We start from the raw sequence: 439,174 nt of genomic DNA, 5'->3' as shown, positions 1-439,174 counted from the left end.
TGCTTTACAGGTTACATTCCATAATTAGCATAAGATAGAGCAGAAATTCCAACAGGAACTTAAACAGAAAAAAAAAATGGAAGAACTCTGCTTGATGGCTTGCTTGTTAGGTCATGCTTAGGCAGTTTTCTTATATAGCCCAGAACCTCCTGCCCAGGAAATGGCAATACCCACAAGTGTTGGGTCTGGTCCTCCTATATCAATTAATTATCAAGACAATTTCCCAAAGACCTGGCAACAGGACAATCTGATCTGGGAGCCCCCCTCAACAGAAACTCCCTCTCAGGTGCCTTTGGGCTATGCCAAGCAGACAGTTGAAGAAAACCATGGCAGTGAATAAGGCTCTTCCAAAAATGCTATTTCAAGAATAGAAAGAAAAACCAGTTTTGAAAGTTAAACATGATGTAATAATTCTGAAACCTAGGTACTTATCCACAACAAATAAAATCATATTATATACTTGTACACAGATATTCATAACACTTTCATTTATAATAGTATATAACATGAAATTAACCAAAATATCTATCAATACATGAATAAACAACTGTTGTATACCCATTTAATTAAATCTACTCAACCAAAAATGTAAGTAACCTTTAAATGCATGCTACAACATCAAGGAGTCTCAATTGTTGGGAAAAATTTTTAATAAAATGTGTGTAGAATATAATTCTATTTACATAGTAGTCTAGAAACACACACAAAGCTAGAAGATGTGGCTGGATGGTAAAGTGCGCAATACTCTTCTAGAGGACCTGATTTTTATTCCTAGGAACAATGTCAGGCAGCTCACACCTGTCTGTAATTCCAGCTCTTTTTTTTTGTATCCTGTTGGCACCTGCACTCACACATGCACATACAAACAGGTACACACATACACATAAATATTGGTGAAATTATTTAGGCCACTCCACGTAGTTAAAAGGAGATTTATTTAATGGCGTAACTTACAAATTAAGGGATAGGTAGGTCGCGGGGTCTGGGGACAGGTGTATCACAGTCCAGCGGTGTTCTCTGGAGCTCTCCTCTGTCTACCTCCACCATCCAGCGTCCTGGAACCAAGCGAGCGTTCGCCGATCCGGATCTCGGGTCCCCAGGCGCCTCCCTAGGCCCCGCCTTGTAGGCGTGACAGTTGCCGAAGTCTCAATGGGGGTTGGGAACTTCCAGAACAAAGCTGGAATGGCTACCCCACTACACATAAATAAAAGGAAAATTATAATTTTCTAGAACTAAAATGTAAGATAATCTATGTAGTTGGTTGTTTTTTACTCTTTTGGGGGGTCCACCAACCAAATCCCAAATAAATCACACACAGAGGCTTATTATTACTTATAAATGCCCGGCCTTAGCTTGGCTTGTTTCTAGCCAGCTTTCCTTAACTTTAAATTAACTCATTTTTCTTTTGCCTCTGGGCCTTTTCCTTTTCTTACTTCTGTATATCTTACTTTCATTCTTACTCTGTGGCTGGCTGTGAAATTGGGTGGCTAGCACCTGATGTCTTCCTCTCCTCTTACTCCTAGAGATCTCTCCTCCCAGATTTTTCCTTCTACATATTCTCTCTGCCTGCCAGCCCCGCCCATCCTTTCCCCTGCCTTGCTATTGGCTGTTCAGTTCTTTATTAGACCATCTGCTGTTTTGGACAAGTAAAGTAACATAGCTTCACAGAGTTAAACAAATGCAACATAAACAAAAGAACACACTTTAAAATAGTATTCCCCAACAACTCTACATTCTGGATCTGGGCCTGGGTGGTATCTGAGTTGGTTATCCTGCCAGCTCCCTTGCACCCATGCATGGGCCCAGCTCTCCCACGTGCCCACATCTCTGCTGGACGATGAGGGGCAGAACCAGCTCAGCAAGGCCCTCAGACATCAACATGGCTTCAGGCTGCAGTACAGACCACAGACATCCATGTTGCCTTCAGTGGTAACACTGGCCACAGACATCTACTTACACAGACCCCTGCTATAGTAGGACCACAGACCCAGGCATGGTCCTTGGTGGCAGCACAGGCCCACACATTACCATGGCTTCAGGCAGGAGCACAGGCCACTCACATCAGGCTGTTCCTCACCTATGTGTCTCTAGTTATGCCTCTCTTCAGAGCACACAAACAGCTCTGCTTCTCTTTCTCTCCCCATCAATCAGCCACATACTTGCTCACAGTAGTAGCACCATTGCCTGTCTTCTGATTACTGCTGATGCTTAGATTTCCCATAAGCAATCTTAATGTTTAAGGTGTTACTACAGTTTCTGTCCCTCAACCAAGGAAACTATCAGGACTGCAAAAGAAAATGTTGTCTTTTGTTATTCATAAAACATAGAGCTCTGAATAATGCATGTAGATTGAAAATATTTTTTGTTTCTATGTATTATTTTGCAATGTTTTCTACAATAAACAATTTTGGATTTTTAATAGATTTTATTTATTTCAATTATATACTTAGTCTTCCAGGTTGGTAGCATTCAAGTATTGATTCACCAGATAGAAAATGAGAATGAAAAATCAGAGTAGAAAATAAGAGTGAAATGTTGGATCTGCTTTGTACTAAACTTTCATAAACACAGATTAAGAATAGTTAGATCAATTGGCATGTCCTTCCAATACACTGAAAAACAAGTAATCCAGTTTCCAAAAGTTTATGTGAATATATTTTTAAGATTGAGTTAAAAAGCAGAGAGCAGGTAAACAGGATAAATGTAAAATATTTCTTTTGGAATTGAAGGATAGGGGGACAAAAAATGTGTGGATGAATAACGGGTAGACTAATAGATTTTTCATAAGAAAGAAATTGTAACAGCTTTAGCCAATCTTTTTATTATATAGCTGGAGCATTGGAAACCTGCTACAACCCTTATATTAAGTTCTATTAATTGTAACTAGCTAATATTTTCTATTCCTAAATTAAAAAGCTAAACACTATTTAGAATATTCTTAGAATATAAGATACCTGACAGGTTTTTTTTGTTCTTTTATGGCAAAATTATAAGTAAAGTATAAAGGCAGCCTGTAGAATAATAAGTGACAGGAACATGATAGCCCAAAACATGCTAGAGTGAGCTTCTGCTGATTTTACTGCTTGAAGCCATCTCCCTTTCAAAGAATGCCTAGTAATTTTTAATCATCGCCTTGGATGCTGTTCTAGGAGTGCCCTGTCCTGTTATCGGCTTCTCTTCAGAGCAGCACTGCTGTCTCTGCTGCTCTGGCCACTTTACAGAATCGCAACCTGCCTCATCCACTGTCTGCTCTCACTACTATCATCTGCCTGGAAACAAATGTGCTGTTCATTGCTTGTTTTATTACAAATGCTCTACAATGACTTCTCTTTAGTCCCACACAACATACTATCAGTTAGCTAGTTACATAGAAAATTAGATTTATTTTTCACTTATGTTTAGAAAGAGATTGGGGACCAAGGAAAAGAAACAGAGGAAACTACAAATACTCATAAACACTATCACACAAAAAGGAGCAGCAATAAATTTTCAGCATACATTCACAAACTGCTAACCACACAATATAATCTCCCCTGGATCACCATGCACTCTAATTAGCAGAGAAGCAATGATCTTTCCAAATGTGAAGATTCTCTTTCTGTTGGATGCATATTTCCTTCTAAATAGATTTAAGCCTAAAAAGACTTAGTATGTAAATGAATTACTTCCTTGGTTTCCTTGATATGAACTATTTCTGAACTGTTAGAATATGCATTTACAATATAAGTATCGTGTTGCAATTTCTCATCTTCTGTTTCTTTCATTTATCAAAATTCTATATCTTCAGTTAGATGACTAGCATATTAACAACTGAAACTACCATATTTTTATTCCCCATGATTTTTGCCAAATCCTGGACACAGGGCACACTTACGCTACTCAAATACTTATATAGAATTTATATAGATTTGGGTGATAAGAGTAAGATAAATTTGAGCTGTGAAAGTAATGATCTTCTCTAAATGCTTATCTCTTTCTTTAGTGGTTTGATTTAAATGCTTAGTCTTAAATACAAGAATAAACATAAATCATTGTAATTGCTATAAAGAAACACTCAGAAATGAAACCCAAGACTAGAGAGGAAATAATAACCTATAGAAATGATTAGTGACTTAAATTTACAATACTGTTCTGTTCATTTTCATAACTTCCTTAAGCTTTTAGTGACAAAAATAGCCCTTGAAAATATAGTCTGTTTTAACATCAGTCAAGGAAAACCTATAGATCAGTACCATTCTAAGTGTATTAACCTTCTGACTAGGACCTATCTTGAAAAGTCCACAGTCTAACATCCATCCACTAGAACAAGGGCATACAGTATAACATACTGTTCACCTTTAGATGCAGGCACTCTGTTTTAAATATGACTGGATGAGTGCTGCAGTGAATAAAAACAATGAAAAAAGATAAATGACAAAAGCCAAGGTAAAAGCAAATATTCAAACAGAATGCACTTGAAAATAAACCCCCATACTATTATTGGTAGTCTCAAAATATAAATATCTATTAAATGTGTTTTTTTAACTTCTGTGACTGTCACCATGGTAACAGTCCAGGACAATTCAGACAGAAAATTTAAATTAAAACCCATAGGTTGGACAGCAGAACAAATGTCCATGAATTCTGTAACCTAATTGAGCAGATGAACCTAGCATTCATTTTTTTAAATGGTAATAAGCCTTCTGTCATTATCAGACAAAGGAGTAATCTGAAGATAAGATGTTTTAAGGGAAGGGATACAGAACTACAATAGGGCAGATATTCTGAAGATGAAGTTTATCTTTCTTAAAAATATCTAGCATTTCTTTCTAAATTAAAGGTCATTTTTTTCTTATGCATAGAAACAAAACTTCAAAAGGTATACAAAAATTTGGATGCAAAGTAAGTCTTTGTGCCTTCCACTCCCAATTTTCTTTTCACAGACAGCCAGTTTAGCACTTGATTTCTGCCTTTAGTTCACACAATTGTGAACACACCCATGCACACACACACATACACACACACACACACACACACACACACACACACCACCACCACCACCACCATCACCACCACCACCACTACTCTGCATTTGGTACATGCAAAAATAAATAAAAAGAAACTATGTTACAAATGAATGAATTTGAGGACAGTGTGTGAAGCAAAAAAAATATTAACAGAAACACAGTTGCTACATGAGTCAAACTGTACAAAGTAGAAAAATGATTGCTGGGGCTGAGTGGAAGAAGACATAAGGAGTCACTCACTGTTCAATGAGGACAAGGTTTCAGTTTGGCAAATAAAATAATGTTCTAGAAGCCTGTTGCATACACAAGATGCATATAGTTAATAGAATTGAACTAAATACACTTTTTAAAAGTTAAGATGTTAAATTTGATGTTCTGCTTTTTACCTGAATGAAACAATAGCCCAAACTAGGAGTTAATTCTCTCCAATTAACTAGCAATACAGACTAGCCACTGTGGGGTCTGGAACCTGGCAGAATGTAAGTCAGGGCTTACATTATCAGTGAGGCAAAGAACTCAGAGCTGATAGCAACCACTTCCCCTGCACAACAGTGAAGACAATTTATTGAGTTGGAATCCCAAAGATCATCTGCAAAAGATGAAGGCAGAAGTTGAGCCTTCATACTTGACAGCTGGAACTGATGTCAGCAACAACTGCTCAGGAACCTTCTATCTGGCCAAGATTAAAATTAAAAGACTAGTGAAAGTTAACAAGTAAATGGTCCCCTAAGAGTTGGGGCTACAGCAGAAACAGGGACATTTTATGGATCCTTTCAGGAAGATAGAGCAAATTGAACAAAGACAGTTGCTACACTGTGGTCTCCAGATTTCCTGACATTTTGCCCTAGGTGCTGAGGGATTTCTACAGTTATCACAGATAATTTGGTAATAGCAAACTTAAAACTAAAGCCATTATCATCAAAAGGAATGGGACTAGTGACATCTAACTTCCTCCTTTTGGAAAAGTCTACAAAGTTTTAGTAATCAAAATATTAAAATGCTGATATAAATGTAAATATATAGACCAATAGGATAGAGCTTAGAAACAAATTCACACATTTGTAGTCAATTGACTTTTGACAAAAGTGCCAAAAATATACAGTAGGAGAAAGGACAATTTCTTCAACGAATGGTTTTTAGAAAACTAGATGCCCTGGACAGGTGTGGTGCACACACCTATAATTCCAACATTTGGAGCTCTAGACAAAAATTCAGGAGATCAATGGCTTGTGTCAAGTTGGCTTGGCTATGTGTCAAGTTGGAGGTAGCCTGGAATATTGTAGGTGGCACAGAGGTCCTTGTGCTCACAGATAAGCACCAGGGGAACCAGAAATTTTAGACATACAGGGTTATCTTTTCAAAGGGAAAGATATATAACAAGGACTCAAGTCCACTGTTGGAGTCCCAAGTTTGTATTCTATATATCACATGCAGTTATGCTTATCCAAAGAACTTTATTTTATTCTTACTCACGTAACAATTTTCTCCTAAAACAAACTTTCTGAATATGATTTCTCTTCTAAAAATAAAATTACATGCTAACATTTTCCATAATTCTTGTGAGAAATACATACAAAATTCTAAGGAACTTATATCAGACACACATATACACATATGTAGAAAAGTAGCTGTGATTTTAAAACGTACCTGTAATCACAAAAAGTATGAATCATAAAATCTTACTTTCTTACTTGATTTTTCTCGCGCGCACACACACACACACACACACACACACACACACACTGATTATGTGATTAAATTGTTTAACTCATGGGAAAATTTGACCCACAAGAAATCAAACTCATGTCCTTGGCCTCATTTGAAGTTTCACTAATCATCATTATCCAAATTTTCTTTTTAAAATTCCAATGGCAATTATTATCTGCAGAATTCTTTGGTAATTAATCATGCACTGCTTGTGGTAAACCAATTGTTCCCTTGAGCTGTCATCTAACTGTTTTCTTATTTGCTTTGTGCTGCAGTACATTTTTTATATTATCACAAAATTGTCTTTGCAAAGTGCAGATACTACAATTACATTGGTGAGTTCTTACAATGAAAGGCATATTTCCAAAACAGCCAGTGGCTTGCTGCCCCTCTGTCCACTGGCTGGGTGCCTTTCACAGACCACCACGTTGTTCCTTTGCACTGCGCAATCTCTATGACCTTCCTCCTTCCCAGCCTGTGGTAGATACAGTAGAGACCATCTAAAGAGCCACATGTGAGTCCCCACTCCTGCACTATTATCTTATATGGCAAAAAGGGCTTGACGGATCAAAGGTCTTTAGACACAGAAATTATCCTAGATTATGAAGATGAACCCACAAAAGAAAGATGAGAATTTTTACCAAGAAAAGAGGAGAGAAAGCAGGAGAAAGTCAGTGTGATGGCTGCTGTTATCAAATTGATAGAATCTAGAATCTTTGGGGAGATCGGGCTTCTGGGTTTGTCTGATGGGGTTTATCTTAATTTTCATTAATTGAGGGGGGAAGAAGCCACTGTGAACAGCACACATTTCCCTGGCTGTGGTGTGTGTGTGTGTGTGTGTGTGTGTGTGTGTGTGTGTGTGCCCACACGCGCACATGCATGTGTTGGTACACCCACATGCATGTGTGTTGAGATGGGATCTCACTATGTAAACCAATCTGGCCTTGAACTTACAGCAATCTTCCCATCTAAGCTTCCAAATTTGGTCATTGCAGGGGCCAGTCACCATGTCCAGGTAGAGCCTTCAGGAAGGTATTTAGGTAATGGAGTCAGATGCCATCTCACAGGAGAGAGTGAGTCTCACTTTTGAGAACTGTATTAGTTACTTGAAAAGCATGAAGTTTGAAAGTGACTCTAACCTTTTCTGCTTTTTCTTGGCAGAGAGACTCTCTCACCATGTGAATTCTGTTCTACTTTCTATCCACCTTCAATCATAAGCCCCTCACTAGTAAGTAAATAAATGCCATCAACATACTCTTTGAATTCTAAAACCATGAGCCAAAGTTAATATCTTTCCTCTATAAAATTTTCCAGTTTCAATCATTTGGTTATAGCTATAAAAAGCAAACTAAGACAATAGAATATTATTTCTGAAGTTACATTACACAAGATATTTGCAGGCCTGCCTTGCCTTCCTGGGTCACTTTTATCAAAAAAAGCATTCTGTGTCATAAGACATTAACCTTTTTAGGAGGTTCATGGGGTAAAGACTATCCTGCTACAGATCATGTGAATAATTCATCTTGGAATGGAAGCCTCCAACCCAACCTCACCTTTAGAAGACTACAGGCCCACTGCCATCTTGGTACAGCTTCACAAGACACTGATGAGCAAGCACACAACAAAGACTCTTCAGAACTTGCAATGTCAGATACCGTATGAGATGATAAATGTTCATCATTCTTCTAACCTGTAAGTCTTGCACAATAAGAAATGTCTAATATAATAAGCATTACTTCTACTCACATTTCATTGACAGAATTCAGTAGTTTGACTGATACATTAATCCATTCTCTGTTATAGTGAAATACTTCAGTTAGGATAACTTTATTAAAAAAGAGGATTTAGCCAGGTGGTGGTGGCGCACGTCTTTAATCCCAGCACTCGGGAGGCAGAGCCAGGTGGATCTCTGTGAGTTCAAGGCCAGCCTGGGCTACCAAGTGAGTTCCAGGAAAGGTGCAAAGCTACACAGAGAAACCCTGTCTCGAAAAACCAAAAAAAAAAAAAAAAAGAGGATTTAATTAATCTATAGTTCTGGAGACTCAAAAGCACAGATGGCACAATGACTGTTGTGTGACATATTTCCCTGGGAGACACAACACACACATCCACTTACCCAAGAAAGGGAGGAGCCTGCAACAGACTAAGGTAACAATTACACCAATGTCCAATTGAGGAGCCAATGAGCTTTTAATTGGGGTTACTAACAGGAGTATAGTGAGAGGTCACTTACAAGAAGAAGAGCAGGGATGACTTAAAAGCAGCTTCATCACCAGACAGCCCATCCCAACATGGGTAAACAACTCGCAAACGCCTGCAACTCTGGAGCTTGCTGTGCCACTTTCAGGTAGCTTGACAGTTGAATATCTCCTGGTTTCTGCAGTGTTCCAGGTCAGAGTTTCCACTCCAAGCAATTGTGTACTACTTTTTATATTCTAGGTGGGTGCCCTCAAGAATCTTTCAAGTTTCTATTCTCTGGGATGTGAAACCTTTTATTTACTTCCTGAGGTTCGTGAGCCTCTCTTTCCTTTATGAAGCCAATGCCTCAACTTTGGGGGATGTTGCAATCTGGAGGAAAATGCCATATAACAGTGACCAATAGTGGTGACAGCCTGGTGGTGGTGTGATCACACAGTGCTCACAGTGGAGTAACCACAGGCCTCATGATGATGTATCACAGGAGTGTGCACATTCACAGGAGAGAAAACGTATTACCAAATAGGCAGACAAAGAAAGAGAAAAGAGCCAGGTTTCTTCTTTTCATATTGACCACCAAACCAACCAACAGGACCCATGTGAAAGCTACCATAATTTCTCCCAAGTATAGCCCTTCAATGAATGCAGTATCTTCCACTAGGCTCTTATCACTTACCTGCCCACATTGTCTACTAAGAGCACTACATTAGGGACTAAGATTCCAATACAAAACCTCTCAGGAAATAAACCACATTGAAACAATAGCAACCAAACAAGACCAAGAGAGGCTAAAAATACAGTTGGCCACACCCAGTTGCCACATCTTTGCATAGCTACAGGGATTGCCCTAACCGGGACAGCAAGAGAATGAAGAAAGGACAAACACAGGAACACACAGAAAAGCTGGGGTTGGGTAGACTAAGCTCTCTGATGGAGGAGCTGTAGCACCCTGGAAGCTCAGTATCTTTATTGCATACAGTTGAACAGGGAGATATGATTATTAAATATAGCTGCAACAAGGAGTCAGGTTTAGTTAATTGTAATAGTCTTTGTAGGGGAACATTTTTCAGACCATAAATATCCAGGGGGAGAAAGCTATAGGGGACATTCTCTGCACATACTGTCAGTATTCACACTCAGACCAGAGGGAAGGCTTTGCCATTTCCCTAAGTGTAGACAGAAGTCTGTCATTTTCCAGTGGTCTAGCACATTGGACTCCTTGATAGGGCACACCTATATCAACAAAACACCCAGTGAAGAGCAGATAACAGAATTTTGTGGATAGCTGCCATTCTCCATGGAACACACTCTAACATCTGGATATCATCTAACTTGTGCTTCAGTTTCTACAACTAGATTTTAGAGAAAAAAAGCAAATTTGAGTGAAAATTAGCCATTATTACCATTTCTGAATGGGTTTAATGCTAATACTTGAGCTAAACAAGTGACGAGAGGCAGAATTAAACCCTATCTGTAGGATGTCCAAGATGGTATACAAATCGATGGAGTGGGCAAATTTCAGAAGACAGGTATAGAGGGGGACTGAATAGATAATTCCAGAGATGTAGATAATGTTTCCTGTTATTGTTTGTTTTACTCTTTGGGGGAGGGGCTGCCACCGAGCTCCCAAAGAAATCATACACAGAGGCTTTTTCTTAGTTATAAATGCCCGCCTTAGCTGGCTTGTTTCTTGCCAGCTGTTCTTAACTTAAATTATTCCATCTATCTTTTGCTTTTGGGCTTGTATCTTTTTCTATTTCTGTGTGCCTTTCATTACTTCTTACTCTGTGTCTGGCTGTGTAGCTGGTGGCTGGCCCCTGATGTCCTCCTCCTTCCTCTCTCATTCCTTGATCTTTTCTCCTCCCAGATTTCTCCTTCTATTTATTTTCTCTGCCTGCCAGCCCCACCTATCCTTTGTCTGGCCTCACTATTGGCTGTTCACCTCTTTATTAGACATTCAGGTGTTTTAGACAGGCACAGTAACAGAGCTTCACAGAGTTAAACATATGTAACTTAAACAAAAGTAACATACCTTAAAGTAATATTCTATAACATTTCCCAATAAATATCTGCAGAATGGATGGAGAATTAAATTGGACTTCCCAGAAAAGATGATCCATAACATAAAACTATTAATGAACATGAAGTGGATCCATATGCCATGACATAAAAGAATAAGTCTGAGATGTCACTGAAAAGTTATGTGTGTGTGTGTGTGTGTGTTCCTTGTCTTATGTTGGAAAGACATCCCAGTAAGTTAATTCATCATGTTAAAAACATCAATAAGATAGGCCGGGCAGTGGTGGTGCACGCCTTTAATCCCAGCACTCGGGAGGCAGAGCCAGGCGGATCTCTGTGAGTTCGAGGCCAGCCTGGGCTACCAAGTGAGTTCCAGGAAAGGCGCAAAGCTACACAGAGAAACCCTGTCTCGAAAACCAAAAAAAAAAAAAAAAATCAATAAGATGAATATACCAGTGTTAGTCAGTTTTCTAGCATCACAACAAAATGTCTGAGATAATTTTGGCTCACAGTTTAGAAAATCTCAATCCATGATCAATTGGCCCCATTGTGGGGCTTATGACAAGACAGCAAATCATTGTGAAAATATTGTAACAGAGAAACACCTCATAGCAGTTTTAAAGGGAAGGCATTTGGGAAATAGAAGGGGTCAGCCTCCCACAATCCCCTTCAGAGGCCCCTAGTGATTTAAGTGCTGTCCAATAGACCCCACTGTTCAAATGTTCCACTACCTAATAACTCTACCCTGGAAACCAAGCTTATAACTCCTGGGCCATTGTGTGCATTTAAAATCTACATTTTAGCAACACCTGATCTACAGGAAATCATGGCTTGGAGGTCATGAAAAGCTGGCAAGAAACATGCCAAGCTAAGGCCAGGCATTTATACTTAAGAATAAGCCTCCATGTTTGATTTATTGGGCAGCTGGGTGGCAGGCTCCCCAAAAGAGCCAAAACAAACAACAACATTTTGGTGGTCCAATGTGGCGGTTGAATTTCCATAGTACCTGAAAAAGTTTAAAAAAAAAAAAAGGATGCAGCTCCTTTAAGAGTTTCAGCCTGACAGTCTTTGCCAGACAGTGAGGCCTTGAGCAACTAGCACATTAAGAACCTTCTCTAGAACTGACCACACACTTGATCACAAAGCAAATCTCAACAGATACCAAAAAAAAATTGGAATAAACATCTGTATCTTATCAGATCACCATGACGCTAAAGTTAGAATTTCAACAACAACACAAGTTTCAGAAAGCCTACAAATTCATGGAAACTGAATAATGATCAACTGAATTACCACTGGGTCAAGGAAGAAATAAAGAAATTAAAGACTTCCTAAGATTCAATGAAAATGAATCTACAACATACCCAAACTAATGGACACTAAGAGCAGTCCTAAGATGAAAATTCATAGCACTAAATGCCTACATAAAGAATTTGGAGAAATCTGCACACTAGGAATTTCCCAGAACATATGAAACCTCTAGAACAAAATGAAGCAAATTCACTCAGGAGCAGTAGATGACAGGAAATAATCAAATTGAGGGCTGAAATCAATAAAATAAAAACAAAGAGAGCAATGAAAAAAAATGAAACAAGGAGTTGGTTCTTTGAGAAAATCAACAAGATAGACAAATCCATATCCAAACTAACCAAAAGGCAGAGAGAGAATATTCAAATTAAAAAACTCCAAAATGAAAAGGGGGTATAACAACAGAAACTGAAGAAATCCAGAGAATCACTAGGTCATACTTCAAAAACCTGTACTTTACAAAATTTGAAAACTTAGAAGAAATAAACAGTTTCCTAGATAGATACCACATACCAAAATTAAATCAAGACCAGATAAACAACTAAAATAGACCCATAAGGAAATAGAAGCAGTCATTAAAAGTCTCCCAACCAAAAAAAGCCAGGACCAGATGGTTTCAGTAAAGAATTCTATCAGAATTTCAAAGAAGAGCCAATATCAATACTCCTCAAATTGTTCCAAACAACAGAATCAGAAGAGGCCATTGCCAACTCCTTTCATGAGGCTACAGTTACCCTGATACCCAAACTACACAAAGATGCAACAAATAAAGAGAATTACAACCAATTCAATCATGAACATTGATGCAAAAATTACTCAATAAAATACTGGCAAACCAAATCTAAGAACACATAAAGAAAAAAATTGTGATCAAGTAGGCTTCATTCTAGAGATGCAGAAATGATTCAACATATGAAAATCTGTCAATGTAATCCATTATATAAACAAACTGAAAGAAAAAAAATCACCTGATTATCTCATTAGATGCTGAAAAAACCTTTGACAAAATCCAACCCCTTCATGATAAAGGTCTTGGAGAGATTAGGAATACAAGGGACATAACTAAACATAAAAAGGCAATTTACAGCAAACCAACAGCCAACATCAAATTAAATGGAGAGAAACTCAAAGCGATTTTACTAAAATCAGAAACAAGACAAGGTTGTCCACTCTCTCCATACCTATTAAATATAGTACTTGAAGTTCTAGCTATAGCAATAAAACAACAAAAGGAGATCAAGGTGATACAAATTGGAAAGGAAGAAGTCAAACTTTCCCTATTTGCAGATGATATGACAGTATACATAAGTCACCCCAAGAATTCTACTAGGGAACTCCTACAACTGATAAACACCTTCATTAACATGACAGGATACAAGATTAACTCAAAAAAAATCAGTAGCCCTCCTATATACCAATTATAAATGGGCTGGGAAAGAAATCAGAGAATCATCATCCTTTATAATAGCCACAAATAATATAAAGTATCTTGAGGTAACTTTAACAAAGCAAGTGAAAGACCTCTATGACAAGAACTTTAAGTCTTTGAAGAAAAAAAAATTGAAGACTATATCAGAAAATAGAAAGATCTCCCATGCTCTTGGATAGGTAGGATTAACATAATAAAAATGACAATCTTACCAAAAGCAATCTGTAGATTCAATGCTATCCTCATCAAAATCCCAACATAATTCTCCACAGACCTTAAAAGAATCATACTCAACTTCATATGGAAAAACAAAAATCCTATGATAGCTAAAACAACCCTTTACAATATAGGAACTTTCAGAGGCATCACCATCCCTGACTTTAAGCTCTACTCTAGAGCTATAGTCATAAAAACAGCTTGGTATTGGCATAAAACCAGACACATGGATCAACTGAATTGAATTGAAGACCCTGACATTAACCCACATGTAGATGTAACCAACCGTCTTATTAAATAAGAAACACAGAACCAATGCAAAGAAGAAAGCCAAGAGGTCAGAGCTAAGAGCTAAAACCTTACCCTTCCTCCTGTGGTGGTCCTACCTCTCTGAAAGAGAGCTACTTCCTGTGTTAAAGTCTTTATAAAGACTTTCGGTTCTGCCTTCTCATTGGTTGTAAACCCAACCACATGACCGCCTCGTCACTGCCTGTCTGTACAGACCTCCAGGTCTTCTATGGTTGGTATTGAGATTAAAGGCTTGTGTCTCCAATGCTGGCTGTATCCCTGAACATACAGAGATCTACCTAGCTCTGCCTACCAAGTGCTGGGACTAAAGGTGTGCACTACCACCGCCTGGCTTCCCTATGGCTTGCTAATAGCTCTGACCCCCCGGGCAACTTTATTTATTAACATACAAATAACATTTTAGTACAAAATAAAATATCACCATACCCACACACCTATGAACACCTGGCTTTTAACAAGGAAGTAAAAACTGTACAATGGAAAAAGGAAAGCATCTTCAACAAATGGTGCTGGCATAACTGGATGTCAACATGCAGAAAATTGCAAATAGATCCATATTTATCACCACACACAAAACTCAAGTCCAAGTGCATCAAAGACCTCAACATAAATCCAGGTACATTGAACCTGATAGAAGAGAAAGTGGGAGGTAGGCTTGAACACATTGGCACAGGAGACCACTTTCTAAATATAACACCAGCAGCACAGACACTGAGAACAACAATCAATAAGTGGGACCTCCTGAAACTGGGAAGCTTCTGTAAGGCAAAGGATACCATAAATAAGACAAAACAACTGCCCACAGAGTGAAAAAAGATCTTCACCAACCCCACATCTGACAGAGGATTAATCTCCAAAATATATAAAGAACTCAAGAAACTAAGCATCAAAATATCAAATAATCCAATTAAAAATGGGGGAACAGATCTAAACAGAGATTTCTCAACAGAAGAATCTCAAATGGATGAAAGACATTAAGGAATTGCTCGACATCCTTAGTCATCAGGGAAATGCAAATCAAAATGACTCTGATATACCATCTCACACCTGTCAGAATGGCTAAGATCAAAACCATTGACTACAGCCTATGTTGGAGAGGATGTGGAATAAAGGGAACACTTCTCCACTGCTGGTGGGAGTGCAAACTTGTACAGCCATTTTGGAAATCAGTATGGTGACTTCTCAGAAAATTAGGCATCAATCTACCTCAAGAACCGGCAATACCACTCTTGGGCATATACCCAAAGTATAATCAAGCATACCACAAGGACACTTGCTCAACTATGTTCATAGCAGCATTTATTCATAATAGCCAGAACCTAGCTATGAACAACCTAGCTTCCCCTCAGTGGAAGAATGGATAAAGAAAATGTGGTACATTTACATAATAACATATTATTCAGCTGTAATAAACAATGATATCATGAAGTTTGCAGGCAAATGGATGGAACTAGAAAAGAACATCCTGAGTGAGGTAACCCAGACCCAGAAAGATAAACATGGTATGTACTCACTCATAAGTATACAGTAGATGTAAAGCAAAGAATAACCAGACCACAATCCACAGCTCCAGAGAAGCTAGGTAACAAGGAGGACCCAACAGGGATGCATAGATCGCCCTGGGAAGGGGAAAGAGATGAAATCTAGATCTTCTGGGTAAAAAGGGAGTGTAGTGGGTAGCCATTCCAGCTTTGGTCTGGAAGTTTCAACCCCCATTTTGAGGCTTCGGTAACTATCACACCTACAAGGCGGGGCCAAGAGAGGGCCCTGAAGACCCAAGATCTGGATGCGCCGCCTTCTCTTGGTTCCCGGACCCTGGATGCTGGAGGTAGATCGAGCAGAGTTCTCCAGAAAACACCACCAGACCCTGCAACCTACCTATCCCTTCATTTGTAAGTTACGCCACTAAATAAACCTCCCTTTTCACTACGTGGAGTGGCCTTAATAATTTCACCAATAAGGGAGGGAGCATAAAGTGGAGGGGATAGGGGATGAGAACTTGAGGAAATGGGATGGTTGAGTTGGAGAAGGGATGGAGTGGGAGAGCAATGAAAGAGATATCTCAATAGAAGGAGCCATTAAAGGGCTAGAGAGAAATTGGATGCCAGGGAAATTCCTAGGAATCCACAAGGATGACCCCACCTAAGACCCATAACAATAGTGGAGAGGGTGCCTGAAATGGCCTTCCCCTGTAATCAGATTGGTGAATACCCTATCATCATAGAACCTTCATCCAGTAACTGATGGAAGCAAATACAGAGACCCACATCCAAGCACCAGGCCAAGCTACGGGAGTCCAGTCAAGGACAGGGAAGAGGAATTATATGAGCAAGGGGGTCATGATCATGATGGAAACCCACAGATACAGATGACCTGAATTTGTAGGAGCACATGGACACTCAACCAACAGCTGGGGAGCTTGCATGGGACTGAACTAGGACCTCTGCATGTGGGTGACAATTTTGTTGCCTGGTCTGTTTATGGGACCCCTGGCAGTGGGACCAGGATCTATCCCTGGTACATGAGCTGGCTTTTTGAAGCCCATTCCATATGGTGGGATGCTTTGCTCAGCATTTATGTGAGGGGGGTCTTGGTCCTGCCTCAAATGAATGTGTCAGGCATTGTTGAGTCCCCATGGGAGGCCTTACTCCTTCTTAGGAGTGGATGGTGGTGGGTCTGTGTATAGGGGTGGGTTGGGGGAGGTGGAGGGAATGGGAGGAGAGGAGGGAAGGGGAACTGTGGTTGGTGTGTAAAATTAATTAAAAAAATTTTAAAAATTAAAAGATTTTGACATAAACCAGTAAAATGTAAGGTAAAATTCTAGTTTTGAAAGCTATTATTATAAAGTATTTAAGATAATCAAGAAACATAGGTTAGTAGCTAGTCATTTTTAACGATCAAAATTGTAGATACATTAGTTATGCTTTCCAGATCATACAGAGATATATTTTAAACAGACAGATGGTCTTCAAACCTTCAAAGACCTATAGAACATGGCATTTAAAATGTTTTGCTAATTTAGTGGTTTTCATGACAATAAGACACATCTGCTCCTGGCAGCACCAATGTACTTCAGTGATGATGGGCACTCCTTATGGAGTTTGTTTTCATTGTGGCAAGGTGAGCCACTGAGCAATGAAGCTGCTTTTGCCTTGATTGTTTGACTGCATGCTAAGCAGACTGGACATGCAGTACCCACAGGAAAATGACCACTGAACTTTGTCAAAACAAGACAGAATGGTCCTTCAGGGTCCCTGCTTCACAGAAGAAACTGCCAGACATTCTGCAGGACACAGAAAAGTGACTGGTGAACTTTGCAAAACAAGGCAGAATAGTTCAAAGTGCTTGCTTCATAGAAAAGTCTGCCAGAGAGCACCGAATCCTAACCAGCTGGATCAAGAACAGAGAGGGAGAACAAGGAAATAGAGCCTACTGATCAGTCAGATTAGCCTAATCAGTGGGCAACTCACTCTCAAGAATCAAGGTAGAGGGGTACTGGGGTCTGACACCTGAGGGTGACTTCTGCCCTCCCCATGCATGTGCACATGCACACACACACACACACACACACACACACACACACACACACACACAGAAGAGGGAATAAAATGAAATTATGTTCTAAAGTGTTAAGAAAACAGATAAACAAATGTTTATGTTTAAAAAAATCTAGACCCATGACTATAATTCAGTAAAAACTTTAGAATTATAGGAGGATATGGTAAATTAGAACAGAGTGAGTTTCTGGTTAGTCTCTATGATCTCCCGGTCAGCCCCTGTTTGGAATTCCCCATTTTGCCTTTTTCCTCCAAACAGTGAGGAACTCTTGTGACAACTGGGTTTGCATTTGTCTGCACTCTATAGGATTCCTGAAGAACACCAAAACTCTAACTTTTGCTCTTTCTCTGCTTTCTGATATGCCATTTGGGGTTTCTAATTTGAATACATTCTAAACACTGCATAAAATAAAATTCAGGCTGAGCACTCACTTCCTTTTACTCCTTAAGAGCTGTTTTCCTTCCCTGAGTTTACAGAAGCAGCCTAGAGGCCTGTTCACATTTACAATTTTATTAAATTAATATACATTCATGGAATCATTCACATATGATTATTTTGCTATTCATAATATATAATTTGTTTCTTCTGAGAAAACATTTTTGCTTTCAACAAATAACTGTGATAAAATACAATAGCATAAGATAGACTATACGAATAAGCTTTTCACTAAGAGGAAATAAAACACTTATTAAAAATATGGACTTTTCCACAAGAACTTCTTAAACATCCCTTCTAAAAAGACAATATGAAGGCATTTTGACATCATTAAAACTTATGGAAGCTTAAACCAAAATAATATTTGATATGAAAATGGTTAGTTTGGTTGTTTATAGCTTCAGATTCTTTGATAGCTTATTGTTTGGGCTTCTAGCTACGGCCTACTTTTTATTTTATGCTTTATTGTTTATAAAATCCTGTAGAGAAGCACTATTTCTCAAAAAATAATAACAAAGATTTTTATTCCAACCATACTAAAAATTGACTTTTAGTGAATGTAAATTTTAGATCATTACTTTGAGAGTGATTGAGCATGCTTGGTAGAATTGGTAATAGCGAGAAGGTGCAGTGGTTGGGGAAAAGTAAGACGGTGAATATAGGAGTCAACAAAAGAAACCAGGAAATAAATCACAGTATTGTAGAATCCTTTCTGTTTTATTAATGTGATAGAAGTCATGGTGTGTGTGCAGGGGTGAGTGGAAATGACATAATCTTAAGTACATTTTCAAAGACTTCTTGTGGTGTTTGAATGAGAATGGCCCTCAGAGTCTCATAGTTTTAGATATTTGGTCCCCAGTTGGTAGAACTGTTTGGGAAGGATTAAAAAGTATGGCCTGGATGGAGTAGGTGTGGCCTTCTTGTAGGAAGTGTGTCACTGGTGGTTGGCTTTAAGGTTTCAAAAAGCCCATGCCAGGCCCAGTCTCTCTCTCTCTCTCTCTCTCTCTCTCTCTCTCTCTCTCTCTCTCTCTCTCTCTCTCTCTCTCTCTCTCCCCTGTGGATTAGGATGTAAAGCTCTCAGCTACTGCTTCAGCACCATTTCTGTCTGCTTCCTGCTGTGAGGATCATGGATGGTTCTCAACTGTCCTAATGCTCTAACTTTTTAATAGATTTCCTCATGTTATAGTGCCCCGCAGCCACAAAATTATTTTTGTTAATACTTGACAACTTTAATTTTATTTACTGCTGTGTAAATATCTGTGTTTTCTGGTGATCTTAGATGACCCCTGTGAAAGGGTCATTGGAGATGTGTTGAAAGCCACTGGACTAATCCTCTGAAACTGTAAGCAAGGCTCCAACTAAATGCTTTAAGAGTTGCCTTTATCATGGTTGTCATGGTGTCTTTTCACAGCAATAGAATAGTAACTAAGACACTTCTCTAGGTGCTGCTCCTTGAATACTGTAGATTGAGCAATACTGAAATGAGTGCAGTGATTGTAGTAGCTTGAGAAAGGTGTGGTCATATCATAGAGCTGTTACATCTTCAGCAAAACACCCAGTTTTGCCTGCTATCAGTATTGTATACTATTTACTTTATCATTTAGGGTTTTTGTGTTGTACACTTCATTCTTATTTTTAATTTGTACTTAAAAAGATTTTTTGCACACAATATATTTTGATCCTGTCTTTTTCTCTTCACCAGCTCTTCATTCTCTGAACACATGGTTGTATGAACATAGATGTTTCTTTGCATCATTTGAAAGTGTGTTGTTGTCAGCATACAAAATGAGCCTTCCAAAATCTTCGTCGTATAGTTTCATGTTTCCTAAGATCATCTTGAGATACTGGATGGATGCTACATTGTCACAGTGTAATTATTAGCTTTGGCAAATTACTGTCAGTAATCTCTATTGTGTATTTTATTTTTTAATGTTATTAATTGAAATAAAATTGTTTTCCTCCTTCCTTTCTTCTCTTCATCTACTGCCAGCTACTCTCTCTCAAGCCCCTTTCAAGCTTATAGCCATTTTCTTTATTATTGTTATGTATCACACACACACACACACACACACACACACACACACACACACACATAACTTGCCAAGTCTGTTTTTGTTGTTTATGAGTTTGAATCTTTGACCTGAGGGGAATGTTATAAAGAACATTAATGGAACCAGATACAGTGACACACTCCTGTAATTCTTATAATTAGGAGGCTGAAGAAGGTTCCTAAATTTGAGGCTAGCCTGAGTTATATATCCAGATTCTGTCAATAAATAAATAAATAAATGAATAAAATTTCTTGGTTAATGGACAAAATTAAAATACAAATGATAAATTAAATGAAAGTAGATTATTGTATGTGAAAGGGAGGTCAGCCTCCCCATAATCTGTACAGGACATACCCAGACACCAAATTCTCAGTGTAATGAAGATTTATTACCTTGGAGGAGGAGAAGAAGGCTATAAGGGCAGCAGCAGCAGCAGCAAGCAAGCAAGAAAGTAAGAACAAGAGAATCAAGAGAAGGTGTTTCTGCAGAAGTAGGATTTTAAGGGGGGAAAGGGGGAGTCTGTACTAGGGTGAGTTGGTAAATCCTGGTTGGACATACTAGCCAAATAATGAACTCTGATTGTTGAACCATGGTATTTTGTCTCAGAAATGAGTCAGTGGCCAAATAAGAGAATAGCCCTTGGGGGCTAGCTTTAGGAATGTAACAGTTTTTAGTAAGGAGAGGAAAGCGTGTAAACGGGCAAACCCTGTCTTGCAATGTTTGTCATGCTGAGGTCTGTTTGCTATGCTTGCTTCTGTTAGAGGCCCTTCATTTCCACCTTTTGTATTATTATTGGGTCACTAGGTGTTAGGTAAGTGTGCCTCCTTCTCTCTGGCTGCTTCCTGCTAACATCCTGGGCATTGTTGTTGAGGACCCAAGAAAGTTGGAATGTTGGTCAAGGTTGGGAAGAGCAGGCTGTATCAGTTGATGTCCAGGTTCTGCCAGTCCGTCTGGGGCTAGGGAAGTGTAGGCAACATTGGAGCAGTTTGTGAGATTGTACCAGGATGTACCAGCTGGGCTGGCACTGGAGTTGCTGGAGCAGTCTGTACTTGATTTGAAATCTATTGGGACAGTTAGACTAAAAACATGTAAAGTCAAGGAGTTTAGGGAAATTTTTTTTTAAATCTTGGATGTACATTTGAAACTTTTAGGTTCATGTTCCTGGTAGTTGGGAAAGGTAAGTCCCAAAACCAGGGAAAGGGGAAGAGATCCCATGGAAATGGGAAGAGATCCCATTCTCAGTAATAGACAGGTAGAGAAATTTAGGCTGCTGCTTGACAGGAGTACTTACCTGGAATACATTGTACCTGTGACAGCTCAATTTCCTGAAGCTTATCAGAATTTTTAAGTTGATAAAAGAGATACAAGTTTTAGATATGTTAGTATTACCACTGTTTGTAACCTGTATTGAAATTTACATTGTAGAAAGGGCAGTAGGTTTAAGTCTTAGAGACATAGTCCAAATTTGGGAACCCAAACAATAGCATAAAGAGAAGGAAAAAAATCTAAAACTGCTTTTCATATACCTTAAATTACTTCCTCAGACTCATACCTCAAATCACTTCCTCAGAACTTCACAACTTACTTAAGCTTTCATATTCTCAGATCTTACATCTTGCATTTACAAAATTTTTTAAAAATATTTTTTAAATTTAATTAATTTATTTTATATCCTGACTATACTTTCTCCTTCTCTCCTCCCATTCCCCACTTTCTTCCACCCCCTACATCCACTCCTCTTCTGTTTCTGTTCAGGAAGGGGCAGGCCTCCCATGGGTATTAACAAAGCATGACCTATCAAGTTGCAGTAAGACTAAGCATCCCCCCTTGTATTAAGGCTGGATAGAACAATCCAGTATGAGAAGTAGATTCCCAGCCAAAACTTTAGGGACAGTCCTTGCTCCTTATTAGGATTCCCACAAATAGACAAGCCACACAACTATCACATATAAGTAGAGGGGCTTAGTTCAGTCCCATGCAGGCTCCCTGGTTGTCAGTTCAGTCTCTGTGAGCTCCTAGAAGCTCAGGTTAGTTGTTTCTGTGAGTTTTCTTGTGATGTCCTTGACACCTCTGGCTCCTACAGTTCTTCCTCCTCCACTTCTGCAGGATTCACCAAGCTCTGCCTAATGTTTGATTGTGGCTCTCTGCATCTGTTTTGCACCAGTTGCTGGATGAAGCCTCTCTGATAATAATTGGGCTAGGCACCAATCTATGAGTACAGTAGAATATTGTTAGGAATCATTACATTGACATTTTTTTTCTCCGGTCTTATTTGGATGGTCTCTGGGCCATCCAGCTTCTGGTGCTGGCACTCCAGGTAGTGTCAGGGAGGGACTCTTTCTTGGGTCATGGGGTCTCAGGCTAGACCAGTTGTTGGCTGGCTACTCCTACAATCTCTGAGGCATCCTTATCCCAGCACATCCATAGGCTGGACAGAGTATAGGTTGAAGGTTATGTGGCTGGGTTGGTGTCCTAATCTCTCTATTTGCCTGGTCACAAGGAAATGGCCAATTCAGACTACAAATCCTATTTTGATAGGAGTCTTAGCTAGAGTCATCCTTGTAGATTCCCGGAGTTTCCCTTGTACCAGGTTTCTATCTGACCCTTAAATGCCCTTCTTTCCAGTCATCTCTTTAAGTATTCTCACCATTCATTCACCCCCCAACCAGATCCCTCTTGTTCACATCCCTACCCACCCCCAATCCACCCATGAGATTTCTTCTATTTCCCCTTCCCAGGGAGATCCAGGCATTCCCTCTTGGGCCCTTCTTGTTACCCATCTCTTAATTTGTGGGTTGTAGCACAGTTATCCTTTACAGCTAATATCCACTTATAAGTGAGTACACACTATTTTTGTCTTTCTTGATCTGGGTTACCTCACTCAGGATGATTTTTTTTATACTTCCATGCATTTGCCTGCAAATTACCTGATGATGTCATTGTTTTTAACATCTGACTAATACTTCATTGTGTAACTGTACCACAGATTCTTTATCCAGTCTTTGGTTGAGGAACATCTAGGTTGTTTGCAGGTTCTGTCTATTATGAATAATGCTGCTATGAATATAGTTGAGCAAGTGTCCTTGTGGTACAATTGAGCATCCTTTGGGTATATGCCTAAAAGTGATATAGCTAGTCTTGAGGTAGATTTTCTGAGAAAACACCATATTGATTTCCAAAGTAGTTGTACAGGTTTGCATTCCTACCAGCAATGAAGGAATGTGCTTTTTGTTCCACACCCTCTCCAGCATGAACTATTACTTGTGTTTTTTATCTTAGCCATTCTGAGAGATATAAGGTGGAATCTCAGAGTCATTTTGATTTGTATTTACCTGATGGCTAAGGATGTTTCTAAGCCACTTGAGATTTTTCTGTTGAGAAATCTATGTTTAGATATGTACCCCACTTTTAACTGGATTATTTGGGTTGTTGATATCTAGTTTCTTGAGTTCTTTATGTATTTTGGAAATTAGCCCTCTGTTGGATGTAAGGATGGTGAAGATCATGTGGGGAGCCATCCCACCCCCACTATTCCCAAGGGCACTCTTGAATAGGAGCAACAGGAAACATTAGATAGAAGTATAGAGGGGAAAGAAAGAGATAGAAAATACGAGATAGCCTTAGGAGGGCCTGGATTCTAATCCAGACTGTCTCTGCCAAAAGGTTTTTAAAGGAATGCCAAGGGGTAGAGCAAAAGACTTCCCCCCACCAGCACAGCCAAGTGCAGAATATCTTAGACACCTGGTACTCAGGCCCATGGTCCAATCATCCTCTTTATGCAGATCTGCTGGACAAAGCCACTAGGAAACCTAAATGGGCCCCAACAAGTCCTTCCTTCTTAATACATTAAAAAAAAAAAAACTCCCCATTAAGAGCTCACAGCAAACACCATAGCTGTCATGCCTCCCAGTATAAGAGTAGAGGGTGATAAAGACAGCATTTCTTTTTTGGAATGAGTCTAAGGTGACTACATCACTCTTAGCTGCATCAAGCCCTTTAACTCAAAAAACTCTTGATGCAACCGCATCAAACTTAAAGACTCCCTTGGCTTCATCATTAACATTAACAGGTTAACATAATTCTAACATAAATATTGCTATATATATAATTACAATCCTCTCAATCTTACATCTTAAAGCAAACTCTTAATAGAACCATTTGAATTTCTTGCTAACAAAATATAGGATAAACTTTTGATGTATTCAAATCAAACTTAAATACTTCCTTAACCTCACCAAATCATGGTGCCTCAATATCAATAGGTTAACATAATAATTCTAACATTGACATTACTATATACAATTATAATTCCTACAAAGCTACATTCAAAAAAATACTCTCAATATAACCATTAACACTTTAAAAACTTTCCAAAAGCAATGTCTTAATAGAACTCTTTACACTTTAAAGCAATCTCTTAATATAACTATATAAACATAACATTAATTCACTCAACTAACAAGAAAATATTTTTTAAATTAAATCTACTGGGAAATATCAATTCCCCCTTTTCTTTATAATTTTTTAAACCCAAACTTTTTATTTAAACAATTCCATTTTTAACACAAAACTAGTTCATGAATCATCATAATTAATAGAGTCTATATGCAAAAGTATCATTGCAATGAAATCATTACTGTCCATTTCATTTAAGTCCTAAAAGTACAAAAGAATAAATTCTGGTACCAGGTCTAAAAGTTCCTTTGAGTTCTCGAAATTAGGTCCTAGCTCGTCAGCTGCCCTTAAGTCTTTGTATAGCAAAGAGCTCCAAATATGAGGAGTCCCATAACCAAAACTTTTTTTTCAGTTCAAGTTAGCTTCTCTGAAACTTTTGCTCTCAGCTACCACTGTACTTTGCAGGTAGTCTTTCATAACCAGATTGTTCCTGGTCCCCTGTGTCCTGAGGCTAGAGAGCTTTCAATCGCTTCATGCCACATTCCAGCTGCTACAAGCTGAGCTGTGGCTTTCCCATAGCAACCCTGGCTCTGGGAGGGTCCCATTACCTGCTTCACCTGCCCCGGCCAGCAGGGTGTCAATGGAGGTGACCCACCTGTGGGAGAGAATGAGAGGGATGGGAGAGACACGAGAGAAGACAGCAAGACAGTGTGTTCTGATCAAGCTGCAAATTTTATTCTCCTCAGCAGGGCTTATATAGCATCGGAGGGGGAGGGAACGAGGGAAGGGGTACACGACATGCTGTATGTGCAGGTGAAGGGGGACGTGCAGGTGAAGGGCTACGTGCAAGTCTTGAGGCTGCTAGGTGGTAAGGTTACTGGTCAGGGCCCATTGTTCTGTTGCTATGCTACCTGACCTGCCTGACCTGTTCTTTATCTTTCAGGGCATCTGGTTTGGGGCAGGGCCTTGTTCTCTGGCCTAGCTAGTACTTTTCCATGGTCCATGTTTGGTCTCTGACATCTCCCCCTTCTATACGTATAGCAAAACAAAGAAAGGAGGCCCAAATGTTTTTGCCATGACGGGAGAGGGGTGACAGAGGCTCTATCCCTGATAAGTTCCATTATTGACTGTCGGTCCATGCAGGCGTCCCCACATGCCCCGAAGGAGGCTGGAACGATGCAGTTTTTACAGGGGGCGGGTTTGAATTCGGGAGGAAAGAGTATAGGGTCTGCATAACCGCCATGCAATAGACCATGTCATCCAAGGCACCCAGGATGGTGGAGCACTTTAGTCTCCCTGCCTTCTGCAGTCCCGGCTGCACCCTCAATCCCCTATGTAGTGGGCTCCAGCTCCTAGGCACAGGTGCATCCTCCCCTGGGCAGAGGGGCCTGTGCTGATACGGAGTCTTTATCTGGTTCATGAAGACCACGATCATGGAAATCGAGGTGATGGTAATGAACCTGAATTTGTTTTGCCTGAAGTTTGGCCAGCTGACCGTGCACAAATCGAGTTAGTTGAGACAAGGCCCAAGGGCCGAATGTCAAGACAAGAATGAGGCCAACCAAGGGTCCCAGAAGGGATGGCAGGAGGGTGGTTAGCCAGGGAGATGCAGAGAACCAATTTTGGAACCAGCCTAGCTCTTGATCTTTTTCTTTTTTGCGCTTCTCTAAGCCTTCCTGGACCTTGGCAATGCTATCCTTTGCTACTCCTGTGTGATCAGTATAAAAGCAGCACTCTTCCCTAAGAGCAGCACAGAGACCTCCTTGCTGTAAAAAGAGAAGGTTGAGCCCTCGGCAGTTTTGGAGGACCACCTCTGAAAGGGAAGTGAGGGAGGATTCAAGGGCGGAAATGCCTCGCTCAAGCTGCGCTATATCTTCATCTATGGAAATTCTAAGCTCTGAATAATGTTGATTAGATAAAACCAGGGAAGCTATACCAGTACCAGCCCCTGAAGCCCCAACCCCCAGGAGGACAGCCAGAGTGACTGCAGTCATGGGTTGGGGCATCCTACGCTTTCCTCCTTCCAATAAATTTTGCAATTGTGGGCAGTCTGACCCCATCCCCAGAGAAGAAAAAGAAAACTTGTAAGTGGGAGATATAAACTGTAGTCAGGTTGTATTCCTCCCAGTCCTTCTTGGCTTGTGGGCGTTGGCAAATGTTGATCGCACGCCATCACCACCAGCGTGATCTCCTGAAGCTTATAAGAACCTTCTTAATAGACAAAATCTTAGACATGTTAGCAATATAACAGTGGTGAACTTTATCAGAGCAAAATTATGAGTCCTTGGAGCCTCAACAAAACATCAGGATAGCCAGAGAATGAAATCTGAAATGTGTCATTTATATATCTCTCAAGTCTCATATATATTTTGACAAAAATTAATAAAATACATTTAGAACAGAATTATTAGTTCTAATCATATATCTATAAGTTTTGATGAACAGTTCATCAAAAGGATCTGGAATTGTATCAATTTACCTATATTCAAGGCTCAATATTTAAGAATCTAGAGGTAAATAACAGCCTGTATTTAGACTGGCAGCTTTAGAGTACCTTTGTCCTACAGCTGCCAATATATGGTATGACCAGGCAATCCAGGATTCATAAAGGCGGTCAATGTCCTATAAAGACATGTATCCTTCTCCTGACATTATGAAAACATCAGGACCTTTTTAAATATCAGTGAGGAGATCATAGAGGCTTAGGTATAACTTTGTGACTTGGCCTGGTGGTGATGAGTAATACCTGTAGTGGGGGATATGAAAAATTAAGCACCAATTCTTAAGAGCTCTTGAAGTATATGTAAGGCTATTGTCTATATATGAGCTCAAGGCATTCCTAAAATTAAAAAGCAGTGAAAGAAATGGTGTATTATTTTTTATTTCATAACCATAAATCATAAGGACATAAGCCTCATGGGTAAGCTTCCATAGGGAGAGAATTTATAATTGTTGGACAGATATATGAAAAGTTGTCAGTATATCATATACAGCTAGTTGCCATTTTATAGACTCACAAGTTTCATAGTTTGATATAAATATAATATCATCTGTACAATAAATGTATTGTAAGATATGTGTATATACATATACATGTATACATACATATAGGTTGGGGGACTGTGAGGAAGCTATAATTGACAGTTAGTTTTGATAGTTAATCTGTATATATAATGAGGAACTTTGCTCAATGAATGAGTCCTGGATAAACAGAACTCGCATTTCCTGCTCTATATGTCAGCTTGGCCTCCATCATGGCAGGGTGAGTAGGCAAGCTAAAAGCGAAATGCTGACAATCTTTAGGTTGAGGAGGTATGGTAAAGAAACAATCTTGTATATCTATGACTATTTTTTTTTTATTTCTGGGGATGGCCTTAGGAGATGGCAAGCCAGGCTGTGAGAGTTTCCTTAGCTTTAGTAAATTTTATTTAAATTTTTAAGGACCTGTAACAGTCTATAAGCCTGATATTCCTAAATAAAAAGATATTGGGGTGATTTAAGGGCTGGTGGGGGGCTTTATATGTCCAATATTTAAGTTTTTCCTCCACCAGACAGGTAGCAATTATAATTTTCTCAGCATTTAAAAGCCATTGTTTGATCCAGATAGGAGCATTAGATTTTTCCTGACCTTCTGACTATATTATTAGCTTGCCCTAGGCCTGTAAGAGATGAAGAAGTAATAGTCGTCTTAAGTACTTGGCCAATCTTTTCCTGAAATATAAGAAACATCCATGCTTATGTCTAGCAAGCCAATTATCTTCTTTCCCTGTATTTTAAGTGTTTAGTTGGTTTGGAATATTTAATTTCCTGAACCCAGAAGGCCATATCACTAGAATCCACACCAGCAGCTCCCTTAGGCGCTGCCCTGTATGAATCTGAATTGTACAATGATCTTAATCTCTCCAGTAAAGTCAGAACCGCACATCCCTAGGGCAACCTTGTACAGCCAAGGAGCTACGGCCTATAATTAGCCCCAGTGTCCCTTCTGAAGCGGTCCATAGACTTTTGTATTAAGGTATACATAAGTTTATTTTTAAAGCCTATATATCTATCTCAGACCTCAATAAAAACCTTATCCATAGATCTAACTTAGGCATACATCTTCAATATTTTTAGGTTACTTATTGAGACTTATGTATCATTTTAACATCTAGATGTTTATATGTTATATTTCTTTATCCCAATTACTTGCGTTACATATGTAATAAATTATTTCTTAACGTTTTTAAACATTCTTTTTATCTAATCCTTTATATCCTATAAAAACTTTACATCTAAAAGCATTTTTGTATTTAATTTATCAGGAGATATAGGTGATTGATTACTGAGAGCAGCCAATGTGGTGAATTCCTTTAAACAAAGGAACAGTCAAAGTTTATTTTGAAATCTGTTTGGCAAGCTACCTTTTCTATGAACTTGGATAGCAAGGCAAATTATCTTTTAGGCCTGGTAAATGGGGATATAATCTAAATGATCTCAATGCATAGTTTGGACAAAACCCTGGCAATAAGAGGTATGGCAGTTTTGTCCAAAGCTTAAACATGTTAAATGCTAGGGGGCTAAGTAATAAATTGATTATATGAAACTTAGCATACTTAGCATGTATATAAATACGATTTTGTATACATTAGAAAATTTGATCATTTATGATGATTAACCCTTAATTTGTATCCTAATAATGATCTCTAATAGCTTATAGCTTAAGTACAACTTATCCTTAACAGTTTACAGTTTAGGTCAGCCAATCAATCAACAAGTTTTATTTTTTAATTAGCTTTAATTAAAGTAAACTTACTCTTAACAATTTTTAAGTTAGTTGTCTTTATAAACTTAGAACTTAGGTTTTTATACCCATCAGTTTAGCCTTAAAAATATTAAGTTTGTACTGAAGTTATTTTAATATAGAAACAGGAACTCTTATTCAAAAATATAATATATGAGGAGAGTAACACATTAATAAATCCTTTAAGGAGTATCATGAAATGAGATAAGCACAGTAAAACAAAGGAGGATTTTTTTTTTTTTGTAGCAGCTGCACCCAGTCTGTATCAAGCCAAATAGCCACCGGAAATGGCAAGGTGAGGAGAAGGGTGGAGACAACTCACAGGCAGAAGTGAGCTGAGATGCAGATAGCAGATAGTTAGGTTCAGAGGGAAGAAAGCAGATGTTTAGGATTCTAACCCCCAAACATCTTCGGGGGGTCTGATGAATCCATACAGGTCGTAGCAAGACGTCCCCTAAGCAGAACCTGTTTTTGCGATGAGTTAACTGAAGTTCTTGTAGTTGGCCAAGATTTTTGTAAATTACCAAGAACTTAAAAGTCAACCCAAAAAGAGGAAAGAGAGTGAAATAAGACACCTTTTTAGGAGAGCTGGGAGTTGCCATTAGTTTTTAAACCGGCTCTGGCTGTGGCGCTTGCATTATTTAAATGATGGCTGCTGGAGTGAGCTCCTAGTTAGCAATTTAGAAGTTTAGGCTCAAGTTGGTCCTTAGATCCATTTAGTTTGAGCACAAAAAAACCTGTTTGTAGCAGGACACTGCTGCTACGGAGAACATAGTGAACTTCATTAACTCCAGTTTACACTCTCAGGAGGTCTGGTAGTGTGATAATATTGTGTTACCTCCTTGTAAGACCCTGAATGAAATAACGGCAGTTTTCTCCCTAAAAGAGAGATTGGCAGCTTTTAGGGGGTCTCCTAAATCTTTTTTCTTTTCTTTTTTTTTTTTTTTAATAAACCTTTAGGATATCCTTAACAACAATCGTCCTTTCTTGGGGAAACCAGGAACAACAGTCCTCTAAGTGACTAAAGAATTTGTTGAGGTCTTTTTTTTTTTTTTTTTTTTTTTTTTTTTTTTTTTTTTTTTTTTTTTTATGAACCCTTATTCCTTATGTCTTGAGGGCCTCTTTAAAGCCCTTAAGGAAAAAGGTAATGGGAAGAACTTCCCCATCCCATGGTTAAGCCTAAATTTAGACTAACCTCGTCCTTCCTGCTCTCCTCCAGATCATCAAGAAAGGGCGTCGAGTCGGGCGGTCTCAACGGACGATCACCAAAAATCTCCACCAGACGTCTGGGCTTTCCTAGAGAAGGACGTTCAACTCCCAATGAGGCGAGGGTCAAGCCACCACGTTGGGCGCCAGTTGCCCCGGCCAGTGGGGTGTCAACGGAGGCGACCCACCTGTGGGAGAGAATGAGAGGGATGGGAGAGACTCGAGAGAAGACAGCAAGACAGGGTTCTGATCAACCTGTAAATTTGATTCTCCTCAGGAAGGCTTATATAGCATGGGAGGGGGAGGGAAGGAGGGAAGGGGTGCACGACGTGAAGGGGGATGTGCAGGTGAAGGGCTACGTGCAGGTGAAGGGCTACGTGCAAGTCTTGAGGCTGCTAGGTGGTAAGGTCACTGGTCAGGGCCCATTGTTCTGTTGCTATGCTACCTGACCTGCCTGACCTGTTCTTTATCTTTCAGGGCATCTGGTTTGGGGCAGGGGCTTGTTCTCTGGCCTAGCTAGTACTTTTCCATGGTCCATGTTTGGTCTCTGACATTCGCCGATGGTCCAGTGCTCGGCATCCCGGGTCCTGGAATCTTCCATATGTTGTCCTGTTGCACTGCTGAATGTAGGCCCAGGGCAACTCCATGGTTCCAGCCACATCTTGTTGTTGGGAGCTCAGCTGGGTTTCAGCAGTTCCTGCAGAGCCCCAGTCTGGCTGTTCAGCCTGGAGCATTCAGCAGTTTCCACAGAGCCCCAGTAAGACTGTTCAGCCTGGAGCACTCAGAAATTTCTGCAGAGCTTCAGTCTGGCTGTTTAGCCTGGAGCATGGCTCTCACCTCCAATTCTTCTTGGGTTCTCACATGTCTCAGCTGCTCATCCAGCACGGACACTGCTTCTCTGCTCCTGGAAGTAGTCTGGTTTTAACAGTCTCCGCTGCTCACCACTGCTCACTGTTCGTTTCCCACAGAGCAGCATCTCTGTTGGGCTTTCCAAGCTGCTCCCTGCTGTTCGCCTCTCTCATGGCATGGTGTCTCCACTCAGTTCCTCACCACGGCTTCCTCTTGGTAGAAATCTTGCAGAACCTTGCTTGTCCTGACACTGCTTTCACTGGCTCTTGGTGTCTGCTGCTTGGGAACCTATGACACTCCATGGGTTGCAGATACCTGGCTGGAGCAGCCGCTCATGCTCTGCTGCTGTTTTCTGAAGCTGGCAGTCTCTGAAGCTGTTTTATTCTGTATGGTGTACCCAGGGTCCAGGGACTTAGCTACATCCAGCATGGGATATCTGAGGGAAAAAAAAGTCAATGTACACTATGTTCTTATGTCTGTTAACTTTATTCCTCTAACACAAAATTCTATCAACACAGCTATAGCTCTACCAGGCATTCAAGGCAGGAACAACTCTAGACATACCAAGCTCTGTATCTGTCTACTTTATTTCTCTGGGATGAAATCCTGTCTCCATAACTACAGTTTCATCCAGTTCCCTAGCTCATAGTCCTGCAAACAACTAAACTCCTATGCTTCCAGCCTCATCTTCGTCCTCTGTATCCTCTCTCTCCATCTCTGCTACTCTCTACTCCTGGCACTCAGAAAACTCTACCTGAGATCTGCTTACCCTCTATGGAACCTCTGTCATCCTCTCCTCTCTTGCCATGCTGTTCTGTCCCTGTCTACAGAAAATGCCTGCCCTGTCCCATAGCCCACATATAAAATAAACATACAGACACTTATATTATTTAAACTGCTCGGGCCTTAGCTCAGGCCTACCATTGTCTAGCTCTTACTCTTATACTCAGCCCATTTCTATTAATCCATATTTTGCCATGTGTTCCATGGCTTTACCTGCTGCCTTTACATGATGCTCCCTGGACAGCAGGCTGGCATCTCCTCCTCTTCACCTTCCTGTTCCCCCAATTCTCCTCTCTGCTAGTCCCGCCTATACTTCCTTCCTGGCTACTGGCCAATCAGTGTTTTATTTATTCACAACATACAGGACATCCCACAGCAATTTAGGAAATACAAATAAAAGTAAACTGTTAGTTATCAAACCCAAAAATAGAATGAGAAGAAAATCTCACCCAGAGGTGCTGGCCAATCGCTTCTCAGTTGTTGTTTAGAAGCGGAGATACAATGCTAACAGAGGGGGTTTGCATTGCTTCAGGGGATCTTTGTGCTAGGGCGATTATGAGTGACCTTTTTATTCTGATAGTTGCCCACCCAGAAACAAAGCCCCTGATGCCTCAGCTGCAGCTTCAGCCTCAGCCAAAAGGCTTGGCTTTATTGCTTCTACCATACTTCCTGCCCCATTGGACTCTCTGTGGCTCTCCCCTTACACTTACCCGCATTTATGGCTAGGTCTTACCTGCAGGGGGATTTCTGGCTCAGGTCCAAAGTAACTGTTGTTTTTCCTGGCTTGAAAGAAAGACAGAACTTAGCAGAGAGATTTTGCCCTGTTCCAAGATGTTTGTTTTGGTTTTTTTTAGAGCGAATCATAGGTGATTTCCTGTACTAATATTTCCAGGTGATTCTTATTTTTGCATTTATAGAAAGAGGATCTGAGAGAGAAAATTCTGAAAGCTTCTTAGAGAGAGATTTTACTATATCTTTTTCTAAGAAAGCTTTCAGTTTTTGAGAAAGACCATCAAGTTTTTCCAAAACTTCTTTTTTTTTTTTTTTTTTTTTTTGGTTTTTTCGAGACAGGGTTTCTGTGTGTAGTTTTGATACCTGTCCTGGATCTTGCTCAGTAGACCAGGCTGGCCTCAAACTCACAGAGATCCACCTAGCTCTACCTCCCAAGTGCTGGGATTAAAGACATGCACCACCATTACCTGTCAAGTTTTTCCAAAACTTCTAAACTTTGGCTTCATGACCAAACAGAAACTAACTCTGTTGACATGATGTTTCCATATAGAGTGGCAGTATCAGCAGAGTGAAAGTTTTATTTCACTCGAATTCACCTGAGGGAAAATTCTCTCCTCTGCCACTTGGGACCAAAAGCTTCCCATAGGAATTTTTTTCCTGTTTTTTCTCTGATTTTTCCCAGTTTGCTTTCATAGCTTCATAGTTATAAAATTAAAGACACAGTTCTCTGTCTAGTTGCTTAACTTATTTTACCCTAAGATTTTTCTTTATGCAATATTTTATAGGCTACTTTTTTAAAGTTTTTTGTATTATATTATATTATTGCATTTTATCTTCCTTAGTTTTTATAGATAGAAATTAAGAGAGAGACAGAAAAAAAGAAACCTTGATAGAGAAGATTTTATGCTGCAGCCTTTTTTTGGACATCCTTCTAGTCTCTTTTTATCTTTTTCTCCCAAGGATAAAAACCCCTGCCTCATTTTATTTTGTTTATTACCAAACCAGACCAGTCCAATTGCTTTTTGGCAGAGTCTAACTCCTACATTTGCCAAGTACTCTGAAATTTTTGGGTTTTTTCTTTGTCTTTGTCCCTGTTAGGGCACCATCTGTGGGGGGCCATCCCACTCCCACTTTTCCCCAGGGTACTCTTGAATAGGAGCAGTCAGAAATAATAGATAGAAGTAAAGAGGGGAGCCGGGGGGGGGGGTGCACGCCTTAATCCCAGCACTCGGGAGGCAGAATCAGGCTGATCTTTGTGAGTTCAAGGCCAGCCTGGGCTACAGAGTGAGATCCAGGAAAGGTGCAAAGCTACACAAAGAAACCCTGTCTCAAAAAACCAAAAAAAAAAAAAAAAAAAAAAAAGAAAGAAAGAAAGAAAGAAAGGGGGGAAAGAAACAGATAGAAAATACAGGATAGCCTCAGGAGGACCTGGATCCTAATCTGTCAGGTTCTGACTGTCTCTGCCAAAGGGTTTTTAAAGGAATATGAAAGGTTGGAGCAAAAGCACAACCAAGTGCAGACCATCTCAGACACCTCGTACTCAGGCCTATGGTCCAATCATCCTCTTTATGCAGACTGCTGGGTAAAGCCACTAAGAAACCTAAATAGGCTTCAACAAGATCCTTCCTATTTTCTTGGCTGCCTTTTTGATCTATTGATGATGTCCTTTGCCTTACAAAACCTTTTTAGTTTCATGGGGTCCCATTTATTAACTGTTGAGCCTAAGTTACTGTCTGCACTATTGGTATTCTTTTTAAGTAGTTGTCTCCTGTTCCAATGCATTCAAGGCTATTTTCCACTTTATCTTCTGTTAGGTTCAGTGTATCTGGATTTATGTTGATGTCTTTGATTTTTTTTTTCTAGTTCCATGCATTTACCTTCAAATTTTATGATGTTACTGTTTTAACAGCTGAGTAATACTCCATTGTGTAAATATGTCACATTTTCTTTATCCATTCCTTGGTTGAGGAACATCTAGGTTGTTTCCATGTTCTGGCTATAACAAATAAAGCTGCTATGAACATAGTTGGGCAACAGTCCTTGTGGTATGATTGAGCATCCTTTGTAAAACTTAACATTTTCTTTGACCAATGAATCTATTTCCTCTATGGCATGTTCAATGCCTGATATTCTCTCTTCTATCTCTTGTATTCTGTTAGTGATGATTGCACATGTAGTTCCTGTTTACTTACCCAGATTTCCCATTTTCGGAATTCCATCAGTTTGTGTTTTCTTTATTGCTTCTATTTCCATTTTCAGGTCTTGAACCATTTCCTTCACTTGTTCATTTTTTTTCTTGGCTTTCTTTAAGGGATTTATTGATTTCCTCCAATTTTGGGGACATGTTTTCCTCAATTTCATTAAAAGATATTTTTTATTTCCTCATTAAGGACCTCTATTATTTTTCATAAAGTTATTTTTAAAGTCATTTTCTTCTGCTTCAGCTGTGTTGGAATGGTCAGGTTTTGCTGTCACAGGATAGCTAGGTTCTGATGCCCTTTCTATTACTGACTATTGTGGTAGTTTGAACATAATTGCCCCCATAATCTCATAGGGAGTGGCACTATTAGGAAGTGTGGCCTTGGTGAAGGAAGTGTGTCACCCTGGGGTGGTCTTTGGAGTCTCCTATGCTAAAGACACCATGAAGTATTTTAGTTCATTACCTATTGTTTGAGGATCAAAAATGTAGAATTCTACAGCACCAGGTCTGCTTGCACACCATATACTCCCACTCTCCATGCTCCCTGCCATGATGATAATGGATTAAACCTCTGAAACTGTAAGCTGCCACCTCGATTAAATGCTTTCCTTTATAAGAGTTGCCATGGTCATGGTGTCTCTTGACAGCAATAGAAACCCTAACTAGACAATTGTGTTCTTACACTGACATTTAGGCACCTGGATTTGGTATAATTACAGGTGTAGGTGTTGATTCCAGTGTTTGTCTTTGTTGAATGGGTGTTTTGTTCCTTGGTTTCTGTTTCCTCTCTGGTCTTCTGGTCTAAGTGGCCAAGGCTTCTGGTGACTGGCAAGTCTTCAAGTCCAGTAGGGTATCTCTGCTGGGGTTTTGAGGGCCTTGTGTTCCTTGATCTGTTCTGGCCTCTGATAAAGCCAAAATCTTTTTGGATCTGTAGATTCAGCCTGATATCCAGTATAGCCTGAGTCATCTTCTGGGGTACCCAGTACCAGCCTGGCTCTGGCAAAGCTGCTGGGGCTGTTCTTCTGACTGGTGTGTATGGTAACCAGGTCATCCTCTGGAGTCTTCCAGAGTTGTGGAGAAGGGCTAGACATGGGGAGCATGATGAGGTTGGAGGAGTTCAGTGGAAAGTGTGGTTCTTGGGGGAGCAGCATCCAGGGGTTGGCAGCAGTCAAGCTGGCAGGCAGGTCACTCACCTACTTGTCAACTGGTGAGAGCTGTGAGAGTTGGGGGCAGGGCCTAGCAGTGGTGGTGGTACTGAGATGGGAGGGGGTAGGCCACAGGAAGGAGGGTCACTCACTGTTTCTGGCTGGTATTGTCTGTGCCTCAATGGTAGAAGTCCACTGGGGTTGTAAGCATGGCCCAGCAGCAAGGTGAGGGATGAGCTGGGATGGCATAGGCCTGGGGAGGGGTCCCATGGGATAGTAAGCAGGGAGGAGTACAGTTCCTCTGGCAGGCAGGTCACTCACCCATTCTGGCTTGTGTGGCCTGGGCCTGCTTGGCAGAAGTCTTCTGGGATTAGAAGGAGGGCCAAGCAGGCTGGGACACCTTGGGGAAGGTACTAGGGGACACAATCCACAAAGAGGTGCAGTTCCACTGGCAAGCAGGTCACTCACTGGTTCTGGTTGGTGTGGTGTGCACCTCAGTGCATTTATGCATTTACAGACTTTTGTAGCTTACTTAAGCTCCCATCTCCTTAGACCTTTATAATTTGTATTTACCTGCCTTAAAATATTTCTATTAGACTGTCATAACTTCAGACCTGTATAACTTGGTGAGTGGGAAAAGTAATGGGTTGTATAGTAGAGGTAGAATTAGTTTGGTGACAGACATTGTAGCTTTGGGTTTGGCTTTGTAAAAAAAGGCTTAGGGTGAGAGTCAGATGTGTTTGGAGAAAGAACAGAAGGGACTTAGTATTAGAGTAAAATATTTGATCTAAGTAGCGAATGATGTCCTATATTGAAGCAAGGTTCAGTACGTTGTCATCTGGGTTATGTAGTAGGGTAGTCTTGAGGGAAGTGGGATGAGTCATAAGGGGTGAAAGGGTAGCTTGATGGGCTGTCATGTTGTCACGATATTGTCTTTACAGTTAAGAAATGTGATGGTCCATGGCCCATGTTGCCACCAAAGGCCATATGGAAGCCCCAGGGTCTGGGCCACAACCTGTGGCCTTGTTGGTGTCCAAGGGCTGTGCTGCTACTGGAGCCACACTGATCTAAGTGGCCTGTGCTGCCACCCAGGGCCATAATGTCATCCAGGCCCAAGCTGCTGCTGAGAGCCATGTCTGGGTCCATTGCCCTAGAGCAGCAAGAGTCTGAGTTGCCATCTGTGTCTCCTGTTGTCACCAAGGGCCATGTGGATGCCCAGCGTCTGGTCAGCCACCTAAGGCCATGTAGGTGTCTGTCTTAGTTAGGGTTTTTTGTTTGTTTGTTTGTTTGTTTGTTTGTTTGCTGTGAATAGACACCATGACCATGGCAATTCTTACAAAGAAAACATTTAATTGAGGTGGCAGCTTACAGTTTCAGAGGTTCAGTCCATTATCATCATGATGGGGAGCATGGCAGCATGCAGGCAGAAGTGGTGCTGGCTACAGCTTGAACAGAAGGCAGCAGGAAGTTGACTGTCACTCTGAGTGAAGCTTGAGAAAAGAAACCTCAAAGCCCACCCTCACGGTGACACACTTCCTCCAACAAGAGCACTCCTACTCTATCAAGGCCACACCTCCTAGTAGTGCCACTCCCGTTGGGGGCCATTTTTTTTTTTCAAACCACCACATACCACTCCCTGGCCCCCAAAGGCTTATAGCCATATCATAATGCAAAAATGCATTCAGTCCAACTTCAAAAGTCCTCATAGTTCATAATGGTTCCAAACTTGTTTCAAAGTCCAACATCTCTTCTGAGACTCATGCAATCTCTTAACTGTAATCTCCTATAAAGTTAAAATAAAAACACAGTTCACATACTTCTAACATATATTGACATAGGATATACATTACCATTCCAAAACACAGGGAAGGGAGCAAAGAGAGGAAATACTGGAGCAAAACAAGACTTGAAAACCAGCTGGGCAAACTCCAAACTCTGCATCTTCATCTGATGTTGAAGTGCTCTTCAGGTCCCCAACTTTGTTCAGCTTTGTTGACTGCAACACACTTCCTTCTCTTGGGCTTGTCCCACTCCCTGTTAGCAGCTCTCCTTGGCTGGTATCCCATGACTCTAGCATCTCTAACATCTTGGGTTCTCCATGGCAATCCAGGTTTCAACTTCACAGCTTCACTTAATGGCCTCTCTAACTAGGTCTCTATTCAGGAACAAAAATGACATATGCCTGGCCTCAGTGGCTTTATTCCATAACTTTTTTTTCTATCTTTAACTCTAAATCCAGAAACACGTTGCTTAAGCTGCCAAGTTCTGCTGCTTATTGGGGCTGGAACGTGGCCCCTTTGTTCAACTATATCACTAGCTTTTGTCCTTCACTGCCTAAGCTTGGCTGTCCTGAAACTTGCTCTATAGACCAGGCTGTCCTCAAACTCAGAGATCTGCTAACCTTTGCCTTTCCAGTGCTGAGATTAAAGGTGTGTGTCACTAACTCCTGGTTCTAAGCTTTTCTTTTCACAAGTTAGAAATTTAGAGGGGTGAGATCTTGCCCTGAGGTCATCACTCCGTTTGTTCCATTTCTCAATCTATTTCTCTCCTTGAACACAGGATTTAGCTCTATTCCACTTCCTGGTGCTCTTTTTCTCCTCAAAATTTACATTTTGTAATTTACTCTTCTCAACTTGTGACTTTTAATTATAAATCTCCATTAGAATTAACACTAATATCCATACAACAGAGTCTAAACTAGGCTGTTTTGAGATGTCTTCTGCCAATAGAATTAATCCAAAACTCTTTAGCCTCAGGCAGACTCTTTGGACAAGGGCAAAAGACAATCACTCTCTTTACCAAAATATCACGAGAATGATTTCTAGGCAACATACTAATACTTTTCTGAAACATCTTGAGCCAGCTCCCAACATTTCAAATCATTATCAGCACCATTGTCTTCCATGCTCCTAATAATATCCTCTATTAAGCACTGCTTAAAGCATCCTACTGCTTCCTAACCCAAAGTACCAAGGTCCATATTACTCCACACAAAGGCATGCATGGTTGGGCCTATCACAGCAATACTCCAGCCTCTGGTACTAACTTCTGTCTTAGCTAGGGTTTTTAATTGCTGTGAAGAGACACTATGGCTATGGTAACTCTTACAAAGAAAACATTTAATTGAGGTGGTGGCTTACAGTTTCAGAGGTTCTGTCCATTATCACCATGAAGGGGAGCATTGGTGGCATGCAAGCAGACATGGTACTGGCTACATCTTGATCAAATGCAGCAGAAAGTCAACTGACTGTCATACTGAGTGAAGCTTGAGAAAAGAGATCTCAAAGCCCACCCCCACAGTGACATACTTCCTCCCACAAGGCCACACCTACTGCAACAAGGTCACATCTCCTAATAGTGCCACTCCCTTTGGGGGCCATTTTCTTTCAAACCACCAGTGTCCAAGGGTCATGCTGCAGCAAGGGCCATACAGATCTGAGTGGCCTGCACTGCTATCCTGTGCTATGGTGACATCCTGGCCAGAGCTTCAGGTGAGGACCATGTCTGGGCCCATGGCCCCACTGCAGCTGGGGTCTGTATTGATGTGCATGGCCCATGTTACCATCGAAGATCATGTTGATGCTTGGAGTCTGGGTCACCACCTGGGGTCATGTTGGTATCCTGGCGCCATGCCGATTTGAGTGGCCCACACTTCCACTTGGGGCAATGGTGACATCCAGTCCTAGGCTGCTGACAAGGACCATGTCTGGGTCTGTGGTCTTCCCACAGCTGGAGTCTGTGTTGAAATCTGAAGCCTGTGTTGTCACCAAAGGCCACATAGAAGCCGCTGGAGCCATGCTGATCTGAGTGGCCTGTCTGGCCACCTGGAGCCATGGTGTCATCCTGGCCCGAGCTGCTTCTGAGGACCATGGTCCTGCTGCAGCTGGGGTCTGTGTTGATGTCTGTGGCCATGTTACCACAGGGAGCCATAGGAACCATCCTTGGGCCTTGGGGAAGCTGACCCTGTACCTCAATGGACTCCACAGTAGGAGAGCTGCCCCCACCTCCCACTCGGGAGACATGGTTCCACCCCTCATCAGAGATGTAGGAGAACTGGCCCTGTCAGCAGGGGCATAAGTGAGCTGGCTCTCTCCCTTGCCTGAGGTGGGCAGTCCCAGTGGCCTGAACTGTCCAGGTCAGCTACCACCCAGGTAAACATCCAAGGCCTTGGGTTGACCCACGCTAACTTCTAACCCATTGATGACCTGCTGGATTGTGTGAAGGGACTGGTCCTGTGGAATGATACCCAGAGGATCTCGTTGATTCTATGATTCTCCATGACTGCTAGATATCTAAGAGGAGTTTTGGTGAGGGTCCAATGATGATGGTATATTAGAAACTAGAAGCCCTGAACCAGATCAATGATTCATTGCAATGAACATTTACAAGTAAAGCTGATTGGAAAAAAGGGTATACTCTGTGACACACCTCAGCTCCCAATGCCACTAAGATGAAGAAGTGGTGGGGAAGATGAAGAAGTGAAGAGGGTTTTTTTTTCTTTTTCTTTTTCTGTTTGTTTTGGCTTTCATTTTTTCATTTTTTAAAAATTTCTTTTGGTGGGGAGGCTGCACAGGTGAAGGGAGAATATGGGGGGAATGAGAAATGAGTGGAATTGGGGTGCATGATGTGAAATTCCCAAAGAATCAATAAAGAAATTATGTTAAAAAATAGAAATGTGATGATTTTCTTTTAATCACAGAAATTTGGAAGAATCTGAGACTTGGAAGGAAATAGAATTCTCTGTAAGTTAGGAGTTGAGAGAGATAGTGGTGAGAATAGATTGAAGGGTATTTTGTTAAGGGTGGAGATGAAGAGTGGAGATGAGTAAGGCTGTCTAAAGTGAGGTTGGGGTGAGAAAGAATCCAGGATAGGTCACTTGGGAAAAGGAGAGCTGAGCTTTGGAAGGTAGTGCTGATAACTCCTGGAGCTGAGGAAATTGAGAAATGAGGTGGGGTCAGATTGGCTATCAGAGAAGGGAGGGACTGAAAAGGAGGTCCTCTACACACTGAAGCAGGTGGGAGGGAAAAGGGGAAAGGTCGGCCTGGCTAAAAAGGTGAGAGCTGTCTCTGTATCCTCGGCAGAGGGCAGTCTAGGTCAGTTGTCAGGAAAGCTGAGTGTCAGGATCCATCCATATGAAGGCAAAAAGGTCTTGGGAGTGGACATCCAGGGGTATTGAGAAGAAAGCATCTTTAAGATTTAGGACTGAAAAGTGAGTAGTGTTGTTAGAGATAATGGAGAGAATATCCTAAAGGTTAATGACTACAGGGTGTAGAGGGAAAACTGTAGCATTAATGGAGTGAAAGTCCTGGACTAAGCAAAACATTTTATTAGTTTTTTTTTAAACTGTTAATATGTTAATATGTGAGTACTGTAGAGTGAAGAGGTGACATTTATAAAGTTTGTATAGAAAGAATTGAATGATGGATCTGAGTCTCTGAGACTGGTAAAGATTAGGGTGGGGGTTGGGGAGTTTGAGCATGTAGGCAGAAGGGTTTTTTTAGTATAATAGAAAGTGGTTTATGATATGCAGCAAGGCAAAGAGATATGGTATCTCATATAGTACAGTTGACTAAAAACTAAGGGAGGTTTTGGGATTTTGGAGAGTGAGAGAGTGTACAAATAGAGGCTGAGGAAAGGAAGAAGTGCTGTGGGATGTCCTTCTGTACGCTGTGAATATGTGTTGCTCTGATTGGTTGATAAATAAAGCTGTTTGGGCAATGGTCAGGCAGAATAAGGTTAGGCAGTTCCAACTGGAGAGTGAGGAGAAGAAGGAAAGTGGGACGGACACTGCAAGTCATGTCCAGGAGAAGCAAGACATGAAAGTACCGGTGAGCCACAAAGCCACGTGGCAATGGATAGATTAATAGAAATGGGTTAAGCTGTAAGAGCTAGCCAGCAAGAAGCCTGAGCCAATAGGCCATAGAATTGGTAATTAATATAAGCCTCTGTGTAATTATTTTATAAGTGGCTGGGGGACCATGGGGCTGGGTGGGACTGGAGAAACTTATGGCTACAAATAGGTGGGATGCAGGGGTGTTATGGGAGCTGTTGCTGGGGGGAAAAGGCAAAATTTATGTCAGTTTGGAAAGGATATCTTTTTTAGTAAGATAATGGGACATGAAGGAATGTGGGGAGAGGAGTGGGAAAAGAAAAGCCTTTGAAGAAGTAAGTTAAGGGTGGAGTTTGGAGGGGTCTGGAGGACTGGCTATGTATTCCTACTATGGGTGAGGGAGATGGGTGAGTGGAGTGAGTGATATGGTTCAGGCTGGTCAGTCAATATCATCCGAGATCTGAAGATACATTGTAATAGGAGGCATAATCTAAATGGTCTATGTATTGATTAAAATCATAGAGACTTTTTTCATTAGCCATGGACCCGTTGCCTCCCATGGTCTTGATGGTTGGGCAGGTCTTCAGCTGTCATACAGGGCAATGGGTCTTTGGCTCTCAGACCCAGGTCTAAGAGATTTTTTTTTCTGTAGAGGAACTTGGGAGAATTGACCTTACTTTGACCAGGCACAGTTGTGCAAGCAACTCAAAAGTGCTTAGTTGAGCAGAGTTTTGGCAGCAGATGAGGGATTGGGTAGTTTATCCTAATGGTTAGTGTTACCACAATACAGGTGAAGTTGCCATCATATACTATCTGTCTTCTTTGGAGACCATAGGTATTGTGTTAGGCATGGTTATGTCCCTATAGTGGAAAGCTTAATCATTTTAAATGTCATATTCAGCAGATCTCTGAGGAGTTTGAGAACCATTATTTATTAATATGTCTGATTTTAGGCTTAACTTTTTGGTGCATGCTGCCCAAGGAGGGGGACAGAGGGCGGAAAGATGAAATTCTGCTGAAAGGAGGAGGGGGATAAGAGTGTCTTGGAAGTGTAAAACAGAGCAAGATATATTTTTGTATCTCATGTTTGTGAAAGCTGTAGGAGGAATAGACAGAGCAGGAAAGGGTTAAGCTGAAAAAAAAAAAGCAAACAAGAAAGGAGAAGGCAGAGGGAGGTGTAAGGTAACAGGGCCATGGAGTATATTGCAGCTTGTGGGGAGAGGGAGAGAAACTACTTGGTAATCAAAAGTGGAGAATTTGGCTTCAGGAAGGGGGCGGAGCAGAGGCAGCTGCTGACCATGGGTCTAACAGTGAATGTGGGACTGGTACATGAGTGAGTGTGGCTGGGTTGGGCAGATGAGCAGGGACACTGGCTGGCCTTGGAGACGGTGGCAGCCTTACAGGAAGGGAAGGTGGGGCTTTGGCTCTGGTGGAGGGCTGAAAAGAGGAGGCCTTTTGGAACACTCATATTGGCTGCAAGGGCTCCTGGAGCTATTAAGACCATGGCTTACCTGTGGAGGGAACGTCAAAGGAGGTTGGGGACATCAGAGGGGCAGCATGACTGGCTGAGGGAGGGGGCTCAGAGCCTTGGGCTGTCTGTTAGTCACAGTGGTTCTTTGGAGCTGTGACAGAGGTTTGGATGGCCAACAGGAAAACAGAAAGCTCACAAGAAAAGTTTGGAGTGGCAATTAGAAGCAAGTAGGACAGATGGAGCCCAGAAGTAGGCAGGAAGTCAGGAAGATGGGAGGTGGGGCATACGTGAGGTTATATGTTATATATCCTTCCTTCTGTCCATGCCCACAAAATTGTAAAGGCTATCATTTTCTTTTTTTGTTTGTTTGTTTGTTTTTGTTTTTGTTTTAGGGAGAATGAGGGCTAATTTTGAGTGTTAGTAGTTTTAGATGTGTGTTGGAATTTTCGGTTGGAATGGAGAGAGCAGATTCCCTTTGCTTGTGGTGGTCTTGAGCCAGAGTGGAGAACTGAGGACAATCCTCTGACTTCAAATGGCTTATAAGGGCCTCTGTGAGGAAGAAATCATCACCCAAGCTCTGTCACCAAGAGAAGGACACAATGGGTCTGAGGAGAATTCTGGGACCTGTCAAGAGGATTTTTGAATGGTTAGGAATGGACACTGGATTTCAGTGGAGTGGCCACCAAAAGTGAAAGGAAAACACGCAACCAGCCTGACTGGAATGTGCCAGTCAGATGTCCAAGGGAGTCCACCTTGGCCACCGAAGGCCATGGTGGCATCCTGGAGTGCGTTCTCCCGGCCCCACAAGACAGAGCATGGATAGCAGACATTCAACAGTCATCACTTGTTGTTTTGGGGAGTGTTTAGGATGGGTAGTAAGGGTAAACTCACCAATCAGCCACTGTTGGATGAAGTGAATAGCTATCCGTTCTCCAGGAAGTTCAAGAATTGGGTTGGAGGTTCTGAAGACCCATCCGAGACATTATAAGTCATGAAGCCACTGAAAGGGAGGTCAGAACAAGACACTCCAAGACCAAGTTCTCAGCACAAAAGATTTGGGGGACAATGGAGGGGCTACAAAGGTAACAGCAGCCGCAGCAAGGAAGCAAAAAAAACAAAACAAAACAATCAAGAAAAGCAAGATAATAAGAGCAAGAAAAGATGTTTCTATATTAGTGGGCTTTTAAGGGGAAAGTGGGGGAGTCTGTACTAGGGTGAGTTAGTAAGTCCTGACCGGACATATTAGCCAAATAATAAATTTTGATTGTTGGATCTTGGTGTTTTGTCTCAGGCCAAATAAGGAAACAGACCTTTAGGAATGTAACAGTTTTTAGCAAGGAAGAGAAAAATGGGTAAAAGAACAAAACTTGTCTGTAATATTTTCCATGCTCAGGACTGTTAGAGCCCCTTCAGTATGTTATTTACCACACCTTATTAAGCTATTTTAGTATGGAATATGTCAAAAAATTCTTTGTCTTTTATGGATTTGAGGTAGAGCCAACTGATATGATTTTACCCTTATTCATATAGATTTGATATAGATTTTGAGATAACTGAGGATGATGACAACTAAAATTGAGATTTATTGATACATGTTGTAAAATGTATAATGAAACCTCCATATTGTATAATTAATATATGCTGATAAAAAAGGTTATAAGGGGCTAGAAAGATATCTCAGTGGTTAAGAGCCCTTGTTGGTCCTATACAGGACCTGGGTTCCGTTTCCAGTACCCACATGGTGGCTCACAAACATCTGTAACTCCATTTGTAGGGGATTCAAAATCCTCTTCTGATCTCCTGAGCACCAAGCATACAGGTGGTTCATACAGATGTATGTGTGTGTGTGTGTGTGTGTGTGTATGCAGGGAAGACACTAAATAATATAAAATAATTTTTGTAAAAAGATGATGAGACTTTTGGATAGACAACATGAGTAAATCCCATTCATTGTTACAACTTATATAACTCAGTAGTTCTAGTAAAAAATACTCTCTGCACTCATCAATATTTGGTTATATTTTCTTGGATACACTGGGAGATTATATTTCAACATCATTTTACAGCCATCTGGGCTATGTCATTTTGGTCAGAATGAGATGAATTTCAGTAAACACACTTATTCCGGAGATTTTTTCCCAAATAGACAACTTTACATAACAAACTTTATATAAGACTTTAGATAATCAAATAAACATTACTTCCGTTAAACTAATGATTAGTTGAATTTGGGCATGAGATCAAGTCAGGCTCAGGTCAGATCTGGGAATCATCAAATATAAGTGATATTAAAGCCAGACTCTTCTATCTCATGAGTTACAGATATACATAATTTATTCATAGGTTTTATAGATTGATGATAGCCCAGCCCAACAACATTGCAGAGATAACCAGCCAATAACAAAATGCAACTAAACTCAGCCACTCAATGCCTTTTGCAGGATTTTTCAAGCTAAGACTAAAGGATACCACCTCTGTTGGAGCTAGACTGACCCAACATTCTCAGAGACCCTGATGAAAGGACATCAGTTCTGTGTCCTTTTCAAGAAACAGACTCTGCAACATCTAGTCTGGGGCTGGAACCTGGATCTGGAAGGAGTTAAAGTTCCTGTTCCTGGAAACCTGGCTTTTTCCCCACAAGAGCTGTGGGTTATCAGTTCTAAGGCTACTGTATTTGAAGTATCCTGTGCTCTGTGGGAGGCCTGCTCCCACTTTTTCCTGGGTACTCTTAAGGAGAGAGGGATAAGAAATTATCAGGTAGAAAGACAGACCTAGTTGATGAGAAGAAACACAAGATAGCTTTGGCAGGGCTTGGGTCAATACCCACTGGCCCAGAACTTTACTCAAAAGGGCTTTTTATAACAATGCCCAGGGGTTGTAGCTGGAGAATTTCTCTCCAGCTCCCGCCACCAAGTCCCGCCAGTCCCAGAGCCCATTTATAAAATAAACATACAGACTCTTACATTATTTAAACTGCTTGGCCATTAGCTCAGGCCTGTTATTGTCTAGCTCTTACTCTTATATTTAGCCCATTTCTATTTATCTTTACTTTGCCATATGGCTCATGGCTTACTGGTACCTTACATCTTCCTTGTCCTGATGGCGGCTGGCAGTGTCCCTCTCTCCGCCTTCCACTTCCCAGAATTCTTTTCCTTGTCCCGCCTATACTTCCTGCCTAGCCAATGGCCAATCAGTGATTTATTTACTGACCAATCAGCAACACACTTGACATACAGACCATCCCACAGCAAGGGGTGAGGCAAAAGACCTCCCCCTTACTAGATACAGCCATGTGCAGACCCTTTCAAATACCTGATAACCATGCCCGTGGTCAAATCATCCCCTTATGCAGCACTGCTGGGTAAAGCAAGCTCAGATTCTCTGACTCTGAGTAATTTGGGCCTCCAGAGTACCCTTTTGCCAACATTGCCTAATTTAACTTTCCAGTGGCCTTGCCATTTCCCCCTGCAGATAGTATATAAGATCAATACTTATTTTTTCTTTTGTTCTTGTTTTTTTCTTCTTTTCTTTTTGAGACAGGGTTTCTCTGTGTAATCCAGGCTGTCCTGGAACTCTGTAGACCAGGCTCACCATGAGCTCAGAGACTCACCTGCCTCTGTCTCCTGAATCGTGGGATTAAAGGTATGCACCACCACCACCCTACATGATCCTGTGCTTCCTACTAAGCTTTTTTGGCAAAAGACATAGCTTGTACAAGACCTCCCAATCCCAAATTTTCTGTTTTTCTTTATCTTCTCCTCTCCTGGCCTCTCCTGCTTAGAACCCTATCACTGAAGAACAACTTACTGTTTAAAGACTATGGAGTACCTGCAAGAGTACTACATACTAGTTATTAAATTTCAACATGAGGCCCTGAAGGACAGACTCAAACCAGATCCAAACTATAGCAGATACTTAAACTTTATGTGTGTGAGGCCGCTTCTTCAGGAAAACTTCATAGCCTTCACATGACTACCCTTTTGAAATTGAACTTGCTTTTGGAGACTGACAGAAGAAACAATAAATCTATTCTCAATATGGACTAAGTATAAAAGAAGAGGGTGTTTGGGAGGTTGTTACTGCTTTTAAGTTTTTATTACATTTATTTATTCATGGGAGAGGGGGAAGGAGGGAAGGATGGATAGATGGATGGAGGGAGGCAGACATACATAAATACATATGGGGAGGTCAGAGGATGATTTTCAGGAGTCAATTCTTTCCTTCTACCATGTCAGTCTCAGGGATTTGAACGTACACTGTCAGGCTTGGTGGCAGGTCATCTCATCAGCCCCCTTGTCACATTTTTATTACATGATTAAATGGGTAACACAGGGTGGCACATGGAGGGTATTATCATAATGTCATATGCTTGTTCTGGACATTCAAAACCCATATTCATATTAGGGGAAAAGCAGTCTCAACCCACAGTTAATATGCTGGATTATAGTTATCTATTTTCATAGCTGCACATTATACATGAATATTATACTACTTATGTTTTCATAAAAGGAAACACTATAATTAGTACTAGACATATAATAAAAATATTGCTTACTCTTATTTATATAAGTATTTTTAATTCTACGTTGTGTTGTTCTGAAAGCTTAAGGAGAAAGAGCATATGTCAGCAATTATTTGTAATTGCTGATTAATATTACCAGGTCTGTTCAAAGTTTGCAAATCAGAGTTTATGTTCAGGCATGGACAATTTTTCTCTTCCTTCATTAATTGCCCTAGTGAAATCATCATACTTAAGGAAAAAATACTTTAATATGACCTTGAGTATACATGTTAAGTACCAATGTCATAGCATTAAGTATCCCTAGTTTTCCTTTATGAATAAAAACAAAATAAGCAAATGATAAAGTTCTAACCATGCTAAGCTCCTTCTCTTGAGATAAAAAAATCCTAGAAGCAGAGATACACCAAATCCTTGGGAAAAAAATTGATTCCCCTCTCCACCCAGAATCCATCAATTGTGAATAGTTCTTCAGCTAAGGGTGGGAACTCATGACTACCTCTGCCCAACCATGCTAGGATTTTCACTGGCTTAATCTTATGCGGGTCTAATGCTACAGTAACAGCTTCTATGAGTTCATGTGAGAAAGCACAATGCCATATCCACACACTTTCACTAGATAGGTCCAGTACCTCTGACTCTTCCAGTGTTTCCACTTCCTTTTCTGGGATGATCCCTGAGCCTGAGGGCAGGTGTATGATACAGATGTTCCATTTAGGGCTGATCAATCCACAGTCTCTGATTTGTGTTTAATCACCATCAACTGCAAAAAGCAGTTTCTCTGATGAGGAGTTGAGAGATTTACTAATCTATGGGTATAACAGTAAGAGCTTAGGGATAGTTTATTACTTTGTCCATTTAATATTAGGTTCTCATCTAGGGTCTATAACATAGCCAGCCACAGATTCTTGGCCTGTTAATAGCACTAGATGTGAGTTCTGTGTTATTAAGTAGGCTTCAAATCCAATCAGAAAGTGGTCAATTACACTCCTGCTATTGCACCAGTGGACATATCTTTCCAGGCTGATTTTTTTTAATTTTTATTAAGAAATTTTCTGCTCACTCTACATACTATTATGTCTTTATTTGTGTGTGTGGTTTGTGTGTGTGTGAGAAGAATGTTGGAGCTGTTTTCTTTTTTTCTTTATTAAGAAATTTTCTACTCACTCTACATATCACCCACAGATTCCCACTCCTCCTGCCTCCCACCCTCCAGCCCTCCCTCCCAAGCCACCCCACATCCCCACATCCCCCAAATCAAGGTCTCCCATGGGGAGTCAGCAGAGCCCAGCACACTGAGCCTAGACAGGTCCAAGCCCCTCTCCACTGCACCAAGGCTGTGCAAGGCGTCACACCACAGGCACCAGGCTTCCAAAAGCCTGCCCATGCACCAGGGACGGATCCTGATTCCCCCGCTTGGTCCCCCCCCCCCCCCCGTCTTCCATATCCAGAGGGCCTAGTCCAGTCCCATGGGGGCTCCATGGCCTCTAGTCTGCAGTTCATGGGCTTCTACTAGTGTGGCCGGTCATCTCTGCATGTCTTCCCATCATGATCTCGACATCCCCTGCCTGGATTCCCAGAGCTCAGCCTGGCACCTGGCCATGGATCTTTACATCTGCCTCCAATCAATTACTGGACAAAGGCTCTGTGATGACGGTTATGGTATTCACTAGACTGGTCACCGGAGTAGACCAGTCCAGGCACCCTCTAGACCATTGTCCAGGCTGATTGTTACGGTAGCTTGCACGGTTCACAGCTGGGTAGGACTACTGATTATTTTCTCCTTCAGTAGTATGCATAGTACCTTTAGTACTATGAAAGCTAGTCAGTAGGGATGAAGTGTCCAGGTCTATACCAGCCTAATTTCTCAATATCCTACAACTCAAATACGTGGTTATCATTAGCAATAGGTTCTTGTTACCAAGTTCTAGAGGCTAACACAGAGAAATGGCAATGGGCTTTAATGTTTAGAGTATCTGTAGGATTACACTGACTTAAGGTTTCTATTGCTGTGACAAAACACCATGACCATAACGCAAGATAGGGAGGAAAGGATTTATTCAGCTTACACTTCCACATTGCTGGTCAACACTGAAGGAAGTCAGGACAGGAACTCAAACAAGACAGAAACCTCAAAGCAGGAGCTGATGCAGAGGCCATGAAGGAATGCTGCTTACTGGCTTGCTTCACATGGCATGCTCAGCCTGCTTTTTTATGGAACCCAGGACCATCAAACCAGGGATGGCACCACCCACAATGAGCTGGGCCATCCCCCATTGATCACTACTTGAGAAAATGCCTCACAACTGGATCTCATGGAGGCATTTCCTCAACTGGGCCTCCTTCCTCTCTGATGACTCTAGCATGTGTCAAGCTGACACACAAAACCAGTCAGTACACTGACCAACAACAAACCCATACCTGGCTTTTTTTTTTTTAAATTTAAAGTTCTTATAGCCCATGGTGTCTGGGGTAGGCATTATTCTCCCATTATAGGGTGGCTCTCTTTCTCTCTCTATGAGAATATATTTTAGGAAGCTTCTACACTATTAGATTTCTACGGGACATTTTCAAATGTCTTTAGTGTTCTCTCTCCCCATACTCACTCCTCTGCCCTGTTCCTTCCATTCCCCACTCCATTTAACCCTTCCTATTTCATTATTCCCCATTCTCCCTTCATATCATTTATGTTCTATCACTCTTCCCTTCAAATCCCACCCCAATGACCCATGACTAGTTTCCTGACATCTAAGGTACTCCACATCTCTAAGGATTCATAGGTAGTATCAACATATGAGAGACAATACTCAGCATTTGTGTTCCTGGGTCCAGGTTACCTCATTCAGAATGATTAGTTGCAGCTCCATCCACTTACCTGCAAATTTCATTTTTCTTTACAATTGAATATTGTTCTATTGTGTGTATGTTTCACATCTTCACTTTCCTTTAATCATCTGATTAAAGTATTGTGAATAGAGCAGTTACATAGCAATGGATGTACTCTCATAGTTTGTCAGGAAACAGTACTCAGAACAGTGTCTGACAAGCAGCAGATATGTGTACTTAAGATGATTATCATCTGCAAAAGTCCAAACAACGTGCTGTCTGAAACTTTTCTGACTTAGAATATCTACTCAACTTTGTAATTGGCTAAAGAGATACTTTAATCTTCAAATTAACCAGCAGTGCTAAAGACAGAGTGCTAAATGTAGCTTAGGTTAAGTCTCTTGGGCCATGAACCTTACACCTGATGTCAGTCTTGCCCTTTGTGCCCATTACTCTCTGACAGCTGCCTGTCTGACTCATGCTGTAACTGTCATGCACTGCCACGGTCCTGCTTGAGTTTCTGAAGTGGCATTTCAGTCTCCAGTCTATTTCTGTATCTCTGCTGTATTTGAAGAACAACAAAAGAACTGCCACTCACTTATCAGTTTGAAGCAACACTAAACCTACTGAAAATGAAATTGAAAATTATTTTAACGGAAACATGGTATGAATAGTAACAGTTTCACAATAACCTTTACATGTTTCTGTTTTGAGACAGTCTTCTATGTTGCCCAAGCTGGTCTTGAACTTCTCTAGCCTTAAGCATTCTTTTCACCTTAATCCTGTTGCTGGACTATCAGTGACACTGTGCCTAGTTAGTCAGTCATTAAATCTTTCAGATTTTTATTTGCTGTAAAGATAATAGTACTACAAGGAAGTCTCTTCAACATGCTCATATAAACAAAGAAATTTCAAATTTACTGACAACCTTTGAGAAATTCACTATTTATTGTAGAACTCCTAGAAAGCTTCACTATTTCCAGGGAAATTTGGTACATGTTTAGCCTAACACACAAAACCACTGAATTGTCATTATTTACCTTGACATATTTTCATTCATTTTCAGTTGTGGCTTTAGAGTCTCCTGTGGAAACTCCTTCCATTGTTGTTGTTTTGAGACAAGGTGTTTCTATTTAGTCTAACTTTGCCTTGAAACTCTAAACTTTATTTTCTAACTATTATAACTATAATTTCTGCGGTACTAGAGATTGAACAAATGCTCTCACACATGCTGGGGAAGTATTCTACCACTGAGTTACTTTCCCACTCCTTGAGTTTAAGATAGGGTCTTTCTTGTTACAAAGCTTAGTCTGCCTTTGGATATTTGGTGGCTCCAGAGTGGCCTAGAACTCATAATCTTCCTGCTTCTGCCTCCTGATTACAAACAGCTATAACTATTTGTTTGAAAAATGCTGTAAGTAGTAACGTTAGTAGACTTCTCATATTTATATATGTTAGCAAATTAAGAGTGTTGTGTTTTGGAAATAGAATTATCCCTGAAGACTCATATCTTGATCCTCAATACAACAGTACTCAGATTGCATAGCTTCTAAAGGTGATCAAACTTCTGATTATAAAGATGCTAATTTTTACTGAATTGTACATTAATGAATTCAAAGCTGCATGGACCATTAGGAGGTGGATTCTAGGTAGAAGTAGGTCACTGGGTATATTTTCTTGAAGGGCATATTTTGTCTTGGTTCCTTTACTCCCTCTGTCTCTTTTGATTTTCTGGTGGCCATGAGGTGAGCAGCTGTCTTCATCACACACCACGGTATTCTTGTTACCATGGTATTCTGCCTTGGCTCAGGCTCAAACTAAGAGAGGCAGCTGAACTTTAAATCATCTGAATCTGTGAACCAAAACAATCATCTCTTCCTTTTAAATTATTTTTCTCAGGCATTTTTCACAGTGTTGAAAAACTGACTAACACAAGGGATCATCAAAACTCCTTTGCAATCTCAACCTCATTAAATAAACCAACTTCTTTATAACCATTCAGAATTTTTAACAGTACAAACTCTTGAACTTAATAATTCAGAAAATAACTTTTGGTGAAACTAATTGCAGTTTGGAAGGGACTTCTTTTCTAGAAGCAGGAGATTTGGGATTTGGAGGATATGCAATAAAGGATTGGGTCCTGCCCAAAGATAAGACCTGGTTTTCCCTCAACCTCACAGGTCTGTATGTTTGCTTAGTGAGCTCAGGTCAAAGGGGATGGTCTGATGTGACCTGGATTTAGTTCTACCCATAGCCATGTGACCTTAGGTTAGAGGCTCACATCCCCCCCCCCAAAAAAAAAAATCCAATGTAAGGAGCTTCAGATTTGTGGTCCTGGAATCTGAGATTAATCACTCAATAAATCATGTATGTATGCTGAAGTCCCTCCAGAAAGTCCCCCTGGGCACCTAGTTCTGGTACATTTCTCCGACACAGTGTGCTGTGCATATTATCTACATAGGTGTCGGAACAGTACCGTCCTGACTTCACAACTTGAAGACAACTAAACTCCACGTTTGAAATGCTCTGCTCACCTGTACTTTCCTTTGAGCCTGAGTTTTCAAGTCTTCCCTTTAGTAATTCACAGCCACTTTCAGGAGTTTTGAGTCTTTCTGGCAAATTTTTACTCTAGAGATTTTATTCCCTTCTCAAACTTGTAATTGGTCTTAGAAATGAGGGTGGAGACTGTGCTTCCAACATTGTAGTTGGCCTTTAGCTCTCCTATTTCACCTGAGGTGTATCCACGTTTGATTGATTCACAGCAACTATTGGCTGTCATTGCGGAAGTAACAAGCTGTATAATGATGAAGTATGTAAGTTGGATAGATTTTGCTGATCCTTGATGTAAGCACAAACTTTAAAGTTTGAAGATCAGTAACATGGCTGATGTATATTACTATAATAAAACATTTTTCATAGTTTTTTTTTTTTGCTTCTTTCATAAGAAAAGACTTAAAAGACCTGAAGAAAAAATGTATTAAAAAGTCACACACAGCCGGGCGGTGGTGGTGCACGCCTTTGATCCCAGCACTTGGGAGGCAGAGCCAGACGGATCTCTGTAGAGACCAAGGCCAGCCTGGTCTACAGAGCAAAATCCAGGACAGGCACCAAAACAACACAGAAAAAAACCTGTCTCGGAAAAAAAAAAGTCTCACACACACATACACACACAAGCACATGTGCCCACACACATACATCACACACAGGGATAAATAAAATTAAAAATAACAAAAACAATGAAATAACCTCTCAATATAGACAGATAAATTGCTAGTTATCAGAGTGCATTTACTTTTTGCTTTGATTAGGAAAAACTTTCTAGACATTCTTCCTTCACCAAATTAGGAGTCATATTCAGTAGACTGTTTCTCAGTAAACATTTGGAAAACCTTCTTAAGAATACAAAGGGGTAAAAAATATTTCTAGTTTTACATTTAAAAAGGTGAAAACAGCTGGAATAATTATATTTCATTTGGCTTAATATACAAAAAATTATTTCAAAACAAAATAAAAAGTTGATAGTTTATATTTACCTTCTTCTTAAGTCTTTAAAAATATGGCATATATTTTGTATTTATTACCTGGACAAGTCACATTTCTATTTTGAACTGCCAAATCTGGCTGGTAGCTCAACCATAGGACAGAGACAGTTTCAGGTATAAGCTAAAATATCTCCTCTGTATTACGTGGCCTCCTTTCTTCTCCTCTTCCTTCTTCCTTTCTCTCTCTCTCAAACTCATTTATCTTGTCTCATTTACTGGGAAGGTTGGGGAGATAGAGAAAAATGAAACATATCTAATCTAACAGTTAAGCCTTACCTAAGGGTGCTGTGTGCCAGCCTATTACTTTCAAGTGTACTCTATACGAGTGTTACCTGAAGGCTGCAGGAACTCTGAAATCCAAAAGTACGGCCAGAAATTCATTAGCATCTCATTTATAGTTGCAGTTTTAATGTATACATCACCATAAATCATGTTGGTTCCATAATTCCATGTTTGATCAAATCACTCTTCCTTCCCTGCTTCCTAGAAATGCTCTCTAAATTTCTGAAAATTCCATATTTATGTGCCTAAGATTAGCAAAATATTACTATCCAACTCACAGCAGCTGTACTTGGATTCTCAGATTCGCCACCTCAGTCGGGAATCTGCTTATGCCTTTTTACTATAGTGAATCTTCTTTTGCGTAAGTCTCTTAAGTGTCTCTCCTAGAATTCTTTCTCTAGTGAGACCAAGAATCTTTAGGATCCCTAATTCTAGTCTGGTGGTAAAATGAGTTAGACTGTAGGCTTCTGAAAGGCTGCATAGAACCAGACTCCTCGAATCTTAAAAGTGGGATAACTTTTAACAAATCCAGTCACCAACTCTCTTGGTATGCTTCTCCCTTGTCCCAAATTTCTATTATGTAAGCATTTAGCATCTACTTAGAAATGTAGCGGCTGGGATGGTCATCCATTTCTTCTGTGGTGCATATAGCTCTTCGGATTGTGTTAGAAGAGTCTACTCTCTGAATCTGAAATCTTTTTTCATAAAGTTCAGGTCACATAAAACAAACCCGTATCATACGATGGGTCTTTCATATTGTAGACAGCCCAGTAACTTTTCCTTTCATTGAATCCTATCCAGTTTCATTTACACTTCACTTCTTCGCCTGGTTTATCTTCATTATTCTAATCCCAATAATTCTACCGTGATTGAGGTCTTCTTACAATACTCAGTACAGACTTTCCAATGAGTCTGGCAAGGGAAGCTTATTCGACCAATTCTGGCGGCTTCTATAAAACAGGTAAGTCTAGGGAAGAAGGGTACTAGAAGGGTAGGGAGACAACGTATGACATCCTGGCTCATCAAACTTACAACAGTGCAGCGTACTTTAGGTTAGCTTTCCTAAATTTGCCAGTTGCACTAGGGTAGCGCCAGGTGTTTTGTTTTGACGGTCAGAAATAACTTCAGAAGTACTAAGTCGAGAACACATGAAACTTAGGGAAAACGAAACTTGCACCTAGAGCAGGCGGGCGGAACCTTCTAAGGACCACGAGAACTCTGACTCACGGTTGTGTCCCCCCATGCAGTTATCAGGAGTTATCATTTGGGGTGGGGAAGACGAGGGGGTCTAGTTGGAGGCTCGCCAACTAGAGCTGGCCACGCGCTGACCCGGAGGCTCACGTCCCTCCCACGCCCGCGGGCCAGCAGACGGCGCCGGGGTGGGCGGGGCCCAGGGTGGGCGGGGCCCAGGGCGGCGAGGCGCTGACGCGTCGACGCTGGCGTCGCGGCCGGTGACGTGTGGCCGGCGCCCGCCCCGCCCCTCCTCGTCCCTCCGCGCCGGTCGGTGGATCTGTGGGTCTGTCCCAGCCGGGCACCCCAGCGCGCTACGCCGTGGTATCGAGCGACCCGCGCCCGTCCGCGTGGGCTGCGGAGGAGGGCAGGGCGCAGCCCTCCGCCCCGCTCCAGCGGGAAGAGGAAGCAGACCTTCAGGAGGCCGGAGGCGCGTGCGGCGGCGGGGCTGAGGTGAGCTGGGGAGAGGGAGGGCGCTGGCGGCCGAGCTGCAGTGTGCGGCCGGGCGGGTCGCAGAGCCCGGAAGAGCCGCGGGCCGAGCTGTCATCCCTCGGCCGCGCATCCGGCTCCCCTAAGTTTGTAGGTGGCGCTGGGATTGAAAACTCCAGAGCGATTGCTCACGTGTGCGGACACAGCGTGGCCACTAGACTAGATTTTTCTGTTCAGCGCGCAACCTGTTTTTCTTTCTTTCTTTTTTTGTATGTTACAAAGCCATGGCAACATTTCTTTCGCGTAGATTTTTGGAAGGGAAATCTGTTGGCTTAGGTTTTCCCCAGTACACAGAAAAGTGACTAGATTGGGTTACAGAGTTGAGGGTTGTGGGTGAATTTTAACAATCGAGGAATCTAGAATGTGATTTTTTTTTTTTAAAATAAATGAGTACGCTAGGTAGTTCTTTGTGGGATTCAGTGAACGCATGCGTTTGTTTTCCTTTGCTTTAAAAGAAACCTAAGTTTAGCCTCAAACCTGAGTTTGATATGTGTGCTATCATAAGTGCAGTTTAATTAGTAACCTTATTTTTTTGCCCGTGGGTTAATATTGGATCGAATAGTCCCTATATCCTCTTCATCTTTTGCAGATTCATAAGCGAAACATTTGTTTTCTGAATTTTAGTTTTCTCAAGTTCATAATTCGGCTCCTGAGTCTAGTCCCACATGCTCTATTATGCTGTGTATTTATTTTTTCACAAGTGTTGTATTACAATGTTCATAGAGATGTCAGTTAATGTAGGTTGGTGTTATTTTTATGAGTGAATTAATTTTTCAAGACTTGATTTTCTTGATCCTTGTTGAATAGTTTTCTTTTTATAGTTGGTTCATTTATTCATTCACTTGTCCACTCTTCATCCCAGCTGGGGTGTTCTCACAGAACTTTGTGCAGTTCAGTAGCAAGCACCTTTTTAGGAGGAATCTTAATTCAACAATTGGAAATGAATTTCTGTCTGAAACATTTCATCAGGAGCTTGTATGAGAAACACAAAGTAGATTTATTACTTTATAACATCTTTCTTGAGAAGAGAGTTTGTATAAGCCTTTCTGGAAAATACAGTTTTCAACTTTGAGAAGTTAGCTGTGTGCAATTAAAATTTTAGCTTGTGAACATGTAGAAAGAAATGTGAAGTACTGAGGAGAGAATAAGGAATTGATTGAACATCCTTAATCTGAAAACCCAAAATATGAAGTGCTTCCAAAACTTGTTAAATTTTTATAATTAAGACTTTATTATAAAAAACTTGTAAATTAAAAAAAAACTGTGCAGAGAAAATAGCAAGATCCAAAGTCTATACATCTCAGTGAACATTAGAGTATTCTGACGCTATAGGCTTCACATTGGATTTTACATTTTCAATGTCATATATTTTTTACTCACTTATCCGCCACAAAAAAATGAAAAAAAATCCATGACAGAATTAAAATGAAAAAAAAAAAAACTACATAATCTCTTTCAGGATTCAAGTATCAGTTACCTACATTCATTTCTTCCTCATTACCTAATATTAACCCTTTCTTCTCCTTTTTACATATTCACTGAACCTATGTTTAAAGCCATCCATTTTCCTACAAATTTTGTTAATTTGTGTCTTCTTCAAGAGCTGAGTATTCCACTTTATATATGTCTGTTTGTTTGTGGATGGACAGCTAGGTCGGTTCTGTTTTCTGTTTACGGTGAATAAAGAAGCGTTAGACATGGGGTGCAGATATCTCTGTGATGGTGTGTGGAATCCTCTGGGTGTATGCCCAGGAGTAGTAACTAGGTCATATGATAGTTCTATTTTTGAGAATTCTTCCAACTGATTTCCATAATGCCTGTATTAATTTGCATCCCTACCAGCAGTGAATAAGGGTTCCTTGTCTGTACAGTCTCTCCAACATTTGTTATCAAATTTCTTGATGACAGTCATTCTGATTAGGGTCAAGTATTATCTCCAAGTTTTAATTCACATTTCCTCATTGGCTAAGGATATTAAAGACTTCTAAAATAGCTATTGGCCATTTGTGTTTCTCTATTTGAAAACTATCTGTTCAGTTCATTAGCCCGTTTGTTGATTTTGGCAGTTTTATTTCCTTGTTATTTAATTTTTGCAATTCTTTGAAAGTTCTAGATACTAACTTCTTTTCTGAAGTATAGCTGGTAAAGACTTCTCCTGTTCTGTGGGGTTGTCTGTGCTCTGCTGATAGTTTCCTTTGTCACGTAGAAACTTTTTGGTATTTGGGGCTTTAAAAACTGACATGACATTAGAAGTGGAAAATTACACATCATGGGCTAAGTTATTAAAAATATTGAATAAAATCAGCTTCAGACTTGAGTGTAAAGTATAAAAGATAAATGAATGTTATTTTAATTGTGGATTCCCATCACCAACATATCTCATTCTTACATGCAGATATTCTAAAATCTAACAACAGCCTTAACCTGGGAACACTTCAATTTCAAACATTTCAGATAAAGACTTCTCAGTCTGTCTGTACTTAATACTTATTTAGCAACCATCCAGAAAGCATGCCTTTTACTCCAAATAAGCATTGTAGTAACTTATTTCTTGTGTGTTTTGCCTAGCTCAACACCTAGGAAGTAGTTCCTATATAAATACTACCGTTTTAAACATTCTTTATAAATATAGTTGAGCAAGGGAGGTTGGGAAGGCACTTAATTTCATCTTTTTCTGCTTTGTTGTAATGTTTTATAAGTTTTATTTCTGACATCAATAACTGATTAGGAGACTTTAGTTCATTATTTCATTGTTATTCTGCTTAATCAAGTTTTAATTATCTTGAAATAGTTTGTGGTTCTTTTTCATTTTACTGATTAGAAAATGAAGTTACTAAGAATTCTCTTTGGAGAGTGAATCACAGAAGTGAAGGAATACTAGCCAAACCTAATGAAACTAGGAAGATAAATGGGAATCTAACTTAATTTGTAAAGGTTCCTAGAATTCAGACAGACAGACAGACAGACAGACAGACACACACACACACACACACACACACACACACACACACACGCAGAGAGAAAGAGAGAGAGAGAGAGAGAGAGAGAGAGAGAGAGAGAATGAGAATACGATACATAGATCTGAATTTGAATGTAATGAATGTTTGTGTCATAGGACTGCCCTCTCTAGTATAAATATTCTTCTTTCTTTTGTTGAGTTTCAGCCAATCTTTCTTCATTTTTACTGTCTGAAGATAATTATTAGGAATTGTGTTTATTATCAAAGTTTGTACTGGCATGGAACATTAGGCTGAAATATGTATGGTAGGGCACTTATTACTCCTAGTAATAAGAAAAATTAATGGTTAACAGTAAACATTTTCATGATATGTTTTAATTTAATAATTGCTGGTCAGTGACAATTGATATTTAAAGAACAGGAAGCATATACTTCAGTACTGACTAAATACTAAATTGCCAAACTTCTGGCACAGTTTCCTGGGATGATTACAGAAATATGCTTAATGCACCTAGTTCATATTGTTGGCAACTTGTATTTTAAACCTATAATTCAAACCTCTGAATTTGCATAATACCTATTCTACCAAACTTGAACTTTAAAAGAAGGAAAGTAATCTATTTTGGGATTATTGGATAATTAGGGAAGCTGCTACTAAAACTTGACATTTTCAGAGGTTGCTGTGTCCTTTTAAGTTAAGTGAATGGATAGGAAGACATTCACTTTTCAGTAGTTAGTAAATATGACTTATGAAATTGATGTGGAAAACTCAATTTCTATCACAAAAGAAGAATCTTTTGCTTACTGTTAAGACTGCTTATGTTTTGGGCTTGTCAGATGGAATTATAAAAGTGTTAAATTCTCCTGTGTATAAATAGGAGAATGTACCTTTTGTGTTGATTAAGAAATTATATCTTCTATATTATATAATTATAAATTTCTACATGTTTTTCAAGAAGAAATTAACTTGGGAGTCTTGTGCCTGCATCATAAGACTCCCAAGCAAGACCACCACAGAGCCAATATCTGATGCAAGCATACAGAGGTTTTTTAAATAACAAAGCAAGCCCCAGGGTTTGGTCCCTATTCCAAACACTTGACATAGCAACATAGTGGGTGGAGGAGGACACCCCAGCACTCACTTGAAGGGGTTTATATAGGAAAGGTTTTCATCTAGAGAGTTATCTTGGGATTGGACGAGGGGGCTGGGGTGAGGTAGTTCTTTGAAGTTACTAGCTGAACTATAAGCATGAGGTTACTGATGGCTAACAGGATTCAGGGTATCTACAGAGACATAAATTTTTTACTCCCTATGTCCTGCTTTTGCTGAACCCAGGATATATAGATTTATTGTTTCAGCTTATCTTCCCATGAGTTCAACTTCTGGTCAGTTCTAAAACTGCTGGTCTGCAAATACCTTTAGAGGAGGGGGGTGGGGGAGTGTCTCTCAAGATGGCTGCTGATTTTTCCCTTGCAGATATCATACAAAAATAATTCCAGTGTATCTTTCCCAGTTTGACTGACTTACCTTCCCTCCCGTCCTCTTTCTTATGACCTGCTGTAGAGTAGTACCTTCATCACCAAATGTTTAGGCTCACTAAACATTCTTTGTGAAGATTTTTAATCATGTATATATGTATATTCACATGAGTGTGGGTGCCTGCAGAGGCCAGAAGACAGTGTTTATATCCCCTAGAGCAGGATGTGGTGTTTGAATCAGAATAGGCCCTATAGTCTCATATATTTGAATGCTTAGTCATCAAGGAGTGGCACCACTTGAGAAGGATTGGGAGATGTGGCCTTGTTGGGGGAAGTGTGTAATTGTGAGTTGACTTAGGTATTTCAAATGCTCAAGCCAGATCCAGTGTTTAGCTCTCTTCCTGCTGCCTGCAGATCTGGATGTAGAACTCTCCGCTACTTCTCCAGCAACAGTGCCTGTGTGCTGCAATGCTCTCCACCATGGTAATAGACTAAAGCTCTGAAATTGTAAGCAAGTCCAGTTAAATGCATTCTTTTATAAGAGATGCCATGGTCATGGTGTCTCTTTATAGCAATAAAACACTAACTCACTGGGGTTACCAGTAGCTGTGAGCTGCCTGAAGTGGGGACTGGGAATGGAACTTGGGTGACTTTTAACATTGAGCCATCCCTCTAGTCTGTGATCATTCTTAAAGGACTGAAAGTTTTTCAAAATTATTAGTACTCTCTACACCAGCAGCTCTCAACCTGTGGGTTTTGACCCCTTTGAGGGTCAAATGACCCTTTCACAGGGATTTAAGACCATCGGAAACCACAGATTACATTACGATTCATAAGAGTAGCAAAATCACAGTTATGAAGTAGCAGTGAAAATAATTTCATGGTTGGGGTCACCATAACACTAGGAACTATATTAAAGGATCATAGCATTAGTAAGATTGAGAACCACTGCTCTATATTTTGGGGACTGGCTGGTAGTAATAATAGTACTTTTCAGACAGATTAATGTTCTAAATATATATCATTCAATAAGTATGTTTTGAGTTTCTCTGCACAGGCCAACAAACCACATAAGGTAGTGTGTAACAGCAAGAAACACACTACTTCTACACTATGGGATTAAATGGGTGTTTTGGGAATGGTAGTATATTGATTTGTGACAGGACCTCTTACTGGTTTAGTTTGGCCTCCATATTACAAAAAGATGAGTGAGTATGTTAGGACACTTGAAGGTGGTTTCATTTTATTGTTTTTTTTTTTTGTTTTTTGTTTTTGTTTTTTTTTTTTTTGAGACAGGGTTTCTCTGTGTAGCTTTGTGCCTTTCCTGGAACTCACTTGGTAGCCCAGGCTGGCCTCGAACTCACAGAGATCCACCTGGCTCTGCCTCCCGAGTGCTGGGATTAAAGGCGTGTGCCACCATCGCCCGGCGGTGGTTTCATTTTAATGCCTTTTAAAAGATATTGTGCACATGCAGTATTAAAAGCTGAACTTGGGAAGAACATTGATGAAATAGTTCGGTGAGCATTTGACCACATATTTTCATAGTATTTTATATAATTGACTATAACCTCTATCTTAGACCTCTCTCTTTCCTTTGTTTTGGTGACGTACCACACTCCTTTGCTTCTGGACTCTGTGGCTTCTTGCTATTAAAAGAAATCTTTATAGATCTTTTCCTTCTATTTAATTCTTGCAAGTTTGTTCTTCACTTTCTGTTGCCTTTTCTTACTTCACTCACATTAATTTGTAAATGATTTTTAAATTTATTCCTTTGGGTTTGCTGGTGATTCTCATGTCTTTCTTAAAACTAGGCTTCTCTCCTGAGTTCTACACCTGAATAATCTTACTCCTATTTCTACTTGAATGTCATATCTGTGCTGGTTAGTTTTCTGTCAAATTAGATTCATCTCTCATTTGAGAAAATTGACCTGTAGGCAAGCGTGTGGGGACATTTTCTTAATAAGTGGTTGATGTGCGAGGGCCCAGTCCACTGTGGGTAATTACCCCCTTAACAACCCCCACCCCACTCCCTACCCCCTGCAGGCAGTTCTGAGTTGTTTAAAAGAGCAGGCTGAGCAAGCCAGTAAGCAGTATTCCTCTATGGTTTCAATTCCTCCTGCCTTGAGTTCCTACCCTGATTTTCCTCATGGTAAAGTAAGCTGTAAGATGACATAATAAACCAGCTCCTTTCCAAGTTGCTTTTGGTCATGGTTTTATTGTAGAAAACCTGTTCCTCCCCAGTTTGTTTTTGATCATATTTTTAAATCACAGAAACAGCAAACTAGGACATTTAAAGAGAGAAAAACAAAATAATCACTCTGTTTTAGCCCTATGAATTATTTTATCTTCCTGTTTTGTTAAGTGTGGAAGTTGGGCACCTCTTTGCTTATCCCCTCCACTACAAATACAGTTAATTAGTAAAACAAATAGACTTGACTTACACAATCGCTTGGATTTATTCACCTTTCTCTAAATCACTGTCATTTTCAGGAACGATCAGCTTATCTTCCATTTAGAAATTCTGCAGACTCTCTAATCTTTCTTCTTCCAGTACCTTGGTTCAGTCTGTTCCTTTCACTGTAGTTTTAATGATCCTAATTAAACACAGTTCAAGTAAAACTTGGATTTAGAGGTGTTTTTTGTTTGTTTGTTTTTTGTTTGCTTGTTTTTTTGTGGCTATTATGATAGTTTCTAAATTTAACCAGGTTAATATGTCTTTTCCAGAGGTTTTACTCAGTCAGATGCCATTGTTTGTCGTATAGTTTCTTACTGCTATGCCCTTGAATGTGCTACGTTCCTTGAATGTTGCATGTCCTCCTCATCACACAGCTAATGTGTTTCCCTCTTTACCTGATTCACTCTTCACATTTGAAGTCTTAAAGCATCTCCATCTTGACCTCCTTTTGTGTTATGTTAAACACACCCACTCTGTGTTCTATTCATGTTCTTTATTGCTACTTTTTATATCAGCTTTTATGTTTATTTATTTATTTTGCTTTGAGTTAGCTTGTTTAATTGGCTTCTTTCCCCCTTTTGGCTGTGATTCAGTATTGTGGACACTAGATTGATTTTGCTCACCATGGTCCATAAACACTATGGTATTCAAAATGTAGTGGAAGTTCTAGTGAAGAAATGCCAATTAAATAAATGATAAAAACTATAACTGCCATGTGACTGAGATGTAGTATACCACTCCTGAGCAGATATCCAGAAGACTATATCCTGCTAACAGATAGTCGTGTTTATTCATGTTTATTGCTGTTCTAGTCACAACAGCAAGACAATGGAATCTGCTTAAATGTTCATCAGCAGGTTAATAGATAATGAAAATGTGATACACATACATAATGGAATGTTAATCAGCCATAAAGAAAAACAAAATGAAATTTGCAGAAAAACATGAAACTGGAAAATATATTGAGATAGCTCAGGTTCATACAAAACACTACATGTTCTCTCTCATGTTCATATCTGAGTTTTATATATGTCTATTTAGGTGGACGTTTGTGTATATAGGTGCTAGAAAATTAGAAAAGGAGCCCATGATAGGGGAAGATATGTAAGGGAGAACTGTAAGAGGGTAAGAGAAAACACATTATGAACGTGAAAATGTGACCATAAGGTGGAAGGGTGTAGGTTGTGGGAACTCTTGAAATTGGACTGAATGGTGCATTGGATAGGATTCAAGGGTGGCACAAGTGGGTTAAGACATATCTTTTACTGTAAATGGACCTTATAGTCTTGTTTGCAAGATTATTAGAAAATTCAAGTTTACAGTTGTAAAAAGAGAAAGGCTATGCTTAGTCTTATACTAGGACTTATGTATGATTCATTGCTATTTAACATTTTTTTATTTGTAAAGTCTTTATAAGAAAGGAACATTGTCACTATGTAGTCAACTTTTACCATCATAGATACTTTTACCAATCCAGAAGCTCATCAAAACTTTAATATTTTTATTTTTTTATAACTTTACTTTTAATTATGTGTAGCTGCATGTATCTGCATGTGGGTATGTACATGAGAGTAATGTATATGCTCACAGAGACCAGAGGTGTTGAATTCTCTGGAGCTGGAGTTACAGAAGGTTGTGAGCTACCTGTCAAGGGTATTGGGAACCAACAATGCTCTTAACTGCTAAGCTGTCTTTCTAGCCACAAAACTTTGAACAGTTTTAATAAGGTCTCATCTGCAGCCTTTCAACCTCCTCTTTCTAAGGAATTGTGGATGGGTTGGTGAAAAATCCACCCCTCTAAACACTTGTTCATTTTGGTACTGGCTACCCTGTCACCACATTAACATAAACTCAAGTATGATCAAAGAAATGTGTTATGAATTCAGGAAACATTTCTGTGACTCAAGAAATTACAGGATTGTTGGTTTTCTGTACCCAGGGACCAGAGACAGATACAGAGTATTTCTTGCTATAGCACAAAGCCATTGCAGGGAAGAGGTGATAATGGTGAGAAGTGGCTAGAGTCAGGGTATAGTTTGAAGGTAGAATTGGGAAAATAATCTGGTGAATGGAATGAAGCCCAGTAATTTTAGCATGAGAAAAAGGCAGTATAGATTTGAGATTTATTAATGAGGTAGACTACAAAAGGTAATTATTAGTGTGAGAATGTAACTTTTTAATGAAGAGATCTGCTTGATGGGGAAAAGGCAGTGAGTATGAAAATGGAGTACAAGGTAAGAAGTACAAGATGGAGATAGGAATTTCAAATTAACATTTAAAAAATATTCAACACCTCAAGACTGGGTGGAATCACCTGGGAAATGAGTGTAGATTGAAGTCTGAGCATTGAGTATTTTTAAAGGAGAGTGAGGAGAACCAACGGGAAAAACAAAAAGATACTGGTATCTAAGATGCCAAGTGAAGCTTGGTCCAAAACTTGGGGTGTGTGGGTTGGGGTGTGGACAGGTTGAGAAGTAACACTGTCCATAGCAATGGTGAGATTATTTGCTACCTTGATAGCTCTTTTTGTAGAGTAGTAAAGGTAACAGCATGGTAGACGTGAAATAAATATTTCTGTAGTTAGCTACACAGCAGAAAAGCAACTGAAGAGTGTCTTAAACTGGGAATTACTCTTATAAATGATCTAATGAAGAACATAGCACTGATAGAGGGAATGCTTCTTTACAGTAGTCCTTTGTCATAGCTTTTTATTTCCAGGTTTGAATACATTTTTCTTGGGTGAATTAGAGTGGTAAAATGTTTACCAGGTGCATTCTTACCATGCTACTTCAGATTGAACCTAGAACTTGGTCCATGTTGGCAAGCACTCTACCAGTGAGCTATGTTTTTAGCTGCAGATGCATTTTTAATTAAAACATTTTCATATTTCAATATTTTGATTATATTTTCTCTCTCCTTAATTCCTCCCAGATCCTTTCCAGCTCTCTATCCCCTCAACTTCATATTCTTTCTGTAGCTCTCAAAAAAACCCCCTAACTAAAATAAAAGAAAACTAGTAAGACAAAAAATATTTTAAAGATTAGTGCTAAATTAAAAATTAGAATAGCAAGTATTTGGTAATACATGCTCTTTTGGATTTCCATGAGAATTAGTTGCTGTTTTTCTTGGAGTATCTTGTGGATACTCCTTTGTTATACTACTCTCATGAGTTCAGTTTTTACTTTGCTTTTCTTTTCCCACTTAGATTTTTAATAGGTTGGTACTTTCAAAAATGGACATCTCTTATGGATTATTATTTCATATTAAGAAGACATAATCTTTTGTATACCGGAGACTTTTCAAATAATGTGTTTAGAACATACAAGTTACCAGACATCGAGTTTGATGTTTCCATAACCATTGTCTGTTATTAGCTTTTGTTTATTTAAAACTTAATTTTGGAGCATTTTAAGAAATGGAATTTTTCGGAAATAATGTAACACATACTCTTGATTCATAGTTAACAAATACTTGTATCATATTTTTTCCTTATTTTAAAATAAGACAATTTTTCTTGTCACTTTTTTCTGTCCCATAGCCTGCTGCCTTAAAGCTAGTATTTCTGTGACAGCATGTAGACCAAAGTATAAGAAGGAATTGATGGAAAGCAATGGAGCTAATGAACTTGAGAAGGCTTGAACTAGAATGACAGATAACCTCTACTCATGGAAAAGCGTGTTTATGTAGATTCAGGTACTTATGGAATTAGACAAACAATTTTCAAAGTTTTCTTCTTCCTTTCTTTTTTTCTTTCTTTCTTTCTTTCTTTCTTTCTTTCTTTCTTTCTTTCTTTCTTTCTTTCTTTCTTTCTTTCAGACAGGGTTTCTGTATGTCATCCTGGAATTTACAAGAAATACACCTACCTCTGCATCAAAGTGCTGGGATTAAAGCCATACACCATCACATCCAGCCAAAGTATTTTTAATACCAGAAAGCAATATCTGTTATTTTATAAGTCAATTATTATGTAATCTGTGCTTAATGGAAAAATGTAAATCATTGCCTGATATATACGGATAGATATCATCTTTATTAAAAAAAAAATCACCAAATACCATATTCTTAATATTTTAACTGTAAAAACTGTTAACCAATAATCTTCAGAGGAATAAATAACATTACTGTTTAAAGGTTTTTAAAGATCCATTTTATAATTTTTTTAAACAGCAAGATGTACATTTAAAATACACAATGCCTTTTTTTTAAAAAGATTTATTTATTATGTATACAGCATGTATGACTACAGGCCAGATGAGGGCACCAGATCTTATTACAGATGGCTGTGAGCCACCATGAGATTGCTGGGAATTGAACTCAGGACCTCTGGGAGAGCAGTCTTAATCTTTGAGCCATCTCTCCAGCCCACACAATGCCTTTTGAAGTCTGGTAATTTTTTTTTTTTTCTTCAGTACTTTTGAAGTGTCATTCATGCATGAATGACAAAATCTGGTTTTGCTCCCAATTGGGTTAATTTTAATTTGTTGCCAAGAAAAATGTCTTAGGACTTAAAAGTTAAGCAAGAATAAGAAGTAAGGGTTTGGCCTTTTCAAACATCTTTTAGTTTAGAAAACTAGTTGAATGGAGTGAAGTAGGAACTGACATTTCAGCTCAGAACAAGGCACAAAAATATTTTTGTAAGGGCATGGTTCTTACTGATCTAACATAAAAGCAACTTGTTGTAATTATATTATTATGGATTATAAATAGTGAGACAATTAACTTAGGCCAGAATGCTAACTAGGAGTCATGAATTTTATCATTTTAGGCATATTAAGTAAAGCGTGTACTTAATGTGCATTTATTTATTTATGCACATGTGTTTGTGCATGTGTGAATTTATGTGCACTGTGTGTATGCAGGTGCCTGAGGAGGATAGAAGAGGGCTTTCAATTCCCAGGAACTGGAGTTACAGGCAGTTGTGAGCTGCTTCTGAGTGCTAGAAGCTGGACCCGAGTCTTCTGCAAAAACAGTGCTCTTAAACACTGAGCCATTTTTCCAGCCCTTCGTTTATCTATATTTGAGAGACAAAGACAGAGATTTCACCTATTGCCACCAAGTATATACTAGCTTCATTTACATGTTAATATTAGGATGATTTAAAAATATCCACCTGTAGCAGGAATCTTAGATGGTCTTATTAATAAAATTATTAATAAAATCAAACCTGAGGCCAAGTATTGGGGTGTAGCTGGAAGATCAGAGAGACAGAACAAGCCACAGCTAACCTCACCTGGCCAACTTCTCAGCTGGTCTTGTTTCCTCAGACTGGAAGCCTGTGTCCTCATATCCGAATGGCTCTTAGCTGAACTGTGCTGCTAGAAGCCTGAAAGCTTAACCAGCCAAATGCTTAACCAGCCAAATGCTTCTAGTTTCTGGTTCTCACACCTTATATACCTTTCTGCTTTCTACCACCACTCCCTGGGATTAAAGGCTTGCTTTCTGGGATTAAAGGCGTGTGTCACCATGCCTGGCCATTTCCAATGTGGCCTTGAACTCACAGAGATCCAGAGGGATTTCTGTCTCTGGAATGCTAGGATTAAAGGTGTGAGTGCCACCATTTTCTGGCCTTTATGTCTATCTAGTGGCTGTTCTGTCTCTGACCCCAGATAAGTTTATTAGGGTGCACAATATTTTGGGGAACACAATACCACCACATCCACCATTATCCATCAAGCAAAAGTAAGTGATTAAGGATATCACAATTTTTGATTAATAATTCTTGCATTTGGAGAAAATGCTTTCTAACTGCAGAGCTCCTAAGGGGAATGGAGAGATGGTTCAAAGTTCCTTTAATTCCAAGCATCTAAACCTGTTCCTAGAACATCCCTAGAGTTTTGTGTATGTAATATATACATATATATTTTTCTTTTGTGAGAAAATATTTAGATTTTCATTTCAGGTTAATCTTTTTAGGTTTTTCTAAGGGGCAGACATAAACTCCTTGATTTTTTTCTTTCTAAGACTCATGGTTAGAGTTAAATGAAAATTTTGCCTTTTGAACATAATTTTTCCCAGACTCTGTTTAATGGACTAGTATGGGGAGAGTTAAAATACATATATGGCGGGGCAGTGGTGGCGCACGCCTTTAATCCCAGCACTCGGGAGGCAGAGCCAGGCGGATCTCTGTGAGTTCGAGGCCAGCCTGGTCTACATAGTGAGATCCAGGAAAGGTGCAAAGCTACACAGAGAAACCCTGTCTCGAAAAACAAAACAAAACAAAACAAAACAAAAAAAAAAAAATGAAATAGTATGTAGTGGGTCTGCTCCAGGATTTTTAAGAGGTGATGTATATGCTTGTTTGTTCTTTTTTTAGTTTTTGTAACTATTCTTTGATGCTGAAATAGTATTCTAACATCTTGTTTTCCCAAAGACATTTAAAATAAAAGGTTTCCTTAGGTTTTGTTAAGAGTCAAAAATGTTGAAATGTGGGATTTTCTAGAATGTGAAATCCTTTGGCTTCTGGTGTCAGCCTGTGTGGGCTCCCCACCCCCCCCCCCCTTAGTCTTTGAGTTAGTAACCCGGAGTTAATATAAATGAGTGATTTGTTTGTAAAATACACAAACATACATTTTGTATTGTGTGAGATGTATATAGATTTAATGATCTGTTCCTGTGCTTCCTGAGTTCTCCATGAGTCAAATGTGTGTCCTAATTTTTAAGTTTAAAAACTGTTTAAGAACAGTCACTTCTTGCTTAAGAGATACATAGGATCTATTATCAGTTTGGTAGGTAAAGCTAAAGCTATGGATAATTAAAATTACCCTTGAAATGTTGGCACAACATACTGTCAGTGCATTCTGCACAGCTGTGCTTTTTACTCTAGACTTGAAATACTCATTTCTTCAGATGAACTCTGGGTGAAAAAGTTGGTTTGTGTTTAATGGCTATATTGATGTTTATTTTTTGAAGGCATATGTTAAACACTGAAGCCGTGCAGCACAGAAAGATGTTCTTAGATTTGAGAAATATGTGGTGGTTAAAGGAAAACTTAAGGAGTCAACAGATTCCTGTCAGCATAGTTTGACACAACTGACCTAATTGTCAGTCCTTACAACATTAAAAATATATTTGTGTGAGTGCCTGCATGTATGTATGTGCACCACTTGTGTGTCTGGTGCCCAGAAATCACATGGCAGTCAGCATTACCTGGGTCTTCTGCAAGAGCAGCAAGTGCTCTCAACCACCAAGCCATCTTTCCATTGTCTAGACATTCCTTACTGAAGATTGAGAGTATTGTCATGTTTGTAAGATTGTCTAGATTTGTAAATAAGTATAAAAATCAATGAAAATTTTAAATCTTTTAAAAGAAAGGACAGGTAATTCAGGGTATTACTGTTAGATAAGTGAAAATTATGAAATTTGTGGTCCATTTATCCATAAGACCACACTGAGGCAGCGTATTCCAAACATTATATATTTCCTGTTTTGACGCTTACATTTTGAAAGCTGTGAGGTTCAGAGGCAGAAAATGTGAGTTTAATGTCAGGACTTTTTTTGAAGAGTTCTGGCTTTTGTTATCCTGAAGAGAATGTATCCAGCATTCTCCTGGTTTTGGTGTAAGCTTCAGTATTGGAAGGCATTCATTGTATGCCTTGCTTTTCTACTGATATTACCTATGTATAGTCCTTGTTAGAACTGAGGAAAAAAAATGTTTGTCATGATACTTTCAGTACAATTTATTCTTTTAGGGAATCTGGTTGAGAAAGGCTGGTAGGAGACATACTGAACTGAAATGGAGGCCATTGATTTCTTACTAGATGGATTTGGTGGGGGGAGGGGGGGAGGCAGTTTTGACGGGTGCAAACATTGAATGCTGATTTAAGAATAGGTAACATCTTGTCTTAGGACAGTCATTTTAAAAGTTTGAGGTTTATGCTTCATCTTCTGTGAATTTGGTGGAAGTGTAGCTCAGGGCCCTGTCATCTGATGAATCAGATAACTGGGAGGAAGGAGGAGGTTGAAAGGGCGCAGTGATTTATGCTTTTTGAAACCCTCAGGGCTGGAGAGATGGTTCAGTGGTTAAGAGCACTGGATGCTCTTTCAGAGGGATCTGGGTTTGATTCCTAGCACTAATATAGTGGCTTAAAACTACTCTAACTTCAGTTCCAGGGGATCCAAGGCCCTGCTCTTGCCTCCACAGGCATGTAGTTCACAGACATACAGGAAAACAAGACACCCATGGTTTGGGGAAAAAAAAAATCCTCTAGGTCACCAGTGCACAATAAAGTTTGAGAAGCTGTCCACTAGCTCTTGGTTTACTTTTTTTCCCCTTTCAAATGCTTCAAGAGTGTATTACTCAGTGTTAGAGACATTCAATTATTACTCTCAGGATTATCTTGAGACAGAAGAATGGGATGTGAGGTTCAGCAAAACCTCACTCAAAAGACAGATTGACATATGAAAGAAAGCATTTGACAGAGAGAAATGCTGCCTAGGCTGGCATGTAACTGATAGAACATAGAGGTGAAAGTTGGAGAAATAAGGCATAAAAGTCCTCATCCTTTCTACAACATTAACCATTTTCTTGAAAGATTTTCTTTTTACATTTTATTTGTGTGTGTGTGTGTGTGTGTGTGTGTGTGTGTGTGTGTGTGTGTGTGTGTGTGTTTGCAATGTATGTGGCAGTCAAGAAGGAACAATGATTCTCTCCATCATGTGCCTGGGTCTCAGGGATCCAGCTGAGGTCATATACTTTTGCAGCAGGCACCCCTGACCACTGAGCTATCTTGTAGGCCTGCCGTTTGGTTTCTAATATTCGTCACAGGTTTGGTCTGCTTCCTCCTTTGTGTGATTATTCATTCTTTTTTTTTTTTTTTTTTTGGTTATTCATTCTTAATAAACTGTTGTGCTTCTATTGTTAGCCATGTGTCCCTGTCCAGGCTTTTGTTCTATTGCACAAGAGCTTGGAAATCCTGCAGGTACACAAGGATTTGTTTTCCACCCATGTTATCACAAGTGCTCACCTGTCTAGATTCCCACTGAGTAGCTGAAACTTGAAGTCCTCTAGCGGGGGGAGTTTATTTACAAATTGAGTCCTTTTACTTTCCCTGTAGAAGTTCTCCATTGTGAGGTACAGTTCTTTCCTTCAGCTATTCTAACAGTTTCTCACTCATCTTTATGCAGTCTCCTATGTTTTTAATATCTTGCATTTTGTTTCTTACTTGTAATTTAATTACATTTTGTTAAGAGAATGACTTCTGTGAGGTCAGCAAACTAACTTGGTCGCATTGAGCTCAAGAGTAGATTTAATACTTCTAAAAGCATTGTTCAAATATTATTTCCTGATTTATACAATACCAATTGAAATTTGTTGAGACTTTATACTGTTGTATATATACCATTTTAAAACTATTTCATGGTCAGCAAGATAGATGACTCAGCAGGTAAAGACTGCTAAGCCTGATGACCTGAGTTCAATCCTGGAATCCAGTAAGGTAGGAGAGAACTGCCTTCCACAAGTCAAGTTACCCTTTGATCTTCCTGAACCACGGCAGGTATATGCCTGTACACACAAACACACACACACACACACACACACACACACACACACACATGGACACACACACACACACACACACACACGCTCACATAATTAAAAAATTTCAAATGTCCATGATGATGTATATTTTTAATTATAAAGTATAGGTTTCTGTGTGTATCTTTATTGAATTTTACCAAAGATAGGGTTGGGGCATGACATGTGGCTTAAGCCATCAGTAGTTGACATTTTTGTACTGCATATTGGTACTGGACTTGCCATTTCCTTCTGGAGGTCTGTTTTAATTCATTTTTAATTTTTTTAAGCCATGTATATAAACTAAGAACTTTTATGGATTAGTTGTCTTTTATTACTGTTTAGAATCTTTGTTGTTTGTTTTAAATCCCTTCTACCTTTTGCTCTAAAGTCTATTTTGTCTCATGTGATATATTTGACACAGTTTCCAGCACTTTGGGTTATTATTTGCTGGGAGATTTTATTCTGTACTTAAGAAACTAACATTGGTAGCAAGTGCTTTTGGAGCTTTTTATTTTTCTTGTGTAGGTCAGTTTGTTGAGTTTGATTGCCTGTGTCATTTCTAAACAGATAAATATCATTATGTTTTGTTTCAGTTTCAAGTTTCTTATTTCTATGGATCACTGATTGAGTAAAAGATGGCTTTACCTCGACTCACAGGAGCCTTGCGCTCCTTTTCAAATGTCACCAAGCAAGATAATTATAATGAAGAAGTAGCTGACTTAAAGGTAAATGTTTTTAGGTGAAAACCATTAAAAACAAAGAGTATGGGTGAGTATTTGACATTTCTTTTTTTATTTGTATGTGCTTAAAATGGACATTTTATCTTGTTTCTGTCTTGAGAAGGAGATTGAGTATACTGTTTTCACAGAACTATACTTAAGGACCTCTGTTATCAAAAGGAATAATCAAATACAGGCCTTCATGTTTTCTGTTGTTTAGGCTTCTACCACAGTTAATTTTGTGATTTAGTTTACATTTATTTTGAATCAGCTGGGTGTGTTTTTAGGTATCCTGTTAAATTACTTACATATGAAAAAAAACACTGTCTGTACCTTAGCATGGGACATACAAATATTAGTTTCAAGCTCCATAGTTGGTCTCATAGTTGACTTGTCCATATAATTGGTAAGAGTACATTCAAAGCTTAAAGAAGTTAATTGTAAGGCCTTTTTATGATCAAAACTTTAGAAATAAATAGTAGTAATAAAAATTTATGGAACTCCAGATTCTTTTAACTGTTATATAACTAACTGAAAATGACTGATGTGGAAAAATTCCCTTACATGAATCAGCTTTATAATACATAACACTAAGTTTACGTTCACTGTAAACATAGTTTCCACCTGGACAATGAGGATAGCACTTTGGAGCTTTATGGAAAGAATGCCAGTCACTTTTCAGATTGATTCAATGACTGAAATTTCTAAGCCACATATTAGGGTTTATGGTTTCATAGTGAATTTCTTCTATATGTGAACTTACTTATGTAAGTAAGTTTATAAAATAAATCACATGGAATTATAAATGTAATGTTATAAAAAGTAAAAGTATATTATACTAAGACTTACTGAAAATTCTATGTAAAATATTTGTGAGACTCTTAGAAAAGTCCTTAATCTATGATACATTAATTTATATAGAATAATATAAAATACCATAGGCTAGGTAGCTCTGCCAACAAAAATTTTGTGTTCTATAGAGCTGGAGCTGTAAGTTCAGGATCAAGACAGAGATTCTCTTCCCTGAAAACTTCTCTGTGGCTTATAGATAGCAGCCTTCACACTGAATCTCCCAGGACTTTTCCTATGTAGAAACATATCCCTGGTATCCATGAGTTTTCATAGTTTGTTTTTCTGTAATTAAACCAATCAGGTGGGATTATGACCTGACATTAATGGCTTTCTGAGGTAGTGGAGGTTAGGATTTCAATGTGAATTTTGAGGAGAAGCAGTTAAGCTCATGTAGCAGGAATCTTGAATGGTCTTATTAATAAGGTCAAACCCGAGACCAGTTATTGGGGTGAAATGCTGGATGGTCAGAGAGACAGAACAAGCCACAGTTAACCTCACCTGGCCAACTTCTCAGCTGGTCTTGTTTCCTCAGACTGGAAGCCTCTGTGTCCTCATATCCGAATGGCTCTCAGCTGAACTGTGCTTTAATCCCTGGTATTAAAGGCTTGCTTTCTAGGATTAAAGGTGTGTGTCACCATGCCTGGCCGTTTCCAGTGTGGTCTTGAACTCACAGAGATGCAGAGGGATTTCTACCTCTGGAGTGGCCTTTGTATCTAGTGGATGTTCTGTCTCTGACCCCAGATAAGTTTACTAGGGTGCACAATATTTTGGGGAACACAATACCACCACAAGCTCATAATATAGATTTTTACTAATTTGCAAATGCAAGGAGTTTACTTATTTTAATCTTTAAATTGCAATATTTCTTTCTGAATATGATTATTTTATATACTGTTTCAGAAATTAATGATCAAAATCTGTAGTCATTTATATATGTAAATATGCATATATACATACATATTTCATATTAAGAATGAAACTTATGGAGACTTAAATCTGTAAGTAATAGATTGACTTCTAGTAGAAAAATTAAATGTTTGGCAGCATGTTCAAGGTTTATAGTCCTCATGTATCCATTATGTGTGGGAATATAGGAGGTAGTTTATGAATACCTCAATGCTTTTCTTTAAAAGAAAAATTTAAAGCAGTTTCTATAAATTTTTACTTCTCAATTGACTGTATTGTAGAGTGAAAAATCTGATTTCCTTATAGGCAGAAACTTCATTGATGCAGTCTTTATACAGTGTTACAGTTAATCTCTTCACCTACAGATTCACCCAGAAAGCAAAAATTATTTATTACCGGTCTTTTGGTAGAATTCCCTCTACTGATGCAGAATTGTGTCAGACCATAAAACAGTCTTCACAGTGATTCTTACATTTCTCACAGTAATTAATATAAGATTGTAATCTATATTCCTAATTAACATTAATATCATATACTTTGTTTTTACCTTCCTAGGACCTTGCAAATTATTCTGAACTGGTAATAATATGGAAGATTTTTGCAATCCAAAAACATAAAGATTGCATACTTTCCCCCCATGTCATTTCATTTATTATTGTAAGATTTTAAATACTTTTGCCTCCTGAGGAAGGAAAATGCATGTATAATGAACTTTATTTTAATGTGAAAATGTTCACCATATACAAAAGTATGGATGAAAGTAAAATGAATCATTTTACCTGTGACCTTATTATAACAACTGAAGCCTATTTCAGATGCACCTTTTCCTGCTCTCTTCTTAATCCAGATTGACTAACCTCATTTCAAATTAGAAAATTGAATCAGGAGAGTAATGATTAATGAGCATCGTCAGTACAAGCAAGAGTAAAGTTGCAGTTTTTTACTTGACTTATCAGTTCTTTATTTTGTTAGGTTGCTTCATGACTTTTATCTATGGATCAAAGCCAGAGATCTGACATGAAATTTATATTGCATTCTGTAATCAATTCTTGAGAAGGAAAAGATTTATAGTTTCAAGAAAAGAGTGTATATAGAAAACAATCTATGTCTAACCTTTAGTTCCAGGGTCATACTTTGGAAAACAGTCCTGTTTAAATGTGTTGAACTGATTAATCAGGGGCTCTAATAGTCTTCAAATGTCTTCTGTCAAAATGTATTTTTATGGTCATTATAAACTGTTAAAAACAAACAGAAAAGGGAAGGAATATGTGGGATGTTTTCATGTTCGCTTAGGAATGTTGAACTTTCTACTTTGCTATATGGATGATCTTGTTTTATAATTAAAATAGTAAACATGTTTATTTTAAAACATTTTTTCCTTGTACAGCTCAGTTTGTAACCTATAAAATCACAATTCAATTATATTTAACAATTATATTTAATTGTGAATAATTAATTTACATATGAGTAGATACAACTTTGAATTCTGGGTAGTGCAAAATTGATATTATGTAATGTAAATTATACATGATAAATAATGGATTGGAGAAAAACTTTAACCAGAATATCTCTATATTATACTCTCTTTTTCAGATGAAGCGATCCAAGCTTCATGAGCAAGTTTTAGATTTGGGCCTCACATGGAAGAAGATAGTCAAATTTTTGAATGAAAAACTAGAGAAGAATAAAATGCAAAGTATAAATGAAGACTTAAAAGATATACTGCAAGCTGCAAAACAGATCGGTATGATCCTTAACAAAACCAATAAATAGATTCCTTATAAGCTGTATTTTACCATATACCTTAGTAGTATATGGTAAAAGTCTACTGTTTCCTACTAAATATTCACAATTATATAAGACAATCAATCTGTTAATGAATGTAGGACAGTGTGGCAGGGGTAGAAGTAAACAACCAATTGTATATAATTAATAGCCCCATGAAACATTGAAAGTTCAGTATCCCAACAGGTAGGATATAGTGACCACCTAGTGCACAAGTGAATGGTGGGATATACCTTGTACATTGACCACTTCAGTTCCCAGTTTCTACTTACATTCTCATTAATTGATTATAATTAAAGAAACTTGTTATTTGAAATTATAATACTTGATACTTAATGCAAGCTTACTCTCAAGGTTAAAAACAAAATTAAGTAAAATAACTGAATTTGTAATAAAATTTATAAGTTTGTACATTGAGATTTGTGGTATTATTATACAGTTTTTTGATAGTTAACACTACTATAGTTCCATCTTTTTCAAATTTATCAGGTTTATACTTCCAGAACTCTGAACTTATTTTCTGTCTCATGTATTCCTGGCTGCCCCCAAATCATCCTTGCTTTCACCAGTGAGCTGCTGACTGGTGACTTTCTCTCACTTCCTCACATTTTCCATGCCTGTACTGTACATGCTACTCACTGTACTGTGAAAAGTTTCCTTACCATACTGGAGACAGATGCTCCTTGTCATTTGAACTCAGCTAGAACATTGCTTCCTTGCTGTAACCTTCAGTAGCCATCCAAGTCCAAGTTGTCATGTAGCAATTTTTCTTTTTCTTTTCTTTTTTTTTTTTTCAGTACAGGGTTTCTCACTTTAACAGCCCTGGCTGTCCTGGAACTCACTCTAGACCAGGCTGGCCTTGAACTCACAGAAATTTGCCTGCCTCTGCCTCTCAAGTGCTGGGATTAAAGGTGTGTGCCACTACTGCCCGGCTGCAATTTTTTTTCCCATTGTACAGCTCTCCAAAATATTTATCATTATATTATTTTTCTTGTTGATATTTAATTGCTACCAGGATGTAAGTTTCATGGATCTTATTTTGCTTGTTCATGCTCTGCTCAGCTTGGACTAGAGCCTTAATTAGATTTACTTGGCAAATCAGTGGACAAGTTTTTCTCAGGGGATCTCTTTGAAGAGAGAGTTTAGATCTTTACACACTGAGGTTGGTAATTTTCTTCCTTACTCCAATATTGGTGAGTGTTTCAATTATATTTCTTTTAATTGAAGACTATGATCATCAGATGAAAAGAAATTAGTATCTGGGCTTCAGTATGTCATTTAACTATTATTGGTCTTTAATCCAGTATAGTATTGAATTAAATATCCTCATTGTTAGACTGAAAACACAAAGTAAAGGATATGCATGTTTTTGCCTTTTATCATTTTCTGAAGTTGTAGATCTGTAGGAAAATTTAGTTTGCATGAATCTGGGGGAGAGAGAGTACAATGTGAAGACATTTGTGATAGCATTTGACAGAGTCACACTGTATTTTAAAAATATTGAAAAAATAATAGTAAACATAGAAAATGCATAGTTTGCCCTGATTTGATTTAACCCTTCTGCCTTAGTTATTTTCATTTATAAGATATTGAGGCTATCAGGGTCTGACTGAAGTCTTTTAAAATACTATTCTTAGCTCTACTATAGTAATACTTCAGAATACTTAATGAAATCACAAGTGGAATTTTGAGTTTACTAAGTACCAATTTTTTAAAAAAAATTTTTAATTATATTTAAGAAAAATAAAATTAGACTATTTGTCCTTTTACCACTGTTTGTAAGTCAAACAAACAACAAAAACAGTTCAAGAGGCCAAAAGGATTCATACAGAACAGATGGAAACTAGACTATAGGAATCACAAATGACAGACAAATGGGTCAAAAGAACCTATAGTTTCCTAATTATCTCTAAATGCATATCTTCCTCAGGAGCAGAATAAAGCATTTGACTTTAACAATACAGTAACTCAATTGTTTTATTCCAGTCAGAATACAAATCATGATGCAGTGAGAACTGAGCTACCTTGTTTCAGCATTCAAAGTCCATTGCATGGAAAGAACTGTTGGTTTTGCCTTTCTACATTTGTAACCACTAGTTTCTTTGGGTTTTGACATTTGTGTATCTTAGTTTTCATAAAATTAAGAAAAGTTAAATTAGATATGAAGATCAATTGAGGAAGACACTTAGGCCTCCACGTATGTACCACCCTGCCACACTCTGACCCATATAAACATGTATACACATATACTCATGAAAGTAAAATACTGATCAGATGATAGGTTGGGCAGCAGTGATTTACATAATTTGTTTAGGTGAGTCCATTATGGTTGTACCTGTACTGGTAGCCATTGGTCAGCAAACAGTGTTCGTAAGCATTTTGATAGATGCATGTGCCCACAATGTGGTTGTACAAGAAAGAAGTTCCCCTAGGCAAGGCAGTAAAGGGTTCATAGAGAAGCAAACTTTGGACAGGTTAGATTGTGTTTTAAATATTTCAAAGTAAAGTGTTACATGTGTATCCATTTCATAAGCTATTATAAAATAGCAGAGCAAATAGCTATGAGATGTAAGGGGACTTTGTAACATTTTCAGATGTATAAATGGGAAATTTAGATTACTTAAAATGTAGTAAAACAGTTGTAAATTGAAGATTTACCAATACTCGGGGTTGAGAGGATCAAGAGTTCCTAGATAGTTTTAGTTATCAGATTATGTACTTTGGTATATATGTAGTATTCTAGGAAAGTTGATAGTTTGGATGTCTTAAAAATAAAAAAATCGGCCGGGTGGTGGTGGCACACGCCTTTAATCCCAGCACTTGGGATGCAGAGCCAGGCGGATCTCTGTGAGTTCGAGGCCAGCCTGGGCTACCAAGTGAGTTCCAGGAAAAGGCACAAAGCTACATAGAGAAACCCTGTCTCGAAAAAAAACCCAAAAAACAAAAAACAAAAAAATAATAAAAAAATAAAAAAATCAGGGCTGGAGAGATGGCTCAGAGGTTAGGAGCACTGGCTGTTCTTCCAGAGGTACTGAGTTCAATTCCCAGCAACCACATGGTGGCTCACAACCATCTGTAATGAGATCTGGAGCCCTCTTCTGGCATGCAGGCAGAATACTGTATACCTAATAAATAAATAAATAAAACTTTAAAAAAAATAAAAAGTAAAAAAATCAGGCACCTAATCTCTATTTTTATAAACATGTTTATGCCAAGTTGCCTGTCTGACTTTTTTTTAAATAAATGAAACAAATTTAAATAAACAGTGCAGGATTATAATGTAGTTTTCACATATGAAAATCAATTATCAGAGGGTAAAACTATCATTTAAAGTTTGAACATAACATACAAAGCAAAATAAATTTGATTGCATTGAACATTTCATTATTAAAAATATAAGCTAAACAGTGAAGCTGTAACTCATTAGAGAACTCATTTATTTTTGACTGCTTTTAACTTTAATGCTTACTCTTTGAGGGCACAAGTCTTGATAGATATTTTAATTCAGTCTTTAAAAATTTCTCACTTTTTTGAAGAATTTCTTAACTACTAGGAAAGGCTATTGAAAAAGTCAATTTTAAAAATAAGTAGTCTTCACTCAAAGGAAAATATAGATTTTGCTAAGGATGATTTAAAGTTGTAGCCATCACTGTTTATTGACTCTTAAAAGTTCTATTATTTATAGTCACAAATGAATAATTGTATTGTTTTATACAGTAAGCTTCTCTTAATGTTTAGGAGAGCACCAGCTAGCCAAGCTGAGTTCTGCTCATTCTCTGCCAGGTAATAATGATTCTGAGAAACATTGTTAAACTTCCACTTTTCCTAAGCATTTTGGGATGTGCTTTACAGTTTACTGTTCATTTCACATCCTATTTCTTCTTGTCATAATTGTTAGGCAGGGCAAATATTTTATAATACAGCATTCCTGTGACCTTCTAAACAGCTCTTTAAACTTGTTGCTGTTGGCAGGGTGCATGGAGATGGTTTCCTGGCTTACAGATTATATAGTAGATAGAAAATTAGGTATCCATGGTGATTTGAATGAGAATGGCCTCCATAGGCTCATAAATCTGCTTAGTCACCAGGGAATGAAACTGGGAAGGACTAGGAGATGTGACCTTGTTAGAGGAGGTGTGATGTTCTTAGAGGATATGTGTGTTACTGGGAGTGGGCTTTGATGTTTCAGAAATTCTAGACTGCTCTCAGTCTCTCTGTTTCTGTTTGCTGTTTTTGGATCTGGATGTAAAGTTGTTAGCTATTGTTCAGGCGCCAGGCCTGGTTGCTTCCTGCCATGGTGATCATGGAACCCTCTGAAATTGTAAGCTAGCTTCCAACTAAATGTTTTCTTCTACAAGTTGACTTAATCTTGGTGTCTCTTCAGTTTCTAGACCAGTTCTTTTTACTTACAATTCTAAATTTTCATACAAAAGCTTGCTAATTGATTAGTAAATAAGCTTTATTGAAACATTGCCTTCAGACAATTTCCTTCAAATTACCAGATTGTTATGAAGCTTATAGAGAAAACTTGAAGAATTGCATGTATATGTTAACTGAAAAGCATCAGTTTAACCATTTTAAAAGACCACTTAGTACTAAATTATATGTAAACTGTAAAGAGGAATGAGCAAGATATTATTTGGGAACAAGACACTCAGTTAGAAAATGTCTTCAATATTGTGAGTTTAGAACAAGAAGGTGATAATTATGTGCATAATCCAGAGGTGCACCCCTCCTAGTCCCACTTTTCTTTTTTCAATAGAGCGTCTTGAATGATTCACCTAGAAAACATTAATGCTTATGGTTTCTTTGTCAATTCTGTTTTATAGAAGAACAATGGAACCTGCTAGACTGTTTTGGATTAGGTTGTGCCTTCAGTATTTGTTTTATAAGCACCCAAAATGCTGATTGCTGGCTTAATGAATATGCTGTACCAGCAAATTTGGAAGGACTCTTTGCCTCCACCATTCCAGTTTCCTTCCAGGACTCCAGTCCCAAGCTATGCTTTTGTTGTTGAAGGTGGCTAACAGTTTTCCCTGGTCTTCACATACAGCCAGAGCGTAGGAATGCATGTGAATGTGGGAGACATTCTTGTATATTCTGAGAAAGGCAAGTAGTACACCTGAAGTCCTCCTCAACTGTTCAGTGACCTGGAAAAGCTCATTGTTTCAGGACGTTATAGTCTATGATTTTATCAGCTAGTGTGCGTAGCCACCAGTGCTACTTGTCAAATTCCCCAAATTTGGAACTCCCAGAGTAGTACTGTGTGATTCATAACACTGTGATATGAAGGCATGCATTTAGCCACTTGACACCTGGCTGAGTAGGTTACACAAGAGAGGTAGTGTACGTAAAGCCATGAGAGTCTGTTAAAAGGGTATCAAGGATTTATTAAGATATAAAATGGGGAAAATACACGCACAGATGCAGAACAAAATAAACAGCAGTCATTGACCTCCATTCTGCCTGGGAGTGAGTGGATCTGGTTGTGCAGTTTCCTGATCATCACCCTAAGAGAGAGTGACCACGCACGCCGCCTCAGATTTTAAGAAGTCACATAACCCACCAAGATGTCATGCCCTAAGGCTGGTACTCCAAAGCTACTGGTGGAATGAATACTCACAACACTTCACCTTTTTGTCTAAATAAGAAGGTTATAAACCTAATACAAAACTAAATACAGTAAGAACGATTATCAAGTATTGTAGCTGAAGGTTTCCTAGGCGCTCAGACCCAAGTAAACGCACAGAGGCTTATATTAATTAAAACTGCTCTGCCATTAGTTCAGGCCTACAACTGACTAGCTCTTACACTTAAACTCTGTCCATTTCTGTTACTCAATATGTTGCCATGTGTTCTGTGGCTTTACCTGTGTGCTATTACATGCTGCTCCTTGGACAGCAGGTTGGTGTCTCCTGACTCAGTCCTGTTCTTCCCAGAATTCTTGTCTGTTTATTTCACCTATACTTCCTGCCTGGCTACTGGCCAATCAGCTTTTTATTTATCAACCAATCAGAGCAACACATTCACAGCATACAGAATATCTCACAGCAAAGTATTATCCAGGATAAAGAAAGGGTAATAACATTAAGGAAGAAACACATACTAAATGTTCAGACCACAGGTAAATGGCAAATTACCTAGATTATTTCAATAGCTGTCCTATCCTGGAGATTCTAAATCTAGCTAAGATATGAGAGGAATGTAACTGTAACCATCTAGTCTCCAGCCCATCAAAGACCTGAGAAGGAAAATAATATTACGTGAGTAAACAGAAAGTGCAACCAAGCAACTTCTGAAAAATGCAAGAAATGACAGATAGCTCGCTGCCTGGACAGTCACCCAATATTTCACTGCAACGGTGGTACATCCACTTTTGGCTATAGGCCTACAATTTCTGAAAAGCAGGAAAATTTGAAAGACTGTCCTACACTGTCTTGGTGAGGTTCAATAGTCAAATTTCCTTGTGTTCTCTTCATCCAGATTGGACAGTGTGCTTACTGTCAGCAGTTGAGGCAAGGGCAGTTCTTTTTCCAACAGGCCAAGAATAAGACAAGCTCCATACCATATGAAGTGAATTTGATGCCCATCATCCTCTCAGAGTAGATCAGTGATGCCAGGAGCAATCGTGTCTCATGTCAACAGTATTAAGTTATTAAAACATTTAATTGGACTCCCAGAGATCCACCTGGGGCCTAGTCATGGATCTCTGCATCCAGATCCCTCAGTAGTTGGATGAGGTTTCTAGCACGACAATTAGGGTGTTTGGCCATCCCATCACCAGAGTAGGTCAATTCGGACTGTCTCTCGACCATTGCCAGCAGTCTGTTGTGGGGGTATCTTTGTGGATTTCTGTGGGCCTCTCTAGCACTTTGTTTCTTCCTATTCTCATGTGGTCTTCATTTACCATGGTCTCCTACTCCTTGTTCTCCCTCTCTGTTGTTGATCCAGCTGGGATCTCCCACTCACCCAAGCTCTCTTTCCCTCGACCCTCGCCCTTCACTACCCACACTCATGTCCAGGCTGTTCATGTAGATCTCATTCCATTTCTCTGTCATTGGGCAATCCCTGTGTCTTTCTTGGGGTCCTGTTTTCCAGGTAGCCTGCCTGGTGATGTGAGATCTCTGGGAGTCCAATTAGCGAGAATGAGGAGGGTTTATATGAGAGAGAATTGTTGAGACCAAGGTCGGATAAAGCACAGAGACAAATAGCCAAACGAACGGAACACATGAAATATGAACCAATGGCTGAGGGGTCACCAACTGGATCAGGCCCTCTGAGTGGGTGAGACAGTTGATTGGTCTGATCTGTTTGGGAGGCATCCAGGCAGTGGCACCGGGTCCTGTGCTCATTGCATGAGTCGGCTGTTTGAAACCTGGGGCCTATGCAGGGTCCCTTGGCTCGGCCTGGGAGGAGGGGACTGGACCTACCTGGACTGAGTTTACCAGGTTGATCTCAGTCTGTGGGGAAGGCTTTGCCCTGGAGGAGATTGGAATGGGGGGCGGGCTGGGGGGAAGGTGAGGGGGGGGGGAGGGGGGAGAACAAGGGAATCTGAGCCTGTATGTAGAACTTAATTGTATTGCAAAATAAAAATTAAAAAAAAAACATTTAAATGCCATATTTTCTAGGTCTATGAAGTGTTTGATGATTATCTATCCATCTGACATACATCTCTGTAATATCTAGAAAACCTAACTGAAATGACTATAAGTATGATAAGCATGAGTGACTAATAACCTGTATTTCTTACCAACCTAAATAGATTAAATACTAAAGCGTCACATATAAACAATCTTCAAATAGATATACAGTACAAGGACAATAACCTCAATTTTGTGACAATATACAAAAATATCTTAATCTGAGATAGTAATGTATAGTGCAATATGACAACGTCCTTAATATGTATCAATATACAAAATATCCTAAACAGAAGTAGAACATACATATAGTATAACAAATATAATTTTACATTTTTATCAATATACAATAAAATTTTAAACAGGAGTAGGAACATACGTACAATATGATGAATATAGTTTTGTATTTGTATTAATATACAAATTATCTTAAACAGGAATAGAAAAATAATTTTACATTTGTATCAATATACAAGAATTTAGTTTACAATTAGATACAATAATCTACCTTTTATCCTATCCTATCTATTCCCCCTTTTTCTTCTTCAAAGGAGATTCCTGAGTCTAAACATCGTTGTTCCAACCCCTAAACCTATTACAACTTATAACCAATCCCTTACAGATGACAATTATCCAAAACCCTGAGAAAACAAAAACCTGTTGGGAGAAGTTGCTTCCTGCTGTCTGTAGGGCAACGGCATTTCTGTGGGATCCTGTAAAAAAAAAAAAAAAAAAAACAAAAAAAAAAAACAAAAAAACTAAAGCAGTGGTTAAGTCTCATTAGGACCAGTTGTAGCATTTGTAGCCAGTCTCAGAGTGGTGGGTGAAGCTTGTTCTTAAGTTATGGCCAGAGGTGTAAGATGGTGGACCATTTCAGGTAGCCACCTTGGAACTGTCCTGAACAGTTTATAGTCCAAAGGGCCACTGAATGCAGGAGGGGCTAGCCCCATGTTGCTGGCGGGGCAGGCCTGTGGCTCAGTGTAGAGTGCCCAAGCATCTGTGGTGGGTATTAGCAAGCCTGCTATGGGAGGGGAGAGTCCTGTGAAACAGGGACTGGCAGCTGATTGCTGGCGTGGGAAGTGCACCAACAGCCTTGGAGGCGGTGGCGGGAAGCCATGCAAGTAGCCTTAGTAGGAGCCTGTGGGGTCTGTTCATCTGGGCACCGTTTGTAAGGGAAGTAACGAGAGTCTGTTAAAAGGGTGTCAAGGATTTATTAAGATATAAAATAGGGAAAATACACTCATGGATACATAACCAAGTAAACAGCAGTCTTTGACCTCCATTCTGCCCGGGAGCAAATGGATCCTGCTGTCTGGTTTCTGATCACCACAAGATAGAGTGAACAAGCACTCCTCAGATTTTAAAGCAGTCATATAACCTGCCAAGAGGCCACAGCGTAAGGCTGTTACTCCAAAGCTATTGACAGAATGAATACCTACAACAAGGTAGTGGTATTGACATTTATGAAACACCATGCCCAAGCTAAGTTTAAAGTTTTAAAGTAATTAATTTTGAAACTTTGTAGACATAAGTCAGTTGTATTTGAAATTTTGAAAAAAATGCATTTCATCTGTGTTTATTTTTCTGTTGAATGTTGACTCATGGATTTTTCTCCTGCTTAGCATACATGTTAATATTATTTTTTATGATGACCTTGATGGTTTGAATAAGAATAGCCTCTATAGACTCATAGATTTGAATACTTGATCACCAGGGAGTGGCACTATTTGAAAATATTAGCCAGTGTGGCCTTGTAGGAAGTGTGTCCCTGGGGGTGGCCTCTGAAGTTTCAAAAGCCCATGCCAAGCCCAGAGTCAGTCAGTGTCTCTGTCTCTTTATCTATCTCTCCCTCTCTCTTTGCTACTGATCAAGATTGATCAGAATGTAGCTCTTAACTATTGTTCCAGCACCTATCTGCATGCCGCCATGCTTCCCACCATGTTAAATGCTTTCTTTTATAGAAGTTGCCATGGTCATGGTGACTCTTCACAGCAATATAACACTAAGACAATAATATGCATGATTTTTCCATATTATACCAAGGTTGTTCCATAACTTTACCAGTAACTTACCTATTATTGGTAAATTAAGTTAATTCCACTTTTAGTAATGTAACATGTTTCTTCCATATTTTCTAAAGTGATTTATTTATATTAAGATTTATTTAGTAAACAAGAATTAGAGAAACATTGACATTTTTTATGTTATTTCTTTTTTTATTTTATAATTTAATTTAATTCTACATATCAACCATGGATTTACTTGTTCCCCCCACCCCACCCTGCCTTCCTCCCAGCACACCCCCCCATTCCCATCTTCTCCAGGACAAAGACTCCCCTGAGGATTGAGTTCAACCTGGTAGACTCAGTCCAGGCAGGTCCAGTCCCCTCTTCCCAGGCTGAGCCAAGTGTCCCTGTGTAAGCCCCAGGTTTCAAACAGCCAACTCATGCACTGAGTACAGGACCCAGTCCCACTACCTGTATGCCTCCCAAACAGATCAAGCCAATTAACTGTCTCACCTCTTCAGAGGGCCTGATCCAATTGGGGGCTCCTCAGCTATTGGTTCATAGTTCATGTGTTTCCATTCGTTTGGCTATTTGTCCCTGTGCTTTTTCCAATCTTGGTCTCAACAATTCTCGCTCATACAAACCCTCCTCTTTCTCGCCGATTGGACTCCTGGAGCTCCACCTGGGGCCTGGCCGTGGATCTCTGCATCCGGTTCCCTCAGTCATTGGATGGGGTTTCTAGTACAACAATTAGGGTGTTTGGCCATCCTATCACCAGAGTAGATCAGTTTGGGCTGTCTCTCAATCATTGCCAGTAGTCTGTTGTGGAGGTATCTTTGTGGATTTCTGTGGGCCTCTCTAGCACTTTGCTTCTTCCTATTCTCATGTGGTCTTCATTTATCATGGTCTCTTATTCCTTGTTCTCCCTCTCTGTTCTTGATCCAGCTGGGATCTCCTGCTCCCCTAAGCTCTCTTTCTCTCGATCCTTGCCCTTCATTACCCCCACTCATGTCCAGGCTGTTCATGTAGATGTCATCCATATCTCTGTCATTGGCCGATCCCTGTGTCTTTCTTGGGGTCCTGTTTTCTAGGTAGCCTCCCTGGAGTTGTGAGTAGCAATCTAGTCCTCTTTGTTTTACATCTAGTATCCTCCTATGAGTGAGTACATACCATGTTTGTCTTTCTGAGTCTGGGTTACCTCACTCAGGATGATTTTTTCTAGATCTATCCATTTTCCTGCAAACCTCATGATGTCATTGTTTTTCTCTGCTGAGTAGTATTCCATTGTGTATATGTACCACATTTTATTTATCCATTCTTCAGTTGAAGGGCATCTAGGTTGTTTCCAGGTTCTGGCTATTACAAACAATGCTGATATGAACATAGCTGAGCAAGTGCCCTTGTGGTATGATTGAGCATTCCTTGGGAATATGCCCAAGAGTGGTATAGCTGGATCTTGAGGGAGATTGATTCCCAATTGTAGCTGGAGAATTTTCCTCCAGCTCCCACTGCCAAGTCCCGCCAGTCCCGGAGCCCACTTATAAAATAAACACACAGACTCTTACATTATTTAAACTGCTTGGCCATTAGCTCAGGCCTATCATTGTCTAGCTCTCACTCTTATATTCAGCCCATTTCTATTAATCTTTACTTTGCCACGTGGCTTGTGGCTTACCAGTACTTTACATCTTCCTTGTCTTTGCGGTGGCTCCAGTTGGTCTCTCTTTCCTTCCTCCTTCCTCAATTCTCCTCTCTCCTTGTCCCGCCTATACTTCCTGCCTGGTCACTGGCCAATCAGTGCTTTATTTATATAGAGCGATATCCACAGCACCCAATTTTCTAAGAAGGCGCCATATTGATTTCCAAAGTTGTTGTACAAGCTTGCATTCCCACCAGCAGTGGAGGAGAGTTCCCCTAGCTCCACATCCTCTCCAGCATAAGGTGTCTTCAGTGTCTTAGCCATTCTGACAGGCGTAAGGTGGTATCTCAGAGTTGTTTTGATTTGCATTTCCCTGATAATTAGGGATGTTGAGCAATTCCTTAAATGTCTTTCAGCCATTTGAGTTTCCTCTGTTGAGAATTCTGTTTAGTTCTATAGCCCATTTTTTAATTGGACTGTTGGGCATTTTGATGTCTAATTTCTTGAGTTCTTTATATATTCTGGATATCAGTCCTCTGTCAGATGTGGAGTTGGTGAAGATCTTTTCCTATTCTGTAGGCTGTCGCTTTGCCTTGTTGACTGTATCCTTTGCTCTACAAAAGCTTCTCAGGAGAAACATCAACTTTTTAGGAACTTACAGGGAACCTAGTACAGTGGGAACAAGGAGATTTTTTTTTAAAGAACAAAGTAAGATAACTTAATGAAGCAGTTTGAATAAATTGTTTTTATAAAGAAATGTTACGTGCTGTAATGTTGGATATAGGCATGAATTCCATTAAAATAATTTAAAACTTTGTTTTATGTGTGTGGGTGTCTTATGTATCTAAGTGTTTGTGCAACATGTGCATGTAGACCAGAAGAGGGTGGGGAGTGCCATGGAAGTGAAGTTAGGGATGTTGTGAGCTTCATGTGGGTGCTGGAAATCAAAAGTGCATCTTCTGCAAGAGCAGTCATTGCTCTTAATTGCTGAGCCATCTCTCCAGTGTCATTAATTCCTTTTTATGTTTAGAGTTTAGTGTTAACAGTACCAACTTGGTTGAATTACCTATAGAAATATCCAAAACCCCAATCTCTAAGCAGTGCCCATAAGAGAAGAAAAATATATGCAGAGAACTTGTTAGTTTACAAGCACAGTATAACTTAAAAAAAAATTAGTCATGTTTTCTTAAATACCAGTAAAACATGTATACAACAGTGTTCTGCAAATTATAGAGTCATACTTGAAAAGCATTGGGATTGACATGGTGAAATTGCTTACTCACACATATGCTATTGGCATTCTAAACTTGTAAGTTACATTGAAACATTTACTTTCGCCTTGTGATTTAGTCTAGGAATAACTAGTTTGGTGTCTATGTGGGCAGGATTTAAGTCAACTATTCCTTGTTGAACTATCCACCTGGGACAAGTAGAGTCAGAAAATACAGAATTAAGCACAGTGTTGCTCTCCTTGGAAGATGGAGCTAAGAGCTGAAATTGAAAAATCAATAGGATTTGAACAATCAGGATTCCAGGGGATGATAAGTAAGGATGTGAAAATAGACAAAATAGGACCTGGCTGGTTTTTTATTTTTATTATATTTTTGTTTTATTTTCTATTTAAATAACAACTTTGGGAATTTTATTTTGGGGGCATAAGATCATGCTATGTTGTGTAGGCTAGTCAGTTCTGGACTCAGGTGATCCTCATGCCTCAGCTTTCTTAGCTTAATGGATTCCATGGTATCTGGCAGGGACCTACTCCTGAATATTAAGACGTCTGTTTTTGATTAGAGTAGAAAATGTGTACTAGATAGCAGGGCTGGAGGAAAACAAACAGTAAAAGTTGGGGTCAGTTCATGCTTCTGTAAGAATTTAGATCTAGTTATCCAAACTGTTCAGTATTTTGAAGGATGATTTGAACTAGGCTTTTAGGAAGATTCAGATGTTCCTTGTATTGACAAGTTTAGGGCTTATTGAAGATTTAAATTCTTATTTTTTAATTTCCTGCTATAAGAATATTCTCTGAAATTTTTTGAAATTCAGTCATTTTCTCTTTTTATTTAAGATAATTGTTTATGGGAAGTCAATGCTTTAAGAATAGGATCTGATCATTTGCCTCTGTGAGGTTTTCCTTCTTCTTTAACATAGCATCCTTTCATATTTTAAAGTATGGTAAATTCACACATATCCTGGTGGTATGAAATGTTTTTGGATGAGAGTTGTTTAGATTCATAGGCAATTATTTCTTGTCATGTAAGTCTGTTGTACAAATTGGGAAGAAAGGTATGAGTGTGTTGAGGTTTCCTTTAAATTTCATGTCTGTAATTCTGAGTTTAAAATCTTACTATAGTTTATCATCAAATTAGTGTTTAATTTTTAAATAAATTTTTATTCATAGTTCATTTTTAGAAAGAGGCAAGGGTTTTTATTATGTAGCTTCTGTATTTAATATAGACTACAAAATGCTCTTTGTTGATCAAACATCATTCTTTGGGAACTTGGGAATGGACTTTTTTGGTCCTAAATTGATTTAACTCAAAAAGTGGAAGGATTTTTTTTTAAGCATCAAGTTGGATGATGGATGATTCAATTGAGCTAATACTTTTCTTGTTTTTGTCTTTGAATAGTTGGAACAGATAATGGGAGAGAAGCAATTGAAAGTGGAGCTGCATTTCTCTTTATGACATTTCACTTGACGGACTCTGTTGGTCACACGGAGACAAAAGCCATAAGACAGATGTTTGGTCCCTTTCCATCATCATCTGCTACTGCAGCTTGTAATGCCACTAATCGAATTATTTCTCATTTTAGTCAGGATGATCTGACTGCTCTTGTCCAGATGGCAGAAAATGAATGTAGTGATGTAGTGTTTTTTGGTAAAAACTTAGCATTTTCCTTTGAAATGCATGATCTGGACCACTTTGATGAATTGCCAATAAATGGTGAAGCCCAGAAAACTATCAGCTTAGACTACAAGAAGTTCCTGAATGAACATTTTCAGGAGCACTACACCCCAGAACTCAAGCCAGTGGAAAAAACAAATGGTTCCTTTTTGTGGTGTGAAGTTGAGAAGTACTTGAATGCAACTTTAAAGGAAATGACCGAAGCACCGAGAGTTGAAGATCTTTGCTGTACCTTATATGACATGCTTGCTTCGGTTAAAAGCGGTGATGAACTTCAGGATGAGGTACAGTTGAAGTTTTGAAGTTGTATATAAACATGAACTGTTTAAATGAAAAGCTCTTTAAAAATTTATTTCTTCTTACACTATTGGTCGTGAACCTAGAGCTTTGAACATACATATTAAATGTATACGTTAGCACTGAGGTACATACTCAGCCAAGAATAACCTTTTAAACATAGCATAAAAGTAATCCCTTTAACATTCTGATTTGTCACTGGTACTGAGATTTCTAGCTAAGTGCTTTTACGTAGGAGGCACATATACTATTCCAGTTGGTTCTTTCAGGAAGACTGAGTGCAATGAGTAGTGAAAGTGGGATACTCTTACTTTAAAGTATTGTTTCACTGCAGTAATTAATACTTTTACTCCGAGAAATATGTAGATTTAAATGAGAAATTATGTGGGTGCTTTAGGAATAACTGTTTATACTGTTTTTACAGCATTATATATTTCTAAGCATTGTGCTACAAAATATCCTCAGAGTATTAGAAATATTATTTATATGTTAATTAACGTTGATTAAGGAAAATTTTGAGCAATTTCTGCTTGAAACAATAACTATTGAGAATCAATTAATTGGCTGACTAGATTTTTTTTCCAAAATAATTACATTATTTCCCTCTTCCTTTTCCTCTCTCTAGTCTTTCCCATGTACTCTGCCTCCCCTTGCTCTCTCACAAATTCATGGCCGCTTTTTCTTTAATTATTTTACACACACACACACACAACTGCGTAGTCTATATATTACTTGTATGTACATTATTTCATTAGCTAACCAATTGGGGACTTTCAGCATTTTTAGTTGCCTGTAGTTCTTTGTCTAGGATTGAGGCTCCACGAGATTTCCCCTTTTTCAGGTTAGCGTGTCATCCTTGTTCAGGGCTCTTTTAGGCAGCTATGTTGAAGATACTTCACAGGTGTGTCATCTCATTTCTAGAAGACATAGTCTCACAGCAACTTCCTGTTTTTCTGCTTTTTACAATCTTCTTGCTCTCTCTTCCCCAATGATCCCTGAGTCTTAGGTGCTGGAATTGTATTGTAGATCTATCAGTTGGGACTGTGAACACATGATTACTTGTACTTTGCATTTTAATCAGTTGTGGTTTTCTGTAATGATCTCCCACTATTGCAGAGAGAAGTTTCTTTGATGAAGAATAAGAACAACACTTACCTAGTCTGTGGACATAAGGATACATATTTAAAATGTAGTTAGGAATTATGTCAGTTTAGTAAAAAGGTAATTACAGTTTCTCCATCAAGATCCATGTGCATGTGTGGAGGGCAGAGATTGATGTCTTCTTGCACTCTCTGTCTTATATTTGAGACACTCACTGAACTTGGAGCTCATCTGTTCAGGTTAGACTGGTTGGCAGCAGGGCCCCATGACACACTGGTGCCCTTGCTCCCCACCAGCCCTGAAGTTAGGGACACTGCTGCTGTGCTGAGCTTTTACAAATTCAGGTCTTGATGTCTGACAGCAGGTACTTTACCTGCTGGGCCATTTCCCCAGCCACATCACTTTATAGTTTAAGCCATTTGTACAGTATAAAGGGATTACCTTAAATTTTATTTTTCTGTCAGAAGACAGAAAACATTATTGTAGTTCCATTCTCTGCAGTAATTTGGTTATATTATTCAAAGTGATGAATTAGTCTGAACAGCCACATGGAAAGTATATTATGGGGGTTTTAGTTTTGTCCTCAGTATGGCATCATTTCATTTATAAATTACAGTGTCAAAGCATTTTTAGTACTGGACTAATTGAGTGAGTAACATGTTTGCTAAAAGATTAGGTGATATATAACATACTATTTAAAAAAGGCAGAGACTTTGAAATCAAATTTTTATACCCGTCCACTCATTGTTTGTGAGACTTGAGGTAACAGACTCTCTAAGAAGCCCAGTTTTCTTGCTCTGTATCTCAAGGGGATACTAATAGAATGATAAAGGGTTTGTATAAGCATTAAATGAAAATACTCAGGTGGTAGATATCATTATTTGGCCTAGTATTACTATTAATACTTTTGCTACTGTTGCTGCTAATTAATACTATTAGTACTATTGCCACTATTAATACTACCAATGCTACTATTACTACTACTATTGCTATTAATACTATTAATAAGAGTTTTAAAATCATATAGAATGTTACAAATACAAAGAAATTGTCTTAAATTAATTTAGAGAATTAAGGTTAGCTTTTTGAAAGTAAAGGATTATGTGTTTACTTCTATGGTCAGTCTTAAGTCTGTAGTTATTTTTACTTGGGTTATTTTATATCAGATCTGTTGTACATTATGACATGACATGAATTTTTTTTAAATATTATACAAATAATATTGTTTTAAAGTTTATGATACATAAAACTTTTTACTGATTTTTACTTGATTTTTTTTAGCTTAGTGTGCTGCCTGTAATGAAACTTAGAAACATTGAACTCATAGTTTTTTTTGTTTTTTTTCTGAATGAGCGATACATAAAAACTATCTTATTTTTTACTTCTGAATATCTAGAGTGAGGTTTATATTTCTTAGTTTTCCAGCATCCATTTTAAGTATGTAAATGAAGGCATTGTTGAAAGGAGGATACTTCCCAGTTTCCTAGAATGTTTCATAATTTGCTTCATATGCAAGGTCAAATTGAACTTGTACATACAACTGTTCACCACCTGCTTATTCTGCTTATTACTATGTTTCTAGATACATTGTTAGTTAAAGGACATAAAAGAATGAATGCAGGCTATCAAGATGACCAAATGCTTGCTGCCAATCCAGACAACCTGAGTTCAATACATGTTGAGTCCAGTGTACATGTTGGAAGGAAGGAAATCATTCATGCCTGTTTGTACACGTGAGCATGCACTTGCATGTACACATACACAGAAAAATGTAAATTAAACATTGTTTTCTTTTTTTAAAGAATGAGATAGAAATTTTGCTTTGGTGGATAATTGCTAAATAAGAGGCGACATGCTGACAAATAACATTGGTTTTATACTGTCTACAAATGTGGGAACAAAAACAGATTGTGTAATGGTTCAGTGGAGTAGGAAAACTGTTCAGAAAGGTGGTTATGCTTGAACTTAGTCTTAAAATATGATGAATTTTAACTATTTCATGTTAACAGAACATTAGGTGACATATTCAGGCTGTAGAAAAAATAGTGTGTTTAGAGACCTACAGGATATACTGGGATGTCAGAGAAAAAAGGATGTGCAGACAGCCAGGAGCCAAACAGCAAAGCCTGGCATAGCTTGTTGATATATTAAAAGCTACTATGAAGCTATATTGTCTGATTCTGTGATTTTTTTTTTTAAATCTGATCTTAATGGGCTGCTTTATATGAAACATATACATATTATTTTTTATATATACATATTTTTATATATATATATATATATTGCCATTGCTTTGTAGGGTTGAAAGTGGTCTATCCTCTCTATTTGGTTTCTCTATCTGTAAATAAAATGAATACTCATTGAGGATGGCTTCTGTTCTGTAGTAGAAGTTATACAGGTTTGTACTTTGGATGCATTTCTTTGTAATTGAGTTGGAGTATATTTTCTTTTTTAATACGCTGTGTGTGTGTGTGTGTGCGCGCGCACATGAAGGCAGGTGTTGAGGCCAGAAGATAATTTGGGGGAATCAGTTCTTTCTTTCCAACATGATCCTGTACACCAAACTAGGTCATCAAGTTTGGCAGCAAGCATCTTTACCTGGTGAGCCTTGTGCAGTCAAATTTTTTTTTTTTTATATAGTTTCACTTCAGAATGTGCTGTATCTTATGTGTTATTATTTATTTTTTAGGTATATCTTAATTTCATATTATGAGCTTTTATTACAGCATTTTTACATATGCATATAATGTACTTTGATCATAATTTTTTATTGCCTTTTCTTACCCTTTTCCATTCCACATCTGTAGTAGTCCAACTTTTACTTTACTTTCATGTTCTTTACTCTTCCCTAAATCCCATAAATGAGATAAAGCATGTGATGCCCATCTTGTGACAATGACTTATTTTACAGTTTACCTATTCTACAGTTCCAGCCACTTTATCACCGAAAGAAACTCTCCTGTGTGTATGTGCATGCCACACTTTGTTCCTCCATTAGACACCTGGCTGATTCCATAACTTAGCTTTTGTAAGTACTGTAGTGATAAACATGTCTGGGGTTATTTTAGCTGTAACTGTATATACTCAGAGTTAGGTATAATTATGTGGGAGTTCCATGTTGAACATTCTGAGGAATTTTCATATTGATTTCTGTTCCTGCAGTGGTGTATAGAGGAAGCCCCATACCTATGAACTTTTCTTTTCTGCCTGGGCTGAACTAGAATCTCAGTTTTCTTTTGATTTGTGCTTCCCTGATGGAGGAATATATTTTCATGTAATTCATTGGTCATTTATATTTCTTAATTTGAAAAGTGTGTATTCAATTTATTTACCCATTTACTGATTGAATTATTTTTTTGTTCTGGTGTGTGACTTTTTGATTTCTCTATATATCCTGGAATTGATCCTCTGCTAGATGAATATCTTGTACTAAAGATTGTATTATTTGTTGTTCTTATGTGTACTTTTTGATTTCTATGTATATTCTGGAATTGATCCTCTATCAGATGTGTATCTAGTAAAGATTTTTTTTTTCATTATGTGGACTGTCTCATTACTCTCAATTAATGATTTCCTTTGCTGGGTAGAGCTATTTTATTATTTTAGTATCTCAATACTACTTTTATTTGAATTTCTTTTTAGATTTACTTAATCTTTCATAATTTCATACAAATACAGATGTACTTTGATCACATCCTCTCCTGTCCTCCTCCCCTTGTCAGACTCCTTCATCTTCCCAACAGGTCTTCTTCATTCATGTCTTTGTGTGTGTGTGCTCTATTGCATTTAATTAGGGTTGCTTTCATGAACATGAATGAAAGGTTACAAGGGCAATTTACCAGAGACTGTACTGTTGCAGATTAGGACTACTCATTCAGCAACCATTAACCTTTTAGCTACCCAAGGTGGGGTAGAGCTTTAATGAGCCTATTCTTGTTCATGATGGAATGTTGATGGGCCCAGTCTTGTGCAGTTTTTGTGCAGGTAACCACTACTGCTATATGTTTGTATCTACAACAACCAGGTCATATCTAGAACACAGTTCTTCACTGTATTCCTTCTCACCCTCTGACTCCTACATTCTTTCTATCCCCTTTTACATGATGTTCCTTAAGCCATGGGATGTCCCCAGTTAGGGCTGAACATTCAGTAGTTACTTATTCTTACTACCTGGAGCAGTTAAGAGTTTTTGCATTGATTTTTTTTTGCCTACTGCAAACAGAACATTCTCTGAAGTATGCTAAGGTAGTGCTAATTTAATAGTACATCTATTCTTAAATACTTAGAATGAAGTTTGACACCTTAAGGTGTCAGCAGCAGGTTATCCCTAGGGCCTATGACCTTTCCAAACATGAGAATTTGACCAGGCTTATAGTATAAGGCAGGAATTCCTCCAGTGGAGTGAGTCTCAAATTTTAATGGAAACTCAGTAGTTACCTCTGTGGCAGTCATGCCATTGTTTTTACCAGTGAACATATTTAGAGTTTTTAAAAACTTATTTAAATTCTTACGTTAGTTTATTTTATTTTATGAGTGTTTTGTCTACATGTATGTATATGTGCCATGTGCATACCTGGTACCCATGGAGACCAAAGAGGGTGTCCTATCCCCTGGAATGAGGACTACAGATGGTTGTAAACAACCACATGGATTCTGGTGAACCTATCCTCTGGCCGTGGCAGCAACGACAAGTTCTCTTAACTGTGAGCCATCTCATCAACCTCAAGACAAAGCTTTTTAAATTATTTCCTGAACTGTTGCAGTGTTTATTTTTGGTTCTGTGTATTGGATTCAGAACTTTCCACTATTTACTTTTATCTCTCACATAAGCCTGTAAAGAAGGAAGTTAAAAGGGTAGTCATTTGATAACAAAGTTAATTCCATCTCTTTTATTTTTATTTTTGTCTGTCTATCTATGTATCTATCTATGTATCTATGTATCTATCTATCTATCTATCTATCTATCTATCTATCTATCTATCTATCTATCTATGTAATGGTCCTGATAATCAAACCTAAGACCTTTCACGTGGTTAGTCTTGCACGCTCTTTACTGCAGGCTTTGTCCTTAGCCCTGGGATTTCTGAGACAGAATTATAGTAGGTAGCATTGGCTGACTCTGAACTCTTCATGATCATCTTGCTGCCTCCTCTGAGCGCTGGGATTGCATGTCACACCATGCCCAGCCTTTAAACAGTCATGCTGTCTACTGTTGTAGAAATTTATTGGAACTATGTAGACGTATTTCACATGTAACTTAAGCATGTAAAAAGCTACATCTGTACTGTTCCTTAATGTGTGCTTTTCTAGCTTTGAACATAGGTTATCGATCTAGTGACTAATTGACCCTTGACTGAGTAATTTTTCTATTCAAGCTGTTGTCAGTATGAGTAGAAAAACTTTAAGATTCTTTAACATGTTGGAATTAATTATTTTTAAAGTTATTAAAAATGAGCCCCCTCCCCCAGAGTATAGTTACACTAGTAACAGAAAAGCTACCATGTTTTAAATGACTGTTATATGAGCATGAATCATGCTCTCTCTCTTGACATTACCATTTTCCTTGCAGTCTTTCATGTTGTGTATATATGAAAATGGAAACAACATCAAAAACCAACTGAAAAAAGAGCCCCAATTCAAAATTCAGGCTCAAGTCACAAAACAAGACAGTGTTAGAAATTCTGGAACTTTTCCCCACAGCATAGATCATTCATTTACGTGTTTGTTTGTTTGTTTATGTGTATGTATCTGTGTGAGTATATGCACATCTGTGTGCCTGCATCTGCCAGAAGAAAGTATAAAGTATCCTCTATTGCTCTCTGCCTATTTCTTTGAGGCAGTGTCTCTCCCTGGACCTAGGGCTTCTGTTTTCTCTGTTAGGCCAGTAGCCAGGAAACCTCAGTAATCTTTCTGTCTTTGCTACCCTTGGTGGTGGGGTTAGTGGCATACACAGGCTTGTTTTATGGGCCTTGTGTTCTGAAGTACAGTCTTTGTGATTGCAGTCTTGTGCTCTTAACTACTGAGTTGTCTCTTCAGCTTTCGTTATATTTTTAAGAAAAGAGCATAAATTGAAAAGTTGAAGATTTTTTAAAAATGTGAAGCCAGGTAAATCCTGTCTCTATCTTGATGTTAGGCAAATTGCCAGCACCTTAAAAAACTGCATTTCAAATATTTACTTAATAATATTGTGAGAATTTGTTGGCTTTATATATATAAAGCATCCAGCACAATGTTCCCCAAATTGTTAGCACCATAATGTTTGAACATATCCAAGTTTTGACTTTATTCCTTATAAATTATAGAGTAAATTTTTATCTGTGGCTTCAGATGAGTTCTAAAGGGATGGTTGAAATATCAAGAAAGGCTACCATGTTCTAGATCTATTGATAGTATACATATTAGTATTATTCTAATATTAAGTGCTATTTGCAGCACAATTAGTGCCAGTATAAATATTGATGGAGTTGCTGTGTAACCAATTCCTAGGGAAACAGTGAGTTTTGAATTTATTTATGTTCACAGCTTGTTTTCATGCAGATGGCATGTTCTGTAGCATTTGTAATCTGACATTTGCTGTTGGCACTATCTCTTGTATCTATGTAGATGGTATTTTTTGACCCATAGCACATTCATTTCTGAACCTGTCTCTTTTCAGATTTTTACTGATTCCTGGAAATGAGAATTATTTGGTTAGGTTATCTTCTGAGTGGAGACTGATTTCTTTTCTGTATTTATTTGTATCACACACGTTTTTTATGAGAGTAATTAGCATGGTTTAATGTAGTGGCCTAAACTTCATGTTCTAAATATTCCTTTATATTCTTTAAAGCTATTAAGAATATACAGTTATTTTTTGATATTTAGCACTATTGATAATTATTTTATTTGAAAATAAGAATAATCTGACATTGATTTACTATATTTACAAAATAATATTAAATCTGTTATATTTATATTTTGTAAGAGATACTTTTGATGGCTGGGAAAGTTGTTCAAAGGGTAAGAACACTTAGGATGTATTCTTAGCATTAGGACCTGAGTGTAGCTCCCTAGCACCCACACGAAAAGATAGGCATGACCACAGGTACATTCTACAGTGCTGGAACGTGGGAACAGACAGAAGGATTGGTGGAGCTTGCTGGTACCAGTTTAGCTCCAGGTTTAGTGAGAGACCCTATTTCAGAGGAGTAAGGTGGAAAGTGTCTGAGCAGGTGTTATGTGGGGAGACTCAACACACACATCTTCTCACCACAAATGCGGAACCCACAACAAACCAAAGTACAGATACCATCTAAGTCCAGTTTGGTAAACCAATGAATTTTATTGGGATCACCTACAGGAATGTGGGTGAGGGGTTACTTAGAGGAGCAGAAATGACCCAAAGACAGCTGTGTCATCACCAGATCCCACCCAAGCACTGGTGACAGCTCACAAAAACTGGGAACCTGAAGCATACTGCTCAGTCTGCATACAGTTCAAGAGATTTGAGAGTGTCCTCTCCAAGTGACTCAGTTGTTCTAAACTTCTTCCAGACTTCTTGGCTGGTCTCTGCTTCTTCCAGCCAGCTAGTATTTTCTCAGGGTTGTCTGTACAGCCTGACTGGTCTGAGAGTGACCCTCAGCTGGTCTTTATTACTTATTTTGGGAGGGAGGGACCTAGTGAATCTGGTCAGTTTCATGAACTTACTGAAGCTATTTATAGTTGTTTATCTTTTATCTTAAAGACCTCTGCGATATGGAATGTTTCAGTTATGATGCAATTGTTAAACAACAGTGAGACATTGACATCCTTCCATGGCCTCCATACGTGGCATAGACATAACTCCATACACCAACACCACAACCACACACACCTGCCAAAAGTAAAATGTCTAGTATGAAGTGTCACATTGTATTGTGTATTTGTAAATCACATCAGTCTTGGACTTTATTAAGAATAACCAGATTATCATATGTTCTTCTGCATTTAAGCTATTATGATATAACGTACTACCTTATATTCTTTGTAAAGTTCTACTCATTTTATACTCATAAGATAAATGTTTCCCTTCAGCTAGGAATATAGAATATGTATTGCTTTGAGTTTGATACTCTTCATTCATTCATTCATTTTTACTATGTGGAATGAATTCTTAAATTTTTGGAAATTAAAGATTATCTAACAAAATTTATCCACTCAGCACCATTGCATTTCCTGAAGTTTCCACCTCTGGAGTGAGTGAGTGTGTGTGTGTATTTTAAAAGGAGAATGAAGCCGGGTGGTGGTGGCGCACACCTTTAATCCCAGCACTCGGGAGGCAGAGCCAGGCGGATCTCTGTGAGTTCGAGGCCAGCCTGGGCTACCAAGTGAGTTCCAGGAAATGGCGCAAAGCTATACAGAGAAACCCTGTCTCAAAAAACCAAAAAAAAAAAAAAAAAAAAAAAAAAAAAAAAAAAATTAAAAAGGAGAATGAACCAGGAAATTATATCTGATGCAATGAAATTTGTTTGGACTAACTTGGAATAGCACATGGAATTATTCTTGAAATATATTTATCCAGCACAGAAAGAAGAAATATATTTCATTAGTAAAATAAATGATAAGTTTCTGGTAATATTTGAGTTTGATGACAACATTTTTAATATTTTTGTCAGTTTGTAAACAGCCATTAAACTTAGAAAATGACATAAGCGTTTGGATAAATATTTCAGATAGTAGACAGTTTTGGTCAGTTATCTGTATTCACATTTATTACTGTTAATTTTTCTTTTGAGATGAAGTTAGCCTATTTTCTTTCTACAAATTAGAAAACTGTCAATAATGCTATATATATGGAAATAAAAACTAAACAGTTCTTTCTAGTTTTAACTTTACTAATTGCCTATCTTGTTATTTTTCCATTACTGTAATAGGACACCATGACCAAGGCAATTTATAAAGTGTTTAATTTGGCTTTACAGTTTCATAGGGTTATAGTCTATGATGTTGAGCAAGGATATCATGATAGAAATAGCTGAGAGATCACATCTTGATCCACCATGAATAAGCAGAGAGAGAGGGAGGGAGGGAGGGAGGGAAGGAGGGGGAGAGAGAGAGAGAGAGAGAGGGAGGGAGGGAGGGAGGGAGGGAGGGAGGGAGGGAGGGAGGGAGGGAGAGAACACAAACACACATGCCAACTGGGAATGGCCCAAGTGTTTTGAAACCCCAAAGCTCAGTTCCCAGTGACGTACCACCTCTAAAAGGCCACACCTCCTAATCTCTCCTAAACAGTTTCACCAACTAGGGAATATTCAACCACATGAGTCTATGGGAGCCATTCTCATTCAAACCACCACCCTGCCCATCTAATTATTTCTAGTATGTGAAAATAAATCGTGTTCATATTCCAAATTGTTTTAATTAAACTTGTAAATGACTTTGGCTTTAGGGTTGTTAAATTGTTATGTTAGATTAAGTACCTGTAAATAGTGGTCATTAATTATTATGAAAATATAATTTATCTAATTCTTTGCAAGCAGCAACAATTTGCATTGCTCCTTCCCCCTAGAGATAAACAAATGCTGTCCTATTTTCATGTTCATTTTTTTTTTTGTTAGTTGTGGCTTTATTTCATAGTGTATGAATATTTACTAATTTTCTATGCCACAATCCAAATGAGGATTAATTTATAAAATTTTAAGTATTATCTACTTACTGTAATTATTCAGTATTTAATTCTACTTGAGCCATGGCTCCAAAGTCTTTTGTCAGAGTTGCTTGGGTTTTTAACATTTTCTTTTATTATTTTTATTATCACTGCTTTAGGGCTTCTATTGCTGTGATAAAACCGCATGTCCAAAAGCAACTTGAGGAGGAAACAATTTATTTCAGCTTATAACTTTCAGGTCTCAGTTTATCACTGAGGAAAATCAGGGCAGAAACCTGGAGGCAGGAATTAAAGCAGAAGCCATGGAGGAGTGAGTGCTGCTTACTTTCATGCTCAGCCTGGTTTCTTACACAACCCAGAACCACCTGCCCAGAGATGGCACCACTTGCTGTAGGCTGGACCTTTCCACAGCAGTCGCAAATTAAGAGGCTTGCCTACAGGCCGGTATAAGAAGGCATTTTCTCAATTGTGGTTCCCTTTTCTCAGATAACTATAGCTTGTGTCAAGTTCACACACACAACACACACACAAAACCAACCCCCCCCCCAAAAAAAAAAAAAAAACAACCACTAAACAAAATCAGGACAATCACATTGTCTATACCAATGCAAATTGAAAATTGCTTATCACCTCAAAGAAAGCCATGAATAATTTTGCCTATATGCTCTTTATTCTTTTGATGTGTAGAACATTCTCAAAATTTAAAATGCATGTCTTGTATAATTAAAATGGACATGGATGAATTTTCTTTAATTTGTGAGGTCCAGAATTCCTGTTCTCTTTCTTCTTGAGCCATTATTTATGCTGTAAAAAACTTGTTTTCAAATCTTTAAATGTTGCTTAGTGTACTAGCCTGAGTAGAGAATTTATAATTTATCTGCTTTTAAAACCTAACATTACAACTTTATAAAAGAAACTTGTGAAGCTTTCTTCCATTTTCAGAAAGGGTTCAGTAAAAAAGAAAGAAAGGTATTTGTTGCAAAAACGTTTAATGCTGGTGTGCCTGTACAGTTGTATCAAAGGTCAGAATTACCTGTCAGTTCAAATTCTCCAGTGCTTACTGGCTTACTCAGACATTCTATTTCATTGTTAAATTAGGCTTGACAACTATATTTTCCCACATAATAGCTACTTGATCCCAGTATATAAGCCTTTTTCTACGAAATGATTGATAGCTGTGTCTTTCTCCCGCAGTAACTTTTAGTCATTTTGCTACTAATCTCTGGTTTTCTCCTCACTTTTTTTAGTGTTTGTTTGTTTTTAGAAAATCAGATTTTGGTAGTGTTGCTTTTTACTTTTACTTTTCGATGTGTAGTTTAACTTTTATTGATAAAGCATGCATTTGTTTTAAATAATTAGGCCTGAGAGTTTTCCATTCTTTAGTTACAAAAGAGTTGAAATAAGCCTGAGTTCTTGTTATACCTGGTTTTCAGTTGTATTTACTTTAGAATGGAAATGATGTTTTTATTTACATATTTTAGCTGTTGATGTCTACGTTGGTAATGATGTGCTACAATCACTAGCACCCACTCCTTAGGCTAAGCAGGAAGATTGCAAGTTTGATCCTAGCCAGGGCTACAAATTTAAATAAATATAAATGTCTCAAATGTAAATAAATTGGGCAAGGAGCAAGTCTCCCGGTATAGATTAAAAAAAAAAAAAAAGAAATGTTTACAAGTACTATTCATATGCGATCCATAATAATTGATTATAATAATTGATACTTGTTTGAAATACACTAAAATATAAGTGGCATGGATATTTTTATTTGAAAGTAAAGTCCAATTAATTCATCCAGTTATGAACATTTAATGATATCATATCTAAAGTTGATTAAAAACAATACAATATTGATGATAGTTTCTCTCTTTTTGTTACTTATTACTGTTTTCTACAAAGATTCAAGCATCTCTAGCATAAATACATTTTGCTGCCTGGATTGTGTTTAACCATAGTGAATAATCTTGCTGCTTTACAAAATTTACCAATATTCAGAGAAAAATAATCTTTATTCCATAACTTTAGGCTTTATTTTGTACTAGTTTTCGGTTTTCTGAAAAAACAGAAATATATAGTTTCTGAATATGTTTTCCACCGCAATTTTCCTTATATTAACATCTTGCATTAGTTTGGCACATTTGTTAGAATTGATGAGTCAGTATATTGATTATTAGTATAAGCAAAGGCACAGTGCAGTCACCTAACTGTACTGCTCCGTGGGTAGAAGATAGTTTATTTGGGAACGTAAACTGCCAGATGACCAGGAAAACCCTTGTCAGTTTTATGGGTACAAGTAGTGCAGAAAGAGGTGTGGGGCAGGACAGCCTGGGAGTTAGCATGGGGGCTGCTTGAGTTCATCAAGAACTAGGTGCCCTTTGCAGAATGTAGTTGACCATTGTGGGTGGATAAGGCAAATACTGACTCTTCCTGACAAACCTGCTTCAGGAGACTTCTAAGGAATTCTTAGTTTAGGTATCTATTTACCCCATAACAATTCTTCTGTTTCCCTGCCATTTTGGGTCATGCTTTGGCATAACAATATCAACTGAAGTCCATAGTTTGTTATGACTCAGTTTTGTATTGCAGAGACTCTGGGTTTCGACTAATGTGTAGTATAGTGTGTGTCCATCAGTAGTATACAAAATAGTTTCATTTTCCTGGAAGACTTTGGCCTCTGTCTTTTGTCTCCTGTTGTTTTTTCATTTTTTAAATCTTATTTTGTGTGTGTGTGTGTGTGTACAGTCACACATTGAGGGAGAGGTCAGAGGACAACTTTTGAGGTCATTCTCCCACCATGTGAGTTCCCAGATTGAACTTGGGCCCTTGGGCTTGGCAGCAACCCTCTGACCCAACTCATAGGTTTTCTCCTTTCCCATTGAGCCCCTGGCAACCTTTGATAGTTTTACTGTGTCTATACTTTACTTGAAGAGCATTTTCTTTGCTTTTTCCAAAACGTCCTGTAGGTGGAATCATAAAATATGTATCCTTTACAGACTCCTTATTTTACTTAGCAATGTTCATTTCAGATTTTCCTATGTACTTTTGGGGTATAATAGTGTGTTTCTTTTTAATGCCAAACAGCACTACACTGTTTGTTTATCCATTTACTTATTGTGGGACTTTCTGGTTGCTTACCAGCCTGGACAATTAAGACTGAAAATAAATATTTTCTGTTTTATTATTGTTATTTATTGTTTCTGTTTTTACATTTGCCCAACTGTTTATTTCCCCTCCTTGCAAACTCTCTTTGAAGAAGTACTTTAACTTTATTTGATTTGAAATGTACCTCTTGTTAACTGCTCTATCTGAGCATCTTTCAGGCTCTAGGTTTACCATTCTTTCCAGACCTTTGCTTTTCTTCTGTCATCAGCTGCTGATTGATTTTGGTAGTTGGTTTGCTTTTGGTGTGGAAGCTAATTGAGCTTTGTTTTTTGTTTTAAGTCTAAGTAATTACACATATTGTTTTTTACATTCCTTATTTTGTGTATGCTCTTTCATCCTCCTTTTTATTTCTTACTCCCCATGTACCCCTTTTTGTTGTCTATTTAGCCTGAGCTAGCCTCTAACTCAGCATCTTCCTGTCTCTTGCTTCCAAATTTTGAAGTTATAGGTATGTATCCCTGTGCCTACCAATTCAGTACTTTTAAAAGAATTCTTGTTGTGAAATCTTTGGGTTATAAAAGATAAATTGTATTCATTTTAACACATACTATAGTTGGGGTTTACATTCTATTTTCAGCATTTGGCTTTAATGTTCCAGTTGCCTTTTGCATCATTTGCAGTTGACGAAACACTCACTGCAGTTCATTTTGTCATACTTTACAGGTATTCAGTATGAGTATTCATTTCTCCTGTTGTTCATCTCTTAAAATCCTATTAGCACTATTTTGGAACCTCTCACTATATAGTCTGCATGTCTGTCCATGGCTTCAAACATACATATTAAGTACTTGCTGTCTTGCATCTTAGGTGAACCCCATCTCTGGCAGCCTTGTTCTGTTTCTAGAGCTCTGCTTGGTTCCTTTTGCATGTTATCACTTTCCTTGTTGTGCTTTTTGTCTTATACCTAAGCAGCTTTTTTGTTGGCCTTTTTAAAAAATCTATTTTTATAATTTTTTTTACATTTATTTATTTTGTGCCTATGAGCAACTCAAGAAGCAACATTCCTGTTTTGAGTTCCTATCTTGACTTCCTTCAATGGTAGACTGTAACTTGGAGGTTTAAGATTAAATAAACCACTAGTTGCTTTTGGTCAGAGTGTTTTATTACTCAGAAGTAACTAGAAAAACTGTTTTCATAATTTTATTTTTATTTGTGTGTGTTTAAAATTTACTTACTATTTCCCTGGCATGGCTAATTTATGTATGAGTGTTTTGCCTGCATGTATGTATGTGTGCCTCATGGCCCAGAGAGACCAGAAGAGAGTGTTGGATTTCTTGGAACTTGAGTTATATGTGTTTGTGAGCCACCACGTGGGTCCTCTGTAGGAGCAATGAGTACTCTCAACCACTGAACCATTTTTTCAGCCCCACATTTTAATTTTAGATTGACATGAATTTGAAGCTTTTCCCTTTCACGTTCCTCTGAACCCCTCCTAAATTGTTAAGAGAGCTGTGACCCCTGCTGTCAGTTTGTATTCGTCATTGACAGGGAAGGGAAGTCGTGTGCACTTCCTTATTTCAGCTAAGTACAGCTCTAGCTGCCACTCTGTACTGAGCAGTTTTCATCTAGGTTACCCCAAGGAGAAAACTCCCTAGCCTGTGTCACAATCAGAGCTCACGTGAATACAACTCTCTTTTGCTCAATTTTTGTCGTAGGGATGTGTTTGTCTTCTTTTTATGTGTGTTTCTGTCTCTTTTGGGTTTTCCTTTTTTTTTTTTTTTTTTTGGTTTTTCGAGACAGGGTTTCTCTGTGTAGCTTTGCGCCTTTGCTGGAACTCACTCTGTAGTCCAGGCTCTACAAAGTCCTCCGAACTCACAGAGATCCGCCTGCCTCTGCCTCCCAAGAACTGGGATTAAAGGTGTGAGCCACCACCGCCCGGCTAGGTTTTCCTTTTTTTATTACCACCACATAAACTCCATCTGCAGTCTTCATAATTGGAAATGGTAATCTTTTCAGAAGGTGCCCTCTTACTTTCAAGCATAAAAGTGAGATTTTTTCAAGATAATCTTATGAAGACATTAAAATAAAATAGAGCCGGGCGGTGGTGGCACACGCCTTTAATCCCAGCACTCGGGAGGCAGAGCCAGGCGGATCTCTGTGAGTTCGAGGCCAGCCTGGTCTCCAAAGTGAGTTCCAGGAAAGGCGCAAAGCTACACAGAGAAACCCTGTCTCGAAAAAACAAAACAAAAAAACAAAACAAAAAAAAAAAATAGAAATGAATATAACTAGAGATAAATATATTAAACTGAATAAGTCAGCCTCAGACAAATACATTTTCTCTCATTTGAGGCTCCTAGAAATTTATATATAAATAAAACCATGCATGTTTTATATATATGCATATATATTTCTGTATATACATACATACTTACACATACATGAATTAAAGTAGAAATGAAATTTTGTAGATCTGTATACCTTAGGAGTGTCCAGCCTTTTGGCTTCTCTGGTTCACATTGGAAAAGGAAGACTTTCGTTGGGCCAAACATTAAATGCACCAAGAATGTTTATTCCGTGGCTGCTGGATTGGAGTTGTGAGAATATGTATACATTTATTTTGTGTGATATTGCAACATGATTTTGTCAGTTTTAACACTCAAGAAATACGCAATGAAGTTAAAACCCCCTCCCCCAAAATACTTGTTTTAAGTCAGTTTATGATTTTGTGTTCAGCCATATTCATAGCTATCCTTGCCCACATGGCAATAGGAGTAGTTATGGGAGGAATAGGCTCAGTGTGCAGTATATACATGTGTGACAGTGTTCTTATATTACAGTACCATATACAATGAATATAGGCACCGAAAATAAAAATAATAATTTATCAAAGTAAAAAATAAACATGGTGGTACATACTTATAATCCCAGCACTTGGGAGAGACTGAGATAAAGAATCATAACTTTTAGAAAATCACACTATCTCAAAAGAACCTCCCCCCACAAAAAGGGCTAAATAATATGCTGGAATTTTTATTTAAAAAGAGGTTTAGTTTCTACTTCCAATATATGACACTTTGTATGTATAGAATGCTAGAAAAGATAGGATATTTGTCTTTGTTAGTCTGACTTGCTTCACTTAAAATGATGACTTCATTACATCCGTGTTCCTTCAAATGGCATAGCTTTATTTTTTATGGGTGAAAAAAAAATTCGCCGGGCGGTGGTGGCGCACGCCTTTAATCCCAGCACGCAGGAGGCAGAGTCAGGCAGATCTCTGTGAGTTCGAGGCTAGCCTGGGCTACCAAGTGAGTTCCAGGAAAGGCGCAAAGCTACACAGAGAAACCCTGTCTCGAAAAACCAAAAAAAAAAAAAAAATCCATGTGTATATAACCTACATTTCTTTATCTAGCTCTTTCAACAAATAGTGCTGCCAAAACTAGACATCCATATGTAGGTAGTCTTAGTCTTAATCTAAATATTTTGAATACTTTCTAACACTTTGGACATGTCTTTTTTATCATATATTTGAAATTATGTACATGTTATATACCTATGAATATTATAAAACATATACAAAATTGGAAAATTTTCAAGGATGCTATCATAAAAATATTTTTTTGTAGAGCTAGCAATTGAACCCAGGGCCTTGTGTATGTTAGGTAAGCATTCTACCACTGTCCTATGTTCCCATCCCTAACCTTATTAGCAACATTAAAATCCTTCCCATTAGAGCAGTATGTCTAGATATTCTTTAATATTTTTGAATCTTGAACTCGTTGGGATGTTTTGAGGTACTAATTGTATGATTGATCCCATTTGATAATTAATGTTTAGGACAACTAGAAATTATTGGTTTTTTTCCTTTCTTTTTTTTTTTTATATACAAGAAGTGGAAGGGAGGCAATGGTGACAACATATGTTGATTAGATCTGAATTTTATCAGTAGTAAAATGCTTTGGATCATGCTGTAGATGAATTTAGAGAAGTTATTTACAAAACCTTTTGAGTGGTCTAGGCAGCAAACGGTGAGCTTAAAGGAGACAAACAGAAAGTCTTTAAGGCCATTTAGTTGTTAAATCAAGAGGCCTTGGAAATGGGTTTGATGACAGTGATGAAGTGGGTGAAATAGGGTAGGGTGTAGGTGGAAGTTTCTCTCCTGCCTGCCTGTTCCCAAATGGACAGCAGCCACTTCCCAAATAATTGACTCAGAGACTTAGTATTACTCATAAATGCTTGGCCAGTAGCTCAGGCTTATTACTAACTAGCTCTTACACTTAAATTAGCCCATAATTCTTATCTATGTTTAGCTACATGGCTTGGTACCTTTTCTTGATTCGGCATTCTTATCTTGCTTCCTCTGCATCTGGCTGGCGACTCCTGACTTGGCTCTTCCTCTTCCCAGAATTATTCTAGTCTGATTGCTCTGTCTATACTTCCTTCCTGGCTACTGGCCAATCAGCGTTTTATTAAAACAATTTGAGTGACAAATCTTTACAATGTACAAGAGTGTACTGCATTATCCCACAGCAGTAGGGAGTGTTAAAAATGCCTTTGACTTGGGGAGGAAGGTTAGCTATGCCATTTATAAATATAAAGAGCCTTTAGAAAGGATGGAGTGGGTAGAGAACTATGGACAGTTTTACACATGAAGCATTTTAAGAGACTTTTAGGTCCTGTAAGTGGAAAGGATAACTTGGGTATTTAACAGGCAGCTTAGAGTGGAGAGATGTATAGATTTAAATTTTCAGTGTGTACTTGCTAAGAGTTTGATTGTAAACAGATAATGAGGGAAGATGAAGTGAAGGCAGCCTTAAGGAATGGACACTTACTAGATGAGCGTAAAGAGGAGACAGGAAGTATCCAGGGTGCTAGAACATATATCAAAAGAATGATACATCAAGAATATAAAAGGAAATGTAGGTTTCAAGAAGGATAAGGAATAAGAGTAAGCAGTGTGGCATGTTGTTCTCATTACTGAACAAGATTGGGGATGATAAAGACAGAAAAAATTATTATTATTATTATTTTTTTTTTCAAATCTGTGAGTGAGAGTCCTTCAAGTAGAATGGCTGCTAGTAGACAATGCTGATTGAAGAACCCTAGCCCAAAACAGTAGTGTTCTAAACTTTGAAACTTTTGAGAACCAACATGTTAATCATGAATGGGAAAGTCTACAGTTTACCTCATGCGATAGACTGAAGTCATAATGTAGATGTTCTAAAAATACTGTACAGCTAGCTACTTTGAGCCTACATATATAAGGTATATATGAAACAAGTGACTTTCATGTCTGGACTTTGGTCCTGTTCTGAAGGTATTTTACCATGCATATGGAAATTTTCTCAAATCTTAAAAAAGTAAAATCAATCCCCTATTGGTCCCAAACATTTTGGATTGGGGGTACTCAGTGGCAATAGATCTTATCCTGAAAGTGGTCAGTAATGGAGCTTTGTATTTCCTTGCATTCTATATCCTGTACTTTAGTTTCTAAAAATGTTAATCCAATAGCTCAGTTGTTCAAGTGCTTGTTGAAGAATACTGAGGACCTGAATTTGATCTTTTGAGACAGAGATTTGTGGAGTTTGCTGGCCATTGTGCCAAACATGCTTGGCAAGTTCCAGACAGTAAGAGAGACCTAGTCTTAAAAAACAAGGAGGATTGCTGCTTAAGAGCAACACTGGAGAGTGACCTTTGGCTTCCATGTATATCGTTGTGCAACACAACATGTACACACACACATGCACACTAGTTATTTAGGCAGTCTGGTTTCTGAATTTAAAACAAAATGGGTCACGGAAATTCTAATTAAATAATACTATGGAGAACCACAGATTGAATATACAAATTACATACATGTATGCATTTATCATTCCTGTTATATTTAAAGTGAAAGCTTAAACAGTCTGTGGTATTACTTTGAATAAGGATGAATAGCATTGTATTATTTCAATAGATTTTCTTACGTATTGGAATACAGCTGTATTGGATTTTTCTAATGTTTGATCACTTATCCCTTTTGTTGTGGTTATTCATACTTGTTTGTTTACATTTTTCATAATAGAATTATATATGTATGCCTGTTTCAGTATTTTCTATAAGAGCCCTTCAAGTATTTTACAGTGGTTGCCTTGTTATAGTCAACTTGTATTCTGTCTGTTGTACCAAAAGTTATTTCAGTTTCTTCTTATAACATTCCTTGTAAACATGCTCTTTCATTCTGGTTCAGTTTTTGTGCTTTGCTCATGTGCTTTAATTGCTCATTGGAACTCTCTTAAAAAGTATAGACGGAATTTAGCTTGGAGCGTCAAGAGTTTCTGTCAGTGTGGTGTACTTTAGCTTATTAAGTGAAATGTTAGAAATACATTGATTAAATAAAAAAGTAGTCATCCAGGCTTTCCTAGAATTTATTTGTGATATCATAGTTTTTATATAGCTACAGATGGAGTTTTTGTGTTTTTTAAAAATGTGATTGTAAGATTTTTATGTACTTAGCCCTAATATATTTTAGATTGATTCATATTATTTAGGAAAATTTAGAACATTGATTTTGTAATGTTCCATTTAACGATACACTTCTAGTTTACATATTATAATAAAAATGTTGAGGAAATTCTATAGTTTCTGACTCTCTGTGTTGTCCCATTGCTGGTCTCCATGTAGATCATCATCTGTTGCAAACAGAAGCTCCCTAATAAGGGCTGAGAGATTCCTTAATCTGTGTGTATATGATAGGTCGTTAGGAGTTGGCTTAATACTCTGTCCATTTAGCAGAATGTAGGAGATTTTCTCTTAGCATCTATGATCTTTCTAGTCATAGCTTTTTGGCCCAGTAATGATGCTAGATAGTGGCTTTAGCTTGTGGAGCAGGTCTTAAATCCAACCAGAAAGTGGTTTGTTACTCCCATACATTTGTGCCACTATTGAACCAATGGGCATGTCTTGCCAGGCCAGTCATTATTTAGCTCATAGGATTCACAATTGGGTAAGATCAGTGATTACTTTTTCCCTTTGATAACATGCAGGATATCCATCCCTATGCAGAACTTTATTATATACTATATCCTCTTCTCCAGAGGCTCAGGGATCACTATGAGAGAGATGCTGGGAAGAGTGTAAAAACCAGACGTGGGAGATGACTGAAAGCAGACAGCTACAGTGGGACTCACAGCAGTGGGGACACCATGCACAAAGACCTATATAATTCTAAACCAGAACAGACCTCAGCATGGAGAGGAGAGTTGGCCATCAGAGTTTACTGTTAATTATTGTTTCCTTTTATGACAATATAATGCATGTTGCACATTTGTTTATTAATTAGGTTGAGAGTTTAGTCTCCACTGTTAATTCTGCCCTTATTTTTATTTTCAATTTTGAGTGTGTGCGTGTGTGTGTGTGTGTGTGTGTGTGTGTGTGTGTGTGTGTGTGCGCGTGTGTGCGCGTGCGCGCGCCCCCCCCCCTCCCCCCCGAGGCCAGAAAAGGGCATTGGATTCCCTGGTGCTGGAGTTACAGGAAGTTGTAAGATGCCTGATAGGGGTGTTGTTTGGTCATCTCCAAAAGCCAAGAGTGGTAAGTACTCTTACCTGAGCCATATCTTCATCCCTGTTTAGTTTTCTTGAAAGATGCAAAAATTGTATTCATCTGCCAAACTATCACAATATCGAGAAACATGGAAATAATGCTACTTTAAAGTTTTAAAAAAGCTTTTTAATCTAAGGAACATAGTGTTTTTATTTATTAATTTAAAGGAAAACTAGTAATGTGGCCAAAAATATTTTATTGTAGTAGCAAGAACTTGAAGAGTGTTTTGTCTGTTCCCAAATAATTTTTTTTTAATTTTTATTTTGCAATACAATTCAGTTCTACATATCAGCCACAGATTCCCTTGTTCTCCCCCCTCCCCCCCCTCACCTTCCCCCCAGCCCGCCCCCCATTCCAATCTCCTCCAGGGCAAAGCCTTCCCCACAGACTGAGATCAACCTGGTAGACTCAGTCCAGGTAGGTCCAGTCCCCTCCTCCCAGGCCGAGCCAAGGGACCCTGCATAGGCCCCAGGTTTCAAACAGCCGACTCATGCAGTGAGCACAGGACCCAGTGCCACTGCCTGGATGCCTCCCAAACAGATCAGGCCAATCAACTGTCTCACCCACTCAGAGGGCCTGATCCAGTTGGTGACCCCTCAGCCATTGGTTCATATTTCATGTGTTTCCGTTTGTTTGGCTATTTGTCTCTGTGCTTTATCCAACCTTGGTCTCAACAATTCTCGCTCATATAAACCCTCCTCATTCTCGTTAATTGGACTCCCAGAGATCCACCTGGGGCCTAGTCATGGATCTCTGCATCCAGATCCCTCAGTAGTTGGATGAGGTTTCTAGCACGACAATTAGGGTGTTTGGCCATCCCATCACCAGAGTAGGTCAGTTCGGACTGTCTCTCGACCATTGCCAGCAGTCTGTTGTGGGGGTATCTTTGTGGATTTCTGTGGGCCTCTCTAGCACTTTGTTTCTTCCTATTCTCATGTGGTCTTCATTTACCATGGTCTCCTATTCCTTGTTCTCCCTCTCTGTTGTTGATCCAGCTGGGATCTCCCACTCACCCAAGCTCTCTTTCCCTTGACCCTCGCCCTTCACTACCCCCACTCATGTCCAGGCTGTTCATGTAGATCTCATTCCATTTCTCTGTCATTGGGCGATCCCTGTGTCTTTCTTGGGGTCCTGTTTTCCAGGTAGCCTGCCTGGTGATGTGAGTAGCAGTCCAGTCATCCTTGTTCCACATCTAGTATCCTGTTATGAGTGAGTACATACCATGTTTGTCTTTCTGAGTCTGGGATACCTCACTCAGGATGATTTTTTCTAGATCCATCCATTTGTCTGCAAACCTCATGATGTCATTGTTTTTCTCTGCTGAGTAGTATTCCATTGTGTATATGTACCACATTTTGTTTATCCATTCTTCAGTTGAAGGGCATCTAGGTTATTTCCATGTTCTGGCTATTACAAACAATGCTGATATGAACATAGCTGAACAAGTGCTCTTGTGGTGTGGTTGAGCATTCCTTGGGTATATGCCCAAGAGTGGTATAGCTGGATCTTGGGGGAGATGGATTCCCAATTTTCTAAGAAATCGCCATATTGATTTCCAAAGTGGCTGTACAAGCTTGCATTCCCACCAGCAGTGGAGGAGAGTTCCCCTAGCTCCACATCCTCTCCAGCATAAGGTGTCTTCAGTGTTTTTGATCTTAGCGATTCTGACAGGCGTAAGGTGGTATCTCAGAGTTGTTTTGATTTGCATTTCCCTGATGATTAGGGATGTTGAGCAATTCCTTAAATGTCTTTCAGCCATTTGAGTTTCCTCTGTTGAGAATTCTCTGTTTAGTTCTATAGCCCATTTCTTAATTGGACTGTTGGGCATTTTGATGTCTAATTTCTTGAGTTCCTTATATATTCTGGATATCAGTCCTCTGTCAGATGTGGGATTGGTGAATATCTTTTCCCATTCTGTAGGCTGTCGCTTTGCTTTGTTGACCGTATCCTTTGCCCTACAAAAGCTTCTCAGTTTCAAGAGGTCCCATTGATTGATTGTTTCTCTCAGTGTCTGTGCTACTGGTGTTCTATTTAGAAAGTGGTCTCCTATGCCAATGCGTTCAAGACTATTTCCTACTTTCTCTTCTAGCAGGTTCAGAGTAGCTGGATTTATGTTGAGGTCCTTGATCCACTTCGACTTAAGTTTTGTGCACGGTGATAGATATGGATCTATTTGCAGCCTTCTACATGTTGATATCCAGTTTTGCCAGCACCATTTGTTGAAGATGCTTTCCTTTTTCCATTGTAAACTTTTGGCTTCTTTGTCAAAAATTATTTGTTCATAGGTGTGCGGATTAATGTCAGGGTCTTCAATTCGATTCCATTGGTCCACATGTCGATTTTTATGCCAGTACCAAGCTGTTTTTATTACTGTAGCTCTATAGTACAGCTTGAAGTCAGGGATCGTGATGCCTCCAGAGGTTGTTTTATTGTACAGGATTCTTTTGGCTATCCTGGGTTTTTTGTTTTTCCATATGAAGTTGAGTATTATTCTTTCCAGGTCTGTGAAGAATTGTGTTGGTATTTTGATGGGGATTGCATTGAATCTGTAGATTGCTTTTGGTAAGATTGCCATTTTTACTATGTTAGTTCTGCCTATCCATGAGCATGGGAGATCTTTCCATTTTCTGACATCTTCTTCAATTTCTTTTTTCAGGGACTTAAAGTTCTTGTCATATAGGTCCTTCACTTGCTTGGTTAGTATTACCCCAAGGTATTTTATGTCATTTGTGGCTATAGTAAAGGGTGATGTATCTCTGATTTCCTTCTCCGCTTTTTTGTCCATTGTATATAGGAGGGCTACTGATTTTTTGGAGTTGATCTTGTATCCTGCTATGTTGCTGAAGGTGTTTATAAGCTGTATCAGTTCCTTGGTGGAATCTTTGGGGTTGCTCAAGTATACTATCATGTCATCTGCAAATAGGGAAAGCTTGACTTCTTCCTTTCCAATTTGTATCCCCTTAATCTCCTTATGTTGTCTTATTGCTCTGGCTAGAACTTCAAGTACTATATTGAATAAGTATGGGGAGAGCGGACAGCCTTGCCTCGTTCCTGATTTTAGTGGAATTGCTTTGAGTTTCTCTCCATTTAATTTGATGTTGGCTGTTGGCTTGCTGTAAATTGCCTTTATTATGTTTAGGTATGTTCCCTGTATTCCTGATCGCTCCAAGACCTTTATCATGAAGGGGTGTTGGATTTTGTCAAATGCCTTTTCAGCATCTAGTGAGATGATCATGTGGTTTTTTTCTTTGAGTTTGTTTATATGGTGTATCACATTGACAGACTTTCGTATGTTGAACCATCCTTGCATCCCTGGAATGAATCCTACTTGATCATGGTGGATAATTGTTTTGATGTGGTCTTGGAGTCTGTTTGCCAGTATTTTATTGAGTATTTTTGCATCAATGTTCATGAGGGAGATCGGTCTGTAGTTCTCTTTCTTTGTTGTATCCTTGTTTGGTTTGGGAATCAGGGTAATTGTAGCCTCATAGAAGGAGTTTGGTAATGTTCCTTCTGTTTCTATTGTATGGAACAATTTAGAGAGTATTGGTATTAACTCTTCTTTGAAGATCTGGTAGAATTCTGCACTGAAACCATCTGGTCCTGGGCTTTTTTTGGTTGGGAGACTTTTAATGACTGTTTCTATTTCGTTAGGGGTTATTGGACTATTTAAATAGTTTATCTGGTCTTGATTTAATTTAGGTATGTGGTACCTATCCAGAAAATTATCCATTTCTTTTAGGTTTTCCAGTTTTGTGGAATAGAGGTTTTTGAAGTATGACCTGATGATTCTCTGGATTTCCTCAATGTCTGTTGTTATGTCCCCCTTTTCATTTCTGATTTTGTTGATTTGGATGCTCTCTCTCTGTCTTTTGGTTAGTTTGGATAAGGGCTTGTCTATCTTGTTGATTTTCTCAAAGAACCAACTCTTTGTTTCATTAATTTTTTGTATTGTTCTCTTTGTTTCTATTTTATTGATTTCAGCTCTCACTTTGATAATTTCCTGGCATCTATTTTTCCTGGGAGACTTTGCTTCTTCCTGTTCTAGAACTTTCAGGTGTGCTGTTAAGTCACTAGTGTGAGATTTCTCCAGCTTATTTATGTGGGCGTTTAGTGCTATGAATTTCCCTCTTAGTACTGCTTTCATAGTGTCCCATAGGTTTGGATATGTGGTGTCTTCATTTTCGTTGATCTCTAGGAAGTCTTTAATTTCTTTCTTTATTTCTTCCTTAACCCATTGGTGATTCAGGTGGGTATTGTTCAGTTTCCATGAGATTGTAGGTTTTCTGTAGTTTTTGTTGTTGTTGAAATCCAACTTTAGACCATGGTGGTCTGATAGAACACAGGAGGTTATTTCAATTGTTTTGTATCTGTTTAGATTTGTTTTGTGACCAAGTATGTGGTCGATTTTAGAGAAGGTTCCATGGGGTGCTGAGAAGAAGGTATATTCTTTTTTGTTAGGATGGAATGTTCTGTAGATGTCGATTAAGTCCATTTGAGTCATGACATCAGTTAAGTCCTTTATTTCTCTGTTAAGTTTCGATTTGGGGGATCTGTCCAGTGGTGAAAGTGGGGTGTTGAGGTCTCCCACTATTAATGTGTGAGGTTTTATATGTGATTTAAGCTTTAATAATGTTTCTTTTACATATGTGGGTGCCCTTGTGTTTGGGGCATAAATGTTCAGAATTGAGACTTCATCTTGGTGGATCTTTCCTGTGATGAGTATGTAATGCCCTTCTTGATCTCTTTTGATTGATTTTAGTTTGAAGTCTATTTTGCTGGATATCAGGATGGCTACACCCGCTTGTTTCTTAAGACCGTTTGATTGGAAAGTCTTTTCCCAGCCTTTTATTTTTAGGTAGTGTCTATCTTTGAATTTGAGATGTGTTTCTTGTATGCAGCAGAAAGATGGGTCCTGCTTTCGTATCCATTCTGTAAGCCTATGTCTTTTTATAGGTGAATTAAGTCCATTGATATTGAGGGATATTAATGTCCAGTGATTGTTCATTCCTGTTATTTTTTGGTGGTGATTTGTGTGTACTTTTCTTCGTTGGGGTCTACTGCTGTGGCTTTATCTATTGCCTGTGTTTTCGAGGTTGTATCTGACTTCCTTAGGTTGGAATTTTCCTTCTAGTGCTTTCTGTTGGGCTGGGTTTGTGGATAAATATTGTTTAAATCTGGCTTTGTCATGGAATGTCTTGTTCACTCCATCTATGATGATTGAAAGTTTTGCTGGGTATATTAGTCTAGGCTGACTTCCATGGTCTCTTAATGTCTGCATTACATCTGTCCAGGACCTTCTGGCTTTCAAAGTCTCCATTGAGAAATCGGGTGTTATTCTGATAGGTTTGCCTTTATATGTCACTTGGCCTTTTTCCTTTGCTGCTCTTAATATTCTTTCTTTATTCTGTACGTTTAATTGTTTAATTATTGTGTGGCGAGGGGACTTTTTTTGGGGGTCTAGTCTGTTTGGTGTTCTATAGGCTTTCTGTATCTTCATAGGCATTTCCTTCTTTAAGTTGGGAAAGTTTTCTTCTATGATCTTGTTGAATATATTTTCTGTGCCCTTGAGTTGGTATTCTTCTTCTTCTACCCCTATTATTCGTAGGTTTGGTCTTTTCATGGTGTCCCAAATTTCTTGGACATTTTGGTTCATGACTTTGTTGACTTTAGTGTTTTCTTTGACTGATGAATCTATTTCTTCTATTGTATCTTCAACACTAGAGATCCTCTCTTCCATCTCTTGCATTCTGTTGATTATACTTGCATCTGAAGTTCCCAATCGTTTTCTCAGATTTTCTATTTCCAGCATTCCCTCTGTTTGTGTCTTCTTCATTTTTTCTATTTCCCTTTTCAGGTCTTGGACTGTTTCCTTCATTTGTTTCATTGATTTTTTCTTGATTTTCTTTCAGTATTTTATTGTTCTCTTCCAGGACTTTTTTGATTTCTTCTAATTTGTTTGCCCTTTCCTCTAGTTGTTTACAGCGTTCTTCACATTTTTTTGTCTTTTCCTCTACACGAGCCTCTAGCTTTTTCATGATGACATTCATAAGGCTATTTTCTTCTGCTTCTTCCAATTTCTGATGTTCAGGTCTAGGTGTTGGAGGAGGGCTAGGGCCTGGTGATGGTGTATTGCTATTCATTTTGTTGTATGTGTTTCTGCCTTGACGTCTGCCCATCTCCTTGTGGTTCGTTCTTGGCCTTATCTGCACACTTGGTTCAGACAGAGCTGACAGATTCAGGAAGTCTCTCTCTCTTGTCCAGATGGGAGCTCTCTTGTCCAAATTGGAAGTCCGGGGCAGGATGGGAGCTCTTGTTCAGAAGGGAAGTCCGGGGGAGGATGGGTGCTCCCCCCCCCCCTCTCTCTCTCTCTCTCTCTCCCTCTCTCTCCCTCTCTCTCCCTCTCTCCCTCTCCCCTCCAGCTGGGGGCCAGCCTCTAAGTCTCAGGAAGAGGCTTGGGGCTCAGGCGGATGGGCGTGGGGGCAGGGCGTGGAGACTGCAGGGTCTGCCAGGGGTCTTGGAGAAGGGGATCCTTCCCGGTGGGGCTAGAAGGGAACCTGCCCGGGGACCAGAACCTGGGGCCAAGTTGGGCAGGTCTTCCCTGGAGTGGCTGGTGCCCAGGGATGGGGTCCGGGCAAGCTAGGGCACTCACCTGTGCTTCAGAAGGGAAGTCCTGGGCAAGATGGGAGCTGGGGGCCGGCCTCTAAGTCTCAGGAAGAGGCTTGGGGCTCAGGCGGATGGGCGTGGGGGCAGGGCATGGAGACTGCAGGGTCTGCCAGGGATCTTGGAGAAGGGGATCCTTCCCGGTGGGGCTAGAAGGGAACCTGCCCAGGGACCAGAACCAATTTTAATAGATATGACTATAATATTTATTAGCACTGGGCATATGTGACCTGTTGAACAGCACCTGAATAGGAGAGTGAGGATTAAGAAAAGAAAGAGACATAGGATAGATTCCAGAAAACTGTTAGTGAATACTGCAGCCTGGAGTTTATACTGCCCAGTGCTTATATACAGCTTAGAAATAGGAAAAGGAGCATCAGAAAAGAATACTTCATTGTTACAAATTTCTTTATCTGAAAGTACATTGGGTTCAAGGAATAGTCAAACAACTTCCCTGTTCTCAAGGAGGTAACATATGTGCTGTTTTTCTTGGCAAAACATCCTGTTTGTCCTATTTCAGCAAGGTTAGCAAAACAAGTGTGCACTTTTGAGCCATCAGACCAAGATGGAGTCACTAAAGCTCCCACACACATACTTAGTTCCAGCACTTGGGAATCTGAGGTGTGAAGTTTGAAATTGGAGGCCATATAGCTTTTCAGAAAGACTTGCTGTTTAAAGCAAAATAACAACAGCAGCAAGGTAAAATTCCTTAAGTGGCACCTGCTGAGGGAAGCATATCAGCTGTATCTATTAGGTCTTAATTAAATCTTTGATCCTGTAGTTCACTCTTTCATTAGTAGCTGCATTCTTCTAGGTTTTAAAAACTTCTTTGATAGATATCTCTCTGTACTCTCCTCCCTCTTTGCTTCTTAATTTGGTGGTCTCGGGTACTTGTGTTAGTATATTGAACAATGATCCAGACAGCTGTACCTTTGCAAACAGTAGTCAGTGCCACGCTAGTTTGCAGTGCAGATCTTGACTGAGGAAGTGCACCTGTTCTTGGAGTGGATGGATGTGGCAGGTGTTACAGAAAAACATAATTTTGGATAGTTGTTAAATCTGATAGCAGCTTATCACAGCATTTTGCTAAGATTCTTTGGGAGTTACAGAAGCCTTGTGTTCAGAACAGAGTCATTTTTTATTTTTTGTTTTGTCAATCACAGGAATCTCTGTGCCATTATTCCATGTTATTTCATTAGAAATTAGTTTCCAAGTATGCTGGTGGTTTCCTAAAATGATTGTCTAAAAAAATTCTTATTAGAATTTGCCATGTGTGAACAACACAGTTTGGATTAAGTAACTGAATGACTAAGAATATATGTAAGGCTAGCTCTGGCAGGATTAAATATTTTCTTATAGAAGAAATTACCTCATGTTAAAATTTCACAGAATTTTTAAGACTTGAGGGAATTTAAAGAGTAGTCCATACTGTATATAGAGTGTGTTTCCTACTATAGTTTGTGTGTGTGTGTGTGTGTGTGTGTGTGTGTGTGTGTGTGTGTGTGTTGCATTGGGGATTATGATATAGATACGTATTGTGTTATCACTGCCCTCCACCCATCCTCCTCTTTCTATAGAAAGGTCTTTAATACTATTCTTGAATTTTGAGGCAGGGCTTGTGTCTAACAACAGTCCAAAATAATCATTTAAAATGTTTTATGGAAAAGTTGGCATGAATGTAGAGATTGTATAGCTAGGGAGGAAGTAAAATGGGAAACTATATTATATCAATGGACACTGTATACATGTGTTGAAATATCATAGTGACCCCCATTAACTTGTACAAAGAATAATATGAAAAAGGGAAATTCTCATACAAGGAATTTGTATGAGAAATACAAATATTAAGCAATATTTAAATTACTCTCAGCACTTCAGGCAGTTGTGGCTCATAAACATCTTTCTTGTAGCTTCATTGATATAATTTTTCATATATTTAAAATGTATAAATCATGAGTTCTCATATATGCACAGATACATGCAATTATGACATTTTTTTCCTACTCTTAAATCATCTAAAAAGGAATCTTAGGCTTTTTTCCTCTTACGTTTCACTTCCACCATCCTTAACCAATTTCTGTCTCTAGAGATTTCCCTATTTTGGACATTTTACATAACTGGAATCAGTCATACAATACAATCTGAGTGATTTTTTTTTTTATGCTTAACAGAATGTTTTCAATGTTCCTGTTGTATGCTACTTCATTGCTTTTATCACTAAACAGAATTCCATTTTATGTATTATATCTATATCTCGTGTGTGCATGTGTGTGTGTATGTATGTATGTATGTATGTATGTATGTATGTATGTATGTTGTGTGTATCACCTTTTGTTCATCCATTCATCATTTGCTAAACTTTTGGGTGATCTTTACTTTCTGACTATGCAGACTAACCGTAGTTATATACATATTTTGTTTGTATTCATAATTTACTTTTCTTGTATATATAACAGTTTGAATTGTAAAGTTCTAAAGTATTTTTATGCCCACTTTACTGAGGAACCAGCATATTATTTTCTCAGTAGCTGCACAACATATGAAAATTCCAGATTTCCCGCATTTTTTTAATACTTGGTGTTATCTATTTCTGAGCCTTTCTAGTTGATGTTAAGTGGTAGGCCATTGTGATTTTGATCTATCTTTTCCTCAGGCTGTATCATATTGGGTGTCATCATACTTAGCATATATTGGCATGTATTTCATAGAGAACTTAAATGCCTTGTGCTTTTGTTTTGTTTTACTGCTCCTGAATTATGCTTTCTTTATATGTTGTGAACAAAAGCATCTTGTCAGATGTGTATATGCAAATATTGTTTTCTGTTACATTCCTTGTCTTTTTACTTTCTTGAATGTATTCTTGGAAGCATAAACTTGCCTTATTTACTTCCGATGCAGTATTTAGGCATCCTTTCCATGAAGATTTATTTCTGTTGTCTTTTTAGAGTTTTATAGTTTTAGATTTTCAGGCATTTAGGCCATTGATTCGTTTTGAGTTGATTTTTGTTTGTGTTTTGAGATAATGGTCTAGCTCCTTCTTCCTTGTCCTTCCCCTTCTCTCTCCTTTCCTTTCTCCTCTCTCTCCTCTTTTCTCTGCTTATTCCAATGTTGCTTATTGAAAGACTGTTTCTTCCCCTTGCCTTGACACTCTTCAGAAATCAATTTACCATAGACACATAAGAGTTTTTATTGTTGTTTTGTCTTGTTTTTCTGGACTCTGAGTTCTATTCAACATGGTGTTTATCCTTGAGGCACTATGGCATAATTTTGATTACTTTGTTGTAAATCTAGGGACCTAAACTGTCTTTTTCACCCTCCTCCCAAGATTTTTTTTTTCACTATTCTGGGTTTCTTCCAATTCCATATGAATTTTAGAGTCATCTTGCTACTTCCTGATAAGCCAGCAGGGACTTCGAGAGACATGGCATTGAGTCTAAGGACTAATATAGGTTGTATCAAAAATCTTAATATTATGTACTCTGGTTCATAGATGTTGATTTTAAAATTTACTTAGGATTTTAGTTTCATTCAGTTGTATTTTATAGTTTCAGTGAGAACGTCTTACTCTTCCTTTTTTAAAAAATTTATTCCTAAGTAATTTTTGATGACATTGTAGAAGGATTTGCTTCCTTAATTTTTATTTTCAGATCATTCATTGTTAGTACAGGATGCAGTTGATTTTTATATATTGATCTTGTGAAATTTTGAAGAAAGTATTAGTTCCAGCAGTATTTTCTCTATGCAAGATTATGTCATCTGTGAATAAAATAGTTTTATTTCTTCTTTTTCTATCTAGATGTCCTCTATATCTTTTTCTTGCCTAAATGCCCTGGCTAGAACCTCCACTGCAATGTTGAATAGAAGTGGTGAGTTGAGACTTTCTTGTCTTATTTCTGATCTTCATGACTAAGCACTTACTTTACTTTTATGAAATGATGCCATAGTTAGCTACGAGTTTTCATAGGTGTCCTGTATGAAACTTTAGAGCTTCCATTATTACTGGAGTATTTTTTGCTTACAAAAGAATAAAATTGTCTTTTTCTTATGTTTAATTGCACAATTTGCTTTAATTTCATTGATAAGGTATATCAGTTGATTTTTGTTCTGTTGAGTTAGTCTTGTATTGCTGACATTGGTTTCGCTTTGTCATGATGTCTAACGTCTGTTGTCTGTCCATCTATCTAATCTTAAAGTTAAGACATTTGAATATGTTATTGGGTTTATTTTGCAAGTATTTCATGGATACTTTCTGTTCCCATATTCCTAAGTCATTGATCTGTAGTTTTGTTGTTATACATTTGGCTTTTGGTGATCCTGGTATTGGCTTTGAAAATCAACTTAGAAATGTTTTTGTAGATTCTTATTTTGTGCATTTTGTTAAGAACTGGTGTTAACCTTTTTAAAGATTTAGTAGAAGTCACCAGTAGAATTTAATTTCTCCATAAATTGGTTGGCTCTCAGTGAATTCTGGACTGGTTTTGGTCACTAATCATCCTTTCCCTTGTTACAAGTCTATATAGATGGTCTGTAAATTCTTGAGTTAGTTTTTGAACATTGTATCTTTGTCATACATAATACATTCCAGTCTTTTTTCCCCTTTGTTAATCTAGTTTTAATGTGTCTTGGTTTTCTTGGTTCTCTCTATTGTTTTTCTGTGCTCTGTTTCATTCATTTGTGTTGAGTACTTACTATTTTCTTTTTCTGGTATCTTAGGGTTGAAAATGAAATTCTTGATTTGGATGCTTTTTAAAGGGGAATGTGTGGCCATAAATTCCTTTTAAGCACTGTTTTAACTACATTAAATAAAATTTGCTCTGTATTTACTCTGACTTTTACATGCTGGCATAGCTGATAATATCCACCTCCAACTGTCTCAGACTTGTATTTACATCCTAAAGTGTATGTTTGTATTTTCATAAATCTTTGGACCAATTGGTTATTACGTTTGTTTACTTAATTATCACATATTTGAGAATTCTTCAGATTGTTTTATTATTGATTTCTAATTTTATTTGTGTTTACTGAACATACTTTGGATTACTTCTCTTTGAAATGTATTGAGGCTTATTTTGGAGTCTGTCATATGAACTGTCATGGGAAACATTTCATGCTTTTGTTCTATGATCTGTTAGCTAGAACCCTATTAGGCTTAGTTGGTTTGTAGTGTTCCCCAAATAGCTATTTTCTTATTAATACTCTGCTTATGATTAAAACAGCACCATTGTGGAACATGTGGTACTATAATTAGACTATCGGTCTTTATACTATTACTGTACAAGCCAATGAACAGAAGTAAGAATTAAACCTTTTTGTGTACTTTGTACTCCTTCTTTTTTAATTGAACTGAGAAAGGGCATATTCTAAAAGGATCACCCTAGCTACTGACTTGGTGAAGATACTTGCTAACTAATGCTGATCACTTATGAGGTAGGTACTATTGCAAACATTTTAATCAGTATGCTAGGTGTTTGATTCCGTGCATGACAATGAATGCACTGTCAGGAACAATATACTACAGTTTGACACAGCTATGGGTTGTGTCTCCAGAAGTTCAAGTGGTAAAGGTTGTATCACAAGGGTAATTTTGTTGTAAGGTAAGAACCGTGGGAGGTCTGTAGGTATTGAGAGTGCCCTTGAAGGAGAGTATGGGAGCCCCATACATGTCTACCTGTCAGTCTCAGTTGCTGCATGTCCTGGATCATGGTGATAGTGGTCTTGTCCTACAGAATCCTTTTGTGATGTGCTACTTTCATTGGATGCCAAAATCATAGTGCTACCAGAATTGCAAGACAAAACAAATTCTTTCTCTTCCTAAATTAGTAGCCCTAGTTATTGTGTAAAGTAATATGATACCTATGAATGCAGGTGACATTTTGACTGCAGTGTATGGGGACATTGTGTCCTCAGGTATACTGTGTACAGTTCCTGCGATCACCTGCATGGCCTTGTACCTGAAATTTGAGTAAATATTTTTGTTGGAGGATGTAGCAGAATGAATGACCTTCCCTGACCCATAGAAGAAATCTTTGAAATTAGAAGTAATGTTATGCCCAGATTGGGACCCCAAAGACATCACCACAGACCTTAGGTACAGAATGCAAAAGTAAGGTTTATTTCTGTTTACAAGCCGCGGGCAGGGAAGCTTGATCCAAAGCACTCACTCGTAGTAACTGTGAGGCCAGGAGGAACTTGCTTTTTCTTTGTGTGGCTAGCTTTTTAAAGGCAAAATCCACCAGACCTTCAGGGGGGTTGGGGGAGTTTTGCACGGGTGCAACTCGGATTGGTTTATTTTTATCTCTGTTCTGTCTTAATTGGGTGAGGGTATGTAACTTTTGAATTTACTGGTTGGTGGTTACAATTTATTACTTTGGGGGCAGTCCAGCACAAGTCCCAGGCTTTGTCCTTGAGCCACCATGGAGGCTGGCTGGCCAAGCACGTACTGCACATAACTCTAAGTTGGTGAGGGGCCCCAGACAGTAAACATCTGGCTGAACTTTGAGCAGTCAGAGTGCGTGCAGAAAGGGAGCTACTGCAAGGACTATGTCTTTTGTTCATGGCCTTCCCAGAAACTGCTTGCTCAAGTCTCAGGAAACTGAAATTGAGGCCTGATCTCTGAGAGAAAACTGAGCAGCCTGTTATGGCATCTGCTTGGTCCTTTTAGTAAGAAAAGCAACAGAGTTGTGATCAGGGATATCTCAAAGCTATGGATAGTTTTATAGTTAGTACTCAGAGAGACAACCAATGGCTTTGGAAAGAAAACCATCAGTAGCCCTAGATTTATGTAAGATATAATGATTTAGAAACTTTTTTTTTGGTGAGAATTCATTAGGAAGTTGAAGGTTTCATTTTGTTCAAAAGCAAATTAATAGGTGTTTTTAAAAACATATCTTAATTAGAAGGCATTCTAATCTGTTCTCAGAATGCTGGTTATGATCATATAGATAGTCTTTATGGTATTCACGAATAGCTTCTACTAAGGTGGGTACTTAATGTTCTTAATACAAAGTAAGGTGTGTGTGTGTGTGTGTGTGTGTGTGTGTGTGTGATTGCAGAAAGTGTTCCTTTATTTTCTTGGTACATTTCCAATAAAGGTAGACTATTTTCTATGTGAACGTATTTTTGTTTTTAGTGCCTACTGTTTACTATATGTTTATGACAATTGCTATTGGTTTATAAATCTTGAGCAAAATATTGGAATGCTTAGTAAATGCTCAGCATTTTACATGAAGTTTCTTATTAGCTGCTTATTGTAACATGGCTCAAACATGGATCCTGTGTTAATTTTTTTTTTTTTTAATTTATTTTGCATCCCCACTGAACTTTTCCCTTCCTCCTCTCTTCATATACAACCCCCACTATGTCAGACAGGGTTCCGTCTGGCATGTGATATATGAGGGGAAAAAAAAATCTACTCACACTATAGTTTTATATCTGTTAACTTTTTTCCTCTAAGACAAAATTCTATCAATACAGCTATAACTACATCAGGCATTTAAGGCAGAAATAACAAGTTCTACATCTGTCTACTATATTTCTTTGGGATGAAATCCTGTCTCCATAGCTTCAGTTCCGTCCAGTTCCCTAGCTCATAGTCCTGCTAACGACTAAACTCCTATGCTTCCAGCCTTATCTTCGTCCTCTGTATCCTCTTTCTCCATCTCTGCTACTCTCTACTCCTGGCACTCAGAAAACTCCACCTGAGATCTGCTTACCCTCTATGGAAACTCTGTCTTCCTCTCTTCTCTCTTGCTGTGCCCCTGCCTTTTCTTTCCTTGGGCACATGGTTCTCTGACTCCTCAGGAATGTTAATTCTACCTCTCACCTTGATATGTAAAACCTTTTGTTCTCAGTCAGTTGCTCTGGATAGCTGCTAGGCCTGGGGTCAGGGATGGTCTAAGCTTCATTTGCACAAGAAGCAAAGCTATGAGACTCTAGCCAGCTTGTCTCCTAGGCTCAGCAGGGGAGTTAGTTACCTAGAAATTCAGCAGGTAGTTACCTAGTTAGTTACCTAGAAAATTTTTGGGCATGCAAGACAGTAGAAGACAGCTGAAATATTAAAGGTTGGATAGCACCAAATGTTCATAATAAATGGCTTGCCTCTTGACATACCTTGGCCGGTCAAAGTTCAGCTTTAATACACAGCTGAATCTCTATGATATATTTCTTGCAGTCTGCAAGACCCCACCTCTCCTCCTCTCCTCCTCTCCTCCTCAGTCTCTCTCATCCACTCTTCCTCCATTTCTATTCAGAAAAGGACAGGCTTCTCACGGATATCTACAAAACATGGTATATCAAGTTGTAGTAAGTGTTAGTTTTTCCGCTGCGTTGTGTTCTTACCCTGCAAGGAAATGCCACGAAACACGACAGAATCCGCTAACAAGAGTTTTATTAAAGGTAAAGGGACAGAGAGTGAACAGGCCTGCGGGAGAAGAAGGAGGAACCGGGAACATGGCGCCAGATTTTAAAGGCTGGGCGTGGACAGATCAGTGTCACTATTACACGCAAGCGTGTAGATCACATGGCCACGTTGTGCACCTACGTGGCTAATGGAACGTCACGGATCTTGGTCACATGAGATGCCCTGGCCCGGAAATGGCTATCCTGACCTGGAACTGGCTAGGCAGAAGTGTCTTCCAGGCATATGCAAACATGCCTGACCGTGGGGGCTTGTTGTAAACCTTTCAGTAAGACTAAGCACCTCCGCTTGTATTAAAGCTGGGAAAGGCAATTTAGTATGAGGAGTAGAGACCTAAAAGTCAGCAAAAGAGTCAGAGACAGCCCCTGCTCCCTCTATTAGGAGTCCCACAATAAGACCAAGCTACACATCTGTCATATATGTAGAGTGCTGAGGTCAGTTCCATGCAGGCTCCCTGGTTGTCAGTTCAGTCTCGGTGAACTCCTAGAAGCCCAGGTTGGTTGATTCTGTGGGTTTTTTTGTGATGACCTTGATCTCCTGGGCTCCTGCAATCCTTCTTTCCCCTTTTCTGCAGGATTCACCAAGCTCCATCTTATGTTTGGCTGTGGGTCTCTACATCTGTTTCCACCAATTGCTGCATGAAGCCTCTCTGATGACTACTGGGCTAGGCACTAATCTATGAGTATAGCAGAATATCATTAGGCATCATTACATTGACTTTTTTTTTCTCCAGTCTTATTTGGTTTTATCCTAGGTCTCTGGGCCATCCCCCTTCTGTGTCCTGGCACTCTAGGCAGTGTTAGGGTTGGACTCACTCTCCTGTCATGGGTCTCAGGCTGGAGTAGTCATTGGTTGACTGCTCCTACAATCTCTGTGTCACTCTTACCCCAGCACATCCATAGGCTGGACAGACTGTAGGTCAAAGTTTAGGTGGCTGGGTTAGTGTCCCAGACTTTTTTTTTTTTTTTTAATGTCCAGTTTCTTGAGGTTTTTATATTTTGGAGATCAGCCCTCTGTCAGTTGTGAGGATGGTGAAGATCTTTTTCCATTCTGTAGGCTGCTATTTTGTCCTGTTGATGGTATCCTTTGCCTTACAGAAGCTTTTCAGTTCCCTTTGGTCCCATTTCTTAACTGTCAATTCTAGTATCTGTGCTATTGGTGTTCTATTAAAAAGTTGTATCCTGTGCCAATGTATTCAAGGCTATTCCCACTTTCTCGTCTGTCAGGATTAGTGTATCATGATTTGTTTTGAGGTCTTTGATTCTCTTGGACTTGAGTTTTGTGCAGGGCAATAGATATGTATCTATTCGTATTCTTCTACATACTGACATACATTTAGACTAGTACGATTTGTTGAATATGCTTTTTTTTTTCTTCCATTGTAAAATTTTGGCTTCTTTGTCAAAAATCAGGTGTCCATAGGTGTGTGGATTAACAGCTGGGTCTTCGATTTGATTCCATTAATTTACCTGTTTGTTTTTATGCCAGTACCATGCCATTTTTATTAGTATATCTGTAGTAGAGATTGAAATCTGGGAATGTGATGCCTCTGGAAATTCTTTTATTGTACAAGATTGTTGTAGCTATTCTGGGTTTTTTGTTTTTCCATGTGAAGTTGAGTATCATTTTTTCAAGGTCTGTAAAAAATTGTGTTGGTATTTTAATGGGGATTGCATTGAATCTGTAGATTGCTTTTGATAAGCTAGCACATTTTTACTATGTTAATCCTTTCAATTCATGAGTATGGGAAATCATTCCATCTTCTGATATCTTCTCTAATTTCTGTCTTCAAAGATTTGAAGTTCTTGTCATACAGGTCCTTCATGTGCTTTGTTAGAGTTATGCCAAGATATTGTATATTATTTGTAGCTATTGTGAAGGATGTTGTTTCCCTGATCTCTTGCTTAGCTCTTTTATTGTTTGTATATAGGAGGACTTCTGATGTATTTGAGTTAATCTTATATTCAGCCACTTCACTAAAGGTGTTTATCAGCTGTAGGAGTTCTCTGGTAGAATTTTGGGGGGATGCTTATGTATACTGTCATATCATCTGGGAATAATGATACTTTGACTTCTTCCTTTCCAATTTGTATCCCCTTGATCTCCTTTAGTTGCCTTATTGCTCTAGCTAGAACTTGAGTACTATCTTCAACAGATATACAAAGAGTGGACAGTTTTATCTTGTTCCTGATTTTAGTAGAGTTGCTTTGAGTTTCTCTTCATTTAATTTGATGTTGGCTATTGGCTTGCTGTATATTGCTTTTATTTTGTTTAGGTATGTCCCTTATATCCCTGATCTCTCCAATACTTTTAATCATGAAGAAGTGGTGTTTGATTTTTTCAAAGGCTTTTTCAGCATCCAATGAGATGATCATTTTTTTTTGTTTGTTAGTTTCAGTTTAATTATTTGGTGGATTACATTGACAGATTTTCATGTGTTGAACCATCCCTGAATCTCTGGGATGAAGCCCACTTGATTGCGGTGGATGATCTTTTTGATGTGTTCTTGGATTCGGTTTGCGAGTACTCTAGTGAGTATTTTTATATCTGTGTTCATGAGGGAAATTGGTCTATGTACTGTTTTTTGTTGAGTCTTTGTGTGGTTTGGATATCAGGGTAACTGTAGTCTCATAAAATGAATTTAGCAATGTTCCTTCTATTTTAGTTTTGTAGAATAATTTGAAGAGTATTGGTATTAGCTCTTCTTTGATGGTCTGGTCTAATGCCTGTCCTGAAAACATCCGGTTCTGGTCTTTTTTTAGTTGGGAGACTTTTAATGACTGCTTTTATTTCTTTGGGGGAATATAGCTCCATTTAAATTGATTATCTTGATTTAACTATTTAAGTGATATTTATCAAGAAATTTGTCCATTTCTTTTTAATTTTCCAATTTTGAGTACAGGTTTTTGAAGTATGACCTAAGGATTTTTTGTATTTCCTAGGTGTCTTTTATGTCCACCTTTTTGTATCTGATTTTGTTAATTTGGATATTCTCTCTCTGCCTTTCGGTTAGTTTGGATAAGGATTTGTCTAGCTTATTGTTTTTTTCTCAAAGAACCAACTCTTTGTTTCATTGATTTTTTTTTTTTTGGTATTGTTCCCTTTGTTTCTATTTCATTGATTTCAGCCCTGAGTTTGATTATTTACTGCTGTCTACTAACTACTCTTGGGTATTTCTACTTCTTTTTGTTCTTGATCTTTCAGGTGTGTTGTTAAGTTACTGGTATGAGAATTCTCTAATTTTTTAATGCAGGCACTTAGTGCTGTGAACTTTCCTCTTAGCACTGCTTTCATGGTGTCCTATAAAGTTGGGTGAGTTTTGTATTCATTTTCATTTAATTCTAGGAAGTCTTTAATATCTTTCCTTAATTCTTCCTTGACCTAGTGGTAATTCAGTAGAGAGTTGTTCAGTTTCCATGAGTTTGTAGTCTTTCTGTTGTTTCTGTTTTTGAAATCCAACTTCAATCCATGGTGGTCTAATTGGATACAGGGGGCTATTTCAGTTTTCTTTTATCATTTGAGACTTGTTTTGTTACCTAGTATATGGTCAGTTTTGGAGAAGGTTCCATGAGGTGCTGAGGAGAAGGTATATTCCTTGTGTTTAGGTGAAATGTTAGGTAGATAGATACCTGTTAGGGCCATTTGAGCCATAACGTATGTTAGTTTCATTATTTCTCTGTTTAGTTTCTGTTTGGATGACTTGTCCATTGGTGAGAGTGGGTTAATGAAGTCTACCACTATTCATGTGTGGTGTTCAAGCATTAGTAATTTAAGCTTTAGGAATGTTTCTTTTACAAACGTAGGTGCCATTGCATTTGGGGAATAGATGTTCAGAATTGAGACATCATTCTGGTGATTTTTTCTTTAATGATTATGAAGTGTCCTCTATCTCTTTTGATTAATTTTGGTTTGAGATCTATTTTGTTAGATATTAGTAGAGCTTCACTTGCTTGCTTGCTAGTTCCATTTGTTTGGAAAATCTTAGCCTGGCGGTGGTGGCACACACCTTTAATCCCAGCACTTGGGAAGCAGAGCTAGGTGGATCTCTGTGAGTTCAAGGCCAGCCTGGTCTACAGAGCGAGATCCAGGGCAGGCACCAAAATTACACAGAGAAACCCTGCCTCGAAAAAAAAAAAAACAAAAAAACAAAAAAACCCAGAAACTTTTCCTTCCCTTTACTCTGAGGTAGTGTCTTTGTTTGATGTTTATGTGTATGTTTGCAGTAGAAGGATGGACCCTGTTTTTGTATCCGTTCTGTTAGTCTGTGTCTTTTTATTGGGGAATGGAGTCCATTGATATTGAGAGATTATTTTTTCCTGTTGTGTTGTCGATGGTGGTGGTGGTAATGTGTGTGTGTGTGTTTGTATGTGTATGTGTGTGTGTGTGTTTCCCTTTTTTGAATTTTGCTGGTGTGAGATTATCTATTGCCTGTGTTTATATGGGTGTAGTTAACTTCCTTGTGTTGGAGTTTTCCTTCCAGTACCTTTCTGTAGGGCAGGATTTGTAGATAGATATTGTTTAAATTTGACTTTGTCATGAAATATCTTGTTTTCTCCATCTATAGTAATTGGAAGTTTTGCTGGGTATAGTAAGTAGTCTGAGATGGCATCTATCTTCTCTTAGAGTTTGCAAGGTATCCTCTAGGCTCTTCTGGCTTTTAGAGTCTCTGTTGAGAAAGTCTACCTTTATATGTTACATGGCCTTTTTCCTTTGCATCTTTTAATATTCTTCCTTTCTTCTGTATGTTTAGTGTTTTGATCATTATGTGACAAGGGGACTTTCTTTTCTTATTCAATCTGTTTGATTTTCTGTAAACTTCTTGTACGTTTATAGGCATCTCCTTCTTTAGTTTGGGAAAATTTTCTTCTGCGATTTTGTTAAATATATTTTCTGGGTAATTGAGCTAGGATTATTCTCCTTCTTTTATTCCTATTATTCTTAGATTTAATGTTTTAATAGAGTCCCAGATTTCCTGAATGTTTTGTGTTAGGAGGTTTTTTGATCTAACATTTTTTTTTTTTTTTTACAGATGAATTTATTTATTCTATCATATTGTCAGTGTTTGAGATTCTCTCTTCCATCTCTTGAATTCTGTTGGTGATGCCTACTTTTATTTTCCATTTCCTGAATTGACTCAGTTTTTGTTTTCTTTATTGCTATTTCAGTTTTCATGTCTTAGTGTCCTTCACGCGTTTGTTTTTTCTTGGCTTTCTTGGCATTCTTTAAGGGTCTGTTGATTTCCTCCATTTTTTTATTGTCTTTTCCTCAATTCCTTTAAGGGAATATTTAATCTCTTCTTTAAGGACCTTGATCATCATCATAAAGTTGGTTTCAGTATCATTTTCTTGTGCTTCCACTGTGTTGGAATATTCAGGGCTAGTTGTAGTGGGATAGCTGGGCTCTGGTGGTGACATACTGCCCTGGCCATTGTTGTTTGTGTTCTTGCACTTATGTATAGGAATCTGGATTTGGAGTGATTATAGGTATAGGTGCCAATTTCTGGATGTTTCTTTGTTGGATGGATGTTTTCTTCTTTAGTTTTTGTTTGCTCCCTGTGGTTGAATAGGGGGTTTCTGCCCATATTGGTGGCTGGACTTCTGATGGCCTGGATAGTCTCTGGTCCAGATGGGGGCTGCTGCCTAAGTTTGGGGCTGATATTCTGGTTATGTTGTGTGTGACCTCTGATCTGGCCCAGGGTTCTCTGGGGTTCAGATGCTGGCCTTGCTTCTGGTGGGTAGGAGGCTTCTGCCTGGTTTCATAGAGTTGGCCTAGTCTTTAGGGTTCAGCGTCGTGGTCTGGCCTTTGGGGATCAGGATCTGGCCTTCTACCCAAGGTGTGGGCTGGGATGTGGTGACAAGGAGAGGAGAAGCACTTGGGGTTATGCTGGGAGGAGCAAGTGGGGGTTCATTAGGGTGGTGGCCTACCTGGTTTTCAGGGAGCTGGCCTCTGATGGGAAGGAAGGTTTCTGCCACAGGTGTAGACTGGTCTATGGTAATGAGGAGAGGAGGTGGGTATTGGAGTTATTTCTGGCCAGCTTGAGCAGGTTTGGAGGCAGTATTACCTGGGGTTCAGGATGCTGTTCTGTCCTGTGGTGAAAGAGGAAGCTTCATCCAGAGATGTGGACCAGGAAGTGATGAAGAGGAGATGAGGGGCAGTTGGCGTTATGCTGGGCAGGCAACAGCAGGCTTGGGGGTGATCTTACCTGGTGTTCAGGATGCTGGCCTGGGATCAGGTGACAGGATCCTGTGTTAATTTTTATTTTATTTATTTGTTTATTCATTTATTTCAGCCCGATTGCTTGCTGTTTTCTCTCCTTCCTCTTCTCCTTCCACCCCCGTTAATTTTTTCCTGATTGTTTGTTTGTCTTTAGCTTTTCTCATGTCAGTATTTCTTTCAGTTACTTAGACTTATTATGGGGATTTAGTTGTATTTCTTATTCTTGTCATATGTTAACCATTTTTGAGATGTCTAGATAGCCCTTAAGGTTTTAAAAATCTTAGCATTTGAAGGAGGTTTAACTTCAGTATGTCTTCATCAACAACAAAAACCCTCATCTTTTTTCTGATGAGGGGACCTGGCTATGTAATCTAGGCTGACCTGAAACCTGTGCTCACCCCTTAGTTCTGTGATTTAGACATAGTCCTCTAGACCCTACTAGTTGAACAGTGTATCTCTGTTCTTTGCATATCACAATAGTTTTCTGTCAAATATTCTACTCATATTTAGATTCATATAGTTATCATTTCAAACTTTGCTTTTCTCTTATCTGTATAACCTTGGATAATTTATATAAATTTCGTAAGTTTAGGTTTTGTAAAATCTAATAATATTATTACTTGAATTTGAAATGTTTGTTAGGCCAGATCTTCTTATAGGATTGCTGCTAATAGTTTTGATATATAATGTTTGTATACTGTAGATACCTTTAGAGTTGGTAAGACAGGATCATTCTTCATAATTCATCTTATTTTCCTTTTGCTTATATAACTATTAAACAACAAAATATTTTTTAGTTAATAAATCATATATACTCAATATGAGTTTTGTCTTATGATTTTGTGTATGGATTCTATAACAACAAAATTTTTTCGTTAATTTGACTTTCTCACATGGGAGTGCACAGTGTAACATTTTTGAAAAAGAAGTAGTATATGTATGTCATTTCAGCTCATACTTGAGGAAGCCTGAATCCTTTCTAGAAGAGGCATACTATATAGTGAACTAGTTGAAGGCTCTGAATTCTAACCTTTCTTCTTCTTCCATGACTGAAACCAACTTAATCTTTGACAGCTCCTGCATAGGAAAGTAATATATGAATGAGAACTTTTCTGAACTGTGTTTTAGATTTCAGATTTATTCTGTAAATATCTGTAAGCTTTCATAGCTAATCATGATTGATTAAAATGTTCTAATCTTTTTTTAACTTTATGAGATGACAGCTGTCATAGTAAGCTTTTAGGTAGCTAGTAACTTACAGTCTTTGTAAAAGCCAGAAAAATGTTGAAAAGTAAATTAAATTTTAGAATTTCTTTTGTTTATACTAGAGAAAACTAAGAATAACAGTTTATTCTGGGATGAAGTTATGTATTCCAATTATAATTGTTTTTAAAAAAGAATAATGATCTTTATTATATTATATTATCATAAGTAGTATTTATAAAAGTACTGGATGTTCTTTATCATAGTAGATAAAGAATTTTCTTCTACAAATTACTTTTTAAAATATTGTGTACTGCATATGACTAGCTTGACCTCATTATTTTTTTGCAAGGGATTTTAATATATAAAAGTTCATTTTGTTATTTTCTTTTAAAGCTTTTTGAATTGCTGGGACCTGAAGGACTTGATCTCATTGAGAAGCTCCTCCAGAACAGAATTACAATTGTAGATCGATTTCTTAATTCCTCAACTGATTATAAGTTCCAGGCTCTTCAAGGTAAAAGTCTTGTAGTAATTGTAATTCATAAGAAAAACCCATGTACATAGGGGCAGTATTTACTGGACTTAGTGAGTTATCTGAAAAACATGAAGTTTGGAGGTGGGTTGTGTTTGGAAGGCTATGGGGGAAGTTGGAGGAGAGAAATGGGGCCCTGACAAGATCATATTTCTTTATAGCTCTATGAAATTCAAGAATAAATAAACTTTTTAAAAGGAGATTTGTTGGTTAACAAACCTTTTAAATATAATTGTGCTTTCTTTGTCCTTTGGTTTGTAGTATTACTGATGCCATTCTTTTATATAAAATTGAGACATGGCAGATCGTGGAACATACATAAGAGACACAAATAGGGTATATTAGTGTTTGGGCATAGCATCTTTTTTTGGTGACATGTTAAACAATATGGAAGATTTTCAAAAGTGTGGATATGTGTATTATTTACTGTGTGCCCGGGAGTGTTACAGTTTGCCTCTGACTTGATTTTGAAAATTTTCAAACCTGAAAGATAAATTATAATACAGCAAATACTTGGCATGCACTTAGGTAGTTTCACTACTCATTAAAATATTATTCCATTGTTTGTTTTATACACACACACACATGCACACATGCACGCACATGGAGAGAGGGAAGGAGGGATGGAAGGAGGGGAAGAGAAAGAGAAAGAGGGGGAAGAGATAACAAGAATACCATTTAAGCCTTTTATTTAACACCTCATGATAATGCCCTGTAAACTCTTACGTGTACAGTTAAGAACAATGACGGTCACCTTCACAACTGCTATGTTACTATCACACTTAGAAAATAGGACACCTGGAATACCAGTATTGTATGTATTTAAACCAACCCCAGATTAGAGACAGTTGGAGAAGAAACAAAATAATAAAATAAAAGCTACCTGAGATATCTTACCACAGGGCTGTCAGACTCAGGTTTCGGATAGCAAAATGAAGATGAAATTTTTTGAGACTTTTAGTCAATTTTACCTTGCTAGCTTTATTAATTGGATTTTTTTTAAATCATAAGAGCATATGGAATTACATACTTTTAATATTTATCTATATTGACTTTTCTGTGCTTGCTTTCTATTTAGGTCATTTTTTTTTTTTTTTTTTTTTCTGGTGATGGCACTAAAAGGGCCTGATGAAAACAGCCTTGGTTTAAATCCAAATTACTTAGGAATTTTCTCTAATCCTCATAAATGTTCTTAGAAGGCTGGGATTGCATTATGATTGTTAGAAACTTGGTCTCCTCTGGCATTCATATACTCCTCTCTTTCTTGCAGTAAATACATAATCATGCATCTTAGATATCACCCATTCACCGTTAGCAATAAGAGTATTTAGGCAGATTTCTGTTACATTGGATTTTTGGTGTTTGCTTAAGCAGTATTTTGTAGTAGCAGCAACAAAAACTGTTTGCTGAAGTCCTTTTCTGCAACTCTGACTGAGTTCCCAATGGTACAGGATTTAAGCTATGAAACCTCAGTCCATCAGCAGGTTACTATAATGGTCTAAGTAGGGGTTGGAAAAACTGATTCTGGGCTTGGTTAGATTTAAATTCTATGCTTAGATTTGAATTTACCCACTGTGGTAGTTTGATTGTAATTGGCCCCCCTAAGCTCATAGGGAGTGGCACTATTAGATGTGGCTTTGTTGGAGTTGGTATGGCCTTGTTGGAGGAAATCTGTCACTGTGGGGCAGATTTTGAGATTAGAAGGTTCAGGATACTTACCACCCAGTGAGTCATTTGACTTCCTCTTGCCTCTGAGTCAAGATGTAGGACTCTCAGTTCCAGCACCACGTCTACCTGCAGGCTCTCAAGCTCCCAGTCCTGATGTTAATGGACTGAACCTCTGAAACTGTAAGTGAGCCACCCCAATTAAATGTTTTTATTTATAAGAGTTGCAGTGGTCATGGTGTCTCTTCACAGCAGTGAAAACCCAACTAAGACACCCACAAAACAGTAAAAATCAAGGCCAAAGACATTTATGTGAAGTAAAACTGTGAACTTTCACTTTTATATTGATTTAACTTCCTAGATTGGATCAATACATATTTAGGTGGCATTGAAAATGGGAAACTATTTAATTTAAATCTTTAAATTTAAACTATTACAAGGTTTACATCAAAATCAACATTTCACAAATACACTTTTAAGGCTTTATAAGGGGTAATATTTTGAGCAGTAAATGGTTTCTTGACACCCATAACCAAGTAATAGCTAATTTAGAGGTGGGATTTTTATTGCTATATGAGAAATACATTTAAACTTGTAGGTGTTTTATATAAAGCAGATCTCACAAGTTTTGAAAATTTGTTACCTTTAGTATTTCTTGTAGAGAATAAGTGGTTTGTATCCATAATAAAAGAAAACTACAGAATTTCCACCTCAATCTAACCCCATTTGAGAAAATTTATTTCTACTATATTAATAACTGGATGAAAATTTAGTTTTTGCACTAAACATAGTTCAGACTTTATGAAGCACTCCAAAAGTTTTTACAGTGGACTGTTTTTATAAAACTGCCACTGCTTCTAATGTAGAATTTTGTTCTAAAAGAAAGAGAATATATTTGCAAAAATTCTCCTGCAGTGCCTTACGGGAAGTTAAGGAAGCACATCTGTAATTATAAGACTGCAAAGGTGGTGTTCGGATTCTCCATGCTGGCCTTGAATGTAAGATCTGCATTGGTAAATTGTAGACAGCTCCTCGGTGTACTGTGCAGCCTGAGTTCACCCAGAGTGGCTCTAACCATTTTGACATGTAATGAATAAATTTCCACAAAAAATAAACCAAGGAGCCAGTGTATTTTATCCTTAACTTTGTAAGTCGTGTTTCATTTATGCCTTTTCAGTTCTTTCAAAAGGCTGCTAATGCTTCAATTTTGGAAACATTGATTTGAGTGGAGAGAAGTAATTTAACCAACTACCATTATGTTTGGAACTAAGGAATATACTTTGCAATAAATTTTTTAAATGCAAAAAAAGATAGTTAGAAACTTAGACATTTGAAATTCAGCAATCTGGTCTTTTTATGGGGTTCCGAGCTCTTCAAATACTTGGGGCAGCTAGTTCCTCATTGCCCTGCTCCACAGGAATTCCACCCATACCACTGGAAGACACATTGGAGGAAACCAGCAGGTTTTAAGAACAGTTAAACTCTGTTTGTTTGTAAATAGTTTGTTTCTACCATAAGTAATGGATTAAGTTCATAGCTCAATCCTGAAATTTATAAGTTCTGAAAAGTTTGTGTTATCTTGGTTAGTCTTTTAAATGTAGCTACCAACACTTTTTGGGATTACAGTTTTTAAAAGCTGTAATGTGTCAAAGATGAGTTAGTAATCCCATTTATGCTCATGTTTTATTCTCATTTTACATATTTTGTTCTATAATGATAGCACAGAAGCAATATACTTTTTAATCAACACTAAATATTATTTTTTCCAGTGCTAGAAATTGAACTTAGGGCCTCCCACATGCTTGGCAAGAAGTTTACTGAGGAGCTTTATTCCTAGCCTCCAAACTAAATTTAAATTGTTCAAAAGTATATTTGAGATATCTCTGACCCGAAATGTTTTCTACTCTTCTCAAATGGCCTTTACTTTATTCTATATTGGATTGCTGTTAGTGTTGCTTCTATTTATGACTAACTATACTCTTAAAAGTTTTGTTTATTTGAACAAAAAGCTTTAACGTGCTTATTCTTTTTTATTAACATTTTTTATTGATTCTTCATGCACCCCAGTCTCACAAATTTCCCAGTCCTTCCATGTCCATGCTCCACCCTTGTATCCTGTGTCCCCACCAAAGAAAATTATAAAAGGAAGGAAAGAAAGGAAAAACAAAACAAAACACTACATTCCTCTGTCTTTTCTGCCTCTCCATTACATACTCATTTGTTGTAGTGGCCTTAGGAGCTGCAGTGTATTATACAGTACACCCCTTTGCTCAAACAGCTTTTCTTGCAAATGTTCATTGCAGTGAGTTGTTGGTCTGGTTCAAAGCCTCTGGCTTCTGGTACACCATCAATACTGGACCCTCACCAAAACTTCTCTCAGATATCTTGGCTGTCACTCCACAGGACCAGTCCCTTTAGGTGCTCCAGCAGCTCATAGATGAGGTAGATGTTTAGGTGGGCCAACTCAAAGTCCTGGATGTGGGTCTGGGTGGTAGTTGAGTTGGTTAGTCTGTGCCTCCACAGGGACCACTCCCTTCAGGCAAGATTCAGGGTCAGCTCTCCTGCATAGATGGTGAGGGGTGGGGCCAGCTCTTCCGAGTGCAGGGTCAGTTACTAGATTGTGGCAGCCACAAGGGGGAGGGCAGTTTTTCAAGGGCAATGGAAGGTCTTGGGGATAACTCTACTAGGTCCATGCCACTGGGGCCAGTTTTCCCAGGAGGTGGGAAGCTGAGGGGGTGCTGCTTTTGCAGCTGGTAAGGAGAAGGACCTGCTCTCCAGTGGCCTGGCCATTGGGAAACTTTTATATTCTTAAAGTTTTTTTTTGTTTGTTTTTTGTAGACTCTTGTTTCATATTGCATGAGAGAGTATTTTTCTTAAAATTTTTTAATTAATTGGGACCAGCAAATGTTTTAGCAGTAGATGTGTTTGCTATCAAACTTGACAACCTGAGTTGATTATCTGGATCATGTGGTCAAAGGAGAGAACTGACTTCTATAAGTTGTCTTCTGGCAATCATGTATACATTGCGCTCCCGCGCGCGCACACACTCACACCCTATACACAAATAAATAAATGTAGTTTTAAAAAGTTCTTGGAGGTTATGGAAATACTTTGAAGACAAGATCTTTCATTCTTTTTTTTTTTTTTTTTTTTTTTTTTTTGGTTTTTCGAGACAGGGTTTCTCTGTGTAGCTGGCCTCAAACTCACAGAGATCCGCCTGGCTCTGCCTCCCGAGTGCTGGGATTAAAGGCGTGCGCCATCACCGCCCGGCAAGGTCTTTTATTCTAATAATTTCACTACTGTTAACATTCATTTCTGTATTTAAATATGCTTTACATTTATATACTCCAAGGATTCTGAGTACCAAATCATACTTTTTCATTATTAAACTATCTTACTGAGAAGGTTACTAACCATATCCACCTATTTTTTTGTTTGTTTGTTTTTGTTTGATTTTATTTTTTGTTTTCTGAAATCACCATAAAGATAGAATGGCTTATTTTCATTTAGTATTGTAACTTCAGAAGTGAATTTGAATTTTTTTGGTTTTGCTACTGTTTTTTTTTTTTTTTTTGGTTTTTCGAGACAGGGTTTCTCTGTGTAGCTTTGCGCCTTAATCAAGATAAACATGTACCCTAATCTATCTTCAATCTAACCAGGAAATGTAAGGTGGCTGAGAAGTGACAGGCCTCTACCATGAGGACAGCTGCGAATTTAATTATTTCTTTAAGGCTTGATTTTTGTTATTTTTATTTTCTTAATGAGAGAGAAAGAGTATGAAGTTGGTTATAAGGGGGTATGTGGGAGAAGATGGGGGAGGGCAAAGAATATAATGAATATATTATGTGAAAATTTTTAAAAATTAAAAAAGATATATCTAAAATGTAGATTAAGTTAGTATATGTTGTTTTGTGACTCTTTGCTGCTGGAAAGACCAGCCTACAGCAGCTTGGTTATTGAAGGGGAGCCAGAGTCAGTGGACTAACCACTCAATTGACTTACTATCTGAGGGAGTAAAACTTAATTCTGTGGGGATGGAAAAAAAAGGGAAAGACAGACAGACAGACACACACACATACACATGCACACATTTCCGACATGTCAGGATCCCACCTAGGGTGCTAATGAATAGCAAGCCTTCAGCAGATCAGCGAAACTGAAAAGGAGATACAGAGTAGGCGAACTACTGGACAGGCAGACACATGAGGACTTTTCTAAGGGCCAAAGCTTAGTTCATTTTATTATTCTTTCCATTGCTTGTTCTCCTCTGTTCTTCTTCTGTTCTGTTCTTCTACCCTGATGTTTCCCTTCTTTCTCTTTCCTGATGACTTTCTTCTCACTATATTTTTTTCCCTTATAGTTTATATAAGTGTAAGCAAGCAAGGTATTTTTCTCAGCCAATTCTTTTACTGGCAGACTACATTTTGCTGTTACAAAGAAAGGATCTATCATTTTGTTACTCATCTCTAAAGGTACTCTTATAAAAAATTCAAAAATCTAAACATTTATATGTGAAAAGCAGTCATTTCCACTTTTAAGTCCTCAGCATGCATACCGACTCATCAACAGTTTTTTATTAAATCATATCAGGGAACTGAGGGCAGAAATGGGTAAAAGGAATTAATCATCACCTTTGATCACCAGCTCATCCAGGCAAGAAAGGTATGTCAGCCAGCTGTAGCCAGGCTGCCATTGTTTTTGTTCCCTGATCTCAGTGAGTCCCTCACTCAACTATTAAAAGTGTGTCTTTCTAAACTTCAAATTGTTTCTCAAGATTTTTTACCTCAAAGCCATTAACAAAAACATCTTAACCTAACCTTAAGTCATTATTTAAAACTCTGTTTCAGTGATGATGCACACCAAAACTCATGAACACATGTCCCAGCATTAAGATTAAAAGAACTTGAGCTAGTCTAGCCTCTGAGACTCAATTGTTTTCCTTAATCATTAACCTAAATCATAGTCTGTATGGCTCTTCAAGAGAAAGTGTCCCAGCTGTGTGACACTTTCTTGTTCTTATTTTTTTATCTTCTACAGCCCCTACTCTACCACGGGCAAGGGCAACACTTTATCCTGTCTTTACTTGTATTATCCCACTAAACTAACCTCTGTCATAATCTCTTGCTATATTTGTTAGAAACCCTTAATCATCAAAATTCTATTTGAACTAATACTATTATTGTATAAAATTATAACTTCACTTAAACAGTATAGCTTAAGAAATCATTTTTATAATAATTTGTAGGTAAAAATGCCCATTATAACAGGGATATTTCCATGAGATAATCACTACATTAAAGGCAATGGGGATCCTACCACAGCCATTCACATCATGTTAGATTTAGATACCAGAGAAAAATGGCAGAAGCAAACATGTAAAGGCACAGCAGTAGCAAGAGGCATTCTGGAGCCAAAGCCCTTGGGTCCTTGGGTATCTGCAGTTCACACATCAGTGCCTTGCATTCATTTGCTCTCTGCTGTTCCTCTCACGTGACCACGGCAATTCTTTGAAGATTATACAAGATTCTTTTCTAGCATAATATGATTGTATTAAAACATAAACTTCTGCCGGGCGGTGGTGGTGCACGCCTTTAATCCCAGCACTCGAGAGGCAGAGCCAGGCGGATCTCTGTGAGTTCAAGGCCAGCCTGGGCTACCAAATGAGTTCCAGGAAAGGCACAAAGCTACACAGAGAAACCCTGTCTCAAAAAACCAAAAAAAAACCAAACAAAACAAAACAAAACATAAACTTCTATTTTATTCTTGAGCAACATTGTATGTGATAGTTGTTATTATGATTATTTATTTTGTTTCTACTTGTCAGTCTTCACAGATAGCACAACCCAAAAAATAATGCATTTAAACATTTAAAACTTACTTAAAGAAATCATTATTATCATTTATTGTGTTCAGTTTTACAGATTTGTAGTAAATGTTGATTGATAATTTATAAATTTTCAATGAGTTACATATATTTTCTTACAATTTTAGTTTTTTTCTTTGGATGACAAGTATATATATAACAGTATTTTGTTACTATCAAGTTCACATAAAATATTAATTACACTAGTACATAACATTTATTACATTATCTAAAGTATAGTTTCACACTTTAAAGTGTTTTAGTAGTCATCTTTGGTAAGAGGAGGGCATTTTTCACATTCTTGAAACATCCTTCTTCATCTCTATCTTGCTGATTGTTTATTTTTAGACAACTTCACTTTTCTTCTGGTTCTCAGTATGTGTGAGAGCTTTCAGAATCTGAATTTTTTTGTCATTGAAAGCTAATTATAAACTGTTATATTACATAGAAAGTAAGATATATAAGACAAATAAAATATTTTTGGTTAGAGCCATAAAATTTCAGCTTATATAGATCAAATTCTTAATTAATACTTTTGAAACATACTTTCCTTTTTAATGTTAATAAAGCCACATTATAGGATTTTATTTCATGTGATTGAGAATTAAATGGCTTACTGTTAAGTCGTATAAGGATGCAGTATCTGTGAAGTTTCAAGATTTGACTAAGAATGAATTTGAACTGCATCTTACTTTCTTGGTGCTTTGTTTATACCTTCCCTGTTCTGTTTTGAATTTTGCCATTTGATAAAATAACCTGTGCCTGTACTCTGTTCAGAGTATAGACCAAGTCTCATTCAATATTATCTTCCTAGCCTCGTTGTGCTGAGTCCTCAATATTGTAAATGCCTATTGACTTTGACTTCTTTTAGTGGTAGTTCTGTTAGCTCCTTTAGGACTGTAAGATACTTGGAAAGAGTTTAATTAAACACGAAAGGCAATCCTGTTGGAAAAACATCCTATATATTGAGGTGACTAATACAAACCTCACTCATACATTATGAACAAACTTTATGAGTTTTGGTTGATCTATTTCTCCTGCATTTCTGTAAAAAGATGGACAATATTGTTGTTTTGACCATTGTCTATGGATAGATCCTGAGTATGAAAAGTAGTAAATATATAATAACCTAGTATAGCAAGGCTAAGTACTTAGAGGAAAGTTGTATTTAATATATAACAGATTGCTATTTTATCACACAAATGGTAAGTGAAACTAAAATTGATAATTATATATTTGAAATCATGAACAAATTATTATAAAATTATGAAATTTAATTTTTGCAGTTCTGATGTTATATCAAATTTATATGATCCCAGTTTCATTACAGTATTAAATTATTAAGAAGAATCTTTTGCTGATTTTTCTTAAGTTACTATGCAATACTGTGTAGATATCATGTTTTTAAGACTACTCTTAAAATATGTAATTGAGCCGGGTGGTGGTGGCGCACTCCTTTAATCCCAGCACTCGGGAGGCAGAGCCAGGTGGATCTCTGTGAGTTCGAGGCCAGCCTGGGCTACCAAGTGAGATCCAGGAAAAGGCGCAAAGCTACACAGAGAAACCCTGTCTCGAAAAACCAAAAGAAAAAAAAAATGTAATTGAGTAAACCAGCTATAAAAAGTGAATTCTTAGAGAATTGGATTCTGTTATGTTTTTGTAGTGGCCAAATGGTTTTCATAAAGGTCAAGTCATGTCTGAGATTTATAATTCATTGTATTTTTTAATTATTTCACAGATAGTTGTAAAAAATTTTTAGGAGAGAATAATAAGCCTAATTATGGATGTCAAGTTACTATTCAATCTGAACAAGAAAAACAGTTAATGAAACAATTTCGCCGTGAAGAAAAGAGAATTGCCAGACGAGAAAAAAAGGCTGGAGAAGACGGGGAAGTTCCTGGGGAAGGACTTCTGTCCTTTGATCCTAAGGAACTCCGGATACACAGGTAGTAAAAGTCAGATGCTGAAAACACTCAAGGGTGCGATTTTTACCTGTGATATGTTCTTTAGGTTTTTTATTAACTTAGTGATTCTCTTATAACCTTGTGTTCTATGATGAAATATAGCAGTCACTCTTTAATTAGAATAAGTCTTAGTTATTTTCACAAAAGTAAGACATTTTCTTTACAGGGGTGGGCTAGTCTAAGTATGCTTTTCAGTTAAGTTACATGAAGGCTACGTGGATATAGTTTTACATGTTTCCTTTTTCAATTTAATGATGCTTTATTTCTTTGTTACTTAAAAGTTGGAAAATGAAAATGATTGATATATTCATTTAAATCAACAGTTCTCAACTTGTGGGTCCCAACCGATTTGCAAACCTCTATCTCCAAAATTATTTAAATTACTATTCATAACAGTAGCAAAATTACAGTTATAAAATAGCAAGCCATCCTTACTAACAATTGTGTAAACTTAGCAATTGGATACTTAAAACCTATTTACTTCTCCTGAAATTCTGGGTTTTTAATGGGAGTACCTGAAATAGCAATCATAATGGCCTTGTTTTAGTATGTGACTTCATTTTAAAAAGAATAATGTCAAATATGGCCTTTTTTATTTATTTATAGAGAACAGGCACTTCTAAATGCTAGAAGTGCTCCAATTCTGGGCAGGCATAGAGACACGGAGGTTGAAAAAATCCGTTATCCCCATGTTTATGATTCCCAGGCTGAGGCCCGAGAAACATCAGCATTTATTGCTGGTGCCAAGGTATGTCACTGTGATGTAACCACTTTTGGAAACAGGTATTTTCTGAGGAAATGCCTGCATAGATTTTTCCTCATGTCCTTGAATGTATTACCTGTGGATACAATACGTTAAATTATATGTTAAAGTAGTAGTAAAAATGGGATATTGCATTGTATCTTAAGTTCCTTAAATATATTCTGTATTCAGAACATATTTAAATTTTTTGATTGTTTCAGTTTTATTCATGAGTATCCATTGTATCAATCACTGACTAAACTTACACTGTATTACATACTTTCTGGTTATGAGAGTACAATTGTCCTCAAGAATACTGTCTAGCTGGTGTGTACTTTAAGTTCATCAACATACTGTGCTCTGTGTATCCTGTGAGATACCTAACTCCTGTGTAGGAGGCCAGCTCCCACCTTTACCAGGGTTTCTATGAGGAGGAGAGAGATAGGAAGAGAGACCTAGTTGATTAGAGGAAAGATAGAAACACAGGATAGCTTTGAGAGGACCTGGGTCAATACCCAGCTGCCCAGAAGTTTATTCAAAAGGGCTTTTTATAACAGTGCCAAGGGGTGGGGCAAAAGCCCTCCCCCTTGCTAAATCAAAGCACAGGGCACAGCCAAGTGTAGACCCTTCCAAACACCTGGTAACCATGCCTGTGGTCAAATCATCCCCTTATGCAGCCCTGCTGGGTAAAGCAAGCTCAGATTCTCAGACCCTGAGTAATTTGGGCCTTCACACTCCTGAATGCTTTGTGGGTGTGGTTCATGTTTATTTTTCTTTTATTTAGATTTCCTTTATATTAGCTGGATTTATTTGCCAGTACTATGTCATAAAACCAGTAACATTTTCTCATTGTCTCTAATTTAATTAAAATCTTACCCGAGCAGTTGTTTTTTATCTTTTATTATTGGAATTTTATTTTTGATGCTTATAGATGATTTTACCAGAAGGAATTCAAAGAGAGAATACCAAGTTATATGAAGAAGTACGGATCCCTTATAGTGAACCAATGCCAGTTGGCTTTGAGGAAAAGCCAGTTTATATCCAAGATTTGGATGAGGTAAGATGAGCTTTTGCGTATAGAAGTTGCAATTGGCCAGTCTAGTGATATGAATAACTGGTTGCTTAAGAAGTAGGCTGTTGGAGTGTAAATGGTGAAAACTGGTACATGCCTTTCTTCATACATGAAACACTTTCATATATGCCTTAGCTTTGCATTTGTTTATCTTGTGTTCGTTTTGGTCACTTCAGCTACCTTTTTTTAAAAATTTATTTAAGAAAATTTTTTACTCATTTTACATACCAACCACAGATCCCCCTCTCATCTCTCCTACCGCTCCCCACTAGCCTTACCCCCCTACCCAGACCCACTTCCCCCATCACCTCCACCGAAAAGATAAGGGCTCCCATGGGGAGTCAGCAAAGCCTGGTACATTCAGTTGAGGCAGGACCAAGCCCCTCCCCACTGCATCAAGGCTGAGCAAGGCATCTCACCATAGGGGATGGGCCCCAAAAAGCGAGGTCATGCATCAGGGATGGATCCTGATCCCACTGCCAGGGGCCCTTCAACAGACCAAGCTACACAACTGTCTCCCTTATGTAGAGGGCTTAGTCCAGTCCCATGCAGGTTACACAGCTGCTGTTGTAAAGTTCGTGAGTTCCTACGAGCTTGGTTCAGTTGTCTCTATAGATTGGCCCATCATGATCTTGAACCCCTTTGCTCATAGAAACCCTCTTCCCTCTCTTCAACTGGACTTTTGGAGCTCGGCCTGCTGCTTGGCTGTGGACCTCTGTATCTGCTTCCATCAGTTACTGGGTGAAGGCTCTATGATGACAATTATGGGATTCACCCATCTAATTACTGGGGTAAGCCAGTTCAGGCACCCTCTCCAGTATTGCTAGAAGTCTAATCTGGGGTCGTCTTTGTGGATTCCTGGGAATTTCCATAGCACCAGGTTTCTCCCTAATCCCATAATGTCGCCTTCTATTAAGATATCTTTTTCACTGCTCTCCCCTCCATCCCTACCCCAGCTCATTTCTTTGTGTTTTCATCCCCCATCCTCCCCTCGTGCCTAGTTTACTCATGGAGATCTCATCTATTTCCCCTTCCCAAGGTGATCCTTGCGTCCCTCTTAGGGTCATCCTCGATTGATTCCTAGCTTCTCTGGAGCTGTGGGTTATAGTCTGGTTATGCTTTGCTTTACATCAACTGTCCACTTATGAATGAGTACATATCATGTTTGTCTTTCTGAGTCTTATTTACTGTGACATTTGCCTTACAGAAGCTTCTCAGTTTCAGGAGGTCCCATTTATTAACTGTTGCTCTCAGAATCTGTGCTACTGGTGTTATATTTAGGAGGTGGTCTCCTGTGCCAATGTGTTCAAGGCTACTTCCTACTTTCTGTTCTATCAGTTTAAGATAGCTGGATTTATGTTGAGATCATAGATCCACTTGGACTTGTGTTTTGTGCATGGTGATAGATAAGGATCTATTTGCAATCTTCCACATGTTGACATCCAGTTATGCCAGCACCATTTGTTGAAAATGTTATCTCTTTTCCATTTTATAGTTTGGCTTCTTTGTCAAAAAACAAATGTCATAGGTGTGTTGATTAATGTCAGGGTCTTCAATTCAATCCATTGGTCCACATGTCGGTTTTTATGCCAATACTAAGCTGTTTTTATTACTATAGCTCTGTAGTAGAGCTTGAAGTCAGGGATGGTGATGCTTCCAGAAGTTGCTTTATTGTAAAGGATTATTTTAGCTATCTTGGGTTTTCTATTTTTCCATATGAAGTTGAGTATTGTTCTTTCCAGCTCTGTGAAGAATTGTGTTGGGATTTTGATGGGGATTGCATTGAATCTGTAGATTGCTTTTGGTAAGATTACCGTTTTTATTATGTTGGCTCTACCTTTCTGTGAGAATGGGAGATCTTTCCATTTTCTTTTATCTTCAGTTTCTTTCTTCAAGGACTTCAAGTTCTTGTCATAGAGGTCTTTCACTTGCTTGGTTAGAGTTACCCCAAGATATTTTCTATTATTTGTTGTTATTATAAAGGATGATGGTTCTCTGATTTCTTTCCCATCCCATTTATAATTTGTATATAGGAGGGCTACTCTTTTTTTTTTTTTTTAGTTAATCTTGTATCCTGTCATGTTACTGAAGGTGTTGATCAGTTGTAGGAGTTCATTTGTATATAAGAGGGCTACTGAGTTTTTTGGACTTAATCTTATATCCCCTAATATTACTGAAGGTGTTTATCAATTTTAGGAGTTCCCTGGTAGAATTTTTGAGGTCACTTATGTATAGTATCACATCATCTGCAAATAGCGAAAGTTTGACTTCTTCCTTTCCAATTTGTATTCCCTGGATCTCCTTTTATTGTCTTATTGCTCTAGCTAGAACTTCAAGTACTATATTGAATAGGTATGGAGAGAGTGGACAACATTGTCTTACTCCTGATTTTAGTGGAATCACTTTGAGTTTCTCTCCATTTAATTTGATGTTGGCTGTCGGCTTGTTGTAAATTGTCTTTGTTATATTTTAGGTATGTTTCTTGTATTCCTGATCACTCCAAGACCTTTATTATGAAGGGGTATTGGATTTTTGTCAAAGGCTTTTTCAGCATCTAATGAGATGATCATGTGTTTTGTTTGTTTGTTTGTTTGTTTGTTTTTGTTTTTCCTTTCAGTTTGTTTATATGATGGATTACATTGAAAGATTTTTGTATGCATCTCTGGGATGAAGCCTACTTGATCATGGTGGATCATTTTCTTGATGTGTTCTTGGATTCAGTTTGCCAATATTGAATATTTTTGCATCAATGTTCATGAGGGAGATTGGTCTGTAATTCTCTTGCTTTGCTTTGTCTTCGTGTGGTTTGGGTATCAGGCTAACTGTAGCCTCATAAAAAGAGTTTGGTAATGTTCCTCTTATTTCTATTGAGTAGAACAATTTGAGGAATATTGGTATTAACTCTTCGTTGAATTTCTGGTAGAATTCTGTGCTGAAACCATATGGCCCTGGACTTTTTTTCAGTTGGGAGACTTTTAATTACGGCTTCTATTACCTTAGGGGTTATAGGTCTATTTAAATTGTTTACCTGGTCTTGACTTAATTTGGTTATGTGGTACCTATCCAAAAAATTGTCTATTTCTTTTAGATTTTACAGTTTTGTGAAGTACAGGTTTTTGAAGTATGACCTGAAGATTCTCTGGATTTCCTCATTGTCCTTTTTGTTTCTGATTTTGTTAATTTGGTTATTCTCTCTCTGCTTTTTAGTTAGTTTGGGTAAGGGTTTATCTATCTTGTTGATTTTTCTCAAAGAACCAACTCTTTGTTTCATTGATTCTTTGTATCATTCTCTTTGTTTCTATTTTATTGATTTAAGCCCTCAATTTGATTATTTCCTGGCGTTTATTCCTCCTGGGTGAGTTTGCTTCTTGTTCTAGAGCTTTCAGGTGTGCTGATAAGTCACTAGAGTGAGATTTCTCCAATTTCTTTATGTAGGCAATTAGTGCTATGAACTTTTCTCTTAGTTCTGCTTTCATAGTGTTCCATAAGTTTGGGTATGTTGTACATTCATTTTCATTGAATTCTAGGAAATCTTTAATTTCTTTCTTATTTTTTCCTTGACCCATTGGTGATTCATTTGAGCATTGTTCAGTTTCCATGACTTTGTAGGCTTTCTGTAATTTGTGTTGTTGAGTTCTAACTTTTAGCCATGGTGGTCCAGTAAAATATAGTGGGTTATTCAATTTTTTTTTTTTTTTAATATGTTGAGATTTGCTTTGTGAGCAAGTGTGTGGTCAACTTTAGAGAAGGTTCTGTGGGGTGCTGAGAAGAAGATATATTCTTTTTGTGTTTAGGTGGAATGTTCTATAGATGTGTATTAATAAGTCCACTTGAATCATAATATCTGTTAGTTCCCTTATTTCATCCTTAAGTTTCCATCTGGCAAACCTGTCCATTGGTAAGAGTGGGGTGTTGAAGTCTCCCACTATTAGTGTATAGGGTTTAATGTGCGATTTAAGCTTTAGTAATGTCTCTTTTACATATGTGGTTGCCCTTGTATTTGGGGTATAAATGTTCAGAAGTGAGACTTTGTCTTGATGGATTTTTCCTGTGATGTATATTAATATCCTTCTCAATCTCTTTTGATTAATTTTTATTTGAAGTCTTTTTTGTTAGATATTAGGATAGCTATACCATAGCTTGCTTCTTAAGTCCATTTGATTGGAAAGTCTTTTTCCAACCCTTTTCTGTGAGTTACTGTTTGTCTCTGAAGCTGAGGTGTGTTTCTTATATGCAGCAGAAGAATGGATCCTGTTTTTGTATCCATTCTATTCTTCTGTATCTTTATATAAGTGAATTGAGTCCATTGATATTAAAGTATATTAATGACCAGTGATTGTTAATTCCTGTTATTTTTTGGTGGTATTGTGTGTGTGTTTCCCTTCTTTATGATTTGTTGGTCTGAGATTATCTATAGCCTGTGTTTTCGCGAGTGCATTTAAGAATCTTAGGTTGGATTTTTCTTTCTAGTGCTTTCTGTTGGGCTGGATTGTGGATAGCTATTGTTTAAATCTGGTGTTGTCATGGATTATCTTACTTACTCCATCTATGCTAATTAAAAGTTTTGCTGGGTATAGTAGTCTAGGCTGGCATCCCTTGGTCTCTTAGTGTCTGCATAACATCTGTCTAGGACTTCCTTTTTTTCTGAGTACCATTGAGAATCAGGGTGTTATTTTGATGAGTCTACCTTTATATGCTCCTTGGCCTTTTTCCTTTGCAGCTCTTAATATTCTTTCTTTATTTTAGTGGTTTTATTATTATGTGGTGAGGGGACTTTATTTTTGGGTCTATTCTGTAAGTTTCTTGTATCTTTATAGGCATTTCCTTCTTTAGGTTGGGAAAGTTTTCATCTAAGACTTTGTTGACTCTGTAGGTTTCTCATCATAATCTTGGTGCTTCTTGATCATAGAATCCCTTTTCTCGACTGGAGTCCTGAAGCTTGTCTTGGTGCTTGGCTGTGGATCTCTGTATTATTTACTCAGATTTTCCATTTCCAGCAGTACCTCAGTTTGTGTCTTCTCATTGCCTCTGTTTCAGTATGCAAGTCTTGCCTGTTTGGTTGCTTTTTCTTGGTTTTCTTGGCTTTTTAAAAGGGATTTATTGATTTCTTCCAATTTTTTGTTTGTCTTTTCCTTGATTTATATAAGGGAATTTTCATTTCCTCTTTAAAGGCCTCTATCATCTTCATAAAGTCATTTTAAGGTCGTTTTCTTGTGCTTTTTCTATGTTGGGATGTTCAGGTCTTGCTGTAGTAGTACTGCTAGGTTCTTGTGGTGCCACATTGCTCTTTATGTTGTTGAATGTATTCTTGCACTGGTATCCACCCGTCTCTTCCAGTTGGTGCAGGTAGTGTCTGTGTCTCAGGGAGTAGCTGTGTTCTTGGGGGATGGGTGGGTTTGAGGTAAGGAGTGTGGCTCGTAGATTACAGGATTTGATGTGGGGATGGTGGTGGGCAGGCCTATCCATAGGAGTCTTGCCTGTTGGCCTGCTACTAGGGCTACAATGGGTCAGTGTGGGGGCATGGGTTGTGCCATTGGACCTAGGGCCTAGATGCTGGGGTGACTAGCTTGGAGAACAGTCACTCACCTCTTGGTCCAATTGGAGCTGGCAGACTCTGTGTTTTTGGGAGGAGCTGAGGTCTTGGGGGATGGCTGGGTTTGGGGATGGAGGGGGCCTTTTGGATTACAGGGTCCAATGGGGGGTGGTGGTTGACAGGCCTGTCTGCAGGAGTCTTGCCTGCTGGCCTGCAACTGGGGCTGCCTCAGCTAAATTTTTGTGTGTTGTAGCTGAAAGTTCTCTGGTCCCACCCAGCCCCTGTGGTCCAGACAAATCTCTCTCACCCTCAGTGCCACAGGTGCTTATAAAATAATCGTTCAGAGGCTTAATATTAATTACAAACTTGGCCTATGCTAAGAATTCTTGCTAGCTAACTCTTTCATCTTAAATTAACCCATTGCTATTAATCTATGCATTGCCACGTGGCTGTGGCATTACCAATCTGCTGGCATGTTGCTCCTTGGGTGGCAGGCTGATGTCTCTTCTGCCTCTGCCTTTCTTCTTCCTATCTCTCTCTCTCTTGGATTTCCTGCCTGCCTATAACCTGACTCACCATAGGGCAAAGCAGCATTTTTATTAACCAGTCATAGCAACACATGTTTACAACATACAGAAAGACCATCCCACAGCTGTGTGTGTGTGTGTGTGTGTGTGTGTGTGTGTGTATCTGCACATTTGGTGCAAGTACAAGTGCTTGCATGTTTGCATGTGACTAGAAGTCAGAGGTTGACATTATGTGTCTTTTCCTGTCATTGTATACATTATTTTATGAGATTTCACTGAAGCTGGAGCTCATCCGTTCAACAAGTATGGCTGTAAAGTGAACTCCTGGGATCTAGTTTTCCTTACTTACCCACAAAAACAAGAGCCTTGTGCTGCTGTGCCTTTTATTTGAAATGTAGTTACTGGGTATGCAAACTCATGCTTCTTCAGCAAGCATTTACTGTCTTAGCCATCTTCTCAGCCCTTCAGCTGATTTTTTTTTTAAATTAACTTATATGAACTTACTTAAATATTTCAAAGGAGTGATCAAATGACATAATAAAGCACTTTTCTTGCTGGGCGAACAAATTCTAAGTTCTTTTATTTTCCTATAACTTGAGCTTTGAGTAAGTTTAAACTTCTAGACGGTTTCTGAATAATATACTTGTATCAGCATTTGCTATATTTGAAAGTAAAGTATCACTTAATGTGTACATATTATTTAATCTTTTACATTGTCTAGTTATAGATGATTGGAGTTTGAGTGATAGCTTTTGGTTAAGAGAACACTTGCTGTTCTTGGAGAGGTCACAGGGTCGGTTTGCAGCGCCCACATGGTTGTTCACAACTGCCTATAACTCCAGTTCTGGAGGATCTAATGCCCCTTTGGCCTCTGTGGGTACTAAGCACACATGTGCTTCACATACATACATGTAGGCAGTCATATAGACATAAAAATCTTAAAGATGTATGTGTGTGTATGTATAATTGAACAAAAAGAGGACATAAATCTGAGAGGGATTGAGTGGGGTGGGGACATGAGAGGAGTTGGAGGGAGGAAACGATGTAATTGTATTTAATTAAATGAACAAAATAGAAATAAAAATTTTAATGAATTCTTTTTAATTATTAATGAAACTGTAAGTGCTGTTTTTTGTTGTATAAATAGTGTATAGATATTCAGAAACATCAAATACAGGCAAATCAAAAGAACAGCATAAAGTGACAAAATATACTCACAGAATAGCCAAGATTCTTTCAATATACACATATATTTGTGTCTTTTTAAATGGAATTATATCATAAACAAACACACACCTACACATACTTGTATACTCTTTCTGTGTCAATTGTTGCTGTGGGATATCTTTCTGTATGCTATGAATATGTGTTGCTCTGATTGGTTAATAAATAACACGATTGTCCATTAATTTATAGTTAATATCCACTTATGTGTGAGTACATACCATGTTTGTCTTTCTGGGTCTGGGTTACCTCACTCAGGATGATTATTTTTAGTTCTATCCATTTGCCTTCAAATTTCCCGATGTTATTGTTTTGAACAGCTAAGTAATACTCCATTGTGTAAATGTACCACATTTTCTTTATCCATTCTTTGGAAACAACCTGGGTTGTTTCCATGTTCTGGCTATTACAAATAAAGTTGCTATGAACATAGTTGAGCAGGTGTCCTTGTGGTATGATTGAGCATCCTTTGGGTATGTGCCCAAGAGTGGTATTGCTAGGTCTTGAGATAGATTGAGTCCCAATTTTCTGAGAAACTGACATTTTGATTTCCAAAGTGGCTGTACAGTTTCAGAATGAACTGTGTGTTACTCAGTTTTCCATTACTATGGGATAAAAAGTAAGATACATGACTTTTCAGGAGGAATGGCTTAGTTTGCTTCATGTTTTTAGTCCATGATCATTTCCTTTATTCTTTCTGGTTCTGAGATGAGGAAGAACACAAGATGGCTAGTGGCGTGATGGAGAAAAGGGCAGGCTGGTCAGGAAGCAGAAAGGGGCAGAGGGGTAAAATATTCCTGTCAGTTTTCCATAGGTATGTGGATTTCAGGGTCTTTAGTTGTACTTATTTGATCAGTGTGTCTGCTTCTGTGCCAATCAATATTATGCTGTTTTTATTACTATAGCTTTTTAGTACAATTTAAAATTGGGTTTAGTGATACCTCTCACAGTCCTTTTTTTCAGGATTATATTAGCTATTCTGGGTTATTTGTGTTTCATATGAAGCTTCAAACTCTCTTTTCAAGACCTGGGAAGAATTGTGTTGGAATTATTTTGGTGATTTTAGTAGGATGACCATTTTTACCGTATAAATCCTACTGATTCATGAGCATAAAAGGTCTTTTCATCTTCTGATATCTTCCTAAGATTCTTTTTTTAATGTCTTGAAGTTTTTTTAATCATGGAACTTTTTATTTTTTTAATCACTTGCTCGGTCAAATTTACTTTAGGATATTTTTTGAGTCTATTATGAAAGGTGTTGTTTCCTTGATTTCTTTCCCAGCCCATTAGTCATTTTTATATAGGAGGGCTACTGATTTTTGTGAATTAATTTTGTTTCCAGCTACTTTGCTAGAAGTGTTTAACAGCTGAAGAGGTTTCTTGGTGGAAAATATAGGGTCACTTATATACGGTCATATCATCTGCAAAGAAAGAAAATTTGGCTTCTTTATTTCTAATTTGTATCCCCTTGATCTCCTTCGGTTGACATATTGCTCTAGCATCAAGTAATTCAACTAACTATATTGAATAGTTCCATAAAATTATCATCACTTGTGGTGGTTCTGTTCAAGGACAAGGAAACCAAACCTAGTCAAATCAGAGTTATAACTAAGATTAAACTGTTGGTGTACTCTTTTCACATGTTGGCACAGGTCCATGAAGGCATTTCAGAGTTAACATTGGGCATAATTAAGAGTGTGCTGGTGAAATGCTTGCTAACATGGAAGGGGGAAATCTCATAGGGCCCCACCTGTAGACAAGGAACTGTAGACACTCAGCAATGCTGAGAACAAGAGAAGTAGTCTTTCCAGAGCCGAGCCCCCTGTTGGTTACCCAGTACTTGTATTCAGCCCTGAATTCATATGCATACATACTAGTGACAGTAGCCCTGAATTCATATGTATACATACTAGTGACAGTAAACATTCTGATCACGCCCTGCGTATACGTTTAGAGGGGTGTGTGTGTGTGTGTGTGTGTGTGTGTTAACAATAAGAACTAAAGAAATAGAAGCCATGATTTTGAGCAAGGTGGTGTGTGTGCAGGGATGGGGGTGTCACATGGAAGGGGTTTCAGAATAAGGAAAGGGAAGGATAAAATGATGTAATTATATTTTAATTTAAAATTGTGTTGAGGAAAATTCTGGGAAGTTTATCAGTGGAGTTTTTTATTTTATTTTTAAATATTATTTTATTAATTTAATTTTACTTTTTTTTTTTTTTTGAGACAGGATTTCTCTGTGTAGCTTTGTGCCTGTCCTGGAACTCACTCTGTAGCCCAGGCTGGCCTCGAACTCACAGAGATCCACCTGTCTTTGCCTTCTTAGTGCTGGGATTAAAGGCGTGCTACCACTGCCCAGCGTCAGTGGAGATTCTTATGAATGGGTTTTACTTATCTATTAAAATCTACCCTTGAGAACTTGATATTTCTTCAGGTTTTCTCAGCATTCAGCCTGAACTGAAACCATACCTCTCAAGGATAAGATTGCTATCTTTTCCCCATATGAAAAAGATAATCTCAAATCATAGTCATCTAGGAACAGGATGTCAATTAAGGAATTGCCTGCATAAGACTGGCCTATAGGCAAATCTGTGGGGCATTTTCTTAATTAATGATTGATGCTCGAGGGCCCAGCCTATTGGGGATGATGTCACTGATTCTTCAGTGGTCCCTACTCAGTTTCTATCTCTAGCTTCCTGCCTTGAGTTCCTGCCTTAGCTGTCCTGATGATGGACAGTAACCTGTAAGCCATATCAATTCTTTCCTTCCCAAGTTTGTTTTGTTCAGTGTTTTCTCACAGCCACAGAAAAGCAAACTAGGACAACGAATCCCGTTTGAGAAATGTTTCTTGCTTCTGGGTTTTTTTTTTTTTTTTTTTTTTTTTGGAATGCTGTTTCCTTCAAGGCTATCTTTCTAATTTCCATCTTATTATCAGTGGGTAGGAGATACTTGCAAAGTCTATGTGTTGATTTATTGGACTTTTTTTTTTTAACTCTTTTTTGTTTCTGTGTCTCTTATACAGACTGTTTTCAATATGAGTTAATTTTTAGACATTTACATATTTAGACATATTGATTATTTTCTGTTAGTATTTAAATGTTGTAAGTTAAGTAATCTAAAAGTGCTATGATCTAAATTGTGTTACAATTTCTATTTATTTCCACTGGGGTTTCTTAAGACTTCCTTTGTATATAATAAAATTTATTATAATTTAATTAAAAAATAGCTAACTTGATTTTTATAAAGTCTTACAGCCTCCATTCCTCTAAAGATGTAATATTGGATTATTCTCCTAGGACTTTTATTCCCAGGAATTAATTTCTTGTGCCCAGATCATCTAGTTAAAATGAATTACCATCACATGACACTTGGTTCTTTAGTAAAGAAAAATTGACAGTGGCCCTACAATCTTTTATTTCTCAATTAAGAGAAAGGTGTTAATTAAACAGAATTCAGTCATTTTTCAAGAGCAAGTATAAAGTTTATGTCTTGAACACTCTCTAAGGACCATGTGGGTTTCTGAGGCATATGTTGCAATGCCCCCTTCCACTTCTGCTTTTAGTAGTTTGGGTCTTTGTTCTGTCTTCCATTTACTCAGTAAGAAAGCCGTATGTGATTTCTGTTTACCGTCTACATTCGAATCAACAAACCTGTTGAGTACATCTCAGACCCAGCCTATTACCTGTTACGTAACCTCTTTCATATCTCCTGCTTTCATCCCATACAAGCCAGCCTTACTCCTTACCTGTTCTGTTTCCATAGTTGTTGCCTTCTCCCATGTTCTTCCTCCCGGGGCCCAGATAGTGCTTTAAAAATGTGAGTTATATAATGCCATGCTTTTGCTTAAAATCCTACAGGTATTTTCCACTGTAATGAGAATCATACATGCAAGTTCTTCATTTTAACCTATTATTCCTATACAGGAATAAGAATATTTCCCTTTCTTAGCTGCATCTGACCACGTAGCCACCTCTGACCTCTCTACAAGTCTATTTGTCAACTGTGTTCTGATGCAGTGACCTAGAACTAGATCTTGCTTCTAGATTGTGTGTGCTTAGAAATGTTTTCATGGCCAGTTTTCTGTCACTTTATTTTCAAATTAGAAAAGGTAAAATAATGTTTCCATCCTATTCCTCTTAATTGCACTGCCAATTCAATTTCATTTGAGTGAACATTTGAAATAATTTAGTTTTTATTACAGAACATTTTCCATCCCATAGTAGAATGTAAATTATATGAGAACAGAGAATTTTTTGACGGTTTTAACTATTTGGCCAGTTTATGGTGTTTTGATATATTCAATAAATATTTACTGAATGAATGAATGCAGGATCAAAGTAAGGGCTATGGGCCCTTGTTTTAAAAAGAGCAAACCAGAAAAAAAAAAAAAAAGCCAAAACCTGTGTACTAATTGAATTAAGGCCAGCCTGAGCTATATAGAAAGACATGTTTTCACAAACTAAGCACCAGTGAATGCAGCTCAGTGGTAGATCACTCATCTAGTGTGCAGAAGATCCTGATTCCCAACACTCATGGAGATAGGGAGTCAGTAAGAGAGGGAACAAGGAAGGGGGTTAGGTGGGTGTAGCGGAAGAGAACGCCTAGTGATAATAAACTTTAACTTTTTTTCTAATGGCTTACAAGCACTTTCAAGTACGCTAAGCCCTCTATTGCTTCTTTTTAATACTATCGAACAGTTGTTTGAGCATATTTCTTTTGTTTTTACTAACAAGTTTATATGTGAGTGTTTTTCATATATGTTTCTTAATTCAAATTTAAAAAGTAAATGCTTAGCTATTGTAGTGCAGAGTGTGGACTGTGTGAGGTACTTTATACATTTTTGGGAAATTGTTTTTAAACTTCCAGTTTCTATTCGGCATATTCTGTGATATCAGTCCATATATATGCAACAGTATGAAGATACCTTTGACCTGATTTTAAAATGAATACAGAGATATTAGTTGAATGGCAAGATTGAGTCATATATTGTTATTTTAATCAGCAGGTTTGATAATAATTCATATGTGAGATAAGATAACTGAATCCCATGCCTGTAATAGTTTATCAACAGTATAAGCAGTATAATTTTTTTTGTACATTTCAATTTCCTGTGATAGCTTCTTAATCTTTCTGCAAACATTCTTTAGAGGTTTGTAGATGAGTCTAGTTTCCTTTAATTATTTTGGGTTTTTCTCCCAACTTAAATTTGTCTTAAATTTAACTCTTTTCTAAGAAGGGAAATTACAACTAATTATTAAGTTTTAAATGTTTTCCCAAGGAATTTCTAATAAGATTGTAATATACTTCTTTCCTGTTTAAATTGTGTTGGCTTTGCAGAAATAGTCCTTAGCTTGTCACAGGTATTCACTGGATGGATGGATGGATGGATGAGGACGGAGATGGAAGAGAGAGAGAGAGAGAGAGAGAGAGAGAGAGAGAGAGAGAGAGAGAGAGAGACAGACAGACAGAAAGGGATAGTAGGAGAGACAGAGAGATACCCTCTTTATGGTCTGGATGTGTGTACTTCTGTTAACATTTTCTCGGCCACCCCTTCCTCCTATATTATCACACAGTTGCTGTCACTGGTTCCAGGAATTGTTTGTTTGAGATAGGGTCTGGTTTTGCATCCCTGCCTGCCCTTCTCTTGTACAGAGTGTTTCATACCAGAATTCTACCACCCTTTTCTCTGATATTTTGTTTTTCTCCCTCAAATGCCAGTCATAGTGGATGTCTCCTGTAAGATCCCTCAGCACATAGCTCCTGTTTTTAAGACTAAAAAACACAATGTAGTTTTAATGTTCTTTTTTCTTCCATTTAACCAGAAACAAACATTTGACACTCCTTCACTGTTGTTACAAAACGTAATATACTAACCAGAAGTTGTTGGTGGGATCATATTTATATCTTAGTCATTCATTGATACTAACTGTTGAATTAAGTAGAATGCTAACAAATCTCCAAATGTGTAATTGGACTATAGGTACATTTTTCTGGTGTTTTAGTTTATTCTGTAACCTTTAAGGAAAAAAAATAAGTTTCTGGTTTTTTTTTTAAGACTTACTTATTTCTATTTTACATGTATGTATGTATGTTTTATCTTCATGTATGCTTATTTAGCATGTGTGCAGTGCCCATGAAGGCAGGGAGATGATGACGAATCCCTTGGAACTTAGATGGTTGTTAGCTGCCATGAGGGTGCTTGGGGCTTAAGCTAGGTCCTCTGGAAGAGCAGCCACTGCTGCTCCTAACTATTGAGCCATCATCACCCCAGCCCTATGTTTCTTATTGAAGGTTGTATAACATTTTATTTCCAGACTGCTTCATGTTATAGGTTCATTTTGCTTTTTTTTTTGGGGGGGGGGGGTGGATGTTATGTATGCATTCTATATCTTACTCAACTGAGATGAGTAAGGCCAAAGGAGAGAGCTCTGACATGCGCAGTAGTATCCTGACCCAGAGGAGCCTGAAACCAGACCCCCAAGATGGTAACTGCTGACATAAGACTCAGAGCCAACCAGGAAATACCACAGCAACTGGAAGCAGAGCCCACCAAAAACTACACACATAAATACCTTAGTCCTTTGTTTAATAAATGAGATTGCTTATAATCTACCAGAGCCTGTGCCGTTGGTTCTGTGTCTATTCACCCCCTTCCCCCAGGATCAGAGACAGTGGGACCCCAGCAACATTCAACAATATAAAGAGTAATAAAACAGAATCCTTGGATTCAATCCAGTGGGCCAGATATACATATAAAGAAGTTGTTTCAGTATTTATGGTTAGAGATAATAATGATTATATATATATGTGATGAAGGTTTGTTGAATGTTTGGCTGCTAAAGAAGTAGGGCTTCCTTAAATTTTTTGAAATATAGCGGATTATAAATATATAAACACCCTGATTATTTAGGGAGCCAGAGGAAATTGGAGCTCTCTTGTGAGCTTGAACTTGAGTGGCAACGAAGAGATTCCAAGGGTTAGGAAAGGTTTTGGGGCAGTGTAAAGGCATGAAAAAATGCTGAGAAAGTGAGACCTGACAGACGCTGAGTCTGACCTTTGTACTGTCTTCTGTCTTGAAAGATGTATGTTTCCAAAGCATTGGTATATCTTGAAGGGTCATACATACTGTGGACACTGTATAGTTAAAACATTGAGAAAAACTTTGAACGATATATTTTCCTTTCTTTGGACAGGGTGTTTGTATGTGCATGTGCTAGTATCTATGTGAGTATGTATGCCTGTATGTGCATGTGAAGGCTGGAGTACCCTTGGCTGCCATATTTCAGACACTACTATTTTTTTTAAATTTTGTTTTGAGTCAGGGTCTTTTACTGACCTGGAGCTCACCAAGTAGACAGACCATTAAGGCCCACGGATGTACCTGTCTCTGCCTCCCAGTACTGAAGTTGCAAGTGTATGCTACCACTTCCAACTCTTTAAAATTAAAGATCAGAAAAATGGGGGAGAGAGGAATACATACAGAAATTTGTTGCTGTGGAACTGGGGGTTGGCGGGGAGACATGCAGGAGCACTCTCTCTGCCCCATTTTCTGATCTTTATTTTTTAAAGATTTATTTCTATTATTTTTAATTAGAGAGAGAGAGAGAGAGAGAGAGAGAGAGAGAGAGAGAGAGAGAGAGAGAGAGAGAGAGAGAGAGAGATTGAGATTGAGCACCAGAAGAGGTGGTGGAGTCACAGGTGGTGTGAGCCATGCAAACTGACCTTCTGGACTGACTCTGAACTGCTGCTGTGTGCATCCCCTCTTGGACTTTGGTATTGAAGCTGCCATCTCTCATCTCTTCTGGGTCTTGTCATCCAGCTCTCTCCAGTTTATTTCCTGAGTTACTAGCACACCACCTATATGTCCTCTGTCACTTTTAAAATCTCTACTTTTTGTTTTTGTTTTTTAACTAAAGAGTTGTAATAATAGTACACCATAGCGTTACTTTGAAGGTTAAATGAAAAAGTCGTATTAAAGTCCTTATATCTTTACATGTTGTCGTATAAAGTATATGAAGTCTGATCCGACTGTTCAACAATTTATGTTGCCTTCTAAAGTTTGTTTTTAATTCATAAAATATTAAAATACTGCAAACCTTTTCAAATAATGAAATAGAATTTCCTATTGATTTCTGTTTCAGGTGGCTTCTTATTTTGTTTTCTAAAAGTTTCTTGAGGAAGAATTTCACTGTACACTCACTGGCTTTGACTCCCCTGCCTCACCCTCTGCAGTGTGAGGATTACATGTATATGCCAGCACCTGTTTTTACCTTCAGTTTAGACTAGACTATCATGGTACAACTTGGAAATTCTTTGAACTTTGAAGGATGTGTTTTTATTTCATATTTACAAATTACATCATTTTCTGTTTGGGGAAGTTATTTAGTCAAATATTTAGTATACTAAGTTTAGAATCATATTTTCATATTTAGAGTGTTGTAATTTCTGAATTAGAACCTAGCTATAGTTATGGTGCTTTGTTAAATACAGGGTGCACTGAGAAACTGAACAAAGTCTTTTGAGGTAGATGTCATGCATGCTTGTCATCATGTTGTTAACTATAGAGATTTAGTGTTTATATTCAGTATTTTATGAGTCATTTATATTTTATTTATAATGAGTCATGTTCCTCCCTTATTTTAGATTGGACAGTTGGCTTTTAAAGGAATGAAGAGACTCAATAGAATCCAGTCCATAGTATTTGAGACTGCTTATAACACCAATGAGAACATGCTGATTTGTGCCCCTACTGGAGCTGGGAAGACCAACATTGCGATGCTTACAGTTTTACATGAAATCCGACAGCACTTTCAACAAGGTGTTATTAAAAAGAATGAGTTTAAGGTGGGAGATTACAAATCAGACAATAGTTGTTTTATTTTTTCCTTTGAGTTATGGAAGATAAAATAAGCCTTCAGTTCAACAAAACTTGTGAATTCTTAAAGATATTTATTATAGTAGAATTCATATAAAGACTGTTGCTTGATTGACTTCTTTACTATAAAGGTAGTACTGTTTCTGCTTTTAAATCCCATTACCCTTGGGAAAAGACATGAAAATATTTTTAGCTACTTTCTAAGTAATGAGGCAGTGTAAACAAATTCCATTGTCCTTTTGTTTAAAGGACAGTATTTTATTTATTTAAATAACCATGTGCTTAACCCAGCAAAGATAAGTACTTTCCATATATCATTATTAACGTTTTTCACAGGAAGTAGCTAGAATCATATTTCACAATAAATTGTGACTTGCATTGGCTACTGTGAAATAAATGGTGTTGTAATTTTTGCTCATTCATCAAGCTAGTGTTTGTTTGGTACAGATTGTGTATGTTGCTCCAATGAAAGCCTTGGCAGCGGAAATGACAAATTACTTCAGCAAACGTCTAGAGCCACTGGGCATTGTAGTGAAAGAATTGACTGGAGATATGCAGTTGTCAAAAAGTGAAATTTTACGAACTCAGGTATGTTTTTCACCTACATCTTTTTATAATGTTCATTTTTAAGGTTATAAAAATTATTATACAACCTAATTTTAAGGAAATATTAACATATAATGCAAACAATATAACAAACTTATTTATGATCACATCTGTACTAAGACAATTCTTAATGTTACTTTACTAGCCTTTGATAGCCTTCTTTTGTGATTCTTACCGTGTTTTGAATATTATTTCTAAGCATAGGTTTTATGTCTCTTCACAGTTTTTATAACATTAGGGAATGATAATCTGGGGATAAGATTGTAGTTGGATTTTAGAGGAAGCACTAAAGAGATCTTGAAGTAACCACACTAGACTTTTAGCCCATTTGTGAAGGATAATTTAGCATATAAGAAGAAATTGTAGATACTTTATTTTTTCAAATGAGAATTTATTAGGTAATGCACTGTATGTAGGCCCATATTAGATAAAAAGAGTAACAAAGATAGTCAGCATTTAGTTTCTACTTGTAAAGATTGTGCATTATGACCGAGTTGGAAAAATACATTTGGGCCTATAACCAGGTTAATGTTTTGCAATATATAAGCAAGGTAATATTTATAGTGCTTTTAAAAATAAAGTACTAATGATTAAATATTAATGAGACATTTAAGGAGACTAAAGGAAATTAAAGGAGACAATGTTGAATTAAATATATGTTTGGAGAGAAAGTTACTCTTTTAGATAGGTTATATGAAACTACAACAAAATTGTTGGAGTCATAAAAGAACAGAATGTTAATTCCCTAGAAAAGGTTTTGTGTGAGAGGTAGTTTCTTCTGGAGCTATAAAAGAATATGTGTTCCGTGTCTCTTGGGTTCTCATGGCTTTCGGGTTAGAACATGCTACACACTGCAAGTCTCTACTTCTCTGTCTTCACATGGCTTGTTTTCTTTGTGTGTTCTTTCCCCCATTTTGCCCTTTTCTGTGGTTTTTTTTTTTTTTTTTTTTTAATCTTCTCTAACCAGGATAATTTTTTCTCAAGAATGTCACTTTAATTAAAGTCCTCTTTTCAAAATTAGGTTGCACTTAGAGGCTAAATATTTATACATGTTCCATCTCCCAAATTCATAGTTTAAAGGCTAGGTGGCAGTGTAATGCTATTTGGAAGTGGGCCCTTTGAGAGTTCATTAGGTCTAGGTTAGAATCAGAAAGGCAAGAAACTCATGATGAAATTAGTGCCTTTAGATTAAGAAATTACCTGTATCACTTTTATTTTCTTTCCATCCATCAAGGAAGGTCACAAGTATGTAGTGAGAAGACAGCTATCTAGCAAGCCAGAAAGTTAGGATTCAAGAGAATTAAATTGATGACACCTTGGTCTTGACTGTCTGTCCTCTAAATCTGTGAAAAGTGTCTGTTGTTTAGATTACCACCTTGTGGTATGTTGTATTTCAACATCTCTAAGTGTAGCAACAGTTTACTGAAGTTGCTGGCTGCACACAGACATATCTCATAAGCCACTTCAGTGGATATGGTAAGTTTTCTGAAATACATGATGAAGATGGAAAATCACATTTCTGCTAAAATACATTTTGGAGTTAATAAGAGGCTATTGCTTTATAATCTGTACTTATATCATTTATAGTGATAGTTCTTAAGTTTGACTTTCATATGCAATAATGAAAAAGTATAAGATTTATATATTATGAATAGTCATAGGATTTGTTTTAATGTAGTAAAAATGTTAAGGAAAGATTAAATTTCTATGAATGCAAGACTAGTTAATACTTATACTTGATTAAGTATTCTTTAAAGTCAGTGCTTTCTAGGAATTTTAATGACTTTAGGAATGCATATTTGAGGGAATAAAAACAATCCTATATATAGTTTAATTCAAATATATAAAATACATAATAACCAAAGAAGGATGGGGCAGATTTAGGAACATTTTATCAATATTTTTTTCAAATATTATTTCTGGCCGGGCAGTGGTGGCGCACGCCTTTAATCCCAGCACTCGGGAGGCAGAGCCAGGCAGATCTCTGTGAGTTCGAGGCCAGCCTGGGCTACCAAGTGAGTTCCAGGAAAGGCGCAAAGCTACACGGAGAAACCCTGTCTCGGGGGAAAAAAAAATATTATTTCTGCCTTTTTCTGTGAGTCTTTTCATTCTGTGATCCTAACTATATTTATGGTAGAGTGTATTGTTTTTCTATAGTTGACTGGAATTCATTTGCTTTAGTAGTAGCTTTATATTCATAGATTTTGTGATAGTTTTGACATGGTTTTGTGTTACCTTTAGGAACAGTTTGCTATCTTACTTTTAGGTTTAGGGTGCTTCCTATCTCTCTGTTAGTGACATTTCTTTTAGTTCTTTATAAAATTATCCCTTTGTATTTACACCATGTTCATCAAGGGGATTCCTAAATATAAGATATGCCTTGCCTAAAGTCACATTTTGACTGTCTTCTTTCCTCAGTGGGTCAATCACTTTGCATCGTTAAGTTACTTATTTGAGATCTTTCTGATTTTGTTTTTAATGTGACCACAACTATGGATGGTCCTCTTAGAACTCTCCTTGTATTCCAGAGAACCTGGTGCATTGTGCTCTTATTCTTACTTGATTCTAGGAACTTTTCAAAATTTACCCTGATTTCTGTTTATTCTGCAAGTATTTGTGTATCTTTCTGACTTATTTTGCTATTGATTTCTAGTTTTATTCCATTGTAGTCTATTAGGAAGGCAGGGAATTATTTCAGTTTTTTTTGTCTATATAAGGTGTTTTTTGTGGCCTATAATATGGTCAGTTTTAGAGAACATACTTTTCTTATCTGTTTGGTGGAAAGTTCTATAAAAACCTGCTAAGTCCATTTTTTCTGTGATGTAATATAACTGAGGTTTCATTGCTAATTTTTTGTTATTTATTTATTTATTTATTTATTTATTTATTTATTTATTTATTTATTTATATTTTTGTTTTTATATCTCAACAGCAGTTTCCCCTCCTTTCTCTCTTCCCAGTTCCTCATTTGTACTCCACCCTCATCTTCTCCTCTTCTGTTTCTCTTCAGAAAAGGGCAGGCCTCCCGTGGGCGTCCGTCAGCCATGACTAATTTTTAATGAGGAAGATATGTCACATGTTATTAGCAGGTTCTTGAAGTCTCCCATTTTTATTGTGTCTGGACTTATGTGGTCTTTTACACTTCTCATTCTTTAGGTTTTAAAGAGAGCCCTGAGAGTCAGGCATTAATACTTGCAATTATTACAACTTGATAAGTTGGGTTTTTTTTTTGTTTTTTGTTTTATAAATCATCATTTGGTGGCCCTTATTTCCCTTTTATGACTAGTTTGGTTTGAAGTCTACTTTATCAGGTGTGAGAATGACCACTGAACCACTTTTTTGATGCTTCCATTTATTTCATAGTTTCATTTCCAACTATTGACTGTCAGCTTATAGGTACCTTTCCTATGTTAATTTCTTGGAGATAGGAGGGAGTTGAATTATATTTTTTAGTCTAATCCATTAGTTGTGTTCTTTAATTGATTGTAATTGAGAAGGCTTTCCTGTTTATGATTTTGTTTGTTTGTTGTATTGGTTTTTTGGGTAATTGCCAGTTCTTTTCTTCCTTTCCTGGTAATGTGGAATGTTTATTGGTTTGCTGTATTGCATGATTGATACCTTCCTAAGTATCCTTTGTTCACCTGTTGTTTTCATGAAATGTGTTCTTCCCTGGATTCTCCTGTATGAAATTCCCTCCTCCCCTCCTCTTCTTTCTCCTCCTCTTGGTTCTTCTCCTCTTCCTTTTCCCTGTCTGCCTCTTCTTTCTCCTCTTCTTCTTCCTTCCCTTCTCTCTGCTTTTTCCTCCTCATCTGTGTGTATGTATGTGTGCGTGAATTTTATTCAGTGCTGGCTTAGTTGTCACGAGTTTCCTTGTTTTTATTAAGATATTTTTATTTTTCTGTTCATTTAAATAGTTATTTTTGCCGGGTATAGCAGTCTTAGTTGGGAATTACTTACATTCAATGCTCAGAAATTATTTCTCTATGCTTTCCTCAATTTTCAGGCTGCTAAAGACAAATATGTTGTTATTCTGATGTTTTGCCTTGTAATGGTAGCATTTTACCCTTATAGTTGCTAGTGTTGTTTCTTAGCTTTGTGTTTTTGCTATCTTAATTATGCTACATCCTGGAGAGGTTGCTTTCTGGCCATATTTATTTGCATTTCTTAATATTTTCTCTGGGTGTCTCTCTATGATTGGGAAGTCTCTACTGTAATTTCATTGAATAGCTTCTTCAGGCTATCTGTGCAAGTGTTATGGTTCCAGAGGGAAAATCTTGTCCAGAAGTCAGGCTATACTTACAGCTGTAAAGGGAAGGTATCCTGGATACCTACAGATGTGGAGAAAGGTATCCTGAGCTGTTGGTAAGTCAGGCTACACCTGAAGCTACGGTCCCGTGGGGCCTGGTCTCCCCCCAGGATATGGCAATCCTGCTCCTCTCCTAGAGAGAGCCCTTCCAGCTGAGCTCTGCTCCACCCTCTTAAGGAAGTTTCAAGCAGAGGTATCCATTTCTTCTCAGCCCAAAATGTTACTTGTGCTTCTCTCTGATCAGAGAAACCCAACAGAAATGTAAGCAATCTGCTCTCGCACTTGGGAAAAAGTTGATTCTGTTCTGCTCCCCTAAAGGGAGTTTCTCGCCCTTGGGAAAAAGTTGATTCTGTTCTGCTCCCCTAAAGGGAGTTTCCCAGCAGAGGTGTCAGCTGTGACTTCTGCTCCCAAAATGGAGCTTCCCAGCAGAGATTCACCAAAAATTCTTTCAAGAGATTTATTTGGGAAGGAGGTATCCAGGAGAGGCTGCTCTGCTGTGGTGGGGGAGAACAGCTGCCAACGGAACAGGCAGAGGGCCTTATATATATATAGGTCTTCTTAGGGGCGGAGTTTTTCCAGGGAGAAGATTTTCAGGGAGGGAATTGGTCAGATTTCATTTCCTTGAGATTGGGCAAGCTCATATTGGTTGGTTTTCTGCTCAGAGATTGGTTGGTTGTCTTGAGGGATTGGTTGATTTTGTGTTCTGTTGGTTAGGGGCAGATTTGGCTCTGGTTGCAGGGATTTGGCATGTTTATTTGAGGAGTTTCTTGATATCAATATATATATATATATATATATATATATATATATATATAGCAGTTATTTATTCAGTTGATTGATTCTTTTATTTCCAGAACTTTTGTTTTGTTCCTTTTCAGTGTCTATTTCGTCACAGAATTTTTTTTCCTCCTTATTTTATTATACTTCTTCTAAGTTACTGATTCTTTCGTCTACTTGGTTTGCACTCTTAAATTGGGTTTCTTTTGTAAGTTTTTAATTTAGTTTTTTATATGTTTCTTGCAGTCCTCAATTTCCTCTTTGTACATTTTAAAAAATAGGACCTTACAATCTTTTCTTTCATTCCGCTATCACAGTATCTTTGATTTTGGGCATTGCACAAACGACCTCTTGGCAGTTGTCATAGCATAGTTTTTTCTTGTGTTTTGTGTTTCTTTGTTATATTCTGTAAGTCTTTGGGGGGGGGATATATGTCCTCCAGTTTATAGCCCTTGTCCCCCTTTCCACTCTGTTTTGTTTCATGTACCATCCTGCTGTTTTCACCTAGAGTTATCTATGTGGCAGAGGTGGCATGGGATGAACTGGGAGTTGATAGGGCGTTGGCAGTTGACTCTAAATGGTTTGACAGAAACCTCAGGTTCAGTTGCAAAGAAGATAATAGCCCCTGATTTGTGTTTATTAGAAGATTTGTAGACAGAGGTACTAGAGTTCTGGTTGGAAAAAAATGTAGTGTCTTTATATAATGAAGTGAAAGGGAGATGGAGTGTGGGGTAGGAAAAAATGAATGAGGGGGAAGTATATGGTTTGGAAGTATGAAGAGCAGTAGGGAAAATAGTATTAGGTTTAGAGAAAAAGATGGAAACAAAAATGTCTCCCAAGAGGATACAAGTCATAATAGTTGAGCATTTAAAATACAAGAGTGTACATACTAAGAGAAAATTTAAAAAGTTAAAAATGAAGCAATACATTTATATACATAAACTAGAAAATAAAAAGCTGAAAATTTTATAAGCACAAGTGAGCAGTACACTAAGTAGCTATTTTATTCTCAGTTAGTGTTTTTCCTGGTGTGAGGGGCCCATCAGTCCTCACTACCTTTCTTCTGTACATTGTACCACACTCCACTTTCTAGTCTTCCTGTGATGCCTGTAACCCCTTGACAGTGCAGCCAGATGGTAGGTGTTGAGGATCTCTTGTTTCAGTGTTCCTTGACACACTTCTGCTGTCTCTATTTCTGACCATGTACATCTTGTGGTTCTAAAGGGTCTCTTGCTCAACTGGACACCTACAGGTGTAGAACTACATGCAGTGTAGGTTGTCCAACTTCAGGGTCCCTTGAACTGTGACATGGGTGGCTGAGCCTGTTCTCCTTTACTGGTGACACCTGTGGGATGATCAGCTGCTGCAGAGTATACTGAGGTCCTCCTGCAGTCAGTTTTGTTCCCATGGACCTTGGTCAGGTCTCTTGCTTCTCAAGATTTTGCCTGGGGCCAGGGCTTGTAGATGTGAATCTCTGAATGTCAGATTTCAGTATCTCTTATCTGGCATGGGCTTGAAGTCCACTATCTTTGTTTGGATTTCCGTTAGTACGCCACTGTCTTGCTTGATTCTGGGGTCCTTTGGGGTACTTGGCTCTGTGGCTGCTGGGTACATGGAGTTGGGTTTTAGCACCAGCCTTGTCTACAGCTGCCTGGCCTTGTGGAACTGTAATTATGTTCCCTAAGTAAGTTTCACACTAAGCTATGCCAATTAAAATTAAACAAAATCTTAAATCTTAAAATGTCCCTGTCATATATCCTAGTATCTTCAGTACAGATAATTTATTTTTGGAAATACATTTTTAAAATGGGAACACAGGTTTATCTCATTTGAAAATTTTTGGTCATGCTGCTGGCATCACAGTGGTCCCTTGCCTCTTTACTGTGTACTGAATTTAGCCAGGTTACCTTGTGAGTTAAAATCATGTATACATTAAGTATGATGTAAGGTTGTTCTATTTTATGATTCACCTGGGTTTGTCAGGTTAAGTACCAATTATTATCTTACTGCTGTTTGAATGTAAATCTTCCTTTTATAAGAGAGAATTACACTTAGTATTAGAGGAAACTATTGATATACATAGTAGATTTATTTATTTAGTTTGTTTATTAGTGTCTGACTAAAAAAATCAGTTTGTGAAACTGAAGACCTCAATTTGTCATTGATTGAATTACTGTAGTAGATTGATGTTTATCCTAAGCTTCTTTTATTAATGTTCATGGTGTTTGTTCCTGATGCCACTGAAAACCTTAGTCTGCCATTGATTGAAATGCTTGGTCTAATTTTTTGTAAATTCTATATCTATGTGTACTCTAAGCTTTATTAATATTCCTAGTGCTTAATAATATTAATTAATAATAAGCTCTAAGCTTTATTAATATTCTCTTGAACCCCACTGAGGACACTGAGCAGGTGCTTCAGAATATGGACTGCTCCTGCCCTGCAGTAGCTAAGTGTCAGTATGAGGTGTTTATTTTAGTCTATGTTCTGACAGTTTTCCTTGGAAGGGCTTGGATTTGAACAGCTTTGTTTGTTGAGATGGGAGAGATGGGCCAATTTCAGGTTTTAGTTTAAAGAGAGAGATTATGAAGCTTATGACTAACATTGTTCCCTTTCTGTGTAAACTGAGAATGTCTTCATTACATCTGCATTCCTAAAGAACGTTTTTTGCTAGCTGCACATTTAGGAGTTTCATTACTTTTTTCCATGCCATTATAAACTGGTTTTCTTCTTCTCTGACCTTCCTAATTACTGAAGAGAAAATCAGCTTTGTTCAAATCTCGTGTTTTGGTACATTGCACCTCTTGGCTGCTCTCATGGTTCTTTCCTGACTTTCAGTTTGTGGAAGTTGATGAGGGTTTGTTAATTATCGATTTCTTTCAGTTTACCATTTGGTGTTTGCCTAGTGTCCCATTTCTAAGGCTTCTATCTTCATCAAATTTTTGGGGGGGGGGCGGTTCTGAGCCTTTTTCTTTTCAACTCACTGCTTCTCTTTTCATTCTTGGGTCAAAAGCCTGTTCACTCTACAGCTATGGTCCAATCAGATCTTGGGGTGGACATTTGTCTGGTGTATGTTTTTCTCTGTTGTTGACATTGTGTCACTTGTCTTTCTCTGGTGTCATTGATTCTCCCTTGTTAGACTTTTCAACTGAGCCCGTTCTGAGACTCTATAACCTAGGTTATTGTAATATTTTCAGTTTTTTTCCCCTGCTGAATTTTTTTCCCCCTTTCCATTTGTTTCAAGGATGTTTAAATGTATTCCTTTCAGGGTTTTTAAGTTGTTTTAAAAGTTGTATCTGTGAGTGGCAAGATGTCTCAGTTCGTAAAGGCCATTTCTGCCAAACCTGATTATTTAAGTTTAATTCTTAGAACCAAAATAGTATAAGGAGAGAACTTAATACCTCAGTTTGTCCTCTGGCCTCTGTATGGATACTGTGACACACGCATACATGCACACACACACACACACACACACACACACACACACACACGCACACACACGCACACATCCCACGTATGCACACAAGAACAAGTAAAGAAAAAAATTGTCTTTCCAGCATCTTTTTCATGTTATTGTTAGCATCCTCAGTAGGTCTCTTCTCATTTGAGTCCATTTTTTCTTGCCTGTTGATAAGCACGTTATTTTTGTTTGTACTAGATTTCAGTTTCTGGCACCTATTTATATTTTGCTGCTTATTACTTCCCAGATGGTTTGGTAGTCAAGGACTCTACATATATAGCCAGCCCTTCGGTGTCAGTCTCAGCACTTTGAGATTTGAGGAAGTAGTACTTTTCCTCTCTAGATGTTTGACTTCCTGTCTTGAAGACTTCTGTATGAGGTTGCCTCCTCTTATCCTTTGTAATAGAAAGTTGTCTTATTGGTACTGATTGCCTTGTTGTTGTTGCTGCCTTGGTAGTATCACGTCTACTCACATTCTGAGCTTTTTCTTCAGTCTAGGTTTCATGGGAGACAAAGAGTTCATGCCATGTCTTGCAGTACTCGTCCTTAATCATTGTCTGCTGGTGTCTGGTCTATGCATTTTGTCCAGTGCTACTAGTTATAATAGGCAAGAAAAAATATGAAATGTGTTCAGTCCATCTTGTTCATCCATAGACTTAGATTGTAAGACATCTGCTATTTATTTATTTACTTATTTATGGTAGTTGTGTTTTCCTTGAAATCCTAGTTTTATCCCAATTTAATGAAATCTGTTTCAGTGTTTTCTTGTAGTAGACTTAATGCTCTGTTTCTTATATTTAAATCTTAAGTCTCAATAAGTATTTATTATTTTGCTGAGTCCAGAATGTGTGATGCTTCATCTCAGCCTGTCCTAGTGAGTCATAATGCTTTATCATATCATAAAGCCTTTGTTCTCACGCAGCTATTGCTGAGCTTTAAAAAACTTCATAATTTTGTGTTGTTCTGCCTGAAGACTACACTTTTCCAAAGTATTTTACAGTTTTACTTTGTGCGTGCGTGCGTGAGTGCGTGCGTGCTGGGGACTGAGCTCATTGCCTTGCACATTATTCTAGGTAAGTGCTCTACCACTGAGTTTCCTCCTCAGCCCATATTTTTACATTTTTGTAATGAGAGGTACATTACATCTGTTTTAAGTTGTTTAAGTTACAGATTGATTTTTCTTTTTTTAAAGAATTATTTAAAGAATAAATAAAAAAAATTTAAAGAATTTGTCCTCCCTTGCTCTTATAATCATAGTGGAAAAAAACCACAGAAATAGCTGACCCAAGCTAGTGGGAGCTCATGGACTCTGGATTGACAGGTAGGAAGCCTGCGTGGGACCAAACTAGGCCCTCTGAATGTGGGTAAAAGTTGCGTGGCTTGATGTGTTTGTGGGTACCCTGGCAATGGGAATGCATGTAATATTAAACCAACTTCTAGCGACTTACTACTATACCCGTAAACCAATGATCCAATCCTCATCACAAAAGCTTCTGTTTGTAGTAGACAGTGATTAACCCATAACTGTGACCCATAACTGCCCAAGGCACACAGAAGAGGAGACTGCAGAATACTAAACAGTGTTTCTAATGGGAATGTATGTAAGACAGTCCAGACCCCCACACCAAGGCTCGGGGATCATTGTGGAAGAGGGGCTAACAAGAGTGTACAAGCTAGAGGCAGTAGATGACTACGAGGAAACATTATCCTTTGGACACAGGTGGCATCCCCACAAATGAACTCAACAGTGTTTCAGATATCAAGTCCCAGACAGATCAAATCCCAGCATGGAGAAGAGAGGAGGTGAGCAAGAAGTCCCATCCCTAGCCATTGATATTTGGGCAATTGTTAGCTGCTAGAAGACAAAGAGACAGTTTCTTTAAGAGTGTAGCCCCTGGTAAGTCAACCAATATTCAGTGAAAGAACACACATCTAAGAATATTTGGTCACCAGTAAATTTGTCTGTAAATGGGAGGGGATGAATCTAGGAAAAGGAGAAGTTTGTATGAAACTTCCAAAGATACAATAAAATTTTATGTTAAAAAGACTAAAAAATAAAAGAAAAAAAAGAATTATTTTGTTTTTAATTTTGTGACTATATATGTATCTGTTTGTGGGTAGGTAAATGTGGGTTCTCTGGTTACAGGAGGTTGTGAGCCTTCAACATTGGTGCTGGGGTCTGAACTCTGGTCTTCTGTACACACTCTTAATTGCTGTGCCGTCTCTCTCCAGCCCTTAGATTGATTATTCTAGTGTGAATGGGCAGCAAGCAAAAGGGTTACAAAATGATGACTGTGATGTGTCTCCATGTTTAGTAAGTTGTTTGTGTTTCAGCATCTCAAGCACATAATCTTTTACTCTAGGAGCACTTGTAAACACTGAAACACAGGAAGTAAAGCACTCAGCCTACCTTTACTTGTAGAAAAAAAAGGGTTGCTATTATTGGGAAATACCAGTTGTCAAACAAAAGCAGTAGCTAATTGAAAATAGTCATTCTAAATTTTAAAAAATTAACTGCTTTTCATTAATAGAGTCCCAGAAATAAGGAAAAAGTCCTTAATAACTTTTTGCATTATTCTAAGAAAAGTGAACTTTTATACATTTTAGTCTTGAAACCTTTTTTCTATCTTTCAATTCAGATGAATAATTTAAAATAATTATTTTAAATTATTTAAAACATTTCTGTCTCTTCTGTAGAATTTGAACATTATGTTTTTCAGATTAAATTTTAATTTTGATATATTATATGCAATGTAAAGTTTATTTTTATAGACTTTAAGAAATGAATTTTGACACATTCACACATGTATATAATTACATTCTAATTGCATTCCCCCCACCCTCTTCTATTTCTCACTCCTGTCTTTTTCCTTTACAAATGCCTTTCCTACATTTATACCTCTCTGCATGTATATATGTGTGTGTGAATGTGTGTGTTCCCCTGAATTAACAGAGTCAGCCATATAACTTGGGTTTGGAACTACCTATTGGAGCCTAGTGGTTACACAAGTGAAAACAATTACTACCCCTCCCTCAGAATATATCAGTAGCCAATTCAGCAATGAGGAATAGGGCACTATTTAACCTATTTAGAAATCCAGCATTGTCTCACCTTATCTATTCAACCTCTGGTGAGGATTTCATGGTGAATACTTTAACATTAAGAGATGATTTTATGATGCAGGACCAATCACACAGCAGAGAAGACTATGCTGTTAAAGCCAGATAGACTCTATCATTGTTCTTGTTTCTTTTTTTCCAACATAATGTTTTTATTGATTATTTGGGAATTTCACCCAGTGCACACTGATCACGCTCCTTTCCCATTCCTCCCAGATCCACCCTCCCACCTTTGTGCCCTCCCCCCAAAAAATTAAGAAAAAAACGTATACCAGTTAAGATTTGTGTTGCCCATATACTTAGTGGAGCATGGTCAAACTCCCAGTGGCCAGCCCCTTTTTCTTTTAACTGTCTAAACTCTGAGAAATTAACTGAGGTCCCATGAGAACTAATCTGTCTCTTGAAAGAAGATGCCCCAATGAATGGGTTACCTTGCACTGGGCTCCATTTATTAAAGCTTTTGTTCTCTGACACTTACCGCACATGAAGTTCTGGGTGACTAGACCTTAGCACCTGGAGATAATGCTTCTGTTGCTCTAGATATTTCTCAATTTAGTGAAGTTGACACCTAAAATTAGCTATCACAGACCTTCTTAGCTGAAAAGGCTGACTTTTCTCCTGTTGTATTGTCACAGCACCTCTATTGGAAATGAATTCATTTTGTACCTGTGACCCTGTTTCTGGACTCTATTCTGTACCATTGATTTTTATCTCACATCAATACCATACTCTGTAGATTATTAATAACTATATAATGACCTGAAATCATTATGCATCAATCTTCTTTCTTTTTTAAAGTTACTTTGGTTATTTCTTGTCTTCTCGTTTTCAAATATATTTTATATATTTCTGGTTGACTTCTCTTTGATAAAATGCATTCATTGATTATTATATGATTTTATATAATCAATATATTTCAAAAGATGAGCTGTAGAACTATGATTTGAGAAGATTTTAAGTATATATTTTTCTGTTGTTTTATTCTTTTGCTATATTTGAGTTCCTTGCTAAAATTGATTCATTGGTACTCAAGCTTAAGTAAATGAAAAGAGATTAAAAATGTTTGAAAATTAGAGAAGAATTATAACATTTTAGGATTAGTACTATTTCTAGAGTATCTAATTCCTTTTAATGCTTATAATTTTTAGTTTTCCTTTTCATTTCAATGCGTATACTTTAATCACCAAAAAATTAAGAAGTACACAAATGCAAGTGATGTATTTAATAATAAATTCTTAGAAATACACGGGGACATAGCTTTCCATTGTTTTTAGTGCTAAGATAGATTAGTCCTGTCTTTAGTCAGAAGCATTTGTAAAGTGGTGGAGGGCACAGTCTGCAGAATCATGTTGGTGAAATCTTGGTTACCCACACTTATTAGTTGCTTTTGGTAAAAATAAAATTCTGTGTGTCTTTGTTGCTGTTTTTTTAAAAATTATTTTGTTAATTAACCTGACAGTTAATGAATGTATTTGTAAAGTACTTAGGAGAGCACTTAGATACAATTTCCAGGAAAAAACATAGGAATTTGGCTTAACGAGGTATTGTTAAGTGGCTACTTTATAAACTATAAGCTATATAAATTTTAATATCAGATGTAGAAATAATTTGTTCTGATTTCTCATTAGACAACAACAGTTAATATCAGCATGGTGTTAAGGATGATTTTCTGAAAAATTATAGAATTTAACCTAATTTGTCAGTTATTATGTTCCATATATCAGGACTCTTTTGGGCTTTATGGATATGGCAGTCTACAGGAGATTAGCTGTTTGTTCTGTTTGTGAACCTATTGAGGGAAAAGAATAGTCAAGCAAAGAATATAGTGTTGTAAATGCTGAGGTAGAAGATTGGACATTGAAATGCCATAGAAGGATGTAAAATTGAAATATTACTAGGGAATTACAGCTTAAGATAGGCTTCTTTCTAAACATAAGCTTGGAAACTGAAGGTTATAGAGGGAAATATGTATAAATAGTAGTTTTGTTTTAATAACTATGGGGTCATATTTTATATGCATGTGTATTGGGTTATATTTTGTCATCTTCCTTTATTAGCTTGCATAGATCCATTTTATTGCCATCAGAAAAACTTTATGAATGTTCACTTTGTATATTTTCTCTACTAGAATTCTAAATTGGAGCCTCCTTCTTTTTTGAGTTCAGGTTTTTCTTTACAATCTAGGCTATCCTTGAACAGAATTCTCATTTCTCCTGCTCAGTCCCTTAAGTGCTTGTATTGTAAATGTTTGCCACCACAACTGGTGTGTATGTGCTTTTTATATTACCAAATTGATCATCTAGAACTTATATAGTCGTTGTTTGCTAGCTCTGCAAAATGTAGAATTTGGGCTAGGGAGGTGGCTCAGTGTGTGGGGACCTGAGTTTGTATCTCAGTACCCACATAAAAGTCAGGTATATAGTCCTTGTTGTAGTGATGGTGTTGTTTTTGATTTTAGTACTGGGAAGGGATTGGATAAGGGCAGGGTTAATAATGCTAAAAACGGTGAGCTGATTTTTTTTTTTTTTAAATGGTCTAATGCATTTAATCTTCACAAACCTGAAATTTAGGTACAGTCCTCATTTTACAGGTAAGGCAGAAGGATTTAAGTATGCTTTCATAGAATGTTCTACTGAAACAACTCAGTCTAACTTTATAGTCCATAAAGTTTGTAATGCTACAGTAATACAGATACTTCAGATTGTATACTTGAATCCTTGAAGTATTTGATATTCATCTTCCAAAAATGTTAACTACAGTTAGTTGAAGTGTTTGTAATCATAGCACATCATAGGCAAGGGCAGGGGATTGCAAGTTCAGGTTCAGCATTGTGTCCCATTTGTATTGTTCTTAGAGACTAGCTCATTTTTGTAGTATGTGGTGTGACCTTTTGTAGCAGGATACATGATAAATAGTGGTTACTTTGTAGGAGACTGAAATGGGGAAGGCATGAGAGAAGCTTCATGTTCCATCTTCCTATGTAATTCAAGTGTTTTGTACCATCATGCATTTTCTAAAATAAAACTAATGAGCAAGCAGGTTTCCAAAGGAATTGTGAACAGTCATCTCAATAGATTGCTCTTGTAGTTGGTCTGGAAGTGGTGTGGAACAAATTTGTTGTCGGTCAATGTGAGAATAAAGTCTTATAGACAACCCAGCTCTTTTTTTTTTTTTTTTTTTTTTTTGGTTTTCGAGACAGGGTTTCTCTGTGTAGCTTTGCGCCTTTCCTGGGACTCACTTGGTAGCCCAGGCTGGCCTCGAACTCACAGAGATCCGCCTGGCTCTGCCTCCCGAGTGCTGGGATTAAAGGCGTGCGCCACCATTGCCCGGCGACAACCCGGCTCTTAAACTCGATGATAGAGTAACACTTTTTGTTGAGGATCTGCTTAGTCTGTTCTTCACCGTGTACTGATTTTTCTTAACCCTGTCAAGAAAGCTTAAATCCACAGGTGCTACATTGACTCATTTGGTGGAGGGGCTCTTTGACTTTTTCCTTTTTAAAAGGCCTATTATTGTTCTTCCTTTGTATTCATTGTGTGCATAAATGTGTGGTGTATGTACACATACATGGGACAAGCACATATAGAGGACAGAGGAAGAGGTCATGTGTCATTTTCTTCTGATCTTCACTTAATTCTTAAGATAGGATCTCTTACTGAAGCCTGAAGCTATTTTGGCTAGATGGCCAGTAAGGCCTGGGGTCCAGCTGTCTGCCCTCCCCAGTGCTGCATCACAGGCACACAGCCGTTCCTGTCTTTCTGTATGGATGCTGAGGTTTGGTCTTGGGTTCTCCTACTTTCACAGCAAGCTCCCTACCCACCCAGCTGGCCATCTCTGCATTCCTAATGTGGTTCAAAACCAATAACAAATAATGAGTTATTTTTCATTAGTTTGAGTTTGCTAGACTATAGTAGATGAAAGGGAACAAAGATAAAATTTCAGAAATGTAAATTGCTCTTGGTCCATGCCACAGTCATGTGGGGTGAATGGTTAGACCCTGGAGTGAGGCAGAGGTAATGGTAGCTACCTTCACATCTCAGAATATTGGACAGTGAGAGGACTTGATCATTCCCCCTGCTTTATCTCCTTAAGCTACAAGCCCAAATTAATTCAAAATTAATTTGAATGCATTTCCTGTGTTGTTCACCTTTAATAATCAAATAATAAAAGTAACTGATCAATAGCTGCAAAAACCCCGCTATTTTCTTAATTGTAGTCAACTTTAGCAGATTTTACCCTGTCATAATTTGCTAAGGTTTTAGATTCTTCTTCAATCCCTCCATCTCCAAGTAGGTCAAAATTAACTTTTGATATGATTGTCTTAACAAAATATAATCTGTTAATATTGTCTATGAAATAAGCATGAAGTGACAAAATTTGAGTTGTTCTATGAGGAGCCAAAGAATACATTTATTTGATTCATTGTGTTTGAGGTATAGTTGTTTGCCAGTACAAATGAACTTCATTTAGGAAGAAATTAATCTCCAGACTTGGATTTGCGTGTGGTCATCTGTTAGATGTTCAAATGATATGTGGAGTTTAAGGGTTCACTTTTTATTTTAACAGAGCAAATATACTAGTCAGTTTTGGGAAAACACTAATTTTGATCATCACAAGACAGCTTGCTGCCACCAACACATCAGTAACAACTTTTCTCTAGGAATATGCAGAGGCGTCATTCTAAGTCTCACAGAAATCCGTCCTCTAAGACTTCTATAAGTTGCAATCCCAGGGTGTTACAGACAAGCAGTTAGAATTATGAGAACTAGGCCTTGGTGGTTTCTACACTCAGAAATGTAAATCTCTGTTTTGTTTTTTTCTCCACCTGTATGTAATTAAAGTTCAGAATAAATGAAGACTGCTTTTATTAGTTTGTGCTAAGAAGACTTATTTTGAGATTGAAGTAAAATATGTTCTTAAATTCTTAGTTTTGCAAAGAGGTATTTTCTCTCTGTTTTTGACCATTTAATATACCTTCAAAAATTTTTAGGATATCTTACTGAATTGAACATACATGTTATTTGTGAAATTTTAACTAAAAATAAGTTCTTCAGATATGGAAGTGCCAGAATATGTCTCATTGTGTTTTACATTTACTAGATTTTCACTTCATAGCAAATAATGTGCTGTCATAGTACTTCTGTACTTGAAAGCTTTCCAGTTGGTTTTGTATTTTCATTTTATAATTGAAAGGTATCATACTTGACATAAATGTAAGCAGACGTGGTGCTTCACTTATGTGAATTGATGGAAGAAACTGCAACATTAGAATTGTAGTAAAGGAAGTTGTAGTTGGTTGCTTTTTTGCTCTTTACTCTTGGCTCTTTTGGGGAACCTGCCACCCAGCTCCCAAATAAATTACACATGGAGACTTATTATTTATAAATGCCCAGCCTTAGCTTGGCTTGTTTCTTGCCACCTTTTCTCAAATTATCCCATCTGCCTTTTGCCTCTGGGCCTTCACCTTTCTCTATTTCTGTGTATCTTTTCTTTCCTTCGTATTCCATGTCTGGCTGTGTGGCTGGCCCCTTCTTCTCACTCTTTATCTCCTCTTCCAAGATTTCTCCTATTCTCTGCCTGCCAACCCCACCTATACTTTGTCCTGCCTTGCTCTTGGCTATTCATCTTTTTATTAGACCAGTCAGGTGTTTTAGACAGGCAGAGTAACACGGTTTCACAGAGTTAAACAAACGTAACATAAAAGAATGCAGCACATCTTTTCATTATTAAACAAATATTCCACAGCATAAACAAATGTGACACATATTTAACTAATATTCTACAACAGGAAGTAGTTGGAACTAGCTGTTTGTTGAAGTGTCCCAAGGGGCAGGCATAATCTGTAAGATGTCAGATTTAATTACAGGGACTGTTGAAATCAATGAAAACTGACACTGTATATCAAAGATTGTCATAACTGTAATTATTTATTTATTGACATAACTATGTGACATTTTAGATTTAATCTTTAAAACATTCATATAATGTTCAAGCTTATTTGTTTACTAGATATTGGATTATGTATTTTTAAGTGGTAGACTTCTTAAATCCACTTGTTGCCTGGTCTACATTTGTAGTTAGACTGTGATTTGTAGCAATTTCAGTGTGACTTTTCTACCACAGAGGAGGCTTTGAATTAGCAGTCTGGAATATTGCTTTTTACTATAGTTAACAAATTGTCAACATTTTCAACTAAATGTACCATACTACTTCATCAATTGGAAGGTATCTTTGAAAATGTATTTGACAGTCTTTGATCTTTTTATTGACATAAAAAAATGGTATAGTAGTAATATAGTCTGAGATTTTAATAACTATACTATATATTTTGTTATTCTGATTTTAAAGGAGCATTTTATATACCTAAAACATTTCTCCAATTTTTAATATCTGAACAGAAATTTTAGAAGTTTTAAATATTACAAAGACAAAGTATACTTTAAGTTTTTTTGACTTTTGATTTAAAAATTTTAAGCTACTTCATCATGTAGAGATAGTTGTCTCAAAGAAACAAGCTACCCCATCGGTCAAAATAATCTCCTAAAGATTTAAAGTCAGTGTGTCAATATGAATTATGTAGTGTCACTACACGGACACAGGAGAATTACTTAATCATAGAGCAGATGACTTGAGGCATTGCAGACATCTCTGCTTACTAGATACATGAAAATAGGAAAATTCATATATATATATATATATATATATATAAAACAAGTTGACTGAAGTTTAAAGGTTGGGAGAATCGGGGTGCAGCAGTTGGCTGCCTACCTGCTCTCAGTTACAGAGAATGAGGATGCTATCCAGAACACATCTGCTTGTCAGATTTTACAAATATGTTCAAGGAATTGAAGCCTTTTCCATAAAAACTTTACTTTTTGCACACTTGCAAAGAGAAAGGGAGAGAAAGGGAGGTGGGGGAGATTCATTCCATAAGTTCTGTGACTCTAGAAAACCCTAAATAATACAGATTTTGGTACCAGAATGGTTCTAGAAAACAAAAGTATAAGGATGAATCTTTTAAGTATCTGGAATAGTCAATTCGTCAGCATCTTCATATTAACCAGCACCTTCAACTACTGAAGCTTTACAGACTCTGCTAGGAGCTTGGAAAGTACTGAAAGCTCATGGTACAAACTGTATTGCAAACTTAGAGAGATAAATGCCTTTGATTATCTTGATTCATCAATAGTGTGGCAATGGATTTAGTGATGTTATATTCAAAACTTTTTAAAGTTTGGGGAAAATAAGGAAAATGATGCTGCTGGTTGGTTACTCTTAATATCTCTGGATAAATTGATAAAGGATAGGAATGAGCTCCATGATGAAATTAACCAACTTTAGAATATATGGTGAAGGATGACAATGAATGTGGTGATAAAAGTTGATGGGCTCCAGATGTGAATGAACAGTCTAAAGGTTTCTAAGTGTGCCCTGGAAGGGAATCTTCTCTTCAGCAGCCACAGAGGTCGAGTTACAGAAAATCAAACTGAAACCCTCGTAAGGTTGGCTGAACTGCAGCAAAAATTCAAGTTTCAACCTCAGTGGTGTCAGTTGTTAGAAAGGAAGGGCATTTATTGGTAAAGATTTGGATCCTGTAACTTGGGATGGGGATGTGTGGGAGGACCCTATTGAAGCTGAGAGCTTTGAACCCTCAGATTCTCAAGGGTTTATCTCACCTGAGAAAGTAGTACCCTCAGCCCCACCACTTGCAATAGCTCATGCTGGCCTGGAGCTTGTGACCTCCTTGCTACCTTCTTGGGTGCTGTGATTACAGTCCATTGTGTCACCATGCCTAGCTACTTTTGGTTTTGTTTTGCTTTTTAATTCTTTTAACTTTTATTGGTTCTTTGTGGATTTCACATCCTGCATTCCAATCACACTTAGCTCCTTGCCCCCTTGAATCTGCCCCCTGCCCTTGCAGCTCCCCCCAGCCCAAACAAAACCAAATTTAAAAGAAAAACTGTAGTGGGTCAAGCTGTTCCAGCTTTGACCTGGAAGTACTGCCCCCAGTGAGGCATCCGGTAACTGTCATGCCTACCTATGACCTGCCCCTGAAGCGAGGCCAAGACAGGAGCCCTTAAGACCCAAGATCTGGATGTGCTGGCTCTCTTGATTCCTGGTAATCCTGGATTCTGGATGGTAGACTGAACAGAGTTCTCCAGAGAACACAGCTGGACTGCACTTCACCTTTCCCGGATCCTGTTACCAACCCCTTTACTAACTGTAAGGTACCCCCCAAAATAAAGCTTTTTAACTATGTGGAGTTGCCTTAATAAATTCCACATTAAAAAACCCAAAACTAAAACAAACATAAGTAAATAAAGAAGAAAAATCTCCTTATGGAATCTGTAGTGTGACCAGTTGAGTCACACAGTTTATTTACCCTTTAGTCTGTTCATCTTTACTTGCAAATGTTCATCGCCAGGAGTCATTGGTCTGGCTTGAGGCCTCTGGCTTCTGCTAAGACACTAATAATGGACTCTCACTGGCGCTAGTCTTGGATATCCTGTTGTTGTCCTGTGTCATGGAGCTCCTGCTATTTTGGATCTGTAGGTTCATCCCTTTCACATGCTCCAATAGTTTATAGATTCAGTGGTTATTGGGGTGGACCAACTTATAGCCCTAGTTCTGGGCCTGGGTGGTAGCTGGGTTGGTCAGCATTCCAGCTCTCCCTCATCATCACTAACCAGAGAAGCTCTCCAGCACTGCCTTGGCTAGCTCACCTAATGTAGCTTGCAGCAAGAAGCAGGGCCAGTTTTCCCCTCAGGTCCCCAGATCCAGCCCACTCAGACTCACACCACCAGGGCCAGCCCTACTGTTTTCCCTGGGTGCTCACTCCAGATTGTTGTAGGGGACATCCGAGGTGTGGGGTAGGGGGGTCAGCCTACCTGCTCTCACACCCTCAGAGCTGTCTCATCTGCACCCCTGACATCAGAGTCAGCTCTAGTGTCCTGCGTAGAAGAGGGGTACAGGGCCAGCTCTCCTGTGTGCTGCAGCTGGAGTTCCAGATCTTGTTCCTGTCCTTAGGGATATTGTGATATAAACACAGTAATCCCATTTACACACATAGTAGCACAAGAGATAACATGTGCTGATAGTGGATGTCCCTTCTTGTTACTTACGTTTCATTTTCTTTTTCAGTAAGTTATGAATCATTTTAATGCTTGTATTGCTGTTTTTGAAATAAAGTTTGTCAAAAATTGTAAACAAACAGCTTGATGAATGTACCAAAGTGAATAAGCGAACATAACCACCACCAACACTGAGAAGTAGATTATTACGTGTTCTCATTAGTCTTATTACGCCATTCTTCCACCTCCTCTTCTTCCTCCTTTGTGTAACCTGATTCCTCACTTTTAACACTTTTACCTATTTTACAATTTTTATTATGCTTAATTATATATGAGCCCATACTTTTCATTTATCATTAAGGTTATGAAGCTTTTCTCATGTTCTTGCATATTATTTTGTAGTTTGGACATTTTCATTATTCCATTGTATGAATAGTTTACTAGTTTTTTGGGGGTTTTTTTTTTTTTTTTTTGGTTTTTCGAGACAGGGTTTCTCTGTGTAGCTTTGCGCCTTTCCTGGAACTCACTTGGTAGCCCAGGCTGGCCTCGAACTCACAGAGATCCGCCTGGCTCTGCCTCTTGAGTGCTGGGATTAAAGGCGTGCGCCACCACCGCCTGGCTAGTTTACTAGTTTTTATCCTCTTTGTTGCTGAAGAGCTGTTGCCTTTTGATTTTAGAGTAGTTTAAATTGTCCAGCTATGAAAATTCTTTGATGCATCTATGTCCATGACTGTTGGAGTAAGCTTTGGGGCCCCAAGGCATGCCTGTAGGTTTAGTATGATGTGTTTTGTAATGTGCATTCAACTTCAGGAGATACTGATAGGCAGCTCTGTACACTGGCTGTGGGTCTCACCGCAGCACTCTCTCCTGAGTGTTCCTTGTGGCTCTTACATTCTCTCTAAGACTTGGTCATTCCTGTTTAACATTCATGACATTTAGTCATTTTCTTTTTTATAAATATGAAGAAAATATGTTCTTATTTTGTTGCTTCCTAAGTTTATATAGTATTATACTATAGCATATTTGTATTCAGTAACAGTAGTTAGTGTTAATTTTTAGTGGCATGTTGCATTTGTAAATTTGACTGTTACTTCTGACTTCTGGAGAATAGTATCATTGCAAATATGTATGTTTGGCAGAGAGAAACTTAATTTTAGACATTTATTTACAATCAAATATCATTTGCTGCTAGATAAGCTGCTTGATGACAAAGTTTCATGTTAGTTTTATAAACATTCTTGGGACACGTTTAAAAATATTTATTGATAGGAATGTAACAATTTTATTTGTATTGGGAGGTCTTGATGGTTAGAAGTTGCAGTCTGTTGTGGCTTGGCAGTTCTCTCCAAAGCTTGACAACGTGAGGTACTCACTTCCCAGTGAGACTTACTGCTTTCTACCTGTACTTATCTATACAATGTCTCTAGGCCCAGAGGACTGACCTTATAGGACTGACCTTGTCTGAAAGCTGTCTCTAAGCCTGGGTGCCTGATTTATCTCTAGCATGGCCCTTGGCACAGTTTCCTGCTAGAAGCCTTCCCCCTGCTGCCCATATGTTAACTAAGACTTGTACTAGGAGCTCTTCTATAGGACCCTACTGCCACATATGAAGACTTATGACAGGACCATGCTACTTAATGCAAATTAGAACTTGTTCCCAGGCTTCCCAATCCTATATATTTCCTATATTCTGGAATAAAGTTGAGCTGATTCCATCGTATCCACAGTAGTCCAAACCCTGTTGCCCTGCTTCAGCTCCCCCCTTGCTGATGGGCCAATGATGCCCAAGGAAGGAGAACCACAGATTTGGACTGTGAATAAATAGAATTTTAATTTTTAAAAATCTTTTAGAGAACTAGAAGGAACACTAAACGTTTTGGGAGCAAATCCACAATGAAGAGGTGTTTGAATGCTTTGAGTACGATGTTGATTTATTGATTTTTATGTGGGAAAAGTGTCTTTTTGTAGTGGGAAAGTTTGAGATGAGAGTATGGAATTGAGATAATGTCATGGGGGGTAGAAAGGTGTGGAGACAAGAATACATGTTTCTACTAGAAACTGAGATGCTTGAAATGTGAAACCCCCTAACCTGGGAAGATGTGAGCAATAATATAGAAGGCATCTTTAAATTGCAGCCTTAATTGAATGAACAGTTTTCTAAGTAAACAAGATTTTGAAGTTTGTCTTTCAGGGATGGGCTCTGGGATCAAACCCAAGCCCTCAATGTGCTAAGCAGTTACTCTATTAGAGATCATCCCTACGCTAAGGAGTGCTGTTCATAAGTATTGGTATTTTTGTTGTATATTGCATGTTAGGCTATCAGTTTAGTTTTTTTCCCCACTGCAAGCAAGAATTATGTTCTTTTTAGTACTGTTTTTCACTATTTTTTTGTTTTTGTTGTTAAATGCTCGTTTTTGTTGTTGTTGTTAAATGTATTTGTGCATAGAAATACACCCAAAAGAAAGAGCTTCTGAAAAAGATATATTTTTGATTCCTCTATTGCACTAAATAACTTGAATAGTTTTTTCCTACTGTTACATCATATGTTAGTCTTTGTCTCCCACTTCCTTTACTTTCACTTGTAACCACACACTGCACTGCTGGGCTAAATTATCTTTTAGGACCTGCCGTTTCTTGTCTGAAATTTTAAAAAATTGTTACTGGTTTATATAGACAAAAACACTCATTGCAAATGTCTAGCTCAGTGAGCTCTTACAAATGGGGCGCCATGTTTCTACTGTAGTGTAGAAATACCCTGGCTTGGTGATGACCCTTTGCTGTTTATCTGTTGGTCCTTCTCCAAGCACTGTTTTGGTTTCTGTTTATCATTCTGCTGAATATTTTTTAAATTAGGCCACTCTAATAGCATAAATCACTTTTTTCTTGATTACTTCTTTAGTAACTATCTATAGACTCTTCATATATTGGAAAATGTGTTCAGGAACAATATAATTTCTTCATGCCCGAGCATAGCTCTGCAATATAACACTGAAACAGACTATCTGCCTACAATAGCTGGCTGATGTAGAAACAGCTTTTTATCTCTTGAATTTTGCATGTTCTATTCTTCAAGGAACATTCAATTAGTTCCATCTCTTAACATATGGAAAATGTAAAATACACATTCAGAATCATTCTTTTCCCAGATGTTATTTGACAGGAAGCTTTTTGGTCCCTCAGTTCTTAGCTCAAAATTCAAAGAATTCTATGTGGTACAAATTTCTGAATACTTGGACTCCTGGGGACAGTCTTTATTTTGTGAAGCATGTCCTCTTTGCTGTAATGTGCTTTACACTTAGCAAAGAGTAGTTTGAATTAGTCCTAAAACATTCATACAAAACTAAATGTTTTAATTTTACTATATATAGATGTAAGGTAAATTTTACTGTAAATCTTTCTTGGCAAATTTTGGGTCCTTTGGTTTTGGTGTCAAAATGATGAGTGTTTTTAAAATGTAATACACTAATTTTTTTTAGCCTAATTTTAGCATCTCAACAATGTTATTTTCTCAGTGGGCAGAATAACATTGAAACAATTTCAAAAAACAATTTTTATACTACTGAGGGGCTTAGTAAATGTACTAGTAAAAAATCAAATTGACAATAAAAATATTGACAATTAACTCATGGCCTAATACAAGAGCAGATGGAATGTCTTACATGAGTTCTAGTTCATTAAGCAAATGGCGACTTTATTTTCAAGTCCTTTTAGTTCAGGGAACTGAAGTGGCAAAATTGTGATATAAATGAAGCCACTTATTAATGATCTGAAGTAAACTATAGAAACAGAATACTAGCAGGCTTCTTCAAACATGGTAGCACAGTGTTCTTATGTCTAAATTTTGATTTTAGAATTTGACTGCTATCACGTTATTATTTCTGAAAGAGTGAGTTTACTATAAGAACATATTGGGGCCAGGTGTGGGGAAGTCTAGAGAGATGACTAAGAAAAACACTTGCTGCTTCTGCAGAGGACCCAGGTTTGTTTCCCAGTACCTACATAGTGAACTACAACTATCCATCACTCCAGCTTCAAGGAATCTTAACATCCTCTTCTGGCTTTGATGGGAGACTAAGCATGGATATGGTGCACATACATACATACAGACGAAATACTCATATGTATAAAATAAACCTTTAAAAAGAAAGAAAATACTTGTAGAGTCATCTAAGTTCATGGTGAGGTACATTGCCAGATTTGGGGTCCATTATATTTGAATAGTATAGTTTGTAGCTCTTAGTACAGATAATAAAGTAGTTTCTTTGTATTTTGATGTGCTATGGTTTTAGGTTGGAAGAACTGCTTTAGTTATAGAATTTGTAGTACTGCATGCTTTAGATTTGCATTGCTTGGTCTGTTTCATTTCTATGGGCTAATTGATATTTTTGTAAAAGAAAACTAAAATTATTCAGTTGCCACAGTTCATTTCAAAATGATAACAATGCCATCTGTAATGGTACATTAGGTCATATTGTTGAGTTTGTACTTTGCATTTGTTAGATCATATTCGTCATTTGCAGTCTAAAATAATATTGGCATCCATCACTTATAGTGACATCAGAGCTGAAGTAGAAGCATATTAAGATAATAAGAACAGTTAACTCTTGCAAAGGAAAGCACAATTGAATGACTTACTGTCACCAGTTTCTGTGATGTCACCTATTGGGAAGAGAAGTTTTGGTTTTGATAGATTACCTCATTTATTCTTTGAATTATTCAGGTGCAGATGTATTTCCTAATATGACATCATTACAGTGGAAGAAGTTTTTTTTTTCTGTCCTAATATGCTTTTAAAAGATGCAAACAATTCATTATATAATGTCAGATGTCTACTGTGAAGCTTACGTGAATACTCTGACCTATGTCCTGCTTTGAGTCCCTGATCTCCTACTGTTGTGTGTGTCAACTAAATTTTATAAATGATGTATAAATATTTAATGCATAAAGTAGTTTATCTATAGCAGATACTAAACAACAGTTTTTTGAACTTAATATCAATAGTAGCATATTCCATATCTGAAGAGCCTTAACACTGATGGCATGCTAGAGTAAAGCCTGATTTTTAATTTTATTTCCTCTTAAATTTTCTACCCTTTCTTGTCTCTTTTCAGATAAGCATTATTTCTGACATGTGCTACTTTAACAGCATTGCTCTCATTATGAGACATTTTTATGATTCACCTATAATTTGCCAGACAAATATACTCAGCTTTAAATAATTGTCTAAAATATGCTTGGAGAAATATACTTTTGAATTGACTGCTGTCCTTAGTGAACAAGTTGACATCCTGGGATATTTTAAACATTTTTTATTTGAGCTGTATGGAAGCATCCAAAAGTATTTTTTATTGATATAATTGATAATTAATCTTTGTGACTTTTTCTCTATTTTTGTTTGTTTGTATTTCTTTTAGATGCTCGTGACCACACCAGAAAAATGGGATGTAGTAACAAGAAAGAGTGTTGGGGATGTTGCTCTTTCTCAAATTGTAAAACTCCTGATTCTTGATGAAGTTCACTTGCTTCATGAAGACCGGGGCCCAGTTCTGGAAAGCATAGTTGCAAGGACCTTACGACAGGTAAGAGGCAGTTATCAACTTACAAGCTTCACTGGCCTCTGTCTCACTTTTGTCCATTCCAGCTTCCTCCTACTTACACCCCAGTTCTTTTCGCTGAAGTTTGAACTTTTTTCCTTTCCCTAAGAGACACCCAGTCTCTTCTGCCACCATCAGTATCATAGCTGTCATTACACCCTTTTCCTCTCAAGTCCCTTGCCCTTCCCTTGGACACCAATCTCTTCACTCTATAAATTGCTCCTTTTTTGTTTTCTGTCTTAACTTTTCCTGTTCAAGGGCACTTTCTCTTCAGCTTAAAAGTTGCATTTAACTTCACTAAAAAAATTTCCTTCAAATGCTTCACCAAGTTTTATTTTTCTACTTAACTTCTGGAAATACTGATCTGTATTGGCCCCATCACTTTTGTTTTCCATCTATGATGGGATGTTGATTGCTTGAACATAAGCATAAATAAAATGTTTTTACAGGCTCACCAGTTACTAAAAGGTTATTCTTGAGCCTTTATTTTAAACTTCTGATATTACTAAATATTGATATTTGATACTGCTTATCAAACCATCTTTTAGATTCGAGCTCCTTACCTGTGGCTCCATGATACACCCTATCTTGACTCTCCACTTGAACTTTGTTTTATTAGTGTGTACTAGTTGTATCAAGTAATGGGTTTTATTATGGTGTCTTATATGTATACATAAAGTTCTTTGAACATAATTATGGTTGCATTGCTCACAATTATCACCTCCTTCCTTATTGCCACTGGTTCCCTTCCTGTGTTCTAATTCTACTTCATTTTCTTTTTTATATCTGCTTATTTGCTTTTTTTTTCTTCAGGATTTCTTGATGATTTCTTGATGATCTCTTACTTTCATCCTTGAAATGTCTATATTCTCTAAGACTCACATTTGCCTTAGTATTTTTATATCCTAAATATTTACCCTTGGAAAGCAACACTTATGGGAAGAAAAAGTGTGCAATATATATTTACATTCATTCATTGTGTCATTTAATGAACTTTATTAAATTCAGACCATGTACTGGCTAAACACTTCCAAGTACTATGAATTTAGTAGTCAGTAAAATAAAGTTCTTGGCATAGAGTGAGGTGCATGTCTGTGAGAGCAGTTGCAGGAAGCTCCAGTGTGGTTTTTACAGTGAAGATGGGTTTGGAGGAGTATTTATGACTGTCACATTTTAACGTGTCAGTATATAAATTATAAATGTACACACATGAATACACCTACAAAAAGTAAAAAGACTTGAAATTTTCAGTGTGATTTATCAAATCAGATAATATCTAATGCATAACTTCAACGACACGTGTAGTTACGACCCAGAAGACCCACGAAAGGTCTGTAACTGCTGCTCTCTGCACAACCTCTCTTCCTCCAGCCCCTGTTTTCTGCTCCAGATTTTACATCCAAGGTCTTTTACATCAGAGAGAATGATTTTTATTCTGATTTCTTTTTTTTTAATTTATGCTTTGATATTAGAGAATTGGTAACTTTTCCAGGAAGCCATGACGCATGAATCCATACAGTCCACATTTATTTTCAGCTATTCACCTTGAGAGTCCATCAACGTAAACTATTCCACAGATAAGGGCTTTCTTACAATTGTAGAGGTGTAGAGACCAAGTAATATTTATACATTTGTTAGAGGAGTGTGGTTATGTGTTGGCACGGAATTTAACTAGCCTGACTCTAGCTTCTTACAGCAGCAGGAAATGGAAAGTGGCATTGTTATCAGTCCTTCCTATGGCTGCATATGCTGCATCATGTGGGTTGTTTTACTACACATGGTTTGTTTCAGAGAACATATAACATATTCTACGCTTCCCTTGTCATCCTCATAATGTTACCATTTTTCAGTTGTTTCTCATACTTTTCTCATTTATAGTCCTAAGAAAAACTTCCAGATATTAAAAATTATTAAAGTCTGGTCATCTCACTTTAACTTATACAAAATCTGTCAGCTACTGTGGGTTCTAGCCATTTGAAACTATTTTATTTTTCCCTATTTCTTTATAGCACATTATTAACCCAAACTTACTTGAGGTGAAGTGGGGGTTTTTCCTGTGTGCAATTAATTAAGGCTTCTAAATGCAAGTTATGCAACTACTTCATTCTTGGTCATTTTGTGCAAATATTTATTAAAAACACACTGTTCGTTTGAACATGTCACATACTTCTTGTATATTTAAAATCATCATTCTGTTTCCTACATGCTAAAAGGCAATGTCTGAAATAAAGGAGTAAGTTTTACATACTGCTGTATGAAGAGTTTCTTATAGTAAATTATACACATGTCTGTTTCCTCTGCTTGCACTTTGCATGTTTTTAGCATTTATCAATCTTTATCATACAGCTAGGTACAACTCATTTTTATTTTCTGTATTTATCACTAGATTTTAATGTCCTTGATATAAATGTATCTTTGAATCTCATGTCTTACCAAAGTGCTAATGTAGTGCTCATTACTATTTGTATTAAAAAGCACATTTCTGTTTGTTCCTTGTGCTTACCAGAGGTTCCCAGTAGATGGTAGTGTTTCACATCATATGCAGCCATGATTCCTGGTAATGTGAATGATACAGGGAGCTGTGTCAGCGCGGTGTAGCTTCTGTTTATGGTCAGAAATTACATTGTAGATTAGGAATTGCATTCACAGCACACTTGACATCATGGGGAGATAAGATAGATATGTAAGTGATTATAAATTGTTGTACTTAACAATATTAAACTAATATTGCTTCTTAACTTTGTTCCACAAGGAGACGACTGTACAAGCTTAGACTTCATGAGATAGTTTTCAGAAAAGTTTACTCTGGAAAGTCTTGAGTTCTATTATCAGCATGTCTCCCTACCACCCAAAAAAGTTAATTCTCTAGTTTCTGGGCTAAAGATAAAGAAGAATCTGCAAAACAGGTTTTTGTAGTACTCAGCAATACATGTTTCATTACTCTGTGTGATGTTTGGAATTCTTTAATTTGGGTCAAATTTAATTTGTTTTTACTGTTTTATATAAGATTACTTTAGTGAAACCAAATTCCTATATATCTCTTTCTCTGTATGTGTGTGCAACAATTTCCACCCTGCTCCATCTAGATTTGATTCTCCCATTTATGCTTCAAGTAGTCTCTACAGGTGTGAGCCTGTGCCAAACTAACTACTGCATCACCTAATTATGATGGATCATGCAGTCACCCAGTGTAGGTGGCTGGATGGTTCTGGAACCATGAAGTGATCACAATAGCTTGTTTGCTTATTTCACTGAATCTCCAAGACTGAAAAAATTTATCAATGTTTACTTTGATAATAACATCATAGCCTTATAGTGAATGTGTCTTAATTATCAAGTATATGGACGTCTTTGGCCATCCTTTGGTTTTAGTGTTTTATGTATATTACAATATTAGAATACAATCAGAATATGACCTTTTTAAAATTTTTGATTCATGGAATTTTATTTATCTATTTATTTAGGTAATACCAATGACCAAACCCAAGGCCTGATGCATACCAGGTCAGCCCTCCACCAAGGAACTAAGTTTCCAGCCCCAGTTTTTGAAATTTATTGTATTTTCTCATTGTTACAAACCTTTTGTAGCTATTTAGTGTCAATTCCATGAGTTTTAATGATAGTAGGTAAAGAATATGATGTGTGTATGCGTACGTGTGGTGTGTGTGTGTGTGTGTGTGTGTGTGTGTGTGTGTAGGGGATTAAATACATGGTCTTATGCTTGTTAGGCAAGTGTTCTACCACTGAGTCACATATCCAAGGCCTACATCTATTATGTGTAGAGATTTATATGAAAAGACCTTCTGTTGACTCTCTGACCTCACATCCATTTGCTGTACTATAGTTTTTAGCAGCTCATATGGATAGGATACATGATGGTCCTTTTGGTTAATTTACATAAATCTTATTTAATTAAATAACTTTCGATTGAAATTACCCATACAGGTTGAATCCACACAGAGTATGATAAGAATTCTCGGGCTGTCTGCAACCTTACCCAACTACCTTGATGTTGCTACATTTTTGCATGTTAACCCTTACATTGGACTTTTTTATTTTGATGGCCGTTTTCGACCCGTACCTCTTGGACAGACATTTTTAGGTATTAAAAGTGCAAATAAGGTAAGAGCTTGTTTTAATAGACTGTTAAAAGAAATATTTTTGTTGGCTTGCTTTTGAATACTTGCTTTTGAATCGAGATTAAATACTACCAAGTGCTACTTTCGTAGCATACACGTATGGCTTCAAACAATCAGGCACACTTCTCAGTTTAGGTGGTAGAACTCTTCCTGCAGAAGGGTTCTTATGGTAGCTTACAGTATTAACAACATGTGTTTTGTATTTTCAGCTGTTAAAAGTTTCACAGAGTTATTTTTATTTAATTGAAGGACATTGTAAAATAAAAGCTAATTAAATCAGTAATATATATTTGATATAATGTTCATTTAAAATAAGGAATAAGGCTTTCAGATTCAAAAGTGATTTCATGGTAGTAACCAATGGGGGAGAGTTGTGCTTAAGAAAATAGGTTTTAATTATTACATTAACTATGTATATAAAGAATATTTCTAGCATTCTCTATAGTGATTTAAAAATAGTCATTCCTTTAATGGTACCACCATATGCCATTTGTACTATTAGTATTTCTTATTCCAGTTTTATAACCATGTAGTAAAACTTTACTTAAAAATTATTCTGTTCAATTCTTATTCCTCCTTAGAAGAAATAGCTTTAGGATAATCACAGTCCTTTTGACCTCTTTTTATAAAAGAGAACAGATTGGAATTGAATAATGTTTGGTCAAACTTGGCCCTTCATTAATTACATTGTTTTCTAAAAATAAGTTTTTTCTTAAAACAGCCATTTTTGCCTCATACTGTTGGAATGTTGGAAGAATACTCAGTAAATGTTTTTTATAATACTTAATTACGTGCCGCCGAGTGCCCGAGCCTGAGGAGGCCAGGGTTGTTGGATCATCCCAGATCTGGAGTCACAGTGGTGCTGAGAATTAAACTTGGGTCCTCAACAAGAACAGTGAACCACTAAGAACCTTAATCACTAAACAATCTTTCTGGCTCCAGTATTCAGTTATTGTTATTAGAACAAATAATGTGCAGCAGCAACATGGTGGAAAGGTCAGGTATTAGGGCTGGACACGTGGCTCAGTGGGTAAAGGGCTTGCTGCAAGCTAGTGTCTACACCCACATAAATGCCAGGTAAGCCTGGTGTCGTGCCTTTAATCCAGTTACACAGGAGGCAGAGACTGGTGATAGCCCCAAACAAGCTGACTAGCTGGAACAGACACATAGGAGACCCTGCCTCGGTATATACAGTGGAGATACATATAATCAGGAAGATACCTGGTGTCATCCTCAGACTTCTACATGCACATACATAAAAATACACACACGAATGAACATGCTAGCTTGCACACACACTTCACCTTTATACACATGCCAAAGAAAATCTCAACAAGCTACCTTCTAATAGTAGGGATTCTTTTTAGATTATTAGAAAAGAAAAAGAATAGTTTGTTATGATAATAACTGTGACATGCATATTTGGCTTTCATTAATTACTTCAAGTGATTTGGAGTGCTGTAAAAACTTGCTATTTGTTTTCCCATCATTTTTTAAATATATAGTTTATCATTTAGTTCATTTCAAAATATCATTTAGATGAATGGAGACATATTTCAGATTTTTTTCTTGACTTGCAGCTTAACTTAGAGTAAATTACAGTCACAGATACTTTTTAAATATTTCAAATGCATGAAAGCCATCTAAAATCTTATTTTCTTTCAATTACATCATTCAGATTGGTAAATCACTTATAGTTAATTAAATTCAAAGTGTTTTTCATAGCATTGTGCCAGCAGTATACTCACAAAACACATGTTGGATGAAGAACTGATGTGATTTTTTTGAATATTTAGAAGTTTGGCAATTAGAGGAATTTACATATCATAGTGTGAATAGTTCGTTTGTTATAGTTACAGATTTTTGTATTACTAGAACTTATTAGTTTAATGTTAATTTGAAATACATAGTTGGTTAGTGTGAAGATTTCACCAGGGTATAGTTAAGTTGTTTTGTAACCAGCTACTGAGAATTTCATTCAGAAACTCAAGATATGATCCAGTTGTTATTCTGGAATATCAGAAATGGTAAGATGGTGTTTCCAATTTGAAATGAACCCAATCCAAAGTACACTGAAAATGTTGGGATTTAGCTTGGGGATAGAAGAGGTTAGATTTGTTTTCCAAGTCACTGATGGGACTGTTTACCCTGTGATAATTTTATCCTACTTAGCCACAGATTGTTACTCATAAGTTTTCCAATTTTTAATGTTTTACACCATTGAAGCAGTGAATTAATTTCTTTCCTTAGGATTTTCTTTGTCATACAACCTGTATTCTTTCAATTTTCAGACATATATGAAAGCTATATGGTTCATGGAATGAGACAGGAAAAAAATAGCCTGAGGAATGAAGTTTTTAGGGGAAGTAGAAAACTTTAAAATCTATTCTAACATATCTGTAGCTAGCTGGTATCACCCACAAAGATACTAACTTTTCAAACCTCAGCGTTCTTTATACTCTGAAACCATGGTTGAAGTACTTTGTGTTTTTAATTTTCCTTGGTTTGTTCTGTGTTAGATACTTACATTTCATTTGTTGCTTCTGTGCTGTAATTAGTCTGAAAGGTTTTTGTAATATAATTGGCAAAGTTTCATTTGTAATTTGAAAGTGTTTCATTGTCTCATTTAATAATTTTCATGTTTTAAAATCTTTAAGATGCAACAGTTGAATAACATGGATGAAGTGTGCTATGAAAGCGTTTGGAAACAAGTAAAGGCTGGACACCAGGTACACTGACTTATATTGTTTCTAGAAAATGCTTCATGGACAACTGTAGATTTTTCGATCTTCACTTAAAACTTTTCCTGAATTCCAAGATTAAGATTTATTTCATAATTGTTTTAGTCTAATGGGTAACTGTATGAGTCATATAAATATTCTTAAGTGATATTGTTATACTACTATTGATAGGTCATGATATTTTGTTTGCTATTTTATTAAGTGTTTAAGAAAAAGTTTGGCCTTTACATTTCTGTTTTTTAAATCATTTTAAAAAGCACAAACCTCTCAAAACTCAATTCACATTCATATTTTTATATATTAAGGTTTTTCATGATGTCATTCTCACTGTTTTCATGAAGTATATTTGAAATATATATGTAGTAGATTTTTGTATTACTTAATTTTGTTTGGAAGTTGAGCATTTGAGTCTGGGGTATGGCTCAATGGTAGACCACATGACTATTGTGTTTGAGGTATTGAGATCTGTGGGGAGTCAGGCATGGAAAGAGAAAGAATTAATCAGTTTTGTTTTTATTAACATCTCAATTGTCCCAAAATTCTTTAAAGAAAACATGAAATGATATTATATAAAAATTAACTGTTATCCATTTTTTGTTCTTGTTATTTGGGTAAGCTTTTATGGTTTTCCTGCCCCCTCTTCTGTCATATTCCCTGAGCCTTAGGTGCTGGAGTGTTTTGTAAATTTGTCCATTGGGACTGGGCTCCACAACTCAGCGTTTTGATTGGTTGTGGTTTTTCTCCATTAGTCTTGGTCTATTGCAAAAAGAAAACATAGTTTTGTGTACAAAAGAATCCTTTAACCCCAAGACTGAATCGTATTGCAGCTTCTGTATATGAGAAAAGTTAAACTAACCTGGGCCTGAGAACAGGAATAGATGCCAACCAGTGAACACCCTTTAAATATATTATCTTTTTTAAAGAAGAGCTTTCAAAATTTGTTTTTCTCTAATTTTAATAGAATGTTATTGGTCTTAAGAATGCTTGCTTGATTGTTTGTTTATCTTAGTCTGTTTTATGGTCCTCATTCCTTGTTTATTTTTATTTATTGTCCTATTTTGCTTTTTATTGTTTTGAGACAAGGTCTCATGTAGCCAACGATACCCTTTCATTTCTGATCCTCCTTGCGTATATCTCACAAGTGCTGAATCACAGGCATGGTGTCACCATTCCTGGGGATCTAACCCAGGATCAAATGAGTGTTAGACAAATCACTCCACCAACTGAACTGCATTGCATCCTCAGTTCTGTTTTTAACTATAAAGTTTTAATTTTATCATAACTGCTTTTAAATAGAAAATCAAGAATCCCTGATTATTTTAAAGTAATCCTTTTTCTAAGCTCTTAATTAATACCTGAAAATGATAATATTGTCTTACATTTACTAAATTCTCTCAGCATCTTCTGAGGTATATACTGTTATGCATAGTTGACAGAGATAAATGAAGTCCTGTTCAAAAAAAGTAATATATTGGTTGTGTTCTTGTCATTTAATGTATTAGCTATTTTGTGTCTGCATCTATTTAGATTCTGTGTTAAATAAAAAGGCTTCAAGATTTTTTTAAATAACAGAAGTAAAATGTAAACATATTAATGTGAAATATATAATAAACATGAGCTAATGAGCAAGCCAGAGAGTGAGCAGTCTTCCAGTATGGTTTCTGCCCTAATTCCTCAGTGATGGATTGTCACCTGGAAGCCGACACCTTCCAGATAAACCATTCCCTCCTCCAATTGCTTTTGTTTAGTCTTTTATTAGAGCAACAGAGATAAAACTAGAACATCCTGTTACCCTAGAATTAAAGAAATTAAAGTAATATTTCCTTTTCTACCACTGGTAACACTTACTGGCCAGATAATGGATACAGTCACTCCTTGACATCTTTACAGGCCTGGTTCTAGACACCCACCATAAAAAATACCAGAATCAAGAGGTTTTCAAGACTTTCATTTAAAATAGCATGGTTATTTGCTTATAATTTATGGACACCTCACACTTTAAATTTTCTCTAGATTTGATACAGTATCTATTACATGATAAACTGCAAATAATTGTTCTACTATATTTTTTTAAAGAGTAAGGCTGAGGTGGAAAGGCTTTCGAATTCACTGTAGATGGAAGGGTTTTTTTCAGGTGGGGTTGCATTTGTTACAAATATCTCTTATAAGCAATGTGTTAAATCTATGATACAGAGCCCTTGGATAAGGAATTTACCGATCATTATGCAGTGGGGCTGATTGTATTTGCTACATTATTATGCAGTGCAGGAGTGGTTCTCATTGGAACAGATCATTTTATAGGGTTCAAAGAGTAGAATTATTTTTTAGTGAGATAGATAAATACATATGCCCATATATATAAATATGCACATAAAACATATGCAGTTGTAAGTTCTAAGTGATCTAAGGAATACTTTTGTTGCTAGTACTACAGCCATTTTAAGGCCATTGGCTATAAGCCATTTATTTTTCCAAGATTATGGCCATCATCATGCTATTTATGATTCTTCAGAAATATTTATTAATGCTAATTTATAATATGATCATATTCAATATTCAAAATATTTCTTTGAAAAATAGAATATAATCTCATGCTAGGAAAAGTAACCTTTGTCTCTTATATTGTTGGATAAAATTTCAAATAAATGTTGTACTTTGGAGGATTTTAGGGAATTTTTTTTTGCATAGTTCTCACATATTACTAGAGGCCAATGTGTCTCCTTAAAAATCATGTTTTATAAAGTATAGATATGAGTTGGAGATCTGTAGTCAGTACAGATGAGATCTTACTACCAACTCTTTTCAGTGTAAATTCACTCACTGCTTTACTTCTCAAAGCAAAAGTTCCTGAGGGCAGGCTCATATTCTAGTAAATTCACATGAACTATAATAATTATGGTGCCTAATTAGAAGTTAAAAACTTGGCTGGAGTACCCAGGGAAGCCATCAGGTGACAGGCACTGGTGATTCTAAGACACAGGAACCTGGGAATTGAGGTTCACACTATGAAGGGAGAAGCTGGAGACAAGAATTACTCAGCTACCTTTGGTGTGCATGTCATGACAAGCAAGACTGCCAGTTCTTCATGAGTGTGTAAAATCAAAGTTGACTTTCTGTACTTGTCTAGCTGAAAATGCTCTGTGATGATTGTGTAAGTGAAGTTGCTGTTCGAGAGCCAACAGACAAACTTTCAAATTGGAAATTGCAGCCAGATCTGTGCTGCTTCAGATAAGTAGAGTGGAAAGCTCTGCCCTGTCAGCAGTGGCCTCCAGAAGCAGGTTTAGGCTGTATGCTCACAATTCCTGTTTTTGCATGATTCGCATTAACACTTCTATTAGGAGTTTCTTGAATTTTATTTTTAAAATGTATATATTTTGTGTATTTCTTCATTATAAGTGAAGTGATGTTGATTTCATAGTTTCTTTTCATAATTTTTAGTTTTTTACCATTTTACCTTCTTAATACAGTGATAATTTGTATATATTTCCAACAGTATTTTTTCTTTTCATATGTATGTGAGAGTGTGTATGCATGTGTTAATGTGTGTCCACATGTTTATATTTCCCACTAATATTTTTTTCTTCTCATATGTGTGTGACAGAGTATATATATATACATGTGTGTATGTGTGTATGGGCAGGAACATATTCATGAGTGTGCACATATGTGAAGCATTTCAAGGTTGATGTTGAAAATTTTCATCCATCTCTCCTTAGTCTTTGAGGTAGGGTCTATTAATCGCCCAGAGCTCACAGATGAGGCTGTTCTCGCTAGCCAGCTTGCTAAGTGGATCCTATTTTGCCCTTCTGAGACTAGAATTACAGGAGGGCTACCACACTTAATTCAGTTCTTATGGGTTCTAGGGATCTGAGCTCTGATCCTCTTGCTTATCAAACAAACACTTTAATCATAAGCCATCTCCCCAGCTTCTACTAGTCTTTTGTCCCTTCACACTTGCAGTTTTAATTTTGATTATTAGCTATAATCAATTATTAAATTATAATTATAATGCTTGTGTGATTTTATATTCACTCTTTTACTTAATGAATAATAAGGATTTTAAGTGTATCCACATGGTTTTCACAACTTCATTGTCTGCAAGAGAGAAAAAAAAGAGTGTTTCGGTTCTAATTTTCAGATGCCATATGAATCTATTCAGACGTTTAATCTGACATGTGCCTAGATACTTGCTTTGGATATAGGGAAAAATGAGCCTCAGACATGTTAAGCAGCTTCCCAAGGTCATATGGCTAGTTAAGGATACCACTATGACAGAAACACTTCTACATTGTTTGTTATTCTGTCAGTTACCTGTCTCATAGCTGCATGAGAACGAAATTCAACTTCAGGATAAAAGAATTTATTGTGGCTCAAAGGGATTCAGTTCATAATGTTACCAAAGGTATGGCTGTGGTATTGATTTGATTCATTCGTGTTATTAACCAGGAAACAGAGAAAGGGGACTTTCTGACTCTCTCCTTTCTCCCCTTTAATTCGGAGAACCTTAGCTCACCGGAGTGGATCCTCCTACGTTTGGGATGGATCATCCCATCCCAGTATAAACATCTCTGCAGTCACATTCATAGATATTCCCAGATGTGTGCATCCACGTGATTCTAAATCCAGTCAATTTGACTGTGAAGATTAGTTTTCACAGCTATTAATTATAATTATAATAGAATTATTAATTCCTCCATTGCTAAGTGTTGTAAATGTTTCAGCTTTCTATTACTAAAAATGATGCTTACTTTTTTTTTTTTAATTAAATTTCTGTTTATTTAGTTGCTGCTTTTCTGCTTAAATTTTTACTTAGTTCATTCCTTAAAATGGAATCAGAACAAATGCCATATTTTGTCTTCTTGCTATACAGGAAGGACTCTTTGTTCTCCAAGTAAATAGAAGCATTTTGTGGTCACAACAGACCTGAGAGCTTAAAAGATGCAGGATCTTAAAAACTAATGAGATTTCTTCTAAATGATGTTGGCAATGTAGTTTGGTGTAAGGTTGTGACTCAATGTATGTTTGCCACCTTAATTTTTTTCAGTTTATGACATAGTAGACAAAGTGGTGTTTTAATAGTGAAAATTTTTTCTTGATTTGCAAATATTTTCTCCTCACTGTGGTATTAGGCTTTGGTTTGGACATGTACTTACTTTCAATTAGAAAATTGCTTCCTCCCCATTTTCTTATTTCAACCTGTGACCTCGTGGTCCTTTGGTATACACACACACACACACACACACACACACACACACACACACAAAGAGGAGTTAAAATAATCACTGCTTATTCCCTACAGAGTGGCTTCTGTTGGCCTGTATGTTTACATTTTCAATGCATTTCATGACTTTAAGTTCCCTATAATTTTTCTTGATCTCTTTAATTGATTTTATTTTTAATTGTTCAAAATATGAAAGAACCATAAATAGAAATAATAACATTAAAATGTGTGTTCTGCCTAAAAATCTTTAAATCTAAATTTTGTTTTTAGGATGTTCCGTGCAATGTTCTTTTAGATTTTTGTTCTAGTAGGATAAGTTCTATTTAGAGAGATTGGCTGTGAGGGACATGCCATCTTCATGAGCTTTGTCATAGTGTAGTTTGACTGTGATGAATTTTTTTATCTTCATAGACAGCATGTTCTTAGTGGTATGGGGAAGACTAGAAATAGGAATGCTTTGGAACTTTCCCTGCTAGTTGACACTTGCCTTTAGTGTTGGTAGTATTATAAAGCCTTCATTTTGCAAAAATCTCCTGGGAAGATTGTAGGTTCTTACATTAAACCAGTCATAATACAGCTAATAGTTCTTTTGTAATGTAACTACTCAAGAGTTCCATTCTTTTCACGTCTTTGTGTTTCCTATAGTATGTGAATACCTATGGGGAAAGCAAATCTATAACTGTATCAGTCTTTCAGAAGCATTTGTCCATTTCTTCCTGTGTTTGGAAATCAATCTGTGATCATTTAGCTTGAGACGTGGCAGCATTCTACTGAATGCCACCAGCACCCACAATTTCACTGTGAGTATTTGGAGAACAAGTTGCTATGGGTTTTTATTTTGGAAGCTAGAGTTAGCAATTTCTACAAGTTCATCAGTGCTTGACTTACCATTACAATGTTTGGTTTGTCATTTTAGTCTTTGATACTGAGACTTGTGTAGGAATTTCTTTCCAGGATGCTTTTGGCCCTCAAAGTTTCTTTTTTCCTAATTAAATCATCTTAAGAGGTACCTTAACTTTGCTGTAGTGTTATATCTGGCTTTCAGAAGGTCAGCAAAGAATCTCAGTGCAGTAGAGCTGCAGAATTGTGTTTTTCGCTCATGATTAAGGTTGAAGTTAGTTTCTCTGCTGTAACCAACTGTCTTTGTATAAAATTCCAAATGTTAATTTTAAATACATGAGTTTGTATCCATCTGTCTGAGAAAAGTGAAGAATGTGAAGTTCAACATTTTGCCTTATCTAATAAGCAGACAGACCATTAAGTCTTCATAGTATTCTACCCACTTTTGATTGAAAACTCTAACTCTATGTGATTTCTTTTCTAAAAGCCTTTCTACCTAAGTATTTTATTGTGTATATAAGCATGATTAATTATAGATGTGTGGGTTTAATTATGGATCAATGCTAGTTAGCTAGATAGAAAGTAAGATTTGCTTCTGGAACTCTGACAGATCTAACTTCACATGAGCACGTTATCATTGAACAGCCAACTACAAATTCTGTGGATATACCTATCTTTGTTAGTAAGGAAACATCTAAATTTCAATCTTATTTTTCTCCTTTGTATATAACTTATCAGTTAGTATTCAGGAGTAATAATTATATAAAGCAATCTTTTCTTGTCCAAAGATAACGAATTGAAGTTTCCTGGATGTATCTCATGCCTCCCTCATTTTTAGCTTAAAACAGAAGCAACAAACAAACAGACAAAAACAAAAACAACAACAACAAAAAACAACCCTCCAGTGAATACACCTGGCTTTATTTGTTTCCTTTCTATGCGGTTGTCTGGTATCCTGAATTTCTACCTGGTTTGGTTTCTCTCTATACTTTGATTTTTATTATTAGGACAGTTATTTTTCAGATCAGTATTAAAAAGATTGAAATAGAGTCAGTTAAAGAAAAGATTGTTGATTCTTAGGCAACAAAGAGATTTTTCTGCTAAATAATTAACACTTTTTTAAAAATTTTTTCCTGTTCGGAGTAAATTAGAATAGAGAAGTCTCATGTTCAGAAGCCATGCTGATCCTCTCTGTCCATGCTGTTCTATGAGTTTCAATACCCCAGTCATCTAAACATGTTCATTCATGTACTTAATAGACTTTATGTGTAGCTTTGCTTTAAAAGCATTGACAACGGTAGGAGGCAGTTGTGTTCCACTCAGGCATGTGTGCTGACAGATGGAGAAAACCCTTTCCTGTTGATTTTCAACATTCCTACTCTGCAAGACTTCAAGCTCTTCTTGGCTACTGGGAAATTAAAAGTTGGCGGTTCAGCCTTTAATTTTGATCCATCTGCTCTAACTAATGAGACATCTCATTTGTAAGCTTCTCTTTGTGTTACCAAATGCAAGTACAGCTTTATCATTCCTGTTAATAATTCCCCTCCTCCTGTGTAACTTACAGAATGGGAAAATAATCGATGCCTTAATTCTATTGAGAATTTCTTCTTATACAAACTTTGTTACACTGATAGTAAGACAAATTAGGAACTTTCTCCAATTATAACATATTTAAGTGAACTTTTCACATCAAACTTTCAAAAGAAAATCTGCCTCCCATTTGATGGAAGAAAAGATTTGGTTAAAGAGGACCCAAGAACTTCAGCCATGTTAAAACTAAATGCCAATCTTTATTTATACTATATGTGTATCTTATCTTCTTTTCCTTATTGTTTACACATGTTTTTATTTCAAGTTTTGAAAACATCTCTTAAAATTGACTAGTAATTAGGTGAATTTTCTGTCCAAATGGAATGATTTTGAAGGGTATTTTGTGCGTGTTCTTGCTGTATGCCTGTGACCACAAAAGTTGACATCAAGTGTCTTTCTCAATTGTTCTCCACAGTATTTTTTGACTCCTTGGAGTTACAGATGGCTAGTCTTCCTTTACTGCCTACCTGAAGCTGGGAATATAGGAGTATACAGCCATGCCTGACTTTTTACATGTGTTTCATAGGTCAGAACTTAGGCTCTCCTCTTGCACAGCTACCTGAGCTACCTCCTGAATCCTTGTTTAACATTGGTTCTCAGGTTTATTCATATACAATAAAAACAAATTCTGTTGTTTTAAGCTTTCATCCAATCTCAGTTATGGGCATACTAAAAGTAACTCAATGTATTTATGTTTTCCACACAGACCTCTTTTCTGAGTTCTAGAGTCATGTGACCATATGTTGCATCTCCCCCTGGATATCTCAGTGGAAGTCATCTGTACCAAATTTATAATCTTCCTCCTAATTCTATGGTATTTTCTTATTCCTTAGATCAGTGAATAACAGGACTATAGATTTAATTCCATAGGCTCAAAACCTAAAGGTCATCCTTTTCTGTCTACCTTAATCTCTCACCAGTGCCTATCTGTTTTATCTTCTAAGAATCTCTAAGAGCTTCCCATTTCTCTTCTTCCCTTCCCATCCTGCATGTTCTCACTCAATCCCAGTAATCATTATTTATTCCCGAACTGCACAGGCCATTTCACAGCCCTTTTTCCTGCTCCTATTCTGGCCCTCTTCTAGTTTCTCTGCATACCAAAGCTCCTTCAGAATAGGTACTGTGAAACAATAAAACAGTGCGAGTATCCCACTTGAAATGCTTCGTTGTGTACATTACTTTGACTATTATTTCACCTAGTCCTTTCTGTCAGAAATGTTAAATTATCTCATTTCTCTGAATTTAAGATATCTGACTTAGCTCCTTTATGATAGTTATCATGTGTACCACAAGTTAGTTTATGTTAATATCTTGTTCTTTTATTTCCACTTATTAAGCCCTTGAGGAGTAACTTTTGAACCCTTTTAAAAAGAGATTTTCACTTTTCTAAAATACAGTTTTTAAGAGTACTCCATTGTAATCTTGAAATTTTATATACAGCAATTTCTTTAATAACCGTGTAGTGTCCTCATTTTCAGAGAGAATGCTTCCTGTGGCTGGGGAGTACTAGTGTTAGATTATCTTCAGTGCTGATCGTATGGTTGTCTGATGATCAATACCTTCTCATGATAAGCAAATAAGTGATATGAAAGAAAGACAAATGACTCCCCTTTATGTCACTCTTCCTGCTGTATTCAGTTATCTTCTGATACACTCAGAGATATACAAGTGTATGTTGGGTTGGGGTATTAGTCATTGCAGGCTTTTTCTTCTTTTTTGGTTTCATTTTATGTGTGTGTGTGTGTGATGTGCCTGAATGTGTGCATGAATGTTGGTGTATTTGTGTATGCACTGTGTGCCTTTGGAGGCCTGGGGTCAGTTGGGAACTATTTCTCAATTGCTCTCTTATCTTTTTCCTTTAGAGGCAGAGTCTCAGTCAAACCCAGAACCTGCCTATGTACCTATCTCTGTAGCCACCTTGCTACAGGGGTCCCCAGGCTCCACCTTCCAAGGCTGAAATTACAGGCAGGCTACCATGCCCACCTGGCATTTATGTGAGTTTTAGGGTCTGAATTCTGGTCTTCACGCAAATGCTTTATCCACTAAGCCATCTCCCTGCCCACATTTGAGGGTTTTTTTTTTTAATTGTAATCCAGTTTTAAACTGTTATTTCTGAATACTATGAAACCGTTTGTCATAAAGAGAAGTTTAGGAATTTCGAGGCTACAAACCCAGTTTTGGTCTACACTTACATACTCCACAGCGTTTTTGCTGATAATAGTGTGTGACTGGAGAAATTCTCATAAAGATTTCCTGAGAAATTTGTAAGCATTGTTGACAAAATTCCTTTCTTTATCAGCTTCACTGCAGCTGACAATTGATAATTCTTTACACTTTGGCTACCACAATTTTACTGGTCAATCGTTGCGAAATACACTTCCTGGGTTGCTATGCCACTTATTTTTCTTTGTATCTGTTTTAAGTTTTAAACTTAAAGAACAAACAAAAAAAGTGCTGTATAAGTTTAGGAAGAAAAATAAAACTAAAACAAAAAATTTTGTTTTATGAAACTGGTGTAAACCTAGGTAGAGCTCAAAGCTTATGTTTTACCCACTTCCTGTGACACAGTGCAACAATATCTCTTTTATCCTATGAGCATATCTCCTCCTAGGAAGGCAGGTTTTCAGATCTTTTTCTCGTTTTTTTCATCAGTTTCCCTCCATTCCCCTCTGTCTTAATTAGATTTCTATTGCTAGATTAAAAGCCATAACTGAACATAACTTGGAGAGGAAAAGCTTTATTTCATCTTACACTTCAAGGTAGCAGTCCATCACTGAAGGAAGTCAGAGCAGAAATCAAGCAAGGCAGGAAACTGGAGGCAGGAGCTGATGCACTCCATGGAGGAGTTCTGTTTCTTGTCTTGCTCCTGTGTGTGACTTAGCCTGATTTCTTAGAGAACTCAGGACCACATGCCCAGGGTCAGCACCATCCACAGTGGGCTGGGCCTGCCAACATCAGTGATTAACCAAGGAAATACCCAATAGACTTCCTAAGGGCAATCTGATGAAGATATTTTCTCAGTAAAGTCCCTTTTCCCAGATAAATCTAACTTGTGTCAAATTGACAAGAAACTAACCAGGCCACCCTCTTTCAAAGCCTATCTTTACTTTTAAGGAACAGAATGTGCAGCTCATAAAGTTGCTGTACCCTCTTACTGTGTACAGCCTTTCACCCTGTCACTGCTATTATCCTCACTCGGGCTATTTCACACTAAAAGTCCCTTGCATTAAGACAGTACTTACCACTGTGCTTTAGATGTATACTTTCTGTGCATCTTCACAATGCATGAATGTATGTTTTCTGATGCAGTACATGAAAGGAAAGCTAGCTTAATTACTTATATTTGTTTCAAAATTTTGGTTTTGAAAGATTTAATTGATGTGAGTAAAATATTTCTGCCTCAGAAATCAGATGTATTAGGTTATTTGCTAATTTATTGATGTAAAAGTATGACTTTAGTATTAATCTAGTTAATCTACAAAGTTACTTATATCAAATTTAATTTATATCATATATTTTATATATTTATTAACTTTGGTGTAAATGAAGCTATCTGAATGCATTCTTGTTTTATGCTGTTTGAATTACTTGTATTGATGCTGCAGCATAGACTTGAGCAGCACTAAATCAACACTTGCTGCTTGTTGTAATTCTCCTGCTTTTATAGCGGCACAGATAGTTCTCTGGACTATTATTTATTACCTGTTTATATCATAGAAAATTACACTAAATCCCATTTTTAGCTGTTTCTATCTAGTCCTTAAACAGCTTTTAGGTAGGTAGGTAGGTAGGTAGATAGATAGATAGATAGATAGATAGATAGATAGATAGATAGATAGTAAGTTAATTTACTACTATAAGCATTGTTCACTACATTACCATTGAGATCTCTGAATAAAATTATACAATGTTAGTATTATGGCTAAGTTATAAAATCTTGTGTCCCGATGACATAATTATCCTTTTTTTCTCAAAATTCAAAATAAAAAGTAGCTAAATATTTGAACATAGTTAACTATTGTGGGTTTCTTTGTCTTTACCTAGAGTTTTTACCCTTTATAATCACAGTATCATTTTGAGTAAAAATGGATGGGAACAAATTACACTTAATTTTATAAGTATTGTTCCTTATTGGGAGAATAACATAACCCTACATCTATTTCCATTTTTCTTGATATGATGGATAAATGTATTAGTCAGCTAACTAGGATTCTTTTGTTCCACAAAAAAAGAAAGTTTAAGAAATCAAAAAGAAGCTTTTCCAGGGCTAGCCATTGACAGGTGTTGGTATTTTTGTGTTGACAGCAGCAAAAGCGACATTGGGAATTTGGGAGCTGTAGCAGTGATGCTGTCTAGTGCTATAATCCTCCTGAGTCCTCTCCAGTGCTGGGACCCTTGCTTTTTAAGTGTTGCAGTTTGCATTCATTACTCTTCTATTGGTATGACAAAACACCATGACCAAGACAACTTATAAAAAAATGATTTGAGTTTATGGTTCCAGAGGGATAAAAGTCCATAATGGTGGGGAAGTGTGGTAGCAAGCAGCACCAGGTCAGAGCAGGATGCTGAGGACTTGTACCTTGAACTACAAGCAGGAATCTAAGAAAGCAAACTGAGAGTGGCTGGAGCATTGAAACCAGAAAGTTCACACCCCCAGAACTACTCTCTCTATCAAGGCCACACCTCTTAAGCCTCCTCAAACAGCACCACCAACAGGGAATCAAGTATCCAAATGCCAGAGCTTATGGGAGACATTCTCATTTAAACTTCCACATAGCTCTTGTGTAGCCCAAGCAAGTCAGCAATTTTCAGCCAATGGTGGTTGGTGTTAAAGTTCAATCCTTTGATGGCCAATATTAAGCCCCTTTGCAGGCCTCAGAAAGTAGCTCTTGACCCCGGCTTTGAGACCTTTAGCCTTAAATACTTGGCTTCTCACTGGAACAGCAGCAGGCAAGGCCTGCCATTTATTTTCTCTGAGTCTTTATAGGCTTTTATTCTTTCAGTCTCAGTTTTTGGTCTCTCTACTTCTGCTACCTTCTTTTCTGTGGAGGTCGCTCCTCTGTTGTTCCTGCTGCTTCACTTCCAGCTGTCATGCAGCCAGCCTACCTTACTACTTTGTACCAAGATCTTCTCACTTCCACTGTTCCTACCACTCTGGTGAATCTGCCATTGCTGTTCGTCTGCCAACTTTGTTTCTTTTGCCTTGGTGTTACCAACTCAACCTACACTACTGAAAATAGATGAAGAAAAGACCCATGGAAAGAAGCCTGTCAATTCGTCTTTAGGGAAACCCTTTCTTTGCCTATCAGTATTGGTGTTTTACCTGTTTTTCTCCCTCAGTTTCATGGTTTTGAGTCTTAGTTGAGATCCATCTTATATATCATCCATTTTGAATGGATTTTTGGACAGATGATATATATTGGGCTAGCTTCAGTTTCCCTCCACCACTTGTTAAATGAAATACTTCTTCTCTGGTGTATGTTTCTGACAGTGTTATCAAAGTTTAGGTGGCTGTAACTGGCACTTTAGTTCTGGATCCTCTATAATGTTCCATCAGTGTACATGTCTGTGTTCTTCTGGATAATATGATCATCTATTGTGATTCTACTAGCATTGTTCTTTCTACTAAGGATTCTTTTATATACTGGGGTCTTTTCTATTTCCATGTGAACTTTAGGGTGGTTTTTTGTTTTTGTTTCTAATTGTGGAAAGAATGTCATAAGGATTGAGATAAGGTTGCAGTGGCTTGTAGAGCACCTCTAGCATTACAGCATTATTCACAGTGTTAATTCTGTCTTTCCATGAGCACGGGAGGTCTTTCTATCTTCTGATGTTTTCTTCAGTGTGTGAAAGTTTTCATTGTATAGACTTTCTAATTCCTTAGTTTTGTTTATTGCTAAATATGTATTCTCTTTTCTTGTGGCTATACTACATGGGACTTTTCTCCCTAATTTTTTTCTTAGAAAATATGATTTTTGATACATTGAAAAACTGCTGATGTCTAGTTCCTCTTTTTTCTTACATGATCTGTAATTATCCCAGTTGTATTTTTGCAAATATCATGGGCATGTTTTCCTTGTTTGTTTCTTTCTCCTTTTTTTGCCTTTTTTTTTCCTAGTCAAGAAGGTAAATTGAAAGTACAATATTTATGAAAAAATGGGATATTTTTCATTTATATTTATAAAAATACCTAAAAACTGAAAGAGATAGTCAAAAGCCCATCTAAGAGTCCTTGGAATGTTACTGTTTTTCTCTTGATAGGAGCCTGGTAGTAATTAAACCAATAAACCTGACTAAGAATGTATAAGCCTATCATTTTATCTTCTCATCACCCAGTGAAAATACGAGGTTTACTTTTCAGCAAAGATTCACTATAAGTTTATTATTTGAGAAAATTATGTTTGAATGTTCAAGAATCATAGTGACTATTATCTAAGAACAAAGGGGAACATATTCAAAGAGGTCTTAGGAATATATTTTGTTCCATTATTTTCCTGAAATCAGAACATCTTTTATTGTGTTCAGATATAATGGGCTTCCAAGGTCAGTGGCATCTGTAGACATGAAATTGTTATCATCTAGCTCTCTAATGAATTACATTTGCATAATTAATGGGATAGTTGGTTTTGCTTAATTTGTTTTACACAATAGATATTGCTATTGGGGGCTGTTAGTAACAAAGCAGATGAAATATGGCTGTTTTGGAGGTTAGTAAAATATTTTTTCTGTGGGGTTGGGGATTTAGCTCAGTGGCCCTGGGTTTGATCATCAGCTCCAAAAAAAAAAGAAAAAAAAATATTTTTTCTGTGCGATACTGTTTTATATAAGAAAGGCAGCCAGGCGGTGGTGGCGCACGCCTTTAATCCCAGCACTCGGGAGGCAGAGGCAGGCGTATCTCTGTGAGTTCGAGGCCAGCCTGGTCTACAGAGCGAGATCCAGGAAAGACGCAAAGCTACAGAGAAACCCTCTCTCGAAAAAACCAAAAAAAAAAAAAAAAGAAAGAAAGAAAGTCTTCATTATTCTGTTTATTTTCCTCTACTGATGGCAACAAATCAGAAGCTATTTTAGTTGGAATCTTAGTTTTCAAATTTTAGTTAATTTGACATCTTTCATAAAGCCATGGGCCCATAGTACTTGGAATTTTAGAACTGATGCTTTTTTGGTCTCTACTGCACATTCATGTTTGTTTCTGTGAACTATAATAATGCATATAGTAGGTGAAAATTGAAATTCTAAAAGGAGATCATTTTCCAGAATTGTAGCTCTCTTAAGTGCTGAGAACCTTTTGCTTTCTGTCTCTACTACACTCCTGCACATACGTGGAATAACGTAATATTTATCCTTTTCTGTCTTGTTTATTAAAGCTTCCCAATGTTTTAGCATGTATAATAACTTGTGGCATACAGACACTGCTTTGTTTACCTTTTTTTTTCTTTTCTTTTTTTTTTTTGGTTTTTCGAGACAGGGTTTCTCTGTGTAGCTTTGCGCCTTTCCTGGGACTTACTTGGTAGCCCAGGCTGGCCTCAAACTCACAGAGATCCGCCTGGCTCTGCCTCCCGAGTGCTGGGATTAAAGGTGTGCGCCACCACTGCCCGGCTTGTTTACCTTTTTATGTTTGATGGATACTAGTGTTGTTTATACCTCTTGGCCATTCTTGAGGAAGCTCTGTGAACATTTGCATATAAATATATCCTTTGGGATATTTAGTTTTAGTTCTTTTTCTTATTTACCTTGGAAGGAAATGCAGTTCATTATATTCTGTTTAATGTATCATGGAATGCAAAAGTTTTTGACAAAAAAAAATGTGACAGTTTATATTTTCCCTAGCAGTCTGAGTTTTCATGACACACATGGTTAAACAAAAAAGTGCAGTTCAAATCAGACTTGAAAACTTCTCCATATCCTTAATGGCCCTATTTCTGTCTCTTTGTAAAAGTATGGTTATTCCAGTTGCTGTGAAGTGGGTTTTGATCTCATCTCCAACTCCAGGAAATAATGATCCAAATCATGTTTTTGTTCCTTATTGGCAATTTGTACTGTATACCTTTCTGCCAGAATTTTTTTTTTCAATTTCTTTAAGCCCAATTGAGTTTTCATCTTGTTGAGTTTTATAACTGTTACCACACACATGATTTGCAAATATGTTCTGCCATTCTGTGTGCTCCCATTTCACTCACTTGATGCTATTTTTTGATGCACAGATGTTTTTAACTTAATGCCCAGCTTTTCTATTTTTGTTGTATTGCTTGTTTTTATTATATTTAGGAAACAAGTATCAAATTTGAGGGCATAGAAAATTCCTTCTGTTTTCTGTTTTACTCTATAAGTTGTATAGGTATTGCTCTTAAATTTAGGTCTTTGATCCATCTTGAATGTTGTGTAGATGACAAGAGTACAATTTAATATTTTTGCATGTGGCCTTTGTTTTTCTTAATACTGTTTATGAAGAGACTGCTGTTCATTCCTCTTGGAAACATTCAAATAACAACAGGTGCCCACCATCTTGATCAGAAATACTGTTTCTGTGCATTGATCTTTTATCAGAGTCAATATGTATAATGCAACACAATCAAGCTATGTGTATTAGTCAGGGTTCTCTATAGTCACAGAACTTATAGATTGAATATCTGTGTGTGTGTGTGTGTGTGTGTGTGTGTGTGTGTGTCTGTCTGTCTCTCTCTGTGTGTGCATATGCACGTGTCTATGGAAATTTATTGGAATGACTTATAGGCTTCAGTCCAATAATAGCTAATTGTGAATGGAAAGGCCAAGAATCAAGCAACTGCTCAGTCCCATGAGACTAGGTCTTCTGTATATGTTGGAATCCCAAAGAAGTAGGCAAAAATGCCACTGAAGGAATGGATGTGCTCACAAGGTGAGGGCAAGCAGGCCAAGAAGAAGGAACCCTTCCTTTTTTATTGTTCTTATGTAGGCTTCCAGCAGTAGGTGTGGCCCAGATTAAAGATGTGTCTTCTTGCCTCAAGATCCATGTAACAAGTGTGCCTTCCATTTCTGGATTATAGTTCATTTCAGATATAATCAAGTTGACAACAAAGAATAGCCATCACATTATGAATGGGCCAATGTTTCACACACATAGAGAATTAGCAGAGGAAATTGAGCCTTAGTAGTACATGCCAGTCTTCCATGGCTGGTGGGTCCATCACTGTAGAGGATGTTTGGCATTTAGTCTTTATCCATCTCTTTTGTGATGCAGAAAAAAGATTATCTTCCCATCAGGGAAAAGATAAAGTGGTAGATTTGGCTAGGTTTCATGACACATGATTAAACATAACAAGGCAATTCAAATTGGGATAGAAAAGAGAGATTCCCACACAAATTTAAAAGCCCAGCATATGCTGTATGGACTCATTTTTGGTAGAAAATACAACATATGGAAAGCCCATTCTTTTGTTGCTAACTGAAGGACAAAACACTGTTTATGCAAAGTTGCCTTTCTCAAGAGAATGATAATCTGTTAAAAAATAAAAATCAGGGAGTGTGAGGAATGGCTCAGTGGTTAAAGTGCTTACCCCATAAGCCTAGGCACCTGAGTTTGGATCTCCAGAACCCATGTAAAAAGCTGTAGAAAGCAGCACTGTATGTAACACCAGCACTTGTGGAATGGGAGTACAGAGACAGGTAGACTAGCTGGAACAGTGATTGGCAGGTTCAGTGACAGACCCTATCTCTTAAATTTTTCATTATTATTATTATTATTATTATTATTATTATTATTATTATTATTATTGTAAGGTGGGAAAACAACTGAGCCAGACATCAAATGTTGACCTTTGGCCTCTGCTCATGGATACACAGGCACACAGATACACACATAAATGTATACACACAATAGATGTGAGAGTTTACTCTGTTGGCTTTCATTCTTATCTTATTGATCTATATTTTTATATTTATGCCAGTAGCCATAAGATTTCTATTACTACGTAGTAAATTTCAAGGTCAAGAAAGAGGATAACCCCACACTTAGATTTGTTGTTGTTTGTTTATATGTTTTGTTATTTTTAAAATGAAATTACATGTGAATTTAGAGTGAGTTTTTCTTTTTCTACAAAACAAAACAAAAATACTATTGGGATTTTAGTAGGAATTACATTGACTTTATAGTTTGCTTTGGGTAGTATTGTTACCTTAAAATTTTTGTCTAAAATATCTGTGGACATGAGATGTCTCTGTTTAAGTATTTTTCAATTTTAGCAAGTTTTTGTTGTTTCTTATCGTTTTCAATGTGCAAATTTTTCCCATGTTGGATTGTTTCTTCCTAAAAATTTTATTATTTTGGGTGCTATGGAATTCATTGCTTAATTTCTGCCTGTGTTGTTCATTTTGTAGAAATATATAAGTAATTTTATTCTTTTGATTATGTATGTATATGTATATTGCAATATTGTTAAATAAAACTGTTAGTTTTCCTGAGGGGAAGATAATATTTATGTACTTTTCTTGCATTATGCCTTTAACTAAAATATCCAGATAATGTGGTGAATTCATTTAATGGAAGTATACACACACACACCCCCCAATCTCAGAGGAAAATGTTCAGCCTTTCATAATGGCTATGTGTTTTTCATGTGTTGTTTTTACCATGTTTTGCCAGTAAGTTAGGAAAATTCTTCATGAAAGAATGTTGGGTTTTATCAAGTGCTTTATTTTTATTTGTTTGTTTAAAGTAATACCGACCTAGATAATCTTGTGGGTTTGTTCCTTTCTTCTATTAATGTTGTATATTGCATTGGTAGGCTTTCATAAGTTGGTCAACCTTACATTCTGGTACAAATTCTACTTGATCAAGATATACAAACCTAATGTTTCTGAATTTAGCATGTTGGTAAACTGTGGAGGGAATTTTTTGCCTATATTAATAATAGACAATAATAATGTGTATGAAAGATAGCATTGTTCCAGTCCAAGATTATATATTGTATTTGTAGAGTCACTTTCATTTTTTTTTTAAATTTAGAACAATTCTTCAATATTATTTTGGTATTTTATTTGATGTGTGTGTGTGTGTGTGTGTGTGTGTGTGTGTGTGTGTGTGTTGCCATTCTCCAGATGTGTGATTGAAAATAGCCCTTAATAGGCTCATAAATTTGGTTACCTGGTTCCCATTTAGTGGAACTGCTTGGGAAAGGTAGGGGTGTGGCCTTATTGGAGGAGATGTGTCATGAGTGTGGGCTTTAATACTTCAGAAGCCTCCTGCCATCCCCAGTGCACTCTCTGCTTCCTGTTTGTGGATCAAGATGTGAGCTCTCAGTTGCTACTCCATTGCCATGCCCACCTGCCTGCTGTCATGCTCCCTGCCATGATGGTGATATACTCCTATCCCTCTGAAACTGTAAGGCCAAATAAACCCTTTCCTCTGTAAGTTTCCTTAGTCATGGTGCTTTATCACAGCAATACAAAAGTAACTAATACAAAAATATCATCAACCTTGTTTGGAGACAGACACTAACCTCGATGGCCAGTGAGGCCTAGGGCTCCTAGCATTAGGTTTGTAACTGTGATCCACCATGCCAGCCTTGACTACGTGGGCTCTGAGCAAATTTAGCTAATATATGACTTACATTTTTTATTACATAATATTTTATAGGATGACTTAACATGGGTTTATCTGACCTTTCATGTAATTAAATTCATATTTTGCATTTTGAGAAAATATCATAGAATTGATGTTGGGTTGAGCTTAGTTTCTCATGTTGGAAGCATATGTTACTAGAATTTTCCAATATTGCTGCTGATTGCTTTTATTGCATGGTTTATTAAATGGTTTCTTTGTAAAGTTACCATTTTATCCTTTGTGACCAGCAAATGAGCATATATTAATACTTTGTGACTTAGCACATAAGGTGCCCCAGTTATGTTTCCACCAACTGCCTTTAGGATTTTTCCTGCTTGTAACTCCTCTAATTCTAATATGTATGAGAAAAAGCTGCTTTCTGCCAGTTCCTCGAATTGTAACGTCATGGAATCAGAGTCTTACTTTGTTTTATTTTTTCATTTATTTATTTATTTGGTTTTTTGAGACAGGGTTTCTCTGTGTAGTTTTGGTTCCTGTTCTGGATCTCGCTCAGTAGACCAGGCTGGCCTCGAACTCACAGAGATTCATCTGGCTCTGGCTCCTAAGTGCTGGGATTAGAGGCGTGCACCACTGCCGCAGCCTGGCCCTAACTTTGTTTTAAAACAAAGTGTTTAAATCATTTTTAAACTTGTCTTAGTTAGGGTTATTACTGCTATAATAAAACACCATGACAAAAAGCACCTTGGAGAAGAATGGGTTTATTTGTTGTATGATTCCATTGAAAGACAGGAACTCAAACAGGACAGGAACAGATGCAGAGGCCATGGACGGGTGCTGCATACTGGCTCCCCACGACTTGCTCAGCTTGCTTTCTTATAGAACCCAAGACCACCAGCCCAGGACAGTCCTACCGACAATAGTCTAGCCCCTTCCACATCAATCACTAAGAAAATGTCCTACAGGTTTGTCTGCAGGCCGAACTTACAGAAGCATTTTCTCAGTTGAGGCTCATTTCACTAGGATGACTCTAGCTCCTGTCAAGTTGACATAATGCTAGCCAGGACAAAACTAGTGACAATATTTTGCTAATAGGAGCCACTTCAGGCTGACTTATCTGTCCTTTTGACATGTTCACATAAATCTTTCATCCTTTACGTCTTTTCTTGGTACAATAGGATCATCTAGGCTAGCTCATCTTCTGCTTTTTATGTAAGTTGAAATTAACCTTTTCTGCAAGATAAGGCTTTTTTTTTAAGGATTTATTTGTTTTTATCTAATGTGCATGATTGTTTTCCCTGTGTGTATGTATGTGTGTGCACATGCATGCATGGTACCTGTGGAGGCCATTAGAGGGTGTTCGGAGATACAGATGGTTGTGACCTGCCATGTGGTTGCCGGAAATAGTACCTGGGTCCTCTGGAAGAGCAGCCAGTGCTCTTAACTGCTGAGTCATCTCTCCAGTCCCCTAAATATTTTTAAAATAGGTTATTAGAAAGGAGTAAAACTTTTAAAATGATTATTTGATTATTTGATAAATATCTTCAAAACATGGAGAGGCATGAGATTGTTGAATTTTTAACATTTTGTCCAAAAACAAATATAATTTTGAACAGTACCTTTTCATCAGAAGAGTTCCTTCTATAATTTACTTTTAGAATTTTCAAAGGTTCTCAGAGATGTCCCTACCAAGGTTGGTGCTTCTGGTCTCTAAAGAAGACAGATTTATATCTGTCTAGTCCATTTCAGTTGCTTTGTTATGTTCTTGTTTTGCTTTTCTTTTGTGATTTATTTTGTCTTTGTGTCTTGGGCTACAGAAAAAGACTTTGTTGGAGGAATGAATTCTACAAGAAAAACTTATTTTTAAACTTTCTAGACACAACAAGACAATTGCAGAGCATTTATGACAATATTTACAAGACCTTTGCAACCTCAAGACAGTAAACCTGTGCCTGGAGCTGGGGAGGTGGACACGATGGGCCCCTGGAGCTAGAGATCTGTTGGCAATTGATAGCTGCTGGGAGAAGACAAATAAACTTCTTTAAGTTTGTGACCCCCGCTTTGTCAACCATCTTCCAGGGAAGGCCTTACTCCAGAGAGTATTTGTAGAATACAAATGTGGTTTTAAAGAAAGAATATGAGGTCAGACAGATGGGGAGGTGGGATGAGTCTGGGGAGAGTCGTGAAGAGTATGAATGTGATCAAACAATATTGTATGAAATTCTCAATTAATAAAAATATTTAAAAGTATGTTTTAAAACTATTATCTTGTTTAACTGGTATAGGGTTAGTAGTTTGTGTCCTGTAGTGGTACCATATGGACTGTCAATTGAGCTTTTCTTATAAAGCTAGGATTTGGTCTACTTCTTTTATATTTTTTTTTCTTCCCCCCCAAAAAAAACGCTGAGCTTAAAAAACAAACACAAAACATTTATTAATGGAACATTATTATGCTATTTTGTTATTGAATCTGATAATAGAGTTTATCAGACAGCATTTGGAAATTGGAAAGTAAAGCCAATTCAGATTTCAGGAAGCTTTGTAACTGAGACCATAACTTTATTCTTTTCACTTTATTCCTTTACAGTGTTTTCCCCATTGCAAAACTCAACTTTTTATTTAACCCAGTATTGCCTTGAAAAGAGAAGAGAGAGTTCAGATAGTATGCTCATATAATACAATTGAAAAATATCTATAGCCCCAGGAAAGATCTGTAGCATTGCTATAATGTTAAGTGACAAAGATTTTTAATGCAATTATTTATAAAAGTGTATTATCTTTCATGTCTTAAAATTTTAACTTATAAGTGGGTTCCATTATGTGCCTTTTACTTTTGAAGGTGTGTGTGTGTGTGTCTTCGTGTGTGTCCGTCCATGTGTCCAAGGAAGGTATCAGATCCTTTGGAGCTAGAGAGTTATAGGCAGTTGCCTGAAGTGGGTGCTAGGAACTAATCCTGGGAAGAAAAACTTGGTCAACTATTGAGCCATCTCTCCAGTCCCTAGTACATGCCTTCCAAATTTTCCAATTAGTTCTTAGTTGAATTTAAAGAGAGTGTCTTGCTTGAATGCATACTTTTGTGTTTAGAGAACTAAACTCACCAGGGACCGAATGTGAAAACCATCTCTAGGAGAACAGCTCTGAGCTACATTTAGGAGAATGCACACTGGAGAGATGTTCAAACACTGGAATTGAGGTTCATTTCCTGTTGCCTCCAAGAGCGATATCTGCATTGGTACCAATGAGTGGAACCTGTAGAGGTGAATTTAATGAAAACCTATATAAAATACTAAAAATTTTCTTACACATGTATGTATGTAATACTACATTTTGAATGCCAAGCTTCTTCCTAGTGCTTAGAACCTGTTACTTAATACTTATTGTGTCTCTGCAGCCCCTTTGCAAAGCAACTGCTCTTACCCATATTACAAAGACTGTTGCCAGTAAACTTGCCCAAGTTGATGTAGCATAAAATTGTGAGTCATAGTTCAAATATAATATGCTTCTTCATTAGTTAATAGAAAAAGCAACTGTTTATGTCGTTTAGCTGAATCTCAAATAAAAATTTGACAAGTCAATCTACATTGCCAAATATTTTCAAAAGTGTTTCTCCATTAAATCTGTAAAATAATTATGAACAAATTAATGTTCTTGATTATGCCAATTTTTGCTGATGACTTTGGAGTCAAATATGAGACAGAATTTGCCGAGCACCAGTGTGTAGAGAGCAACATTCATTGACTCCAAAAGGTAGTTGATGATACCAACATGGCAAAGCTGCAGCTGGAGAATGATACTGAAGCCCCCAAGGAGGAACTGCTGTTCATAAAGAAGAATCATGAAGAGGAAGTCAAAGGACTGGAAGCCCAGATTGCCATTTCCGGATTGACCATGGAAGCGGATGCCCCCAAATCTCAGGACATCAGCAAAATCATGGCAGACATCTAGGCCCAGTATGAGGAGCTGGCTCAGAAGAACCATGAGGAACTGGACAAGTACTGATCCCAGCTAATCAGTCGCTATTACCATCTAGTCTGCTGAAATCAGACACTGAGACCACACTCCCAGCCCATGGACATTAACCTGGACTTCATGAAAAGTCAGAAGGAAAGTTTGGAGAACAGCCTTGGGGATGTGCGTGCCTGATACAACACACAGATGGCACATCTCACTGGGGTCATTTTCCACCTTTAGTCAGAGCTGGCACAAACCTGGGCAGAAAGACAGTGTCAGACCCAGGAATACAAAACGTTGCTGAATATCAAAGTCAAGCTTGAGGCTGAGATTGCCACCTAATGCTACTTGCTGGAAGATAAGGAAAGACTTGAGTCTCAATGTCCTGGCCTGCAGCAAGTTCATGCAAACTATCCAGAGAATAACCACCTGCAAGGTTGTAGATGGCAAAGTGGTGCCCCAGACCAGTAACACCATAGTTTTGAGGTACTGAGGCTATAAAGGAAGGTACCCCCTGGGACAAAGGGACCAATAAAAGTTGAAAGATCACTAGATAAAATAATAATGATAATGGTAATAATAAATTAATTAACCAAATTAACAAGCCATAAAATGAAGTAGGTTTCTAGAGACCCAAAACCTTATAATGACTTCTGTTGAAGCCTGTAGACAGAAAATGCTTATAAGAAAAAGGAGTATATTTTACTGAACAAGACATAGGTTCATTAATAAAAAGAAATTGTTACTTTAAATTGTGACTAATACTTCTCTTTGCTGCAGTAAAAAGTTATAAGTTGATAAGTCATACCAAAATTATGTAATGATTTAAGTCATATTTTGTGTTTCATTATGTTCTGCATTCTGTTACTTTTTCATAATAGAGCATCTAAATCATGGAGAATGAAAATGTGGTCATATTATACAATGCTGGATCATAAGAATAGTCATCTTGAGGCTACACTAGTTAAATAAAATATTGATTTTTGTATGTATACACAGATGAAGATGGACTTTATATTTTCAACAACTGATGGGTTTATGTTAACTCACAATGCTGGTTTTCTTTTCTTTGAACTCACTGGGAAAGATTTTCTTCCCCCTCTAGATTGTGTATTGATCTTTTCTTTTTATGTACCATGAAAGACTGTTATTTATTAAATTATTTCTATCATTTCAATTTTATGAGTGATTGTTAGGAGATTTTTCTCCAGTGTCAATATTAACCACCACCACATACAGTCTCTTAGTTTCCCGCTACTCTTCTATTTCCATTACAAAAGCATTTGAGGTAATCAAATATAAAAGAGGAAGTGTTTATTTTTGGTTTGTGATTTTAGTATATATTTGGTAGGTGTGGTTATTTATGTGTCTTTGGTCTATGTTTGGTAGGAATGGTTATTTCTGATGCTGTGGGAAGGTAGAAGAGTGTCTTGGTGGGGAATGGATGGGTAAATCCAAAGTGCTCACCTCACATTGGCAGGGAAGCAAGAAGAAAAGAGACAGGACCAGAGTCAGGTTTCCCCTGTGAGGGTATGGTCTGTGACAATCCATTGACACCTGTCACAATGGCAGTGGCCATGCAGTAGTACCATGCTGCAGACGATCCTTTAACTCTTAGGGCTTTGGGGAATGTTTAAGATAAAGCTATAGTACTCATACTCCAGGACCTTATTCACATCCCCATGCAAAATGTTTTCTGTCTGTAATAATCTGAAATGTTTGACCATTCAAGCATTGCTCAAATGTCCATGTCCAAATTCTCCTACTTCCGAGCAAAACTCAGTCATGCACACTTGTAAAAGAAAAAAAAAAAGTTATAACTCCAGAATATAATCATAAACATTCCTATATGAAAAACAAAGAATGGAAAAATAAAGAGGGATGAAGCTATGATTCAAATCATATCAATTTTTCATATAGACAGATGATTTTTCTCAATTTTATAGTGATGTGAATAAAAGCATGAGTCGTATTTTCAAGAGAGAAATGTACAAACTATGTTCCAAGTTTCATAAATATACTCATTATCATGTAAATCAGTTCATGGTTCTACAGTGAATAAATCATATTGTTAAATTTTGCTTTGCCTTTACCCTGTATTTTTTTAAAATGTTGGCTAATTCAGAAATTGTAGATTGTTTTTGAAACTTTAATAATCATTTCTATATGATGATTTCTGGGCTAGTATTAAGTTTTAATGTAAAGAATTGAAATGTTAAGTAACCTGTTTTCCATCATTTTTAGGTTATGGTGTTTGTACATGCTCGCAATGCCACTGTAAGGACAGCCATGTCTCTAATAGAAAGAGCAAAAAATAGTGGCCAGATTTCCTACTTTCTGCCTACCCAAGGACCAGAGTATGGACATGCATTAAAACAGGTGAGTACCAGTGACCTGAACATAGGAACCAATGCACATGATGTGCCTGCTGCACAAGTCTTGATGGCTGATCTACAGTTGTAGATTCTAAGAAGTTAATTTTACATATTTACTAACTTTTGTGACTTAATCTTTTTAAATATTTTATAAGTTAACATATAAAGTAAAGGGTTTCACTGGAATATTTTCATACATGTTCTTTGTTCTTATTTATCCCCTTCAACTAAAGACTTTTGCTTTTTAGACAGGGTCTCACTTACTGATCTTCTAAAAGGTCTGAATGAATGATAAAGCCACTTACCATTTTCATGCATGAATGTAACTGAAGTGTTTATTTCTACCTTTTAAAATACAGCTGGGATATAAAATGCATTTGCATTAAAAAAATAAGTTAACATCTAATGAGTTTTTTATTTTTAAAACTGATAAATTAGAATTTTTTAACTTACTCAGTTTTAGCTTCTAAAGTTAATATTGCCAAGCATAGCCTAACTAAACAAATATTTAATTATATAAAAGTATCCTGAGAACAGTATTTTACTACTCCTTGTATATGCAAAGGACTTTCAAATTGTTCAGTCACCTGCATCCTGGTTAGGAAAACAAAGCCTTGGGCTTCCAGATTAGAATATGCATATCACCCTGATTCATGGGTGATTTTGTGCTCGTTACAGTTTAAAAATCACTGTTCTATGTAATTTGAATAGCAACAGTATCTTGTGATTTTTTTTTAGTGGAGTTTACTTAAATATATTAATTCACTAACAATTTTCATTAAGATTAGGCAAACTCTGGCCTTGTGGTCAAACATATCCCTGATTCAATTTTGAGAGCACAGCCAGTACTATAACTTTATTACTTACGGCTGTTTGCTTGTGGTACAGGAGACTGGGTAGTTATAATAGAGACAGCAATGTGTCCTGACCTGAACTTAAACCTATAAAAATAAATTTTTTATTGGTATAAAGTGATTACTTCCAAATGTATTTGTGACATTTAACGGACTGTTTGCTTAATGGCTGTAAGCTCACAGACCTGATGCTGTGCACTTTTACATGCCTTAGAGTTCTCTAGAAGAACAGAACTGATAGATTGAAAATGTGTGTGTGTGTGTGTGTGTGTGTGTGTATGAGAGAGAGAGAGAGGGAGAGAGAAAGAGAGAGAGAGAGAAAGAAAGAAAGAAAGAAAGAAAGAAAGAAAGAAAGAAAGAAAGAAAGAAAGAAAGAAAGAGGAAGGAAGGAAAGAAGAAAGAAAGAAAGAAAGAAAGAAAGAAAGAAAGAAAGAAAGAAAGAAAGAAAGAAAGAAAGAAAGAAAGAAAGAGGATTTATTAGAATGGCTTACAGAACTGATAGAATGAATCTCTGTAGGAAGGGTGTTTATTGGAATGGATTACAGGCTGGCCAGCTAATCCAACAATGGCTGTCTCCAACGGAAAGCCCAAGAATTGGGTAGTTGTTCAGCCCATGAGGCTGGATGTCTCCAAAGAAGGAGGCTTTAATGCCAATGAAGGAATGGACTTACTTGTCAGGATAAGCCGCAAAAAAAGAGGCAGCTTCCTTCTTCCATGTTCTTTCTGTAGACTGTCAGCTGAAGGTATGGTCTAGATTAAAGTATGTCTTCCTACCTCAAAGGTGTGAATTAGAAGTGGGTCTTCCCACTGCAAATGATTTAATTCAGGAAAAAAAAATTCCTCATAAGTGTACCCAGCAGCCTGGGTTTTAATTAATTCCAGATATAGTCATGTTGACGACCAAGCCATTACATTTAGTGAACATTTCTCACATGTATTGCCTTAGTGAACATATTTTACATATACTTCCTTAGGCACTTTTCACATGTACTGTCTTGGTGAATATACTATTTCACAAGTACTGCCTTAGTCGAGGATATTTGTCATTATGGCCACAATGTAGACTTCACCATTGTCTTTTAAAGTTTTAAATTCTAACTCAAATCACCTAATGCCATTTGTTTTAAACGTCAGATCATCGTCTTTTCAGTTTTGAGCTACACAAGTTACTCATTTTTATCTCTTCATAAAATACCCTGTTACATAGCATCTATTTTGCAGTTTGTATTTTTCGAGTTATTTATTAGTCATCAATTTGTAAGAATCCTTGTAAATCATGGATATCTTTGCCGTCTTTGAGATGCCTGTGATATTTACTTAAGTTAGCATCTGGATGCATCTTTGAGTTTGGTATAACAAACCGTAAAGTAGAATGAAGTTCCATCATATGTAGGAAAATGAATGTACCTGGATATCCTCACATTTTTGGTGACTCAAGTCAGTTCCAGACAGATAACATGTTTTCTCTCAGTCTCGTACCTTAAGTTTTATATAAGACAGAAAATCATCAATGTATATAGGGCGTGAAAGTAGAAACGAAACTGTAGGGTCACATGGGACTCCGATGGGATGGGATGATTGCAGGAGAAATAGGAACACAAGGGCTGTGGGGGTAGAATATGCTCGAAGTGTACTTCAAGGAAAGGTCTTATATAACCCCGTACTATATACTGGGAATATTTGCCAATTAAAGTATTGCTTTAAAAAAGAAGCCAGAGAAACTTAAAAGTGACAATGAACAACCCACTTTACCCATAGGAAAGGCAGAGTTTAACAAGAGATGTGAGGTCAGCATTTTAGGATACAGGGTGGAGTGTACTCACATATATTGCTGTTAGAGCTATTACTTCATTACATAATTTTAAAAAGCAAATTGGCAGTTTTAATGATATTAAAAACAATATTTACTTTTCAACCCAGTTTTTTTTTAATTCTTGAGATTTGTTCCAGAAAAGCAAAATGCATAATGTTATGTTATCTCTTTAGTAGCATAAATATTGAATAAAAAAAAATGTCTTTGAATGTTAGAGAAGTGCAGCAGGTCAAGAGGTCTCTTATTTTGGCTTCTGAAGGAACCTTATCTCTTAGCAAATACTCTAATCTGTTATTCATAAGAGATGCTTCAAGAAATTTAATAATACTGTCTCAGCTCTAAAAAGAAAGCAGTGTGATTCAAGTCTAACATATTTATTACTTGGCATCTCTGTGACCAGATACCTGACAGAAATAAGCTGTGGAAGGAAAGATATATTTCAGCTCAGTTTCAAGGAGTTGTAGCCCATCTTACTAGGAAAGGCATCACAGAGTTCAGGGCAACAGGAGTGTATAGCAGAAATTCTTCAGCCGGTGGCCTGAACTAAGGGGCCAAGCTGTTGATCTTAAAAGGTCCAGCCACAATGACTGGCTCCAGCCAGGCAGAAGACTCCACCTCTTCCATAGTGGCAACAGATTGTGTCCAAGCACTCTGAACATGGCCTTTGGCAGACATTGCAAATTCAAAACATAAATATGTAGTTACTCGTAAAGTGTGCTATGTTTTCCACAGGCTAACTACTACACAAAGATAAATAAGAATGTGTCTTGTTGACACATGAAGAAGATAGTCTTTTGTTAGGTGTCTGTTTATTTTATTGGGACTCTTAAAATGTACAGGTTGTCATTTAGTTTTTTGGCCACTAGATGGTGCACTTTACTAATTTATTACACTCAACCTAATTGAAATTGAATTTATAAAGTGATACTTTAGTTGATTGCTTAGAAATTTAAAAAAAAAAAAACAATTTTTTTTAAGTGACCCAAGATGCAGACAGTTTGGCAAGGTCTGGACCAGAACCCCAGCCTCCTGAACTCTGATTCCCTGCCATATTCATATGTGTGAAAAAAATAGTCAAAAACAAGCTACTGTTGATAATGAGATTTTTTTTTCCAAAACAGTAATAAATAAATACATGATATAATACCCTTAAAGAAGGCTTTATTATTGACAACTTTTAAAAGTATTTCACTAACATCTTCAATTGTATAGAAATTTTTCTTTAGTGAGTCTCTTCAGTGAGTTTATAAAGAAATTTGTTGTAAAACTTATGCAGATCCCAGAAGTTCAAACCAGGCCAAAGAACAGATGCCAACAGGGAATTTAGTCCATTCAAAGTAGTTGTAAGGTTGTGGAGAGATGTGGTCAATACCTTCCACCAAAGATCCACATGAACTTAGCTGCAGGTGAACACTGTTGGGGTTCTGCATTCACTGCATGTAGAAGACTAAGAGGAATAAGAAACCATCTCAGTAACATCCTCCACATGGCAGGTCTAGAATGGGAAGTGTAAATGTAGGAGACATTCTTCAGAAGAGATACAGAAATGCTGACCTGTGCGGCTGTGTCAGCAAGTGATTTCAACAACTCTGGATTTACTCTTGAAGAGGTGAGGTACAAATGTGCTTAATTTTAGTCAGGTATTTTTGGAAGTGTAAAAAAGAAGAACTGTGCAAGATATTAATTGATTGCAAGAAGGTACACCCAGGTCAGATGTTTGTGTCATCCCTTTAAGATATTGTGTCATGTTTTGACAACTTGTAAGACATAACAAAATGAGTTTTGTGTAAGGCAACATTACCAAGTTAAGAAACTTCAAAACAATGTTTACTTTCTTTGATTCAACATGACAGACAAATAGCAATTGCTGTTAAATGCTAAGTAATTATCCTTTTTATGTTTTTAATGTTTAGGTACAAAAGTCAAGAAATAAGCAAGTGCGAGAATTATTCTCTGAGGGCTTTAGCATTCATCATGCAGGGATGCTTCGGCAAGACAGGAGTTTGGTTGAAAACTTGTTTTCAAATGGGCACATCAAAGTCCTCGTCTGTACAGCCACCTTAGCCTGGGGTGTCAATCTTCCTGCGCATGCCGTTATTATTAAGGTAGGAGCTTACCTCCCTTTGCACATGGATTTATGTGCCTGTTAAAGCAAACCTCTGAATTGATTTATTTAGAAAATATTGTGATTTGTCTGTTTCATTGCCTGTGAATGCTGTTTTAGCCAGAATTATTTCTCCAGTAAAAGTCTAGATCATATTACAGAATTTAGCTCTATCCCAGCTGATGAAGGGATTATTTAAAGTACACTTTTGAGATCTTTCCATATTTGCCCAATTTCAGGTTCCAGCTCTTCAGGATTATATGTGTGTGCTTATGTAAATTTTATTAACTTTTCCTCATCTAGGGAACACAAATATATGCTGCCAAAAGAGGCTCCTTTGTTGACCTTGGAATTTTAGATGTCATGCAGATATTTGGCCGAGCTGGACGACCACAATTTGACAAATTTGGGGAAGGAATCATTATAACAACACATGATAAACTCAGCCATTACCTCAGTTTACTCACTCAACAAAACCCAATTGAGAGTCAGTTTCTGGAAAGCCTTGCAGATAACCTAAATGCAGAGGTAAGAACTGAGAAGTAAAAGGTTGGGGAAAATTGAATTGGTTGTTTAGTTTTTAATATCGGGAATATAGTGTGTGTCGAGAGACAAAATAGGGGCTGGAGAGACGGCTCTGTTGTTCAGGCTGCGTCCTGCACTTGGAGAAGACCTGGGTTTGGTTCCCAGAGCCCCTGTCAGGTGGCTCCTGACTACCTTGAAAGGCCAGCCTTAAGGAATATGACCCCTCTCTGGCCTTTACTAGCATCTGTTTGCATATGTACAAAACCACGCACAGTGCACATACCCATACACACATAAAACACTTACAATTAGATCCTAAACACAGAGAATAATAGGCTAAATAGCAAAATGTTGATTTATCCATGGAAATGTAAAGTGTAGGCATGACTGGCAAGAACTTGTTGCTAACTGTGAGATTTTCCCTAGATCAGAATTTCCAAGCTAAGCTGCACAAGTTAGGGAAACAAATAGCAATGGTAGAAATGTACATTTATATTTTGCTTCTCTAATAAATTTTATAAGATTTATAAAGCTACATTATTTTATTAGATCATTTGATAGCTTTGTTACTTAAATTTTATATAAATTATATAAAACTGTAATTCGAGCTTGAGTATCTTAATTTGCTTTGCTTTTTTGTCTGGGCAACTTCTGTGCTCAAACCTAATTGATCTCAGGAGCCTGGGTATCTAACATCTTAGCTGGCAAAGAATATAAACATTTTTCACAATTTAGAATGTGTATGTCAAACATTAGCTGTGTTTTCACTGTTTTCCTTGCACTTTTAACTATTGCTGTGATAATTAGTGCTTTCCTATGCCGGTTTCCTTTCTTAGCCTGAAGTTGTCTTAACTATTTCAGTAGCTATTATGTAAGCATGAACTAAATGAAGGAAATACTCACAGTCACCATGTATGCTAGTCTTATACCACATACTTACGAGCAGCTTATAGAAATATCTGTCACATCCTGCTCCTGTTCTTCATGTTTCCTCTCTAGAGGATGAAAAGCAAACTCACTCTCTGTTAAGAATAGTGGTCAAAGGTGGACCACAGTGCAGTGGCATCCAAGGAGGTGCAAGTGTTGAAGAAGGGTTCAGAAGGAGAAAATACATTGGGTCCTGGCTGCCACAAAAACCTTTTGTCTGTGAAAGCTCTATCAGAGGTCAGAAAGATAGCTAAGTTTGGTCAGGTATAGTTGGAGATTAGAAAAAAAAAAAAGGTATGAGGGGCAGGGAATGGCCCATGGGGAAAAGTACTTGGCCTAAAGCCTAGAACCTGAGTTTCTTCCTCAGGACCTGCATGGTAGAGGGGAAAAAAACCAGCTACTGCACATTGTCTTCCGATCTCCACTGTGTGCCTTGGCACACATTTTGCATGCAGATACACCCTAAGAAGTATTTTTAAGTGAAATGGGGAAGGTAGTGAAAGGCACTAGTTTCTCTTAATGAAATTATAGGACACTAAAAAAGACGAGATAAATTTTGACCCCAAATATAATTTATAGTAGCTCAATTTCTGTCCTTGTTGTTGACTACGATTGAATAGTTTAAATAACTAGGTATAAATAACTTGGATGCCTCATGAGCATTCTCTTATTTTTTCATTCATCATGCCCAGGGATATCCTCAGATATCTGTAATACCTCAAGATCACTAGGTTAATTTTTAAAAATAATATTCAAACACAGGTCCATTAAATTCAAAATCTAGTCTGTTTGGTAGAGCTTAGATTTTGGGCATCTTAGATAAAATGTAGTAAGTTAAAATGAATATATCTCCTTGTGTTCATACTCTATTTTCTTCCATGATCTAGACTAAACATTTTTGAAAATGTCAGCAATAGTTTCCCTGACTTTTACAGTGCAAACAAGGTTGTTGTGTTGGCTGGTTTTTATGTCAACATGACACAGGCTAGAGAGTCAGTTTGGAAGAGGGATTCTAAATTGAGAAACTGACCCCACCAAATTGGCCTGTGGGTAACCCTGTGGTGTGTGTTCTTGACAGATGACTGCTCTGGGAGTCCCAGCTCACTGTGGGTGGTGCCACCCCTAGGTTGATGGTCTTGATCACTATAAAAAAAAGCAGGCCGAATAAGCTATGAGGAACAAGCCAGTAAATTGCAGTCCACCTTGGCATCTGTATCAGCTTTTGCGTCCACATTCCTGCCCTGAGTTCCTGGCCTGACTTCCCTGGATGATGGACTACAAGCTTAAGACGAAATAAACCCTTTTCCCCCTTCATTGCTATTGGTTATGGTATTTTATCACAGTAGTAGCAACCCCAATGAAGACAGATATCTATATAGCTTCATCTTAAAGTAAATGGAGACTAAATTTTAGTCTTACACCACTTTTTAAGTAGTAAACCCATGTGCTGTTGTAAGTATACAGAAGATAAACTGAGCCAAACACTGTTCTTATTCTTTAGAACAATAGAAAAGTATAAGTGAAACTAGCCATTTCCTGAGAATCAAAGTAAACAAGACTCCATATATTCATCATTAACTACTTACTCGATATGCCATTTTCAGAAATGTCACAAAACTATGAGCATAATTCCATTTATTTATGTTTAGAGCATTCATACTTTGTAATTTTTAGCCTTTATAATAAGGTATAGTCACTGCTAAATATTTTTTTTAACCTTGGTCTACTGAAATACTTTCTCGTCAAATTTCCTGATAATAATACAACTTGAATGTGAAATTAAATTTGGTAAAAGTGGAAATCAAATATGAATCAACTTATAGCATGAATCTGTGCTGTATTATTAAGGTCATGGATTTGTGTTCATCACTTCTTTGTTAGGACTCGGAACTGGTAATGGTTAATGCAAAGAAAAATCAACTTAAATGAGAAAAATAATGTTTCTACTCATGGCTTTGACTTTACGAATATAATTTTAACTAATTAGACAAAAGCCAAGTGTTTGACTTTTATTAACATGTTTTCAGAAGACATCACTATGCCTCTACTCTGTTACAGTAAGCCATTCTTTAAATCTAAGGTAATTTTCCTATATTCTGGAACTTATTCTTCAGAAGAATTCCATCCATGCAGAATATTGTACAGTTACCCACTTATATAAAGGCCTCCCAGTATAACTGTGCTTTTCAGTCTGCCTGATTACTCTCCAGCACAAGTCTTTTGCCTCAGAAAGGCATTCCTCTCCCCTCATCACCTTCAATGTCCAATTTTTCTTTTTTTAGTTTCTTGTTTAAATTTTTTATTTATAAAATAGTACTCTTAATAGATTTGTGAAAAATATATTATATGCCTGTTCTACTTTGATATGTAGCACATACCACAATTGATTTACTGATTTTTTTTGATAGTCCTTTGATACTCAACCCTAAAATCTTTCTTCTAGCCTTGAAAGAAGTGGATGATGGGATAAATTTGCTTATTTAGATTTTATATGGTTTTGACTAATTTCAAAACATGCATGTATTACAAATAATCAAAATATCATTATATATTAAACTTTAATATATGGATTAGGTATGAAGTATTACTTAAGTCATATCTAATTTTCCAAATGTGGTGAATTATATTTTACTTAATGGATTTTATAGTGTTACTGCATTATACACTAGTAACATTATCATCATTCATACAGCCAGTATTTGAAAATCATTGTTGAATGTGAGTCCACTATAAGGCATGGCTGTTGGGTTTATAATAGTCATCCTAGTGGCTCTATGTTCGAACCTCATGCAGAGGGACCTTCCTGTGGCCAAGGACCATGTTTTTGTGCACATACCCTTGTACAGAGCATACAGGTTTACTGCTGACTTCTAAGATGAATGGACAAATTCTAAAGATACACTGTGAAAAAGCTGTCACCAGGTGGCAGCTTATAGGTACAAGAAATTTTTTGTTTCTGTCATGAGGTGGCGATAAAAGACTAGCCTCAAAATATTGTGTATCCAAATGTCTTTCCTTTATGTAGATGATTAGAAGATTTGCTTAAGCGGATGAGTGATGCCTAGCTCCTCTTTTCTTTTCATCATATCAGAGGCAGCAACAGCAGGTTACTCACATTAATTTACTGATCATGCTTATTTTATGTTTTATAAAACCTTCATTTATTTTAAAATAATGATATATAATCTTAAGGAAAATAGGTCATACTTCATATGACATTACACACACACACACACACACACACACACACACACACACACACATTTTTAACTCAAACGAGAAGAGTAGTTTCTTGGGCCTAGTGTAGGAACGGAGCAGGCTGGACAGTACCTAGAGTACAGCCTATGACAAAATGTCTGGCATCATGTGGTTTTAAATAGCAGAGGGGGATCTGGTATCTAATTTCTTTTTGTTGTTTTGTTGTTTGTTTGTTTGTTTGTTTGTTTGTTTTTTGAGACAGGGTTTCTCTGTGTAGCTTTGTGCCTTTCCTGGAACTCGCTCTGTAGGCCAGGCTGGCCTTGAACTCACAGAGATTTGCCTGCCTCTGCCTCCCAAGTGCTGGGATTAAAGGCGTGCGCCACCGCTGCCTGGCTCCTTGTATCTGATTTTTAGTCATATCATTTATTTTTATCTTTACTAATTTTACTAACTTTTCAAAGGAATATTTCAAGACAAAAATGGATAAGGCACAGTGCCAACAACTCAACTTTTTAAAAGCCTTTTGAAGACAGTGCAGGTTAGTGAAGGAAAAAGAAAGTGGATGCTATAGGAGTTTTAAAAAAGTAAGTTTAAGTCAGCACTGCAGCTGGTGGGTAATACTTGGAGAATAATAATAATGACGAGTTTCTGGCACAATGATGAAGTAATTGTGGATGATAGAACTGGAGAGGGAAACAGGTTAATTGCTAACATTTCATTGCCTTAACTGATTTTCCTTATGCCAATATGCACACAATGTGCATCTGACATGTAATAAGCTGTGCATAGGGGTTTTTTATTTGTTTTGGTTTTGTGAATGGTCTTGCTGTATAGTAACTGTTTAGCCCAGATTGGCTTGACTTACAGCCATCCTCCTAGTTCAGCCTCCAGAGGGCTGTAATTATAGGTCTATACAGCTGCTCCCAGTGAGTGTGTTTAATTCTTTACTTTTGTAGGGCTATAGGGCTATATGATATTTAATGGTTAAAGCAGTTATTAATTAGATATTATAGATTGTATATAGAACATGTAAGAATATAAATAATAGAAGTAGAAAATTTGGATACACAAATATAGTTCAAACAAGTTTCATTTACCTATTCAGAATGGAAGCATTTAACTTCCCTCCCTGTTATTCTTCAGTAATTATTTTGCAGTTCCTTGTTGGCTCGAATTTAATTCTTTTGGTGTGGGTGGGACAGTGTTACCGGATGCAGCCCATGGCCTTGTGTATGCTAAGCATACTCTCTACCACTGGGCTACATTATCAGCTCATCCACATAATATATCTGACAGAATTAGTTATATAAAATTAATATTGTAAGAATGAAACAAATGTGAGGAGTTTTGTTTACTACAAATGCTAAAATGACTTTCTGTATTTTGCCTCCTAAATTTATATAGAAATAAAGCAAATTGAAGTTTTCGTTTCTTTAATGTTAGAATCTTAGTCACTTTTTCCTGGTTTTTTTTTCTCTTAAAATGTAGTAATTTATAAAGAACACATCTCTTCTTATTTAATTCAGCTAATATTTATAGAAAAACTACAGGTGGCAAGTTTCGCACTTGGAACTCTCCCAGAAAGCACTATTGCTTCCCGTTGGCCTGTTGGATAATGAAATACTCCTTCACAAAAGTATCTCATTAAAATTCTGTTAATGTCATTGTCTAATAATTATTTTCTTTACACAGATCTCATATTAATTGTGTTTTTAAATTTTTGATTGTTGGTTTCTGTTGTGGAATAGAATAATTGTTTAACTATGAAAAGATTTGTTGCATTCGTTGCATCGCAGAATAATTATTAAATTATGTAAAGATGTGTTGCATTTGTTGTATTGCAGAACAATGGCTTAACTATGTAAATAAGTGTTACATTTGTTTGTGCTGCATTTGTTTAACTATGTAAACATGTGTTGCTGTTTCACCTTGCCTGCCTAAGCCACCTGATTGGTCTGCTAAAAAGCTGAATGGCCAATAGCTAGGCAGAGGAGGGATAGGTAGGAATGGCGGGCAGAGAGAAAAGGGGAACCAGCCAGCCAGATGCAGAGGAAACAGGAAAAAAGGATGGACAGTGTGTAGATGAGGTAAAAGAGCCTCAGGGCAGCACATAAATAAATAGAAAAGTTAATTTAAGTTAAGGAAAAAAGCTAGCTCGGAACAAGCCTAATCAAAGGCCGAGCATTCATAATGAATAGTAAGTTGCCGTGTCATTATTTGGGTGCCAGAAGTCCAAGAAAGCCTGCTGCAGTGTCCTTAAATTAATGCATGGCAAAAATACGTTAAAATGTGATGTTGCACATTACTTTCTGAATGTAATCTAAAACATTCCTTTTTTTTTATTGTAGTCCACACATAAAATTTTTTTCCTAAAATAAAAGCCTTCCTTCCTCTATTGGATGGGTTTTTCATCATTGGTGGTGTTGTCACTTGTTTGGTAAAGGAATCTTGTCACACTCTCACCCAAGCCTGCAAGGCAGTTGTAGCCGCCATTCTTGGCAGGTCATTTTTTAAGTATAAGTATTAGTGTGTGTAAATATTTTTTCTTTCTGTAGAACTAGTTACAGGTTTCTATTTTGTCCATTTGTGTGTCCATCCCAGTGCTGAAGGCATCTTTAGAGATAAAGCTAACTTCCCTTCTATGTTTTTGATAATAACTACACAGAATCAGGGAAGTACATGCAAGCAGCAGTACTTCATTATCATTATTTTAGTATACTTACATTAAACTTTTCAGACAAAAATAAGTGAAACTAAAACAAGTTGAGTACTGAACTGAGTAAGGAGAAAAATAACTAAATGAAAGTTCTTAATACTGTATAATTTAAAGTCCACACTTGGAAAAATAATCAAAAGCTATAAAATTGAAGAAATTCAGCTTTTAGACATCATTTCTAATGTACTGTTTTCAATTAAATCAGGCAGCAGTGATATTTAATAAATTGGAAAAATCATGCCTACCAGTTGTGCTTGCCTTTTTTTAAAAAAATACAATACTGTGACCTGTTTTCAAAATTTAATATCTTGCAAAAATATTCTTTGCTATAATGTTTATGTTTGTCTTTAATGCATTACTTTAATTTCTGCTTTATTTTTTTATTTGCAGATTGCCCTAGGAACAGTTACCACTGTGGAAGAAGCAGTGAAGTGGATAAGTTACACTTATCTGTATGTGCGGATGAGAGCAAATCCATTAGCATATGGCATCAGTCATAAAGCATACCAGGTAGAAGGCTTTTTTACTGGAAAAAAAGGGGGAAAAAAAAAGGCCTCGAGCCTTCTTTAGGGTTCTGTGATCCTTTCATAATGTGAAAATAAATATTTGTTATTCTTACCTCATCTGAAAAACAGTTATAGACCTGGAAGAAAATTTTAGAGCTTTATTGTTTTTTCAGAAAAAACAAGGGAAATGAAGTTGACCATGATAATTACATTACTCTCTTTAAATTTCTTTTACTGCTAATACTATTAACTTCCTATTTATGTTATGATTAAGTCATTTTAAGATATATTACTATTTACTATTGGTATTTTCCTATGTTTATTTTTAAACTGATGTATTTAACTTGGAAATAAACTGGGCAGGAAGAAATTTATGGCTATGTTTTAATAATGACATATGTTATATATAATCTGTTCCTCTTATCAAGTCACTTTATCCCTATTCTGTAATTTTTAAGTGGTAGCAGTGATGAGTCATCGTAACTCTTTGGAGGCCAGAATCACTTTCATGAATCAGTGCATAGGCAGGCTGAGAATTGGATACACGTGGTAACAGCCTTTCCTATGAGCTTTATGGTTGTGTGGTCCATATGGCTTACAGACTCCATATGATCGTGTTTTTTCCTTAGAACTCTGCTTATATGCTGTAAGTGCTTCCTAATTACAGATCAAATCCTGTTGTGGTCTATTGAAAACATTAGTACTGTCATCATGTGAACATTCACTTATGTCAAGTCAAAATTATCAAAAAAAAGTTGAATTTAACTCAAAATGTTTCTCCATTTACTGATAACACATATCTGATCTTGTTACTGAAGCCAGTCTTGGGGCTTTTCTTTTGTTTTTATTCTTCCTGTGCAGTAGATTTCATAAAATTTAAGATAGAAGTGACAACAAGGCTGCTCCTCTGAAGTCTCTCAGTTTTCATATTTGGGTTTTTGCTAGAAAGGATTCCACTACCTTCCTTTCCTTCACTGAAATGTGTGCTGGAGTTGATTCATTGCTAAATACAGATGCACTATAACATCTACCATTATTCCTAGTGACTGATATAACACTGGCTGTTCACATTACAAATATAAGTATTGTGAGATTAATTGAGGGCATTATGAAAGTTTTCTAAAGGGGTAAAACTAAACATGGTACATACATGGTAGTTTGAATGAGAAGTGCTGTCCATAGGCCCCTTCTGTATTTGAACACTCTCTCTCATTTGGTGGTACTGTTTGGAAAAGCTGTATTACAGTGTTTCTCAACCTGTGGATTACAACCCCTTGGTGGTAGAACGTCCTTTTCACGGGGCTCACATATCAGATATCCTACATACCAGATATTTACAGTACAGTTTATAACAGTAGCAAAATTATAGTTACAAAGTAACAACAAAAATAATTTTATGGATGGAGATCACCATAACATGAGGAACTGTATAAAGAGTCAGAGCATTAGGAAGATTGAGTAGTTTAATGTATATTTAATGGATTTGTAACATGTTATTAATAAGTGTTATTTTAGATGAACCCAATGTAGCCTATCACCGTCAACAGTACATCTGCTGGCATAGCTTCTAACTTGTGGTAGATACCCCTTTGCTTTGCTTTGTTTTTCTGATTTTTAAAATATATTTTATCTCTAATGGAGACATAAGTTAAAATAAATGACAGCAATATTAACGCTTTAGATTGTGAAAATGCTTTTTATACTTCTCTATTCCATTAAAGGTCTTATATTCCCTCATTACTCATAGCTAAAGAGGAATCTTAGAGACTTTGTATGTGTTCATGTATGAGTATGTATGTGGGTGCACATAAATACATACAGCATAGTAATAAGATTAATTTCTCAGCCAGGTGGTAGCAGTGCATGCTTTAATCTCAGCACTTGGGAAGCAGAGACAGGCAGACCTGTGAGTTCAAGGCCAACCTGGTTTACAAAGTGTGTTCTGGAACAGCCAAAGCTATTACACAGAGAAACACTGTCTCGTAAAACCAAAAAGAAAAAGAGTAATTTTTCAGATATTGGGTTAAATTTCATAATTTCTGCTTATAAGAAGACTAACCACATGCCTGTAAACCCAGCTCCCAAGATGCCAAAGAGAATTATGACAGGGAGGCATCCTAGACTACATTGTGAAACCATCTCAAAAAAAAAAAAAAAAAAAAAAAAAGGCCTCAAAGATACCTTTAAAAGATAATTCATTCTTCTCTCCCTCTCTCTTTCTCTATATAAATATTCATATATATATGTATTTCATAACACATATTATACTACAAGAAATTATATCGTCTTTCATAGAGATCTATAGATCTCACCATAAATAATAGATCTATAATATATAACAACATAAAACATATCATTTATTATACGTGAATATGATGTATATGAATTTATGTATAAATATGTGATGAGACTATAATACACATTAATTTACTTACAAAGAAATAAAAATCTATGCACTCATATTTAAAATCAAAAGCAACAACAACAAATAATATATTGTAATAGATTCCATACTGTATAAAAATAGTCAATTTTCTTTTATTTTTTGTTTCTGTTGCTGTTACTCTAAGCAGAATGGTTTTCCCATCAACAGTTGTGAAAATGCATGGCCATTTGTTCAAGAACAATTGAACTACTTTTGATTGAATAATGTGCAGTTATTTTTATGGATTTTGACTGGGGAAAGCACTCTCGCTACCATATCTCCATGAAATAATAATACTAATACTCAGGAAATAGTAATAGGGCTCTAATTTTAAATCCCTATTCATTTTAGCATTAGAAAGAAATAAATTTTATATCTAATCTCAAGTATTTATTATCATGGATTTTACAGATGTAACTTAGATTCTAGAATATTGAAGAGAATGTGCAGATTGATAACATCAGTGATTTTTTAAACTTTAGTACATAAAATTTTTCTAATTTTTTCTTTAAATATTAAATCTACATATATACATACATATGTAAAAGAAATGAAATCAGTATGTTGAAAGGACATACACACTCCTGTGTTCATGGCAGCAAATTTCACAGTACCCAAGAAGTGATCACAACCCATGTGTCCATTAGTTGATGGTTGGACAAGGAAATGTGTTCCTTACATACAGTGAATAGTATTTAGCAGTAAAAAAAAAAAAAAAAGTAATTCTGTCATTTGTGGCAACATAGATGGAATGAAAAATCGGGGGCCAGATCCAGACATAGAAAGACAAGTACCACTTGATGTTATTCACATGTGAAAACTAAAAATTTTTTGAACATAGGAATTGAGAATACCATGATGATTACCAGAGGCTGACAAGAGCAGAATGTGGAAAGTTTCATCAGTGTGTACTGAGTTACAGTTAGTTTAAAGCAGGTAATTCTCACATGCTAGTATACCATAGGTGGTGACAGATAACAGCTAGAAGAAATGATAACTATTTAAAGAGATAGATATGTTTAATCATTGCCAAATGTGTGTATTAATAAAAATGATAATGCTAGACCTTTAACATGTACAATTTTTATGTGCTTTTAAAAAAAAAACTTAATTGGATTTTAAACCCTCAAAAAACATGTTAACTTTCATAACTAGGCATATTTGCTGACTTTCTAAACAGTTTGATACTTCTGTGTATACTGGTTCTATTTCTTTCCTATAGATTGACCCAACATTAAGAATGCATCGAGAACAGCTAGTCATTGAAGTTGGACAAAAGCTGGATAAAGCTAAGATGATTCGTTTTGAAGAGCGAACTGGTTATTTTTCCTCCACTGATTTGGGTAGAACTGCCAGCCACTACTATATAAAATACAACACCATCGAGGTATTATACTGAATGGAACAAACACAGCAGTATCTTCATTTTATATTCAAATAATTTCAAGTCTTTGGTATATACTAATAATTCAAAATAACAAAAGCAGCTAATACAACAAAATATATTTATACTAACTCAATAATACCCTTAGTATTGACAAGATACAAATAAGATTTTAAATGTCTCGGCCCTTTGCTAAACCAATCAGTGAATTTCTAAATCATGCAGAGAAGATTGCTGATTCCTAGAGAATGAATGCCAGAATAAATTAAGTGGGAAATGTTAGTTTAATGACTTTTTTAATAAAGAGAAAAAAAAATTATTTGCATCTTATTAAGAGCCAGTGGATAGAGTTAAAGTAATAATTCACCAGGCCAAGCTGACTGTAAACAGCTTGGGAATTTTTGAAGGTTAATATTTTAAATATACAATTGCAAATTCTTCTCTTACAGTTTTTTTCTTCTGTTGTTCCATTTGCTTGATTTTTAAGAATGGTTATGGATGTGGGAGTCTCATTTTGGTGGCCAGTCTGATCTCAGTTTCTAAGATCAAGTCTACCTCCACCTCCCAAGTTGGCATGCACCAACATGGCTGGCTTACTCATTGCCTTTTGAGTTGATCCTGTGTTAGATGAGGTGCCACTTTAACAGTCCTGATTTTTGAGTTCATCTGTATTCTCCTGTGTATGTATGTGTCAGTGCATGTTAGGAAGTAACAGTGATCACTCATGTGAGAAGACTTAAATTTGTTTTGTTTAATGGTTTTGAATTTTATATTCATTTTTAGTTTTCACACTTTTATAGTTTTTTTTAATGTAAAAAGAAATCATCCCAATTAGATTTCTTCAAATGCAGACACATTAATTTATATTAAATTTAGTTTTTATACCTGTTTATTGTTTGCTTATAAATAGAACAGGCCATAGAAAATATTGTTAATGTGCTTACTATATTTTCTGAAGTAAACCTTATGTTTGCATAATAGTCTGATGTCTTTAAAACCTTTGACAAATATTATCTTACAACTGTGATCTGGAGATTCTTCATCCCAATACCCAGCTTTTCACTCCTTCCACCACCGACTACCCATCTGCTCGTTTTCTCTATTGTACAACTTTTTTTGCATGTCCACTCATCAGCATACTGCTACCAAGCCAAATCTTTATTTATTTTTTTATTACTTAAATTTTTTCATTTATTTTGCACCACAACCACAGCTTCCCTTTCCTCCTCCTTCCCATTGCCTTCCCGTATCTCCCCTCTGCCATCCCCTAATCTACCCCTCTTCCAACTCTGTTCAGAAAGGGGCAGGCCTCCCATGTGTGCTAACAAAGCATGGTCTATCAAGTTGAGGTAGAACTGAGCTCTCCTCTCCTTGTATTAAGGCTGGACAAGGCAACCCAGTATTAAGAACAGGTTCCCAAAAGTGACCCAAAACTGTTAGGGATAGACCACACACCCACTTCTAGGAGTCCCACAAGTAGACCAAGTCACACAACCATCACACATATGTAGAGGTCCTAGGTGTGCCCCATGCAGGCTCCCTTGCTCTCAGTCTAGTCTGTGAACTCTCATGAGCAGGCCAGTTGCTTTTGTGGGTCCCCTTGTGGTAACCCTGACCTTTGTGGCTTCTACAATCCTTCCTCCTACTCCTCAACAGTATTCCTTAGGGTCGGCCCAGTCCAAGCCAAGTCTTAGACCCCTTTGCAGTTCTTCCAGAATTCTCATCCTCCATCTTCATTGTGCATAACCTTTAACATCTTTTCTTCATCCCAGTTTCATTGATAAAATCAATATTATGAGAGTCACCAGATTAATGTTCTGTATTAATTTCTCTGAATTTTACACGATACATGATTAATTTAATATCAGTGAATGATCCAGGTAAGATTTCTATATATCCAAGCCAAAATGTTGTGATGAACGTTTTTTAGGCATGTAGTATAGATTTTTGGTTAATAATAGCCTTTATTTATCATCTTGCTCTTACAGGTCATCCTACTTTGATGATGTCTATAAAGTGAGCATTTGGAATGCAACAGATAGCTATATGGGCTCGGGCTCCATTTCTCTTAAGTGTGTGTAATTTATAGTAAGATGTGTAACTTACAACACTTCATTGGACTTCTAATTTTAATCAAATATATTTATTTTGACAGACATTTAATGAACTCTTTGATGCACACAAAACAGAAGGTGATATCTTTGCTATTGTCTCTAAAGCTGAAGAATTTGATCAAATTAAGGTAAGATTACTTGAGGTTTGAATTAAATGTATATGACATAAATATATCGATTTATCAAAACTTATAATTAATTATAATTTCTCATATATATGAGTTAAACAGCATATTACATTTAGAATATCAATACATTAACAATGTCCAGTATCCTAAAATTGTACTTTATATCATTTTTTGCTTTTGCTCCAAATCAGTAATTTTGTAGATATTATAGTATTGAAACTATCAAATAAAGCTGGAGTAGTGGTACACCCTTTAGTCCTAGCATTTGGGAGACAACGGATCTCTGTGAGCCTGTTCTGCATAGCAAGTTCTAGGCCACCAGACTTAGTTACACAGTGAGACCCACAGAAAGGTGTAGAGGGAGGTGGGAAAGAGAAATTATTGAATAATGTAAGTGGATAGCCTTTGGACTACTAAATGATAAAGTTCATTGAAGAAAAGAAAATACCTGCATGATTTAGGTTTAGATTTGACTACTTCTGTACCTATATTGTAATTTAATCTCATTAACAGTAAAAACTTCAATACTCTGAAATATGAAATAGTACTTCACAACTTTAAGGTATGAATGTGTTATGCCTTATAAAAATATGTGACTATAATGAATGCATTTGAAGATAATCAAGTTTGCCCTAATCCAGTTGGACAGAGGTTTAACTCTGAGCAAATAAAAAAAATGAAATCTCATCAATTGAAGGATAATAAGGTCAGATGATTTAATTTTTAAGGCATAGCAAATTTTTATGTGTCAATGGAAACTTTAATATTAGTTATGAATAATAAAATGTAATTGTTTCGACTTCCAGATAGTTTCATATTGTATTTTACAACTACCTGTGGGAAAATGATTTCAGTACTACAGAAGTAAAGTGTTGTCATGTCAAGTAGAAGCTTGTAAAAACATACAGGTTAATTTGAACAAGAAAATTTTCCTTAATTCAATCAAAGTATTAATGTAAAAAGCTTACCTCTTCCAGGTCAGAGAAGAGGAAGTAGAGGAGCTAGATGCCTTGTTAAACAATTTCTGTGAACTCTCAGCTCCTGGAGGTGTGGAAAATAGTTACGGAAAAATAAACATCTTGCTTCAGACCTACATTAGCCGAGGAGAGATGGACAGTTTCTCCCTTATATCAGATTCTGCATATGTTGCCCAGGTAAGACTCTTAATCTTTTACCATTTTTGCTGATCTTTGGAGATTAGTCCATGATATACTGAGAATGCTGTCAACTGCCATTTTAATGTTAAACCTGTTTCCAATCATTTGTACATCTTGTATATAATCTGTTCTCATAGATCAGGACTGGAATTCCATTTGGCTATAACAAATTTACTGTTAAATATAAATAAATGTATCTCATTCCCTATGTACATTTTTGTAGATATCTCTTTTAAAATACATAATCTTGACTGCTTGGTATCATACAACTTAGGTGGAGCTCTGTGAGTTCAAGGTCAGCGGGGACTATATAGTGAGAAACAAACACACACAAAAAAACTGGTAATCTTCTCTACTAGTGATACTTAAAAGTTGAGAGCTAAAAGACAACTATTCCCTAAACTACAACTCATTTACTTTATAACTTTTTTAAATTCTGGTAGAAAATGAAGTAAAGCAAAATACCTTATTTTGTGCATTTGCTTTTTGCCTTTCAGATAGACATAGGTTATAAAACAAAGTATGTTCCTTTCCTTTTAAGTATGCATTTATAATATATTTTAGTAATGTCTCCCTTAAAGTGATACAAAATTGAAACTAAATCTGGTTTAGAATGTGTGAGATTTTTTATTCTCTCTCTCTCACATACACATATTGAGACATGATCTCACTCTGCAGCCCTAGATGGCCTGAAAATTACTATGTATTCACACAGATCCACTGCCTATGCCTATGCTATCCTCCTCCTCAGCACTGGAATTAAAGATGAGCACTAGCACTCCTGGCTTTATGTTCTTAATTTTGTTCACATTAACATAGAAAAAGAACATGTATGTGTTGCATGAATATTAATAGTCATGAGTACTCAAGAAGGCTTTCAAATAGCTGAAAATAGAAGATATTTAAAAACATGAACTCAGATATATTGATAAACAGTTTGAGTGAATATATTAATTTAATCATTATAACTAAGAAACCAGATGGTAATGTCACAGATTATATAAAAGGAAAGAAAATGCAAAAGTTTTCAAATTCTCTGACCCCCCCCCCCCCATGATTTTTATGAGTCAATTTTCTGTGACTGTAAAGAGATGTCAGGCACCAAGGCTGAGCACCTGTGTTCAATCCCTGGAACCCACATGTTGTCAGCTCTCCTGTGACCTACAGACACACACTGTGCAGCACATATCCGAGTGTGCTCACAAATAAATGTAATGTGTGTAAAGAAATATTGAGCCTGTGTTTATTCATTTAAACATCTTCTATTTTCAGCTATTTGAAAGCCTTCTTGAGTACTCATGACTATTAATATTCATGCAACACATACATGTTCTTTTTCTATGTTAATGTATTTAAAATGTACAGATCACTCATTTTGCATCATTATCATCACTTATTTTATATCACTTCAGATTAAAATATTTTGAGCCAAGTTTACCTTTTGCTTTTTATTTATTTATTTATTTATTTATTTATTTATTTATTTATTTTTGTTTTGTTTTGTTTTTCAAGACAGGGTTTTTCTGTGTAGCTTTGTGCCTTTCCTGGAACTCACTCTGTAGCCCAGGCTGGCCTTGAACTCATAGAGATCCGCCTGCCTCTGCCTCCCGAGTGCTGGGATTAAAGGCATGCACCATCACCGCCTGGCACCTTTTGCATTTTACAAGAACAAACGGGAATGATGTAGGAAAATATGTTTTGGTAATTAAAATAATCAAAATATCATTTTCTTGTTCTCTGCAGCTTAATAAGGTACATTTCTGTCATTTCTAATGAGGATTAGCACAGTCCTCAACTATCTAAACATTATTTAAGAATTTAATACTGAAAAAAAAAACAGTTTCTTAGAAGACATGCACATTTTCTCTAAAATTAGAGACCCCTAAACTCTTTGGGTCATTTTTCACCTCATAAATTTGCACTGAGTCATTTGTTTGCCATTTGGAATTTTCAGTTTCAGTTCTTACTATGATGTTGTCTAGATTTGTCAATCTTCATTTTCAAATATAGAAGTCTATAGGTAATACAAAATATCTCTTAAGTTCAGGACTGTAAAAAGTAGTCTTCTAGTTCCATCTATTTACCCTACAAATTTATCTTTGCAGCTGAATAAAATTTCGTTGTGCTTATATAGTTTTCATTGTCCAATTACCAGTTGATTGATATGTAGACTGATTCCTTGTCTAGCATTTGTGAATAGAGGAGTAGTGACCGTGGATAAGCAAGAATCTCTGTAGTGGGGTGTAGATTTCTTTGGCCATATGCCAAGTAGTGATGAATCTGGTTCGGTTTCTAGCTTTGTGAGGAAACTCATGCTGATTTCTTTAGAGGTTTAACCAGTTAGCTCATCTAAGCTAAATAAAAATAAGGTTCTCTTTTTTCCACATCCTCACCACTATTTGTTGCCATTTCATTTCATTTCTTTTTTTTTTCTTTTTTCCTTTCTTTCTTTTTGGTTTCTCAAGACAGGATTTTTCTCTGTATCCCTGGCTGTCCTGGAACTCTCTCTGTAGACCAGGCTGGCTTCAAACTCCTCTGCCTCCCAAGTAAAGGTATGTGCCACCTCAGCCCAGCATCATTTCATTTCTTGATGGCAGCCATTATGACTAGGATTCTACTGTTAGTCTTTATCAGAGAAGTTCCTCTTTGCAAAGAGCAATGGGGAATGCAGAGAGTTGGCTGTTCAGGGTGCTAAGAATGAGTGATAATTGATTACTCAGCCCTAAACAAGTCATTTATACTGTTCCATCTAAGTCTCAGAGAACTTTGTGGAAGAGGGGTCAGAAAGACTGTAAGATCCTGAAGATAGAGAGAAGGGCCATGAAACAGTCTTCTGGTATGACAAAGCCATTGTAATCTGATCTCACAGTAACTGCAGTTGCTTTCATTGGGTTGTATAAGCCCTGGGCCTACCATCTGTCAATTATAAATTATGGAAATTCTTATCCAACCCTGCACTTCTCTTATGAGCTATTGGCTGCTAGTGGAATCTGGGAAAGGGACAGTCATTGTCTTAAGTGTACCCACATTGGAGCGCACCAAGCTCCAGTGAACAGTTCCAAGGCCATGTGCATATTCACGTTCCCACTTAAACATAGTGGATCACAGAACAAAACAAAATGACCTGAATGTGTGAAAGGGTCTTGTAGAGAAGAGAGAGTATTGACAGGGTAGAGGAGCATAGGAGGGACGGAAAGGTGAGGCTATATAGTGTACATTTCTGGATTTTTCAAAGAACAAATTTAATAAAAATTACCATTTTAAAAACTAAATGACCTTTAATAAAGCAGTTTCTAAAGCTAATGATAAAGGAAGGTGAAAAAGCAAGTGGAATCAAGATGTTGTGATAGTTTTAAAAGGTTCTATATGTCTATAAATAAAGTTACCAGAGACCACTGAGCTTGCAGTCTTAGCGTTAGATTAGAGTTCTTTATCCCTGGTACTAAATAGATGCTGACATCAAATAGCTCTTTGATATTAGTCAATTTTTCATTTTTCCGAGGCTTAGTTTGTCCAACAGTAAAACCAAAATATTGCTATCAATAACATGGAGTTGCTGTGAAATTAAATGAGTGCTCTATTTGTAAAGCTAGTTATATCATTTGCTTTATAGGAGACCATTCGAATGACCATTTAATATTGGTCCCTGCACTCACCAGTATTTCCTTTGTCACCCTTCCCTTATTAATTTCTCTCCTGGCTGAAATGTAAATCTTCCTGAATTCTTACTTAAATTGGTTAAAAACTTAATCATTGCATAATATATTTAGGGAAATCTCAATCTGTTTCTTATATTGTAGGTACTTGAGCAGCCTGTCAGCTACCTTGTTTGCCTTTTGTCTACCTATTTCATTCCTGCTTAGAAGGTATAAGGAAAGAGCTTCCTAGGAATGTAGGGAGTTTAATAAATAACATGGACATAGTAGTAATGTAACTACTCTTATTCTAATGGAAGATAATTAAGATTATGTAAGGGAAGTTGTTGCTCATAATTCAAGTATGTAGCTTGATTTGCCCTTCTTCTGAGTCTAGTTGGAATAATAAATTTACTGACATTAAAAGCACATTGTTATCTAACTACCAATCTTCCCCTTTTGTTCTTCAGAATGCAGCTAGAATTGTCCGTGCTCTCTTTGAAATTGCACTGAGGAAACGTTGGCCTACCATGACCTACAGGCTTCTGAATCTTAGTAAAGTCATCGACAAGAGACTCTGGGGTTGGGCTAGCCCTTTGAGACAATTTTCTGTGTTACCACCACACATTCTAACAAGATTAGAAGAAAAAAACCTCACTGTGGATAAACTCAAAGACATGAGAAAGGATGAAATAGGTAAGGAAGAAGCAAAAATCTTTACATGTCTTTACCTATGTACATAAAATACCTTGATTGATATATAAATTTGCTGTATTTCCAAATTAAGATAATTTTTACAGTATTTATGACTATTATCTGACTATTTTTGCTCATCTAAGCTAAATAAAAAGAATCTTCAAATTTTATCAAATTATTTCACTGAACTAGCAATTAAAATAGTTATATTATTAAACTTTTATACATAGAATCTTATCCATAAATGATGAGACTCATTAGATGTTCATTAACAGTTAAATTCAATATTTAATTAATTTGAGTAATTTTTGTCATGTATATAAGCAATTTTACATTTTAAAATTGAGTGGTAGCTGGGGATATAGCTGAATAGTGAAACACTAGCCTGGCAGGAATCCCCCTGCACTACCAAGGTAAAATAAGAATTTTGTGGACATTAAGCTTTGCAGTTCACCTCAGTTTATTAGCTTTCTTAATTACACATACCTATGTATTTAAACCCAGTTGATATCAGTCTGTACATAGAATTTGTGTTCTTTTTTCCACATAATAATGAGAAGTCCTTGCCACATATATTTCTGTAAAATTTAACACCGTATTGTAAAACTTGTATTATAACTAGGAAATATTTTGCTTCTGAGTAGGATGGATGCTGCTTCTGCAGGGAGGCAGGCTACAGATCACAAGAGGTGCTACTGTTGGGCTTCCAGCATTATTGAGAGACTAAGAATATTAATAATTATACTTACAGTTGAAGGATTTTTTTTTTTATAGAATGATAAAAGGAGAACATCAATAGAAAGAAATTGTGATTGTTAAAAAGGGAACTTGAGAATATATAGTCAATGTATATTTTTTAAATAAAAACTATCAACTTTATTTTCAAATTGGTCAAGATTAAAGTATATTGATTTATTAATGTGTGCTTTTCAAAAAATTCTAAAAATAAAAATTCTAAGATAAAAGAAATCTTGATGATAGAAAATGTAATCTAGTTCTCCTTTAAACTAGTTAGTCACATGTGTAGTTAGTTATATTTATTTTGTAACAACATCTGACTTGTATATGTGTCTGTATTGTAGAATCTGATTATTTATGAAAATAAGCATAAGTAGTTAATGTATTCTGATAGATTATAACATATTTTATCTTTATGTTTTCTAGAATGTCATATGAATGAATTGTTTGTGTCTCATTTTACTGAAATATTTCTATAAGTGTATAAAGTTCTAACACAGGCCATGAATAAATTAATGACTATTTTCACAAAATGCTTCATAACTTCAATATTATATCATGAACTAAGTTAGAAAGAAGTAGGTCTCTTTATAGTTGTTTAAATAGTATCAAAGCTCAGCAATTTTCAGAACCCAATTAATACCTAAATGAACCCTGATACTGGTTTTCTAAGCTATGAATTGCTAATTCAAGTTAACTATTACAAAATATTCAAACATGCCAGGTCAAGAATGTCAGCTATTTTACATAGCAAATCATAAAACAAGCAATAAAATCACCATCTCTGAAATCTCATTTACAAGTCAGATTATATGGGGCATATTTTTTTTTTCTATGTGATACTTTCAGGTCACATTTTGCATCACGTGAATATTGGACTGAAGGTTAAACAATGTGTTCATCAGATCCCTTCTGTTACAATGGAAGCTTCCATTCAGCCCATCACACGGACTGTCCTCCGAGTGTCACTGAGTATCCACCCGGATTTCTCTTGGAATGATCAGGTAGAACTGGAAACACCTAAATCCATGTTATGCTAAAGCGTCTGAACTACAGGTTCCATCAAACCTCCTTATATCGATCCCAAAGGCATATATATATATATATATATATATATATATATATATATATATATATATATATAGAGAGAGAGAGAGAGAGAGAGAGAGAGAGAGAGAGAGTGTCTTCATTGACAGCATGATAGTAGTAGTTATTCTCATTTGTAAGAAAATATAGTATATTGATCTGTCATCAACCAATGAATCTTCCAGCATCTAATGAATTTACAGTTTCAACATTAAACTATATGTCAGTAGATTAAGCTCCCTAAGCTGAGCCACACTGGCTATGTTCTTCCATGTTATCCATGTTATCATTTTTACCATCTTTACTTTGTCACTTTAGCTAGCCACTAATTTGATATTCTGTTTGCTAACAGATACATTTTTAAGTCTTAGTGTCTGTAAAGTAACCATTCCCTTGTTTTCTTAAAAATTAGGATACTAGGAAAAATACTCTACATTTTCTTCCTTTTCACCACTTTCTTTGATAGATTTCTTCCTCAGTGCAGTGACATTCAAAGTCTAGCATTAGCCATAATTAATAGGTTTTTCTTCTTTATATCTCTGAATATGTAGTATTTTTACACATAACCCTTGTTCAAAATGTCTTTCATTGGTTCCTGTCATGCTTACTTCTGTTTTTATTTTCATTCATTACTTCCTGCTTTAAAACCATATATTTTAAATCCTAACAGTAAGGTTGGGGCCGCAGCACTGTTGGTGGTATTTGTCGTCCTGAGCGGCAACCCTACCACCACGTGAAACAGGTGTGCTGGCACATCCTGCAGTCTAGCTCCTGGGGGGAGCTCAGCATAGTGAGGTTCAGACCAGCCTGGGCTGCTAAAGATTCTTTCAAGGCAAAATAGAAGTGAACTAATATTAACGATCTACTCTGAATCATCTTGCTATTCAGTTAGCAGCATTCCTTGAACTAATTAATGTGTTAGAAATTATAACTATAAAAGCAAGTCAGAATCTCTCTGCTAGGAAGAGGCCCCTGGAGGAAGATAAGTCACTCAGTAATTAGTATACCTGTGTACCTGTGCTTACCCCACATAGTTCCTGTAATAACCGAGTTAAATATGAGTAAATGACTTTTATTCAGCCATGTGTTGTAGAATCACCTAGCCATGCTGCTAATCCCATGTGCAATTGCTCTAAGGTGCTCAGACTTCTGAGTCCTAGAGTTTCCTAATCTCCAAATATGCATTAATAATAATTATATTATTATAATAATATTCTCAGAATTGATCTGAGGAACAAGTGATGGTAATATAAATTTACTTTAATATTCCTCTAAAGGTAGAGTTTTATACAAAATACAAAGGTATAGTTAGCCATTAAAAATAATGTTTGAAATTTTATGCCTGTGTGAAATGGATAAAACTTTTACTGGTTCAGTTATTTTCTCTAACATCCATGGTAATCCTCTAGAGTTAACACTCTCAGGTAGAATGTTATGGTCTTTAAAATTGGAAAACTAAACTTGCTTCCACTTGAAGGAAGGAAGATAGTTTGATTTCCTGTGCAACAAAAGGTCCACAGGTGGAGTAGGTGCCTCAGAATGTTTAAGGCTGCTAGTTAATCATACTAACTGTGTCCAGGAATTTTTTTCACCTCTGCTTTGCTGACACTGTTGAGTACTTACCAAATGTTTCGTACTTCCCTTTTCAAATTGAACTGTTAAACTGAGCAAGGAAACACATCCCTTCACCCTCAGCCTAGAACACAGATTTAGCCCAAATTTGTTGTGGACTGCTCCTTTACCTGCTGTCAGGAGAATTCCATGAACTGCTTATTTTTTGAAAACCAGAATTGCCCCAGGGGATGTGGCCACTTAGGTAAGAAATGAACATGGAGCAAGATTGTGCCTTGTAAGGGAGAAGGAGCGAGCCTGAAATGGATAAACAAAATATGGTTTATTAATCTAGTGAAACATTAACTGATAATAATGAGTGAAATACTGATACATACTGAGTCAGATTAAAAAGCCAGTCATAAAAGTCCACAGAGTACAATTCCATTTATATTAAATATACAGAATAGGCAATCTATAGTGAATAATTTTAGCTAGTTTTACCTTTTTTTTCTGGAGGTGATGAAATGTTCTAAAATTACATTGTGGCTGTAGTTGTGCAGCTTTGTAAATACGTTAAGTTGCCTTTCATTCTTTAAATAAATAAACTAATAGACACTATAATACTGAAGTTGCTGAAGAGAGCAATAGATGTAGAGTATATAAACAGCTTGTCTTGAATTGTGATACTTAGAAGAACTGTAATAACTACTTTTCTAGGTCCATGGAACAGTAGGGGAACCATGGTGGATTTGGGTAGAAGATCCTACAAATGACCATATTTATCACTCAGAGTACTTTTTAGCTCTTAAAAAACAGGTAAATACATATTTATATGGCTCTTCCCTTATTTTGCTGCCATGAAGAGAAAATATAAACAATTTCTACTGTTTATTTTCTTTCTAAATGATATTCCATTAAAGCTTAATTTATTATTATTTTTGCCTCTTTTAAAGGAAGACAGTGATTAAATGTATGGTATTGATAAATCAGTATGATGATTGTTTGAGATTTTTTTTTTTTTTTTTTTTGGTTTTTCGAGACAGGGTTTCTCTGTGTAGCTTTGCGCCTTTCCTGGGACTCACTTGGTAGCCCAGGCTGGCTCTGCCTCCCGAGTGCTGGGATTAAAGGCATGCGCCACCACCGCCCGGCTTGTTTGAGAATTTTAATTACAATTTTGTTCATGTGTTAAGTCATGGCTCCCAGGGTTGAAGAATATGTAATGTAGATGAAATAAGTAATCATTAGGTATTATATGCATACCATATAGTGAGAACATTGAATCACCTAGTGAAAATTCTTTATAAGTTGCCAATAAAAGACTTAGGTTAGCCCTGAAAAATACCTATAATTAGCATTGTACAGATTGATCAGGTTGTAAATTGTGTATTTAGGAATATTTACACATGCATGTAACAGCAACTGATGGAAAAAGAGGCCATGAATTTGAAAGAATGCAAGGAGTATATGGGAAGGTTTGGAGGGAGAAAGGAGGTGTTAATCATATTATAATCATAATTATATATTTTCATTGTAATCTCAAAAAGTAAATGAAATAATTTTTAATAACTTAGCTTCTTGCCATGTCTTTATTGCCTTTCTTGTAGTTTCACTTTTTATCAAAGAGAAAAGGGAAGCTTCAAGCTGAAAAAAATCTTGTGAGGGCATCAAATTTGTTTTGTTGAATTTGTCTTTATATCAAATGTTTATTATAAGTAATTGTGGTATTTCTCTTATGGTATTTATAGGAATAATGTAAATATTAGTATAGCAATTAAAATTTTAAAAATATAGTTAAGTAAACAAATCAAAGCGATACCTGTAAATGCATGTTAAATAGCACAAAAGGAGTATAAACCTTACCTAAAAAGTACATTGGGTTTTTAAGGGAATCACACAAGAGTTGATGAAATACCTAAACATCTCACCTTCTAATAACCCAGTGTGCTTTATTATTAGTGTATCTTGTGTGGGTACTGCTTTCTTAACAGTAGACTACTGTGGCCTATACAGCAATAGAAGACTCATATTTACTTGAGATTTTATTTCACACCAGGTTATTAATAAAGAACCTCAACTTCTGGTATTCACAATCCCTATTTTTGAGCCTTTGCCCTCTCAGTACTACATTCGAGCAGTGTCTGATAGATGGCTAGGAGCTGAGGCTGTTTGCATTATCAACTTTCAACATCTGATTCTACCAGAGAGACATCCTCCCCATACAGGTAAAGTGACTTACTAATTTGAATCATTACTTTCCACCAAACTACTGTTATGTACATTGAATAGAGTTTAATTTAGTGCCATGATTTTTTTAGTTTAAAAAGCGTTGAAGTAGGCCAGTTTTGATGGACTTTGAAAGGATGGCACTCCTCTGCTGCTTCATCTCCATTTATGTAGTTATTATAATTTCTTCATGTGTGCTTGCTTTCTCATTCACCTGTGTTTATTACGTGTTCTTTGAAATATCTGAGATATGATTTGAAAGGTTTTAGATTTTGGATTCTCAGATTAGGCATGGCAATAGGTATGTTAAATTATCATTATTCAGTTTTCTGAACTTTTCTTTCTCCCATTGATGTTCTTCAGTATCTAAAATGTTTTGATACTAAGGCTTCGTGGTTTTTTTTTTTATTCAGAAGGGGATTTACAAATAATCACAGTGACTGTGTACTGCAAATAGCATAAAACCTTCATATCAACTCCCTCCCATATTTTAGCTTTATGGCAACTAGCGGTAACACATGCTGAATGGTTTCTCATTGTTGCGTTTGTAAAATTCCATTTTAGATTTTCATAAGGTGAAATTAAATAATGCATTGATTAATTTAAAAGCCTCAGGAAATTTTTGAAATAGATATCATAGGGTACTTGAAATTATCATCATAAATAGTCAGTCATACACATTTCCAGTTTTTATCAACCAACATAAGGCATTATTCAAGAGGAAAACTTTCACAATTAAATGCTACTTATGGATTTTTAATTAACTCACTACACAATCCTGTAGAAAGTGAAAAAAGCTTTAATATGACTAATCTTTACTATTTTGGTCAAATTTATACCTTATTCATTATGTTTGTTTACCTCAGGAGAGTCTTTATAATGCAGCTCAGTTCCTCTTTGTTTTTTTTGAAAAAAGAGAATGATTTATCAAAGCAAAAAGATAGAGATATGATAGCATCAGTATCATAATCTGCTCGCAGGTGAACTTTCTGACATTTCTGTTTGTTTCACTTTCATTGTATATACAATCCAGAATTTATAATAAGATATATAAAATGTTTGGTGTTTTATTTAAAATACATATTTTGATATCAGTAGATTTCTTTAACTAATGTGCTTAATTTTATAGTATATTATCATTATATTCTAATGCTCAGTTATTTCACAGTTAAGCAACCAAGCAGATATCAGCGTAATACCTTATTCTGACTACATTTTTTTTTTTTTTTACCCCCACCCCTTACTACATTTTCAAAACTGAAAATTTGCCATCATGATTATCTCAATTGATTTTCAAAGTGTACAGGATAATTCAGTGATCCCAGGGTATATTTGGCTCAATGTCCATGTAAGCACATCATTGAATTTAAGTCACTCAAACAAAGTCACTGAAGTATTTGCATTGAACATTGATAATAATTGCCCACTTATCATGCAACATGATTGATTTTTCTACTCTTCCTAAAAACATATCTGTGCCCTATTTGACATTGCAAACTTTGAGTTCCTTCCACTCTCCCTTCTTGATTTAGAGTTTTACAGAAAATTGAATGACAGAAAACACATGGCTAACTGTGCAGTAGAACCAAGCAGTAGGAAAGGATTAGCTCTTTTACTTTTAAGTAGACCTTTTAATAAGAAAATCAACCATATGCTGCATTTTGAAACCATACAGTGAAGATCTAATTCAATTGTCTTCTTGCTGAACTTTTAAATTGAACCTAATTTAAACTTCGTCTTTGTAACAATCTTGGCGGTAATACCACAGTGTTTTAACTGGTAGATTTCTGGAAATGGGAAAATATGAAGTCTTGATACCTAGGGGTATGTATTAATAGGTGAAACTTTCTCTCTAAATTATTTTAATTTCCAGTTCCTTAGGTCTCTAGTCTACATGATGAAAAGGACTAATCTACTTTCTTTGAATGTTTCTTGCGATGGGTTTTGCTCTTTCCAGTTATTCTCTGTAGTACAATTTTCTTAAGTTCCCATTAGCTGTGGCAGTCCTTTACTTGGCTGCTCTGCCTGGCCAGTGTATAACAGATCAAAATTCATTTGTTGGTAAATGTTACAGTACTGAAGTTTGTAGGTGGTATTTTGCTTTGTTTATGCATTAAGGTAGATCTAGTTTTGTTCTGTAACTTGAATGTTCTCACGAACTTGGATATCTAAGTTTTTATGCCACTTGGTAGAGAAAGACCCAGTTGGTTTATCATAGGAACCTTCCAGAATAGCATTTAGCATGTTACTATGATGTTACTGGTGTGTAAGATTTAAGGATTATTTTAATTATTTGAAATACAGTGTCCAGTGCTGTGCATAGTTTTTTTTTAATTGTTACTTACTTACTTATTTATTTATTTATTTATTTATTTTGGTGATTTTATGGCAGTACCTATCATGTTTTTCAGAATTGTTGGACCTTCAGCCTTTACCAGTCACAGCTTTGGGGTGCAAAGCATATGAAGCTCTATATAACTTCAGCCACTTCAACCCAGTACAGACACAAATATTCCACACACTCTATCACACAGACTGTAATGTCCTGCTTGGAGCCCCCACTGGTTCAGGAAAGACGGTTGCAGCTGAATTAGCCATTTTCAGAGTCTTCAACAAGTATCCCACTTCAAAGGTCAGTTTAGAGATTCGTGTGTTTACAGTCAATCCAAAAAGACAGTTCTTAATCTCCACTATAGAAAGTTCTAAATATACTGTCAGGACCCAGAGAGATTGTTTACTGGCAGAAATTTTCCAAAGGGAATGCATCAGTATTAAAATAATTTCCTTGACAAAAAAAATAATAATAATTTACCTCAAATTTAGAGCCCTCCAGTTGAATCTTTCCCTTGTTATATCTACAACTCATTGATGGGCCTGTAATAAGATACCTGGTTTATAGCCATGTTCATAAGATACACAGCAACCTACAATCAAATCCTCTGGCTATGAAGGAAGTGCTACTACTTTATTAATTTGACTATATAAAGGGAATAAGAAGAGTTATTCTACATTGTTCTAGTCTTAGGAAATTTTGAGTATTTAGCACAGCAATTTTAACTCTACTTCCCAGGCTATCATAAGGTCTTCAGAATTTATTTATTCTACATAAGTGAAACATTTAACCTTTGAACAGTATCTCCCCATTCCCTTAATCCTGTCCCTTAAACCTTCATTCTTCTCCACTTCCATGAAGGCAGCCATGTGAAACTAGAAAAATACAGAAGGAAAGAGGGGGGTGGAAATTCCTTGACACTGATCTTGTCCATTAATTCTGTTTTTTTGGCGATAGATATGTATATATCTCTCTATATATATATGTCTTTAGGGTTTTCTTGTTTTGTTTTGTTTTGTTTTTCAAGACAGGGTTTCTCTGTAGCTTTGGAGTCTGTCCTGGAACTCACTCTGTAAACCAGAATGGCCTCAAACTCTCAGAGATCTTCCTGTCTCTGCCTCCCAAGTGCTGGGATTAAAGGCGTGTGCCACCACCACCTGGCTAGGGTTTTCTGTAAATCATGTGAGTACCTCATATTGAAAGTAGAGATACTTTTAGATTGTGATTCAGAAGTATTGAACTTCCTTTTTGGAGGGTTTTCCAATTAAGTGCCTTTTCTTTATTGCTTATCTTTACTTTCCCGCTTTTCAATGTTAGGTGGTTATTCACCCATAAAGAACACATTGCACACTAGAACAGCTCAACTAAATTGCAATGTTGAAAACGAAGATTTGGGACATATCATACTTTGTTTTTTTAGATTATCAAAGACAAGTTTGTGGTATTTTTCAAAAAGTAAAACAGCTAAAATTTATAACTAGCATCAGTTTGCACTAAACTTAAACAACCAGTTTCTCTTTTAAACTTCAAAATTAATGACTGTCCTCAAGTATTCTATGAGCTCATGTAAATTCCATACAAAATGCAGGAAAATTTTTTTGTCATTAGAACTCTATTTTTAAATAATGTGTTATTTCATAATTGTTGGCTTGCATTATGTTAAACTATAGTGTCATCATAAAGTATCTGATTTTTTAAATACTCTAGAAAATGTGTCCTTTTGTTTTTTAATAGGATGTTTATGATATCTAGTTGTCTTATTTTGTATAAATATAAAGTTAATTGTGTTCCCTTCATTGATTTTAACAGTGTAATATTCATTGTTAAAGGGATCTTTAAATCCACATTGTTCTATTTTGACAAATTTTGTATTTCTTATTTACAGATGCTGTTATTTCATGAGTCCTTTTGTCTCTGTTCCCTTTTAGGCAGTGTATATCGCACCCCTAAAGGCTCTAGTGCGTGAAAGGATGCATGACTGGAGAATTAGGATCGAAGAAAAGCTTGGTAAAAAGTAAGAAGTTTACCATTACTAGAATTATATCAATATTCTAATTATTTTAAGTGTGAAAATGCAATCATTTAGTTACCTAATATGAATACTGTCATTTGCATACCTTTTCCAAAATATCTTTATTCCAAAAATTTATCAATTTTCTTTCATATAATTGAGAATAATTTCTAGAAACTACTTTAAAAGCATTCCTCATGTAACTTACGCAATGAAAAAGAGTAGATTTTTGAAAAAAAAATTATTTTTTGTTAATATTTTAGTATTTGACAAGACTGTTTATTACAGTACTGTTTATCAGCAAGACTGCAGACAGCTTGATCGTTCCATAATGCACTTCCAAGTAAATAATGGTACATATGCAAAATGCAAATTTTGTGTATCTCAACAAAAGAATAATCAATATGTACTGAATGAAACTCTGCAGGGATTGGGATTAAAAAAGAAAGAGAGAAGCAAGCTGTCCTACCTCTTCTATGGGCTGGGGGACTGGACTGTTACAGACTGTTAACTATAAATTCCTTCAGCCCAGGATGTATTCCATATTCCATATAATATATAAAATGTAAAACTCAAAACATTAAAGAAATAAATAGATGCTTTGGGAGCAAGCCTTTCCCCTTTGTTCTCTTTTCTCAGTCTGAATCTAGATGTACAAGTTTTGTTTAGTAATTACTAAAAATGAGGAATTTACCCCTATTTTTGCCTATGTGTTATATACCTCTTCTATGCTTTCAAGGGTAACTTCCTTTTTCACTGTGAAGCTGAGACCCTCTGAGAAAGGTGGCATTTAGTTACCCCTCTGCTCTTGTTTATATCCCAGTGTGTTTGAGGTTTTCTGTTACCTATAGAAAATTTCAACCTAAGAAATTAATTTAAGCTTGCAAATAATTCTGTTTTTACCAACTGCCCTAACAAAATAACACTTTCCCTAAGCAAATAGATTAAAAAAAAAAAAAAAAAAAAGTGTCACGTGCAGTTGCACATGACTGAAATCTTAGGCAGGAGAGCTAGTATTGCAAGTTCATCCTTGGCTGCATACTGAGTTCAACTTTAGCATGGGTATGTGAGATCCTATCTCAAAAAGCAAAAAAAGAAAAAGGGAGGGAGGAATGAATGAATAAGAGGTCTGTCTGTCTGTTTCACTATGCAGACAAGGAGATAACAATTCAGTTTTATAAAATAACATAAGTAAATTGCTTTATGTATAATTAAACAAAGCTTGGCACTTACATATAAGTTGCATGTAATTGATTTGAGATTATATGTGCTTCCATATCTTTTATTGTGTGGTTTTCTGCATTAATGTAATTGTGACACTTAAAAAAATTTCAAGTGAATGGGGATAGAGTAGTTTTAACTATTTTAAAATTTTATTTCAAAAGAGAGAGTTTTTAGTCTGTCCAAAGTTATATGTTTACTGAGGATCAATTTTTTTTTTCTCCAGAGTTATTGAACTGACAGGGGATGTGACCCCAGACATGAAATCCATTGCTCAGGCTGACCTTATTGTCACAACACCAGAAAAGTGGGATGGAGTCAGTCGAAGCTGGCAGAATAGGAACTACGTTCAACAAGTTACTATTCTCATCATCGATGAGATCCATCTGCTTGGTAGGTACCACTCAAGTAAAAATAGAATGTTATGAAACTTGACATTCTCTTCTGTTATTATAATTTCATTGACAAATATTTGTAAATAATTGTATATATTCTTGACATATAATGTGATGTTTTTATTTATATGCCATGTGTAATGATTAAATGATGATAAGATACTTGTCACCAACTATAGCTCATTAGGTCTCCTGGACTTATTCCTTCTGTCTAACTGAAGCTAAGTACCTTTCCAACATCTCAGGTTTCCCATCCTCTACCAAACGACTCCCATCCCCTGGCAAACTCTATTTTTTCTCTTTATTTCCTTGAGTTTTATTTTTTTACTCCACATAGATCATGCAGTTTTGTCTCTCAGTCCATGGCTCATTTCTCTTGGCATAACATCTTCTGATTCATGTATGATGTAAATGACAGGATTTTATTCTTTGTTATTGTTTTATAATATTTCATTGTGCATTTACTTTACTCATCTGTAAGTGAACAATTAGTCATTATTTGGCTATTGTGGTTAATAATATAATGGACGCCAAAGTATATATAACTCTTTGACATACTGATTTCAATTCCTCTGAATATCTACACAAAAGTAAGATTTCTTATTCATACAGTAGTTTTCTCCCCCTGCTTTTTAAAGAAATCTTTGTATTCTGACTTTGTGCCTGCAACAGCTAGCATGGATTTATTAAATGATTAATTTTCATTATTTTTTATTCTTAGGGGAGGAGAGAGGTCCAGTTCTAGAGGTCATTGTATCTCGAACAAACTTTATTTCATCACACACAGAGAAGCCTGTTAGAATAGTTGGACTGTCCACTGCATTAGCTAATGCCAGAGACCTTGCTGACTGGCTCAACATTAAGCAGGTATGAGGAAGAGTGACGGATTAGTTATTCAGCAACAATTTTTTATGCTTAACTTTATAAAGTTGTGATGCATCCTTCAGTATAAAAATTGTAACTGGTTTCTTTTTCATGTTTACCAGATGGGTTTGTTCAACTTCCGACCATCAGTTCGCCCAGTTCCTCTGGAAGTCCACATTCAAGGTTTCCCAGGTCAACATTACTGCCCACGCATGGCTAGTATGAATAAGCCTGCATTTCAGGGTAAGCATCAGATTCTTGGAATAAAGTAATAAGCATTCTCTGTAGATAGTAGCTATTAAATACATTAAAAATCGTTTGAGTTTCTGTAAACAAAGCTATCTATATCACCCACTGAGAAACATAAATAATTGTTGAATTGTGTATGGAAAATGAGAGGTATTTCTTTTTTTTTTTTATTTAAATTTTTTTTTTCATTTTACATACCAACCACTGTTCCCCCTCCCTCCCCTTCTTGCATTCCCTTCCCCCATCCCATCCCCCATTCACTCCTCATAGAGGGTAAGACCTTTCTTGTGTAGTCAGCACAGGCTTATATACCAAGTTGGTGCAGGACTGAGCCCCTCCCCACTGCATCAAGGTTGAATAAGGCATCCCACCATAGGGAATGGGCTCTAAAAAGCCAGATCATGTAGGGGCCCCACAAACAGATCAAGCCACACATCTGTGACACACATTCAGAGGGCCTAGTTTGGTGCCATGCAGGCTCCCCAGCTGTCAGTCCAGTGTCTGTGAGCTCCCACTAGCTCAGGTCAGCTGTCTCTGTGGTTTTTCCCATCTTGAGCTTGACCCCCCCCCCACCTTGCTCCTATAGTCCCTCGTCCCTCTCTTCTCAAAATGACTTTACAACAGAATAAGATAATATTTTAGGAAGTAGATGATTCTTAGTATTACACACCCAAGGTATTGTATGTTAAGTAATAGCTTAAACAAATGATAAAGAGCAATAATTTTCAAAAATTGTCATCTTAACATTTAACAGAAAATATAGAGTGTGTGGATAATTCATTAGCCAGAGTGTCAGTTCCATAGTTAAGATTGCCTATGCCTTTTCTGAAGACCAGGCTCAATTCCCAGCACCTCATAGCATATTACAACTCTAGTTCCAGGCCATCCTGTAGACAAATTTCTAAACAGTCTTATTAAATAAAAAAACACAGAGCCAGATATAGGGGTGAAAACCTGAGAGATCAGGGAAATAGGGAAAGTCACAGCTAACCTCACCTCACCAATTCTGCAGCTTCCAAAAACGAGCTACTTCCTGTCTACCCATGCCTATATGCCTTGCTGTTCTGCCATCTGATTTGCTCTCTCTGTCCAGCTACATCACTTCCTCTTCTTGCCCATCTCTGTCACTTCCTGTCTGTCTGTACAGACCTCCATGGTTAACTAGTGTTAGAATTTAAGGCATGTGCCACCACACCTGGGTCTGTTCCCAGTGTGGCCTTGAACTCACAGAGATCCAGACAGATCCTTGCCTGCCAAATGATAGCATTAAAAGTATGTGCTACCATTGCCTGACTTCTATATAGAGGCTGGCTTTTTCCTCTGATCTCTAGGCCAGCTTTATTTATTAGAGCAAAAATAAAATATCACCACACCATCCAATTCCTCTTGCCTCTGCAAGTACCTGGCATGCACATGATGTGCACACATTCAAACAAACATGTAGACAAACACTCATAAACATATAATAAAAATAAATAAATCTTAATTTAAAACAATCTGGACAATTCATTACTTTTAAAAATTCTGTTGGTTTCATGTTTTGTTTTTCATTTTTCCCCTTTTAACAAATTTAGCAAATAGAAGAAGCATCGGAATATACCCCAGTTTTATTGAAACATGTTTTATTTAGACTACAGAAGGAATATTTATTGTATCAATTAAAAGTAACGTCCAAAATAAATTCTCTCCTGTGCACTGCTGTTGATTGTTAGGTGACGACTTTTTAGCTGCTGTAATTAGCCTATGACAGAAGCACAGTATTGATTGTGGGCTGGAGACCCATCTTGGCAGTTCAGATTATTTACACCTCCACAGAAGCATTGTACAAAATCACTAATGAACAATAAATCTGCCATGAGCTGCTCAGCCACACCTGTTCTTGCAGCAGTAAAACACATTAAAGGTTGAGGTTTGGAAAAGAAACAGATCATTCATGATTGTCTATATAAATGATACCAGTATTTCAGGAGTATGTGTTTTAAACATTGTATTTCTAAGGTGATTTGTAACAGATTTATCATTTATATTTTTAGGATTCTAATAAATTCTGAATGACGAAAATAAATAAGGATAAATGGGTTTATTTTTCATGGATCTATTACAGAAATTCCTTATATCTGTGTAGAGAATGGCTGCATGCCGTTACAGAAAAGGAAGCATTTGCATTGTGTAAATTGTAAGTCAACAGTAAAGACCTGAAGTACTTGCCGTTAGATATGGAATCAGTTCAATCCTATCCTTATGAATTATGTCAGACCTATAGTGATTCCTAGACTTCTTCGAGTTTGGAAATAGGATTTGTGCTAGCCTAACTTCTGTTGTTGGTATATAGTCAAAACTGATTTCTTGGCCTATAAAAAGAGCAGCTCACAGTTTAAAAAAGAAATCAAAACAAGAGGAACTTTTTCTTATAAAATGTTTAAATATTTTGGTTTTAATTCTTTAGCATATAAGATGTTAGACCTCATTGTAACATTTTTAAATAAAGTGAGTTTTAGTGATTTTTTTTCTCCTCCACCTTCAACTCCCTTTCTCTCTGTTTTGAAAGAGCTACTTAAGTAAAAATTCTTGTGCCATTTTGCCACTGTCTTTTTTTTTTAATTTTATAATTTAATTTAATTTAACATATCAGCCACGGATTCCCTTGTCCTCCCCCCTCTCCCCCCTCCCCCCAGCCCACCCTCAATTCCCATCTCCTCCAGAGCAAAGACTCCCCTGGGGATTGCGTTCAACCTGGTAGATTCAGTTCAGGCAGGTCCAGTCCCCTCCTCTCAGGCTGAGCTAAGTGTCCCTGCATAAACCCCAGGTTCCAAACAGCCAGTTCATGCACTGAGGACAGGTCCTGGTCCCACTGCCTGGATGCCTTCCAAACAGTTCAAGCTAATCATCTGTCTCACTTATAAACAAACCTCATTTCCAGGTAATCCAAATGGTGTGTGTGCCACATTAAGTATTTCTTTAAACATTAATTATTCCTTCTTATTGTTCTTACCTAGGCTTCAAAGTGCCGGTTTCTTCTGTGTGCCAAGTGGCTGTACCATTCTCAGGTTCACACACATCAGGCACTTAATCTCAATAGTAGTCTGCTGTGCTCTCCTCTCTTGAAGCCTCACACATGTATTTCAAAGTCAGAAGGAAACTTTCTTCTCATTTATCAGTTATTTATTGTTGCACGTTTTATTTATCTACATTTTTTATCTACTGATAACAGAAAAATAGGAGTGTGTGTGTGGTGGTGGTGGTGGTGGTATTATTGTTTCTTGGGCACTTTCATATCTCTGCAGTGCTTGCTTAGATTCTGTAGATCTCAGGACTGTTTACCTCTTATATCACTTAGACAAGCAGCAGTGTCTGGGAAACAAACTGAACTCAGTTTTAAGACTCTGTCCCACTAGTGGAAACCCATGAACTGTTGACTGGTGGCTGTGGAGCCCCCATGGGACTGGACTAGGCCCTCTGGACATGGAAGACGGATGTTTGGCTTGACATGTTTGGGAGGGCACCCAGGCAGGGGGATCGGGATCTATCCCTGGTGCATGGGCAGGCTTCTGGGAATCCGGTACCTGTGGTGTGACACCTTGCACAGCCTTGGTGCAGTGGGAAGGGGCTTGGACCTGCCTAGGCTCAGTGTGCTGGGCTATGCTGACTCCCCATGGGAGACCTCGATTTGGGAGATGTGGGGATGCGGGGTGACTTGGGAAAGAGGGCTGGGGCGTGGGAGGAAGGAGGAGGGGCATTCTGTGGATAGCATGAGAAGTGAGTAGAAAATTTCTTAATAAAGGGAAAAAAAAAAGACTCGGTGTCCATGTATAGCTTAGTGGAGAATCTCGGCATTGTAGTGCCTCTTTCCTTGGCATGACTTTAGGAATGATAGATAAAGTTTCCCATGCTAGGCAGTGTTCTGTAGAACTGTGGCCAGCATCTTCCCGTTTCCTGTTCCCTTCCCAGTGTCTTGTCAGACCCCTCTACTACCTGAAATAATACTAAATTCCATAGCCAAATGAAGAATTCCCATGAACTACATTGGTTTTCATGTCCATCCGTTAAGTGGCTTAATATTTCATTCCCACAACTTTGCACAGCAATTAGAAGTCATTCTCCAGCCAAACCTGTTTTGATATTTGTCTCATCAAGACGTCAAACTCGACTTACTGCTTTAGAGTTGATAGCTTTTCTGGCTACTGAAGAAGACCCAAAACAGTGGTTAAATATGGATGAGCAAGAGGTAAGTGAGTTGCTTTTTCAAATTCATACTGTACTGTGATAGAAGTTATGTACTTAATTATGTTTAGTTTAATTCTATAATAATTAAGAGGAAAGAAGGAGTACATTATTGTGCTACCTTAATACAACATTATTAATATTTATATGCATTTCCTCTGGTATTCCCAGTAAAACATTTACTTTACATATCTATGGTCATCCCTTTTATTTAACAGTATCATGATTAATATTTTATATTCAACTACATTTTCAAAAGTTTTTAGTATTTCTTGCCCTTACATAACTTCTAACCAATTTTGTTAGATTAACTTTAGAAAAATGTATAACATGATCAATATTTAAAACTTAGTAAATACTAATCAGTAAGCTTTAAGACTACCTTTACATATTTAATTAATTACAGTTTGTCTCTGTACAGGTTTATTTCACTATGTAGCTATAACATAGGGTTTTTTTCCATATAATTAAATAATCAAGTTTCTTTATTGTAGTTTATTTCTTTAGAAATATTTCCTCAGAGAACACAGTTGCTTCTTTTCTTATGGTGATAATTGATTTCTCAAACAACTGTACTGATTGAAGTAGTCAATCTTGGTGTAGGAGAGGCAAGGCTTACTCATTTATTGTAATTTATTAACACTGAATGAAAGGTTATCCTTATGTTTTAATCTACACCTTGATTTTTTGTAGATGGACATGTTTTCATATATTTATTCACTAGTTTCCTTTTTCTTTTTTTTTTGTCTCTTCATTTTTTATAGTCTTTTATCTTTTTCAGTATATCTTAAAGATTTGTTGAGCCTTACAGTTAGTTGGAAATAGCTATATGAAACTTTATATTATATAACTTTTCCTACATGTGTGTATGTTAGTATGTATATATACTAATCTACTCCTTAATTATTTTTGCTTGTCTTTTATCCTTTACAAATTGAAGATTTTGCCTTTTAGATTATATTATATAGTCTGTGTAATATGGTCCTTATTGTCCCTTCTGCTGTTTATAGGTATTCCTTCTCAGTTCCATGAATTTAAATCATAGTGACTTCCCTTTTTAACGCTTTTCCAGTTTATATTTTCTGAGACAGAGTTATGATTAAGATCAAGGAAATAGGTTACCTAATTGTTGTATCATCTTCCCTTCCCTCTTCATTTTCTCTTTTTTTTTTGTGGTCATAGCCTGAAGAAGTATTTCAGACCCATCGATCCAGTCTAAACAAATTGCACATTTTTTCCTTTCCTTTTCTCATGGCTGTTTAGAGTTCAGGTCTGTTGGATACACTGTATATGCTATCATAAGCAGGTAGTGCAAAGTGTTTTAAGTTCCACGGATGATTTTTCTGTACTAGTAAGCATTTATCTTTAAGATTTCCACATAACTTTCTTAAGGTTGTGTATATATATTATACAATATAATTTAAGGTCAAAATAAATTTTTTTGTGTTATTTTCTATGTCTAAGGAAAGTAGATATTACTTGGAAAGTATTATATGAAGCAAGGTGACTAAGACTCAGCAAGATTAAAAAAATGTATGTTCTCCCTCATACAGGATCCTAGTTTATCCTGTTTATATGTATACATTATATGGGAGGAGACTGTGAATGTAGGTATAGGCTTTGTAGTGAAAGGAGATCTCAAGAGGGAACAAAAGAGCTGTTGAGGAAGGGGATGGGGTAGGGCGATAGGACACATGAGACATGATAGTAGGTGTGTGTTAGAAAGGTGTAGGAGGAAGTGAGAACCAACAGATTGTGTTTGAAGATGCCATAAAGAAATCTAATAATGTTTGTGTTGTGTTCATTTTTAAGAAATGCTTTAAAAAATAACCTGTTGTGCCTACAATAATATCACAATTTAGGAGGCAAATGCTGAAAAATAGGCAAATTAACTATTGATGGTTTAGTGTATGGGCAGCATCTATCTCATCTTAATTTTATTTCTCTTTTGTTTTATCCCTAAAAGTGTTCCAACTTCAAACATTTCTTTGAAGTCAGGATATAAAGTACATACCTACTGAACACTATTTAGGGTGTGTGCTCAAAGTACATTGCATTTAGCACATATGTGACTCGTATTAGTTTAAAATGTGAACGTCATGTATTCATTCTTGCTAGAGTGCACTTCTTTTATTTATTTATTCTAATTATGATATCTGTGAAAGTCTGTATAGCTCAGCTATTGCAGATAATTGTGTTGTAGTGTTGTTCTACTTAGCACAAAAATTTATCACCATTGATAAGTAGAATCCATAGCATTTGCTTGCGTGGTTTTTTTTTTTTCCCCCCTGGTAAAATTATAACAACTGGAAATTTTATCATTTCCACATGTTTTGTCTCATCCAGTCTGTTTCAATACAGGAAGACCTTGCTCATCACTTACTCTTTTTTTTTTTTTTTTCCTTTTCAATTTTCAAGACAGGGTTTCTCTGTGTAACAGCTCTGGCTGTCCTGAAACTCACTCTGTAGACCAGGCTGGCCTCGAACTCACAGATACACACCTGCCTCTGCCCCCCAAGTGCTGGGATTAAAGGCATGCATCACCATCACTTACTCTTAAAAATAAAAAATTAAGCAAACACATTTTAAATGAAGTTTTCATTGAGTTTGCATTTAGTTTACTGTGTGAGTTCATTTGAGTATATCTAAACCTACATAAGTAGGTTTTTCTGTTACGGAACCCCCAGATAATTAAATTAAATTAAATGCTTTAATTAGAGTTTATATTGCTGTGATAAAATATCATAACCAAAAGCAGCTTGGGAAGTTAAGGGTTTATTTTATCTTATAGTTCAAGCCACACTCCATCACTGAGGGAAGTCAGAGTAGGAACTCAAGGCAGCAACCTGGAGGCAGGAACTGAACCAGAAGGCAAGAGGAATGCTCTTTGCTGGCCTGCTCCTTGGGGCTTACTTGAGCCTGCTTTCTTATACAGCTCAGGACCATCAGCCCCAGGATTGAACCACCTGCCGTGGGCTATACCCACTGGCATCAGTCATTATTTAAGAAAATGCACTATACACTTCCCTCCAGATAATCTAGTAGAGACATTTCTCTGTAGAGCTTCCTCTTCACAGACATACTCTAGCTGTGTCAAGTTGACATAAAACCAAACAGCACCATACTTTCTAGATTTTTAATGTTTGTAGAGGATACATTCTGGGAAGACTTTCTGGGGTAAAATGTTAATGGCTTATATCATTAGTGCTCTTTGTGCAGTATTAAGTGTCTTTTGACCAGACCTGGGTTAACTAGCATTTGAGGAAGGCTGGATAAGCATAGTAGTTATCTTGGCAGCTGAGTGGCACTCTGTTGCTGACACAGCAACCTCCAAATCATTCTGCAGCTGAAAAACTACTTTCTAGGTGTTTGGGGAAGAGGCAGTAGTGAAAGGAAAGGGAAAACATCAAGAGCATGGAGAGAACATGGGTAAGAAAGATATATGAGTTAAATTTCTTAGCAGAGACAAAAAGAGTGATTTATTATCTTGATCCAGTACTAACTCAAAGAAAAGAGTTAAGACGCAGAGAGACAACTCCAGGTTTGTTTTTCCTATGAAATCATACTGCAGCTAGAAACCCCAAAGCAGCATCCTTTGGATTTGCCAGGATGAAGCCTTTTACAGCAGTTTCAAGAGTTTCTGGGCATAAGCTACTCAGTCACTTGGATTTTTACTGAGAGCATTCACTTCTACTAGCCTCAAATTTTCACTGAGTCTTTGCACTGTTCTCTCAGACTTCATGACAAAAAGAAAAATTTGATTGCCTGAATTTTGATCTGTGACATACATCAGGAAAAGAAAATATATTTTTGGCTTATGTTATAGGAGGTATTCCTGGCTGTCCATGAGTAATGCAGGTTCACTATATAGTTCCTTTACTGCCCAAATTTATTAATTTGGTATTTTTCTCAAGACCTACATTAAAAAAAAAAGGCTTGCAAACAGTGTAACTTTTCATCAAATAATCAAAACATCCTTTTCTATGTGTCCCCTAGAGGGACAACTCAACTAGAACTTCCGTCGTGGGCAGCAGTTAACATGGAGGCCTACATTTCTGTTTGTTTCTCTGAGCTGGGTTAGAACTCAGGGTCTTGTCCGTGCACTCTCCCCGAAGACATACCCCTGCCCACACAGTTCTACTGTCGTTCTCCGTATCCTTTACTGTATTCGCTCCTTTGCTACCACAAAGTATCTGGCAAAAACAACTTGAAAAAAGGAAGGATTTGTTTTCATTCACAGTTTGAGAATTTAGTCCATCGTGGCAGGGAAGGCATGGCCACAGGATTTGAGATGGCTGGTCACATGAGTCTGTAGTTAGGAAACAGAACCATGAAATGGTTGCATGTTCCTTTCATCCAGTCCAGGGCCCCAGTCTATGGAATTGTGCCACACGTTTGGTTGACTCTTACTTGTTCAGTTAAACCCTTCTGGAAATGCCCTCATAGACACATACAGAGATATATTTCTGGCAATTCTAAATCCAGTCAAGTTGATAATGAAAATTAACCATTAGTCAGTAGACTAAACTATAAAAGTCACAGCTAATTCAATAGTAGAGAATAGTAAAAAGGGATAGAAATGAAATTGTTTAAAATCTATTGGTACATATGTGAGACAGCAGCTAAGCAAGGGTAGGGGACAAATTGTTTCTATTTGCCACTCTTGCAGGCCAAAAATACTTATATTATTTATTTGCTTTACCATATGTCACCTGGACATGGTTTTCAACAAGCTGATAAGCTAATCTAGAGTGCCCAAAATGCATGTCCATAAGAGACTGACAGCTAGATTTATATATATATGCTTAATTCATAAGGTTATAAAGTCTTTGATTATTTTTTAAATAGATACAGAGAAAGTTTATGTCTACCTAAACTTTTCTCATCTTTGTTACATAACAGCCTAATTTCATCAAAATCAGGAGGCCAAATGATAGTTTAAACAAATTTAGTTTTTCCATCAAGTAGAACAAAAACATCAAATACTCTGTGTAGATATTTCAGTTATTATTATTATTCTAAGCAAATTATTAATCTCATAGATATTACCTCTTAAAACTAGCAAAGCTAAGAGTCACAGGGAATAGAATAAAAATATTATGATGCTTACTAGCTGAGATTTCAGGGAGTATACACCACCATGGCCACTTGGCTCTTGGAACATGGTTCCAGCAGCATACGAAGAGAACATTACTTTTCAGTAGTGCACAGCATACTTCATCCTCCAGAGTCACACGTAACCTTTCTAAGATACTATCAGCTGCCATACTTGCATTCTAGCAATGGAGGAGATAAAGACCAGTGACATTTACTCATTGTCTTATATTTTTATCTTGATAAAGTGAAAGTCAGCACCATTGTACAAGATATCATAATGATTTGCAGTTATGTCTTTATGATATGTCCAAAGCTGTGATAGGCTAATCAGGTAGTAAATGAGAAGTATATCCCAAGTTTATCTTCTTATACAGAAGAATATGTCCTCTTAGTAATAGGCAGGGTCTAGATAAATCTCACCACCAAAGAACTCTGGTTTCTGGTAAAGAACACTTCCTATGATGCTCATTACCCACTTAAAACTTACACCTTTCTTGCCACCTGACATACAGTAGCACTCTTTCTAGGTCCTTACTATGTGGTAAATCCAATAACTATGGGACTAAAGAATACATCATCAACTTTATTTTTATTTTACTGTGTGCATAGGGTAACTTTAAATATCCGTTTATGATGAGCAACTTCAGTTTCAAGTCCCTGAGGTGTTTTATAAGCATAAAGTTTTCCTTTTCTCCACCCCATAATGCCCATTGAAGTTACAGTTCTATCAATTAGATAATATATAATATTCAAAATGAACTGAGAAATATTATAAATGACTTAACAAATATTAGATATTATTATGAATAACTGTATGTCACCTAGAAAAAGTTACCAGACACATATAATTTGCCAAGATTGAACCAGGAAGAAACAGAAAACCTAAGCAGGTCAGTGAGAAATAACTAGATAACTAGAAGTTGTAAACTTATTGTCAAAGAAAAGCCCAGGACTAGATAGCTTCTTTTCTGAATTTTAGCAATCATTAAAAAAACTAAAACCAATTCTCCTGACACTAAGAGGAAGAAAATCTATCAGCCAAGATTACAAGGTAAGTCTTACTCTTGTAGAAAACCAGATAGAAAGCTGCATACATCATGAACATGGATGTAAAAATCATCAACTAAATACCAGCAGCACATTAAAGAGTTTAGTTCAGTTCACTTCATCTAGGGAAACGATGACAGGTGAAGGTAGATCAGTTAGCAAAATACAGGACTTCATCAAAATGAGGGCAAAGCCTGATCATCTCAGTACAGAGAGAATATATGAAAATGAAAATATAGAAGAAACATGCCTCCTATTTGTAACTTTTTTTGAGGCATTGTGAACAAACATTTCATCTCAGATAGGACACTGCTCACATACTGAATAAACAGTCCCATCCAGGTCTAGATTGAACCATTGAGTTTAATGGGATTAATTCCATGTGTGTGTTCAAGGTGTTGCATAAAGAAATTGTATCCCCAAAATCCTACCCCATGAATGCTGATGCCTCACAAAGGCTGCATCCTAGGAGCTCTGTACAGTTACAGACAGCTCTGCCCATAAGTCTCTCCTTCCCACTTGTGTGTACTTTTGGACAAGGCCTGGTCAATCAGAGGACTCCTAAGACATACGTTTTGTTTACTTCTGAGCTAGAACAGAATTTTTCAATTCTAGGGGAGCGGCTACAACACCTTAATATAATAAAGTACATAGATAATAACTAATCCACTAACATTGTATTGAATGAAGCTGAAAGACCTTTCTAACACCTGAAATAAGACACGGATGAGCACTTTCACCAAACAGTGCTAGAAGACCTGCCATAGCAGCCTAATTGGTACTGTTTGCAAACAACATGGAGAGAAGATTTTAAAAATCCTACCAAAAGCTGTTAGAAATGATGAATGAATTCAGTAGAATATACAGAGTCAAAATGAATGCAGAAGCCAGTAGTGTTGCTTTATGCTTGTTTGAATTATTTGAAATAGAAATCAAGAAAGCTATCCCATTTATAATAGCTACAAAGAATAATAATAAAATGCCTAAGAGTAAATTCACCTAAAAAGTCAAAAAGCATTACAAATTATTAAACATTAATTCAAGAAATTTGAAGAGAATACAAAAATGTGGAAGGGCAACTTATGCTCACAAAATGAGAGCCAGTGTTGACAGAATATCCATTATGAATTGATCAGAAATGTCCTCCCACAGGCTTGTGTTTTGAACACTTGTTCTACATTTTGTGGTATTATCTTAAGGCTGTGGAGCACTTATGCGTTGGGGCCTGGCTGGAATAAAAAGGTTCCTAGAGATAGGTCCCACACTGAAGGTCCCACCACAAGTCTTGGTTTGCCTACTCTGCTTTTTGGTTCACTGAAACATGAGGCCTCCACCAAGCACTCTCACACCATGAATGCTACCAGTCTTTCCCCACTGTGGTGGAGTGAAATCACTGTAACTGCTGACAGATTGTCTGTCAGGTGTCTGTCGCAAAAACACTACCAGAAGAGAAGTCCAGTGTGACATCCATCAAAGTACTTGTGTGGTTTTCTATGGAACTAGGAAATGCCACTCTTAAATTGTGGGCAGAACTAAAAAAAGGACCAAATACCAAAGCCATTTTGAGCAATTCAACAAATTCAAAGCTATAGTGATCAGCATAATATTGACATTAAAAACTGGTATGTATATCCATCTGATTTTTGACAAAGGTGGTAAGACAGGGATTTGAGAAGCTGGGTGTGGTGGCACATGCCTTAAATTCCAGCACTTAGGAGGCAAAAGCAGGCAATCTCTGAGTTCAAGGCCAGCCTGGTCTACATAGCAAGTTCTAGGCCAACCAAGGCTAGACGTTGTCTCCAAAGGAAAAAAGAGAGAGAAAGAAAGAAAGAAGAAGAAAGGAACACAGCATTTCCAAGGCTCTAGATTATCCTCCATGCCAGAAGCAGAGAGGGAGGAAGAGGGAAGGAGAGAAAGCAGGAGGGCATACCTGCATCACAGCTCGTAGGAGCTAAGACGCTGGTGAACAACAAAAAACACCTTAGAGAAAGGACAGTGTTTTCAATAAAGGATGCTAAGAAATTGATTTTTTTACTTATAAAATAATGAAATTACATACCTCTCTCTTATGAGTTCCAACTCAAAATGGCTTAAAGACACAATAAAGAAAACTCAGCAGAATACAAAGATAGCCTTATAGACTAGGAGAAAATACTTGCAATGTATACATCTGACAAAGGATTGGTGTCTAGAATATGGTTTTCAAAAACTAAGAAAAAGAACTGAAGATTGAAACAGCAAGTAACCCAACAAAAATGGTCAGTGGGTCTAAACACATTTCTTAAAAGAAAACACTAGGTATTAGGAAAAATGTTCGGTATCACTAATTGTCAAGTGCAAATCAAAACCACAGTTACTTCCCATTACACTAGTAATGATGGTACACATCAAAAAGACTACAGATAGGAAGTTTGTACAAAACTACAGACACACCATTAAAGTGGTTAAATTTTATTTTAAGTACTGTGGAGGGACTTTTGTTTATAAGGCCAATGCTTTTGTAGTTCTTGTGTGTCTGGTAAAGTTCTTGGCTTTACATAATTAACATTACAGTGAAGATAGGAGATGACAAGCAAATAAGTTAATGTGTGATGATTTGCAAGGGAAAAATAATAAATAGGGGAGATGGGAATGTTCATTGTGGGATATTACACAGTAATCAAGGCATGAGGCCTCTGATAAGGTAACCTGTGAGTACAACTGTAAAAGACAGGGAGCAAACCAAGCAGATGGTAAGAGAGCAAGCAATTCCTAAGAACCAGGTGTATGCAGCACCAATTACATACATTTACATTTTTTATTTTTCCATTTTTCTTGTGGGTGTATTCACATTTTTGCATGTGTTTGAATGCATGTACATGTAGAGGCCCAAAGTTGGTGCCAAGAATCATTCTAGAAGACTCTTCTACTTTCTTCATTAAGAGAGAGTCTCTAAGTCAAACCTAGAGCTCATCAATATGGGTAGGTAGCCAACTTGCTCTGGGGATTCCCTATCTCCACCTTCTGAGGCTAGAATTACAAGTGATCTGTCATGACCAGCCAGCCTTTATACATGGGTTCTGGGAATCCAAACTCCAATAATTATACTTGAGTGGCAAGTTGTTTAACCACTAAGCCATTTCCCCAGATCTTTCACTTTTTGAGAACATTTTGTTACTTCTGGAACAATAAAGTAGAACTTAGTATGGATGGTAGTATGGATGGTGGCCTAGGGCCTCCTACCTTGGTGGCAGTAGAAAAGGAAAGATATATTTAGAATTAATAATAAGAGTTTATGATAGATGAAAGACAGAAAAAATAATCAAGAATGGCACCCTGGTTAATAACTCAGAACGTAATAATGCTGCTTAATGAAATGGCAAAAAAAAAAATCTGAGAAATGAAGGATGGAATAAAGGAAGAAAGAAATTTTAACACAAAAAAAATTTTTTTTACATATTTTTTGGTATGCCTAAGAGCTTTCAAGTGGAAATTACAAAGTGATTAAATGTAAGAGGTCTGTCAAACCTACTTCAGATGTGAACATATGGAGTTGGACATGTTTGTGTACAAGCAGACTTTGTGCCCAAGTGAGTCCATAACAGCCCTGGGCAGTGTAGAGAAGCAGAGGGACATAAGGGAATCACTTGTTTTGAAGTGAGACAGAAAATGGGAAACTGTTAAAGGTGATAAGATGCCAGTAGACAGGGATCAGTGCAGGAGAAATGCTTGATTACATGAAGTGAAAAAGGGAATTCATGATATGATAGAGAAGCTCCTAGTGTCATTTAACACTTGGAGGCCCTGTGAGTGAACTTGGCAAGGAGAAATCTGTTATGAACAGAAGCCAGTTTGGAATTGGTTACAGAGTAAATGAGGAGTGGGAAGAAATGGAGTGAGTACACAACTTAGTTAACCGGTGCTTTGATTTGGCACTGAGAAGGTTCACTAAATCACCTTCCCTCAGGTGTTCAACCATGTAGTTCCACATGCAACAGGAATGGTGCTAGCTCTGGGTATGCACCAGCCAGCACTAAAAGATACAAAAGTGAGCAAAAGCCCTTTCTTCTGAATTGCTTCAAGCCACAAAAAATATATAAAGTAGGATTTCAGCTGATTATCACAAAGCTATACCTGGAAGAAGCCAAGGGCCTTCTAGGGATAAAGCCGAGGTTTAAGGAGCCTTGGTAATATTTGGCTTCTGATTCTTAGCCGTTTCCTACTATGAATTTCTCATGTGCTATTGTAGCTTTTCCATCATTCTTTGGGCACAGTTTCCTTCTACTAAAGGACTGTTTGGATAACCTTCTGAGCAGTAACACAGCCAGGATCCCTAATTGCAGGTCTTTCTGCAGTTACTGTCGTTAGCAGCATCTGGCCAGAACCATCCCTGAGGGACGAAAGTATCTTACCAGAGACACCTCTGTACTCTCTAAGAACAGATCTAAGCATCCAAGGACAAACGAAACAACACCTGTCTCCTAGGTCAGGAGGATAGCTTTATTTCTTGTGCGATGTAGGGTGAGACTCTCCTTCCTTACAGTCTTACTAATAGACCCCGTACTTCTTGCCTAACCACTTCTAGGAATGTAGACTGAGCACATAGATCCCCTTTTTGATATACTAACCGGTCATTAGCACTCAGTTGACCTCCTCTTTTACTACCATTTTGGGTTGTAAAGGAAAGCCTGATGGTCACTGCCTGAGGAAAATTCTTACCTGCCTTCATGACCTTGCAAGAATTCAGGCCTGGTGACCTGGCTGGAGGGGCAGGACTGTTTGGGTATATAACTGTAAAGCTAGAGATTGAGAGAGGATTAAAACAAATGGACTAAAGAACTCAGTATGCTGAGATTCTTTTCCCAAAAATAAATCTCGCTGTTCATAGTTTCTCTTCTGAACCCTTGGGAAGTATCATTAAGTATCATTAAGTATCATTAAGGCTGATCATTTAATAATATACAAGACTGAATTCACTGGTTGAATGCTGCTTTTTTTCCCCTCTTTCAGCAGATAGCAGAATGCTAGCAAAAAATTAGGCTTTTGTCATGATTATATTTACATTCTTCCCTCAGCTCTCTGTCTCTTAGTATAGCTCCAAAGCCGCCCCTTTCTTTCTGTGTACTATTAAATAAGTTCGAAGTACCTAAAATAATACAACAAGGAGCTAGTTAATTTATATTTGTCCCTATAAGGGGAAATTAATGAGAATTTTCCAAAGCCTTTTACCCTAAAAAAAATGTAGAACAAAATATGTTAAGTTGTTCCCAGAAGTCCCCCCAGGACAGGTGGGAAACATCCAAAGATCTGAAGTAGAAAAGGAAATATGTCTCTGACTGGGGCAAGCTAGGTAATAGATGCAGCTGGAGACAACATGAAAACAAGTATGAGAAATAAAACAGTATAGTTAAATCTTGTCAATGGGCTAGAAACCTACCTAAATTATATGAAACACTTTAAAAGTTTGCTAATTTTATATATTACTTTGAAGTAATTCATGAAAAATTATATAAGTGATGAATAAATCTCAATTTCATGGGCTTCGCTGAATAAGGAGCCAGCTAGCTGAGCAGTAGCATTCCTTGTTCTCTGTTTCCTGATCTGGAACATAGTATGATCATTTGCTTCCCACTAATCTGCCTTCCCTTCCCTACCATGGTGGACTTGCATTACAACTGCAAGCCAAAATAAACCCTCCTCCCTTAGTCTAGTTTGGCCAGGCATTTGTCCTAGCAACAAGACCAGTAACCAATGCAACACGTGTCTACCAATGACTTACATCCTTGGTGATGGCTTTTGCAGCACTCTTGGCCCAAAGGAAAAGTCCCAACACACAACAGAATCCACTAACAAGAGGTTTATCAAGACAAAGAGAAAGGGATAGATGTGATCAGGCCTGTGGAAAGACATGTGCGAGAAAGAGACTGGGGGAACATGGCACCGCCTTATAAAGGCCAGGACACACCTGCGCACATAGGCCCAGGCGCAGAGATCACTCGGTCACGTCTGAGAGACTACGTGACCTTGTAACCATGGGGCATGGGTCATGCAGGATGTATGACCCAGAAATGACTAGGTGGAGACGACTAAGTGTCCCGCCGGGCATGCATGACCATGGTGCATGGTTGGTATTCCTATCACTTGGCCCATTTTTATTTTCACTCTGACAAGGATCTTGTTATGCTTAGTGCAGGGTGCCCTCAAGCTAAAGATCTTCGTTCCTATGCCAGCTTCAGGAGTAGCTAGAAACACCACACTGCTCCTTGACCCTGGGCCTATTCTCTGTATAAACCAGACCTCATCCCTCTTAAAAACCAAGGAAATGCTTATGATGCAATTAGTCTAAAAATAAGATGGAAAACAGACATCTGTGAATTTGCTAAGCATTGAACATTTGGGTCCAGTTGGGACTCATGGGATACAGGTGCAATTGTAAACATCAATTTTCATCCTTTAAACAACAGAAGGAAAGCTGTTTCTCTTTTCTTTAGTTGGTAGCATACATGGGGTTCTTTATAGTTCTTTAAAGGGTATATTATCAAATCTAGTCATGAACATGTAGAACATAGTTCTTATCCCAATTTTCAAGATGCAAAAACTAGAATAGAAAGATTGATTACTTTGGGTGATGCACAAACCAAGTGACAAGCTGGACCCAAACACGGGGTAGCAAACTCAGCCTGTTTTATTTGTTGTTTTTTTATCTTGCAATATTTACAGTAAGTAGGCTCATTGGCAACATATTACCTTTAGATAAGATAGAAAAGCAGAATTTGATGAGGAAAAATATACAAAAAATTCAGTAGCTATAAGAACAAGAACCTGACAAGACTATGCCATTTCACAATCATGAAGAAGTTGAAAGAGATGTTATTTGGTTTTAGTTTATAGAACAAGATAATTGAGGTGTTCTTCTTTTTCAGGCATAGGTATAGAAATATTCAAACACTAAAGAATATTTGCAAATCATCTGAGTAGATTTCCCCAGTGTGTAGATGATAATTACTCATTGTATCAAATCTTAACCTCTTTTCTGCATATGGTCTGGAACAGTGAGATCTAGTGAGCATTGTAACTGTAAGTAGTCTCTCATTCATGTGGTAATATATGAGGCACTGTGTTGGATGGCATGAACTACATCCAGCAGTTCTGGGATCAGGACTGACTATCCACCATTAGTTTTACGACCCCAGTATGCTACTTGCCTGCTAAGCCTCAAATTCTCACATGTAAAAGGAATGGTAACAACTCTATCCTCATGGGACTGCTGTGAGAAGTAAATGCATGAAAAACATGTTGGATCCTGAAAAATAACGTATTTTTAGTGTGCTAACTGTTATGAATTGTTCCTGTGATTACAAAGTATCATGTTAGGAACATTATAGATAAGGATGCCCAATTGGCATCTGCAGATATTCTAAAATTAGATACTCAACTTTTGTAGTATCATGGTTCTGCAACACTGAGTATGCCATATAAATAGGCTTCCTCTGCTGAAAGCTATGAAGTGAACTTTTACATTATATTTTTGCTCTTCTGGTTATCATCTTTCATGATTTAATTCATATTAATAAAATATAATTGTGCTACTTTAAAAAGTTAAGTCTGTAATATTCCTTTTCAACTCAGTCTCTTCTGCATTTGAAAAGCACTCTGATATATGGACATATTCTCCAAGCATGTATTAGAATCAGAACTCTCTAAAAATGGAAATAACTATCAAAGTTATATTTAAAAGTAAATATGAAGTGTTTACAGAAGGATTTTCTGCTAGTGACATAGGGAATTAACTTAGAGATGTGAGTAAGGAAAACATGTTAATATCTTACTTTGTGATTCCAGTAAGAATTAGGCCAATCAAAAAATAATTTTCAAATGCTGTTCTATGTGTTTGGAAGATGTGGCAAAACTGTTATTGTTTAGATTTTATTTATTGTTTAGGTTTGTGTTTACATATTTGTAATTCACTCTTTATTTCTGTATTTATTTCACATGTAATTTTTTTTTTAATCAGCATTACTAGAAATAGAACTCATAGCTTTATGTGTGAAAAGCAGGGCCTGTGTTGCTAAGCTTTGCCCTCAGGCAGATTTATTTCTTTGATCACATATGTATATGCTTAAAATTAATACGTCACTATATGTTAATCTTTTGCAGTGTGGTTGTATTTGCCATTCAGGTCAGGAAAGAAATGAATTTTGTAGTATTGGGAAATTTTGGAAACTTTTATTCTGAATAAATTTCAAACTATTTCTTGAATTCTTTTTTGTTATCATATCAGTAAAATGTTCTATGTTGTTTCTTTCATTGGTAATTTCCCCTCTTACATCTGTGTGGTTCATCATAAACAGTTCAGAAATTAATACTTTGCAATTACAAGAAAATACTTAAACTTCATTTAACATCTGTATCAATGTGGTTGGTTTATTTCTGTTTTTAGAAGTCTTTGTAACTTTCGTGATTCTTCTGCTTAGTGTATCTTCTGTTCAGCAGTGTAGACCGTTGATAAGCATTATTCAGTGGCATATGGTCTGAGTCTGACATGCTTTGAAAAAGAGTACAGAGTTCTGATAATGAGAATTCTGTGAAAATGGGAAAACCAGCACAGCAGATATGCTTTGAGAAGCTATGGGATTTTAGCATCTTGAAACAATATATCACACTCAGAGGGACAGAGCTGGGCTGCACAGTCTGTTAGCTCATTCTTGTCCAATCTGGTCTCTTTCTTGTGGAGCCAGCATTGTCATCAGCTTGCTGAATTATATTCTGACTGGAATGTACGTTAGGCCCAGAGTAATGTATCTACTTAAATGGAATCCTATCTCTCTACAAAAGCTTTTTGAGTATAATAAATTTAAAATATAAAAAAAATTTTATTAAGTTAAAGTAAATGGTTCAACAGCTTACATATGTGCCTCTTCTCCTACCCCCTAAACAGATCACTCCAAAGAATATAGATCTGTTTCTCTTTTATGTACAATATTGAGTATTTTTTGTTTAACTATTAGGTGGTCTGACATATTTCAAAAGCTGTTTATTGGAAAAATACCAATGCATTACAACAAATATTTATTAAACAGAAATGAACAGTGGAATTGAAACTTCCTGTTGTTTTCATTATTGTAGTTAGTCATAATTCTGTAACATCCCATCTTATCAAAAATTAACCCTTTCAGTCCTATAGTATCCATTCTTATGTAATAAATAATGTGTCATATCTATATGGAGTTGTAATACATATCCTTGGAGAAATTGAGATGATAATCCAAATACTTTTTGAGTATCTTATTTTATTGATTCAAAGTTGAGAAAGGTTACTATATTGATTTCAAAATCAATGAAACTTTTACATTTAAACATACTGAGTTGTATAAACAAACTAAGTGTGATGTTAACACTACTCATTATATAAAAGATAATCTGTGATAAGCTTTGTAAATTGATAGCACAATGGAAGGCAAACAGTAAGTGCTAAAGAAATATCTGTTAAAATGTTCAGCTTTCAATACCTGAAAATTTCCCAATTTTTTTGCTTGACTTAAAATAATTTGATAAAGGTGAAACTCATTTTAAAATATAAAAACAAATACTTATGATTCAATAGAATGTATTTTTTAATTCCTTTAGGCTACTTTAGTAGTATTTTATGTTTAATGATTAGCATCTATAAATTTTCCCTTTTGTTACTCAGAGAATTCAGATTCCTCTCTAGAAACTGTATAATAAATGAAGTTGTTTTTTTTTTTTTTAATTGTCCTCTTGAGGATTTCAGGGATTACCAGTTCAGACAGGCAAAGCTTTCTTTTTAGTGCACTGATTTATGTGAGTGTGAGGTGGGGAGAGTGAGAAACAGCTCCTCTTCCCCCAAACCTCCTATCACAAGGTGTTTTGGTTTTTGAATGGCAGATGGCACATTACTTTTGAGGTATGAGTGTCATGGGACACTGTGAATTACACAATTCATATGTACTTATTTCATTAATAAAGCTGAAAAATCTAAAAGTAATTTTAAGTTTAAAAATATCAGTGAATCAATATAAGTTGAAAATACCTTATATGGTGAAAATGACACAAGTAATTTATGAGACAATTTAAGAACGTCCGTCCCTATGCCATCTTCATTTTAGATAGTGTACATATCTTATGGTAAATTCAGAGAAGTTTATTTCTTATGTTCACAGATACATGCAAAAATGCTGTTAGTTATGTATTATGAGATAGAATACACTGCTAATACACTTTAACTATCACAATGAAAGTTAATAAATAACATTTCTAATGTGTGTGTAATTCAAAGAATTGCCTACTCAATGCATTGCTTTCTATAAACATTACTATTAAACTTTACTACTCTTTTATTTATGTATTACTAGTATAAGACAACTTATTCCCACATTCTAAAATCTTACAAGTTTTTTATTGTGGAAACAAAATGAATAGGAATGGAAGCAATGATTCCTTGCATGGATAATATGGACTTGTGTATTTTTTCTAAACTGCAACAGCCAGATAAAGGTCCCTTAATTGGAGATTTTGAGATATTTAGTTTATGCACACCCAGAAGAGGAAATGTATGCAGATTCGGCTGTGCATGATAGAAGTTGTCAGTAGAAAAACAAAATGAAATGAGCTCTAAAGACAATAATAGTTAAAATATTTCTGTTTCAAGCATATAAAATTGTACATGTTACCTTTTCCAAGCTCTCACTCCAGTATCGAGGACTAGTGGCATGTGTTGATAAGGCTATAGAAGTAACTAAAATAGAATAGTCTTTAAAGGGTATGATGTTAAATGCTCATGGCAGGAAAAACTTCCTATGTTGTCCCTGAGGTTACTTTCTGCTTTAAGGACAAGCACAGAGGATCAGGATTGGACTTCCTGTTTAGTTCTTTACAAGAAATAAATTTTAAAAGCAAATAAAATTTAGCGCTTGATACCATCAAATTTGTCTTGTATTCATTATTTCCAATGTGCAGTGAACATTCAGAGAATATTTATAAAGCATGTTTCAAAAATCATGAAGTCCTGTGAAACTTAACTGAAATAAATGGAGCTTAGACATAAACTCTTTAAAAATACAAAAGCTAGAATAGATGAACATTTTGAATATATTAAAAACTTTTAAATAAGAAATTATATAGTTTAACTTTAAAGTAAGGAATCATATAGCCACTGTTTCCAGTTTAATTGATAGAAGATACACTTTGGATTTTCACCATAATTTCAGTGCAAAAATAAAGTATATATAATTGTTCAGATACAAATTAAAACCACAACAGAAGTTATATAGTAGGCAAATGTATATTTTATAGATGTTTGATAAAAATTCACATTGGGCACTAAATATAGATGAAAGTTTCTTGGGTCTGGCCAGGCCCCCGTAGTCCCATGGGCCACTTATAAAATAATCATTCAGAAGCTTTTATTAATTATAACTGCTCAGCCATTAGCTCAGGCTCATTACTGACTAGCTCTTACACTTAAATTAACCCATAATTCTTATTTATGTTTAGCCATTTGGCTTGGTACCTTTTCTCAGTTCTGCCTTGTCATCTTGCTTCCTTTGTGTCTGGCTGGCCACTTCTGACTCAGCCCTTCCTCTTCCCAGAATTCTCCTCTTCTCTTTACTCTGCCTATACTTCCTGCCTGGCTACTGGTCAATCAGCTTTTTATTTATCAACCAATCAGAGCAACACATTCACAGCATACAGAACAAAATCCCACAGCAAGTGAATACTTTGAAACCTTGGGACTGTCAAGTTATTATAAATAATAAGTAAAATGAAGTTTGAAAAACTGGATAAGAATGCATATGGACAAAGGGTTGATACCCATAAGCACAAAGGGCTGTATTACACCAGTAAGAAAAATAGAGCTGTCACATCTACTGAAGTGAAAAAAACAACAAGGGAATATGAAAGGCTTTTAGCTGCTGATCAAAGCAATAAGAAATAGGCAAAAATAGTCTGTCTGGTTTTTTTAATGATCAAAATTTTTCAGACTCAGATATGTTTATAGTTATGAGCTTTCCTGTCAGGAAGGTTTAGAGTAGACATCCTTCAAGCATCTTCAAACTGTTTTTACCCATTGGCAGATTTACATATAAGGCTAGTAGTAGCTATTATTACATGACTTTAATGGAGGAATTTACATGCCTATATAAGATTATTGTTATTATTTCTAACTTACAGATAACGAAACTGAGGCAGTCTTCTGATTTAATGAGCACTAAGTTTAGTATGAAAACTTGGTTGGGATAATTATTCTGTCTGGTAGGATTGTATCAGATTCTTTTTGTTGTTTGCATTTTCTCAAGTTTAGATACATATCCAAAAAGATAAGTATCTTTTTAATATAACAATGATACTGAACCTTCTTAAACAATATTAAATCATTTCAAATAGTCTTTAATCATTAAGGGGAGTTTATGTTTATCATCATATATTTTTCTCTTGTTATATAATATTAAAATGGGTAGTTTGGAGAATATGTTTTTACCAAGTAGGAATTCTTTTCAGTTTACCCATCTTTAATGAAAACAGAGAGGCTATATATTTGTTTCCATATAATGGTATTAAAAGCAAAAAAAAAAAAGCCATGTCAATCAAACATAATTGGAATACATGATTATTTTTGAGCTGATGCACCTGCATCTTGGACTTGTGCTTGCATTTATTGGCAGATGGAGAACATCATTGGGACAATACGAGATTCCAACCTGAAGCTGACTCTAGCTTTTGGGATAGGAATGCATCATGCTGGACTGCATGAAAGAGACCGAAAAACTGTAGAAGAGCTGTTTGTGAACTGTAAAGTTCAGGTACTGTTTCTCCTCCTCCATGAACACATATTTAAAAGTAACATAGAAGTTTTATTTTACTTAGCTATAAGACATTGGCTTTATCTTTTATCTTTTAGGTTCTCATTGCTACAAGCACATTAGCATGGGGTGTAAACTTTCCAGCTCACTTAGTAATTATTAAAGGAACTGAATATTATGATGGAAAAACAAGACGTTATGTGGATTTTCCCATCACAGGTAATTTTTTCTTAAGCTTATATTTCATCCTTAGCAGTTTATGTTTATATAAGTTAAATTTTGAGAATTCATCTCATTTAAATATATAATAATCAGAATATAATAATCAAGTTAAGAAGTGTTTATTTTCAGTGCAAATGCTTCAGAAAATATTAAACTTTTTTATTCCATTTAACTTGCCCAATTCGTGCAGGCTCCGTGGCTTAGCTGGTTAAAGCGCCTGTCTAGTAACTTGCCCAATTCATTAATAATCAAAACCATAGTTAGTGATTTCAAATTCATAAATAAAAGTACTGGTTAATAACTATTAGGTGCAATAAATTTTGCTTAAGAACTATAATTAATAGATTTCAAAAGCTATATGATTTGTAAAATATAAATTATTGCAAAGGTTCCTACAGATTATAAAGGGAAAAAAATTATTCTCTGGGAGGATGAAAGATAAGAATTAAATAAACTTCTTATCCAGGGGAAACAGTAATCAAATACCCTCACAGGAGAAGTTTTCCTGTATGGGCTTTACTTTTCCTTGTTTATTTAAAATAATATTATTATTTATTTTGTGTGGGTGCATGTATATATGCATGCTCACATTGTGTGTGGAGGCACATGTGTGGGGCCACACCAGCAGTGTGTGTGCATGCAGGTGGAGGCCAGAGGTTGATACCTGTTGTCTTTCTCAGTCACTTTCTACTGTTATTTACTAAACCAAAGGCTCTTGCTAAAGCTGGAATTCATCTAGTCTAGTTAGCCGCCTTGTCTTGGGAACTCATGTCTGCCTCCCAAGTGCTAGGATACAGAGAGGCCGCCATGCCCTTCTGGCTTTTCTGTTAGTGCTAGGTCTCCAACTCCTGTACTCACACTTGTGCAGCAAGTGCTTTATCCACTGAGCCACCTCCACAGGCCCTACAGTATCAATGTTCTTAAATAGCATCTTCAGTCATGTAACTCAAGAGAACTTTACTTCACAGATAGTGTAAGCTACCATTTTAAGAGTTCAGTCTTAATCACAGATGCTTATTTAATATAAATTTTTGAGTATAGATTATACTGTATGTGTGTTTATATCATGTATATAAATATATATGCATAGCTATTATATATGTTAAAGATTGTAGTAGTGATGATCAAAGAAGCACATGTTCTTAAAGTATTCTATTTTCTGTTAGTTCTTGATGCTAGAAGCGTGCCCTGACCATTAGCTTTACCTCATGCTCAGTGTCACTGCAGGATGCCTCTTATTCTCTCTTCCATAGATGTGCTTCAGATGATGGGGCGAGCTGGGAGACCTCAGTTCGATGACCAGGGCAAAGCTGTAATTCTTGTTCATGATATAAAAAAAGATTTTTATAAAAAATTTCTTTATGAACCTTTCCCAGTAGAATCAAGGTAAGTTTGGTTTTAAACTAACGGGTTTCATTTCATAGTGAGTTTATATTTTCCTGGTTATGTTTCTTTTCAATTATAAATAAATTTGTCATACAATGTACTTTGATCCTATTCTTTCTGATTCTCCAACTCTTCTACCCACCCAACTTCATGTTCATGCAACCTTCCTCTTTCTCTTTCCTCTTTTCTGTCTCAAAAGAAACAAAAAAGAACACAAAACAAAAATCCAGTAAAACAAAAAATATCAAAACAGAGTAAAAAGCCCTAACAAAGAAGCTATTTGCAATTGATCTCCTGGGAAAAGGAAGATCAGTTTTCACCAATGGAGTGACACTGTGTATCATCTGCACTCTGGACAGGCCCTGTGCTTTGGAGTAATTGGCCAATATAAAACAGACTACATGGTTGCTTTTTTTTTTTTTTTAAATTTTATTTTATTTAGGTATTTTTTGTCCTGGTAATGTTTTACTAAAACACAGTTAGTAAAACTTACAGCAGAACTTAACAATGTAGTTGTTACTATGAGACAACATGCAGCTGTTACTATTATTTTAAGGGAAAGTTTGTTGTTATGCTCTTATGGCTACTGTGCACACTGAACTATTGCTCTGGCACCAGATGACAGAGGTTGAACTCTGAGCTCTGCCACTTAATTGCTTGGTACTGAGCAGTTTGCTTCATGTTTCATTATGTGTAAAGTGGGGGTGATAGCAATCCTAGCTTGCTCATTTGTGTTTGTAGGGATCAGATGAATAACGCTTGGAATCAATGTCTGTTGTAAGGAAAGCATTCAGTGCAGTATTACTTTACTGAGGAATTTGTATTTTCCTTGGTATTTGTTTTAGGTACTTTTCTTTTTGCAATAAATGGTCCACAATAAGGAGGCATGTAATTAAAAGTTTATATCATGTAATACAAGATTTCTATTCCCCACTACCTGTAACTCCAGTTCTGCTAGAGTCCCATACTCTCTTCTGGCCTCCGAGTGCACTACATTCATGTGCACCAACCCCTCCTAGACACACACACACACAAACACACACACACACACTTTAAAATAAGAATCAATCTTAAAATAAGAATAAACATTTATTAAAGACTTCAACTGTCCCAAAGATTGGTGGTTGCCTTTTGTTTGCTTGCTTTGGCTTTTGTATGTGTGAGGTCTTGGGGATTGAACCTAGGGCCCGAGGCATGCTAGGCACTACTACTACATGTATCACTTCCACCCTTCTTTTTATTTTTAGACAGGGTTTTACTAAGTTACCCAGATTGACCTTGGACTCCCTGAGTAGCAAAGGCAGGCTTTGAACTTGCAGCTTCCATGCTTCTCCCCTTAGAAGCTTCGATCACTGAATTATACCACTAGTCTCTACTGTTTGTTTGTTTGATTGTGTTTTCCAAAGATGAAGAAAATTTATATGTTTATGTCTAAATATCAGGGTTCGAAAAACATCATATATATTAAAAAAGATAATAAGACATTATGAACAACTTTATACAAATGATTTTTACATGTTAGCTCAAAGGATAAAATTTATTTTAAAAATTACCAAAACTGGCACAGTAAAAAAGAAAATATAAGTCATCAGTATTAGATCTGTCAAAGCAATTGAATTCGAAATGTAGAATTCTTTCATAATAAAATCTTCTATCCCAGATGCTTCACTGTTGAACTCTTTGTAGTATAGAAAGAATAATATCAGTCATAAATGAGCATTCTCCTAGTAATAGAAAAGGTAGGATTTGCAAAGTATAGTGGTGCACACTTTTAATCCCAGCACTCAGGAGGCAGATTCAAGAAAATCTATGTAAATTTGAGGCTATCCTGGTCTACATAGCATTTTCCAGGCCAGCCATGACTAGACTGCATAGTGAGAGCCTATTTAGAGAGAGACAGAGGAGAGATGAAAAGAAACATTAGGAGTAAGTTTATAGTTTGTTCTATGGAGTCAGAATAACTTAGATATTAAAATTCAGTAAGAAATCTTTTTAAGAACTTAACAGACATGTGAATCTTGAATGAATACAGAAATCCAAAATAAAACATCACTAAATTTAAACTCGGCAATATATACAAATAGTTAAAAGTACATTTTACCCTGTAAATGCAAAAACTGTTTCTGAAAACAAGTGGATCTAATTCGCCACAAAAACAAGTGAGAAATGACATATGACCATCTCGTATGTATTTTTAAAGAATTTTGACATAACACACCCATTTATAACCAAACTAATTTATTCTTGACATTGTATAATAAAAAACTAATTTACTTTTTCTTGTGCCATGACCATTGCTAATATCTTATATGTCATAGAATATTCTATAGTTAATTCAGTTCTCTATTAGTGTACATTTAGCAATCCAGATTTCTCCTCTTCAGAGTTTTTTTTTTCCTATGTGTGAGTGTTTTGCCTGTATGTTTGTCAGGGCACCACATGCCTACCATGCTGAAGGAGTCCAGAAGAGGGCATCAGATTCCCCTAGAACTGGAGTTATAGACTGCTGAGTTGCAGTATGGGTACCAGCAATTGAGCTCAGGTCCTCTGCAAGTACTCTTGCTGAGGCATCTGTTTCTCTAGCCCCACAGTTTCCTCCTCTTGTGTATAATGTAACAGTGAAGCATTTTACCTTTCTGATGTTGCATGCAAATGTTTCTCTATCAGACTGTGATGAAAAAAGGAAATTGCTAGATTATAGTCAGCCCTCAAATGGATATTGCCAGTACTCTTTATGCAGACTGTATCCATTTTCACTCTGTCACAATAAATTGAGATTGACATAGAGAACATTTTTAACAATCAGGTTTTTTTTTTAATCTATTCATGTGCTTTACAAAAGCTAATTTGAATACTTGCATATGTTTCTATTTGTAATTATTTAGCCCTTTTTGTTAGACATTCCTTGCTTTTTTGTATTTTACATATGAAACTAAAAATATGTTCTTTCCCAGGCTTTCAACACATCTTATTACCTTTGTATCATGATACTGCCCTATTTTTCCAAGCACTTAATATTCGCTGGGTGACTAGAGGAAATATCTTTGCTTTTTGCTGTCATCCCTGTCTCACAAGTTCCTTTTTAATCTTCCTCGTTATTTATTCCATGCTTACTCCAGCACTTCATATGTTCTGCATTTCACTTAACAAGCCTCCTCTCTTGATTTGCATTTTCTTTCTCTGTGAGTTTCTAGCTCTCTTCCTGCCAGCCTGTGTTTTATTTTTGCATATAACCATTCTTTTCTTAAAAATTGATAGCAAGGATAACCATTTGTTGAATATTTACCAGATGACCGGTAGTAGTAATTGCTTTCAGCAGGTTGTTACTACTTAAGGTATTCTGGGGAAATTCTGTACTACTATAGTACTCTTTGGACTCTGTTCATATTCATGTAAAAAAATGCAACATACTTTTTAACAGAAAGAGCGTAAGTATATATGTGTTAGTTAATAATGTGTCCTTAAGCTCATGGTGCTGTGATGAATTTTAGAATTTGTAACAAATTTTAACAGTTATCACCAAATAATGAAATAAATTATTTGTAAATTATACACAGTTGTTATACATAAATAAAGCCACTTTTGGTAGCTTATAACATAAAAATATGAATCTTTACTGAGATAAGTGTTTGTTGTTCATTGTATTTCTTGTCTTTTATTCAATATGTAGCTTATTAGGAGTGCTTTCTGACCACTTAAATGCAGAGATTGCTGGAGGTACAATAACATCTAAGCAAGATGCAATGGATTATATCACATGGACTTACTTTTTCCGACGTCTCATCATGAACCCAAGGTAAGTGTGGGGCTCTGTGAAAGGGTAATTGCACATTGTATGCACAAAAAGCACAGGTACTTACAAGAATCTCCATGTCTGTGAATGTTTGTCAGCTCTTAGCACGTTCTATAGATTCAAGTTTGCGAGAAGATCAGATATGTCTCCTGTGGTCATAGTACATAAGAGGATGCTTGATTGTATACATTTGTTATTATTTGAATTGCCATAGGACAGTTTTCCTATGCAGTTTGAAGACAAAACATTGGAAGTCCTTAAGGAATCTTCTAAACTGTGGTAGTCACTAACTTAGGTACAGTTGGAGTTCAGAGAAAGGTTAAGAGTGGTTAAATTGGATGGAGGAAATTATGAGGCATTTCTTAGGGTTAACAAAGACCTTGCAGGAGAAGATAAGATTGCAGTGTATTCGATTCTATTTTCCCTTGATAGTTTATTAGATCTTGATATAGCAGACACTTATCAGATGTTATGTCAAATTCTGAAATATACATATAAGTATACCATATCTTGTCTCCAATGACTCCTGTTTCATGTAGGAAAGTCATGAGTAAGCACTAGAATTTGATGTTAAGTAGTCTTAAGAGAACTGTATTTAAACTTGTGAAGATGAGAGCTTGCCAGACAATGTGACACTTCAGATCTACAAAACTAGAAAATGTGTAAAGCATTCAGGCAGAAAAATAAAAGCAAGGGGTCCTGGGGCTTGGCAGAGTCATTAGTGTTTAGGGCATATGAAAGCTTGCTGTGGTCAGAGATTAAAGTATGGGGGTGAAGCTTGTCCACAACAGAAAATAGATGAAAGTATTGGAGGGAACAGGGTCTGTGTCCTACACTCTGTGCTGAGTAGTTCACCTCTGATGCTGTCTGAGGGTAAGGGAATGAGGCAGTGTGAGTGCTTATTCATGGATTAACATCATCAGAACAGGTTTTGCTGTGTTTCAGTTCCTAAGCACTTTAGTAGAAGACAGTTACAGCAGAAAGACCAGTTACAAAGGTGTTTACTGCCAGGCAGTGGTGGCACAAACCTTTAATCCCAGTACTCAGATCTCTGAGTTTGAGGCCAGCTTGGTCTACAGAGTGAGTTCTAGGACAAGCCAGAGTTACACATAGAAACCTTGCCTTGAAGAAAAAAAAAGAAGAACGAAAGAAAGAAGGAAGGAAGGAAGGAAAGAAGGAAGGAAGGAAGGAAGGAAGGAAGGAAGGAAGGAAGGAAGGAAAGAAGATGTTTACTGCTGAAGGCTATAATAGATACAGAGGAAATGGAGCAAGAGTCAAATCTGAGATATTCCTGTTGAAATTATAAGCCATTAAGAGGTCTTTAACAGAGGAATCATGGTAAAAAAAAAAAAAAAAAAAAAAAAGTCATCACAAAATCTTACTGTTCATATCTAAAGAAATTTCAGCCAACATTTCTCCTTATATAGATAGCAGTTTTAAATTACTGTGTCTTTGCTTAGAGTCCCTTAACTGTTAACACATTTGGGACAAGCAAGTTCAGTAGTAGGTTGCAGATTGTTTCCCTTTATATGTGTTCTAAAAAAGAAAAAGAAAAGCTCTAAGGTTTCAATTTAGAAAAAATTTTAAAAAGTCTTTCAAAAATAATACAAAGAAATGCCATTTAATCCAAACCTGTCTTCCGCATGTTCCTATCTTAAATAACCACTGTACAATTTCCAAAATCAAGAAATTGACATTTATATAAACTATTAGCTAACATACATCCTTTACTCAAGTTTCACCTATTGTATTGCTAATCTCCCATTCTATTAGAATCCAACCTAGTATTCTGTATTACAGTTGGCTGACTTGTCTACCCTGTCTCATTTATGTCTTTCTGTATCTGAAAATGCTGCCTCCTGAAAAATGCTGGCTGGTTATTCTGTACACCATCCTTTGGTTTGGGTTAGGCAGTTTTCTTATATTGTGCCTTTTTTACATAAATACCACTGAGGCAACACTGTTCTCATCCATGATATTATGATGTTCTTCTCTAGAGGTCCTTTCTGTATTTGTATATTACCTGGATATGAGGGGCTTCAAAATATGTTGTTGGGTCTGTGCTCCATCAAATTACAGTTGTATTTTCTCACCAGTATTTCATTCTTATTAGGCCTAAAGCTGAATTATTCATAAACCTATCAAAATTAATTTTAACCTATCTAATTTCTATTTTTTAATCTACCTAACCTCACTTTCTGTTGACTCATCTTTTTTTTTTTTTTTACTTTACTTCAGAATAAATCTTATTTTTCTTTCCCTAGTTTCAGTCACTCTTCACCTGCTTCTAGTCTACCCCTAATCTAGTCCCATTTATACTCTGTCAAACAGTATTGATCAAAAATAAGATGAATTACATAGAACATGTAAGTTAGATAGTTCGGTTTTCTTTTAAGATAATGAGTAAGAAATTTCCCAGATATTTTGGTTTGGATTGGTTTGGCTTCACTTTGATTTTTATAATGAGGAAATCTACATACAGTCCTAATAAACAGTGGTAATTAGAGTTAGAACTTGAAGTGGTATACAGTGATGACATTTAAAAGGAAAGTTATACTAGGTCTCTGGTCAAGGAATGTGGGGTATTGGTGACTTGTGTGTCTCCTGGTTGGTTGTAGGCATCATCCATGTAAATCCATGTGTTGCAGAGTTCACATTGCCTCACAAGTTTTGCCTGATGGCTAGTCATTGACTAAGAGGAAATTTGCCAAATAGTCCACCATCTTAATGACCTGGCTTAGAGAAGTTTCTCCTTGTGGTAGCTGCTTCCCTCTGCCTTGACCTACAGGACAGTTCCCAAAGACACCAGGAGAGATAAAAGTAGATTTTCACCTACAGCAGCTCCAACAAACAGGTTCCTCCCCCTTGGGGCTTTTACTGCAATTAATCCTGTGTGGTACTCCCTCCCCAGCCCTCATAGCCAGCCAGGCTGTGACAGTCTTAAATATTCCAATCACATTGGTAAATGCTACTTCAGCTGATTTTTAGGATGCTAAGTATCCACTCTTGACTCCCCATAGTGCGTGTGCTTATTCCTTTAGTAGTAAATGTTTGCGATAACTCTGGTTAAAATAAAGCTGTCATTATTCTGCAGTACAAATCTGTTCCGAATTTTCTATGTCAGTTAATCAGCCCAGAAAACAGAAATGATTTGTTTTTCTAAAAATAGCTCTGTTTGGTAAAATGCTTGCTGGACAAGCATGAAAGCCCAAGTTCCAGCTACAATTCTAACTATTTTGAAGATGCGTTACTAAGCAAAAGTTTTTGCTTTCTTGTGGTGAATAAGCCATGTAGCGCTGTATAAGCTAAGGCTTTGACTTTCATTGTGGGTAAAATGAGCACCAGTACAGTGTTCAGCATAGGACATGGGCAGCATCTTTTTGTGTCATAGTCAGGTCAGTTATAATAATAAATTTTGTCAGTGGTTTATATTTCCCTGTTTAAGATAGAAATTCTCAGATGCATTTATTTTTATTTGAAGAGGGGGCATGCATTTAAGTCGGAGTCTCACTATGTAGCTCTGATGCTGTCCTGGAACTCACTATGTAAATAAACCAAGCTGGTCTTAAACTCACAGAAAACCGCCCCCCCCACACCCACCAACACACCCCCGCCTCTGCCTCCCCAGTGCTGGGTCTACAGTGTGTGCCACCACATGCAGTTTAGATCCATTATTTAAATCAAACTAAACATTTATTGTAAGCTACATACCAAATTAAAATGGCAGTTTTCAAATATGTAACATTGACTATTAAGGTTGGAAAGTTGTACAAAGAATAATAGTCGGAAGTGGTAGTGTGCACCTGTCCTCCCATCCCTCAGGAGGCTCAGCCTAGAGTGGTGCCACGAGCTTGGGGCTATTTTAGCTTACAAAGTAAGACTGTCTCAAAACAATATGAAGAAGACCAAGTGTGAGAGTGCAGTAGCTGCAGAATTAACAATATGCAAAACAAGACAGACGGCAACATGAGAATTAGGAGAAGAGGGCAGTCACTGAGAGGTTTGTAGTTCCTTCTGAGAGCATTTAGGTAACTGAAAACAGTGTCAGAATGTATAAAGCAAAAAGTGATGGAAATTTATAATTACAGTTCAGCCAAATTACAGCTGTGTGTAATTTTACATATCTATAAAAATCAAAATAATACATAAATATTTTATGAAATACAGTCTTCAGTTAACAGATCTAAATTATTGTTGTGCATCTTTGTACATGTGCTGTTGAAAAAGACTGTGTAGAATCATGATAACTTACATGTAAAATTTGTCATGCACTAGTCCAGGAAGATCTAAACATGCTTCTTGTTTACATTAACATGCTTCCCTGTTTAGATCATTAAGCTCCATTCTTGGAATGGGACAGAATGCACATAGACAGGGCATCCCTTGTACTGAATGACAGCACACAGAGTGTTCTGGGTTAGGAATTGTTTTAGATTTGGGAATATTTGCATATGGCTAATGAGATATCCTGGGAAAGGAAGTCAAGTATGACCACAAATTCATTTATGCATCATATACATGTTAGCTATATAGCCTGGATATAATTTCATGCAAAACATTTTTTAGTTTTTCTACCATTTTGACCATCACTTGTCATATGAGTTCAGAATTTAGAACATTCCACATTTTGGTTTTCATATCAGGACTGTTCAACCTGTATAAACAGGAAAAAATTAAGAATGGGGAGAAACAATCTAATGGCTTCAGATTTTAAGACTTATTCCAGTAAAAGATGAAACTGAGTAGACTAGAACAAGAAAAAATTGTTTCCTCTCAAGCAAAGACTAAAGCATGGGTCCATAAAGTTTTTGTAACTTTAAAGGATACAGAAATGAAATAACTAAACATTAGGAAAAGAAAACATTACCTCAAGAAATTAGGTAAAGAATTGTAAAATTTAAATGCCGGAAAGAGGCTTATAAACATAAAAATTGAAATTAATAAAGTATTACTAATAATTTTTGTGGAATTTCTTCATATCTGACACGCTATTTCCAGGCCTTAACTTGGTACTGCTCTCACCTTCTTTCATGAAGAAGGAAGGACCCAGGCGATGAGGCAGTTTGCTCACGGATCACAGCTCAGAGCTCTGGTATCCCCCCATTCTCCACCAGACCCATCACCAGGTCCAGAAGACAGGCATCTGCACTCATTTTCCACCTCTCTCCTTGGGGCTGTGCTAAAAGTGATCTTTGTGGAAACAGTGCTTGACAGTTTGAGCTATTTAATGCCTTCCCAGCCTGAACATTGTTTTGTTTTTTAAATCCGTATACCTTTATAGCTACATAAAAATAAACTATGCCTAAATCTACAGTTAACATTTTAATAAGCTGTAAATAAACTCTGACATTCCTTCTGATAAACTGTTTTGTTTTAAACAAGTTTATTACAAACATTTGTCTGAGATAAAAATGTATCTGTTTAATTTTTTTGTTGTTTTGTTTGTTTATTTGGTTGGTTGGTTAGTTGGTTGGTTGGGTTTTTGTTTTGTTTTGTTTTGTTTTTCAAGACAGGGTTTCTCCGTGTAGTTTTTGGAACCTGTTCTGGATCTCGCTCTGTAGATCAGGCTGGCCTTGAACTCACAGAGATCCACATGGCTCTGCCTCCCAAGTGCTGGGATTACAGGCGTGCATCACCACCACCCGGCTCTGTTTAAATTTTCTAATTTGACAAACAATTGTTTATATTTATGGGTAAATTTTAAGATGTTTAAGTACATGTATATGTTATGAAATCCATATATTAGCCATAATTCATATCCTTCACCTTATATATGTTGTTTCTTTGTTTTCTTAAAATCTATTTTTAATTCATTTTCAAATTCCTGTTAACTGAGGTCGCTGTGCTATTCAGACTTCCAGCACTCTGTCTTCCCAGTAACTTAAACTTTTGTAATTTTACCTGTGTTTCACCTTTCTGTCTTTGCTCTGCCTGTTAAAATCAGCATACTGCTTTCAAGTTCTTAACATTAATATTTTTAGATTTACATAGTACCATGTAGACTCATCCAGTTTGCTGAGGATACATTTCATTTTTTTGAAAAGCTCAGTATTCCTTTGTGTGCCACGTACGTGTTTATTCATCAGTGGATGCGTGTTTAGATGTTTCCCTTCCTTTGCTGTTGTGGAAGATGCTGAGATGAACATGGCAGTGCAGAGTACACCAACACACTGGATTCAGTTTCTTTAAGACATGTAACCAGTAGTCAGATAGCTGGATCCTTTGATAATTTCGTTTTTAGTTTTATGAGGGATTTCCATACTATTTTCTAAAATGACTGTACTAACTTATATTTAGACCAACAGTGTCCAAGCTTCACATCATCATGACTGGCTTTGACTATTTTTTTTTATTATTGTCTCTGTTGAAATTATCTATCCCCAAACCTCAGCACAAAAGCATAGGAATTGAGGAAACAGGCAAATTTCTTTTAAAAGTCTACAGTTTTCTTACATTAACAGTTGTAGTGTGTATAATGTTAATTTTTTTCTTAGTGCGCCCTTTCATCTAGTAGCATAAATTGAGATTCAACTTATCTTGAGTGGAAAGGATGTTCATATACAAGCTACTTTCTGGTGTGTGTGTGTGTCCAGGTTTATTTACCCATAGAAAAGAAATACTGTTTCCAAAAGACAATTCATTATCAATAATAAGAATGACCTGATTATTCAGCCACCTTCAGTTCATCATGCCAACACTATAAAGTTAGCACTACACCACACCAGCCACTGTTCCTGGCTTGCTAGCTGTGTGTCTATTTATTTTCACACATGTGTATACATATGCATGTATAATATATGTGCAATTGCACATGAGTATAAGCAAGCCTTATGTACTATATACACATGTATATACTCTTGTTCAAATGTGTATAAACACATACATTGTTTTCATAAAATAGAAGCTATCCCAAATTCATTTTGTGCTTCGACTTGTATTTTCAGTTTCACTCTGCTTTTAAATATATCTAGGCAAAAATGAGGTCTTGTCAGCTGTCCCTGAGCGCTCTTCCATTATTTGTGTCATTATTACTGCTGCATAATCTGATAATAAAAAAACATGGTACTGTAACAAATGACTTCCCAGCACTGACAGTTACTGCAGTGACATTTCGGTACTGATGGGAATTTTCCCAGCAAGCTATCTGGCCAGGTTTACATAAACTAAAAAGGAAATGGTTGCCACTGTTCACATTAAATGCAAACTGTTTGCTGTAACTTTGTCTCAGTTTCACTTTGCTATAAAACCTCTTTCATTCCTAGATGGTGAAATTTCATCTGTTCTACATTGAAAAAAAAAAAGATATTCTGAAGTTTCCTGTGTGTCATTCTTACTTCTACCTTGATAGGGGCTTTAAAGGATAATACTTTTTAAAGTTGTGTTAGGTTTTGATTGCTTAAATTTTATGGACTTTTAAATTTTTATTTCAGGGAGAGGCTTGTTATGACTTTTTCCCAGTGGACTGCTAATAGAAGTTAGCTTGTCTAGCCCATGTGCTAGATGCTGTCAGTATCAGACTGCCTTTGACTTTCACACTTCTCTGGGGACTAGTAATTGTTGTGTTCAAACAGCCTGTAATTGTGATCCCGCTGGCTTTCTCAGTACGCTTCTGGCTATTAGAATCATTAAACAACTCAGCACCTGTTAACGGCATTGTAAATATTCAGCCCTGCTTGTGTGCAGGTTAAGTCCAATATAGAGAAATCTTACAGAGCTCAGACTCATAAATTAGAGTTTCTGACAAGTCAATTATTGTGAAACTGCGTTTCTCTGTGAAAGAAATGAAATAGCATGCTGACAAAAGGTAGGCTTTCTGTTTGTAGCAGAGGAAGATAATGACTTGACGATTAGACACAGTGAGCACGAAACCGCACTCTGCCCGTTAGCTGTAATTAAACAGTTGTATAAAAATCGCTGTTTAAATAACCAGTAAATTATAAATTTTGTACTGTGGAGAGTACAACATGAAAACAGACCTTTTTAGTTAGCTGCCACATGCTTTTTCAAGTTAGTAAGTGATTATTGAAAGTAATGATATGTCCTTTTACTTAAGTTAGAAACTGGGAAGTAACAAAGTTCACTTATATGAAGAATGGGAGCATGTTGTGCTCCCAATCAGACATCTCAAAATGTTGTGATTCCTAAAACATAATTGTGTTACATTTATATTGTTTTATAATATCTCGCAAATTATGTATCTAATTATGGAAAATATACTCTATAGAATTTTTTTAAATGTTTTAAGTGATCTTGCCTTCAGACCCAATATTAAACCACAGAATGTGTTTTAGAAAGGTCAATGAAGTTCAGTTCCTTGGACTGAATTGTGCTTCCAGTTGTACCAATGAGAACTTTGAAAACATTTAGAAAAAAATAGGAATGAGTATCAGTAACAATTTTAAATATTTCCTGTTAGAATAAGTTGATTGTTCAGTGGGTTGGATTGTGAATAATGCTTTGTGAAATAATTTGTATTCTCAGAGACAGCATGAATTTGAAGTTTTTTCTCTTAGCAATTGATTTTAAGTAGTTACAAAGTGTTTCCTTCCACTACCACCACCACCACCACCACCACCTCGCTGTTATCTGGAGGAAATTAATCTTCAAAAACATGTAGAAGCAAAATTCACCACCAAAACAAAATTATAATGAATAAAGTAAAATAAAATGAAATATAGTGAATGAAGCAAAATTTTTGTTGAAAACCTCTATCTTAAGGTGGTTCATAATTGATGGCCTTAAATATTTTTACATCTAACATTTTTTTTTTTTTTTTTTTTTTGGTTTTTCGAGACAGGGTTTCTCTGTGTAGCTTTTGCGCCTTTCCTGGAACTCACTTGGTAGTCCAGGCTGGCCTCGAACTCACAGAGATCCGCCTGGCTCTGCCTCCCGAGTGCTGGGATTAAAGGCGTGCGCCACCACCGCCCGGCACTAACATTTTTATTATAGTATAAAATGTCAAGTTGGCATTCCACTTAAATATTCAGGATAACAATTATTAGTGATAACAGTATTCGTGAGCTTTTTTCATTGAATAACCTAATAAACTTTTAAATAAAAATGGAATGTTAATTTTTGTTTCATGGTAATAATGTTTTCCATAAGTTTAATTGTATGAAGAATGTTTTCTTAGTTTAAAAGGATTCTACTCATGCATTGTCTTGCATGCATTATTTTTAATTCAGGAATAACTATTAAACTGAATTGGTGCACACAGTTGTTGATCGTATTGGGAAAGTATATAGGCTTAGCAAGCCCAAAGAATGTCAAATACAGAGGGAGTCCTTACATTGCAGAAAATATGAGGTATCTTATTTTGAGGATTAAAATTAGAAGATAAACAGATTTTGATAAGCTGGAAATTTATATACTTGTAATACTTCAAGTATCCACAATTTTTTATTATTTTATCTTTTATGTGTATGATGTTTTGTCTGCATGTATGTTTGTGAACCATGTGTTTGCATGGTGCCTGTGGAGGCCAAAGGGGTCTTCATTGAAAATGCGACATTGAGGTTTGTGCAAAGAGGCTATCTGTTTCAAAAGCAGTAGTCTTTCCATGAACAAAAAGTTACTGTGTCTTGTTTCATGATATTTTGCTAAACAAAAATCTAATCCTTTACTGGTTATTCCTCAGTGAAGACTTGGATGGATGTAGACATTTCAAATTCTGATGTCTTCTGATTTTCAGTGGAGACACATTGTAGTGCTCTTCATCATTTGCACTAACTTCTCTTTCTATTTAAAATTTATCCTGACATAATTTTAATCCCTCACTCAAATATCCTTAAATAATTTTTAACTTTTGGTGAAGTTTAAAATGTCCCTGCAAGGATCCATCCCTGGAGCATGAGCTGGCTTTTTGGAGCCCACTCACTACCTACACACTACACCTTGTACAGCCTTGATGGGGGGAGGGGCTTGGACCTACCCATGGAAGCCTTACCTTGTCAGAGGAGGTAATAGGGAGTGGGTTGGGGAGAAGGCTAGGGGGGCGGGAGGAGGGGAAAGAGGGGGATCTGTGGTTGGTATGTAAAATGAATGAAAAATTTCTTAATTTAAAAAAAAAAAGTTCCTGCAAAGAGTCATCTTTGCAGTGCTTCTCTACCCTCTGTGATGGTGATTTCATATGGGCCTCTTTCCTTGGAGGTTGTTGACAGTTGTTTCCAATACTGTTGAAATATAGAAGTGGCCATGGTGGGATTTTAGTGAAAAGAGTCTGTAAGCCTCTAAGACTACTTTCAATTTCACTCTTGTTCTTCCTTGGAACAAGAAGAAAGGTAGGATATTATATATGTTCTCCATACTGATTCCAGTGGAATTTACTGGCAGGGATTAGGAAATTACCCTAACCGTAACTTCTTGTAACCGTAACTTCTTGGTTTCTTCCCTGGTACAAACTCCTTGTGGTTAGGGATTTGCCTTTCATTGTTGCAGTGAAGAATGAATGATCAGATGATTCTTACAGCTTTTATTTGGATAATATGTAGAGCTGGGCTTTTGTGTTTTTTGTGCATTACAAAGTAGAATTCTTTATTTTAGCTTGATGATTTCCTTTCCAGACATTAGATCAGCGTTTGTTGCATAAGCACTAGGAGAAAAATTTTCAAAATTTCCTAGAGGCACTCATCTACCACTAAGATTAGTAGTTCTGATTGTTTTGTAAAGTTGTTAAGGGTGAATTTTATAATAAAAGGGGAGTGTATTTGTGTGTGTGTGTGTGTGTGTGTGTGTGTGTGTGTGTGTGTGTGTATTAGGGTCCGAGAGAAGCCCCCAAGAAAGAACATCAGTCGTGTATGCAATTTAGCAAGAGCATTTATTTCCAACATATAGGGGAATTCCAGGGAGGTGGGGTTAATCTGGTGAGGAAAGATTAGTCTGGGAGCTGATTCATTGGAGGCTGTAGTGGTTAGGGGCCCAGTGGTGGTGGGGGCATCTAGTGTCTGGGGGCTTGTTGAAAGAGGGTAGGGAAAGCTATCTTTAGCAGAAGTGGGGGAGGTCACCTGCTGAGCCGGCAGGAGGCTGGGGGGCACCTGTTGATTGGTTGCCTCTAAGTTGTGCTTTTCCTGAGAATTGCTTGCTCAGCTCTTGCCTGTTCCAGTGAATGGAAACTAAGGCCTGGTTCATGTCAGGGCTGCCAGGGGAGCCTGTTAAAGCCCTGGTTTGGCCACCCAATCCTCTCATTTGTACACACATATGTTTATTATATGTGATTTCAGCCAAACTTTGCATTTCACATTTTCTAAATTCAGAGTATAAGGCTATTTTGGAATAGATGGATCATCTATCATGTTTTTTCGGGTGATGTTACATTTTATCTGCCTATTTTACATATTTTAAATGTGTTATCTTTTTCATTGGTGTTGGCAACCTTTAGTATTGGGCCTTTGACCTATAAAATGGGAATGTTAATCGTGTTTAATTTTTCATTACATTTTTTTATTTGCTATAAATTCATGCTTTTAAAGTTCTGAAAAGATCATAAAGCTAATGTGACAATTCTAGTAAACACATCTTGAAACTGACCATACTTTTTTCCTAGCTACTACAGCTTGGGTGACGTCAGCCAGGACTCCATGAACAAGTTCCTGTCACAGCTGATCGAGAAGTCTCTGGTTGAGTTGGAGCTTTCCCACTGCATTGAAGTTGGAGAGGTGGGACTTTCAGCCAGCTTTTGCCAGTGTGGGACCTGGGCTTGTGCTATTGAAGTTTGGAACAAATCTGCTACAGTAGCAACCACAGTGAACTATTACTGTGAGGAATGAGGATCTCCCTGTACATTTCACTTACCTTGTTTTTTCTTTATTTGAAATAGGATAACCGCAGCATAGAGCCACTAGCTTGTGGCCGAATTGCCTCCTATTACTATTTGAAGCACAAAACAGTCAAAATGTTCAAGGACCGTTTGAAACCTGAGTGCAGTATTGAAGAATTGCTTTCAATTTTGAGTGTGAGTTTTACATTACTGTGGTTTATATATTTCATACCTTCTCTTATAATTTGCAACTTACATTGTTTCCAGGTCTGAAAATTTTACCTGAGAGTGTTCAGGGGGCGGTCTTCCTTCCTTCAAACAAGGTTTCTTTCCGTTTTCATATTTAGGATAATCTTGCAACAAAGTTTAAGGTGGACTCTGCACAAGGGATGAAGGTCTTACTCTGCCTGCACCTTCAGTAACTAAGCTGGCTGATCAGTGAGCTCCATGGATCTGCCTGTCTCTGCCTCCAAGTGCTAGGGTTACAGGTTTGTGCCACCATGTCTGGCTCTTTACACGGATGGGAGGGATCCAAAGGAAGTTCTTGGTGCTTATATAGCAGGCACTTTACCTACTGATCCACATCCCTCACCCACTATAGTATTTTCTTAAGTTTAATTTTGTCAGTGAGACAAAAATTAATTTGGGGCTAGAGAGATGTCTCAGCAGTTAAGAGCATTTGCTGCCCTTTCAGAGGACCCAAGTTTGGTTCCTAGCATACACATCAAGCAGCTTATAACTTCATGTAACTCAAACTACAAGAGATCACACCCTCTTCTATCCTCCAAGGGCACTCACACCCAAGGCATACATGTGTGTGTACGTGTGTGTGTACATACACATAACTATACAGACTGAGCAGGTTATATTTATTTATTTAGAAATATGTATATAAATATATATGTAATAGCAGTTAAAGAAATAGAGGCCATGAATTTGAGAGACAGCAAAGGAGGAGGTGCATGGGACTAGTTGGAGGTAGGAAAGGGAAGGGGAAAAACAATAGAAATATTTTTTTAATTTAAAACATGAAAAAAAATTTTGGGGGGGGGGTTGTTGTTTTTTCAAGACAGGGTTTCTCTGTGTAGCTTTGCGCCTTTTCCTGGAAAAAAATTTTTAAGGATGTAGATTTTTTTTTTTAAGTTAATCTTTTTTTATAAGAAAGAGAATTTCTCACTTCTTAAGCTTCACATATTTGTCCTTTGGCTTTTATTTTGTGTTGATCATAATATAGAAATTAGGTTAATTGAAATTTCTTCTTTTCTCAGAAATGTCACAGTATGAACAGATATGTTAGAAGATGACCATAGAATGAAAAAAGAATATGAAAATATTGATTCACTAAAAGCTTTAAAAACATATGAGCCTGTCAGTTCCCTTCAGCCATTACTAAGGAGGTTTCTTAATTGCTTACACCTTTTCTACTGTGGGAGAATATAAATATATAGACTTTTACACTCAGCCATGTATGTGTTTTCCTAAAATAAACTGGAATTCATACCATCTATGTAGTCATTTACGTATTACTTTCTACTTTTCTGAAGAAACAGGATTTCTTAGGAGTAGAAATGTAATGACTTTATTGCCTTTGTAGTATTTACCAGAAAAGAATTTTTTCTTTCAAAAGTAAAAAAATATTTAATCAGATCACCTTATCATATTCTTTCTCTCAGTATTTTGGAACTTACCCTTTCACTTTTCAGTATTGCATAGTAGAAGAGTGTCATGACTGGTTTAAAACAATTAATCTGTTAATCCCATTTATATCTTACCTTCTAATTCCTACTCTGTCCTTTTCCTCTATGCTCAGGATGCTTGGGATGAGCTCAGTAGTTTTCAGAATGGTGATTCTGTTAACACCTTTCACCAAAGTATAGAGGCAACAAGAAGTTTCAGAATTTGCAGGTGACACTAAATCTTGTACATAATTAAAATTAATAAAGAGCTTTGCAGAGAGAGATTGCATTAAAAAATAGTCATATCAAAAATGGTTTATTCATTACATCAGTGGTTCTCAACCTATAAGTCGTGACCCCTCCAGGTGGTCAAAAAGCAGATATCCTTCATATCAGTTATTTACATTACAATTCATAACAGTATCAAAATTACAATTATGAAGTACCAACAAAATAACTATGGTTGTGGGTCACCACAACAAAGGGAGCTGTATTAACGAGTCAAAGCATTATGAAGGTTGAGAACCACTGCTCTAAATGTTATTCTTTGTTCTCCATGGTCACTCCAAGGTCTCCATGGTCCTTTTAACCGTATATTATATGTTGATTTTTCCTTTAATTGTGTATGTATCAAGTGTGAGGCACTTGAGACCAGGATATGAAATCATCAGCAATACCATAAACTTCATACTTCATAGATAAACTGTGATCTGTGGCAAAATGACACTTAGATATTGCTAAAACTGGTCAGAGCACTGCTTGTTATCAGAAAAAAAAATTTAAAGACAAAACAAAATGCATATTCCTTCTTCCATGTTAATCTACAGGGGATATTTGATGTAGATAGTTCCGTTGGCCTCACGTTAGAAGGACTTATAGAGTACACCAGATGGCCCAAACTGAGTGGCTAAAGCCTCTCAAAGTGGACTTTGGATCACTGTGTGTGTTGTCTGAACAGAAATACTTTCACTCTTGTGACATGTTCATAATTGGGAAGTGATTCTGTTAGATCTTACAACTGTAAATTCAAATCATCACTTCTGTTGAGATATATTGTAGAACAAAGACATAAACTTTCAAAAGAGTCAGAGTAAGTCCACTGCTAATGAACTAAAATAGAAGATAGAAATGTGTTGAGACTAGGATTATTTCTCTGTAGGTCAGGGAAGGCAGGGCTGCATCAAAATTGGTCCTACCTGATACATGCATGTCTGTTCTGTCTGTTTGCCCTGTAGGTACCTGCTTTAGGGATATTTTTACCCTTCAGAATGTTCTAGAGGTTTTTCTTTTGAGTGATGCAGCCTGTTATATTTCTAATGATAATTTCTGCTGATTATTACACCAGTCTGTAAAAACTTTTATTCTAACACTGTAAAGAAAAAGACCCTTTTGAAGTTGACCAGTTGGCTTATACTTTCCTATATCATTGTCTTTAAATGATAATAAGAACCACATTTTAGATATAAGGCCAAATTTCTGTTGAGACTGTTCTCCTCACTAATCTTATTCCATAGTAGAAACACAAAAAAAACTATTTTCAATTATCTGCTATATGCTTTGCACTTTATATGTATTATTTAAAAGCCTCACCAACCTCTTCTGGTATAATCATATAAATAATGGAAATTAATTTTAGTAATAATAAGCTGCTTCCTAGGCCATAGTAAGTAGTTCTTTAGGTCTCCCAAATAGCTAATTTTCTCTCCTAGACACATTTTATCTTATCCTTTAGGTCAATTCTATCTAAAAATAAATAAATAAATAAATAAATACTAAATTTTAAGATCATATAATTTTAAAAATAAGAGTTTTAAGATTATGTGTGATCTTGTAACGTAGATTGTAGGTATTGAATACAAATGTTAATCACTGGCCAAAATAATCATTTCAGTATTCCTTGTTGAAAACATATATTTAAAGTTTTAAACCATCTGATGCTATTTTAAAAAGATTGGGTATTTTATAAGAACCCTTGCCAAGCTTTTTTCCACACCATGAATTAATAAGCTTCATAATTAAGGCAGCTGCTTCACACCTCTATTGTTAACCAGTGACATTACATCTGTCCTGCTCCATTGATGCCCTCCTCCTACTTATTGAAGCATTTAGCAGTTTTGGCAACAGGGATTACAAAGCTTGTAGTTAGTAGTCTAATTAGGTATAAGTGAAAATCCTGAGGGAAAAGTACATTTCAAAAGTAATTGAAGAATCTCTTAATGATGCTGGCACAACTCCAGAGCAGAAAGTGTCCATCGTCATGGCACAGCAGGGTCAGGTTTGATGTGTTTCGTAGGTGTTTGGAAGGCAACTATTTTAAAACAGCAGTGGAAATGAAAGCTTTCAAAGCTGGGGTTTTATTTCAACATAGTTTTAACTGTGTGCTTCCTTAGGGTATTAATAGCTGAAAGAAAGCAAAAATATATTCCAAATGTACTTACCTTTCGGATTTCCAGGGCTTTTTTAATATAAGAATTATTTGTCTATTGGTGTTCCTGTAACTGCACAGAAACATAAAGTTATGCTTCTATATCAAAAACTTAGTGAAATTATCCTTGTTTATATCAAGCATAGGACTATATGCATATATGTCAGTTATTTTACAAATTGTGAATCTCTTACTTCCCCTGAAAGATTTGAATAAAAGAACAGATTTCATACATTAAAATACAGCAATTCCAATGTTTTTAAAGTTTCAGAGCAATATAACATACATATATATAGATATATATATAGATATATATATATCTATATATATATATATATCAATAAATTTCCAGGTTTGGCAGTACTGCTTTCCTTAAAGCCATGCTGACTTATTACAATGGTCAGTGTATAACTCTTTCATCAATTGAACAGCCTAGTGCTTAAATCTTGTCATTTTTGTAGTACAACTACAAATCTTTTGGTATCGAATTACTAAAACATGTTTCTCCAACTTATAAGGTAGTTAGAAAAATAAGTGATAATTTTTAAAGAGCTAAACTTAAAATAAGTTCAAATAACAAGCCTATTGTAAATAATACTCTGGGGATGGTCCTAGCTTGTAAAATGAAAGAGTTCGTTAAAGGAAAGAAATGAAAGGAAGGTTAACTAACTGTGGACACCACCAACCTCCGTGGCCTTCCATTTCCACCTAACCTCGTGGCAGTCACAAGGTCCCATCTGCTGCTCTTTGTCCCATGTGGGGAATCCTGATGTGATACATTCCAAGGTTTGTGAGAAGAGCGCCCCTACCCCTCAGCCTGGGGGCGCCTGGCATCTTTGGAAGAGGCACAGATGGCAAATGTCTTTTTTAAAAGTATCTTTTTATTCTCTTCATCCTTTACCCTTGAGACTGCCTTTATTCTCCATTATTTCTTAACTTCTACCAGCATTCTAGATTTACAAGCTTTCTTCAACCAAGTGAAAAGAGTTGTTTTCCTGGTAAAAGATGTCAGTCTGAGATGAGTTTGTTACCATTTAGAAGACCAGAGTTCTTAACCTATTAGGTTCTGAGCATATGATCTATGTGATAATACCTGGAATTTGTCCTGGGTCAATTTTTGTTCATTTTTATTTTCTAATTACTTTTGGTTTCCCAAATGAGTGCACAGAAAAGAACTCTCAATTACCAGTATTCCAAAAGTGAATGAATTTTTTATTAAGGCACAATACTTTGTAATAAGGCACAATTAAGTTAAAATACTAAATTTTGAGTAAACTTAATCTTTCTTCCATAAACATATTCAACTTTCTTATTTAAAAAAAAAATTAAAGACTCATCCTTGTCTAATATGACACAGTATGGAAAAATCATAATAAAATCTAAGTTCTACCCAATCCCAAGAGTCAAAGCAATATTAGATTCAGGTCTCCCAGATAACTTATGAAATGTACTGTCTGCTTTCTCTTTGATGTTTTGTTCTGTTTTTTTCTGTTTATGCATATTATTTTATGATTTTATGTAAATTTGCAAAGCATGTAAAAATCATTTGCTCATAACTTTCTTAGCCTAAACTGTCTATAGAAATACTATATTATTGCTTGTTCAGATTTCATAAGTGTTCTTGTCCAGTACTGACCCTAAATACAGCTGAGTAGTACCAAAGAAATAGAAGACACACACCTGTATTTTAAAGGAATTTGTGCTAGAACAAACGAACTTATGGCCATAAAGGTTTGTGTTTGTGTCTGGCATTGCTGCTCAATACTACTTTAACTGTGCATGGTAAGTGTTCAGTCCAGATCAAAACATTCAGAGCAAAGACTTGCTGACATTGTCCTCTCTGAAAACCAGAGTTCCTAGCCTGGCAGAATTGGGTCACATGCACATGGGGTTATCAGAGCACATTTGCCCTGGGTGCTTCTACGTAGTGGGTTGTAAATGTCTTGAAAAGACTAGGAAACTCTGCAAACTTTCTTTCCAAAGGTACCCTATCATGAATTATTTGACAAAGTGTACTTTTAATAATTTTGGTTTTTAAAAAACAACTTTATGAGTTATAATCCACCTTATTGTGTCACTCACCCATTTGAAGTATATAGTCAGAACCATTCAGTCATCTCCACAGTTTTAAGACATTTTATTGCCCCAGAAAGAAACTGTATTGCAGTCATTCCCAATTTCTGCCCTTCCACTGTTTCCCTACAGCTTCACCTTAAGCAGTCTGCCTTCTGCCTGTCTTTGTCTAATACGTACTTTTTCTCTTCTGATCTAGCTACAATTATATATCCGACCACCTACATACATACCCCTAGTCACATATGCTTTGGCAACTACCACTCCATTCCTTTCTTTTTATGAGATCAGCTTTTATAGATTCCATATATGAATGAGATTCAGCAGTGTTCATCTTTCTGTGCATGGCTTGTTTCACTTAAAATAATGTTCTCTCGATTTATCCATATTGTCACAATTGACAATTTATTTTCAAACCTGAATCACGTTAATATTTGTATGCTATATTTTCCTTATCAGTTCATCATTTGATCAATAGGAGACCTAAGTTTATTATGTGTAACATGAATTGCTAAACAGTCTTATTAATTAAAAAAAAAAAAAAAAAACCAGAGCCAGACATTGGAGTGAAAGCTGAAAGATCGGAGAAGCAGATCAAGCCAGCCACAAGTCATTACCTCTATGAAATCCTCAGTCTCAAGAGAGAAGAGTTCCTGTTTCCTCACGCTTTATATACCATTCTGTGTCCTGCTTTATATACCATTCTGTGTATTACTTCCTGGGGTTAAAGGCATGTGTGCTTCCCAGTACTGGGATTAAATATATGTGCCACCAACCACTGCCTGCCTCTGTTTCCAGTGTGGCCTTGAACTCACAAAGATCCAGATGGATCTTTGCATCCCAGGTGGATTAAGGGTGTGTGCCACCACTGTCTGGCCTCTATATCTAATCTAGTGGCAGGCTCTGTCCTTTCATCCTGAGATGTTTATTAGGGTACACAATATATCACCCCAATTATGTTGTGAATGAGCTTTGGTAAACATGGAAGAGCATATATCACTTTATACATTGATTTCATTTTTTCTGGTTATATACATACAAGTGGGGTTGCTGGGTCATTTAGTAGTTCTGATTTTGTGAGACGCTTCTATACTATCCTGCATAATAGTTGTGCCAGTTCACATTTCCACCCAGAGTGTATAAGATCTCTCATTTCTGCATACTGCCACCCAATTTTTCTTCTTTTTAACAATAGCCACTTTTATGTTATAGGGGTGTGGGGGCTCATGGCTTTGATTTGCATACCCCTGATTTTTAATCATGCTGAATATTTTTGTATACTCATTGACCATTTATATGCCTTCTTCTGGGAATTATCTGTTCAGGGCTTTGCCTGTTTTTGTTTTGTTTCGTTTTTTAATTCCTTGAGAATTCCATGCACGTAGATATTTTGATCATATCTTAACCTTCCATGACTTCCCTCCTAAACCTCCTCAATATTACTCATATTCCCCCCCCCAGCTCCATGTAATTATTTATTTTTAATGAACCACCAAGTCCAAAGTTCATGCTTTACAAATGCTCATGGGCATGTGTGAAACCATCTACTGGAGAATAGTTCACCTATGGGGGCCACACCCTTCCCTATCCCTTCAGCTAGGGTGATGCCTTAAGAGCCCTCCCTTATCTATGCCAGGATTTTGACTGGCTTGACTTTATTCAGGTAACCACAGTCATCGTGAATTCTTGAGTGCAACAGCCTTGTCATGTACTGAAGACACTGTTTCACAACAATCCTCCCCAAACCCTGGGTCTTAGCATCTTCATGCCCCCTCTTCCGTGGTGTTCCCTGGTCCTTGAGGGTAGGGAGTATACCATAAATGCCTTGTTAGGGGCTGAGCACTTCATAGACATTTCTTTTCTGCATTTTGACAAGTTAAGAATCTATATTAAGACTTGACTGCTGAGTTTCTCTGAAGAAGAATGAGAATTAATAGTCTGTCTGCCATTGTGGAAATAAGTATTTAGAAGGCAGTTTGATACTAATTTGGCAAAATAATAATAGCACCTCCTCTCCTCTGGCCTCTGTAAGTTTCCCAAGCAATAGGTTCATGGTCAGATTTACAGTAGCAGGCATTTGTTTTCTCTGGTGGAGAGGGCCTTAAATCCAGTCAGAAATGGTCGCCATAACAATCATACCACTGTTGTACCCAGGGACTTGTTTTTTCAGGCTGGTTATTATGGTAGCTTACAGGATTTACAGTAAGACTGTTGGTGACTTTTCTTCCCTTGCTGCCTGGATGACCCTTCCTGGTACTATGAAAGCTACCCAGCAGGGAGTAAGGCAAAGAGCATGGTGTCTTTAGCAACAGGGTCTTACTATCAGATTCTGGTAGGCAAAACGAATAGCATTTTTCTTCTTCTAGTGTAGTTTGCAAGTATTTTCTCTTATTCTGTCAGTTGTCTCTGTATTCTGTGTTTTATTGTGATTATTTTATTTTGACTTGGATTTTTTCGTTTTTTGTTTTGTTTTATTTTTGTTTTTTCTTTGCATAAGCTTCTTAGTTTAATATAATCATATTGTGCATTCATTGCCTTTGCTTCCGAGGTCATATGAGAAAAATTGCCTAGACCAGTATCCTGGAGCTTTTTCTTTTTTTTTTTTCTTTTCTTTTTTTTTTTTTCCCACTAGTTTCATATTTTAAGATTTTATGTTTAAGTCTGTAATCCATTTCAAGTTGATTTTTGTGCATGGTATGAGACAAGTGGACATATTTTTTTCCTCAACACCATTTATTAAGGAGACAGTGTTTTGTTTTTTTTGTTTTGTTTTGTTTTTCATTGTTCTTGGTATGTTTTTTATTCTGTTGATTTTGAACCTATGGAGATGGCTCCAGGCTGTGTCTGTGTTTTTTCCTACTTGTACTCTTGTGTTCTGTTTAGGTTCTATAGCTTTGTAGTATGTGCTAGGTCATGTCACATGATCCCTCTAGCCTTGTTCATTTTGCTCAAGCTTTGGCTATTCTATTATTTTGATTTTTCCATACAGATTGTAGAAATTTTTTCCTGTGAAGAATATCATTACTATTTTGATAGAAATTGCATTGACTATGTTGAATGCTTTGGATGATACAAATTTCCAATACATGAACAGAGAATCTCTTTCCATCTTTTATTGCCCTCTTTACCTTCATTCATAAATGTTTTATAGTGACCATAAAGAGATCTTTTACCTCTGTAATTATCTTTCTTCCTAAGTATTTTAATTTTTGTAGCTATGAGATTATTTTCTTGATTTTTTTTTTTTGATAACTTGCTATCATGGCATAGAGGTGATTTTTGTATAATTATTTTTTTAACCATGCCCCTTTTTGTTTTGTCTTTTATTGAAAAATACATTTTTTCTCAAATAATATATACTGATTTATGGTTTCCTCATCCCTCTACTTCTCCCAGTTCCTCCCTACTTCCCCTCCCATCTGATCCACTTCTTTTCTGTCTCTCATTGGAAAAGAAACATACTTCTAAGGAATAGTAATAACATTAAACATAATATAATAAAATAAGATAAAACAAAAACAACTCATTGTCATTGAATACAACAAACAAACAGAATGAAAGAAGCCCAAGAGAAGGCACAAGAAACAGAGACCCACTCATGTACATACTCGGGAATTCCATAAAAACACTATAAACTATAATGTACTCAGATCTGGTACAGAACTGTGCTGCCTCTTTCTCTGTGAGTTCATATGAGCTTTGCTTGTGTTGATTTAGAGGGCCTTTTTTCCCTTGGTGTCCTCTATCCCCTCTGGTTCTTACACTCTTTCTACCTCCTCTTCAGTAAGGTTCACTGAGTCCTGAATGGAGAGATTTGGTGGAGACATCCCATTTAGGGATGAGTATTCCAAAGTCTCTCACTCTTTGTAGTGTATGGCCATTGGTCTCAGTATTTGTTGAGTCTGCTTTAGGAGAGAGGTTCCCTGATAATCGCAGAACAAGATCTTGACCTGTGAGTATAGCAGAATGGTATTAGGAGTCATTAGAAGTATTATTACTACAGTTTTGTTTTTTAGAAAAATAGTATTTGCTTTTACTCTTGGTCCCTGAGCTGTCTAACCTTGGGTTCTTAGTTACTGGGTATGGGTTCTACTCAGGAAGTAGGCCTTAAGTCAGATTAGATAATTGATTGGTTATTCCCACAAGCTTTGAGCCACCATCGCAGGCAGGACACCATTGTAGATCAGAGTGTTTTTTGTGGCTGGGTTGATCTTTATATTTTTCTTTTGATAGTGTGCAGGTATCTTCCTGTACCAGAGAAGCTAGAACATAAGGGTGAAGGTTCTTTGTAGGCATTGATACCAGTTTGACTTCTCCATGTTAATTAAATTGTCTTCAGCAATTGGGCCTTGCCTTCAGTTTGTGGAAAACAAGCTGTGGTCTTGTCAACAGCCTGGCTATTATGAATAGAGGAGCAATGAACATGGTTGAACAAGTGTCCCTGTGGTAGGATGAATCGACCTATGGATATATGCCCAAGAGTGGTATATATGGATCTTGAGTTAGATCTAGTCACATCTTCCTAAGGAACTGCCATACTTGATTTCTGTATTAGCTCCCACCAGGAAGCGCATAAGTGTTTCCCTTATTTCACATCTGTGCCAGCATGAGCTGCCATTTGTTTTTTTGATCTTTGCAATTCTGATGAGCATAAGATGAAATTCCAAAGTAGTTTTGGTTTGCATTTTCCTAATGGATAAGAATGTTGAACATTTCTTTAATCATTTCTCAATTTCAGTTTCCTCTTTGGAGAATTCTCTGATAAGGTCTGTATTCCATTTTCTAAAAGAGTTATTTGTTTTCTTGATATCTAGGTTTATTTTTTGTTTTTTGTTTGTTTGTTTGTTTGTTTTTTTAGTTCTTTATATATTGTGGATATTCGCCCTCTATTGAATGGACAGTTGGTAAAAATCTTTTCTGATTTTGTAGACTGCTACCTTGCCTGAATGAGTGTCCTTTGATGTACAGAAGCTGTTCAGTTTCATAAGGCCCCATTTACTAATTGTTGATCTTAGTACCTGTGCTAAAACTTTTCTGTTCAGAATCTTTTCTTGTGCCAGTGAGTTCCATACTGTTCCCAAATTTTTCTCTTATCAAGTTCAGTGTATCTGTTTTATGTTAAGGTCATTGTTCCATTTGGAGTTGATTTTGTGCAGAATTTTTAAATATGGATCTGTTTATATTGCTCTACATGCAGCCATCCAGTTTGACCAACAGCATTTGTTGAAGAGGCTGTCTTCTGGGCTCTCTTTCTAAAACTCAGTGTTCAAGGGTGTGTCGATTTGTGTCTGGCTCTTCCGTTCAATTCTCTTTATCAACGTGTCTCTTTTCATGCCAGTGCCATGTTGTTTTTATTACTATACCTCTGTATTACAGCTTGAAATTCGGTATAGTGATACCTTGTAGCAAGAATTGTTAGAAGAATTTTTAATAAAAACAAACCTGGAGCTGGGTATTGGGGTGAATGCTGGAAGATCAGAGAAGCAGAACAAGCCACAGCTACCTTACCTTGCCAATTCTCAGCTGATCCTGTTTCCTCAGGTTGGAAGCTTCTGAGTCCTCATCCAGAATGAATCTCAGCTGAACTGTGCTGCTTAAAGCCTAAAAGCTTAACCGGGCTCCAGCTCCTCGTCCTCACACCTTAAATACCTTTCTGCTTCCTGTTATCACTTCCTGGGATTAAAGGCTCACTTCCTGGGATTAAAGGCATGAGTAACCATGCCTGGCTGTTTCCAATGTGGCTTTAAATTCACAGAGATCTGGATGGATCTCTGCCTCCCAACTGATAGGATTAAAGGCGTATATGCCACCATTTTCTGGCCTCTATATCCAGTGGCTGTTCTGTTCTCTGACCCCAGATAAATTTATTAGGGTGCACAATATTTTGGGGAACACAATATCACCACAGTACCTCCTATAATTCTTTTGTTATTCAAGATCTATCCTGGGTTTTTTGTCCTTTTGATATCTGTGAAGAGTTGTGTTAGAATTTTGATGGGAATTGCATTGAATCTGTACATTGTTTTTGATAGGATGGCCATTTTTACTACATTCATTCTACCATTCCATGAGAACGGGAGATCTTACCATCTTCTGATATATTCTTCAATTTCTTTCTTCAAAGACTTGAGGTTTTTATCAGACAAGTCTTTCAGTTGCTTGTTTAGTTACCCAAGATAGTTTGTATTTTATTGAGACTATTATGAAAGGTGTTCTTTTTCTAATTTCTTTCTCAGTCTGTTTGTCATTTGTATATAGGAGGGCTATTGACTTTTGCTAATTTTGTATCTTGCTACTTTGCTGAAAGTGTTTTATCAGCTATGGGAGTTTCCTGGTGAAAATTTTAGGGTCACATATCATCTACAAATAAAGATACTTTGACTTCTTCATTTCCAGTTTATATCCCTTTGATCTCCTTCAGTTGTCTTACTGCTCTAGTTAAGACATCCAATACTATATTGGATAGATATGGAGAGAGTGGACAACTTTGTCTTGTCTTGATTTTAGTGGAATTGGTTTGAGTTTCTCTCTATTTAAAGTTATTATTGGCTATAGGCTTACCATAAATTGCTGTTATTATTTTTACATATGTCCTTTTTATCCCTAATCCCTTCAGGACTTTTATCGTGAAGGGATATTGGATTTTGCATCTAATGAGATGATTGTGTTGTTTTTTCTTTCATCTTGTTTATTTGGTAGATTACATTCATTGATTTACATACGTTGAACCATCACTGCATCTCTGATCTGTGATCATGGTAGATGAACTTTTTTGATGTATTCTTGGAGTCGGTTTACAAGTATTTTATTGTATGTTTTTGCATTTATGTTCATAAGGAAAACTAGCCTATAATTCTCTTTCTTGGTTGAATCTTAATAAGGTTTGGATATCAGGGTAACTGTGGCCTTGCAAAACAAATTAGGCAATGTTCCTTCTGTTTCTGTTTTGTGGAACGATTTAAGGAGTATTGGCATTAAGTCTTCTTTGACTGTCTAGAAGAATTCTGAGCTAAAACCATCTAGCCCTGGACTTTTTTTGGTTGGGAAACTTTAATGAATCCTTCTGTTTCACTGGGGATTATATGTCTATTTAATTTGCTTATCTTATCTTGATTTAACTTTGGTAAGTGGTACCTATTGGTTGAAATATTAAGGTGCCCCCGCCTGCAGGGCTACAACGGGTTCTCGACCACCCTAAGGATGGAATGTAGAGACAGGAGATACAAGGAAATACACCAAGTCTAGATTCTGATCAAGGTGCAACTTTATTTTTCTCCAGGAGGTTTATATAGTTCCTGCAGGGGGGCGGGGGAGCAAGAAGCTGTCATGTTCATAAGGTGAGGCAAGCTAACAGGATATTTGTATAGGATGTTTACAGGGTAAAAGGATCAAGGGCTCTGACTCAATGTCCTGTTGCTAGGCAACCTGACTGTAAGACAATCTAGTTCCCTGTCTTATGGGGGTCTGTATTTTTCCACTAACTAGAGATTCTGTCCTTGTCCCTGACATTACGGCAACTCCACATAGTTAAAAGGGAGGTTTCTTTTGTGGGATAACTTACAAGATAGGTTACAGGGTCTGGAAAAGGTGAAGCGCAGTCCAGCAGTGTTCTGGAGAACTCTGCTCAGTCTATCTCCATCGTCCAGGATCCAGGAACCAAGAGAGCCCGCACATACGGATCTCGGGTCTTCAGGGCTCCTCTCTCGGCTCCACCTTCTAGGCATGACAGTTACCAAAGCCTTAATGGGGGTAGTACTTCCAGGTCAAAGCTACATCTCTCCTTTTTGTCTAAATAAGAAGTTTCTAACCTAATACAAGACTATATACAATAGGAATGATTATCCAATATTGTCCAGGAGTAATAAGGGATAATGACCTAGATAAGATGGAACTACAGCCAACACAAACAATATCAAACAAGAGACACATACTAAAATCCAGAGAAGTCTGGAGCATAGGTAAATGGCATGTTACAAAGATCATTCCAAAAGGTGTCCTATCCTAAAGAACCTAAATCTAATACTTAATATGTTCTATCTAAGATATTATATATATACTGAGTTGTAACTATAACTGTTAGTCTTCAATCTCATCAAAGACCTGAGAAGGAATATAATGATACCTGAGAAATGGAAGATGGATGCAAGCAACTTTCGGGAGTCTTGCAAGAGTAGACAGAGACAGCTGGCAGCCTGGACAATCACCTAATGTTTCTCAGCATTGTTGGTGCGTTCAAATTGGCTATAGGGCTAGAGTATCTGACAGACTATTTTCAGAAGCAGGAATTCTGAAAGACCATCTTACCCTGTCTTGGCAGAGTTCAGTAGTCACTTTTCCTTTTGTCCCACTTGTCCAGAAAGGATAGCATTCATACTGTCAGCAGTCAAGGCAAGGGCAGTTCTTTGCTCAGTAGGCCATTTTGTGCCAAGAAGACAAACTTCCAAATGGAAATGTCTTAGAAGCCCAACGTTCTCTCAGGATCAAATTGGTGCAGCCAGGAGCAATTGTGTCTCACGTCAACAGAATTCTAAGTTATTTAAATGCCATATTTTCTAGGTCCATGAAGTGTTTGAAGATTACCTGTCCATCCGACCTATGTATCTGTAATTCTGGATAACCTAACTAACATAACTATAGAGATATGACAAGCATAGGTGACTATAAATCTATAAGTCTTACCTACCTAAATAATCTAAGGACTAAGGCTTCATGTAAACAGGTAAATAGTCTGTAAGCAAATGTACGGTAAAAGGACAATGACTTCAAAATTGTGACAGTACACAAAATATCTTTAACAGAGCTAGGAATGTATAATGCAATATGACAATAATCCTAAATATATATCAATATACAAAATATCCTAAACAGAGGTAGAATATACATACAGTATGACAGATATAAATTTATATTTTATCAATATACAAATATTTCAAATAAGAGTAGAAATATATGTACATTGTAAAAAATGTACTTCTGAGCCGGGCGGTGGTGGCGCACGCCTTTAATCCCAGCACTCGGGAGGCAGAGCCAGGTGGATCTCTGTGAGTTCAAGGCCAGCCTGGGCTACCAAGTGAGTTCCAGGAAAGGTGCAAAGCTACACAGAGAAACCCTGTCTCGAAAAACCAAAAAAAAAAAAAAAAAAAAAAAATGTACTTCTGTATTTGTGTCAATATACAATTTATCTTAAACGGGAATATAAAAATAGTTTACATTTGTATCAATATATAAAAATCCATAACAGTGCAAATTATCTAAGGTTGCTATTTTACTAAATTTGTTTACTAGTATATACATAATCTACCATAATATTTTATACCTATCCATTCTACTTTTTTTGTTTGTTTGTTTGTTTGGGGGTTTTTTGTTTGTTTGTTTTGTTTTGTTTTTTGAGATACTCTTTGTTTTAGGAGAATACTGAATCTAATATTTTTTTCTACCCCCAACCCTATAACCATCATCCATAACCCTGAGAAACATGAAACCTTTGAGAGGGCATCATTTTCTTAGAATTGCTTCCTGCTGTTTAGGGGGTGATGGTATCTCTGTTGGGTTTTGTAAGAAAGCTCAGATAATTAAGTCTCAGTTAGACTAACTGTAGATTCTGCAGCAAGTCCCAGTGATGTGTACGATTGTCTGTAATTTTGGCTAGAAGTGTAGTATGATGATGAGTACCATGACATCATTCTGGACTGGGTAGAGTTGTTGTTGTTGGGGCCCCATCTTCCTTATGGAGACTTCAGAGATTGCTATTGGAAAAACTTATTTTTACCGTGAAAAACTTGAACATTATTAATATATCAAAATGGAAAGTTTGGATTTAAAGATGATATGACATGTAAGAAAGGATTTTGAGAAATCAAGAGTAAGCATGGAGAGAATTAGAATCTTGAAGACAATGTTCCCTTTTTATTGGTTTATTGTCCATTTCTTTTAGATTTTCTAGTTTGGTGGAATACATGTTTTTAAAGGCTGTCCTTATGATTCTCTGGATTTCCTTGGTGTCAGTTGTTATGTCCCCTTTTCATTTCTAATTTTGTTAATTTAGCTTCTTTCTCCTTTTAATTTGTTCGAATAGGGATTAGTCAGTCTTACAATTTTTCTCAAATAACCAACTCTTTGGTTTTATTGCTATTTTATTGATTTCAGCCCTGAGTTTGATTTTTTTTTTTCTTTGCCATCTACTCCTTTGGGATGTGATTTCTTCTTTTTGTTCCAGAGCTTTCAGGTTTTCTGTTAAGTTGCTAGTATGAGATCTCTAGTTTTTTTATTTATTTATTTTTTTAATGTTAGTGCTATGAACTTGCCTCTTAAATCACCTTCAATGTTTGGGTATGTTGTGTATTCATTTTCATTCAGTTCTAGAAAGTCTTTGATAGCATTTTAATATCTTTCTTGACCCATTTTTTCATTCAATATACAGTTATTCAGCATGCATGAGTTTGGAAGCTTTGTGTTATTTCTGTTGTTGCTGATATCCAGGTTTAATCCCTTTAATGCATGGTGATCAGATAGGCTGCAGGTTGTTACTCAATTTTCTTATATCTGTTGAGATTTGCTTTATGTCTCAGTATGTGGTCAATTTTAGAGAGAGTTCCATGAAGTGCTGAGAAGAATGTATACCTTTTTGTGTTTGGGTGGAATGTTCTGTAGATGTCAGTATAAGTCAGTTTGATTTCTAATATTATTTAACTCCAGCATTTCTCTGTTCAGTTTTTGTCTGGATGATCTGTCTACTGGCAAGAGTGGAATATTGAAGTCTCCCACTATCAGTATGTGAGGGTCATTTTGTGATTTAAGTTATAGAAGTGCTTTGGTCTTTTTCTGTTTTGTTTCATTTCATTTTGTTTTTTACAAAAGTGGGTGCTCTTGTGTTTGGGATGTAGATGTTAAGAATTACAGGTTTTCGCCGGGCGGTGGTGGCGCACGCCTTTAATCCCAGCACTTGGGAGGCAGAGCCAGGCGGATCTCTGTGAGTTCGAGGCCAGCTTGGCCTACCAAGTGAATTCCAGGAAAGGCGCAAAGCTACACAGAGAAACCCTGTCTCAAAAAACCAAAAAAAAAAAAAAAAAAAGAATTACAGGTTTTCTTTGTGGATTTTTTTTCCTTTAATAAATATGTAGTATTCTTCCCCTATCTCCTCTGATAGGGAAGTTTTGGCTTGAAGGTTATTTTGTCAGATACTAAAATGGCTGTACCAGGTTGTTTTTTAGGTCCATTTGCTGGAATATCTTTATCAACCTTTTACCTTGAGATGATACCTATCTTTGATATCGAGATATGTTTCTTGGACACAATAGAAAGATGGATCCTGTTTTCATATCCATTCTGTTAGTCAGTGTCTTTTTATTGGGGAATTGAATCCATTGATATTGAGAGATACCAATGACTAAAGGTTGTTGATTCCTGTGGTTTTGTTATTGTTGATTCCTGTGATTTTTGTTGTTGGGGGGTGTGTGTGTGTGTGTGTGTGTGTGTGTGTGTGTGTGTGTGTGTGTTTGTGTTTCCTTTCTTTTGACTTTGCTGATCTGAGATTATTTATTCCCTGTGTTTTCTTGGATTTAGTTAACCATTTTAGTTTGGAGTTAACCTTCTAACACCCACTGTAGGACTGAATTTGTAGATAGATATTGCTTGAAATTGATTTTATTATGGAATATCTTATTTTCACCATCTATGATGTTTGAAAATTTTGCTGGGTATAAGAATCCAGGGTAGCATTTGTGGTCTCTTAGTGTCTGCAGCACATCTGTCCAGGCACTGCTGGCTTTTAGGGTCTCCATTGAATCTTCAAGTGTGATTCTAATAGTTCTGCATTTATATGTTTCTTGGTCTTTTTCTCTTGTAGCTTTTAATATGCTTTTCTTTTTCTGTATGTTTAGTGTTTTGATAATTGTGTGGAGGGGATTTTCTTTTCTGGTCCAGTCTCTTTGGTGTTGTGTATAGGCATCTCCTGCTTCAGAGAAATTTTCTTCCATAATTTTATTGAAAATATTTTTTCTGTTCCTTGGACTTTCGTTTCTTCTACTTTTTAATTCCTATTATTTCACAGTGTCACAGATTTCCTGGATGTTTTGTGCCAGGGGATTTTTAGATTTCACATTTTCTTTGACCTATGTACCTGTTTCTGCTATCATATCTTTAATGCTTGATATTCTTTCTTCCATCTCTTGTAGTATGTTGGTAAAGCTTGTTTTTTTAGGTCCATTTGCTGGAATATCTTTTTCCAACCTTTTACCCTGAGGTGATGTCTATCTTTGATGTTGAAGTATGTTTCTTGGACACAACAGAACTTTCTTTTTAATTTCCTAAATTTTTCATCTCCATATTTCCCTCAGTTCAGATTTTCTTTACTAATTCTATTTCCACTTTCAATTCTTGAAAAGTTTTATTCATTTTCATCTTCTGCTATTTTCTGTTTTCATAGATTTCTTTAAGGGATTTATTTCCTCTTAAAGACCTCTATCATATGCATACAGACTCTTTTAAGGTTTTTACTTGTGCTTCAACTACGTTGGAATACTCAGTGCCTGCTGTGGTAGGGTTACTGGGCTCTAGTGGAGACATTGTCTTGGCTGTTAATAATTTTGTTTTTCCACAGGTGTCTAGGCATCTGAGATTGCGAAAATTGTAGTTCTAGGAGCTGATAAGTAGTCCTGTTTTTGTTGGGTGGGTGTTTTGTTCCTTGGTTTCTGTCTCTTCTCTGGATTTTAGGAGAGTGTGGTAACTATGTGTTGCCTATAGGAAAATCTTTTGGGGTCTTGATAGGTATAGGCACTGTGGATTCCAGGTAGAAGGAGTTTCTGGGTATTGGGACCTAAGACTTAGGAATGGGGAATGGCTCGGAGAGGGGGGGGGGGGTTGCTTCACAAGAGGGAGGAAGGCTAGATCCTTTGGGAATGAGGGATATGAGGAAGGAGAGGCCACAGTAGGTGGTCTGCTGCAAAGTTGGGGATGGAACTGGGGGATTAGACTTGGAGAAAAAAAAGAGTTGGCAAAGATCTGCACTTAGCCTGCCTGCTGGAGTTGGGGCTGGGATAAAGCAGTGAGTGAGAGGAGCAGAGTTAGGAGGGGAAGAACTGTGTGATCCACTAGAGATTCATGCAAGGTAGGGGAAGGGAAGTTGCAACAGGTAGTCTGCTACAAAGCTAGGGATGAGCCTGGACTTGGAGGAGATGAGGGAGAGTGAAGATCTGCAGTGCTAGCCTACCTGTTGCCCTGGCCCCAGTAATCTTGGAAATTTCCTGAATTTATTTATTGTGTCTTAACATCCCCTTTATGAAATTGTCTATAAAGGATAGTTTAACTTAGAAGTCATTTTGTTTTACTTTTTCTTTCTCTAATTGCTCTGCCCAGAGCTTCAAGAACTCTGTTGGACAGAAGCAACACAGTTGGGAATTCTAGTGAAAATATTCTTAGATACCATTAGTACCAACCTTCTGGCAACAAGGATGTCATAACTATTTACAATTGTTAGTATAATATGCATGCATATTAAGGAAGCAAAAGTCATTATTATAGTAATACCATTGAAGAGAATTATCTTGCTGAAATAAAATTCCACATTTTAAGTATTTTTCACTTTACTTGGGGTAAGCTTTCTGCTTTTAGATTTTTTTTTTAATAAATGAAACCTAAGTAAGAACTTTAATATAAAGTAAAACTTAGAAAAATGTAAAATGAGAATTGGTATTTGCTCAAATGTTTCTAATTTTATCCCAGTGAAATTTAAGTACACTAAAATGATTACGGCCAAGTGGAGCAGTTTTAAAATCAGTGTCAGCTTCTTCCTTTAGTGGTGTTTAGAACTTTCCCCAACACAGAGAATAACAAATGCTATTTCAGTTCAAAAACCTGCAATCAAAACTTGTATTCTCAGAAAGGAGCCAAGGAACTAAATGGTATAATCATTCCAAGTCCGGAATCCACTGAAGGTGTAGCACAGAGAAGTAATTAAACATCCTAAAATGCTTTCCAGAGTGGCAGTGAAGCTCAGTGGTAGAGCACCTGACCAGCATGAGCTTGGCCCAAATCTCCAGCACTGTAAACACCAATAAAAAACAAAACCTCCAATATCTTTTCCAATTCTACCCAAGCAGTGTCCCACAAGATTCTTTTATTTTGGAAACATAACATTTTAAAAGGGGGAAATTTCACAAAATTATCCCTTGATGATTAGGGAATTCTTAACCTTTTATATTCAGTAACATGCATGGCTTTTTATTTTATGTTAACAATGTAGAGAAAACAGAATCAGTCTCTACATATTCCTTCAAACAAAAGCATGGTCAGACCTATCACAGTAATACCCCAGTCCCTGGTGCCAACTTCTGTTTTAATTAGAGTTTCTATTGCTGTAAAGAGACATCAGTACCATGGCAACTCTTACGAAAGAAAACATTTAATTGGGGTGGCCCACTTACAGTTCAGAGGTGTAGTCCATTATTTATCATCATGGCAGGAAGCAAGGCAGCATGCAGGCAGACATGGTGCTGGAGAAGTAGCTGAGAGTCCTACATCTTGACTTGCAGGCAACTGGAAATGGTCTGTCTCACTGGGTGTGGCTTGAGCATATATAGACTTCAAAGCCCCCCTCCGCAGTGACATACTTCCTCCAACAAGACCATACCTACTCCAACAAAGCTACACCTAATAGTGCCATTGACTTTGGGAGCCATTTTCTTTCAAACCACCCTGAGAGGTGACATTTGAACATAAAATGTAATTCTGTGAATGGACAATTTGTGAGAGAGCCTTTGGACAAGAATTCCAGTGAGGAAAATAAACATAAAAGAAGCAAAAGCCCTTGGCTAATTCAAAAAATATCAAGCAACCCCCAGTATGTGTGGAGTAGTGAGCACTAGAAACCCCAGGCCTCCTCATCTATGTCATGATAATGTCAAGTATTCATAGGAACTTTGGAAAGATTTGGGTCTCATAAATGATGGATCTAATGTTTTTTATGTAATGTTTTTTATTTTTAAACCCACTAAGTATTGTTAATCTTACATAGAACTATGCAGGGAGAATAAAAATAAAAAATAAAAATTGTATAAGTCCAAGTACAATGGAAGCCATGTGTCAACTATATGGAGAAATAATCAAAATCTCTTCTGTTCATCCTAATTTTTTAATAAGCTTCAAAACTAGGTCATCAGCTGTAACTAGTAAGGAAAAGAAACACCACAAGTTTAGGAAAAGATAGTGACTCAGTCAAGCTCTCCACAGTGTGATGGAGCTCAATGTGCCACTTAAAATTCAGAAACAGCTTATCTCAGCATGGCCATTTCATTTCTTCATGTAATTGGCAATTCATTTAATTTCTCTAAGCCCATTTCCAAAGTTATTAAAAAAGCATGAAAGCCATCTCTTCTCTGGTTTTCTTCAGAGTTAGTGTCAGGTACTAATGGGATAATTAAATAACTCGTCTGTTCCTGCTTATACAAATTGAATGGACACTGTTAGAACATACCTGACCTTGATATAGGGAAAGTTTTTGTTGAGCAGTGGTTTGGAGGTTTGAGTTTGGATATTCTACATATGTTTTGCTCTTGTTTTATACTCAAAGCTTCCTTGCTTTGGACACCTTTATAGTATTTTTAGGGATTGAGGGCATTTAGTCTTGAGGGCATCTTTTTGAACCTATTAAGAAACTTTTTCATTTCTTTATGGGTGGCTTAATAAAGAAGACTATGTGGTTTTGTGTCCCTTATGATTCCAAGTAATATATAATATTTCCTTAGCATGGATCCTTTCTGTACTTGACATAGTTGTGTGATCACATAGTTCCACATGAGTAACCTTTGTATCTTTGCCTGAAGTGGTGTTTTTAAGATACATTTTAATATATAAAGGCGGCATGATGCATGATATATGAAGTATGTTTATACACACACACACACACACACACACACACACACACACACACACATAAATACACATAATTGTGAACCAAATGATCACACCCATCATCTCATGATTCTTCTGCATATTTTCTGAACCTCTCTTAGATTCCTGTGCCTCAACTTCCTCTCCCCTTCTTGATCTATACCCAAGTTAATATTTAGCTAAAGGTCATAGATCTTGGTTATAGATTTCTACTTAGAAATGAGAAAGTCTACAAAAGAATGGTTTCCCAATGTTATACTGTCCTCTCTTCAAATAGAAAAGGACTAATAATCTTGTATCAAGTGTTACTCTGATGTACCAACCAATGTCTATGCCTGTAAGACATAAACTCTGTTTATATTTGTCTGAAACCACTGGATGTTATAAGTCAGAGTGATTATGACTAGTCACAGACTCTGACTTGGAAGTACTTCTTTACTGAGATGCTTTGAAAATGGATTAGCACATCCTTAAATACTGAACTTAGTTTTAAAAGATATGGGGAAGCTTTTAGTGGTTTTTGTTTGTTTTATTTTGGTATTCTTTGGATTTTAAATAGGAATCTACAAAACAGGTAGAAAGCTATTGGGGACCTAACTAGAGGGAAAAACTCAAGAAAATGAATAGATCATTTTATGAGTCATATAATCTAGAAATTTTCCCTTGAGTGAGTTTATAGTTAACAATCTGGCCAGCTTCATCTATTGTTTGTATTACTAGCTCAAAATTTGACTGAAATATACAAAAATAAATGTTATAGAATACAAGCTTTTTATTGTATGCCATATGAAGATCTACATTTTCCAGTTCAAAGACAGAATCAGTGAGTAAGTTAAGAAAACAAGTTAAAGTGAAGGGATAGAAAAGTATCCCATGCAAATGGAAAACACAGTGCAAGAGGAGCTGTATTAATGTTATACAAAATATATTATAAGGCAAAATTAGTAAAGAAGGAGAAGGTAGGTTATCATATAATGGTAAAAGGATCATACAAGAAGAATTAATAACTAACTTCATATGTACCCAGTGTAGGAGTCCCTAAATATATTAAGCAAGTGTTAATAGTCCTAAAGGGAAAGATAGGCTGTAATATAATAATTGTTTCAGACTTTGGCATCCCACTCTTAGCAATGGACAGATCATCTGACAAAAAAAAAGAAAGAAAGAAAAAAAAGAAAAAGAAAAAAAAATCCACAAAGAAATACCATAGTTAAATTACATCCCAGGCAAAATGGATCTAGACATAAATTTGTAGAACAATCCATCCTGCACCTGGAGGACATATGTTTATTGTCAGGACATGTAACATTCTCCACATTAGATTATACAGTAGTTCACAAATCAAGTTTCAGTATAATAAACCTAGAAATAAATAATAATAAAAGCTTTCTAAACTATACAAATAGAAGTAAGTAAAACAGATAACAGCTGAACAACTAGTGGATCCGTAAAGAAATCAACAAGGGAATTTAAAACAGTCTTAAATCAGTTGAAAATGGAGATACAACATAGCAAAGCATATGAAATAAAGGAAGCACTGAGGGACATTTACAGTAGTCAATTCCAGTGGCAAGAGAGGAAGAGATCATAATCCTCAGCTTAAGGAACTAGAAAAAGAAAATAAACCAAAAATTATTAAAATAAAAAGGCATTTATGCATTAGAGAAGACATAAATGACAAAGACAATAAAATATTATAAAACATCAATGAAACAAAGAACTTGTTCTTTAAAATAAAACTCAAAAGACTAGGAGTGTAGCTTATAGAGTGTTTGTCAAAAGTTGAGATGTTGTTCCCTGAGGAAGACTCAGCATTCCTTAGTTGCCTGTAGTTCTTTGCCTAAGACTGAGGCACCATGAGTTTTCATCCTCATGTGTTTGCTTGTCTGTTGGTGTCATCCTTGTTCAGGTCTAGTCAGCCCTGAAGTCATACACATACAAATAACATTATACAGAGTGAGCAGGTTGTATCTATGTGTTTAGGGATATATATGTATGTATATGTATACATACGTGTGTGTATTTATATATATAAATATATATATCAACAATTAAAGAAATAGATACCTTGATTTTGAGAGACAGCAAGGAAGAAAGACTTGTAGGGAAGAAAGGGGAAGGGAGAAGAGATGTAACTGTATTATAATTTCAAAAAATGAAAAGGTTTAAAAAAAAAGTGAGATGTTAGCTCAGGGTTCTTCTTTGTAAACTCAACACTGCCATCATTGTGTTCCCACTGTGAGACTCTCATCTGATCCTAATTACCTCCCAAGTATCTTGCCTTCAAGTATCATTAGCATGCATATGATTAAGTTTCTAACACATGAACTTTAGGGAGATACATGGAAACTGTAATATTTCTTCTATAAGAATGATGACAGTGAAGATTTTTGTTGAGTACATATGATAATGACCTAGAGGACTTTACTCCTCTGATGTATTATAGGATGAGTGTCCTGACTTCTAACCCAAAGACATGATTATGCCCTAGTCTCATATGTAACTAAATAAAGTACGTAGTTATGGTCTTTACTACAAAACTATCCACACCATCAGTGAGCTTATTTTAACATTATTTTCTCTAGGAAAAATTTCCATAATTTTTGTAAACAATATTTTCCACCTGACAACCCATGCAATGTAGACACATCACAGAAATCAAAGTGCCTCAGGACATTAAAACTCACTTTGCCATGCTAAAGAGGTGGTTCATAGGTGAAAAGGACTTGCTGCTCTTTCAGAAAAGACCCAAGTTTGGGAGAAAACTTAACAAGAGTCCAGATGTCTCTGGCCTCCACAAGCACGTGCCTCACATGGACATAACTGCATACAAACACACACATCTATACATAATTAAAAAACTCACTTTGCTTACAAAAAGTGAGATGGGATCTCAGTTCGAGGCCAGCCTGGTCTACAAAGTGAGTTCCAGTACAGCAAGAACTAAACAGAGAAACCCTGTCTCAAAAAAAAAAAAAAATAGAAAAGAAAAAAAAGGAAGAGTGAGCTCTAAATGCCATTCTCCTTGGATTCATAGTTTATACTTTCTTACTCTCTATTATTTTGTGTATGGCAAAGAAACACAGTTTAATAGAAGCACTGTGTGCTTCTGTTTGAAGGAATGTCCTGTGGTATTAGACAGCATTCCTTCTCCTTTTTCTTTTTTTTCTCTTTCTGGCAGCACTAAAGATTGAAACCACTCATAGGCTTCAACAGTTCCCTACCACTGAGTTGTAACCAATCCTTTTTGGTTGGGGGGTTTTATTTTTGTTTGTTTGTGACAGTCTTTCACTAAGTTATTCAGGGTGCACTTGAATTTGCATTGTCTGGTCTCAGCCTTCCAAGTAGCTGAGAGTACAGGTCTTTACCATTAGGCCCTGCTTGTTTTCCTATGAACCCTGGTTGAATTCACTAGATATTGGTCTCAATAGCATCTTGTGCAATGAAGAACACTGTAAATTCTGACTATTTTCTGATATTTATTAATTAAAGTCAGCAAGTTTATAAGATACATGCCAAGCAGATATCATCTTCTGACAGATGGACTAAGGTCTCCTGAAGACCCAGTGATGAGGCTAGCAGTGCTCTGCTGGACTAGAAATTCAGAAAGGCTGTGTCTTTGTCTTCTTTAAGCATGAAAGCGAATAGAAGGGGTGGAGGGGATCAGTAAGACAGTGCCACTTTGAGATCTTTGGCAGCAGTTAACTCTGCAGCTCACACATGATTGAGCCTGTATGATAATGAGTATTCAGAGACAGGTAATGCCTGGGGGCACTCACCAACCTAAGACAGAGCGCCTGTGTGGCCTGGGCAGGTGTCTCCATGATGGGTAAGGTGACCTGCTGACGTCCCAAGCAACCTAAGTCAGAAGCTCATTTTTTAGTAAAAGGGGGGACCATTTTTTGGGTAACTATTGCCTTGCTTGCTGACCTTGACCTTGATATCCTCCCTATGCTAATTCCCTGCCGGGTTCCACCCTCCTCAATGCTTAAGGGAAGTTCCTTGTCTGTGTATCCTGCATGTTGGTCTTTAACAGCTTAGATGCGAACTTCTGCCTCCAGGGTTCTCCCATTGTGCTATAAGCCTGTATTTAAGACCTCCTCCCTCTTTCAATAAATGACATTAGGCATTCAAAAAAAAAAAAGACATCCAAACAACCAGTGAATACAGTAAAATCAGAGAAGAATCAAAACATAGTCACTTGAGACCCACACCAAAATGATATGGCTCATACTGTACTAAAACTAAAAGCAGATGTTTCATGTTCATTTTTTAAAATCATTGACAAGGAATATGAGTAATGTTTTAAATATTTCAGTTAATGAAATTTCTGCACATACATCATGTAATTTTACTTTTCAAAGAATATTAATGCTCAAACATTTAAGATAGTACTAAAAATAAAGGCATATATATGCAGATAGGTTTTTTTTAATGATACTGAGAATTCATAAAGGTCTTTATGTGTCTTCATGCTATCATAAGCATCAATCATCATTACCTTATGGACATACTAAAATGCTAGAGAGCTCATTAGTAAGGAACTAGTAAAGCTGGAAGTACAGCATATAGCATGTGTTTAGCATGTGCAGGTGGGTTCAGTACTCAGCATGTATGTATATCTATGTATGTTTGTATGCTTACATACCTACATACATAAATACATAAATGTTGTGGTAATAGAGTTTGGGTAGTTGTAGGCTAAAAGAAATAGTTCTTTTCTTTTGAAACAAGGCAAAAATCACAGGGCGTAGTGTTGCATTCATTTAATCGCTGCACTTGGAAGGCAGAGGCAAGCAGATCTCTGAATTCGAAGCCAGCTTGGTTTACATAGCAAGTTCCAGAACAGCCAAGGCTACACAGAGAAACACTGCCTCCAAAAAACAAAAGGAGGAGGAGGAGGAGGAGGCCAAAATCTATAGATATTTATTTACTGTATCACCACATCAACAAAATAAAGCTACTCTTTAAGTAGCTTTCCACTTCATGGCACAAGTAGTTGGTTGCTACATTTAAGACACAGGAAAGTCAGTTTGTCTTGTGTATTTTCATATTGTACTCTACAAGTATAATTCATAGTTAATCAGCTCCAGATGAATACCAAACTTAAGAGTTGTACTTCATATACCCTAAACATGTACTTTATTTTTTTAGTGTTTAAGGTACCAAGGAAAGACAAACTAAATTGGTGAATTGAGTATTGCCTACCTATTTCATATACATGTAGATATTTAGATGTAGAGAAAACTTTCTTACAACCTTTGAATATGACTTAGCCATAAGAATTCATGTTTGCTTTTTCTTGATTCGCACAGAGCAGATGGGTGCTTGACGGACTGCTAATCCACAGCTGGAATGGTTTCAGCCGTTTCCACGTGGCCGGGTTAGAGTGGCTTTTCTAGTGGACTGAGAGGGCAGCAGAAGAGGGATATCATTATTCATCAGTATCCCAGTGGGAGCGCTGCCAGCAGAGATTAATTTTTTCTGTTATGCTTGTAAAACAAGCTCAGGTGGAGTCTCTAATCCTCAGGGCACGGGTGGCAGATCAAGAAAGATGCTACAAAGCTAGTTAATTTTCTGATTCTCGGGGAAACAGAAGCTCTGTTAGATGTATAAATACACGATTGCAAATTTAAGTAGCTCAAATCCAAATGGGATCTTCCCAGACATCTGGCATTGAAAATCTTTGTTTTCCTTTGTTGTATTTAAATAAAACGTATTAAAAGTTTACCTTAGGAACAAAAATAGTGGTAACTTTAATTACTCTAGCATAATTGATCTTATGAGTTAGTAACTTTTAAAACATTTAATATTTACAAACTAAAACCTTGTGTCTAAATACACTCAAAGTTGAATGCACAGTACAAAGTACCCACCTAAGTATAGAACCTAATCAGTGGTTTCCAGTTGTTGTTTTTTTGCTTTGTTTGTTTTTTTTCTGTTTGGTTGGTTGCTTGCTTGCTTGTTTGTTTTTAAATATATTTCTAGTCTTTTTTTTTTCTCCTTTTCTTCAGTGCTTGTATTTTTATTTTCAACTTATTTCTTTTTAGCATCTGCTTTCTTTATCTTACTAAGTGACCTGTCAATTTAAATGACTGTTTAACAAACATTATCTACTATATTATATAAAAATATTATTTTTGTCAAGTTCTACCATTACAAAATTAACTTCCTCTGTGTCCTATGGCATTCTTTTTAATCTTTGAGGGACAAAATATCACACATTCATAGCATATTGGTTTGCTTTATTTTGATTTTTGCTTGTGTTTGAGAAAATAACAGAAAGTTAATTGAAATCATTCAAAACAAAAGGCTAGACTAAGAACACACAATTTAACTGGGCAGTGGTGGCGCATGCCTTTAATCTCAGTACCTGGGAGGCAGAGGATCTCTATGAGTTCAAAGCCAGCCTTATCTACGAAGCAAGTTCCAGGACAGCCAGAGCTGTGATACCGAGAAACCCTGTCTTGTGGGGGGGGGGGGGGGGGCGAGATGACACAATTTATAGTTTTAGCTTTTCAAATTGTTTATAACCACAATGTATGAGTAGTTTCCAAAGTTTTTTTGACTACAGTGCTACAGAAGGAGTTTCACAATCTTTTGAGTAAAGAAAGCTCTTTTGACATGCACTTAACCTCTCAATGTGTTTATTTTGAAAAACATAATGTACATATGTTCATTTAAAATCAGTCTGTTTAGTGACTCTGTTCATACCTTGCATAAAAAGTAAGCCTTTCACTTGATTAAACTTAGATATTTGTTAATTCTGAGTCCATATCTTGAATTAAGTGGAACATTTTGTAGTCAAAAGAACATAGATTTCTGAGCCACTAAGGATGAAAGCTTGACACTTCATAGTAAATGCCTCTTTAAAAATGCAAGATTCTCACAAATCAGGAATGTTTTCTCATGGCTAAAACTAAGGAATGTTGGAGAAGATACAAGCAAGTCTTGTGGGAGCTAGAGAAATAACTGAAGCTAGGAAGAAACCTATCTCATTTTTTTTTTAAGGTAATAATGGTTAGATAATAATTTTCCCAGTCTTTACCAAGTCAACAAGTCATCTCTTTGTGCTTCTCTGAATAAAATTGTGCCATCTTTCAGTACTACACTAATCCTAAATAAACACCAACTCATTGATCCAGCTTCTTTACTTTACATGTGTCTGCCATCACTTCTTCAAAGTTATCTTTTTCACACATAACTTACAAACTACGTGATTGCTTTTCAAGCATCATTTAGCCCTCTGTCTTCACAAAGAATATTGTTTTAAGAGAAGAGAAATAATTTATTCAGTCAGCCCTTAATTGTAAACAATGTATTCTTAAATCAAAATAGAGAAATAGAATATCAAAATGTTTCAGAGATTTTTAAGGATGTCCACAGTTTTTCTTTCTAAATTAAAGAAACTTACTTTCTTACTGCAGGAGTTCTTATGTACACCCAGTATGCAAGCAACTGTTTCCTTGAGTCTCTTCTAAGACACTAGACTTTTTCTATTCCAAATAAATTAGAAACATCTTTTGTGAATTTAAATAGAGTTTTAAAAATAAACTTTCTAATCACTGAATTAAAAGAAGTAAAATCTAATGTATTAAGGAAAATAATTAATGTAATCATAGTTACAAAGCTACACATGAAGATGTACCCCAAGCTGTTTGTTCAGGACTAGTAGGAGCCCACCAATGCATGTGACTGCTTCTGTTGCCTTCAGCTATAGCACAGGTCTCATGTGCTGTATGCAGAGATTTTTGTTAGACATTTGCAGGGAATAACTTGTAAACATTATATGGCTTTAAATAAGAACTTACATTGTTTCACCAGTTTTACTATATTGTTACATGTTTTCTGATAGTTTGGAATTTATTGAGATTTTCACATTATGCAAAGGAATAACCCTTTATAACAACCAAAGGCTATATTTGTGCTCACCATATATTCAATATATAGATTTATTTGCCATACATTATAACTTAAAATTAAGGTGTTTTGTTTTTTTTTTTTTTTTTAAGTGATGATAGCATGCTCTCTCTCTGTCTTGGAAAGCTGTATTAAGACTTTGAAGTTATTAAAATGGGGCTTTAGCAATTCTAGAATACAGATTATGCAATTTCTTGTTTATGATTTGGGAGCTTTTTAAATAGACATTATTTGCATTAAGGCACAGAATTTCTATCATATTCTCAACTGAATTAGTTGAAGTCTTTGTTATTTTGTCTAATAGTAAGACTGCAATAACTTAAGGAGAGCCAGCACTGGAGAATTGAACATACTAGTCCCAGTCCCTGGAAAAAGTCACCTAAACTTAGAGTCTAGTTTTAGTGAATGCAGAAAGGGAGAAGAGGAGTTGTATTATTCTTGTTTTTTGTTTGTTTGTTTGTTTTTTTTTGGTTTTTCGAGACAGGGTTTCTCTGTGTAGCTTTACGCCTTTTCTGGGACTCACTTAGTAGCCCAGGCTGGCCTCGAACTCACAGAGATCCGCCTGCCTCTGCCTCCCGAGTGCTGGGATTAAAGGCGTGTGCCACCACCGCCCGGCTTATTCTTGTTTTTAATGCTTTACTTTGGGAAACAAATCTGAAAGCTGTAATGGAAAGTTCACTTATTTTTGTAGTCAAAAAATTTGGACTTTCATAACTATTTGGTGACTCATAAAGATTGAGCTAAATCAACTTATTTAAAGGAGCTTTTTTGAAAGGACAAAGTGTCTAATGTAATTATATGTATGCAGTTTACTGTGGGTTAACATTTAACACATAATAGAAATTATTTTCTAAAACTTTAGTTCAGGAAGTTATCAATTTTCTCAGTATTTTCCCCACATTTCTACAGAAAAAATATATGGACCTTTTCCATGTGAGAGGATCTTTAACATTTTCTCTTGTTTTTTTGTTTGTTTTTGTTTTTGTTTTAAGAGAGACAATACTTCTAGATGCTGTAGTTGGGCAGGAGTGCAGTACCCCTCATCATTTCCTCCAAAGCCTTGCAGGATCTCTAACCCAGGCAGTGCTAGCCAAGAGAAGCAGTCTGAGAGTGAAAGCTTTGCTCATTCTCAGATTTGACCAACTTCAGAACTTTATTTACATAGTGACTGTGTCACTGTTTAATAAGGCCAGAAAGGAGTCAACACCCATGTAAAACAACTAGACCGCTAAAGAGTGTGTTCCCAGCAATGGCAGAGAAACATTTTTCTCTGATGTGCGTGAACATTGAACAGTCTTCAGAATCAGCCATTGAACAGTCTTCAGAATCAGCCACAGACTTAACCAGAAAACAAGTCCTAGATGAAAACACTTGAACATAAGACATGTACTGTCTAAACGCAGTGAAATTAATTTGTAAGGCATCAGCAGGAAGAAATTTGAGAAATGTGCAGACACATGGAATTTAACAGCACTTCTACACAACCATATGCTCAAAGAAGAATTCATAACAGAAATAAGAAAATACTTTAAAATAATGAAAACCAAAACAGTATGTGAGTCTTTATGAGATACAACTGAAGCAGCACTTTTATAAGGTCCTAATGAGGGCAGATTTGGCTCAGTGGGCAAAGGCACTTCCTGCCACACCTGACAACCTGAGCAGTCCCTGGAACCAATGATGAAATAACTGACTCCTGCAACTTGTCCTCTGATCTCCGCACAGTCACATGCCCAGTAGACACACACACACACACACACACACACACACACACACACACACACAAGATAAATAAAGTCCTAATTATATAGTCTGTATTTAAGAACAATTTGAAATCAGTAATACAACTCTCTAATTTAAAAAGCTGGAAGAAAAACAAAAGTACCATCAGAAGGAAACATTTGATAAGGATCAATGTTTAAATGAATAAAATATAGAATATAAAGTAAAAAAAATCAGCTGTAAATTTTTAATCTTTTCAGACTGCTGTACCAAAATCCCTTGAAGTTGGGTGATCAATAAACAACAGAAAATTATTTCTGTTAGTTCTAGAGGATGAGGAAACCAAGATTAAGTTTTTGGCAGATTCAGTGTCTGGTAAGGTCCCACTTCCTAGTTGGTAGATGACCATCTTCTCTGTCCTCACATGGCAGAAGGGTCTTATTAAAAAAGTACTGATTTCTCTCCCATTCTTGAGCTCTCTACTCTCACCACCTAGTCCCCTCCCAGTGGTGCCACCCTGACGTACTATGAGTTGTTTAGGACACAAGCACTCTATAGCAGAAAACAAAAGCTGATTCGTTGCAAAGATAAACTTCACAAGACTTTAGGTAAAAATAAAGAAAAATGAAATATTGAACTTGACAAAATCAATAGTGAAACAAAAGACTTGACTGTGCCAAACCTCAGAAATCAAAAGAATTACAAGGGTATTAGCAAGTATATATTTCCCCCCTCGAATATATATAACTTAGCTGGAATGGATTTCCAAAAAGATATTAACGAGAGTGACAGGAATAAACAAATTATCTGAATAGATGTAATCCAGGTAAAGAGATTGATTCAAGCCATTTAACACTTTCTATTAGGAAACAGGCAGCCCCAGAAGTTGGTGAGTCATGCCAAATATTCAAAAAAATTGTCATTAACCCTATTAGAAGTCTTTGAAGAATACAAGAGAGAAAAAGACAATTCCGAACACATTTTATGAGTCTAGAGGTACCCTAATACCCAAACCAGATAAAGCTTTCCTCAGAAAACTAGATTAATGTGTCTTGTGAATACAGATGTGAAAACTGTCAGCCACTTAAAGCCATGAAAAGATGATATGCCTCGATCAAGTGTGATCTACACTTGAATGCAAGGTTGACTTAATATCTAAAAACCAGGTGAATTAACTAAGATTTAATGCAACGAAGGGCAATCATTTAATCACTCAGAGAGCTGGAAAAACATTTAATAAAACCCAATATTTCTTTTTTTTAATTTTTTTATTCATTTTGCATACCAACCACAGATCCACCTCTCATCCCTCCTTTTTCTCCCTCCCTCTCCCCCCACCCCCCCCACCTTTCCCTCCACAATGTACCTCTCATCCCCTCCTCCAAAAGGGTAAGTTCTCCCATGGGGGGGACAGCTAAGCCTGGTAAATTCAGTTGAGGCAGGACCAAGCCCCTCCCCACTGCATAAAGAGTGAGCAAAGTGTCCGTAATGTAAAACTCAGTATTTCATGATGGAATAATCAAAAAAGAGGAGTATGTGGGGACTTTCTCGACCAAAAAAAAGGGATATTTATGAAAAATCCACAGCTGACTTAGCACTAAATGGTAAAGAACTCTTTCTTCCTCTAAGAGCAAGAATAAAATAGGTGGAGTTCTTGCTGTTTCTGCACTGTACTATACTCAAGGCTCTGCCTATTACACCATGTCAGAAAAAAAGGAAACATGCAAACTCTAGAGGAAGAAGTAAGCTGTTCTCAGTTTTTAGATGACATGGCTGTATTTGGAGAAATCCCTATGACCTACTAAAATACTAATTAGGACTGCAGGGAAAGGCTCACCAAGGTTGCAGAACTCCAAATCAATACACAGAAAACAAACAATTATTTTGCTCTACAGTAGTAATGAACAGGCTTAAATATAATAATTAAAATACTTATAAATTAAAAATATTACCAAAGAAGTACTAAATACACACTATAAATTGTCAAATATTGAATTATGAAAATAGACATCTCATATCCATTCTCATTCTCACATCTAACAAAACATAACCTATACATAAACTGATAAACTAATATTAAAATCTTTGTAAAATATAAAGGACCTGTAGTAAAGTAAGCTAATCCTGAAAATGAAAAGCAAATTTGCAGGATGCTTATAATTTTAAACTTGTGTTACAAAACTATAATAATTAAATAGTATGGTAGTGGCATAAGGTAGACATGTATGTATCCATGAGATAAACGAAGAGTCTAGAAATGGTTGGTTTTTAGTAAAAAGTACCAAGATATTAAAATGGAAAAAAGAATAATCTTTTCAAAAATACTGCCAAGATAATGAGATAGACTGTTTTCTTGCACTGTGCACACAAATTGTATTATAAAATTGAAACCCTCACTGACCTAAATAGAGTTGAAACTGTCATAGTTGCCAGACGGTGATGGTGCACACCTTTAATGCCAGCATTTGGGAGGCAGAGGCAGGCCTATCTGAGTTCACAGCCAGCCTGGTCTACCAAGAGAAACCCTGTCTTGAAAAACCAAAAAAAAAAAAGAGGAAAAAAGAAAATCTGTCATACTCATAGACGTCTTTATTATTATTGTTGTTATTACATTTACTTTGTGTGTTTGTGTATAGGAGGGAGGGGGCACATGTGCAGTGTTGCCATGTAGAAATCACAGGACAACTTCTGGGAGTCAGATTTGCTCCCTATGCTGTGTGGGTCCTAGGATCATCAGGCTTGGAGACAGGAGCCCTTACCACCCACCCACTGGACTATTTTTAAAAATACTTTAATCCATGCAACTAGAAATCATTATAGTAAGCAAATTTCAGAAAAACAGTTATACATGTTTTTTCTCATATATGGAATCTGGATTAAAATTATATATTTATATGTGTATGTAAAAGGAATTTGTATCTAAATTAGTAAAACAAATAATATCTCTACTACAAAGATAAGTGATTCAATTTAAAAAATCATCAAGGATCTGAATAGGTACTTTCTCCAATTGTCCAGTAAGCACGTAACAAGGACTTAAACTTCATTAATTATTAGTGAAAATGCAACCCAAAACCTAATGCAATGTACTCCATATGTACTACGGTGGTATAACCAAGAAGTCATACCATAGTAGTGTTGGTGAGAATATGGAGAGGGATCACAGCTCCCAAGCATTGCTATTGGGAATGTAAATCATGTGTTCACTTTTTGAAAATATTCAGCTGTACCACATAGTACCTCAATTTCACTCATAAATGTATACCCACAGGAAATGATATATATTCAGGCCCAATTTTACACAAATGTTTATACAGTATTTTTCCCAAATGGAAACAACCCAGTGTCAGTCTATCAACTGAAGAACAGACAAGAAAATTATAGTATGTCTGGAAGATATATTACCTGCGTTCTCAGACACTGGCTTCTGAGAACCCAGCTGTTTTTCCCTCTTAAGTCTTTTGTGTAACTTTCTCAGTAATTCTCTTGATGTTTTTTTATAAACGTCAAATAATTTTAAATATAGGAAAAACTTTCTTTTAACTATTTTTCATTAACCCTCTAATAAAGGGAGAGAGACTTCTTTATTTGGTTCTCCTATCCTCCTTCAATTACTCTCTTACTCTTTCTTCCATGCATTGCCCGTCAGAGAGGGAGTGAAGGAAGATGGAAGTCAGGACAGGAGAGAGATGGAGGTCTCAGCTGTTCCCACTTCTTTTCCATCCTTTTGAGATCTTCCCGTGTTCTGAACTATCATGGTACAGATTCTTTAAAGGTCCACAGTGCCCTTCTCAGGACTGGTGATGTGGTCTTAGTATACATTCTCACATTTTACAACCTTTTGACACCCTTGCTTACATGGATATTTTCACTCTGGAAAATGTACTTGCAAATTTTAGCAATTTCTTTTTTTTCTATATTGTCACAAGCTCCTCCTCTTCCTATGTCATACTCCAAACTTGTTTCTAGATTGCTTGCATTCTAGAATTGCACCGCAGTTACTACAGTTTAAAAACTGCCTCTATATAGGCAAATCTCATGACATACACCAATCTTGACATCTCTTTTCACCTACACTTGCATAGTTCTGTTTTCTACTTCCCATGTCATCCTTCTATGGAGCCAGACTCAGTACCCAGAAGGCTGAGAGTCTCTCTTCTCGTTGTGCCAGTCCCTTGCGGGGTAGTTGTTTATATATCCAAAAAGGTTGCTTCCTCCTTCCCTTCTCCACAACTTCTCACACCAAGCCAATTACCAACTTCATTCATTTCTTCCTTTTTTAATTTTAGTTCTCAAATTTCTCCCTTTGGTGGGAGAGGGAATTTACTTTTCAGCTCTTGTCTGGGTTCTCATTACCCTGCATCCAAGTAGTTAGAATGTCTCACAAGATCTTCCTGTTTCTTGTTTACTCCATAGGACTTATCTCTCAGTCTTTCTGTTTCAAAGCATTTTGTCCTCCACAGCTCTACAGTTTGTATCTAAAGAACTGTCCTTTAATTTCACCATTAAGGCCCTATACGCTTTTATCTCTTCAGTTAGACTTCCTCCCTCTCTGCTGTAGCTGTCCCCTTTAAACACACCGTGTGCTCAGCCTGCTTCATGCTTCCTTTTGATTCCCACCTGCATCGTGTATCTGACTTTCATCCATCCACCTTGCCTCAGTCTCTTCTCTGTAGCTCAGCCTCAGCGGTTGTTTTTTCAGTTTGTTGTACAGTATTTGTTTCACTTATTTGGCAGTTGCTTTAAGTATTGCCTTGAAATACTTCTCGTGTGTTTGGCTTATGTTGATATTTCACTTGTAGATTTACCTAGCTTGTTAATACATATATTTCTTAACTCCTAGAACAAAAATACTCTGAAATTATTTAACAAATTAGAAATATTTACTGATATTCCTTACTATCTTCCTCCTTGCTTTTTTTCAGTTTTTTTGTTTACATTTGTTTGCTATATTCTCATATTCTATAGAAATACAGTTTATAAAAAAGACACCCCAGATCCCAACACTTAGGAGGCAGAGGCAGAAATAAGATCAGGAGTTCAAAGCCATCCAGGTTTTATAGCCAAATTTAATACCTACCTGAGCGATGTAACACCATGACTCAAAAGAGAAAAAGAAATGAGAAAAACAGAAAGAAAATCTCACTACTAATAAATATTTAAAGTTGTAAGAGCAGAGGGAGGGTGATAAAATAATTTATTTCATGTTTATTGATAGGTTGTTTTATGTGTTTTAAACTTACTTAATTACCCTATATTGCTATTAATATCAATATCCTTTGCTAGGAGTCAAACCTCATAGCCACATGATTTTTGTTTCTTAAAAGGGAAATATCAAAACATTGTTAAGCCATAAGGCATTTTTTATTATATCCCTGAAAACTGAGGATTTTTTTTCAAGTTTCATCAAAGAGCAATTTTTTAAGGACTTAGCTATAAATCCTGGGAAATAGAAGTTTCTGATGGAATTCCTACCACTGAAATTATTTTAAGTACAACAGAACTGCTGGTGCCCACTATTGTAAGATCCCTTAAAAATCCAGCTGTCAACCAGGTGGTCCTTCTTACAATTGAGAAAGGATGGTGTTATTTCTTGTCCATATTTATTTTTGGCAAATGATTCTATGCCCTAAATTGCCTGGGAGGTAGACATCTGTCTGTAAGTTTTAAGACATTGATACAAATCAGACACATGTTTTCAGATAACCTTGGAAAGACACATGTAGAGGTTATGAGAGGTCATGATTATAGCCATCAATATTTATACTTTCCATCTTGGTGTTATTTTGAGCCTTTGTTAAAGTAAAGTAAATTATTTAAATATTTGAAAAACAAGTTATTATTTAAGTCACTAAATCTTAGTTTTATTATTTTGTAATCTTTTGTAACCTAGGGTTCTTTTGCTTTTTCCTTGAAACTGAAATATGAAGTCCATTCCTTGTGTACTTTACACTGAGTTTTGTGATTGCTATAAACACTATGTAGGTCTGCTTTGATGTCTTACATTTTAGAAGCTTCCTTTGTTCAATAGCATAGCATGTGACTCACTCAGTTTGACTATATTTTCCTAATAAAAGTACAAATTGTAAGTGTTGAAGCAATATTATATATTTGACAATATATGAAAATATTTAATTACAATTTTAATCTATTAGCAGTTAAATAAAAGATAATCTGAAATAACAGGCAAATATATCAGGAGGCACATTGTCTTCTTCCTGGCTTGGTAAATGCCAGCTTACTTTACAAATGTTGTTATAAAATACCTACTTCCCAATTAATTTAGTTCTTCTGAAGGCAAACAATTAGGGTCACTATCAGGGAAATTTACTGAAATGCTTTTTCTAAAGCTTCAGTGGCCAAAAGACAGCACTGGAATGTGAGAAACTAATTTTGGTTTGTTTTAACACCTCAGAATGTTACAAATTAATCAAGTGCTACTTAAAGTCTAGAACTCATTAACTTTTTAAGTTTTACTTTTCCCATGACAGAGATTAGGTTATAGCATAAGGCTTTAGTCTCCCGTTGATTAGACTGCCATCCCCACTGCACAAGTGCCCTCTTATCTGCAGTTTAGTGAGTGCAGGCAGTGGTCTGTGCAGTGATGTCAAAGAACTGGTTTACTGTTACACAAGGGCCCACTCCAGCTCTGTCTGCTTAGGTAAAGCACACATATTACTACTGAAGCTGGGAGGGAAAACGTGTGTTACTCAAACATCCATTTGTTAATAAAGAAAAGGCCTTAGTGACATTACAAGTGTTTAAGCATTAGATTCTTACTTTAACAAACCTGAAAGGGAAAATTGTACAGTGCATATATTTGAGGGCCTCAAGTCCATGTGAGATTACATATTAAATAAAGGTGCCAGGGTCCTAAGTAACCCATGCCTACTGATGGTTAGAAGCTTTCACCCAGGGCAGACATACCAGCTTGTTCATAGTAGAAAAGCAAGTTGTATGGAGTCATAGAAAAAAACATTGTGTAGGAATATTTATCTCCTGCAGACTAAAAACCAGTAGATAAACAGAAGCAAGATGTAGTAGCATCCATGCATTTTTTAATTTTTATGTTATGTTTAAGAGCAGAGTTTATGGGGGCTATAGAACAGATTGAGGTTTGTAATGAACAGGGACAAAATGAAAAGTATTGAAGGAACAGCAGGAACCATTTGTAATTATGAAAGGCATTTCTTCATTCTGTTTTTTTTTTTTTTCCTTTTGTAATCTAAAAACAGTAGCAGGGGGTTACAAGCAGAGTTCATCACAGGTTGTCAATCACTGTCATTTAGCATTTGCAGTGGAAGATGTCTTTATTCAAAGACAGCTGAGCAAATCAGAGACACAGATTTGTAGTTAGTAGTCTGTCCAGCCTGCACTAAATAAACAAGGCCAGGGCTAACAACCAGCCTCTCACATAAAAATATAATGGACTCCACTGACCTTGCTGCCCTCCATTCAGCTTCAATCCCTGTTATATAAAAGCTTCACTACCCACATTCAATTTCCTTTAATTACCTACATGATGTAGATAAGAAAATGAACCTTCCTTTTAGTCAATGATCACACACAGGAAATTAGACAACTTGTTTAAAATTAGAGGAGTAATTTGGAGGTAAATAATTCTATATGTCCTGCTGAAGAAGTATCTAGAAAGAGTTTTTGTTGGGCTGTTTGTTTTTAACCAGGGATTTTGATTATTTTCCAAGTTCTGCTGATCCTGGGATTACTCAGTCTAAACTGAGTTTTTAAAAATCCCCTTTGTAAGTTTTCTAAAACATCCATCATAATAAAATACTTGTTGGGACATAAGAGGTAAGCAAAGTGGTGAAGCAAGCATGTCACATTCTAAAGAGCTTAAAAAATTGTGAAATGGAATTCCACAAACAAATGTGCATGACTTTCACAGGAGGGTCTGGCAGAGCAGTAGAGGATTAAATAGCAGTTGTCTTCAGACTTCATTTCAACTCTGCTTCTGAGGTCCATTATCAAGCTACCAGCAACAGCAGCAAGAAGCCAGTAATACTTTTATTCATCTATCTGAAAATCAGTAATAACTTTCCATTTGTGTGAATCATACCATTTGAGCATTGATTAGAAAACAATGTAAGGTTTCAAAATTATGTGACTTTTCTGGACATGTGAGGATAAATGGTCCTTTCATTTTTCCCATCTACACAGTATCTTCAGTCAGTTCCATTGAGGTGCAGAGAAAAGTGTGTTACCTTATCACCCACACAAGTACTTTTTTTCAACATTGAACTATTATGGATTTAAAAGCGACTTGCTTGGGATCAGAGACAAAAGCCCACAATATCATATCTGTAGTTCAAGAGGATACAACTTCTGAGTATACTTTAACTATCTCGTAACAGGAGCACATTGTCTTTGAAAGAACCAATCTTTTCTGTGACTGAATGACATTAAAATTCTGTGATTGAGTAGCCAACAAGTTTTGGTTCAGGAGGAAAAAGCATTTGATATGAGATGGTAAAACAAACCTACATAGTTATAATATATATATATGCCTGAAAATTATAGACCAAAACTCAAGTAATTGACTCTTAAGTCAGTTCACATCATGTACGATATCAGATATGGAGATCATAGTCATTATTATAATACCTCACTCTTACAGGAAGTCTTTATATTGAATCCTCATACCAAGCCCCAAGTTAAGATAAGAATTTGAGCTTTGGGGATACAGTCAGTCTCAGAAGGACTCATAGTTCATAAACAGCAAGGCTGAAGACCTACCTTCTATATCAATTCTCTGGCCACTCACCCCTCAGATCCCACACCATCCACCCTGCTGATTTGTGGAGCTCTAAGACCACATTCTTTGAATTCCATTTAATTTAAACATTGAGCAGAAAGATCTTTGGAATCAGGGGAATCAGTGGTAGAGTGTTTGCCTATCAGGTGAGAGATTCTGGTTTCAAGCCCCCATGCTGCTCTAACCTGAAAAAATCAACAAAGGAGATAACAACTTTAGATGATGAAACCTTTTTACTGTGTGTGACTTTTAATTACAGAAATCATTGTTAATTTTATGTTTTATAAATATTTATAAGCCAAATAACTGCTTTGATGATCAGAAAAGTATAGTCTGTGTCAAACTGAAATTCGAGAGACCAGTTTTACCTAAGAGTTTATTAACTAACCAGATGGATGAGGTACTTTGGGCCTGTGCTGTTAGCAAGCATTCATATAAGCATAACTTACGTTTGAACCACAATGGGAATGGTGTCTTTTAAGGTGTATTTTCTCATGAATCATTCCCCCCTTTTAATACAAATTTGTGCCCTAACTGATCTATGTTTTGACTTTTAAAAAGTCATAAACTGCTCAAAAATATTTTCCCAAACCCTTTTCATGTGCCTCTCCCAATATTTCTCCCATTGTTATTTTATATTTTTCTATAGTCTGGAATTCCTACTATCCCATGTCATTCCATCTGATTTTGTGTGCCACTGTGTATAGATAATACATTTAAATATACACTTAGTTAAAAAAAAATGTTCAGTACACTAAGACCTTGCCATTGTAGTTATTTAAACACTTAAAATTTTATTAATTAAAGTATATGTAAATTTTGCAAAGAAATCAGGTCTTTTTAGTTCAGAAAAATTGTTGTATGTCCTAATAGGAGGTATTACCATAGTACTGTGTTGCCATCTTTGGATACCCTGCACTGAATCACATAACCCTGCATGCAACTGAGACGGCCGCACTGCAGAACATTTTTCCAACTTGAAATGTACTCAGCTGTTCTTTCCTGATATTGATACTGCTGGCAATGAGCACATTCACAAGCCTGGAGAAGAAGGGATTAAAGAGTAAATGGGGTCATTCAGGCAGAACTGGCACAGTTTAGAGAATACTGGAGTTACGTCTCACATGGAGTTAGGATTCTGAGAAGTAAAACCAAAAAAGCCAAAGTTACCAGAATAACTTTTCAAGTATCATAAGTAATGTGCCTGCTCAAATATGTAGCTTCTCATTTCAACACCAGGAGTTTCTTCTCTGGCATTCAAGCACATCTTTCTTTCTTTAGTACCAAATGAGACAATTAGCTCACTTATATGTCCTAATATTACAAACTGTGAGTCTAGCTTGGCCTTGGAGCTGTCACCTCTAATCACAGTACATGAGAGGCTGAGGCAGGATCACCACAGGTTCTCAAGGCCAGCCTGGTCCAGATTGTCCTACAGAGTATGATCATTTCTCTAAATAACAACAAAAATTTCCTTTGGAGTCAGAATTACAGTCACTTCAGAACAATGTCTGCATGTTCAAAACGGGTAAATCAGGGCCTATTATAGAAAAGTTCCCCCATGACAGAGGAAGAATTTATATATGTGTATAATTAAATAATGTTTGCATCATTGTATATGTGTTATATTGTATATGTGTTATAAATCTGGATGGTTCCTTAGACAATTAACAATACTAATTAAAACTACTACTAATTAGTATTTCAGCCAGACTCTGATTTTCTGTTTTTCTTTATTTTAATTAATCTTTGCAACTACTATGTAAGTCTCATCTTCCTCATACTCCAAACCTGGAGATCCAATTTGGTTTTCAATAATAAAACAGTCACCACATTTTTTTCAGTAAAAGATGAGAAGTAAATTTTTGAACAAAAAAAAAAAATCTAAGGTGATCAGTACACCATTAGCTTACTGTACAGTCCTTACTCTGATTTGTCCTACTGCTGTGGGATGTCGTTCTGTATTCCGTGAATATGTGTTGCTCTGATTGGTTGATAAATAAAATGCTGATTGGCCAGTATCCAGACAGGAAGATTAGGCGGGGCAAGCAAAGCAGAAAATTCTGGGAAGAGGAGGGCTGAGTCAGGAGTCACCAGCCAAACACAGAGGAAGCAAGCTGACAAGACAGAACTTAGAAAAGGTACCAAGCCATGTACCTAAACATAGATAAGAGTATGGGTTAAATTAAGTGTAAGAGCTAGTCAGTAATAAGCCTGAGCTAATGGCCAAGCAGTTATAATTAATATAAGCCTCTGTATGTTTACTTGGGGGATGCAAGTGGGAGAGATTTGTGCCAACCACCTCTGGGACACAGGAAAACTTCCAGCTGTATCCTTTCCACCTTACACCTAACTGCCTGGGTTGCTGCTGTCCCTTTTAATAGATTTTGTATGTTTGACAGAAAGTGCTGGCTCACTGAACATTTCCTACCTTCTATGCTATTAACTGCATTATCATCTCCCTCCTCCTGGAGGCTCAAACTCGTGCCATCTTTACCCACCTCTTTAAAGTTTTATTTTATTGTTATTTGCCTTCTCGTACTATTCTTGAATGCAGGTCATTTCTCATTATCCTGTAAATTGTTGTAAGCCGAGAATAAACACTGTCTCTCTGGGAAACTTCCCAACATATCCCATCTTCTTCAACATTCTTCTCTCAATAACAGCACTTGATACTACAGTTTAAATAATTATTCATCTGTATAAATTGAATTTCCTAGAATGAAAAAAGCACATTTTAATTTCTGAGCCATCTTCTTCCTTTTCTGCCTTTGGTTTTTGTTGTTGCTTTTCTGTTTTTTGTTTTGTTTTGTTTTTTCCTTATACCAGTTGGCAAGCCAGGGAGTATGAAATGGACTTGCTGATGAAGATCTAGATGGAACCTAGACACAGGATGGTGTTAGGTCAGCCTATGTATGACAGTGCTTCTATCCTGAAATTTAACTCTTACAAACAATATTGTACTGGCTAGTTTTGTGTCAGCTTGACACAAGCTTAAGTCATTTGAAAGGAGGGAACCTCAATTGAGAACATGCTTCCATAAGAGCAGGCTATAGGCATTTTCTTCATTAGTTATTGATGTGGGAGGGCCCAGCCCATTGTGGGTAGTGTCATCCCTGGGCTAATGGTCCTGGGTTCTATAAGAAAATAAGGCTGAGGAAATCATGTTGAACAAGCCAGTAAGCAGCTCCCCTCCATGGCCTCTGCATCAGCTCCTGTCTCCAGGTTCCTGTCCTTTTTGTGTTCCTGTCCTGACTTCCGTTGATGATAACCCTTGATGTGGAGGTGTGAGCCTTTCTTCCCCAACCTGCATTTTGGTCATGGCATGTCATCTCAGCAATAGAAACCTGATCTAAGACAAATATGTAGTTGGTCTTTCCTTATTGGCAGGTGACTTCAAAAAAGAAAAGAGCAGAAATGACATTTGTAAAACCATGATGGAATTAGAGGCAATGTATTAACTGCTATTATATACTTCTCACATAAGGAAGCCCAAAAGGCCAGTGTCCTGCAAATCCATGATAGTTTTGACTATTACAAAACAAAATTTAAAAAGAAATTTGACATTTATTCAAATTATTATAGTTTGTTATAATAATATTCAAGCTACTCATTCAGCCAATTGTATTAAATTAATTAAAACTAATTTTACACACATTTTTCACTATCTTGACCTCACCATTTTCCTCACCACTAGAGAAAAGTGTTCTCTGGGCCCTCTTCACTTCTCCCTTCATAGCTCATTTATATTCTAACTACTTTTTTCTTGAGGACACTACTTTTCCTTTCTAACTGGGTCAAGTATCTTTGCTGGAGTCTTCCATGTTTCCAGTTATCTCTTCACAACGTTTGTCTTTCTGTCAGTCTTCCATGGATGTGTGCAGTTGATTTGATAATGTCTTTAGGCACTACTGGGGCCTTCTTTATCCCAGATGTAGGCATTCAACAAATGCTTTGTCAGATTAATTCATTTTACTCAAAATTTCTAAGTAGGAATATTCCTATCAATACTCTAATCAAACATAAGGATCTAACACCTTAACCATTGCTTTCATTTTGAGGTACTCACAAAGACACATACATCTAACTTTTTTTGTTTTAATAGAAAATAAAAACATTTAAATGTAAAATATTATAAATACTATATGTGGATAGTTGAGTACGTATTATGTATTGACACATAGTTAATAGAATACTTGAATTTTATTATACTAATGAATTCCAAATAATAAAAACCTGATGGCACTGTCTCATCATTCTGTCATATTTCAAAAGCAGAAATCCACAATTTCAAAACTAATGTTATCTCACTCCCATGTATGTGAACACTAGCCTCCTCAACTCTTGAGTGCTAGCCAGTCACCACTGTGCTTTCTGTCACTATAGATTAGTTTGTATTTACTAAGTGCTATGTAAATGAAATCCTAGCGTATACTCTTTGGAAAAGGATATAGCTTTTTTCACTCAGGATAATTATGCTTTCCACAACCTGTGTTGTGGAAAGTATTGACAGTTAATTATCTTTATTGAATAGTAAAAATTCGTATCTAGGTAGAACACAGATGTTTATCTCTTCACTTATTGATGTTAATGATGTTATCAGTTTCTGCATGCAAGCTTTGTGTGGTTGTATCTTGGGCACATCAATAAAAAATGGAATGACTGAGTCATGTGACAGGTGTGTGATTAAGTTTTAGTGAATATGAAACTTTTCCAAAGAGATTATAACATCTTACATTCTGGTCAAGATTTTCATCATTCCTTTTAACACTTCGTTTATCAGTTACACAAATTTTAAAGATTTTAACTTTTGTTTTTCTAAACTAACAATATTGCACCTCTTTACATGAAATAATTCTTAAAACTTTTTAAGAATTTGTGAGGCTGACATTGGTATGTGATGTGTTTAGCAATAGTGATTGCTTATCATCTAACTGTAGATAGAAACCAGTACCATTGGAAATAGCCTATAATGTTGTGGGGAAGTTCTGTATGACCCATTGACAGACAACTCAACAAGATATAACCCATTCCTAGTACTGGGAATTTTATTTGGTAGCATATGGTGTCTAATTGGGGTATTGTCCCTGCATTATATGGTAACTCCATTTAAATTCCTTTTTATATGTGAATATATCTTAGAAACCTTTCTTAAGCCAGATGAGGTCACACACACCTTTAATCCCAGCACTCTGTGAAGAGGCAGGCAGATCTCTGAGTTCAAGGCCAGCCTGGTACACATAGTTCCAGAACAGCACTAAGCTATATGGTAAGAACCAGTCTCAAAAATAATTAAATAATAGAGGAGAGAGGCAGAGGGAGGGAGGGAAGGAGGGAGGGGAAGAGAAAGAAGGAAGGAAGGAAGGAGAGAGAGGGAGGAAGGGAGGGAAGAGGAAAGGAAAGAAAGAGAGAGAGAGAAAGAAAAAGAAAGAAAGAAAGAAAGAAAGAAAGAAAGAAAGAAAGAAAGAAAGAAAGAAAGAAAGAAAGAAAGAAAGAAAGAAAGAGAAAGAGTTGTCCAGGCCAGCCTGGAACTCATAACAGTCCTCTTGCCTGAGACTACTGGTATGGAGCCTACAAGGCATAAGCCACCATGCCTACCTTATAACAAGTCTTAAAGTCATATAGTACTAACTTTTCTATTTTGGTGTCTTTTTTCTGAGTTTTGGCTTTTCTCTGTATTATGAATTTTGGAACCAACTTGTGAATTTCTATCAAAAGAAACAAGGAAAGAATTTCTGTGGTTCTGGTTGGAACTGTTTTAGGTCAGTAGGTCAGTTTGAGACAACCAAGGGATACTTGTCCATTTAGTTTGATTTTGTTGAACTTTTCTTAGCAGTGTTACATAGTTTTCATTATATAGATTTTTATATATTTAGTAGGTTCATCTTTAGGTACTCATAAAATTATGAGCAGTATGTAAAATTGTAATTTTATGTAATTACATAAAATTACATAATATGTAAAATTCAATACCATTTAATTTTTCACTTTCCAAAATTTTAGTTCTACATATCAAAATTAGTTATAGATGATTATTTTGGCTGTTGGTCAGATTTTCTGCATTGATGATCAAATCATGGCAGTTTCGGTTCTTCCTCGTGTCTTTTTATTGTCTAGGTCATTGGCTGGAACCCTTGTAATAATGCTGAATAGAGAGGTATTACAACACAGAGCAAACTTGCTTGTTTTTTGTTTTTGATTTTTTTTAATCTCAAGGTGAACACACTCACTATAAAGACTTAGCCTTTAACTGTAGCTTTCTTGGATCTCATTTACAACATTGAGAAGGTGTCCTCTCCTAGGTTTGCATGAGAGTTTTTGTTGGGTTAGATGTGAGGTTTAGTTTTCTTTTCTACATCAATTGACATGATTATAGTTTTTTTTTCCTTTGCAAGTTTCATAATTATTAAGGTTACTTATATTTATTGACTTTTAGAGTATTGATTACACATTCTGCAAATCAGTCTTACTTGATCATTATGTATTGTTTTCTATAAATTTCTTAATTCATTGTTTGTATGTGTTAGTGTGTATACATCAGTACAGTCCATAATGCACATGTAGATCAGAGGAAAACTTTCTAGAATCTGGTCTCACTGTCCATCTGTTGCAACAGGGTCTTTCTTATGGTTTTTTCCATGTTCCAGATTAGCTGAACCAGTTTCCCAGTTACTCTCTTGTCATGACCTCCCAGCTCACTGTAGGAGAGAGAGCTGGGATTATAAATTGTGTCTGACACTTTATGTGGATTTGAGGGGATTGAAACTAAATACTCAGGTTTGTGAGGCAAGTGATTGTTTTGTAAATAATCACTTGATTTTGTAAATTGCATTCACTATGATTTTGTTTACATTTTTGCCCATTTGTAAGCTATATTAGTACAAACTTTGCTTGTCCTCTAATATAATTGTCTCACATGGGTGCAAGGACAATACTCACAACATGGAATTGGATGAGAAATTCATATAGAATTGGTTTATCTCGTTTTTAGTATGTAATTTAGTAAAAAACTCAATCACAATACAGAATTTTTAATTGCAAATTCTTTAATATAAATGAGGATTTTTCAAGATATCTATTCCTTGGTGAACATGGTTCTATGTATCTGTCAAAGAAGGGCGTTTTGTCTATGCTTATAGGTAATAAGTTGTTCACATTTTTTCTTATTACTTGTTTGGAATCTGTAAAATGTATAGACATGCCCCTAGCCCTAGGCCTGACACTAATGTGTGCCTCCTCTCCTCCTCTCCTGGTGTCTTCTGGGCTGCAGGATCTGAAGGGTCCTCAGTTCCCTCATCCCCAAAATCAGATCTCAGTGCTATTAATTTTCTCTACTGTGGCTATTTTCTATTTCAGTAATCTCACTTTGATTTTTTTATTTTATTTCTTGTTATTTGGATTTAATTTAAACTTTTACTTCTTTAAGTAGCTTGATGTCATTAATTTGAGAGTTCTTCAATTCTAATATAGGCATCAATTTTTTACATATGTCCACTATGTATGTTCTAGTGACATCCCACAAAAATCAGATATACTGTTTTTATTTTTATTCAATTCAAAGTAATTTTTTGATATCCTTCTTATTTATGAACACTTTGGAAGTCTGTGTTTGATTTCTTAGTATTGGGATGTTTACAACAGATGTTTGTTGCCAACTTCTCATTTGATTATAATATAATCTGAAATTTGTTTATGGCATAGAATATGTTCTGTCTTTGTAAATGTTTCTTGCATGCTTAAGAATAATGAGTTTTATAATGTTGGGTGGAGTCAACTTGGCAATGTTCAATTAATTCTCTTATATCCTCAAACCTTTTTTGTCTATTTAAGATCTTATCACTTTATTTAAAGACAGACATTAAGTCTTTGCCTATACCTTAGACTTTTTAGTTTCTTGTATTCTACCAACTTTTTTTAAATTTAGAAACTTAGTTGAACAAAAAGTATCTCACACTGTTAAAGCATTTTGTGTGGTTGATTCTGTTACCTTTATAAAATAATCTTATTATTTTTTAATTTTTTCATGAAATATATTTTGATTATAGTTTTCCCTCTTCCAAGCTCTACCAGATCCTGCCTACCTCCCACCCAATTTCATGGTTTTTTTTTTCTCTCTCTCTTTTTCAAAAAACAAGAACAAAAACAAAATAAAACAAAAAATCAAAAAACATCACACACAGCCATGGAATTCATTTTCTGTTGGTTAACTACTCCTGAACATGAGGCCTTCCCTGAAGTGTAATCGATAGACCTATGTCACTCCATTGGAGTGAGCTGATTTTGCCTCTCCCAGCAACTGTCAGTTGCCATTAGCATCTTAGTTATATGATATTTTGACCCCGTTTCCTCCCTCCATGTTGGGATCTTGTCTGGTAGATTTTTGCAGGTGTTATGCCTGCTGTCACAGTCTCTTTGAGTTCATATGTACATCAGCCCTGTTGAGTCTGAAAGAATGGTGTTTCCTGGGAATCATCCACCACCTCTTGCTCTTAGGATCTTTCTTCCTCCTCTTCCTCATAGATCCCTGACCCTTGAGTTCTCCAAGGTCTCTGATTCCGCACATATCTAGTTTTGGATCTTTATGTTAATTCCCATTTGCTGCAAGAAAGTACTTTTCTGATGAAGATTGGGTAATGCAGTGAACAATGATATAGCAGTATATCTTTAGGAATCATTTTATTACTATGTTCATTTAGTACAATAGTGGTAGGTTTTATCCTAGGGCCCATGACCTATCTAGTCTCATAGTCTTTTCCTCATGAACAGTGAGTGGGCCTTAAATTCAATCAGAAAGTATTTGATTTCGCCATAAACATTTGTACCACTATTGCCTCTGTATATCTTGCAGGTGGTTGCTGTCATAGGTCACAGAGTTCATAACTAGGTGACATTAATTACTTTTCTCCTCTGATAGCACATATAATACATTCTAGCACTATGAATGCTAGTCAGTGGGGTGGGATGGAGAGGATGACACTTCCAGTTGGGCCGCATCTTCATTTCTCCATGTACTACAATGTAAGTGAGTGGCATCTTCCTCAATAGGACCTTATCATCATGTTATGGATGCCAATAGCATATGGTATTTGGAAGGTCTACAGGGCCCCTTTGACCACCAACACAACAAGATGAAACCCATTCCTGATTGGGGATTTTATTTGGTAGCATATTTGTCTACTTAGGGCCTTGTCTCCCCTGTTATATGGTAACTCCATTTAAATCTTTTTTATCTACTTTAAGAAATTTCTAGAGTAGTAGGATTCTGTGTAGCTTTTCAAAAGGCCTTTGGTACTAGATGTCCCTCTCAATATTCCCTTTATCCTGCCCCACCATCCCTCTCCCCATTTAATCCTTCTATTCTTCATTCCCCTTTTTCCTTTATAACACTCTATTCTATCTCCCTTTCCTTGGAAGGTCACCCTGCTCCTCCCTTGTCCTTTACCAACTACCTTTGCATAGTCACAATAAAGCACACATATCTGAAACTTGAAAGCTAACATCCACATATAAGACAAAACTTGCAGTGTTTGTCTTTCTGAATCTAAGTTGCCTTACTCAGGGTGATTGTTTCTAATCCATCTATTTATTGAAAATTTCATTTTTCTTAACAGTTTTATAATTTCTCATTGTGTAAATGTATACAGTTTCATTATCTTTTCCTAAGGTGATAGACATTTAGACTATTTTCAATTTCTGGCTATTATGGATAGAACAACATTGAACATAAATGATCATGTATCTATAATATTTTAACTGAAGTAGAATTACATCACTTTTTCCGCCTCCTTTTCCTCCCTCCAGCCTCTCCCACTCTTCTCCACTCTCAAGTGACACCCTCTTTTTCATTGATTATCATTGTTACAAACATTATTTATATACATATATATATGTATGTTCTCAAATATTTATAAATAGGACCTGCTGAGTCTGTTTTTGTTGTTTGCGTGTATATCGTTTCAAGGCTAACTACTCTGCATTGGACTACCAGTAAAAGGGCTTGATCCTGGAAAAGGCTAACTATCCTTCTCCCAGAAGTTATTAGTTGCCTGCAGTTTTTCATCTAGGAGTGGGACCACATGGACTTTTTCTGCTTCCACATTAATATGCTGTTGTTCCAGTCTTGTTTATGCAGCCATTTCTAGAAGATACTGTTTCACAGCAGAGTATTTGGCGTTCTGGTTCTGACAGTATTTCCACCCCCTCTTCTGCAATGTTCACTGAGCCATATATGCAGAAGCTGTGGTGTCTATATCTGTTGGGGCAGTGTTGCCCATGATCTGATGATCTCTGCATTGTGTCTAGTGTTTTCCTATAATGGTCTTCATTGCTGAAAAGAGGGACTTCCTTAATGAGAGATACCAGCTACACTTGTCTGGGGTTAATATTTATACTATAATAACAAATTGTGTTGGTCTAGCTCAGTAGTGGTAGTAGATTGATTTCTAAGGACCATGACCCCACTAGCCCCAGGAAGTTGGCTCAGTGTCTAGAACCAAGTGTGATTTCCCTCCTGTAGAGTGGGGCTTACATCCAATTAGACAGCCATTGGTTGCCACTAACATGTGGGTGATCCTTATTGCACTTGTATGCATATTTTGCAGTGCTGGTGAGTATCATAGATCATAGATCATACATGTTGCAGCTGTGTTTGACTGTTTAATTGCTTCCCTCCTTGAACTTTTGTCCTATTTTCTGAAACTATGGAAGCAAGACCACAGGAAAGAAGCATTCAGGTCAGATCCAGCTCAAATCATATAAGTCCTTTGTTAAGCATCCAGTAATTCCAACAATAGGGGCTCAGCCCTCAAAGTACTTTTAATTTGCATTTCCCTGATGGTTTAAGATGTTGAGTATTGTTTAAGGTTTCTCAGCCATTTGTTGTTTTCGTCTTTTTGAGAACTCTCTAGTTCTATACCTGTTTTTAAATGGGTTGTGTTCTTGATGTTCATTATGTTTAGTTCTTTGTATATACTAGATAATGAACCCACTGTCAAATGTATAATTGGTAAATTTTTTCCCATTCTGCATTCTGTTCAATGATGGTGTCCTTTGCTGTAAAGAAGCTTTGTAGCTTCATGAAGTCCATTTATTAATTGCTAGTCTAAATGCCTGCCCTATTGTGATCCTGTTCAGAACGTCCTTTCATATGCCAGTGAGTTCAGATATATTCCCTGCTTTCTATTCTATCAGATTTGAGATATCTGGTCTTAGGTTGAGGTCCTTGATCCATTTAGGGTTGAATTTTGTACAGGGTAATAGATAAGGACCTATTTTCATCTTCTATATGCAGCCATCCAGTTTGACTGGCGCCATTTGTGGGAGATGCTGTCTCTTCTCCAGTGTATATTTGGCTGGTCAAAAATCAGTGTTGGTAGATCCATGGAGTGACATCTAGGTCTTCAATTTATTCCATTGATCAATGTGTCTTTTTTTTATGTCAATGCCATTCTGTTTTTATTTTTATAGCTCTGTAATACTCCTGAAATTTGGAATGTTGATATAAAAGCCATTCTTTTATTATTCGGGATTGTTTTGACTATAATGGGTTTCTTTGTTTTTCCATATAAACATTAAGATTTTTTTTTTAATTTCTATGAAGAAATTGTGTTGGATTTTGGTGGGGATTGCATTAACTCTGTAGATTGCTTTTTGTTGGATGGCCATTTTCATATTAATCCTACTGCTCCATGAGGATTGGAGGTCTTTCTGTCTTCTGATGGTCTTATTCAGTTTCCTTCTTTAGTATCTTAAAGCTTTTATTGAACAGATCTTTCACTTGCTTGCTTAGAGTTATTCCAAGATTTTTTTTTTAAGGCTGCTGTGAAAGGAACTTCTTCCCTGGTTTCATTCTCAATATGTCTGCTGTTTATTGATAGGGAGGCCATTGAGTTTTTAAATTAAGTTATTCCTTATTTTTACCTTTTTGAGATGATAATGTATAATTACACCATGTTTCCCCTTCCTTTTCCTAACTTAAAACCTTCCCATATACCTCTTCTTGCTCTATTTCAAGTTCATGGCTTCTTTTCTAATTTTCCTTTGTTTTTTCTTTCCATAATAACATATGCTGATATTAAGGTTTGCCCTCCCTCTACTCCTCTTCTCTACTTCCCCTCCTATCAGGATCCACTCCCTTCTTTCTCTCATTAGAAAACAAACAGGCTTTTAGGGGAATATAATATAATATATAATATAATATAATATAATATAATATAATATAATATAATATAATATAATATAATATATAAACTAACAAATTGAAGTTGAACCAAAAAAAAAAAAAAAAAAAGGAAAAGAGCCCAAGAGAAGGCACAAGAAACAGAGACGTGCTCATTCACACACTCAGGAATCCCCAAAAAAAGAACACTATACTAGAAAACTAGAAAATATAACATATGTGCACAGGACCTGGTGCATACCTGAGCAGGCCCTGTCCATACTGCCTCAGTCTCTGTGAGTTTGTTGCTCATGCTGATTTAGAGGGCCTTGTTCTCCTGATGACTTCCATCTCCTCTAGCTCTTACACTCTTTCTACCTACTTTTCCACAGAGGTCCCTGGGTTCTGAGTGAGGGGCTTTTGTGAAGATATCCTGTTTAGGACTAACTGTTCCAAGGTCTCTCATTCTCTACATAATGTCTGACTATGGGTCACAGTATTTGTTCCCATGTGCCACACAAGGAAGCTTCTCTGATGATGGCAAAACAAGACACTGATCTGTGAGTATAGAGTTAATTAGGAGTTAATGCTAATTTATTTTGTTAAGAACAGTCGTATTTGGTTTTACCCTAGGTCCCTGGGCTATCTAGACTCAGGTTCTTAGTCACCAAAGCAATGTTGGGCATGTGTTCCATCCCATGGAGTGAGCCTTAAGTCAAATCAGATATTGGTTGTTTACTCTCACAAGCTTTGTGCCACCATTGTCAATAGAATATCTTGCAGGTAGGACACCATTATAGATCAAAGTGTTTGTGGTTGACTTGATGATGTTTCTCTTTTGGTAGCATGCAGACTACCTTCCTGTAGCAAAGAGTCTAGAATATATGGATGAAGGCTTCATGTGGGCACCAGCTCTACATCTCTATGTTCAAGAGTTGTATAGGTGTTGTCTTCAGGAATTAGGGTATCACTATCAGTTTTTAGAAAGCAACCTATAGTCCTGATAACATCCTGGGTTGTTTGTGGGTTCCCATGGGACCCCTTTGGCCAACAATGCAATTAGATGTAACCTAATTTTGGTTCTGGAAGTTTCATTTGGTGACAAGAAATGGCCAAGTAGGGCTCTCTCTCCCTCATTTAGCGATTTCATTTAGAATGCCTTTCTCATATTTCAGAAAGCTCTACTGTATTATTTTTCAATACTACATATAGCCCTTAATTTTAGCTTTTTCTCCCTGTATTCCCATCCTCATCCTCCTCTTCCTCCTCCTCCTCACTTGATCCTCCCATTCCAGCCCCCTCCCTATACAACCATAACTATCTGTACCTGTTCTGTTTCCCTTCTCTAATTAGATTTATCTGTCCCTGATAGTCCCTTGCACTATAACTGACCTCTGTGGTTCTACATATTGTAGCTTGGTTATCATTGACTTAACAGCAAATATCAACATATAAGTTAATGCATACCATGTTTGCCTTTGTGGGTCTGGGATACCTCACTCAGGATGGTTTTTCTCTGGTTCCATACTTGGATTTCTATGGATCTATCTATGGATTTCATTATTTAATTTTTTAATGGCTGAGTGATACTCCATTATATAAGTATATCTGGTTTTATGTTGAGATCTTTGATGGGTTTGGAGTTATTTGGATTCTTCTACAAGCTGACATCTAATTTGACCATCACCATTTGTTGCAGATGCTGTCGTTTTGTTTTGTTTTGTTTTGTTTTGTTTTTTGTTTTGTTTTGTTTTTTTAAGTGTGTATTTCTGGCCTCTTTATTAGAAATCGGGTGTCCATAGGTGTATGGATTTATGTCTGGTTCTTCAATCAGTTTCATTGATCAGTTTGTCTCTTTTTGTGCCATAATGTTTTTATTTCTATAGCTCTGTAGTATAACTTGAATTTGGGCATGTTTCTTTGTTTTTCAGGATTATTTTATCCTGGGTTTTTGTGTTTCCAGATGAAGCTGAAAATTTCTTTTTCAAGATCTGTAAAGAATTGTGTTAGAATTTTGATGGGGATTGCATTGATTGCTTTTGGTAGGGTGGCCATGTTTACTATATTAATTTTACCGATCCATGAGCATGGAAAGTCTTTCTACCTTCTGATATCTTCTTTACTTTCTTTGTTCAATGTCTTAAAGTTTTCATTGTAGAAGTCTTTCACTTGCTTTGTTAGAGTTTCCCCGAGATAGTTTATATTATTTGAGGCTATTGTTTTTATCTAAGTTGTTCTATTTACCAATAAAGACTCGGGAGTCAGATGTTGGGGTGAAAACCTGCTAGATCAGAGAAGCTAAGCAGCAACTAACTAACTTCCTTTTTGGCTGGGGACCCAGCAAGAGAACGTCTCTCTACCCGTCCTAAACCAGAAGGCCTGCGAATCTCTAAGTCCCTCCCTACTCCTTCCTGTGCTTCTCTGTCCGTCTTCCTGGGTCCTCTGCTCTATCTGACTAATACTTGTCAGCTTGTTGCTGGCTCCTCCCCCTGATCCAAGGTTGATTTTATTAAAACAATCTCACAGTTTCACAGTGCAATCAAATATCCCTCAAATATCCCACAAAAGGCTATGTGAAAGGTGTTATTTCCCTAATTTCTTTCTCAGTTCATGTGCCATTTGTATATGGGAGGGCTACTGATTGTTGGAAGTTAATTTTATATCCAGCTACTTTGCCAGAGTAGAAGTTGGGGGGTTATTTATGTATAGTATCATATCGTACTTTGATTTCCTTTCCAATTTGTATCCCATTGGTCTCTTTCAGTTGTCTTATTGCTCTAGCTAAGACTTCAGGAACTATACTGAGTAGGTATGGAAAGAATAAACAACTTTGTATCCTTCCTAATTATTAGAATTACTTTGAGTTTCTCTCCATTTAAATGAATATTGACTATGAGCTTACTGTAACTGCCTTTATTATGTTGAATTCTTTTCCATATATCCCTAATCTCTCCAGAACTTTTATCATGAAGAGGTGTTAGATTTTGTCCATGGTATGGCCTTTTTTCATTAACTGTTGTTACATATATATGTGCATATATATGTCCTGTTCCTAAATGTATAAACACAACCTGCTCAGTCTGTAAATGTTACTTGTATGTATATGTTTTTAGGGCTGACCATTTGGTATAGGACCAGTTGGTGTGCTCTTCCTTGGGGAAGACAATTTTTCCTTCTCTCAACATTCATTAGTTACTTGTAGTTTTTTGTGTATAAGTAAGGCCTGATAAGCTTTTCCCTGTCTACATTAGTGTGTCTCTTGGTGTTGTACTCGTTCACGTAATGTTTAGGCAGTAATGTTGCTGAGACTTTATGGTTGTAGCTTCTGACATTCCTACGAAACATAACCTCATAGCTAACTTCTTGTTCCAATCGAAATGCATATTTATGGAGCCCAGTCCCAACTGCTAAACTGCAACACACTCTTGCACCTATAATTGCGGAACAGGGGGCTGAAAGATTGTACGATTATAGATTAATGTATATGTTATGATATGTTTAATGAAAAGTTTCTGATTCTATCCAGATGCCTAGCTGTATAAAGCCTTTCATTATTACACCTTTACTCATCATTCTTTAACCTTTGCTGTACAAACAAAAAAGTGTCCTAGGTTCTTAGCAGTGTTCTGTTTACCTCAAGAACCCACAGACCTGGTGATGGGCAGTAAAAAAGAGATTACCTAGTCCTACTGCATGAGTGTCAATGACAGAGGCTGCTGCTGCAATCCCAGAGCTTTTTGGCTGCCTCTGGAATGAGCCTACTTCAGAGAGCCCCTCCAGGAGGCAGCACTTGGTTTTCATTTTGCTGTAATTTATACCAATGAGGTCTTCCAAACCAGTCATCTTCCAGAAGCTGTGATCCCAGTCTTTCTCTCCAGAGTATATCCATTTGTGTACCAACAAGCAGACTGTCCATGCTATGACTCTTATTCCCTTCCCATGATAAGTCTTGGAGAAAAAGAAATCCCCCACTTAATTCCAGTATGTCTCAAATTCTCCTGGATCTCCATCATACCACCTAATACTGCAGGACAACATGTCTCTTAATCCTGTGGACCCTGGTTGACTGCTTGATGGTCCAACCACATGATAATGTTTTGATGGTAATCCACTTCATGGTTTACTAGTGAAGAACAAAACTACTTATCCAAGTCAAGTCCTCCAATTCAGCTTACATCAGTCACTTGAGCAACTTTCTTTGTGACAAGGAACATGTAGCCCAGGTGTCCTAAGAGGACTACTCCTGGTAGTTCAGCAAGGGCTCCCACTTCTTAATTGAGAGCCAATTAAGAAAGTAAAAAGGACCTCTATAAAAGCCAAAAGGACCCCTATCTCACCCACCAGAACTGCATGGACACTATGCATTCCAACAGCAATACCCACATAGTAGTGGCCTAGCTCCAAGTCTCCTCCAGACGTGGTGGTTCCTTCACCTTGGATACTGCTCTTTAAAAAGCCACTCCTTCAGGATGAGTTTAGTTTGTGATCACCTGCCAAAACTGTGTCCTAGGAGAGGGAGCAGAATTCAGTGGCCCTTTTCACTGTTGATCTTTGGGCTCTCCTGGTATCTCATGTATGTCAGCCCTGCATAAGTTATTATTTGGTTACATTACTGTTTGGATTAGTTAAGAATTTAAATTATTTTCTAGCTCATGGTGCCTGAAAGCTGTAGCTACTTAATTTTGTATGATAATCTTCTATTCTGGTACTTTCCTGACAGTGTTTATCAGCTCTAGAAATTTCCTGAGGGAGTCTTTATGGTCTTTATTATATATATATATATATATATATATATATATATATATATATATATATATATATATATATATAAAATCATGTCATCTGCAAATAAGGATTCTTTAACTTCTTCCTTTCATACTTGTATCACCTTGATCTCCTTCAGTTGTCCTACTGCTCCAGCTGAAGTTTTCCTGGTCCTGCCTGGCCCACAGTCAGGACAAATCTCTCTCACCCGCCAGTCCCGCAGCCAAGTAAACACACGGAGACTTATATTACTTATAAACTGTATGGCCATGGCAGGCTTCTTGCTATCTAGTTCTTATATCTTAAATTAACCCATTTCTACTAATCTATAAGTTGCCATGTGGCTCGTGGCTTACCGGTATCTTAACATCTGCTTCTCATGGCGCGGCACTTCCCAGCCTTTTCCTCTCTCTTTGTCCTGCCTATACTTCCTGCCTGGCTACTGGCCAATCAGCACTTTATTTATTAACCAATCAGAGCAACACATTCAGAGCATACAGAACATCCCACAGCATCCAGCTAAGACTCTGAGTACTATAGTGAATAAAGGAGAGGATGGACATCCTTGTTCCTAGTATTAGTGGAAATGTGTTGGGTTTCTCTTTATTAAAGTGATGTTGGCTGTGGTCTTGCTGTAAATTGCCTTTATTATATTGAGATATGTCCTTTATATACCTAGTCTCCCTGGTACTTTCATTATGAAGGGGTGTTGAGTTTTGTCAAAGGCCTTTTCTGCATCTATTGAAATGACCACGTTGTTTTTGTCTTTTAGTCTGTTTATGTGGGGATTATGTTTATTGGTTTATATATGTTAAACCATCTCTGCATCTCTGCAGTGAAGCCAGCTTAACCATGGTAGATAATCTTTTACATGTGTTCTTGAATTCAGTTTGCAATGATTTTATTGAGAAGTTTTGAACCTATGTACATTAGGGATATTGGTCTATATTATTCTCTATTTGTTAAGTCTTTGTTTTCATATCAAGCTAATAGGGACTTTGTAAAAAAAAAAAATAGAAATATTCCTTCAATTTCTGTTGCCACCGTCTGTGGCCAGACCCACAGGACCCCAAGTCCTACTTAAGAAACCTCTAGAGTCAGTCCTCTTCACCCTCCTGCTAGCCTATGACCCACCCCACCCATTGCACTGACCACAGACTCCATGGAATCTGAACTATAAAATGCAGAGTGGCTCCAATACTGAAAACCAAGCATCATTCTGCTCCACAGCCTGTCAAATTGGCAGCCTGCAACCAAAATACAAAATGATTACCCAACTAAGGCAAGACCACAAGAAGAAACACCACAAGTACTGTAACTCCAGATGCGTAGATCCTGTTGCAAAAACAGAAACATGAACCAAGATAATACACCTCCTTCAGAAACTAGCACTCCTATTGTAACATTCTCCGAGAGAAGTAATTTAGCTGAAGCACAAGGCAAGAACTTTCAAAATAGCTGTTATAAATATGTTCATGAGCCTTAAAGAGGATATTAATAAAAACCTCAGTGAAGGCAATCAAAACACAGTTAAATGAAATAATGACAATTCAAGATATCTAAGTAAAATTTAACAAAGAAATAGAATACCTAAAGAAAAGACAAACTTTAAAAAAAAAAAAAAAAGCCAAGCTGAAATAAAACTGGAAATAGAAAAACTCAGCAAGTCAAAAATCTCTGAAGTAAGTGTCACCAAACAGATTAAAAGACAGGGAAGAGAGAATTTCAGTTCTTGAAGACAAGGTAAAAGAAATGGATAGCTCAGCCAAAAAAAATGTTAAAGCTAAAAAACAGACTGGGACACTATGAATAGACCAAAGCTACAAAATATAGATACAGAAGAAGAAGCAGCAGCCCAGGTCAAAGACATAGAAAATATTTTTAGCAAAATCATATGAAAATTTCCCTAATCTAATGAGATGTCTCTCAAGGCACAGAAGAGTACAGAACACAAATGGACAGGACCAGAAAAGAAACTCACATGACACATAATAATCAAAACATGAAATGTAAAGAACAAAGACAGGATATTTGAGCTGCAAGAGAAAGGGCCTGGCTTTTCAGTGGAAATTTTGAAAGCCAGAAGGGCCTGGACAGATGTTCTGCAAACTCTGAGAGACCTACCTGACACAGCTATGAATTGAAGGGGAAGAAGACCATTTCATGATAAAACAAATTTAAGCAATTTCTTTTTTTTTTTTTTTTTTTTTTTTTGGTTTTTCGAGACAGGGTTTCTCTGTGTAGCTTTGCGCCCTTTCCTGGAACTCGCTTTGGAGACCAGGCTGGCCTCGAACTCACAGAGATCCGCCTGGCTCTGCCTCCCGAGTGCTGGGATTAAAGGCGTGCGCCACCACCGCCCGGCTAAGCAATTTCTATCTACCAGGTAAGCTCTACAGAAGGCACAAGAAGGAAAACTTAAGTCTAAAGAGAAGGTTAGCTACATCCTAGAGGACACAAGGAATGAATATTCCCAGAGCAGTCAACCAAGAGGAGGGGACACCACAGCAACAAAATAACAGGAATTAAAAAATACTGCTCAACGCTGAATGCTATTATTAATAACTGTTCTTAATAATAGCGATTTATTATTTAATTGATAATTGTTATTACTATTATTCTCAATTCCCTATAAAAAAAGACACAGACTAAAGATATAGATTGGATTAGAAAACCGAATCTACCCTTCTGCTGCCCCCAGGAAATGATAGATAATTCCTTAGAATAAAAGGATTTAAAAAAGGTATTCCAAGCAAATGGAACCAAAAAGCAAGCAGGCATAGCTATTTTTTTAATTTTTTTCATTTTACATACCAACCGCAATTTCCCCTCCTCGCCCTCTCCCTCCCACCTCTTCCCTACTCTACCCCTATAGTGACATTTTATTTGTGCTGAAATGTGATTTTATTTGTATGTTAATAAATAAAGTTGCCTGGGGATCAAAGCTAATAGCAAGCCATTTAGCAGAAGTCTGGCAGTGGTAGCACACTCCCTTAATCCGATCACATGGCAGGCAGAGTCTCTGTGTTCAAGGACACAGCCATCATGGTGACACACGCCTTTAATCCTAATACCAACCATAGAGACCTGGAGGTCTCTGAGGAGAAAGTCATGTGGTTGGGTTTAGAGCCAATGAGAAGGCAGAACAAAAGACAATAAAAAGACAGGACACAGGAAGAAGGTCTCTCTCTCTCAGGGGAGGGATGACAGAGAGTGGTAAGATAAGATGGTCTTAGCTCTTGGCTACTGCTCTGATCTCTGGGCTTTTAACTCTTTATTTGGCTCTATGTTTCTTATTTAATAAGACCATTTAGAATTACATCTATGCACAACCCCCTCCCCCCTCGATCCACTCCTTAGAAAGGGTAAGGCCTCCCATAGGGAGTCAACAAAGTCTTGACACAAGTTGAGGCAGGCCCAAGCCCTGCCCCCCTGCATCAAGGCTGAGCAAGGTATCCCACCATAGGGAATAGGCTCCAAAAAGCAGTTCATGCACCAGTGATAAATCCTAGTCTGGCTGCCAGGGGCCCCACAGACAGACCAAGTCACACAACTACCACCCACATTCAGAAGGCCTAGTTCAGTCCTCTGCAGGTTCCCCAGCTGTCAGTCCAGAGTCCATGAGCTTCTACTAGCTCGGGTCCCCTGTCTCTGTGGGTTTCCCCATCATGTCTTAACCAGCCCTGCTCATACAATCTCACCTCCCTTTTTTCAGCAGGATTCAAGGTGCTCAACCCAATGCCTAGCTGTGTATCTCTGCATCTGCTTCCATAAGTCACTGGATGAAGGCTCTGTGATGACAGTTAGAGTAGTCACCACTCTGATTACAGGGAAAGGCCAGTCAGACACCCTCTCCACTATTGCTAAGAATCTTAGCTGGGATCATTCTTGTCGATTCCTGGGAATTTCTCTAGAACCAGGTTTCTCCCTAACTCCATAATGGCCCCCTCTAACAAGATATCTCTTTCATTGCTCTCCCTCTCTGTCCCTCCCCCAACTCATCCATCCTGATCTCATCCTCCATCCCCTTCCCTCTCCCCCCTCCCAGTTTACCCAGGAGAGCTCATCTATTTCCCCCTCCCAGGGTGATTCACTTGTCCCTCTTAGGGTCCTTATTGTTACCTAGTTTCTCTGGGTCTGTGGATTGTACCTTAGTTATCCTTTTCTTTACATATAATGTCCACTTATGAGTGAGTGCACACCATGTTTGTCTTTTCTGAGTCTGGGTTACCTCACTCAGAATGATTTTTTCTAGTTCCATCCATTTGAGCATAGCTATTTTAATATCTGACAAAATAGGCTTCAAACTAAAATGAATCAAAAGATGCAATATGCTCATTAAAGGAAATCCACCAAGAGGATATAATATTATAATTATAAGCACTTATGCACCAAATACAAGGTCATCCGGCTTCATAAAAGATCACTATTACATCTAAAATCACATACTGACCCTTACCCAGTGATAGTAAATGACTTCAATACCTCACTCTCACTAATAGAAAAGTCATCCAGAGAAAATTTATTAACCAGAGAAATTCTTGAGTTAAATAACATCATAAATCAAATGGACCTAACAAGCATCTACAGGATATTCCACTCAAACACTAAAAAGTACACTTTCTTCTCTGTAGCTCATGAAGCTTTCTCCAGAATAGATCAGATATTAGGACACAAAGCAACTCTTACCCGATACAGGAAAATTGAAAGAACATCATTCATCCTTTTTGACCACCATGGACTAAGGTGAATATCAACAACAGTAAAAATGGCAGAAAGGAAACAATCTCATGGAAGCTAAACAACTTACTACTGAATAAAAATTGGACCAAGACAGAAATCAAGAAAGAAAATTAAGCTTGTTTTGTTTTAGAATTCAATGAAAATGAAAATACAACATACCCAAACCTATAGGGCACAGTGAAGGCTGTTCTAAGAGGAGGTTCACATGAAAAAAGATCTCATATTAATGACTTACTGATATACCTGAAATCTTTAGAAAAATAAGAAGAAATAATACCCCAAAAGAGTAGATGGGAATAAATAATCAAACTCAGGGCTGAAATCAATGAAATGAAGAGTTGGTTCTTTGAAAAAAAATTTAACAAGACTGACAAACCTCTGACCAAATTCACTAAAAGAAAGAAGGGATCCAAATTAATAAAGTCAGCGATGAAAAGGGAGCCATTACAACAGGCACTGAAGAAATCCAGAGAACCATAAGGACATACTTTAAAAATTTGTATTCCACCAAACTGGAAAACCTAAAAGAAATGGATGGATGTCATCTTATATTTGACTCATCAAAGTGAAATGAAGATGAAATAAACAGTTTAAACAGATCCATAGCCATAGTGCAGTGGTAATTAAAAATCTCCCACCTGAAAAAACCCCAGACGAGATGGATTCAGCACAGAATTCTCCCAGACCTTCAAAGAATTAATGGCCTTCTTTATGCATTGTCTTCATCTAAAATCCACTGTAGCTAGAGTTTTCCTGCCTGGCCCACAGTCAGGACAAATCTCTCTCACCTGCCTGGCCCACAGCCGCTCAGACCCAACCAAGTAAACACAGAGACATATTGCTTACAAACTGTATGGCCGTTTTTTAGCAGGCTTCTTGCTAACTGTTCTTATATCTTAAATTAATCCATTTCTATAAATCTATACCTTGCCATGTGTCTCGTGGCTTACCGGCATCTTCACATGCTGTTTGTCATCGTGGCGGCTGGCAGTGTCTCTGACTCAGCCTTCCACTTCCCAGCTTTATTCTCCTCCTTGTCCCGCCTATACTTCCTCCTGCCTAACTACTGGCCAATCAGTGTTTTATTTACTAACCAATCAGAGCAATACATTTGCCGTACAGAACATCCCACAGCAATCCACTATATATAGCCACTGTCCTGTTACAACTGATATTACCATGGCATATCTTTTTTATTCTCTCCTTTTACTTTCAGTATTATTCGTTTATTTATGTTGTATAAAGGCCACATGTAGCTGAGTCATGCATTATTGTTCAGGTAATCTTTGATTTTGATTATGGTTATTTAACCCATTTATACTTAATGTGATTGTTGATATGCCTTAGATTTAAATGTTTAATCTAACATGTTTGTCTTCTGGTATAAAAACATACTTTATACACCTCATCTATTCTTTGATATTTTTGTTTTTTGCATTTTGTTTTTGTAGTTTTTGGGGGAGGGGAACAGGCCATGTTTCTTAGATTATTTCCTACTTTAGTTGTAGTGGTTAGGATTTAAAATACATTTTTAGCTGAACAATCCTACCCTCAAATGATACTGTATTCCTTTATTAGTAATAAAAGAACCTTATCTTTCTATTTTTCTCCTACTAGAAAAAAATGCTTTTTAATCATCTAGTTTACTTTGTTTTATGTTAAAACTTCATTGCATACATAGTTTTTGTTTGGAATAATTGTCATTCTGTTCAGTATCTTTGTTAGTTCTATAGTCTGTTAGTTCCTTATCAGTTTCCATAGATGGTTATTCTCCTGTTACACTGTTTTCCTGCTTTATTTTGCTTGCCTGGTAATCATTAATTTCACCTTCAAGAATTTTTGTAAGCCTATAAATCTTTCTGAGCTTTGTTCTGGAATTTAGTTAATTTACTTGGAAGTATGTGATCTCTTATATCTTGCTTTTATGGTTTATGATTTTTTTAGGCAGATCCAGAGTAGTACTCACTGTACAGTTAATAAGACCATCCTGTCGCCTATGGACTGTGAATTTTTCTGCTCTGTGGGGTAGGAATAAAAATTAGGCAAGGTACTGTTTCAATGCGAGAAATCGTTCCTTGTAAAGTCTTGTAAAGTCAATGATTTTTTTTCTCCTAACTTTGGGTAATTTTCTAATATACATTCTCTAGACCAGTTTTTAATCAACATTCTTAACGCTGTGACCTTTTAATACAGTTCCTCAGGTTGTAGTGACCCCTCAACCATAAAATTATTTTCATTGCTACTTCATAACTGTTCTCCAACCTGAGAAAGGGTTGCCTAGACAGTATTCTGATGAAGACTCAAAGAGGAATTCCTGCTGATTTCTAGAACTCATGTGCACATGTTCTCCGCTCCCCCACCCCTGATGTGTAACTATTTTCTCTAGTACGGAATCATAACCTTTAGCTACCTTCATGTCTGTGGATTTACAACTCCATTTCAGTTCAGGGAGCCTTCTTGGTCTACTTGGATTGAGCCTTTCTGGACTACATCCTGGAAAGGCTCCATACTCTAAGCGAGGCAGTCGTAAGGCTCACCTAGTTTGCTTCCTAAGTATCAAGAGTTCCATGGTTAGTACCTTGAGAGTCACTGCTTTGTATGCTTCGTCCTTTCCCTGTTAACCAAATGATATCAAACCGTATGTAACATTACTCATCCCCATTGCCACAGATGGTATTGAACTTTCATAACCACAGCAATAGGCTGAATCTCAACTACACATTTGGAAAAATAAGATTTTTCTTTCACAAAAATATTCCAAGAAAGTAGATAAATCTGCTGTTAATAGAACAGGCTAATTCCATTTATAATGGCTTTGGTCTCTATTGTGTCAGTCATAAATACCTATAGTAGCTTCTAAAAAAATATCTCCAGTAGATTAGCATTTAGTACACAACAGTCTGATGATGAGTTTTTATTGACAATCCTGTTCTCTGCCCTTTGCTCCCCTCACTAGTCCTGTTCCTGACCCTTTTCCAGCACTGCTTTGTTTGTCCCACTCTTTGAAGATCAAAAGCCTCACTGTTTTCACAGAGCTTTTCCCGACCCTCTGAACAAAGCAGATTCTCCAAATTAAAAGAGTCTGTAGTACTCTGTTCTTAGCAGATCATAGCATTCATTGCACTTTATGGAATTGATTGTGGGAACACAGGTTCAGGTTGTTACCTGGTGTGGCCCCACTGTCATAGTAACATGTAACAACTAGTTGCTCCTCTATTAACTTTTTTACTTTTAAAAAACATGAGTATTCATGAATTTCAAATTTATTGTACATTATCTTTAGTTATGTATTAATGATAATATTAAATAAAACAAGATTTGAAGGGATATGGTTATTTGTGGTTTTTATAAATCATGTTTTAAACATCAGCAAGTAAAGTGTATTAATCACAGCTAGGGATGTGGCTGGAGAGGTACAGTGGCATGTACCTGGCACATGTATCTGGCATGTTCAATTCTCAGACCACAAAATAATATCAGTGAGAAGTGCATTAATTATTATGTTTTTGATTATTAAGTTGAAATTTGTCTTGTTTTACAGGATGCAGAAGAATACACAGACTTGCCAGTAAGACACAATGAGGACCATACAAACAGCGAATTGGCCAAATGTCTTCCCATTGAATTAAATCCTCATTCATTTGACAGTCCTCACACCAAAGCGCATCTCTTGCTTCAGGCACATCTCAGCCGAGCTATGCTGCCCTGCCCAGATTATGACACTGATACCAAAACGGTCTTAGACCAAGCTCTCAGAGTATGTCAGGTATGACAGACTTTCTTGTTATCCATATTTTAATTTTATTACATTTAAGACTTTTTTATTCTACCGTTGTTGAGAAACACCTGGTGAATCAAATTAGTACTTTTCTAAGGGAAAACAAATAAAAATATATTATAAAGTCAGTTTCAGTCAATTTTAACCAGAATGTATTGAAAGAGAAGTGTGTGCCAGGAGCATTACATGCATTGAGCATATAGTAATAAGACAGAAGAATCCATACTTTTATGACTCAAGATGGCAAAGGCTGAAAGTAAAAAAAATGTAAGTCAAGGCAAGTGTTATGGCACTCACCTATAATCCCAGCACTTCGGTAGCAAAGACAGGAGAATCTTGAGTTAGCAGCCAACCTGAGCTATATACAAAGTGGAGTCTACCCTGGCTACCTAGTGAAACTCTAAAATTGACGGAGGAAGGTGAAATCATAGAGCCTTGGGTGGGGTACGTTCTCCACACAGAAGCTGTGGTGATATTTTATTTGTACACCCCAATAAAGCTTTTCAGGAGATCAAAGGAAAAAGCCAGCCACTATATTAAACATAGAAGTCAGGCAATGGTAGCACACACTTTTAATCCTAGCATTCAGGAGGCAGAAATTCGTCCGGATCTCCATGAGTTCAAGGCCACACTGGGAACAGAGCCAGGCATGGTGAGACATGCCTTTAATTCTCAGCACTAGTTAACCATAGAGGTCTGGATGTCTGTACAAACAGACAAGAAGTGATGTAGCTGGGCAGAGAGAGGAAGTGAGATGCCAGGGCACAGAAAGGATGTAGGCATGAGTATACAGGAAGTAGCTCTCTCTTTGGCTGAGGATTTCCTAGTGGTAAGAACATGGCTGGCTTCTTTCTGCTTCTCTGATCTCTCAGTTTTTACCCCAATATCTGGCTCTGGGTTTCTTATTAATAAGACCATTTAGCAATTTGTCTTATAAGAAGCAATTACTGAAACTGTCCTGTAGGAAGCCACCTGGTCTAATTAGAAAATCAAAATGGCTACTGAAAAACATTGAAAAGAGATGGATAGAAACAGCACAAAAAGAGTAGAAGTGGAGATTGTGGAGAAAATAGGATCAGCCTATTCAGGGAGGAGCTAAAGCTTACTGTGGATTTTAGATTTCACTCTGAAGAGGGAAAGCGTTGGAGCACTGGTTCATTAGTGATATTAGTAATACCTATCAATATTCTCAAATATTCAGTACTTCATTTGAAGATAACAGTAGTACTCTCATGTTAATATAATTTTTATAAAAAAAAATAATTACTTTCTAAACCCACAAAAGAATAGTGAAAACGTTTTATATTTTGCAAAATGTTTTGATACCCAGTGTAATAAATGTCACCTAGACCCAATTATCTCCTTTTGCAATCAATATAAAGTATTTGTTGCAATGTTGTTTTATCGAAATTTATAAAGAAAATCTACCCTTGTTGTGATATAATTTAAAAGAAGAGTACTGTAACAACTTTTTCATATCATCATGAGCATTAAAGTAGAGTATAAAACCCTATCAATGAGGTTTCAATACCTTGAGTGCTCTAGAGTGAGTCAAGGAATGTTGAATAGTACAGGTGTGGTAGATGAGAACTGGTTGGATCCAAAAAGGTCCTTGAATAGCTTTTTTAAGAGCTGGCTGAATGAACAGGAATTTTTAGCAGGCAGGAGAAACTAAAGATGTATCTGTGATACAAGATAGAACCTGCCCACAGGGAAGCAGGTTTTGATGAAAGATGTGCAATGACAAGGTTGAATTATGAGAGATCTTGACTTTCTGAATTTTACATTTTTAAATATTCCTGTCATACAATATATAATTTTTAAAAGTGTTTGTAAAGGTACATTAAGTCTATCACTACAAGTACAATGACATTCTTTACATTGGTAAAGGTTCAAAAATGGCCTAGGACCTCTCAAACTAATTATAATTTGTAATAGTTCTATTGATAAATTATACACACACACACACACACACACACACACACACACACAGTACCTACACCTAGGAAAAGATCTAAGATGGCTCCACTGAGAGATTTTACAGCACCCATATCTGGGTGACAGCTTTAGTATGGTTTTTGTTTTCTGCTTTCTGCTTTTCTAAAATGCTTGAGTGTTTTATAAAGAAACTGTGACATTTTTATTATTCTTTGTTTGTTTTTTGGTTTTTGTTGTTGCAATTGTTTTGAGACAGGGTCTCTTGATGTAACCCTGGGCATCCTGTAGCTCACTATGTAGACCAGGCTGGCCTTAAAATCACAAAGATACACCTGCCTCTGACTCTCTACCTCTCTGCTTCTGATTCTGCCTCTGCCTGTCTACTGGGATAAAAAGCATGTGACACCACACCCAATACATTTTATTGTTCAAAAGTGTTACCATGTAAAATAAAGCATGGGGTATCAGAAATTCAGAGGGAAATAAGACTTTAACACATCACACTTTTGTGGCTAACACGTGATCTACCTCTGTAGAAAGACGATTTATCATTCCTCATTAGTCACGCTTTACAAGGTTAAAGTTCTGGGTTTTCAGCTGTGGCCCTGGATACTCATTTGTGTTTGCTATGGCTTTTTTTCATCCTTTCCACAAAGACAGTTAATGAACACTAGGGTCAGGAAGGCTTGCAGGAAAGGTACAGAATGAAGTACATTTTTATTCTTGCAAATGAATTGGTTAACACTATAGTTGTCACTTAATATCATGCACAAAATTTATCTTACATAACCAACTCAGTAAAACTTTCCTTTTCCATGTTCAGCCAAAGGAATCTGTTTCAGTGTAGGATCCCACATTTCATTTGTTACATCTCCTTAGTGTCCTTGGCTTTCTTAGCCATGATTTTGTAGTGCCCCACAATTTGAGCTTGCCAAGTGAGTGTTTCCTTGTGATTGCATTCATGTTCCATATTTTGGCAAGAATACCACAACAGAGATGTTTTGCCCTGTTGATGTATCACATTCAGGAGGTTCATGACAGGAATGCAGATTACCGATGATAGTAACTTTTACCACTTGAAATAGTGTCCACTACCCTCTACACTCTGAAACTTTGTTTTTTTCTCTAATAAATATCTTATAGGGAGTTGTGCTTAGGTTATACGAGTATCCTGTTTCTCATTACCTTTCCTAGATTTTTGTCAACATCCATTGCAGATACATACCTAATACAGTTAATACTCTTGTGGTTTTCTAATTCCATTATTCCTGGAAAAGTATGATAAGGAAGAATACTCTGCTCTCCCACATTTATTTTTCTGCATTTAAGCAAGTATACTTTCAAATTGCTTGTATTATTCTTTTGAGTAACATGTTTGCTATCATTATTTGCTTTCAAATTGTCCCAGTTTGTCTGGTAAAAGCCATTCAGGCCTCTGTCTGAATCTTTCACATTATCCTGCTGTGGTTTCTTGTGGTTTAGTCTGAAATCTGGGTGCTTGCAGCACTTCCTTATCACTTTGTTGAGTGTCTGTTTCTAGGCTCTTTATATAGACAAAACGAGAATTCTAATGATGTTCACACACATATCTATGATCATTTGTCCTTCTGTGTATCTGAAAAACTTCGATATTTATCATCGGATACCCACACTTTCAACCTCACACCAAAAATTAATTGTAGTTTTTCTCCTTTTTAAATGTATAGCTCCTTTATCATTTAAGAAATATCTGTTGATCATTAATAAAAATGTATTAGCTTGGCTTCTCTGTTTCCAAATGCTCCTGATGTAGTTAAAGAATTGCTAACCCTTATTCTTGCAAAATCCATGCTTTCAGCCTCATTGAGAGCTATGTGCAACTCAGTTTGTCTTAGGAGGTCTTTGCTTTGTATACTTACACACACAGAGATACATGCCTGCCTAGGTTTTTTTTTTCTTTTATTAATTTTTATCATCTTGTTTTATGACCTTTTTGATTTAATAATTTATATCATTTGATATTGTTTACAAGCATAATTTATGGTACCTGGATCATATTTCTTCACTTCAAATTCCTTAGAATATTTAATGGTCTTAAATGCTTAACTTGGCCTTCTAGAACCCACCTGGAAGCTTCTTAGCCTGAATCTTTTCATTCCTGCAATTGGTTTGCAATACTATGATAAAAGTAAACCAGGAAAGGGAAGGAGTATTAGGTATTGGAAATGTGGAGAACAAGTCAGGTTGCTAATGTTCCTGTGATTGATCGGCAGTTCTGATTTTTCACTCTTTTCCCATTTGATGTAGGATAGATGCTCTGACTCTTAGAAAGCATTGAGTTCAAGCCTTTTTCCAAGCTGTAGCCCTTCTGGCTGTTTGAAAATTATATTACTGCTCACATGGCACCTGAACATGCTCATGCAGTCTATGGTTTGGACTCAGTACCAGCAGCTTTACCTATAAATTTCCTCTGCTCCTCTGCTGCCAAGAGCAAGGGGTTTAACTTCTGGTGTCTATCAAAGTAGCACAAGTGGAGCCTTCCTAATAAATATAAAGGAAAACACCTAGAAGGCTCAAGAAAGTAGGTGTACCTTCATCTTCTCAATCTAAGATGCTCTCCATCATCATAGTAATTTACTACTAAAGGGATTTTTGTGCCTTTTGTTTCATAGAAGCATATCTTTTATTTGAGCCATTCTTTAGATTATGAAAACTGTAGCCAGATTAACAGTGTTTGGGGAAGTTTTTCACCAAAGAAAATAGAGTTGCAATAACAGAAATTCTCCTGGATTCAAGCCGGAAAATATAATGCAGCCTTGTTTTTTTTTTTTCCATCATATTCAGTTACAAATTACATATCAAAGTTATTCTGTATGTGTGCAAATTTGTTTTTTTTTTTCGGCTGGCTTTTTGTCATAGTTTTTTTTCTTTTAATATTTTACTATTATTGACATTTACATCAATTATAACAAAAGTAAAAATTACTCTATATACTCTAGTTCTTAAAAATAGGTTAAAAGATTCTAATTTGTTAATTGTGTTATTATGGAATTAGTTGGCCGTGGCTTCACCTTTGAAACCCTGTTCTTGATCATGCTAACTATAAAATGTAATAAATGATACTGTGTAGCATGTATTCTGATTGTTCTTAATAATAAAAACCCAGAGTCAGATAGAGGGGTAAATGCTGAAAGATCAGAGAGACAAAGGAACAAGCCACAACCACTTCTTACCTCTACCAAATCCTCAGACTAGAAGGGCCAAGCTCCTGTCTCTATCCTGCCTTATTACTTTCTCTCTCCCCCGACCCAGCCATATCACTTCCAGTTTCCTCCTCCCAAGTGCTGAGACTAAAGGTGTGTGCCTCCCAAGTACTGAGATCAAAGGCATGTGTATGCCACCACTGCCTGGCCTCTAGTAGCTAGCATTCTGATCTCCAGGCAAGCTTTATTTGTTAGAACACAAACAAAATATCACCACAACACTGAGAAGAGGTTCTTGAGCTTTGTGTTCCTGCTCTGTGTTGTAGCTGATGTACTCAGTCACAGACACCATTGAAGAAAACTGATTTTATCCCTCCTAGCAGCTATCAGTTGTCAGTAGTTTCTTGAATAGAGATAGGGACTCTGCATATTTCCCCTTCTGCATGCTGGGATTTTCTCTAGTTTGAACTTATCAATTCTTTTCTTTTTTCTTTTCTTTTCTTTCCATAGTTCTTGTGTGTGGTGTCATGGTGTCTGTGAGTTCATATGAGAATAAAACCTGTTGTGTTTGGAAAATACTGTTTCTTTTGAGTCATCCATCACTTCTGGCTCTTAGAACCTTTAAGCCTCCTCTTCTGCATAGATCCCTGAACCTTGAGAAGGGAAAGGTGTGATACAGATATCCCATTTAGGGCTGAGTACTTCAAAGTCTTTTACTCTGTGTGTGTTGTCCAATTGCCGTCTGCTGCAAAAAGCTGCTGTGATAAGGATTCAGCGGTGTTCTCTGTGTGTATAGCAATATGTCATTAGGAGTTGTGCCACTGCTGTCCTACTGGGCATCTCTTGCAGGCAGGTCACTGTTGTAGCTTACAGGGTTCTTAGCTGAACAAGATCAATGATTATGTTTCTCTTCTAATAACATGTATATCCCCTTCCAGCACTGTGAATGTTAGTAGGGGGTGAAGCTTCTAGTTGGGCACCGGCTCAATTTCTCCAACTCTGGTAACTCAGTAAGTGATGTCTTCAACAGTGTTTACTATCAGATTGTGGAAGATAACCAATAACATTGTCAATAGCCTGTAATGTTTCATTGGGTGTCTGTGCTTTGGCCAGTGATTCAAAAAAAAGCAACCCATGCCTAGTATTGAGATTTTTTTTTTTTTTTTTGAAGTATATGGTGTCTGGTTCTGGCACTTTTTCCCATTATTTTTTAAATCTGTTTAAATTTCATTTATATATGTATATATTTTAGGAATCTTCTACAATAGATTTACATATGGCTTTTCAAAGACCTTTAGTTTAGTTGTCCTTTCTGGTATTCCCTCTACTCTGCCCTCCCATTACCCTCTCCAGTTAACCCTCCTCTTCTAATTTCTCCTTTATCCCTTTATAATGCTATAGTTTATTTTCTCTTGGAAGATCTCCTCCTTCCTTGCCCTTTACTAGCTACATTCTAGTTCTTTGTAGGTCTGGGTTACTTCACTTATGATGATTGTTTCAACCTTCATCCATTTACATGCATATCATAATTTCATTCTTAATAGCTGAATAACATTCCATTGTGTAAATGTACCACGTTTTCCTTCTCCATTCATCAGTTTATAGCCATCTAGGCTGTTTCCAATTTCAGGCTATTATGAATAGAGCAGCATTAAATGGATGAGCAAGTGTCTCTGTAGTAGAATGTAGAGTCCTTTGGGTCTATGCCCAAGAGTGGTATACCTGGATCTTATGGTAGATCTGTTTTCAGATTTAAAAAAAAAAAAAATACTAATAATTTTAACCAACTGCATAAATAGAGGAAGGGAACATGTAGTTGTTTTGGAATGACATACCTTTCTCTATTTAGATAAGTTCTTGAATTTGCAAAAACAAATCTTTAAAAGTTCATTGACGCAGTTGGGTTGTTGAGCCTAAAGATCAAAATAATAATGACTTTTTTATAACAACTTCTGATAAGATAAATGTATACCACATATCAATGACTCTGTATTTTCTATAACTCACGTTAATTCTGAAAGCACAACATTTCATCTTCAATCTATTTTTTTCCTTTTTGTTTTCTTTTCTTGATCTGGTACAGGGTCTAATCTAGCCTAATGAGGTGGGTCTCTGACTTAGACCAGACATGAGCCTAAAGTCCTCATTCTCTAGCTTCCACCTTAGAAGTGGCAAAGATCACATTACAGGCTTACGTGCCTCCACTAATCTATTGTTAGAGGTTGCAGTGGATCAAACTTCGAACCTCTAGTATGTTGTGGCCAGTGCACTACCCACTATGCTGTATCCCCAGCTTCACTGTTGTTAAATATGCTAACGAAGAAACAATACATATGTTTCTGTAAGTATGTGTCCATATGTTCGAGTATGTGAAGAGGAGGGAATAAAATATGAGTTACATTCTGTACCACAAAAGGGAAACATAGGAAAAAAGAACAATTTTGAATGAAAGATAGTATAACTGTAAATGTGCTAGATTTCATTAGTAAATGATTCATTCATGTTGTGGAGGTTACATGTAAAAATATTTGATTCTCAAAGAATCAAATACCATAAAGGAAAGTGGGTGTGTTTACCTCATGTTCACTAGCATGGGATTGGTGAGTGGGAGTATATTGAAAAATGTCACAATCGTCTGAATGAGTGGAGTTTAGTCTTTTAGAGCCAAGCACAATTAGCAGTGAAAGTAGTCCAGGTATTACCAAGATTAAATAGGAAGTACTTGGTATAATCCTTAATCCAATACTTGCAAGAATGTTTTGATATTACAAATGTTAGGTGAATCTGCTGTATTCTTAGTTAAATCCTTTCAAATGTTAAATGCTTCTAATTAGACAAAATGAGATTTTTCTTTAAGTAGGTAGCACAATAAGTTTCAGAAGATCTCTCCAGATCATTTTGATAAAGTAAGGTAAGTAGCTTATATGTAAACAATATGTCTGCTTTGCAGGTCTGTGTCAGGGAATGCTAACACTATAGGAGGGTTTCATAGCTGAGTTATACTATTAACTTCTAATAGCTGTAACATTGCTGACTGGGAAGATGACTAGGCCACGGTGTGGCATGCAGGAGATACCTGTTCATCACGAACAAATAAAATAAATATTTTGGGTTTTTTCTTTCTAGTTGTTTAATAGGAGATGGTAGGAAGAGTAGATTTGTGTGTGTGTGTGTGTGTGTGTGTGTGTGTGCGTGCGCAAGTTTTCCCACAACTTAAAAGATTTTTTGCTGCCAAATTTTGAATTGTCTACCAATACATGTAGTCCATTTACTATAAACATTTTCATGTGACCTTATCAAACTCATAAGAGACCTGGGTGGGGTCTAATTCAGGCTACTTTCTTGCCCAGATGGCCAAGGGCCCCTTCTTTCTGTAGAAGCTTGGTGAAATCTTGCTAAGGATTTAAAGCAAATCAATCTACATGAACTTAATCCTTAATGATTTATTCTTCCAAATGAAAATACCCACACTTCAGTGAACATTCAGTCCAGATAGTCAGAGCTTCATCTTAACTCTTCAGTACATTGACCAAAATCACCTAAAACAAAGCATCATCCTTGCTAGGGATGCAGCAGAGCCAGTGGGCTCAGCAGTTCCAAAACTAATACAACTCTATATGTTTTGTGGTGTTACACACCTTTATTTACTCCTGTAAATTTACAAGCAATCTCCCTTCAGAGACTATAATATAATTTGCAAGGCTGTTTCCTCCTGGGTGACTTGCCTGTAAGCTTTCGTATGGCAGCTCAGGGATGGTTTATTGACAGTGTGGTGCTGTTGTAAAGGATCCTTCTATCCCCAGTTCCTCTCCTCACACTCACATAACAACCCTTCTCCCGGTTGGGGCTTTAGGAAATGAGTAATGCTTAACCCATTTGTGTGATCAATTCACTTAAGCAGCTACTGTGAAATGTTAATCACAACTTTAATTTGTACTGCATTAGCATTTTGATTAACTTGTAGGCTTGCTAGGACACTTGAAGCGCTTTTACTCATAGTTACAGCTCGGAAATGACTTTTTGATTAATTAAGTTTGTTAGACAGCAGCTGAGCTTCCTGAATGCTAACCTTCTGGGGGTCAAAGTTTAGGAGAAAGTTATTATGAACAACTGTTGCTACTGAAAAAGATCTTATAAATGTACTTTCAGCATTTTAATTATTGACAAAAATATTGTAGTCTTACTTCACAGGACCTGAACCTTTAAATGAGTGTTCCTTTCTCTCCAGAAAGCTACTCTCAGGGGTCTTCCTGTCCTTGCAAAACTTCCAGGAGCTCTGAGCTAAGCAATGGGCTTGCTCACAGTCTATCATATTGAGCTCCTACAATGAGTTTCCAGTTATGTTTGTTTGGAGTGTTTTTTATTATTTTCCTATACTTTTCATTTGAGAATAGTTTACATTTTCAAGGAAGGTTGTCTAAAACCTTACTGCTCTAAATATTTTCAATGTAGTCTAATCTTGGAAGCTCAGTGGAATCAGGCCTGGTTAGTGCTTGAATGGGAGACTTCCAGAAAAGGTTACATAGAGTTCATGGGTGTCCTGAGACTAGTGTTCCTCTTATAATAGCATCACACATGTGTTAGTGCAATATAGTTACTATAATTAATAAGTTTATACTCATATGTTATTATTAGCCAAAATCCATAATTATTTAGGGCTCTTTAATATTTACTTGCTAATTTTTTTCTATTCATACTGTCTTTCAGGATACTACATAAACTAGCCTGACTTTCTTGTCTTTCTTGACCTGTCTTAGCTATGATAGTTTCTCAGACTTTGGTTTTATCATCTTTCTGTAGTTATTTGCATTCCAGTGATACTCCCCTATTAACTTTGTTTCTCTACATTAATGTAATTTTCTCTTATTTGGGGTAAAATAAATCTTTAAAATCCAAGAAGAGAATTTTATCTTTATATTATTTAATTTGGGCAGAAGTGGCAATGTCACCTGCCACTTCAGCTATTGTCCTGGTGATAAGTTAATATGCATGTGATCTCTTTATAATCAATAGATACAGTAAGAGAAATAGTGGAACAGAGGAAGGATTTCTCACTGGGAGAAAGAATCAAGGAAAAGATGAGGTCTACCAGAGTGCTGCATCAAAAGCATATGGCTGGAACATCACATGCCAGATTCTGCACACTTTGAGCCCAGATTTCTGAAAATTAATTTTTGGTTTGGGGAGAAATTTTTAATCGTAGAGTTTTCCTTTACTATTCTGTTTCATTGGTTTTCTTGCAATAAATTGAAATTGACTTAATTGTATTAGTGCTCACTGTTAAGTTTGATTTTTTTTTTATTATTTTACTCCAGAATGAATTCTGTTTCAAAAAATAATGCCTGAATAGCTGATGTTTAGATACAGCTACATGGATTAAAGCTAATTCACGTTTTGTTTTCAAAACTTGTATTGACAAAATTTATTAATAGAGACAGTAATTATTTAATTATATCATTTTGTTTAAATTCAATGTTCATTTTCTATGTGTGGGAAAGAAGAGATGTGAGTCAACTAGAATCCTCTTTGAAATAAGACAGCATATGTGTATGTAAGTAAGCAGAGGTAGTGGAGTTTCATGGAGTGAGCACAGGTCTGAAATTGGAAAAACAAGATTAATCCTTACCTCCATCACTCTTATGTATGTTATTTCATAGTCACTGACCTGCAACATTCTCTTTCCCTGTCTCACAGTTGCTATTGGTAAGGATTAAATTAGGTTATCTGTGAAAATGTTTTATAATCTGTATGCTAATGTACAAATATTTTCATCATATGTTTGCACACAGTATAACTTTATATATAATTTACTGTTTTGGTATTTTCACAATAATTGAAGATTTCTATTACTTGATAAATTTATATATTCACTGTTTAAAGTATAATTTGCAGTCATAGAAGATGATAAGAAAAATATTATTAGATTTGGATAAATCAGTCCTTCATGCCACAAGAAACTTACTGGGTTTTCACTGTTAAGATCAAACTTGAGAAGCCTAGGGATTTCTGAGATGGATGTGTATAGTAAATGTTGAGGATGTGAGGTCTGTCCATACCCTAAAGCATGCCTTCAACTAAACAGATTTTCTTGTAGAGATCATTCCTTCTGCTTTCCTTTACCTTCGCATGCCAGAAGTCCTTGAGGATGAAATGCCTCTAGGTGTATACTCTCTCTTTCCTGAGGTTTGCCTCTGTTTCATCTTCTTTCCAGTCTTGCTCCCTCACTCAGACATAGGCCGACACAGACTAGTTCATTCTCCTCTACTCTCCTCTGAAATTCATGCTGAGTAGTTCTTGTCCTACAGAGATAAAAGCTAGCCTCCTGTTGTCTCTCCAACCATTTCCTTCTAGGGAGCCAGCTTCTGCTAGAAATCCATTAGGTGTCTTTTGTTAACTGTTTCCTAAACTCTTTTTCCCTACCTTCCTCAAATAGAGTTCATTAGTGCCAGTTTGCCATCTTGAGCCCCATCATAGTGGCTTCAATAGATGGCTTTTTAGACAGCATAATCCTCTGCAACCCATACTTTGATCAATGTCAAACTGCCTCACCCAGCACCAGCATGGTCACCACTTGAGTCTCCTCTCTCACACTATCTTTATTGGTCAACTGGACTGAGCATTTCTGGTACTATCATCAGGAATCTTTTCTCCCCTTCCTATTCTATTAATTTACTCCCTGTCCCCTTATGATTGTACTCAAAGTAGCCACTTTAACACTAGTGTCAGAATGTGCTAAAATCTCATGCTGCCATGGGTAACTATGAACAGGAACTATGAATTCTCTGCCTTCAGGCCATAATCACTAATTATTGCTAGAAATAATCTCCGAACATTGTTGAATCCACTATAGAGTCTTGCTGTTGACAGCAGGACTGTTCCAGGATTTTTTCCATCATTGATTCTACCCAGTTTTTCCTCCAAGTGTTTTTGCTCCTTTAATGAAGAGAATGTTAACCTTCATCTACAGAGATTTCCTTTGCTTTCCTTTCATTGGTCCTATGAGATCTTCAGTGATCAACAAAACTCCTTTTCTGAACCCTCATATCCTGACTCCAGGATTTTCTCTTCTCTGTACAGCTTATTTGGTGTTTACTAGAAATGACCTCAAAAATGCTAGAGTCCACCTGAAAAGGTAGAAAACAAATGTACATATATATATGGTGTATCTGTAGTCATATGTCATTGCTGAAATATTAAAGCTTATACAGAAGGTAGAATTCTTTTAAAAAGTGACAGATATCAGACTCAATTATTCAGATGTGGAAAATGAACTTCGATAATTAACTAATTTGCCCAGGGCCTTCCAGTTAGAGGTACAGTTCTAAGCTGTTGGTCTGTGTCTAACTTACCACACCAGCTACAAACCAGTGCCAAGTGTCTGTGAATTGCACTGAAGTCTGTAGTCATCAGCCTTCCATACTCACCACTTCTACATCTGCATATTCTGCCAACCATGGAGCAAAATATTGGAAGAATTCAGTCAGTGCTAGATATAGCCTTTTTTTTTCTCTTTTTCTTTTGTCATTACTTAAGCAATACAGTGTATTAGGTATCATAAGTAATCTCCAGGTGATTTAAGGTATAGAGGAATATATGCATATGTTACATATAAATACTAACATTTTAAATAGGAGACATGAATATCCACAGATTTTGGCATCCTTCAGGGTCCTGGAACCATTCCCTGACAAATACTGAAACAAGATTTTATTTGCTTTAATTGAGAAACATTCTTGAAGTCCCATTGATCTAATATGCACATTCCTCATAAAATCAGTTGTTCTAAATTACAACCCCACTCAAATTCTACACACTCTCCACTTTATTCTGAATTTCATTGGCTGTTTACTATATTTACTATTTTCTATATATATACTCTTATACTAATATTAATTATATATACTATTTACTATGCTAAATATACCATTGGAGGCAAGCTCCCAACAATTTGAATTTGAATCTTAACCAGACTCATTTTCTAAAACTTTATAGTCTTAGATATGTTTCTTTCTCTCTCTGAGCCATGATCTTCATCTATAAAATGTGCTTAAATTTAATGTTACATAAAAAAAATTGCTAATAGACTGTTTGACAAATAGCAAGCATTTAGCAAATATCTATTCAAATCACAAATTACTTCCAGTGTTGTGGAGGATGTTCAGATGGCCTCCTGTGCCATCCTCTCCTACCTTTCTGGGTCTTGCCTCCTGACCTGCTCTGTTACTGATTCCTTTGTTAGCAGTGCTGCTCGTTGTAACTTTCTGGCTGACCACTTTGTGCCCTAGATTTCTGAGTCCAGCTGTAGCATATACTCCCTGTGGAGCTTGTCTTACCTCAATTACCACCTGGCTTCATAGCTCCATCTCCATTAAAATGTGTCCAAAACCTAATTCATCATATCCATTCCAGCCCACCTCTCTTCAGTGAATAACAGACATCCTTACTGTTTCTGTTATGATAGGTTTTTGTTGTCTAATTTTATAAAAATGAATGCAGTGCTAGAAATCACATTTTCATTCCACTATAGCTAGAGATGATAATCAATGAAAATTGATTCCAATTCAGTAAGAGAAAGTCTTATAAAGTGTCAGCCCCCATCCATGTTTTTCTGTACTCAGAATCATTATAACTTGGTCTCCTCAGTGTGCCAAAGCAATCTTCTCTGGTTGGCTGTCAGATCTCTGTGATATGGAGTAACCTGGGAAAGACTGTTGTAAGATAGTAAGACATAGAGTGTAGCTGAAAGTTTTTCCTGTGTCCCACCGGTCTGCAGCCGCTCAGACCCAATTAAACACAGAGGCTTATATTAACTAAAACTGCTCAGCCATTAGCTCAGGCTTACTACTGACTAGCTCTTGCACTTAAACTCAGCCCATTTCTGTTAATCTATGTGTTGCCACGTGTTCCGTGACTTTACCTGTGTACCATTACATGCTGTTCCCTGGGCGGCGGGCTGGCATCAGCCTTTATCTTCCCAGAATTCTCCTTGTCTGCTTATCCCACCTATACTTCCAGCCTGGCTACTGGCCAATCAGTGTTTTATTAAACCAGTGTACAAAAGCATTATCCCACAGCACACAGAGTCCTTTCCAGACTCAGTCATAGCTGCCAGAATCCTCAATCTCCCATTGTAAGCTATAGTTGGAAGCTTTCCTGTGTCCTGCCCAGTCCCATAGCCACTCAGACCCAAATAAATATACAGAGGCTTATATTATTTTCAAACTATGGCCATGGCAGGATTCTTGCTAACTAGCTCTTATATCTTAAATTAACCCGTTTCTATAAATCTGTACCTTGCAACGTGGCTTGTGGCTTATTGGTACTTTACATCTTGCTTCTCCTGGTGGTGGCTAGCAGCATCTGCCCCACTCTCCTTTCTCCTCTCCTATCTCTCTTGGATTTCCCCACCTGGCTCCATCCTGCCCTGCCATAGGCCAATGTAGCTTTATTTATCAACCAATCAGAGCAACACATATTCACAGCATACAGAAAGACATCCCACAGCAGTAATCCCTGTCAGTTATGACCCTCTGAACAGTAGCATGGGCTTCCACTCCACCTGAGAAGCAGACTGATATCTCTCAGTTTGTCCTGCACAGCAGGACAGGTTCTTTGCCTTGTCCCTTGACATTCTTGTAGTCGCAAACCTTTCCTGATGCCCAGCCCATGCATCTGCTCCTGGCCATGCATTCTCCTCTCCTCTACTCCTCCTACCCTCTGTAGAAATGGGCATGAAAGAGATAAAAGGAAATCTCTGCTAGGAGAGGGGAAAAAGTATTGTTTTATGATGTTTAAATGGGTCTCTGTTCATTACTGTCTCCTGTGCAGCAGACAGCTGCTGGAAGACTCATGTATATTTTCTCTTTGCTTCCATAGAACCTCTTCAGTAGTGTAAAGTGACTTTCTCAAATTTAGATGTGATAAATGGGATAAAATTAGGATCCAAATCTATGTCTGACATCAAAGTTGGTTTGTTTTTCTTTTATACTGCTTTTAGTATATCTCAATGATTTAGTCATAATGTTATAATCATTATCGTTGGATTTTTATGTATGCTTTAATAAAGCAAATATGTCTTAACTAGCATTTTATTGCTGTGAATAGACACTGTGACTGTGGTAGCTCTTATAAAGGAAAACATTTAGCTGGGGCTGGCTTACAAAGTTCAGAGGTTTAGTCCATTATCATGGTGGAAAGCACTGCAGCACAAAGGCTGACATGGTGCTGGAGAGAAGCTGAGAGATCAACATCTGCATCAGCAGGCAGCAGGAAGAGAGAGACACTGGGCCTGTCTTGAGCTTCTGAAACCTCAAAGCCCACCCGCGGTTACACACTTTCTACAACAAGGCCACACCTACTCCAACAAGGCCACACCTCCAGTAATGCCACTCCCTGAGTCTATGGGGGCTGTTTTCATTCAGAATGCCACAAAATATTTATTGAATAGACTGTGCTAGGGCTAGAATTACAAAGAATGATTACAAATTCTCAAGAGAAGAAGTCTGTAGTTTACAGGATAATATGTAAATAGAAAATCGCAATAAGGTAATGGTCATCTACCTTGAGGTAGAGGCAGAGGAGACAAACTATATCTGTCTGGAAGAATCAGGAAGGTTTCAAATGATAAATGGGAAATTCTCAAGTATTGAAGATTAAAAAAGTGATAGTGTAAATCTAGAGAATGCCAGTCATTTTGTATTACTGCACTGAGAGTATATTGGGCAAGATGACCAAAGAGAAAAGAGAGACAGTAGTTACAGGGTTTGACTGCTGTGCAAGAATGTGTCTGTTTTGTCCACCACACAGTGTGATGTCATTGAAAATACTTAAGTAGAGAGATGGACTGATTAGCTTTACCTCTTTAGAAATTCATTTTAGTAAGAAAATTAAGTATTGATTAAAGAAAACTGAGTTAGAATGGGAATAAATGGAGACAGAAGCTAAGCAGTGGGGCATCCCTGTCCTTTCTATAAATTAAAGTTTCAGTCACAATAGAACTTTCACTTGACGTAAGTGCTTACCTTGCATTATTTTCTTTTTGTATTTTCACATCTGGATCATACAATGAAAACTTGTGGAGAACACTCATAAATTTTATGAAATCTTTCAACTTCATAATGAAAACTTCAAAGTTAAAACCATATGGTTAGTTCATCCAACTATAGATGTGAGCTTTTGTTCTGGAATTTATTTCCAGTCACATTACAATACAAAATCAAAAGTAAAATTGTTGTTGGTCCTCATTACAAGTTCTAAATGCATCATTGTATTGCATTAGTACAGTTACTCATTTCTCTTTTCTGTTCTCTAAGCTGGTCTCAAGCGTTGTGATTTAAGTACTACATTATTTTCTACATAGCATTATTTATAACTTGTTTGTATCGTACATCTTAAAGAAATTCTGCTTTGCAAAAAAAGAAGAAATGCACACACACAATGTTTCTCGGAGTTCATGTGTGCATGAAACATTCACATATGCACATACTTATGTATCCACACGTGTGTGTATGTATATGTATATATATACACACATACATATATACATATATATACACATACATACATACATACATACATACATACATACATACATACATACATACATCTCCAGGCTTTTGGTGTGTAGCTAGCAGCCCAACAGGTGCTAAGGACCAGCTTGATCATTCTGTCACACTAATCATTATATCCAAGAACCCTTGTCCATTTCCCTGTATTGTACATAAAAAGAATGTAGATTTTATTTGACAAGTTTTTGTAATTTACTTTTGTGTATTGTAGAACACAGTTGGAAATTTAAAGCTTAGGAGAATATGTTCACATTGATACCACAAAATGGTAGTGTGGCACATTACTAACATAGCTTAAATCATTTCTAAAAGTAGACTTTGTACAACATTTTATAATATCTTACCATCAGTGAAATATTTACTGTTAAAGTATCATTGTAATGGAGTAGTAGGTACATCCCAAAACAAGCTAGTACAGTCCCGAAACTGTACAATTGCCCAATATCATATTAACTTACATGTCTTTCAGTCAGCATTCTGCAGAATCTAATTTAATTGAAATCACTTTGCTTATGTAAACTTCTCCTCTGTTTAAATAAGATTTCACTGTTTAGTTTTGCCTTAAGCAAATGCAGCCTTTTGTTTGTCCATAAAACATTAGATTAAATGTATAGTCCAGTATGGGTAGCTTCCATCACTACGCATGGGCCACAGGCAGTTGCCTATACAGTGTGCTCTATTGTCATTAAGAGTCAGCCTGTATCCTTAGCCTGCTCTTTCAGGAAAATGTTCTTTTAACAAAATAAATAAATAAATAATAAACTTTTCCCCTATGGTTACTGATTTTACATTTGAAAGCCAGTAAAATTTACATTTTAAATGCTCTTGCTGCTGTGAATTGTGTAACTATTTACTCAAAAAGTATACCATTTTCTTATTAGTGGAGACAGTAATAGCTGACTTTTTTTTACTGTCCTCAAAAGCTTATATTTGATCCTTCTGTGGTAAACTTAGTTTGTTCCCTATCTTAGCTATAGCTCAGTTTTTAGTTTCCGTTCTGATACACAGTAATTTTAAGACATGATATTTGGCTTCCCTATGTTGTTTGTTGTTGTTGTTGTTGTTGAGGCTAACATGATTTTCCTTATCCAGGCCATGCTGGATGTGGCTGCAAGCCAGGGCTGGCTGGTGACTGCCCTGAACATCACCCACCTGGTTCAGATGGTGATCCAAGGCCGATGGCTAAAGGACTCCTCTCTTCTCACAATACCAAACATAGAGCAACACCATCTTCACCTTTTCAGGTAATTGTTTTGTCAATGTAATTGTTTTGATTTAAAAACATTTTTTTAAATGGGGTCAGGGGTTGCTGAGATCCAACCCAGTGGTTGATACATGCCATGCTTGAGCCCTACCACCGGACTCTACCACAGCCACAAAGGCGGTGTTCCTCTCTAAGCTCAGATAGCTGCTACACTTTCATGTAGTGCCTTGAAAATTGATTCTTTCAGGTTGAAAATAACTGTTTTCTAGAGGAGAAGAGTGTGGGCTGTGATACAATAGCCTCTCTTGGAATGGGTTTACCAACCCTAAGATGAACAGCAAGTTTAGCCCCTTCCTATATAAACCCTTTCCCATTTGCAGCATTGGTTAGTTGTATGTCTGTTTTAATTGAATTTATTCCCTTACAGTATCAGCCTCCATTTAAGAAGACATTGATAATGTACTTTGTAATCAAACATAAAATAGATTGCCGTTTTCTTCTGTAGTATACGAGAGTTAAGGAATCTGAAATGTTTTCAAATGAAAACATGTTTATAAAAATGTTGTTTTATATACTAGAAGAGTTTATGGTAGCATCAAATTACTTAGCCTTAGGCCTCATAATAGTTATAATTGTTTTAGCCAGAGGGGAAAAAATACTTGATACCTGGAGGTTGGCAGGATTTAAATAAAATATTTCTTTCACACCAGTGTTTTATAGTCAAGAGACACTTTTCGACCAAAGTCTTTTTTTCACAGTCATGAAATCAAACAAAACAATCTGCTTGAAACTTGCCATCCTGTTCCTTTTATAATTTGATCACCTGGGAAAGATGTTGCAATCATTAGATGCCTGTAGATACAAATAACAACAAAAACCTCAGGTGCAGGTTGCAGACGGTAGCTAAGTTGACAGAGTGTTTGCCTAGCAAGCAGGAAGGCCTGGGTTCAACCCCCAGAACTATGTAAACCAGTCCTGTTAGTATACATCACTCAGGAATTGGAGGCAAGAAGATCAGGAGTTCAAGGCTATATCCTCAGCCACATATCAAGCTGAAGGTTAGCCTAGGCAACATGAAACATAGGACACACCAACAAAACAAAACAAAAATAAAACCACTTCAGGCATATATGGAGTCCCTTCAGAAGAGTCTCTTATTTAACTCAAATATATTAGGCTCTATGGCACTCCAAGATGTTTGAGTCCTCCATGGGATATCCCTGAAAAATAATACAAATGTGCTTAGAGCAAGTCAGACCAGTAGCAAGTGTTAAGAGGTGGCAGACACCCCTATGTGTCTGTGGCTATCTCAGGATCCTTTCCCTGAATTATTAAATGATACAAAAGCTGGATTTTAGTAGTAAAGAAGGCATACTGAGGGACTCAGAGGTCTATTATGAGAACTTAGAACAAGATGGGGCCTAGGAAATCCCCTCCAGTTTTCTGGAAACCCTTAAGAGTATGAGTATGATTTCAGTTGTATTTTTTTTTTCTTAGCATAAGATCTAATGCCCTGTGTTCCTGTAGACAACCACTGTCTGTGAAATCTAAGTGTTTATGTGTAAATTACAGTTTACATATTTCATACAGTATTAGAGATGGCTTAGAGAATACTGAGTAGTATTTAAAGAAACTGTTACTGTCATCATTTTGCTGTGAAGGAATTATTTTATTGGTGTATATTATTTCATAGGAAATGGAAACCACCCATAAAGGGCCCACATGCTAAATGCCGAACATCCATTGAGTGCCTTCCTGAGCTGATCCATGCCTGTGAAGGGAAAGACTATGTATTCAGCTCCATGGTGGAGAATGAGTTACAGTCAGCAAAAGCAAAGCAGGTACATCCATCTCTCCTCCAGATCAACAGTTTCTTAACTTAGAACACAGCTTCTTCAGCTGTGGGTCGCCAACACATATTGTAATGGAATCATGAAAAATAGTAACAGTGAAGGGTTTCTGAATACATAATAACCAAAAGTTAATTTTAAATCAAGCATATTATGCATCTGAAGTGTTCCAAGCATTGATCACCCATGTTTCATCTCACAACCTCACTGCAGCCTTAGTTCTAAACTTAGAGTAAACACACTATGTATGCTGTTGTGCCTCACAAGGCCAATAAATGTTACATAAAACACCTTAGTTTAAATTTGAGACTGTTGTATTTTGTAAATTGCAGTATTTTGACTGTACATACAAAGTTTTCTTCCCTTATGGAAATGTATGGTTTAATTACACAGAGCAAAGACTTTGAATTTCATTGGAGGGGGTGGGGATTCCTGGGCATATATACTATCCCTTCAATTGCTTGTTTAAGTCTTATGTCTTTCTTTAATAATTTTTCTCTTACTAGAGTATAAGATAGTCTTTCAGATATGCTCCTTTTGTGAACTATATGACTTATATAGACAGTTAAATTGCTGTTGTGAAAGGCAGAGTAAGTCATCTATCCAAACAGTCTTTGGGAAAACTAAAAACATGAATGGATGATGCCAGAAATATTTGACTGTCTAGACTTTTAAGTCATTAGTATTTTTTTATCCTGAAATTTTAAAGTAAGTGTTCAGCACGTCTTCATAATTCTTTAACTTCAAGTATTGAGGAAACTTCTACACTGTGTTTCTTTCATTTTCCAAGTGAAACTTACTTTAATCAAGACTTGGTAAAAGTATAACAGGCATAAGTGTCTGATTGACTGTTCAGTTTCTGTTGAACCCCAAATTGACACAAATCATTATTTAAATATTCATAATAAATGCCTATCTTTCTAACTAAATTACCATCAAAATTATGAATAAAAACATCTTTGAATTCAAACAAAACTACTTTTAGCAACAACAGATTTCTCCCATAGCATACACTGATTTTAAGCCAAGTTTTAGATGTGATGAAAAATTAGAACATTGTTATAATTAGTTGAGGGAGAACTCAGAAGTAAACTTACTTAATTTATTTGCATAAATTGCCATTCTGTTATCTTTAAAACCAAATGCAAATTGGCTCTGTCTGATATGATGATGGTTATTTGGCTCAAAAGTGCTTCAATTTGCAGAGCAATCTGGTGTCGGCTCTGCAGTGAGGCGATCCCAGGTAACATACAAATCCTGAATTATTCCAGAAATTAGTATGTTTAAAGCATCAATTTAAGTGCTAATTGCAGTAGTAATGAGAAAAAGCAGTACGACTGTGAGATTTGCATCTCCTACCCCATCAGTATGCCTGGAACGGCTGCTGACTGGCAGAGGATTTGGCTGCTAATTAAATAATTATATGCATGGCAGTGATCTTGCCTGATTCAATAGATGAAGATTAATCCTCAGATAAATATGTTTGGCTGGTATTGAAATGTCTTAGGAGTTTCTTTAAAAATAGCTCATGATACATGTGTATGTGTGAGTGTGTGTGTGTGCATGTATGTATGTATATATGTGTGTGTGTGTGTGTGTGTGTGTATACACACACACACACACACACACACACACACACACACACAGTAAGTCAATGTGTACACATTATAGGCTGAAAATTAATACTAAATCCTTCCAAAAGATTTCACACATATAAAAGCCAGATATTTTTAAGAGCATTGTATAGTAATTCAGAGAGTTGCTAAAACCAGAAAACATGTTATTGGTAGCTAATTTAATTGTGCAAGTAAAGAGAAAGTAGTAATAGGTTTGTTTCACATGTGTCACCTCATTAAATAAATGCTCTACCGAAATTGTATGTCTCCTTGACCACTTTTACATGCTGGCCAGTCTTAAGTAGAGCAGTTTCTCACCTTGATAACAGCTGGTTCTGGCAGGGGCTCAACCATCGTGTGTGTTTAAACTACGTTCTGTAGCTGACTATGTCAAAATCTAGTTCCAGGCATAATTTCAGATTCATAAGAAAAAGTTACAGGATTGGGGTTACAGTGAAAATTCTCATTGAACTAACTTTTCCTTCTTTCTTTCTCTTTCTTTTTTCCTTCCTTCCTTCCTTCCTTCCTTCCTTCCTTTTTTTCTTTCTTTCTTCTTTTTTTAATTCCCGAGGGTGGTTTGGCTCATCTCAGCTACTTCATTTCAATTACATACACTCAGCAACAGTAAAGCCATCGTGAACAAGCAATTAAAGTCTATAAGGAAAACTGTGGTACACATTAAGGAATCAAAGGAACCAAAGTGAAAGTGCTCATGGACTTTTTAAACTACATTAGGAAGTAGTCTCGATAGCTAATAAGCTCTCCCATACTTATAAATGTTACAAAAGATGACAGTTACCTTAAATACCTTGAGTTTCTTGTGACATGATTTCCAGGAATCTAGACTTTCATTTTTTCATTCTATATTGTAGAGCACTGATTGAATGATTATTTTCAAGTGTCTTAAAGAGGAAGCATAAAGTGGCAAAATATTTCCACTTTTTTTAACTTTCTTTTTATTTATTCTTTGTGTCTTTCACATCATACATCTCTATCCCATTTATTTCCCCCACCCTTCATATCCATCCTCTACCCCTACAACCTCCCCCCGAAAATAAAATTTAAGAGAAAAAAAAGGGGGGAAATTATCTATCTCGTCTCATCATGGAAGCTGCAGTGTGACACAGTGAGTCACACAGTAAACCCTTTTGTCCATGTATCTTTACTTGCAAGTGTTCATTACAAAGACTCGTTGGTCAAGTTCGAAGCCTCTGGCTTCTGCTACATTATCAATGCTGGGCCCTCACTGAGACTCCTCTTGGATATCCTGTTGTTGCCCTGTGTTGTGGTGATCCTGCAGCTTTGGGTCTGCAGGTCAGGCCCCTTGACATGCTCCAGTAGATCATAGATAGGGTGGATGTTGGGGCAGGCCAACTCGTAACCCTGGTTCTGGGTCTGGGTACTTGCAAGGTTGATCATCCCGCCATCTCTCCCCTGTCCTCACCACCAGGGTGAGCTCTCCAGCATTGCCCTGGCTAGTTCATGTCCTGCAGTGATGAGCAAGGTGAGGCCAGTTCTCCTGCTTTCAAATCCTCATGGTCATCTCACCCACACCTACACCATCAGGGCCAGCTCTACTGTGTTGCCCAGGTGAGGTGCAGAGGCCACACATTTCCACTCTTAATAGGTGGTGTTTTAATTAGTACTGTGGGGATGATAATGCAAAAAATACATTTTTTTCTAGAAGGACCCCTAGAATTACAGGGCTCCCTATGAATTACAGCTATTATGAGATTATACTGTAGAAATTTACAGAATAAATTTAGAATGTAAACAAAAAAATGTATTATGTTTCTTTAAGTTGCTTAATGAAAGACACTGACATCAGTTTCTTTTCAAGTTGTCTTTATAGGTCCAAATAATGCTCTCCACATGAAAAGTCACTTATAATATCTGAATAGGCACAACTCTAAAACAAAGCAGTTAACAGTAAACTTTTTAATCATGCCTACTTTTTAGTGTAGCCAATAGTTATTCAAATCAGGTGAGATTTACAATAAAGAAATAAGTTTAGATTGTAATGTCTTTCTTTTTCAATTTTTTTAAACTAAAATTGAAAGCATGTTATTTCAACATATACAAGAATAATAAAAGCTAGTGAAATCTGAGTGGGTAAATGGGTCATGTCACTAGCCGTATCCTAGTAGTAGCACGAAGCTGGGGAAAGTATAAAGTATCTGTATTATTGGAACAGCTGTATCAACACAGATATAGTCTCAAAGTTAGAAGACTGACTTAGTTGTTCTCTGCATTTTCCACTAATTGTTCCTTTATTATTTTTCTTTTTTATTCAGGCATGGAATTTCTTATCTCGCCTGCCAGTGATAAATGTTGGCATAAGTGTTAAAGGCTCATGGGATGGCTTAGTTGAAGGACATAATGAACTCTCCATCTCAACTCTGACAGCAGACAAACGAGATGACAACAAATGGATCAAGTTGCATGCTGATCAGGAGTATGTGCTTCAAGTCAGCCTGCAGAGAGTCCACTTTGAGTCCCACAAGGTATGACATTTGCTTTCTATCCTCAGATATTTCACACCAAGTACTCACATGCACCACCACACGTATCTTTTCTATTACTAATGTGTCCGTGTCATTCATGAATCCTGCTTTCTCAACTGGCATTAGCAGCTCACATCAGTCTTTTGAAATTAGTTCTCCTCATGTGCTGTTTTTCATGTCTGGAAACTCCCTCCACCTTATAATGCCTGTAGCACTGCTCACAGACTTTTCCAGCTGGGGTACCTTGAAAGTGGATTCCTTGAACCCCCTCCACACTAACCAAAACAGAATCTCAGGGATCTGATACTTTCTCAGTGCCCCACAGGATTTATAAAGATATTAAACTCTTGAGAAGCACTGCTTTGGAGGATCTTGATGTACAGGACCTACAATACACTAGATGCAGATGAAGTTGAAACTTCCGTAGGTAGTAAGTACTCTGCACCTGAATAAAACACTTAAGTTTTTCTGAGGCTCAATTGCCATATCTGCCTGCTTGCTTCATAGTAATGCATTCAAGAACACTGTCAATTTCATGCAGAGAAAAAAAATGTACAATAGTTTTATTGTATATTACTGTGCTCTTTTCTGTAGCCTGATACCAAAATCATTTAAGTCCCAGAAGATCACATAGAATAGGCAGATGGTTTTTAAAGGATACCATAATTGAAATAATAAAGACTTCTTCCTTTCAGCCTCATAGTTTCAGGCCTTGCTGGTGTCAAGAGTAAGCCTTGATGAATAAGGTTTCAACTAGCAACTTTTGCCCTATGTTTTTTGTTTTGTTTTGTTTTTTGTTTTTGGGGGTTTTTTTTGGTTTTGGGTTTTTTTTGTTTGTTTGGTTGGGTTTTTTTTGTTTTGTTTTTTTTGTTTTTTGTTTTTTGTTTTTCGAGACAGGGTTTCTCTGTGTAGTTTTGGAGCCTATCCTGGAACTCACTCTGTAGCCCAGGCTAGCCTTGAATTCACGGAGATCCGTGCTGGGATTAAAGGCAAGCGCCACCACCGCCGGGCTTGCCCTCTGTTTTCACATACAAAATCATAGATACAAAATAGTATTAATTATAAAAATAAAATCATAGTGAAGTTACCTTAATAATTTACCTTAAAAATATATTTAATTGTACTAAAAAAAACTAAATTTAATTTCCAATTACTGTTAAGAAAAACTGTCTGGAACACAGTACAATCTAATGAAGAGCTTTTTGGTATAAGTATATTTATGTCATAAGGTCATTGTCTTACAAAACCAATAGATGATCTTTGTAGAAATAAATCCCAAAATAAACTTCAAGTACATCTAGTCATGGACTGTGGCGAGCAATATATGTTACAAATTGCTGTGTTTACAGTTTCAATTCCTGGGTAGGTGGGCCTGGAACTTGCTTTGTAAACCTTGTCCCATTGTTATTAATTCTTAATGTCTGGCAACATTCAGCAGGAAAACCATCTGAGCCTGGCCTCAATTTAGTTGGCAGTCTGACCACTCTGCCTCATCATTGCCTGGTACAGTGTTGACAGGCTCTTGGTTAATTTGGGTAGGTCACACGTGTCAAGAAAATCATCCGTTTCTTCTCAATTTTCTCATTTGTTGAATTTTGGGTTTGGGGGTTTTTGGTGGGTTTTTTTTTTTTTTTTTTTTTTTTTAGATATGCCTGGAGATCCTCCGAATATCACTAGTGTCTGTTGCAGTGCCCACTTTTATCTCTGTTTCAGTAGTTTGGTTTGTCTAAATGTTTGTCAAGTTTATCTTGCTTATGTTCTCTTAGATTCTGGTTCTTTGATTCTTTATATTTTTTTTTCAACATTCATCTTATTATTTTCTGCCCTGATTGTTACTCTTTCGTTGCAGCTAATCTACTTTGGGGGATTGGGTTATTCTTGCTTTTGTAAGACCTTGGGGTGCTTTATTAAGTCATTTATTTAATGTTTCTCTGATTTTTATTGTGGGTATTTATAGCTATAAAGTCCTGCCTTGGAACCACTTGAATTCTATATCACAAGTTCTCCTGTTGTGTACTTTCAATCCATCCAAGTATAGTACTTTTTCAATTCCTCTTCTTTCTCAGTGACAGTCTTCTGGTTCAGTAATGTGGTATTCATTCTCTATGAGTTTTTGTATGTTCTTTAATTTCTCTTATGTTGATTTCTAGTTTTACTTTTTTGTGATCACATAGAATGTAAGAAATTACTCTAATTTTCTTCTATTTGTTAATACTTTCTTTGTGTCTTAATATATGAACTACTTTAGAGAAAGTCCCATTCACTCCTTAGGCAAGTAGCATTTTCAGTGTTTGATAGAAAATTCTGTAGATGTCTCTTATGTCCATTTGCTCTATGATGTCCTTTAATTATGATTTTTGTGGTTGTGTTTTTGGGGGGTTTTTTTGTTTTGTTTTGTTTTAGTTTGGAAAATCTGACTAAAGTCACCTGTTGTACTTCGTTGAAGTTCATTTACTCCTTTGCATCCCATAGTTTTTGTTTATGAACTTGCATATATCAATGTTTAATATGTGTATCTTTAACACTGAAATATCCTCCTGTTGCTACTTTTACCACTGTAAAGTTGCCTTCTTAGGAAGTCTTAGTAAGAAGGCGTTCACTAAGTCTAAATTTTTTTCAGTACTAGCTACATCTGCTAGCTTGCTAGTTTCATGTGCTTGGAATACTTTTTTCTGTCCTTTCACCAAACTAAGGTTGTGTGTCTTTGCTAATTACATATGTTTATTGAAGGCAACAAATATAGGACTCTTTGGGGGAATGAATGTATGTGGTGTGCACGTAGGTGCATATGCACATGTGTACAGGTACATGTGGAAGCTAGAGATTGATGTTGGTGTCTTCTCTGATCACTCCTAACCATATATTGATTCAAGGTCCCTCAGTGAATCCAGAACTCACTGGTTCAGCTTATCTAGCAAGGCACCTGCAGCATCCTTGTCTCTGCTTCTTAAGTGCCAAGATTGTAAGTGGGCTGCCACAGGTACCTGCCACTTAATGTGGGTCCTGAGGATTCCAACTTCAGTCCTCACACGCACACAGCAAACTCCTCACCCACTGAGCTATCTCCCCAGCCTCTGGATCCTGGTTTTGAATCTAGTCTTTCACTCAGTGTCTTATGATTGAAGAATTAATACCATTAACATTCCATTACTATTGAAAGGTTGTCTTAGTTAGGGTTTTCTTGCTGTAAAGAGACACCATGACCACAGCAACTATTATAAAGGAAAACATTAATTGGGGCTGGCTTACAGTTCACAGATTTAGTTAGTCCACTATCATCTTGACGGGAAGCATGCATAGTTTTGGAGAGGTGGCTGGGAGTTCTGCATCTGAATCCGCAGCACAAAGTGACAGTGACACACTGGACTTGACTTGAGCATTTAAGAACTCAAAGCCTGACTCCTAATGATTCATTTCCTCCAACAAAGCCACACCTAGTACAAGGCCACACCTAATAGTGCCTCGTCCTTTGAGCCTATGGGAACCATTTTCATTCAAACCACCATAAAGTGTATATTAATGCCTGTCATTTCATTGATTTTGTAATGTTTAGTGCTTCTCTCTGTTTGCTTAACTGCCATTCTAGTATAGTTTATTGTTTTCTTCTGGGTGTGTATATCATCCTCTTCAGACCAAAAGATTCCCTCAAATATCTGTAATGCTGACTTAGCTGTCACGAATTCCTTCAGTTTGTGTTTGGCATGAAAACTTTTTCCTTCTGCTTTTAGTCTAGAAGGTGCTAGATATTGTGATGTGAATTGACAGTTACTGTCTTTGAGAACTGAAAGTAGGTTGTTACATGCTCTCCTAGCTTTTAGATGTCTATTGAGAAATCAGCTGTTCTCTTGATGTGTTCACCTTTATAAGTAACTTGGGTCTTCTCTTTGTTCTGTATATTTACTGTTTCAACTATAATATGACATGGAAAGTTGTTTGTTTGACTGCTTAGAAAAATGCCTCATTTATCTACATAGCCATCTCTTTCCCTCAATTTGGAAAATCTGCTGTTTTTATTAAATATATTTTCTATGCCTTTAGCTTATCCTTCCATGTCTCTAATTCATATATTTAGTTGTTATTGGTGCCCCATAGATTTTGTGTGTTCTGTTTATACTTTCTCATCATTTTATTTTTGTCATTGTCTGGATGTTCTAATTTGTCTGTCTTGTCTTCTAGCTCTGATATTCTGTCTTATACTTTAATCCATTCTATTAATAAAGCTTTCATTGATTTTATTTGACTTACTGTGCTTTAATTTCAAAAAAAAACCTAATTGTTTTAGTTAATGATGTGCATGTACATAATACACAAATGGGTGAAATGGGTGTATGTGCACATGTGTGGAGGTGTTGTCCCTCTGGAGGGTGAGATGGGTGTATATGCACATGTGTTGTCCCTTTGGAGCCATCTACCTTATTTTCCACCTTACTTTTTTTTTAAATGGGATCTCTCACTGTACCTGGGACTTCCTGATTAGCTAAGCTGGCTCACCAGCAAGCCTTGGGATCCTCTCTTCTCCACCTCACCATCTCTGAGATTAAAGGCACATACTACCATGCCCGCCTTCATACTCTATCCAGCCCGTAAGTGCCTCTGTCATACTCTCTATTGACTTTCTTAAATCACTCAGCTGTTTGTTTGAATTATTTTAATGTATTCAGTGACATCAAAGATTTTATGTCATTAAATATTCTTCTAAGTCTTCATTTGAATTATTTGGCAGGGATTTTATCTAATTTACTTTTCTTTGGAATCTCTTATTTTGGAATTGACCATTTTCAAAGAAAGCACAATGCCATGACTTTTCATGTTTATTGCTTCTTTGTTGGAACTTGCCTATCTGGGCTTAGGTCATTAGTTGGGTTTTAATTTTGTGTTTGTTTGTTTGTTTTAAAATTTCAACTAAAAATATTATTTCAGTTGAAGTATTTGCAATGTTCAAGTAGACTATGTTGTAGTATGGGTGAAGCGCCATTTCTCCCACTGGAGACGAGTTTCAGTGCTGTGTTTAAGCCCTCATTCGGCCCACATGCTTAAGGAAACAGGCCCAATCTCCGTCACTGGTCTTTGTGCAGGTGAATACTAGCTAGGTGCAGGTTGCAAACTATCTCAGTCCAGTACTAGTGTAGAAACAGGTTTAGGGCTTGTCCCTATGCCATCCTTCACATGTTGTGGTCCCTCAGTGCACAGCTGAAGGGCAGGGTTATCTGTGCAAGTCCTCTCCGGTCTAAGCCTCAGACTGTATTTACACTTTGTGGAACACTGTAACAGCTAGGCTTAAAGTAAATTGACTCAATCTCAGAAAATTCTGCAGACTGGATTTCAAAGTATAGTCTCTTGGCACTTGCTCTAGGTCGCCAGAATGAGCCACACAAGTCCCTCTTCTGCCTCTAGAGCTTCTGGGTCACTGTTGGGAGATAGTCTCTCTAAAAAGGCTTTTTGACACTGCTCCATGAGTCAGACATCAAGAAGAAAGGATATTCCCAGCATATATATCCTATGATTCTTGTCTGGTTAGACTGTGAATATGCTCAGTGATACATCCAGCGTTGATTGTGGTTTAAGTATCTGACGTTCATCCATGTGCTCACTGTGTTTCCTTCATACCTGGACACACAAAGTAGTCTCAGCTCTGCTCTTTATTTCTTTGCTATTGAAACTAATATTTGTCATATCACCTCCTAAGATAGCTCCTGTCCAACTTCCTTCATTTGTTCCCTGGAGAATTGAGCAATTTGTATATGGGTATCATCTGCTGTCTTTGAGAAAAGAGTTTTCATTATGCCACATTAAATATGTCCTTTTGCTGGGTGGTGGTGGCACACACCTTTAATCCTAGCCCTCAGGAGGCAGAGGATCTCTATGAGTTCAAGGCCATCCTGGTGTACAGATTGGGTTCCAGGACAGCCAGGGCTACACAGAGATAAAATATGTCCTATATATCCATATAAGAATATGTGGATTTTATTCTTGGGCAAGAGCAAAAGTTCTGCCTTTGTTCATTATTGTGAGGTTCAGTCTAGTCTTGACTAACATGTTCATTTGCTTACTCGTTTTCCTAACCATCAGTTCTTTGTTGTGCATGCCACTTTGGAAGATTGATGTAATATCTTAAAATTGTACCTCAGATTTTTCATCTCTCTGTCTGTGTAATGTTAATGTTTGTTTTAGGAATGGCATGTAAACTGTATGTTATGACCTGGAGCTTTCTGTTCTAGCTGAGCCAAATGTTTTGATAATCATAGCCATAGAATGGTCCCTTTATATGGAAGAACAAAAACCAGAAAGGAAGGAACTGCAAAACATCCAGCTAGCTGTGCTTGAGCTTGACTTCAGGTGAAACAGCATAGCCTTGTAACCAGAGCCAACAGACTAGAAAATACAAGCATTGGTCATGTTTTGTCTTTCTTCTGGTTTTCAGGGAAAACACGAGAGTTATGCAGTTACCCCTCGATTTCCCAAATTAAAAGATGAAGGATGGCTTTTGATCTTAGGAGAGGTGGATAAAAGAGAGCTGATTGCTTTAAAACGAGTAGGATTTGTTCGAACTCATCATGATGCCTCGCTCTCTTTCTTTACTCCTGAAACACCTGGAAGGTAAGCAGCATCATACATTCAAGTTCCAAGATAAGTGAAGTATGGTGATCCTGTATCCTGAAAAGCCTGCATTTACTCGAGCATGTACTAATGACTTTCTGTATAGGTATCCCCCTCCACCTATGTTAATTCTCATGCTTAAATACATGTTCAAACTATTAATCTCCAACTTTGCTTCATAAAATAGAAAAAGACTAAAATATGGCTGAAAAGTGACATTTTATCTCCAGATTTTTCTTTTATTGATATATATACAATGGTGTGTTTCATAAAGGCATTCTCACTTACATGTATCATGTACTTTGTGTTTTTATATTTCAGGTATATCTTCACCCTGTATCTAATGAGTGACTGTTACCTCGGCCTAGACCAGCAGTATGACATTTATCTCAATGTCACAAAAGCAGACATTTCCACACAGGTCAACACAAAGGTCTCCGATGCCTTCACTGACTTGGCAATATAGTAACCTGACCCAAACAGGTCACAAAGAGTCTTGGCTAAGAGTCTTGGCTGTTCAGTCATGTGGACAAGTTAGTTGAATTACTTGGAGTCTACCTTGACAGAATCAACTTCTAACCTCAAAACATCTAGGAAATTGACAATGGCTGCAGTGATGATTCCAGCAACATTAGCCACAGAGGCCTTTTAGAAAGTGTTACCTTTTGTAACAGCTTCATGGGTTTCTTTACATATAAGACAAGTAAGCATGTAGTGTCATTTTTAAGTTGTGTATGTTGGAGGTGACAGTTATGAGTTATCCAACTTGGCATCTCACAATGTACTGTTTACATGAATGTTATCTACTCCCTTTTCTAATGAAAATTACATTAAGGTGTGACAGGTTAGGAGTTTAAGCAATATGAAACATATAAATCTATGAGGTAACACAAGCTGGGTCTTATTAGCAGAATTTATACTTTGGTCTGATCACATGTAGAAATAGTTTCAGATTTAAAAGAAACAGATTTCTTTTAAAAGATAATAATATATGATGTGAATTATATTACAGAGTTCAGTGATGATTTTTCAAAGACCATACACTGATCTTTGAAAGTGTGAACACTGTAACTGGTGGAAATAAAATATATAGAGTGTTCCTTCCAGAAAAGCTGCTCTGGTTTTTTCTTGTTACCTTCCCATTATATCCCCTGTTCTTCATCTATTTTTTTTCCATTTCTCAAAACTACTTCTCTTTTCTCTGATACAAATACAAGAGGAAAGTTCAGTGTAAATTGTAATTTTTTGTATTTTATTTATTTATTTATTTATTTTTGTCTTTGGGGTTTGGTTTGTTTCAGTTTTGCATCTCAAGTAACTTAGCCTGGCTTCAAACTTAGAACTGTTTTCCCTTTGTTTCCCAAATGCTGGATCTCCATGCTGCACAGCCAAACCTAGCTATAGTTTTTTGTCTTTATCTCAATCCTACTGGTAGATTCTCACCTATACTAAAGGAAATATGTCTGTTCAAACAAGTTCCATCTTGAAGAAGAGTTACTCAAAATGTAGTTAGAAAGTTAATGTCTATGTAATATATGTTTTAATGGGATGAAATTGTCTTTGCAAAGTTATCCCTGGCCCCAAAATAAATTTAAGTATTACAAATACTAGAATGTAAGTACTCCTCAAGTTGGAACTTCCAACTTGTATTCCTCTTCCTGTGATGAGGAAGGCAGGAAGAAAGAAGTTTTTTTTTTTTTTAAGGTAAGGTTGGGCATGCACTATATGCCCTTCCTAGAATATAGGTAACTAATGTGACCACATGTGGGAGGATAACATATATATATGGAGAGTTCTTGTCTCAGAGTGGCTTCACATAAAGCACTCTTTGTGCTTTTCCTTTGGAAAAGTTTATTTCCTAATTGAAGTTTGTACCTTAACCACTGGTTTAATCAGATAAATAAAAATGAAAATTACATGTAAACAGTGATCACCAATACTGACAGGGACTTGTGTGGAAACAACCTTATATATTCTATATATTAGTGTCATCTCTCTCTGAGAGTGAGCAGGTCTTAGGAAGTAGGGAATCCATTTCATTGAACATATAAATATGACATAGTAGAAATAAGAAGAAATCTATCTCCATCAGAAAGGCAAGAATCAGTGGGGCATAGTGAAGTAGCTTTTAATCCCAGCACTCAGGGCAGAGGCAAGTGGTCTCCAGGGCAAAGGGCAACCTTTCCTCAGCCAGAGCGACATAGAAAGACCTGTCTCAAAAAAAAAAAAGAAAGAAAGAAAAGGAGAAAAGAGAAAGATAAGAATCTGACATTAAAATTGTTTAGCTCCAAATCAACTAGAGAAGATGAGGTGTACTAGGTTGATCCTGTTTCAATGCATCAATGACTTTATCTGCACTTGTTACTCCCCACATTTTAAAGCAATTGGACATCAGACAATAGAGTCTCATTAGTGCTGCTTTTTTAGATCCACGGATCATTAATTTCTTAACACTTTTAGTGGCCAAGAATTTTGACAATGTTTAAAGCAATCCAGATCCTAATTTGGGGGAGAATTTATTTGGTTTACAACTTCTGAGTGTTTGGTGGTGGTGGTTGTCTTTTAAGAAAACATAAAGTGATGGAAATATTGAGTGATCTGTCTTACAAGGTAGAGGTTTCCTTTTTATTAAATATACTCTTTGATGATCTTGTACATGTATGTAATGCATCCTACTCACATTCACCCCATCCTGTCTTATATACCTGCTACCTTTGTCACCCTCCTTCCCTACCAGTGCCCTTCGCACTTTCTTGTCATTTTGTGTTGTGGAGCACTGGATGTAATCAGGCTGTCTGGATGAGCATGGGTTTGCAACTATCCACAAAAGCATTGGTGACTCAACAGTGACTATACCACTGAAATCCGTGACTTCCCCCTCCCCCAGCATCAAAAGCCTTGCCCAGGGAAGGATAGAGCCCTATGAGCCCCTCCTCCATCCATGACTAAATATGGACACACCTAATCTTGTGCAGGCAAGTTCAGGGTTATAATGACCAACCACATAACTCTCTGAAGATAGTGTTTCACAAGCATCCTCCCCATCATCCAGCTCTTATATTTTTCTGCTACCTCTTCCAATGATGTTTCTTGTAAAGTAGAGGGGTGATCTAAATGTCCCAGTTAGGGCTAAGTGCTCAGCAGTCACTTCTCAGTATATTAATCAACCATAGTCTTTGTTCACTGTTATTTGTTGGAGGGGAGCTGCTTTGATAAATGCTGAGAGCAGCACTTGTCTATAGGTATAAATATAAGTATTTAGAAAGCAGTTTCATACAAGTCCCATTTAACAAAACAAATGTAGTTATTTCCCCACAGAGCGTAGCCCATGGGCTTGACAGTACAAGGCATGAATCCCCTCCTGTCAAGCTGACTCGAGTCCAAACAGAAAGAAGTTGGTTAACCCCTAAAAGTCATTCCACTGTTGCAACAGTGGGTATATCTTTCCTGACAGATAAGTATTATAGTATACAAGATACACCACTGGGTAAGACCATTGATGACTTCTTCCCCAGATGGCTGCATAGCACTTTCCAACATTGTGAAGGCTAACCAGCAAGGAGGAAACTTCCAGTTCAGTTTCAGCTTCATTTCTCTATGTCCTGCAACCAAGATATGTGATGTCTTCAGTAATAGGATCTTACCTTCAAGTTCTGATCCACAACCAATAGTGATAACAATAGCACATGGTTGAGGGACTCTTAGACTTTCCTGACCAACAACTCAAAGAGAAATATCCCACATTTGGCACTGAGATTTTCATTTGATTACCTCTGGTTTCTATAGTTGGCATTATATACAATAGTTCAAGTGGAAGTACGCTACTTGGGTAGTTAATAAGGTGGTTTCTTGAGTACCCATGGTTCACTTTATCTTAGAACATCAGTTACTAAAGGCATTTTGAAAAGGCCATGGAAACCTATTACACTATAGACTCACTCTAAAAGATATACAGAGTTTTAATATAAACCTAGAATAGAAAAATTGATCCTGTTTCAATGCATCAGTGACTTTATCTGCAGTCATTCCCCACATTTTAGAGTTTTATGAATATAACATAAAGAGGTTTAGTGGAGTTACAGTACAACAGAGAAACAGTACTCCCCAATTAAAAACCCTAGTACTAGGAGTCACTTGCCTATTTTTGAGTTGTTAGCCAGTGAGGCCACATAGATTCCCCAAGCATTACAAGATATTGCCAGTAATCTTGACTGCCATCTAGAACTTGATGATAAAACCCTATTGCTGAAGACACCATATTTAAATCTTAAAACATAAATCAAGCTGGTACTCACCTGAAAACTTCATTCCAACTGGATTGTCTTCATAGTTCTCTAAGGTACAATACTTGCTACAGCAGAAGAAAAATAACCATCATCTTACCCAACTGTGAACCCTGCAAACTACCACAGTGACTGCCCTGACCAGTACCCAGCGGTGCAATAGTGGCACAAACTTTATGGGAGTAACCAACCACTCTGATTATATCTAAGGCTCACTCCGTGAGATGGAACCCATACCGGCACAGTTATTGGGGCTAAGACCCAGTAGCTAGATAGATCATAGGCCCTGGAGGAGAACCCACTGCTATTATTCTGGTACATAGACATACTATTAAAGTGTTTCCTAATGACTGACTGCTATACCCAAGACCAGTGCGTCTTTCAGTTCTTCTCAGAAAAACTTCTTACAGTAAATAACATCTAATACAGAATCTCCCAACTGGCCGACATGCAGAGAACAAAGGACTATGGAGTGGAGCTGGAGATGACTTAGCACTTAAGAGCATGTATTGTTCTTGTAGAGGACATGAGTTCAAGTCCAGTACCCACATCAATCAACTCACAGTGCACAACTGTAACTCTAGGTCCAGGGGATCTGACATGCCTCTGCCCTCCTCAGCACATACACATACATGCACATACATAAATAATGATAAAAATATGGTTTAAAGGAGATGTAAAAGAGACTGTTCAGCACTGCGTATATACCACTCCCCTTTCCTCAAAGCTCAGGGATCTTCATGGAAGAGAAAGGGGGGAAATTGTAGGAGCCTGCAATGGAATAAAAGAAAAGAAAATCGGAAATTTTTTCAAACATTACAGAGCAATTGACCATATGAACTCACAGTGATTATGACAACATTTGCAAGAAAGACCTGTGGAAATTTTAACCAGATGAAATCTCAGCACAGAAAGGGAAGGTGGGCACAAAATCGATAACCTAACTAAGAAGTTATTGGTATTTGGTGGTTTAGGGGGAGAGTTTTCTTTAATGGTGTTACCCCACAGACTAGCCAGACTCTGGGGCAGCCCACCCCAAGTTGGGTACACAAACTGGACTCAGAGAGGAGCATTTAAAGTTGGGTGGGAAGTGGGGATGGTTATAGGAGAGTTAAGGGTAGGGTGAATATGTTCAAAATACATTATGAAATTCCAAAAAATAGAAAGTAAAACTATTATTTAAAAAATTAAGGAGAAGGCTTAGCTTGCAAGAGATAAGAACCTGGGTAGCCAATGAAAAAGAAGGAGCAATAAACGAAGAAAGTAACTGTGCGGCCCTGGTAAGCTGACCATGCTCCAGGGCAGGACTACACATGCAAGAATATTTGGGTAGCATAAATTGGTCTTGATGGATTTTTTTAAAATTAAGATTTTTTTAAAAGACACAAAGTTGGTGGGTAGAGAAGTAGGGTGGATCTGGGAAGTGCTGGGGGGCACTGAATATGATTTTTTTTTAAGGATAAAACTATCAAAGAACTAATTTTTTAAGTATTTTTTCAATTTTGTGGGTTTTGTGTTTTTAATAGAATTACATTGCTTTCCTTCCTCTCCTCCCTCTAGCCCATCTCGGCCACCCTCCCTAAAATTCCTCCCCTGCCCATCCCCCCTCAAGTTGATAGCCTTTTTTTCTTTATTATTGTTACATACATGTGTGTTGGTGGTATGTGTATGGTTTCAAGGATGACCACTCTGCATTGGATTTTTCTTTTTAAGAAGAGAGTAACTCTGGCTTCACTCAGCAAAGATCTCAAGATACCACCAGCAATGAACTATGTGATCTGTGCTAGTTTGCATCACTGTAACAAAATAGCTTCACATAAACAACTTAAAAGGAGGAAACATTGGTTCTGGTTGGTGGTTTCAGAGTTTCCACTCTGTAAGCTGGATCCGGTATTTCTTTGAGGTCATGAAGCAGAACACCATGGTGGACAGGGCAGGATAGAGCAAAGCTGCTTACTTAATGGCAGTCAAGAACTAGAGAGTGATAGGGACCGGGGTAAGATATACCTTCACTCTATAGCCCATTAAGCCTACAGCCTCCCTCAGCTGCTCAAGTACCTGGGATTATACCCTTTACAATCATCACTACAAATACCTTCACATATGCATCCAGGGGTATGCTTTATTAAGTATCTCAGTCCAATCAAGTTGGCAGGAATAACCATCAGAGTGATACTAGGATGTACACTAAATCTCAGCATTTTTCCCTGAAACCCCCATTCCAGTACACACAGGCACACACACCCTTATCACCATAGTAGGGTAAAAAGTAATCATCCATTTCATTTAGCTGTTAATCCTGTGATCTACAACAACCAACCTATCAAGTTATGCCCACTGATGTGATAGTGGTTCCAATGTTTTGGAAGTAACTAACCACCTTCTGATTCAATTAAAGCCCACTCCATAGATGAATTCTATGCCTGGTACTGTTAAGTGGGCCAAAAACCCAGGGCTGCCTAGGCCATGGGACCTAGGAGAGAACCTGCCTCTATCATTCTACTGGATGGACAGTAATAAGCTGTCCCCTAAATTCTTAGCTTTATACCCATTGACTAATAACATCTCTCAACCCTCATGAGAAAAGCTTTCTTTTGTAGTAGGTGGCCATAAATAGAGATGCACAACTGGTTAGTATACAGAGAATAAGAGATTTTGGAGTGTTCAACTCAGAGAGAGACATCTCGATCATACCCCTCCTTCCAAAACTCAGGAATCATCTCAGAAGATAGGGAGGAAAGGTTGTAAGAACCAGAGGGAGCTGGTATCTATTGAGAGAAATCCATGGAGTCTGTTTAAAGGGCAAAGGAATTTATTAAGGGGAAAACTCCCTATACAGAACAGAATAGTCACAGGTTCTGGAGCAGTGTTCTGGCCACCTGAGTCAGTCCCGTATCCCAAACTATGGGCGGGGGGGGGGGGTGAGAGAGGAGAGTACCTACATGCTTCTCAGATCTTAAGGGTCGCCAAGAGGTCACTCCCGAGGGGCATATACTTCAAGATCATAGGCAGGTAATGTAGCATCTCTAGGGGTGGTGCTTAAGGTCATAGAATAGCTACCCACTACAGGTATCTAACAAAACAGTATTTGCTAGACATGACAGGGATGCTGCACATACCAACTCAACAGCAAATGTGGCTGGATGTACAAGCCCTGTAGATCAAACCAGACAAAATCCCAGAGTAGTTTGGGGAGGAACTCATGAAGTCCCATCCCTAGCTGAGGAATCGATGATTGATGGCTGCTAGGGGAAGCTTAGTTTTCTCCAAAGATGTAGTTGTTTGAGGCTACCCATGTTCCAATAGATGGTCTGACATCATTGGAATGTTTATATGCTGGAGCACTTACATACAGGAGCACTGGAGCAGTATATACAGGGAACACAAAGTTGACTCAGTGGATTTCTTTAAGAAAAATCACATGAAATTGAGAGAGGAAAGTGGTGGGGAAAACAGGAGAGGAATTGAGTGCAAGAATAGGAATAGATTTGATCACATATGCATAAATAAAATTCTCAATGAAGAAAAAAGTGAAACTACTTTTCTCGTAACTTATGAATTAATACCAAAGACTTCAGAAATGTACTAAAAATGTTCTTCTTGTGACATATCAATTCTTAACACCTAGGCACCTAACACAAGGGCACCCATGTCTGTAAAGGAAACACTACTAAAGCTTAAGTCACACGTTGATAGTAGGAGACTTCAATACCCAACTCTAACTAATGAACAGATCATCCAGACAAAAACTAAACAGAAATACTGGAGCTAACTGACTTATGACCCAAATGGACCTAACTGTTATCAGTACAATATTTTACCAAAACAGAAAAGAATACACTTTCTTCTCAGCATCTCATGGAACGTTCTCCAAAATTAATCACATGCTTGCTCACAAAGCAAGTCTCAACAGATACAGGAAAACTGAAATAACCCTTTGCAACCTCTCAGAACACCATGGATTAAAGCTGGATTTCAACAACAGAAAGACTACAAACTCACAGAAACTGAACAACTCTATTGAATTACCACTGGATTAAGGAAGAAATAAATTAAAGACTTCCTATAATTCAATGAAAATAATTGCACAACATACCCAAATCTGTGGGACACAAAGTGATGCTAAGAGGAAAGGTCATAGTACTAAGTGCCTTCATAAAGAATTTGGAGAAATCACATGCTAATGACTTAACATCACACCTGAAAGCTCTAGAATAAAAAGAAACACACCCAAGAGGAGTAGATTGCAGGAAATAATCAAACTGAGGGCTGAAATCGATAAAATAGAAACACCACGAACAATACAAAGAATCAGTGAAACAAAGAGTTGGTTCTCTGAGAAAGTCAATAAGGTAGAAAAACCCTTATCCAAACTAAAAGACAGATTAACAAAATCAGAAACAAAAAAGACAGAACACTGAGGAAATCTAGTGAGTCATTAAGTCATAATTCAAAAACCTGTACGGCACAAAACTGGAAAATCTAAAAGAAATGGATAAATTTCATGATAGGTATCACCAAAATTAAACCAAGATCAGATAAACAATTTAAATAGACATATAACCCCTAGGGCAATAGAAGCAGTCATTAAAAGTTCCCCAAACAATCGGGCGGTGGTGGCACATGCCTTTAATCCCAACACTCAGGAGGCAGAGGCAGGTGGATCTCTGTGAGTTCGAGGTCAGCCTGGTATCCAAAGCGAGTTCCAGGAAAGGTGCAAACCTACACAGAGAAACCCTGTCTTGAAGAACCAAAAAAAAAAAAAGTTCCCCAAACGAAAAATGCTCAGGGCCAGATAGTTTTAGCACCAAATTCTACCAGACTTTCAAAAAAGATCTAATTCCAATACTCCTCAAATTATTCCACAAAATAGAAGCAGAAGGAATATTGACAAATTCTTTTTGTAAGGTCATAGTCAACCTGATACCCAAACCACAAAAGACTCAACAAAGAAAGAGAATTACAGACCAATTTCCCTCACAAACATTGATGCAAAAATACCCAATAACAAAAAAATACCCAATAATATACTTGTAAACCTAATCCAAGAACATATCAAAAAGATCATCCACCGTGATCAAGTAGGCTTCATCCTAGAGATGCAGGGATGGTTCAACATAATAAAATCTGTCAATATATTCCATCATATAAATAAACTGGAGGTAAAAAACCCACATGATCTTCTCACTAGATGCTAACAAAGCCTTTGACGAAACCCATCACCCCTTCATGGTATAAGACTTGGAGAAATAAGGGATAAAGAGACAAGCATAAATGTAGCATGAATCTTAGAGAGTCTTATTAATAAAATCACACCCGGGGCCAGTTATTGGGGTGAAATGCTGGATGGTCAGAGAGACAGAACAGCCACAGCTAATCTCACCTGGCCAACTTCTCAGCTGGTCTTGTTTCCTCAGACTGGAAGCTTCTGTGTCCTCATATCTGAATGGCTCTCAGCTGAACTGTGCTGCTAGAAGCCTGAAAGCCTAACCAGCCAAATGCTTCTAGTTTCTGGTCCTCACGCCTTATATACCTTTCTGCTTTCTACCACCACTCCCTGGGATTAAAGGCTTGCTTTCTGGGATTGAAGGCATGTGTCACCATGCCTGGGCGTTTCCAATGTGGCCTTGAACTCACAGAGATCCAGAGGGATTTCTACCTCTGGAGTGCTAGGATTAAAGGTGTGAGTGCCACCATTTTCTAGCCTTTGTATCTAGTGGCTGTTCTGTCTCTGACCCCAGATAAGTTTATTAGGGTGCACAATATTTTGGAGAACACAATACCACCATACATAAACATAATAAAGGCAATATACAGCATGCCAATTGCCAGCATCAAATGGAAACAGAAAGCAATTCCACTGAAATCAGGAAAAAGACAAGGATGTCCACTCTCCATATCTATTCAATATACTACTTGATAGCTAGAGCAATAAGGCAACTAAAAGAAATCAAGGGGATACAAAGTGGAAAGGAAAAAAATCAAAATATCATTATTCACAGATGATGTGATAGTGACCCCTAAACAATAAATGGACTGAGAAAGAAATCAAGAAAACAACACCCTTCACAATAGTCACAAATAATATAAAATATCTTGGTGTAACTCTAAGCAAGCAAGTGAAAGACATCTATATCACAAGAACTTCAAGTCTTTGAAGAATATATCAGAACACGGAAAGATCTCCCATGCTCCTAGATCACTAGGATTAACATAGTAAAAATGGCCATCTTACCAAAAGCAATCTACAGATTCAATGAAATTCCCATTAAAATCCCAACAAAATTCTTTACAGACCTTAAAAGAACAATACTCAACTTCATATGGAAAAATAAAAAAAGTTCAGAATAGCTAAAACAATTCAGAGCAATAAAAACTTATGGAGGTATCACTATCCTTGATTTTAAGTTCTACTACAGAGCTATAGTAATAATAATAATTTTAAAAAAAACAGCGTGGTATTGTCATAGAAACAGATAAGTTGATCAGTGGAATCAAACTGAAGACCCAGATTTAAATCCACACACATATGAACACCTGATTTTTGACAAAGAAGCCAAACTTAAGCAATGGAAAAAAGAAAGCATCTTCAACAAATATCGCTGGTATAAGTGGATGTGGACATATAAAAGAATGCAAATAGAACCATATCTGTCACCCTGTGCAAAACTTAAGTTCAAATGGGTCAAAAACCTCAAAATAAATCCAGATACACTAAACCTGATAAAAGAGAAATTGGGAAATAACCTTGAACATATTGGCACAGGAAACAACTTCCTGAATAGAACACCAATAGCATAGACACTAAAACTTGACAATTAAGAAATGGTACCTCATGAAACTAAAAAGCTTCTGTAAGGCAAAAGGCACCATCAAGAGGACAAAACAGCAGCCTACAGAATGGGAAAAGATCTTCACCAACTCCAAATCTGACAGAGGGCTGATTTCCAAAATATATAAAGAACTGAAGAAAGTAGACACCAAAAACCCAAATAACCCTTTAAAAAAAATGGGTTCAGCTCTAAACAGCATTCTCAACAGAAGAATTTTATATGGCCAAGAAACAGTTAAAGAAGTGTTCAACATCCTTAGCCATCAGGGAAATACAAATAAAAATGACTCTTAGGTTCTTACACATGTCAGAATGGCTAAGATGAAAACACAGAGACAGCTCATACTGAAGAGGATGTGGAGTAAGGGGAACACTGCTCCATTGCTGGTGGGAGTGGAAACTTGTACAGCACTTTGTAAATCAATATGGCAGTTTCTCAGAAAATTGAGAATTGATCTACCCTAAGACCCAGCTATACCACTCTTGGGCAATATAGCCAAAGGATGCTCAATCATACCACAAGGACACTTGCTCAACTATGTTCACAGCACCTTTATTTATAATAGCCAGAATGTGGAAACAACCTAGATGCCCTTCAACCAAAGAATGGGCAAAGAGAATTGATAAATTTACACAATGGAGTATTACTCAACTGTTAAAAACAGTGACATCATGAAATTTACAGGCAAATGGATAAAACTATAAAAAAAAATCACCCTGAGTGAGGTAACCCAGACCTGTAAAGACGAACATGGTATGTACTCACTTAGAAGTAGATATTAGTTGTAAAGGATAACCATGCTATAATCCACAGACTAGGTAATGAGGCTATGTAATAAGAATTTCAAGGGGGAAGCTAGGATCTCCCTGGCAAGGGGAAATAGAAGAAATTTCATGGGTGGATTGGGGGCCAGAGGAAACAGGAACATGAGGGATCAGGTGGGGGAGGAATGGAGGGGAAGAGTACTGAAAGAGACTGGAAAGGTGGGGCATTTCAGGGTGAAGTGCATACATGGTACAAGGGAAACTCCCAGAAATCTACAAGGATGACCTCAGCTAAGACTCCTAGCAATAGGGGATATATAGCCTCAACTGACCACCTCCTGTGACCAGGCAGGACTTCCAATGGAGGTGTTGGGACACCAACCCAGACGCATAACCTTTAACCTACAGTCTGTCCTGCCTATGGGATGCACTGGGATAAGGGTGGGGCAGAGATTGTGGGAGTGACCAACCAATAACTGGTCCAGCCTGAGACCCATGCTGTAAGAGTGAGTCCACCCGTGACACTGCCTGGATTGCCAAGACCCAGATACTCGATGGTCTAGACACCTAGGATAGAACTAAAAACTACTGGAGGAAAAAAAAGTCAATGTAATTATGCCTAACAATATTGTGCTATACACATAGATTGGTACCTAGCTCAATAGTCATCAGAGAGGCTTCACCCAGCAATTGATGGAAACAGATGCAGAGACCCACAGCCAAACATTAGGCTGAGTTTGGGGATTCCTGTTGAAGAGAGGGAGGAAGGATTGTAGGAAACAGAGAGGTCAAGGACATCACAAGAAAACCCACAGGATCAACTAACCTGGGCTCATAGGGGCTTGCTCACAGAGACTGAGCAGACAACCAGGGAGCCTACATGGGACTGTTCTAGGCTCTGCATATATGTGAGTCTTCTTGTGGAACTTCTAACAGTGGGAGCAGGGGCTGTCTCTGACTCTTTCGCTGGCTTTTGGGACCCTTTCCTCATACTGGGTCACCTTGCTCAGCCTTAATACAAGGTGAGGTGCTTTGTCTTACTGCAACTTGACATACCATGTTTTATTGATATCTATGGGAGGCTTGCCCTTTTCTGAATAGAAATGGAGGAGGAGAGGATTGTGGGAAGCAGAGAGGAGGTAGGGGAGGGACTGAGAGGAAAGGAGGCATGGGAAACTGTGGTTGAGATGTAAAATAAATAAATAAATTTTAAATACAAAACAAATGTTCTTCTTGGTAGCATATCAGCATTTGTGGATATTCTTCCTAAGCAGCAACCTAAAAAGACACAATTTATTAGGATGTGTGAGTTCAGGTTTATAGCTGCCTTTTGTAACATTGTCCATGTGGTAATTAAAACAAAACTAAACAGTGGACTAATAAAAACAAAATATGTTTCAAATGCTTTTATAATTTTAGTCAGACATTTAAGTTTTTAATCTATTTAGAATTAATTTTTATATGTGGTAAGAGATAAAGTCTCACTTTATTCTACATGTGGACATCCAGTTTCCAGCACTGTTTGCCCAGTTAAAATAGAAGGGCAAGTTCCAATGTTATATTGCACAGTAGAGTACTAAGGTAACAGTACTGAATTATTTCAAAATAGATAAAAGAGAAGGTTTTTAGTGTTCTCATCACAAAGAAATAATAGACATATATTGCAATAGATATGATAAGTTCAATTACTGCCTCATCAATATGTATATTCGATATAGATTACAAACAAGATTTTTAAGTAAAATTGGCTTAAATGACACAAGAGAAGATTTTGGTAAGAATAGGAAAAGATAAATTGCATTATGGCTAAAAAAAACTAATACATAGAAAACTATCAGTAGACATCTTCATTATAAAACATTTTTTCTCCACAAAAGTTCAGGACAGACTGAAAACCAATCATCATATATATCTTGAAATAAATTAATACTGCATGAAAGTGTTCAATAGATATCCTAACAAAGAATGCCAATAATTTCAATTGAAATTTCAAATAAGCTCATGGAAATACAAGAACAGCTTGATTTTGAGACGTCTACCAGGAATGCATATCTTTACCAATTGTTACTTTAGCTCATTATGATTATCACCAATTATGCTCTCTCTACTAGGACACAGTTTCACCAGAGATCAAAAGGCGTGGATACAGACTGTAAAGAGAAGCAGGTGTTTTTATTTGTTTTGCCCTTTTTTATATTTTATTTTTACTTATTTTATGCATATGGGTGGTTTGCTTCCATGTGTATGTGCACCGTGTGCATGTTTGATGCCCAGGGGAGCCAGAAAAGATCTCCTATGGATTGGTGAGCTGCCTTATAGGTGCTGAGAATTGAACCCAGGCCCTGTGGAAGAGCTGTGCCCCTCACTGTTGAGCCATTTCTCCAAGCCCCATTTTGTTCCTTTTTGATGAATTCCACTTCTCAGAATGCAAATCTACAATTTAGGTATAGTTCATCACATATGCAAATGTGAGTTATTGGAACATTCTGAGTGTGCTTCCTAGGGATGTGCTTTGATAAGGTGTTAGGGACAAAATGCCCAAATGCTGAGCATTCTGGGATCTGGAGACAAACGTGCCAGGGGCTATTTCAAACCAGTAGAAACAGGAACCACTAGGAAAGCAGAACAACTTTTGAGAACAAGACCATGGAGTGCTTTCACATTGGCTGAGCATGTAGATCATAATGTATGTTACAACTGAGTGAAATAAAATGGTTAAGCAAATGCTATAATGTCCTTTGAAGCATTTGTTTACATTCCTTAATATTGCAAGCAATATCAAAAACTTCCTAGGATTCTTGCTCTTCTGACACTGTATAAGCAGAAAAATAAATGTAAGTATATTCAGTAAAGTCTAAAATGCTGCTTTTAAAAGCAAGTATTTGGAACAGGCAAGATTATTCAGTGAATAAAGGTACTTGCTGCCAAGCTTGATGACCTGAGTGATGTTCTTAGAACTCCCATGATGAAATGAAAGGACTCTAAAAGTTGTGCCTTGACCTCCAATGTGTACCATGTAAGCACCATGTAAGCACATGCTTGCACACGTGTACACACACAATAAATAAATAATTTCATGTTTCATACAAAATAACTATTTTTAGACTATCCAATTTCTGAAATCTAATTTTAACCAATAGATAGGAATAAATTATGCCCTCAGCTTCTACTATAGGATTGTTCTTGGCAGAAGCAAAGAGAATGATATACAAATCTTAGTAAAAGATCAATCTTATTTTCTGATCTTTTGAAAAAAATGCATTCCTCTTAAAAAAAAAAAGCACATTACCCTACATGTATTCTTCAGAGAAACTGAAACATTGAAGAAATCAATAAACTAAAGAACACTCTCCACTGACAATCCCAGTTCCTGTAATATACCACAGTGATGGTCCTGGCTCCTCTCCATCTTGTACAATGCCAGAAGTCATAAACAGCAAACCTGCTGCTGTTTGCAACAATCCAGCCTAACAGGTTGATTCTGAATTGATTGTTACTCTTCATGCTGAGAGAGATTGTACATCTGCATCTTCTATTTCAGCTTGTCGTTTCTATCTTTGCCCACTGTGTTAATTATTTTGGAGGCTTGATCTCATCTCCAAACAATATATTTGAAATGCTCATGAGGGTTGCATAAATATTGAATAGTTAAAGACAAATTCTGAGGTCATTCAGACTAAATTTAAGTAAGTTGATTTGAATCAGCATTTATTGAGGAAATCCAGGGGCCATCCTCACACATTTAAGGTAACTAATTGTTTATAGATATGGAATTTGCACATGCATTCCAATAAATGCATGAATCAGCAATTAGAACAGAAATACATGCATTAAAACACTGGAGAAAAGGGAAGAAGATAATCAGAAAGGTGATGCCAATAACTATAATAATAATTTAAAAACTAGGGAAATTCTTCAAGACAAAAATTTTCTAATAAAATCAGATAAACATGACATAACAAGGATGAGGTGTAAAACGAAAGGGGAAATATAAAGTATACCCAAGCTGTAATTACACTGTTTATGAATTCTACAGACAGGAAAATGAGATCTGTTCCAGCTGATGAACAGAGAAGTGGCAACTGTAATTAAAATCAAATGTCTTGCCTTGAACTTGAAGTTATTTATTGGATTTGAAACTAAACATAAGCAATAAAAACAAAATCACAGTCTTCTTGAAAATAAAAATTATTTTATTTTTTTAAATAAAATATTTTATTTTGCTTTCAACAGGATAAGAAACCACCCACAGAATAGGAAAGATCTTTAAATCATGTATCTGACAAGGTATTAACATATAGAACACACAGAGAACTCCTTAAGATTTAAGAACAACAAAAAACAGCCTGATTTTTAAATGGACAAAGTACCCGATAGACATTTCTCCAAATAAAATAAGCCAATGTGATGGCACAAAACATCATCTCAGCACTCAACAGGCTAGTGGAGGAGGGTCTTGAATTTAAGTCCATCCTGAGGTACACAATAAGTTAAAGACAGCCCTACATAGGAAGACTGCATAGGAAGGTCCTGTCTCAAAGAAGGAAGAAAATGGGGGAGACAGGAGGGAAAAGAAAGGAGGAGAAAGGAAATGATTGTGGATAATTAAAAAAAAAATACAGCACCAATAAGCTCATGAAAAGATGGTTAAGACCTCTACTTGTTTGGAACCCACAACTCAAATCCATGAGATACCTCTGTGGGCCCATTAACATGGCTATTATTTTATTTTATTTTTAAAAGACTTATTTTTTAAATTATCCCTCTCTCCCTCCCCCCTAGCTCATGTGTGTTGGGGGATGGGGAGCTGGAGTTACAGACAGTTGTGAAATGCCCAATGTGGACACTAGGAGACAAACTCCTGTCCTCTGCAAGAGTGATGTGCCCTTTTAACCCCTGAGCCCTAAAATGGCTATTGTTTTAAAGAAGGCCAGAAAATAAGTAATAGCAAAATGTAGAAAAATCTAAGTTCTTATACACCATTGATGGGAACGTATTATACCATAGCCATTGTGGGAAACAGTGTGGAAACCCTAGGGAACAGTAAGGACTTGAAAAGGTATTTGTATATCCATGTTTATAGCAACATTGTTCCCAATAGCTAAACCTTAAAAGCAACACATGAGTCTGTAAAATGATGAAGGAATAAGAAAATTGCAGCATTTGCATACAGTGGAATGTCATTGGCACATGTAACAACATGAACTGTGAGTATATTATAACAAATCAGATTATGCAAAATAAGAAAGACTCGGATAATCAAAATTTCCAAGTTTTATGTACAGAATCTAGATTTTGTGAAAATAAAAAGGAAGAGGAAGTCGACCAGGGATGGGAGAGAGGGAACGAGAGACAGTAAAAGAGAAGGCAAATACCATTGAAACACATCATCTGAATTTTTAAAATGTCACAATGAAATCTACTAATCTGTACACTAAAATGCACAAATAAAAAAGAAGGGGGAGGAGGAGGAAGAGGAAAACACTATGTACCCATTTTGGTAGGCAGCTTCTATGTTGTCTTCTAATATACCTTGTCTTTGCCCTTGGGCAATTCTCTTTCTTTTAGGGTCAGGTGGACTGAGAGATCATGTCTCAGATAGACTGTAATGTGGTGTCACATCAAAGATCAGATTATTAAATGGCCACAGCTTCCATAGTCGGTACTATCCCTTATTCGTTCTTGGACTGAGCACTTACGGGCAAGCCACCAGCTCTTCCATGCTCTGTCATGAGGCAGCCCTGTGGAAGTAAACCTATGAGGTCTACCAACAGCCTTAACAGAACTCGGAAGTAGCCTTGTCAGTGATCCTGAGTCAGAGTGACCCAACTAGACCACTCCTGGATTCCCTGACCAACAGAAATTACAAGTGACAAACGTATATTGGGTTATGTTGATGTGTTTGGGGTATTTTTTTAAACTCTTATTCTTCTCTCATACATTACATCCTAACCACAGTTTTCCCCTTCCTCCACTCCCAGTCCCTCCCCCAACCTCCCCTCTCCTCCAGATCAACTCCTCCTCCCCTCCATTTCCCTTTAAAAGAAAGAAAGGAAGGAAGGAAGGAAGGAAGGAAGGAAAGAAGGAAGGAAGGAAGGACGAAACAAAGAAGCAAAGAAACAAAGAAAAGAACAGGCCTCCCAGGAGTATCCACAGAACATGGCCTAACAAGATACAATACTGATCATAAACCCTCATATCATGGCTGGACATGGCAACCCAGTAGGAGGAAAAGGGTACCAAGTGCAGGCAAAAGAGTCAGAGAAACCCATACTCCCATTGTTGGGAGTCTCACAGAATGCCAAGCTACACAAATGTAAGGTATATGCAGATGACCTAGCTCAGGACCATACAGGATCTGGGTTTGATGCCTCAGTTTCTGTGAGCCCTACTTAGTTGATTTTGTGGGTCAAGTTCTCATGGCTAAGTTCTCAACCTTCCTGGCCCCTACAATCCTTCCTCCTCCTCTTTTGGTGGGGAAGAAGGATCCTCTTCTTCCTCTCCCACTAGTGTTCGGCTGTAGGTCTCTGCATCTGCTCCCGTTGGTTGCTGAATGGCGACCCTCTAATAAAAATCATGCTAGACAATGATCTGTGAGTGTAACAGAGCAATCCTTTCATTGACTTTTTTCCCCAGTTGTGTTTGGTTCTATCCTGGGTCTCTAGGCTATCATGCCTCTGGGTCCTGACCCTGCAAGCAATGTCAGGTGTGGGGTGTTTGGCAGTATTTTATTTCACATCCATAGATAACTACATTAGTGTATTGCACCATTCTAAGTTTTTTATTCGTACTATTTATGTCGACACACAGCTTTAGTTTATTCTACTGAATGAATATATCACAGTTTATTCATTTTTTTTTTAATTTGACTCAGCCTAATTTTATTGTAACTAGTGCTGGACCGGGACTTCTAGAGTCTGGCCCAGATCATTTTACTTTAGCCATATTTAAGCACAGCACAATTTTGAGTAAAGTATTGAGATTAACTCAGTCCCAAGTGCACAAAATTTAAGACATGTTTACATTGAGATTCCTCACAAAGTACTTCTGGCTTCTTTTACAAAAATGGGTACTGTTGACTAGAGATAGTGCCCAAGATCTAGGGTCTAGGGAATTTGATTAAGGTACAGTTTATTCAGTTTTAAGTCGATGGATTTTTATGTGTCACTACAAATAATTGTCACAAGAAATATTTTTTCCTATGCCTTATATAGACTTTTAAATTTCGTAAAAATTTACATTGCTGAGTCTGGAAGAGAACATGCTTAGCTCTATATTTAATCCCCGCAGCCAAAGATACAAGAAACGTAAAGTTTGCCTAGACTAGTAAAGTGTGTTTTTATTGTTTTTGTTTTTGATGTGGGGGATTGAACCCAGACTCTTGGAAGATGCTAAATAAACACTCAGTGTACCACTGAGCTATGCACCCAGCCTCTATTTTGAAGACAGTAATCTATCAAGATAAACCTGTAGATTTCACTACAAAAGGGAATCTCTATACCTGATGCAACTATAAAATAAGAAAGCACCTTCTTGAGTTTGCCCTGGGTGCATGAGTGGAACTAGTCAGCATGCTTCTTCCATGACTGCAGTCCTGCACTTTGGGTTGACTGCAAAATGTACTGCTCCTTTCATAATTCAGTGGGAGATTCCATCCCAGAAGGGTTCTCTAAATAGAGAAGCAGGCCCTCCTCCCACCTACACCCACACTTGTTTACCCTGCTAGAGCCAGGCCCTGGAGTTAAAACATGAAGAGGACATGACATCTGTCCTAGATGAAGTTTACTCCCCTGGGCCAGAGAAAGACCTACAACAACCTTCAGCTTCATGAGTAGAAGTAGCCACGGGGGGACAGACAGGGAATGAATACTTGGACAGCATAAAGTTATTCTCTGACCATAAGTATAAGAGCAACAGCCAAGAAGGGATCAAAGTCTTGCATTTCAGGGTCAGGTAGAAACCTGGTACAAGGGAAACTCCCAGGAACCTACAAGGATGACCTCAGCTAAGACTCCTAGCAATAGGGGATATATAGCCTCAACTGGTCACCTCCTGTAACCAGGCTAGACTTCTAGTGGAGGGATTGAGACACCAACCCAGACACATAACTTTTGACCTACAGTCTGTCCTGCCTATGGGATGCGCTGGGATAAGGGTGGGGCAGAGATTGTGGGAGTGACCAACCAATAACTGGTCCAGCCTGAGACCCATGCTGTAAGAGTGAGTCCACCCCTGACACTACCTGGATTGCCAAGACCCAGATACTCGATGGTCTAGACACCAAAGATAGAACCAAAAACTACTGGAGGGGAAAAAGAAGCCAGTGTAATTATACCTAACAATACTGTGCTATACACATAGATTGGTACCTAGCTCAATAGTTATCAGAGAGGCTTCACCCAGCAATTGATGGAAACAGATGCAGAGACCCACAGCCAAACATTAGGCTGAGTTTGGGGGATCCTGATAAAGAGAGGGAGGAAGGATTGTAGGAAACAGAGGAGTCAGGAGCATCATAAGAAAACCCACAGGATCAACTAACCTGGGCTCATAGGGGCTTGCTCACAGAGACTGAACAGACAACCAGGGAGCCTACATGGGACTGTTCTAGGCCCTCTGCATATATGTGCATATATGTGACAGTTGTGTAGCTTGCTCTTCTTGTAGGACTCCTAACAGTGGGAGCAGGGGCTGTCTCTGACTCTTCTGCTGGCTTTTGGGATCCTATTCCTCATGCTGGGTCAAAGGGAGGTGCTTAGTCTTACTGCAGCTTGATATGCCATTTTTTTTTAATATCTGTGGGAAGCCTGACCTTTTCTGAATAGAAATAGAGGAGAAATGGTTTGGGAGGAGGGACTGGCCGGAAAGGAGGGAGGAGAAACTGTGGTCAGGATGTAAATTAAAAAAAAAAAAAAGTCTTTCTCTGTATGGACACCAGCAGGCCTGGGCTGGGATGTGCTATGAACCAGGAACACTGAGGTAAATATGAAGTAGCACAGCTGAAGAAGAGGTTGTGGGCCCCGAAGCCTAGAGGCTACTGGGGGCTGTGACACTCACAAGACAGCAGTATGAGCTCCCGTTGATTTCCTATGGTTTCCATCAAAGCATATGAAACAAATGGATGACTTAAAAAACCTGAAGTCTTGTTTCCAAGCTCTGGAAGTTCTTAGAAACCTGGAATCAAGGATCTCGGTAGGGACTATGCTTTTTTTCTCCTTGGAGGGAGAAGCTTTCTTTCCCCTTCCTGTTTCATGTGACACCATGTGTTCTCTGACTTATGGTCCCAGCACAGGTCTAGGCTTAACCCTCTTGTTCACATGGTCCCATCTTTTTTGTCTCTTTACAATCATCTCTCTCCGTGTCCTTTTGCAAGGAGGATACCAATCGGGTGGAACCAGGGCTCACTTATGTTACCTAAGGTTGCACTTCATTGGCTGTGTTAAAATACTCCTTCTTTATGGGGCTGGAGAGATGGCTCAGTGGTTAAGAGCACTTTTTGATCTTGCACAGAGCCAGGGTTTGTTTCCCAGCACCCCTATAGCAGTTCACACCCGTCTGTGACACCAGTTCCAGGGCATCTGACTCCCTCTTCTGAACCTAGGTGCCAGCCTGCTTCTTCAGGCACCAGATACACATGAATAAATCTTAAGTTTTGGTGAAGTTTGCAGAGAAACAAACACTCATAGACATAAAATGAAAAAAGACAGTCTTTAAAAATTAAAAATACTATTTTTTGTGGGCTCTTTTACAACAGATTATGACATTTTGAAACTTTTATTTTATCCACATTTGAAACTACTTTACTGGAAAATTACTGTGTATGTATAAGTTAACAACAACAACAACACAAAATCAAATGTTGCAGTGTTAAACATTAAGTCTCTCCCTCCAGACCCCTCCTCTGAAGTCACTGCTCATAAAATTTTGTATGACCTTCCAGAATTATTCTATAGAGAGCATTGGATTCTTTCGACAATCACATTTTAGCAGGGAACATGTTGTTAAAAGAATTGAAGTCTGGGGTGGGGGCTGTAAAAATATTTCCCAGCAGGGTCTGTTAGAGATCAGGAACAGACTTTTACTGCTGAACTCATTGCCTGAAAAGTATCTTTAATTTCCTAGATTCTGCCCCTACTTTGCTCTCGTTCCTATCAGCTTTCCTGCTCCAGGAAGACATTTGTCTGCCTACTGACAGGCAGGAAGGATACTCCATAACCTCACTTTGTTCTGTTGACCTTCACTGGAGACCCCTCAAATAACCCTTTTAAGAGAAGATGGGACAATGAAAATATGTGTGCTTGAGAAGGCTTTAGTTTCCTCTGTTCCTTTGTATGCTTTAATGCCTAAGTTTATTGTTACTAAGTTTGCGTATATTCCACGCTTTTTCAAGCACTTCTTGTGTGCAAGTTGAGCTAGACCACCAGAGTCCTGACAGACACTGGTGCTGTGGAGGCTGAGCCAAGGACACAGCATGTGCCTGAGGAAATCAATGCAGTGAAGGGCCACAGGGACCTTCCACGGCTGACCTTAGTTGTCTTTTCTATTCTGAAGTATCTGCATAGTTCCATTTTAGTTGAAGACTGCACTTAACGTGTTCCATGTTGATGCATATAAGATCTATCATCTGGCAGTTATCATCTCTTTGTTTATATACCCATACTGAGAAAGATACTTAAAGAATTCAAAGATCATTCAAATAATGAGGGAATTTTATATATGATATTTTTTTCTTGAATAAATCTTAAATTGTGGTGAAATGTTTTCTGAGGTGTTTGGGAAAGTGCTACATCCCTTTAAATAGAAGTGCCCTCTCACTCCCATCTGAGTATGCATCAGAACTACAGTCATTTGGGATGGTTCATCGTGGGCTGCTATTATATTTGAATGTCTAATTAAAGCCAACTTTTCTTTATTTAGCACTTTTATGATCAGTGAGCATGGTGGTGATGTTGGAGGTGGCTTGCATCTATGACCAAAACTAAAATGGGGGAGGTAATAACTCATTGGATTTTCTTTTTCTGTCATTTTGTGATAGGAAATATAAAAACATAAAGAAACATGGCTAGTATGAGTAACTAAGTCTCCTTCCTCAAAGGAATATGATTTTACTGAATCTACTCTAAGAAAGGAATAAGTTTTAATGTCAGCTTTTAAAGTCAAAAATAGAAGGGAATCTTTTTAAAACCTCTGTCACACCACAAGGCATGCAGGCATGCTAGTTAATTCATGATGACATTTTAACCAGCCCTTTTTTGCCAGGAGTGATAACACAGGGTCTATTTTCATTTCTTCAGAGGTTAAAGGAGTCCCAGACAGCCAGGTAGCTCCACCCTGGGTTTTTGGGCAGAGCCTTCGACATCAGGCTGGGAAAGCAGGGTAAACAAGTGTGGGTGTAGGTGGGAGGAGGGCCTGCTTCTCTATTCAGAGAACCCTTCTGGGATGGAATCTCCCACTGAATTATGAAAGGAGCAGTACATTTTGCAGTCAACCCAAAGTGCAGGACTGCAGTCATGGAAGGAACATGCTGACTAGTTCCACTCATGCACCCAGGGCAAACTCAAGAAGGTGCTTTCTTATTTTATAATTGCATCAGGTATAGAGATTCCCTTTTGTAGTGAAATCTACAGGTTTATCTTGATAGATTACTGTCTTCAAAATAGAGGCTGGGTGCATAGCTCAGTGGTACACTGAGTGTTTATTTAGCATCTTCCAAGAGTCTGGGTTCAATCCCCCACATCAAAAACAAAAACAATAAAAACACACTTTACTAGTCTAGGCAAACTTTACATTTCTTGTATCTTTGGCTGCTGGGGGTTAATCTAGAGCTAAGCATGCTCTCTTCCACTGAGCTACTGCCCAGACTTTTAAATTTCTCTTGCAATTCCCCTTTAGTAGACCTGTGTGTTGTCGCAGTGGACAGCCAAGTCGTTCAACCACTTCCAACTTAAGAGCCAAGACCCTAAATCCAAGCAGCTGTGGTACACTGTAAGGGAAATGTGCCACCAGAGGAGATGTGGAGATATGGCATGTTTCTAGAACTCCTGAAAAACTCGCTCTTCTACACTTAGAAAGCCCATTCAAGGGACCCGAAAGTAAGAAATGAGCCCAGGCATGGCATCAGACCTAAGTTACAAGTCTGCAGTCTTAGATATTTTTACCCCTATTATTCCACTTGTCTACATTCCCAGCTGGTTTTAAGCTCTGAGGCTGCAACCCCTACTTCAGAGACTGACATTCATTGTCTCTTGGGAAATGAATGAATGATACCAATGATTACTGACTCAAAAACCACAAAACCATGAAGTTTGAACAAACAGATATAGAAGAAGGCACTGGAAGAAGTATATGGTCTCATTCCTCAAGCCTTTATTATAAAATCAACAGAACATATTTAAGTCACTAATGATTTGAAAGGAATAAAAAGCTAGAAATAAAAGGTCATTTCTCTCGAAATTCACAAATTATAAACAACATGTATTGCTGGGTTGTGGTTACACATGCCTTTAATCCCAGCAATCAGGAGGCAGAGCCAGGTGGATCTCTGTGAGTTTGAGGCCAGCCTGGTCTACAGAGCGAGATCCAGGACAGGCACCAAATCTACACAGAGAAACCCTGTCTCAAACCTCCCCCCGAAAAAGGAAGACAGCCTGTATTAATACAATTTTATTAACAAATTATGACTCATTATGACCCATCCCACAGTGAAAGAATAAAGAAAATACTGCCTACTACAAAAAGTTAGTTCCTAATTAGCATCAGACTGCAGAATTTACTGGGTATAATTTTCCACTGTAAATTGTTGTCACATTGACCTTGGCTGGCAGTAAGGACATGGGCTTGAAAACACATCTTCCCTCTGCCAGCATGTCCCCATAAAACACCAGCACCTTCCACAGCCCGTTCACTAGTCTGTCTGCTTCCCTGTGCTCCAGCTCCCCACTGTCACTAGCTTTGAATCTTCTTCAGGAGACATTAACACTTGTAACATCCATGAGAATCAGAAAGGACACAGGAATTGGAATCAGACAGGCCCATAAGTGGGACCCTATCAATGCATCTTACGCCTGTGTGGCTCTGTCCTGTGAATCTTGCTTCTCATATGGTTAAAAAAAAATCTTTCTTGGGGGTTCAAAGCAACTGCTCATGCAGGCTATTTCTTCCAGTTTTGAGTCCTGTGAATAACTGGGAGGCTGACAGTCCTCTCCTCTCTGCACTCAGATTCCCGGAGAAGCTAAGTAAATCTCCTAAAAACATGCAGCAAACATAGCAAGGGCATGTTCAAAATATTGACCCAGAGTACACTGACCTTAAAAAGCAGCTGCTTTGGACTTAACAAGTGGAAACTGACACTTTCATAAATGCAGTGTTAAGCTTGCCGATTGTCTATGTTTTCGGGTTTCTGTCCTTTGAGGCCCAAATGAACGAACTTACAGTTGTCTATGGTACCAGCAAGGCATTCTTCACATGGATTCCCCACTCTGACTTCATTCCGATCTGGTCTCACTGAGTATACAGAGAGAATTAAGAGCCTTCTTTGCCCTGATACCCTTACCACAATGGCATCTAAAGAGACTGTGTGAATACTATTTACTTCCAAGAAACCACCCACCGATACCTACTCTCCATCTTCATGCCTCCTCTTCACCCCAAATAGCCTCCCTCAGATCCCAGGTGTATCTGTGTCTGGCTGTGTCTGTGGCTGTGTATCTGTGTCTGTCTGTCTATGTCTGTGTGTCTGTGTCTGGCTGTGTCTATAACTATGTTTGTCTGTGTCTGTGTGTGTCTGTGTGTCTACGTCTGTGTGTGTGTCTGTATCTGTGACTATGTCGGTCTGTGCCTGTGTGTATGTGAGTGTGTGTGTGTGTGTGTGTGTGTGTGTGTCTGTCTGTGTCTGTGTGTGTCTGTATCTGTGGCTATGTCAGTCTGTGCCTGTGTGTATGTTAGTGTGTGTGTGTGTGTGTGTGTGTGTGTGTCTGTGTCTGTGTCTGTGACTGTGTCTGTGTCTGTCACTATGTCTGTCTGTGTCTCTCTCTCTCTCTGTGTCTGTGTGGATCTGTGTCTGTGTGTGTCTGTGTGTGTCTATGTCTGTGTCTGTGTGTGTGTCTGTATCTGTGGCTATGTCGGTCTGTGCCTGTGTGTGTGTGTGTGTGTGTGTGTGTGTGTGTGTGTGTGTGTCTGTGTCTGTGTCTATGTGTATCTGTGTGTGTATGTGTGTGTGTGTGTGTGTCTGTGTCTGTGTGTGGTGCTGAACTGGTGATTTCATAACGTGGCAAGAATAAGAGCTTTGTACAGCCACTCCATCCATACTGATTGCTTCACCACATGAAATAGGAAGCCTGTGGAAAAGTTCTATAAATGTGCACCAAGAAATACAGCTTCATAAATCAGCACTTTGGAAAACTTTAGAACTTCAATTTTTTTCTAGTGATTTTAGAAATGCCAATGGACTTTGAGAGACAGGACAACATTAATGTACTTGAGATGGAGAATGGGAATGATTATTTAGAGTTAAAATCTGTAATCATATTACTGTTATTAATTTTTGTATAAGAAAACATGTTCAAAATAGAATTTATAGACTCTCATATGATTCAGACTTCCCTCTATTCCATTTGCCCCTAAATGGACCCCTCATTCCCAGATAGACAAGTGCTATTATCAAGAAAAGAATTTCAACGCCCTTGATACATCAGCAATATGGCTACCTAAACAAGACCTGAACAAAGATGATGCCAATTAATACACTATTGTGGAAGGAGGAAATCTCCTGGGCCCCATCCCTAGACAAAGAACTACAAACAGCTAAGGAATGTGAATGGAGGGAGAACCAGTCTTCCTCAGACATGAGCCTCCTAACTGGTTATCCAGTTCCCAGTGGTCAGCCATGAAATCATATACATACAAGCAACACAAAATGGACTCAACAGGTGTGTGTGTCCAAGTGTTTGCACACATATGTATCAATACAACTAAAGGAAAGAGGCTATGAATCTGAGAAGGCATGAGGGCAGGGAAGCAATGAAGGAGTTAAAGGAAAGGAAAGGCAAAATAAAATAATTATATTTTATTTTTTAAAAACTAATTTTTAAGAAAAGAATTTCAAGCTAGGTGTGGTGGTGCCAACCTGCAACCCTGATACTTGGAAGGCAAAGGCAGGGGACTCACAATTTTGAGGCCAGACTAACCTATGTAGCAAGACTCTGTGTCAAAATAAGTAAGAAACTGTTGACATAAATGAAAGAATTCCTGAAGAGAAGGAGAAGGCAAGTAAGTTCTCTAAGACTGTGGCTGGAAAAAGGGCTCAGTGGGTAATGGTGTGTGCTACTCTTCTGTTCTTCCAGAGGACAAGAGTTTGGCTCCCAGTACCCACAACCTCCTGTAACACCAGTTCCCAAATATCCAACACCGTTTCCTGGCCCTCATGGGCAATTGCACACAAGTGATGTGTATACACACACACACACACACACACACAGTAAAAATAAAAATAGATTTTAATAAAACCTTAAAATTTAGAGATCAAAGATTGGAAAAGACTATGGAAGACATAAAGAAAATGTGCGCACAGGAAACTCCCTTTCCTGGTCAATAAATATAGCCATAGCAAGGGATGTGAGGTCTTCCCATAAAAATGAAAAAACTAAAGACAGCTTTTAGTATGCCTTTCCTCTTGTGTCTTAAAAGGAATTGTATATATTTCTACAACATTCCTTTAATAAAAAATGAAGTTTGTTAATTAAGCAATCACTTCAAAAAATAAAATAGCATTTGCATAGCTACTGTTTTCTTTAGAGCAATCGTTCCCATTGTCTGCTCTTCTTTCCACAGTGAAGCTATTCTCTACTCATTTCTGAAATCACCTTTCTGAAGTTTCCACTAAACCTCAATTATGTTTCTCTCCAATAGTAGCAAATATTTATTTTTCAAGGGAGAATCTGATTTTTTTTTTTTTGTTTGTTTGTTTCGAGACAGGGTTTCTCTGTGTAGCTTTGTGCCTTTCATGGATCTCGCTCTGTAGACCAGGCTGGCTTCCAACTCAAAAAGATCCACCTGCCTCTGCCTCTTGAGTGCTGGGATTAAAGGCGTGTGCCACCACCGCCCGGCGAGAATCTGATTTTTTAAGAATGTCTAAAACCTGCCGGGCGGTGGTGGCGCACGCCTTTAATCCCAGCACTCGGGAGGCAGAGCCAGGCGGATCTCTGTGAGTTCGAGGCCAGCCTGGGCTACCAAGTGAGTTCCAGGAGAGGCGCAAAGCTACACAGAGAAACCCTGTCTCGAAAAAGAAAAAAAAAAAAAAAGAATGTCTAAAACCTGACTTGGTAAAACCAAGTGGACAACAAAAACAAAACAGCTTGCATTAAGAATAAAATAGGGCCGGGCGGTGGTGGCGCACGCCTTTAATCCCAGCACTCGGGAGGCAGAGCCAGGCGGATCTCTGTGAGTTCGAGGCCGGCCCTGGCTACCAAGTGAGTTCCAGGAAAGGCGCAAAGCTACACAGAGAAACCCTGTCTCGAAAAACCAAAAAAAAAAAAAAAAAAAAAGAATAAAATAGTAATTGAAAGTGAGTTCCAGGAAAGGCGCAAAGCTACACAGAGAAACCCTGTCCCGAAAAACCAAAAAAAAAAAAAAAAAAAAAAAAAAAAAAGAGAATAAAATAGTAATTGATTTTGAAGTCGTTTTCAAAGGAGAAGTTTGAAAACATGTTTTCCTCAATGGCTGGCTCCCTGGAATAAGAACTGCCTTCCAAGATGGAGGGGTGTTTGTTCAGTGGTATCAAAGTAATTTTCTTTTCATTGAGCCTAAATCTCTCTTCTCTTCTTGCACTTTTTTCATCATTTTAATTAGAAGTTCGTAACTAATGATACTTTTGCCCCTTCACTTGGGATTAGCAATTCGTTGGGTTTTTTGTTTTTTGTTTTTCAAGTGCAAAAAGTTGATTCTCTTAGTGTTTGTGGAACCAATTAGCTAGTTGGAGGCTCTGCAGGTTCACCGGGTAGACTTACTCTTTGGTTTACACCGTTTTCTGGCATTTGCAAGTTGTTAAGATTAGCGCTAAACTGTAGCTTTCTTGTGTTTCTGAGGCCAACAGCTTGTGGAGGTTAGCCCCTTTCTTGCTTCATTTTGGAGCTCATCGGGAGCCTTTTGCCTGCTTCCCAAGAGCAGGACTACCAAAGTGATCAAGCGCTGAGCTCTGCCATGCCACTGCAGGAGCTGAGAAGCAAGCGCTTGAGTTTTTCCTCACTCGGTGTTTATTCATGCCTTGCCTCCTTTGCTGCAGCCACATCTCAATGTTTTGCCTCCCTGTGGTCCCAGCCAGAGCCCTTCATCACACAGAAAAGACAGCACATGAGCACCTCCTGCTCCACCAAGGCCTCAGCAGGCTGAGATGGGATCCTGGCTCAGTGTTTGGGAATACACTGGCGTTACCCAGACTACCAGGGATGCCTGAAGGACAGTGATCAGCTGTCAGAAACCCATCTGAAATTGGCATCAGGCTAAAGCAGGGTGTGTGTTCCCTTGGGCTTTATCACAGGAGGGTACCGGGGGAGGAGCCTCAGGCATCTTAGAAAACTGTACAGACACAGGAACCAGCACCCCTGACAAGCCTTTGGACGGCAGCTACTAGGGGAAGGAGTTCCTACACCTCTTCTGACCCAACCCAGTACTTGAAGGTTGAGGATCTAAAAGTTTTAGTCTCTGGACAAGAAGGATGGAGAGCCAGACACTGACCTACTGCTAATGTGAGTGTTTACCTTTGTCACAGACAGTTAACTGGAGATTTTTATTTGACTCACAATTGTCTAATTGCTGTGATATGTAAATTGAGCTCAGATGTCTGTTCTTTTATTTGTATACTCAGAGCTTCTGCCTCTAGATTAGGGGAAAGGTGTCATATTTATCTCCTTTTGGTGGTTATTTGAAATTGTGATGCTTCTAGAATAGCTTACTAAAATGAAAAATGAAGACTAGTTATTCTAACTAGTCTCACATGAATCACTTGTTCAGGATGTTGAAGAATATGAAGTGGATTCTGAACTGAATCCCTAGGCTCTTGGTAACAGAAGTATATGGCCCATTCTACTGACAAGTTTACTACTGTAGCTTTGAAATCACAGAATCTTCTTTGAAAAATGAATCTTGTCTGGAGTTAAGTTTTTCCTATAGGATCATACAACCTGCCTCTGGTGAGTGACTGTGTAAGAGAGGAAAAGTGCCGAAAGAAAGATGAAAGGTTACTTTGGTTGCGGATTTCTTGATGTCTCGTTTCTCAATCCATTCTTGAGAAGAGGGTAGCAACTATATATACATATATATATATATGTATATGTATATATATATATATATGTTGTTGTATCACAGATAACTCTAGTGGTATGTCACATAATTACCAACATGTAGGAAGTTTAATTGCGACGAATTTGCTTGCAAATAAATATCTCTGTTCCCCCTCCACCCAAACACAGACTCCTGTTTTGGACTTACACAAATGTGTTCAGAAAGGAATAAAATATGGACTCTGAGCATTGCCTCGCCACTCTTCCTCCTTTGTTTCCTCAGCTCCCGTCTCTGCTCACTGTTTGTTTTTGAGATTTTCTTTTTGTTGGGAGGGAGAAGAGGTGCATAGGTCTTGTGTAGTGACAGCAGAGATGAGAATCTCTAACTCCTGACAGACACGGGTCAAGTTTCTCTGTATGCTGGCAAAGAAATGCAAGGCCACTGCCCAAACCACAGAGTAAAGTCTTCTAAAACCCCTCAGCCTGCAATGTTTTCTCATTAAGCCTGTTCACTTATATTTGGACATGCACCTGTTGACTTCCATTGGGGCTTGTCAAGGGCGGATAGACAGCAGGGACCTGGAGCAGAATAAGCCCATTCTCAGGGCTTGGTGTTCCCCTTTGAAGATGGTGCCATTGTTTTTAATTGAGCCTAGTCAAGGCTCATCAGATCATAACATGAAAAACAGAAAGGAAAGAATTTACTTGGGGCAGGGTCTCACTCTCCTGTTGAGATTATCACAGCCTTGTCAGGCCTTCCTTTTTAATCCAGGATCCAATTGGAGTAGACTTCACAATGCATTTCCTAGTCCTGAAAATCAGAGGTGAGAGCCAGGGGAGCAGGAAGGGAGAAAACTCTGGTCTGAGTTTAGAAAGTGTAAATGTGTGTCCTGCCTGTGGCTCCAGCTGTTCACCAGGACAGGCTCTGCTTCTACCATAAACTGTGAAGGCATATAAAGCCAAAAGAAAGAAAATGGAGCATGAAGTGTGCGGCAGTCAGGAAGGACTCCTCCAAACATGTGTGTAATGTGTAAAGTGACCACTGTGAGACGCCATCTTTGATGAAATCCACATGGCAGAGCACTGACCAAATTTCCCACTTCTCTAGCCAACCTGGACCAAGCTGTTTCACCTAAGTGCCAGGCTTCATAATGAACTCCTACGTCTCTCAGGAATGGATCTAGAGTTAGGTGCTTAAAAGGGAAATTTTGAAATATGGATAACATAACATATTTCACAGATGAGAAGAAAAAAGGTACCTAAGAAAGCAATCATAAACAATAAATTTAAGTATTTTGTGAGTGTCTGCTGTACTCTAGGCCTTATGGAAACATAAATTCATCATGGACCCCCCCACCAAGTAAAAATATGTACCATCTTCACTTGTGGTGGCACTGACACATGCCTTTAATACAATCACTGTGAGTTCCAGGTTATCCTGGTCAACACAGAGAGTTTCAGTTCAGCCACTGATGCATAATGAAGGCCCTGCCTCAAAAAAAGAAGTGTATCATCCTTTTCCTTAACAGTCATTAGAAGAGATGAGGGGGGGAACCTTCAAAGTTGTACGGACATTGTTTTTTACAGAATGAAGTATTTAAATGTCTCTCTTTTGCAAAGAATTATTCAGCTAGCTCAGCAGCATGGACAGTGAATAGATTTCTTTGTTTGTTTTTGCTTGGTTTTGTTTTGTTTTTGTTTTAAGACAGAGTTTCTCTGTGTAGCCCTGGCTGTCCTAGAACTCTGTAGACCAGGCTGGCCTTGAACTCACAGAGCTCCACCTGCCTCTGCCTTCCAAGTGCTGGGATTATAGGCATGTGTCACCACTGGCTGACAATAGAGTCCTTTATTTAAAAACAATTTTATTGCACAGCTCTGCAAGGTTAGAGAAATTGTCCATATTCCTAAGAAGTGGAGAAGCATCATAGGTGAAAAGCCAGGATCTCTCCTGTGTACACTGTGACATCCTGACAAAAGTGAGCACCTTGTATCACCAGCTTCATTCCAGAGCTCACCTTCCTTCTTAACCCGCCCATCAGGACTTGGTTCTGCCACATTTGGAATCTGTTACCACTTACTTTTACTGCATCTGTATTTGAGCCAGTGCCACAAACTAGATACCCTGCTAGGATTCTGCAGAATGGAGATAGAGCACACAGGACAGAGACCAGGACAACAGAGCCTAAACCTTGCTCAGATGGTTTTCTCTGCTCAAGGTCAGTATTGTTTGTCTTAAACTGATATATTTGTGAAGTGCTATGGGAATATGGAGGGCAATTACTTTATCCTGGTGCAAACACACACACACACACACACACACACACACACACACACACACACACACACGAGAGAGAGAGACAGAGAGACAGAGACAGAGACAGAGACAGATGGAGACAGAGAAAATTCGGCGTGGTGCACAGGATAAGAAGGCATTTCCACCTGCCATCCTCCAGCACTCACTTCTCTGCCTCTTCTGACCCATCCCTCAGCAGCACTCTCCCCCAAGATGGGTTTAATTTCTTTGGTCCACTCTATGGGCTACCTCATGATTATTTTTCTATAAAATGTATATTATTCTAGACGGACTCCAGAAGAATCACATGTACTAAAATTGATTTAGTGAAAAAATTGTATACAGAAGTAGGACGAGGGATGGCTCAGCTGGTGTAAAAAAAAAAAAAAAAAGCTTGTGGCAAAAGCCTGATGACCTGAGTTCAATTCCTGGCTCCCATGGAGGAATGAGAAAAACAACTTAAGAAATTGTCCTCTGGAGAGATTCTGCAGGCAGGGGACATTGAGATCATGATGGGAAGACGTGCAGAGATGACCGGCCACACTAGTGGAAGCCCATGAACTGTGGACCGGTAGCTGTGGATCCCCCATGGGACTGGACTAGGCCCTCTGGATATAGAAGACGGTTGTTTGGCTCGAACTGTTTGTGGGGCACCCAGGCCGGGGGATCGGGATCCATCCTCGGTCTATGGGCAGGCTTTTGGGAATCCGGTGTCTGTGGTGTGACGCCTTGCGCAGCTTTGGTGCAGTGGGAAGGGGCTTGGACCTGCCTAGGCACACTCCTAGGCTCAGTGTGCCGGGCTCTGCTGACTCCCCATGGGAGACCTTGATTTGGGGGATGTGGAGATGTGGGGTGGCTTGGGAGAGAGGCTTGGGAGGTGGGAGGAGGCAGAAGGTGGGATCTGTGGGTGGTATGTGGAGTGAGTAGAAAATTTTTTAATAAAGAAAAATGAAAAAAAAAAAGAAATTGTCCTCTGACCACCATATGCCTCTCGAGGCATATGAGTGCACACACTCAAACACACACATCATGTAACATGCACATGATAATTTTTAATTAAAAAAAGAAGTGGAAGGGAGGTACAGCTTTTACCAAAGGATGACAAAACATCCAGGAACTAGCAACAGAAAGGCTTACCTTATGTCTGATGTAGCAAGAGAAGATGTCTAAACTGAAAGAGTTATGAGAGGCGGCCATCGTAGTTGTGGCCTAGAAGAATACGATCACTCAAAAACATGACTATAAGAGGGCAACCCATGGCAGTGAAGAGTCTAACCTTTTTCTCTCCTATTATCCACTGTAAAACCCAGCCAGAAACTAAAGGGAACCCAGATTTCCTTAAGAATTTTGGGTAGGTTCAGTGTCTGAACAGTGTCTGATGCAGCAGTATCAGGTGGGAGGTGCTTGTGCTGCTGCCTTGAGACTCTAGAAACCTTCAGAGTAATGACCATTCGCTGGGCATCAGAAATGTAAATTCACACACTTGCTACTTCAAGATATTCTAATATATTCATTAGGTGATTGAATTCCTATAATAATGGGTATTCTTTCCATTTTACAAATAATGGAAATAAGACCTAATCAAATTATGTGGTTTGGCCAAGGCATCACACTAATCATGACAGTGAGGATTCAAATTCAAGTCTGTCCTGCCCTGAAGCCAAGGAAGATGCACCTGTGATTGGTGGGGTCCTCTTAACATGTCACATTGAAGCCGTAAGCTGAAATGGGAAAACCCACAGGAAGAGATAAATCTTGTATGCACATGCTTAATTTGAGGCCCCTAAAGTAAGTGACCAGTAGGTGTGTGCATGAAGCATGCAATTCAGCTCTGGAGGGCCCTGAGCGAGAAGGAAATATTGATAGCCATGGAAATAGGGTAATGGCTGATGCCTGAGTATAAAGACATTACCCAGAAGCTCACTAAACAAAGAGGAGATGAGAATCCTCATGGGATGAGACCACCCCTGCAAGCAGCAATCTTCATTACCATGGAGATTCCTTCCTGCCTAACCTGGCACAGTCTTTCTCCATAGCCTTTCATGCTGCAAATACCCTTCTTTCTCACAGATTCCAGAGCTAAAACCTCTTCTCTGATTAAATCTACCTTAACTTTCCTGACTCTCTCTTTGCTGTGCTTTGCCCATGCTCAGTTTTTAAGCTAGGATGGTGATCTCTTTTATTTCTTGGTTTTCTTTGTTTGTTTTGCTTTTAGAAGAAAGGATCTTGCCAGGCTGGCCTTGAATCCATGTTTCTCCTACTTCAGCTTTTCCTCAGTAATCGCTACCACTCTACCACACAACACATGCTACCTTATAGAACCCATGTCTTTTGTTTCTTTCTAGATGAAGAATTAAATGGTCAACAAACTTTGGATATTGATAATATAAAGTATTAGTTGGAGCTAGAGACATAGCTCTGTGGTAGAGTGTGCAAGACCCTGAGTTCCATTGCTGGCAAAACAAAAAGAAAAACAATAAAACAAAAAATGAACGGCTTGCTTATTGGATATCCCCAAGCATGAATAAGGTCAATTTTCTTCTTTGATCCGTATCAGCCTACCAGATTGGACTACTCTGTTACGTCTAAATCAATAGTAATGGCAGCATTCTTATTATATCTGCTTCCAATGGGACTGTAAGAAAAGGGACAGCAGGGTTGGAGAGATGGCTCAGTGGTTTAGAGCACGTGTTGCCCTTTCAGATTCCTAACAAAAAGATGGGGGATCACAGCTATCTGTAACTCCACTTCCAGGAGATCCAACACCCTCTTCTGGACCTTGAGGGCAACAGGCATGGATGTGGTGCACATACATGCAGGGAAAACATTTATAAATGGACAATAGAATAAATGACTCTAAAAGAAAAGAGACAACACTTATTGGGATTTACATCACAGTGGGTAAAAGCACAACAGGCTTGATAGATAGTCCTTGGCCAAACTCTGGTCCTTGTAACTTAAGGCAGATTCTCTCTCTCTCTCTCTCTCTCTCTCTCTCTCTCTCTCTCTCTCTCTCTCTCTCTCTCACACACACACACACACACACACACACACACACATTTCTACTGTTCCTATCTATACTAGTGGTACCTAGTTCATAGCTTTGTCAAGAAGATCAAATGAAATTGTGTTTAGCCCAGGGCATGATAGGTAGTACAGTCTTTATATGTATAACTTATTTATTTTTAATTTTTATGTGCATTGGTGTTTTGTTTACATGTATGGCTGTGAGAAGTATTGGATCCCCTGGAACTGGAGTTACAGACAGTTGTGAGCTGCCATGTAGGTGCTGGGAATTGAACTAAGATCCTCTGTGAGAGCAGCCAGTGCTCTTAATCACTGAGCCATCTCTCCAGCCCTGATAGTGCAGTCTTTGATATGGTAGATAACACTGTGTTTTTGCCCATAGATTCTAGTATATTAAAGCTGCAAAGAACTCACAATAGATGAGCAGCTGTCTATTAAGAGGTCAGGTCAAGATAACCAAGCTCGGATATAAAACAAGACCTGTGTTCTTTCCTCCACTGATCAGCATCATTTAGGTGTGTAAAAGGCAGCATGTCCATACAGATCCATGCAGAGTAGTAAAGAACACGGTTTACTTTCTAAATAAATAGATCTTTGTATTATAAAGTCAAAATACTTTGGTTAAATAAGAAACTATAATAAACTATTTAAGAAAATTTTCATATCATAAAAGTTAATCTGGTTTGTGGTAACAAAAGAATTATTGCCTAAAATCCCAGTTTGTGCAGTTCTCAGGAGAATAGTGACGACAAACACGTGGTTTTTTTTTACTTGTTTGTTTAGTTAGAGGGAGGTTATGTACATATGTATACATGTATGTATGTATGCATGCATGCATGTATTTATGTATTTTGCCTATTTTGCCATGGGGAAACCTTGTAATAAAAGTGCCCACCTATAGGTGGCAGGCGTGCACTATTGGCACTCTGTCCTTGAGTACCTTTGCTAACATATGCCACTTGAAGGAGATGAAAGGGAAATTTTAAGAAAGAAAAGGAGAAACCTAAAAGAATATGGGAGGAAATTTTCTCACATGAACTTAAAATAGGAAAAAAGCACATAATAATTTATAAGTTGATTAGATTCTTCTGCAAAATAACCTTATGGAATTACTCAAATGTATTCATTCAGAATAAATTTTTCAGAGTTCCTACAAAACAGCATGCCCTGGCTTGGAATGGGAAAGACATACTTTTACCCTGAGAGCCCAGACAGCCTGAGTCCTTCCACCTGCAAGCACATCCAGTGCAAGCCCTTGCTGACAATAGCTACGGTCCTTGATTTTACAGATGAGAAGACCACAAAAGGTCAAAAATAACAGGATAAAGGCAGTCAAGCTGCGCTGTGAAGCTTGTCTCTGGTATGAAAGTCAGAAAGGGACAAAAGGATCCACAACCTGTGAGCAAGACTATGAAATTTGTTGGAGGAGTGCCACTCTCAGAGATGAGTTGGTCCTTTCAGATTAGAATGGCCTCAGTGGGCTAAGACCTGTCCTTACCCCAGCCAACCACACTCATTTCCTAACCAGAGGAGGCATGTTTCCCAGAATGAGGGACAGGACCTCCTGGATCCTCTTAGCAAGACAGAAAATAATTTATCTTACCATCAAGAAAACTACTCCCTCCACCTTACTTTAATTTTTTAAATATAACAACTTTGCTTTAATGTAGGTGTGGTGACTGACACACGCCTGTGATCTCAGTACTTGGGACTTAGAGTCAAGAAGATCAGGATCTGGTTACATTGCTGCACCTGTGTGTGTTACCGAAGATACATTTTTAGAACATTTGCTGGACCAAAGCATATATTCCGTTTAAACTTAATGACTACTGTTAAATTGTTTGCTACAAAGGCCAAACCTGTCGTTTTTTAGTTGAAGCTCTCTCTGTTCCTCTCTTGCTTTCCACCTTACACTAGGCTACTTTTATTCCATGTTTTCACTTCCTTCTCCTTCACACCAAGTCTATATAGTTCATCACAAATCCCTGTTGGATAGCCTGTAAAGCATGCCCTGACTCTATCCACTTTTCAACACTGCCACTGTTCCTCCAGGCGGAAACTCTGGTCTTCCTTGGAGTGGACACCTCCAATCTCACTTCCCTTCAAACTACACAAGAACCATAGAGACTTTGAGTGTTAAAACCAAGTGAGATCTTTCAAACCTTCTGCTCGAGATCCTGCAAACTGCCCTTATTCATCTCTGAGTGAAATCTTACGATGGTTTCTTGGGTCCTATGTGGTGATTCTCCCCTGCCACACACACACACACACACACACACACACACACACACACACTTCGTGCACACATATATGCACATGCACACACATAAGTGCTAGTATAACTGGAGGAAGCTGAGTAAGGCTGTGAATTGTAGCAGTGTCAACTTGCACTAAGGTTATTAAAGAGGTTAGCACTGAAGCAGGCTAGATGAAAGGCACTCCATAAGTTCCTACAAATCTGTGATTATTTCAAAATGAAAGTTAAGAAAAAAAGCTTTAGGAAGAAGTCAGTGCCTCCTCCTCCAGACCATAAATGTTTCTGCTTCCTTGACTTTAATTGGAATATTTGACTAATTATATCAAATATTCTGCCTAGGAATAGTGTGACTATTTGTCTATGTGTTTTTTTGTTTTTTGTTTTTTTTCTCAGAAGCCCACTAGCTCTCTGTCCTCTAGACTTCCCATTTAGGAAAGAAGGGAGATGTCATCTATCCCCTTTTCTCAGGATTCTAAATTCATTGAGACTTCAGCTCCTTCCATGTGAAACCTCAGTTCCATATGGAAATGTAGACGTGATAAGCCCTCTTTCCCTGAGCACCCCACACTTCAGCCACCCTGTGCGTGCTTAGTTCAGTCTCACTGGCCAGGTTCAGCTCATTGTGAAAAGATGTGAAAGTTCCTTGTAATCGATAGTGTTGGTGATCATTGAGGAGCATTGCTAATTACAAGTCAACACTAGTTTATACTTGACGTCAAATTTCAAATTAGTCAAAGCTAGAGAGACTTTTTAAAGTTACTTTTTGGAAATACGTAACTATTTAATAGCATTTTCAAAATAGACATACTCAGTTATTTTGAAAGCATTTTCCTCTGAATTTGGCCAATCTATTTTCAAACTGCTTTGGACATGATGATGTACAGCCCCTGATGAGACACTCTTGTGAGTGCTTCCCATACCACATACAGCTCCTGATAAGACACTCTTGTGAATGCTCCCCACACCTGTGTACTTGTCTCTTTTCCTCCATTGTAACATTTACTTTTCTTTTCCCCATTCTCTTTGGAATGTGCCCTCACAACTTGTTATGTCATTTTTGTTCTTTCAGTTGCTTGGAAAAAAACCCTCTTGATCACCCATTCACCACTGAAACTCCTGCTTGATTTCTCCCAAAGCAGCACACAGCCTTGGCTATACAAGGCAGGAGACAATGGTAGGGCTGGTGCTAAACCAGACAGTGCCTTCACAGAAATTAGGGAAAGATGCACACTCTGAGTAGAATATAGAACTAAGACAGAGCTAAATGTCAGCGTTTGCCTGCAGAAGAGGTACAGCCTTCCCAGTGGGACCCAGGACCTCTGGAAATGGACCAGGAATACAGACTTGGCTGGTCTTTACCACTGCATATAATTCCATCATTACCTTGCCAATATATTCAAGAGCAGTTGCTTGACTTATTTGAGATAAGATCACCTACCCACCCACCTAGGACACAATAAAAAAAAATTACAAAACAGACATGAGGTCTTATAACCCTGTCCTGAAACAGGTTTCTTCATCATGCAGTGCTGTTAATACTCGTGGGAAACCAGAATATCCCTGTGTTTTAGCACAACATCAGACAGGTTTTTTTTTTTCTCTTTAATTGGAAAGAGGAGTGTTGGCTACTCATGTCTTACACAAGTTTTCTACTCCAATGCAGTGATCTGTTGCTAGCATCCTAACACCAAGACCTGCTGTCAGGAGCCTGGTTGATGCATGGACTGCAGTTGAATGAGAACATTTGACTCTCTGTCATTTTGCAGTGGAACATGTCTCCCAGATTTTCTACACAATGTGGTACCATCTTTGGGCATTTCTCATTCAGTGTTTGTCTCTGTAAGCTAGTCTGAAAATTGGGCCAGAAATACTTGACAAATCACTAGCTGCCTCGTGGTTACAGGTGGTGACATAGCCCTGCTGTAGCTGCTTATCCATGAAACTGGAGATTAACACTCTCTTCCTGAGATGTAAACTAGGGAAAACCCCACATAAAGCACCAGCGCTGGGCAGAATATCAGACAGTCAATTTTCAACTGAAATGCCAGTTATTAGAAGTCATGTGGAGTCAGGAGTTGCCATGGAATCCATTTGTGTCTAAACCAGCTCCTCCTGCTGGAATAGTTTCTCATTATCATGTCTTTCTGATGGGAGGGGTCAGGATGGGAAGGAAAAAGAGTGTTGTTCAGTATCTATAACGAAATGGATTATAACTCTACTGTACTTTCATCCTCAAAGGAACAAACAATTAAAATTTTTAAGAAGAGCTAGTAGAGATTTTTAATGCTCATTTTATTGCTGTCTGGTTTGCTATCAATTTGTTTTCCCTATGGCTATGGATTGTTTAAGGAGAACACATGATGGCTTATGGTATGATATTTACCATTGCAAACAAATTATTGGATCTCCAGGAGAGAAAAAATACAAAAGCAGATCTAAGCCTTGATAGGCTGCACACTTACAGTGCCTGTGTTGTCTTTTCTTCTCTCCTATGTACCTTTTTTATTTAGATTCTTAACCAAGCCATTATGGCTTTTCTTCCAGTAAAACTGCTTGTTAGGACGAAGTTATCCCCTTGTTTCCTCCATGTTATTCATTCCAATCATGAGAAGTAATAGTGTGGCATATGCTAATCCTTGAGTTGTTTTTGTGATAAAGTCCCCATGTGGTTGCAAGTAAAATACAGAAATAGGTTGATCTAATGTCAACTTGGGACAACTGAATTTCAAAACACACAGAATTCAGAAATTAGAAAGTATGTTAACATATGTATAATATAATTGGTTATAATTAGTCAGGAGATCTGCTGGATGAAGAAACATTGGGATTATGTTTGCATATTTAACTCACTCTGTGTTTTGCATTAGACAATGTGAAGTGTGTTCTATTTAAAAGAAAAGAAAAGAAAAGAAAAGAAAAGAAAAGAAAAGAAAAGAAAAGAAAAGAAAAGAAAAGAAAGTGTGGATAGCTGACTCCTGAATTTTGAACCTGTTTCTACTTGGCAGTGTCACCAGTGACGATTACTTCCATGGGTTCAAACACTCTTATCTCAGTTTAAAGCTAGGTCCCATTTTTTTTTCTTACCTAAGGGATTATGGTCCACCTGAGAACCAAGAAGCCTCCATCCTCCAATGTTTTGGAGTTGACAGCTCACAGGAGACGAATAGAAAGAGCTCTTAGAATGAATCTCTCTAACAATACTAACTGATACTTTTCACCTGCCAGATAGGAAAGAGTTAAAATATGGCTCATTGCAAGGTTGTTCCACTTTTACTCGTTGCTTGTGGGAATGTCAATTAGGACAGCTTTCCTGGAGAGCAAGTTAACAACGCTGAACACAGGTACATGTCCATGCACCCTTTGACCCAGCCACTCTGCTTTTAAGAATCTGTAGATAGGTAAATGACATGGGCACAGTGCTGCTCATGGCAACATTGTGATAACAACAAGAGAAAACAAATATGAATGCCCTCAGTGAGTGACAGGTAAAATAATTTTTACTAGTACATATCCTTAAAATGAATGCTACATGGATGTTTTAAAAAAGAAAGAATGGGGAAGCTGTCTGAATACTGCCATAAAGTGAAAATTTAAGGTGCAGAAGAATGTATAAAGTCAATCATAATGTTTGCTTGAATATGCATAAGGAAGCCCCAACACTAAGGGCTAAGCAGCTGTACAGCAGCAAACACAGGCTGACAGTCCAAATGCATTCACTGCTGTGCATCTTGATTTAAATGGCATCTAATAATCTGAATTTCCAGGTAAACCAGGTGTTACGACAAGCAATGATTCTGGTAACCTAATGTCTGGATTTTCCACTCAGCTTTAGGGTGGAAGGACATTACAGGAGGAGCACTGAGGAGTGGACAGGTTCTATCGCAGTGTAGTAGGACAAGCTCATAGGGTTTAGGAAATTGGCTCAGACCAGTTGCCAAGGCATGCACATAATGTACTTCCTTATGAGCCAACCTGAAGTCTGCCTGAGGGCCTAGCAACATCCCAGTAGTGAAGCTCTGACTTTTGAACAAATAACCCTTTCCAAAACCTCTCTAGAGGTCTCCTAAAGAGGCTCAGCAGCCACATATGTTAACTGTCACTTCTTTTACAATCAGAGGGGAAAATAAACAGAATAATAGTGATTATATGATAATGAATCTACCCTAAATTGTACCTATCTTTTTGTATTGGTGAAATTGTAAAATATAATTTTTATTTTATTTTTTTTTTGTTTTTCAAAAAAGGGCTTCTCTGTGTAATCCTTGTTGTCCTGGAACTCATGGCCTGAAACTTAGAGATCTGCCTGCCTCTGCCTCCTGAGTGCTGGGATTAAAGGTGTATGCTACCACCATTCAGTGTAAAATATAATTTTTGATGTTTCCTTAAGGAAGAAGGGACTCATGAAAATATTACAAAAATACCCACAGGCCAGTTTAGTTCAGATGTCACAATGTGATGTGAGAGGAGGGGGCAAGAGCTCTTCCAGGGAAGATGTAAAGCCAACGCATCAAGGCAGGGCCTCTTCCTCTCTTGACACTTTCCTGCCTCTAGCATCATAGATGCACACCTGGAACACTTCACTGTTTATCTTTCTTTAAACCATAGGGAAGGCACTGGAGATGTAGCTCAGTTGGTAGAGTGCTTGCTTTGAATGCATGAGGATCTGGGTTCGATGCCCAGTACTGGGCGAACAAATTAACAACCGAAACTGCAGGATAGTGACCAAAGGTGCCAGCTGCCAGGCCTGCAGATCTGAGTTCAATCACAGGCCCCACAGGGTGGAAAGAACTTACTTCCATAAGTTCCCTCTGACCTCCACATATGCACCCGCCCACCCATACATAGGAAATAAAGTCTTGGAGAAAAGAAATGAGGAAAATCAATGCCCATCTGCTATTGTGTGTTTTTTACATGGCCTGTCCCAAACTCTCTGTCTTCCTTGTAGCATAGGTGAGAATCCTGAACCCCGGAGCATTCTGATGATGCCT

At 37.2% G+C, this 439,174-nt stretch overlaps 1 protein-coding gene and 1 pseudogene across 3 annotated transcripts; both read left to right on the top strand.

The window, feature by feature from the left end:
- The first annotated feature begins 56,287 nt into the window (after positions 1–56,287).
- Ascc3 (activating signal cointegrator 1 complex subunit 3) lies at positions 56,288–399,109 on the top strand. 3 transcript variants are annotated; one of them, XM_059272425.1, is made up of 42 exons: positions 56,297–56,480; positions 73,520–73,651; positions 76,997–77,147; positions 91,104–91,663; positions 135,977–136,097; positions 145,382–145,589; positions 146,214–146,355; positions 147,281–147,406; positions 163,349–163,549; positions 164,028–164,168; positions 190,335–190,499; positions 194,460–194,636; positions 197,311–197,382; positions 222,777–222,911; positions 227,488–227,679; positions 227,982–228,206; positions 235,435–235,554; positions 239,198–239,362; positions 241,515–241,601; positions 242,579–242,755; positions 246,864–247,089; positions 248,677–248,831; positions 251,185–251,283; positions 252,521–252,689; positions 255,102–255,322; positions 256,951–257,036; positions 258,481–258,647; positions 259,371–259,516; positions 259,636–259,756; positions 263,845–263,987; positions 282,790–282,927; positions 283,026–283,146; positions 284,403–284,535; positions 288,206–288,331; positions 299,871–299,982; positions 300,144–300,278; positions 365,760–365,984; positions 383,776–383,927; positions 385,581–385,728; positions 389,648–389,857; positions 396,279–396,454; positions 396,776–399,109. In XM_059272425.1, exons 2-42 carry the CDS (start codon positions 73,562–73,564, stop codon positions 396,918–396,920), a joined length of 6,609 nt encoding a protein of 2,202 aa, XP_059128408.1. In that variant the 5' UTR covers positions 56,297–56,480; positions 73,520–73,561; the 3' UTR covers positions 396,921–399,109. The 3 variants fall into 3 exon arrangements, with proteins under 3 accessions (XP_059128410.1, XP_059128408.1, XP_059128409.1); XM_059272426.1 differs by lacking the exon at positions 56,297–56,480 and adding an exon at positions 66,973–67,102; XM_059272427.1 differs by lacking the exons at positions 222,777–222,911; positions 227,488–227,679; positions 227,982–228,206; ... (24 more) ...; positions 396,279–396,454; positions 396,776–399,109 and having other exon boundaries at positions 56,288–56,480; positions 197,311–197,391.
- On the top strand, positions 220,236–221,025 carry LOC131918712 (keratin, type I cytoskeletal 18-like; annotated as a pseudogene).
- Positions 399,110–439,174: the final 40,065 nt, after the last annotated feature.

This window comes from Peromyscus eremicus, chromosome 8b, assembly GCF_949786415.1.
Source record: "Peromyscus eremicus chromosome 8b, PerEre_H2_v1, whole genome shotgun sequence".
Lineage (NCBI taxonomy): Eukaryota > Metazoa > Chordata > Mammalia > Rodentia > Cricetidae > Peromyscus > Peromyscus eremicus.
The sequence above is the reverse complement of the archived record's forward strand: the minus strand, read 5'-3'. Positions and strand labels throughout refer to the sequence as shown.

Excerpts from the sequence above, each read along its gene's own strand:
- Ascc3 (XM_059272425.1), top strand. The coding sequence starts at position 73,562 with ATGGCTTTACCTCGACTCACAGGAGCCTTGCGCTCCTTTTCAAATGTC. Across the intron at positions 136,098-145,381 it reads TAAGTTCCAGGCTCTTCAAG|ATAGTTGTAAAAAATTTTTA; the intron begins GTAAAAGTCTTG and ends ATTATTTCACAG. Across the intron at positions 194,637-197,310 it reads GTATTAAAAGTGCAAATAAG|ATGCAACAGTTGAATAACAT; the intron begins GTAAGAGCTTGT and ends AAAATCTTTAAG.